Source organism: Macaca fascicularis, chromosome 1 (assembly GCF_037993035.2).
Source record: "Macaca fascicularis isolate 582-1 chromosome 1, T2T-MFA8v1.1".
Classification (NCBI taxonomy): Eukaryota; Metazoa; Chordata; class Mammalia; order Primates; family Cercopithecidae; genus Macaca; species Macaca fascicularis.
This window is the reverse complement of record NC_088375.1, coordinates 170,490,636-170,990,047: the sequence shown is the minus strand read 5'-3', so window position 1 is coordinate 170,990,047 and position 499,412 is coordinate 170,490,636. Positions and strand designations below refer to the sequence as shown.

At 42.1% G+C, this 499,412-nt stretch overlaps 1 protein-coding gene and 2 pseudogenes across 6 annotated transcripts; 1 reads left to right on the top strand and 2 right to left on the bottom strand.

Annotated features, from left to right (window-relative positions):
* Positions 1–39,447: 39,447 nt before the first annotated feature.
* On the top strand, positions 39,448–448,004 carry ROR1 (receptor tyrosine kinase like orphan receptor 1). 6 transcript variants are annotated; one of them, XM_074004865.1, is made up of 10 exons: positions 39,448–39,943; positions 274,550–274,621; positions 318,024–318,311; positions 319,069–319,099; positions 404,706–404,833; positions 407,431–407,748; positions 409,763–410,008; positions 426,427–426,638; positions 443,349–443,400; positions 444,270–445,607. In XM_074004865.1, the coding sequence occupies exons 1-10, from the start codon at positions 39,853–39,855 to the stop codon at positions 444,278–444,280; spliced, it is 1,449 nt and encodes a 482-aa protein (XP_073860966.1). In that variant the 5' UTR covers positions 39,448–39,852; the 3' UTR covers positions 444,281–445,607. The 6 variants fall into 6 exon arrangements, with proteins under 6 accessions (XP_073860966.1, XP_045225625.1, XP_045225629.1 ...); XM_074004866.1 differs by lacking the exon at positions 39,448–39,943 and adding an exon at positions 203,712–203,807; XM_045369690.3 differs by lacking the exon at positions 443,349–443,400 and having other exon boundaries at positions 444,270–448,004.
* LOC102126945 (large ribosomal subunit protein eL19-like) lies at positions 54,274–54,970 on the bottom strand (annotated as a pseudogene).
* Positions 106,310–106,932, bottom strand: LOC102127322 (cofilin-1 pseudogene; annotated as a pseudogene).
* Positions 448,005–499,412: the final 51,408 nt, after the last annotated feature.

The following is a 499,412-nucleotide window of genomic DNA, read 5'->3' as shown; positions in this document are numbered from 1 at the left end:
GGGTGAGACGTGAAGATGTTTATCCGTATCCCAACAACTAAAGTGTGTATCCAGGCTTTTTTTTTTTTTTTCTTTTTACTGAGCTGAAAATTATTAGAGGTCTCTTTGAATTATTCTCTCTCTGAACATTGATTTTCAAGGAGTTTCTATTAAACTTGATGATTCTTCTGAGCAATGATCGCTTGGAATTATAACAATGTCTATTTTTATGGAGTTAAACACTCACTAATACTCAATTAGAAATATGCTAGATGCTGTCCTTAGTACACTACATGCTTCATTTCAAATAATCCCTACAGCAATTCCAGGAGACAGGTATAGGCACACCTCATTTTATTAAGCTTCACTTTATTTTTATTTTATTTTAAACATTTTTGATGGATACACAGTAGGTGTATATACTTATGAGTTACATGAGATGTTTTCATACAGGATACAATGTGTAACTATCACATCAGGGTGAATTTTAGGTTTTCCCATTTATTGTCATATAGTCGCTCATAGTGACCTCTAAAGATCCTTTGAATTTCTGTAGTATCGGTTGTAATAGCTCCATTTTCATCTCTGATTTTATTTATTTGGGTCTTCTCTCTCTTTTTCTTAGTCTGGCTAAAGGTTTATCAATTCTCTTTATCTTTTTTAAAAAACAACTTTTTGTTTTGTTGATTTTTGTCTTATTTTCTTCATTTCAGTTTTATTTATTTTTGCTTTTATTTTATTATTTTATTTTTATTTTTTGTTTTGAGTTGGAGACGTGCTCTGTTGCCCGGACTGGAGTGCAGTGGTGTGATCTCGGCTCACTGCAACCTCCGCCTCCCAGGTTCAAGCAATTCTCCTGCCTCAGCCTCCTCAGTAGCTGGGACTACAGGCGTGTGCCACCACGTCCAGCTAATTTTTGTATTTTTAGTAGAGATGGGGTTTCACCACATTGGCCAGGATGGTCTCGATCTCTTGACCTTGTGATCTGCCCACCTTGGCCTCCCAAAGTGCTGGAATTACAGGCATGAGCCACTGTGCCTGGCCCTGCTTTGATTTTTATTATTTCTTTTTTTCTACTAACTTTGGGTTTGGTTTGCTCTTGCTTTTCTAGTTCTTTAAGATGCATCATTAGATTGCTTATTTGAAGTTTTTCTTTCTTTTCTTTTCTTTCTTTCTTTCTTTCTTTTTTTTTTTTTTTTTTTTAAGGCAGAGTCTTAGTCTGTCGTGCCCAGGCTGGAATGCAGTGGCTTGATCTTGGTTCACTGCAGCCTCAACCTCTCGGGCTCAACTATCCTCCCACCTCAGCCTCCTGATTAGTTAGGACTACAGGTGCATGCCACCATGCTTAACTAATTTTTCCTTTTTTGTATTTTTGGTAGAGACGGGGTTTTGACATGTTGCCCACCCAGATTGAGGGTGGGTCTGCCTCTCCCAGTCCACTGACTCAAATGTTAATCTCCTTTGGCAACACCCTCACAGACACACCCAGGGTCAATACTTTGTATCCTTCATCCTAATTCTTTTTTCTGCTTGATTAATTCTGCTATTAAGAGACCCTGATGCATTCTTCAGTATGTTGACTGCATTTTTTTAACTCCAGAATTTCTGTTTGATTCTTTTTGTTTTAATTTCTTTGTTAAATGTATCTGATAGGAACCTGAATTCTTTCTCTGTGTTATCTTGGATTTCTTTGAGTTTCCTCAAAACAGTGAATTCTCTCTTTCTGGAATTGGCCCCTGGTGCCTTATTTAGTTCGTTTGTTGAGGTCATGTTTTCCTGTATGGCCCTGATGCTCGTGGATGTTCTTCAGTGTCTGGGCATGGAAGAGTTAAGTATTTATGGTAGTCTTCACAGTCTGGGCTTGTTTATACCTGTTCTTTTGGGAAGGTTTTCCAGGTACACAAGGGCACTTGGGTGTTGTGATTTGAGTTTTTGGCCACTGCAGCTTTACCTGCATTAGGGGGCACCCCAAGCCCAGTAACACTGTGTTTCTTGAAGACTTGTAGAGGTACCACCTTGGAGGTCTTGAATAAGGTCTGAAAGAATTCTCTGGATTACCAGGCAGAGACTCTTCTCTTCCCTTACTTTTGTCAAACAAACAAAGTCTCTCTGTCTGTGCTAAGCTCTCTGGAGCTGGGGAAGGGATGACACAAGCACCTCTGTGGCCATTACCACTGGGACTGCACTGGTTCAGGCCTGAAGCTAGCGTGGCACTGTGTCTCACTGAAGGCCCACTGTAAAACTACCTGGCTACCGCCTATGTTCTCTCAAGGACCTAGGGCTCTATAATCAGCAGATAGCAAAGCAAGTCAGGCTTGTGTCTTTCCCTACAGGGCAACAAGTTCCCCTAGGCCCCAGGCAGGTCCAGAGATGCCATCCAGGAGCCAAAGAGTGGAGCTAAAAACTACCTTTATTCTACTGCAGCTGAGCTGGCACCCAAGCCACAAGACAAAGTCCTTCCACTCTTCCCTTCCCTTTTCCCAGGCAGAAGAGTCTCTGCCTGTGTCCATCATCATCACAGGCTAGTGGGAAGTACTATCAGGCTACTGCCAGTGTTCACTGAAGGCCCCAGGGCTCTCCAGTCAGCTTGTGGTGAATGCTGCCAGGCCTGGGACTCACCCTTCAGAGAAGTGGGCTCCCCTCTGCCCCAGGGCAGGTCCAGAAATGCCATCCAAAGCCAAGGCCCAGAGCGGGGGATCCCAAGAGCCTGCTTGGTGCTCTACTCCACTATGGCTGAGCAGGTGTTTAAGCTGCGAGAAAAAGTCCGCTTTACTCTTCTGTCTGCTTTTCTCAAGCAGGAGTCCCTCTTCATAGCCACCACAGCTGTGAATGTGCTGGGTCACACCTGAAACTACCGTGTCTCAGAGTCTCACCCAATGCGCGTGTTGTACTACTTTGGTATCACTGCTGTTTGTTAAGGGCTTAAGAGCTCTTTAGTCAGCAGGTGATGAATCCTGCCAGGACTGAGTCCTTCCCTTCAAGGCACGGGGTTCCCTTCTGGTCCAGGGTGTGTCTAGGTTGCCCAGGAGATAGATTCTGGAATGGGAGTCTCAGGACTCTGCCTGGACTCAGTAAGAGTCTCAGGACAGAGTCTCAGGACTCTTACTGTTGCCAACCTGGTACCCAAATTGCAAGACAAAGTCCTCTTTAATCTTCCTTCTCCTCTCCTCAAGTGGAAGGAGGGGTCTTTTTCAGAGCTACAAGCTATGCTGCCTGTGATTGGAGAAGGGTGGTGCAAGCACTCTCTTAGCTGCTTTGGCTTGTGTCTCATTAGGTTGCATACCCCCAACTCCACTGGCTCTGACCCCAGCACAGCATTAGGACTTGCCCAGGAGTTGCAGTCTTTGTGGCCTAGACTGCCTTTCAAATTTATTTAGAACCCCAGAGCACTTTAGCCTGTGGTGGTTAAGGCATGCTGAAACTCAAGTTCCCATTTCTGGATGTATGATTTCCCTCTGGCTAGAACTTGCCTAAATGCTTCCTCCATGGATGTTGTTCTGCCCAGTGTTGGCAGCACTGAGTTCCAATGCAAAGTTCCACAATCACTGTGCTCTCCCTCCCTCAAGTGCACAGATTCTCTTTCCATGCCCCGCAGCCACTGCTGGAGGATTGAGGAGGGGTGGTGTTGGCAATTCAAGATTGTCTTTCCTGCCCTCTTCATTATCTTTTTCTGGAATCTATAGGTAAAATTAGGTACTGTGATTGCTCACTTGATTTTCAGTTCTTCTGATGGTGTTTTTTGTGTAGATATTAAATTTGGTCTTCCTGTGGGGAGGATGATTGATGGAAGTGTGGGATTATGGGTGTGAGCCAGTCCACCTGGCCAAATGTGTGTGTTCTGACTGCTCCAAAGACCCACTATTCTCCCATATTTCTCCCTCTCCTTGGGGTTCCCTATTCACTGAGAAACAGCAATACTAAAATTAGGTCAATTAATAGTCCTACAGTGATCTCCAAGAGTTCAAGTGATAGGAAGAATCACAAGTCTCTCACTTAAAAAAACTATAAATAATTAAATTTAATGAGGAAGGCATGTTGAAAGCTGAGATAGGTCAAAAGCTAGGCCTCTTGTGCTCAATAGTGACATTGTGGATGCAAAGAAAAAGTTCTTGAAGAAAAAAGTTTGACTCCAAGGAACACACAAATGATAAGAAAGCAGAACAGCCTTATTACTGATATGGAGAAAGTTTAAGTGGTCTGGATAGAACAACCAGCCACAACCATCCCTCAAGCTAAAGCCTAATCCAGAGCAAAGTCCTAACTCTCTTTCATTCTATGAACAGTGAAAAAACTGAGGAAGCTGCAGAAGCTAGCAGAAACTGGTTTATGAGGTTTCAGGAAAAAGAGGAAGAGGAAGAAGGGGAGGAGGAGGAACAAGAAGAAGAAGAGAAAGAGAAGAAGAAGAAGGAAAAGAAGAAAAGGAGGAGGAGGAAGGGGACAGGGGAGGGGGAGGAGGGAGAGAGGGAGGGAAGGGAAGGGAAGAGAAAAGGAGTAAAGACAGGAGGGATGAAAGGCACCAGTAACCTGGTGTACAGTTTGAGATTTGAAGGACTAAATGGCACTAAAAATTTCCCTGATGAAGAGGAGACTAAAAAATATTTGATACCTGGGAATGTGTCTAACCAAGGAGGTGAAAGATCTCTATTATGAAAACTACAAAACACTGATGAAAAAAATTGCAGATGACACAAACAAATGGAAAAAATATCCCATGCTCATTGATCAGAAGAATCAATATTGTTAAAAATGACCCCACTACCTAAAGGAATCCACAGATTCAATGCAATTCCTATCAAACTATCAATGTTATTTTTCACAGAATTAGAAAAAGCAATTCTCAAATTCATATAGAACCAAAAAACAGCCTGAATAGCCAAAGCAATCCTAAGCAAAAAGGACAATGCTAAATGCATCACATTATCAGACTTCAAATTATATTATAAGGCTATAGTAACCAAAACAGCATGGTACTGGTATAAGAATAGACACATAGGTCAATGGAACAGAGTAGACAATGCAGAAATTAAGCCACATATCTGCAGTCAATTGGTCTTTAACAAGGCTGACAAGAACATCCACTAAGGAAAGAATACCCTTTTCAATAGATGGTGTTGGGAGAATTGGATTGCCATATGCAGAATAATGGAACTGGACTCATATCTCTCACTGTACACAGAAGTCAACTCAAAATGGACTAAAGATTCAAATGTCAGACCTGAAACTATAAAAATACTAGAAGAAAACCCAGGGAAAACTCTTATGGACGTTGATCTAGGCAAAGAATTTATGACTAAGACCTCAAAAACACAAGTAACGAAACCAAAAATAGACAAATGGGATTTAATTAAAGTGAGAAAGTTCTGCACAGCAAAAGAAATAATCAACAGAGCAAACAGATAACTTGCATATTGGCAGAAAATATTTGCCAACTATGCATCTGACAGGGAACTAATATCCAGAATTTACAACGAACTCAAACAACTCAACAATAGAAAAGCAAATGATTGTATTAAAAAGTGGGCAAAGGACATGAATAGACATTTTTCAAAAGAAGACATACAAATGGCCAAGAAGCATATGAAAAAAAAAAGCTCAATATCACCAATCATCAGAGAGATGCAAATTAAAACTACATTGAGATGTCATTGTAACACCAGTTAGACTGTCTATTATTAAAAAGTAAAAAAATAACAGATGTTGGTGAGTATGCAGAGAAAAGGGAACACTTAAACATTGTTGGTGAGAATGTAAATTAGTATGACCTCTATGGAAAACAGTAGGGAAATTTCTTAAAGAACCAAAAAATAGAATTACCATTTGACCCAGCAATCTCACTACTGAGTGTCTACCCAAAGGAAAAGATATATACCAAAAAGATACCCGCACTCATATGTTTATCTCATCACTATTCATAGTAGCCAAGATAAATCAACTTAGGAATCACCTTAAGTGTCTATCAACAGATGACTGGATAAAGAACATGTGGTACACATACACAATGGAATACTATTAAGTCATAAAGAATGAAATCCTGTCTTTTGCAGCAACATGGATGGAACTGGAGGCTATTATTTTAGGTGAAACAATTCAGAAACAGAGAAATACCACATATTCTCACTTATAAGTGGGAGGTAAATAATGTGTACACATGAACATAGAGTGTGGAATGATAGGAAATGGAGACTTGGAAAAGTCAAGGAGGGGGTGGTTGGAGGGAGGAATGATAGGAAATTACTTAACGGGTACAATGTACATCATTTGGGTGATGGATACACTAAAAGCCCTTCCTTCCCCTCTATGCAATATAGCTAGGTTAAAAAAAAATATGCTTAATTACTCCTTAAATTTATCCCTTAAATTTATACAAATTTTCTGAAAGAGAAAAAAGAAAAAAAATTTAAGAACAGAAACATCACTGCAACTCCCCCAGCCCCAGGATTTTGGTAGCCTTCTGTACTACAAAAACTTGGTATAAGGAAGGTTTTGTATAGGGAAATGTGGGCAGGGCGCAGCACCACTGCTAGCCCATGCTGTACATTTGCGCAAATTAGTAAAAAGGACCCCATTCTGGATGGATGCAGAAGGTGAGCAGGGCACAGACTGGTTTTTCAGAATGTCTTGCCCCCTTAGCTTGGTGCCCTTGAGCAAGGCACAGTCTACACACCCCTATCCAATGACCTGGGTGTGACCAGGGTCAACATTGTGCAGACTAGAGGAAGTAGTCATAGAAGCAGGAGCTGAAGACAGGAAACCAGGAAAATATAGACCCTAAGGAATTCACAGAAGCCATGGGAAAGGCTTTAGACTTTCACAAAGTATAGAATAGGGATTCAATGGACCTTATCCAGCTCTATGGGACTAAGACCTGGATTGCCTATGTAAACACAAAACCACACCAAAATATGGTAAGTTTGCCAGTGGAGGTAGGTACTTAGTGTTGTGAAGTCCAAGAGCAAACCTTCCTTGGGAGCTCTAGGGGGACTTCCTGAAGGAGGTGACATTCAGGTTGCCATTCAAAGGATAAGCTTGCAAGAATAGAAGTAAGGAAGAGACATTTCATGGGAAAGGGCATTTTGGGTCAAGGGCATGGGTAAGGGTTCAATTTGGTTGCAATGAGACTTGTTTATGAGGAAGTGGCATATCATGGGGATGGAGGAAAACCACAGGTGACCTGTAAGAGATCACACATGCAAGGTTTTGACTATCCTGTAGGTACTGGACAACTACTGAAAAATGGCTGATTAGCAAATTTTCTCTGGCATCAAAGGAGAAGATGAAGCAGGGAGGAAACCATTGCCATGTTCCAGGTGAATCAGGGTGAGACCAGAACTAAGCTATGAGTAGCAGAAATGGAGAAGAACATGCACTTTGAGGAAATATCAATTAATGAGGGTTGCCAGGACTTGGTAAAAGTACCCAAGAAGCAGTCCCCAAATGAAAGTGCACATTGCTGTGTTTTGAAGGCACATTTGCCCCTCCATGTTTTGCCTTTCAGATAGCACAGAAATTATTTTTCAGCTCTTGGGGAGGTTGTGCACTCTTCAGTCTCCCCAGGCTCAGGGTTACACAAAGGAGCAGTCTTGGAAGGGAATGATGCCAAGGGCAGGGAAGCCATACACAACAAGCTGACTTCTTGCATCTTCAAGGGTAGAGTGGCCACAGGTCATCTACAGTAGGTGTCCTGCCTTTCCAGATGATGGCTGATGAAACAGAGAAGGGGCAGGAAGTGAGAAGGAATCTGTTCGTGTATTTCTACTGGCTTCCTGAGAGCAGTGCAGATTAGCTGAGCATAGCACCCAGCAGGAACACAGAAGAGTATGCTAGCATGGAATTAATGATACAGACAAGGAAATAGAAGAAAACTAGTAGAGGAATGACTGGATCCCACTCTCTCCTTCCAAATGCCCTATCCTTATGGGTCAGCCTGAACCAAGGCTTGTTTCCAAGATGGTTTTAGGGACAGGAAAGCCCACCTGAGGTCTGAAGTTGAAGGATCCAGTAAAGTTAGTGCTGTAGGTTTGACAAGGAATATTGCTCCCACTTTACAGATGATATCCAGGCAGCAAGAGTTAAGCCAATAACTATAGACAATGCTCTGGTGGTATGTACTCCTGCGTGCATTGTTCTCAGCATTTTAATTTGAATTATGTTATCCCTGTGAGGTTGGTAGTTTTTTTTTTGTCCCCATTTAATAGATGGGGGAATTGAGAAACGGAGAGGCTAAGTAACCTGCCCAAGGCTATATAATGCATAAGACAGAGCCAGAATTCAAATCCAGGCAATGGGACATCAGAGCGTATGCCTGACCACTATGCTCTATTGACTTCAGCACCAGCCAAGTCTTCTGATTCCAAGCCCATTGCTCTTTCCAATACATTGTAACAGTCACTTCTTGGCATAAAAATGTCAAATATCATGCCAGTAGTATCATGTAGGGGATTTCAAAGGTGTACCTCTGGGAAGCCTATGATCTCAGCCACATTGTAGGAAATAAATTGCAGAAGTTTAGTGTCTTAAATTCAAATCACAAACATAGTATTAACAGTGGGGTGGAAGTATTAGTAAAAATTCATCTTATTAGATGAACATCTGTTTCCTGGAATTTGACAGCATTCTCATACAAGTATGGCCTGGCTGGGATGGCTCACTGAGAAAGTTTAAGTATACTTGCTAATGAAACTTTCATAGTTATAAAAACTACAGCGATGAAGTCAGTGGGCAAAGAGTCTGAATTTTAGTACCTCTAAAAAAGAAGTCAGACACATTCTTTTGTCTGCCCAATTCTAGAGTCATTATATCTCCCCCTCCCCAGTCTAGTGTTAGTAAGACAGACAGATCGGGGCAGAGAAATGGCAGTAGTGAGCAAAGGGTTTTTGGTAGGGAAGTAGGCATAGTCCAGAATATTGGGAAATGCCACTGCCTTTCATCTATTTTTGGGACTGGGATGGGTTTCCGTGTCAGATTGATTGCAAAAAAATGGCTGCAATTCTTCAAGCACTTTGCACTGTGACTTTGCCAGCAACTCCATTAAGAAATGGAGTCTATTTCCCTACCCCTTGAATCTGGGCTGTCTTGTGACTTACTTTTAGCCAGTCGAATGTGGCAGAGGTAATGGTATGTCAGTTCCAAGTCTAAGGTCTTGAACCAAGACCTCTTGGTTGGTTCTTTTTTTTGAGTTGGAGTCTCATTCTGTCACCCAGGCTGGAGTGCAGTGGCGTGATCTCGGCTCACTGCAACCTCCATCCCTCAGGTTCAAGTGATTCTCCTGCCTTAGTCTCCCAAGTAGCTGGGATTATAGCCTGCCACCGCGCCCGGCTAATTTTTGTACTTTTAGTGAAGACGGGGTTTCACCCTCTTGAACTCCTGATCTGAACTCCTGATCTCGTGATCCACCCGCCTCAGCCTCCCAAAGTGCTGGGATTACAGGTGTGAACCACCGCACCTGGCCGTCTTGGTCAATTCTAAGATCGAGAGTTCTTGAACATTTCCATTCTCTTTTGCCCCTCTGCCTTCATTAGGAGAACAATCCCGAACTAGCCTGCTGGAAGATGAGACATGACATGAAGCAGAGATGCATATTCCCAGCAGAGACCATCCTAGATCAGCCAACTCCAGCAGACCTTCCAGCTGTGGGCAGTCACATAACAAGCTCAGCTGCATACTTTGAGCCCATCCTGGATCAGCACGGTTGCTCAGCCAGCTCCTAGATGCATGAGAAATAGTAAATGGCTATGATTTAGACACTAGACATTGGGATGTTTTTTTTTTTTTTTTTTTTTGAGACGGAGTCTGGCTCTGTTGCCCAGGCTGGAGTGCAGTGGCCGGATCTCAGCTCACTGCAAGCCCCGCCTCCCGGGTTCATGCCATTCTCCTGCCTCAGCCTCCCAAGTAGCTGGGAGTACAGGCGCCCGCCACCTCGCCTGGCTAATTTTTTTTTTTGTATTTTAGTAGAGACGGGGTTTCACCGTGTTAGCCAGGATGGTCTCGATCTCCTGACCTCGTGATCCGCCTGTCTCGGCCTCCCAAAGTGCTGGGATTACAGGCTTGAGCCACTGCGCCCGGCCTGGGATGGTTTGTTATGCAGCATTATTGTAGCAATAGAGAGCTGACAAAAGCACCAGAGGAAAATCTCATTACTGACTGGAAGTCTGCTCCCCTCTATCATGCCCTCTTTCCTATGCATGCGGCTTTTGCATTTCCTTCTAATAGTGGCTGCCCCACTCTCACCCAGCCCCACAGAAACTCTGCAGTCAGGCCACTGGTTATCTACTGGGGAAAGATGGCCAATGCTTACATTACAAACACACAGAAGAAACCATACTCATGTTTTCTCCAGCCCAGAGCAAGTCAGAAACATGTCAGAAATCAAGACCTTCCTCCTTTGTTCCTTTTGTGTTTGCACTTTGGTCCGCTTTCCACCCAGTTCCCACCATGGCTCCTCTTTCTACTTAAAGACGGGTGCATCAAACGGTTTCCAATCAGGAAATCTGCAGTTGCACAGATTTGGATTCACACTCTGGCTCAGCCTCCTACTAGCTGTGTGCTGTCAGAAAAGTCGCTCAACTCATTGAGTGTGTTTCTTTGTACATAAAATGGAGATGATAATTCCTACCTATAGGGTTATCGTGAGGATCAACTGAAGTATGTACTTAGGATGTATTAAATAATGCATCAATAAATGGTAGTTTTGACTAACTGGTGGGCCCCATCCTCTCCAGTTCTCAACTCTAGGGCTCCTTTCAGAATTCTAGTTTGGGTTCAAACCACCTGCTAGCAGACCTCCATGGAATCTAGTCTCTTAGGACCTGCTCTAATCTCTAGTCCCTGCGGACACCCAGGCTGATGTATTAGAGTGTCCCCATGCAAGTTCCCTTTACAACAGAAAAGAGTCAAAGCCCTTTTGCAAGTGGGTCAGTGGGCTATGTTGCCTCCCCAAACCCCAAGCTCTGCTGACCGCCTGCAATTATTTCCACATGATGCAATGCTCCCCCTCCCCTTGGGAGCAGTATTAGGTTTCCTCCCTTTCCCATACACTTCAGAGACTGCTACCCTCTCACATTTCAGATGCTGACCTGCTCCTTTGCACTTTTCCCCTCTGCTTGTCTGGAGACCTGCATAACGAAATTCAGACAGCGGTGACTAACTTCCCCTCAGAACGAGGTGGCACGGACTGGCAGGGAGCATGCTTCTCTGAGGGCTGGGGCGTAAAGCTGGGTGAGAGGAAGCTTGGTGACTTCATTGCTTCGTGTCAGATCAGAGGTTCCTCGCTCTGAAGAGAAAGGCAAACACTTTTGATCTGACTATGGGAGGCGGGGAGAATACATGCCATCTATAAAATGAAAGAGGCTTTCCAAAAGCAACAAGGCTGAATCATAAGAACTGACATTTGTGGAACACTCTGCCGTTTCCAAGGCTCTTTTCACACTCATTGTCTCATTTGACTCTCACAGCAGCCCTGGGAGGCACAGGGGACCAGGATTAACATCGATGTTAGACCAACTTTCCCACTGGACCTTCCAGGGGAGTGCTGAGGTCACACAGCAAGGAGGTGGCAGAAACTGGGCCCACCTGCAGGCCTCTGGACCCCACACCCAGCACTCTGGTCTCTGTGTGGTGCCGCCTTCTCTCTTGCACTTCCGACCATGACTAAGGCCCAACATGTTTAAAGCTTTCCTGTAGAAACACCCCTTATAGTAGAGGGGAATGAACACCTCCAATGCAAGCTTACTGCCAAATCTTGTGTCTTGTCTAAAAAATTCATTTGAACTATGAATTTTGTTATATTAATAGCCACGTTTATATTAAATATATTTTATATTCTTAATGTAAAGGTAAAGCTTTTTATTTTTGCTTCCCTTAGATAAAATAAATGTTTCAGGAAGACGGCTTTGCTTAGCCTCTGGTGACTTCAGGAGTCCGTGGCACCAGGTTCTAGATGCTTTCAACCAGTATGGAAGATGAGTTTGTGGCCCACATGTGACCACCTGGAAAAATGCTTTATTGAGCCCCCACCCCAGTAAGGATGTGATTTTTTAGTTGGTATTGTTGACTGGGGCTTCTTTTAAACCATATGTCCCAAACATTCCACGCTGCGTTCTTTGACAATGGAAAGACACGTGTTTGTAAGGTGTGTTTAGTGTCTTGAGAGGCTGGAGGCAGGAGCTTTCATGCATTCCCAGATGCACTGAGTGCACTTGCAGAGCAGAAAACATGCACTTTAAGCAGGAACCAACGATGGGAGCAGGCACAGCCAGAAGACCAGCTGTGTGTGGAGCTCAGCAGAGGGGTCGGAACACAAGATTTAGGGGCTTGGAATTGTTGTAACTCTATGCCATACCTTACGTCACCCTCCAGGCAGCTCTGTCTTGGAAGAGTCTTGGGGAGGAGTCCCACTCTCAGCCAGGGAGCATTCTCCTCTCTGTGCCTTCCAGGAGGTCCAAGATCTTTAAATCGTAACTTGGACACCACAGGGCCCTGCGGTGCAAGCCTCAGCTGACTCTGGCTCGCCTTGCTGACTCCTGCTGTCCATCCCAGAGCTGACTCGGCCCTTGCTAGTGGGGTTTTTGCTTCAGAGAGGACTCCTGGCACCACCAATCTGCAAAGTTAGTTGAGACAATTATAGCACACTTATCAGAACAGGTGGGATCAAAATCTCAAGTCAAAGGTGAGTGAGGTGACCATCATGAGGGCCGTCTCCTTTGACATGGGCTTGAAGTAAATGGGAATATATTCCAAAGTGGTCATGCAATTGTTTGCAATTATAGACTTGGGATTTGCTGAAGGAAAGAAAGAGAGTCATCCAAGAGGACAGTCTCAACAGCTAGCATGTATGACGGTTTCTTATGTGTGCCAGACACTGGCCTTAGCATCTTAAGTGCATTTGTTCATTTATACCTCACAGCAGTCTTACAAGGTAGGTACTAGATGTTAACTTGCCAGGAGTTATATAGCTAGTAAATTACCCTAAAGCCGATACTCTTAATCATTCTATTTTGCTGCCTTCTATGTAAACTGCATAAACTGCGACTAGCTCAAAACAAATAAGAGGTCTTTTTTTTTTTTTTTTCTTTAGAGAGTGTCCCATGTATTCTGGACACTAAATAAGTGCATACTCATTTCCAAGAAAATGCTTATAGGATGTGAGATCTGGGCGGTAGGCAATATGGTGAAAAGCAAAGGACCCTGAGCTTGCAGTCAGAAGATCTAGTCCAAGTCCCATCTCTTGCACTTGGCTTTCCAGTTTCCTCATTTGTAAAATAGAGCAAACGAGAAAGCCTGTCTGTGGGAAATGAATGATCGGACATATGTGGTGCTGTTATTATTTAACATATGGAAATAGTTCTCTTTTAGCCCAACTCCTTTCATTTTTTTTAGATGAGAAAATAGAATCCTAGCGAGGTTAAAAAAACTTTCTCGAGTCCCACAGCTAGTTCATGACAGTCAGGACTTGAAATTGATTCCTCAGCCTTGCAGTCCAGCACATTGGCTACTTTACTGGGCTGATATGCTGATACTCCTTAGAGTTTGTGTTTTAGGATTCTCCTCTCGTTACTTGGATCCATTTGTTAAACTTCTGCTTCTTTTGTATCTGTAGATTAAGGGTCAAAAAGAGTTTTGATAAGGTGAATGCACACTCTCCACAACTATCTAGTGGATAGTTGGTTTCCATTTGCAGAAAATGGTTTCCATTTGCAAAAAAGAGCAGCTAAAAACTCATAAAATTGGTAGACAGCTCTCCATCTCTCTGTCTCTTGTTCGTCTTTAAAGGACGTGCCACCAAATGGTGATGTGAGCAGAAAAACAAGGAAGGCAGCATAGAGCTCTCCCAGGTGATCTTGTCTGGTCTAGTGGCAGGTTTGGTGTTGTAGGCAGATTTGGTGTTGTAGGGAGAGGGAATTACTAAGGAAGAAATCAATAAGGATCAATGGAAAGTCCCACAGTTAGGTTCAAAACATCAACTGTACCCCAATGCAGGGTAAGTAGAATCATTCACACATAAATGACTTTGAGGTTTTAGTTGTATAAGCTCAGTAAGAAATAATATTGCTATGGATTTATCTAAAAATCAATTGTATTCTGAAAGTGTGTGGTGGCTAATATTTTATGTCAACTTGACTAGACTAGGAATGCCCAGATAGTTTGCAAAACATGACTTCTGGGTGTGTCTGTGAGTGTGTTTCCAGAAGAGATTAGTCTTTGAATCTGTAGTCTGAGCACAGACAATCCACCTCACCAATATGAGTGGGCATCATCCAATCCAGTGAAGGCCCAACTAGAACAGAAAGGTGGAGGAAGGATGAATTCACTTTCTCTCTTCTTGAGCTGGGACAGCCATCTTCCCCTGCCCTTGAACATCAGAAATCCTGGTTTTGGGTCTTCAAACTCTGCGACTTATATCAATGGCACCTCTCCTTCCAGGTTCCCATGCCTTTGGACTTAGACGGAATTATACTACTGGCTTTCCTGCTTCTCCAACTTGCAGACAGCCTATGATGAGATTTCTTGGCTTCCATAATTGTGTGAGCCAATTCCCATAATAAATCCCCTCTTATATATATCCTATTGGTTCTGTTTCCCTGGAAAACTCTGACTTATACAGAGTGAGTTAAGAGTTACTTTTTAGTCCCAGACTGGCACGTTGGCTACACCTGTAATCCCTGAACTTTGGGAGGCCAAGGCAGGCTGATAACCTGAGGTCAGGAGTTTGAGACCAGCTTGACCAACATGGTGAAACCCCTGGCCAACAGACCAGCTACTTGGGAGGCTGAGGCTGGATAATCACTTGAACCTGGGAGATGGAGGTTGCAGTGAACCGAGATTGTGCCCCTGCATTCCAGCCTGGGCAACAGAGCAAGACTCTGTCTCGAAAAAATAAATAAATAAATAAATAAATAAATAGTTACTCTGTAGTCCTGATCCTTTCACAAACTGGCTGAGGAACTCAAGCCAGTGTTTTAAAGCCCTCAAAATGAGGAATGGTATAGTCCCTCTGTGTTCTGTACTTAAGACAGATGCATAGAAAGGCTTCTTTCTGAACGTCATATTTTAGCGTTGTATTGACAAGCTGGAGCATAACCAGAGGCTTCGGACTCAGCACTGGAAAGAATTCACCTTTGTGGGGCTTTCCATCATGTACTAGACACCGAACTAGGGTTTTACCTATATGGTCTCAGTTAATCTTCACATCAACGCTGAAATCCTTTATTATTCTTAAAAAAAAAAAAAAAAAGAGTTTTGTCTTTTTTTTTTTTTTTTTTAAATAAGAAACTTGCCTAAGATTGCTCCCACTGAAAGTGAAAGGGCTGACTCCTAAATGCATGTCCTTCCCACTACTAGGATAGTACAACATCTAAAAACCATGTCATGAGAGGGCAGCTGTGGAAACCAAGTGTAACAATAGCTATCCAAAAAAATATATGAAGAACTGTTAGGTCCAGGAAAATAGATTCATTCCTTTTTGATCCCAGAGAAACTTGATCCATGGTAGGAAAACAGGAAGTTGGTGTCCGGAAGAGCTTTCTATTAGAGGCTATTCAACCAAGGACGCAGCTTCCTTAACTCATCCTGAGCATCTTTCAACATAGGAGATGCTGTCAGTATCAGGCAGTGTCCCCCTAGCTTGCACCTCCGCTGGGTGTGCTGAACCAGCCTCAACTGCCAAATCCTATGAATCTTTGCCTACGGGATTCTGTGGTCATTGGAGCCCAGCCACTTGCATCCTATAAGTGACCAGGGAGTAATCACTTCCCCCAGCAGTTGACATGGAATGACTGATGGGATAAATGCCCTGACCCTCTTGCCCCTTGTGGGATAACTCTGGGGTGCATGATCTATGTTGTTTCCCAGAGTTCCCAGCAGGATGAAGCTCCAGTTGGTGGAAACTTGTTTCATTGTGTTCTTCTCTTGCCTGACTTGCTTCCTCTGCTCAACCAGTGTTCCCTGGAATAACTTCTCATAAGCCACTTGCATTTGAATCTTTGCCTTGGAGTCCACTTCTGTGGAACCCCAAAGTAAGGCAATCCCTATGATTCATGAGCACTGGACTGAATGTCAAGGGATTTAAGTTTTCATCTTGCTTCCTGACCATGTGCTTTTGGGCAAGCCACTAACTCTGTCTGGCTCCTCATTTTCTCATTTGGACTAGATGAAATATATTTGTGTCATTTATATTCATGATCATGAGTATACCTAGCCCTTCAATTTGTAGAGTCCTTTGGCTGCTTTTGTTTTTATTTATTTTGAGACAGAGTCTCACTTTGTTGCCTGGGCTGGAATGCAGTGGCACAGTCACAGCTCTCTTCAGTCTTGATCTCCCAGGCTCAAGTGATTCCCCCACCTCAGCCTCCTGAATACCTGGGATTACAGGTGTGTGCCACTACGCCCAGCTAATTTTTATTTTTATTTTTTAATTTTGTGGGGATGGGGTCTCACTATGTTGCCCAGGCTGGTCTTGAACTCCTGATCTCTAGAGATCTTCCTGCCTCAGCCTCCCAAAGAACTGGCATCACAAACATGAGCCACCATGCCCAGCTCCTTTGCCTGCTTTTGAAAGGCCCTTCCCATCAAGGCGCTTCCCATCCATGTCTCATTTGATCCTCAAAATACCTCTAGGAATTACACAAGGTATGAACAACTTTGCCCGTGTAGAAGATTAGATAATTGAACACCATAAGGGATTAGTGTCTTTTTTTTCTCATCTAAATATTTTAACTAATTTGCTCATATTATTCCCCAGTCTGAGTGATTCTCATGCCTTATTCTTCTAAATTTCCATCTCCAACTTTGATGCATAGAACAAGTTTCCTGTTTCCTGATGGCTAGGAAACATCTGGAATTGTGGCCAAAATAAGAAGAGATTTGTAATTTTGAATATAAAATTCTACCTTCAACAACCTATACTAGGTTAAGTGCTGTGTAAGACAAGCATGTGGAGGTAGACATAGTCCCTGGGCTCGGTGCCGGTGGGCTGGGGAACTATATATGTGCACTCTGAGAAGAGGCAGCACAGGACACGTTTCAGAAATGATGTAAATAAAGTTTGGGCTCTCTGAGAGCTAGACTGTGCATGAGTGTGTTTGATCTCTGTATCATCAGTTTCTAAAACTGTACCCTGGATCTAGTAGGTATTAAGTAAATATTTCTTAAGTGTTAATATACGCCTGCATAAATGAATAACAGCACCCTGGGAGTTCTGGGAAGATGCTGTATTACTGCGAGAGTGGTCAGGGCAACTTTCCAGAGGGGATGGATGGAATTTGAGGTAGGCCTTCAATGACTGTCAATATTTCCATTGTCAGAGAGGGCATCCCAGGTGGAGGATATGGCATGGGCACATAAGGAGAGACAAAAATACTCTAAGTATCTTCAAGAGGGTGGCCAAAGGCCTTGTGCAGCTGATGCATACTGTTAACATGGGGCGTGGTGGAGCCAGATTGGTGGAGGCCTTCGAGGCCAGGAGGAGTTCAGGATGCAGTGGTGAACTGCTAAGGGTTCTGAGTGCGAGAGTCATGGTCATGGCTAGGGAGGAAGTGTAGTCAGGTGTCAGTGCAATGTATGGACAGAGGAAGGGAGACAGAAACAAAATCGTGAGGAGCGGATTACAGTAATTCTGGCAGGAATGCGAGGGTATCTGAATTAGGGAGTGGAAGTGAAAATACAAAAGGAAGAATGGGTCCAGAATTCACTAGAATATGGATTTTAGGAGCACAGGCTATGGGGTAAAGCAGCCTGGTGCCAAATTCTTTCCCCGCTGTGCAGTAGTAGAATTTATGTATCCTCTGTTGTCTCATTTGCAAAAACGGAGTCATAGGATGGTGGTAAGAATGAAATGAAATAATGTATATAAAGAACAAAGCAAAGTGCTGTCACACTCTACATGACAAAAGTTTTAAAACATTGTTATTTTATTAAAGAAAGACTCAGCTGCCGCTGAATTACCCAGCATTTAGAGATGGTTATTATTAGTGTGTCATACAGTCTGTTCACCGCAACTTTGTTCGTCCTGGAACTGTTTTTCTAGATCCATGAAAAATGAAGTGTGTAACTAGTACAGGCCAGAAGCACTGAAGAAAGTCAGTACCATGGGGTTCATGGGCACTCTGGTAGTGTATTAGTCCATTGTCACACTGCTATAAAGAACTGCCCGAGACTGGGTAATTTATAAAGGAAAGACGTTTAATTGACTCACAGTTCTGCATGGCTGGGGAGGCCTCAGGAAACTTATAATCATAGCAGAACCAGAAGTAAACACATCATTCTTCACAGGGCAGCAGGAGAGAGAAGTGCCAAGCAAAGGGGGAAAGGTCCCTCATAAAAACATTAGATCTCGTGAGAACTCACTCAGTATCATGAGAACAGCATGGGGGTAACTGCCCCCATGATTCAATTACCTCCCACCAGCTCCTTCCCACGACACGTAGGAATTATAGGAGCTACAATTTAAGATGATATTTGGATGAGGACACAGCCAAACCATATCAGGTAGTTATAATAAAGACCCCCCAAGGATGTCTACATTCTTATCCCTGAAACCTATACATATGCTACTTTATGTGGCAAAAGGGACTTTGCAGATGTGATTAAATTAAGGATGTTGGGATGGGCAGATTATTCAGTAGGTGGGCCCAATGTCATCACAAGGGTCTTTATAAGAGGGAGGTAGGGAATGCAGGCAGCTTCTAGAAGCTGGAAAGGCAATGAAGCATTCTCTTCTAGATCCTCCAGAAGGAACACAGCTCTGATCACCCATTTTAGAGTTCGGACCTCCAGAACTGTAAAATAACAGATTGGTGCTGTTGTAAGCCACCAAATTTGTTACAGCAGCAATAGGAAACTAATCCAGGCAGTGTAGATGGTATCTTCATTCTTCACATTGAGCAGCAAAGGTTTTTCTAACTAACTTTTTGTTGGTTGCACAAGTAATGTTCTGTCTCCACAACAGTATAATTTGTGTTAGTTGGGGTAACAGTAGCTGCTCTTGCAAAGAGACTGCAATAAAGAATGACTTAAAGAATATTGATGCTGTTTCTCTTGTAACATTCTGCAGTGAGTGTTTCAGGCCAGCAAGTGGTTCCACTCCATAATTATTCAGAGAACTAGGCTAATGGTAGCTTGACCACCTTCAATGAGTGACTTTCAAGACTGCTAATTGCATTTAGCAGGCAGCCCTGGTTGTGCTATGACAGCTACCAGGAAGTGGGGAATTTTAGAAGGCCGTGGAAGAGGCAGACCTCACTTGGAGAGAACTTGGTCACAAGGCCACACTAGACGCAAAGAGGTCTGGGCAGCCACATTCCAGTCAGAAACTATTACCGTGGATGGAAGAAAGAAAGAGCTGATTTTAGGGGGCACCCAGCCATCTCTGTCACATCTAGTCCCTTTCTGACCTTTAGTCTGCTAGTTTCCCAAAACTAGGACTGCACTTTTGCTCACCCGTTGCATCCCCAGTACTTGGCACAAGTGTTTGATACGTGTTACGTGCTCATAAACTATGTGTTGAATGAATGAAGGAGTGAATGAGTACATAAAAGGACAAGTGGACTTTTCTTTAATAGCTGTGTGACTTCAAGCCCATCTCTTCAGCTCCCTAAACCTTCACCTCCTCATCTAGAAAACGGGCCTAGAAATGCAGGCTCTGCTTGCCTCCCAGTGTTGTTTTGAAGACAAAATATAATTATAAGAAAAAACTTCTAAAAAATATTTCTCTGCAGTTTACAAAAGCACTTTCATATCTTTGGTCTCGCTTGACTCCCACAAACTTGGGGGATGCCGTTATTTGTTATCCCCATCTTGATGGGGAAACAGGTCGAAGGGGACTGAGTACATGTGATCAGTGTGAAGCGCCCATTAGCATGTTGAGACGGATGGACATGGGGGTTGTCACGCTCAGGCCTGTTCCCTAGACAGCTGTGTTGTACGAGTTCCGATTCTGTGTAAATTCAGTCAGAGGTACTTGCCAGAATAAACCAGGCTCACTCTGTTATAACTGTGCTGTCATAAAAAAGGAAGAGTGGGCCGGGCACAGTGGCTCATTCCTGTAATCCCAGCACTTTGGGAGGCTGAGGCAGGTGTATCACCTGAGGTCAGGAGTTCGAGACCAGCCTGGCCAAAATGGTGAAACCCCATCTCTACTAAAAATACAAAACTTAGCTGGGCGTGGTGGCAGGCACCTGTAATCCCAGCTACTCGGGAGGCTGAGGCAGGAGAATCACTTGAACCTGGGAGGCGGAGGTTGCAGTGAGCCGAGACTGCACCATTGCACTCCAGCTTGGGCGACAGAGCGAAACTCTATCTCAAACAAACAAACAAACAAACAAACAAACAAAAAACAAAAAGGAAGAGCAAAAATGATACTACAGAGTCCTTAAGTTATTATTAGTTGACCCTGTGTCATTTTCTAGAGAGCAAAACCAGACTTCCGCACTCTTCACAGAATCTTAGCTGTCATTCTGGTCCAAATTCCTCTTGGTCCAGAGAGGGGAGGTACTTTTCTGAGGTTACTCTACTCCTAGAGTGACTACCCATCCTAATTTGCACTGAAATTCCCCCCTCCCAGGCAACTCCTGTGTCCTGAGCAAGTCAGGATGATCGGTCACTTACAATGGGTCAATATTTTCAGATTCCCAAGTCTCCCTGATTCCAGAATACTACTTGTTAACCACACTGGCACTAAATGTAATCACGAGTTAGTTACTTTGCCCCTCCAATCTTAAATTTTCTCATCTGTAAAATAGAGGGAATAATACTGAACTCAAAGAATTGTTGTATGGATTCGTTCAGAAAATGCATATAAAGTGCTCACTAGATTATAGATACCATGACTATTATTATTACTTACCAGGACTAGAAGCAGGTTATCCTAGCCATCCAGTAACTCTCTTTCTATTACCCTTGGTGGCCTCTGGTAGGGTTAATAAATCATCATTATGGGAATTTTCTGTATGTGAAAGATATCATATTATAATTGGAAATTTTTGTAAACTTATATGCCCCCCCCACCCAAAAAAGTGTAGTGAACAAAAAGTTTTTGCTGTCCATACTAAAAGCCTCACCTTCCAAGAGGAATTTAGTCTATAGCTGAGCTATACCCAAATGATTTCTTTTTTAGATGGTGAGAACAAGCTGCTATCAAGTACACTATAAGATGGAAGGATTTAGATGATTCTGGCACCAAGGGTTTAACTAATGTTTATGGCAGGAGAGAATGACTGTATTTCTTATATCATATTCAGTTATGTATAATAAAGGCTATTTTGGATCTAGCTACCCTCTGACCACATTTTTCTGTTCTTGCTGTGCCTGCCCACGCAAATACGCTCTATGGCATTATATAGAGAGAATAACAAAATCTGGCATTTCATGCTAGATTTAGAAGGCTGCCTGTTCCCCTGTTGTAGTGCTCTGAGGGGGTGTTTGAACTCTGAAGCCCTGGAGACTGAGTCCCTCAAAGAGACTTTCTCTGTATCTCAGTGGGAAACTCTCTGCTTCTCTTCTTCAGTTTCTTCAGCTGTAAACAGGAATCCAAATAATTCTTTGGATTAGCCCAGGGATTCTTTGAGCTGGTCTGTAAAGTTACAGAGAGATGAAAAACCCTGTAGTGACAATGCATGCCTAGTGTTGCTGTGAATCTATAGCTCAGAGTTCCATGAAATTAAAATTAAAAAAAAAAAAAAAAAAAGATACAGCATCCAAGAGGTACTGCTCAAGCTGTTGTGGTTTGTGCATAAATGTGGGGAGTCAGTTTCTGTGCAAGTTCCTAGGGTGATCTTGTAAATGTTTTTCTAATCTTTTCCTTAGAGGCAGTCCTCTCAGTTTTTTTTTTTTTTGGATTCCCGACACACATCTCTCCTTTTTTTTTTTGTAATAAAGAAAAAAAAAATGAGCACAGCTTTCTTGCTCATTGTGGAGAACAAATCTGTATCTCTTTGGAAGCTTGTTGATCAAAAGATTTGTGTCATCTGTGTGTAGTACATTTCTCTGAGGGGAAAAGGCAGAGTAATCAAGAATGCTTCTCTTCTGAGAGGAAAACAGATGTACTGTGTGTGTAATGGGACTATGTTTTAAAAACAAAGTCAAGAGCCCTGGAGAATGATAATAGTGATCTCTCTGAAAATGTGTGGAGATGATGGTAGCTGGAAAAGATATCCCCACATTCCAGAGTTTTTTGGTGTCTATGGTGAAAAGCAAAAGAAGTGTGTCAATAAAATCTGGCATTTATTAGAGAGATAGGGAAATCTGGAGTAAATAGTGGACTCTGAGTAAGACAAGAAAAGGAAAATAGAAACATTTCTGTACCCTGATACCAACTTCTGCCTTGGGTCTAGTGGTACCTGGGTTCATTATTTAAAATTTATAGCATGTATCCTTAAAATGATCATTGGATTTTGAAGTCCCTTTCTGGCTTGATAGTGTTTACAAATCACACCAGACAATAGATCTTTAACCCTATTACTAAAAAGTAATAATAGAAAATGGGTTTTGTATATAGTACATTTTCTCTGGGGGAATGAAATCCAGAAAAATATTGACCACAAACATTTTACTGTTTAACAAAACAAAAATTGTAGACACACAAATAATCAGCTGATTCTCCTCCCATGGGTGGCTCTTCAGTAGCTATATATAACCGTCTAGGGCAATTATTCTCACAGTAACCTATTTAATAGTGGCAAAATCCAATATAATCAGAATACTTAAAACTTTAGGTTATTCTTTGTGTTTTGTAGTTATGAGGACTGACAAATGGGAATATGTATCTGTTTCTAGAATTTGGTTTCCAAACATATTTTTAGATTGGATAGTACTATATAGTTTCATTACAGGCTTCCTGATTCAATGTTTACGTTGAAAGAGGAAAAATATTTTGTACTGACAGAGAATCAAGAGCAGATGTACTCCAAGGTCTCAAGCACACGTTTTAACTTACATTTGTATGCTGTGACGGACTATCTCAGAGCCGAAAAGTGATCTGTATTCACTAATTGTAGGTGGTTTGGTGGGTTTTGCATATAAAAATAATGTTTGATGTGTTACTGCTGTTGGGTTTCCCCTCTCTCTTCCTATGTTTTGTGTGTTTACTTCATGGGCTTATTTAAGGTTGAATGTGGAGCTATCTCACGTCCTAGGCTGCACTGGTTTTTACACTCATAAGTTTCCTTAGGAAATTTAATGTGGCTCTTAAATTCCACTGCTGGAGCACAGGTCCGTGGAAGCAGGGCAGTTGCCAGGTAAATTTGATTAAGTTGGAATGTCAAGTTGGATTATTTGAGAGTCAGGACCTCCAAAATAGATCCACTTTGGTGTAAAAAAAAAAAAAAAAAAAAAATCCTGACTGCACATCTACGTTGCTGTAACATGCCGGAAGGTTGCCAGATCTCCACTTCAATTGGTGTGTGTATAAACTGCTTACATATGCAGCCTAAAGGGAGTGATTTCTGTTGAGTGGTTGGCCGAGTGTCAACACAGCTAATTGTCATTTCTAGATAACAAATCATAAACACGGTTGGTCCCCTAGAAATGAAGGTTAACTGCATGGGGCAGAATGGTGTAAAACGTGGGTTGCAAAAATCAATGCCTGCAGGGGCTAGGTTCCTGTGATAATGAGTGAAGTGGGCCTGGTGTCAGGGCGTGAGGAAATGGTGGGGACTGTGAGGATCGGAGGGGGCCCGCCTCATCTGAAGGGGCACCTGCTCCTTAGCTCTGGCTCTCCCCTGCCCTTCCTCCATGAGGGCTCCATGTTGTCTGATCTGTTAATTTTTTGCAAAACAAGCAGGAAATTCAGACTTTTATTTGAAATCTCTCAAACTCTAAATGTTGGCTTGAATTTCTTAAAAACACCATGCACTCAGAGTCTAAAGACTTCAGAAGGCCACATATGGCCACTGGCTGCCATTTTGAGACCCCTGAATTAGGCGATTCTTTGAGAAGAAAAAAACCTCCTGACTTCCCACTTAGAGGCTTTTTAGCTTCCCCCTCCCGCCCCCAGAAACCTCAGTGGTTTATAACAGAACCTCTTTTTTATAACAGAACACTGGACTAGGATTTGGGAGACTGGATATGCCAACTCTCCATTTCCTAACTGCATGACCCAGGGCAAGCCCTTAATTTCTTACCTCCTTGGCTTTATAAATCTATCAATTCATAATATATATTTCATTACTATCTCACAGATTAAATTCACCCAACTGATATTTATTGAAAATGTACTTGAGCATATCCTATTTTATTTAATCCTCAAGAAGTCTTTATGAGGTAGATATTTCTAACATGTGTGTAGAGATAAAGAAACAGATTCTGCAAACTAAGGAAATTGCTCAAGGTCATAGAGCTAATTGGTGATGGAGTGGAAATTCAGACCAGACCTTCTGATTTTTAGTTCTGCTTTCCATTGCAAAAGCAATTCTTAAAATAGATAAAAAGCTAAAATCCATTTAAATCATCACTGTCATCATCAACAGCAACAACAACAAGAACAACAACAACAACATTATTTTGGCCTTTTCTTATCCAGCCTCTTAATACTGACTTTATAAACAGAATCTGACCAGGTCAATTTACTGTATCTCTCTAGGTCTCAATTTTCTTAACTCTTAAATGGCAGGAGCAAAACTTGAGCAAATTTGCATTTTGAGGGCTGTATTTAGCTTAGTAGTGTTTGGTTGGGCCGAAATGCATTTTTTTAAAAAGCAGGTTATTTACATATAACTGACATAATATAAAGCAACATATTTTAAGTGTACACTTTGATAAATGTCATCACATGAACACACCCATAAAACTATCACCACAATCAGGATAATGAACATATCTATCACCCCCAAAAGCTTCCTTATGACCTTCTGTGATCCATTTGTGTCTCTCCACACCTTGCCCCAGGTCACCATGGATCTGTTTTCTTTTGCTATACATTTGTTTGTTTTATACAAATGGGATCATATAGAATGTGATTTTCTTTACATCTGGCTTCTTTCAATAAGCTTAAATATTTTGCTATCCATGCTATGGTGTATATCATTATTGGTTCATTTCTTTTGATTGCTGAGTAGTATTCCACTATATGAATGTACCATAGTTTGTTTATTCACTCACTTGTTGATGAACATTTGGGTTGTTCCAGGTTGGGGCTATTAAAAATATAACTGCTATGACCATTTGTACATACATCTTTATATGAACATATATCTTTCATTACTCTGGCAAAAAAGCCTAGGAGTGATTTGGCTGGGTCCTACTGTAGGTGTGTATTTAAACTTGTAAGAAACTGCCAAAATATTTTTCAAAGTTCTACCATCTTACTTTCCTACCAGCAGTGTAAGAAGAGTTCCAGTTTCTCCCCATTCTTGTCAACACTTGGATGCACAGTCTTTTTTTCCATTCTAATATGTAAGCAGTGGTACCTTATTATGATTTTAATTTGAAGTTCCTTAATAATTCATGATGTTGAGCATCTTTTCATGTGTTTATTTGCCATCTGTATATCTTCTTTGGAGATGTATCTAAGTCTTTCGCTTATTTTTATTGTGTTGTTTGTTTTTTAATTATTCTTTGAGCTTCATAGTTTTAGCTTTTACATTTATGCTTTAATTTATCTCAAGTTAATTTTTCTTTATGCTATGGAGTACAGATTAAGGTTCATGTTTTCCCCAGTTGGTTCAGCATAATTTGTTAGACTTTTATGTTTTCATTGAATTACATTGGTGCCTTTGCAGAAAAATCATTGTCTAAATATGTGTGATCCTATTTCTGTACTCTGTATTCTGTTCCATGGGTACACTTTTCTGCCTTTATGGCATATTTATAGTATCGAATCTTTTAAGGTGTATATAACTCTCCCCTTATTTAGGTCTTCTTTCATGTCTGTCAATAGTATTTTGTAGATTTTTCAGTGTAGGGGTCTTTTTAATTCTTTCATAAACTTTATTTGTAGGTTCTTTATAGTTTTTGGTGCTATTGTAAATAAAATTTATTTTAAAATTTTATTTCCAATTGTTTATTGCTAATATATAGACATACAGTGGATTTTGTATATTGAACAAGTATCCTGAGGCCCTGCTAAATTCACTTATCAATTAAGTAGTAGGGTTTTAAAATTGTTGTTGTGTTAGGCCATGTGAGGTGGGTCACACCTAATTCCGGCATTTTGGGAGGCCAAGGCAGGAGGATCACTTGTTGCCAAGAGTTCAAGACCAGCTTGGGCAGCAAAGCAATACCCCTTCTCTACTAAAAATTTAAAACAATTTAGCCAGGTGCAGTGTGGCCTGTGCTTGGAGTCTCAGCTACTTGGGAGGCTGAGGTGGGAGAACCCCTTGAGCCCAGGAGTTTGAGCTGCAGTGAGCTATGGTCACACTACTGTACTACAGCCTGTGTGACACAGCAAAACCCTGTCTCAAAAAGAACACACACACACACACACACACACAAACACCAAAACCCCAAAATGTTGTTGTGTTGATTCTTTTGAATTTTCTGTGTCCACTGTCATTACCTACCAAAAAATAGAATTTTACTACTTTCTCAGTATTTTTGCCTTTTATTTCTCTTTCTTGCTTTATGCAAGACATGCATGACATGGCGAATACCTCCAGTGTGATATTAAATATAAATGGTGAAAGTTTACATCCTTTGCATTGTCCCTTACATTATATGGACCATTTTTAACATTTCACCATCAATTATGATGTTAACTCTAGGTTTCCCTTAGAAGCCTCTTTTTTTTTTTTTTTTTTTTTTAAGGCAGCCTCACTCCATCACCCAGGCTGGAGTGCAGTGATCTTGGCTCACTGCAATCTCCACCTCCTGGGTTCAAGCAATTCTTGTGCCTCAGCCTCCCAAGTAGTTGGGATTACAGGCATGCACCACCACGCCTGGCTAATTTTTGTATTTTTAGTAGAGACAGGGTTTTACCATGTTGGCCAGGCTGGTCTCGAACTCCTGGTCCCAAGTGATCCACCTGCCTCAGCCTCCCAAAGTGCTGGGATTACAGGCGTGAGCCACTGTGCTTGACCCCTTTAATCAGATTTTTCAGAGGTTCTCTTGCATTTCTGGTTTTATGGGAACTATTTTAAAATATATAAATGGGTACTGGATTCTTTTTCAAGTGCTATTTTGCAGTCATCATTGGGTGATTTTCTTTTCTTGAAACGTCTTTTATCATAATGTCTTGGTGTTTGGGACATAGAAGCTTATACAGTGAATTAGGAATTGTTCCCTCCTTCTCTCTTTTGTGAATGAGTTTACTGAATATTGGAATTATTTCTTCCTATACTACTTAATAGAATTCGCCTGTAAAGTCATCTGGGCTAGGGTCCTTTTTCTTTGTGAAAATGTTTTTATTATTATTATTATACTTTAAGTTCTAGGGTACATGTGCATAACGTGCAGGTTTGTTACATATGTATACTTGTGCCATGTTGCTGTGCTGCACCCATCAACTCGTCAGCACCCATCAACTTGTCATTTACATCAGGTATAACTCCCAGTGCAATCCCTCCCCCCTACCCCCTCCCCATGATAGGCCCCGGTGTGTGATGTTCCCCTTCCCGAGTCCAAGTGATCTCATTGTTCAGTTCCCACCTATGAGTGAGAACATGCGGTGTTTGGTTTTCTGTTCTTGTGATAGTTTGCTAAGAATGGTGGTTTCCAGCCACATCCATGTCCCTACAAAGGACACAAACTCATCCTTTTTTATGGCTGCATAGTATTCCATGGTGTATATGTGCCACATTTTCTTAATCCAGTCTGTCACTGATGGACATTTGGGTTGATTCCAAGTCTTTGCTATTGTGAATAGTGCCGCAATAAACATCCGTGTGCATGTGTCTTTATAGCAGCATGATTTATAATCCTTTGGGTATATACCCAGTAATGGGATGGCTGGGTTATATGGTACATCTAGTTCTAGATCCTTGAGGAATCGCCATACTGTTTTCCATAATGGTTGAACTAGTTTACAATCCCACCAACAGTGTAAAAGTGTTCCTATTTCTCCACATCCTCTCCAGCACCTGTTGTTTCCTGACTTTTTAATGATCGCCATTCTAACTGGTGTGAGATGGTATCTCATTGTGGTTTTGATTTGCATTTCTCTGATGGCCAGTGATGATGAGCATCTTTTCATGTGTCTGTTGGCTGTATGAATGTCTTCTTTTGAGAAATGTCTGTTCATATCCTTTGCCCACTTTTTGATGGGGTTGTTTGTTTTTTTCTTGTAAATTTGTTTGAGTTCTTTGTAGGTTCTGGATATTAGCCCTTTGTCAGATGAGTAGATTGCAAAAATTTTCTCCCATTCTGTAGGTTGCCTGTTCACTCTGATGGTAGTTTCTTTTGCTGTGCAGAAGCTCTTTAGTTTAATTAGATCCCATTTGTCAATTTTGGCTTTTGCTGCCGTTGCTTTTGGTGTTTTAGACACGAAGTCTTTGCCCATGCCTATGTCCTGAATGGTACTACCTAGGTTAGAAAGCTGAAACTGGATCCTTTCCTTACTCCTTATATGAAAATTAATTCAAGATGGATTAAAGACTTAAATGTTAGACCTAACACCATAAAAACCCTAGAGGAAAATGTTTTAATTTAAGATTTCAATTGTCTTTTGTAGATACATAGCTATTTAGGTATTTTATTTATTCTTCTATCTATCCATTGTGGTGAGTTGTGTTTTTCAAGGAATTTGTCCATTTCATCTACAACTTTATGTGTTGGTATACAGTTATTCATAGTAGTCCCTTGTTGTCCTCTATTGTCTGTAGAACCTGTGGTTATAGTCTCTCTCTCTCATGCCCTATGTTGGTAATTTGTAGGCTTTTTCTCCTCTTATTTTCTTTGATATCACTAGGAGTTTCCCAATTGTACTAATATTTTCAAAGAAAAGACTTTTATCTTTCTTGATTTTTATTATTTACTTGTTTTCTATTTCATTAAATTTTCTTCTTATCCTCATTACTTTCTTCTGCTCACTTTGGATTTACTTTGCTCTTCCTTTTTAAGCTTTCTAATATGGATGCTTAAATCATGATTTTAGCTCTTTCATGTTTTCTAATATAAATATTTAAAATCATGAATTTTCCCCTTCATACCACTTTAGCTGCATCTCTCAAATTTCAATAGGCTATGTTTCCTTATTTAGTTTACATATTTTCTAATTTTTCTTGTCAATTATTCTTTGGTTCCAGAGTTATTAAATTGTTGATTAATTTTTAAAAGTAAATGGATTTTCTACGTATCTTTTTGCTATTGATTTCTAATTTACTTGACTTGTGGCTAGAGAATATAGTCTATTATTTCAATCTTTTGAAATTTATTGAGACATTTTATTGCTTAGCAGATGGTCTATCTTGATAAACGTTATGTAAGTGCTTAAAAAAATGTGTTCTTTAGTTGTTGGATGTAGCATTTCATAAATATCTACTAAATCAAGTTAATTGATAGTGTTCCCATCGCTTATATACTTACTGATTTTCTATATTCTTGTTCTGTCATTTACTGAGAGAGAAGTACTCGAGTCTCCAACTATGATTGTTCATTTTCTATTCTCCCTTTACTTTTGTCAATTTTTGCTTTTTAAGCTCTATTTTTAGGAACATACATACAAACACACGAAAATTTAGGATTTTTATGTGATCTTAATGAATTGATTTTTAACTATTTGTCTTCTTTCTTTTTGTGTTTTTAACAGTGTCTCTTTTTAATTTTATTTTAAAAATTCTAAGTTGACACATAATAGTTGTACAGTTTATGGGGTACATAGTGATGATGCAATACATGTGATATATTGTTCTCTCTGATGATAGTAGAGACACGATAGTTTTTAAAATGATAACTGTTTGTATGGTACATCTTTTTTTATGCTTTTGCTTTCAGCCTATGTCTTTATATTTAAACTGTATTATCTCTTGAGTGCTGCACTTCCCCTCCCAGTAACCTTGGACTCTGCTCCCATTGAAAGAACCCTTCCATGAAGCTCACAACAAGACCTCATCAAATGTGAAAGCTATAGCTGTAGTCTATCCAGTTACTTCAGATTCCTCATACCAAGAGACCCATCATTGAATAAAGGAATTACCATCCTGGCAAGAGTAATTACCCCAATCATCGGCAAGGGGATGCTGTTTTTTGGACAGTAATCCTTTGCTACACATGGCATGGCCACACAGAACCTTTAACGATCTATCCTGTGATTCTCTGACTGATGGAATGAATTGCCATTAATTTCATATAACACCTTTCCCCACTGCAGACACCCTCCAATAACATAGGGGCTCCTGGCTTAAATGGGCCAAAGCAGCAACAAGTTGGACAACAATTCGTACCATGGCTTGGTTCTGCAGAAGAGCTTTTTCTTTAATGCACTCACTGTGTCATAGGGAACGTCTTCTGAGGGTCTGACCTTTCATTTACTCAGTGTATTCTGGGTCAGAAAACTGGTCCTGGCCTAGAACTGATAAACTACTGTGATATTTTAACAGGGAAGCTGTCTTTCACCTCCTTGATTTCTTGTAGCCAAATGGTTTGAACAATGCCCTTGTTGGCTGCCTACACATCTATATATCTTGCCCCTAGGAATACTGTGTTCTATAACCATCTCCAGACTACCCTGGCAGCCTTTCCAATCTCACTGCTCATCACATTGATTGTGTCCCTGCTGCTTTCACCTGGCCTTTATTTTGGGATATTATCATCTTTATTACTCTTAGCAATCCCAGTTTCATAACAGCATTTCTTACCTTCAGCTCTGGCCTGGCCTACAGAGGAGAGCCACTACTGAGCTTCTCAGTGATGCCAGTGTCCTCCCATAATCCAGTCCCCTTTTCCACATCTATTTCGTGATTTCAATGCTTTCAGTATTTAGCTTCATCACCTTAAATAACATATAGCTACATCTTAATATTTCAGTGGCAGGTACTACCTATTGACTTTCCACTATGAAATATGACCTCTCTTTTACAACCACCACCACCACCACCATACACTTCCCATCCTTCTGTGCTCCCACCATAATTAGATCATAATTTTGGTTAGATTCAGTGTTTATAATAGTATGTCTATGCAATCTCTATTGACAGCTAAGCCATGTAATATACAATGTTTACATTTGTCTTTTTTGTATAATTTCTTGCGTTCCATGGAACTAATAATTGTCTTATTTTTGTGTTTATTTAGTGATTTCTATATGCTCATCACTACTTCATTCCAAAACTCTTCCTCAAAAGTGAAAGTCTCTTTCAGGCCTAAATCCATCTAGTAGTCTATTCTATGGTAACTTCTCTCCCAGAGCCTTAGACCTGTTCCAATCTTGGCTAATTGTCTCTAATCAGTTATTTGGGTTTCCTCCTGGAACCTCCCTTCCTTCTTATCACTTTAGGAATTTCCTTCACTTCTCTTTTTCCTAGATTTCATGGGGTTTTTTTTGGGGGGGGGTAGGGGTAAGTGTTGCTTTCTTGAGTGGCTAGAGTTTATTCTCTGTTAGTGTCTTTAGAAAGGGTGTATGGTAGGCTGAGATCTTCATATCTGAATCCTCGAAACTTATTAATATGTTATCTTATGTAGCAAAAGAGAGCTTGCAGATGTGATTAAGGTAAAAATCTTGTGATGGTGATATTATCCTGGATCATCCAAGTGCATCCTATGGTAATTTGAAGGGTCCTTATAAGAGTGAAGGCATTGTGAAGATGGAAGCAGAGAGAGTTGAAGATGCTACATTGCTCGTTTTGAAGATAGGTATTTTTCTCAGCTCCAAGCCCACCCTTTAATGTATGCTCTATGATAAACAATGGAATTTCTTTAAGCATTTCTCCTTTAAAGTGAGCTTTTAAAATAGAGGACTCTAGAGGGATATTGCAAGAGGAAAAGCCTTCTTGCAGTTTCCAGCATGGGCCAAGTGGTGTGAGTGTGAGAATATTTGATGGAGGCTGCCTCGGCTTCAGGCCCAGAACCCACTTGCTCTGCAATCTTCTAGCCTTGGCCTGATGATAATATTTCTCACAGCCTTCTTGACATGAAAACCAGAGCTCTGCTCGGCGCAGTGGCTCACGCCTGTAATCCCAGCACTCTGGGAGGCCCAGGCGGGCGGATTACCTGAGGTCATGAGTTGGAGACCAGTCTGGCCAACGTCGTGAAACCTCCTCTCTACTAAAAATACAAAAAAAAAAAAAAAAAAAAATAGCCAGGTGTGGTGGCTAATTGTGCACCTGTAATCCCAGCTACTTGGGAGGCTAAGGCAAGAGAATCGCTTGAACCCAGGAGGCAGAGGTTGCAGTAAGCCTATATCGCGCCATTGCACTCCAGCCTGGGCAACAGAGAGAGACTCTGTCTCACAGAAAAAAAAAAAAAAGAAAGAAAGACAGACAGACAGAAAGAAAAAGAAAGGGAGAAAGAGAGAGAGAGAAAGAAAGAAAGAAAGAAAAAGAAAGAAAGAAAGAGAAAGAAAAAGAAAGAAAGAATCAGAGCCTCAGTGTGGCTTGCATGCAGTCATCAGTGGTTGAGGGGGTCACACACTGAAAAGCTGCTCCTTCTGTAAGTCCCTAGAGCCCACCTGCACCGCAGGGTGGGAAGAGTGCACACAGAAGCTGCTGCTTCTTTGCAAGCTCCACATTGCCCACATGTTTTGAAGGCCTCCTGCCCACACCAGACTTTCACTGCATGTCCATACCATTAGTTGCTGCTCCCCCACTAGAAATTTAGGAAATTCCCTTTGCATTTCTCCTGAGGGTGGCCTATCATTTGCCTTACTCTGGCGATACCAGCAAACTCCTCTACTGTCCAGTGGTTGACCATGCCTTCTCCAATGAGGTCTGAACACTTTCCAAGTTTGTAATTCATTAGGTAATCTCCCTTAGGGTACCATAGATAGTTGCTTTATATTTTATGATGATTCTTTATATCATAGTTAATATTTCTTTCTTTCTGTTAAACTTCTGCTTAATCTACTGTGTGGTTTCTGTGTTTTGATTGGACCCAGATTGCTACAGTAAATTTTGACATAGGTATATACCTGTGAAACATCATCACAATCAAGATAATGAACAAATCCATCACCCCATAAATGAATGTCTCTATGCCCATCTGTCATTCATCCTTCCATTTCTCTGACCCCAGGTAAACAATGATCTATTTTTTGGTCACTGTAGATTAGTTTGCATTTTCTAGAATTTTATGTAAATGAAAATATGTAGTATATATTCTTTTAAAACTCTTTTTTCACTCAGCATAATTATTTTGTTTTTCATCCCTACTATTACATACATTATAATTTATTTCTTGTGTTTGCTGAGTTTTATTATATTCTATACCAGAGTTTTTCCACTCACTTGTTGATGAACATTTGGGTTGTTTCCAATTTTTAGCCATTATACATGTAATTACTGTGTATTTTCATGTGTAAGTGCTTTCATTTCCCTTGGGTAAAATACCTAGGAGTGGAATGGCTGGATTATATAGTAGATATAGATTTAGCTTTTAACTGCAAAACTGTTTCCCAAAGTGTCTGTACCATTTTATATTCTCACTAGCAATACATGAAAGATCCAGTTGCTCCACATCCTTGCCAAAACTTGATATGGTTTATCTTTTTAATTTTAGTCACTGTATTAGGTATATAGTAGTTTCTGACTGTGATTTTAATTTGCATTTCCCTGATCATTAATGTTGTTCAGCATCTTTTAATGAATTTTTTTTTTTTTTTTTGCCATTCATATATCTTCATTGATGAAGTGTCTCTTCAATTATGTTGCCCATTTTTAAATGTCAGGTCGTTAGTCCTCCTATCATTGAGTTGTTAAGAGTTCTTTGTATATTGCCAATGTAAGTTCTTAGTCAGACATAAGTTTTTCAAATATTTTCCCCTAATCCATGGCTTACCTTTTTATTTTCATAACAATGTCTTTTTTTTTTTTTTTTAATTTTACTTTAAGTTCTGGGATACATGTGCTAGATATACAGATTTGTTACATAGGTATACATGTGCCATGGTGGTTTGCTGCACCTATCAACCCATCATCTAGGTTTTAAGCCCTGCATGCATTAGGTATTTGTCCTAATGCTCTCCCTCCCCTTTCCCCCCACCCCCGAAGGGCCCCGGTGTATGATGTTCCCCTCCCTGTATCCATGTGTTCTCAAACAACGTCTTTTGAAAAGCAAAAGATTTTAATTTTGAAGAAGTCCAATTTATCAAGTCTTTCTCCTCCCTCCCTCCCTCCCTCCCTCCCTTCCTTCCTTCCCTTCTTCTTTGTCTCACTCTGTCTGGCACCATCTTGGCTCACTGCAGCCTCTACCTCCTGAGCTCAAGTGATTCTCCCACCTCAGCCTTTTGAGTAGCTGCAACTACAGCTGGAACTACAACAACCTCTACCTCCTGGGCTCAAGTGATTCTCCAACCTCAGCCTTTTGAGTAGCTGGAACTACAGGTGCCCACCACCACACCCAGCTAATTTTTGTGTGTTTTTGTAGAGACAGGGTTTCGGCATGTTGCTCAGGCTGGTCTCAAACTCTTGAGCTCAAGCAATCTGCCTACCTCGGCCTCCCAAAGTGCTGGGATTACAGGCATGAGCCGCCGTGCTTAGCCTTATCAAGTTTTTCTTTTATACTTCATTGTTTTTGTGACATCAATAAATCTTTTCCAAATCCAAGATTTCCTAAGATTTTCTCCAATGCTTTCTTTCAGTCTATAATGTCTATAATTATAGTCTATAATGTCTTGTAATAGCTTCACTAGCAATCCCTTATTCTTAAGTTTCTTGTTTATGAATTTCTGATGACACTACACATATTATTTTTAATCTCGTTTTCTACTCATGTACAAATAGACCTAAGAGGCTAATGGAACAAAATATATGAAATCAAGATTGTGCTAGAAATTCAGGTTGTATGATCACCAAATTTATGCTTCTCTCCTATCTGATAATGTAGTTTTAGAGAAAAAACAATAATAATTTTTTGAGTAACATGCTAAACACTGTTTTTAAAAATATGTATATTTCTACAGAAATGGGGGTCTTGCTATATTGCCCAGGCTGGTCTCAAACTCCTAGGCTCAAGAGAGCCTCTCACCTTAGTCTCCCTAGTAGCTGGGATTATAGAAACAAGCCACCATGCCCAGCTCCCCAAACACTGTTTTGCGACTATTGTATTCAAAGTATAAAATACATTATTTTATACTAAAAATGACTTTATATGATTGGTTCTATTATCTGTCTCTCCTTTTAGCAGGTGAGAATGTTGTATCTTAAAGAAATTAAACAACTTGTTCAGATCATCTAGCCAGCTCCATTTAATGTTACAGTCTATTCTCTTAATCACTAACAATAATAGCTAATAAATATTGGCTGCTTACTGTGTTACAGGTACTGTGTTAAATTCTTTACAGGTATTAACTAATTTAATCTTCAGAACAAAGCTACAGGTAGGTATTATTATTATGCCTCTTTACAGATGAAGAGACTAAAATACAGGGACCCAAGGTCTCACAACTGTTAAGAGCAGAGCAGGATTTGAATCCATGCAATCTGGCTCCTGAGCCCTTCCTGGTAAGCATCACACTACACCGTTTCTCCAAGAATAATTAATGGTTGTATTTTTTGGGTAAATCAAGTGGATGGCACAAATGAGTCTCTCCTTCCAATAACTTTTTGAAACGAAAGATAGTTTTCTAGTTAATGCTTCCCTTGGCACCTGACCCCACTGATTTGCTATTGTCCTGCTCTTGTTCCATTTTCCCACTATGCCTCATAGTGATAATAAACAGAACCGTGTCTGCCAGTGCAAGAGGCCAGGGGAGATGAGTGCCTCCGTAAGTAGCAGGAACCTCAGCCAGTACCTCAGCTTGAGCCAGGCCCCTGGGAAATGAATAGTTTCACCTGGATTCTCTAATCCATTTGTGTCAATTGCTGGCTTCCTGAAAGAGAGGGCAGGGCCGAAAGAGGCTTGCGAGAGGAACATTTAGATTGTTTGGAGCTTTTTTCATAGCCCACTGGGGTGAGACAGCGGTATATAGTGTAGAGAGATATTTGACTTGGGATAGAGTCCTGCCTTTTTGCTTTAATTTTTTGACTTTGGGCAAGTTTTAAAAACTCATTTCACTTAGCCCATTTGTAAAAAATGGGCTAGGATCAACCTTATTTTGATGATATAAATAGGTTCATGTAGTAAATAATAAAGAGAATATCTGCCATTTATTAGGTGCCTTTCTGTGCCAGATACTCATAAAAGCACTTGCTGTGAGTTAACTCAGTTAACACTAACCACAGCATGAAATAGGTGCTATTATTATCATCATCATTTTACAGGTGAGAAACAAAAGTATAGGGAGCTAAGATATTTGTCCATAGTCACTCAGCAGCAACCAAAGAAGCTGAAGCATGAGACCAAGCAGCCCAACTCCCCAGCCTGTGCTCTTAAACATTGGCATTTACTGAACTTGCATATATATATAGCCTGAGTGCTGGCTTGGCTGCCCCATGTCTGTGTGACTGTGAGCAAGTCATTTACTTTCCGTTTGAGTTTCAATTTCTAAAACTGTAATATGGGGATAATATATGTAAAACAGCTAAGTAGTATATACTTTTAATGACTCCTTTTAGTGTCAGTGGAGGATTTGTGAGCAAATGCATATAAAACACAAGGCAAACAGGAGGTATTTATATACATATATACACACACACACATATATTTTACACATATATATTTTACCTCTTTTACTTTTTTAAACAGGAAAAGCCTTTTCTAACACCCCCCACCCCAGTTTTTTTTTTTTTTTTTTTTTTTTTTGAGATTGAGTCTTGCTCTGTTGTCTAGGCTAGAGTGCAGTGACACTATATCTGCTCACTGCAACCTCCACCTCAGCCTCAAGTAATTCTCATGCCTCAGCCTCCCAAGTAGCAGGGATTACAGGTGCACCACCATGCCCGGTTAATATTTTATATTTTTTTGTAGAGATGGGGTTTCACTATGTTGGCCAGGACAGTCTTGAACTCCCGATCTGAAGCAATTAACCCACCTTGGCCTCCCAAAGTGTTGGGATTACAGGCGTGAGCCACCACACCAGGCCACTTCTAACCTTTTCTTTGGAAACGTGTGTGCTATAGCTAAACTGAAGGAATCTGGGATGACTTAATGATGGTCCCTACCCAGGTCTGGACTGGCAGGTCTAGGTCCTAGTTTTGGCTCTGGCCAGCTTTGTGACCTTGGGCAAGGCGGTTTCACCCTCCTGAGTTCCACATTTCTCCTGTATAAAATGTTCAGGGGGGTGTACTAGTTAATTTCCAAAGCCCTTTCCAGGTCTCACATTCCTTATGTCTATGATTCTGTGATTAAGTTCCTGGAAGGTTAAGTACTGATAAAAGTGCCATTAAGTTCTGTATACTCAGCACTGGCAGCCATCTGTTACCTAAGATACCTGGGCCTAGGAGTTACAGGGTGGGGGCTGGGGGCAGGGTGGGTAGATGAGAAAGGCTCCTTGCCTGACAACTGTGTGTATTGACTGTAGACAACAGAGGACTGCCCAGCACTGTGCAGTGTGACTGAGTATCCTCTGATTTCTGGGCTGTGATATACTAAGACTGACCATCAAAGACTGTTTCCCAACAAGAGAATCTTGTGCAGTAAGTTCCTCAGGCAAGAAGCGAGATAATTGGGACAGGATTGAATAGATCTCAGGCAGAGAAATTTGGGGGACAGATCAATGTAGGTGATGAACTGGTTGACCCAAGGCCTCTCTGTCTATCATTTTTTGACCTTGGGTCAGAGTGATAGAAAGGAGGAAAGCTACCAACACAGCTCCTGCCATGAAGTCCTGGAGGAGAATAAGTGACTGTTTGTCCTGCATGGGTTAGTCATTCACCTGCCTGAAGGCAAAGGGCTGGGAGTCTGGAGTCCATGACCTGCTGGGACATACTTTGGGCTGCATTTTTTCCCCCCTTCTAATGTCTCAGCTCTCAGGGATCTGCTTTTCCTGGTGCCAAGGAGTATAGATGAAATTTTGTCCCTCCTCTGTGCACCCCTGCAAAACAAATATGATGAAAAATTAATATTTTCCAAATGGTGACCTAACCTTTGCTCATTAATTGAGCTCCTATTGCATTCCAGGTACTGTTAGAGGCCAGTAAGATACCTAGATGATTGAGACAGAGTCCTTGCCCTCCACGAAGTGACTGTTCCTTTTAAAACCCTAAAGCTGGGTTCTTAGAGGCTACTGCAACAGCAACAACCCCCGAGTGAGTGCTTATCATGTGCCAGGCTCTGCTTACAGGCTTTTAGCTCTCTCAGTGGAAACAGCCTGAGTGCTGGCTTGGCTGCCCCATGTCTGTGTGACTGTGGGCAAGTCATTTACTTTCCCTTTGAGTTTCAATTTCTAAAACTGTAATATGGGGATAATATATGTAAAACAGCTAAGAAGTATATACTTTTAGTGACTCTTTTTAGTGTCAGTGGAGGATTTGTGAGCAAATGCATATAAAACACAAGGCAAACAGGAGGTATTTAGTAAGTGGCCATGTGATTATTGATAGACTATGGGCTTCTTCCTGTTCCTCCAGAGCAAGACTGACAGGTGTCCTATTACCCTTGCATCTTCAGAGCCTAGAGCAGAGCGCTGAAAACAGCAGGCGCTCACCACTTTTTATGATCAAAGGCAGTCTCGACAGGGAAAGTTAAATCATTATGGGTATTTATGAATTACAAAATCCATAAAGTTAAACCAGGAGAAATGGACAAAAACACACTCATTGTAGAGGTCTTTAATGATCCCTTGGCTCATGGCAGAGCAGTTAGACACACACACACACACACACACACACACACACACACACACACACACACAAACATGCAAAGATTCAGAAGGCCTGAAAAAATAATGAATATAAATATAAAGAAGATAAAATCGATACAATATTCTATCTTCACATTCGGAAGACAGAAACACCTTCTTTCAAGAAACCATGGGACATTGACAAAAATAACCACAGATAATCCTCAATAAATCTTGCCAGGAGGCGGTACGGATGACATTGAATTCAGTGAAACTACAAATTAAACACAAAAAGGCGAAGTATAAATTACTTGTGTAAGAACTCTCTCAACTCTTGGGTCCAAGAAGAAATCAAAAGGGAAATTGTATGATAGCAATAAATGTTCCATTACCCGGAGTCACACAGCTAACAGTGACAGAGCTGACGCCGCTAGAACCTGGGTCTCCTGTCGTCCAGCCACGAACTGGCTTGAGATCCCGGATAAGTGTCTCTGAGCCTCGGTTTCCCCTTCTGTCAAGTAGCCTCGAAGGTCCCCCAAACTCGGTGGCGAGTTTGAGGCGTGTGGGGGAAGGGAGGGAGCGTGCCCTTGACGCGGGAGCCGCGACCGCTTTCTGCGAAGTCGGGGAGGGTGCGGGCGTTGAGAGGCGGCAGCAGAGGGCGCTGGGTCGCCGGCCTGGGCCGCGTCTCCCATTGGTCGGGGCTGGGGCGCTGGGCTGGAGAGTTGGTGGAAAGTGACAAGTTGAGCGAGAGAGGGAGCGTGGAGAGCGGGAGCAGCCGCCACCGCCGCCGCCTAGGGAGCCCCGGGACGGCAGCCCCTGGGCGCAGGGTGCTCTCTTCTCGGAGTCCGAGCCGGGGCGACTCAACGCCCACTGGTGCAACCCGGACAGCCTGGGACTGACCCGCCGGCCCAGGCGAGGTTGCAGCCACAGGGCTGGGGAGGGATCGCGCTCGCGGCATCCAGAGGCGGCCGGGCGGAGGCGAGGGAGCAGGTTAGAGGCACAAAGAGCTTTGCAGACGCCCCCGGCGTCCTGCGAGCGCCAGCGGCCGGGAAGAGGCGGCCGGGAGCCGGGAGAGAGCCCGTGGATGTTCTGCGCGCGGCCTGGGAGCCGTCGCCGCCGCCGCCGCCGCCGCGAGAGGAGGAATGCACCGGCCGCGCCGCCGCGGGACGCGCCCGCCGCTCCTGGCGCTGCTGGCCGCGCTTCTGCTGGCCGCACGCGGGGCTGCTGCCCAAGGTAAGAGGCGCCCGCCGGTCCCCTCCCGCCCCCACCCCCTGACCCTTGGCCACCCTTCCGTCGGCCAGCCGGGCGCGGGACACGCAGGAAGCGCCGCGCTGGCCCCGGGGCGCGTCCGGCCACCCGCCACGGGGCTCGCCGGCGCCGCCAGGCCAGGGTTTGCCCCCGATCCCTGCGGCGGGCCGGGGCGCGCCCAGGGACTCGTTCCTCGGCGCGCAGCAGCGTTTGTCAGCGCTGTCAGGAAGCGTGGAGGGGTTTGGGGGTCCTGGGGGTGATCGGGGCACTTCTGTGCATGGCGTCCCCCCTTGTCTCCCCGAACCCCTAGCGCGACCCAGCCGGTGTTGAGGCAAGTCTATCCTGCCCTCAAGTTGCGAGCCGGCCCTGAAGGCGCGGTCCAGGAGGGAGTTCGGATTTTCAGTGGTGCCCGCCAGAGCACAGGCGGCTCTCGGATCGACGCAAACAAAAGCCCTGTCCTCCTGGGGCTCAGGCGGCCTCGCATCGCCACAGCCCCCGGCCCTCCGGCCCTCCCGAGGGTCACCATAGAGGCCAAAACTTGTGCGCCGCTGCAGCCGCTGCCACTTTGTGCAAAGTGTGCTGTCAGAGGCGGCCTGCGGCTCCAAAGTGCTTTGGGTGTGCACGCGCGCGCGCTCGCGCGTGTGTGTGCGTGTTACAAACAAGAGGGGGAAAAGCCATCTAATGCATACTTGATTTTGGTAATCTCCAAAGACAATCGCAACAGTTAGAGAAAGACTTCACCGCAAGCCCGAGCGTCTTAGTTCGCTGCGGGAAGCTGGGGTCCTTGCTGCGTCTGGGCCGGTACACAATAAGAGGGAAGAGCCCGGCTGAGCCTGTGGAGACAACTGATTCATTCTTTGGAGGTTGGAGGGGGAAAGTTGATTAAAGTCTCCGGGGTCTCGGGCCTCACTTTTAACATGCATCACTTGAGGGGGTGAGGAGCCTTTGGATTTTGCCCTCCCCCACTCCCAGCCCCAAACCTGAGCGGATAACTAGGTCTCTGCTCTTTTATCATGCATCTTTCATTTTTAAGTTAGCACTGTTTAGGAAAAGAAAAGGCTCTGCGCTACTTAGCAGTTGAGAGGAAAAAGATGTATTCACTACATAGACTACGAATACAGAATTAGTTTTTACTAAAAGTTAGCTGACTTTCTTGGTAGAAAACACGCTCTGGAAGGAAGTTGTGTGTAAATTTTGATTTCTTGGAGATGGTTTTTGGAAGCTAGAGTAGCATTTTCTGAGGATGATTTCTGAAACGGATCCTATAATGTGGTCGTGCTAATCTGGAAGCTCCTGGGGGTAAATAGAGCTCCTAATTGTAATTAAGATGTACATCAGCAGGGAATGCACCTTCCTGATGAAAAATCCTAATGAAATGTAAACAGCTTGGTCACATAGATGTTTTGCTTGGTGATGCCAAACATCTGGCCCTGCGCCACAACACCTGGGTGAAAAGTAAAAATGGGCCATGCTGCCTACGTAATGTAAACATCCTTCTCAAGTTGGGTTGCCCAGCAAATTGAGGTGGAGATAAGCAGGGTGATTTTAACTAAGGTGGGACTCCTGGCTTGGGGCTTTGATTAATTCAGTTATTTCCTCTGTGGACTCCTTTACTTTGTACTTCACCTTTCAACAATGGTTGCTTTTAGATCATGGCCCCTTGTGGGGGTGGGGGTCACTTGCCTTTAAATAAATGTCCCTGCATTGATTTTGCTCACTGTAAGACACCCTTGTTATCAGCAGCCACCCCAATTCTGTCTCCTTTAACTGTTTACAGCCTTTTAGAGTTGTTTAAAAAAGGTATTGCCTATTCCATACTCTTTAGTAATGAGCTCAAATCTGTTATTATTGTCTTATTTGTTGTTTTATGCATCCCTTTGCATTTCTGTGAATGTCTGATCTTCTCTCTGGGGTCAACACTTCTGCTAGAACTCACATTCACTTTCTCCTCTTGGACTCAAGATTCCTAAGGTAGCCCAGCCAGTGGCTCAGGAAATCAGCTTAAGGGGAGATATGTTTCATGTATTTATTTAAAAAGATACAAAACATTTCTCCCATCATTCTTCTATTTTGTTAGCCAGAAGAAAACCTTTAAATTTATTTTTTTCTGGTCTGTCCATTGTTGATTTCTCATCTACCCCCTCCCTAGGCAAAGCTCAATTTCTTTAGGAACCTGAAGCTTACCTTATAACTGCACCCAAGCCCAGGGCACTAGGAACGTAACTGGCCTTTCTCAGAATCTTGTAGATTCTGTGATTTGGCTGCTCGGAGCCAGAGGGAAGTGGCCTGCTACTGTGTTTGCTATCATTTTGTAAACCTTCCGTTGCCATTTAAATAGGCGTTTGTTTGTACTTTTAGAATAGAAGTCTCTCGAGGGCATTAAGACTATGAGATTTTCCGGTGAAAACACTGACAGCCCAAGTCCCCTAGTCCCAACTTTATTAGAGATGCCTGAAAATCCTCCCTGGCTGACTTGGGGGAGCCTGACCAAGGTGGGATGGGCAAAGGGTGTAGTCAAATTGCCTCCTTCAGTTTTGGAAATATTTAATTTCCAATATAGATTCAGCGTGCATGGTAGGCTGTTTTGCTACTCTGATGCCTGAGATTATCTGCCTGATAATTAGTGAAGGGTCAGCTTTGCCCCATAGCATCCTTTTTCTTCTGTATCGTGAGCATAGGCTCCCTGTTAGACTTTTGGAAAGTTTCTGAAAGTGTCACTTGCTCTGAAATTAGTATCAGGTTTGGCCGGTGGTTTGATGGTGAACATCTACCCCATTTCAAATATTTCTGAAAATTTTACACAGCATCCTATGGAGAATGGAACACTTTGTAAGCTATATGTACTTTGATGTAAATGTGTATGTACAGATAGACAGCATATGTATATATACACATACATAGTAAGTGGTCCATAGATCTTTGTTGAATGAATGGAGAATAACTTTTCTGGTTGTATGCAAAATTCTGATATATGCTTTGCTTAGTAAAAATGCAACATAGCATATTTTCAAGGATTTTTCCTTTTCTTGTCCCATCTTCTAGTATGAAAGAAGTGTAGTATAGCAGAACTTGACAGTAAAGCTAAATGGTTACAAGCACAGGCTTTGGCATTTAACAGACCTGGATTTGAATCTTTTCTCTGTTGTATAATGGGTATGTCAATTAGTTTTCCTGAGCCTTACAAGAGTGTTATGAAATTGAAGTGAGGTCATGCATGTAAAGTACTGGAGAAGAGCACCCAGCCTAGAGGTGAGTGCATGAAATTAACTTGGGGTACATGAAATGAAGGATATGTGAACTCCCAGAAATAATATTCACAATTTTATGTGCATTTTTTTTTTTTTTTTGAGACGGAGTCTTGCTCTGTCGCCCAGGCTGGAGTGCAGTGGCCAGATCTCAGCTCACTGCAAGCTCCGCCTCCCGCGTTCATGCCATTCTCCTGCCTCAGCCTCCCGAGTAGCTGGGACTACAGGCGCCCGCCACTTCGCCCGGCTAGTTTTTTGTATTTTTTTAGTAGAGACGGGGTTTCACCGTGTTAGCCAGGATGGTCTCGATCTCCTGACCTCGTGATCCACCGGTCTCGACCTCCCAAAGTGCTGGGATTACAGGCTTGAGCCACCGCGCCCGGCCTTTATGTGCATTTTTACCGTTCTGTATTTATAGCTACAGCTATATTTTCCAAGAAAAATGTCAACCCTTGAAAAATAGGAACTGCTGACTTGGAGTGTTTGATGCCTGAGGCAATGGGTTGCCTTTCTGGGGAGGTTGAAAGGGGTTGAGTGTTGGTGGCCAGTTCTAGGCCTTATCCCAGGTTAGCACACTCCATGGAGCCTCCACTTCTCACCTCCCCAGTTTCCCTTCCACCAGGCAGGCTGTTAACTGGGCCTGAGAAAAGCTGAAGAATGGTGCCAAGTCCTTGTGACCTCAAGCAAGAAAATATGTCTCTGAATCCAAGCATTCTGAGATGCAATTTGTACAGTTTAGTTAACAAACACTTATTTAATCCTTACAATGGGCCAATCACTCTTCTAAGCCTTTTGCAAGTGTTAACTCACTGAATCCTCACAACAACCCCGTAAGGGAGATGGCATAGCTCATTTTACGGACGGGTAAACTTAGGCACACAGAGGTTAAGTTACTTTCTTACGCTGCTAAAAAGTGGCATTGCTGGGCTTATAAGCGCTAACAGTTCATGCTCTTACCTTAATGGCTGCCCTAGACATTCTCTCCTTGTTTAATTCTTACAATTTATATTCTTTTAATGTATGGAACAAAGGTGGTATTTCCCAAGGTTTTCCAACAGCAGCAAAGGGAAGCTTGCTTAGCCATAATCTAGAGGTTATAAGAAATTATTGAAGACAGCCAATTTCAATTTTCCTTCCGGTGCTGGAGTTCCCTAAGACGGTCTTGCTGAAACTCAGAGACAGACTGGAAGCACCTTGTTGGATGGCCTGGATCTCTGGTTCTGGAAGAATTATATTTTTGTAGTGAGCTTCAACTTCGATGTGGTTAGAGAAGTGTGCTTGCCAGTTTTTTCCATCTATCAATGAGGTATATTGTGATGAAGTGCCTTTGTATTTGCATCTTGGTGGACAACTGTGGTTGTAAGCTGAGGAGGCAGGGATTTATTAGAGTGCTGTCTAGTGGGACAGCTGGCTTGCCAGCTCAAGGTCCCCGTGAGGACCAGACCCTGGCAAATCCAGCCCCACCTGAGAAACACTCAAGTCTTCAAGGCCTCTTTCTCAAACAGAAGGGCCTTAGCCTGGCTTCACCCATTCCCTGGGGTGTGACAGTAGAGACTGTTCTGTAGACACTCGAAGAGAAAGGAGAGTCTGAGAAAGTTCTCTGGAGTTGAAGGGGGAGGGGATGGGGGCAACTCTTCGAAAATCCTTAACTAAATGCAGCTGCTTGTTACACGGAGACTGACTTGCATGCCAGGAATATCTAAAAAGCTAACGAATACAAAATAAAAATAAACAGCAGTAAAAAGGCTCTCTCTTTGTTGCAGTAAGCTTGGTTGGGGTTTTCAGTTTGTTTAGGAATGGGATAATTGTGGCATCCACTTTATTTTGGTAAGGCAGTGAAACGTGGATTAGTGTTAGGTCATTGGGATGCTACCACCACCTGAACTTTTTCCTTCATCCCCCCGTCCCCAGCCGCACCTCCCAGAACACCCAGGCATGGACATCCATAGCGCCTGAGTCTCAAACAGTTGCCCCTTAGTGAATTACATTGGAAGAGGGCAGATAATTTAATGGGATAATCTTGGCAGGGCCAGCAAATTTCACACCTCATCTCTCACTAATAGAAAGGCAGCAGAAGGCTACAACATCCTCAGATGAAAAGGTTGTATAAAAAGGCTCTGCTTAACAGTAACTGTCTGTCCATAAATAAGGTTTTGTAGAGTCTTGATCCAAAAGCTGTTAAGAAATACTGATAAGCCAAGCCTCATAATGTTTGGCCTCCTTACATTTCCTTTTCCCCCTTCTCTCCATAGAATCATAGATTTTTTTTTTTAAGAGAAAGAAGGGGGCTAAAAGATCAACAGTCCAAACTTTTTCTTTTTTTAAGTATTTCTATATAGGATGGACTTCCTTTGATAGCTGTTTAAAGAGGTGGCATGGAGTAACGGAAATAGAATGGGATTTGAGCCTGATAGGGAATGGGAGTTTGAATTGGGGCTTTGTTGCCTTCTTGGGCAAAGTTACCTAACCTTTCGAGCCTCTGTTTTCTTATCTGTAAAATGGGACTAGCAATAATATGTGGCTTACTGGGGCGTTTTGTGAGAATAAAAGAATGTTATGAACCTATAGCACCTAACACAGCACCATGGACTTAGTGAACATGAAGTATGTTATCTTGCATCTTGGTGGACAACTGTGGTTGTAGGCTGAGGAGGCGGGGATTTATTAGAGTGCTGTGTAGTGGGACAGCCACTCAAGGTCCCAGTGAGGACCAGACCCTGGCAAATCTGGCCCCAGTTGAGAAACACTCAAGTCTTCAAGGCCTCTTTCTTAAACAGAAGGGCCTTAGCCTGGCTTCACCCATTCCCTGGCTTCACCCATTCCCACCATCATTATCAAGGGCTTATTGGAGAAATCTGAAAATTTGGCTTCAAAACGATGGTCCTGCTGCAAGGTAGCACCAAAGCTCAGAGAACAGCAACTTTTACAAGGTTTTAGGACTCCAGAGTGTTTTGTTTTATAGGGAGCTTGCAGACGCTCTAGATCTGAGCAGTACCCAGGCCAGTGCTGGGGACCTGGATGGAGGGGATTCCACAGTGCAGTTTTGCAAAGCCTTAAAACAAAGGCTTTTTTCAGAACAGCAAGCTCTTTGGGGGAAGAGCAACCCCTCCCGGGTGCGGGTGCTCGGTGTAATTCCAGAATCCTACAATGGGGAATGTTACATTTCAGGGACCTCCACTTGTAATCTGACCGTTTTTAGCTCCAATATCCAAATAATCTTGCTGAGCACAACTTGAAAGAGAAGGATAATGGCCAGAGGAAAGGATCCTGAGGTGCTCTGTTTGCCATTTAAATTTTCTGTGTAGAAGAAAAAAAGTTCATGTTACCCAAAGAGAGGAGTAATGAAGTGTGTGGGAAGGGGGAGGGGTGATAAAGAGGACTTCTAAAGACAAAGCAGAGATTGGGTTTGTTATTTTATTTTTCAACAGTGAAGCTTATCACTCAGTATATTTCAACTAACATTTATTATATATTTATCACATGAAAGATACAGTATTCGTGTCCAGGAATAAAATATTACCTTTGCCCTCAAGGAGAGAGAAGGAGAACAATTCTCACGTTTTTCAGCACCTGCTATATGCCAGGTATCATTTTTTAAAAGCTATTAAATTTACGCTTCTCAGCATTCCTTGGAGTTTGGACTTCTGATCCTATTTTACAGATAAGAAAATCGAGGCTCAGGAAGGTAAGTATCTCAGCCAAATTCATACAATTATTAAGTTGGGATTTGGGATTTGAATCTAGGTATTTTGACTCTCAGGTGTATGCTCTTTTTGTTATCCTTAAGGTGTGATTGGGGAGACACCAATGAGCAGATATGTTACGTCCACACGCAACTATCTCTCCCACAAGTGAATTACAGGAAAGGGTTGTGGAAAAAATGCTGTGGGAACATGGGGAAGAATACATTAATTCTCAGGGGATTAGAGGGTCAGAGGAAGAACATGAGTGCCTCCTTCACAGACTTATTGTGAAGAGTCAATGAAATAATTCATGGAACACACTCAGACTGTGCTGAGTGAGTGCTCAGTGAGTGCTCTGCTATAGTTCTGTAGCCAGTGACAGGCCTGATCAGGATTTATCTGCCTCTAAAACCCATGTACTCTTGCTCCCCTGTGCACTTTTTTAACAGACATGTGGTTGTTGGAAGAGTAAGTAACTGTGCAGTCACCAAATGAAAGGGAAAACACCAATACAGTTGCTCTGGTATATTAGCCACCTGCCCTAATCCTGGCTTTTAGGACTGGACTCTGCTTTGGGTACGGAAGGGGATTTCGATAGGCATGGGGTTGGAGAGAATCAAGATGTCTCATCATGAACTACAGGGCTCCTAGAACTCTGGCCAGGATTTACCACCTGCCCTCATTCGTTCATTGATCATACATTTTCTATGCACTTACAGTGAACCAAACATTCTGATAGTCTTACTGGAGATGTAAAGTTGAATAGGTTAGGTCATTGCCTTGGAGGGTTTTTCAAATGGCAGATTTATGGCAGAGATTGCTAGCTGATCACCAAATATGTTTCCATCTCTTCTGGTCACATGACTAGACAACATTTCTCAGCTTTCTCACAGTTAAGTGAAGCCATGTGACTAAATACTAGCCAATGAAATGAAGTTGGAGGTAATTTTTGTCACTTGTAGGCTTGACCCATAAAAAACTCCCCAGGCAGAATCGCTCTGATCCTTCTTCGGTGGGTTGGCAACCTTAGAAGTCATGTGTTGAAAGTGTCACAACATGGAAAGAGCCTCAGACTCTCCCTTAATCACTGTATGGTGGAACCCACACTTGTTTAGGTCTTACGTGAACCAAAAACAAATGTCTATTGTTAAGGCTGAGATTTTGAGGTGTTTTTTGTTGTTGTTGTTGTTTTTTTGTTTGTTTGTTTGTTTTGTTACAGCTGCTAATGTTAACTAACATGAGGTTGTAAATCATATTGTATGGTGAGATCAACTTAGTGGGTTAGGGCCAGCATTTTTAGATGGAATAAAATAGGAAACCTGGTTTGTGTCTGACCACTTCACGCGGAGCCTGGGGCTCCATCCATTGGGGAGTTTACCTTTTAGGGGCAACAAAATAGGCACTTAATACAGCCAGTGAGTACAGAGTGGGCAATTATGTATGCAGAATCCCGAGAAGGGAGAGGTCTTTCGGGAGGAAGTGGGATATGATGTGAGCCTTGTAGGAAGGATTGAGAGGGTGTGGGATTGAAGGATGGGAGAGGAGAAGAGGAGTTAGACATTCCACTCTTGGAAAAGGGCTGGAGTTCCATAGCAGTCTGCAGCTGCTCTGAGGTCTCCAGGGACTTGCTGAGACTATCCTGGGTTCTTAAACCAGGCCTTCACTGTGGAATGAAGCTGATCTCCAGGGGATAGGAGAGTGAAGAAAAGAAAGACAGTGTTGAATGAAGCCTGTTGTGTTTTTAGCATATGAAGGGTGGAGGAGGAGAGAGAAGGAAGCAGTTTCAGTGGGAGCCTGAAGACTTCTCTTTCTTCCCAAAGGGTGTCCCAGGGAGTTAAAAATGTGGTGCTTTTCAGGGCTGCTTGTCAAAGGTATATGATTGTGTCTTATTCTCTCTAATGCAGCTGTTTTGTCTTATAGTGCAGGCTACTTAATTCTATTGCCCCCTCTTGTCTGCTTGGTGAAAATAATAATAGTATACTAATAATTAACACACTGAGCATACTGTGGGCCAAGTAAGTTCTTTAAGTGTTTTAACTTGCATAGTCTTCAGGGCAACCCTATGAGGTAAGCCAGAGTTCTAGGAGCATTATAGTTCACTATTCGGCATCTTGATTCTCTCCAGCTCCACACCTCTGTGAATCCTCTACCATGCCCAAAGCAGAATCCAGTCTAAAAGCCAGGATAAGGGCAAATGGGAGAAGATACAAGAGCAACTGTCTTGGTGTCTTCCCTTCCATTTGGTAACTACACAACTACTTACTCTTCCAATGGCCACATGTCTGTTGAAAAGGTGCACAGCAGAGCAAGAGTATGTGGGCTTTAGAAGCGATTAATCCTGACCAGGCCTCTCACTGGCTGCCTTGAACACTCACAATGCATGTGGCAGGGTGCTCAGTGTGTTCCATGATATCCCCATTTTCCAGATAAGGAAACTGAAGCACAGAGAAGGTAAGTAACCTGCCCAAGACCACACAGAGAGTTAAATGGGAAAACTAGGATTTGAACCTACATATCCTAAGGCTTGGGTTTTGTTCCTAATCATTATTATGCCAAACTGCATTGTAGTTTTTTTTTTTTTTTAAACTCTGTCTGATGATTAAAATTCTCTGTAAGATCCCAGCCAAATAGCTGAGTCAAAATAATTATAATTAAATCCTCCATTTGTATAGGGCTTTGCCGCTTACAAAATCATTTTATATACAGTATTACCTTTAATTTTCCAAAAAATACAGTTAAATAGGATTTATTTCTCTCTCCCTTGTGTGAGTTTGGCAGCTCACACAAGGTCATTCTGTAGCTGTCAGAGCCCGTCTAAAACCCAGCCCCTTTGACTTAGGGCCCATTGAACTTTCTGCTCTAAAAGACTACATTTGTTTGGAATTTGTGCCTCTAATATACTGATATATGACAATTTTCACTACTGTTTCACCAGCAGGTGAATTTGCCTGATTTTCACTTTTTTTCATCCATAAAATCTTCAAATAGCCGTTGTCTTTAGAAACAGTTGAAAGACATTGGTAGGGCCGGGCGCGGTGGCTCAAGCCTGTAATCCCAGCACTTTGGGAGGCCGAGGCGGGTGGATCACGAGGTCAGGAGATCGAGACTATCCTGGCTAACATGGTGAAACCCCGTCTCTACTAAAAATACAAAAAAAAAAACTAGCCGGGCGTGGTAGCGGGCGCCTGTAGTCCCAGCTACTTGGGAGGCTGAGGCGGGAGAATGGCGTGAACCCGGGGGGCGGAGCTTGCAGTGAGCCGAGATCGCGCCACTGCACTCCAGCCTGGGAGACACAGCGAGACTCCGTCTCAAAAAAAAAAAAAAAAAAAAAGAAAGACATTGGTAGATGGGACCTGGCTCTGGGATTTCTGCAACCTAAGAAAATTTACTTGCAAAAAGACAGAGAAGTTACTTAAAAATAGGATTTTCCTAAGTGGTTGGTGATTGTGGCAGGGAGAGGAGCCAGAAAGAGAAGGACTTTGGCATCAGATGGACTAGGATCACGACTGCTCCGCCAGGTCAGCAAACTATGTAACCCCTGAGACTGGCTTTCCGCACCTGTAAAATGGGAGCCATAATGGCGCCTACCTTGACAGAGGAGGAAGGACCATGGGCAGTGTTTGGCACAGTGCCTGGGCCACAGTTGGTGGTTGGTGTGTGATCGAAGCTACACCTCTGAATTGAATGGAGAGCAGCAATTCTTCCTTTAAGATTTTTCACAGATGGGATAGGGCAAAATTGCTAGTTCTCAGCACCTTGTTAGGCATGATTTTATAGTACAGTTATCTCTGACGTGGACTTTCTTAGCACCTGAAAGTCTTAGGTTATAATTATATTAATGTTTCTCAAGGGCAGGGACTTTCTTATGCTCTGTGAAGGTTAAACATCATAAGGTAAAAATAGAACATGCTGCCTGAAATCCTAGATATCTTTGAAAGGCTCTTATCTGTTCTTCATGGGAAATTGACAGCATTTCCGGATGAGTTTAGACAATGTACATGAAAGCAACTTATTCTACTTTCTCTCCGTAAGAGAGATTATAGCCTCGCCTCTAGGATTTCACTCCAACTGGGGTATTTCAAAGTTTTAACATATTTTCACACCCCCTGGAGATTACTGACTGTTTTTCTTTTTTCTACCCGAACTTTCAGTGTGGTGATGGACTGTATTAGCCTTTCATATGCCTACCTTAAAGAAGTAACCCAGTCTGACTGTTTTATCTCCTCCCTTCAGAGAACTGTTGTGTGTTGTATAGGGATTTTCAGTCCCAAGATATTGCCTGTTGGAGACCAGTGGTGTGTAGACCACTGAAAACAAGCAGCAAGAATTCTTTTTTTTGAGACGGAGTCTCACTCTGTGGCCCAAGCTGGAGTGTAGTGGCGCAATCTCAGCTCACTGCAACTTCTGCTTCCTGGGTTTTTTAAGCGATTCTGCTGGCTCAGCCTCCCGAGCAGCTTGGATTACAGGCGCCTGCCACTATGCCTGGCTAATTTTTGTATTTTTAATAGAGACAGGGTTTCACCATGTTGGCCAGGCTGATCTTGAACTCCTGACCTCAAGTAATCTGCCTGGTTCGGCCTCTCAAAGTGCTGGGATTACAGGCATGAGCCACTGCGCCCGGCCTAAGCAGCAACAATTTTTGACGATGTTCTTAATCTCGAAAATTAAGAATTTAATTTCTTAATTTATTTACCCTCTTTTTTAGTGATTTACCCTCTTTTTCTCTGTGCAGCTCATAGCGCTTTGCTCACTCACATCTGGTGTCCCTAAGTCAAAGTGTTGAAAACTTTGCCTGTGACCAGATAGTCTTCAGTGGGTTAGAGTCTGCTGTCAGGGCCTCCCAGGGTACACTTGATAACTAATGTCCTTTTTCCCTGCTGAGGAAGGGAGGAGCTGAACTGAGCATGCCCAGTCTGTGCCACCCAGCTCATCCATAAGTTGCTGCCTAGGACTGTGCTCTAGGCCCCTGCAAGGAGAAGTTCGTAAAGGTGCAGGGAAAGTCCAGGATTTAACACTGATTAGTCTCCCTCCCCAGAAAGAAAGCACCAGGCACAGGGAATAAGGCATTTTCCCCCTTATGCTGGCTACAACTTGATTTTTTTTTTTTTTTTTTTTAAGGAGCAAGTGTCAGATTTGATGGTTGTATTGGGGTTAAAACTATATAGATAAGGTGGTCAAAACCTTTTACAAATAATCCTCTCACATCTTTGCCCGAGGGCTTAGGTTTAGAAAGTTTCTTAGCCATCCCAGGATGTGGGTGAAAGTGGCTTCCCCCAGGCTCATCAAATACACAGAGCAATTGATCTGAGTGCTGGTGGATGGGAGGGAAGGAAAGGAGGGGTCCAAGAGGCATAGCTGCACCTGCCCAAGGGAGACATGCTGTGTAAACTAACAAGAAGTCACTGGTGCTTCCATTTGGTTAAATACTGATTTAGCAACTGAAAGGGATGCGGGAGAAATATGGCAATATCCTCTCCTGTAAGAAGTTCACTGTTTTTATTGGGGAGGCAAGACTGATACACCCTAAATGGTATGGGAATAATGAATTGATCCCGATGTCAGTGTCCTGCCCTTGGTTTAGGGCCCTTTGCCTATCTTGAAGCTTCCAGGAATTTCTACCCTCACACCGGCCTACCTCCCTGGCATATCCAGTTCAGACTCTTTCCTCTTTTCGTTTCTTCTTGCTGTTCTTATTTGTTCTTCAGCCTGTATTGCATCCACATCCGGGAAGGCACCCTGGCCTGTTTCAGCCTCTGTCAGTCCTTCTTTTGTGGTCCCACCTTCCACCAGTATTCTCACATAGTCCATCTAAATCACACTGCTTATTCTGATTTAACTCAACAACTTTGCAATAATTGTTACTGTCAAGTATTAAGCATTGACTGTGGACTGAGCACCTGGCAAGGCATTTTGTATTTTGTAGTGGAATCATATTATTTTCTCCCTGTAGAACTATTGCCCTTCCTTCCTTCTTTCCCTCCTTCCTTCCTTCCTTCCTTCCTTCCTTCCCTCCTTCCCTCCCTCCCTCCCTCCCTTCCTTCCTTTCTTCCTTTGCTTCCTTCTCTTCTTTTTTTTTTTTTTTTTCTTTTTTGATGGAGTTTCGCTCTTGTTTCCCAAGCTGGAGTGCAATGGTGCGATCTCAGCTCACTGCAACCTCTGCCTCCCGGGTTCAAACGATTCTCCAGCCTCAGCCTCCCGAGTAGCTGGAATTACAGGCACCTGCCATCACACCTACCTAATTTTTGTATATTTAGTAGAGATGGGTTTCGCCATGTTGGCCAGGCTGGTCTCAAAATCCTGACCTCAAGTGATCCACCCATCTTGGCCTCCTAAAATGTTGGGATTACAGGCGTGAGCCACTGCGCCCGGCCTATTGCCCTGATTTCGATCCCTCATCCGTCACTCCCTCCTTCTGGGAAATGACCCTTCATCAGTTCCAAAAAGGAACTACTCTGGCCCACACTAATCATAGTCTTTCCTTGGGATTTAGGGGCAGCTCTTCTGGGGTAGGGAAGCTGAGAGATGCCCTTGGTCGTGTCTGAGCCCAGGAAAGAAGCTAGTGTGTAGGAGAGAATGACTTAATATCCAGAGCAGGCATTGCTGAGAGGCGGAAGAGGTCTGACAGCCTTCCAATCTCTTTTCCACCTCCCTCGGGTTTCCTTATCTGAGCCAGTAGACGCTGCTTTCATGAGGTTATTGTGTCCCTACAATGCACACAGCCTCACCTCACTAATCCTCATAACAAAATGAAGTGGGTGTTATCTTTTTTTTTAAACCTAAGAGGAAGCAGTTTTATTGCTTTTTCTGATGAGAACATTTCTTTCTATTAAAAGCAAATTCAGAAATATATAATGAAAACACATTTCACCCATTATCCTACCATTCAGAGATAACTTCTGATTGTGTTGTTTATACACGTGGATTTATAAAAGGAGGTTATGCTTTTATTCCCAAAAGAAAACTGAAGCTCAGAGATGTTAAGTAATTCCTCTAGGGTCAAAACCAGTGCAAATCACTAAAACATGTTGACTGTCTGTTAAATTCAATGTAATTAAGTGCCACAGGGAGTTACAGGCAGTGGGTTTTGTGGATCAAGGAGGAGAGAGGCCGGCACTGATTGGAATTACTGGGAGGGTTTTCTGAAGGAGGTGGGGCTTGACAGAGTGATCCTTTATATATATATATATATAATATAATATATCATCATATTATATGATATATGATATATATCATGATATATATCATGATACATATATATCATGATATATGATATATGATATATATCTACATATCACATGATATATATGATATATGATATATATTTATATATCATATATATGCTATATATGATATAGCATATATATGCGCTATATATTTATATATCATATATATGCTATATATTTATATATCTATATATATTTTAAGGCTTGTTTTATTTTAATGGCTGATCTGTATAATCACAGAGGCCAGTATGTACAGACAAAGTGGGAGCTTTTATTTCCTAGTCTCTTCCTCCTTGGACAAGGTCTCGATGATTTCCTCCTTCTTGGCCTGGAGGCACTCTTTACGGCGCTTGCAGGCTTCCTTGGTCTTAGACCTTTGGGCCTCAACCTGGTCAGCCAGGAGCTTCTTGAGGGCCTTGTCTGCCTTCAGCTTGTGGCTGTGTTCCATGAGAATCGCTTATTTTTGAGCACATCCCGCTTCACCTTCAGGTACAGGCTGTGATACGTGTGGCGATCAATCTTCTTAGATTCGTGATATTTTTTGAGCAGCCGGTGCAGAATCCTCGTTCTCCTCATCCATGTGACCTTCTCTGGCATCCGGGCATTGGCTGTACCCTTTCACTTACCTATGCCCATGTGCCTGCCCTTCCGATAGGCCAAGGTGTTTTCCTGGCATCGAGCCCGGGAATGGACAGTCATTGGCTTGTGGATGATCAGCCCGTCTTTGATCAGCTTCCGGATCTGCTGATGGGAGTTGGCCTTGGCAATTTCATTGGTCTCATTGGGGTTCAACCAGACCTTCTTCTTGCCACAGTGGAGGACCCTAAAGGCAAGCCTCTTCTGAAGCCTGAGCATATTCATGGCTGTGGCCATAGCAGTGAAAGGCGAGTGATCTAATACTGACTTGATTCCTCCCATTGAGTGGCTTCTGAGTGGGCGAAGCCAGTGAGTGGGGCCACCTGAGCACTGCCTGCTGTCGAGACTGGGTGCTACCTAAGACGATGATTAGTTTTGAGCTTTTCTGAAATGTGAAAATTAAAGTGCAAATAAGTCAGTGTGAACATGGCAAAGAGGGACGGAGGAAGAGACATATGGTATCTAGAAGGAAGCTGGCAGGTTAACAGGGTGCCAGGAAATTAAGACCTAAAGAAACAGAGTGGAGGAGTAGGAGGGTGGGGGCACAACAGTGGACTGTGGTTTTGCATTTGAATCAGGAGGAGGGAAGAACCACCCATCCTTCCTCTCTGGTTTTTTTTTTTTGTCTTTAAACAGGCACTGTCACTCTCTTCACTCTCTTTTGGGATTACTTGTTTATATGTTTGTCTCTCCCTCTGCACTGTGAGATCTGGGTGAGGAGGAATGGTGTTTAATTCTCATACATATCTTCAGTGTTCAGCACATTGAGCCTGGCACAAATCAAAGAGACACGCATTAAATATTTTTCTTTTTTTTTTTTTTTTTTTTTTTTTGAGACGGAGTCTTGCTCTATCGCCCAGGCTGGAGTGCAGTGGTCGGATCTCAGCTCACTGCAAGCTCCACCTCCTGGGTTTAAGCCATTCTCTTGCCTCAGCCTCCCAAGTAGCCGGGACTACAGGCGCCCACCACCTCGCCCGGCTAGTTTTTTTTTGTATTTTTTAGTAGAGACGGGGTTTCACCGGGTTAGCCAGGATGGTGTCGATCTCCTGACCTCGTGATCCGCCCGTCTCGGCCTCCCAAAGTGCTGGGATTACAGGCTTGAGCCACCGTGCCCGGCCTAAATATTTTTCAAAGCAAGGATCCACTGACGTGACTTTCAGGCAGGCTACAACCCCCTCTCTAGTCTCATAGGGCACCTATGCACATGGTGGCTTTTCATGGGCTGTTCCCTCCCTCAGGAGCACTTTTCCCCTACCCGTCAGCTACAGTCCTTCTATCCTGGCACAGATGTTACATCCCTGACTCAACAGGTGAGACTGGATTTCCACTCCCGTGCTCTCCTAGCACTTTGTATTCTTAAATAACCTTCATTATAATTTGTCGTTGAGTATTTATTTGTGTAATGACTATTTTTTGGGATCTTCTCTATCACTGGGTTGGACGCTCCTTATGGTAGGGTCTGGTTCTGGATCTCCTGAGCCTGGGCCTGTTGAATGGATTCTACTTTTACTAAGCTTTGTTCTTCCTTCCTAGAGGCCGAGATAACTCCAACTTACCTTGGTGCAACTATCTAGGAATTTAAAAATGCATCTTTGAACAACTGAAAATCTCCAGGCTATCTCTTCCAACAGTTGAGGCATCTAGCCCTGGAAAAAGTCAATCAGGCTAAATGATACCTGCTGTGTGTTCTGTTTGCAGGAGAGCAGTGGGCAGCTCCAGAGCTGGACTGTTTTCCCACATGGAGTCTGTGATAACTGGGTTTTGCTGCTATAAATTAGGGTCACCCTGCTCTTAATTGGCAGCCAATTCAGAGTGTCCCTTATAGTCCTCCTCTTTCTCCTTTTTCGTGTGGACTGTGTTTGAGAGAAGGTGTGGAAAATCCTGGCACTGTGCCGCAGGGACGGTGCACCTGCAGGCTGGGAATAGAGGTGGTGAGTGCTGGCTGCTGGCCCTCAGCATCTTTTTTCTCCCTCCATGTTGCTCTGCCCTTCCCTTTCTTTTCTCAGGAATTTTGAAAGAGGTCTCATTACTAGGGAAATATCCCCTGGGTAGCTCTTCCTTTCTCTCTTCTTTCTCCCAATGAGTAGAGGGGAAAGTGTTCTCCGTTTTGAACCTGCAAGCCATCTGGATGCAAAGATGTCCAGAAAGGCCCCCGTGTCTTTGGATTTCCTACAGCAACTCTGCCTTAGCCTCCCAGGGCCATCTGCTTCAGGCTGGGACATCTTTCCTTCATGCAGGAGAAAGGGGAACTTAATAAAATTTTGCTCGGGTTTCTTGGGGCCTGAGGCAGTGGTGGGGAGGAGAGAAGCCTGGGCTGTTTTATTTCTTGCACCTGCTGTGAGTCAGGAATGGTCCTTGGTCAGCAGGCACATGGAGGCCCGTTGGGTGCCAGGCACTGGGCAGGTGTTGGGGCTACAGGATTATCTGCTAGGACCTCAAAGGCTGGTCTGGTGGGCAGCATGAAAACAATGATGGTGACACAGTGAGCGTTTGGACACAGGTCCTGGAAGGTGTGGAGAGGGAGCAGCTGATGCAGGCTCCTGTTAGAATGCTGGAGGCAGAATCAGGAAAGGTGACTCAGGGGAGGCTTCACTGGAAAAAATGTGTCTGGGAGGCACTAAAACAAGAGCCCATTATGTGTTTTAAAATGATATTAGTAATAATGTATGGGTTTATTTGGACAAATGAGTTCACAAAATTGTGCTGTCTGTAATGTTGATTCTCGACTGAGCGATGAAACTCACTTCCCAGGCCCCTTTCTGTAAGCCATCCCCACCATCCCCTTGAACCTCAGCTGCTCCACCAGGGCCAAAGCAACTCAAAAGGAGGCCGAGACCCCCATGCCTCATTGCTAATCGATGGGCATGGCCTGTGGGCATAGGGGTAGGATTCAGGACCTTACCTAGCATCTGTCTTCCCAGAATGTTGCTCTGCCCTTTCTGGGGACCGGATGTCTTAGTTTCTTTATCTCTATAATGGGAATAACCCATTCCCTGAAAATTAGGGAAGATTATAGGAGATTAAACTCACCTTGTAAACCTAAAGTCCTATCTGAGATCGAGAGTTTAGACAGCAAGCACCATTTTGTCTTCATTTCTTGATGAATGGATCCATGAGGCCTTTTTTTATTCACTCAACAGATATTTACGTGGCAGGCATCATTCTTGATACTGAGGGTAAAGCTGTGAACAAAACAAAGACCCCAGTCATGGAGGAGTCAGGAAATACAGAAATATGCATGACAGCAGATAACAGGAAGGGCTAAGAAAAATGATGCAGAGTAAAGAGCTTGTGATGGAGGTGGGGTGGGTGCTGTTGCATGGGGCAGTCTGAGAGGCCTCTAGGCTTAAGGGATTTGAGCAGAGAGACCTGTGTGAAGGGAAGGGGTGACCCAGAGACTGTCTGAGGAAGGAGCAGTGAGTGCAGAGGCATTCAAAGCAAACGCCTTGAAATGGGAGTGTTATCAGTTTACAATACAACCAGCAATTGCTTCTACTACCACTGGTAATATTTATAGAGTCTATACTGTGTGCCAGGCAGTATTCAGGCACCTCGACAACCCTATTCGGTAGGTCCTATTTTTATCCTTCCCCCATGTCACAGATGAGGCATTCTTAGAACCAACCGAGCATCCAGATAATACGAAGAGGGAGCGGTTCTCATTTACATGAGGAGTGTATAAGTCACAGCCCTACACAGAGGGAAGAGTGTATGGTTTGGAGAGAAAAAAAATCTCAGTTTGGGCCTGGCCTGCTACACATTTTATTAGCCCATTTTATAAATAATCCTCTTAATCTCAGAGGATTATTATGTATATTAAGCGAGAGATCCAAGTAAAAGAGTGTTGCAAACTGCAGGGCACCATGAGAATATCACTTTATTCTTCTTCTTATTACACCAATTCTCATTCCTTGCCTCTTGCAAAGAGAGAGAATGAGAGAAAAATGGAAACTTGCAACTTACTTAACTTCCTTGGTTCTTTTCCTGAAAACTTATTTTCTACTAATGTCTCTGGGAGTGAATTAACTAGAGTATCCAGTTGAATTAAGTATTTTGCTGAAAGATGAAGGGACTGTGAGATAAAGTTGGTGCCGAGGATTCTCAGATTTCTAAAGGAAGCACTTGAGGTGCTAGAACTCCCAGTCCACTCTTCCACAATACCAGAAACCTGTAATCCCCAGACCCAGAATATTTTTTTTTTTTAATTATACTTTAAGTTCTAGGGTACATGTGCACAACGTGCAGGTTTGTTACATGTGTATACATGTACCATGTTGGTGTGCTGCACCCATTAACTCGTCATTTACATTAGGATCTCCTAATGCTATCCTTCCCCACTTCCCCCACCCCACAACAGGCCCCGGTGTGTGATGTTCCCCTTCCTGTGTCCAAGTGTTCTCATTGTTCAATTCCCACCTATGAGTGAGAACATGCAGTGTTTGGTTTTCTGTTCTTGTGATAGTTTGCTAGAATGATGGTTCCCAGCTGCATCCGTGCCCCTACAAAGGACATGAACTCATTCTTTTTTATGGCTGCATAGTATTCCATGGTGTATATGTGCCACATTTTCTTAATCCAGTCTATCATTGATGGACATTTGGGTTGGTTCCAAGTCTTTGCTATTGTGAATAGTGCTGCAGTAAACATACGTGTGCATGTCCCAGACCCAGAATCTTATGACAGCTTTCTCTGATTTCACATTGTGTAGATTATCTATGCAAAAATGTAAGTGGCCTCAAATAGTGCTACCCTTTAAAATTATTCTATGTATCTGTCCCAGAGTCTTGTGGGCTGAATGGCTAAATCCTAGTGGATTAGGTGAGATGGGTATTATTATTTGGGGCTACAGAATGGAAAAACTCAGGTGAAGGAAGTTATCCCAAACTTCATAATTGATGGTGAGCCTGGATACTCATTCTCAAATCTGGTGAGGCATCATTGGCTTATACCATGATGGCGATGGTAAGCTCATTTGTCAATCAAATGATCAATTGGCAGTAGGGTGATGATAGTTAACAATAATCTGTTGTATATTTCAAAATAGCTAGAAGAGAATAATTAGAATGTTCTTAGCATAACATTATGGCTATCCCAGTTACCCTGATTTGATCTTTACGCATTCTATGAATGTACCAAAATATCACATGGGCTCTGAAAATATGTACATCTATTATGTGTCAATACAAAAAGTTAACCAAATGATCGATGAACACCTACTATGTGCCAGGCACAATGCTGGGTGCTGGGAATACAATGGTGACTGAGACAGGGACCTGGGTGCTTGCTCTAGGGAATGCCCTTAGGAGAAGCTCAGGGTATGTTTTTTTATTTGGAATGCTTGCTGATGTCCTTCCCAGGACCTCCAGAAAGAAGTGGTGGTTGCTTCAGCGGTCACTTGCTGATGACTGACAGGCGTGTACCCATGTAGCCGGCACATCTGGTGCCTGTGATCACAGCCGAGCCATCCAGTCTGAGCTTTGTTTTCCCCAGAGCAGCAGTGGCTTTCTGCAGTAAGCTCCATCTTGGCTGTGCTGCCCTCCCCACTGGGGTTGGGATAACAGCCTCCTGGGGACTGTGGCTAATCTCAGAAGAAGCAGAGCCCCCAGGGAAAGACTTCTGTCTCCATTGTGTGCACCTAGGATTAGGTAGAACTGCTACTAATGCAGTTAGGTAAAGGCAAGGGCTCTGGTTGCTGGGGAACCAGGAAGCGCTGGGTGAGCCTCCCATCTGCTCTCAGTGAAGGACAGCCTCACTGTCACTGCTTTCTAGGGCCAAAGGGGCCTCTGACAAAGCTAATGTGACCACGGTTAAAATACTGGCTCTGAGAGTCAGCCAAACCCATTCAACTAACTGTGATTTTAGGCAAACCTCAAAGCCTCGGTTTCCCCATCTGTAAAAACTGGGGTACTAATCATATCTACCTCATTACCTTTTGGTGAGGGCAAAATCAGATAATACTGTTGGACACTGGCATGTCCTGAGTGTGCTTGGTGAGCCGTCCATCAACAAGAGCTCAGATGACCATGTTCCAGGCAAGGAACCCGAGGCCCACCCTGGCCTTGATCAGAAATAACCACCCTGAATTCCTCAGTACCTGACTCTGGTGTCGAAACTGGCTTCCCCGGCCTCCAGCACTAGGCCACGAAGAAACCAGCTTCTTTCTCTCACTGGTGGTGGCCTGCTGTGCCCTGCTGGCTGGGTCCAGAGAGAAAGAATGAGGAGGAACTCAGGACCAGTCATCAGAGGCCAGAGGGTGGCCAAACTGCTAGCAGGATCACAGTGATGGAATCACCTGAAGATCTTCTTCAATTGCCTCATCTGTAAAATGCGGTGGCTTGACTGCCCCTTCCAGCCCTAAAATTGTTTTAGGAAGCCCACTGAGGAAGCAGCGAGCAAGAAGGGAGCAGTGGAGGGAGCATATTAATATGATGTAAGAATAATAGCTCTCATTTTGTAAGTCCTGACTGCATGCCCGGGATTGTGCTGGGATATATAGGGTCCAGAACATTATCCATTTTCTAGGGGCTCCTGCAGTCATGAAACTGGTGGTAGTGGTGGGGTGCAGTCATATGGGGTGGGTGGAGAGACATAATAACCGGAGGAATTAGAATTTGCTTTGGTACATGCCTTAAGAGAGATCTGCACAGTGACTTGTGGACCTCAGGCGAGGCTGCCTGTGTGTGCAGAGCCTCGAATGCCATTCAGTGAAGGGAGGTCGGAACCCTGCATTCAGGGAAGGGGACTTCGTGGTTGAGAGGGCAGGTTCAGGAAGATTCTGATGGGAGGGTTGGCGGCCAGGCTAGTGCTCCAGGGGGCTGATGGATTACATTTTTCGAGTTAGAAATCATCAGAAGCCCCGCTGAGAGGGCTCTTGTGGCTTTGGAGCTATGCCGAGGTTCTCTCTTGCAAGGGGAAAACTTGGCTGTGCCTTTAAGTGTTATTCTCCTGTCCTCTCCGTTTCCTAGTGTGGCAAGATTCAAATCCAAAGTATTTGCACTGAATTTGTTAATTTCAACCAGTGGTAGGATAGAATTAGAAGTCTAAACAGCCATTTTTGCTTCCCTTTGAGGGTATGTTTTCTGACCTTTTAAGGAAGATCCTGTCGAAACCTTGAAAACTTGTGACTCTAGGTGCTGGATATGACAGTGGGTCAGGGACATATTGTGGACCTGCCGTGTGCTCGGGCCTGAGCTGAGCAAGCTCATGGAGTTAGCTCTCTTGAACTCTTAAGATCGTGAAAATACAGTTCCAAGCCACAGAAGCCCTTTGGAGTGATTCTGAATGGTGGGAGGGCAGAGAGGCTTTGAATGCTGTTTGAACACTTAGACTGCTAAGTGCGACTCTTCAAACACTTCACGTGCCTTGGATGGTCTGGTGCAAAGGATATGCAGGAACATAAAATATCCTGCCGCTACTGGAATAAAGGCCCCTTATCTTCTGCCTCAATATTGATTTAGGACAATAGCTTGTTTTGAACTTTCTCCCCATAAATTAAATTTTAATTTAGAAAATGCTGTTGGGGGAACTTAGTATGTAAGTACAGAAAGTTTTGGAGATAGGGGGTGGCTGCTCAGAAGGGAGCCTTTAAAGAGATGACAAAGGTAAAAGCATTACTCTACTCAGAACATTTCATTAAAACCCCCATCAGATTAATCCATGGACACATAGTATTTTGAGTACCTTTTGTTTGCAACATTCTGTGATGGAAACTGGGAGAGAGAGAGTTTAGCTTTTGTCCTCGATGTATGTGCACATTTATATGTGTTTAGTATTGTCTTACATGGGAAAGGACAATGGGATTTTTTTTCAGAAGCATTTTTCCCTTCTACAAAGGATGACATCAGGGCATAGCAGAAAGGGCTCTGGACTGAGAGTCAATAAACTTGAGTTTATCTCCTAGCCCTACCTCCAGCTGTGTGGCCCCAGACAAAACACTTGCCTTCTCTGATCCTCAAGTTCTCATCTGCAAAGCAATAAGGTTGGACCAAGCCCTGTGTACTGGCAGCGTCAACATCACCTGGGAGCTTGTTAGAAATGCAGCGTCTCAGGCTCCTCTCCAGAACTACTGGATCAGAAGCTGTATTTTAACATGATCCCAGGTGATTTATATGCAAATTAAAGAACCATGGCTTTAAAGAACCATTCCTCCTCTAGTAGTGTATTATTTTGTGTTTTTTCCAAATGCATATTAAAATATGGTTATGAAGAATTTATCCAAGACTGCATCAAACATTCTACATAAAATGAGTGTATCATCTCTTACCCTTCAAAAGTTTGTACTTTGTGAGAAAAAAGGGTTTAAAGGCAGAAACAGGCACAAGCAATCATACATTCAGTTCCAGTGCTAGATATACATATTTCTTCCGTTTGCCTCCTTTGTGTTTCGGGCCTTGACAGTGTGGTAAGGGCAGTGGTGGAGAGAGGAGAGGAGGAGTTGCAGAGTCCAGTTGACTGAAGGTGAAAATGGCAATGCGCTGAGCCCTGAGCTGGCAGGTGGTCCAGAGAGCAGTCAGCCTCAGCCCAGCTCCTCAGAAACATTGCAAGGGTTTTGAGAATCCAGCATCATCAGTGATGAGAAAAATGTTTCACATTTTTTCAAGCATATGTGAAAGTGCTTTGGTTAATTGAATAACAATTCATAGTGATTTTTTGATGTTCTGTATTTTTCTAATTAATTGATTGTAAATGTAAACCTATTAGATGGGAAGAGGACTCTAGTTCATTTTTGCATTAAAAGGGGTCTTTCTTACTTGAAGTTTGTGGGAACTATTGGAAGAGGGCATAATAATTAATAATGATGATGATAACAACTAACACATGCCGAGAACTTTCTAGATGCCAGGCACTGCACCTTGCAAGGAAGGACTTTAGGCATCTGTTAATTAATTTATGGATAAGGAAACTGAGGCTAGGAGCGGTGAAGTGACTTTCTCCGAGTCATCCTATGAGTAATTGGTGGATCCAGGGCTAGAAACCCAGTGTCCTGGCTGCGGGGCCAGCTTTTTTCTGCTGTGCCTGATTTTGTGGTTTGTCTGTCTGGTGCTCTGAAGTAGCATGTGTGGGAAGGCTGAATGGAGGGTCACGAATTTTCCCGAGTTCCTCCTCTGGGAATCACAGACTATCAGAGTCCAGAGGACTTCAAAAGCATGCAGGCCACAAGCTCCATTTACAGGTAAGCACATCCAGCCCAGCAAGGGAAGGGAGCTTGCCCAAGGTCAAACAATTAGTAGGGTTTATTTGTTCTGGTCTCCCTCTACCTGAAATTCAGCTCTATTTGAACAAGTGAAACAAGCCCTTCTATGAAAGCAAATGAACATGGTTTTGAATATTGCATCTCAGGTTGCTGTGAGGACTATATCTATCTTTAAAAAGGATTCAGCATAGTCACTGGTAATTGATAAACATTCAAATAATGTTTATTATTGTTATCATTTTTACTAAGCTTCACCTGTTAAATTTAGGGACACTTTTGTTGTTGTTGTTGTTTTTTAAAGCAGGACTGATTGTAGTCTTGTCTTTTTTTTTCCCATGTTCTCTATCTTCAGGATAACCTTTGAGAGGACAGACCACCAAATTCCTTTTCACTGAATACTGCACCACATAATCATTGGAAGCCATGTACTGGGAAGGGAGAAAGTTGGCCCTTTGAGAGGCTGTGTTCTTCATCTGATGAGCCCATGCCACGCCGGCTCTCATTGAGCCAAGAAGCTATCTTTTTGGCAGTAGGTCTCCTGATCCTGAAGATTTCAATGGAACAGACATTTTCTGAGAATCAGTCAGGCATCTTTCTACTCTGCATACAATTGTTACCAATTTAGAGAACTAGGGACTGGTTTAGAATCAGAGCCAACTTCATAGGTTTGCAACCTGTGCAACTGCACAGACCATCCACATTGGAGCCCCCGGTTGATTTAACGCTCTGTGGGGAAATCGGAGTTCTTAATATTATTTTCAATAAGAGGCCCCACTTTTTTATTTTGCATTGGGCCCATCAACTTATGTAGGTACTCTTGGTTAGAATAATCTAGAGCAGGACCAAGAGCCTCTGAGGAACAAGTCAGTGGGGCTTGCAGTTTTTGGGGGAGGAGGAGGCCACAGACCTGACCCCTTGTGATGGGTTCTAGTATTATACATGGGCTTGAGCCAGGCAGCATGCGGTCTGCTGCCACAGAGAGGAGGTAAGCAGGGTGGTTGGTGACTTGCCCACCCATCACTTTGCCCTGTGAGTACAGATAAGTCACTAACTGCTCTGCATGTTTCCTTTGCATCCCCAGCTTTGATCACACATAGTACCCAGCACATAGTAATCACTTAATACATTGTGGCTATTTACTTTATTGCTGCTCTAAAGTAGTCCAGAGATGAACCATCTTTGGTTCATATCTTGGCTATTCAGGGGCCTTAACGTTAATTCCCCTGCTAGAAACCTCTTTCTTTTATTGATTCAACAGCTGGATTAACTTCCCCAGCATCATCATTTATTAGCCACGTAACCTTAGATACTTTTGCTTAATGTTTCTGAGTCTCAGTTGCCTCATCTGTAAAGAAGGGACGATCATGTCTACCTTGAAAGGCTGTTAGGAAAACTAGAGATAATACATGTAAAGCCCCTGGAATAGTAGTGACTGGCACATGGTAGGTGTTCGAGTCACTTTTCTTATTATAAAGTTGACATACAAACAGCTTTCATTGTGTTATTTCCCTTCCTCAAAAAAATCTTCAGTGGCTCCCCATTGCCGTGGCCATGGGGGATCAAAGCTCGTCATGACCTAGCCATCGTCTACGTTGTCTGGCTTCTCTTACCAGTGTTTAAAAAATTCTCCAATGTTAGCTGTGTCTTGTTCCCCAGGCCACTGGAACCTCCTTGGTGATAGAAGTCCATGTTGTCACCTAGGAGCGTGCCTGTCACAGTGTCTGTATGGCTGATTGCTAACCACAGTGTATTTCAGGAATATTGTGCAATTCTGCTTTTTTTTCCCATTTGTTTATAGCTCTTAGTTCCTTCAAATTGGAAATGGATTATGGTTTTGCGTTTGATTCAGGAGGAGGAAAAAAACACCCATTTTTCCTCTCCTGTTTTTTTTTGTTTGTTTGTTTTGTTTTTAAACAGCTACTGTCACTTTTGGGATTATTCGTTTATATGTTTGTCTCTCTCTCTGGACTGTGAGATCTGGGTGAGGAGGAATGGTGTTTAATTCTCGTGTGTATCTTCAATGTCCAGCACATCGAGCCTGGCACAAATCAGAGAGACACTCATTAAATATTTGTCAAATCGATGAATATTGGAAAGCTCAAGTTTTTATGGCGGACAAGGGAGACAGTGGGAGCTGCCTTTTTACTGGAGAAACATTGTTTATTAGATCTGTATGGATCATTTAGAAAATATGCAGTTGGTTATCTTTTATGGTCAAAGAAGAAAATCAGTATAAAATGCTTAATTAAAAGCAGGAGCTAACATTTCCCCTAGTAATAAAGGCAGGCTTGTGAATATTTTCCTTTCTTCAGCTCAGGAGATGGGCAGGCAACCAGGCTCAAAGATGGGGATGCTTCATAGACAGATGAGAAGGTTGGACTTAGGAGGACTGAGTCCCAGGGTTACCGTGGGTCCATTTTGCTTTAATGTTTCTCCTCATGGATGTTGAAAATGTGAATGAAGAGTGTTAATTCCTTAAGATATTCTGATGACAATGTCAACCCCTTTAAGGTGATTTTGCTGTTACCTATGAAATGACCACTTGTTTGTGAATTGATTATAATGGCATTATATATTTTCTTTAACTCAATGAGTCCAAAATATCATCATTTCAACATGCAATCCTCATAAAAATTCTTATTGTGATATTTTACACTCTTCTTACTAAGTCTTTAAAATTAGGTGTATATATTACTTTACAGCACAGTTTATCTCAGACTAGCCATATTTCAGGTGCTTACTCGCCACATATATTGAACAACACACTTCTGAACTTTGAGGAGAATATTGTAACAAATCCAGGCATGTGAACACTTCGAGATCCAAGCCTCTAATACTTTGGGGCCATTTAATCATTTAATTTCGAGACAAATAGTTTTACAGATTTCAGTGGCTCTAATAATGACTCCAAATCATTAAAAATAAGATTCAGTTATCTACATTGTATTTAAGAGAGCCACATATGGTATGAAATATGTATTTAGAAAACTCTCCGTCAATTTTTTTTTTTTTTTTGAGATGGAGTCTCGCTCTGTCGCCCAGGCTGTAGTGCAATGGCGCAATATTGGCTCATTGCAACCTCCGCCTGCTGGGTTCAAGCAATTCTCCTGCCTCAGTGTCCTGAGTAGCTGGGACTACAGGTGTGTACGCCACCATGCCCACCTAATTTTTTGTATTTTTAGTAGAGATGGGGTTTCACCATGCTGGCAAGGCTGGTCTTACACTCCTGACCTCGTGATCTACCTGCCTTGGCCTCCCAAAGTGTGGGGATTACAGGCGTGAGCCACCATGCCTGGCTCAAAAATATTTTTAAAAAAGGTTTGACATATGACCCAGCCATTGTACTCCTGGACATTTGTCCCAGAGAAATGAAAACTTATGTTCACACAAAAGCCTGTGCAGGATTGTTCATGGCAGCCTTGCTTGTAATAGCCAAAATCTAGAAACAAACCAAATGCCCTTCAGTGGGTGAATGAATGAACAAACTGTGCTGCATCCATGCCATGGAATACTACTTCACAATAAAAAGAAGTGAACTATTGATGCACTCAGCGAGCTGGACGGGTCCAAAGGGAACTGTGCTGAGTGAACAAAGACTCAGCAAAACTCAGTGAAAATAATGTTTTACTGGGTAAAAAATAATGAGACATTAAAAAATGTATGCTTTTGAGATTATGCTGAGTAATCTCTAAAGTTTATATTTATAGAACATTCCCAAAATCACAAAATTAAAGAAATAGAGAACAGATTAATGGTTGCCAGGGTTAGGGACTCAGGAGGGGGGCGTCCTGGGAGGCGGATGGCCGTGGCTGTGAAGGAGGATCATGAGACAACTCTGGTGGTGGAACAGTCCTGTATTTTAATTGTAATGGTGGTTACATGAACCTACGTGTGATAAAATTGCACAGAACACACACACACACACACACATACACACACACACAAATACACGTGAGCGCATGTCAAACTGGTCCAATCTCAGTAAGGCCTATGGATGTACCAATGCTGATTTCCTGATTTTTCTGTTGTATCAGTGTTATAGAAGGTGTTACCAGAGGACAAAACTGGATGACGGGTACGTGAGATCTCTCTGTGCTATTTTCACAACTCCCTCTGAATCTATAATTATTTCAAATTAAATCAAAGCCTGGTGCTTGAACGGATGTTCTATTATTTGTAAAGCCTCCTTCCTAGAACTCTACAGTGAAGAACCCCAGTGAAGATATATGAATGAGGATGAGCATGGACATTTCTTCAGGGACACCTTTTATTTTATTTTATTTTTACCATTCTTTCTTTATTTTTAATTATACTTCAAGTTCTGGGATACATGTGCAGAATGTGCAGGTTTGTTGCATAGGTGCACATGTGCAGGGCTGCTTTTTCTACAAGCTTGGGGCTGGGCCTACCTCAGTACAGAGGGGAATGGTTGTGGCCTAGCTGCAAACTCTCCCCTAAGTAAGAAGGGACCCAATTCTTGTTCCAGTTTCTTGTTAAGGTCACTGCAGCAGAGGATGCTATCTCTAGGCTACTGAATCAGAATGTCCCCTGAGGTGCCATTGGGCTGTTTGACTCCACCCTGGGAATGCTAGAGCCTGAGATCTTGTCATTTGCTCTTCACATTTTCATATTAATGTGTCACTGGCTTTCAGTAGTTGCCTCTCAGTAATGCATTTAGTCCCTGGTGAGTATTTCATAGCCAGATGAACTTTAATCCCTGAATGTGCTGAAAGGGAGGGTTCCTTTTCCTCTTTTGAAGATTCTGCTCCCCTATAAGAAAAGTGCATGATTTAATTAGTGGATGAAAGAAAAGGGCCCAAATGGAGCCAAAAGAGAGTCAGCAGCATTGCCACCCACCTGCAGACACACAATAAGATAAAAGCAGCACCTGATCAGGGAGGGGACGGAACCAGGAGGGAGAGGGACAGGCTTGGCCACAGGTGTAGGCCGGAGTCAGGAAGCCCGTGGCCCAGGACCAGCTCAGCCACTGGCTCAGTGTGACCTTGGAGCTCAGCCTCTGTGGGATTTGTTTTCTCATCCTTTTAAAATGGAGATGGTAATATAGATCCTTCCTACCTCCAGAAACGTGTAGACAACAGAAAGAAGATGGGGGCAAATCTATGAAAGTATAAAATGCACTGTAAGAAAGTATAATGCAGTTTTTAAATGATTGCTCATAATGCATCACCTGGAGTGAAACTAGCCAGAGTAAGAGAGGAAAGAGGGGAAGATGCAGATCTCTGTTCTTGTATCTTTTTAAAAAAGCACAAAAAGATGATGTCTTGGTAAAGAGTAGAAGTTTGACATGTCTAGTTGTGGTAAGAATAGAATTTTAGTGGTGACTGTCCATTTGTCTACTTGGGATCCAAGCATTCTAAAGTATAAGATGCTTCATTACAGGCCGGGTATGGTAGCTCATGCCTGTAATCCCAGCCACTTTGGGAGGTGGAAGCAGGAGGATCTTTTAAGGCCAGGAGTTCATGACCAGCCTGAGCAACATAGCAAGATCCTGTCTCTATAAAATATATTTTTAAAATTTGCCTGGTGCGGTGGAATGCACCTGTAGTCCCAGCTACTAGGAAGGCTGAGGTGGGAGGACTGCTTGAGCCCAGGAGTTCGAGGCTTCGGTGCACTATGATTACACTACTGCACTCAAGCCTGGGTAACAAAGCAAGACCCTGTCTCAAAAAATAAATAAAAATGCTCCTTGGCTGTATAAGACATATTTTATTGCCCTTTTAGAGATTTATAATGAGCACATTAAAGTTTTGGAAAAATCCTGCAACAAAGAAATCTGTTTTACTTTGTTTAGTTCAGTAACTCCTTAGTTTATTATCCATGGACCCCTCTCCTGTGCTCTGTGACTTCCTCCTAACTTGATACATAGCCTGGTCAGGTTCCCTGGAACAAGGGTACTGCTCTGCAGAATTCTGAACTGAGTTCCTGGGGTTTTGTTGTTAGCTTGTGTGTGCCTGTCAGACTATTTTTGTTTTTGAGATGGAGTCTCGCCCTGTCGCCCAGGCTGGAGTGCAGTGGTGCGATCTTGGCTCACTGCAGGCTCTGCCTCCTGGGTTCACACAATTCTTCTGCCTCAGCCTCCCAAGTAGCTGGGACTACAGGCGCCTGCCACCACGCCCGGCTAATTTTTTGTATTTTTAGTAGAGACAGGGTTTCACCGTGTTAGCCAGGATGGTCTCCATCTCCCGACCTCGTGATCTGCCCGCCCCGGCCTCCCAAAGTGCTGGGATTACAGGCGTGAGTCACAGCGCCCGGACCAGACTATTTAATTTTTGTAAGTAATTTAGTGTTTTGTTTTTGTTTTTGCTTTGGCCTCGGGGAAACTCAAGGAAAATTTGTACCTCAGGGTTAGTTTACATTTTAGAGTGTTGTGACCTTTGTATCTTTGTACTGTTTTTCAAGTTTTCTTTCCTTGTCTTGACAGATTCACAGGCCCTGACTTAAAATTTCTTGTTACTATACTGTTTGTTGTATCATAAGCCATTTCAGAATCTCCCTGGATTGAGATGGGCTATGAATATAATTAAGAAACAAAAACAAACTAATAAAATTACAATAACAACTTTTTTGAGGGCCTATCATTTTTCGGGCATGGTACTGGGTTCTTTGCATAAATGATTTCTTCCTTAATGTGATCAAGGTGTTCCTCAGTTTTGTCCTAGGAGGTTTTAGATCCCACGGTTCTAATTTAGTTTCTCAGAGTCTTACAACTGGAAGGGACTTTTGAGAGCATCTGACCCTAAGAAATAACCTCGAGGGAGATGAAAGTCTAAACCAGCCAGGACAGATGGTCTTCTGAGACTCTCCATGGCAACCTGCAGCTAATCTCTGCCCTTCTGCCACTTCTGGGAAAATTGCTTTACGGAAATGCTGTTTTAACTGGGAGCATGAAATCACTAATGATGGGCAAGGTGGGGGTGGCTGGTTTGTGCTTGGGAAATCAAGGTTCAGTGCCTGTCTCCTTGGGGAGAGCAGCCGCTGTGAGCCAGGATTACCTAGGACCGTTTCTGTCTGATGAGAGAAGGGGACAATGCCTTCTTCCACTCAGGTGGGCAAAGCAGGACTCTCACATGTGCTGAGTATGTGCTAGCCTCTCTCTTTTCATTGCCCTGCCTTCACATACCCCAGCATCTCATCTGAGACCTGTCCTGCTGACATGAGCCAAGTGATGACATTCTTCCTCATCCAGAGCCATTTCTGGCTGTCCCAGGCTTTAGAGAGATTTCCCTCACTTGGCACAGGGCTTTGCAATTTTGTGTTATGTCATCTTTCCATGTGTAGGTACCATCTTGTCTCCTTGTGTAGACTGGGCACTCCTGAAGGCAGGGATGATGCCCTATGCATGGTCGTTTCTCAAGTTACAGTTCAGTACCAGGTGCATATTGGTCCTGGGGTGGGGGGGTGGAATATTTATTGTTGCTGCTGATTGGCATCAGTATTTGGTAAATAGAGTGCAGGGATCTGTGCTGGTCTCTGGAGATACAAAGATGCATGGACACTTTTCAGCTCATAGTAATAACTGAGCTTCTTGAGGGGAGGGACTGAAATTTATTCATGTCTATCCAGCACTGTACCTGGCATATTGAAGTGTAGCAGAGGCTGCTACTTGTTCTTCCCAATATTATTATTATTAGTGGTAGTTGTAGTAATAGTATTAATAGTAGTTTTCCCCTTCCTCTTTTTCTTCCTCTTCCTCCAACTCCTACTCTTCCTCTCTTTCTTCCTCTTCCTCCTCCTCCTCCTATAGTAATAGGCTGGCATGTTTGCCAGTCTTCCTTGCAGCAGAATATGGTCATGTGAGATTCAAGTGAAAGAGACATAAACAGAGGTGATAATTGTAACTTCCAACTTGTGCTTTCAAAGGAAAGCAGTGGGCCATCTCCTTTTTCTCCTGTTGGGCTGGAGCACAGGTGAGCCATCTTTGACCATATGAATAAAGGTCACACTTTTGGGATGGCAGAGCAACAAAGTCGAAGGAGCCTGGGTCCTCGTCCTTGCTGAGCTGTCGCCATGACCCTAGACCGAATAACTGAACTGTTTTTATTTGTGAAGTAACATTTACATGAGAGACAAATATACTTCTATCTTGTTTAAACTCTTCTACCTTTGGGTACAAAAGGCACTTGTTATAGCTGCCTAGTCTGTATTCTGTTCAATTCAGGAGCTATTGGTAAATGTCTGTTAAATGGATGAATGAATTTCTGCCTTCCCTCATTATTGCGCAGCTTTAGTAGTGGTCAGTGCATACATTTATATTGAGAAAGGAGGTTTCCCAAGTGACTTTCACCGTATTTCATTGGCCAGAAATGTGTTATGTGGGTCTCTCTGGCTGCAAGGAGGCTGTGGATGTGAGTTTTATTTTCCAATCACTGCAGATGAAGAAGGCAGAAAAGGGGTAGGAAAAAGGAGGAATGTGAACCAATCTATAGTACCTGTCAGCAGTCACATATAGGAAAATTAGTTTTGATTTATTTTTTTTTTTAAAGAATATAAGCCACCGAATTTGAGTATTGCCAAGAAGAGATGTACTTCTTATCCTGGTTGAACCAGATTTTGGGAAGACAACATGTTTTCAAAAGAACAGATAGTTATCAGTGTGGACTTTGGGGCTAGATGTAGTCATCTTGTCACACAACTTGATTCATGGCCATTTGGAACTGTCTACAATGGGATGGATGTTGATGCTGAGGCCACCTGGTGCTTCAGTGTCTTAAATGCTTTCTTTGGGGCCACAGCCAATTCCAGGCAAGGCATGGCAATCCCATAGTCTGTAGGTGATGTGGAAAAGGTAGTGTTAGGGCAGTCAGAAACCCTCAGCAAATACTTAAGTACTTCTGTGCACCAGCAATGCTCGGTGCCAGGGAATCCCATAAATGAGCTCTCTGCCATCAAGAGGGAGATGAAGAGATAAACTGATGAGTGACCAACAGAGTAATGAATGCCATATAGAACGTCTGTGGTGAGTATTGGGAGCAAAGCGGGAGAACAAGACAGAAAGTTTCCCTGGAAGAGCAATAGGAGATACCTGGAGCCTCTATATTTAATTGCTAAAGAGATTCCAAAACAGTGGGTCTGAAATACATAGTCTGCGTCCAAATTCGGTTTAAATTAGCATCTTGTGTATCACATATACATTGTACTTGTTACTCTGGGGAATGGAGAGTTTCAAAGAAGTCTAGAGTTGAAGCATTGTCCTTATCTCTGTCTAGGGAAGACGCTTAAGCAAACGTGAGTCTGCTTCCAGTGTGGCATCTAAGCAGAGAGACCATGAAAAGGCCAAGTTTTAAGAATTGAGTGTTTCTCCTTTTGATTAAAGAAAGAAAGTTGCTCATGAATATATGTCACTTCAGGCAGTGGATATGGGATCCTGAAAATATCTGTGTCAGAAAATCTTTGCAAACAAAAATAATCTTCCACACCTTTCCAAAGTCAAGAATACGTTGGACATTTAACATTTTAGGTTTTGGATTTTCTTAAAGCAAGGCACACAAGAAGATCAAAGAAGGTGCACTGACAGGTTGGCAAAGAAGATACATGGAATTCAATTCTGTGGAACTCATTTTACCAGAGAAATTTCATAAAACAAAGTAAACTTATCAGTGGTTTAAGTCACCAGCCCTTGGATTCCAACACAACGAGCAGGCTGGATGCAGGCAGCGTGCCCAGGTTCAATGGAGTTTAAAGGCCAGGTGTTTGTGTAGGGGAGGGAAAAACATTGTCCTGCTCAGGAAAAGTGTATTCCAATAAGAAACGAGAAACCCATTTTGAGAATTTAGTGCATATGTTCATTTTATAGGTGTGTTGGGAAATTATCGGCAAATGAATGGATTTGGTCACAAAGCCTTTGGGTTGATTTGGGGGAGGAATGTTGCTTCTTGGGAAACAGCCAGAAGAGGAAAAAGATATTTTTGGGAACATTGTAAGGTGTTCTCTTTCCTCTTTTTTGTTGATGGCTTCCAAGTTGTCTAGCCCTGAATCTCTTATGTGCATTGGGGAATTACATAGCGGTAGAAAGTACGCATCATTTCTTTACTTAACTGTGTGTCCAGAACTAGTGTTGAGTTCTGGAGATGAATAGACACACTTTAGCCTTTAATGAACTGCTAGGCAGGAGGGGGAAACACACATATAATCTAAATAATGTAATGTAATGCCATAAGTGGTGTAAAGGCTTGTGGTTTTGGAAAAGAGGAACAGATTAACTGTCCTGAGGACATCAGAGAAGCCTTCACAGAAAAGATGGTATTTGAGCTGGATACTGAAGGATCTTGAAGGTGATTGCCAGGAATAAGGGAGGAAAGGGTAGACCAGATGGAGGTATCCACGTATGCAAAGGCATGGAGGTGTGAAACATGATGCCTCTAGGGGATGGCTCATTTAGCTGGAACAAGGGTTTTGGGAGGCCCATGGAGGCTATTTTGGGAAATAATACTGGATCACAAATGGCCTGATACGCTTGCTAGTCTGCAGATCTAAACTTAATCTTTTAGGAAGTAAATAACATCTCTGCAGGAAAATAACTACAAATGATAAAGAAAGACAGGCTTGTCAAAAAGGCCAGAACTCCTGAATGTGGAACCCAGGAACTCACATGGACTATCTGGTCTCCCCCAGGTTCTGCAGGGACATCAAAGACCTGAATTTTGCCTGGAAACTGACCCTAAGAGAGACAGGAAGTACTGAGAGGATACAGACCCAACCAACTGTAGAAAGCTGTGGGATTGAGGTTAATATATAATTTGCTTTAACTTGGGTGAATATGGAATAGGGAGAGTGGCAAAACGTTAAGTTCATACTCATCTGTTTATAGTTGTATGCTCTAAGCACCTTTTCCTTTAAAGTGGGCTGCACACACAGAGAAAGAAACATTTTTCACACAGTTTGGGGCAGTGCCTGAAAAGTCAGATGTCGGAGCATCCAGGAGCTGAGCTGCCTGTGCTGGACAGCCCCTGATTGGAGAGGAGTTAATGATCAGTTTCCCTAAAATTGTCACATAGGCAGCTGATTATGAGAAATTGGGCCAGCTGTTTAGGTTACTTCTGAGATCAAAATTTTGTGTTTTGTCAGGGGAGTGAGTTGTCACAAATCCCACTTGGTGAAGGAGAGACTAGTAGCCTGTCCTTGTGCCCAAATGTTACAAGCTTCTGTGGGCAGCTGATTTTGGTAGACCTTATAGGGAAACTCCTCACTCCATCTTTTTTTTTCTCCTTCCAACACTGAGATGTAGCAGGAAGGACCCTGGCCTTTGGGACTGGAGGTGTGGTTAGCTGGAAGTATAGTTCTGCTAGTTCCTTGGTGAACATGGAATGCCACTTCTTTTTTCTGTCTCCTCATCTATGCGGTAAAAACATTCAGAGACTCAGTGTTTCTTATGACACTGATAAGCTAAGTTTCCACTCCCCTTTCTGGCCTGTTTTGAGTTTTCCCTGTATACTCAATGAGTGCATATGATCTAGAAAGGTCTGGGTGGCTCAGGAGGTGGGTATGAGAAGAAGAGCTACCTCACCTTGGGCTCTATGTCCTTAGGTCCAGATTGGAATCAAGTCCAATAAGCTAAAAAAGGCTTTTGGGAAATAATAAAACCAGGTTTTTTGTTGTTGTTTTGTTTTTTGGGTTTTTTTTGAGACGGAGTCTTGCCCTGTCCCCCAGGCTGCAGTGCAATGGTGCGATCTCGGCTCACTGCAACCTCTGCCTCCCGGGTTCAAGCGATTCTCCTGCCTCAGCCTCTCCAGTAGCTGGGATTACAGGCATGCGTCACCACGCCTGGCTACTTTTTTTGTATCTTTAGTAGAGATGGGGTTTCACCATGCTGGCCAGGCTGGTCTTGAACTCCTGACCTCTTGATCCACCCTCCTCGGTCACCACGTTGGCCAGGCTGGTCTTGAACTCCTGACCTCTTGATCCATCCACCTCGACCTCCCAAAGTGCTGGAGTTGGCTAACTAAGGCCTGCAGGCCAAATTTGGCCTGGGGCCTGTTTTTACAAATAAAGTTTTGTTGGAACACATTCACCCACATGCATTTATACGTCGTCTGTGACTGCTTCCATGCTATCATGTTAGAGTTGAGTAGTTGTAACAGGGATCATGTGGCCTGCAAAGGTGAAAATATTTACTAGCTAGCCCTTTATAGAAGCATTTTGCTAACTAACCCCTGTCCTAGATCATAAACTCCAGGAGGGCTGGGGACGTTGAAAGTGTTCAGTAAGTTTTGATTGAATGAATGAATGGATGGATGAATGAATGAATGGGCAGGAAATTGGAATTTGTTGAATATGTAATTTGACAGCAAACTTTTTATGACATACTTCAGGTTCCAGTTTCCCTATAAATAAAATAAGAACAGTGCTACCTATGAAATAGGCAGTACTTAAGAGGATTATTTCCCATAATACAACTTGAGTGTTTAAAATGCTATTAAAAATATAACTACCATCTATGAAGCTTTATATGTGTTGAGCACTTTATTAAGAGCTTTATTTTTATTACCTCCTTCAGTCCTCAAAACCACCCACTGTGAGGGAGGAATTATTGATCCTAGTTTATAGATGAAGGAGCTGAGCCCAGAGAGGCTGTTATTTGCTGAGGTCACAGAGCTGGTAAGGCATTGAGCACAGGGTCCAACTCCAGGGTGTCTGGTTCTAAAGCCTTCCCACCGTGCCCCATTGCTTCTGAGTGCTGTTAGGTGCTTCCCACCACTTTTTAAAATAAAAGAGACAGATATCAATTTTGGAGAGGGATCTTCAAGATAGAAACAAATGGCAAAAGAAAAAAAAAGTTGGTTATCAAACCTTTTAAGCCGTTTATGTGATTTAGAAAACTGAAGGTACTCATCATTAGAAGTGCACTTTAAAAAATTCTCTTCCTTAAGGTTCAGCTCAGTGTGCTTCATGGAAAAAGCTAAATAGGGGAGCATGTTTTATTTGGGAAAAACAAAATGGTAAGTTTTAGGGAGTTGGAGAATTTTCATTTGTTTAGCAATGGTGTATGTAGTGGTAATACACATTTAAATGCTCTCTTCTCCCAGAAACCTTCCGCCAATTCCGCACATTGCTCACAACTGGCTACCCAGCACGTAGCAGACATTCAATAAATATTGATTGAATCAATGAATAGAATGAATGAGTGCCCTCTAGCATTTCATACATACTGCCTTCAGTATAGTTGGTTTTACATGTATGTGTGCCCTTACCTATTATAGTGTAAGCACTAGAAGGACACTGGTGTCCTGCCCACTTATTTGTACCCCCCATGGTGCCTACCTAGCACAGGGGCTGGCACTGAGTAGATGCTCAATAAACGTTTGTGGAATTATGCTGATGGACAGTCTGTGGCCCCCAAAGCTTTGTGGCCAAGTGAATGGCCCATTAAAAACTAGCATGATGAGGCCAGGCATGGTGGCTCACGCCTGTAATCCCAGCATTTTGAGAGGCCGAGGCAGGCAGATCACGAGGTCAGGATATGGAGACCATCCTGGTTAACACAGTGAAACCCCGTCTCTACTAAAAGTACAAAAAAAAAAAAAAAAGTAGCCAGGCGTGGTGGTGGGCACCTGTAGTCCCAGCTACTTGGGAGGCTGAGGCAGGAGAATGGCGTGAACCTGGGAGGCGGAGCTTGCAGTGAGCTGAGATCGCGCCACTGCACTCCAGCCAGGGGGACAGAGCGAGACTCCATCTCAAAATAAATACATAAATAAATAAATAATAAATAAATAACCTAGCATGATGATCACATGGACTTTTCTCTGTCTAAGTGCATTGATTTAGACCCACATTTATATTGAGGGTTGAAAAGTCCAACAAAGACAAAGAAAAACATATTTATTACTTTAAATAGAAGTCATATTTGTTTCACTCTGGAAGACATAGTCACATAAGGTCATGAGCTATTTTTTCTTCCTACTTAGTTGCCAGTCTGTGGGTTGATATAAGCTCACATGCTTAGCTTTTCAGTGAAACCTTCACAGTCCATGTGGCTCTGAATCATAATTTTTTCCCCTATCTGCTTCTTCTGTTGCCAATTCGTTGTTTATCTCCTTTGTGTTTTACATCTGACCTATTATTTTGCATGCTGTTTTGGATTACTAAGGTAGCAACATCCAAATAGTTTCTGTGAACATTTTAGCTTTTAGGAGTCAGGCAGCTGCTCTGGGGCCTGCTTGAATCAGGCCAGGGGCAGAAATGCCCTTCTGCTTTTGTTTCCGTGGAAGAAGTTGGCCTGGAACTCTAGAGAGACACGGGCACCTTCTGCGCCCTCTGGCAACCAGAAAAGCAAACTCATTCATCAAAATCTCAGACTGGAGCAACCCCTTAAAACAGCTTCCCCAGTTCTTGCACATACTCCTTTCTTGATTTGTTGCATATCATTTCAGGCACCTCTTTTAATGCAGCTATTCAGGCTGCTTAAGGCAGTGGTCCCCATCCTTTTTAGCACTAGCGACCAGTTTTGTGGAAGACAGTTCTTCCACAGACAGGGGTGGTGGTGGTGGTTTGGAGATGATTCAAGCACATTGCATTTATTGTGCACTTTATTTCTGTTGTTATTACATTGTAATATATAATGAAATAATTATATAACTCGCCATAATGTAGACTCAGTGGTAGCCCTAAGCTTGTTTTCCTGCAAGTAGGTGGTCCCATCTGGCGGTGACGGGAGACAGTGCCAGGTCATCAGGCATTAGACGCTCATACGGAGCACGCAGCTTAGATCCCTCGCATATGAATGGGGTTCGCTCCTATGAGAATCTAACGCCACCACTGATCTGACAGGAGGTGGAGCTCAGGTGGTAATGCAAGTGATGGGGAGGAGCTGTAAATACAGATGAAACGTTGCTCACTTGCCCGCAGCTCACCTCCTGCTGTGCAGCCAGGTTCCTGACAGGCCGTGGACCAGTAGGGGACCCTGGTCTGAGGGACGAGGATAGTGGCCAGTGCTTTTCATAGCCTCTTAGTACTTCTGGTGGAATGTCTCTTTTCCCCTCAGTTCCCTCCTATTCCCCTAGGAGTTTGAAACTGCTTTGCCCAGTTCTCTCCTGCCAACCCTTTTCCTTTCACTGAATTGCCTTCACTTTTTGCCTATAGCTTTGATCTCTTTGGAAAAAAGAGCACTGGAGTATTATTACTGCCTTTGTTTGTTTTTGCAAATGCACTATGATTTGTGGTTGGTCTTTTGGCTAGCCTGAGACTACCTGACCCTCAGCAGCCCTAATTCCACCAGGTCATTTTATGGTTTTGCCCATTTCTTTAATTAATGTTGGTGAGAGTCTTCCAAGCGATGAAGACTTTTTGGATATGGAGAAGAGCAGAACCAGAGGGATACCAGTAATTATGCTAATCTGAGAGCATTAAGTCTTCAAATACACATTTTTGGATAAGCAATTCTGTTGTTTTTGAAGTTTGGTTGTCTTTTTGTTTCTGGGTGGTGGACTATAATTTTGTATTAAGGAAAGAATGCCTGCCCTTATGTATTAACTTGCTGTGGAACACAGGACTGGATTTTTTTTTCTTTTTGAGTACTCATGAAAGGAAACCAGGAGAATGTTTGGGTCTAATAATATACTTCCTTGTGTATGAAGATAAAACCAATAATAATATTAATACCACCTTCAGTGGTGAAATGCTTTAACCTTTCAGAACAACTCCTTTTATGAACTTACTCTATCAGTTGGCAAGCTGATTTCAGGGCTATCCCCTGTGGTGATGATGGATCTGAGGGAGCTTTTCTGATTGTGTGGGTGAATTTGAAAGACCCCATCCCAGTGGTTCTTGTTCAAGGGTGAGTATGGAATCATGTGGGGAACCGCTGTGCATTACACATACCCCGGTCCTACTGACACAGTTCTGGGGTGGGGGACCTGCCCACTTGGAAAACTTCCTGGGACTTCCTCAGCTGGACCCTCTGAGGATTGGGAAATGCATTGCAGTCACCTGCCTGAGGTAGTGGGGGCTGCCACATCATCTGTGACCAGAATGCAAGGAGACTGATGACCCATCTTGGGATCATGCAGAACGCACAGTGGCAGTCCCTTTTGGAAGCTGGCCACAGGCTGCACTTTATTCATTATTTTAACAGCAACCAAACATTTGCTGTGTGCTTGCTGGTGGCCGCTGGACAGTCTTCCCACCCTTTAGCTCATGTAGTCATTTCAACTGGTTCCATCACCAGAGAAATGTGTTACTGGCCCCTTGAAGGAGAGTGGGCCTTCAACTGGATTCAGGAGGTGTGGTCTGAGGAGAGTGATTGGTATGGTTTGGCTCTGTGTCCCCACCCAAATCTCATCTGGTAGCTCCCACAACTCCCACGTATTGTGGGAGAGATCCAGTGGGAGATAACTGAATCATAGGGGTGGGTCTTTCCCATGCTGTTCTCATGACAGTAAGTCTCGTGAGATGTGATGGTTTTAAAAATGGAAGTTTCCCTGCACAGGCTCTCTCTCTCTTTGCCTGCTGCCATCCATGTAAGATGTGACTTGCTCCTCTTTGCCTTCCACCATAATTTTGAGTCCTCTCCAGCCATTTGGAACTGTGAGTCCATTAAACCTCTTTTTCTTCCCAGTCTCAGGTGTGTCTTTATCAGCAGCATGAAAATGGACTAATAGAGTGATTTAACAAGTTTCACCAGCATGGGTTTCTTTAGCCTCAGTTTCTTTGTCTGCAGTATGGTACACACCTCGAGGTTGTTGAGGGAGAAGAGACAGGCTCAAGTGCTGCCTTTGTCTTACTAACCTTATGAAGCCTCCTTGAGCAGCCATGTCTTCATTTGCAAGATGAGAATAAGAGCACCCATTTTATGGGCTTTTTGTAAGGATTGCGTGTGCTAATGTAAGAAAAACCCCTTGCACCCTGCATAGTACCTTGCAGACGCTCAATCCATGTTAGATATTTTCCTTGCTACTTTTTACCATAGGTCTGTGTGGATGGCAGGGGTGTGTTTTTTCAGCTGTCATCCTGGAATGTTCTAAAGCCTAATGCCCTGCACCCCTGGTAATTGCACAGCAAATGGTGGTGATAATGACAATGGAAGGAGCTCTCTTTATTGAGTGCTTACTGTGTGCCAGGCACTGTGCTGGACACTGGACTATAACAGAGGGGAAAGATAGGCATGGTTCCTGACCTCACTGAGCTTAACAAAGAGAAGGCTCTAAGAGAAAGTTTTCAAAGCATCACCCTTCTCTGTATATATAAGAGGAAAGCTTTAATGTTATAGGATGCCTTCTAAATATGTATTTTATAACACAGTGGGTAGAATATGGAATGTGTCTTCTGGGAGGAAACTGAAGTTTTGCATTTCCTGCCTGCTTGTACTTTTGAATTTGTGGCTATAATGCTGCCCTGCCTGAGGTTTCAGCAGTTAATATTTCCCAGGGCAGCATGATGTCAATGCCCTGTGGTCTCTTATCTACCAGAAGGGTATAGCCAGGGCAGAGGGAGAGAAAGGACTATTTTCAAAGCCTCTCTTGAAGACTTTGTTGAGCTTTAACTTAAAATTTTCCCCATCTCCTTCCTCAAACGTTTGTTCCTAGTGCTTGATATGCATAAACCACGCCAGTGTTTTGGAAGATTCAAGTTTGACCACCATAAATTGGTTCATATTTCCAGCAGGGCAGTTATTTAATTTCCTGTTGGAAGTCTACAAAATGTTGGCACTGTTTGCTCTTTGGCAAAAGACCAAAACTCAGTACAGTATCATTAGCATGCTCTGGTACATAGATTAAAGCACAATTGTCTTTAATAAGAGGCCATCCCTGTTTAGGATGGGGCTTTGGGGGCTGCAAGGGTGCAGGGAAGCACAACAGAGCTTTCTAATCAAAATCAAAGTGCAGTTACTGGGACTCACTCAAGAGAAGGGTTAGAGGGAGGGCAGAATTCCGATTTCTTGTCTCAATTTCATTTGTTTGGGTTATTTTGCTCTAGACTCTGGGAGAGTTTTGGAGGCCAGGGCTGGCTGGTTTGTGGGATGCCCTGGTCTGAGACCTCATGTTTCTTCTGCCTTCCTCCCTCTTGGCAGTATGGCTCATGGGAGAAGCCCACCTCCGAATCCCATAGAGAAATGCAGAGTGTCTCTACGGAGCCCACTGTAGTAACTGAAATGTTATAATGGTGGGCATTTACAGAGGCTTTGTTATCAGTGAGGCACTTTACATGTGCATGTTCAGCCTTTACAGTACCCCTGTGAGATAAGTATTATTATTGCTATTTTGAGGATGAGATTACTGAGATGCAAAAAGATTAAAGTATCTATAGCCAATGAGTATCTGAGCTGGGGTTAGAACCCAGTTCTGTTCCTTGGAAAGATTCTTACTCTTCTTATATACCCTAATAAGGGCCTGGGGAAGGGAAGGATCTGAGTTTTCAAAGAAGTTTGAAAATTTGCCTAACATGAATCTTGGGGAATTATTTCTAGGCGCTTCTTACCAGATTACCTCTGTTTTTCTTTAGCAGAGGCCCTTCGGTGTTGGCTCTTTGGTAGAATGAGTATAGAAATGTATTTTTTTTTTTTTGCTACAGATTATATTGTATCATGAAAAATGTCAGACAGACTGAAAAGTTGAACACCACCTAGATTCTACTATTGCTGTTTTATTCTATTTACTTTATCACTTGTTTCTCCATCTAACCTCCAAGATCTATTTATATTTGTTAGAACATCTTTTCTCTCTGCCCTTCTGTTCCTTTGATTGATGGCAATGGCCTGATGGGATTCATAAAACCAGAGGGAAAGTACCATGCTTACAACAATCTTTTTTTTAGGAAAAAGAGAAAATTGTTCTTATGTTTAGGTAGAGCCCCAAATGGGCATTTTCCCCCTCCTTAGGTCTGTCATATAAAGGATGTGACAGAAATAATTATGATGAGGCTGATGGTGAATACATAAGGTATAACCTATTATTACTGTCTTCTAGGCACCAGGCATGATGCTGACTGCTTTAGTAACCTTTTCTCATTGATGCTTTCAACATTCCCAATTTACAGATGAGCAAACAGCCTAGAGAGGTTGACTTTCTGAACTGGGATTTGAGACTGGTGTGTAGAGACTATGGTGTGATTTCTCTGCGTTTCAAATTATGCTTCCTTATATTTCTGTTCCAGGGTCTCAGTGGGAAGCCCTAGAATGTTACTACTAATAAGGAAAAATTGCTAAAGCCCCAGAAATTGAAGGCTACCAGAACCTTGTAAAGATTCTCTGGGACTAGACCTCATTCCTCTGAGGATCCTTGTCAGACAGTCTCCAGGGGATGGGGAGACGTTCTGCTCTCCCCAGAGTGTCACAGAAAGTTTCTGTGGCTTTTGGAGTTTCTGATGACTGATTCACATCTTCTTCTCCAGCTCAGAAGAAAATCCAAACACTTACCTTTGGGTCATCAGTTGGTTAATGTTGTTTTCTTGTTATGGTAGGATCATCTATGGCCTCCTTAGACCTATACAAATGACATCTTTTCTTTCTGGGGAAGAAGATGGTTTCTGTAGGCACTGACTTACGAGGGCAGGTACATACCTTTTGTAAGGGAGGAAACTTGAAAAATAGTGGGTGCTTTTCGGCGTATTTATGCTTGAACCTGCTTCCTTGTTAAGTGTGATCTTGAGCAAGTCACATAAGCTTCTTAAACTCTTGGCATCCCTGCAGCAGTTATTGTTGTGAGGGAGATGGAAAAAAGGTATGGATAGAGTTCTTTCCATTAGAAAATGTAATATTCTTCAGGAGCCCATGAAGAGGATGCTGCTGAAAACTGAGGACGTGGCATAGATAGGAATTGCTAGAGAAAGGCAGTAGACAGAAAAAAATACCTGTTGATTGAAATAGTTGATTGGAGGAATAAAAAATGCATGGAACTTACAGTTACCTTCGAATACCAGCACTGCCAATCAGTAGCTATACAAATTAGCCTCTTTGGTCATCAAGTTTCATCATAAAGTGGGATTATTAATACCTACATCATAGTCTTATTGTAAGGATAAAGTTTACATAATGTATGTAAATCTCCTAATATGATAGTTCTTGGTACTTGGCAATAAAAGATATCTCTTAGAAGTAGGAAATGGGGAAACTGAGGTACACCTTGAAGCCTGAGTAGGATCCGAATGCGTGAAATGGTCCAGTTCTGAAAGTATTTTACAGGTATCACCATGGAACACTATGCAGGCATCAAGAAGCATGGTTGAAACCCAAAACTCTTCTTTCTTTTAATAAGGCAAAGGTGGTTAACTTGTGAAGCCAAAAGGTCCAAATTGTTCAGTAAAATGTCACTGATAAGATATCAAAATATCGGATATCATTTTGGTTGAAGCTCAAGTTGGTGGGGACCAAGGGTGGAATTGCTAAGCTGGGTGACACGTTTGAAGCCATTGTAATGTTTTAGTGATGTCCACGAGGTGCGTCATGAGGTTAGTGGCTCTCCCTGTCCCCTTGCAACCCCTGCAGTCTGGCTGCATTTTCTACACCCTGGTTTGGTTGTTTCATGAAATCTACCCCCCTGTACTGCAAAGAGCAGTGTTTAGTAAGGTGGATTTTGGAAACCAAAGTTGTGATTGCACTGTAGAAGGCTTTCATTGTTTGTTTTGTTTTGCTTTTAGTTTATGGAGGACTACTGGGAGATTAGGAGAAGGAAAATGCCCCAGTAGAACTGAAATCCTAATCCAGTACCTGAAAAGAGTGAATTTTGCCTTCTCTTTTTTCTCTGCTACCTTGCAGTCATTTCTGCTGTATGCAGATTCAGGTTTGATGTGAATTTTGAGTTTAGCTAGAATTAGTTCTTTTATGGCCTTAGGGAAGATGTGGATACAAGAATGAATATACCAAGGGTTGACAGTAAAATTCAAAGGTCAGGTAAAGTTCTGCATGCATCTCCTGCCTGGAGTGGTTGTGTAGTGATAGTGTTAGGACTTTATAAGTCTTTTTCTCATATCATCCTTATAACAAGCCTTAGAGATAAGTATTGCTTTTATTGCTATTGTGCAGATGGAGAAACAGATGAGGAATGGAGAAGTTCAATAACCCATGTGAGGTGGTACAGCTAGGAGGTGGCAGAGATGGGACTTGAATTCAACTCTCTGACACGTAAACCCTTCCAGCAATTGTGGTGGAATATGCTATCTCTGTTACAGGCTTCTCTTGTAACAAGCTGTGCTTGTTAGTGCTCCATAAGGAGCCTCTGGGAGCAAGGAAAAGGGAAAGATTTTTTGTGTTCACTTTCCATCCACACAGCCCTTTCTATTCTCAAGATTATGCTGGGGGGAGGAAGCACTAGAACTACTGTGAATGAAGTATTCACATTGTACCTAGATTAAAGCAAGGTGCTCTGCATAATTCTCACATTTAACCATACTATCATTATCCTTATTTCATTGATGAGCTTCAGAAAGTCAAGTTCCTTGACCCCAGGTTCCACCCAGAGAGGAAGTTCTGATGAGGAGATTTGAACACAGAAGAAGTCCACCATCTTGCCTCCCTCTTCGGTTTTCAATGACTTCTCCCTGACAGTCCTGTGGTGATGGCATTTGTGGTTTTAATTTCAAAGACCCTTACAATTGTTGATGGTTGATAGCATTTGGTATCCATTGGAAACTGCCAACACTTTTCACTGCTGCATTTGGAAGAAAACCATAGTGGGTTGACGTGTTAGTGATTCAGGACTTCTGGGAAACTGAGAGCACCCGTGTGTACTTATTTTGAGTCAATACTTTATGAATGACTTTGGCCCAAAAGGAGAAAAATCTGTCTTCTGAAATTGAGTGCAGGTCTCTTAGTGGCTTACCTCAGCAGGGAGCCAGTTATTACATAAGCTGAATACCAGGTCCGTGGGTTTCCCTAGCCTGAAAACGAAGCAGCATCTGCAGTTATGAGGAAAACAGAAAGACCCATTTCTCTGTGGCATGATACTGAACAGGCGGCTTCAGCCATGAGGATATTTTGGCCAGAGGAAAATGTAGCTTAAGAAAAGTCCCAGCTGGTTCAAGTAACTTAAGCCCAGCTATTCATGAAATATTATCTGACAGCTCCCCCCTCTCCTCAAGTGGCTGGGGACTGAGTCAGAATTGCCCCAGAAACCTGTGTTCTCATATGGGATTTTGGTATTCCAGGTTTACTCTACTTTGCACACTGGACAGCTTCATGAAAAGCTGTATTTGGTGCAGACGTTTTCTTGTGATGATAAAAGCATTTAGTAAATGTACTGGGAAGCTTGCCATGATGAATCCTTTTGTTAAGAAATTAACCAACATTAATTTCAAATGTAGGACTGTCCCACGTGCCCAGCACTATGCTTGCTGATGTGGGGTTCAGAGATTATGAGACATGTGAAACACTAGAATCTCCATGAAGGCAGCGATTTGTCCATTTTGTTTGCTGATGAAACTGTAGTATATGTAACAGTGTCTGGCACATAGTGGATGCGAAATAGATATTTGTTGAAAAAGCTCATAAGAGCTTGCAACCTAGTTTGCTTGCCTTAATTAATCAACTAATTATTAATTAATGAATGATTTTATTCCTTTATTCTACTTGTATGAGCATCCTTGAAGCCCTCAATTTTGTTAGGATATCTTTAATTCTTTTTATTATTTAAAAAGGTAGACGTGATGTGTTTGTTGTAGAAAATGAGAAAAGAGCAAAGATGTAAAAAGAAAAATAATTGAGACAATAATTATTTTCATTTAAGCTTATACCATTAGAAACTTTTTCCATGTAAATATCTGATTTTAAAAAATGAGTTTACTTCCCTTGCAAGTTGATTTTATAATTTGCTTTCCTCCCACTTATCAGTGTTATTGTGAACAGCTTTCCGTATCAAAATACACTGTTCTCAAATCATCAATTTTTAATCATCACACAATTTAGCATTGTGTGTGATTGCATCATAGTTTTCTTAATCCCTACTGTTGAATTGCTGGGCATTACTCCTCTCTCTGTTTCGTTAGTATAAACAATGCTGCGATTATCTGTTAATTTTTGTGCATATCCGTGATTATTTTCTTGGCAATAACCCTTAGAAGTGGAATTACTGAGTCAAAGGTAAAAGTCTTTTGATCTACACAATCATTGTGGCTACCATAAAGATTACAGAAATGCATCCCCCTCTCTGTGTTCTACGGAAATAAAGTGGTTTTTTTCTTTCTTTTTTTTTTTTTTTTTTTTTAATTGAGACAGAGTCTCGCTCTGTCGCCCAGGCTGGAGTGCAGTGGCTGGATCTCAGCTCATGCAAGCTCCGCCTCCCGGGTTCACGCCATTCTCCTGCCTCAGCCTCCCGAGTAGCTGGGACTACAGGCGCCCGCCACCTCGCCCTGCTAGTTTTTTGTACATTTTAGTAGAGACGGGGTTTCACCGGGTTAGCCAGGATGGTCTCGATCTCCTGACCTCGTGATCCGCCCTCCTCGGCCTCCCAAAGTGCTGGGATTACAGGCTTGAGCCACTGTGCCCGGCCAGTTTTTTTCTTTACACGTTACTGACGCCATGTATTGTCATTTAAAAAAATACTTAACTTTCTGGGTTAAAAAGGAGAATATTATTGTTATTTAAGTTAATATACTTTTGATTACTGGTGATGTTAAAAATCCTTTAAAATATTTTTTATCATTTGTATTTCTTCCTTTGCAAGTTACTGGTTTATATCCATTTTCTTCCTCAGAGACTGGAGGACAGCTCTTCTTTCCTTGGTCCCTCCCAATCCATGACGGGACTTGCTATGGCGTTTAGTCCACAGCCCCAGTAAATGTTGAATCCTCCCATCCACCCACTCATTTATCTACCCACTCACCCATCCATCCATCGATTTATATGTTGATTCATTCAGTGAGTACTGAAGACCTAATAGATCCAAGGTTTATAATTTAAGATAGTGCTTTGAAAATTTTTTGATATTGCTGCAGTTAACTGCAAATATTACTTTTTTTGTTTTGTTTTTTTGAGATAGGGTCTCACTCTGTCACCCAGGCTGGATTGCAGTGGTGCTATCATAGCTCACTGTAACCTCAATCTGGGCCCAAGTGATCTTCCTGCCTCAGCTTCCTTAGTAGCGGGGATAGGAATGCGTGCCACCACACTCAGCTAATTATTTTTTGTGGAGATGGGGGAGTCTTGCTTTGTTGCGCAGGCTGTTCCTGAACTCCTGGTTTCAAGCAATCCTCTCACCTCAGCTCCCAAAGTGTTCGAATTACAGGCATGAGCCCCCACACCCAGTCCAAATCTTACCTTTTTTTTTTTTTTTTCCCAAGACGAAGTCTCGATCTATTGCCCAGGGTGAAGTACAGTGGCACAGTCCTGGCTTACTGCAACCTCTGCCTCCCGGGTTCAAGCCATTCTCCTGTCTCAGCCTCCCTAGTAGCTGTGATTACAGGCATGTGCCACCACTCCGGCTCATTTTTGTATTTTTAGTAGAAATGGAGTTTCACCATGTTGGCTGGACTGGTCTTGAACTCCTCAGGTGATCCGCTCACCTAGGCCTCCCAAAGTATTGGGCGTGAGCTACTGTGCCTGGCTGTAAATCTTACCGTTTAAGAAAAGACATGTTAATATGAATTAATACAATGAGCAACTGATCCAAAAAGATTTTTTTTTTCTCCTAATGAGTTTTCCTTTGGATAATAGAACTGATCTGGTCTTTTCTGTGCACCCATCAGGGTTGGGTAGACAGAAATCAACAAACGTTTTCTGTAAAAGTCTGGATAGTAAGGATTTCAGGCTTTGCAGGCCATATAGACTCTGTTGCAACTATTCCACTCAGAGCAGCAGGAAAGCAGCCATAGATAATTTGTAAACAAATGAGCATGGCTATGTTCCAATAAAAACTTATATATAGAAATAAAATTTGAATTTCATACAGCTTTCATTTGTCAGTTTGTCTTTTGTTTTTTTCCCCCAGTCATTTAAAAATTTAAAAACCATTCTGAAGTTTGTAGGCCATACAAAAATAGACAGTGAGCTAGAGTTGGCCTGGGGTTTGCATTTTGCTGATCCCTGGGGTAGGGTCTCAGAAGCATGCTTTGAGGCAGTGAGAAGCTAATCTGGTTTTACACATTTGCTACAAACAACCCCAGAATGGATGATTCATAAATGAATAATAGAATTCAGTTTAGCTGAGGCTTGGATATGTATCCTACCTCTTAATGACTGGCAATGCATTCTTAGTGTTTTAGTAATATTTTAAACTTCTAAAAATACTTTTATTATATATTTACTCATAAAAATTTTACAGTTATGAGCAAAGAAAAAAATGCTTTCCTATCCTTTGTCAATATTTTGACGTATCTTTTTTCAGTCTTCCTATACGTATAGGGCTCGCATATGTATAAGGTCTTTCTTTACAGACTATGTTGAATCCTGCTTTCTCTTAGTAATATGTAGTAAATATTTGTCAGTGTTGTTGAATATTCAAATATAAACTCAAACCACAATAACATACCACTACATACCCACAGAACGGCTATGATTAAAAAACAACTAACCATAGTAAGCATTGGTAAGGATGTAGAGAAACTGAAATCCTCAACCATTTCTGGTAGGAATCTAAAATGGCGCAGCCACTTTGGACAACAACTTGGCAGTTTCTTTAAAAATTAAACTTAGCATATGACCTAGGAGCTCCAGTCCTGGGTATTTATCCAAAAGAAATGAAAACATATGCCCACACAAAGATATGTATGCAGATATTCAAAGCAGCATTATTTATAATAGCCAAAAATTAGAAACAAACCAAATGTTCATCAACTGGTGAATGGATAAACAAAATGTGGTGTATCTATACAATAGAATACTATTTAGTAATTAAAAGGAGCAAAATACAGATAGGCTACAACATGGATAAACCTCAAAAACATTATGCTAAGTGAAAGAAGTCAAGCACAAAAGACCACATATCGTGTGACTCATGTACATTACATTTCTAGAAAAGGCAAAAAACTAGAGACAGAAAGCAGATCAACGTTTGCCTTGGGCAAAGTGGGAATGGTTAGCAGCCATTTCCAGGAGCAGCAGAACTTTTGGGGATGATGGAAATATTCTAAAAGTCAAATGTGGTGATTGCATGACTGTATATATTTACTAAAGTCATTGAACTGTACACGAAATGGGGTCAATGTTATGTGAGTTATACCTCAATATAACTGGTAAAAATATTATTTGAAAGCTGAATTTTTAATAGTGTCATATTATTCCATCATGTAAATGTTTTATTTCTTTATCCTGTGTGACTTGGGAGAAATATTCAGTGTTTATTTCCTTTTAAGCCAAAATCCATATTCAGTAGGTTCGATTTGAGCCATTGGACTTAAACAAGAATGATTCAGAGGAATGAATCCCAATCCAGTTTTCAAGAGACTTAGCGTGGTCTCAATCCTGCCTGCAGCTGGGTGGACCTCAGTTCCCTCATCTGTAAGATCTAGAACAAAAATAAGCACAAGGAAATACTGGACTCCAGGGAATAGAGGATTAGAAATAGAAAACATAGTAGTGGCTGTAATGAATAAGACTGATTGCCCTAAAAGTAGGAGGCCAGGCACTGATTATTTTTATTTTTATTTTTTAGCTTTTAAGTTCAGAGGTACATGTGCAGGTTTGTTACATAGGTAAACTTGTGTTATGGGGGTTTGTTTTACAGATTATTGCATCACCTGAGTATTAAGCCTAGTACTCATTAGTTATTTTTCCTGATCCTCTCCTTCCTCCTACCCTCCACCTTCCTATATGCCCCAGTGAGTTGTTCCCCTGTATGTGTTTATGTGTTCACATCATTTGTCTCCCACTTACAAGTGAGGACATATTTGGTTTTCTATTCCTGCATTAGTTGGCTAAGGATAATGGCCTCCCACTCCATCCATGTACTTGCAAAGGACATGATCTCATTCTTTTTTATGGCTGCATAGTATTCCATGGTGTATATATACCATATTTTCTTTATCTAGTCTATCGTTGATGGGTATTTGGGTTGATTCCATGTTTTTGCTATTGTGAATAGTGTTGCAATGAATATATGCATGCATTTGTCTTTATAATAGAATGATTTCTATTCCTTTGGGTATATACCCAGTAATGGGATTGCTGGGTTGAATGGTAAGTCCATTTTTATGTCTTTGAGGAGTAACCACCCTGTCTTTCACAATGGTTGAACTAATTTACACTCCCACCAATGGTACATAAACATTCCTTTTTCTCCACAGCCTCACCAGCATCTGTTATTTTTTGACTTTTTAGTAATAGCCATTCTGACTGGTGTGAGATGGTATCTCACTGTGGTTTTGACTTGCATTTTTCTAATGATCAGTGATGTTGAACTTTTTTTCATATGTTTATTGCCCACATGATAGACTGGATAAAAAAAATGTGGTACATATACACCATGGAACACTATGCAGCCATAACAAGGAATGAGGTCATGTCCTTTGCAGGGACATGGATGGAGCTGGAAGCCATTATCCTTTTTTCATATGACTGCTGGCTGCATGTATGTCTTTTGAGAAGTGTCTGTTCGTGTCCTTTGCCCACTTTTTAATGGGGTTGGTTGTTTTTTTCTTGTAAATTTAAGTTATTTATAGATGTTGGATATTAGACCTTTGCTGGGTGCATCGTTTGCAAAAATTTTCTCCCATTCTGTAGGTAGTCTGTTACTCTGTCAGTAGTTTCTTTTGCTGCACAGAAGCTCTTTAGTTTAATTAGACCCCATTTGTCAGTTTTTGCTTTGTTGCAATTACTTTTGGTGTCTTTGTCATGAAACCTTTTCCTACAGGTGCTGTTTATTTACACTCCTGTCCCAATCTCACCCCACTCCCTTTCTTTTGCTGGTGGGAAGTCAGTAAGAACTGTGGGTGGGGTTCTGAGGTAATCAATACAAAGGAGAAGATAAGAAATTGGAGGGGACTCAGGGGAGATGGCAATGCTGACAAGGGGTTGGATGGAATTTGTTCTGTAAACTGGAAGCATTCTGCTTGGCCTCAACACTTGCCAAGGCATTGATGACGCACAGTTTGGATGATTTAATCACCAGGAAACTATCTAGGTTTCTTGTTCTGAAGTATGAGAGGAGAGCCTATTAAAGGAAGACCAAGGCTGGATATTGCCATGAAAATAATACATTTTAATGTTTGGCTTCTGAGTGGGGAGCTGGTACTCTATTCACTGTAGGGAAATTTAAACTTGGTGAAACTGAACTGGTTTCCAATTCCTTGTGTTCTCCATTTCCAGCCAAGTTCCAGGTTTTCCTAGAGTACAGCCAGGAGCATCTGTACCCAGGGAACACAGAATAAAACTGTGGAAACCAAACTTGTAAATGTTTTTTTCATTAGCTTCGGGCTCGCAGCCACCAATAAACTGTAGGTTTTAAAAAATCCTGTATTATTTTGCAAGTTAAGAAAATGTGCATATTCCCCTTATTTATATGTTCAGGATTTTCTTAAAATGTTACACATCAAGCATTTATCTGCTAAGCCACCCCAAAGGTAACAGCATTCTAGTTTTTGTACAAAAGAGAAAAAAAAATCCACTTAATAAACTTGCTGTAACTTGAGCCTGTTGGTGGTCTTGGAGGAAACCCAAATCCAGGTTTGGTTGATACTGTGTAAGTGAATGCAATTAGTAGTGGTTTTTCTAAAGTAGAAAGAGATGTAGAAAAATAATGCACAGCAAATTTAGGTCAGAGCTGGGAAGCTTATAAATCCTTATTTTTTTTTCATTACTTTAAGTAATAGGGCTTTTGTCTTTATTATGTAATTTCCCTAGCAATAATACATTTTAAAACATTTTTCTGTTAATTTCATACATTTGATCAGAAAGCCACAGTTCATAAACCCCTGTGATGTGGCAGCTGGCACTGTTTATATACAGAAGATGACTTCTTTTTCATCCCTGGGAGGCCAGCACAAAAATTACTGATGGGGGCAACTTTCACTACCTGTTTTTCCATTTAGTAGAAGGTTTGCAAAGCAGTTTTCAGTTGATCAGCATCCTCCTGATAGGCTAAGGAGTGAACTGACCTTTACATGCATGGTGTATTTCAAAGCATGTGATTTGATTCCAGCATGTTTAAACCTAAGCAACTAGATTGTAAGGTCTGTAAAGACAGAGAATTTGTCTTTCTGGTTTTTTACTCTATTCCCCTGGCACATAGTAGGTGCTCAGGAAATATTAACTACCATTCTCCTCTCTAAGATGCAGCTACTCCTCTCCAGCTGTATGGTCCTTGCTGCTCCTCCTTGAACTTGCCAGGCTACTCCTGCTTCAGCACTTTGGAGACCACAGACCAGCAGGGATCACTCCCTTTCCTCTTCTAGGTCTTTGTTCAGATTATACCATCTCAGTGAGGCCCTAACTATCTCCTTCCTTTATTTTTTTTTTACATCATATCATTGCCATCTGATAAACTGATATATTGATGTACTGATATATTGACTTACTTATTTGGGAATGTGAGCAACACCAGGACAAGTGTTTCTGTCTGATTTGGTTATTGCTGTATACCCAGTGCCTAGAACATAGTTACTATAATTTACTTGGATGAATTGAGTAAATGGATGTTCCACCACGTACTGGCTGTGTGGTAATACCTAATGCATTTGCTCTCTTGGATCCTTTGTTTGAGTCCCCATTTGTTTCATATGGCATATGTGGGTCAGATGAGATGTTGCACATGAAAGCTCTTTTATGCTATGTGTTATGCAGTGTATTCATTCATTTATTCATTTAATCAACCAGATGCAGTTCCTGCCTTCACAGAGCTTAATAATTGGACAAATAAGTAATTTCACCAAAGTGGGGTAGCAGGTGACAGGAATAGTGTGATAGGGAATGTGCAGCCTGCTATGGGAGCACCCCCACGAGGGATTCCTAATTCAGATGTGGGGACAGGACCCTGAAAGGCTTCCGGGAGGAAGGAGCATAGAAGCTGAGATCTGGAGATGGAATGGGCATTCAACAGGCGAAGGGAGTGTGATGTAATTGATGGCATGGAGATTATTGCAGGTAGGAGGAATAATATACAGAGTCTGGAAGTGCAGAACCATAGAGTACTGGTGGAACTGAAAGTAATTCAGTCTTTCTGGAACATCCAGTGTGGGGGCAGATAAGTGGATAGGGATGTGGCTTGTGATATAGTCTAGGGACAGATCAAGGAGCACTTTGCAGGCCATGCTGGGGAGCTTGGATTTGATCCTAAGGACAGTGTGGAGCCATGGAAGTCTTCCAAGAAAGGAGTGACTTGGTCTGACTTTCATTTTCAACAGTCATTTAATGGAGTAAGACAGCTTATTTCCTCGCCAAGGAACTTGAACACAAGCTCCCAGGAAGGGAGGTTGTGAAAACAGTGAAAGGGCCTTCCAGAAAGTAAATCCTTAAGCTCCATGAAATCTGCTGCAATTCTGTTGAATCTGACTGGTGAGTATCATAGCAATGAGGCCAAAAAAAAAATTTCATAAAAAGCTTAATTATCTTTGAGGCCATAGCTCATACTTGAGGGAAGGGACACGGTAATGCTACAGACATATATATTTGCATTAACTTTTACGCCACTATGGGGCAGACAGTTAAAGCAGGGGTGGAGGAGTCAGAGCAGTTTTGAATCTGCTTTTAAGGCACAGAAAGTGTCACAGTACCTCCTGTCTAGCACTGGTTGCCAAAGTAAAAGAAAGTGGCAACAATAGGGCATAAGGTAGTGGAGAAGAGGCTGGGTAGACCTTGGCTGTATCCTTGCTTTGCATCTTACTTATTGCCAGTGTTTTAATTCATTTCTACACTGCTATAAAGAACTACCTGAGACTGGGTAATTTATAAACAAAAGAAGTTTAATTGACCCAGAGTTCTGCATGGCTGGGGGGGTCTCAGGAAACTTAAAATCATGGTAGAAGGTGAAGGGGAAGTGAGGCATGTCTTACATGGCAGAGCAGGAGAGAGAGTGCTAAGAGAGAAGTGCCACTTTTAAACCATCAGATCTTGTTGGTTTAAAAGAACCACTATCATGAGAACAGCATGGGGGAAACCACCCCCATGATCCAATCACCTCCCACCAGGTCCCTCACTTGATGCGTGGGGATTACAATTTGAGATGAGATTTGGGTGGGGACACAGAGACACACCATATCATTTCACTCCTGACGCCTTTCAAAGCTCATGTCTTTTTCACATTTAAAAGCCAATCATGCCTTCCCAACAGTCCCCCAAAGTCTTAACTCATTGCAGCATTAACGCAAAAGTCCAAGTCCAAAGTCTCATCTGAGACAAGGCAAGTTCTTTCTGCCTATGAGCCTGTAAAATCAAAAGCAAGTTAATTACTTCCAAGACATGATGGGGGTACAGGAATTTGGTAAATGTTCCCATTCCAAATAGGAGAAATTGGTCAAAACAAAGGGGCTGCAGGCCCTGCGCCAAGTCCAAAACGCAGCCGGGCAGCCATTAAATCTTAAAGCTCCAAAATAATCTCTTTTGACTACATGTCTCATATCCAGGGCATGCTGATGCAAGAGGTGGTGGGCTCTCAAGGCCTTGGGAAGCTCTGCCCCTGTGGCTCTGCAGATACAGCCCCCCTGACAAACAGCTGCTTTCATGGGCTGGCATTGAGTGCCTGTACCTTTTCCAGGTACACAGGGCAAGCTGCCAGTGGATCTACCATTCTGGAATCTAGAGGCTGGTGGCCGTCTTCTCACAGCTGTACTAGGCAGTTCCCCAGTGGGGACTCTGTGTGGGGACTCCAACTCCATTTTTTCCCTCTGCCTGCCCTAGTAGAGGGTCTCCATGAGGGCTCCACTCCTGCAGCAGGCGTCTGCCTGGACATTCAGACATTTCCATATATCCTCTGAAATCTAGGCAAAGGCTTCTGAAGTTCAACTCTTATCTTCTGTGCACTCGCAGGCCCAACACCAGGCGGAAGCTGCCAAAGCTTGGGGTTCCCACACTCTGAAGCAATGCCTGAGCTGTGCCTTGGCCCCTTTTAGCCATGGCTGGAACTGGAGTGGCTGAGACTCAAGGTGCCATGTCCTAAGGCTGTACAGAACAGGGAGGGCAGGAGGGACCCCTGGCCCACAAAACCAGTTTTCCCTTCTAGGCCTCTGGGCCTGTGATGGGAGGGGTTTCCATGAAGATCTCTGAATTGCCCTGGAGACATTTTCCCCATTGTCTTGGGTATCAACATTTAGCTTCTCTTTACTTATGCAAATTTCTGCAGCTGGTAGCTTGAATTTCTCCCCAGAAAATGGGTTTTTCTTTTCTACAACATGGTCAGGATACAAATGTTCTAAACTTTTATGCTCTGCTTCCCTTTTAAACATAAATCCCAATTTCAGACCATCTCTCTGTGAATGCCTATGACTGTATGCTTTCAGAAAAAGGCAGGTCACATCTTGAATGCTTTGCTGCTTGGAAATTTCTTCTACCAGATACCCAAACCATCTCTCTCGAGTTTAAAGTTACATAGATCTCTAGAGCAGGGGCAAAATGCCACCAGTCTCTTTGCCAAAGCATAGGAAGAGTGACCTTTGCTCCAGTTCACAATAAATGTTTGAATTTTTTTTTTTTTTTTTTTTTTTTTGAGACGGAGTCTCGCTCTGCCGCCCAGGCTGGAGTGCAGTGGCCAGATCTCAGCTCACTGCAAGCTCCGCCTCCCGGGTTCACGCCATTCTCCTGCCTCAGCTTCCCGAGTAGTTGGGACTACAGGCGCCCGCCACCGCGCCCGGCTAGTTTTTTGTATTTTTTAGTAGAGACGGGGTTTCACCGTGTTAGCCAGGATGGTCTCGATCTGCTGACCTCGTGATCTGCCCGTCTCGGCCTCCCAAAGTGCTGGGATTACAGGCTTGAGCCACCGCGCCCGGCCGCAAATATAAAGATTATGCTTTACAAATATTTATGGCTTCTGGCATGCTTAGGAATAGTGAAATTACATCAATGCTTTCTGTCCCAAGGGCTTTTATTTGACTTTTCTTCTTTTTTTTGGGTTTTTTTTTCCAACTCAGGGAGAAAGCTCAGTTAGTTACTGACCTGGCATTGCTTTCTCTCTAACATCCTGTGTAGCTTTTGTCCTCTCCATCTAAGCAGGCTGTTAAGTTCTTGTAGTAAGAAAGATGTTACCCTGAGCTTAGACCCTCTTGGTGGAGCTGAGATGGAGACGCCTCAGGAAGCATGGGGCATTTGAGCCGAGGGTTGGCAGGGTCTCCTTCAGATATTTAAAGTGGGTTACTCTGAGCCTGCAAACTAGAGGGTCTATGTGGTGTCTCTAGAAGAATTACTTTTGTACCCCTAGATGAATTAAAAAGTAATTATACTGAGTGTTTTATCATGCCTGTATACGGATATATAAGATTCCATGTTTCTAGCTGGTGTTACTATTAAGAACAGAATGTGTTTCAAACATATTTGATTTTATTAAATTAGTTTACCCTGTAGTCATAGGAGGGGTACTGCTGTTTACATGCTGAATCTTAACAAAACTATAAAATAGCATTTTTAAAAAATGGCAGCTCTCCTGCTCTGATGCTTTGACAATGAATGTTATCTCTTTTTGTTTCTATGATGAGCACATGGGACTTAGCCTTACTCTTAAAATTGATTTTTCCAAAACCAAGAGTCATTAAATTTCTTCCTCTGAGACAAAGTATTCAGGCCTCCTCCTCTTCTAGCACTAGTTTAGAAAATGTGGTTAGTCTTTCCATGTGGGAGTTCTTGTGCTTTGTGCGTTGGCTCCAAGATGGCAAGTGGACTACTGTTCCAAGATCTGGGCCCAAGGCATTCTGATGGGCTCGCCTGGACTTGTATATAATGACCAGAAGGAATTGGTCTGGACTGCCATTACCGCCAGCCACTACCTGGTCAATTCTGCTTGGGAAATGGCTCTAATCAACATTCTTCAAGACCTGCTGTTCATGGCTGCAGGTGGCAGGCCCGTGGATCAATAATTGGCTGGGGTGGTTGGCCCCACTGGTCAGCTTCCCTCCTTGAACCCTATCTACCTGTTGCTGCCTCCTCCATCCTCCCCTAAAGTCACACAGCTTCAAATAAGGTGGTCTCATCTATTTTGGTGCTTTCCCTTCTTTCTTAATCTCCCATAAAGGAAAAAGCACAGGTTCCAGAAGCCTGGTTTTAAATCCCAGCTCTGTTATTTATCAGCTTTGTGATTTTGGACAAGTGACTTAATCTCTCTGAACCCTTGCTCACTCATTTTAAAATGATGTCACTCATCCCTATCAGAGCTGTTGAGAAAACATCATGCAAACCATCTTGTACAATGCCAGGCACAGAGAAGGCCTTCTGGAACTGGAATCCACACACATCTTGCCAATTACTTTTTGAGTAGGTCAATTGCTAGCATGTCTCCAGAGCCAAAAGATTAGTTGATCCTCCTTTCTTTGTGCCAGGCTCTGCCCAGGCCCAGGGGCTACAGAGATGAGTAAGAGGAAGTCCCTACCTGTAAAGGCACTCCCAGTTTTGCTCAAATCCATTTTTCCAACAAATGTATTTTGATACCTACTGTGTGCAAAATTTATGTGCCTTTAGGGAGGATATTGAGATGATTCAGTCGCTCATTTATTCCTCGGTCATCTGTAGTGTGCCAGATATTCTTAGAAGCACTATGGGTAGAAACAACAGGCAAGACATTGTCTTTCCTTTTGAGAAGCTCATAGTGCAGTAAAATACTCTAAAGTATGGGAAAAGTAGGTGGAAAGAGAGTATGATTTCATTGTTAAAAGGCACTTGTGTTGTTGGACAATATAGGCTGCACACAGAAATGTGGATTTCATTTTTGCAAGTACTCAGATCTTGATAGAGCTTCATTGAGACCACCCTCTTCTTTTAAAGCTGAGGAAATGGAGCTTGGGAGTGATTAATATGTCACACATTTAGGTAAAAGTAAAGCTGACACTAGCCTCACAGCAACTTTAATTTGTGTAGTGACTAAAGTGAAAACACTCTCTTCTTGATTCTGTTCTCTTCTTGATTCTGTTGTCTCCCAGCAGAGATTTTATAATTTGAAAACATTGTTCCTTAGGTAGCCCCAAGAGGTAGAATTTCAGATCTGCTGCTTGCTTTTTGTCAACTATTGCATTCCATCCTCCCAATAGCCCCGCTGGGGTCAGGACCATTTTGAACTTAAAGAACTTGCTCAAGGTTACGCAACTTGATATACGAAGTCAGGATTTGAATCCAGGTTTGCCTGATTCCAGAGTCCAGGCCCTAAGCCTCAACCCCATAGTCCGTCCATGATTCACTCTCATTGTAGTATCTGATGGCTTTTGAGACTTTGTAGAAAAAAGCACTTCTTATATCATTTTTAGGACCTGCTTATCTGAACCAGTGGGAAAACTAAATTTATGAACCATAAATAGCATCTATAGATGTGGAATGCCAAGTGAGTTAGGATATATTAATAAATAGGAACAAAAAGTTATGACCAAAAGTTGTTTTCCTATAGCCAGTTTCTTAAGATTTCATAATTAGCAGGGGGGAATTCTGAGTGGATGAGTATGAAAAGGCCTCTGCAGATAGCCCAAGAGGCGATACTAAAGTCCAGAGGTTATAAACGAAAGAGGAACAGACACTGTCGATTTTTCTCTACTCCATGACATCTTCTTGCAGAAATTCTACACTTGGCACTAATCAGACCTAAAGTTAATTTCTTAAAATCACCAATGCCTTATTTAAAGAGGTTAACATTCTGCATGTAGCTGATCCACTACCAAACAAAAACACCCCTGGTTCTTTTGTGACCACTAATGCAATTGACTTTCTGTCTTTTTAAAAATGTCCCCTCCTATCCCTCCATCTTTGTCTCCCAATTAATTTGTGTTTATTTTGTAAAAAGCTTGTGGGCCTGTTGAGTTGATATCGCTAAAGGCTGACAACCACATAGAGGTGCCTCTTACAGTGATGAAGTGTGTGTGCCTGTTGGAATTATCTGTTAACCAGCATCAAGACATTGGTGCCCTGTCTTGGATGAATGGCATGATGAGGCTGAGCTTAACTTGGCCAAAGCAGCAGGGGTCTAAGAGAATGTTTCTGTTCCCTGTAAAGAAGGGTAGTCAATCATCTGTACTTTCCACTGGACTCCAGTTTCTATCCAGCGTTGAAAATTGTGCTTACCCTGTAAGAGCCACATGACAAGTGTTCAGTATGTCAGATTTGTTTTCATTTTATACTGCGTATGAATTTGACCTCCACAGTAGGGCTGCGTTAATTTCCCAAAGCTCTTCCAATAATTATATTCTTTTTTTAAAAATATGCATACTATTATTCTTTTTCGGATTGTGTTATGGCTGGTGTTTTGAAAGTGGTTAAAGCATTACTGGTGGCATATGGGGCAATGTGTACATGATGCACATTTCCAGATGGAAACAGCCTCCAAAGTTCACTATGTAGTTTGTGTAGCTATTCTAGTCATTTCATTGGACTGAACTCAGTACTTTCTGGCCAGTAGAGTAGGTTTTTTTCTTTGACAAAATTAAGTTTGGATAACCTTTTCTGAAAAGCAGTTTCAATGTGTCATATTGACATTTATATTGGTAATTAATTGTTTGTGGCTGCCAAAAGAAAGTGTGTATCTTTGCTTGAGGCCAGGAGTTCCAGACCAGCCTGGCCAACATAGTGAGACCTTGTTTCTACAAAAAATACAAAAATTAGCTGGGCACAGTGGCGTGTGCCTGAAGTCCCAGCTACTTGGGAGGCTGGGGTGGGAGGATCAATTGAGTCCAGGAGATCGAGGCTGCAGTGAACCATGATCCTGCCACTGCACTTTAGCCTGGGTGACAGAAACGAGATTCTGTCTCTTAAAAAGTAAGTATGCATGTAATTGTGTATGAGCTAAGTTACTCTTCCTGTCACATTTGTATGGTAGCTACAGTCAGGCACTGCATAATCATCTTTCTGTCAACGTTAGAACTGCATATAAGATGGTGGTCCAATAGGGTTATAATGGAGCTGAAAAACTCCTAGAGAGGCTGTAGTTGTTGTAATGTTGTAGTACAGTGCATTACTCATGTGTTTGTGGTGATGCTGGTGTAAATAAACCTGCCCTGCCAGTCCTGTATAACTATAGCACTGCCAGTTATATACATATACCTACTTGTATACTGATAATAGTATACTTGATACTTGATAATAGTAATAAACAACTATGTTACTGGTTTGTGTATTTACTATACTTTTTATTATTATTATTTGAGAGTGTACTGCTTTTGCTTCTAAAACAAAACATTACCTGTAAAACAGCCTCAGGCAGGTTCTTCAGGAGGTATTTCAGAAGAAGGCATTGTTATTGCCCCTTGAAGAGCTTCTAGGGGACAATACATGGAGGTGGAAGACAGTGATATTGATGATCCTGACCTGTTTATGTCTTAATTTTTAACTTAAAAACGTTTAAATAGAAAAAAGCTTATGGAACAAGGATATAAAGAAAATATTTTTTTACAGCTGTAAAATGTGTTTATGTTTTAAGCTAAGCATTATGAAAAAGTCCAAAGTTAAAAAATAAAAAGTTTATAAAGTAAAAAAGTTACAGTAAGCTAAGTCTAATTTATTATTGAAGAAACAAAAATACTTCATGAATTTAGTGTGGCCTAGGTGTACAGTGTTTATAAAGTCTACAGTAGTGTATAGTAATGTCCTATGCTTTCACTTTCACTCACACCGATTCACCCAGAGCAACTTCTAATTCCTGCAAGCTCCATTCATGGTAAGTGGTCTCTACAGGTATAACATTTTTAATCTTTTATACTGTATTTTTACTGCATCTTTTATATGTTTAGGTATGTTTAGCTATACAGATACCATTGTGTGACAGTGGCCTACAGTATTCAGTGTGGTAATGTGCTGTACAGGTTTGTAACCTCGGAGCGATAGGCCATATCATAAAGCCTAGGGGTGGAGTAGGCTATACCATCTAAGTTTGTGTAAGTACGCTCTGTGATGTTCACATGACAGCAAGCATATCAACTAAGGATGCTTTTCTCAGAACATATGTTGTTAAGTGACGCATGGCTGTAATTCATGCATTAATTGGTTACCTGTACCCTCTATTTAGGGCTTAAAAAGTCAGATCTATCCATCTAAGATGCTTTTAAGTAACATTTACCTTAAAGAAATAGATGGTTCATTGGTTTAAAGAAAGAGACAGCTGAATTGGATGGGGAAGCCAGATTTTGACTGTATTTCTAAGAGGAGTTATTCTGTAATGTTTTGGTAAAAGAATGTCTATCTATCTATCTATCTATCTATCTATCTATCTATCTATCTATCTATCTAATTTGGCATCTATTCACTAATCTGTCTGTAATACAAATATTCTGAACACTTAAAAAGTGTAAGAAGGCTCTGTAGTGCAATGCATAGCACACTGAACTTTTTTGTTTCTATATTGGTTTACTGCAATTAAAAACTAATATATGTATCAAAGAAAATTCAGAAAATAAAGAAACATTGAGAAAGTGAAAGACTATTAAATCTCCCCAGGCTCATATTATTAACACAAAAAATCACTTTTAATATTTTGGTACATTTCCTTCAGGCTTTTTTGCCCTATGCATACATTTTCATCCATAAATGTAATCATCTTGTCGATGCTATTTTGTAGCAAGTTTTTTCTTTCACTTAATATATATACTATTTTTTCAAGTCTTTATAGCTATTGTTTTTCTTTTTTATTTCCTTGAGATTGGGTCTTTCTATGTTGCCCAGGCTGTACTTGAACTCCTGGGCTCAGGTGATCCTCCTGCCTCAGCCTCCTGAGAAGCTGGGACTTCAGGCACATGCAGCCTTGCTTGGCGAAATATTATCTTTAGTGTTTTGTGTGATATAACACTGAGTGAGCACAGCCTACATGGTTTATTTAGCCATCACTCAGTGGTTGGATATTTAGGGTATTTCATCATTATTGTCTTTGAAAATTAAATAAAACAAAATTTGATGAAAGTCCAAGGTGGCCCTACACAGTGGCTGAATATATCCCATCAGTCTGTTACATTATTCACATGTAAAGGGAAAAACAACCCCCTAAAACTCTGCATCTGAGAGGGGTATATATTAAATTAAGCTTAAGGAAGTGCTTATGAACAGTAGAAAATGAGAGTTGGTAAATGGAGTCATTTTATTTCATAAAGGTGCCTCAGAGCTTTAAGCCCAAACCCCTACACTTTGAGTCACTTTGGATTTTGTGCATCTGTCCACGATGCACCGTGATTTTGTCTTATACAGTGTTCAGTGCGACGCATTAAATCTTTCTTCCTTCACAGTTATCAGAATCTGTGGAATAGGACCTGAGCAAACCTAGAAAAGTCTCTCTGCTTGTCTGTTTAGATTTTTGGTTTTTTTTTTTTTTTTTTTGAGATGGAGTTTCCCTCTTGTCACCCAGGTTGGAGGGCAATGGCGTGATCTGGGCTCACTGCAACCTCTGCCTCCCAGGTTTGAGCGATTCTCCTGCCTGAGCCTCCCCAGTAGCTGGGACTGCAGGTGCGGGCCACCACGCCTGGCTAATTTTTTTGTATTTTTAGTAGAGATGGGGTTTCACCATGTTGACCAGGCTGGTCTCGAACTCTTGACCTCAGGTGATCCACCCACCTTGGCCTCCCAAAGTGTTGGGATTACAGGTCTGAGCCACCGCACCTGGCCCTGTTTAGATATTTTAAAACAATCTTTCAATTCTGAGTAGAATAGTATTTGTATAATAGTTTTGAGTTGAAGGCAAATACTTTCAAAGAGTTCAGTTCTTTTCTTTTCAAAATGTAAGTTATAAAAATGCATGATTCTTCCTGAGGAGCCAGCTAGGCATCAGACTCTGGAGCCGGACAGCCTGGGTTTATTTCCTGCTCCACCACTTTCGGCTGGGTGAACTTGGGTATGTTACTTGACTTGCCTGGGTGTCAATTTTCTCATCTAGAAAATGGGAATAATACTATTCACTCATAGGTTTATTGGGCTGGTTTAAATAAGTTAAAACACAGTGGTAACTACTACTGTTCTCAACAGGTTCCTAAGGGTCTGCATTTCTAGCGCTTTAGCACTTCAATGGCATTTATAATGTTCTGGACTATCCTTCACTGAATGGTTTTTCTGTGAGTATTTCTATGAGTATTTCTTCCCCAATCAGTTTATGATGATGGTAATCATACTGGCCACCACTTTTGATGGAGTATTATAATACACACTCTACACGTATTACAAAATGTAAATCTTATTGCCTTTTATGAGGTATGCGTTTTCACTATTTTCTTTTTAGAAGTTTAGTAACTAAAGGTTGTAGAGGTTAAGTAACTTGCTCAAGGTCATAAAATTGCTAAATCTGGAACTTGGAACTAAATTCTAGTCTGGTGTATGTGTCACCACCCTGCTTTTGTAATTTCCTTTAAGGAAGGGACTTTTATGCTTTTTAGATCCCTTACAGATTTCAGCACAGTTCCATGAACAGAGTAGGTCCTCAGTAAGGTGTTTTTTTGTTTTTGTTTTTTTTTTTTTTGTTTTTTTTTAATTTGAGATGAAGTCTTGCTCTGTTGCCAGGCTGAAGTGTAGTGGCACAATCTCGACTCAGTGCAACCTCTGCCTCCCGGGTTCAAGCAATTCTCCTGCCTCAACTTCCCAAGTTGCTGGGACTACAGGTGCACACCACCATGCCCGACTAGTTTTTGTATTTTTGGTAGAGACGGGGTTTTACCATATTGGCCAGGATGGTCTTGATCACTTGACCTCATGATCCGCTAGCCTCAGCCTCCCAAAGTGCTGGGATTACAGACGTGAGCCACTGCGCCCAGCCAGTTTTTTGTGTTTTTAAATGAATGAAGGTAGAAGTGATCCTGTGGATAGTAGAATTTTTTTCTCCAGTAAGATAACCAACAATACTGCTTTTTAATCAATGAAATTATGAGTCTTAGAATTTTGTTCTGCTTCCATATTACATCTATGAGAATGATGAATTTGTAATTATTTGTGTATGAAACTGGTTGTATTTCATGTGAAAAAAATGTACAGACCCTGTATTTGAGACTCTGATTTGAGAAAACCTGAATTAGCATTACTTCGATAACCACTGAAGCAATTTTAATTTAAATAAAGGATACAACTAATTCTGGATCTGTTTTTAGCTATTTCATTGACACACTTTTATTGAGCATATACATTGTGCAAAGCTCTCTGCAGGGGACTAAGGATTTAAGGATGAATATGATGGTTTCTATATGTAAGAGGATTTTATCCAATATCATGAGTTTAGCTACACCCTGATGCTAATGACCCCCATATATCTTTAACCCCAGCCCTTACCCTTTTGTCTTCATTATTCATCTCTGTGTTGGATACTTCCACATGGATGTCTCATAGGTCTCCAGACTGAATTATTATCTCATCCTCAGCACCCACTATGCCTCACTACATATTAAATTCTTGTACCTGTTATATATTCCACCTCTGTTAGTGACACCTCTGTCTAAAGTAACCATTCACACCACTGTCCAAACTTCAACCTTCAAACAAACAAAAAAACCACAAGTAATCTTTGATTCCATTTTCTCCCTAACGTTTTACATTTGGCCATTCACCAATCCTGCTGACTTTTTCCCCCTAAATATCATCAAGAACTGTGAAGGATTTGAGACTTTATCTTACTTGCAAATGAACTTGCCTGCCACAGTTACATGGATGCTGGCAAAAGACTAAGGATTCCTGGGTTAAAGACAAAGAACTTTATTAGTCATAGCAATAGCAATAGCCAGAGTGTTTCTCCAAGACCCAACTCCCATAGGATGTCATGAAGACGGCCAGGTGACATCCATACATGCAGTGCATTGTGTTACAGGAGAGGAATTCTGAACTTAAGGAAACCAAATCTTTTATATTGAGTAACAAAGATGCTTCACCTTTGCTCCAGAGGGAGATCATTTCTTCCAAGGCTGTTCTCCATATAAACATCTTTGAAAAGTTAGTCTGGAACCAAGGGCAGCCTGTGCTTTGCTCACGAGATGTGCAGAAACCGAAGGGACTCATGGAGAATGTCTCCCAACAAATACTTCTTGCATCTGTTCCCTCTGCTCCTTCTTTTTTTTTTTTTTTTTTAATCGAAGGTCCCTTACTGCTCCTGCTTCCGTGAGTAGCAGTGACCAGGGGAAAAGGGAGAGGAACCAGCTGTCACAGGGAGGGGTCATCTCCACAACATTCCATTTATACACAGAACTAAACAGACAAACACAGAGTCACTACTGCGGTTAGAAGTTGGCAGCATAGGAAGGGGGAGGAAAAGGTGGGGAGTGGGGGTGTTGTTAAAAAAAAATACAGGCCACGCCACAACTGGGGTGCCTGGGGAGAATTTGGTTTGCTTCCACCCAAGAGGAATCAGAAGATCAAAAGCAGTTTGGGAAGACCAGAACCATCAGGGATGGAGGGAGGAGGAAAATCCAGGGGGTGGGGGGTCTGTTTGGCAACTGGGGTGAAGGGATTGCACTCCCTCTGCTGGGATCCTCCCCAGCCCTTCAGGTTTGAGAGGAAGGGAACAGCCTGCAACCCCCAACAGTAGATGTGGGGCTGCCAGATGCTCCAGGCAGGGGACCAGAAGGGGCTCACAAACGCTTGTCCTCCAGGGAGATGACCGCACTGCCCCCCAGCTTCTCTGCCAGGGTGCAGCGGTCCTTGACCTCCTCATAGCAGTTTGCGTGTAATTCATGCTTGACCCCTGTCAGGTTCTTCTTGATGGCGTCCTTGGAGCTGGAATAGGTCATTTTGCTGTTAAGGGGCGCAGACTCAGGGACCCAGAAGATAAACACCAGGTCCTCCTTCTTGCTCTCCTTGGTCCTGTAGGCTGTGTCATAGAGGGCGTAGTGGCAGTCCTTATCTGGCAGCATCCTGACAAAGGTGGCACAGGGGTTGTCGATAGTCTGGCCCACATTGCCCACCAGGATCTTCTTGATGACGTTCTTCTTGTCCTCACCAAGGCAGAAGAGCACTGCCTTCTTGTGCTTCTTCACCTCCTCTGGCATTGAAGACTTACGCACCTTCATGCCGTTGAACATGTTCATGACACCATCACACAGCCACACCGGAGGCCATGTTTCCGGAAGCGAAAAGGAGAGGGCTCCGAGAGCCGCAGAAGACGAGAGCTCTGCAGCCGCTGCCGGGACCCGACTGCCCTCTGCTCCTTCTTTGCACCATTAGATGGACATTGCTCATAGGAAGACTGCAACAACTTTTTAGCTGATTTCCCTAAGTCTGGGTGGGTCTCTCTTCATATCAGTCCTCCACACCTTGCTGAAGTAGCCTCCTGAGACACAGATCTGACTCTTTCCGGCTTAAAGCCATTTACTGCCTGCCTGTTGTCTATAGGAAAGGCCCAAGCTCCTTAGCATGATACCAAAAGGATTTTCAGACCAGCCCTTGCTGATCCATCTAGACTTAGGAGGGCAGCATATCAGAGTGATTATCTCCTTTACTGCCCCAGTGGCTTAACCTTTGTAGCCTCGTTTCCTCATTGCTAACATTAGGATGATAAAACCTACCTCATGGGTTGGTGAGAATTAATCAGCTCACACAGGGTTAGCCCTCAGTAAATGTTGGCTGGTATGGTTGTGTTTTTCCACTCTCTGCCTCACACTTTAAGATCAGGCTACATGGTTTTCTGCTCACTCTGTGTCCCTTTTCACCATGGTTAGTGCCTTTATTCCTGCCACCCACTCTTCTTGCAATGTCCTCCAAACCCTATTGCCAGGCTTCACGCTGGTTAGGCACATCCTCTTCCTTCTCTTGGATGCTCCATGCACATGTCGGCCATTGAGCTATAAATATCTACTAATAAGTCAGTTACTGCTGCTAGACTATTAACTTTATGGGGATGGGGGTTGTTTTATTTGTCTTTGTGTTGCTAGCACATAGCATGTGTTGAAGAAAATGGTGGATGAGTACACGAAAGAACAAAAGGAATTCACAGTCTGCTAGGGTATTTGGGGTCTAGGGATGAAGGGTGGAAGGCAGCTAAGTAGCTTAATAATAACAGGTGAGAGAATCTGGGTAAAGTTGGGGCTGAGGTGAGAATTAGGCCCTATAGGAGTCCAGTGTAGGGAGTTTGCTTGTTGAGTGTGGTGCATGTGGTGAGGCAGCCTGTTTAAAGTTACCTCCTCAATGAAATAAAGCAGCCCCTTCTAGGCAATCTTAATTACTCCCTTTCCTGAAAGAATCTATTGCAATTGGAAGGTCATGCAATCTGCCTTCTGGTAAGATCTTCAGTTCCTCGGAATACAATGAATTCTCTATTACCTGGAGGAGGGGGTAGAAAGGAGCTTCTTTTTAATTAAATTGTCTCTGCAACAGAAAGTGACTTTTTCCCGCCTTTTGAAGTCTGCCAGTTGTCCTCAGCCTGGCTCAAATCACTCTCCTTGAATTCATTGTTACATTAGTGCACCCTGCATTGTGAGTTATAATTTAATGTGAGCATATCTAATTCCCTAATGAGATGGAGACTCTTTGGGAGTTTATGTTTTTTTTTCCCTGAAATGTCTAATGTCATACTTTTGAATTAAGAAGGCCTTCTACATATATTTATAGACTGGGTGAGTTTCTCCATACATATGTTAAGAACTTTCAAATAATTAGAGCACAGCCTTGATTTCAGAATGCCAATGATCTTCTCCAGGGCTTCAGCTTCCCTGAAAGAACAGCTACTCAGGGCCTATTATTAAATGTTTAAGGTGCCATTTTTTATTAACTTTGAAATAAAAACAAGTATTTGGAAAATATTGATAAATGAACAAACAAAAAAACCTGAAGTAACCCTACTAGTAGTTGTGATAACTACTATTATAATAGTATTTGGAGTATGTCTCTATAATCTGTCTTCCTTGGCTTCATGTTTTTGCTTCTCTTTCTCTTTCAATGAGTGAGGTCATCTTTTATCACTCATCTGGCAATCTGCTTTCTTCTCCTTAACATCAGTAACATCAGTAGATATTTATTAAAAGTGATGATGCTGGAGAATTTCTTTTAGGTTCCTGTTTCAACCCGTAACCCACTGTTTTGCCTTTTTTTGCCACTGCCTGCCTTTTTTTGATTTCTGTTTGTATCTCTGGATTGACCCACTATTGTGTTCTGATCTCTGATACCTGCATGCATCTTCATAGTAACTTCCAACTTTTGGAAGTGTCTGCTGTGCCCCAGATACTTGTATGTATTTTACCTGCTTTAAATATCTATTTTTGGATAGACTGGATATTTGTAGTCTCCATCCACAGATGAGGAATTTGGTGTAGAGATTTAGTAATTTATAAAAGATCATGAAGCTTAGATGGAGCCTGAACTTGTGTTTTTATACTCAGCACCTCCTCTAGTATGTGAAACTGACGTCTTTAGCTTCAAACTTCTTCTGGAATACTAGTTTTTGGGTGCTATGTCTAATCAGTTTTCAGCTCTACAATATTCCTTGAAGGGCACTGCAACCCACACCCTGGGGCCAGCATAGTGAATTTTATATTTTTTTATATTTTTTGTTTGCGAGAGAGAGAGACAGAATGTGTGTGTGTGTGTGTGTGTGTGTGTGTGTGTGTGTGTGTGTGTGTGTTTGAGAAATCAGCTGTGGTTCTTGCTTTCACTCCTCGTGATGAGGCCTGCCCCTCACATCTGTTTTCAGCCCCTGTTCCTCAATACCAGAGTTATTTTCTATTAACTCAATGCACCTTTTCTTTGTAACTCTTGTCAATTTTCTCTCCAGCCACCTGCACAGTCTCTGGCTTGCTCTCAGGCTGTAAGTTCTTTGTATACTTGCTGTTTTCGATAACCTCAGCTCAAGATTTAATGTCAAGGTGGGGGCCCTATTAAAGATGCCATGAATCATCCTTTCTTTGTTTGAAGATTTCCGTGTTGGCAAGTGGGCAGATAGAAGTAGCTGTAGGTTTCCCAACCAGATGTACTGGTAGCTGAGATGCGGGCATTCAGCTGAAGTACATTCCTATCATTATTTGGCAAAGAAAGAGCCACTGAGATTAAGAGCATGATCCTTGCTTGTGATCTGGCTTCATCAACGGAATCATAGAGCCTCTGTGTTGGAAAGGGACTTAAAATCATCTGCAACTGCATGGCTCGATACTTGAGGGAACTGAGGCAATAGATAAAGGAAGTGATATAACGTTATAGAATCCTAAGCCTTCAAGGGACTTTTGACATGACCTGACTCTGCGCTCTTATTTTATGAGGAAGAATAGTGAGGCCTCGAGAAGCTCACTAACACTCCTAATGAGGCACAGCATGTTACTGCAGAGCAAGGACTCTACTGACTACAGGACATGGGCCCTGGAGGTGAAGTTGCTAAGGGGGATCTGTAGGATTTGGCTGGTTACGAGAACTCCCCGACTGTCTCCTCCAGGCTGGCTTCCATGGGCCTCTGTTGAACTATCAGTCCGGTGTTCTTGCTTCTGTCCCCACAGCCCTGTGGAGGTCTTCTTCCCCCTGAAAGATGGTGACTGCCTTCTCCAGAGTGGTGGGAGTGAGGGAAACAGCAAGGGGAAATTGGGAAACAGGAAGCCAGGGAGAGGAGCAAGCGGTGTTGGGGCTGTACATGCTGGCTCCGTGCCTTGGTGTTGTGTGTTTCTAGAGGGTTTCAACTGTGTAGTAAAGACAAAACTTGGGGGGACATTCTCCCTGTGGTGGGACAGCAGTGTTCACAGCCTTCACAAAGTATTCCCCGCAAGAACTACTCATCCTTCACGGCCGACTTCCACCATAGCAGTTCAGTCTTCTGCTGTTTCTTCTGGTACCAGCCTATAGATTGGGCAAGGAGAAAGATCAGGTTTGTAAAGAGATCTTTCTGGTCCTTCCAGTAATAAAGCCCCTTGGACAAGGGCCAGGGAGATTCATCTCCCAGAGACTCCTGTGCTCTAGGTGGTGGTAGAGGCTTCCTGCCAGAAGGATCTGAGGCAGAGGACGTGGATGGTGCCATGCTGGCGTCTCTGTGCATCTGGCAGCGCAACAAAGGACTTCTGTCTGCCCCGTGAGGCTGGGTCGATAAAACCCACTTCAATTGAAAGCCACCGCACTTTAGCAACTTGATAATTAAAATTCTAATATGTGAATTAAAGAAAACAAGGGGCTGTGTTCCTACCATTTTAAAATACAGCTGCAGTGATTCCACTATTGTTTCCTTTGACGGAGCTGTGGTTTTCCTACACCTTTGTTTGAGGCTTTGATTCAGATATGCTCCCTGCGGCTGATAAGTCCCGTGTGTCTACTCACTCGTTAGATGGTGCGTGGGGATGATTCTTCTGTGATGTGGAGAATCAAAGATCGTGTCTTCAAGTTATGTGAGGTGGGCTAAGTGGCATCTCATCAAGAGCAGAGGTAAAAACAAAACTCATGGAAAACGTACTTCCTGACCTCCCTTTTTGTTTCCTGAGTGATTTAAAACAATAAAGGCCAAATCGAAGAGAAAACCGATGCAGCCGATACCTGGACCTACAGATTGATTTATTTCCGTGAACACTCTGGGAAAATGGCTACTTGTCGCTTTCTGTTATTAATAAAGAGGTCACTTTATCATTAGGCCTTTGAATCTGTATTTAATGGCTAAAGCAGATGGTTATAATTTCTGACTTGGTGTGGCCACCTTATTAATAAAAAAGAACTGATGGAAACAAAAAGGCGTCTTCATTTTTAACTCCAGAAGCATAACACAAATGCTTTCCAGTCTTTCTTTGTGTGGAGAGCAGACCGAGTGACTGCAGTAAGATCCTGTTACACATTTGAAAAAAGACTTTGCAGAGTGGAGGTAACTCAGTTTGAATCCTTCTTTTGTTAAACTTTAAAAGAACACTATAAATATATGCCCCTTTCCTTGAAGAAGGTATTTCGAAGGAAGCTTCAGGATTATATTTAAAAGTCAATTAATATTTTAATAACATAAGGAAACTAAAAAACTAATTGATTTCAAATAGTGGAGGCCTGTGGTACTTTCTAAAATTATTCTTTTTGCTTAAACTACTATGAACTGCTTTTTTGGATTTAATTACTAGGCTTAGATGAATGTGCCATGTATCTTATTTTGGTTATTTTAAAATTCATTTGGAATTAAAAAAAAATCAATAATGGCAAAAACGTCTGGCAGTGGATTTCTGCTTGAGTTCATCAAGCCTGTATATTCCCCTGTAATGATCAGGAGTTTGAAATCATGGTTATCATCCTGGAAATTTTTTGTCCCCAAAGGGACAAACCTACATTCGTGAAGACAGAATGATTTAGAATCTTAATGTACCCAGTCAACCAAGTGAACAGAGCAGAAAAATGCTGCGAATTCTTCACATAGGCTCAGAAGAGCTCTTTAATTCACTTAGATACCTAAAGACTTATTGATATGTCAGGCTGTGGGCAGCGTCCTGGGGTCTGTTATGGCAATGAACTCCTCCTGGTCCTTAGGTGACAAGAATGGGATGAGTGTGCTATGCCTGGCTCTGAAATAAAGAAAAAACATGGAATGTTAAGGATCTTAAAGTATTCAAGGGTTTCTTTGCCCACTTGTTTTCAATCTTTTTTTAATTAATGATGTCTTTCAGAGCTGTCCATGGACCCACATTTAGAAGTGGTTTGAATTTCAAATTATCAATGGTAATTATTGTTTTCTATTTACATTAACCAAAGGCATGTATAGCAACCCATTCAGTTCATTAGTTTATTGTTTTTTTTTGTTTGTTTATTCTTCAATATTTAGCCTGTATTTACTTTTGGCTTGACACCATGCCAAGAGTTTGTGATGGCCATCAGGCTTGTTTAAAATGCCTAAAATAGGGTCAGGAGCAGTGGCTAACACCTGTAATCCCAGCATTTTTGGAGGCCGAGGCCAGAGGATCACTTGAGCTCAGTAGTTTGAGACCATCCTTGGCAACATAGTGACACCTCATCTCTACGAAAATTTAAAAAGTTAGCCGGGTGTGGTGGTGTGTACCTGTGGTCCCAGCTACTCCAGAGGCTGAGATAAGAAGATCACTTGAGCCCAGGAGGTCAAGGTTGCAGTAAGCAGTGATGGTACCCCACACTCCAGCCTGCATGACAGAGTGAGACCCTGTCTCAAAATAAATAAATGAATAAAAATAACTAAAATGCTCCAAAACAGTAGATGGATTTTTGTTTTTCCTCCCATCTCAGATTCCTGGATATCTAGACCAATCCATGACTAAGCCATCATGCTTTGTTTTCTTTTTCAACCTCTGATATATTTTAAGTACACAGAAAAGCAAACAAAACCCATTTTAGATAAAAATATTTTTTATTTGTTTCAGATTTTTAAAAGAAAGAAAACATTATAGATACAACAAAAGCTCCTGGTGTACCCCCCCTAAATCCTGTCTCTTTTCTTCTCCAGAGATAATCTCTCTTCTAAATGTGATGTCTTTTCATTCCCAGGCATGTTTTTATATTTTTGCTCTCTGTGCATAAATGCACTAATAGGGCTACTAAAAATAGTGCTTTGCCTATTTTTAAATTGTGTATAAATGGGAACTTACTGTACCTGTCATACATCTTGCTATTTTTGCTCAATGTTATGTTTTTGATATTAACTTTGTTAATTTAGGAATTGCATGTTGATCTAAGAAGTTATTTTAGTATTGTGCAGTAAGTATGCACAGCAACTAAATCACAATTAATGTACCCATTCACCTGTCTTCATTTTTTGTGTATTATAAACAATGCTGCCATGAAAACTTTGACTTGTCTTTCTGTAAAAATGGGCGAACTTTTTCTAGGCCAAATACCTAGGAATAGAATAGAGTATGCATGTCTTTGGCTTCCCTAGGTGCTGCGGAATTGCTCTCCAACAGCCTTATGCCAGTGTGAGCTCCTTCCTACAGGATATAAGTTCCCGTTGCTCTTTACCCTTTCTAACTCTTGGTATTGGAAGTATTTTTAGATTTTGCTTATTCAACATGTATGAGAGAAACTATCACAGTTTGGATGTATAAAGATATGTCAAGTTGAGTAAAGATGTTAGAGCAAAGACGAGATTTTTTTTTTCCTTTTCCTCCTGTTCTAGCTATATCGTTCTAGCTATATTATAGGGCAGATTTGAGTTTCTGCTTGAGTAGAATTATCTTCATCAAAGCCTACTTTGGCCCTAATTAGTTTGCTTTACATCCATTGTACACAGAACACATTATGTGTTCTAAGGAACTGAAGAGACAAAGTCCAAACTTATAGAACCTATGTTGGGGGTGCATAGCAGGAGATACTGGGGCCCAATTTACAGTGGGTTCATTGCACTGGCCAGTGAATTCAGGGACCTTGCTCTCTATACCAGCAGAGATTGCTGCCTGGGTGGCTCTTTGGGTGTTTGGTTTGTTTATTTGTTTTTTGTTTGTTTGTTTGTTTGTTTTGAGATGGAGTCTCACTCTGTCTCCAAGCTGGAGTGCAGTGGCATGATCTAGGCTCACTGCAACTTCCATCTCCCGGGTTCAAGCGATTGTCCTGCCTCGGCCTCCCAAGTAGTTGGGACTATAGGCGCATGCCACCATGCCCAGCTAATTTTTGAATTTTAAGTAGAGACGGGGTTTCACCATGTTGGCCAGGATGGTCTCAATTTCTTGACCTTGTGATCTGCTAGCCTCAGTCTCCCAAAGTACTGAGATTACAGGCGTGAGCCACCGTGCCCAGTTGCTTGTTGGGTTTTAATGTCCATAAAATGAGAGATTGCATTAGTCATTCCTTCTTCAAGTGCAGATTTTCTTTTCTGCTTTCAAAATTCCATGCTTCTAAGTGGCGTTGACCCTTGTTACTTTAAAAAGTCTTTAAAATCACTAATACTTAATTGGTATTGAGAACAGAAGAATTTAATGCAGGAGCCACCACTAAGTGAAGAGCAGTTAAAAATGTTAAGAAGTTACCTTCAAAATTCTAATCTAATTAAAATTATGTAAAAAAAGACCACCATCACTCATGTATAAAGATGACAGGGAAAAATAACAATGAATAGACTGTAGGTGATTATTCCCCTCATTGCTGTACTTTTCTGTTTTCCAAAGTTTTTTTAATGGTCATAGAGTAATATTCTTGGAAGAAAATAATAAGCATATGCAAACAATTATAAGCTCATTTGGTAGGAAAATAAGAAAGTGATTTACACAAAACATGTGCTGGGCAAAGGAGAGAACACCTGTATATGAAAAATGATTTGTAATGATTTTGTAAATAATCCTATAATCCTTCCTTGGGTTAAGGTTGGTGGATGATAAGTGTTTTTCTTTAGGTTTTGCTGTTGGAAAGATCCAGGGAAGATGGAAGACAACTAGACTGGCATCTTACCTAAAAGCAGTGGCATAGCAGGTGGTAGAACAATTTGAGCTTCTCTCATTGGGTTTTAAGACCAAAGATGGAATGTATCTGAAAATAATAAGAGCTATTTATGACAAACCCACAGCCAGTATCATACTGAATGGGCAAAAACTGGAAGCATTCCCTTTGAAAACTGGCACAAGACAGGGATGCCCTCTCTCACCACTCCTATTCAACGTAGTGTTGGAAGTTCTGGCTAGGGCAATCAGGCAAGAGAAAGAAATACAGGGTATTCGGTTAGGAAAAGAAGAAGTCAAATTGTCCCTGTTTGCAGATGACATGATTGTATATTTAGAAAACCCCATCATCTCAGCCCAAAATCTCCTTAAGCTGATAAGCAACTTCAGCAAAGTCTCAGGATACAAAAGCAATGTGCAAAAATCACAAGCATTCTTATACACCAATAACAGAGAAACAGAGAGCCAAACCATGAATGAATTCCCATTCACAATAGCTTCAAAGAGAATAAAATACCTAGGAATCCAACTTATGAGGAATGTAAAGGACCTCTTCAAGGAGAACTACAAACCACTGCTCAAAGAAATAAAAGAGGACACAAACAAATGGAAGAACATACCATGCTCATGGATAGGAAGAATCAATATTGTGAAAATGGCCATACTGCCCAAGGTAATTTATAGATTCAATGCCATCCCCATTAAGCTACCAATGACTTTCTTCACAGAATTGGAAAAAACTGCTTTAAAGTTCATATGGAACCAAAAAACACCCCGCATTGCCAAGACAATCCTAAGCCAAAAGAACAAAGTTGGAGGCATCACACTACCTGACTTCAAACTATACTACAAGGCTACAGTAACCAAAACAGCATGGTGCTGGTACCAAAACAGAGATATAGACCAATGGAACAGAACAGAGCCCTCAGAAATAATACCACATATCTACAGCCATCTGATCTTTGACAAACCTGACAAAAACAAGAAATGGGGAAAGGATTCCCTATTTAATAAATGATGCTGGGAAAATTGGCTAGCCATAAGTAGAAAGCTGAAACTGGATCCTTTCCTTACTCCTTATATGAAAATTAATTCAAGATGGATTAGAGACTTAAATGTTAGACCTAAAACCATAAAAACCCTAGAATAAAACCTAGGCAATACCATTCAGGACATAGGCATGGGCAAGGACTTCATGTCTAAAACACCAAAAGCAGTGGCAACAAAAGCTAAAATTGACAAATGGGATCTAATTAAACTAAAGAGCTTCTGCACAGCAAAAGAAACTACCATCAGAGTAAACAGGCAACCTACAGAATGGGAGAAAATTTTTGCAATCTACTCATCTGACAAAGGGCTAATATCCAGAACCTATAAAAAACTCAATCAAATTTACAAGAAAAAAACAAACAACCCCATCAAAAAGTGGGCAAAGGATATGAACAGACACTTCTCAAAAGAAGACATTCATACAGCCAACAGACACGTGAAAAAATGCTCATCATCACTCACCATCAGAGAAATGCAAATCAAAACCACAATGAGATACCATCTCACACCAGTTAGAATGGTAATCATTAAAAAATCAGGAAACAACAGGTGCTGGAGAGGATGTGGAGAAATAGGAACACTTTTACACTGTTGGTGGGACTGTAAACTAGTTAAACCGTAGTGGAAAACAGTGTGGCGATTCCTCAAGGATGTAGAACTAGAAATACCATTTGACCCAGCCATCCCATTACTGGGGATATACCCAAAGGATTATAAGTCATGCTGCTATAAAGACACATGCACACGTATGTTTATTGTGGCACTATTCACAAAGACTTGGAATCAACCCAAATGTCCATCAGTGACAGACTGGATTAAGAAAATGTGGCACATATACACCATGGAATACTCTGCAGCCATAAAAAAGGATGAGTTTGTGTCCTCTGTAGGGACATGGATGCAGCTGGAAACCATCATTCTCAGCAAACTATCGCAAGAACAGAAAACCAAATACCACGTGTTCTCACTCATAGGTGGGAATTGAACAATGAGATCACTTGGACACAGGAAGGGGAACATCACACACCAGGTCCTATTGTAAGGGGCGGGGGGGGGGGGGTAGCATTAGGAGATATACCTAATGTAAATGACAAGTTAATGGATGCAGCACACCAACATGGCACATGTATACATATGTAACAAACCTGCATGTTGTGCACATGTACCCTAGAACTTAAAGTATAATAATAAAAAAAGAAAAAAGAAAAGGTAGAAAGCAGAACTAAAGAGATTTTATTCATTAGGTCATGTAGATATTCCTATTCCAAAGGCATATGACAAATCCATAAGAGTGGAAGTAATCATAATGCCTACCATATATTAAGCATTAAATATACATATATTTTTCAATTCTGGAATAGCTGTGAATGTGGGAATAACTGTACTGACTGACAGGGGAGAGATCAGATAGGTTAAGAAACTTGCCCCATGTGCACAGCTCATCAGTGGTGCTGCCTGGACTCAGCTGCCATCTGTTTCACTCTGCTGGGGCATACATGTATGTGTACCCTTGCCCTGGCAAACTCTTCCTTTTGTAGAGATAAAAGCAGCCTCCCGCAACTTTCCTATATATTTATTCTCATCCTGCCCTCCTGAGCACCCATCCTTAGAAGTCTGCTCCCTCTTTCACACAACAGCCCTTCCGATCTTCAAAGAGGGCTATCGTGTCCATTTTTCCACTTCTCCCCTCTCGGTCTGTCATCTTGGAAAAGCTCAGAGAGGTGTTTTTATTCACAGATGCCTTGAGAAATTTCATGGTTTTTAGACTCATGCTGAGTTTGTCCAGATGTGCCAATATTTGTCTTATATGATATAAATTAATTGCCCAGAAGAGGAAGAAACCTTTGTAGACATTCACTAATGCAAACCAGTTCCTTTGAGTATTGATGGAGCTAAAAATGAAATATTGATGGAACTAAAAATGAAACAGATCATTTTCACTGTGAGAGTGTAGTTGTTGAATTCACATTCTACTTTTAGGACAAATCTGTTGCATGACAGTTCAGTCTTACCACATGCATTAACCATGGGAAACCCAGGGTGACATTTGTAATAGAGTCCTGCTTTTCTGTAAGGACTTCATACAGATGAAGTAAGTATGATACTCTTACATTTTATTACCAAGTTCTGTGGCCCAGGGTTTACAGCATAAGGTGGCAAATAATTTAGTTCCACTCAGATTTGGAAGAGTAACTATTATTATTATAAGTAAGATTTAAACTTACGGACAAGTACATACTCTTTAAGGAGAGTTCTAAGACTAAGATGTTGTGTCATTATCAGTACCTGGCATAAATATATGTATCTGAGTTCTCTTTGAGAATCATAATGGAAAAGATGTCTAAGATGATTTAACCTCAAGACATTAATAATGATTACACCCGTCCCCTGCTCCCAGCATCATAGTCATCAACTGCGGCAACAGCTGCTGCTAATGTTTTTTGGACTCCTGTGGTATGCCTGGTGACGTACTTTATATCAGCTAGCTCATTTTCAAAACTTGAGAACGCACTACATATACCATAGTAAGTACTGTTGTTAGCCTCGTTTTATAGATGAAAAAACTGAGAGGTTAAGTATTCTGCCCAAGATCATATATAGGTTGGGTATCCCTAATCTGAGAATCCAAAACCCAAAATGCACCAAAATCTGAAACGTTTTGGCATGCCAACATGATGCTCAAAGGTGCTCCTTGGATCATTTTGGATTTTGGATTTTTGGATTAGGAATGTTCAGCTCCTATAAATGCATATATTCCAGGATCTGGAATACATCTGAAACATTTCTGATCCCAAGCATTTTGGATAAGGGATACTCAACCTATATCTTGTATATAGCAGAGTGACAGTCTAGCTCATGCTTTGCTGTTATATCTTGTTTCTTTCTTCAGCAAAATAGACTATAAATTGAACATTAAACAGTGCAGTGGGGATGAATGAAAAGTTTCCAAATATGAGCTTTCCTTAGTGAAACACTCCTTTTTAGGAAAACTGTTGAACCAAGGCTTATGATAAAGGATCCATTCCACATCCAAATATACCTCTCCTGTATCAGCATAATTCTCTATTAAAATCACAGCACAAATTTGTTCACTCTAAGAGATGGATAAAGACTATGTGGTTTCATGTAAAGATCGCCAGCTTCCCAGAACTAGGATGATGGGAATTTTAACTAATGCTACCACTAACCTTGCTGTGAATGTGGCCTAGCCTCTTACTCTCTCTGGATCTCAGTCGTCCCATCTCTAGAATGTGAGCATTGGCCTCTGTGATAATGAATGTTCCTTCTAGCTTTGTATATTGCACAGTGCATTACTGCTAGCTTTAGGAAAAATAAAATGTTTTCAGTGGAAATATCAGATCACCAACCTGATGCCAGTGAATTTTTTTTATTCACTGAGGCTTTATGTCATAGAAAAATATATGACGTATTACTGCTCTGCTGCCCCTCTATTTAAGGCATTCTTCAATAGACTTGTCAGAGCTTATCTAAATCTTAGCACCACTTAGGCGTGGCTGATTGCTTGGCAGGAGGAGGTTCCTGCATTTTCTTCCTCTTGTGTATTAGTGAATTGAAACAAAGGGAAAAACTACTTGGCTTTCTGCTTCCTTTCTTGGTATGTAGACTTTTCTCCATATTTTCCAGCAGTTCTTTTTGACAGCCAAGTCTGGAAACAGGGCAGGATGGAGGTTTTAGAAATAGGTGACAGTTGTTTGTCTCATGAATTTCTTTTATTTCCTTTCCCTAGTGGAGTTAACTGCCTCCTTTCTGCAACAATCTGAACATACTTGCATCACAGAGTATGTAGCAGTGTGAGAAATAGCCATTTCTCTCTTTTACCTCTTCCTGATTTGAAACCCATCATAGGTAGAGATGGAACATGTCTGTGCTTAGATAGTATCTGGCACATACAGGTTGCTAAATTAATGGTGAATGAATGAATAAAGAAGAAAAAGTGATGAAAGAAGAAAAACTACAGTCGTCTGTTGGTATCTGTGGCATATTCATTGCAGAACCCTGATGGATGCCAAAATCCTTGGATGCTCAAGTCTCTGATATAAAATGGCATAGTGTTTGCATCTAACCTACATGCATTCTCCTGTATACTTTAAATTATCTCTAGGTTACTTATAATACCTAATATAAGTGCTATGTAAATAGTTGTTATACTGTATTTTTAAATTTGTATTATTTATTTACTTTTGATCTGCGGTTGATTGAATCCATGGGTGTGGAACCTGAGGATATGGAGGGCTGACTATATATACTAATGAACACTACTTTTGATTATATGAAAATGCCCATTTATGAAATGGACAATTCAAATGTTTCCTCTTTGACTATTCTTAACCCGACCTCCCAACTGGAAGTAATCTGTTCCTCTCCTCTAAACAGTTATGTGTACTATATGTTTGGTAATTAATTATGTACTGACTTATGACATTTTTTTCTGTTCTTATAATACTTTTTGATTTTCAAATACCTTATGACCTTGTTTTTTATTACAATTTGTTTTCCCATCAAGATTGTCAATTCTTGGAGGCAAGAACAATTGTTAAATACTATATTTGGTATTTAATTCTCTCCTCTCCTTTGGGGGCTCCAGTTACATGTATATTAGGCCAGTTGAAGTTGTTCCTCAACTCACTGATTCTATTTATTTTTTTATATCTCATTGGATCTCAATGTATCTCATTGGATACAGAGGGAAAAAGGGAATTAAAAAAATAAACAGAATTTGATTTTTGTGTTTTCAAGTTTACTAATATTTATCCTCTGCAATGTCTAATCTGATATTAATCCCATCCAGTGTATTTTTCATTGCATACATTGCAGATTTCACCTCTAGAAGTTTGATGTAGCTCTTTTTTTTTTTTTTTTTTTTTGAGATGCAGTTTTGCTCTGTCATCAGGCTGGAATGCAGTGGTATGATCTTGGCTCACTGCAACCTCTGCCTCCTGGGTTCAAGCAATTCTCCTGCCTCAGCCTCCCAAATAGCTTGGACTACAGGCACGCGCCACCACACGGTGCTAGGTTTTTTTTTTTTTTTTGTATTTTTAGTAGAGACGGGATTTCACCATGTTGGCCAGGATGGTCTTCATCTCTTGACCTCGTGATCTGCCCACCTTGGCCTCCCAAAGTGCTGGGATTATAGGCGTGAGCTACCACGCCTGGCCAATGTAGCTCTTTTTCATATCTTCAAGTGTCTCCACTGAATTTTTGAACTTAGGAAATATAATTATAATAGTCATTTTAATGTTCTGTCTGCTAATTCTAACATCCGTGTCAGTTTTGATTGATTTTTTTTTTCCTCCTCATCAGGGGTTATATTTCCTTGCTTTATATGTGCCTGGTAATTTTTGATTAGATGCCAGACATTGTGAATTTTCCTTGTTGGATACTGGCTATTTTTGTATTCTTGTAAATATTTTTGAACTTTGTTCTGGGATGTGGTTAAGTTGTTTGGAAGCAGTTTGATCCTTTTGGAAAGTCTTGCTTTGAAGATTTGGAGGACTGAAATAGTTGTACTTAGTCTAGAACTAATCTCCAGGACAGAGAAAACACTCCTCTATGTGCTCTCCTCGTTACCTGGGGAATCATGAGGTTTTCTAGTCTGGAAATATTTTTTTCTGATATTTCTTTCCCCAGTTTTGGGTAGTTGCCACACATGTATGCATTGATCAGCCCTCTGCTGAATACTTGGGGAGGATTCTCTGTGGCTCTTTCTGCACCTCTCTTTTCTCTGATACTTGGCCTTGCAAACTCTAGTTGCCTTGGTCTCCCTGGACTGTTAGCTCAATTCACTCAATGCAGGCAGTTCACTGAGCTCTGCCTGAGTTTTCCTTTCCTCCAGACATCTTGAGCTGGAAACTCTCTCAGGCAGTAAGCTGGAGGACTCATAGGATTTGTTTCATTTGCCTTCCTTCTTCCAGGGATCACTGCCCTTCATTGACTGTTATCCCAGTATTGACAATTATTCTGTTACTCCAACTTCGCCAGAAATGGAAGTGATACATTTTATTCTTTCTGTCTGAAATAATCCTCCATCCCTAATGTTTAAAAACTGCCATCCTTGACTCCATGTGACTGGGTTAGGAGCCCTTTCTCTGGTCTCCCATCATACCTCTGCTTACAGTAACTTAGTGCAGCACTCCTCTCCCTGCATTGTTCTTGCATTTTTTTACCCTCCCTTTCCTCATTAGATTTTATTTCCATGAGGACAGGGAATGTCTTTAATCTCGGGATTTCTAACACCTAACATAGACTCAGGTGTGTAAGAGTTGCTCAATAAGTACTTGTTGAATGAATGAATGAATGAACAAATAGGATTCAATTTTCAAAGTATCTGTTGTTGAACAACTTTCAGAAGTTTTTTTTTTTTTTTTTTTTTACAGAAATGAGATTAGATATGCATCTTCATATATGCAATTGAAATCTCTCTTAAATTTCTAGATAATCAGTTTTTGTTGATGGCTTGGACATGGTTTTTACCTATTTACTTTTTGTAGCCTCTCATTAGAAGGTGTTAATAAAAGCCACCTAGTTGATGCTTCAAATAACATGTGGAAGTAAAGGGACCAAGAACAGAATAGCCATATTCTATAAATAAACAAAATGAAGGCTAACTTTTAGGTATCTATTTTATGATTGACCCTCAGGTGATTGGTATATCGCAAGTCTGTAAGGAGATTGTTCTTATCTGAAGTGCCTTTTCCTTGTTGGACATACTTGGATGCCTTTTATCCAGGTAGACTCAGATGGTTTGCCAGTAGCTCTATGGATTTGGTATTGGAAAACCTCATTGTTCCCCAGGCAATGGGGAGAGCACATAGGAGAGTGTTTTCTCTGTCATGGGGAATAAATAGCTATGAGTCGGTGCATTCTTACCAACTGGAGACAATTGACAGTGGATATGTGCCACTAGAGTTATGGTCAAGTGCAAGTTCATACTATATTTGGATCTTAAGAGTCGGTAGAATGAACCATATTTGGTAAGCCTCTTAAGACTATCTTGCTCCATTTCCTCAGCAGCTCTTGGTTACCAAAGGTGACTCTGGAGCCCCACCTCCAAGTCCCCATCCTGCACAGCTGGCCTGATGGAAATGGCTTGAGGTTCTTGTTCTTTTAGATTCAGTGTTTTCATCTGTGCAGTAGGATGTAAGTAGGATAAGATGTAATTTGTCAGGTTGCTATGAGGAATAAATGAAGTAATAAATGGTAGTTGCCTACAGTTTCAGGCACATGGGAACCCTCTCCCACCTCCCCCAAACTTAATTGAAAAGATAGCCATCAGCCTGTGAAGTTGAATTGTGCTGAGTGGTTACTAACATTAAAGACATATGGCGTTATTGTATCTGTATCTTTCGCTTATCAGCTTTTCCTTGAAGGTTTAATGTGTGTTCCTTTGCTTTTAGGCCACATGCTTATTTTCCTGAAAGGGGTCTTCTTGACTTAAAGCACAATCTTTGCTTTTTTGTTCTTTTTTCACTGCTCTTGCCTGGTGATCCAGTTGTTTAAAGACATCTCTATCCTTCCCTATCCTTCCCCCTTTCAAATCTATGGCCCAGACTGGGGGTGGCTTTAACTAACACCACCACTCTGCATTAGTTAAGTAGAGTGGAATTTCTCATTCTACCTCTCAGATATTGATGAAACCTCTCCCTGATGCACAAATTAAGACTGGGTGTATTTCGCATATTTTCCTAGAATGACACAGTGATTCTGTGGCTAAACCAAGATTAGACCCTACCACTTTAAAAAATCTGACTTTTTGCTTAAGGAGTAAACTGTGTTGCTTCTAAAACTACTAGTTGAATTTAACTTTCAAGTGTACTTTGTATTTAAATCTGATGATAGTGTTGTTTTTCCTTTTGTCTTGTTTAGATGAGGGTATTTTCTTCATTTCCCTGACCCCTAGTGCCTCAGTGACCTAGGCAGCAAGTTTGTTGATGCTGTCCAGAATGCTAATTAAGGTATTTATTCTCTTTGGCCCTATTGTTTATGATACTTGTAATTATGTCTATTAGATGGTAATCTCTGTTATCTCCTGCTATACTAAGTGCAATACTCTGCACATAAATGTGTGAGTATGTGAATGTATGGTGAATAAATCAATATATTTGTATAGTTACTGATTTAAATGTGTTCTGTCTTGGGATGTGAGATGGGATAATTGAATAAGAAATTAGCCTGTGTGTGTTAAGCTAGTCAAAGTTCTTATGGTACCTTTGTACAAGCCGCCCCTTCTGTTGTGTGTGCTGACCCATGTCATGATGCTCAGCATGACTAGAGGACTCCTGGTGTGTTTCTGTCCTCACTTGCTCCCTGGGTTGGACACCCCTGTGCAGGGTACAGCCAACACAGTTGTATAAAGACCCTCTGACTTTCATTTTCTGGCTGGCTGGGGGTTTTGGTGTTGAGTGCTTTTAAGGAAGACAGTCACCTTATCCTACTTAATGTTTTCTTGAAGTGCAGGCCCTGTGAAGATGAAGATCCCCTATTCCATTTTGGGGTCACTTTTGTGATGCTTTTCTCTGTCTCTCCAAAGTTTGATTTAATGAAAATATGTACCTCCCTTACTACATTCTACAAAGCTTGTTTGAGTTTTTAAAATTTAATAGTAAATATGTTAGTACATGTTGATTCTAGTGCCTAACACATAGTTTCTGCTCAATACTTAGCTATAATTATTGCTTTATTTAAATTGCCTTAATCATTCATTCAATAAGCAAACATCCCCTCTGTAGGCTTTTCTCCAGATCTGGGATACAGACATGGGTAAATCTTGGAGTTTGTGTATAAGCAGCAGGGTTGATCACCTGCCAGTTCACTGGAGAGATGCCATGTTTGGAGGGTGGACATCTGACTATAAGGCCCTCCCAGTTGCCAGACTCTAGACTTCTAATGTGCCCTCCCTTACTGTATACCTGGTCAAGGAGTGGCACTAGAAAGTGCAAAGGCTTCAGTGTTGGATGAGTGTGGACTTGAATCCAAGCTATGTTGTGGGCTAGCTCTGAGCTTCAGTCTCTTCCTCTTAAAATGGGAATACTAGGGTAGTTGCAATGTGTCATTGTTAACTAGGCCCTGGGCTAAGTTCTTTACTCTTGTGATTTTATGAAATCCTCAAATAGCCCTATGAGATGTACCTTGTTAATATCTGTATTTTATAGATGAGGAGCCTGAGGCACAGAAGGGTGAAGAAACTGGCCTAAGTGGTAGAGCTTTTCACTGAACCCAGGCCTGTTAGAGAGCAGAGGCCACATTCTTCACTGTTATGCAATGTCATGCTATGTTATCTGTCCAGACATGTTATAATCCCTGGCACACAGGATCAGAGCAAATAGTAGCTATTATTATTACTATTATTGTTCTAAAATTCAGGCCTTTCTTCACCACACTGACACTGAGTAATATATATTGTAGCTGTCCAATAAAACTTTATTGGATTTAATTGGTTATGAATTTTATGTGCGGGAAGGTGGTTAACTTTCCTATCTGTAAGGAGAAATGCTCAATAGAATATCTTAAAATGGGGGAAGTTATGAAAATATAAAATAACAACCAGAGAGGCAAATCAGTTTATGAGAGTCTGTATTGGAAAGCTGGAAAGAAGTTTTTAATAAGAAGAACAGGGGCCGGGTGCAGTGGCTCACACCTATAATCCGAGCACTTTGGGAGACCAAGGTGGGCAGATCACAAGATCAGGAGTTCGAGTCCAGCCTGGCCAACATGGTGAAACCCCATCTCTACTAAAAATACACACACACACACACACACACACACACACACACGCACACTCAAAATAGCCAGGTGTGGTGGCATGAGCCTGTAATCCCAGCTACTCAGGAGGGTGAGGCAGGAGAATCGCTTGGACCTAGAAGGTGGAGGTTGCAGTGAGCAGAGATCATGCCATTGCACTCCAGCCTGGGCAACAGAGCAAGACTCTGTCTTGGAAAAAAAAAAGAAGTATGGAAGGGTACAATCTGGTGGTAGACAACATTTGAAAATATTCTGGCTAGCAAATAGTGTTTTTGACTACAAGAAATAGACATGACGAATCAGTTATGTGGCCATCCCTTATAACAGTGATGAACAGATAGGAGGGTGTGCAATCTTTAAAGTTTAGAAACAAATTTGTCCTTCTGACATCCTTCCCTTCTCTTGACACACGGTTGGTAATGGCCAAGATTCTGCTTTGCCCGATGGAGTTTTGAGTGAATTAAGTTAGCTTGTCTTGAAAATAGCTGGGCCAGAAAATAAAAAGGTTTTCTCTCTTTGGAAAGAGGCTTTACTCCAGGGAAGAACACAGCTGTCCAGGAGGAATCCGGGACTGTTGAGTCCAGAAACTCTGCTCCTTCTCCATCCTTTCCCCAGTGTTTCACCAGCAGAAGAAGAGTGTTATTAAAGTCTGTGATGAAACAAAGCTGCACACTGAGACGTGGCTGCCAGAACTTTTATTTTTATGGTTCTCTTGAGTTTGGGGAGAAATAATTAAATGTTGCAAACGTAAAAATTGGGAGTAACATTTTCCGTTTTGCCAATAGTCATTCCTTTGGTTTTCCCTTGGATTTTATTTATTTCTTTCTCCTTTGGGGCATTGCTCTGTCATAGCCTGCATGAGTATTGTGTCTCTAGGAAGGCCAGAACACCAGGTTTGGATGTTACATAGCCAAAAACATTGTGTAGCAGCGCCTGGTTTTGCCACAAGACGGGTCTGTGGGAAACACCACTGCCATTGCAGCCCAGCACATTGAACTGACTGTGCTCAGGAATGAGATAGTTCACCAGTAGTAGGCTTACTGGAAGGTCTGTCTTTCTGCATCCGTGATTTGCAGAGGGGCATATGATTGCCTTGCTGCTGGAAATGTAGGAAATACAGTTTTTGGGGATTCTACTTTGAAATAATGGTACTCATCAATGCAGTGGGAAACTACAATATCAGGATGTTAAGAAGGGGTTCAAAAGATTTTAGGAAATCTTGGAAGAAAAATGCCCATTCCGATTAAGCCAGTAGGTCAGTCTTCTTAGGGTTTCTGTGATAATATAAGACCTTAGAGTGGAGAGGCCTTTCCTGACAAGTCTGGGGTTGATTTTATGTGTTTGCTAAGATTTATTGAAATAAAAATGACATATTCTATAAGGAAAAAGAATATTAATGGTATTTTAATTAAGCTTAAGCAATAAATAATGGTTATTACATAATTTTTATTTATTATTATTTACCTTATTTCAGGGTCTTTCTTACTGTGAAATTTCAATAAAATGCTTAGAAATACATTTTGCTGGCCAGGCGCAGTGGCTCATACCTGTAATCCCAGCACTTTGGGAGACTTAGGCAGGTGGATCACTTGAGCTCAGGAGTTCGAGACCAGCCTGGCCAACATGGCGAAACCCTGTCTCTACTAAAAATACACAGAATTAGCCGGGTATGGTGGCACATGCCTGTAATCCCAGCAACTCGGGAGGCCGAGGCAGGAGAATTGCTTGAACCCAGGAGGCAGAGGTTGTAGTGAGCCAAGATCATACCACTGTAATCCACCCTGAGAGACACAGTGAGACTCTCTCAAAAAAAAAAAAAAAAAAGAAAGAAAAAAAAGAAATACATTTTGCTTTATTGCAGACAGGATACATTTCAAGAGGCTTACTTCACCTTCTCTATCTGATCTATCCGCCAAATATCTTGGCTTTGTATTTCCCATAACCCGTCTGATCTTCATGTAGCTGGGAAAGAAGTATATCTTTGAAAGTAGAATTTTGAGTAAAGAAACCTGGAAGTTAGGGAGAGATGACCAGGTTCCATGGCTCCTTGTTAATTTCAGCTTCAAGCCATGTACTGCCTTTTCTTGGGCCCTTGATCTATGCTGAGCATATCTTTTTCTTTCTTGGTGTGAATTTTGTCTCTCAGTATAGGTGGTATTTGTTAATTTAACTCTGACATAAACAGGGGAACACTCTGCGCTTCAGTGTCATTGTCTGTAAAATGGGGCTATAAGGTATTTCCTGACCCACTTAAGGTTACTGTGAGGATTAAGTTATAACATACAAAGAAGACTTTTAAGAATTAAATATAGTATAAGCATAAAGTGACATACAATGAATTATAGTCTTTATTATTGAATTTCACTTTGTGATCTCATAAAATTTGATTCCTTTCAGCTCTATCAAGGACAGCATCTTGCCTAGTCATTTTTTTTTTTTTGAGACGGAGTCTCGCTCTGTCGCCTGGGCTGGAGTGCAATGGCCGGATCTCAGCTCACTGCAAGCTCCGCCTCCCGGGTTCACGCCATTCTCCTGCCTCAGCCTCCCAAGTAGCTGGGACTACAGGCGCCCGCCACCTCGACCGGCTAGTTTTTTTGTATTTTTTAGTAGAGATGGAGTTTCACCGTGTTAGCCAGGATGGTCTTGATCTCCTGACCTCGTGATCTGCCCGTCTCGGCCTTCCAAAGTGCTGGGATTACAGGCTTGAGCCACCGCGCCCGGCCAGTTTTTTTTTTTTTAGAAAAGTTAGGTGCTTGTTCAATGTCACAAAGCACGTTAGGGTAGAGGTAGGGCAAACGCCCTGGTCTCCTGACTCCCACACCAGCAGAATGCTTAGTTGTGATTTCTGCTTTGCTTTACCACTTGGGTCATCTTTTAGTGAAGGAGGTAACTATCTCTTCTTTCTTGGGTTAAAATGATACCTTAATAGAAGCAAAGAACGCTATCACTTTAGTTCTTTTCAACCTTCATTTGCTGTTGCCTTCTGTGTCTAGGCATGCTGAGTTGGTATGAAGGTGACAAGTATGATAGATTCTGGCCTCTAAGGGGCTGTCAAGTCTAGTGAAAGGAGGTAAATGAGTAAACAGATAGACCCTTGGGTGTCTGAGTTTCTGGTGCTGGTCCTTACACACAGGGTCTATCTGGGCAAGTCATGCCTGTCTTTGGACTCAGGTTTCCCAGCTGCACATTGAGGTCCTGGACTAGATGTACAGAATGATCATGATCACTGAGGTCCCTTCTAATTTGTCTCCATCTATGGGTCTGTGATAATTCAAAGCTGTGTGCTTGCCAACTGAAACTGAAATGAAGGAAAGTGATTAATTCATTTCACAAACTGAATTGAAGGAAAGCTATTAATCTGATGGTGTATTTTTCTTTATTTGTGATAAATTTCACAGACTACATTTTCCAACATTCATCACTGCCATTGTATTGTATTGTATTGTATTGTATTGTATTGTATTGTATTGTATTGTATTGTATTGTATTGTATTGTATTGGAACATAGATGGCGATACTTGTTCAGTTAACCAAATGGTCAACTTTGCAAAAATAGCAGAAGCGGACATCTCATGATGATTTAATACAGGGCACAAAAATCAATGCTAGCATTAACTACTATTTTTGGCCTTTCTGCAGTGTTTTCCTGATAGAAACCTTTATATTAAGCCACCTTCCTTTTTTCCTGAAAAGGACCATAGAATAATAGCAGCTAGAATTTATTTAGTGTTTTCCTGTGTGATAGGTATGTGTTGTTTTAAGTGCTTCCCATATAAAAACTCATGTAATCTTTACAACATTTTGAAGTAGGCATTATTATCATCCCTATTTTAGAGATAAGACAACCGAGGTATAAGAAATTAAGTAAAACTTATTGAAGATGACACAGCTATTAAGAGATGGAGGCAGGATTCAAACTCAGGCAGTCAGCCTCAGGCAGCCTCATGTTTCATGGCTGGACCATCGCCTAAATGAAAGCTGCTCACTCTCAGCCTATTGAGAACCTGGAGAAACTGGCCTTGTTACGAGGCCACAGGCTAAGAAAGCAGTTGTATCAGCTTACTTGTGGCTCTAAACTTGGCCAGATCCTCACGTCTAAGGATTCTTACTATGCACAGGTGTTCAGTCTGGATTCATGTCTCAGGTGATTCATGAACCCTTGGAAATTGTGTGCCAAATGCATTTATGTGTCCATGTGTGTTGTGTTGGTATGACTGGGGGTAGGCAGCTTGATGGTGTTGGTATGACTGGGGGTAGGCAGCTTGATGGTTTTCTGCACAGTATCAGAGGAGCCTCTACTCTGTCACTGGCAGGATCCTAGCTGTGCAGGCCTTTGTCAGCCCAAATCTAAATCAGGATTCTGGGCTGGGAGTTAGGATATAGCTACCCGTTGAACAAGTGAGTGGCTATAGGACCCTGGAAGAACCGGGCTTTCCAAATGTCCTCCCTCCCCCGGAGCTCTGCTGCTGTGGAGCAGTTGTACAACGCCCTTTTCTCTCTTTGAAGCTTTCCAAATTTTTCAATCTTTTTTTTTTTTTTTTTTTTTGCCTCCAAATTTTGGAACCTCAGAATTTCAAGGTTTTTTTTTTTTTTTTCCTTTTGTTTTACCTTTTCCTTTCTGGCTTTGTTCAGAAATCAGACATCAATAGGTTTTTTATTACTCATCCAATCTGTGAGTTCAGTTTCCAATTTAACTTTTATGAATGTTTTCTTTGTTAAGATGGGTCCTTTCAAACCCCTGTAAAGAATGTTTCACTATATGCAAACATAAAAATGAAGTGTTAAAACTAGAAAATCCAAATGGAAACACAAACATACATACACATTTTTCCCTAGGCAATTTAGCTTCATAGAAATTGAGTGCATTGGCAAGGGATTTTTTTTTTTTTTAATGTTATTGGTAGTTTTGTTATTTGTATTACCTCTTTGGTCCTAGTCTTTATAGTTGATTACTCTAGGTAAGTCTTTTTAGAACTGAAAATAGGTCACACATATCATGCTGGTCCCAGTATTAGAGAGATGATAAAATTCTATTACAAAGTAGTTTTGTCGTGCTTTTGGTCTAAATGAGTAATACAACTAGCATGTCCAATGTCATTTTTGCTGTAATCTGGAAAACTTTTGCCGTCTATCTAATCTTTATATACTGCAACAAACTTCTGGTATTATTTCAATTGCAGTTCAGGCATTGCCCTTGACAGGCTTAAGTTCAAGTCTCAGCTCTGTTACTTACAAACCATATGACCTTGGGCAAGTTTATTTAATTTTGCGGAGTCCTTTTTTTCCTACACAAGGGGAAAACAATAATTATATGTTGCTCAAAGGGTTATGAGGAGTGAGGTCAGGCATGTTTATATGTTTCACTCTGGCCTTTTGCAGAGTAAGCACTTGATAAATGATACTTGTATTGTTGATTGTCATTATCATCATTAATATGTGTAATATGCTAAGTACAGTGCTTGGCACATAGTAGGCACTAAACAAATATTTTATTGGATTTGACTGTACATAGTTAGTGCTTGTGACTGAATCAGAGGTTGCCGGGGGTAGCTTTTTGCTCAGTAGATTAACAAGGAGGAAATTGTCGAACAGAACAAATGATGGCTCTACCTTTAAGTCAACAAATTTCACAGTGAGGTGGTTTTGAATGCAAATGATGAAATGTGGCAAGTCTGGTGGAGAAAAAACGCAACAACCTTGAAGCTGTTTTAAGGAGTAGCAGTTGCCTAGTCACCCCAATTGCTGAAATTTTCCTTCTCTCCCTGGAATGAGGAGTAGAGAAGGGCAGAAAGGTTACTGGTCATGTTCATTAATTTTCTTTCAAGAGCTGCCACATGTCACTAGTGGTGCCCCCCCAGCACCAGTGCTGTTTGGCGGTCTTCTCTTTGCCCCAGAGAAGCCAAAATGTTAAATTGGTGGAGCTTACTAGATCTGACAGAGAAATTCTTCACGTCTGGCCTGGATGTCTAAGTAAATTTGGTGTACTTCTTGTGGTCTGGGGCAAATGCTGGAAGCTATTAGAATTCTGAACAAAACCCTCCATTCAAAGACTGCTCGTTTCCTGCTGGGGTAATCCAAGTATCAAACATTAAGAAATATGGGCAAGGCAAATGTGGCTGCTCAATGCAAAACCCACCAAGGTGTCTACGACATCTCCCCAAATGACTTGGAATGTTACTTCCACTTGATCATCTTGAATAAGTGGTTTCTTTTGAAAACAAGAGATCTACTTTTCCTACATCAAGTGTAGATGAGAATTGGCTGAATTTCCTCTTGTCAGTCAAATTTAGGAGAAGAAAGCTTTCCTCCTTCCCTTGAAGTTCTAGGGACCTACATTTTGTTTTGTTTTGTTTTGTTTTGTTTCATTCTGCTTTCCTTATACATTTCCTTCTGAAATAAAAAAAGTGTCTTTCATTAGATATAGTTGTGGATCTATTGTTTTAGACTAGGCCTGCTCAGTGGCTGGAAACGATTTTATTAAGAAGGCTTTATGGAGAAGCTTTGGTTTATCTCATGAAATATCTGAGTTTGTCATAAATTGTTTCCTTTCTATACAGAAAGTTATTTTCTGTGAAATTCCAGGTGTTCTTTTACATAGACTTGAAAGGATTTGATAGTCAGTTCAGGTTTTTTTTTCCCTAAGAAGAATATGTTCTTGTGATAGATTAATTGAGGATGAAATCAGATAACATAGGTGAAATCACTGGGTAAGCATAGTGAAAACCATTATTTTAATTAATCTAGCTACAGTGTTTGTACAGCCAGCTATGCAGCTGAAGGCTGCCATGTAGTAGCTGCTACACTGTTTGCCTCCTGTACTTACACTTTATGCTGACCTCTTTCTTGGACAATCTCATTCCTGCTGGACTGTAAACTCCTGGAGAACAGAGACAAAGCCTTGTTCATCAGAGTATTCCTACTGCATTCCACTATAATAGACCCATAATTAATACTTTTAAAAAATGAACAAATGAATAAGACACTTGTACAAAACTTGAGTGTTAGACCAGGTGGTTTCACAAAACAAAGCGCTCACGGAGGTTTATTGGCCTTCCTCCTATGTCTTCGACTTTTTCCTTAGCTTGTGTCTATGCTCTGTTTCCTGTCTACGAGATGGTGGAGATGGCGAGTCCAGTTTTCTTTCATCATGAAAGGATTCAGCTCCATTACTTAATAGTCCCAGTCGCGTTCCTTTCCCCCTAGAATCTGCGTATGAGACGTGAAATCCATGAAAAGATAATGTTGAATGGGAAAAAATTAACCTATTTTGATGACTTTTAAGGAGTTCTAACTGTGCATGATAGCAGGCGACTCCCTTGTCAGTAGGCAGCAGGCCTGTGTTATGTCAGGGGTAACGAGGTGGTTCACTTGTGGAGAGTTTTCTGTCTTTTCTTCCAAGTTATGCTGACCTCGCCGACGAAAATATTCCCCATCTAATAAAAGTCAGAGCAAATTTATGGGCCTGCCCCTGACCACTTGTCCTTTATCCTTTAAAAGAAAAAATAAATCTAGGATAAGATCCATAGATTACTGTTGGACCATGGAAATGGTGGGCAGGGACCAAATATCCCACCTTCCTTGGTCTGCTTCTCTTTTCCTGATTCCGGCTGTCTGGGGGATGCTGAAGCTTGTGGCGTGAGGGTTACTGTCGAGCATGGTCATGTCGTTAGTTCTCTTTGGAAACAAGCTGTTGCTCTCCCTGCCTGGAGGGCCACACGCCTTGGCACCACACTGAAGAGATCCCAGGCGTGGCTGGAGTGAAGCTGGTAATGAAAAAGCAGCCATGGCAGGTCAGGACGAATCAAGCAAAAAGGAAGACATTCTGTAATTGAAAGTTCAGAGAAATACTAGCGTGTTTCTTGTTGTTGTTTTGTTTTTGCCAACGTTATGACAGTTGCTCTTTCTACCTGTTCCCATGGGTTTTCTGTCATTTTATCACTCGTTAAACAGTGTTTATTAAATCTCTACTTTCTGGGTGCTGTTTACCTGTGTGCTGCTGACCATACTTCAGGGATTACTTAAAGCATCAATGAATGTGCGATGACTCAGGAATGAGTCGGGTCCTCAAGGATCTTGTCACCTAGTAAGAGAGAGAGAAATATGAGGAAGAGGGAGGCTGGTCCACAGGATATGGCAGGATGCAGAGCAAAGAGCTCCAGAGTCTGATAGACCTGGGATCAAATTCAGGCTTTACCACTTATGAGCACATTTGGCTTTGGGCAATTTACTTAATCTTGAACTTCAGTTTCTAAATCTTTGAATTGTACATAATACACAGCATCCTGGAAGGGTTGTTTAGGATTTGAAATAAGCTGTGAAAAGGGCCTGGCCTAGAGTCAGCACTTGATAAATGGCTGCTCTTATTATTTCATTATCTCTGGAGAGGTACTGATAGCCATGTGAGTTCAGGGGAGGCAGTCTCCACCCCCTGGACAGGAGTGAGAGGATCAGCCGGGGGATCAGGAGTTTCATGGGGCACATGCATCTGCACTGAACTTGGGAGGATGAGTAGGATTAGGGAATGTAGTGAAGGAGAATAGAGAAGAAACTATATTCAAGACATAGGTTTTTACACATTTTGTTTTGTTTTTAGCAAATAGGCACTTATTTGGCATCATTTTTATTTGCAGTATGTGAATCAAATTGTGAGATTACTTAAGCCTTAGCATGAATCCCAGTGCCAACAGTTGTGTATTTCTTTTTTCTGCTTTCTTTTGTTGTCCCCCACAACCTTCTCTAAACAGCATTTATTAAGTGATTGCAGAGACTCATGACTTGGCTGTGTTGGAATCTCTACATTAGTGGGGACACCCTTCCAATTCCTTGTTAGGATCAGATGTGTTTTAGAGAAGGTATCTGGTTCCCAAATTCTCTGTTGTTTCTTGGAACCATGAAAACCTAGAGATGTTATAGCAGGATGTCCCTAATGTGCATGGCAAGCCCTTGACAATGATTATGGCAGTTGTTACTATTATTGATTATTTGTAACTTCAAATAATCCAGAATTTAAATTGATCAAAGACACACTGCTCCTCAGTGAGTCTGAGTATACTGGTATCAGCCCAGTGTCCTTCCACACTGGTCTGCAGCTCATTGTGACTGGGCCAACTTTAGCCTTTGTGCCTGGGTTCTATGCCAACCTGCCAAGTCCTTGAGATGCCGTGCACCTTACTATTGTTTGTCGGGCCTGCTAAGAAGGGGGCTTGTGTCCTACAGATCAAGGACCAATAGGAAGCCCTCACCACAAACCCGATTCACAGTACTCTGTCCTCCTTGCACTTTCCAATCTGAATCATCCTCTCCTCCATACACATTTTTTCCCCAGTATAGGACTTAGCTTTGTGGTGCTGGGTTATTAAGGAACCCAACTGTATCCACTCTAGTTGTAATCTTGCTAGTCTTTGTCTGAGTTGCAAAACAACACTCATGGAAGGCCTCATCCAATTATTCTAGAACACTTGTTGAGCTCCTAGTAGAGGCAGAGTGCTGTCCACCAGATTTGTGCCCGATGGCACAAAGAATGATCAAAAGGAATCTCGCAACTGGACATAGTTTTTTTAGACAGAGACAGAGGTAAGTAAGTAACCCCAGATAAGTATACTAACTCTTATTTTCCAAATGCTAATGCTTGACTGGCATATTATAAAGCTAATTTGTTTATAGTTGTGCCACATAATTATACACTCTCTACATAATATGCTTTTGAAATTATTATTTATTGCACTAATATTACAACAGAAACTGAACTCAAAACACAAGGAAAAATGTGTGTGGGCTCACTATTTGTACAAGTAAAACTTTAAATATATTTGTGCATTCACTCATAGTCCTTATCCATGAATTCATAACTTTTGCACACAGTGGAAATCATACTGTAGATACCATTGGGTGTTCTGTTCTCCCCATTCTCCTCTCCACATACACCATCATATTATTCATGTATGCTCTAAAGTTTAATCATGTCTGCATGCAGACATTTAGCTATCCTTAGCCCATAATTTGAACTCTGAGCATCTAGAGGAAGCTACTGCCCCCAGCCCACTTAGGTACTTTCTTTTCTCCTTGTGGTGAGAATAGGAATTAGGGACAGTAGCAAGAGCGCCCAGACTTCATTGTCCAAGGCTGTGTTAGTATTTTCGTCAGAAATCTAGAGGCATTGCCTATTAAAGCCTCTTTACCTTTCTCATTGAAAGAAGAGAATTTAGAAGGAAATATTTGAAGGACTCTAAGATGTCCAGGAGAAAGGTTCCAACATTATTACTTTTAGTAGACCAAGTTAGGTGTGGGTATATATTAATAGCAACTAAAACACCAAGCAATTTGGTGTATTCTGGAATGCTCTTGACTTGGGCTGAATGCGTCTGATGCTCTAGGTGTTCTTGCTGTCTCTGTCTGTCATCTGCCTGCCATTCGCCTCTGAGGGTGAGTAGTACCCCTTCCCAGACTGAGGATGGAAGTTTTGGGGGGTGAAAAATGACAACTCAAAGCTTTCCAAGAGTCCCCAAAGTGTGTACAATGCATATGAAATTCTTCAAAAGGAGAAGAAGGATCTGGAAGTGCCACTGGGAGTGAGAGGCAGGGGAACCAGTGGAGTAGAGAATAGTAGCGGCTTGAAGTCACAAAGCAAGAGTTCAAAACTTTGCTCTGGCACTAGCTTGGTGGCCTTGGACATATTTACTTAATGTTTCTGAATCTTTCCATGAGGAAGATAATTACATTGCCCACCTCACTTGGTTGTGGTCAGTATTAAACTGGATAATGTAAATAATGCACTTAGCACAATGCCTGGCATAAATAATAAGCACTCAATAAATGTGAAATGTTATTGTTGTTATTTCCTGCTTCACATTATAATTTTATTGCTTTCCAGAGTGGTGTCTCTGGACTTAGGTAGTAGTGGAGTCTGTGAGCTATTTTCAGTATTTCAAAACCTATGAAAAGGAGACAGTTCTGGTCACCATAATAAGTACATGACAGACGGAATCTCTGAAACATGGTACCCACAGGGAAGAATCCAGAAGGGGTCCTTTATGTTGAAAAGTTGAGGCCTCGAGCTGAGGAAGTTAGCAAGTGCTTCAGTGAAAGCTTGTGGATTTCCAGTAATAATGGGAGTAAAGAGAGGGATGTCATGAGCAAAGAACTTGATTGGTTGCTATGAGGGATTGTTCCCCTGTGGAGCATCAGAAGTTGATGCACTCTGGAGTACCCAGTTGCTCTGTCATGTTTACCAGATTGTAGAGTGTGTTATCACTGCCAAGCACCTTGGAAGCAGTGAGAAAACTGCCAGACAAATGGAAACCGGTTTCTCTACCCAACTTGGTGGAACATTTGCTCCAGGCAACCAGACAGGCTCCAGGAGACATTTGCCTTGACAGTGCCTTTTTTGTAAAGCTGTAATTTAAACTGACATAACATTGCAACAAGGTCTCTGTAGACTTAACACTATGTTCATTTTCCCTTGCTCATCCCTACTGGATACTGATGGGTTTACACCAACATGGAAGCTGGTTAGAATGGAAACCATCCAGAAAATGATTAGGGAGCTTGAAGCTCTCTGAAACTGGGCATAGTGTGTATTAAGTCATTATTGTTTTAACGAAACTTATCTTAGCTGGGGTCTCTTAACCACTTGTTTTCTAGTTCTAAATATTGAGTCACTAATTTACACTAACGAGATACTGTTGAGATTAAACATCAATCTTATACTGCGTTTGTCAAAGTGTAAGAGCTAACCTGAAGTATAGTTTTGCAAAATAGTCTATTAAATATACTTGGCGGAGAAATAGCCACAAACAAACTGCCTGCTTTCAGCAGAATCTGTTAACATACACATCTATGAAGAAATTCATGTTTTATACCAGGGTGGTCTACAGTAGGTCCCGTTAGTAAACACTTAAATATCACCCTTCCCTGGTAAATTCGAATACTTACGTGTCTGTTGTGAAAAGGTGTACACAGCCTCTTTTGATGATCTGCCTGTGAATTCTCCATTATGAGAATTGTCTCTTAAAAATGGGAAGCAGCAAGGCATAGTAGAAATAATATAGGCGTTGGTGACACACATATTTAGGCCTGAGCCCAGCTCCCAGTTGGTGACCAGGTAAGTTCTTTAACCTCCTTTTGCCTATATATTTTTTTCCTCCCTGCAACATGGGGGTGGTAGTACTTATAGGGCAGTGCTATCCAAACACTTATTAGAGATGATAATGTAAGTAGTGAACGTAGCTCCTGACATATAGTTGGTGTTCCCTAAAGGATAGATTGAAAGATATGCACACCACAAAGTTGAATTCCTCTCAGATTTGTCCAAGGCCACCCAGCCTTTCTTGGCCTTTTCTCCCAAGATTGGTTAGTGTGTGTTCCTGAAGGCAGTCTGATTTTATCCTTGGCTCAGAAAGTGGGGAAATATTTAGGAAGCCTAGCCTAATGTAAGAGAACTCATCTATCTTACTGTAGGATCAAATACAAATGGTTTTTGGATTGTCCATTATTTATCTTTCACTTCTCTTCATTAGTGGTGCTAATGGAAACACAATTATCTTCATAGACTTTGTTAGTCACCATCTCTTTGTTTCTTCAAACCCCACAATAGCAAGAATATGTTGTGGTTTTTATAATCTCTGTTGGTTCCCCAGACCCAAAGAAGGACAGTGAGAAGGTGGGAGACGATTTGAGAGGGTATTTACATTCTCAGGATTTTCAGATATATTTATGATTTTATTTTTTTGGAGACAGTGTTCCAATAGAGAGGTATTCTGTCTTCTCTTCTCTTTTTTCTCTTCTCTCTCCTCCCCCCAAATCGAGGTTGTAAGTGATGTGAGAGACCTACTGTGAACTGCTGTTACCAGATCCTGCTACGAATTCTCTTTGTACTTAGTTCTGGAGTCATCAAGGCTACATGGAGACATGTACCTTCCACTGATATGTTTGCTCCTTGATTCAGGGCTGAGTGTCTGTTTGAGTGATTCTGGCTACAGCTAAATGGTGTTTCTGTTTCCAATAGTATTGTAAACTATAGAGTAAGAATTTTGTTGTTGTTGTTGGAAGAGTTTGTTTTTCTTCTTAGTGTATTACCTCCCACCCCACGCCTCCAACCCATTGTTAAAACAACAACAACGACAAAAAAAAACTAACAAAAACTTGCACTGAAGCAACACCCAGAAGGAGTGAGCAGGCCTAGGCTGGAGTCTTCTCCCGACATGGTAGGATCCTGTTACCATCTCTTGGAAGACTCATTTAAATTGTTTTGACTGATTCATGCAATCTCTCAGTCCATTGATCAAGTCAAAAGAAAAAGTATCACTAAAAACTCACAGGATTGGTTCAGGTAGAATATTCTTTATCTATGGAAAATTCATTATCCTATCTAGAAGGATGTCTCAAAATAGTAGAAGATTTTTATTACTTTTTTTTTTTTCCCCAAGGAATACATGGTTCAAGAAAAAAGAAATTTTAAAAAGCCTCGCTAATAGCAAAACTAAAATAAGCATGAACCTTAATTTTAACAAAGATTGCAGTAGTCCGTGGGAAGTATCATCTGCCTTGAATTTAAAACCATTGCAGTGGGTTTGATTGGTTTTTTTATTTGGAAGTGCTCATATTCTGGAATGTGTTTATAGATGTTGACCTCAGATACTTCTCCTGACTCAGAAATTGTAAAATGTTTTGCTAGAGTAGCCAGTGGTGAGAGACCGCTACTGCTGTATGTTGCTGAGGGCTAACCTGTTAGGAGCTGGTCTTGTTGCTCAGGGAGAACCATGACGCTGATGCCAGTTTCTTGTTTATGTAAAAACATTTAAAAATGGGCAAGACACTCTCTAAGTACAAGATAGTTATTATTGAGATATGTTCATGAATACATTAATGGGAGAGGAACATGAGATAAAGGAAATGGAGGAGAGAAATTGCATTTTCCCTGCATAATTACTTGCTTGTTTTAGAACACAAGTAGTCCTTTGGCATATTTTCAAAGTGTGGTATGTTTCACTTTTGTTCAAACTTGTTAAATTCTCAATGTAAAAGCCATTTAAAACATTTTTTTCCTGCTTTTTTGAAGGTTGCTTCTTTTGGCCTCTTAAAGATAATTAAGAGCTGTAATTTGTGAGGATTTTGATGGCATTTTTTGGCAGTGGTAGTGGAGGACAGGATACATGAATCATACCATCTGCTTATTAGCAAGGTCTCATAGATCACTTGTCCAGCTTTCCACCAGGTGCTGAAATGGTTGGTCTCTGTTATCTGTTCTTCCCACTTCTGCTGGATACATTCTGGGAAAAGAATTTCATTGATGAGTGAGCTGTACTTCCATTTCTAAAATACAAAAGTTATTAAGCTAGGGAGAATTTCTGCCATTTGACACCTACAGGCCATTCAGTAAAAGAGCAAATGAATGATGAATGAGTAAGGTCCCGGGGCTGCTTCCTACTTCTTCTTAGAGTGGTTAAGGCCCTCTTGACATTTTTGGAGGATGATAAATGTGTGTCCTTGAAGTTTCCTTGTCCAGGCCAAAGAGCCCCAATTTCTCCATGATCTTTGGACATTGCTTCCATATTTTCTCTCCTTCTTGCTCTCCACAGAGCAAGTTTCATTTTGTCAATGTTTTTTTTTTTGTAAAATACTGTAAGGATATCTGAATGAAGTAGGCCAGGTATAGTCTGATGAGCATAGAGTATGGCGGAGCATTTCTCCTAAGGTTCTGGGCATTGTTATTATCCTACTAATGGAACCAGCATTTGCTGGACCTTTTGGGGCCACCATGCCTTAGACAGGTAGATAATGGAATGGCATAGAGAACAGCCTGAAGCCAGCTGTCTTGGTTTGAATTCAGACTTACCATTTATGAAATGTTTGACCCCAGGCAAGTTGTTTCACCTCTCTGTAAACTTGTCCTCATTTGTAAAGTCGGGGGTAATCATAGTACTTATTAATAAAGTTATTATAAGGAGTAAATAAATTAGTTTGTGCTAAGTGCCTACAACAATGCCTGGAGTGAAATAAGCACTCTGTGTTAGCTTTTATTGAATTTACAGTGAAAAACATCCAGGTCTTACTATCTGAAGTGCAGTTAATTTTTTCAACAAGCCTTTAGAATTAGACAGGGCTATGTTTAAATCTTAGCTCTGCTGTGTGTTTTGTGGCAAATTACTTTGCCTTTCTAAGCTTCTGTTTCCTCATCTGCGAAAAGGGCATAAAAGAATAAAATCAGTTGAATTTCTGAACCCTAATTAAGATCCTTGAGGGCAGAGCCATGCTTTACACTTGCTTTTTTTTTTTTTTTTTCTTTCTTAACTTTACCTGGTATGCCATGTTTATAATCACTGCTAAATTAAAATAGTAAATATTTAAACCGAGTTTTCCCTTCAGTCTACCTTGTACTAGAAAAATGAAATACTTCTATGTTACTTAAAACTGTGCACGCTCAAGTTTATGGTGGTGTTTTAATTGGTTGTTCTGAAGAATGTATTCTGCTTGCCACCATGAACTGGGCTTCAGAATAAATAGGCTTCCTTGATCACTTCTCTCCACATTAACTACTGTCTGGAATTTAGAGAGAATACATAGGCTGGTAGCTACGTTGCCTACTAATCTTGCAAATGGCCTGTGAGGTGGGTAAGCAATCAGGTGAGTGACAAAGGTTATAGTCAATTTTCCTGGCACTCTGGAATTTATTTTTGTGTCCTTGAAGTTTTAAGCAAGTGAGTTTTAAGGTTGTTGAGAAAGTGGAAGACTATTTTTAAAAATGGTTTATAGTTATTAATGTTTTCAAATCTTGGAGGGATTTTAAAGGTGGGTTAAACTGCTAAAGTGAATATAAGTTGAAACCAGTTAAATAGAGGAGTCCCTCGTTCCTTCTGTCTTTGGTGTGCTTAGGATTTCATAAATTTTATGGGTTTCAAAATCTTTGCCTTGTTTTGAATGTTTCTAATAAGATGGAGTGAAGTGGCTTACACCTCATGAGACATGGAACCGTTACCCAGGAATGCTGCTTGGCGCACATATAAAGAAAGCCCTGGTCTATTGATTCATAAAAAATGTGTGGCTGATTTTCCTGGGACATGTGCATTATTTTCACAGAAGAATTTCATTTTTTACTTCCTCCCACCCTGTGCATCACTTGCACACGTTTGCAATTCATCAACTCTGATTTCCAAAACTTCTGCTCCCTCCTCCCCCTAACCACCTCCATCCAACTACCTAAAGAGAAAGATATTAGATGGGGAGGAGGGAAATTTCCTTAAGTACCTAATTTTTATGTCTATTAGGAGCATGGTGAATTTGAGAAATGGTCTGAATGTTAGCCCAGATGACTCAATGCAATTATGAAACAAATTGGAAGCTGTTTCCATAAAAGAGAGTAGGTATGCATATGTTTCCACGAAAGGGGTGTGTGTGTGTGCGTGTGTGTCTGTGTGTGTGAACATGTGTTTAGGTCAGTTCTTTCATTCGTTCTCTTCCTTCCTCTTCTTTTTGTCATTTCAAGGCTATATTTTAGGTTGGTTGTACAGAAATGAGGTTGCACTGCACAGCCTCATCCCCTAAAGCCAAAATACAGCAAGTAGAAGACTGCTTAGCTTATCCAGTGAGAATCTCATGTATTATACTCTTATTTGTCATTGAGTTGCCAGAAAAAAATAAATAGCTTTGTCTTAGAAAGCAATAACTTTTCTGCAATGAAAAGAACATATTAAAAAACTCTGTGCATTATTTTTCCTTTCTTAGAAAACGAGGGCACACAATGATTAGTGCTAACTTTCTCTTTCACGTGTCCAACTTAAGATTTTCTAGTGAGGCAGAGTTATTTCCCCTTACATGCTTGGTGTAATGCAAAGGGCCCGGCTTTCAGTTTTGTTCATATTCAGCTACCAAGACCCAAACAGTTGATAACTTTGCCCGAAGTTGAAAGAAAAATTCCTCTGGGTACAGAGTTAAATTCCTCCCGGTGTAGAAGGCCATAGTGGTTAAAAACTTAGGCTTCAGAGCCAGGTCAACATAGATTCAGATGTGCCTCTGCTGCTTAACATGTGACTAGGGCAAATTGCTGAACCCAAGTCTCAGTTTCCTCATCTGTCTGATGGGGATCATAATGCACATCACCTGACGTTATAATAATCGCACAACAATGTGTATAAGGCACTCATGTAAGATCTGGCACTTGGCAAGAGTAAATTGCATTTTAGCCTATACTTTTTACTCTTCATTTGTAAAACTGTGGTAAAGGGATTGGCTCTGGAGGGAGTAGGGTGAGGTGGCGTTTTCAGGAAGGTAGCACAAGGGTACAGGGAGGACAATAGTAATGTGTAGGATGGCTGAAGAGTCAGTAAGTAAATAGCATTGCTTCTTACAGCAGGCCAGAGGAGACCTCTATATTTTTCTTTATCAGAGAAAATTTAAGGGATATTGACTTTTTAAGGGAAGATTTATATTTCAATTTTAAAGAGGAAAATTTATCAGCTCCTATATTCACAAGAAACAATTTATTAGACATTTTGGGGGGAAAACAGTGAATGAATGAGACTGGTCCCATTTGATGTATGCTGTCAAAGTTTATAAACGATCTGATGAATTAGTAGGAACATATCAAACAAGACAAAGAGGCTCCTTGTTAATGTGCGCAGGGGAGCCTTTGCAGGCTGCTTGTGGGTGAGGGAAAGCTTTCCTTAACCTCAAGCCTGGATTCTGACCACAGAAACATCCCTCCTGAGTAAGTAGTGCTTCTGGAGTGCTTTCCTTCAAGGACCTCTCTGGCATCTGGCTCAATCGCATGCCATCTTTTTCTCTTTTAAGTCTGCTTCCTTGCCCCACTTTGGCACCCAGCTAAGTGTGGGCAGATGATGTGGACTTGGGCACTCCAGAAAGGCCTTCAGCAGCATGGAGTGTACAACAGGGTCTGCCAGTGGAGAACCAGGGAGGTGAAGGGCCTTACAGGACTCATGCGGAATGCTTGTGAATGCTTTATTTCCGAATATCCCTGAGCATTTGCAAGCCTTTTTACATCCCTTTATTTCCATGTTGCTTAGACAACACCATTACCATTCCTTGGCGATGAGGAACTGATCAGAAATAAACCTAATTGTTATTTGCTTAACAGTTTCAAGACCTGCAACTTGCAGCAGTCTCCTGATGGTCTCTGTACATTTTCTCTGTCCCCTTCTAATCTATTCACCACATTATAGCTGGAGGGATTTTTTTTTTTTTTAAAGCAGAAATTTGATCATGAGCCTTCTTGGTTTAAACTCCTTCACGGCTGCCATTTGCTTACAAGCTAAGGACTGAAATCCTCGCGTGGCTTGGCTTACAGGACTCTGTGGGTCTGGCCTCTGCTGACTTTGCTCCTCAGCACCAACCTATTCATCTTTCGTCCTTCCTTTTTCCAGAAAACCTAAAGGTGGAGTCCTCTCTACTCCACCTGCTGCCCTGGTTACTCTCATCCAGGGCATTCATTCTCTTTTTGTAAGTACTGTGAGGCCTTTTCACAATTTGTTACTGCTGCATAGTTATGTACTTATTTCTTGCCAGTCTCCCTCACAAGGCTGCAAACTTCACGAGAGTGCAGACCACAGCCTGTTCAGTCCCCATGTTATATGAAGCCTGTTGCATTCCAGGTCCTGAGCTTCCATTTGTTGAATAATTTCATTAATTAATTAACCAATTAATTAATTTCCTCTAAAGGGTTTGGAAACCCCAATATTAAGGCTCCTATTGAAAGGACAATTTAAAGGAAAATAAACTGTTAGAGGAGGGAGAGATAGAAGCCCCAGAAACTTGGAATGAGTCAGATCTTACAGCTGAGCAGGAACACAATCTTTGAGGAAAGCTTTATTTATTTAAACAGCAGTCTCATAAGGAAGGCAGAAAAAGGAAACCCAAGCAGATGACTTGGTTCCTACTATCTGCTGAGAGGAAGCTCATCTGGAGTGATGACTTTTTCCTGGCAGTAAATTGGACCTGAAAATTATAAAATGAATCCATAATGAATAAAAAATGCCCTCCTGCTCCCATTATGGATGATGTCTTCTATTGTAGTTTGTCAAAGGAACAGGGTTTGCGAGAGGAGTGAGTTGAGGTGGGGTGGAAATGAAAGCCTGTATATAATTTAGAGAGAACTTGAGGCAAACTAGGAAGACAGCCTGTGGTCTGAGATGAGGCCAGTGCCACAGACGTGGGGACCCCTTTCCTTTCTGGCAGCATTTTCTTGTGTGTATTCCGGGGGGGCCTTCAAGGTATTCTGTGACAAAAGAGCGCTGTAGTCAGATAGGTTTGCAAGACACTGCATATGATATCCTGGCCCACCCTTGACGATGTATAATGCACATCAGTAAATAAAGACCCTGACAAGTGAGAGTCTTACAGGGAAGAGATGTCTAGCTGTTTAATCCACCATTTTTCAAGCTTATTTGACCTCAGAAAACATAATCCTAGAACTTCCCTCAGAACAGACCTGAGTAATGCTAATTTAGGAGTTGGAGAGAGCAAGAAGTACCAGCATGAGATCAAGGTAGAGAAACTCAATTATCTTTGTAGAAGCATTTCTACTTTGAAATAGAAATAGAATGATCTAAGCTGAAATAGAATTTTTTTTGTGTTTTATTATAGTAGTGGTTGGAGTGGGGGGTCCCCAAAAAGTAAGGATGAAGGGAGTCAGGATCTTCCCTTTATGAAAATGGTATGGACCAGAGTCATTTAATGGAGGGTTTTGGTGGTTAGGAGGGCAGGTTGCTGGGTGTGAACTCAGGGTCTACCATGTTTTAGCTGGATGACATAAGAAATCGCCTACCACCACAGTGCCTCCTTCCTCATCTGTGAAATGTGGGTAACAATAGTAATGACTACAAGAGCTCTTCTAAGAATTAAATGTGATGACGCATGTATAATGCTGAGAACAGTGCCTGGTTCAAAGTAAGAGCTTAATAAATGTTAGCTATTAGCATTGCTGATTAAAGAATGCCAAAGAATTAATAAGCGTGGAAAGATTGGAGCCCTTTACTCAGAACAAAATCTAGAAATGTCTATTAGCCAAAATATTCTTCTCATGGGGCCTTTTCCAGCTTGAGGCAAATGATAATATGTTTAGAAGCTGATGGGGTAATAGTTTCCCAGCTGGAGAAAAACCCGAGGCGTCATACAAGGAGAGAGAACCACACTGTGTGTTCCTCCAGTCCTGCTGTGGAAGTCATGCTGTATGCAAGTACATCCAAATCAATAATCATAGGTAGCCCTGATGGCTGAGCCCAAAGTCTTCTTTATAATCTTTTAAATTATTTCTTTAAAAGGCTCTTTGCCTGTAAAAGAATCTGAATCTAGTAAATTTACTCGTGATTTAATTTGAGCTCTGTTTGAGGTGTTGGCTCTGTTTGTTGATTATGCCAGGTTCTTTTTGGTTTCTAAGCAGTTGAATCAAGAGATAGAATGTCTGATTTTCTAGTTGCTTCATACATTAATTGCATATCCATCCATCCATCCATCCATCCAGTAAATATTTATCAATGAAGTACTACTAACCACTTCCAATTTATGAAGCGTCCTCACAAAGCCCCTAAATGTGGTTTGAATATAGCACTAGAATTCTTTAGACCTCTGAAAGTTACTTATGAAAATGAAGGAGACTTTCCTAGATTTTCTTATCCTCCTAATTTATAAGTTCTGTTCTGTGTACACTGTGACTTTGTAAGAGTAATGTTGGAGACTAGATTAAATCTAAGACCTAAAATATCCTGTCCATAGGCAGAGATAGGTAAAGAATGGCTAATTACTAAATAATTAATAATAGTCAGTGATGCTGCTGGCCCTTATTTGACCTTTACATAAGCACAGCTGCCTCTGGACTCATCCCAGGGGCTATCTTTATCAACATTAGAGTGTGATAATAAATGAGTTTCTTTAGGGAATTTTTCTTTTTGGTTCAGGCATTGTCTCTGAAGAGTGTTCCATGGGAAAACAATGTTCATGATATACGTTTTTTTTACAGATAAAACTTTGGCAGACCCATTTTCAACCCTGGCATTCAGATCTCCTAAAATTGCTATCAGCTAATAGAGATTTAGGATACAGAAAGCTGGGAAGGCGGTCAAATTGCTTCCAGGCCACTAAGGCCCTGCATGCATAAGTATCACATGAAGGCTATGGACACCAAGACCAATCAGGCCAGGCTTTTCTGGAAGCTCTGCTCAGAATCAGGTGGAGAATGTTCTTAAGCAGTAGTCAATTATTATTCTTGAATATTAATCACAATTAGTGCAAAAGACTACCTCTTGCCCCACTAGAATTATTTTATATATAGAGATCTTAAATGAGCATGGGAAAATTTATTTTTTAAATGCTAGCTCTCTGGTAAACAAGGTCTCTCATTCACCAGATATTTATTGAGTTAATTTTATGACAGACACTTTGCTAGGCCTAGGGATACAAAGGTGAATGAGGCATGGCATTGCCCCTAAGCAAATATAAAATCGTATAGAGTTTCAACTTAAGTGTCAGATCCAATCTATTAATTGGTAGTGGCTGCCTGGAGGATTGTGTTGGGGAGAATTCTGAGACTTTGTCTGGACACAGTGATTGATTAGAACAATCTTCCTTGAGGATAGAAAGGGGATAATAATGGCAGATGTACCACCCATTTTCTGTACCTAGTCTTCTGAGAGACCGGCAGGCAGTTGCAGCTACATATGGTAGGTACTATAGGAGAGGATCATACAGGATACTCTGGGAACACCTAACTCGGCACATGAAGCAGATGTAGCATCACAGGCAGTTGAAACTTCGAGCTGAGACCTGAAAATTAGTAGGAGATTCTCCCAGTGAATAAACAAGAGAAGTGCATTTTAGGCAAAGAAGCAAAGTTGGACATGGAAGCAAGGAATAGTAGGATGTGTTGGGAAAGGCAAATTGTTCTTCGTACCAGGAAACTATGCCAAGACCAGATCTCACTGAAGGATTTGAATGTTAGGCCCAGGAGCCTTAGAGGACTGTGAGACAACACTAAAAAGTACTGATCCTTGAAAAATATTAATCTGAAAAGAAGGCACTGATGGCAGGCACCCTTTAGAGCTCTGGCCTCTGACCTGTTCTGTTCAACCTCTATACTGGTGGCTTGGTTAGACACAGATGATATGCATGTTGATCAAATTAATAGAAGACACAATGTTTGGAAGGTTTGTGAACCTCTGGATGACTTAATCTGAAACCAGATGTCTCAAACAGATTGAATAATTCCAAACCAGAGGATATTTACTAGGGAAAATATAAATTCTGTACTCTGGTTGAAACAACCAATTGTACAAGAGCAGAATGGAGGAATATTTAGCCTGGCAATAGTATGTGTGACAAGAGTCAGATTTTGTTTACAAATGTCATCAGTCCACAATGTGACATGTCCACATTGAGAAAATAGTAATGATAAGCATGAAGAGTTCTAAAAGAGTTCTAATCATCCTGTCCCCTTCTGTCATGGGCCAACTACAAAAGGAGTGTTCATTTTGGTAAAGATGTTAAGATAAAAATTAGGTGGCATGAGTCCAGAGGAAAACATCTAGGCTGAGGAGATATTTTGGTTGATGATTTTAGGATTACTAAACCCAGAAAGAGAAAATTAAGGACAATCTTCAAATATTTTGAAGAAAATCAGTAGCCTAGCACTTAGGCTTATGTTGTTTGGAGTGCTGAAAAATGGGTAGACATTTCTAGAAAGAAACTTCAGCTCAGGTTCTCGATAAAGCCTCCAATGATGGGAGCTTCTTTGAAGTGGAAAGGGCAAATAATAAGTTTTCTGTCCCAGAAGTGAGGATGCAGAGAATGGGTTAACACTTGTTGGAAAGATTGTAGAAGAGATTTATGTATTAGATATTGTTTGGACTCAAAGCCCTTCCAACTGTGAGACTTTTTTTCATTCTAGAGAAAAAAAATATCCCTACACTGTACTGTCTTTGAAGCCAGAAAAAGAACACCTATAAATTTGAGCCCAACCTTTAAGTTGTGTCTCTTGTTGGGGCAGGTTTCTTGACTTGCTATGATGACAGTGGAGCCTTTCTGTCCCTCATCTGGACTTTACTTGTTGTATTCTTAAAAGTCCTCTCTCTCTCTGTCTTTTTAGTTTTTTTTTTTTTTTTTTTTTTTTTAACATCTCTTTCCTTTGTTTTCTGGGCCATTCACTCAAAAACACTCCATAAAATATTTGCCCAGGAAAGAAGGCACCTTCCAATAAAAATACCTATAACCTGGAGGACAAGACACAAAAGCCTCATTTCCCAGCTCTGAGCTTTTGTTAAAACCTGTGTTATGACTGGGTGAAATGAGCTGGCCTCAGAGAAAAGGCCAGAAAACACAGGGAATCCTTTGGCTGATTGGCATCCTCTGCCATTTGTGACTCTCCATAACCCATGTTGTTGTCTCTGGCCGCCAGCACCCCGTCAGATGTTTTGCCAGCTTGAGTTCTGAGTCTGATTTCTCATGCCAGCTTCATCTTGTTATTGCTGAATAAAGGAGGTTCCCACCATCACGATACTCCTTCCCCCGCCCCTAGGAGAAATCTTCCTCCAGAGGGATGGGCTAGGATAAATCTTCCTCCAGAGGGATGGGCAGCCGTGTGACTGAATGGGTTCCTGCTCAGAGGAGAGGAGGTGAGGAAGAACACAGTGCATGTGCTGAGCAGAGATCCAGCTCCTACTCCTGGTTTCTTCCAAAACCTGCCTGTTAATCACCTGTTTACATTGCCAAGCATGCTTGACTAGGTAATGATAGTAGGGGGGAAAGCAGTGAAAGGAACATCACAGGTTTTACTCAAGTGCAGTAATCCCTTCCTGATTTATAGGCATTTCAGTGGCTTTGGTGCAGACAGAGTGGCTGGTCTCATTCTTTTCACACCAATGGCCAGCAGCCCCCAGAAAGCTGTTGGACTCTTTGTACCCTTTTGATGTCCCCTCTCGGGTGGTTCCCATGTGGAGGATGGTGCCACTGGGCTTGGTTGCAGTCTGCCACCCCACCTTCCCAGTTAGCGTTCCTGCCTGCTGTTCCTGGTGACTCTTGGTAAAGTCAGACTGATGGCGCCTGCACCTGTGGGTGTGATGTGAGGGACACATGGAGACCAGTTTGCCTGTAGTCTCCTCTCACTGGCCTGCCCCAGTGCCATGATCTTAGGATACCACAGCTGAAAGGAAACTCAAAGGTCATCAAGCCCAACCCCTTCATTTTGGCAATGAGGAAACTGAGGTCCAAAGAGGTGAAGGAAGTTGCTCAAGGTCACCCAGCTAGTTGGTGACAGGGATTGCAGCCTCGGCCTTTTGATTCACAAATCAGGGATCCTTTTTCTCTCCTAGGTTAAAGCATTGCCCTTTTTTAAATGAATGTATTTATTTATTCAGAAATTCAGCAAATACTTATTGAACTGTGACAGAGATGAATAAAGCAAACAACTCATAGACCAGGGGAGGAGACAGGAAATTATACAAATTAACTCAATGTGGAAAGTGCTGGTAAATGGAGGTATAAAGAGAAGGCTATTCTTTTCCTTCTCCAGGGAAAGTGCCTGACTTGTTTTTGTTTTTGTTTTTGTTTTTGTTTTTAGGAGAGTCAGAAAAGGCACCAAGGTAACCTGGAGACATAAAATAGCATAGTGACCCAGGAAATGGCTCTGGAACCAGACTGCCTTCATGTGAATCCAAGCTCTGCTGCTCACCTGCTGAGTAACGCTGAGCAAGTTGCTTAATCTCTTTGTGCCTCTGATTTCCACTCTAAAAATGTGGGAAAATTGATAATACTTGTCTCCTAGATTTGTTGTAGGAGTTCAGTGGGTTAATACATGGAAAATACTTTAAAAGTGTATTGGCATATGGAAAAAAACATAATAGCTACTATTATTATTATTATTTTCAAAAGCTGTATTTGAATAGTATACTGAGTAATGAGACAGATGCCTATGTTTCAATGGCGACCAAAGATTTAGAAATGTTAGCATAGTTGCCAGTGAAAGATGCCGGTTTTGCTTGCGGCTCCTCCTAGGGAAACCAGGCACGTGGGTGGGAATGGACAGGTACAGTCTGGAAGCAGTGGGTGAGAAGGGATTTGGGGAAGAAGAAAGCCTGAAGGCTAGTATTTCTTTTTTCCCTCATGGGTTTGTCTAACTTGGGGCTACAGAGGGGTGAGTATTGTTCTGTTGAACGAACAGGGGGATATGGCAGTGTCTGGGGCTTTGGGGGACCAGTGATGGTTTCTGGTTTTGGCTTTTGTTCTGAAGGAGCTTCCTTCCAGAAGTGGGGACATGTGCCCACAGATGCCTGTGCCCTGAAGAGGTGCAACAACGAGGTTTCTCTTTTGGGAAAGAGGAGAGAGACCAGTATCTTAGGATGTTGTCATCTGGTTCCAGTTTTCTCTCCTCGCCTCTTTAGCGTCTCTTACCTAATTATTTGCTTCCTGAAAGCATTCTTCTCCCAAGAGTTGGTGCCCAGAGATGCCCTTGGGTATAGGATCAGTGCAACCGAGCAGACTGATTCCTTCGAACGTGAACCCTCATATGTGTTGTTAGATCAGTGATCCCCAACCTTTTTGGCACCAGGGACCAGTTTCATGGAAGGCAGTTCTTCCACAGACAGTGGTAGAGGGATGGTTTTGGAATGATCCAAGCACATTACATTTATTTTGCACTTTCCATTATTATTACATTGTAATATATAATGAAATAATTATACAACTCACCATAATGTAGAATCAGTGGGAGCCCTGAGCTTGTTTTCCCACAACTAGGTGATCCCATCTGGAGTGATGGGAGACAGTGTCAGATCATCAGACATTAGATTCTCATAAGGAGCATGCAACCTAGATCCCTCGCATGTGCAGTTCACAATAGAGTTCACACACTCCTATGAGAATCTAATGCCATCGCTGGCTGATCTGACGGGAAGTGGAGCTTGGGCGGTGATGCAAGCAATGAGGAGTGGCTGTAAATATGGATGAAGCTTCCCTTACTCTCCCACTGCTGACCTCCTGCTGTGCAACCCAGTTCCTAACAGGCCATGGACTAGTACTAGTCTGTGGCCCTGGGAGTTGGGGACCCCTGTATTAGACCATTTCATATGGGCTGCATTCTTTTTTGGAAAATGAGGTAGTTGCAGTGCATGGTTCCTAAGGTCCCTTCTTAGCACAAACATTCTTGTTCTTGGGCCCTGGTATTATGGATTTTACACACATGGTTTTTGCTACTTGCCAGGGATCTGGGAAGGCCTGTGGCACCCGGTAATTTATAATTCTGCTGAGACAAGGATTTGGCCAGAAGGAGTCACATGGCTGGTGAGTCAACCTAGCTGATCACCCAATCTCCACACTCAGTTCCTGGCACTTACTAACTGAGGTTGCAAAGGTCTCTGCGTCTTCTCCTTCAGAATGTTGAAGGTTGGCTGCTACATCATCTTCCCTTAGATTTAGAGAAGAAAAGTTTTTCTACTAGAGCTCATATTTCTCTCTTCTTCCATAGAGGCTTTTATTTAAACTATTAGGAGAGAAAACCCTCCATATTCAACCACCCACCTCCACACTGGCACAAATCCAGCCTAAATCAGAACCCTCAGCTCACCCTGAGTTGGGCTGTGGACTTTTCTGCCCAGCAAGTGGGATGGGAATGGGAGTTGAAGTTTGAGCAACTTTTGAATTACTGCAGCTAACTAGATATACGATGTTTTTCTGTTCTGTATAAAGTGGGCTGGAAGGATCCTCACTCTTCCACACTCTGTCCTCCTCCCAAATGAATTTCCTGTTTGTTCAAGGTTCAGGATTGACAGCCCAGGAGACCTCGTATCTCCACCTGGGCAGGTCAGACCGTGGCCTGTGTAGGTGGATTGGAACGTGTCTGTGGGAAGTGGGCACAGACCACCTTTGAGGGAGAGAGGGGCAGTTGTCTGAGGACCTTCCTTTGCCCTACAATTTCCTGTTTTGTTTTGAGTTTTGGGATGGGGGATTTGGGGATGTATAGACCATGCCTGTTCAGCCTGAGTTGCTGTCCTTTCTTCCCATAACAATGTCTGAAGAAAGAAGAGGGTGGGCTTGAAATTATGACAGGGGCCAATGCTTATTTTGAATACATGAGGCAATTTTTTGGGTTTTTGTTTACTTTATTCTTTTTGTTGAGGTATAATTCACATAGATGAATTATGTGTTTGATTCCATCCGTCTTAACAGTCATGTCCTCTCGTGAAACCACTACCTAAAGCAAGTTATAGGACATTTGTGTCACTTCAGAAAGTTCCCTTGTGCCCCTTTCTAGTCAATTGTACTCCCCCGCCTCCCATCCCTACTCCCACACCTCTACCCAGAGGCAATCATGTTCTGGCTTCTATCACCATAGTTTATACACAGGGTAATTTTAAAAAGCATGTATTCACTGCAACCTGTGTAAATCCAAAAAGGGTTACCGTTCATTTGGGACTGTTTTTAAAAAATCAGAAGGCTGGAGCTAGGAGCTGCTTTCTCCCGTACCTTGAGCAAATCTTTGACGATAATGGGCCTAAGTGACCTGATCTCTAAAACAATTATAATAATAACTCCTACCATGTAGCAGAAAATGATAATAATAGCTGTATAACTTTATTGATCACTTCACTCTTCTGAACATTTTACTTCATTATCTTATTTAATCTTCAGAATGACACCTTGAGATGTGTACCATTTTTCCTATTTTAACACATGGTGAAACCAAAGCTTTCGGAGGGGAAGTAACTTGCTTAGGGCCACAGAGCAGTCAGTCACAATTCAAATCAGGAGCCTTTGTGTCCAGGGCTTTAACCTAGAGCAGGTCTATGAGAGATGGACTCTTGTGAACTGAGGTAGCAGCTAAGCAGAGGTCATTATTATTTTAAAAGCAGTATCTATTGGTTAGAGAGCACAGTCTTCCTTTTTTTCTATTTCATTACCTTTTAAATATTTACATAGAAAAAAATCTAGTTTTCGGAATGCTTGACATCAGTGGGTATCTGCAAATTAGAACTGTGGGTACTAAGTTTAAACCTTGTGCTACCAACAGGAAACATGAAAAAGTCTGTCATTAAGACTGATGCCACCTGGGCATGGTGGTTCACACCTATAATCCTAGCACTTCGGGAAGATGCGGTGGGAGGATTGCTTGAGATCAGGAGTTTGAGACCAGCCTGCGCAACATAGGGAGATCCCATCTCTAAAAAAATACTTTAAAAATTAGCTGGGCAGGGTGGCATGTGCCTGTGGTCCCAGCTACTTGGGAGGCTGAGACAGGAGGATCACTTGAGCCCAGGAGATCAAGACTACAGTGAACTATAATTGCACCACTGCACTCTAGCGTGGGTGACAGGGCAAGATCATGTCTCCAAGAAAACAAAAACAGACTGATGCTCCTTCTACTAGTTTCTTTCCCACAGAAAAGCATTATGATGGATCTATAAATATTATTTATAAATATAAATAACAATAAAACTAAATATTAATTGATATATAATTATTAGTGATATAAATTTTTATAGCTGTCATTTGAGTTCCTAATATGTGCCAAGCATATATTTAGCATTTGACATATATTATTTCAACATGTGATGCACAAGAGGCATTGTGTTAGTTATCTATTGCTGTATAACCAACAACCCCAAAATTTAGCAGGTTAAACCAATAAAAGTTCATTATCTCATATAGTTTCTCAGGATCAAGAATCCATGTGCAGCTTGGCTGAGTGGTTCATGAGATTGCCGTGAGGCTGTCAGCTGCATCTGCAGTCTCTGAAGGCCTGAGCCGGGCTGGAAGTTCTGCTTCCAGGCTCACTCAGTGACTGTTGGCAGGAAAATTCCTTGACATATCAGCAAGGAATCCATGAGTCTGTTTAAGACATGGCATTCCCAGTGAGTGATATGACAGAGGGGGAGAGAGAGAGCCCAAGATGGAAGTCACAGTCTTTTATAACCTAATTTACAAAAGTGACATGCCATCACTTCTATCATATACTATTCGTCATAGAGTTTGACCATGATAAATACGGGAGGGAAATACACAAGGATGTGAAAGCCAGGAGGTGGAAACACTGGGGCTATCTTGAAGGCTGGTTACCAAAGTCTTTATTAGCCCCATTTTACTGCTGAGAAATGCGTGCTCAGAGAGGTTCCATAAGTTCCCAAAGTCATCTACCCAGGAAGTGAGCAGGCTGGAATTTGAACACTGATCTGGTGAACTGTACTGCCTGTGTGCTTTCCAGAATGAATGCCCAGTGCAGAGAGTCCTGGAAGAATGAAGTGCATGCAGCCCTGGCCTTGGGTATTCTAGCATGTTTCTGAGGGTGCCCCCAGATGGCTCTTTGCTCGCAGATACCTATCCTGATATAGTTAGTATGTCCCTGAAGAGCTGAGCATAAACCAAAAATTTGCAGATTCAATTCATTTAAGATGCATGGTGGAAGTTCAGTATTTAAGGGACTTCTGCTTATATCTTCCTATATCACTTGGTAATTTATCATTGGCTTTTAAATACACATTCAGGTAGTGGAATATACCAGTAGTATTGCAATTGTGGGTGAATGAAACTACCCTGAAGGGAAGATTTTGTTTTTCCCTTCTAGGGTAAATGTGGAATTCAATCTTATTTAAAAATATTTTGAGATCCAACGGGGATACTAATAAACCATGTGAAAGTCTAATTGTGTTTAAGATTCTAGGTGGTTGGTGTATAGATGGTGTTTTCCCAGACCATCCCAAGCCACCCTGGCTTACCACATCCAGAAAAGGGCATTTTTTGAGTTGCCTCCACTGCAGGAGGAACTGACCACTGAGATATGTCTTCCTGTCATGACCTACTTAAGGGAATTTCATTTTAGGGAAAGAATTCAGGAAGATTATATGGTCTCTAGCTGGCCTATTAAAAATGTAAACATCTATCTGCTTTTTAATGTCCATACCAAGCAAATAATCAAAGTTACACATACTTCTCAAGATCCTTTTCTTTGAAGATCTTAGACTATTTTATAGAAACAGAGAAATATCACCTTTCTAGTCCTGTTGACCAATTCCTTTTTTCTTATTAATTTGCTCATCTGTCCTGCCTAGGTTAAGGGAATTTGTTATTCATTCTATTCATTCATTGATTTAACACTTATTTTATACCTGTCCTGTGCTAGAAATAATAGGTATAAAATTACATACTAGATATTAGAGGGAAAAAGATGAAAAAGACTAATTTCCTGCCCTCAGGGAACTCATAGTCCAATGGGAGATTCAACAAACAGAAAGATGGTTACAACTCAAGGTAATCTTTGATTTGTCAGGAGTCATGCAGGAGAGAGTAATTTACTCTGGTTAGGAAGTACTGAAAGATTTCTCGGGGGTGATGATGGATCTAGAAGGATGAGGGGGAGTTTGCTAAAAGAAGAAGCAAGGAAGGAAAAGGAAAGTTTGGGGTGGTGATGGAGGAATTTCAGGTAGAAGAAATCAATCACAATGGCATAAAAGTGAGAGACAGCCTGATCCATTTTGGAACAAGAAATTGGGCCATAATTTATGTTTGTTTCTCTACCTTCCATAGTCTCAGCAACAAGAACATTTTTCCAGGACTGTTCCAAGTCAAATGTTGTATCATTTATCACCCAAAATATAGTGTGTGACAAGGAGCTCAAAAATGGTCAGTTCTTCTTATTCTCATTGCCATGACTAATAATATTTTAAAACTACATTTTTCTGCCTGGTGTTCATCATGACCCTTGGGGACATATATGGGACATGTCACATGGGCTCACCATGAGTCAAGTGTGGGAACGTTGCATGTCAAACTACTTTTGCTAATCAAATACATGAAATGCTGATTCCCTCACAGTTCTTGAGGTTTTCAGCAGTCATAAGTTCCAGTTTGGTGAGAAATTCTGCCTGATTGGTTATATTATTGTTTCCATCTCTTTGCATCATTAGGGCCCTGTTACAAGAAACAGCAAAATAAAAGTCTTTCTCTTTTTGTTGTGGTAAATTGGAAATACCCTAGAGACTGTCAAAGAGGGATGTGAAAATATTTTAGAAATATTTTTTCATGGCTTGTGACTACAGGGTGGTGGTGAGGATGCCTTTGTCTGAGGCACTTAGAGCTGATGGAGGTGTGTTGCCTGGAAATGCACCTCATGGGAAGACTTGCAGGTGTGAGTGGTTGCCTAGGAATGTCATTTCAGGATTGGTTAAGTGTGATGTTAATTTTAGGTGTCAACTTGACTGGGCTAAAGGAAGCCCAGATAACTGGTAAAACATTATTTCTGGGTGTGCCTGTGAGGGTTTCCAGAAGAAATTAGCATTTTATTCAGTAGACTGAGTACAGAATATCTGCCCTCAGATATTCATGCCTCAGGTAGGCATCATCCAATCTGCTGAGGGCCCAGTAGAACAGAAGGACGGAAGATGAATTTGATGTCACCTTGACCCAGGACACTTATCTTCTTCTGTCCATGGACATCAAAGGTCCTAGTTCTTGGGCCTTTGGATTCTGGGACTTACACCAGTGCCTCCCTACTCCTGGTTCTCAGACCTTTGGACTCAGGCTGCGTTATACCACTGACTTTTCTGTTTCTCTCACTTGGCTTTTAGAGGTGGCATATTGTGGGACTGCTCAGCCTCCATGATTATATGACCCAACCCTCATAATACATTTTTATATATATATATCTTCTTGGTTCTGTTTCACTGGAGAACTCTAATACAGCAAGTCAAAGAAGGAAAGTATATTCACCTTTAGTTTGTCCCTATCACTTAGTGATTTTATTCACTTCTACGTTAATTCAGTAAGCATTCATTAATTCACTTCTAATGGACCATGAATAGTGCTAGGTGCTGGAAATGCAAAGATGAATGGACTATGATTAAGGCACAGTTCATTTCCTTGACTCTCACAATTGAATAGGGGAAAAGGTACAAGGAACGGTTATATTATGGTGCAAAGATAGATGTGTGTTGGGGAGCTGGGCACTCACTGCATCTGGGAAGGCAGGGGAGGTTTTGAAGGAGATAATAGCGAATTGGATCTGAAAAGATGAGTAAGAATCTGTCTGACCCGGTTTCATGGGTCTTTAAGCACATTAAGGAGACTTGAGTGTGGTTTATAAAGTATGATTTGTACAAAAAGCACAAATCATATTCCTGTAAACACTTGAAAGTACACAGTTTCACATCCACGTAGTGAGCTATAGCTGCGTGGATGTTTTTGTATATTTATTGCCTATTTTACAGATGTGAAAGCCTGAGAAGGCAGATAGATAAATGCTACTTGCCCTAGGTCACCAACCAGTGATTAGCCACTCTAGGACTGAAACCCAGTATTTTTTTTCTTGCTGTAAAACCCATGCTTATAGAAGTCCATATTGGATAGCAGTCCTGGGTTTGGCTAAGCTCTGCGACCACTAATGAGTCCTGTAAACTTGGACAAGTTGCCAAACTTCTCTAAACTTAGACTTTCTCATCTGCAGAATAGCGAGAGTAGAACTTGAGGCCCTTCTAGCTATGCAGTCCGATTTCTAGAGACAGAACAGCAAAGGGCAATAGGGATGACAGGAGAGACCAGAAGCTGCCGTCACAAAGACTAGCTTTATGGCAAGCCTGGTTTCCCAAAAGCACAGGCCCTTCAGTGGCCAGTGAAACTGATGTGTTTGGATTTATCAAGTAACTTTGCCAAGGACCAGCTGGCAGAAGAAAGCAAAAAGCAGCACGGCAGCTTTAAAGATGAGTTCATTTATATGGTGTCAGCTGCAGAGGGTATGGTTTCCCTGTCTCTAGAGTGGTGGACACAGTCTACAGTGGGAAGCATGTTTCTTTGAGGGGAGATTGACTGTGCGCTTAGGCAGTAAACATCTTCTGGGCACAGTGTCACTGGGAGGATTTTTGTATTGAGAGGGCAGTGAGGCGTGAAACCTCAGACTTCTGTGGTACTTCCTGCTACCCAATGATGTCAGAGGCTTGCTGCTCAGAGTCCCCAGCTCAAGGCCCTGTTTCTCCAGCTCTGCTTAGACCGTGTGGGAGAGGAGCAGCAGCCATGAGAAAACCTAGCTCCTGGAAGGGCAGAGATAGAGACTGGGATGAAAGGGGGGTAAAAAGGAATTCATCAAATCTGGCCATGAAGACAGTTATTTACTTGTTTGCTGTGCTTGCTAATATGCCAGATGAATGGAAAAGAGGCTGATTTTTGATGATATCATTTCAAGTGTATCCTTCATGATGTCCAGATTAAAAGGTTTTTGTGGGTTTCTTAATTTTGTTGTTTACTGACTGGACATGGACATATGGACTCTTGTTTTTTTTTTTTTTTTTCCTGGTTGCCTTTGCTACATTTACAGGCTTCCGTGTTTCTAAGAAACAAAGGAAGCAGCCGTCTTTTCATCAATTAATGGTATCAAAAGTATTGGTAATCTCTGGATGGTGCTATACAAAGTGGGTCAAGAGATGTACAATGGTCCCCCCTTATCTGTGTCCTGGGAATATGTTTCAGGACTCTTGGTAGATGCCTAAACTGCAGGTAGTACCAAATCCTGTATATACTAAGCATGAATTTCTTTTTCCTTTTTTACAATTTCGTGCATAGAAGATTCATTTTTACTGTAGATCTTAGCAACCTCAGCATACGATTTTTTTCTTTCCTCATTAAGTCAAGATCTTTTTCACCTTTTCACTTCAATCTTTTACCTTTTCACTTTATGGTTTATTGGTAAATTCAAATGCCAGCATCACTACTCTTGTGCTTTTGGACTATTAGTAAGCACAATAAAGGTTACTTGAACAAAAGTACGTGATATTATGGCAGTTGATCTGATCACCAAGGCAGCTACTAAGTGACTCATGGGCAGGTAGCATAGACAGTGGGAATACGCTGGACAAAGGGGTGACTCACATTCTGGACAGGATGGAGCAGGGTGGCCCAAGATTTCATTATGCTACTGAGAATGCTGTATAATTTAAAACTTATGAATTGTTTATTTCTGGAATTTTCCATTTCACATTTTCAGACCATGGTACCTTGGGTAACTGAAACCATAGAAACCAAAACTACAGATAAAGGGGGAGACTACTATATTCTAAAAGTTTATAAGAGAAAGCAGTTTGATGGTGATATCAAATGCCATTGCACTGATCTCTGCAAAAACCCCTCCCATTCATTAATGCATCCCTACATACATATAGCCTCCCATCATCTTCACACACAACACACACCTTACATTTAGGCACTTGATTTTTGTGAAGCTGATGTTTATACTAATCATGTTCAGGATGGGGCTCCTGTAGCACAGGGGAGGTTTTTGGGATAGGTGGGTAAGAGAAATATAAGGAATTCTGGAAGAGCAAAAAGGATTTGATTCTTTATTGTTTATACACCAAAACCACTGCCCTATGCATAATCCCTCCTTCTGGGCACTGGGTAGTGAGTTGGCAAAATGAGAAAGACGGAAATGGTAGTTACGAATATTCTACAAATTGTTAGAATAAACACTGGTTTTCATTTGAGTTGGCCATTAGGTTGGAATCTGCTTGGCCAAAAGGTCAAAACCCTTTCTTTGGCAAGAGTGATGTATCTTAAGTGTACTTTTTTTTTTTTTTTTTTTTGCCAAGCAGACTAAAGACCTTCAAATCTTTGACAGAGGTGTGGGAAATCCTACAGTGCATATTTTCTCTCAGTCTAGAAAAACTCCTGCACGTGGATTACAGGAGCTTTTAGATCTTAGAATGCTCTTTAAAAAACATATTTGGATGACACATGACACAGACAAAGTCTTATGGCATGCTTGTGTTTTATGTAAGTATGTGATTTGATCAGGGCTTAGGAAAGTTTATCAAGCTTTTTAGATATAGTCTTATAATCTCTCAAGATAGAGATGGCATTTAATGGCATGATAGCTGATAAAGGTCATTGGACAATTTAATAGAATGTTGCATTCTTGTAATATATTCTTGTTCTTCTTTGAACACAGGACTATTACTCAGATTTAGAAATACAAATAATAGTTAACTGCATTTTTCTTCATTGTCTCTGTTAGACAGTGGGATATAGTATTGTCTTTAGTTTGGCTACATTGCTGGACTTGAAACTCTGGGTAAAGGCTATCACTCACTTAAGAAAATAAGCCATGTATCTTGGTCTCATGAAGAAGATGGTTAGACCCGAGAAAGGATGAGCTCTGTTGGCCAAGGTGGAATTTGAAGTAGAGGTAGTGTGAAGTCAGGGTGAGGTTTTGGCAGGTTTAGTCTCCCAGATAGAAAAGATGAAGACCAAGAATTGATATTCACACATCTCGATTAGGTACCTGGAATATCATTAGTCTTTCTTGAAGTCATCGAATCACAGACTGTTTGGACTGATAGTGAATTTTGAGGTGCTCTGTCAATCTCTTCTCCCTCTCATTTCTCCCATGAAGGAACCAAGTCTCAGAGTTGAAATCATTGACCCTGAACATTTACCGGCTATTAAATAGACCTGTTCTTCGATAATTGTTGAAAAATTTTAGAATTTTTTCTTTTCATCTTGATTCTAGATGCCCTATGATTTTCTTTCTATTTTGTCTTGCCATTTTTATTTGATTTGATACTGAGTGTTTTGTGCTCAGAAGTTAATAACCAGTGGTGTCTTGGAGTTGGCACCTGTGAGATTAGAACTATGACATGACCCCTCTAAGTTCTGGATATCCTCTGCTCAGTAAACGGGCTCACAGGTCGCTACGTGGACTTGAAGGTCCTGATAGCCAACCGCCTCTAAGATGAATGCTTCCACCTACAGTGCCCTAGATGAGTGGCTACCCCCTGCTTGAGTCTTTCATTCACAATGTGCTTCTTCCTTAACCAAAACAGCCACTCCCATTATTACATATTAGATTTCATATTGTATCGTATTTATTCTTCTATCAGACTTCTATCAGATTGTTAAAAAAATACAAATAAATAACACATGTACCCTTTCTGGGGTTGTTTTGATGGCTCCTTTGATAGCAGGTGGAATTGTTACAAGATGTCTTTGGTGCCCAGATTGTCAGAACTTTGCTCGGATTCTGGTGGCATTTCTGAAATGTGACTAATGACCCCTCCAGTGTTCTCGAATCAGTGTTCAATAACTTGATCTCCATGCCATCTGAAGCCTTCTCCAAAGTATGTGCTGGGTCCCTCCTTTACTCTGAAAGATTTCCATGATACTTGGTAGGCACTAAAGAATGCTTCCTCCACCTTCTCCTTCATTATAAACTGACTTGTTGGACTTAACAGTTCCTTTCTCATCTGATCAAGGAGCTGGATTCTGTTTCCCAGTAATGTAATCAGGGTAAGATGATGATGTTGGCAAAGCACCAGAAATGACTGGCAGGACACTGGGGAAAAACTGACTAGTCTACAGTTTCCTTAGAAGACAGCCTGAACTTGTTTATAAGCAGAGGGGAGCAGGTCACTGAAAATATAGACTCGTGTGTGAACACATTTAACCCTCTGATTTGGGGGGTGTTGGGGAGCTGTTTTCTGGAAAGCCCCTTAAATATGCCTTGCACACCCACACCTCACCTTGGAGCCTTATTTCAGATGCAGAATAAAAAGACCAGAGTTCGAGTTCTGACTCTCTATTAATTATTAGCCATTGAGCTTGGGTAAATCCCTTAATCTCTTTGAGGTTAATAATAACTACCCCAGAGAGCTATTAAATGTGTCAAATGAAGTAATAGGTATGGGAATGCTTTGTAAACTCTACAAAGTCATAAAAAGTCAAGCTGTTATTATTAACAGTATTTTCTGTAAATTTTTCATGGCCATTCCAGCTCTCAGGATTTTGCATTTCTCTTATTCACTATTGGTACCGCCCTTTGGCCGTTTCACGTATTCATCTGTGATGCTGGTCAACCCTTCCCCTGGATAGAAATTTTCTCTCTAGCAGGTTTATGTCTTTCACATTTTTCATTTTGTACTATTTTTTAAAAATGTAACCTTCGATAAAATAAAAGGATATGCATAACATACATACATTTTAAAGCATAAGACTGTTTTAGTCAACATTTATTGAGCATCTATGAAATGCTTGACATTGTGCCAGGTCCTGGGGATACCCAGACAAATAAGACAACCCTTGCCATGAGACATCTCCCTATCTGAGATTGGGTGCAGAGGGCAGTGTTCATATTCAATAAACAGGAAAAAGGGAAAAGAGGCTTTTCCACTCAGTGAAATTGAGGCTATGTTCCAAAAGTATTTACTGTTTTCCATGTAAAGTTTCCTTGTTTCCCGGTTCCTTCATTCTTTTTCCTAAAATGTAAGCTCAATGAGTCTTTAAGCTATGTCTTCCATAAATATTTTTTGAACACCTACTCTGGAGCTAGGTACCCAACAGGAGGTCAGCAGCAGAAGGGCAGAGATATTTGTCTCTTTTGTTCACTGATCTATCCCTAGACAATATCTGCTATATAGAAGTGCTTAATTGATATTTATCAAATGAACTGTCACATTGTATTAGTTAAGATAATACTAGCTGTCATAACTGATAATCCTTGGTAACTCAGCTTAATAAAATAAAAGTACATTTCTTGCTCATGTAAAGCCCAAATCGAAGTAGATTGAGCGACTCTGCTCCATATAGTCATTCAGGGACCCAGCCTGACAGAGGTTCTGCCATCTTCAACCTGTGTCTTCTTTGTTTAACTTACTGTCAATCTCCAGCCAGGAGACAGAGGAGAGGGAAGGCTTGGAGGTTTCCAAAAGGGCCTTTTTGGCCAGAGCTCATTCTGTTGCTAACTACATTTAGACAACTGGAGGGGTTGTGGCAAGAAATGTAGATCCTTGCTGGTCTCATCCCAGCAATGATTTTGCATCTTGAAAGGAGTGTGCAAATCTTTGAACACCTGGCTATTTCTGCCTTATGGACAAAATGTCATTTGTTTTCTGTTCACTTATGGGTCTTTCATGACCTGTGAGCTCCTTGGGGCCAAGGGCTATATATTATTCAATTCTGTTATCCCTAGTTTCCAGTATAGTACAGCAGGTGAATAGATGTTTTCTGAATTGAAATTAAAAAAATAGTTTTTCTGTTGGATGTCGGGCACCATAATAGATGCTTACCTTTTTTTTTTTTTTTTTTGGATAAAGGAGTTAAAAAAAAAAAAGAATAAAGGAAGAAGAAGACACCATTTGCTATAATAAAGGTCTGCAAAGCATGGTACCAGGTTCCAGGATGGTAGGTGTTCAAGAAACACAGAGTGAAAAAAAGGTGAAAGACAAAGAAGAGAAAGAGAATGAAAGATAAGACAAAGGAGGAGGGAAAGAAAGAAGGAAGGAAAGAGAAAAAAATAAAAAGGAAAGAAGAGAGGAAAAGTGGAAAGGAGACACAGGAAAAGAGGGGGGGAAGATAAGCTAAACAAGAGAAAGAACAGGGAATGGAGTGAGAGAGGGAGAGAAAGGAGGGAAGAGAGAACGAGAACACAGGAGGTTCCTGAGAGGTAAGCTGTATGACGCCGTACTCACTGCAGAGGGAGTTTTCCCCCTGCCTGGCAGGTCAGGGAAGGCTTCCCAGAGAGACCTTGCTCTTTGGCTTCCACTTTTCTTGGTCCTTCTGGCCTAATTTCTGCAACTTTATGATCTGCCCACCCCAATAGAGGACAAAAATATCTCCCTGTTGTATGATGGGGAAATGAAGTTAATAAATCTCCTGGAAGGTTTGTGCTTCTCCATGGAAACAGTACATAAAGTACTCCTGCCACCCACCAAGAAGCACTGGGACAGGCAAAGCTCTCCATCACACAGGACCTGCTTCTTCAAGCCTACAGTTTCTCAGGCCAGGTTCTGTGCAGCCCAGACACAGTTGTTCAGATCTAGGGTGTGGACCAGGTGGTGCCAGAGGTCCTAAGAACACTGTTTACTTTGCCTTCCTCATCAGTCTCTTTCATTCCTAACTCACTGAATTTCTCCACAAAATCTGCATTCAGAAGATTTTCAGTAATTTGACTGACTGTAGCCGCATATGCAGGCATGAGTATACTGTACCCAGATGCCTGCCAGAGTCCCCCGACCACAAACCCAGCACGTTGATAGTTGCATCCTTGCCATATACACAGTGGAATCTTTTGCCTTTTCTTTTCTTTTCTTTTTTTTTTTTTTGAGACAGAGTCTCGCTCTGTCGCCCAGGCTGGAGTGCAGTGGCCGGATCTCAGCTCACTGCAAGCTCCGCCTCCCAGGTTTACGCCATTCTCCTGCCTCAGCCTCCCGAGTAGCTGGGACTACAGGCGCCCGCCACCTCACCCGGCTAGTTTTTTGTATTTTTTAGTAGAGACGGGGTTTCACCGTGTTAGCCAGGATGGTCTCGATCTCCTGACCTCGTGATCCGCCTGTCTCGGCCTCCCAAAGTGCTGGGATTACAGGCTTGAGCCACCGCGCCCGGCCTGCCTTTTCTTTCCTTTTGTGCCTTTAACATTTTCCCCTTTGTATCTCCTAAATTTGCATACTTTGTAACAATTCTTCAAAGCAATATTGATATGCCCATTTCATAGATGAGGGATCTGAGGCTCAGAAAGTTTCAGTGTCTTGTTTATGCTGCCTGGCATCAGTCTTCATTGCTCCAAGCCTTAAGCCCAAGTCTCTTTTCAACAGTGCTGCAGCCCTGCTGTCAAAGATGTACTTGTGAATTCAAAACAGCACTCAGGCATATAGGTTACATTGGCACCAGGAAACCTAAGCAGCATTTCCATGACCAAATTCTAAGTGAATTCAACACCAAAGGAGAAAAGAAAATGTTCTTTGCTCTCTGTATAGATTCCTCTTCTGCTTGCTTGGGTTTTACAAAGTTCTTCTCATTTTTCTGTGCGATTGGACAATGCAGTTTTGGTAAAATTGCTAAAACCATAGACTGTTACTCTTGGTTTTAAATATCAAACCAGGTAAAAGGGAGGGAGGAACTTCTTAATGTTACAGAAGGGAAAAATCACTTAAATATCCTAACAGACACCATATGGGAGGCTTTTTACTCCCCTTTCCCCCCTTAAAAACAGTGTGTTATTTCTCTCTCTAGATTCCAGTTACTATAGAGGGATTTAGGATTTAGTGAGACTAGTGTTGCTGAATCAGCTTTGTAAGACAAGTCCGTTTACTTTTTATACTAATTTTCATGCTTACCACTGACTCTGATTAGTTTGAAGAAAGCTATTTCTAAGAATCTATTCTTAACATTATAAATGGCCGGGCGCGGTGGCTCATGCTTGTAATCTCAGCACTTTGGGAGGCCAAGGAGGGCAGATCACCTGAGATCAGGAGTTCGAGATCAGCCTGGCCAACATAGTGAAACCTTGTCTCTACTAAAAATACAAAAATTAGTTGGGTATGGTGGCAGGCGCCTGTAGTCCCAGCTGCTTGGGAGGCTGAGGCAGGAGAATCACTTGAGCCTGGGAGGTGGAGGTTGCAGTGAGCCAAGATGGTGCCATTGCACTCCAGCCTGGACAAGAGAGTGAGACTCCATCTCAAAAAAAAAAAAAAAAAAAAAAAGGGAAAAGTTAATGATTTAATTTTCTTTAGCTGGGCATCTGGTAACCATGTATCAGAAGGTGAAGCATGTGAGGTGAAGCAGATGATCTGCAATTCCATGTCTAAGAGAAAGACTCATTAATATTTTTATTTACCACTCTTCTATTTTCTATTTGTGTGCATTATATATTAACATCTTACTGTATGTATCTGTTTTGAAATGTAATTTAAAAAAAATCTAAATATATCATGAACATGCCTCATATTATGGTTTCATTCTTCATTTATTCAACAAAAGATAATCACTAACACTTAACATGGCTTTGTGGGCCAGGCATTCTCCTATGCATATTACAAACAGTAACTCATGTATCCTCATAATGAGCTTCTGAGGTGGTAGCATTATTACCCTCATGTTACAGGTGAGGATGCTGAGGCCCAGAGGGGTTACGGAACCTGCAGGGTCATGCAGTTAGGAAGTGGCAGAGCCAGAATGGTCACCCATTTTGTTTGACTTCTCTGTCTCCTGGGACCTGGCCTGGCCCACTGTAAGCTAGCAGACATATGTGCTGAATGAGTACTGGTGTTTAGAAGACTTACATAGTGCATGAGAACAGGGTCTTCCTGGTTTGGGGAATGGTGCTGATTCACACTTGACATGTGTTTATTTCCTGGAGGTTCTACGGCCAGCAGAGCTCTGTCCTGACAATGTTTCTGAACCACCAATCACCTACAGGTGTGCAGAGGTTATGCCACAGCAGTTTTACACTTGGCCTTGGGAGTTGTTGTCTGGTTCCCCACTATCCCCAGTTTATACACTTTCGCTAAGTCAGGATTCCATGCCTGGAACTGTAATAGCAGTGTAATAGCACTGTGCTCAAGGGCCTGGAGTGTTCCTTGATGTGTTTTGGGATTTCTAGCCAAATGAACTCAGTGTAAGTTAATCTCACTTTTCAGATTCTAATGATATCTTTAGAGATTTTGTCCTAAATCAGTGAACAGAATTTGATTCTGAGTAAATTTAATTTGGAAAAAAAAAAAAAACACCAAACACCCAGATACATACTTTCCTGTTTGTAGAATAAAACCTCTCTTTATTAATTTTTTTTTCTTAAAGGACACAACATTAGCCCTTTTAATTATGTCTTTTGCTTTTCTGGGGTCCAGCATAACCTATTCTGTACAGGTTATACATACTTCCTTCCATCGTATATTAATGAATACAACTTCCTTTAGATGGAGATTGTGCTAGCTAGTGTACAAACTAGATAGGCCCTGACCTCAAGAAGCTAGCAAGCTAGTGAGAAAGATAAATAAACAAAGATACTATGTTCTGTTTCTTTATTTATCCTAAGACATATGGATAAAGAGTAAACAAAGGATACAGGACTCTAAATACTGCAATACAGTATAGTGGAGGAAGGTTGCGTATGAACTTGGGAATAAGGAAATATCTTTTTTTATGGTGATGTTATTGGAACATCCAAACCATGATATATTTAAGTTATATTTTCGATGGTTGAACTTCAAGGCTTTTTTGAAGATATTCAGTCTAAGTCTGCAGATAATAGGAAAAGAGCTTATCCTTAGCTTTAAGAAATTCTTTGTTCATAGCCATTAAATAGAAAAGAAGGAAGAATTGTCATATGCAACATTTTAAATGTAATTCATAGTTTCATGTGAATTAGTGGAATTATCAGTAACCAGGGAAACTTCTGAACCTTAATTTGATCAGACTCTAGTAGAAAATAACAGACTTTTTTTTTTTTTTTGAGAGAGTCTTGCTCTGTTGCCCAGGCAGGAGGGCAGTAGCTCAATCATGACATACTGCAGCCTCGACCTCCCAAGCTTGAGCAATTCTCCCACCTCAGCCTCCTGAATAGTTGGGACCATAGACACATGCCATCATGCCCAGCTATTTTTTTTTAAAAAATTTACTTATTGTAGAGACAAGGACCCACCAGGTTTCCAAGGCTGGTCTCAAACTCCTGGCTTCAGCAGTCCTCCTGCCTCAGCCTCCCAAAGTGCTGAGATTGCAGGCATGAGCCACCATTGCCTGGCCAAAAGATGTGGATTGTAAATCTAGCTCCATCACTAGCCACAGCTGTGTTACAATCTGCATTCAGCTGTGAGTTCAGACACCTGAAAAGTATTGGCATAATAAGTTATGGAGAGTTCCTAAAACTCATTCTTTAATTTTCTCATGTAATAAAAGGAGGAGATAGGCAGTAGACATTTCCATGGAAATGGACATTTCCATCCCATAATGTCTTCTGGGACCCAGACACCTTTTCTCTTTCCCCCAATCATCCTTAGTGTGTGCTTCTCATCTGTAGTCATAAGGTTGCTGATCCTCCTTTTGCCTCACGTCCATGTTTTTGTTAGAAGAATGAGGCGGGCAAAGTGTAGGCACCAGCGGAATCAGCCCTCTTTCAAAAGCTTGCTCAGAAACCCTACCTAGTCACTTCCCAGTCCATCTCACATGCCAAAACCATGTCACATGACCACCCTCAGCTGCAAGGGAGGCTGGAAAAAGTCTTTTAGCTGAGCACATTGCTGCCCCAATAAAATCAGGGTTCTGTTAAGACAGGGGAAAAGCGGGGGCTGGATATCAGGTAGGAGTCTACTAATCTCTGTCCTATCAGCTGAGAAATAAACTTAATCAGCAGTTAGTTAACTTTTTTGAATGCACCCTCCCTGCCTTTTCTTCATTAAATCTTCACAGACCCAGGTTCAGATTAAAGTGTATTTTCTTTAGTTGAAGTTCAGGTTGGAGTGCTAGGAATATTTCTCCCTTCCACTCCCTCTTGATGATGTCATTCATTTGAAATATAGTTGGGTTAATTTAGTTTGTCTTCCATTTTAGGTTTATTTCTTACCCACTTCACTGATTTTATTTATGTGTTTGTCTGCTTATATGTGGAACATTCATATGTTTTAGAAGCCAGAACAATACAGAAGGAAATACTCAAAGACACGTCCCTCTCATCTTCCTTCTGCTCCTTTCCACCCTCCCATCATTCTACCTCATTCCTGCTCACCCCATGCCCATAGGTGCTCAGTCTCATTTGTTTCTGGTTTAACTTTCCTATGTTTGCTTTTGCAAAATGTGCACAGATTATATAACTATATAGATATATAAACACATATAAACATAACTATATATATCTATATACTTATATAATATATAGATATACATTTTTATATATAGATATATTTTCTCATTCCCTTTTTTTCTTACGCAACAGGTAGCATACTTGAGATACTCTATTTTACTCAAGAATCTATGTAGATAGTTATAAGAAACAAAATAATCGTGAGACTAGGGAGAAAGACAGGTCTCCAGTAAAAGATAAAAACAAACAATACAATGGAGACACCTCTGCTTAGGAAAGGTTTTATGAAGGAGGCTGAATTTGAGCAGAGTCTTGAGAATGGGGGATATGGCAGGGAAGGGAAAGATTTTTCTAGACATTGATAGAAGGGGAGAACAGTCAGGGAATGGTAGGGAAGTGGGGCCAGGTCAGGGGCATCAGTTCAGGGGACCCCCATGGTGGAGCTGAAGAATGCAAGTTTCTAGGGAAGAGTGTGACAAGATTGCGATGATACAGGAAGTAAAATCTGAGTGTTGTGTGCTTTTTGTGGATTACGGGGTTTCTAGAGAATGTAGACATCATCTAGTGATTCGTTTTAAACTGACATTGTGCGCCTATGTTATAGAGGAGGAAACTGAGGCCCAGATAAACAAGGGTCTTGCTCAAGGTCTCACAGCCAGATGTTGGCAGAGTTGGAATAGTCATCGCTTGACTCACAGTCCCATGCTCTTTTCCTCAGGATTTCCCCAGGATGTAAGGTGGCCCCTGTGCTTCACAGACCTGGCAGTTTTTCCTTTGCCAGCTTGTGTCTGGACTTCTCAATTCATTTAGTCCCAAGCCTCCAAATCTAACCAGACTAACCAGCCTGTTATGAATTGAGGTGTGTCCCTTCCTCCTTCTCTTTAAATTTGTATATTGAAGGCCTAAGCCCAATTCCTTAGGAAGAGACTGTATTTTAAGATGGGGCGGTTAAACAGATTAAGTTAAGATGAAGTCATTAGGGTGAGCCCTAATCCTATTTGACTGTTGTCTTTGTAAGAAGAGGAGATTAGGAAACTCATCCCCACAGAAGAAAGACCATGTGAAGATGCAAGGAGAAGACAGAAGACAGCCATCTGCAAGCCAAGGAGAGAAACTTCAGAGGAATCCACCCTGCTGACATCTCAGACTCCTAGCTTCCAGAATTGTGAGACAAATTCCTGTTGTTTGAGTCTATGGCACTTGGTTATAGCAGCCCTAGCATATCAGCCTATGCCTTAACCTGCATTTTAACTGGCTCCTCGTTGGATCGTACACCCAGGCTGATATCTTAGCTCCTGGTTGTTACAGCTCCTCATCCTTCCCGTTGTTAAGAGTCTTCTCTGGGCCCTATCCTATGTCACCCACTTACTCAGCCATACTGCTTCAGAGGCAAGAGAGTAGTGGAGGGGAGTTTGTCTTAGTGCAGAGAACATGGAGGGCAGATTGGGAGACTGATGGAGCCACTCACTGACGAAGAAAATAAATCGCCTAACCTTCTGGATTCAATAGTGCAGTTGAACTAGGAATCTCTGAAGCCATGGGATTTAAAGGTATTTTTTAAAAATTATGCTTTTTAGCTTTTTTAATATTCTCAAATATTTTGCCTCACTACAAACCTTAATATACCCGGGATATTAACAAGTTTTAAAAATCAGGTGATGGGATTATGAGTTTTAATTTTCTTCCTTATGCTTTAAGTTCCTCTTTATGTGAAGAAAACTAATCAACTTTCTAATGCAGATGGCAATGAAACAAAGGGTATACAAGTTTGTATTAATTGGCATATAGCATGTGGAAACGGATGTAGTTTTTAAGATAACAAAATGTGAAAACACTAGTCAAGTTGAGGATGGAAAAAGCTGTCACAAGGTATCTATAATCTGTTGTTTGGGTCATGGCAAAGCATACATGGTAATAGACATGCACCATCATGGAAAAGCTCATCCTGTTGATGTTCTGGCTGGACCTTAGGAAAAAGAAGGTGCAGATAAGAGTCTAACTTAAAATTAGAAAAAAGGAACTGAATTAAAAAATCATAAACAACCAAATAGTCTCATAAGAAAAATGAGAAAATTTTGCTGTGATTTATAGCTCAATTCTTCAAGTAACAGGAAATTTTAGTTACTTAACTTGATAATAATCAACATAAAATAATGTACTTGAGGTTATTGGGACTTCATAGATCAGGGAATATTATAATTATTACTGATAATTAGCTAAATGTGATCAAATTGTTCCATTTAGAAAGTTTTTAGGTAATCTGTATTCTTGTTATTTCCTATAGACATTTTATAAGCAAAGGTGAAATACAACATGCTTATAATATGGGGAAGAACAGATCTTGGAAAATGGGATTGTTTTGAGGCCTTGCTCCAAGGCACTAACCAAAACAAACTAGATGAAAAATCATCCACCTCTGTGAACGTTTCAGAGTCAACTGCCTGTTCTTACACGCCCTCAGCCTCATAGATACGGGTCCTGATAACCCGAAGTCCTATGCTTTGGTATTGATTACAGCAGTGCTCTCTCCTCCTGTGTCCTCTTTTGTAGAAAGCAAGGATCATTTTGTAAACATCTGGTTTTACCTCAGAAGCACACGTGCTATCAAGATTTGTGTGTGTGTATGTGTGTGTTTGTAAAAGACATTTTATGTACGCCTGCGAATGACCTTTCCAAGAATCTTGCACAGCTTGTGGCTATTCAGGCCTGTTCCATGGATTTTTCTTCAATGCAAATCCAGCTGTGTCAGTTCCTGTAACCCCTCCTGTGCCTGCTCAAGGTTAAGCGCTGCAGTCTGCTCCTTAGTAAGTGTCCAGAGGGTAATTACCCAGGTGCATCTGGGTGGGGTTTAACCCCTTTCACCCCCACCCTCTCCGCCAGATTCATGGGGGAGATTCAGATGTGCAAGAGAGGCAGTTAGTGAAATCAGTTCCCTCTCTTGGGGTAATTTGATCTTGTCAAACAATGCTTTTTACAGAACATATGTGCTTTAGTTTTATTTTAAGGTTCTGAAATACCATTCTCCATTTTGCTCACCACTGAGGCATATGTACAAATCCGAAGATCCTCTTTTGTTACACGTGAAACTTTATTTTTTTTTTTGTCAAAAGAAAAGTCCTAAGTTTGCCAAATACAAAGCAAAGTGAATGCTTCAATATTACTTTATCCAGAGCCAAGGCAGGAGAGAAAAGTTGTGAAAATCAATTCAGGAAAGACCAGGAGGAAAACAAAATGATCTCCCCAGAAATGAATATTTATTTAACTGTTGTTCGTTGGCTGGATTTGGGAGAAGAGAAGGTAAAATGGTTTAAAAGGCAAAACATTAAACTGCTCAGATTATGGGCAGCTCTCTCCATAGCTTTTGCCCCCACATACTCTGGGTCTCATGATGCTGGAACATCTGTCGTGTCTCAGAGGCTAGGACATTCTAGGCTGAGAGTGGTTGTTACAGTATTTTGCCCAGGAGTATGGTGTGGGAGCAGCACGTTGGACAGGGACTTGGTGATGTTCTTGCAGGTAGAGTCTGGCAAATAATGAGCATGGGGCTTGGGCAGCCAGCTGGCGATTCTGTTGTGTGACCCCAGGCAAATTGCTTAAGCTTTCTGAGCCTCAGTTTCCTTCTCTGTAAAGGGGCCATTGATTCCCACCCCCTGGGGTTATTTTAAAGATGAAATGAAGCCAACTGTGCTAAGTGTTCAGTGCTTGCCAGGCACATTCCACTTAAGTGGTAGCTGTTATTTTATTATTTAAAAAGATAGCTTTTCCACAAACCAGATATGTGACATTGAGTAGGTCATGCCGTGTAGGTGACTGGGCTTTGGTTTTCTCCTGTATAAAATGTGAAATTTAGAGCTATAGTCCCTTCTACTTCTAAAATCCACTGAGCCTTTGAATCCCCTCTTAAGCCTTAGTTTACTGGAAGAATAGTTTCTGTGCCTAGCAGCGTGCAGAGTTGCTAAAGTTTAGATTAAATTCTTAGTAGGAGGTTACTAGAACTTGAAATACTTCTTGGCCATGGATTTCAATGTAATTAGTCATTTGAAAGGTGAAAACATGTGTTCGAGTCCTGGGCAGTGACTTATCCCAGGGCCCAGGTGAGTTACTGGCAAATCTTAGGTCTCAGGCAGTTCTCTTTGTCCTGATACCAAAGCTAGAGAAAGAAATCTGCTTTATTGCTCCTCAGTCTTATTTATGAATCCAAAAATCCTTTCATATCCAAAATCTATATTATTCTGCATCTGAAACTTTTCTGATCTTCCTTAGTCCTTTATAATAATATGATCTAATGCAGAGATAATGCACGGTTGCTTCCAGAGCACTTCGATTTATATAATTACACTCACTTGCTCCTCAGAACAATTCCATGCGGCAGGTCTGTTATCACCCCCAATTCACAGATAAGGAAACTGAAGGCTGGATTTGCTGAGGTCATATAGCCAAGAGTTGTGAGATATGGGTTACATACTCACGTCTTTCCCTGCAAAACACACATGTCTCCCCCTGAAGCAAGCTCCCTCTGCAGTGCCAGAGCATTTTGTTTATGAATGAGGAGTGGCAAAGCAAAAGATGAGGTCACAGCTGGAAACAGGATACAGAAATGCTGGTTCCTTCGTGACCCACAAGCTCAGATCTGTGATTCCCAACATCTTTTTATATGAGGGCCTATTTTTCTTTGGTAAACAGAAGTTTATTATTTTATTATACAGGCAAAATACAGATGTGCAAAAGAGAAATATGTTCATATGCTGGTGATTATCAGTGTTAACATTTTGGTGTCTTAACCTCTTCACTCCCCCATTTATGTCTTTATATGTATTTGAATGTGTATTCACCAGAATGTTCTTAATTTGCACATACTGTTGAGAACCCATCTTTACTAACAAAACATGATGGATTGCCCACAGAGAGTTGTATGGGACCTAGATTTCTCCCCAGATAGGCTTATCCTGCCTGCCTCTTGCTGAATTTTGCTAGAAAGTTGTTCCTGCCACCTTGTACTACCTCATTCCCCAGGGGAAAACTGCAGCTCAGTCTGCATAACTCCTGGTGCGGCAGAGCCCAGCAGTGCCAGCAGCCAGGCGTGATCCGGCTCCTACCATGAAAGCCCTGACTTCTCCCACCACGCCAGGACTCAGATGAAGAATATGCCAGGGAGTAGGAAGTGGTGTCTCCAGTGGCTCTCCAGAGCTACTGATACAATGCGGAAGTGCAGGGAGTTAAGGCCCACAGGTGAGCCTTGGCCAAGGGGAGATAGAAGCGCAGGAGACTGCTCTGACCCATATGTGGTTTCCATAAAGCCTTTGTCTTGGCGATCCAGCAAACCGGCACTTTCCTGTGAAGTTGTGACAGCTTAGTAACTAATGCACAACTCTATATTTGCTCTCTTTCGATTCCTACCTCACCTCCCCCTGTCCCCTGCCCACCTGCTTTCCACCCTGGGATCCCCACCCCTGCCCTGATAAAGCTTGAGCACAAATACTTTTCTTCAGCTTCTTTTTTTTCCTTTTTAAACTTAGGAAACTGAGCTGATGGTCATTACATTTATAGTATCTCTGTTCAGTAAGTACTTACAAACAAAAATTCAATAGCTTTTAGTGAATGTGGATTTTATTAATTACAACAGAATCTGTATGCACTTGAAGAAAAGTAGTATATTGAGGTTATCTTCAGATGCCATTTGGTGATAGGTGAATTAAAGGATTCCTTGAAGCCACTCTGTGCCTCTCTCTACCTGCGTGTCCTCAAGAAGAAGACACAGTCGGCTTGTTCAGGTGAGATACAGGTCATCATAGCTATTTTACCCTCAACTTGACCTTTGTGCTGTAGTTGAAGACTCTCAGATAGAAACCTCAGTCCATCCAGTCTCTTCCTCCAGCTGCCTTTCAAGTGCGTGAAGTTTTGAAGTCTGCACACATTTTCTCAGGGTGAGGCAGTGTACACATCTGGGTCAGCTTTATTCCAGTTTTCTTTTTTTAAAATATATAAAGTCAATCAGTGTGAGTAACTGCTACATGAGACCACAGAGAAAATGAAATAAATATGTTGGAAATGCTAGAAAGTGATCTGCAGTTGTTTATTCGCCTCAGTCTCACTTCCTGGGCTTATTTTAAAGCATTCAAAGGGTTTGAACAATCTTTGAGTTGTTTGGCGTGCTGCAAAAAAAATATGGTCTGTTCTCTAATATGAAGGAATTTTACACTGTGCTTCCTGGCCTGGAAGTGTGTGGGAGAGTGAGGAAAACAGGGAGAAACTAGTCTCAAGGGACGGGACCTCTCGTGCTGATTAACATTCTCTTAACAAGGCACTTAATATATTATATAATTCAGTGCACTTCATCTATGAAGCCGTATTCACAGGGTTTCCTTTTGTTTCTCAAGGCCGGGGATGCTGTCTTGTACATCTCTGCACTCTCTAACAGTGCTACATTTAGCAGGTACTGGCTGAACTCTTTGAATGATGAGGTGGTTGGTGAACTTTTCAGCTAGCTGAGTCAATTATGGTGGGTTGCACAAGATGCCCATGTAACAAAGAACAAATGCTGGAAACACAATTTATATATGGACAAATTACTGACCAAGACAATGTCCTTGTTTGTACAATGGACATTGTTCAGGCAGAGCTCATGGCCTGTATTCACAGAAAGGGCTCACTGGCTGGTTTAAACAGAAACCAAGAAGAGAGGGGTCAATGAAGGCCGGACTGGTGAAGCAAGGCTGTGTCCAGTGCCTTACAGGGATGAAAGGGGATGAGACAGTGGACCTAAGGACTGAGAGTTCTGAGTTCCAGTCTTTGCCTCTTGAAATCTAGTGTCACTTTTGAGGCCTGTCCCCTCCAGAAAGCTTTTCCTGATCCCTGAACCAGTTAACTAACCTCCTATGACCCCATAGCCCCGTGTTGGGACCTTTATCCTGGTGTGCTCCTGCATGACCATTTGTGTTCTTCCTGATACCGTCCTCTAGATACTAAGTCATGTCTGTGAGGTCTGGGCTCTTTCTGGTTCATCCATATGACTCCCAGACTGCCTTGCACTCAGGCCACTGCACGAATGCCTGTCGAAGTAGACGTTCCAAGCCAGAGGTTCAGCATGACAGGGACATGCGTCCAGCCTTTGTAGTGCAGTGGGTTGAAGAGTGACGCCCTGAAAAAAGATGTGGCCACATCCCTTCTCAGCAGCCCTGGGCTGCATTCTATGTAACAGTTTTGTTTTTTTGTGTCAGAGAAAAATAAATGATTTTTGTGTGAGTCATTGTTATTGACTCCCTCTCTCTCCAACTTGAGAACTGCAGGAAGATTCTTTGCTCATTGCCTGGCCTTCAGGTATCTGATGGAACAGGAATCAAATGATAGACACTTTGAACCTCTCCTTCGCCATGATGCTTGGACAATAAACTGTGGCCTCAATTCTTTAATGAGGAGCCTTGAAGGATAACCTCTGGAGTTAAACAGGGCTAGGTTTGAACCTTGACTGTTACTCATTTCTGTGGTGTGGCTTTATCTCCTTATGTCTCAGTGTTCTCATCTGTGACATGGACATAACAATGACTGCCTCTTACAGGTGTTGTTCTGGGCATTAGAATGATACTCTATCTGTTAGTACAGGGGTCCCCAACCCCAACATCTGTCCAGAGCTAGTTAGGAACCAAGCCTCACAGCAGAAGGTGAGTGGCAGGTGAGCGAGCGTTATTACCTGAGCTCTGCCTCCTGTCAGATCAGCATTAGATTATCACAGAAGCGCAAACCCTATTGTGAACTGGGCATACCAGGGACCTAAGTTGTGTGATCCTTATGAGAATCTAACTAGTGCCTGATGATCTGAGGTAGAATAGATCCCGAAACCATCCCCGCCACCCGCAACCCTGGTCTACAGAAAAGCTGTCTTTCATGAAATTGGTCCTCGGTGCCAAAAAGGTTGAGGACAGCTGTAGATAGGAGATACTGTTAGTTGTAGTATTGTGTCATTATGTTATTTGTACTAGTGAAATCACTAAGACTCTTGTTCCAGGGAAAAGAAGAAACAAAAAACTGAAGGAATAAAAAGTTTAAGCCGTAAAGCATTAACAGGAACACTTGGACCTGTACAAGAGATATGCTGAGGGGCATGGGGAAGGAATTCCTTCCTTCTCAAGCTGTATGTGTCAGGCTTTGGCCATGAAGATGACACTGGATTTTCTACTCATTCAGCAAACATTTCTGGAAGCCCCATCCCATGCCACATGTGTGGGGGTGCTGTGTGGGTGTACAAAGACGAATTAAAATGTGGTCCTGGGTCAGGGACAGTGGCTGCCACCTGTAATTCCAGCGCTTTGGAAGACCAAGGTGGAAGGCTTACTTGAGCCCAGAAGTTTGAGACTAACCTGAGAAATATAGTGAGACCCCCATCTTTACAAATAATAATAATAATAATAATAATAATAATAAGACTAGTTAGCTGAGCATGGTGGCACGTGTCTGTAGTCCCAGCTACTCTGGGGGCTGAGGTGGGAAGATCACTTGAACCCAGAAACTCAAGGCTGCAGCAAGTCATGATGGTAACATTGCACTCCAGCCTGTTCAACAGAGTGACACCTTGTCTCCAAAAAAAAAAAGACATGGTCCCTGATCTCTACTCTCAGAGTTTCATATACTCCATTGAGGGAAGATAAAGTTTATTATAATGCAAGGAGAAACCGCTCTAAATGCAGCATTTACAAAACGCTATGAGAGCACAGGGGTCTGTTTGAGGGAAGTGGAGAAAGGCAGAGCTATTGCCATTTGGATCGGGTCTTGAAGGATGAGTAGGAGTTCTTCAGGAGGGGTAGGAAGGATAGATAACATGTACAAAGGCAAAACAATGCAAAAATACAATGGTATGATGTTGGCTGTGACTGGCATCTTACATTATAGGGCTGGGGAGACAGAGTTAAGCAGAACATTCAGCCGGAGTTGTATCCTTGACACTGTTGGGCTAAGAGGCTGGGTTGCCTTGTTTTAGTTTGAGGAAAGCTGTGGACCTTTTAAAGGGAGGGAATGATACGGGCTGTTCTCATCTGATACTTGTGCTTCTCTTCTCCCTGTTCTTTTGAGTTGGACTGTGGCCATGGAAGGGCAGAGGAGGAGAAATCTTCCAGCAGTCATGGGAGACACAGATATCCTTTATCTTAGTTGAGATTAACAAAACAAATTAACTTTGGGTGTGAGGAGAAGCACTTCAGATAAGAAATGGGCAAACTTGGTGGGGGGGGGGGTTGCTGATAGTGACACTACATCTTCCCTATCTTTACTTGGGGGCCATTTATTTTTATTTTCCCCCTCTCTTTAAAAGCTGTTGTATCTCTAGGAAAAAAAAAAAAGCCTCTACCTTTAGGAATGCAGTGTGGTTTTACTTCTGGTAGGTGAAGAAAATGTAGCTTCTTGATTTTTCTATGCTTGATAAAGGGTATAGTGTATAAATGTAGGATACAAAACTATCTCTAACAAGATCTCAAATTTTATTAAAGAAACACAAAATATGCATATATTAATGTAGAATAGACATGTGTAATATACATTGCCCTTTGGGTTGCAAGTTTTTCTTCTATATTTCTCACATGTTTTTTCTGGGAGAAAAATAAATCTTAAATATTTTAAACAAAAGTTCTCGGTGAGTGTGATCTCTGTACTCAACCTTGGAAACAAAAACAGATTTCTTGGGAGGAGGGGGGATAAAATTGGGGATATGCTGTATATTTTGGGAAGAATTTGGCTTATTTCTTGCTCAAACCTTTCACTAGTTGCTGTAGATTCAGATGGTTCTTTCATTATTCATTCTACACGTATTTACTGAGTAACTACTCATGAACCAGCTGTACCTTTCTGGACAGACTTATTTTGGACTGAAAGGCATTCCCTTGCTTGTCCCACGGCCTCCCCCTGAGATTTTCTTAGCTGCGCTCAGTGTGGCCACAGCACCCTGTGATTCTGTCATCACCTCCCTTGCTACGAGGCTGCTCTAGAGCCCTCCGTAAACAAGCTGTCCAGGCTGTTTGGATAAGAGCAGGGGAGAGACAATAATAAACTCGGGAGGATGGCATGACCAAGGTGATTCGCACTGGAGGTTTTTAATGGCTTTTTACACACGATGAGCACCTTATTGTCTGCAGTTTAAAAGGCTGTCCTCACACGGTGGCTCTGTGAATGCCAGCCTCTCCCGGGGAGCCTTCCCTAGCAGTGCAGCCTCAAATTCAGGGAAGGTTCTGGTTGTTTCTTCTGTGAACAAATATCAGAAGTTCCTGTGCCTATGTCAGGAGCTCTAGGTTAGGTGTGTAAAAGAGATGGCTAAGTTTGGGACGCTGCATTAGTGTTTTTTTTTTTTTTTTTAAGTTTTAAGATAAAAAAAAAATTGTTAGACTTCACTAGCTCTTGCTTTCTCCTTTTCAGCACCGGCTGAATAACCAGAACCCTGAGCTGAACTTGAGTATTCAGGAAGGTGAAGCACAGAGGAAAATGTTTTATTAGAAACAGGCTTTCTAGCTGTGACAAATTATATGTGAAATTTCAAGTACAGACCCGCAGGGCTGTGATGACTTCAAGAATGATCAAGTGTGGCCCAGCCTAGGAAAGTGAAGGGATGGGAACCCTGCGTGCCTGGTTTGTGGTGTGGCTTCACTTCCTAGTGGAGAGGGAGGCAGAAGGACAGAGAAAGTAGCATGCTGCAGGGTGCTGCTGAGTTCAGGCTGTGGCCGTCCCCAGTATTTCAGCTCATGCCAGCAATCAGAAGACCTCCAGAAAGAAGAGGCGGGAGCTGTTACGCAAATCTGAGAACCTGTAAGTCGAGGTAGGAAGAAGACAGTTCAAATCCCTTTGGATGACTCTTGGGCTTTCTAAAGTCTGATCCCAATTTATCTTTCCAGATCATTCTATTAACCTGGCCAAACACCAAATCTTTTGTGTACACATGACCCTTGGAATCCTCTTCTCTGTTTGGCAAACTCTAAACCCTCCTTCAAGAACCAGTTCAGAAGTGATCAGTGTAATCAGCCATTTAAAAAAATTGGTTTAAATCTGTACCCCTCCACCCCTATTTCTGTTTCATCTCTCCCCAAGGCAGAATCAGTCTCTCTTCTCTGTTGCTTCCATGCGACTTGGCCGATGGACGCTGTTAGAATTGACGCTCACAGCTTGGGGGAGCAGATGGGGTCTGGGAGAGGCTCCTGAGTTCACTGGCACAGGATCGTACAAGACAACAAGTGTGAAAGTCATTTGTTAATTGCAAAGCACTGTACCAGTGTGTTCATAGCTACCCTTTATTGAATACATCGTTGTGCTTGGTATGTTCTCATCAAATCCTCACAAAAACCATTTGAAGGTAGGTATTATAGTTGTCTTCCTTTTAAAGATACGAAAACTGAGTCTCTAAGAGGTTAAGAAGTGGGCTGCCCGTGGCCACATTAAATAGTAAGTGGCAAAGTTACATTAAACCGAGTTCTGACTCCACCATCTCAACCCATGTCACCATTTTGCTGGGCCTGTGGGCAATGCAGACGTGAGGGAGACATGGTCTTTGCTGTCAAAGCTTCTAATCTGGGCTGGAGGTAAGTCACTGCCAGCTGGTGTACAGCCTAAGGTGGGATACAGGCTCTAAGAAGGGTGCACATAGAAAGTGTTTGGAGAGCAATAAAGAGGCTTTGTGGAGACAGCTTTCCTTCCCTGCACCTTGAGGAGTGGGCAGGGTTTTTATAGCAGACTTAGAGAATAGGGAATGGCAGAAACTACATGAATAAAGGCTTAGGGGGGTGCAAGAAGACTGCAGCAGAGAGAAGGGTATGAGACTAAGGCTCTCTTAGTTACAGGACTGTTACCAACGACTTACAGCCCATAACATCTCCCACCCTCTGCCCCCCATCCTTGGTCTTCTATGATGGGAGACAGTTGCTAGCCTGCATGTAGGGATAGCTATGCTTATACAGAGGTTCTCACATGGAGTAGTACGGCTTCCCTGGGTTTGGAAGCATGTTTGATTTTGCCACAAAAATTGACAGGGGGTCAGGTGGGGTGGATGCGTGTGAAGCCAGGGTGGTGTGCTACAATTGGCACTTGGTGCTCCCTGAGCCAAATATACTAAATATATTGTAATGGATGCGTCAGTCCTGCCAGGGAATAATTCTTCCACTCCGGAGACCAGCATCTCCTGTGTGGGATCCCCCATCTACAAGTATACATGTAAACTTTCCCCTGGGCCACTGCAGTGTCCCTCTGGGAAACATGAATCTGTTCCTGGCACCTCTCTAAACACTCTAGAATGGTTCAGTTGTTTTATCCCTATACATACTTGACCTTCAGAACCTGCTATTTATGCTACTCCCAAAGCTTATAACTGAAAACAAACATTTCTACCCTATTTTTCTTCCCTTGAAATATCCTCTGGCTCTGAGGTCATTTAAGGAATAGGCAGCCCTTGCAGATTTTTGCAAGCTTCCTCTTAGCATGAACAATCACTGCAAAATGATCCATCTGATCTGGCTACCGTTGTGGAAGGGAAGAGGATAAAAAGAGCATTCATTGGGCCAGGCGCCTTCTCAAGAAGGGCTCATCAAGGTGGAAAACCAAGTGGCACATACTTGTGGAGAAAGTTTGAAAGGAGGAGGGGTTAAGGGAGTGGTAGGGATTGAGGAAAAGCCTAATAACATGGTAATAGGAGATAACAGACTACAAAACCCCTGTGAAACCAGGAATAAAAGAGCCCCATGCTTCACAAATACAAGATTGAATGGGTTTCATGTTTAATGTAAATACACCTGCCATTTGTTCTCTGAAGCACCGGTTACAGGTTTTGAGATAAAATAGAGTTTTGAACATTGTGCCAGTGTAATTTGCCTTTGCCCAGGCATAGACTGTACACTTTGTTCCTGAACAGTCCCTAGAGACAAAACAGTGCTCTGATCAGCTCAAAGGTCTCACCTCCTGATGTGAGACCTCTGCTTCCACCTGGCCTGCATCTGAAACTCCTTGGCCATTGACAGAGTAGGGGGAAGGGAGGCAGTGGCCCAGGGTGCCAGTGATCTCATGGCCAAAGTGGATCATTTTACTCTCCTGCCTTGAAGTTACCCACTGCATTAAGGGTAAAGAGCAAAACCCTCAATTTCTCCTATAAAGCCCCAGCCTACTTTTGCTCAAGTCTCACTATCTTTCTCTGCAGTTGCTCAGGCCTGCTTTCAGTTCCTATGCTGTTACTGTGCAGGGTCCAGCCTCAGGGCCTTTGCTATTCTCTGTGTGTGAGCCCTTCTCCCTTCCCCTTCAGCTTTCAATTCTTCTTTCGTTAAAGTCGACATTACATATTATTTCTTTAGGGACGCTTTGCCTGAACCCAGCCTCACAGCAGAAGACATCAGATGACCTCTTACATTGGTCATTGTGCACCATACTTTCCCTGTGGCTCCTCTCCCAGTTTATAATTATACATTTGTGTGATTACCTGATGAATGTCTCCTCTTCCACTGGACTGTGAGTTCCATGAGGGTAATTTTGGCCTCAGTCTAAGCCTGACACCTGGCGGGTACTCAACAGGTATTTGTTTAAGAAATTAATTATTAAGTTTATCACAGATACATCAGATGATGCAAATAAGCAAACAGGAAGAAAAAAAGCAATTGCAATTCTACAACCGAAGAAAAACTACTTTTCATTTTTGGGCATATACTTCTTAAATTTTTTTTTTCTATTCTATAAAATAATACGATTTTCCCTTAATTGTATGGTAAACAGGATTAGGCATCCACTAAATTTAATTTGCCATGATTTTATTCAACCAATCCCCTATTGCTAGACTCAAATCAGATTGTATGATCTATTGTTTCATGGACATTGACGCAAAATTTAAAAATTAAATCGTTTTTGCATCTCAATCAGCATTTTACTTTATCCAAAAGGAGTATATGATGAGAAATCAAGAGTGACTGTCCAGGAAAATGGAGATGTGGCGGATGGAGCTGCAGACCACATGGGGAGAGCCCTGGTCCCAGGAAATGGCTGTGGTTGGTAGAGGGGAAAGTGTGGGGCAGTTGAGGAGTTGCCACCTGACCCTGGTGGAGGCAAACGTTGTTTTGTGGAAAGCACATGGCATAATGGCAGGGCCTCTGCAGGCTCAGTGATGTAGGTGAGCAAAATGGCTGCCTTGGGATTATTATCTGGGAGCTTCTGAAGGCAGTAGGGTGGTGATCAATTTCTTAATGCTGCTCTCCCATCCTAGTGATGGGGAGAGAGGATGAGAAAGCCAGCTCTGGGGAGACAACTGTTGTTCCAAAGTGAGGCGTCACCACCACCTGCCATCTCGCAGACTCTTGTCTAGTGCCCCCTTGAGGCCATCCTTGTTGTTAGCCCTGACTCAGGTGCCCTGGCGTCTGCTGTAAACCAAGCTAGACCCAGATTGCGTTTGGGTGCCTGGAACAGGAAGAAGTTTTAGGAATTTACATTAGAGATTCACCATGTTGTACTTTCTGCCAAAGCATCCCTCCCTGAGTCAGAATAGTGGAAGGCCGACTGTATTCCACGCACACCACTCACTGAGTGCTTGTTATGAGTAGCACATCATATGACAGGAATCTCACAACAAAGCAATGAGGTAGTTGCCACTATGATCTCCACCTTATAGATGAAGTACATGAGACTTGGAAAGCGTCAAAACCAGAATTTGAACGCAGTTCTGTCTGAGCCCAGATGCTTTGCTTTTTAAACCACTCTTTATGAAGAATCTCAGTAGGTTCTTAAGAATGGGGTGTGATACTCTCTAGAGCGTTTGTGACCCAACACTGTGAATTGAAACAAGGCAAGCTCTGTGCTCCCATTTGGGGAAAGTTAATATTTCACATGCTCTCGAGAATTTAGGAGCTTGGTAAAAACTTACTATTAAACAGGGCTTTTCTTTAATTCCTTTTGTTTAAAGATTTTCTTGTGAAACACTCTATGTACTGTGCCTCCCTCTGAGACGTCAGTGGTGCCAGAGACCGTTAGGGAGTTTGTGTAAATAGAGAGAGGGCCAAATGCTGCCCACACAAGTAGTGAGGCATGAGGCTGAGTGTGTGGAACAGTTCCATAGCTAGCCCTAGGCTCTGAGGAGTGTCCTGAGACCTCATCTGGGTCTCAAAATCAGTGGGCAGTGTTGTGTCTGGGAGACAATGACCAGCGTGAGGAAATATCTTTAACCATTTATCTTTTTAAAAAGATAAGTTTGCTAAGCAAATAAAACCAGTTAGCCTTGAAAGTTCAGTATTAATGAATGCTAATGCATATCTTGATGATTTTTTTAAAAACTGACAAGTCTTACAAAAGACAGGAATATCTAGAGGGTAAATAACAGGACCAAAATGCTTTGAAACATCTTTGAAATGACGGTTCAATGCACAGGGTCAAAGGGTAGGACTGGTTCTCTTCAAACATTTTAAAAAAATGCCTCATTTTTATTTAACATTGTTTTGGGAAGGAGTGCATTATATTGACACATTGAGAAAAAAATTCCTTTTTGTTTTTCTAAAACTAATAGGAGCTTAGGCATTATGATTAAGGACCAAAAAGAGCCAATGCCAATGAATGCCCTCTTTCTTCAGCTGTAAAATTTAATAGCCGCCACCGAGAGGTTTTTCTTTTAATCAGCAAAAAATTTATTTTGTCCTTGACATTTTATGCCAAAAATCAGCCCAGAGAATGTGTTTTATAGCCTGGGCTGAACTGCCCTAAAGGTAGAGTTTTCCTATGAGCAGTGTTCATTGAATTGGCTTTTTTTGCACTAGATAACTATATTAATTTATTAGATAATCTTTTTATTTTTTCAGCAAGATAGAGGAAACTTACAGAGAGACAGCAGAGCATAATGGGTAAGCATCTTGGTTCTTTTGGAAGATGAGATATTGGGTTCCATTGGCCTCGCTACTTCCTATCTCTCTGTCCTTGAGTAAATTACTCTTCCAGAGCCCGTTTCTTCGTTCAATTGGGGATCATAATAGTGCCGCCGTCATCATGCTGTAATGATTAATGCGCCTAAAGCATTTAGCACAGCTGTCAGCACTTATTGAGTATTGACTAAATATTAGTGATGCACGGTGATCTATAACTTAAAACTTCGTCTCGGAATATGAAACTTCTTATGATCTGATACTAATAGGAATCAGCAGAAAATAAGGTTGTTCAACTATCCAGGAAAACTACCAAATATCCGCTTAGCAGAGGCAAAATAAATGTAGCTTAAATGCAGCTGAAAATGCTAAAAGCTGCTTTTGTTTCTCACATTATAGAAATGCAGTTATTTTTATTAAAAGTGATGGGAAATCCATCTGAAATCTCCTGTCTTTCTTTTATCTGTTTGTAAAAATAGCTCAGTAAACCCATAAATGCCGAGACCCTCTTCAGTGTGAGGAACATTGTTGGGCGAGATGGGGAGTTCAAAGAAATATCAGATGCAATCCCTGCTTTGGTGGAATTTTTGTGTAATTTGGCAAATTAAATGGAAAAAAATTAAACAACAAAATAGCACCTATCTGCCAAATAAGTGAGGAAGGAAAGACCTCGGGCTGAAGCACTGGTAATAGGGATTTATTTGAGCTGGTTCTTCAAAGGATGGGTAAGGAAAGAATAGCAGGAAAGCCTCTCATAGGTATGGTTTAATGGCAAGAGCGAAGTCAGTGTAGTGGCAAAGAACAAGGCAGGAGGGTGGAGTGGTTAGCAAGTGAAGGCTCATTAACGCTTAAGGCTACCTTTGAACCAGAAGTGTCTGTCTGACTGGATTCAGGAGGCCTGTCCATCACGCCATTCTCCACCACCATGATTCATTACTCCAGAGTCTCTTATCTTCAAATCAAAAGCAAGACGAGAGGCAGATACAGATATGAGGAAGTGCTTTGCTTTTCGCTACTCTGCCAAACATAGTTTACATACCAACACTGATAATCTGTCAGCCCACCTCTCCTGGACACTTAATCATTTCCCTGGAATCCACTGGAATAATTTTTTTATGCATTACAAAGTATGCTTCAGAGTGTCTGTTTCTTAAGATAAGTTTGCATTCCTTCAGCCAAGTGGCATTCCCACAAAGCCCCAAGGTGGCCCGTGTTACACATTCCTTCTCACAGCCAAAGTGGTCAATTAGGAAGGCAGCTACCTTCATGGCCTGTTAGTAAGGATGTTGGACACTTGTTGGGCATTTACTCTGTGCGAGACACTGTTCCCAGTGCTTTACATGTCCAAATTCATTTAACTCTCCAGAAGAGGGAGCAGTAGGAGAGAAGGGTGATGAACAGACCCTACAAACGGACTAACTTCTTAAATAAGGAACCAGCAATTAGTTCTAAAAATGTTTATGTAGTGCTTACTGCGTGCCAGACACCGTGATTAAAGGACAATCGAAGTAACTCAGGAATCACCTCTGAACTGCCAGTATGGGTGTTTTATCACCTTCCATGTTCTGTGTTGATGGTTTATTGAACACATTTTTAGTTTTTCAGGGCAGTGCTTATGAAATTCAGTGTGCATTTGGATCACCTGGGGATCATGTTAAAATGCAGATTCTGATTTGAAAGTGCTGTAGTGGAGCCTGCGAGTTTGCATTTCTAACAAGCTCGTAGGGGGTGGCAACGCTGCATGTCCAGGTGACCTCTTGAAGTAGCAAGATCTTAGAGAACCAAGTAAATGGCAGAGGAAATACAAGCAGGATAAGACAGGAACATATTGTCACTTTCACACCAGAAGAGGCAGCAGGCCTGGATTTGGCCCCAGGCCCCAGTTCAACATAATCATTATGATTGTTGTCGCTACCACATGCACCAAAGGAATCTAAGAGCTTGGAACCTCAAGGCCCAATGGCACAGTTTACTACGCTAACACACCTTAAAGTTAAAGGAAGCATGTACGCTCTCCTAGGAACATGACAGATAAGGTGCAACAGAGAAAGCGGGGTGGGGCGGGTGGGGTGGGGGGCTAGAAGTCAGGAAACCTGTGTTCTCATCAGGGTTCATTTACAGACTTGCTATGTGACCTAGTTTAATCACAGAGCCTTTCAGTGTCCCAATATCCTCATCTGCAAAACAGACAGGTAACATCTGCTCTGCCCACCCAGGACTGCAGAAGTGAGAGAGGATGCACAAAAGCTTATGGAAAAACCAAAGAAGCACTGCAAATGTGCATTTTTATAATTAAAAATACAGAGTCTTCAGCAGTAGGCAGATAACGGGGTATCTCAGGAGCTCCCACTTTGGTTTATGTCTCTCTGAGGGCTTGTTATGCTTCTCAGCCTATTCTGTATTCAGGAGATTCATAGAGCTTCGGGGGGAACTGGCTTCGTGCTATTTCAGAGCAGCCCACTTCAGCCTCTTCTTCACCAATAGAAACCCTAGACTATCACAGCTTGTCCTTCTTGCACTGAACCCATTAAGAATAAAGGAAGTCTCTGGGCTGGGGAGTGGAAGGGAGGGACGTAACATTTACTGAGTATTTTATGTGAGTTATTTTACTTTTTTTCTTTTCTTTTTTTTTTTTTTTTTGAGACGGAGTCTTGCTCTGTCGCCCAGGCTGGGGTGCAGTGGCCGGGTCTCAGCTCACTGCAAGCTCCGCCTCCCGGGTTTACGCCATTCTCCTGCCTCAGCCTCCGGAGTAGCTGGGACTACAGGCGCCCGCCATCTCGTCCGGCTAGTTTTTTGTATTTTTTAGTAGAGACGGGGTTTCACCGTGTTAGCCAGGATGGTCTCAATCTCCTGACCTCATGATCCGCCCGTCTTGGCTTCCCAAAGTGCTGGGATTACAGGCTTGAGCCACCGCACCCGGCCGAGTTATTTTACTTAACCTTCACAACACTCCTAGGAGGAAGGTAGTTTGAATTATGAAATTGTTCCAGTTTCATGGATGAGGCACCTAAAGCTCAGACAGGCTCACTTGCCTGGGGTTTGGTTTTGTTTCTCTTTGTAAAAGGTAAGTCTTAGGCCGGGCGCGGTGGCTCAAGCCTGTAATCCCAGCACTTTGGGAGGCCGAGATGGGCGGATCACGAGGTCAGGAGATCGAGACCATCCTGGCTAACACGTCCAAACCCCGTCTCTACTAAAAAAAAAAAAAAATACAAAAAACTAGCCAGGCGACGTGGCGGGCGCCTGTAGTCCCAGCTACTCGGAAGGCTGAGGCAGGAGAATGGCGTGAACCCGGGAGGCGGAGCTTGTGGTGAGCTGAGATCCGGCCACTGCACTCCAGCCTGGGCGACAGAGCCAGACTCTGTCTCAAAAAAAAAAAAGAAAGGTAAGTCTTTTCAATTTAGTAGCTCAAAACACACGATTCTTTCCTTTTCATAAGACTATAAAGTTAGCAACCTCTGGTATCTGCTTAACAGTTCACTTTGTGCAGGTTATTCCAGAGGTAGATAGCATGGGTTTAGGTCTAAGCCAAAAATTTTGTGCCAAACACCCATCTCTTTGCAACGGAATTGGAGTATTGTTTCAGAATTCTTTGAATTCTTAGTTTGCAGAATCTCATAAAGAGTTCTACAGCTCACTTTCCCTAGAAATAGAGGAGAGCAGCAACTGAAGACAGCAGGCTTTTTCTTTTTAGTATTGATGATGATGATGATGATGATGATGGGCTTTAACACAGATTATCCAGGTAATCCTCGTGTAGTCCTGTGATGTTGATGGTTTTGTTACCCATATTTTAGAGAAGAGGAAACTGGAGACTTAGAGAGTTAAGAGACTTATACAGAGCCTCAGTACTCCCAAGCATTTAGGACTAAGTGGACTTTAGTCCTGGTTATTCCAGCTCCAACTCTGAGGCTTGTTTCCATATTCCCCTGTATCACATGGATTAAGCAGTGTTAGTGACCATCCGGCTAAGAAATTAGCAGTGGCTCTCAGTGGAAAAGAGCTACTTGATTCTAATGATAATAATAATGAAAACAACTGCCAGCTTCCTCTGCTGTTGGTAGGGCCTCCTGGGTTGGTCCTGTCACATCCCATCATGTCACGGGGCATGTGAGATCACGGGGCCGAAATAACCCTGGGCGACTAATGTAAAACAGATTGCATGTGACACCTGCCCTTGGGCTTCCCAGCGTGGCGCTTCAGCCCCTCTTGGCTCAAAGAGCATTTAATATACCCGCAGAGTGCTGGGTTCCCCCGAGAAACCTCCTGCAGACAGTGTAACTCTGGAACAGGATCCCAGGCTGTGTGGAATCTTGAAAAGTTGAATGACATTAGAGACACAAGGTCCTGTTGGTTTGGGCTGGTTACTCAATGTCTCTGAGTCTCAGTTTTTCACCTGGAAGTGGGAATAAGGATAGTACTCCGTTCTTTGAGTTGTGAGGATTAATTGAGCCAGTGGTGCCAGATCCACAGTAGGTACTCAGGCAAAGAGGATCATTGTAGCTTACTTTCTTCTGGATTACATCATCCTTAATTTTTCTCTTTCCCTCTCTATCCCGGCCCACGGGATAGTCAGTGTAGGCCCTGGAGGAGGGGGTGGGAATTTGGGGAACAAGAGACACGAGAAATGGAGACAAGACAGTGCTCTGATCAAGTCTCGTTTAATGGTGGTAATGCAATGCCTTATATACATTTGGAGGGGAAGGGGTTGGGCTAAGGCGGAAATGACCTCATTGCGGAAGGTGTGGCCAGATAGGCTTCGGTTTCTCCGGTCGGACGTCATGTTGCGCCTGCGCTGTCAGGTAGTCTTTTCACGGGCGCGGGAAAAATGAATGAAGAAGAAACAGGAAGAGCGCCATCTTTTAATGGCGGTATTAATACAGGGAAGAAGGTAAATCTAGGGAGAAGGTGTGGAGTGGAAATGAATATAGCTCAGGCGTTTAATCTTTAATTATTATTCGCTATGGCCGGGGCGTGCAGCTCCGGACACCTCTCCTCTCAGAAGTCATCATGAATTCTGACACTTCTAAATTATGCCTTAAGCCTATCTATATTAGGCTATTACTACCTTAGTCTAAATCAGCTTCACCTCTAGCCTAGATTACTATACTAGCTTCTTACCTGGTCTTCTGCTTGTACTCCTGCTTGACAGAGCATCTAGAGTGATCTTATTAAAATACAAACCAGATCATTCATTCACTTTTGTAAAACTCTTCAGTGGTTTCCAATTGCACTTTAAATCAATCTGTACCCCTTACCCTGCAAGCTGCCACCTGCTGTGGTCCCTGCCCACTTCCCCACCTCCACTGAATGCCCCTTGCTCCCCAGCTCACTGTGCCTCAGTCATGATGACCTTTTTCTTCCTTGGATGCACCAAAACCAGTGGCCTGAGGACCTTTGTACGTGCTGTTTGTCCCCTTCGCCTGGCATGCTGTTCTCCAAGATCTTTGCATAGCTGGGAAGTTTGTAGCTCTAAACACGTGGTTCTTTCATTTTCATAAGACTATAAAGTTAGCAACCTCTGGTATCTGGTTAACAGTTCACTTTGTGCAGGTTATTCCAGGTGTAGATAGCACGGGTTTAGGTTGTCATTTAGAGAACCACCTGACGCCTCCGTAGAAACTCACCACATTCTCTCCCCCAGTGACTTTCTAACACATTACAGTGTTTTAATTTTCTTCATGTACTCAGTAGTACTTGAAGTTTTCTCATGTACTTGTTAACAGTTTTTCTGCACCCACTAGAAGGTATACTCTGGCCAGGGTTACAGCACTAGTTCCAAGCAGTGTCTGCCGTATAAGAGGCACTCAGCAAATATTGATTGATTGAATGAATACATGTTTTGTATTATATATTAAAAATAAGTAGAAATGAGTTTTTAAAAATAAGAGGGAAGTCTTTCAATGTCTGTGTTCAAGCTGAGGTTTGGGATCCAGTGGCTGTGGACAGGCCTGATGGGAAGGGGTGGGTGGAGGAATCACTCATCTTCAGAGCACTGAGGTATGGTGAGAGACCATCTCATACAGCCTACCGCCTCCTGATACTTTGATTCACTTGTTCGGTTATTTGACAAGAGCTCGCTGTGTGCTGCTCTGTGTGCTGAACTCTGAGCTCATAGCAACTAACCATGAGAGACCTGGCTCTGCCTTTACCGAGCTTATAGTTTGACAGTGAAGACTGGCACTGAGGGCAAAAATTTTCCACTGAAACAAGTATTTAACAAGAGAGCAGCACAGGAGGGCCTGGGAGCATTTTGTAGAAGGCCCTGTTCTGGAGGATCGGGGAGGCATCTCTAGAGGAGTGACATCTAATCTGAATCTGGAGAACGCCTGACTCTGTCCACATTTTCTCATCAGCACTTGAGGAGGGTGGAGGGTTTTGCGGACTGGACCAGCAAAGGGGATACTTTTTTTTTTTTGGAATTCCTCCACCCAAATGGCACCTTTTTCTTTAAAAAAAAAAAAATAGAGTAGCCTATCTGGACTAGCAGCAATCCTGGGGGGATGTTGATATCCTCATTGTAGACGAGGAAGCTGTGGCTCATTCACACCACTAGTAATTGGTGGGTTAGGCTCATGTCTCCATGACTGAAAGCTCCATCGCTTTTCAGACAACTAGAGGTGCACCCACTCCATTGCAATCATGAGGAATTTAAGTTTCAGGACATTCCATCTTGCTTTTGTTTCCTCAACTACTAGACCTGTTGTGGATTTTTAGGAGTTAAAAAGTTGGCTGATGCTCTTTTCAATCCTAACAAAACGTCTCACTCTCTATAGTCCTTTGACATCCCCTGGCAAGTGAGAAACCAAGATGTAAGGGGGTCCCTTTTTTTTTTTTTTTTCTGCCAGCCAGCCTAATGATTTGGCATGCTGGCAAGTGCGTGGTTTTGAACCATGAGGCTGCTCTGAGTACCTGCATCCTTGTCCTCATGCAAGTCACCAAAACCGTTTGTCAAATGGCCAATACCATCTTATGCAGGGAGTCGGGGAAATGCTCATGAAATTGATCTTGAAGCACTTGGCAATTGCAGGCTCCATAAGCATCCCGGGTAGGAGTAATTAACTTATTTTGGAGGATGGATTTACTTAGGAAAGCTCCAACTGCAATGAGGGTGGGCCCTTTTCCTGTTGCTCCTGGCATGTGCTCTTCTCCAAGTAACATTTGCAGCAGTCTGGGTGGTTTGTCTGCTTAGAGCCATCCAGAAAAGTTGGTGGGAAAAGCCAAGAGGCCATTGGCACTCAGAGACTGGGGTTGGCACCAGTCACAGTGAGAAGCATTACTTTTATTAGCAACTTAGTCATTTTACAGCAGGCGTGGCAGAAGTGCCTCCCATGCAGACGCAAGACGCTAATGTGGTTATTAGGGTAAGAGGAGCAGATATGCCCAGTATCCCACAAAAGTCCCAAATTATAAGCATAGCACACCTTTCACTAATGTGGTAAGTCTTAGCTTATAGGCTTGCATCCTGAAAAACCTGCTCTCAGTCTCTCCTAGGTCATGTGCTGTGATGTTTGAATCCTAATTCTGCCATTACCAGCTGTGGGACTTTGTCATCACAAGACTGACTTCCCTATTCTCACCTGTAAAGTAAGGATGTTAATGGCATCTACCTACTAGAATTGTTTCAAGGCATAAATGGGTTAATACAAGTAAAGCTCTTAGAACAGTGTCTGGCACTTAGTGCTCAGTGAGTCCTTGGGATAACCCTCCGAGAGGCCAAGATCTGGGCTGTGCTGCCGACTGCTCTTTACCTCATCCTAACAATGAAAGGACACAGTGTGCCCTCCATCAGACCCTGTTACAAGCTGAAGCTCATAAAAGTCAGAGGGAGAGGTTTGGAAATTTAACCCAGCTGGGGCATCCCAGATGAAAAGGATTAGTATTTAAAGAGCCGTTACAGTTTATACTAGCAAACACACAAATAGGCAGATTGACACTTCCTGCCTCAGGGATATGGGGCTTCTACCCTTTCCAGACTTACAACCCGCTTTGCTGTGTGTTTTCTCTTTCTTCCCTTTTCTTGTTTAATATGATGTTTGCTTCCTTTGCTCATCAGTAAGCACTGAATATTGGACATCTATCCTGTAGAGGACTGGGATTGCTGGTGTGATAAGGGAAAGTCATGATTCCTGACCTTGGGGAATTTTGCAATGTTACAAGCAAACTGGGAAATATACACTTATGTGTGAGCACGTTTACCCTGGCCAAATTCCATTTATTCTTTCAATCCCATCTCAAATATCACCTCCCCTAGGAAGCTTTCCCAGAGTTCTCCTAGCACAGTTTCAGTTCTCTCTCTCTCTCTCTCTCTCTCTCTCTGTGTTGCTTTCATAAAACTTTGCCTTTTACCTTATTGAAGATGTGATAATCTGCTTGTCTGACTTACGTGTTAGATTAGGAGCCCCTTGAGGGCAGAGACCATGGAAAAGCAGCCTAGGGGGATGGTATAGTGTTCTTATTTATCTCCATAGCCTCTAGTCCTTGGGGATACAGTGTATGCTTATTGGTCAAAATGGTAAATACATGTAAATGGTAAATAATAAAATAATAGCTAACACTGAGTACCTCTTGAAAAGCAGTTCTTATTCCTTCTCTGCTATAATGGTAACCAACATTTACTAAAGGCTTTCTTTTGTTCCGTGTGCTTTTTCCTTCAGTAGGTCATGTGATCATCCTGCCTTAGGAGGAAGTATAGTTAACAGATTATAAATGGAGAGACAAGAGGCACATGGAAATTTTGGATAATTCCTGCTAGTATTCGGATCCAGCAATCTGGCCCAGAACCTAGTCTCTAAACAACTACATGGATCTGTCTCTCACTGTGAGTCTGTAGACAGTTTTAGGACTTAAAAAAAAATTATTATTATACTTTAAGTTCTGGGGTACATGTGCAGAACTTGCAGGTTTGTTACATAGGTGTACACATGCCGTGGTTGTTTGCTGCACCCATGAACCCATCATCTACATTAGGTATTTCTCCTAATGCCATCCCTGCTCTAGCCCCCCACCCCCTGACAGGCCCCGGTGTGTGATGTTCCCCTCCCTGTGTTCATGTGTTCTCATTGTGTAATGGGGTCTCCTCTCTCTTACTTTAAAGGCAGGGATTCTGGCTTATTGGACTCTGCTGTGAACTGACCAAAGTCTTTATCTGTTCAACAGTGGTCAGGTTCTTTCTAGTGGGTTTGGGAACCACATTTCCTCCCCAACAACCCAAGTTACAGTGAAAGCAAGTCATAGGCTAAATTCTTCACAAGTATAAGCATTTATTAGCCAGCAAGCATAAAAATCATCGTAAATCTCTTTTCTTTAGGCTCCAAATAATTCCTTCTTTCTATCTTTGAGGCCCATGCACCATTCTTGCATAAAAAATTCAGGATAAGACAAGCATAATATTCTGATATCAGGGTTGGCCAGTCTTCCAGCTGCATCAGGTGATAGACTTACTGAGTGGGACACACAGAACCTTACAGAATTTTGGACCTAGGTAGGACTCCTCTTGTTCGTGCTAGAGTGGAGATGCCCATGCGACGTTGTAAGCCCATCACACTTCCTGACCATCACTCACTTTATGAATGAAAAATTATTTCTAATGCCCCATATTAATCGATGCTCATTAATGACACCTCAAATGCAGATTTAGATAGCAATATATGAAGTGCTTATGGTTTCCTCCTTTATATTTGTACCAACTTCTTTTCACATGTGTGAATTCCTAATTAGGGTACTAGAAATGTGAATAACCATGCCAGGGATATAGGTCCCTATTTAGGCTACACAAACGTTAACTGTCCAACCCTCAGAGGTAGATTAAATTTAACTTAGAAACACGCATGTTCATCTCACTATCAGTACTCAGGAGCTTTAAAGTAAATCACAGAAGGCTGGGCATAGTGGCTCAGCTTATGCCTGTAATCCCAATACCTTGGGAGGCCAAGACAGGTGGATCAGTTGAGGTCAGGCGTTTGAGACCAGCCTGGTCAACGTAGCAAAACCCCATCTCTACTAAAAAGACAAAAAAATTAGCTGGGCATGGTGGTGGGTGCCTGTAATCCCAGCTACTCTGGAGGCTGAGGCACGAGAATCGCTTGAACCTGGGAGGTGGAGGTTGCAATGAGCCGAGATGGCACTACCACACTCCAACCTGGGTGACAGAGTGAGACTCTGTCTCAAAACATAAAGTAAAATAAAGTAAATTACAGACAATATAACAGAGGTGCTCAGAGGTTGTGTGGAACAGTGGAAAGAGGCATAGCTCTGAGGTCAGACAGAAATCAGACAGAATGGGTTCAAATCCCAGCGTCTCTGTGGCAGTGGACCAGTGACTGCATCTCAGAACCTCGAGTACAGTAGTCTTCCTTTCTCCAAGGTTTTGCTTTCCAAGGTTTCAGTTACCCTCAGTCAACCGTGGTCCGAAAATATTAAATGAAAGATTCCAGAAATAAACAACTTCTAGGTTTAAATTACGTGCTGTTCCAAGTCGTATGGTGAAATCTTACACCTTCCTGCTCAGTTCTGCCTGGAACCTGCATCCTCCCTTTGTCCTGTGTATCTAAGCTGTCTACAATTCCTAGGGCCTGTTAGTCACTTCATAGCCATCTGGGTTATCAGATAGATCCTCACAGTGTATACTTGTCTTGGTGTCACAGTGCTTGTGTTTGAGTAACTCTTATTTTATTTAATAATGGCCTCAAAGTGCAAGAGTAGTGATGCTGGCATATTACTATGTTCTGTTTTATTATTATTATTGTTAATCTCTTACTGTTCCTAATTTATAAATTATACTTTATCACAGGTATGTGTGTATAGGGAAAAATAGTATATATAGGGTTCTGTACTATCCACAATTTTAGGCATCCACTGGGGTCTAGGAACGTACCCCTCCTTTGGATGAAGGGAAACTGCTATACTCATATTATCTACTCATAATAATGCCTACCTTACGTGCTTGCAGTGAGGATTAAATTAGGTAATATTTACAAAGCACCTAGCTCAGGGGCTGGCTCTGAGCCATCCAATATATAAAGCCAATATTATTAACCTCAGTTCCTGGCCTGTAGCAAGATCAGTAGACCCGAGGAGAATGAGCAAAGGGGAGGCTACCTGGCATGGGAGGAAGAGGTGGAAAAGGTGGAGGGTTGGTAGATAGGATTCTTGGCTGGCCTCTGGGGGCCCCAACTGAGTGGGAATGGAGAGGAAGTGGGTTGATGGAGTCCCATTGTGTGCAGAAAGAGGGGACCTCTGCTTGGGTGGAAAATGAGGTTTAAAAAAGGCAGCACTCAGGTCTTGGCAAGAATAGCCCAGCCTCCCTTCCTTCAACCCATCTTCTGAACTGGAAAAAGGCTGTTGGGTGCTGTATGAGAGGTGAGGCCTACCGATGAGAGTCATCGTCATGTAAATTCTCTACCATCCTGGCTTGGTCGATAGCATTTCTACTGCCCCCAAAGCCAAGGAAGAATGATGCCCCTGATGGTTCTTCCCATTTAGAAGAAACTGCAGTTTACACACATTACCTTGTCTGGTTCTCAGATGTCCTCAAGTGATGTTATCATGATCTATCATTATTTTCCGTGCTTTATAGAAGGGAAAACAGTCCCAGAGGAGGTAGGTGACTCCTTTAGCCAGTAAGTAGCAGAGGCAGGATTTGAACCTGCATCCAGCCGATCCTGTTGCTCTTGCTGTAGAGGAGAGGCAGCGTATGGGTGTTCTCCCAGCTTGCTCGGTATTCATTCCATTGGTTTTTACCTGGAGCTCGAAGGCTGGAACTGGGTGGTGGAATGGCAGGTGTAGGGCCAGAGCTGGTAGAGTGAGTGGTGACAGTTCTGAGCCTTCTTTGCCCACCTGTCTGACAGCCCTTTATCTCTGTAATAATTGCCGAGAGACCTGAAAGATGCCTCTTCCCTTCCCAGTTGCAAGGCCTGAGATTGAGCCCAGGGATCTTGCCAGCCTTAATTGACTTGTGTTGAAAATTATAAGAACTGACCCTCTTTTTAATTTTCCCTAAATTAAACACTGTGGAAGGATCAAATGATGGAAAATGACCAAGAGTCCTGAGAAAGGATTATCCATCTGGCATCTGATGGAACTTAAGAGGCAGGGCAGCATAGTGGTGGTATCTGCTGCATCTTATAGCTGTGGGGCCTTGGCCAAGCTTCTGGACCTTTCACAGTGCATTTCATTTTCTTATATGTAAAACAGGACTAATAATACTGGCCTCAAATGGTTGTGACAGTCACTGAGATTCTCCATGTTACTTGCATGGTACTAGGCAGGAGCTTAATCAGTGTCCCTTTACATCCCCAGAAGTGGGCTTAAATAGCCCAGTAGGAGTATCAAACCGTCACTCAAATGTCTGGCATGTAATAGGTGCTCAATAAGTATTTGCTGAATGAATAAGCGTGGTTGCTCTGCTCTCTTTCATAAGTTTTCCAACTCCATCACAGAAGAGTTAAGAGACCATTAGGATCTTGGCTTTTCATGGGCAGAGATACTAACATTTATTAAACACCAACTGCTTTATATGTTTCATTTAATTACAAGAATTCTGAAAAACTTTACTATGCCTGTATTTTAAATGAAGAAATTAGGGCATTGAGAGGTTCAGTGAGAAAAGCAAGGTCACCCAGCTAATTGGTGGAGTTGGGATCTGTAGGCAGAGCTGTGACTATAAAGCCTGTGTTCCCACCAGCAAATGCCATGCAGTGTTGAACATACACATCCCAGGTGAGACATGCCCTCTGCCTGGACTGAACATGCAAGAGCCAGAGCAAGTTCCACACCTTTGTGTCTGGATGTGGGGTCAGTACAGCTTCTGCACAATGAGCCACGGTGAATGAGGAAGTACAGAGAAGCAGGGTGAGGGCTGATGGGAGCCCCAAGGCTCGGGAGCTGGACTGTGTCTCAGCCTCAGCCTCCAGCTAGCTGCTGCTTTGCAGGTGCAGGATTCAGTTTGGGTTCTGGGTGGTGGTGAGGAGCTATATGAAGGAGAGCAATAAAGCAGTGATAAACATCCCTCATGGTAAATCCCCTATGGTGAACATAAGGGATTCGATGATAAGAATGAGGTCAAGATCCTGTGGGTGAACTCCACTGGTATGGACTTGGGTGGCCGGCATGGAGCAAGAGGCCTTGAGCTTCCCAATGAGGGCCTGACTCTGAGCTAGACTCCCCTGGTTTGGAACTGAGTCATACCACTCACCCTCTGTGTGACTTTGGACAGAGACTTACACTCATTAAGGCTTACTTACACTCATTAAGTTTGCTCATCTGTTAGGTGGGCATGATGCTGATGACACCAGCCTCATGGACTTGCTGTGTGGATCAAAATGGTGTCAGGCCTATACAATCTTCAGCATAGCACCTGGCTGCTGTAGTAAGTGTATGACAAATGTTAGGTGCTATCATTGACAAAAAGGCCACATTTTACCCTCAACTTCACTTATTTCCTAAATGGATCCTATGGGATGGTTCTGACAGATAAAAGTGTTTACCAAATTCTTACCTCCTAACTTAGACTTGCAAGGACTGCTAGGCAGAATCTAATTTAATACTTATTTAAATGTAACAGAAAGAAAACACTTGGGTTGGCTTTGGCAGGGTTTCCCTTTTTTAAAAAAAGTATATTTTACAATTTTGGCTTTTGAGATATCAGGGTCCTGAGGGACAGACAGCCTATGTCTAATGTTGGCCTGAAAAGATCCTGTAAGAGACAGGTCTATGGGGTCAAATTGGCCTTTCAGACTGAGCCTGCCATAGATTTTCTGAGGATTTAGACGATGTGAAGGGGAGTTAACCCATCCCACACTGTAAATTATTTTTTCAAAGGAAGGATGAGGGAGCCAAGAAACAATTTATCATGCTTCTTTTACATTTTGACTCGGCAAGAATTTAGCAATCTGCCATCCATCTCCAGCTTTGTTTGATTTGGGAGAATTTTTTTTTTTTTTTGGTAGAAGGGAGAATGATTATAAACCAAATGTTGAAAAGTAGCCTGTTGGTTTTTCGGTGCAGTGTAAAATATGGTTCAGTAATTCATTGCCCAGCCTCCCTCCCCTACCATCACCACCACCAAAGAAACAAAAACTAATGTCCATGTTCCTGGACAGCAAGAGTTAATTTTCAGCCTTTGGTTAGGAAAACAGAATGGAGGGAACTTCATGAACTTTATGCTTATAACTTAGTTCTGCAAGCCCAGGAGATCATTGGTCAGCATCAGATGAGCTAAGATGCAGTTCTGCAGCTGCTGAAGACCAGGTCCTGTTGACAAATACATTTGTCTTCAAAATTTAGCACAAACAGTTGAACAGTTGAAAATGCTATACTCTCAAAATACAACGAGGAATAGAAGTGTTCCTGAAGGGGGCATAGAACTTAATAATATTGATGAGGATGATGATGATTAGAACTTTATAATATTGATGAGGATGAGGATGGTGATTAGAACTTACTTACATTGATAATGATGATAATGATTATAATTTTGTACTATTGGTGATGATGATGGAAGAGGAGTAGGAGTAATTGCCATGTATGCAGCATTTATGCCAGTAACTTTCTGTACCTTATTTAATCATCATAACAGCAAATACCTGTTTGAAGTAGATTTTTAAAGCCTCATTTAATAAATATGGTAGGGAAAGGTCTCTGATATTAAGCATTTTGCCCAAGTCTACGGAGAAGTGAGTAGATAAGCATGAATTCAGATGCAGATCTGCACTTTCAAAGACTGTGCTCGAAACCCTGATGCTACAGTACTGTCCAGTGAATAAAGCAATATGGAAGGAAATCACTAGAATATAGTGTCATGTACGTTAAAACAATGGTGTCCAAGGGCTCACCTTTGACTGCAATGCTGGGCAGGGTCTCCTAGAGGAGGTTCCACTTAACGTTGGGCCTGGGGGGGGAGTGAGCAGGAGTTTCCACTAGTGAGGAAGGGGAGTGAAGGATTTGCCAGCAGAGGGCACAGCCTGTGCCAAGGTACAGCTAATGGGAAGTCAGAGACAGGGTGAAGTGGTCAGGTTAATTGTAGAGGGTGGCACAGATCAGGCCTAGGTGTGCTGAACTAAGTAAAATCAAATTTCTCTAATGGAAACCCCCAAAAGTGGTTAAAACACAACCTCCCTCTAATCATTTACCACATGGTTTTTAAATTCTGTGGTTAGTTTACCAAGAAGGCCTCTTAGGATTATATATAATGTCCACATACTTGATTACTGAGAAAGGAAACCAAGACTATATTTAATCACAAACTGTACAGTGTCAGAAAAAGTCCTGCTACCCTGTCTTGTCACTATCCTGAGTGGCAGTAATTTATAGCTTGAAACAGCAGCTGGAGCAGGAAGGAGCCTTTAAAGCAGTCACATTTGTTGGTTAACTTTGGTTAACCCAGAGGTCAAAAGCAGTTTCTGTCTAGCACATTAGATAACTTTTGAAATGTTTGACGTATTGCAGGTAGCATTACCGGAACATCCACACTTGTGATAAAAGGAGTTATTTATGAGGTAGCTGTGGTTTCCAATGTAAAGGAGAAAAAAAGTCCTGTAAATTATGAAAGCTTTGGTAACAATCCCAAGTTGGATGCTGCTGGCCTTTCTGAGAGGGTGAAAGGGAGATTAGACAGGAATAAAATGGGAAAGTCCATTTAAGTACACACTGGCATCCCAGTGGCATTACCTGCTGATTGAAAGACCATTATGGAGAAAGGATTAATGCCTTCAGCCTTCCCATTAGTTGTCTTTTATGTCATGAGTTGCTATGAAGAACTGTACTACTGGTGCTTTCCAGCTGACCTGGTATTGTCCAGAAATAAGTGAAAAAGATCTATTGGTTCCAAACACATTATTGCAGAGCACTTGTAATCTATTCATTTTCTGCCTTGGTTTATCAAAGCTAGGAAAGGGATGCTCTGAAGTGAAAAGGTAGAGACCTCAGATTCAGCTGCTTTCTGAGGTCTCTCCTCTTCTGCTACAGAACAGTCATTGTGGTATTTAATAATAAAATGCATGCTTTGGGGGGAATAATGACTTTTCTAAAACACCCTTACCTGAAATGCTTGAAGGTTTTGCTGGAATGCTAACTTTCCAGCATTTAAAGAATATATGACTAAGTTAAGAATTATGTTTTAATGCATGAAAGTTGAAGTTAATTGGAGAGAAAGAAATGTATTTTATTTTATTTTATTTTTTGAGACGGAGTCTTGCTCTGTCACCCAGGCTGGAGTGCAGTGGCGCGATCTCGGCTCACTATAAGCTTCACCTCCCGGGTTCACGCCATTCTCCTGCCTCAGCCTCCCAAGTAGCTGGGATGACAGGCGCCCACCACAACGGCCGGCTAATTTTTTTGTATTTTTAATAGAGATGGCGTTTCACCGTGTTAGCCAGGATGGTCTCGATCTCCTGACCTCATGATCCGCCCACCTCGGCCTTCCAAAGTGCTGGGATTACCATTAGATACTTTTCTTCTTCCTTCTTTCCTTCCTTGTCTACATTCAAGTCACACACCACATGATGTAGTGATCTGGGAACTGGCCTTGGAATAACACATCCTGCCGATGCCATTTTTAGCTAGAGATCTGGGGCAGGTGATGTTACCCTTCTGAGCACTTTTCTTAGCTCCTTGAAAGGTTGCTATCAGGAACAAATGAAGTTCTGTGTATAAGAGTCCTCTGAACATTTGCAAAGTACTGAGCAGATGTACCGTGGTGAATATAAATTCCCTGAGGGCAGGGGCCGTCTCTGATTTAGGCCTCTTCATATTGCCATTACCAAACACAGGGCCGTTTGTTGACTCAGTGAGGCAATCAGCCAGTAGACAACTTTATCTCATCAATATCCCAGTTTTATTATGTGTCCAGTGTGTTTCCTGTCTGGAGCTTTGATAGTTTTTAGAGCTAGAAGCCAGTGATATGGTTTCTCAATTAGGAGATGTCTGATAATTGGCCAAGGAAATGGGCCAAGATGTTATTAATTTTCTGCTTCCTTCACTTGACTATATGCTCCTCCAGGCCAGGGGTCATGTCTCATTCATCTTTCTATCTCTTAGTGACTGAGCTTAGCACAATGTTTTGCACTTCTCAGTGAGCAGGCAGTGCTTCTGGATGGAATGTTCAGTGGCCCTGGGCCGTCCTTTTACTGCCATCCCAGACCCATTGCCACTCCCTGTTCTGAAATGAGATCTGAACTTCAGCAGGTTTGTGGACTTGCTCTTCCTCCATTCTAGGAATACCCTACCAGGTACCTACACTGCGAGAAGGACCCTTCTACATTCTGCAGTGAGTTCATTGCATAATGTCTGTTGCCCACTTTAGAGCGCAGACATCCTTCTAACTTCTGCAGATGTCATTGAAGTTTTTTTTTTTTTTTTTGTAATTATATGGCTGAATCATTTACACATGTGTGGTGACCACATCTCATCTTCTAGTGCAAGCTGCTCTGGATAGCCATCTTGGGCGTGGCTGGCTCAGAGAAGTGAGTGGTCCTAACATTGAATAGAGAAAGGAAGGAGCCACACTGGCAGTACAGTTGTAAATCAGAGCCGGAAGGTGCTTTTGGGAAATGAGGGTTATCTGAACCTAGAGGCAAGAAATATGTCACAGAAGGAAGTTAGTAATTTCATTCGTGTGTTTTTAGTGTCCATGTGACATGGATTGCAAAGGAGGAGCCTACTGAGTCTGTAACTGTTGATTAGTTACTTGTTCCAGTGTTTATATAGTTCCTGTTGCTGTAGAGCCCATGTAGACAGGCATTTAGACTTGATCACACATTCAGAAGGTTCACAGTTGGTCTACTACAGTGCTCTTCTGCCTAAATACCACCAGATTCTCCCTAGCCCTCCTTCCAAATCCTGGCTCCCTCTTCTGTTTCTAGTCTCAGCTGAGATTTTACATCCTCAGAGAAGCCTTCCTTGATACCCCCAGAGAATATATAGTTGGCCCCCCAAATCCATGGGTTCTGGATCCACGTATTCAACCAACATCAAATGGAAAATATCAGAAAAAAAATGTGTCTGTGCTTTACATGAGCAGAATTTTTTCTTCTTGTTATTCCCTAGACAATACAGTATAGCATCTATTTACACAGCACTTACATTTTATTAGGTATTATGAGTAATCTAGAGATGATTTAAAGTATACAGGAGGATATGCATAGGTTATATTGCATATACTAAGCCATTTTATATCAGGGTCTTGAGCATCCATAGATTTTGGTATCTGAGGGGATCCTGGAACTAATCTCCCAAGATACTGAAGGATGACTGTATCTGGCTTGGTGTACCAGAGCTCCCTGCACCTCCCCTTAGTGGCTTTCCCCACACTGAGCACCATTTATGGTCATTACCTTTTTACTCAAGGCTCCTTGAGGCCTGAGTGTACCCACTTACTCCCCACTGTATTCCCAGTGCCTTGCAGAGGGAGTTGCTTCATAAAGACTGACTGGATTGCTGTTCAATGAAATCTCCATGAAGCTCATAATATTAATCACATCTTTCACTAAGGTAGGTTTCAAATTTTTGTTTGTCCTTGTAATTATTTTGTTTTAATTTTAAAAAATTGGAATTTAGCCTGGGTGCAGTGGCTCATGCCCATAAACCTAGCACTTTGGGAGGCCAAGGCAGGAGGATCGCTTCAGCCCTGGAGGTCGACACCACCCTGAACAACATAGGGAGACCCTGTCTCTACAACAAAACAAAATAAAACAAATAGTCAGGTGGGGTGGCACATGCCTGTAGCCCCAGCTGCTCGGGAGGCTGAGGTGAGAGGATTGCTGGGGCCCAGGAGGTGGAGGCTGACGTGAGCAGTGATCGTGCCACTGCACTGCAGCTTGGGTGACTGAGGGAGACCCTGTCTCAATAAATAAATAAATAAACATAAAACTGGAATTTTACTAAGGAGCAAATTTCTGCTTTAAATTCATTTCATATAATACCCTGGGTCATTGTCTGAAGGAAGAAGGGTCAGGTTGATTTCCAGAATGCCCAAATCACTCCTTAAATTTCTGAACCAATTGAGAAGCAGTTGTCTTTGCCAGATTCTTTTATTGCGGCTGGCAGTGGTTTCCAACCTTTGCTGCACATTAGAATCATGTAGGCATCTTTTAAAAATCCCCATGCCCAGGTCAGCTTTAAACCAGTGAAATCAGATATATGGGGACGAGAGCATATTTTGAGGATCCTAGGTGATCCTAATGTGCAGCAAAGTTAAGGAATACAGGAGTATGGATTATTTTTTCAAGAGGGTGGTATGCCAGGTATACAGCCCCTAAGTAGTAAAAACTTTGCTTATTTTCCTGAAATCTAGAGGAACAAAAGTTAAATACTTTTGGAGAACACATTCTACATTCTATTTTAATGAAAAAATTTCCAGGCATGTCAGAAACAATGTTATTCACAAAAAAACAATGAAGTTAAAAGGAATACAAATGCAAGGAAAGTATCTACCTAATGGGCTTCTACAGTATAGTTCAAAGTATGTGCTTTGGATTTGCATTCTGATTTTACAGTTCACCAGCTGTGTTACCTTGAATAGGGAACATTATACCTCTCTGAAACATGCAAAAATAGGGATGAAACCACCTATCATGGAGGGGTATTATAAAGATTAGAAAGGATGTCCTTGGAGGATCTTATTCTTAATGTTGGCTCCATTTCTCCTTCTGTTTCCTGCATGTTTTGAGTTAATGCATTCAGCTTTCTTTCCTAAACCTGTCACCACAGACAAGTCTGCTACAAGGATCTCTGAAGTTTAGAGAGATTGACTTCGCCAAGTACTTTCTCAGTTCCCAAGGATGATTCATGCAGTGGGTTTCTACACTCATTTTCTTGTAAAGGAAGAAACATGAGTGGGAAGGGAGGAAGTTAGGAGTTGGACCTGAGTATCCTGCATACAGGAGTGTCTGAAATTGCACTGTTGTGATCTGTCCATCTTTTAGGAAGAGTTGGATGATGATTTTCTGGCTCTGTAGTGACTCATGACAGGGAAGGCAGGTTTTTATTCATTCAGTCATTTGATCAACAACTACATGCCAGACCAAGAAGTATCAGGTTATACCATTTTTCACTCTAAAGAACCAGGGGTCCTTAAGTAAAAAGGCTAATTCCACGGTTTGGGCAGGGAAGGTATAAATTAAACCTGGAGCACTTTGTTGTACCAGAAAGTATGCAAACATGATCAGTGATGTCAAGAAGACAGAGAGAAACCAGCTTAAAGATCTTCTGCTGGCCATATCTGGGACAATTTGAGTAATGGAATCAATAAGGACAGCAATGGATTATAAGCCATTGAATAAAATATGAAGCCACAAGTCTATTCTGTGACAGGTAGGTAAGTATGTAGATAGATAGATAGATAGATAGATAGATAGATAGATAGATAGATAATGTGGAGGAAAGGAAAGGGCTCTTCCTTACAGTGTAATGCCAACTGACATATGTGACATGTGATATATGTGGAGGAAGTAGTGAATTTGTAAAGTCATCATTTTGCAACCCTAGAATTGTTGGGCAAAAATCATCAATGGATGTTAAATCGAGAGAGAGAGAGGTTGATAAGGAACAGGATATTTGCATGGGTTAAAGTATCTCCCCACATATTGCTTATTGGCTAAGACTGGGCAAATGGTAACTATCCAGTGGAGAAAATGGACAACATCTCAGCCAGATGATCAGGTTAATAACACGAATCAGAAGCAGATGGACATCATGAGGCATCCGCGTGTCCAGATGCAGGTTCGTGATGCACTGGGAAGGGCACAGCATCATTTGTGTAGTATTCTGACCAACATCGCATAACCTGAATTTAATCAGGAGGAAATATCAAGCAAACTGAGTGAAGAACATTCCTCATAATAACTGTCCTGTATTTGTCATAGGCCAGTGTCATGAAAAGCAAAGGCTGAGGAACTGTTCCAAGTTAAAGGAGACTAAAGAGACATGGTCACTAAATGCAATAGGTCACCCTGGACTGGGTTTTGTGCTGGAGGGTAGACAAAAAAATGCTCTGAAGTACATTATTGAAACAATTGAAAAAACTGGGATATGGCCTCTGGATTAGATATATATAAATATTATACACATATATTTAAAAATACCTACTGAAATATTAAGGGGCAAAGGGATATGGTATATGCAACTTATTCTTTAGTAGTTCAGAAAAAATAAATATACACACAGAATGATATAGCTGTGCTGAAATGTTGAAATTGACAAGTCTGGGTAGATAAAGGGTATATAGGAGCTGTCTGGATTACTCTGGAGTTGTCTGGATTGTTCTCTAAATTTGAAATAATTTCAAAGTAAAAGGTTTTTTAAGTATTGGAGTATAGTAAATAAGTGGAACCCAGCTGTCTGCCACCACTTAGCTGTCTTACTTTGGACAAGTCACTGAGCCTTGATAATCCTCAGTTTCCTTGTCTTTCAAGTGGGGACAACATAATACCAGTTCTTTTTGCATTACAGGGTTGTGTGCACAACAGGCTTTCTAACTGCAAAGATGTATATACATAGTTGTGACATTTTCATCTAAACCCTTCCATACCTCCAGGGCTTTGTATTGATCATAAGGCTTTGTTTCCTTCTATATATTAGACACATGTTTATAAACCATGAGGAAATGATACTACTACTACCGGTACCATTAATAATAACATCCTGGCTAGCCTTAAAAAATCATAATCATATCTAACACTTACATAGTACTCCAGCTTGAATAATACTTATGAGCTTCTGGGTGCCAGACACTGTTCTAAGTACTTTACATGCATTATCTCATTTAACCCTTACAAAATTATCTCCATTTTACAGAGGAGGAAACTGTGGCAGGAAGAGGAGGCAGAGTGAAGTTTCAAATTCAGGCATTCTACTCTCAGTTTATACTCTCAACCAGAGCCCTCCAGTGAAACCTTTATCTCCTGTTCCCAGCACCCTGCCTGGCACAGTCTGGACCTGATAAATGTCTATAGAATGAATGGTGGGAAAGAGTGTTTAGAAAGTGTAAGGGCTCTGCAACTAGAAGGACCTGACCTAGAATCTTCACTCTTTCTTCAGTCTCTACATTCAGCTTTTCTGAGCCTTGGTTCCCATGTTTGATAAGAACAATCTTGGCAGAGAAGAGGTATTCAACAAATGGTCATGATTCTTCTTCTCCTTCTCCTTTATCTTTTTGTCCTTATCTTTCCTTCTGAACATTTCCTTGTATATAATGTTAATACTAGTTTTAACCAGGTGTTTCTCCTCTCTTGTGTCTATTATGATTTTTATGTACCATTTTTTTTTATACTTGTGATGACTTATTTTACTTAAGTGCCTCCATTTAGATTTTCTTGAGGACAAGAGCCACGCCATTTTCATCTTTGTGTCCTTATTGCTCTCTATGATGCATGGCCTTAGGAGCAGAGCCATTGCTAGCCCATCTCTCACTTTGGTGAAATTTAGAGAAAGGCAATTCCTTTTAGAAAAAGCTTTGCAGGGAGGAGAACTGGTCAGCAGACACCTGTATGTCAAGAAAAGGCACCCTGTCCTTGGAGGGTCACATTTCTCTGTTAGGAGGCACAGCTTGGCAAGTGAAGCTATATTCTACCTCCTACTCTTCCCCACCGCTGGGCATTTTGTGTAATCTACAAAATAAACGATTAAGTGGGCTTGGCATGGTGGCTCATGCCTGCAATTCCAGCACATTGGGAAGCTGAGGCCAGAAGATCATATGAGTCCAGGAGTTCGAGAGCAGCTTGGGCAATACAGTGAGACTCTATCTCTACAAAAAATAATAAAATTAACCAGGCATGGTGGAGCGTGACAATTGTCCCAGCTACTCAGGAGGCTGAAGTGGGAGGATCACTTGAGCCCAGGAGGTAGAGACTGCAGCAAGCTGGGATTACACCACTGCACTCCAGCCTGAGCAACAGAGCAAGATCCTGTCTTTAAAAAAAAAAAAAAAAAAGATTAAGTGCAGCAGCCATGCCTATGAGCTACTCAGGACATGTTGAATGAATGAATAGGTACACAGTTGACACCTCCTTCCTGGATTCTTTTATCTGTTCAGACTTCAGACTCCCATTGTGCCACAACTCACTCAGCCAGAGAGATGATACCGAGGCTGCTTGTTGAACTGTGGGAATGGTTGCTCCTCTGTAGTAATCTTTGAGCAAAGCCCAAGAGAGGGCTAAACCTCAGCCCAGGCACTGACACCCAAACTCAAATTACCCTTCCCAGGTTAGAGCAATTGGTCTCAGCTTGGATACAGCTCAGGACAAGCCTTGACAGCCTTGGTCTTTAAGAAGTCTGTAGAGGCATCCGGCTCCACTGGTCCCTCACCAGTGTGGTCTCCAAGTCCTTCCTGGAGAGCCACTCTCCCCAGGCCCAGGAAGGGAAAAAAGCTAATTTGGTAACTGCTGGCATTACCAGAGCAGATACCCAGTGAAAGCTCTGTCTCTGCAGGCTGGAGGTGGAGCCACGTGGTTTACTGCTCCCACCCCCAAGCTGGCTGCTCACATTTGCAGAAAGAACCTTGACTTTGTCATTTGATTATAGGTAGAGGCATTCCTGCTTTTCACTTGTGATTTATTATTGTTCTTTTTCCATTGAAATAATTTTCTTCTAAGATAGCAAAGTACTAAGTATTTATTATAGAAAAGTTATGATAATGCAAACAAAAAGAAAAGAAAGAAACCAGTAATGCATAATCACTGACATAATCACTGTAAACACCAGAGTTTATTCTTTCAGTCTCTCTTTTCCCCCCATGCACACAGGCACACACACATATACACACATACACAACATAGCATCACCTTCATTTACTCATTGCATTTTGGAAACTTCATTCATTGCTTGGAAATTTAGAGATGATATTGATTTGTGAAAGCAGTTGAATGATCAAGGAATATAAAGTATTATTAACATGTTGGGAATGGAGGTGAGATTATACCTTAAATTCCACAGATATATACTTCTAGTCTCTCATGCCTGAAATAAACTTGCTGGAATGTGAGCCTTTTATGCCAAGCATTTAATACACAAAGAACCTACTTCCCAGGAGATTGGCTGAACCAAGCACGTTGTATTCCATCTTTATGATGAAATACAGATTTTCCATTAAAAGAAAAATCTCTTCCTTTCAGAAGGTTGAAAAAGATGATACTTACAAAAAAGGGAAGAAGAAAAAAAAAGAATCCCAGCTGGTTAAATTTAGGGCGCTGAAAGAGATCCAATTGGCAGATAATCCCTGGCCATGGGCCCACAACATTTTCATTTGATTGTGCATTGGATACATTTTCATTCATTTTAAGCCCTTGCCTTTCAGTATTTTGTCCCTTGGAGACAGGCAATCTAGTATCAATAGCTCTCTTAGCCTACGTCAAATGGTTTGATTTACTTAAGTGGTCTATTTCGTTATTCCAGTAAGGAGGAACTTGTATTTGTTGATGCATTTCTGAGAATGCTTGTGCAAAGAAAGGCTGAGATTCTAACCATTTTTCTTCTGTCCTCTCAGTGGTTGCCTTGTTTTAAATGGAAAGACGTTAGATAAAATGGTGAGCGTGGTTCATGGGATGAGGGTGCTCTGGATACAGAGTCAGGAGACCTGGCTTCTCACCCAGTTCTGATGCTGACATCATGGATACAGCCTTGGCCAAATCTCCTAATTGCCGTGGGCCTTAATTTCCTTGTCTGAAAAGTTGGGATAATCATCTCTTCTCTGCTTTTCCCACAGGGGTGTTATAAGGATAAAATGACCTAACTCAGTGTCTCTCAACCTCTCTTACATATAAAAATTACCTGGGGAGGTGTTAAAAAAAATACCTTTTGTTAGGCCCCACCCAGACCAATTAGAATCCTGGGCTTTGATAATTTTTTTTCTATCCCAGGAGATTATATTGTGGAAGAAGGGTTGAAAATCATCGAACATCAAGGAGATAATACACTGGAAGGCCTGAGAATGTAAATTATGAGAAAAGATTAAAACGACCCACATGAGTATGGTCCTCTGTAGTTTTCGAATGATGTCACTTGAAGACTTGTTAAGGGTCTATAAGGCAGTGGACTTCAAACTTTTTTGACTGTTAAACTAAAAAAAAAACCATATCTCGTTATACACATGCAATAACATGTAAATACACTCAGTCCCATGTAAATACAGCTTTCACGGAACAAGACTTTCTGTGTGTGATTCACTCTAATATTTTTTCTTATTTTCTATTTCATTGCAGTTTAAACTAGTCCATTTCATTTCTTTCATTGTATGCAGGTGCAGAGCCATGGAATTGATTTAATGATCTGTTGTACAGTCCCCTGACCTATAGTCTGAAAAACACTGATGAAGAGATGGCCTATTTCTGGGGAGCAGGCTCACCCATTGTTTAATGTTGATTCCTTCTAGTTCCAGAATCAGTCTACTGTTGCCTGGGTCGACTTTCCCACTCTCCCTCCCTTTTATACCTTTACTTGCTACATCAAACATACCCAGCAGGGTTGTCCTGGTTTTACACTTATTCGGCCCTTAATAGGGTGACTTACAGCCTTGCCTTCTCTTCCACATTCTAGTCGCTGAAGTGATAGACCTTAAACATTATACTTTATTCCTCACATGAGATTTGTGAAACAAATTCAAGACATGTTGTCAATTGAATTACATATAGTTTACTAAATAGATTCTTAGCAAAAATACAAGAAGGTGCAGTTCATAGGTTGCGCTAGCTGCAACATGATGCTAGTGATAATTTTGGTCCCTGCACTTTGGAGAACTGGGGAGCCCCCAGGCCAGATCGTAGAGGAATCATCTCCCTCTTGTTCTGCCCAGATCTTTTCTTCCATGCTTCCTGGTCCTCCTAGGCAATTGTGCTATTAGAAGTAAGTTTGTTTCAGCTATAGAGAATTCCCAGCTTCTCTCTTGCACTCATTAAAGTTTGGCTGTCATAGCTCAGACACATCCTCTGTGACATTTCTTTATCCCTGGCTTGGTACTGCTTCTGTTGGCTGGTGTGTGGCTCTGGGCAGGTGCTTGAGGCTCATCGTTCTCTCTCAGGACACACACTGTAATATTCAACCTAATCAAATAGCTATTGGTTCCTTCTCTCTGCTTTACTGCCAAGGAGACTAGAAGGTTTAGGTATAAATTTGGGCAGGAAGAGAACATCTTCCAGGTATAACTATCTCTGAAAACTTCCCCCAGCTTTTTTCCCGAATGTCTGTTTAATCAGTTTTATGTCTGCTTAATTTATGCTATATTGCCTCTAACTTTGTTTGACAGTGGCACGGAATCAAATATATTCAAGTTAAAAAAATGTTTCTGTGGTGTACAACATGATGTTTTGATATATAGGGACAGTGTGGAATGGCTAAATCAATTTTCAGCATATACTAATTGAGCATATACCTCAACTTTTCTTTTTGTCATGTACTTTTTAAGGCAATCTTTGAAGAACGATATTATAATTTCCACTAGATAAAGGAAGTAACAGAGGCTCAGAGAGGTGAGACGATTTATATGACTATTAAACGTCAGAGGTAGGATTTGAATTCAGGTCTTTAGATTCTAAATCATGGCCTCTTTCTTCTACATCCAGGCTCTGTATATCTGTGACAGGCACAAGTCATCCTTGCTTCCTTAAGGCATATTGGATCCAAGACAGAAAAACTGGTACAAAGGATACCCTAATGCCGGGCATGATCTTGTCAAGGGTTGAGGTGGTGGATACCACCATATGCCTGGCTCCTAACAGGGGGAATAAGCCTTCACCAGACCTCTGACCCTTCTGAAGCCATACCTTTCACAGTCAGGTTTGCCTGAAGCTACCATGATTCACCAACATACCAAATCTTTCCTGGCAGTGGCGGCTGAATTAGGCTGGGAAGGGAATCTTGTGAAAAAATAGATCTACTTCTCCTGACCCATGCTCTCCAGGGGATTCAGGGAGTCCTCTCTCAGACGGCTGTCTCGGTTCCACGGTGATAGGCATCCTGAGTAAATACTCTGATAGACTAAACACACGTTGCCCATGTTGGCCCAGGAGCAGCAGTCCGGGAGCGCGCCCAGTAGAGTCCCCTGTGCAGCAGCCCAACTTGTTAATCATTGCTCTGGCAGGCTAGCCAGAATGGGGATATTTAGCTTGGGGCTTATGCATTACCGTCTATGCTAATATGGCATTCTTAGAACTATAATTTCCGTTCTGACCTCTATGGACACTCCTTATAGAGAACACAGACATAAAACAATTCTTGAAATGTCAGGAAGAAATTGCATCTAATGGAGGGTACCTCTGCCAAGGAAAACATACTTCAGTGTTAAAGCATTCCCATCCAAACAGGGAAATTTGAAAACTGCTCTTGGATCTGCATTGAAGCCCGAGCATTTTTCCATGCCCTTTAATAACCTGTAATGTATGTACCAGCCAACTCTACTGCAGGCTCCCCACCAACCAAGAGGGCTTACTGTGAAGGAGGTAGGGTGGCTGGCAGGTGATGGTTGAGACCTGTGTGAGCTGGTGTCAGCTAGAAGACCTTCCTGGGGGCTAAAGCAAGAAGATTTATAATGGGAACAGATACCATATGCCATAATGTCCTGCCTGCATCTGTTACAGTGAAGAATATGATCCCCAGTTGGGTCTTGAACCCTTAGCCCTCCTGATACCCGATACCAATGAAGCATATCCTCCACCCTTTAGGATTTCATATTAGGAGACACACAATCCGTCTTCTAAAATCACGCTGGTGAACAGATACCACTTAGTAATAATAATATTATATTGCTAATAGTTGCTGTCATTATGAGTGTTTATAATATTGCCAGGAATAAATACTTTACCTAAATTATCTCATTTTTACCCTGTCAATAACACTGCATTGGGTACTGCTATTTTCTCCATTTTACAGAGAAAACTGCAGTACAGAATCGTTAGATAACTTGGCTAAGGTCACACAGGTAGTGAGTGACTGACCTGGAATTTTAAATTGATTTAGCCATTCCACACTGTTCTAGACCTGTACAAGTTGATCCCCTGAAATAACAAAACAAACAAACAAAGAAATTATCTTATCCTTTACACATTTCTATTTTATATAGATGTTTTACAATAGATACTGTACAATAGTACAGAACTTCTTGTATGTAAGTCCTGAATAAATAAACATACATATATAATGGAGGTTTGTGGTCCATTTTTTTGTTTGTTTTACTAATTTACAAACAGATTTGGAGATTGCTGTACTTAACTGCAAAGTTCAATGGAAAGAAGAGAGTTTCATTTCCTGATAATATTATGGGAAATCTGATACTTCCAGAGGATATGAGCCAGATATTTTTGTCTCATTTGCTTACCACCATAGTCCCAGTACCAAGCCTAATGCCTAGTAGACATTCAATAAAGATGATGACCATAAAGTTTAAACCAGTGAACATACATAATGCTGACTGAATGTTTGTGTCCACTCCCTGATGCCACAGATTCTTGTATTGAAACCCTAACCCCCAATGTGATGGTATTAGGAGATGGGGCCTTTGGAAGGTGATTAGGTCATGAGGACAAAGCCCTTCTGAATTGGATTAGTGCCCTTATAAAAGAAGGCCCAGAGAGTTCCCTTATTCTTTCTGCCATATGAGATTTACAGCAAAAAGACAGCCCTGTATGAACCAGGAAGCGAGGCCTTACCGGACTCTGAATCTGCCTCTGCTGGTGCCTTGATCTTAGACTTCCCAGTCTCCAGAACTGTGAGATTTAAGTTTCTGTTGTGTATAAGCCACCCTGTCTATGATATTCTGTTATGCCAGCCTGAACTAAGACACACAGTAAATTGTCTATTGCTATGACATTATAACTCACGGTATGTTCTGTGACATTGTGCACTATGCTGAATGAGCTGCCCTACATGTGCTTCAGTGTGCTGTGAAGAACTGCAGTGAGCCAGGTGTACTTTCCTCAAGCCCCAGTCAGGCATCTGAACCATTTGATATAATGGAGGCAGGAGTGAGCGCTCGCGATGAAAGGGGTTAGGGCAAGTCAGGGACATGGAAAAGGGAAAAGGAAAGGCTAAAATAGATGAAATCAGGTCCAAATTCAATTGCATAAGGTGATTTTTCCTGATTACCTATTGCTCCTTACCTTCTTACCAATGACTTTCTTTTTTCCCACTCCATTCCCCGCCCCCAGAAGGAAAGGTTTTTGCCTGAGTGGAGGTAATGGGGTAAGCTTCCATTAAGGGGGAAGATTTGAACCTGGCTTTGGATAGGCAGGAGAACAGCCACATTTGAATGTTTCTGTAGAAACCTGAACTTGTTTCATTCTGTGAGATAGCCTGGTTTTCTGCCCATTTTATGAATTAAGAAACAGAGGCTTAGAGTGTTCCAGCAACTTGCTTAAGCTTACTTGGAGGGTTTCCTGTTTTCGGGTGCTATTTTCTTTCTGCTTCACTCCTCCAGGAGCTGGACCACATTGACAGAATGTGTCTGGAAAGTGCCATCATTCCTCCAGATGCAAAGGGCTTTCATTCACTCCTTCAGTCTCCTGCTTGGTTGTCTCAAAATTGAAAAGGTTTCACGCTGTTTTCAGACATGCTTAAATTTCTCAAAGGGGGTAGCCTGGGAACTTGAGACTTTAGTAGTTTTTCCTTCTTGAATGCCCCTGTCCAGCCAGTGCCCTAACTTGTACAAATCAAGGAAAATGCTTTGTGTGGGATGGAGGTGGGGTGAATGTTTTCATTTTTCATTCGACGACATTTGTAAACATACTTGTTTTTTCTGGGTTGGTCCAGTTGTCTTGACCTTTGTTTTGTAAGTATCTTAAAGATTCCTTTCTTATCCAAATCTCTTGGAATCGCTGCAGTTTCCAAATTTGGCTAAACATCTGAATCACCTGAGGTGCTTGTTAAACACAGGGAATGTCCTGACAGCCTCTGGAGATTCTGATTAAGTGGACCTGTTACCAGAAAGCAGTCCCAATCCAGCCCCCATGAGAGGATTCTTGGATCTTGCGCAAGACAGAACTTGAGTCGAGTCCACAGAGTAAAGTCAAAGTAAGTTGGTTAAGAAATTCAAGGAATAAAAGAATGACCACTTCATAGGCAGAGCAGCCCGAGGGCTGCTGTTTGACTGTTTTTAACGGTTATTACTTTATCATATGATAAATTAGGGGTGGATTATTCGTGAGTTTTCTGGGAATTCTTCCTTTTAGACCATATAGGGTAACTTCCGGATGTTGCCGTGGCATTTATAAACTGCTATGGTGCTGGTGGGAGTGTCTTTAAGTATGGTAATGCATTATAATTCACATGTAGTGACCAGTGAGGATGACCAGAGGTCACTTTAATCACCATCTTGGTTTTGGCCGCCTTCTTTACTGCATCCAGTTTTAGCAGCAGGGTCTTTGTGACCCCTATTTTGTGCCAACCTTCTATGTCATCCTGTGACTATGAATGCTTAACCTCCTTGGGAATACAGGCCAGGAGGTTTCAGCCTCATTTTACCCAATGCCTATTCAAGATGGAGTCACTCTGGTTCCAAGGCCTCTGACAGACCTAGGGCAAGTTCTCCAAATATTTGTTTTTAGCAAGCACCACAGGTGAATGCAAGGGCAGCCAGATTTGGGAGCCAGTGAGCTATCAAACACTTTTAAGGGGAATACATGAGAGATTCACCGCAGGAATTAAACTATTTGAAACCACAGTGAAGGAAGCAGAAAATGACATTGAAATTTCATCAAAGCTATATACCTACACAGGTGAGATTACCACTCATCATGGGAAAAGATAATGAAAATACAACCAAAAACCTTCATCAAACAATAATCTTTACTACATTTACTAGAAAATCCTAGCATCTCCAAAAATAACATGTGAAATAAAGCCCTGAACTTTCCATCCTTTAGGAGCAAGACGTTCTCTTTGGGGACTGGCTAAAGTAGAAGAAGCGCTGCAGAGCCAGTAAGTGGTTCATTGTCTGTGATCATTAGCAAAAGAATGACCATGGCTCACCTCAGAGGTCACAGAGAAGGGAGGTAAAGAGGACAGTTAATTTCTTTACCAGGATCTAATTTATCATTTGGGGTTTCAGAGAACATGGGAGGTGGCTGTTGGGCTTGTTTTCTTTTGCAGCAAAGCTTTTTAGAGCATGACTATGAAGCAGACATTGTTCCAGGCACCCTGCACTGTTGCACCAGACAAAGTCCCTTAAGAGCTGACATTCTTGTGGTAAAGACAGATAATAAACAACTAAATGAAATACTAATACAGATCATGTCAGTCAATGAAAGCGATATGAGGAAAATAGGGTAAAAGAGGGGGGCTACGGAGAACACGTCTCTGAGGAGGGGACAACTTTGAATGGAGGCCTGGCTGGCACAGCAGGTGCCATCAGGAGACCTGAGAGAGAATGGTCTCTTACAGAGAGGCAAAGGAAATAGGAATGTGTGTGGGAGGATTTCCCAGGGAGCCATGAAGGTGATGTTCTGGGCTCTACCCTATATGCCTCTCCAGGGGCCTAGGAGGGGCCTTAGCTATTTTGCATTTGTAATTTCTCTTAAAGACACCCCCCCACACCTACCCACATCTAGTTATAGAAGCTTTAGGCCCCATAAAACCTGGATCTGCCCCTGAGAACCGCAAGTACAAAGACGTTGAAGTAGGCGACAAGCTTGGTGTAGTCTAAGATCCCTAAGAAAAAAAAAATTGGTGTAGACAGAGCTGTGCTTAAGATGGAGTTTGATAGTAGATTCATTCATTCATTGGTTCATTTATTAAATATCAATTTACTGAGTGCCAGGCACTACTATGAAAAAAATAAGGTCCCTGTCCTAGTAGAGTGTCCATTCTAGTAAAGAGAAACAGAAAATAAACAAATACCTATATAACGTCCCAGGTGACAATGGTGAAAAATGAAATAGGCCGAGGGGGGATATAGGGTCAGGGTATGATGGAGTGGGAAAGTTTTGCTGTTTTATAAGGGATGGGAAAGGAAGGGCTCTCGTAGTTCTGGTCTGAGCTGAGATCTGGAGGAGGTGAGAGAGTGGGCCATATGGGGGAAGAATACTCCAGGCGGTGGAATAGCAAATAGAAAGGCCCCCAAACAGGAACATGCTGGACCTTTTTGAGGAAGGTCCTAGAAATTGAGGAAAGCAGAACTGGGTGATGGAGGACCTAGGTAAGGAATTTGGATTTCATTCTAAGAGCTGTGAGCAGCCTTTGGACAGCCAGTACTCTGGAAGTCTAGGGAAGGAGAGAGCACAGGGCATCAGAGGCCTCACAGCTGACTTCAAGTTGGGTCTGGAAGGATCCAGTGGGCAGAGTTCAGCATAGAAAGAAGGCCAGCAGCAGCCACTGCAGGGCCCCAGGCGTGGAGCTAGGAAAGGTGACCTGTCTGAGGGCCGTTGACAGACCAGTGCTGCCTGGAGCTGGAGTTCTCTGGGGGAAAGTGCTGGGGATGAGGTTGCAAAGGTACCTTTGCCTGAAGCATGCAGAGCCTTGAAACCAGGCCAGGGGAATTTGATATTTACTAATGTGCATACCTGAGTATCCTGAGAATAGTGGGGACTCCGAAATTTCTGTCTAGGAGCAATTTGAGGATAGCTCTCAGGTGGAGGGTAGGGGTGATGGAAGGGATAGAGGATTTGTCTCAGAGCTAGCAAGCAAAAGATTTTACCTAGGTTGTGTATTTACTTGAGGGTGGTTTTGTGAAGGGCCAGTGGTAAAGGTTTGAGGTCTTGCCCTAAAGTTACACTGCATAGCAAACACACTGTTTTTACTTGGATGGTATTCTATTTGGGGTTACTAAAGGGATGGGGATCAATGAAAATTATGGGGGCATTGATCCTTGGCTCTGTCCTGGGAGAATGAAAATTACATAATGAAAGGTGTGATTTAGAAAAGTGGACAAGAGTGAGTGTGGGGAGGCATTCACTCATTCATCCATTCATCCACTTAGCAATTGTTTATGAATACTCCACTGTGCCAAGAGGCAGAATGGAACTTGTATATTCCTGTGTTCACACTCTGTTCCTACCACTTACCACTTGTGTCACCTTGGGCAGGTTTTATTTAATCTCTTACAACCTCGGTTTCCTTATCTATAGAATAATAATACCAGCAGTCCCCTCTTATCTGTGAAGGATATGTTCCAAGATGCCCAGTGGATGCCAAAAACCAGGGATAACACTGAGCCCCCTATTTACTATGTTTCCTACACACGTGTACCTATGATAACAATAATAACTAAAGGACATTGACAATTATATCAATGTCCTTTAATAAAAGTCATGTGAATACAGTCATGATCCCTCTCTCTCAAAATATTGTTATACTATACCACATGTAACGGAAACAGTAGAAAGTGAAACTGTGGATAAAGGGGGACACTGTAACATGCCTACCCTTGTGGTGCTTGTGATTAGAGAGAATGTGCATACAGTGCCCAGCCCAGTGCTTGGCACCTAGTAGGTGCTCAATAAATGGTGGAGCTACTGAGTTGCAGTAGATGGAGAGTACTGTAGGCAGAAAGCCATTACTGTGGCAGCACAGATTTCCCACAATGAGGGACTTCATTAGGGTGAGGCTAAAGTGTGTAGGGCAGGAGATCGTTTTGAGAGTCTTGGAAGAACATCTTGAATAGGACTTGGGGCCTGAAGGATAAGATGATAATATGAAGATAATATGAAGGTCTTCAGCACAGAAAATGTGGAACTAGATGCCCAAACAAGGAGGACAATTGGGAAGAAAGTAGACTGGGGAAGGAGTCACACTTTAGGTTGAATCTGGGGCTGGGGCAGCAGCCAAGTAGAGAGAGTCTCTAGATTTGGAGGATACAGTGGTTTGCAGGAGTGAGACCTGGGCTAAGCAGACACATCGATTTTAATATCACTGTGATGGCATACTAGTCAGGATATAAACTTGGCTGCTATAACAAAGACTCCCAGATAACAGTGACTTATGTAAGAGAGATGTCAGAGTAATCCATGCAGGGCTTTGATCCTTGTCCTGTTGCTCCACTTTTCCTAATTGGTAGCCCTCATTTGAATGAGCCAAGGTGGCACAGCAGTGTGCCTACATTCTGCTCCCAGGGAGGGGGAGATGGGAAAAAGTGAGGGCACACCCAGCTCATTTGAGGGCACAACCTAGGTATTGCAAACCCAACTTCTCACATTCCACAGGCCAGATTTTGTCATATGGTCACACCCAGCTGCAAGGGAGGCTGGACAATGTATACGTTCTTCCAAGAGGCCTGATTCTTAGCTACAGTTCTATTATTTTGGAAGAGGTGAAGAACAGATATTCAGCGCAGCTAGCAATCTCTGCCATAAGCAGTGTTAAATAAAGACCTGAGGTTGGATGAGAACATGGAGAAAAAGAGTGTAACAGAAGTATGGTCCACCCTCAGTATCCATGGGTTCTGCATCCATGGATTCAACCAACCTGGGATCAAAATTATTGGAAACAACATTGCATCTGTTCTCAACCTGTACAGGCATTTTAATACAGCATAACAGCTATTTACATTGCATTAACATTGTATTAGGTATTATAAGTAATCTGGAGATGACTTAAAGTATATGGGAGCATGTCCATAGGTGATGTCCAAATAGTATGCCATTTTATGTCAGGGACTTGAGCATCCTTGGACTTTGGTATCTGTTGGGGGTCCTGGAACCAATCCCCCACAAATACCAAGGGACAACTGTAATTAGTTGGATTCCATTATGGCAATGGAGAAAGACCTAAGAAGTCAACGAAAAACATGGAAGACAGACAAGTAGGCAAAATGGGATGGTGTCGGTTGTGGGGTGGAGCAGTGGTTAGCTGTGTCTGATCCTGCAGAATGCAAGAGAATTCCATTTGGTGATTAGTAACATATTGGGTGGGGACAAGCAAAGTCTGGACTGCAGAGGTTAAGGCACAGACAATTAGAGGCAGTGGATGTGGATTAGGCTAGAGAGTTTAGCAAACACAAGGACCTTGGAAACTCCAGGGGCCAGCCAGGTTATGTGAAATTAAGTTCAAATGTCTGAAGGGGTTTACAGATATTAAGTTTACTTTTTTTCCTAATTAGGAAGAAGCTTTAAAAAAATCCTCTTAACTACAAGGACCTAATCCTTTTGGGGAGTTTGCTAATATGAGCATAAATTTTTTCTTTGGCAGTTTTTTTCTCCATCTCCCTCAGATAACCTTATCTCAATTTTGAATCAGAAATCTTATTTATAGCTTTTCTGGAGAGAATTATTTCAAAGGGGGCAGATTCTTTGCCCTTTGGACTTATTTTCTTTTTAAGAACAGATAAGTTATCCCTCCTTTTTCTCAGGAGAGACAGTTAAATTATTAATTTAAAAATAATGATTGTGAGCTGAAAGGGGGCGTAAATCAAAGTTGGAGATATAAATCCAGCTGCTTCCTGTTTTTGTGTTTCTTTTCTTCTTCTTCTTCTTCTTTTGAAGGGAAACTAAAAATGCCAAAGTTTCATCTATCCCTCAGGACCAGAAGAGAACTTAGCACAGCTCACATCCTTAATAGACCTGGAATGAAACCGGGAATGGCATAGACTTCCAGGATCCTTCCTTCCACCCTCTAGCTTCCTGCCCCCCGCACCCCCACCATAGCAGTTTCCATTTTTACTGTTATCCCAAGTACATAAGTAAGGAAGTGTGACTCAGGGGCCCTCTCGGCTAGAAGGCCTCTGAGCCTGGTTTTGAAGGCCATCTGAGTCCTAGGCCTTTGTGCGTGGCCCATAATTATCTCTGCAAAGATGTGTCCATTGAGTACTTATTTGGGAAGAGAAGGCAGAAGGGCAGCTGCAGCACTCCCTGCACCTGGTGACTCACTCTGCTGGCCTCAGCCCATGGGGATGCGCAGTCTGGAGATCAGATGAGATGGGTTTGAGGCCTCTGAGCTTACACACTCACTGAATCTTAGCAAAAGGAACTGTCACCGATGTTTCACAGGCATGGAGTGGGCAACTAGTCTGAGTCCCACAATGAGTCCCCAAATACATCTCTTCTGTATTACTCTAGCTGGGTGGCTGGTCCTCCTCAGCTGATCAGTTCCAGCAGAGCTCATTTCTAAAGAGGCCAGGGAGTCACTGATCAGCAGAGCTCAGCCCTCAGGAAGCTGAAGAGGAAAAGTGGATGAAACCAGGGGCCCAAGAGCAACAGCCCCAGATTCTTACCCAAGCTCTGGAAGCTAACTCATAGGGTTGTTGAGGAGTGAGTGAGTTAACGCAGGTGAAGGGCTTGACGTAGTGCCTAATACATCGTAAGCATTTAAGAAACATTGGCTGTTATTTATTATCAGCTGGGCCCAAGGCAGTGGCCCAAATTCCCTTAATTCCTGCTAATTCAGTGTATCTGAGGGGTCCTTAATACTGGCATTGATTTACTTTGTGAATCACTCACAAACATTGTGGTGCCTTGTGGAAAAAGCTTGTGGAACCAACTCTGTTGAGAAAGACATTTTTAAAACTTACAATTTTAAATATTTTGAAGGTAACAGATGGCTGTAGTGAAAGAATTCGAACCTAACTGAAGAGTATAAAGAAGTAAGTCTTCTCCCACTTTTCCCCTAATTCTCAGTCCCATTTCTTAAACATCAAAATGGTTACTTGGGTATCCTTCTGAAACTTTAACCAAATGCATGTGCAAATATAATGGAGTTGAAAACACTACCTTGCAGATATGCCAAGAAAATGTAGCACCTATTTTATTAATTAACTACTTTTCCTGAGTGCTGCCTCCTTCCTAGTTTGGGAGGGCCAATAAAAGTGGGTAATAGAGTCGAATTTAAGTCCTGGCGTCTGGACTCTTGACATCCTCTGCTTCAGGTCTGGCTGGGCGTCTTGGGCTGGTGTCTATTAAGGAAGTCTATGTCTGGTGAACTTGTAGACACTTCTGCTGGTGGAGATTATGTGCAATGACAAATGTAGCAAACATCTACTGTCACCATTGGCTCCTTCTGCATTTTCCTGAGAGCAGTGGTAGCTTTGGGGTACTACCCTCCTGCAGCCTGAATGTGCTCAACTGCCAGTGTTACTGTGTTGTTGTAATTTCATGCAACTGCAGGATCTTTGGGTATGGAAGTCCCTCTGTCCCTGAGGAGTTCCTAGTGGGAAGTAGCTCCAAGCAGCTTACTCTTAACAAACATAACTCTGACCCTCTTCATCTTTCTGGAATTTCAGTCCCTGTGGGAGATGCGAATCCATGATGCCAACGAGCACACCTCTTCTTTTTCCTTCTTCTGTTGCCCCAACAACAGAGCATGAGGACCCTCTTGCATCCTATTCTCCTCCTGCCCTCATTCTCCCGCCTTCCCTGAGAGGGTAGGGGAGTGGCTGCTGGGAAGGAAATGGAAATTTCATGGGTTGCATACCTTCAGAACATTATCTCCACTGCATGAAGTCTGTCAGTCATCTGTCAGTTCATCTAACGTTTCTCTACATAGTGTTTTGTAACTTGCTCTTTCACCAACTCATAACTCTTTTTTTTTTTTGGAGACAGAGTCTCATCCTGTCACCCAGGCTGGAGTGCAATGGCACGATCTAGGCTCACTGCAACCTCTGCCTCTGGGGTTCAAATGATTCTCCTGCCTCAGCCTCCCAAGTAGCTGGGATTACAGGCCCACGCCACCATGCCCAGCTAATTTTTTGTATCTTTAGTAGAGATGGGGTTTCACCCATATTGGCCAGGTTGGTCTCAAACTTCTGACCTCATGATCCGCCTGCCTCGGCCTCCCAAAGTGCTGGCACTACAGGCATGAACCACTGCACCCTGCCTCAATAACTCTTAGTGACCTTTCCATTGCGGCACTTACTGGAGTTCCTCATTCCTTCTAACAGCTGTATAGAATTTTGTCATATAACTATATCAAATTTTATTTACTAATTTTCTTAGCAACATGAATTATTTATGGTTATGCAAGTATGTCTGAAAAATACTTTATGCCCTCTGCCTGTGTTTTCTTTCCTCTTCCTTTGCAAATTTCCTTACTTGTCACCTAGTGTATAATCAATAGTATGACAGTTAACTTATTCTTTTTTTGTGAGTCCCCCAGATACTGCCCATGCCTCCTGTACACCTGTAATCCTTTGCTTAACAATTTGACAATAGGAACATAGGATTATGGTTTCAGGGAAAGAAGCAGCAATAATGGTAGTTAAATTTTCAGATCCCCAGGTGCATATTTCTTCCTTAAGTGCATACTCTGAGTCCCAAGTGAGAGAAGAACACATTTAGAAAGAATTGTAAATTATTTCTCTTTGCCAAGAGGAAGGGAAGGAGGGTCAAATTATGTGGTTGATCAGTTAGGATAAATCCTGAATATGGTAGCTTCCACAATTTAAAGTTTTATCCTCTTACATAAAAGAGGTCTGGATGTAGGTGGCAGTCCAATTCTCATATAGTGGATCTATGAAATCATATCCTTCTGCTACACCTATGTCCATAGTATGTAGTTTTTACCCTTAGGACCACAAAATAGCTGCTGGCACTCCATCCATCACATCAACATTCCAGATAGGGAAACACAAAAGGGTAAAGGAAAAATGATGCATATGTCAGCTATCTGTCTGCCTTTTTAGGAGCTTTCACAGCATCCCACATAGCACTTCTCTTTACATCTCACTGAACAGAACTTGGTCACATGCCCACACCTACCTGTACCTAGGCACAGTGCCATCCTGAATAAAACTAGATATCTGTTAGTAAAGAATAAGGGAAGAGTTGTATATTAGTCTGTTCTCACACTGCTAATAAAGACATACCGAGACTGGGTAATTTATAAAGGAAAGAGGTTTAATTGACTCACAGTTCAGCATGGCTCAGGAGGCCTCAGGAAATGTACAGTCATGACTGAAGGGGAAGCACACATGTCCTTCTTCACATGGTGGCAGCAAGGAGAAGAAGAAAGAGTGAAAGGGGGAAAAGCCCCTTATGAAACCATCAGATCTTGTGAGAACTCACTCACTATCACGAGAAGAGCATGAGGGTAACCACCCTCGTGATTCAATCACCTCCCACTAGGTCCTTCCCATGACACATGGGGATTAAGGGAACTACAAGATAAGATTTGGGTGGGGACACAGCCAAACCATATCAAGATGATACTGGGTAGACAGCTAGCAGTAACTATCTCTAGTGGTTTGATCCATGGTTTGGATTTCTCATGTCACCAAGTGCTGACATGTGGGATAATAGTTGCTACTCAGAGCAGAGATGTGCAATGGCTTCAGTTGATTTCCTCACCCTCCCCCATCATCTGGGTTTCCTCCTCCTTCCTTCTAAGGATTTTTGCCTCCTGAATGATCAGGGAACCCCAGTGTAGTATTTGGCCATAATGTAGAAGCATATCACATGTTTAAAATTTCTTTTTCTCAACCTCCTCTTCAAAACTTACCTGGTATGTGCACCATCTTTGCTGGGCACAGTAAGGCAGCTGGCTTGCTACCCAAATCAACATGAGTTAAGGAGCTAGGATTCACTGGCTTCCCATTCCAGCTCCAGTTCCCATTGCTCTCCTTACCCTTCCAAGTTCTTACCCTCCAGCTATGCTGAATCCCCTTCCTTGGATTCTTCATGTCCTTCAATAAGTCCGGACACTTGCACCAGCAGCCCCTTCGACCCGGAGTGTCCTCCTCATCCCTTCACTTCTTCTGCAAGCCCATCACTAGCATTCTGTGCTCATTTTAAATGACCCACTTCAAGCATCGTCTCCCATGAGAAGTCTTCTCTAATCCCTTAGCATCACTATCCTCTTTCGACATCACAGAGTCCCCCACATGCACTGCTGTGACAGCGTTTATCACACTGGGTCATTGGAGTTAATGCACAAGCCCATTTCCCCCAGGTAGACCCTGCACTCTTTCAGGGCAGGACAGTAAATTTACCACACAACCTCTTACATCTAAAAGAAACGTTGTCACCCATTGTTGAATGAAAGAATGAAGGAGAATGAATGACAACTTTCAGTACTTAGATCTACAGAGGGAATAAAATAATTTCCCCTCTGGTGGGGAGATCTTTTGGGAATGGGAGACCTTCCCACAGCCATGTTGTGATGAAGGTATCTCCCTACTTCGTCAAAGCACGAGCATGCTTGGAATTGCTGTTATATTAAACTTGCCAACAGCAGCTCTGTGGTCAAGACCGTCAGGGGAGAAAGTCGTCTTAGTTTGTGCAGCTGAAGGGACTCATGAGACATCATCAGCCACTTGAATAAAATGCTGGGCTTTCTGTAATGGTTTATTTTTGAATAGGAACAGGTCCTTGGCACTAATCCTGTTTGAATCCTGGAGCTCTGTTTAGCAGAAAGATGAGCCGGAGACCTCAGGTTACATTTGTTGTTCAAGTTTGACCAGATACTTGTGTAAGTGTGTGTCATGCTGGACTTTGCTTAAGTAATTAACATTCCTGTCAAGGCTCCTTAAAAGGGTCCTGTGTTATAGAGTCCCTCAACAGGCTGGTTTAAACCTTTGAACTCCCAACCTTTCCATTCATTGCCAATTACTGATATGCTTAAGTTTCATTTTTCTAAAAAAATACAAAAAGGATTAGGTTTTCCAGGAGAAATGTTTATTATTAGGAGAACCAACCTTGGAAAGTAAGGTAATTTCGAAATGAAGAGAGTAAGTGTAGAGGTGGTATTAGAGAATGTGTTGAGGAGGAGTCTGAAAATATTTTTTTAAATTAAGAAAGAGGAGAATTAACATGACTGTGATGGCAGCTTTCAGATATTTTAGGGACAGTCATGAGGATAAGTAATTTGATGTACCAGATGGCTGAACTAGCATTTTCTTTTCTTTCTTACCTTTCCTCTTTCTCTTTGTTTCTGTCTCTTTTTCCCCTTCCTTCTCCCCTCCATTCATCCTTTCCTCCTTTTTGCCATTCCCTCTTTTTTTTTAACTCCTATTAAGCTCCTTTAATATTATAAGGTCTGGAACAAAAAATAACAAATACTGGCAAGGATATGGAAAATGGGGAACCCATACACTGTAGGTGGGAATGTAAATTAGTACAGCCATTATGGAAAACAGTATGGAGATTCCTCAAAAAACTAAAACTAGAACTTCCATATGATCCAATAATCCTGTTACTGGGTATATGTCCAAAGGAAAGGACATCAGTATGTTAAAGAGATGTCTGCATTCCTATGTTTATTGTGGCAGTATGCACAATAGTCACAATATGGAATCAACCTAAGTGTCCATCAATGGATGGATGAATAACGAAAATGTGGTATATATACACAATGGAATATTACTCAGCCATAAATATTATCAAATCTTGTCATTTGTGGCAACACGATGAGCCTGGAGGACATTATATTGAGTGGAATAAGCCAACCACAGAAAGACAAATACCGCATGTTCTCATTCATATGTGGGAGCTAAAGAAAAGTTGATTTCTTAGATGTAGAAGTAGAATCGTTGTTACCAGAGGCTGGGAAGGGTAGGGGAGAGTGGGAGAGGGAGAGGTTGTTTAATGGATATGAAATTACGGTTAGATAGGAGGAATAAGTTCTAGTTTTCGACAGCACAGTAGGGTGATCATAGTTAAGAACAGCTTAGTGTAAATTTCAAAATAACCAGAAGAGAGAAACTGAATGTTCCAAACTCAAATAAATGACAAATGTTTAAGACGATGGATATTCCAACTACCCTGATTTGATCACTACGCATCGTGTACATATATTGAAAGAGGACATTTATCTCATAAATATGTACAACTATTATGTGTCCTTTAAAAATTTAAAAAATAAAATTACCCAGCACTTTTGAGAGGCCCAGGCAGGAGGATCCCTTGAGCCCAGGAGTTCAAGACCAGCCTGGGCAACATGGCAAAACCCCATCTCTACTAAAAACCCAAAAGTTATCTGGGCATATTAGGGTGCACCTATAGTCCCAGCTACTCGGGAGGCTGAGGTGCAAGGATCACTTGAGCACAGAAGGCAGAGGTTGCTGTGAGCTGAGATTGCACCACTGGACTCCAGCTTGGGTGACAGAGTGAGAATGTCTCAAAAAAAGATGAAATAAAATTATTTTTAAAAAACGAAATAAAATCATTTTTTTTAAAAAATGATTTTTCATTTAAAAAAATGAAATAAAATGATATGTAAAAGACCTTTTACATAAGGTCTGTAAGAATAGGAGATGGATCTAACTTGTTAACAGAGGTCCTCTTGAATAAGTGAGCAAAGTAATGAATGTTATTACGGTGTGCCAAGCACTGAGAATACAGAGATGAAAGACATAAGCTAGAATAGAAAAATGACAAACAGTTCACTGCAACCTGGAGATGTTAAGTACCCGGAGATGTAAGTACAGAACTGCTAAGGGAGTGGGAGAGGGTAGGCATCTGTCCCTAACTGCAGAAGGAGGAGTAGGGGACTAAGAAAACCTCCCTGGAGTTGGTGATGATTTAACTGCACCTCAAATAATGATCAGACATCCATCAGATGAGGGAGTGGGGAGAGTGCCTCAGGCAGGGCCAAGTGTGAGCAGTGGCCTGGTGTTGAGAGTGTCACAATGTAGGCTGAGCCCAAACTGTCTCTGTGCTACCTGTGGGAAAATCAAAGGTGGGTGTGATGGGACATGATGCTAGGAGAGGTCAGGGGGGCCACTCAGTGTATAGCAAGTGAAGGAATGTGGGTTCCATCTGGATGTGATGGGATACACCTGTGGATTTTAAGCAGGAGGCCAACTGGTAGCTGCGTGATGGGCACTTCTGAGGGGAAAGAGAAAATTCAGGAGCTGTTCAGTAGGCCAGGCAAGATGGTTCTCAAGACCAGGTGAAGGCTGGAACTTGGACATATAGGGTAGAGGTTGGAGAAGAAGGGACAGATTTGAGAAGTATTAGGACTTCCTGCTTGCTCAGGTTGGTTGACTAGATAGATGATAGATAGACAGTGGGTTTCTCAGTTATAGATGACATCTGTTATCTTTATACCCTTAATCTCCAGATCGGTATTTTACACCTAATAAAGTTTGAATTTTAATACTGTTTTCTTAATAAGTGCTTTAATGAATTATTTCATGATAGTAACTTAATGTGCAATATGTGTCAGAGTGCTAGTTTTTTTTTTTTCTCCTAATATCTATTTCTCTTTTAGAAAAATAATCCTGGGCTGGGTGCAGTGGCTCATGTGTTTAATCCCAGCACTTTGGGAGGCCAAGGTGGGCGGATCACCTGAGGTCAGGAGTTCGATACCAGCCTGGCCAACATGGTGAAACCCCATCTCTACTAAAAAATACAAAAATGAGCCAGGCATGGTGGTGCACACCTGTAATTCCAACTACTTGGGAGGCTAAAGCAAGAGAATTGCTTGAACCTGGGAGGTGGAGGTTTTAGTGAGCTAATATCCCACCATTGCACTCCAGCCTGGGTGACAGAGCAAGACTCTGTCTCAAAAAAAAAGAAAGAAAGAAGAAAAAGAATTCTGATTTGTAGCTGAGTACATTGCCTTCCAGTGGAAGAAAAGCTGCATTTCCCAGGCTCCTTTACAGACACATGACTAAGTCCTCACCAAGGAGATCCAAGTAAAAGTGTTTTCTGGAACCCCAAGAAAGGCTCCTAAAAGGTGAAGAGGAAGCACCTTCGGCTCCTCCCCTCTGCTCTCCTCTCCCTTCTTCCTGCTGTCTAGAATGCAGACGCACTGCCTGGGGTACCAGCATCCGTCTTTCTCAGGACGGCAGAGCAGTAAGATAGAAGAAATTTGGCCTTTTCTGACCATGAAGCTACTATTATCAGTCTTATATATTTTTTTGAGCAAAAAACACACTTCCATTTAAACTACTTACTTTAATTTTGACTTTTCAGATACATGTAGCTGAGCCTAGTTCTAACTGGGACACTTACGAAGTGTTCAGGTATATAATCTCTTTTGACTTTAACAGCTACCCTGTAAGATATCATTCTTATTTGACAGGTGAGGAAACTGAGACTCAGAGGCATTATTTGATTTCTTTAGGGGCATATATCCACCTAAGTCTTCTGACAGAGTTCACAGCTCTTTGCTACCAGATCCCACTTTCCTTAGGAGGCACACAGCAAATGCTTATTAAATGGAATTCACCCGAATTGCACTGTGTTTCTATACCTGCTTTGGGCTGGGTGTCATAGCAAGAGTTCAGTGTCTTGTTGGCTTCCCTGGGATAAATAAAATCAATTCTATCCTCTTTCTTCATACATATACCTACGTATATATATGTGTGTGTTTATGTAAAAACTGACATAGCAATCTGAATTCAACTTATCCATTCCACCAATTCTTCATAAAATATTTGTAAAAATCTTATTGTATGTCTAGAACTGTGCCAGGAGTAGTGAAAACAAAAATAAACAAAAATAAATAAATCACATTCCCTGCCCCACTCGGAGCTTACAGTTGATCTTCGAGGGTTTTGACGAATTTATTTGCCTTCCTAATTCTGGGGTGATAATAGATTAATATGCCACTTTATCAGTTTGTATGAAATTAGTTGGGCTTTTCAAAGAAAGCCCATACCCTCAGCAGTGGGGTAGTTTTGATGGCACACCATGTGCTGATATTAACACGTGGTGGTCTGATTTAGGTTGTGATTGTTGGTTTCTGAATGCGTGCTGTCACATTTCACCTACCGTGTCTGAGCACCTGGTTATGTGGGCCAGAGGCATGCCCTGAAGCTTCACCAACTTTTTGAGAACTGAGGATGAGTTTCTACGCTGGGCCTTAAGATGCTTAGCAGTAGAAAACCTAGGCAAGGGGTGTGTTAAGAGTTTGCTTAGGTGTGAAGTTTGTGTTCAACTTTCCTTATGGCCTTATCTCTCAACAGGTACAAGGAAATAAAAAGAAAGTTCTAGTATTATTATTGTTTGTTGAACACTTTTAAATATGCCATGCACTTTACATACTGTCAATTATTTCATTCTAATAACTCCACGAAGTATCATCATCTGTATTTAACAGATTAAAAAACTGAGATTCAGAGAAGTTAAGAAATTTGCCCAACTTTAACACAGATGGTAAGTGGCAGAGCTCAAATCCAGCTCTGTGTGACTCCAAAGCTCCGCACTAAACTGGCCCGCCTTCTTCGGTAATTTTAGATGTGTGTACTTACAATCCATCCTCATTGAGGCTGGACCAGAAGAGTGAGACCACCTGGCTTCTTGGCACTTGCTCATCGCAACAGTCGCCAGTACTAGCTGGTTACCACCATGAAGAGTGTTGTCGTTGGAAACTTTAGTAATAGTGTTTCTGCATTTAACATCTCCCCAGACATTACATTTGCTTAGGAAAAAAACAACTTGTTAAACCTATCTTAGCAAAGTGACCACAATTTGTAATATTTTCTTTAAAGGAAGAAAAATTAAACCCTGAGTTTCCGAAAGCCCATAAAGGCAGTGAAAGGACTCTCCACCAGGGACTTGCATAGTTGCATGTTGTCGCCTCTGAGAATTAAAAGTGTTTAGAGCATTATTTTATTCTATTGTGCTGTTATCACCTCAATCAGTATAATTCTACAGTCTTACTTCCTGGTCTAGGGACTCAGTTTTGATGAGATTTATTGCTTATTAAAGAGGATAGCCCTTTTTTGGAGACTATCGGGTTTCAGATTAGTTGACAAAGTAATGGACAAGCTTGGAGTGATCTTGAACTAAACATCACGGGAGGCAGTGGTGCTAGCAATGAATACCGCAAGGGCTGTGGAGTCAGGTAAACCTGGCTCCTCTACTCACTAACTGTGTGATCTTGTACAAGTCACTAAACCTCTCTAAGCCTCAGTTTATTCCTCTTTAAAGTGGGGATAGGACTGTTACTGATAGTAACCCCTTGTAGGATTGTTATGGGGATTAAACCCGATGTTAGAGCTTGGGTGCAGTGCCTGACACGGGGCAAACGCTGAACATCTGCCACTCATGGTTCGTTATCATTCTTATCTTCATGTTCTATCATGTAATTTCGCCAATGTGGTTAAAACCAGTTAGTTTCCTTGGAAGTTGTCAAACAAGGAGACAGGCATAATATGCTGAGCAATTGGAGATGCCGCTCTCTTGGTTCAGTTATGCAGAGCTGTCAAAGCGACAGCCAGAATCCCCTTCCTGGAGCGTCGGCTGTGCGTGTCCAGGCTGTGCCTCCTGGGTCTCCCACGTGAATTCCTCACAGATGGCAGGGCACACCCCAGCTCCGCATGTCGACATAGTCACCACTGTGGCTTTTAATGAGAACCATTCATTGTAGACTGTCGCTTTCGAGTTTTGCACAGAGATAAACAGATGGCAAGGTTTGTATAATTTCCTGCTGGGTAATCTGGTACTAGAAGTATGATCTATCTGGAAACCACAAAACGTTACCTAGTCTAAGGTGAGTTTTTGCAACAGAAGAAGTTAAGGAAAGGCTGAATGGGTCTCTTAATGGAATTATGCCCAAATGTTTTACCCTCAACTCTCATTCAGGATGCTAAGCAACAGTTCTGTCCCATCTCAACTAAGCAGTCCTAACTTAGAGCCTCTTGTTTCTGTGTTTTGTCTTTTTGTAATTACTTTTTCTGTTTGTTTGGCTGCCTCTGAAAATATTGTTTCAGGATTGTCAAGTTTTAGCTTTCCTTTCAACTGAGGGAACTGGCATTGCATATGGTGAGGCTCATCTTCTTTACTGGAAAATGACCAAGCATTGAACCAATTGCTTGAGAAGTTCTTACTTCAGATCAATTTTCTGTACCAAATGATATCACCTTACTAGGAGTCCTTCATGTCTTGTTTTTCAATGATCCTTATTTCCTCTGCTTATATGCTTGCATTCTACTTTGGTTAGGTGGTGCCTCATCAGACTGGATTCTTAAACTCGATCAAATTTAGTTATTTGGCCCCACCAGGTTTGGGATTTTCTAAAATTAGTTCTTAAGAGGACGTGATATGATTTAGGAGTAGCTCAAATGAAAGGGATTACTATAAGTAAAAGATTTAGAATGGTGCTTGGCACATAATAAGCACTCAATAAATGCTAGCAATTGTGGTGTTGGTGGTTATTATTCTGTCATTTTATGCAACTTGTTGGATAGATTCTGTCCAATTGTGGGAATAAGTATAAGAATTTTTCTTTCCTTCTGGAGAAATGACATCATGAGAACCCAGACTAAGAAAAAAAATTCCTTCATACAAGGTGAAGGGTGACATATTAAAGATACTATCCTATAACATAAAAAAATTCATAGTTTCCTTTAATGGCTCCTCTTACTTTTTAAAATTTGAAAATGGATTCTCGCTATGATTCCCAGGCTGGCCTTTGAACTCCTAGGCTCCATCAGTCCTCCTGTCTCAGCCTTCTGAGTAGCTGGGACTACAGGTGCGTGCCACCACCCCTGGCTTCCACTCATCTTAGGAGTTCTCCTCCTCTATCCCTACCACCATCATCAACCCTGTTGTGTTCACCTCTATTTCCAGCATCTAATACAGTAACTGGCATTTAGAAGATGTTCAGTTGGCACTGAACTGCTCTAAAGTGACCTGCCCCAATTCCAATTCTGCATGGACTATTTGTGTGACTTTTTCACTAAAGTTGGTGATAAAATCAGATTTTGCCCTCAGGGCCCCAGCTTCCTCAGTCATAGAATTGGAGGGGGAGCTTGGATTCTAGGATCTCCTGAGTTCCTCCTGGCCCTGAAACTTAATGTCACCTTGGGCATTTGGGTTTCTGTTGACTGGTGTTGTGCTGGAACACTTTATGCATAAACAGTCACATGAAGGTGAAGTATAGTTTTACACACATTTTTTATCCTGGAAAGTGAAATTAGTTTAGGAAGTTCTTCTTACAATAGATACATAAATTCCTTCTTACATTTTGTTCTCTTTAAGACCTATAGAAATTGGTGGGGTTGTCTGTATGAGTATGCCTGTGCATACTTCTGCATCTGTTTATAATTTACAGATAGATGGTAAGAATTTGTTCTGTCAGATCCAAGAATGTTAAATAGTTGTATCCGAAGCTAGTCATCTACTTTTAGGAATCTGTTCTAGCAAAATAGCCTAGAATGTAGATAACAATTTATGGATAAAGTAATTACAACAATTTTATTTATAGTACTGACAAGCAGAATACAAAATAAAGTGCTCAGCAATAGGAGAATGATTATATAAACTTGATATATACATAAATAAGAATATTTATACTAAAGAACCATATACAAAGGTATTTTGTTCCATCTCAGCTATTTAAAACAGTAGATACAAAAAGTAGAGGGAATAACCCCATATGATAATGGTTGTTACTGGGTAGTGGATTATGAAATATTTTTATTCTCTTATTAACACTTTTCTATTTTTTTTACAATGAGAATTATTTTTCTTATGAAAAAATTATATTTCAAATTTCAAACCTTATCTAAAATATAGATAATCCTGGTAACAAACACCAAAAATGTCAATGCAGGTTTCTTCACTGTGTGGGAAATACCTTGACAGAAAACAGTGAGATGGATCAAACTCTTCTGCCCCCGAATTTATTGTATACACCCACTAGTTTCATGCTTAGCATCAGGACCTTCTTTGAAACGTCCTAACTATAGCATCTGTTGGACTGCCTGGCTGGGCTCCATGTCCATGGCACTGCGGTTACAGGCAGAAAGAAAAGGTCACCCTGTAAACTTTTCTGCCAATGACCACAGCAGCACAGCCAGCATATGTCTAAGTGTGCAGGAATTTGTTCAACACAGAGTTCAATGTTTATAGAAGGGAGCACAGACCCAGGAAATAATAAAATGAATGAATTTCATTTCCCACTAAGTGTTTTGTGATGGAGAGCATTAAATAGGAGCTTCCTTGGAATGCTATTAATGCAGCAAACCCTCCATATCACTTTACTCCAAATCCTGGATTCTGTCAGCCTGCAGGGGGGTGAGGGAGAAGAAATCCTATCTGAAATCATCCAGACTACTGTGGTTATGCCAGTTTCTGATTGTGTGACCTTGGACAGTTTACTCATTCACTCACAAAATATTTACTGAGTTGCTGCTTTTTGTGCCAGGTGCTGGGAATAAAAGAATGAAGATGGAGGACTTGCTGTCATAAAGATTAATGCCCATTGGGGTTGGAAGGAGATGCAGATAAGATACTTCACTTCTTTGCAACTCTTGTTTTCTTTGTCTTTTCCTTGAATTCTTTGGTTTCTCCCAGTTTGGTCTCAGGCCTTCTCTTACATTGTGCAATCTCACTTGAGAGTTTCAGTCTCTCCCATCCTTGCAAATACTGCTTATTGAGGAAGGACTGGTCATCTCTAAGTCTAGGCTGGGGTGCCCTCTTGAGCTATGGACTCATAGCACTGGTAGTCAGCTGGATAGTTCCCCTTGTGAGTCTAACAACTGTGTAAAAGTTGGCTTGCTCAAAACTGAGTTTGGTGTCATCTCCACTTCTCTTCCCCGCAAACTGGCTTCTCCTGTGTTTCCTGTCACCATAAATGGCCCCATTGTCCATCCCGTGTCTGAACCAGAAATCTCTGCTCTTCCATGTGTTTTCCTCCCCTCCATGTGTGATGAACCATCCAGTTCTGTGGATTCCCCCTCCTGTATTGATCTCATTCATTTCAGTCCCCTTCTTTTTAATCTAACCGCTACCCCTCTTCAGGTTTCCCTGCCACCTGTCTTTCTCCCTTTCACATTCCAGATAGATGAATCTCTCTCCTATGTAACTCTGATCACATGATTCCTCTGCACAATGTCTCCTGCCTGGCTGCCCACTGCCCTTTCTCTGTAACATGGCTCTCCTGAGTTCTCCAGTCTCATTATCTGCCCTCTTTGTCCTCAAATCTTAAGACTTTAGTCATATATCATTACTTTCTTTTATCCATATTGTAATCATTTTACCTTATGACCTTTATATCTTCATGCATGCTGTTACCTCTGTCTAGAATGTTCTCACCCTTGCATCTTCCTCCCTGACTCCTTCCCTCGTTTCTCTGAACCAACCCATTTCATTCTTTAGATATTGAATCAGACACTACTTCCTCCAGGAAATCTTTATCAAATTTTCAAGTCTAGGTTGGACACCTCTACTTCCTGTTCCCACAGACACTGTACCTCCTCTGTCATCACCATTAAGACACTGGTTGGTCTGTTTGCTCTCACTAGAAGACCATGGGCTTGGTGAGGGCAGAGGCCACCACTTTTTGTGTTTCTAGAATCTAGGCCAGTAATATGTAATTGTAGGTACTTAATACACATTGATTAAAAGATAAATTTTTGTTTCTCCAGATGCCATTAGTCTGGACATAAAAGTAAGGTTACACAGTAATAATAACCCACCAATTGTTTTGTTCTCTTGGTCCTTCCTTGGACCAAACCCTGGTTATAACTTTTGCTTCCTTTAGGAAGCTCTTCAACCTCTCTTGCAAACTCACATCATGTAATTCACACCACTGAATCCTAAGATCAACCACACTTTAAAAAAATACATTGGAATAAAAAGAATCATACATGGGCTGCTGTGATTAGAAAGGAGAAAAAAATGCCTAAATAAGAATAATAGTTAACATTCACTGAGAGCCTTTTCTGCCAGGCACCTTCTAACTGCTTTACATGAGTTATTTTGATCCTCCCAACAACGCTATGAGCAAAGTATAATTATTTCCATTGTACAGATAAGAAAGCTGAGATCCAGAGAAGTTAAGCAACCAGCTTCAGGGCACAGAGCAGAAGTGATGGAACCAATGCGGCAGTCTGATTCCATGGTCACCACCCTTGCTGCCTCCCTCTATGAACTCTAAAGAATCTTTAGCTCTAACCTCCTATGTTTCTCTAGTTGTCAAAAGCAAAAGCGGGTCTGGCCAATAAGGCATTTGCAATTGCAGAGCTTCCTCTCACTCAGACACTATCCCTGGTTGCCGGAGGATGCAGCCAATGCAGATGGGCGTCAGTCCTCTCTAAGCCCTGTGTGATCACATCCTTATTTCCTAGATAGATGTTCATATTGTTCGTGAGAGACAGTGTAGTGCAGTGACTAAAAAGTGGACTCTGAATTCTGACTACCTGAGTGCAAACCACAAGTCTTTAACTCATTAGGTATATGACCTTGGGCAAATTATTTAACCCCCTTAGGCCTCACTTTCCCCATCTGTACAAGGAAGATATTAATAACATTACTTAACCCATAAGCTATTATAAGGATTAAAGGAGTTAATATATGTGTAACACACTTAGAACAAGGCTTGGCCCATAATAAGCACTAAGTGTGCTTAGTCCACTTTTTGATTAATATTTTTGTAGTTTAAAATAATCTTGTTAATATTTACTCAAGCTGGTGTTAGAGTGCTTTGATGAAGTACCACGTTAGCTCAACTACTGATTGAACTGTAGATATGTGGTAGATATCTACCAGTTCTTTCATCTCATTATGGACTTTAAAATATGTATATTACCCAGAAAGATAAAAATAAATCATCTGCAAAACCCCACTTGAAAGGTTTTCATAAATCTTGTAAAAGTTGGGCCAAATTTAAAGATTGCTGCCTAGATTGGTTTAAAGCCTTTCATTGTCTACAATCTAATGGGGATACTTATAAAGGGAGGATCTGGAATGGTCTGTCTGGCGGTGTGTGTGGTCACCGGAATCACGGCCTTTTATCTACCTGATGGATATGAATAGGAGGACTTGGCTCAGGCTGCAGGAAAGTCAGCAGATGATAAAGCCCTTGTCCTCAGCTTGCTCATGCCAGCAGTTGGAGAGCAGTATATTGTGTGTTACCAGGTTCTCGGACCCTAGCCTGGCATTCATGGGCTATGCTCCAGCCTTGATCAAACCCATCTTTCCACTGTATACCCTTCCACACTTATCCTTTCTTCTGCCTAGAATTTTCTCACCCTATCTCAGTAAGACCTAATCTTATGTGTATCTTAAGGCCCAGATTAAAAGCAATTTCATTCCTGATGCTTTTTTCTCAGCACTCCACTGGCTGTGTTCTCCTTCTTTGCACCATGCCTACGTCTCGTGCCTGTTTTCCCTTTCTATCTTTGTTGTACTTATAGGAATTTTCCATCTAGCCTGGGCTGTCAAATACTTAAAATTTTCACATCCATTCTTTTATTTAGCCCTTAAAACAGCCCTGTGAGGAATGTAGCGTTTTCATTCTCACTTTTCCAATGAGGAACCCAAGGCTCAGAGAGGTTACGTGATTTGCCTAAAACACAAAGCCAAGTCAGACTCCAACTTTGGTGCATTTTTTCTCTGCCCCAGGCTCCCTCCTTGAATTCATATGTCATGTCTTGCTCAAGTTTGTATCTCCCTGCAGTGCCTAGCACAGCTTTAGGCTCAGTAAGTTTTTTTTTTATTTATTCAACTTACATTTATTGTACCTATGAGGTGTTAGTTAGGTCTTGGGTACTAGCATTAACTAAGCAAACATATATATTTGTGGAAGAAAAGAAGGAAAGAAGGTGATGTGGGCATTTTTGTTTTACTTAGTAAGGTGAGTTGCATACGATTCATAAGCTCAAATGCCAACCAGGGCAGGTAAAAATGAGTTAAGAAGGTTGGGCATGATCCATTGAAGAGTAATGGGGACTTTTGCTAACTGGACATCAACACTATCTAATGGAAGCGACCACAACTTAATTCCAGTCAATCATTGCCCTATGCTGGAATATGGGCCTCGTGTTTCGAGATTTTCCATTTTTTCAAGAACAGCTGGAAGTCCAGACTTACTGTACAGTTTCTTTATAGTCAGTGTTGCCAACTAATTTGTTTTTATTTTTTAATTGAACAGCTAAACAATACATGGCTCGTGGTTACCACTAACCTCCTTGAAATGCTGAGGATTAAGCCAATCATGCAGCCAGTGGTGCCCATGCTTTGGAGGCATGGAGCCAGTGCTGAGGAAGGGCAGTCTGCTTCTTCTCTCCTTCTCTGCCTTGTTCGCCCCCATGTGGGTCTCACCCACCTGCAGGCCTGTCCTGGCTTTGCCGCAATACTCCACCTCCTTGTCCCTGCCCTCCTGGCTTGTCTCCCTTTCTTTCCCGGCTGTCAGGGGTGGTGACTGTCCCATCTCCTTCACAGAGATCCTCGACACTGGATCTCACTCTCTAATTTAGCTCCTTGTCTTTATCGTGATGAATGACGTTGAGCAAATGACAAGCAGAGATCCCTGGGCAGAAGATCAAACGCTCCCCCTGGGCTGCCCAGAGCATATTTATGACTGCTGCTTTGGGAGGTTCCACCCACGATAATGTGGTGCCTGCCGAGAGTGAACTTATCTACCCTCTCCATACCTCTCCCCAGTTCCAGTGGGAAGATAGAGATTTGTAAAGAAGACCTCAGAAAGCAGAATCCATGACAACCTGTTTGGAATTTTCTCTTCAGCTTTGTGATTTGGTGACTATAAATTAATAGAACACTCATTTAAAATATGACTGGAGATAGTTGTGCTAAGTGACTCCTGCTTCAGGGACTAGTCATAGAGGCCCCAATATTGGGATACATGGTGGCTCAAAATACGATTTTAGGGGCATCAGGAACAGACTTGCTGGTGTTTGTTAAAAAACCCAAAACCTGAACTGCATCCCATATTTAGGGGTGGGGTCTGGGAATATGCATCTTAACAAGGATCTCAGCAGATTCTAATGTATGTGAAGATTAGAAACCTGTGACTAATGATAATAATGAACACAGAGCCCTAAGTATTCTAAGTGCTATATATTTATTTCTTACAACATGCCTGTAAGACAACAGTTTTTCTAAGTATGGAGTAGATATCACTGTTTGCAATTATTTTGGGTGCCACATGGAGACATTTTTTTTTTAATTTCAAAGTTATGTGTTTAACTTACATATAAAACTCATATGTGTAATAAATCCACTAAACTCACAATTTCATCAATGTTACTGCTTAAGTAAAGGCTAAATATATTTAAATAAAAATAGTGAATCAATTTAAATGGAAATATTAAATAAATACTAATTCTGGTAACAAATATTGTGAAGATAGAATGAGAAAAATTCAAGTTTGCAAAGCATTGAGATGAATGGAAAACCTCCGTAGCGAGTCAAAGAATTTGGGTCTAAATCTTGAATTAAATTCTTAATAGCTGTGTGGCCTTGAGCAAATCTCTTTGTCTCTCTGAGTTTTAGCTTCATTCTCAGCAAAATGGAAATACTAAAACAAACTCAGCTAGGCTGTGGTGAAGAGCATATGAGAAAAAAAAATGAAAGAACACTTAATAGCTGGTCAAGAAATATTATTGAATATAAATATTACTCTAATCTTTCTAAAGTATTAATTCAATATGAGGTGTTTTTTTTGTTGTTGTTGCTGTTGTTGTTTTGAGACAGTCCTTCTCTGTCGCCCAGACTGGAGTGCAGTGGCGCGATCTCAGCTCAGTGCAACCTCCGCCTCCCAGGTTCAAGCGATTCTCCTGCCTCAGACTCCAATATGAGTTTTTAATGTGGACATTACTTGAATCTCCTTTAAAACTTGTTAGAAATATAAACCCTTTTTTTTTTCTTTTTTATTGTTTTTAGAGACAGGATCTTGTGCTGTTGCCCAGGCTGGAGTGCAGTGGTATGATCGTAACCCACTGTAACCGCACACTCCTGGGCTCAAGCAATCCTCCTACCTCAGCCTCCTGAGTACCTAGAACTATATAGGTGTACACCGTCGTCACCAGCTACCAACTCTTATTTCTCATATTTTTCTCTGAGTTATGTTTTCACTATATTTACTGAGTGATATGAGGGGGAGAGTGCTGAACTTGGGTTCCACCTCTGCCTTTAGCTATCGATGTGATTTCTGACAGGACATTTTGCCTCACTGTGCCTCAGTTTTATAATCTGTAAAGGGGGGTTGCACTCAAAGACTTACAGGTTTTCTCCCAACCCCTTTGTATTGGAGCTATTCCTTTATTATCTATAATAAATTGAGAACAGTCAGAGCATAGATTAAATATCACTTTTGCCCAGTAGGCAATTGGCCAGAACTGCTCTACAGTGGCCCAACTTACAAAGGTTTCATCTTCTCACGTTCTTTGGAGGTGCTAATGAGCAGTAAAACCAAATGGCTGGCAGAAGGAAGAGGAAAAAGGAAGATACTGGAGCAATGAATCTGGATTCTCTTCAAACTCAAAATATCTCCCCAATGAATAAAAGTTGATTATGTTTTTATAGTACTATAGTTTGATGGTATGATATATCTTGTTAATAGAATCATGCTAGCACTGGACTAGAGAGATTCATGCTTAAGTTGTGTCTATTTCTTTCTGCCTTAGAAATAGCAGTGAAATCTGGATTTTTTTTTATGTGGGAGCTCTTCAATCTTTAAAAAAATGAGTTAATAACTGAAATGGCATAATTAGCTGCCTGGGTGAGCTCTCAGAAATCAACTTTTCTTTGGGTCAGCTGTCTCCCAGTTAAGCAGTTATGTGGAAATCTTTCTTTTTCATGCCCGGAAGTATAAAACAGAAAAATCATGGGATGCTGAAATTGCTGAACACACATGAAGCGGTGCCACAGTCTCCTCACCCTGTGCCAAAGCAAATTTCTGAGCATTATGTAATTTCTCCCTGGCTTTGAGCTCCCATGATCCTGTCTGAGGTTGATGCTGTACAATCTGCTAGAGCTGAGCTCCTTCAGGCACTTCTTTGGCAGGTGACATCTTGTCAATATTAGAGACCTGTGATTGGGAGAGGGGAGAGAGGCTCCCATCAGTTCAGTCTACATCCAGCACCCTGCCATTTTCCAAAATTCATACTGGGGATTGCTAACACAGATGGCATTTGTTGGCTGAAGAGTAAATCACGACTTTCGTGGGTACATTCATTCATTTGGAAAGTATTTTTGATCATTCACTGGGCTAATAGTACTGTGGGGAATTTGAAAAAATGTATTTTATATGGTTTCAAAAATAAAGTCTATGGTAGAGCTTTTGCCCTCAAGGAATTTACAGTCCTTTAGAGAGCCAAGACATGTATTTGTAAGTTAACTAACAGCACACACAAAAACTAGATACCCCTGTGATGCACTAGTGGTAAAGCTAACAAAAGGTAATGTCATGGAGTGTGAGTTCTGGTTGTGTAATCTTGTCTAATTCTCTTATGTTCCCAATGAAGAAACTGAAGCACAGAGAGGTAGGAAAGGCCGACCTGAGGAAGCACAGCCAGGAAAGGATTGCATTTAGGCTTGAATGCAGATCTCCTAATGCTTTTTGTGCTCTGCTTTCTGCTACCCGACAGCCATCTCTCTGTATGTTTAAGCATGAAAGTGGTGATTTCGGAAAACTGTTGATGCTCAGAGGGAGAAAAGTGGCCAACTTTAGGAATCAAAATTCCAATATTACTCCAGGTAATGCCAGAGAAACATAATTTGACTTAATATGGTCCACATCTTTCTAGTCCAGTGCCAACATCATTCATTAACTAGATATACACTATTATGTACTGTAAAACCATAATCAACTTTCCATGATTTTGGAGAAATTTCTAGCATAGGGAGAATCTAGATCCCTGGTTTGTCGGTGTCATCTTTTTTCTTCCACCTTTTGTCAGTCACTTGGTCATATTGCTCATTAGCACCTTCAAACAGAGATAGGAAAATGAAACTACAGGTTGAGTATCCCTTATCCAAAAATCTTGGGACCAGAAGTGTTTTGGAGTTCAGAATTTTTTGGATTTTGGAATATTTGCATATATATAATGAGATACCTAGGACATGGGACATGGGTCTAAACGCAAAATTCATTTATGTTTCATATACACCTGTCTTAGTCCATTCCCACACTGCTCATAAAGACATACCCAAAGTGAGTAACTTATAAAGAAAAGAGGTTTTATTGACTCACAGTTCCACATGTCTGAGGAAGCCTCAGGAAACTTAGAATCATGGCAGAAGGTAAAGCAAATATGTTCTTCTTCACATAGTGGCAGCAAGGAGAAGAATGAGAGTGAAGTGGGGGAAAAGCCCCTTATAAAACCATCAGATCTCGTGGGAACTCACTCGCTATCACAAGAACAGCATGGAGGCGATTGCCCCCGTGATTCAATTACCTCCCACTGGGTCCCTCCCATGACACATGGGAATTATGGGAACTACAGTTCAAGATGAGATTTGGGTGAGGACACAGCCAAACCATTTCAACACCTTACACACATAGCTTGAATATTTATTTGAATAATATTTGAATAATTAAACATCTTTTCTTTATGAATTACCCAGTCTGGGATGTGTCTTTATTAGCAGTGTGAGAATGGACTAAGACAAGTGTATATGAAACATAAATGAGTTTCGTGTTTAGACCCGTGTCCCGTGTCCTAGATATCTCGTTGTATATATGCAAATATTCCAAAATCCAGTATTTTTAAATAATTTTGTGCATGAAACAAGATTTTGACTGCATTTTGACTGTGACCCATCATGTGAAGTCAGGTGTGGAATTTTTCACCCGTGGTTTCATGTTAGCACTCAAAATGTTTTGGGTTTTGGAGCATTTTGGATTTTGGATTTTTGGGTTAGGGATGCTCAACCTGTAGTGAGTTGACTGTCACTCGGCAGCTCTGGAAAATTACCTGTCTGCACTGAATGTCCTCATCAGTAAAATGGAAATGATTTTAGTACTGACCTTGTAGGATTATTCTAAAAATCAGAGAAACTCATGCAGCTTAGAACAGTGCCAGGCACACGGCAAATGCTATGGCGTTCTTAAGCATCTTCCTCTGTGGTGCCTTATCATTACCATGTGATTGTGCCTTGCTTGTCCCTGTTTCACTTTACAGAGGGAGAAAAGTGGCCAACTTTAAGAATCAAAATTCTGATATTACTCCAGGAAATGCAGAGAGCCAGAAAGACACAATTTGACTTATATGATCCACATCATCCCCTCAGGCTGAATAGTTGTAGCTTGCACATCTATACCAAAATTTTTTACCTTTTTTGTAGAAGGAAAATATTTATATCTTCTATTCCATATCTTAGATATTTATAAGAGTGCTTAAGTTCAACCTCCCAAGAAACTGCCAGTTTTGTTGATGGTGATTGTCTGCACAGATTTTCATACTATTCAGTGTTGGGAGTGCCTTGGGGACCATCAACAATAGCCCACTCCTTTCATCCATGAGAACACAGGTCTGGGAGGTTATTTTTCCATCCATGGCAGGTGCACACTAGAGGTTATCTGGTTAGTAGCCTAACTAAGATTAGAACCCAGGAATTTTGATTTAATCTCAAATGACCTCTTTTATTTCTGCATCCGGGAAGGAGAAGAGGAAAGTAAACAGGAAATTCATGTTATCTATGGAAAAGTTGATCAGTTTCATGTTTATTAGATGATTTGTTTCAGGAGATTGTTTACAAGTTTTATCTTCCTAGCTAATAATCTTTTGTAAGAGTAAAGTCATGGTCATTAAGATAGTCATATTAATGTATTCAGAAGCTATGTGGTGTGGATAATTTTGGTTTTGACAGTAATTATAATTTTATTGGGCACTTCCTGTGTGACAGATCATTTATATTCTTTTCTGCTGAAAATTCAGTATGGGCTGGGATCACATTTATTTTGTAGATTATTCTGTCTGCAGTTCCCAAATATAGTGGGTGGCACATGGTAAACACTTTGTAAATAATTGTAACATGTTGTAATTTTGTTATAGCTTTATTCTTTGTAACACTAAAAGTAGGTATATGCTTCTATGATCCAGAAATTTCACTTCTGGTTATATAAATCAAAGGAATCCTCATTTGGTTCTATAAGGCAACATGTATAAGTATGTTCATCACAGCATTGTTGGTGATAGCTGGGAATTAGAGACAATCTGAACACACATCTGTATTAGTCAAGGTTCTCCAGAGAAACAGAACCAATATACATAAAGAGATCTATTACCAGGAATTGGCTCATGCACTTATGGAGCCTGGAAAGTCTGAAGTCTGTGGGGTGGGCCGGCAGGCTGGAGACCAGGGAAGGGCCGATGCTGTAGTTTCAAGTCAAAGATTGTCAGGCTGAAGAGCTGGGAAAGAGTGAATGTTGTAGTTCAAGTCTGAAGGCCATCTGCTGGAGTAATTCCCTCTTGCTCTGGGGAGGTCAGCCTTTTGTTCTATTTAGGCCTTTAACTGATTAGATGAGGACCACCCACATTATGGAGAGCAATCTTCTTTATTCAGAACCTACCCATTTACATTTTAATCTCATCCTAAAGCACTCTCATAGAAACATCAAGAATATTGTTTGACCACATATCTGGGCCTAGCCAGGTTGATGCATAAAACTAACCATCGCACCATCCCTGTGAAATTATATAGGTAAAATTTAATGGCTGCTGACTCTGAGATACTGTATCAAATAAACTTCCAAAGAAGAAAGAGATAGTATGCTCAAAAGAGTTCAACTGAAAATAATTTAATGAAGGTGCTGCTTACGATGGTGAACAAAGTTAAGGAATCAGCAGAGACAGGCACCCAGGGACTAGGAACTAGGCCTGAAGGGTAAGGGGAGAGAATGATGCAATTGGAATCCAGTGAGACTGGAGCCATAGAAGAGGGCCATCCTGCTAGAAGCTGTGGCCACAAAGGAATGGACCTACTGCCAAATGCTCAATAAGGCAGAGAGGGAGGGATAGGTGAGGGGCCAGGGTGGTAGCCTGTAAACTTGACCTCTTTCTTCTGGCCTTCAGTCTTCTTTGGGTGTCCCTCATTGGTCAAACACAACCAGAAGCCATTGGGCATGGGGCTCTGGGTGATGTGTCTGTAGGGGCCTTAGGGGCACAGAGCTGGGCAAGGAATGACTCAGTGGCCTGGAAAGGGCACATAATGAAAGGCTATCATAAATAGTACACAGCAGTTAGAAATGATGAAGTAGATATGCTCAAAGCCACATGGATGAGTCTGCAAACCTAGTGCTTGTTGACAAAGGTAAGAAATAGAAAGATCTAAAACACAATTCTAGTTATGAAAGTAAAATACATATGCACAAAACAACAATGCACGTCTGCCAGACTATTTAGGAACAAAAGCATACACATCAAACACTGTGGAATAGCTGCATGTGGTAGAGGAAAGTAATGTGGATTAAAGGGAATAAATAGAAGAATAAATGAGAAGGAGAGAGAGGTCTTTCATGGACCAATGATGATAATGTGCTATGAACAGAAGAGAGTGATTAAGTCAACTCCCTGCACTAAGGATCCAACTTCATGAGAAAAAAATATATATTTATAAAACATATATAACATATATATATATGGTATTAATTTTTCTGTTATATGGTTGAGGCACCTCATCCATATAACTCATGCTGCCAGATTGGAGGAATCCGAGGCCTGAGGGGTTCAAGGAACTAGCCCAGAGTTATGAAGGTAGTGGGTGATCTCTTGAGGAAATGAGATGCCATGCATATTCTTGATGTAGATTCTTCTCTTCAGTGACATTGCCATGACCCCACCTCATTGAGACATTTGATCCACACAATACAGTGATTTAAGGCCCGTGTGAATGTAAATTACTGCTGTTCATTTTTGTGTTCTTGCCTGGGACCAGGGAAGAAATTCTCCAAATACAAACATCCTGCTTTCTGAGTTTGAGGACTTACTTTAGAAAAGTACTACCATTGACCTTATACCTATCATTAGCTAAACCTTCTGTAAACGGCATCATTTTGGGAGCAAGGTAATTGTCAGGTCAGGTCTGGGTAGACATATACCTCATCTGTTATCTCCAAAGTGCTTTCAGTCTCCTTTTCCATCTGTCTACAGGCATCTCAATTGGTTTATGTTAACCTTAGAAAATGGGGCTTGGGTTTAGCCAGAGGGAATGAAAGATGGCCTCAGCCACATGGCTCTGGAAGGGAAGGTGATAGGGATGGCCCTAGTCACACTGGGCCTTTGTAAGAGGGCCAAGGAGCACTTACTCCTCCAAGGACACTTGTCTCTGGGGCTGTACTTGCCACAAACCTAATCCTCTCCATTACATAGCTCCGCAGGCTAGGTTTTCAGGAGACAGCACAGACGGAAAAGCTCCATAAAGCTGTTGTGATCCTGTTAGCACATTGTGCAAGGAGCACGGATAAGACTTTTGATTCTGGGAATTACTGGAAGAAAAAATATACATTTGTCTGAATCACTCATGCTGCCAGATTGGAGAAACCTGAATCAGTTTGGTGTTATTCATAACAACAATGGTAGTAATAGTAATAACAAAATCTGTCCCCACCATTTGTTTACCTACTCTGTAGGAGGAAGAGTGCTTGAAGGTTGGCATCCATGATCTCATTCCATTTTCACAAAACCTTGCATTTTGCTGGCAGAGAGACCAAAGTCAAACAGGTTAAGCAACTTAGCCAAGAACAGAGCCAGAAAATGACCCAGTCCAACAGCCTCCTCAGCTCCTGCCCTGTCCTCACAGTGGTTCCATCCCAACTCCAGTAGCCAAGTGTGTCCTGAGACAGGGTGGTGTTGGGGTGGAAGCTCAGGAAGGCTGAAGCTTCCCAGGTGTGGCTAAGTGGAATGTCCCCAAGGTCCAGATTGGTGCCCATTTTAAGGGCAGGGTTTTCTTGTTGAGGTTGTTCTCTCTTCTCACCTGGAGAGAGAGCCTGTGTTATCTTCTGAAATGTCCCCTCAGGTAAGAAGGGATTGCATTCTATTATATATCAGGATGTGAATCCTGCCAGACTGCAGTGAGGCAAGGCCGCTTCATGATGTCTTGAGAGCTGGTGTCCTGGGATCCTTTGGCTGGGCTGGAAGGTTCAGCTGGTCCACATGGATAGGAGGATGTGTAGGGAAGACAGGAGAAGGATGGCCTGGCCTAGGGGTTTAGGTTTGCTCCTAGATAGCAGAAGTCCTGTCATAGAAAAAGGGATTCCTGGGCTGTCACAGTGAGTCCATATTAGTTTCCCTTACTCCGATACTCTTCAAAGTCCATCCAACTGGAGTCACATTCTTCCTTCTTCCTTTTGCAAGCAGTGCTCAAAAGTGAGTCAAGCCCACTCAGCCCAATTTGTTGTTAATGCTTGTTGCTCTCGCTTGCCTCCCTTTTTGTTTTTTCTTTTTAAGGATGTTTTGTCCTAGTAACAAATGATACAAAAAATAAAATAAATAATAAAATACTACTACTACTAATTGGCTACAAGCACCATTCTAGTTGCTTTAGGTAGATGATCTCATTTGATCCTCTGCAGAACCTTATAAATTATTATCCCCAACTGGCAGATGAAGAAACTGAAGCTTGGAAAGGTTGAGAAACAAGTTCAAGGTCGCCCAGCTAGAACACTGAGGAGCAGGGAACAGAATGCTATTCTGTTTTCCTTCAAAGCCTGAGTTACTCTCTACTTGACCACATTGCCTATAAAATGGGGATGGTAATAACAGTTGCCCTGCTTGCTTTGCAAGCCTGCGGTGAGGATCAAATACGACAGTAATTGGGAAAGCACTTTGAAAATTGCAAAGCGCTATGTAAATATATGGTATTATTCTAATGTATCACGGGCCTACAAAAACACTGCTCAAACATTTCATTTAAGAGAAGACACACCAAATCATTATTCAATAAGATAACACCATATGTGATCCTTTCGTCATTCCAAGAATGTTTATGAAGTCCACAAAACCAAAGCCATTAGGAAGGTTTTGTTTTCTGGGTAGGCTCAGCAAACTTGGAGCAAGCTCAAGTGGTCTTTAAATAGTCAAGTTAAATTAAAGAGACCACATTAAGTGTCAAATAATTAAATGCCCTTACAGACTCTGGGAGTTTAGGATATATGTTTTCAATGCATTAGAATATTCCTAAGAGCTGCTTTCAAGGAGTTGAATGGGAATCCCTTTGGTACTAAAGGGAGACGTAATAATAATAACAGAAAATAATAGCAGTAATTTTAACCAAGTGGAGTAGTATGAAGAACGCTGGCTATCCAACCAGACTCCTGGTCTACTAGATATATAACCTGGAATGTAATTTAATCTCTCTGTGCCTTAGTTTTCTTATCAGTAAAATGGGAGTAGTAATAGCACTGACTTTGTAAAGGCTGTTGTGATGATTAAATGAGCAATTGGAACTGCACCTACCATGTGTAGTGTATACTCTGTAAATGTTACCTCATGCTATTATTACGCTTTCTTAAGCACACAAAATATTCACAAACAACATGCGAATAAAATGGCAAAGAAACTGAATTCAGCTGTAATAACTAAGGTCCTCCAATGTGCCAGGTATGGTGCTCCATACTTTATATACATTATCTCTTTAATCATCATAACAACTGTCAGGGAGAGATTTTCTCACTCTCTCCCCTCTCATTTTACAGATATGGAAACGTAAGTCCAGAGGACGTGGTGTGATCATCTGAATTGCTCTTTAGGATTTTTTTATTTACTACTTTCCCAAGCTGCTGAAACCTGGCAGCTAACAGCGACTCCTCTGCCCCGGATCTAATTGGTCTTGAGAACGGGGAGGACTGTCTAGTATTCCAACTGTGCCTACATTGCCGAGAGATGGGCAATAGGGGAAGCGGGACCCCTCTAGAAGTGATGGCTGAAACAGTTGAGGCTGGGCTTTCCACACCTTTTCAGGGTTCTGGAGTAAGTCAGTTTACTCAGCCCACTTAGAGCTATTCTTGAAGCTGCTTTGAACCGGATTTTAAGGTTTTAGAAACATTCGGTAAGGCAGGAGTGTGGCTGATACCCTGCAATCCCTCCAGAATGGTCTGGTTTCTAACTGGGTTGATTTAGGATGACATCACATCAGTTCACAGCATTGCAACTGCCTTTAGCTCCTCATTGTCCAAAAGGACAATGTCCTCATTCTTTAATATTGTGGTTGAGTGGAGTAAGTTTTGACTTCACAACCTAACAGACCCAGATCTGAATCTTGGCTCTGTCATCAATGAGCTGAATGATTTTAAGATAAGGTATATTTCTCAGAGCCACAGTTTCCTTATCTACTAAATAATCCTTCCTTGCCAGATCAAATAAGATGCAAAGGGATGCAAAGTACCCCACACTCGGTGTGGCTCACAGTGAGTACTTACTAAACATTAGTTCCCTTCCTTTCTCTTAGCAAGGCACACATAACCCTTTCTAAACACACCTCGATCTATTTATTAACATACTGTACTTTTTAAATATGTACATGATAGTTCATGAAGACCAAGTTGAAACATGCCTTTCCTAGTTTTGCCACAGAAATGAGATAATCTATGTGGAATTACCTAGCTTACTGCCTGGGACAAAATGGGCTCTAAATGAGTAGGAATGAATGAAGGTGGCTGAGTGGTAGGAGCTAGGACTGTTAGTAATATTTTCTCCTGAAGGGTACCCAGACTTCTCTGGGAACCTCGAATTTAAGAAAGCTTATAAGGGGGACTGTGCAGTGGAAGGGGTCTGGTCAAGGAGAAACAGAGCACTGGTGCTTGTATACTGCCTTCCCTCAATAAAATATTTGTCTCCTCCACCCCACAAGCCAGACCACAGCCATTCACATTTAAAGCTTGTGGTTTGTCCATCCTTGGGAGGGTGCCACGTGGAATAGGATTATATTAAGTGCATAGTGATGGCTTTGTGGCTCAGGCAGGGAATTGTCCCTGGCTAATTTCACATTGGATACTAGTCCTGTAAATGTTATTAGGGTGTGCAAGTTGGCTGCTACTATTAACTTTATGTTGACTTTCTTTGTTCCAAACACAAGCTCTCAAAAGAGTTCTTTGCGGAGTGCCATTTAAGGGCTCGTGCAGCCTTTGGAAGTTGATTTGGGGATGCCTGGGAATACAGACTCCTGGAATTGCATTTAGGATCCTGACTCAATGTGTATTTTCATTCTGGTGTTTCTTTTGGTCTTATTCCATGTGTTGGATAGCTGAACGTGGACAGATATACAATATGAAGTCTCTTTGGTTTCCATAGTAACACATTATTTATCTGGCATTGTCAGCTCATTAACTGTTCCACCCAAGTGAATTTTCCAACTAATCGAAGCATTTCTCATTCAATGCCAAATGGTTTGTTGTTTAATGGAAATCTTTCCTAATGGATTACCCACGCACCTCTGTCTTCCGAAGGAGGGCTGTCTTTTCACAATACTGCTTGGACTTCATTGTGAGTTTTTGAATGGTGCTGTCATATATAGTACGACATATCTGGGGTGTGTTGAACTCTGGACTAATTACCCTAAGCTGTTAAATTTTTTGAGTCCCTGGGTCTCCGTACTTTCTCCTGAGTAGTTTCTAGTTTATCTGCCTCCATCTCCTTTCCTGATCTCAATTTGTTGTGTCTAGTCAACTCCGGACTAGGAAATCTGATAACGAAGCTTGTGAAAAGTACGTATAAACAGCTTCTGAGTGAAAACCTCTTGAGCTTTTCTAAGGAGTAAGAGCTTCAGTGCAACAAACTGCGCTGGTTCTCCACAACAGAAAGCATTCTGCCTCAGACATTATTTTGTCAGATATTTGTTTACCTATCCTGCCAAATTTGAGTTGCAGGAACCTAATCCAAATGTTAATTGGGATTTCCAAATCACCACAGATTGCCCATCCCTAATCAAAAAATTCTAAATGCTCCAAAACCTAAAACATTTGAGCACCAATATGACACTACAGGTGGAAAATTCCACATCTGACCTCATGTGATGGGTTGGAGTCAAAACTTTGTTACATGCACAAAATTATTAAAAATATAGGGGCCAGGCATGGTGGTTCACACATGTATGTAATCCCAGCACTTTGGGAGGCCGAGACAGGAGAATCACTTGAGTCCAGGAGTTTGAGACCAGCCTGGGCAACATAGAAAGACCCTGTCTCTTAAAAAAAAAAAAAAATTATTATTATATTTAGAGAAAATAAAATTACCTTCAGACTACGTGTATAATGTGTATATGAAACATAAATAAATTTTGTATTTAGATTTAGGTCCCATCGCCAAGATATCTCATCATTTGTATGCAAATATTCTAAAATCTGAAAAAATCCAAAATCTAAAGAACTTCTAATTGCAAGATTTTTGGATAAGGGATACTCAACCTGGACTATCCAAGTGCTGACTTTAAGTGGGATGTTACAAGGCCTTCAGAAAGGTCTGTTCAATCATTTCTTGTTCACTGCCAGGCACTGAGCAAAGCATTGGCTGACTAGATAGACATAGTTCTTGCTCTTGGGTTGCTGAAAGTCTAGGTCGAAAAAAATTTAGAAATATGCAGATAAACTTGAAAAACAGTAGAGAGGGGTGCGTGACTAGGTTCCGCAGAGCACAAAGAAGGGAATGATGTCTGCCTAGAAGAATCAAAGACCATAAGCAAGAGGAGACAATTTGCCCTCTCTCTACTTCCCTTTAAAAATTCATTTACGTCTTTCTGTATTTATCTCATTCCTGTAGTCAGTAAACACTTACTCAATACAAACTATATTCCTTTCACGGAGACTGCAATAGCGTATAAAGCAGATATAATTCCTGTTCTCACTTTGACATAAAGGATGAATAGAGAGGAAGGGAAGAGGAATGAAAATGGGCATCCTGAGAAGGAGAATCACGGATTGAAAGGGCAGGTATGTTTGGAATGGTGAGCTGTAATTTAGCATGGCTGGAATTATGGGAAACGAGGTTTTAAAGCATGCTCTGCTGAGGACTTCAAACTTTATTATATGTGCAGGAGTTGCCCAGCGAAGGTTCTAACCAAGGGGTTCTTAGAAAAGTGTCACCAGGCTGGGCATGGTGGCTCACACCTGTAATCCCAACACTTTGGGAGGTAGAAGTGAGAGGATCCCTTGAGCCCAGGAGTTCAAGATCAGCCTGGGCAACATGGTGGAGACCCTCTCTACCCAGAAAAAAATTTTTTAGTTAGCTAGACTTGGTGGTGTGTACCTGTGGTCCCAATTACTCTGGAGGCTAAGGCAGGAGGATCACTTGAGCCCAGGAGGTCATGGCTGCAATAAGCCGTATTTGACTCACTCCAGCCTGGGTGACAGAGTGAGACACTGTCTCAAAAAAAAAAAAAAAAGAAAAAAAGAAAAAGAAAAGAAGTGTGACCATATGATGGGGGATTGTGGCATGGAAGGTGGGCAGCAGCAGAGAACCAAACCTACAACATCTAATAAATGACATGTACTTTTCGACTTCAGCTTTAGGTCTTAAATTTTGGGGTTTTTGCCTCAGTTACCCAGAATCCATCAATGGCTTTTCTGTTGTTTCTGCCTCTGCTTTTTTCCTTTGAATGCTGTCACACAGATACAGGAAATCAGAGCCTACAGAAACCAGTAGAGGCTGCCTGACCCCAGGAATGGGCTAATAGATGACTCAGCCATAGTTTTGCTGCAGAATTATGTTAGTGGAATTTATTAAGGCCTGAATTACATTCCATGTTGTGTACTGGTACTTAACCCATATCATGAGGATTAAATGAGATAAAGAGTGTGAAATTTTCATGCCCGCCCCATAAGTACTAAATAAACAGCAATTGTTGTTAACCCATGCTTATTCCACTCTGTCACACTGCCTGCCAACTTAACGCACTTGGTCTTTTTTCAAGGTATATGGGCTCTCAGCTTATCTTCACTGAACTGTTAGCTCCTCCGCTGTGGGGTCTGGGAATGTTAATCTTTGTATCATAGTGACTTTTAAGTTAGATTATTTAAGCATGTCATTCTAATCGTAATGCAGAGACACACGCATGCTTTCAGAGAGCAGCAAAAATTCAGTTTTAATTTATCATCGCATTGAAGCTGGAAGAAAACCTGAGGGTAGTGTTCCCAGAAGTTTTAACGAGAACAACATTCTCCTCGCATTATCAATGTTCCTCAGTCCCCAGTTGGCTGGAGCAACTACCTCTGGCTTCAGTTAGCTATTTACATTCCTCTATTTTTATATAAATTGTGCTATATTAGCATATATTTCACACTGTGACCTAGTGTTTCCCAGATCCTTTAAGCCAGGCTATTTGTACATTAGTCAACGTCAACGGAAGTAAAATAGCAAATTGAGTACAGACTATAGCCCTGCTGCATTGCCCACTCTGTCATGCTGAAATGGATTCCTTGTTCTAAGAAGATTTGCTGTGAAATACAGTCTATTTACATTAAGAAGACCTCTGTATATTTAAGGCATAATTGTTTCAGGGCCTTCATTAATTCTTGAACTGCAAGACCTAGATTTTCTTTGCTTGTATCTTTTCTATAGCAATGGAAGTCAGGGGGTTCCAAAAAAATAACAAATTGTTCCTCATTAAAATGGAACTGGAAATGGTTTTCTGGTAACGTGCTTTACAAACAATGAGAGAATCTGATTGTAAATCAACTCCAGGACCCAGCTGTCTCAGGGTCCAGGCTGGGAAGCTCCAGGATAAAAGGTAGTCTGTATTTTTATGGAAAAATAAAACAATTTTTTACTTCTGTAATTGATGAAGTGCTTATCTTGTCATACAATTTTAAAGTTGGAAGAGATCTCAGAATTCATTTAATCCAGCCCTTTCTTGGAAAATAACTTCTTCCGCGGTATCTCTGACATGTGGACATCTAGTCTCTTCTTGAACACTTTTAGCCATGGGCAACTCGCTCCTTTTTCAAAAAAATTGTGGTTAAACATACGTAACATAAAATTAGTGTTTAACCATTTTATGTGTGCAGTTCAGTTGCATTAAGTACATTTTGCATTGTTGCATAATCATTACCACCATCCAATGCCAGAAATTTTTCATCTCTTCCAACTAGAACTCTGACCCAAACACTAACTCTTGATTCCACCCCACCCCTGCCTCTGCCCCCGGCAACCGTCATTCTACTTTCTGTCCATATGATTTTGACTACTCTACGTACCACATTTAAGTGGAATCATATAGTATTTGTCCTTTGTGACTGGCCTATTTCAGTTATCATAATGTTGTCAAGATTCATCCATGTTGGAGCATGTGCTAGAATTTTCTTCATTTTTAAAGTTGAATAATGTTACATAGTATACACATGCACATTTTGTTTATCCATTCATCTGTCAATATACATTTGGGTTGCTTCTATCTTTTGGCTGTTGTAAATGCTGCCATGAGCATGGGTGTGCATATTTGAGTCCCTACTTTCAATTCTTTTGTGTATGTATACCCAAAAGCAATTCCAGACGTGGAGTTCCTGTATTGCATGGTAATTTTATTTTCAATTTTTTGTGGAACTGCCATATTGTTTTCCACAGTGGCCGTACCATTTTGCATTCATATGAGCAATGCAAACTGCATTCCAGTTTCTCCACATTTTTGCCAACACTTGTCACTTTCTGGTTTTTTGTTTTGTTTTGTTTTTTAACTCCTTATTAAACAGTATAATACAGTTGTAAAGGGCATGGACTTTGGCTTTGAAACCTGGCTCAACCACATACTAGGTGTGGGAATTTGAACAAATTATTTATTCTCTCTGAGTCTGAGGTTTGTTTTTTTGTTTGGTTTTGTAAAATATGGGTAATGGATAATATTAATTTTATAAAATTATGAGGATGAAATGAGAAAAATTCATGTAAAAATACTTAGTTCAGTGTCTGAAAATAGGAGGCTATCAGTGAATATTTGCTCTTGTTTTTTTGGTGGTCATTGATTAGTCCATTAAATGTAGGGCTACTCTGATGTTAGACTGACTTCTTCATTTTGAATTAAAACCTACTTTGGTGTAACTCCTGTGGCTTGTGTAACAGTTGCCTTTAATTCATCAGTCCTGACTCTGCTCTTTACAATGTCACATGATAAATAATATCCCCCTTCCGCATGTCACCTGTCTGATATTTGAAGGCAGCTATCAGTTATTCACTAGTCTTCTCTTGCTTTGGTCAAACACTCTGGTTTCCTTCAACTGTTTCTTAAATGATGTGGTTTCTAGATCTCTCATCATGTATATCAATCAATTCTGGACTGCAGTCTAGTAGAATAGGATAACTGGAAATCACACCATCTCTCCCCTTCTTTTGGCTTTCCTGCCAAACAGTGATGGCCACATGAACGATCAGATGCATTGATATGGGTCTCTCAATCAGTTCAACACATTGAGCCCTTGGCTATGCTTCCATCCCTTACTCAACCTCTCTCCTTCCTCATTGCTCAGAGTGCTTGATGTCTGAAGCACTTGCTTTCATTGAGTTTAGGATCAATAATAATTTCAAATTTTCTCCATTTTGTTTTTTTCTCTCCTGTTAGCTCCTTAATAGAGACCAGGGACTACCTGTTCCCATATACCTTCCTCATGGTCCCACTAGCACTCAGCAGGCATGAAAGCTGTACTTTTGAAATAAAACTCAGTTTCACTCTGAGACATGGAGCTGTGTCTTCTGACACAATCACAAAAACCACAGAGGACATTGGCTAGAGTATGAGCCTTTTCTGTTGTTGAAGTGAATACCTAGACTTGCCCAGGAAGAGAAAGCTAGAGTGGGAGAGTATTTTGGCTGGAACGCCAAGGAGCACTTTGAACTTGGGTCTTCAGACATGAAAGTGTAGGGAGGGCTTCACTCCACCCCACCCTGTCCTGTAATTCATTGACTCTTCAATGCCAAGCAAAATTATCAGTTTCTAAATTTGCCCTTAGGAGGGTGAATAGAGTGCCTTGGAAATACCAGTGCTGTTTCTGAAAGTTCCCAAGCAGTTGAAAGAATTCTGGATGTTTCTGATTTACATGCCTAACTCATCTAAATGTCTTTTCTTTATGAGCTCGTTGACATCCAAGAAGACTTTTCAGTTTTATTATGAACCTTTTTACCTTTAAAAACAAAAATCCCAAACCTCTATTCCTGAGAAGGGAAGTTGTAATTTTGTCAAAGATAAAATATTTGAATGGTGCTCTGTCCCAGCTCCTCCACTGTGTGTTTGAAAACCTAGTTCCTCATGTATTATCCTCCCAGGCACATGTTATGTGTTTACATTAAAAAAGGTAAAAGCCAGATTCTCTTCCTTTCTTTAAAAATAGAAAAAAAAAGTGAAGGAGAGGGAGGAGTAACTCATTTCTTGGCGTTTTAATACAGTACCCAGAATCCTCCTAATATAAGGCACTCTTATAGTTGAAAGGCATATTAAAACTATGTGTAAATGAAAAACCCTGTCTTTTTAAAATCATTTATTTATTAGACTGGAGTGCAGTGGTGCAATAACAGCTCACTATAACCTTGAACTCCTGGGTTCAAGTGATCCTCCTGCCTCAGGCTCCTGAATAGCTTGGACCACAGGTGCATGCCACCATGCCAGGGTTTGTTTTTGATTTGTTTTGTTTTGTTTTGTTTGCTTTTTTGTAGAGTCAGGGTCTTACTATGCTGTCTAAGCTGGTCTTGAACTCCTGGCCCCAAAAGATCCTCCTGACTTGGCCTTCCCAAAGTTCTAGGATTACAGACTGAGCCACTGCGCCCAGCCTAAAAGCCCTATCTTTAGTAAAAGACTGGTAGATTTACTTACGATGCACATGCATGAGCTTTAAGTTTTGTGACTTCTATATTAACCACTCAGAACATGACAAGCTGTAAAAATATTATAGATCACAGCCATTTTTCAGATATTTGGGGGTTGCCAGAGTGCTGATATGCAGATCTTATTTTGCAAAGTCAAGGCAAAGTGGTCCCTTCTTAGTTTGCCTGTTTGCCATATATGCATTTGGAATGATGTCACACTGGCTGGTGAGGCCCCAACAAAGGCATTACTTGGTGGTATAGAAAAATAACCAATTTCCAGGGAAAGACAGAAAGAGGCAGGTCTTCTTCACCCATATGGGCCCATTGTCTTCCAGGTCTAACGTGGGCTGTGTTTGGTTTATCTGTGTGGCAGACTTCACTCTTCTTACATTAATTGTTTGTGATCTGCCACCTGGGGAAGTTGGAAAACATCAGGAGTTAATGCTGTTGAGTTTCTTTAAGGAGAAGAAAGTAAGGCCTCGAGGTGTCTTTGCAACAAAGAAGGTAGCTATTAACCTTTAAGGGTGTTGTAGAAGCCAGTATACCATCACTAATATGGTTGTCATGAAATGCAATGACCCTTCTCTTTTCTGTCACCTGTCTCGCTTGGCTAACTCTACCACTCACATTTCATGATTCAGTGCGGAGAACATGATGTGACGATAGGAAAGGAGAATGTAAACACCTGTAGTAGTGTCTGTCTAGTGTGACCAAAATCCCTGACCTTATATTTTAACACTGTAACTTTTGGGAAGAATTTCTTTTGATACGTGTTTCTATTTTATGAACTTAAAAACAACCCACAACCCTTGTATATGTCAGAGTCTGTTAGTGCTGTGTGATACATTAAATAGCAGAGAATGGAACAAATATCTGTGGAATAGGTTAATTATTATTATTTTATTTATTTATTTATTTACTTATTTATTTGAGACAGAGTCTTGCTCTGTCGCCAGGCTGGAGTGCAGTGGTGCAATCTTGGCTCACTGCAACCTCCGACTCCCTGGTTCAAACGATTCTCCTGCCTCAGCCTCCCGAGTAGCTGGGATTACAGGTGCATGCCACCACGCCCAGTTAATTTTTGTATTTTTAGTAGAGATGGAGTTTCACCTTGTTGCCAGGATGGTCTTGAACTCTTGACCTCGTGATCTGCCCGCCTAGGCCTCTCAAAGTGCTGTGATTACAGGTGTGAGCCACTGTGTCAGGCCAGGTTAATTATTTAATGCAGACTTCTGCTCAGGGTATTTGTGTTTAAAGAGATGGACTGTATAGACACATTGTAGTAAAAGGCTTGGGTTACTGGTAGTTTAAACAGAAGCCACTGATGAACAGGGGAAGAACTATTGGTTCAAATTTAATTTGGCATCTTTTTAGGGTGACATTTGGCACATCACCCTCTAATCCTTGGTTTTGTCATCACTAAAATGGAGATAATAACACATCAGCAAATGTTTGTGAAAATGTATAAATGTTCTTTGCAAACTATCATGGATAGATAACATGTTGTTAGTATGACTGCTCTGCTACCGAGTGTAGACTTTGCTGAAGTTCTCCTCTTCCTCTTCCTGCCTCTTCTTCCTGCTCATTACCGTCACAACTACCCTTTATGAATTTGTGAGCCATTAGGGGTAGATTCTGCATCTCTTAACTCAGGTCTTTTTCTGCCTGCCAGTCAAAGTCAGCAAATACTAGATACCTAGTAAGTGCCCAACATGAAGTATATAAAGATCAGTATTCAAAATATACAAATATGGACATGCAGTGATACCTAAGGGACTGTTTATAGTTCCCCAAATTAATATGGCTCCCTGGGGCAGAAAAACCTTTTGTCTACGTAGCTAATGTCTACTCATCCTTAAAACTCAACTCAAAGGTCAGTATCCCTTGGCAACCTTAGATGTTCATTTGTTACCCTCCTACCTGCTCTTATGAGGTGCTCTTTCTGTGGAGTTCCATAAAACCCCGGCATACCTCATAAGAAACACTTGTCATTTGAAAGAGGAATCTTTGAGAACTGAACTCTTTTTAATAAAAATTCTTCCATTTTGCACTTGGTATAAAATTTTAAGAGTGCAAAAGGATGTACAGTAAAACATCCTTCTTGCCCCTGACTTGCAACCACCAGTTCCCCTTTTCTGGTGTAAACACTGTTCCCAATTTTGGGGCATCTCTTTTATAGATATTTTATAAAGATGTATATTTATACATGTAAGAATATGCATACACAGCATACATAATTCATATTATACATTCCATGTATATCTGTGTATAAGAACACACAAGCACGTTTTTGTTTTTGCATAAATTATATTGTGGTATACACACTATGAGTACTTTGCTTTTATTTTTAAACCTAATGATTTATTTTGGTGATTGTTCCAAATACAGTGCGTACAGTTTCCTTGTGTTTTATAACAGCTGCATTGTATTTCATTGTGAATTTTGAATAGCCATAATTCATTTAGGTAGTCTGCTATTGCTGGACAAATAGGTTGTTTCCAATCTTTTTATATTATAGACAATACTGCCATGAAAATGTTTTAACAATATCATTCCATATATGTTTGAGGGCACCTGTCAGATTAAATTCCTAGAAGTGGAACTGGCGTTCACACAGTTATTAACATTTTAAATTTTCATAGATATTGTCAAGTTGTACCAATTTGTGCTGCTTTTGATATAAGGGTTCCTGACTGTTCATATCCCTTTCAATATAGTGAGTTATCAAACTCTTCATATTTCCAATCTGATTGGGGAGAAATAACATCTCATTGAAGTTTTAAATAACATTTTTATATTATCAGCGACGTTATCACGTTTCATATGTTTAAAGACTACTTATATTTCCGTATCTGTAAATTGTGCACTCATATCCTTTGTCCACTTATCTATTTCCTCCTTGGATTCTTTTTCTTACTGATTGGTAGGAAATTTTGCTTACTATATTGTAGCCCTTTGCCTTTTGACCTGCAATAATTTTGTCTCCCTAGTTTGACATATGTCTTTTGATATTAATAACCCATTTATGCCTAAGTGGCAATTTTTTGAATTTTTGCAATCAGACCTTGGCAAGGACTTTGAGCAGTAGGATATCAATAATTCTCACGTGCTTAGCTTACAATAATGGAACATGAGGCATAAATGGTTAATACGCTCAAATTTATTACCTTTTTAAAGGCTTTTTGATTTTGTGTCAAACTTTGAAAAGGTCTTTACACTACAAGGACCTTGAAGCAGCAGGTCAGAAAAAATGGAGACAATGGAGAAGGCTTGTGGGGAAAGGCCCAAAGAAGAGGGGTCCTCCTAGTGGAATAGCTCACAGTGTGGGAGAGCTATGAACTCAAGGGAGAGGTAGTAAAATGAAACTCATTGCATTGCTTCTCTCTCCCAAGTGCTTCCACCAGCCACAGCAAATTCCCCCAAATACCTCGGTCATCCCTGACTGAAAATGGATGACCACATTCCATATGGGAAAAGTATACACCACCTCTGAACATCCTCTTAGCAGCCAGAGATCAAGTTGCCCATCTCAGAAGAGGATACACAGGAGCAGACAGGATGCCTCATCCATCAAGTGCACAGTAGCTTTGGTCGTTCCTGTTCATTGCAGTTGACTGGAAAGGCCTCTTGAAATACTGATAGCTCTGGGAGGAGGGAGAGCCCTCCCTTTCCACATATGAGCAGATCTTTGGCAAATCCAAAGGAGAGTCTTGCATTTTTGTGAAAGTTCCCATGCCTAGGTTGTTTGTAAAAGCTGCAGGTGGAATGCCATTTCATTTTGGATGTAGATATCGACACCTGGCAACCAAGTCGAACTGTTTCCATCAGATCTAAAAGCCAAAACAGTCTTGGCAGATTGATGGCTAATGAAAAGGAGTTGCAAAATTAATTACATGGAAAATTATTTTTTTCTAATAAGAGAATGAAAAAATACGTATTGGATTAGGGAATGACTTGAATCACCAAGCTTCAATAGCAGTTGTTATTAGCTGAACTCTGTACTTTTGGATGTGAGAATATCATTCTTCCCAGATCATTGTTTGAAAGAGACCTCCTGTACTTTTGCCTCTCTCAACTTTAATTAAATGAGCTGCCAACACAGGACCCTGTCAGACTAAGATGACTCACTCTAGCAGGCAGTTCTCCGTAGCGCTTCACAGCAATGAAAGTAAGTTCCTCACTCCATTTGTCTTTTGCCTTTAGTTTCTCAAGCTTATTTCTGAATGCATACGGATTTTTGAAGTCTGGGGTCAGTTTATTTAGTGGAAGGCTATGGGCTTTGCAATCAGGAAGACTGGATTTCAAATCCTGGCTTTGTTAATCTATGGCTTTAGATTAGTTCTTAACCTCATTGAGCCTTAGAGTTCTCATCTGTAAATGGACATGTATTATCCACAAATAATTCTGTATAGCAAATTACCCCAAAATGCAGTGTCTTAAAACAATGAGCATTTATTTAGCTCAAGAATAAATGAGCTATTATTTGTCATTATAGCTATCATCAAAAAAGATTAGTTAGGCAGTTCTCTGATCTGGACTGAGCCAAGGTGATCTCAGCACATCGTATTAGCCAAAGCAAGTCTAGATTCAATGGTACAGAAATATACTCCATCTCTTCATTGGAGGAGATACAAAAAGATGTGGTTACAGGGAGGAATGAATTGTGGGCATTTTACAGTCTACTACACTACCTTATAGGAATAAATGTGATGACATAGGGAGCATGCAGCTATCATATCACCTATGCATTCAGAAAACGTCTATTGAATACCTACTATGAGTTCGGTGCAACATTGATACTGTTAGTAATGTAGAAGAAAGTAAAATCTCATCCCCAGCCTCAAGAAGCATACAATCTTATTAAAAAGATGTGCCCCCAAAGAAATTGTAGGTCACATTACAAAGTGCAAAGTCTCTTAAGAGTGGAACAGATAAAATACCATGGGGTTTCAGAAGAGGGATAAATTAAACTAAGAGGCTCTGGGAAGAGACTCTGGTCCCAACTTATGCTCTGCTAACGTTTTCCTCAATTTAACTTTAATTCTTGATCTCCCCAGGCTATCAGTAATGACATGGTGCAGGAAACCCAGTTCAGACGGGCGAAACATTTTAAACTGGTACAATTTTAGGCGAATTAAGTATTTGAACATTGCCAGCCATCCAGATGCTATACGCTCAAGCTAATATGGCTGGAGCAAAACCATCTTACTATCTTGCAGGATAGTAGTAATCCTCCTAAATTTACCTCTCTGATTGAGATAATTTCCACTAATCCAGGAGTCCCTCAATCCCATTAACTTAAATACTTGATTTCCAGGGACAGCCAGAAGGTACAAATTATGCTTTCAATATACTTTTCTGAAAATAGTTCTTTTTTTCCCCCTTTCACGCCTCACAGTTTGGAGCTTTGAAATAATTGAATTAACAGTGCGCTAGAGGGGGTTAGACAAAAACAAAAACTGCGAAAGGGACTTTACCAGCAGTGCAGTAGAGAGCCTGAATGGAGCCAGGATTGGCTGAGGAGAGATCATGGCTATGTTCTGGCAGTTGGTGACATGTCAGGGGACCTTAGGCAAGTTCTCTGCCCGAGTCTGGGTTTCTTCAAGTCCAGCCCAGGGTATGATTATCTCAGGCCTTGATCCTTTGCATGTGGAGTCATGAGCTAATGTCTGTTCTGTGTACGGACTTTCTTGAAAGGAAAAGTGCTACCTAAATACAAGGTACTTGTATTACTCTAAGGTGCTTGGAATCTTAATAGCTTTCTCAACTGCAGCCAAAGTGGGCTTCTCTTTGTAAATGCTTTAAGTGATTGAGAATCAGGGCTGAAAAGGGGTTTGTTTCTCTCCCCATCTATGCCTAGAGTAGGATGGCTGCACATTTTTAGGGCTTGCCCAATTTGCCCATTTAATGGAGGGCTCCACAGACATCACAGCCATTGAAATCCTATGTAAAATAGAGAATGGCTAAGACAATACTACACTGCTTTTTGCAGGAAAATAATTTTCTATGTAAAAGTATAGTTGTCTAATTCAGTAGTCAACTAATTAAGAGAACCTTCAAGTTAGACATAAATATTTGACTTTGAAAGACGTTCAAGAGGTACCAGTTTTGTTGCTGGTTAATATTCATTGAGCTGTCTCAATGTTGAGGTTGCTGCCCATATTGAAATTTTATGATAAAAAGAAAAGTAACATTTTAGTTGGCTAACTCCTTTTCCCCTAGACTCTTAAATTACATTAAAGTTCTCAGTTCATTTAAAGCTTTTTGTGTTTTTCAGTTATTTTTACAGACATATTATCTGGGTTTCCCTACCCTGGTGATTTGCAGAGGATCAGTGCTAGGCTGCAGGTTATATAAGACTCACCTAGGGAGATTCAATAGTTTAGAGACAGGGGTTCAAAAATCAGCATTTTTTTAACATGCTCCCCAGCTGAGTTTGGGAATCACTGCATTAAACACCCTTCAGGCTGTATCTATGGTTAGTTTCTGTATCTATGATTAGTTTTTTTTTTAAAAAAGTCTTGACCCAATTGTGAGAGCTGCTACTTTGCTAAAAGTTTACCATTTGCTGGATACTGAAGTCATCTCCAAGTATTATCCTAGTTAAGCCTCATAACAGTCCTGCAAGGTCATTATTATTATGCCCATTTTATGAATGAGGAACTGAGGTTTAGAGGTGTGAAGTAATTTTAAGCTGGTGTGTAACAGAGCTGGGATTTGTGTTTGAACAACACAGAGTTGACATCTTTCATCCTTGTGCTGAACTGCCTCCCATCTAACCTATTCCGGGATCACTTAGTAGTCAGGCAGGACACAATGAAAGCATGAGACGTGACCCTCCCTCTCAAGAAGGTTACTCTCTAAGAAGAATGAAAGGAAGAACATACTCACTGGTGCCCAAAGGAACATAAAATTAAGTGAAAAATTGTAAAGTAGAAAATTAGGGTAATTCTAGGGTTTTTTTTTTTTTCTTCGTCTTTTCAATAGTAAACTGAGTATCATTGAATTAGGAGGTTTATTTTCTTTCCTGTTAAATTACATGGTTGTTTTGCTGTGATTTGAGCACAGTGTGAATCAGAAGCATCCTTCTGTTTGAGATCCCGACATGAAAAATATTTTTATTGATATTAGTGTTATAATCTTTCGAGGAGATGGAATTTGTGCATCAACATATTCTGTTTTACATATTCTATTTTGTCATTCGCCTCTAATCACACAGGTTGGAGCAGAAATAATTTAACCTGTACCTAGTACCACGTTGAATGGACAATTATTTTATCTTTTGCAGGGGCTAAGTGTAAATTAGAAAGACAAAGGGAACCGAAAGTTTAGAACGTCTTAGACAAGTATGTTAGGCTAACCCTCCATTCCCAGCAGATATTTATGTTGCTAAGGAGATAAAAGCAAAAAAGACTCAGTTTTGATTGAAGAGTCAATTTAGGAGGTTGATATGGTTTGACTCTGTGTCTCCACCCAAATCTCATCTTGAATTGTACTCTTATAATTCCTGTGTGTTGAGGGACCCAGTGGGGATGGTTTCCACTGTACTGTTCTTGTGGTAGTGACTAAGTCTCACGAGAGCTGATGGTTTTATAAGGGATTTCTGCTTTTGCTTCTCTCTCAGCCTCTCTTGCCAACGCCATGTAAGAAGTACCTTTTGCCTTCCTCCATAATTGTGAGGCCTCCCCAGTCATGTGGAATTGTGAGTCCATTAAACCTATTTTTCTTCCCAGTCTCGGGTATGTCTTTATCAGCAGCATGAAAACAGACTAATACAGAAATACAGATGTATATATGGCCAGGGCCAAATCACTAAAACTGAGGGAGGCATTCCCTGTTTCCAATAGAAGGCTCCTTTGAGTATCCAAGTTTGCAGGCAAAGACAGGTATGTGATTATCACAGGTGAAGATGTACCCACTGTAGACCATCTTTTCTATGAAGATCGGAGTCTTTCTTGGGGAGGTGATATCCTCACCAGGTCTCAGCTCACTGTTTACTTGTGGTGGAAAATTCTGTTTTATTCAAAGGAGGAAATTAGATTATCCAGGATCCCATGTCTATCTAAATATCTGGTTTGCCATAAGCCACGTAAGGCTCATCACCAAAATCTTTGGTCAGGACAAGATCCTCCAGGACTGTGCTAAGCCCTTTGTCCTTCCCAGGTCCCTATCACAGCATTTGTCATACTATACTTTAAGTTTTTGTTTACTTCTCTGTGTTCCTACCAGAAAATAAGCTCCATGAAGTAAAAAACTGTCTCGATTTTGTTCACCATTATATCCCAGCACCTGACTAGCACTTAGGTAATCTGGAATGGAATAGGTGCTCAATAAATATTTGTTAGATGGGTGGATGGACGGATGGATGGATGGATAAATCAATGAACAAACGAATGAATTTAATATCATTAAACTCCAAATGAACATAAGGAGTTGTGTAGCTCCTTGTGGCCATATAGTTTTCCAAACTGTTTGCTAATACACTATGGCTTTAGGAAACACCCAGTATAACTTCATTTCCATTGTGTATAGGACTTAACCAGGACTTCCTTTGTTTTTCAAGAGTCAAGAACAAACTCTCAGGCTGTCATGGAATTGCAGCTGTGAAAGCATTTTCCTTGTGTCCGTTGTTTCTTTTGAGTGGCATGTGACTTCGAATTGGCCAGAGGCAATTAGTAGGTAATAGACTTTTATTATAAAATGGATTATAGAATATGAAATGAAAATGTACGTGGGCCATACAAAGGGGAAAATGAAATGGCAAACTCCATAAGACAAAGACAGATGACACAGAAGGTTGAATAAGAAGAAAAAATTGCCTGGAGGCACTTTTCAGGGGAAGCATGTGTAAGGAACGGCATTCAAGTGGAAATAGGAAAAAAAAGAATAACGTTTGTTGATGTCATTAGAAACCTGAGGTGTCCACAGCTACTGAAAGGAAAGGAAATGGAACCTCTGTAGGGAGCTGAGACCAGTTTCTGAGGGAACCATTCTTCAGTATGCTTCCTCCCTTTTATACTCTGTCTTTGCCAGCTTCTTCTGAGGCCAGAAATAAACCAATTCTTTTGTTGTACTAAGCATCCATTGAATCCCCAGTGGCACCATGGATGAATGAGGGAGTGTTAACTTTGGGTTCACTCATTTGAACTTCTCCTTGCGGAAGAGCAAGATATGAACCATTTTGAAATTTCCTTTAGGACTTTCCACTATCCCTGAGGAGATCCTGCCTCCTTAGTAACTAGTTGGGATGTTTCTTGTCTTTAACAAACAAACAAGCAAATAACAACAAAAGAACTAGAAGGCCCTGGATTGGAGAAAGTTGCCTTGGCTGTGGTGGAGTGAGACCATTATTGAGTTATTTGCACTTCCTCCAATGTGCCATGGTCTTTCTAATACCTAGGTCTCCTCTTAACCCAGAACAATCTTTCAAAGGACCACCCTCCTGTCCTTTGGGATTCCTCCTCCCCAAACGGGAATATGTACTCTTCCTAAGTGATGTCTTAGAACCCTGTACCTACCTCTGTTGTAGCTCTTATCACATATTTACTTTTAGAGCCAAGCCTTATTTAAAAAATTAAACACATTTCCCAGTGTATTTGCTTATTATTGCTTCTTACATACAACTCCTTCCTTCTAAATGCAGTTTGCTTTTTACAGGAATAAATAATTTAGCATGGAAGTCTATGCATGGGTTCATGACAGCTTTATTTGTAACAGCCAGAAAATGGAAACCACCAAATGTTTGCAGCGAATGGTTAAACAAAGTGTGGCATGTCCATACCACACAGCAATAAGAACAAACAAATGATTGATACATGCAACAAAGTAGATGAATCTTAAGGGCATTATGCTGAGTGAAAGAAGCCAGTTTTTAAAAGGTCACATACTAAATGAGTCTGTTTATACAACATTCCTGAAACAACAGAATTACAGCAATGGAGAACAGATTAGTGGTTGCCAGTGTCAGGAATGGTTGGGAGGAGGGGGATGGGTAGGACTGCAAAGGGGTTGCATGCGGGAAATCTCTGTGGTGACAAAGTTGTTTTATCTTGACTGTGGTAGTGGTTACTCGAATCTACACTTGCAATGAAATGGCAGAACTATATACACATATTTTAACAATGTCAAATTCCTGGCTTTGACATTATACCATAATTCTGTGAGCTGTTAACTATTGGGAGAAATTGGGTGAAGGGTATGCAGAATCTCTGTGGTCTTTACACAGCCTTTTGACGTCTTATGGAGACGTTTCCCCCAACCCCACCCAAGTCCTGAGTGGACTTTCAAGAGTCCTAGCAGCTTCTCTGGACTGTTAGGAGAAGTATTTCTAGGCCCTTCCCACAGGTAAGGCCGATCTCCCAGGCTCTAGTAAAGGCTTTAGGCAGGAAGCTCAGATTTCGCTCTGGCCTAGGGCTACATCTTGGATTATTAAATGAACATTAAAACTGCAGCCCCTAGACCGGAGGGCCCATATTCATAGGCACCTTCAGCATCGGCTTCCACTTCCTATTATCCTTTTTGGCACCAAGAATTTCCTTTTCTTTCCATCTCAGCTATGCATCATATATTTCCTTGTGACATTTTATTCAGTACTCTTCATGTTTTTAGCCTCGTTGTGGTAGGGGGGTGGCTAGGGGATGGGGAGGCTGTTTCTGTCAGGTCTTATTGGTAACCCCATCACACTGTTTATAATTGCCTGTTTGTGGTCATGTACTCATCTCCCACCAGACTGTAAGGTTTTAGAAGGTGTTAGGGACCAGTTCAACTTTTTTTTTTTTTTTTTTTTTGAGACGGAGTCCTGCTCTGTCACCAGGCTGGAGTGCAGTGGCACGATCTTGGCTCACTGCAACCTCTGACTCCCTGGTTCAAGCAATTCTTCTGCTTCAGCCTCTGGAGTAGCTGGGATTACAGGCATGTGCCACCACACCCAGCTCATTTTTGTATTTTTAGTAGAGACGGGGTTTCACCATGTTGGCCAGGATGATTTTGATCTCTTGACCTCGTGATCCTAGCCTCCTAAGGTGCTGGGATTACAGGCGTGAGCCATCGCGCCTGGCTTGGTTCGAGCTTTTTCATCCGAGTTCTTACACATAGAAAGTACCAATACATATGCATATATAATGAATGAACGAGTGAATCTCTATAGTTCTGTGGAAGAGAGCCCAAGTATGATAGTTTTAAAGTGAGATAGTTTTCAAGAATACAGACTATTTTTATTCACTTTCAAGATGTGTGTCATTGTGGTGCTTTTTGTAGCATAGTTTCTTTACATACAAGAACTGCATGTGATCTATAAGATGAATTTAACAGATTTAGAAAGGAGAACAGTATCTCCAAAGAGAAAATTAAAAAGGCATTTAATTGTAATTCAAGAAATATTTCATCTCCTCCCTTTATGTGCTCTGCCATCCTTTGGGGGTTTTAGAATTGGTGAAACAAGCATTGATTGTTGAGGAGCTTGCCCTCTGGTATTGGTTTTCCAGCTACGTACTGCAGAGCTTAGAGTTCCACAGGGGACCTCTGGGGCTGAAGGGGGTTTAAGCCAGGGAGCAAGTGGTTATGTCTTTCAGCTCCTTCCCCCATCCCCCATATGGCACAGTTGAAGATACTCTGACTCTGCTCTCAGTCTTCCTGGATTTGATGACGATCCCCCTCCCTACCCCGACAAGCTGATAGGGCAGCTGCCTTCATATCTCTGCCTCAGGTTCATCAATCATGAAATGAAGGTAATAAAGGTACCTACCTTTTAGACTGTTGAAGGTTGAGAAGATCTCTGAGCACAAGCAGAGTCTTTTGGACTTTGACAAAACCTAGGCACCTTTTCCTTCCTTTTTTTTTCTTTTTTTCCCCTGCAGATCTCACCATATAAAAACACAAATAATAGCACAAATGTTGCTATATTATGAATTTTTCTTCAACAAAGTACTGGATTCATCACATATATAATAATTATGCTGATTACAAAGTAATTACATGGTTAAAAAATGATTTCATACTGCAATATAGGTAATGTGACTGTAATTGAGCAGGGGTTTAAGGTTGCAGGATTGTGCCATCTTCTTTCTTTGTGATTATATTGATAATTTTATTTAGAGATTACATCAGAAATCCAAATTTGAGGTCACTGAGGACTAGAAGATCCTTGTAGACATTGAGCATAGTACCTTCCAGTCCTGACTATCCCGTAAAGAATGAAGAAAACTCCAAATTTTCTCTCTCCTCAGTAAGTCAGCTGAATCCCTAGCGTGGAGAGGCCCCCTCCTTCAGGACCCCAGATGTGGGGCAATTGTGAGCATAGGGCTAGAGCATGGCTCAGGCTGACTGACCTCCTTGCACTACTGGGGAATGTAGCCTGCCTGTCCTTTTAAGTTACAGCAGACTCTTACTTTTCCAATAGGCGCCTTTGGTTAAGGCAATTTAACTGGCTATGGGCTTCTCCACTGAGGCACTATGGAGAGGAAAGAAACAGGGCTAACAGCCTTCACCAAACAACGTCTAAAGTAACACTGAGAACCAACAGTCTCAAAGCCATCAGCATCTTTGATTCTTTTCCCGCCACCCTCCAAATGATCACACGTGGAGGCCTTCTTTTGCATAGGAAGAAAGTGTGCCCCTTCTATGTGACTGACCCTGGCTGCTTGGAAATTCCTTGAGTGTCTCTCAAAAGTTGGCCTCTGAGGATACATACCACATCTTATGGCTATACACAGCAGAACATGCAGCTCAGTGAGAAGTCAGCACGTATTTCCTTTTGAGCCTCTAAAGTCTGGCTCTATCTTAGAACTTCTGTGATTTTGGCAAAGCCACTTCCCTACCAGGGGCCTCACTTGCTTCATCTGAAAAATGAGGAGATTGTATGACATAATGTTTTTTAAAAATTTAAAACATTGGAGCATTTTCCACAGTACCTGTGAACACAACAATATATAAAATAGATAAAAGTAGAGTTGTTCCTTTTGAAGGAGGATCTAGAGCCTGTATTCTTGTCCTCTGGAACCCCAGATCCTCTTATGTTCCTCTATAAATAGCTCCAAAAAATCCTGTGGCTCCAAAGAATATAATTTGATAAATATGTCCTGGGCCTTGAGGGCCCACCCAGTTATAACATTCTAAGACTCAGTGAGTGGTCAAGAAAGGCACTGGGGTAGCCACTTGCTTCTCTTGCATTCAGCCTTTGCAGCTACTGGACTGGCCGCTGGTTTTGTGAGTTTGTGCATGCCTGTGTAACCTCACGCATCACTGAATCGGGGATACAGGATGTGGCATGGCTGGGAGCTTCTTGGAAGGGCTTCCACATCCTGTGAACGTTGGGTCTCTACCTGCCAACTGCTGAGATGAACCAGTAATCCTTTCAGAGAGCACAGGCTTTTATCAATGAGGAGGATTCAAGGCTTATTTTTTCCTTCCTTCCAAATAACACTCCCACTGTTGAGGCTTAAATACCAAAACCTTATGGTTTGCAGAATCAGTGCCAAAAAGTCAATCCTCCGAGAAACTGCAAAGATAATAGCTCCTATTGATCAAATCGGGAGGAGAATAGCTTTTGAGGTTTGCCCTCCTAAAAGAGGTCGAGAAAGATAAGGGCTGGAGTTTTCTTAAACATGCTTGGTTTGCTCAAATTGGATAAAACCATATAAAAACACTTATGTTCTTAGAGAACTGGTGACCAATTCAGGAAAACCTCATGAAATGAAAAGATTGGCTTGGATTAGTGAGGCATGTGAAATGCAGTGTCTTTCTAAGAGCATGGTAAATGTGTTGTTTCAAATACAGACAGTGACTTATTAGTTAACCAAGTACATCCATGCAGAGGATGGCCACTATCTGCCTTACTAGACAAAGGAGAGGTATGAAAGCCCTGGAGTCTCTATGCTGGACACTGTACTGGAGCCTTTTGGTCCTTTATTTAATCATTACCTCAGTCCTTTGAGATGGCTTTTATTGCTCCCATTTTATGGATGAGAAAATAGAAGTTAAATGATGTTCAGTAACTTTCTCATGATCACAAAATTAATAAGTGTCAGACAGTAGTATTAAGATCTAGGTGTATATTTCCATTAAATATTCTACTGTCTTCTAAATGGCACATACACATTTGCTATTACCATGATGCTTTTGGTGAAGAGAGGCTGCCAGGCTGGTGGTAAATATACTTGGAAATGTCTCATGCTTTTGCCAATGGTGAGGCGAATAGGAATCCATCAGTGAGGTTCCTACAGGGCCAAAACTTGCAGCCATGTCTCTCTGAAGCCACTGGTGGCCATGGAATTGATGGAGTTCAAGCTGACATGTGCTTGATTTTTCTCAAACTTCAGTTTTCCTTTCAGTGAAGAAAAAAAGCTTATTAAACATCACTTTGTGAGGGGAGATTGTTAATATTCAACTTTCTATATAAAATAATCAGCCTTTATTTTTTAAAAATATGGCCTTGGAAGATAATATTTTTCAGGGAAGTTATTCATATTTTAAACTATTTTATCTGTTTTTATTATCATTTTATCTGAGAAGCTGAACACGTGGTTATCTAAAGGAATGGATCTTGAGGCAGCAAACAAAATTCCCCAGAATCAGCACAATCACTTAATGATCTTGTGAACTGAAATTATCTTTGCTACAGCCCAAGAACTGAGTGGTAATTAGTGTCCAGGGACACGTGGGGAACAATTTCACTGTTAGCGGTGCCAAGAATCTATTCATTTGTCATCGGTCCCAAATTATATTCAATCAGCAATTCAACTCAGCTTGGAAAAACCAAGTGACATATAGCTAACTGTCTATAAAATTAACACTGTAAAATGAAACCTAGATTTCTGGCAGTTTCACTGTGAGCAGCAGTAAGATGAAGCTATGAAAATATTGCATGTAAATGCTGTCAAGGTTCCTCTTAATCCCACCACTTTCCAACCTATGCTTCCTTCCCTGAAATGCCGCCTTGACTGCCAACCTTCTATTCCCAAGCTCCCCGAAGTCTGGGTGTTGGAGTGTTTGATGAGCCTTTTCATAGGTGAACCACAGCAGTCCATAATACTGCAAACAAGGGCTGTCATTATTGAAAGAGCCAAAGTGGGTGGCAGCAGCATGGGGCTCAGAGTGGAGCTGGGGTTGGAGTCATATGTGGAAGGCCCTGAAATGTAGACAATTAGCTCTTCCTGGGGAAATCACCTGCACGAAATACCCATTCCCCAAACAAGGGGTTGATAACAGAAGCACTGCTTTCCATTGTGGCTTTGTATTAAGCATTTCTCCTACTTGGGTAAAAATTTCTTTTTGTTTTCATATTTTGGAATTAAGATCCCTGCCATACTGCCTATCTGACTTCTGGTCTCCTTAAAAGAGTCTATGCTATTTTTGGCTCAGGACGTTGGAGGAAACCAGGGCCATTGTAGGTGGGGAGGGTATGTGTGGTTCGTCTACTTCTTTCCCACCTGCTTCTAGGACTGGGAAAGAGGTAAGCCAAGGAGGTCTGCACAAACCAAACAATCCTTTTGTCTCTGCTGTGGCAGGGAGATAAACTAGAAGTACACCTTTGCAAGGTCTCAGTGGGTCAACATCCTGTTCTTGTTCAAGCTTAGTCAGTGACGATGACATGTGGCCATTTGGCAGACAGTCACCATCAGTAAATATGGAAATACAAAAAATGTGCTTATCTCTGTGAAAAGGTGAGGCCAGAGGTAAGGTGAAAAAAAAAAGCCAGGTTTCACAGGCTTGACTACTTGTCAGCATGGGCTGCCAGAAGGTGTGGAGTGCTAGAGTCAAAGAGACCTGGGTTTGAATTGCAATTCTTCCACTTAATAAAGTTCATCCTGCATTCTGTCTCAGATCCATTTTTAGTGGCTACCTAGAGCACTGTGCTTAAAGCACTCTATGACAGATCCCAGGCTTAACAGGCGAACAGAGCCATGATTGATTAAAGATGCCTACACTGGATTGAAGCGGGAGGGATTGACAACTTGTATGCCTTATATCTAATGACCCTGGGTCCTCCAAGGTCCTGTCCAGTCCTAATATTCTCTTCTGAGTGTGTGTGTGTGCGTGCGTGTGTGTGTGTGTAGACATAGCCTAAGGGAAAGTTAGTATAACCCCATTACAATATATTAATAGCATAGCTTAAATTTTCAAAAAAAAAAAAAAAAGAACAACAAACATTATTTGTATATTACAGTCTATTATTTAAGAGTTTTAACAGCCGGTAAGTACTTCTAACAGTCCGTAAGTACTTCATAATGTATTATGTCCTTTAGATTATTGATTTGTGTGTTTGCTTTAATTCATGATGGCTTTGAAAATTATCTTTTAAGTTATTTACCGCAAATGATTCTCTATATTCAAATACTTAGCTATCATTTGTCTTGACCTAAAGTTCCAATGTAGAGAAATGAATTTCTCTGTTCACAGAAATGCTACCAATTCCAAACACGACCCGTGAAGTTAGTTACAGGAGCAATGTTGTTCTTCCATAAGAAGGCTATTAAATTTATTAGTCTAAGACTGGTCTTTCAACAAGAAAAGGAGTTTATGTTTGATTATGTGTGGTCATTTCTGCAGATTTGTTTTCTTGTTAATGCAGTATTTTAGGGGCAAGGTGTATTTTGCCCTTGTTCTTTTTTTTTTTTTTTTTTTTGCAAGTTTCATTTCTATTTTAGATTCAGAGGGTACATGTGCAGGCTTGTTACAAGATTATATTGCATGATCTTGAGGTTTGGGCTTCCACTGATCCCGTCACCCAGATAGTGAACATACTACCCAATAGGTAGTTTTCCAACCCTTGCCCCACTCCCTCTATCCTTTTGTAATTCCAGTGCCTATTGTTCCTATCTTTATATCCATGGTACCCAAGATTTTGCTCCCACTTATAAGTGAGAACACATGATATTTGGTTTTATGCTTCTGTGTTAATTTGCTTAGGCTAATGGCCTCCATCTGCATCCATGCTGCTACAAAGGACATGATTTCATTATTTTTATGGCTACATAGTATTCCATGGTATATATGTACCACATTCTCTTTATCCAGTCCCCTGTTGATGGGCACCTAGGTTGATTCCATGTCTTTGGTATTATGAATAGTGCTGTGATGAACAGACGAGTGCAGGTATCTTTTTGGTAGAATAATTTATTTTCCTTTGGGTATATACCTTGTAATGTGATTGCTGGGTTGAATGTTAGTTCTATTTTTAGCTCATTGAGAAATCTCCAAACTGCTTTCCACAGTGGCGGAACTAATTTACATTCCCCCAACAGTGTATTAGCATTCCGTTTTCTCTGCATCCTTGCCAGCATCTGTTATTTTTGGACTTTTGTTTTGTTTTGTTTTTTGTTTTTTGAGATGGAGTCTTGCTCTGTCAGCCAGGCTGGATTGCAGTGGCACCTTCTCAGCTCACTGCAACCTCCACCTCCTGGGTTCCAGCAATTCTTCTGCCTCAGCCTCCTGAGTAGCTGGGATGACAGGCAAATGCCACCATACAGGGCTAATTTTTGTACTTTTAGTAGAGACGGGGTTTCGCCATGTTGGTCAGGCTGGTCTCGAACTCCTGACCTTGTGATCCACCTGCCTCAGCCTCTCAAAGTGCTGGGTTTACAGGCATGAACCACTGCGCCCGGCCTGACTTTTTAAAAATAGCCATTCTGACTGGTATGAGATGGCATCTCATTGTGGTTATGATTTGCATTTCTCTGATGGTAAGTGATGTTGAGAGGGTTAATGTAATATTTTACATTTTAATTTTCAAGCCAGTGTTTTGAAGTAAAAATCTTCAAATCTGGTCCATAGATTGTTCATTTGGATGGCTTCTAAAATGCAGGCACCTCTACTGGCAGCTAGAACCTCCATTCCAGTCTAATAAGCTATGGGATTGCCGTGGTCTCTCTCCAAAGGCAGGTCCTTTGGAAATCTCCTGTAATGCTTCGAACAGCCCATAAGTTACTATATTTAATATTGCCCTTGTCTTTCTCCCTTCCCTTCTTTTTCTTTTCAGAAACAGAGCTGTCAGTCAGTGCTGAATTAGTGCCTACCTCATCATGGAACATTTCAAGTGAACTCAACAAAGGTACACGGTGGGGGCACACAGGGGAGGTGAGGAAAGAGGTGGGAAACTCTGTTTTTAATTGTGGCATGACCTTCTTTGAAATCAACTGTTTTTCAGATCACTGCAAGGAGGTGGGGGCCAAAATAAATCCCCAGCTTACTTTGTGATCACTTAACATTGAATTACTTGGGATTCTATTATTTCTGGAGAGTTTCTTTCCCCCCTCGTTCCTTTCTCTTCTTCCTCTAAAGTGTTCCACATGGCAAAAATGCTTCAAGATGTGAAATAGGGTCGTTTCTGACCTTTCTGACACTACCTCTAGTGGATCTTATTTAGACGATTTGATTCAGCCCAAGCCAGGATTGATCAGAGCTGTTTGCTCAGTGACCTTTCATGATGAGCATTTGATGTGCTTGCAGGGTTCAGGACCGAGTATCTGGAATGTTTGTAATTGCCTGTGCATAAGGACGACAGCTTCCTTTGTGCACGTGGGGAACAGGTTTCTGCTAGGAGATTGTTGTTTAGCATTAATTAAGCCCCACCATATGTTAAGCACTGGGCATTTTATGAAGACCCTATATCCTGGAGTGGTATACCAGGACACATTCAAAACCCCTGCAGTCTGGCTCAATCTGCCTTTCTAGCCTTAGTTATCTTTATTCCCCTTTATGCATTTCCAGCCAAGTTTCGATTTCTTATATGTCCTGTGCTTTTCTGCCTCTCTGCTTTCATCTTTTCACCTGGATTGCCTTTCCTTCTTTGCCAATACCCATTTTCCCGCTTTTGCAATGCAACAAATTACTTCTCCTTCAAGACCAAGCATAAAATTTACATTATCCGGTCTTGTCTAATCCCCTCCAGCTGAAAGTGGCCTTTCCCTCTTTGAAACTTCCGTAACTCCCTTCTCTGTTCTTCTTTTCACATTTTCTACATGATATTATGATGATTTCTATACCTATCTCACCTCCCCCCCTCCACTTTTTTATTTTTGAGACGGAGTATGGCTCTTTCGCCCAGGCCAGACCGCAGTGGCGCTATCTCTGCTCACTGCAAGCTCCGCCTCCCAGGTTTACGCCATTCTCCTGCCTCAGCCTCCCGAGTAGCTGGGACTACAGGTGCCTGCCACCGCACCTGGCTAATTTTTTATATTTTTAGTAGAGATGGGGTTTCACCATCTTAGCCAGGATGGTCTCGATCTCCTAACCTCGTGATCCACCCGCCTTGGCCTCCCAAAGTGCTGGAATTTCAGGCGTGAGCCACCGTGCCCAGCCACCTCACCTCTCTCACCCTTAAGCTTAGAAGTTCCTTGTAGGTAGGGGTTTTTTTTTTTTTTTTTTTTGGTCTCCATCACAAAATCTAGTACAAACTCTTATTTGTAGGAAATTCTCAATAAATGTGTGTGGAATGATGAGTCACATCTTACCTGGTGAGAAGCCATAGCCATACATATGTGTGCACATACATTCAGCAAACTTACTGAGTTTCTACTTTAGTTCAGGCATGATTCAAAGTTCTGAGATTACAGTAGTAAAAGGAGCTCAAAAATCATTGTCATAAATGGTCTTTTATGATCAGCTCTCTATTGCCTACTGATATGGTTTGGTTGTGTCCCCACCCAAATCTCATCTTGAATTGTAGTTCCCATAATCCCCACGTGTTGCGAGAGGGATCAGGCGGAGATAATTGAATCATGAGGGTGGTTTCCCCTATTCTGTTCTCATAATAATGAGTTAGTTCTCATGAGATCTGATGGTTTCATAAGGAGCTTCCTCCTTCGCTGGGCACTCATTCTCTCCCCTGCCACCCTGTGAGAGGTACCTTCTGCCGTGATTGTAAGTTTCCTGAGGCCTTCCCAGCCAATCAGAACTGTGAGTCAATTAAACCTCTTTCCTTTATAAATTACCCAGTCTTGGGCAGTTCTTTATGGCAGCATGAGAACAAACTAATACACCCACTAATATATTCACTGTAAGTTGTATTTCCTCTCTGAGAAGAGATAAGTTTATTTTATAAAACAGCAATGGGTGAAGTTATTTTGCTGGTTATACTTTACTAGGCACTTTAGGATGGTGGAATGAAGTGAGATGTCTTTTCACCTTAAATCAAAGGACATTTAGAATATTTTTTTCTATTGTGAAATTTGACCTGACATTATTTTTCTATTAAGTATTAAATCAGGCACTACATGTTATTCCTCTCCACCTCCAGCACCAACCATAATGCCTAGAAAGCAGAAGATTTTCAACGAATATTTATAGAATATGTTTAATGGAAAAGAAGAAATAAAAGACCCTGAACATTAACTTAGTACCTGCTCTGTGCCAGGCACTGTGCTGGGTGCTTTCATGTGAACTTATTCTGCAAGTTCCTTATGGTGCCAACAGAAAAATTATATCATTGCACACTGCATGTTAGTGATCAGATGGCAATAGAAAAGCATCAGTGTGTGCTAAGAAAGGCAGCAGAGTCAGCAGTCTAGAACCCAGCCTGCCAGACTTGGAATGTCTACCAGACCAGCACTGTAATTAGTAGTAGTTGCCCATCAAGAAAGAAGTGTGTCAATAGTATGAACCTGCTGGCTGAAGGGAAAGATAAAGGCAGGCCCCAAACTCCTTTGTTTGTTCAACACAGACTTTCAGAGAGTGTGGATGGCTTTCTGGAGGTGTGAGGATGCTTGGCATCATCTTTCTCTAGAAGGTAATTAGTGTATATTCTTTAATTTCCATTTTGAATGAGAGAGGAAGATCATTTGTTAATCAAAACCTTATTGATTCCTCTGCTCTGGTCTAGGAACTCTATGAAAATTAGGATATAAAGAGAAACTAGACAAAGGCCCCTGTCCTCCATGAACTCAGAGACTATTTGGAAAGACTGATCGCTAAATGCGTAATCAAAGCCTTCTGGTCAATTTGATAGATTGAGCTTTCAAGAGACACTTCTTCCAATCACAGAGATACTAGTGAAATACACAATGAAGAAAATTATCCATTGCCAGGCTGGTGCACAAAGAGGTGAAATCCCTAGGCTCCAGAAATGAAGAACAAGTTCAATATTAGAGCAATGATCTGTGAGGAGGAATTAAGCAAAAGAGTCCATGATAATTTGGAAACTATGTGTACTCCCTGGGGCCTGGAGTTTCGGTATCCCATGGGGATAAGAATTGGAGCCACAGGAAATAAACTTCCTGCATTAGGATATGAATGAAGAATGACTGGCCTAAGTATGAAATAAGGAAAATTCTGCTGAGGATGTGATTACAGAAATCTATCAAGCACCTTGGGCCATTGGGATCACCCATGAGAAATCAAAACCTCAGCCTGTACTACATGTGGGAATGGGGTTGGGGTTCTACTCAGGTATTGCACAAGCCACAAACCAAGAAGGTAACATAAAAACTTGGCCTGGAATTGATTATACTAGGAGACACTGACAGCAGCAAACCTAAAACCAGCTCTTAAAAATGTCTCAACATCCTCATGCATGAGGGTTTTCCACCAAAGACAAAACTTTAAAAATGAAAACCACAAAAAAACAATGGCAAACTCCTGCTGATGTTGAGCTTACTTTAAAAAATTATAATGCCTATAAGAGAGGGGAAGAAAGCCACCATTAGTAAGGGTCAGCAGACAAAACACATGGAAAAGTTCATACCTTAGAAACTAAAAACAGTGGACCAATTTGAGAGAGTATATATGTTTAAAACATTCCATGGTGAAAAAGTAGAAACCCTGGGGCAAGTGCAAGATAATATGACAAAAAAGGCATATTTCAAAAGAGCTAAATTAAAATTATATGATTGAAGAATAGAGCTATGGAAATTAGAAGTTTATCAAACGGGCTTAAAGTGATACACTCAGGTCAAGAATAATAGTGGTCTGGGAGATAGGTTTGAGATAATATGGTGGTTTAGAAAATGGACTTGAGCCAGGGTGACTGACTAGGTTTGAATCTTGACTCCACTGTGTGTTTCCTGTGTGACTTTTGGCAAACCTCTCAACCTGTCTGTGCTTTGGTCTTCTCATTTGTAAGATGAGGTAAGAAAAGCACCTACTGCATAGAGCTGTTGTGAAAATTCACCTGGCCAGCAAATCTGATAAATTCATTGGAGAGTAAGAAGTGATAGCTGTTCTGGGTTAATATGGTTATTACTTTGAGCTTGATATTAAAATATCATGGGTACTTCGACAGTCTGGTAAGGCAGGCATATTTTAGGGTTGGGGTAGATACCTTAGATTCTGATAAATCATCCCATTCTGGCCTTCCACACTTGAGTGTTCATTCATACAAGTGACATACTTCTTAGCCTGGCAACACAAGATTCTCCATGGTCTTACCCCTACTGATTCTTCTTACCTTACCTCCAGTCCCTATACTCAATATTCATTTTATTTCAATAACCTGTGTCCAATTCCTTAAACATACCATTCTCTTTCCAGCCTCTGTACCTTTGTTCATGCAGCTTCCTCTGACTGGGTTTGTTCTTCACTTGGCTAACTCCTCTTTTACTTAAGCACACCTTTAACATTCCCTCCCTCCCCATTTCTCTACAGTATCCCTAATGGACATACTTCTGAATAACACAGGCAGTATTCCTTCCTTGGTGGACCTCCTGGAGGAAGAGACAGATGATTAACAAATCCTTCCATCAACCCCTTTGACCATGCCATCAACAGTGCTCCAAATTATGGGGTACCATATTAGCCTATGTCTATCTTGATCAGAATCCTTACCTTGCTGTATTGAAATTATCTATTTCATGCTGCCTCTTTAAAGTCAAGGTTTGCCTTATCTATTGCATAACACCATGCAGTAGGCAACATGTAGTAGGAAACATGGCATTAAATTATTTGGGTTCAAATCCCAGTTATGGTGCGTAAATGCCTACCAGGTGTGAGTCACTTGCTAAGCAGGTTGCACGCATCATTTGAATTCACACCACCCTTTGCAATAGAACAGATAGGCAATTGAGGCTCATTTGGGCTAAAGGGTTTGATGGAGGGGAAGTGCCAGGATTCCCACCAAGACCTCAGGGCCAGGTCCAAGGACCATGTCCATTGTGACAACTGAGTGCATTCATATCCCCTCCTCTTGTGGGGCAAGTTCCCTCACGTGGAAAAGCAGTAAAATACAATCCATCTCTTGGTGGGCTTTAATGCCTTCCTCTTCACCCAACTGCTCTGGTCCACCCATCAGTTCCACTGCAGCTCCCCAGCCACACTCAGTTCCTAGTGTTCCGTTAAATGAGTCCAGTCACTGGCATTAACCAGTTACCTGTCTATCCTTTCCAACAGGAAATGAAATTTAAAAGAGACAAGGCCACCCTGGAAGAGCCGCTGAACGCTACTATTGATGGCTCATGGGGGTAATTTCTGAAACAACTGCTTCAGAACCAAATACTGCCTAAAATAAATGGATCTACAGGGGCTCAACCTCAGCTTCCCCATAAGAGTGTTGGGGTGGGTGTGATGAGGGCCTCTTTCCCCTTCTACCATACTCAGTCACAAGAGGTCTCAGAGGTTCTCTATAGAAAGCTAAATGTTTCTTTTGGAGAAGGGGCTGGAAATTGCTCCCATAGGCAGCAGAAAGGGAGGGAACCTACTATTTAAAAAATAAAAATAAAAATACTGAGGCCTGTTTCCAGCTGCAAATAGTTCTCTGTGCTGACAGACTATATATATGTGTGTGTGTGTATATATATGTGTGTATATATATGTGTATATATGTATATATATGTATATATGTGTGTGTGTGTGTGTGTGTGTGTGTGTGTGTATGTATATTTTGTCCTGGTTTGCCTTTTCAAATGGCTTTCTCTACCAGGTTGGAGCTTTAGTAGGGAAGTGTGCAATGTGGGGCTTATAAACATGGGCTCTAAAGTTACTATGACTCTGAGCTTCCCTTTGCTCACCTGTGGATAGAGGTATATGTATCTATTACTGTATTAGTCCATTTTCATGCTACAGATAAAGACGTACCAGAGACTGGGAAGAAAAAGAAGTTTAATGGACTTACATTTCCACATGACTGAGGAGGCCTCACAATCATGGCGGAAGGCAAGGAGGAACAAATCAAGTCGTACATGAATGGTGGCAGGCAAAGAGAAAGCTTGTGCAGAGAAACTCCCATTTTTAAAACCATCAGATCTCGTGAGACTCATTCACTATCACGAGAACAACGCAAAAAACGCCTGCCCCCATAATTCAATCACCTCCCACCAGGTTCCTCCCACGACACATAGGAATTGTGGGAGATACAATTCAAGATGAGATTTGGGTGGGGACACAGTCAAACCATATCAATTACCTAAGGTGGTTTTCCTAGCCAACTAGCATGTCTGTGGGTTTCATGCCCATGTTGTGATAGGATAGCTGCTTGCTCAGTCGCAACAGACAGATACGTCCTAGACTCAGCCCCCTGGCCTGCCTCTTCCTTCAAAGCTTCACCATCAAGGCCTATGACCAGGTTCTCTAGCTCAGGAGTGGTTGCTCCCTCTTGTCCCCACTCCATTACTTGATTTGTCCTTGGCACATGATCTATTTAAATGGTATTGACTGGCCTATAGCTTAGAGCGTGAAGCTTAGCTAGTCAGAATGGGGTGGCTGAGTCATTTTCTTGTGCTTCTAGTTGTATATATTTGGAGCTATAGGTTGAAGGTGGTAATGTAAGGATAGACTGGATCTTGCCTTGGCTCTTGACATGTGGCAAGCTGATGAACAGTCTTCCCAGGACTGGGTTGTCTGAGCGCTTATCCATCCTTGTGTTCCATCTTCAAAACTGGTAGTTGGTTGGGGTCGTAAGCAACATCTTTCTAATATTGATAGCACCATTTTCTTTAAAGGTTGTCACCTTGCCATTATCAACTACTAAAACACTTAGAGCCTCTCTAACCTCATATGGAAAATAGAGGAATGATTGGTATGGACTTGAAAGAGCTGGTATATGAATTAGATAAAGTATAAATCCCATCACAGTCTCTGGCATATATAGGTGCTCACTACTGGTAGTTCTCTTGACCGCCCCCTCCCCACCTACTCCCTTGTCTTTCCCAAGGGGAGGGCAGTATGATTTCAGGAAAGAGCACTTAACAAGGAAGCTGGGTTCTACTTCCAGCTCAGCTCCATCACCAGGTCAATGACCTATTTAAGCTCTGGGCCTGGGGGGTTTCACCTGTTGAAAGGGAGGCATCAATCCTTGTTCTGGCTGCATTACCCATTATGAGACTCCAATGCTGCGTGACCCAGTATAGTAGCCACTACCCACCTGTGTCTATTGAGAATGTGAAATGTGGCCAGTCCAAAGTGAGGGGTAGCATCAGTGTAAAACACACTGGATCTCAAGGCCTTAATATAAAAAAGAAAATATCTTACTAATAATTTTTACATTGATTACATGTTGAAATGGTATTTTCATATATTGAGTTAGTAAAATACATTAAAATTAATTTGTAGTACCTGATCCTTTTTAATGTGGCTACTAGACAGTTTAAAATTACACATCTCACATTTTTGGTTTACAATATATTTCTATTAGATAATGCTGCTCTCAGGAAACAATCGCTGGAACCTTAGGTAAATGTAACCTGTGCTTCCTCCTTGCAGCATAAAGAAATGCTCTCATATCCATTCCAGGTTTAAAATTCTAGGAACTGCTTTTTATTAAAAGAAATGTTTCTAAACACTGATTTTGTTTGTGTGTGTATATATAATGCCTTAAAATATATAAAGATTTTATGTGAGAGGGATTATCATTCCTTATTATAGTCTGATCACTATTATAACTAGATTACAAATTGACCACTAATGGGATTAGAGACAAGCAATATCTGGAGTCATTTCTCATCTGTGGAGAAAAATATTGTGGGTTAAAAGCCAAAAAACACATAGGGATTTTTTTTTTCTTTTGAGACAAGATCATTCTGTCACCCAGGCTGGAGTCCAGTGATGTGATGATGGCTCACTGCAGCCTCCATCTCTCAGTCTCAAGCAATCCTCCCACTTCAGCCTCCCAAGTCGTTGGGCCCACAGGTGCACCTCACCATGTCTAGCTAATTTCTGTATTTAGAGATGGGGTTTCACCATGTTTCCCGGCTTGTCTTGAACTTTTAGGCTCAAGCAATCTACCCCCTTGGCCGCCCAAAGTGCTGGGATTATAAGCATGAGCCACCACACTCAGCCAGGAACACCTTCCTGATAGGAGAGCAGGGATTTGGATATATGTGGGGAGCTTCTTGCCTGCTGTATATCTCCTGTATCCCTTTGCTGGCAACCAGCTCTTATTCCCTTTGCTTACACCCAGCATAGAAGTATGCGACATGGAAATCAGTTCCCCTTCAACCAAGGAGCTCTCTCTCTCTCGGACCGGTATTAATCCTCTTTACTTGACAAGTCTATTCATGTTAGGGAAAGGCACCGGCCAGATGAGGGATATGGAATTCTATCCGGAAATAGAAGGAAAATGACCCTCGATGGTCCATCTTGATTCTTCAAAACCTGCTCAAAGGGGAGAGATTTGCCATCAGCCTCCTCTGTCATCCAGTCATCAATGGAGCAGAAGGGTCTTCCTCACCATGCAGGGGTCTTTCCAGCCAGTTATTCCAGGTCTTGGCACCCAAGCCCTCCCATCATTCCTCATCTCCCCATCTGCGCTGTTAGTGGGGCATTCAGCCTAGAGGAACGAGGCCCTGGGGGTGCTCCGCAGATGGCTGCGTGAGCAGCACAGAACCCCACCTCCATCCTCCCAGCAACCGCTGCCCCAGCCCCAGCAGGTGAGCAACCGATCAAGCTTGGAAGTGTTTGTGCTCCTGTTTTTACCATTTAGAATGAGGAGAGAGCTTATCTACCTTCTATCTTGGGTCTCAGATTCCTTACTCCCTTGGTACTATTTTTAGTGATTCCTAAGACAAGGCACATTTTTGGACTCATAAATAATAAGGCAGTCACAAAGAAAATGTGTCTGGCTTTTTCCCAGGCTGTCTTTTCCTTGCCTGTGTGTCTTTTAGTTTGGATTTAAGCCTGTCTCCTCCTGTTGCACCCACTTCAAAAATGGCTTTAGAGTTTGGCCTCAAGATACTTCCAGAAACCCATGGACTGGTGTCCTGCTCACAGGGATCATGGAAGTCTTTTCTAGCCCTGGGCCCACAGCTTTGGTTAACCTTATCTAAAGACTTGCTGGGACTTTTGGACTTAAGGGTCTGCTTGGCTAAAGGGAGGGGAAAGGGAGATCATACAAAGTGCTTTACCATGGGGCTCCTCCCTCAGTTTCCTGCTTCTCCTTCTCCACCTTTGCTTGTTGTGCTCTAAAACCAAGCTGTTCATTGTTCCTTATCCTATTTCAAGCATCTGCACAAACCTTACCATTTGGTCTGATGAGAACACCCTCCCCCAACCTTTTGTCATTGTTAAAGACCCAGCTCAGACTTCACCACTTCCAAGAAGGCTTTCCTGACTCCACCTTCTCCCACTGGTGATCACACCTTGTTCCTCCCCACGCCAGGTGATGCTTATTTGCAAGTATGTTCTTCCTCTTCTTCTCCCCATTCTTCTTCTTTCCTCATGCAAGAAATATTATTGAAGATCTTCATCATTTCAAGCAAGGCCCTCATGTGTCTCCAATTCAAACAGAGGTTGACCAGGAAAAGCAGTGTGGAGAGGGCTTTGAGAGAGAAAAGAACAGCGTGTCAAGCTGTGAACTTCTTGAGGTCAGAAGTCATGTCTTCTTTATGCATCCTTATCTCTCCAGCATCTAGTACAGTTGTTTGAATAAAGAGAGAAATGAATGACTGTTGAAAATCAGAATATGGGAGCTGAAAGGTACTTTAGAGTAGCTGTCCTCAAGCTTTGGTGGGAGTTAGAATCACTTGGAGAGACCAGGTTCATTGAATCAGGCTAGACCCTATCCCCTCCATTTTTACCATCTTCCAGGTGACTCTGATGACCACTAAAGAGGACCATTGATAGAGCAGTAATTCTTAACCTCAGCTGTAATTGGTATCACCTGGGAAATTTTAAAAATTACTAATGCCAGGGTCTGTTCTCCTCCTTCCTGCATTCTTATTTTATTGGTCTCGTGTGTAGACTGTGATTTGAGAGGTTTAAAAGGTCTCCAGGTGACTCTAGTATGCAACAAAGTTTGAGAACCACTGCTTTAGAGTTCTTCTAGGCTAACCTGCCCTGTAGTTTGACTCTTCATAATATTCTGACAAGTGATTAATACAAGTATAGGTGCCTGGCACTTTGTCAATTTCTGTCCTCAATTTTCTGAGGTAATGTAGAAAAGACCTGGACTTGGAGTGAGAAGTCCTTGGTTTATATTTAAGCTCTGTGGCTAACTCCAGATTCTTGAATATTAAGATCTGGATTTTTTTTCCCCATCTGTAAAATGGGGAGAATACCAGCCTTCAAGTGTTGTTGTAAGTACAGAATGTAATGACATATGTGAGACAGCTGAGCACAAGCCCCAGAACTCATAAAATAAATACAGAGAAGGGTAGATTGATAGTGACGTTGATATATTTTTAAAATATCTGAATGTGTTGGCATAACTTCATCACTTTTTCCTTGTGGACATCGGGAGTAACACCTCCCTTTCTCATGAAATAATACCAATTATTAATAGATACCATCTACTGAGGGCTTATGATATGCCAAGAACCATGTTAAGTGATTTACATGGATTGTCACATTTAATCCTCATAATTCTGAGATACTGTGACAGGTTTACAGATGAACAACTGAGCCTTAGAGAAAAGTCATATTTTGAATAGTGACCTCCTTCCTGCAAAGATGTGTCCATGCCCTAAACCCTGGAACCTGTGAAGTTTTCTTTATTTGGAAAAGGGGTTTCGCACATGTAATTAAATTAAGGATCTTGAGATGAGATCATCCGGCATTATCCCCAGAAACCTAAATGCCTACAAGTGTCCTTTTAAGACAGAGACAGAGGGAGATTTTAGACAGACCCACAGAGGAGAAAGCAATGTGAAAATGAAAGCAGAGATCACAGTGATGAAGCCACAAGCTCAAGAATGCCAGGGTAGCCCTCAGAAACTAAGAGACAAGGAATGAATTCCATTCCAGGGCCCTCAGAAAGAGTGTGGCTCTGCTGGATTTTGTACTTCTAGCCTCCAGAAATGTGAAAGAATACATTTCTGTTGCTTTAAGCCACTAAATTTGTGATAATTTGTTAAAGTAACATCAGGAAACTAAGAGAGATTTAAGCAACTTGCCCTAAGTCACAAAGCAGTGAACCCAAAATTCAAACCCATGTTCTTCACCAATATTATATTGCCTCTAAGCTGAATTGAACTTTGTAATAAAATGTCTTGGATTCATTGTTTCAACCAATGTTTATTCAGTGCCTACCATGGACAAGGCCTGTACTGGCTGAAGATACAATAATGAAAAAGGCAGAAACATTCTTCCCTTTGGATACTCTACAATTTAGTGGAAGAGAAAAACTTTAAACAAGTATTTTCACATACACAGAAATACTGAAAATCATTGAATTCCAGCAGTGATGGGTGCTGCAAAGGAGACAAATGAAAAAAATAAGACTTATCCTGGAATATAAGATCAGATCCATCCTAGGTAGGCCCAGCTAATGGCTGAGGTAGAGGTCAGCTCTTCATTCCCTCTGGCCTGTTTACTGAGGGTTTGAGGGCTTACAGCTCCACTTTAGCCCTCCTGAGCTTGCAGAAGTTGGTCCCAACAGATTATTTGGGGATAAAGACCCACAAAAGAAGAAAGACAGTAAAGAATTCAGCAGAGAGCGAGCTCTGCAACCCATTTCAAACATTATTATGAGGCAGTGGAGTGTGTGGAAACTTCTTTTAGACAAAGTTTGAAAATGTTGCGTTCCTGTACCAAGCAAGATTTCCTGTAGGGTCATGAGAAGCTCACTAATCATCTCTTTAGATTCCAAGCTATATTACTTCAGGGAAGTTTGTGTCAAGGCTTCATGCTTAAGTATCTCTTTGTCTGGGTTTATTCTGTCAAATGCTTATTTGCTTTAAGAAAAGTAAAAAAAAAAAAAAAAAAATGCCCCAAGCCTTAGCTGGTCTAGCAGCTTAGGAAGTTCAAATCCCCACATACCTCAGAGACCTCCTAGTCTCTGCCCCAATTGCTGCAAATAACTTATTTTCTGACCATTTTCAGCAAATGATTTCATTATCTGTGGGCCCAAAGTCAGACCTAATGAACTCTGGCCATTGGACTGTGGTTGTATAGAATTAAAACTGACCTACAGGATTTTTCTATGCATGGTCTTTACTTGTCTTCTGAACTCAGAGACCTGAATTCTTCCCAAAGATCCTTCCTAGGACTCTAATTTCAACCCCAACGTCCTCAATAGTTACATTCACGGCCGGGCACGGTGACTCACGCCTGTAATCTCAACACTTTGGGAGGCTGAGGTGGGCGGATCACAAGGTCAGGAGATCGAAACCATCTTGGCTAACAAGGTGAAACCCCGTCTCTACTAAAAATACAAAAGAATTAGCTGGGCAAGGTGGCAGGCACCTGTAGTCCCAGCTACTCAGGAGGCTGAGGCAGGAGAATGACATGAACTCGGGAGGTGGAGCTTGCAGTGAGCCGAGGCCGCGCCACTGCACCCCAGCCTGGGTGACAGAGAGAGACTCCGTCTCAAAAAACAAACAAACAAAAAAAGTTACATTCACTTATTCGTTCAACAGGTATTCATTGAGTGCCAGCTGTGTGGCAGGCACTGTGCTGATACAGAGGTGAAAATACAAAATTTCTCTCTCGTGAACCTCACTTTCTGGTGGAGTTAGTAAATCCCTGTGTGGGAAGTACTATTATACCTGACACTTCCTGAGCACCATTTAATGTGCCATAAAAATGCTGCAAGGTAGATACTATTATGTCCATTTCTCAGGCAGGAAAACAAGTTCAAGGTAAAGGAATGCAGCTAGTGTATGGCAGAGTCAGAATTCAAATCCAGGCTTTCCTGGCTACCAGGTCCATGTTCTCAATGACTATTTATTTCCAAAATAATAATCTGTGTGTATAGGGAGGAAAGAAGGAACGGGCTTAGAAGGCTTTTTGCTGGTAGGATATCCCTTCTGGAAGGGGATATTCTTGATTACCCATAGGTGGGTTTTCTTATTTGTATTTTTTCTTTGATTTTTACATTTTCTTTAATAAATATCCTATACTCTTATAGTCAGATAAAATATAAGTAAAAGACATAAAAATTGTAAAACTAATATATGCCCCCCAAAGAGCTGGAAACAGGTATTCAAAAAAATGCAGGTACGCACATATTCATAGCTGTATTACTCACAATAGCCAAAAGATGGAAGCAGCCTAAATGTCCATTAGTGGGATGACTGGTAAACAAAGAGTGGTACAGACATACAATGGAATATTATTTGGCCATTAAAAGGAATGAAGTTCTGATACATGCCATAACATGGATAAATCTCAAAAACACTATGCTGAGTGAAAGAAGCCAGACCTAAAAGGTCACGTGTATGATTTCATTCATGTGAGATATTCAGAAGAGGTAAATGCATAGAGGCAGAAGTTGAATTGGTTGCCAGGGGCTGGCTAGAGTGGGAAAAGGGAGCAATCACTTTATAGGTACACACTTTCCTTTTGGGCTGCCAGATCTGTTTTCCAGTTAGATAGAAATGGTGGTTGTACAACACTGTCAATATACTAAATGCCACTAAATTATTCACTTTAAAACAGTTAATTTTATGTTAAGTGAATTTTGCCAAAATAAAACAAAAATAAGAAAACTCTAAATGAACAAAACAGTCACATCGAAGCTTTGGTCTTGCTATTCTTCTGTACTGCCGGGTCTCTGAGGGCTACAAAAATGAATTTAACATTGCAATGCTAACTGTTTTTACTTAGTGTTACAGTCCCAATTCTGAGTAAGAGCCCTGGCATGTCCACTAACAAGGTAACCCTAGGCCATTCACTAAACCTCTCTGCACTTCCATGTCCTCAGTTGTCACACAAGGGTAAAAATGTTCACTGAAGTCATTCCCAGATCCTAATATGATAATGTTGTGCTTTGTAAAATGTAAATTGACTTGAATATGTGTTTCTTTATTTTTACATCAAGAAACAGTAGGTGATCTGAAATTATCTCTGCTTACCAAGCATCTGTGTTAAAAGAACTGTGAGCATAAGGGGTGAAATCTTGGTAAAGTGTCTATTTAGAGGCCATGCTTTCTGTTAATGTTGACATTGCTGTTTTTTGTTTGTGGGTGTTTGGGTTTTGTTTTTACTTTATAATAAAGTTTATTCATGTAAAAAGGAATGTTTGGGCTGGGGCTAGGAGAAATGTTGAGGTAATGGAAAATTCTAACAGTGCGATCATCCATTGAAGACATGCGCTCAGGGAAAGCCTTTCTGCTGGTGACAGGCATTTTTCTGCTAAGGATTCCCAATAGGAATCAAATACTGCTGATGATAGTAGAATCAGACTTTTGTTTTGGATCTCAGGTAAATCCTGGGTAGACCTTGAGGATACTACCCTTGCAATGGTGCTAAGTAACAGAAGGATGCTAGCATCCTGCATTGAGTCAGAGGAGCTCACCATAACCCATCCTTCCAGTCCACCCAGACTAGCTAGACAGTGCCTTCTTACCTCTCAGCAGCCCTCATCCTGCTGTGAGAGGATTTTGGAGAAGACCTGGGGAAACCTTGAAAGACCACCTCAGAATCCAGCTAAACAGCTTGGGTCCTCTTTCCCAGGGTCAGTTGAGGCAGGAGACTTCTAGCAGGAAGATAGATGGCTCCCAGCAGCCCAGCTCTTTTAAGGTAAGGTGGGCCTGATGTGTCGCCTGTACCGTTTATTGCCCTTATCCTTAAATCATTTTCTTCCTTTAAAAACAAAACAAAACAAAAAACTAGCTCTTGCAATATCTAAACATATTTGTTTATTGTAGAAAACCTAGAAAATAAAATGAAGCCAAAATTATGTTACTGCTGACAGATACTCTTTTAGTCTTTTTAATGCATATATGTTTACAGATATGTTTACTGAAATGGGATCATATTGAGCCATTCTCTTTTGTAAACAACATTTGTCCCTCAGAAACAATTTCACAAACATCTTTCTGTGTCATTAAATATTTTAACATCATTTTTATTGGCCATATTAAATGTTGATATGCTTTGGTTCTATGTCCCCACCCAAATCTTATCTTGAATTGTAATCCAAATTGTAATCCACACATGTCAAGGGAGGGACCTGGTGGGAGGTGATTGGATCATGGGTGCGGTTTTCCCCATGCTGTTCTTGTGATAGTGAGTGAGTTCTCATGAGATCTGTTGGTTTAAAAGTGTGTGGCAGTTCCTCTCTGTCTTCCTCTTGTAAAGAAAGTGCTTGCTTCTCCTTCACCTTCTGCCATGATTCTAAGTTTCCTGAGGTTTCCCCAGCCATGTGGAACTGTGAGTCAATTAAATCTCTTTTCTTTATAAATTACCCAGTCTTAGGTAGTTCTTTATAACAGCGTGAAAATGAACTAATACAAATGTGGGCTGGGCGCAGTGGCTCATGCCTTTAATCCCAGCACTTTGAGAGGCTGAGGCAAATGGATCGCCTAAGGTCAGGATTTCAAGACCAACCTGGCCAACTTGGTGAAACCCCATCTCTACTAAAAGTACAAAAATTAGTCGGGCATGGTGGCACACACCTGTAATCCCAGCTATTTGGGAGGCTGAGGCAGGAGAATCGCTGGAACCTGGGAGACGGAGGTTGCAGTGAACCAAGATTGCACCACTGCACTCCAGCCTGGGGGACAGAGCGAGACTCCATCAAAAAAAAAAAAAAAAAAAAAACCACAAATGTGTTCCATTGATTTATTGAAACCTATTATCACCTATTGTTGAAAAGTTAGAATTATTCTAGCTTTGTGTTATTATAAATAGTAGGGTGATGAAAAATGCCTTAAAGGGTCCAGGACAGTACCTGGCCTCGTGAAGGTACCTACTACACAGTGTTCTCTTAAATCTCTTTGCATATTTACATCCTAACAGCAGTGCAGGAGAATATCCTATTCTACTATTTACCTTCACTCAAAGTAAATATTGTCATTTTCTTGGTCATTGTCAATTTCAACAGCAAAAAATGGTATGTCATTGTTATTTTAAATTTCATTTCTTTGATAACTAAGGTTGAATTTTTTATGTTTAGTAGTCAGTTTTTCTCTAACATTCATTTCTTTTTCTCATTCTACTATTAAGATACTTGTCTTTTATTTGAAATCTGCATTTTTTCTAGTTTAACTTTTAATTTTGTTTGCATGTGTATTTTAACATGGAAAAATTTATTTTTATGAAATTGAATCTATCAATCCTTGACTTTGGTGTCATGCTTAGAAAAGTCTTCCATTCTCCAAGATGATCAAAACAGTCACTTATATTTTCTTGAAGGTGTTATAAGTAATCACTTCCTTTTCAGTCTGAATCAAATTGAGCAATATTCCCAGCCCTAGAAAGGGCAGCAGATTAGTCTGGTGCCAGAGACAACTTTTCTCCATGACCTAGACTCAGGGAATCTCCAAGTTGAATGACCTCTAGAAGTCATATAATGTGGGCTCCTGGCTGATATGTGATTCCCGTCTTCCAGAAGCCTCATAAGTGGTGGTTCCTCACTTCTATACCAATGGTAGGAATATAAACTAGTACAACCACTATGGAAAAACCGCATGGAGATTCCTTAAAGAACTAAAAGTAGAACTACCATTTAATCCAGCAATCCCATTGCCCAGAGGAAAAGAAGTCATTATACGAAAAAGATACTTACACACACATGTGTATAGCGGCACAATTTGCTATTGCAAAATATGTGAAACCAGCCCAAATGCCCATCAATCAATGAGTGGATAAAGAAATTGTGATATATATATACACACACACACACACACATATATATGCATATATACACACATATATACATATATACACATATGCGTATATATATGTGTGTATATATAAGTGTATATATATATGATGGAATACTTCTCAGCCATAAAAAGGAATGAATTGATGGCATTTGAAGCAACCTGGATGAAACTGGGGAGTGTTATTCAAAGTGAAGTAACTCAGGAATGGAAAACTAAGCATCGTATGTTCTCACTCATAAGTGGAAGCTAAGCTATGAGGATGCAAAGGCATGAGAATGATACAATGGACTTTGGAGACTTGGGGGAAAGGGTGGGAGGAGGGTGAGGGATAAAAGACTACAAATTGGGTTCAATGTTTACTGCTCAGGTTATGGGTGCACCAAAATATCCCAAATCACCACTAAAGCACTTAGTCATGTAACCAAATACCACATGTTCCCCCAAAACCTATGGAGGTTGGGGTGTTGGTATAACTAATATTTTAGTTTTCTTTCATCTCTAAAGTCTTCTGACTCAGGAATTCTCCATCCCTGACATGGATTTAATGGAAATAGACCTATAAAACCTAACTTCTCCTATCCCTTTGTAGGTAATATATATTAGAAAACTTGTATTAAGATTATTACAAATTATTTTTACATTGTTTCATATATGTTGGTCCAGTGAATTAGGGGTGTGTGTGTGTGTGTGTGTGTGTGTGTGTATGTGTGAGAAGATCTCACTCTTCGCCCAGGCTGGAGTGCAGTGACATGGTCACAGCTCACTGCAGCCTCAACTACCTGGACTCAATTGATCTTCTCACTTCAGCCTCCTGAGTAGCTGGGATTCCAGGCACACACAACCATGCCTGGCTAATTTTTGTAAAGACAGAGTTTTGTCATGTTTCCCAGGCTGGTCTTGAACTCCTGGGCGCAAGCAACCCCCTCCCCCGCCCACCTCTGCCTCCCAAAATGCTGGGATTATAGGCATAAGCCACCATGTCCAGCTTCTATCAGTTAGTCTTTATGAAGCTGTTTGGAGGACAGAGCTTGGAAATATCCAAACTAACAAAATTGACTTGGTTCTGACCAGTAGAGGCTATATTTTTCAACTGAGGGCTACACTGTCTGGGGAAGAAAATGGTGATATGCATGAGTTGTCCACAACTGTAGAAGTCAGATGGATGAGGTACTTAGCTTTGCTGTCCTGAGTACATTCCATGCTGAAGGTGGGTCCCAGCAGCCTGAGTGCCCCCACGGTCAGCTTCTGGGGCAGGCAGCCAATGTTCTGATGTAGCTGCCATTTTTCTTGGATGATTCATGTGTGAAAGTGTCTACCCCAAAAGAATTTGGGTCATCTTGTTCTTTTTCCCAAAGCCAGGCTCTTATCAGACCAGAAGAGTCTCTTCATACAAATGGATCCCAGTTGGGAAGTTTATGAATGTTAAGGATAGTTGTTCATTCCAAATACATAACCCTTTCTGTCTATGGCATGTTATATTTGACTATATTGCTTTTTCTACTAAACAGAATTGGATCTTAGAATCCTGGAGCTGGTGTACATTTTGATGTGACTTCAGAGATAACTTAAAAATGATCATGTATCTCTGTCTTCTAAATTCAAATGGTTTAATGCATTATTTCTTTTGAAGGCATAGCCTTGAATTCGAACACAGTTTTTGCTTGTGTGTGTGTGTGTGTGTTTGTGTGTGTGCGTGCGCATGCAGTATAACATTTTGGCACGTGCTATGAAACTCTTTTTTTTTTTTTTTTTCTGGTCAGAAGAAAGATGACAACAATGAATCGACTGCCAATAACATCCAAAACCAGTTCAATATTGACCCCTGATTTCTTTTCCTAGGAAAAATATCACAGGTATCTTCCTCCTCTTCCATTTTCATTATATAAAATATGTTGTTCCTGGATGGAGATTGAGGGAGGAAGAGAATTATATTTTGCAGTGTCTTGCAAGGAATAAATGCCATCAAAACACTTGAATATCAAGTTGACACTACTTTGGAATAATGTAGCCTAGTGTGCCTGAAACTTAACAGACATGACCCAAAGAAAAGAATGGTTCACACAATATCAAGAGTACTTTGTGGCAGAGGTGGGACCAGACTCCATCCCTGGTCCTCACTGCACAGCCTTATAACATCATAGCTTCTCAGAAGTATCCTAAGATTGCAATGGAGATCAGACCAAGCAGTCAGCCCCATCAGAGCTTGAAGGATGCTGTCAGGGAAGTGTGTGTTTGTTTCTTCTTAATCACAGTCCTATTGTAAGCCTCAAGGATTTAGGACCCACAAAAGGAAATTCTCAATTTCCATTGCTTTTTGTACTCAACTTTTAAAGTCAAAGATGGAAAAGGTAAGAAAATAAACAAGGGGCTTTTTAAAAAAAGCAATATTCTGTATGACACCACTTATATGAGGTACCTAGAGTAGTGAAATTTATAGACAGAAGGTAAGATGGTGGTTGCCAGGGATTGGGAGGAAAGGAGAATGGAAAGTTAGTCTTTAGTGGGCATGAGGTTTCAATTTAAGAAGGTGAAATAAGTTTTGGGATGGATGGTGGTGATGGTTGCATAACAATGTGATTGTATTTAATGCCACTGAGCTAGACACTTAAAAATAATTAAAATTGTACATGTTGTCATGTGTATTTTACCACAGTTTTCAAAAAGCGCAATATCCTTGGTATAATCTGTAATCTCCATACCCCCATGCGCATGCATCCCCAGAAACAGGATATCATATTCTAAAGAATGATAATAACAAATGTATGTTATTTTTAATTCACCTTAATTTTGTTGTTTTCAAAATAATTGCATATACATGGTTGCATCTGATAGTCACCAAAACTGGGAGAAAAGCTTAACAGATCTTTTATTTCACAGATGAGTAAACTGAGGCTCAAAGTTACACTGCTGACAAGTAACAGAGTGGTACTAGAATCCAGGACTTCTGATATGTATTCCTGAAGCCATGCATGATCCCGTGTAAAAGTTTTAAGTTGATACTTCATATTATACTTACTAATCTTGGAAAAGAGACTAATACATTTCAAAAAGATTTTCAAAAACTTGAAGTGGTTTAGAGGTTTTGAGCATGAAAATAAGTTAACTTAGTTACCTCATTGTCTAGATATTCTGATTAATGGAGGTTTTACTATATAGTAATAATAATGACAAACCCTATATAGAACTTCACTGTGCACCACGTACTGTTCTAAGTGCCTTAAGTATACTCTCATTTATCAAAATGTACTATTTGTATTTAAAATGTATAACGAAATTTATTGAGACTTGCATGTGCCAAACACGTTCCTAAGTGCTTTATATACTTTCTCTCATTTAATCCATATAACAGTCTGAAGCAACAGGTATTACTAGAGCTTGAAGATGTGAAATAATTTGCTCAAGGATACGCGAAAACAAGTGACATAGCCAGGACTCAAACCCAGGTCCACCCATCTCTTTCCTATGATTCAGATGGTGTCGTGTGGGTCTTTCTAATCACTGTCATCTCTAAATGTTACTTACGTCATTCAGGCAGCTGGAGCAATGTCCAAGTAGGGATGCTGATTGGCTCATAGTTTACTTCTTGAAGACTTCTAAGTTTTACCCTGAAATTCTGACTGGAAATTTGACTCCATTGCTGAAAACGGAAGAAATACAGCTTTCATGTTCATGCACAATTTGCTTTTTCATTTTTTTTTATTATCCTGAGACTTACTGTAAATCACACTTTCCCATCAGTCCTGGGGGTTCTGATTATGTTCATGGGGTCTAGCTAAGAGTAAGGGCAGTAAATTACTGCCACTTTGTTTGAAAATTTTTTTAGCCACAGTACATTAGCTGCTTTTGTTTGCTTTTCCACTGGTGGTGTGCCCATTTTTATTTCAGAATTTGTGTTTCTTGAATGTCTCATTTGTGAATAATGTAGCTTCCAAAATGGAATGATTGGAGAAAAAATATGAACGAGGGTGTCTTGTTTGACACCTGTAAGATTTTAAAGCATTTATAGCAAAAATGAATTATTGAGTCCCCCTCTTTCTCTCTCATACTCTCACTCACTCATCTGCATTCTCTTTCCTTCCTATTCTCTCCATTCTACTCCATTTCCCAAAAAACAATTGCTAGATAATGACCATTACGGTGGCTAACATCAGGTAACTACCATGAAATGCCTTCTTCCAGGCTTCTCTAAGTATTCTTGTTTATTTGAAAGATTGATAGATCAGAGGGTCAGGGGGACATGTTTTACTGCAAGTTTCTGTTCCAAATTTCCTGACATTTTTTGTTAAAAATATACAAATAAATAAGCCTTTTAAAAGGAAGAAATGGAACTAATAAGAACCAGACTCTAAAGTGATGGTCAAGATGTCAAAAATAACTGCTTTTCCTTTATTTAATATCATTAATCTTGAGGTAGATACCTACCTTCCCATAGAATCTCCCTAATAGCTTGACCTGATTTTCTTGCTGGGCTATTCACAAATAGAGTGACTTCTAAAGTGACACCAAAATCCTTACTAGCTCTCAGGAATTGGTGTGGGAGTTCAGTGGAGACATTTGCATATGTTTTTCAAATCACATCTTTTGGTAAAGTAATGAGAAAGGAGGGTGTGGCACACACTAGCAGTCCAGAGCACAAGGCCTCCTCATGAGTCTGCATTGTCATAATGTTTGTGGATCATCCTAAAGGTGCTAGAAAACAGTGATGCTTGTGTGCAACCTAGATGAATTTGAAAATTAACTGACTTTCCTCAAGTTTGTCACAGTTTCTAAAGTGGCTTTGGAAAGGGTTCCAGTGCATATAAAGAGGAAGCTTAAGTTAGAGAATTTTTGTCCTTATCAATAATCCATACAAAAAATGTTTATTGGGGGGCACCCAAGATGTCCAAATAAGAACAGCTCCAACCTTCAGCTCCCAGCGTGAGCGACACGGAAGATGGGTGATTTCTGCATTTTCAACTGAGGTACCAGGTTCATCTCACTGGGGCATGCCAGACAGTTGGTACTGGTCAGCGGGTGCAGCCCAATCAGCGAGAGCTGAAGCAGGGCGAGGCATTGCCTCACCTGGGAAGCATAAGGGGGAAGGGAATTCCTTTTCCTAGCCAAGGGAAACTGAGACACACAACACCTGGAAAATCGGGTAACTCCCACCCTAATACTGTGCTTTACCAAGAATCTAGCAAACGGCACATTGGGAGATTATATCCCATACCTGGCCCGGAGAGTCCTACGCCCATGAAGCCTCCCTCATTGCTAACACAGCAGTCTGAGATCTAACTGCAAGGTGGCAGCAAGACTGGAGGAGGGGTGCCTGCCATTGCTGAGGCTTAAGTAGGTAAACAAAGCCGCCAGGAAGCTCGAATTGGGTGGAGCCCACAGCAGCTGAAGGAGGCCTGCCTGCCTCTGTAGACTCCACCTCTGGGGACAGGGCATAGTTAAACAAAAAGCAGCAGAAACCTCTGCAGATGTAAATGTCCCTGTCTGACAGCTTTGAAGAGAGCAGTGGTTCTCCCAGCATGGAGGTTGAGATCTGAGAACGGACAGACTGCCTGCTCAAGTGGGTCCCTGACCCCTGAGTAGCCTAACTGGGAGACATCCCCCACCAGGTGCAGACCAACACCTCACACCTCACACGGCTGGGTACACCTCTGAGACGAAGCTTCCAGAGCAAGAATCAGACAGCAACACTCGCTGTTCAGCAATATTCTATCTTCTGCAGCTTCTGCTGCTGATACCCAGGCAAACAGGGTCTGGAGTGGACCTCAAGCAAACTCCAACAGACCTGCAGCTGAGGGTCCTGACTGTTAGAAGGAAAACTAACAAACGGGACACCCACACCAAAACCCCATTAGTACATCACCATCATCAAAGACCAAAGGCAGATAAAACCACAAAGATGGGGAAAAAGCAGTGCAGAAAAGCTGGAAATTCAAAAAATCAGAGCGCATCTCCCCCTCCAAAGGAACACAGCTCATTGTCAGCAATGGAACAAAGCTGGACAGAGAATGACTTTGACGAGTTGAGAGAGGAAGGCTTCAGTCTATCAAACTTCTCAGAGCTAAAGGAGGAACTACGTACCCAGTGCAAAGAAACTAAAAACCTTGAAGAAAGAATAGATAAATGGATAACTAGAATAATCAATGCAGAGAAAACCATAAAAGAACTGATAGAGATGAAAACCGTGACACAAGAACTATGTGACAAATGTACAAGCTTCAGTAACCGACTCGATCAACTGGAAGAAAGAGTATCAATGATTGAAGATCAAATGAATGAAATGAAGTGAGAAGAGAAGTTTAGAGAAAAAAGAGTAAAAAGAAATGAACAAAGCCTCCAAGAAATATGGGATTACATGAAAAGACAAAATCTACGTCTGATTGGTGTGCCTGAAAGTGACGGGGAAAATGGAACCAAGTTTGAAAACACTCTGCAGGATATCATCCAGGAGAACTTCCCCAACCTAGTAAAGCAGGCCAACATTCAAATTCAGGAAATACAGAGAACACCACAAAGATACTCCTCGAGAAGAGCAACTCCAAGACACATAATTGCCAGATTCACCAAAGTTGAAATGAAGGAAAAAATGTTAAGGGCAGCCAGAGAGAAAGGTCGGGTTTCCCACAAAGGGAAGCCCATCAGGCTAACAGAAGATCTCTTGGCAGAAACTCTACAAGCCAGAAGAGAGTGAGGGGCAATATTCAACATTCTTAAATAAAAGAATTTTCAACCCAGAATTTCATGTCCAGCCAAACTAATTTTCATAAGTAAAGGAGAAATAAAATCCTTTACAGACAAGCAAATGCTTAGAGATTTTGTCACCACCAACCCTGCCCTACAGGAGCTCCTGAAGGAAGCACTAAACATGGAAAGGAACAACTGGTACCAGCCATTGCAAAAACATACCAAAATGTAGAGTCCATCAATGCTAGGAAGAAACTGCATCAACTAATGAGCAAAATAACCAGCTAATATCATAATGACAGGATCAAGTTCACACATAACAATATTAACCTTATATGTAAATGGACTAAATGGTCCAATTAAAAGACACAGACTAGCAAATTGGATAAAGAGTCAAGACGCATCACTTTGCTGTATTCAGGAGACCCGTCTCACATGCAGTGACACACACAGGCTTAAAATAAAGGGATGGAGGAATATCTGTCAAGCAAATGGAAAACAAAAAAAGCAGGGGTTGCAATCCTAGTCTCTGATAAAACAGACTTTAAACCATCAAAGATCAAAAGAGACAAAGAAGGCCATTACATAATGGTAAAGGGATCAATTCATCAGAAGAGCTAACTATCCTAAATATATATGCACCCAATACAGGAGCACCCAGATGCATAAAGCAAGTCCTTAGAGACTTACAAAGAGACTTAGACTCCCATACAATAATAATGGGAGACTTCAACACCCCACTGTCAACATTAGACAGATCAATGAGACAGAAAGTTAAAAAGGATATCCAAGAATTGAACTCAACTCTGCACCAAGCAGACCTAATAGACATCTACAGAACTCTCCACCCTAAATCAACAGAATATACATTCTTCTCAGCACCACATCGCACTTATTCCAAAATTGACCACATAGTTGGAAGTAAGCACTGCTCAGCAAATGTAAAAGAACAGAAATTATAACAAACTGTCTCTCAGACCACAGTGCAATCAAACTAGAACTCAGGACTAAGAAACTCAATCAAAACCGCTCAACTACATGGAAACTGAACAACCTGCTCCTGAATGACTACTGGGTACATAACGAAATGACGGCAGAAATAAAGATGCTCTTTGAAACCAATGAGAACAAAGATACAACATACCAGAATCTCTGGGACGCATTTAAAGCAGTGTGTAGAGGGAAATTTATAGCACTAAATGCCCACAAGAAAAAGCAGGAAGGATCTAAAATTGACACTCTAACATCACAATTAAAAGAACTAGAGAAGCAAGAGCAAACACATTCAAAAACTAGCAGAAGGCAAGAAATAACTAAGATCAGAGCAGAACTGAAGGAGATAGAGACACAAAAAACCCTCCAAAAAATCAATGAATCCAGGAGCTGGTTTTTTGAAAAGAGCAACAAAATTGGTAGACCGCTAGCAAGACTAATAAAGAAGAAAAGAGAGAAGAATCAAATAGACGCAATAAAAAATGATAAAGGGGATATCACCACCGACCCCACAGAAATACAAACTACCATCAGAGAATTCTATATACACCTCTATGCAAATAAACTAGGAAACCCAGAAGAAATGGATAATTTCCTGGACACTTACACTCTCCCAAGACTAAACCAGGAAGAAGTTGAATCCCTGAATAGACTAATAGCAGGCTCTGAAATTGAGGCAATAATTTTAAAAAGTCCAGGACCAGATGGATTCACAGCCGAATTCTACCAGAGGTACAAGGAGGAGCTGGTACCATTCTTTCTGAAACCATTCCAATCAATAGAAAAAGAGGGAATCCTCCCTAACTCATTTTACGAGGCCAACATCATCCTGATACCAAAGCCTGGCAGAGATACAACAAAAAAAAGAGAATTTTAGACCAATATCCCTGATAAACATTGATGTAAAAATCCTCAGTAAAATACTGGCAAACCGAATCCAGCAGCACATCAAAAAGCTTATCCACCATGATCAAGTGGGCTTCATCCCTGGGATGCAAGGCTGGTTCAACATATGCAAATCAATAAATGTAATTCAGCATATAAACAGAACCAAAGACAAAAACCACATGATTATCTCAATAGATGCAGAAAAGGCCTTTGACAAAATTCAACAACGCTTTATGCTAAAAACTCTCAATAAATTCGGTATTGCTGGAATGTATCTTAAAATAATAAGAGCTATTTATGACAAACCCACAGCCAATATCATACTGAATGGGCAAAAACTGGAAGCATTCCCTTTGAAAACTGACACAAGACAGGGATGCCCTCTCTCACCACTCCTATTCAACATAGTGTTGGAAGTTCTGGCTAGGGCAATTAGGCAAGAGAAAGAAATAAAGGGTATTCAGTTAGGAAAAGAAGTCAAATTGTCCCCGTTTGCAGATGACATGATTGTATATTTAGAAAACCCCATCTTTTCAGCCCAAAATCTCCTTAAGCTGATAAGCAACTTTAGCAAAGTCTCAGGATACAAAATCAATGTGCAAAAATCGCAAGCATTCTTACACACCAGTAACAGACAAACAGAGAGCCAAATCATGAATGAACTCCCATTCACAATAGCTTCAAAGAGAATAAAATACCTAGGAATGTAACTTGCCAGGGATGTAAAGGACCTCTTCAAGGAGAACTACAAACCACTGCTCAGTGAAATAAAAGAGGACACAAACAAATGGAAGAACATACCATGCTCATGGATAGGAAGAATCAATATTGTGAAAATGGCCATACTGCCCAAGGTAATTTATAGATTCAATGCCATCCCCATCAAGCTACCAATGAGTTTCTTCACCGAATTGGAAAAAACTGCTTTAAAGTTCATATGGAACCAGAAAAGACCCTGCATTGCCAAGACAATCCTAAGCCAAAAGAACAAAGCTGGAGGCATCACACTACCTGACTTCAAACTATACTACAAGGCTACAGTAACCACAACAGCATGGTGCTGGTACCAAAACAGAGATATAGACCAATGGAACAGAACAGAGCCCTCAGAAATAATACCACATATCTACAGCCATCTGATCTTTGACAAACCTGACAAAAACAAGAAATGGGGAAAGGATTCCCTATTTAATAAACGGTGCTGGGAAAAGTGGCTAGCCATAAGTAGAAAGCTGAAACTGGATCCTTCCCTTACTCCTTATACAAAAATTAATTCAAGATGGATTAGAGACTTAAATGTTAGACCTAAAACCATAAAAACCCTAGAATAAAACCTAGGCAATACCATTCAGGACATAGGCATGGGCAAGGACTTCATGTCTAAAACACCAAAAGCAATGGCAACAAAAGCCAAAATTGACAAATGGGATCTAATTAAACTAAAGAGCTTCTGCACAGCAAAAGAAACTACCATCAGAGTGAACAGGCAGCCTACAGAATGGGAGAAAATTTTTGCAATCTACTCATCTGACAAAGGGCTAATATCCAGAACCTACAAAGAACTCAAACAAATTTACAAGAAAAAACAACCCCATCAAAAAGTGGGCAAAGGATATGAACAGACCCTTCTCAAAAGAAGACATTCATACAGCCAACAGACACATGAAAAAATGCTCATCATCACTGGCCATCAGAGAAATGCAAATCAGAACCACAATGAGATACCATCTCACACCAGTTAGAGTGGCAGTCATTAAAAGGTCAGGAAACAACAGGTGCTGGAGAGAATGTGGAGAAATAGGAATACTTTTACACTGTTGGTGGGACTGTAAACTAGTTCAACTGTTGTGGAAGACAGTGTGGTGATTCCTCAAGGATCTAGAACTAGAAATACCATTTGACCCAGCCATCTCATTACTGGGTATATACCCAAAGGATTATAAATCATGCTGCTATAAAGGCACATGCACACGTATATTTATTGCAGCACTATTCACAATAGCAAAGACTTGGAATCAACCCAAGTGTCCATCAGTGACAGACTAGATTAAGAAAATGTGGCACATATACACCATGGAATACTATGCAGCCATAAAAAAGGATGAGTTCGTGTCCTTTGTAGAGATATGGATGCAACTGGCAACCATCATTCTGAGCAAACTATCGCAAGAACAGAAAACCAAACACCGCATGTTCTCACTCACAGGTGGGAACTGAACAATGAGATCACTTGGACACAGGAAGGGGAACATCACACACCGGGGCCTATTGCGGGGAGGGGGTAGGGGGGAGGGATAGCATTGGGAGATATACCTAATGTAAATGATGAGTTAATGGGTGCAGCACACCAACATGGCACATGTATACATATGTAACAAACATGAATCTTGTGCACATGTACCCTAGAACTTAAAGTATAATAATGATAAAAATTAAAAAATAAATAGAAATAAATAAATAAATAATAAATTTTAAAAATTGTTTATTTCTTTTTCTTGGATTTTATATGACATACCTTTCAGGGAGGCTGCCTACCTCATAATAACCCTCTGTTGTCTGATAACTGCTTTCACGACGCATCATGAGGGTCCTTCAGCAGCCATGTTTGAATTTATAACCCTGTCCTTCTGGTAAGAGTTGGTTGGACCAGGGAGAGGACACCTGGCCCAGATTACGCCAGAGTCTCTTTCCCAGGAATTTGCAATTGGAACTCAGAGGTAGCCTGCTAATGTTTGTCAGTTGCTGTTAGTGCCAGGAGATCAATCTGGGGGCCATATAGTGTTGATCTTCTACTCTGTGCATAGAAAAGCCAATAAAGCTGGTTTTCAAAGAGAGATTTAAGCAGATTCATAAAGAGAATTAGAGTCTGGGAGTGAAGGGAGATTCCCGATCCGGTTCCCAGCAGCTTTCCAGTTCTTGGTTCCCATTCCTCCCAAAACCTGGCCAGACATCTTGCCAGAGTTTCACAAGAAACCTTTGCATCCTATGTTAAATTCCCCATCCACCTCATCTGCTTTTCCTCACCCTCTTACACAGGCTTCAGTTAGTTCCTGTTGCAGGTAATCAACGAGTCTTAACAAAGACGGATTGACACCTCTCTGGTGTGTGTGTGTTTGATTATAGAGATGGCCAAGTAAACACATAGATGAATGTTCATACTCGCCCTTTGGTACCCTAGAAGGTTTGAGTTTGGAACAAACCTCAGAGATCTCCTAGCCTTATCCTCACATTAGACAGACATGGAAATTGAAGAGTATAGACAAGTAAAATAAGTGATTTATCCTGGATCACACAGCTAGGACTTGATCCCTAGCCTTCTGGTCCTCAGGCCAGCCAATGTTCTTTCTAGGCTGGCTCCCTAGTACCATCCATCCATCCACCCACTGATCCATTCTGTAAATATAAACTGAGCAAGATTCTGCTACATGACTGGTACTGGGATACATGTTTTCTGTCCTTAACAAACTCACAGTGTGGAAGAACCAAAGTTCTTTATGTTTATTTTTACTTCATTCCGTGGGGTTCCCCATCTGGAGGGCACTTTGCTAACTTTGCTAGCCCACGATCAAAGCGAGTTCATCCAAGAATCTCCCAGAATATACTCCCATCATATATTCTTTGTGCCTTTTGTGTCTACTCTTTCCTAATATTTGTGATAATCCATGTTCATATTGAATCTCCCCTGGGAGATCCTTGAAACCAGGGACTGTGTGTAAGTCATTGCTTTTACTTCCTAGCACAGAATCTGTCACAAGGTACTTCTCCAATAAGTGTCTGCTCTTCTAGAGAATTTATTTCACTCCTTAGAATCTCAAGTGAGAGCTGTGTATCAGTTAGCTCCTGCTAGGTAACAAACCACAACAAACATAGTCGCTTCCAGCAACAATCATGTATTATTATTCTCTCTCCTGGTTCTGAGAGTTGACTGGAATCAGCTAGATGATTTTTGCACAGGGTCCCTCATGTGGTTGCAGTCAGATGGTGGCTGGGTCTAGGGTCATCTTAAAGACTTCATCATTCACATGTCTGGTGTCTCGGCTGAGAGGACACAAACAGCTGGAGTCTGGAACAGCTGGGGCTGTTCCACACACAAGTGTTGTCTGCACAAGAGATGTCCAAGAGCATCTCTTTGTTCTCTCCAAGTACTCTCCATGTGGTGGCCTCAAGGTAACTGGTGACTGAAGGCTCCCAGAGGGATTGCCTCAAGTTTTTTTTAAACCTGACTCTGAAGTCCCTCACAGTGTCACTTCTGCAACATTCTGTTCTCAGAGGTCCTGCCACATGCAAGAAAGACGTGATCACAGAGGTCCTGCCAGGTGCAAAGAAAGGGCACACAGACTCCACCTTCTCATGGAAGGAGCATCGAACAATTTGCAGATATGTTTCTACAGCTCTGCTTTATACGTCTTCCTGCATGAGAAATATGAAAAAATGAACACTTTTCAAGGAGCTTTCATTTCAGCTGGAAGCCATGATTTTCAGACAACTGATAGTTTCTGGCTTCACTAACAGCTACATCCATTGCAACTAGTTTGCTAGCCCTAGCTGCAGTTACTCACAGAATTTGTTAATTATGGACTTTAGTGGCCTAGGAGTTAGTATGGGCAGGGAAGGTGGACAGGGACTCATTTTATCATGCAATTCTTGTGTGCTGGGAACTGGCTATGCTCTATCGTTAATAAGACCATGATGAAAAGATGCCTCAGGGCTCCTCAATGTAGTCATATATGAGTGGTTCTGTTTTTAGTTGTCACCATCATGAGGGTGTGCAGTTGACATTTATTGAATAGGGGTTTAGGATGTTAAACACCCTACCATGTGCAAGCAATCCTGCTGGAGAAGGAACTTCTCTACCTAAAATGCTAGTAATTTCTGACCTAATGTCAGAAACACAGTAAAGTGAGGAAGCTGTGAGAAGTGCACTGTGGAGTCCTCAGCAGACGCGCATGGTACATGTCACCAAGGATGGCATCTGGTTTGTGTGCCACATTCTCCCCAACAACTGCTCTGCTTCTGCCCTTCCTCTCCCCTCTGCACCCTTGCTCTCCGTCAAGGCCCCATGCAAGCATGCCCCACTCTTTCACACCTTCCCTGATTTCTAGAGCCGGACAGGTTCACCCCCCTCCTGAGCATAAAACAGCCTTTTTCTTACCTCTTTCCTTGTTCTGATTATTTTCATAAATTTCTTTTCTATCACTATTTTGTGAGGCCAAGGAGAGATGGGACAGGTCCCCCCTCCATGTTCGCACAAGCATTTGATAAGTATTTGCTTATTTATCTTCTGTTTCCCCTCTCCTGTCTACTCCTCGCCTCCCCTAAAGGCCTGCACATTCCAGCAAGAGGACAGGAAGTCTGGGGTTTCTCTCCCTCTCCACTCCACACTGGGTCTTGCCCACTCTGCCTGATAAAAGTCAGGGAACCATCTGGCCTCTCTGCCACCACCTCAGTAACCTTGGCCAGCCTGTTTTGATCTCAGCCTCCCTCTCTCCACTCTCTCTTGTGAACGCCTTCAACACTCAACATCTTGACCACACACTTGGCTTTTGCTCTCACTCTGACTTGTACTTTCAAATTAGATCCCTAGAATAGCTCCACTTTCCTTCCAGATCTTAAGGGGCTCCTGAACGACAGAGGCCACATCGCCTCTTTTTCAAAAACTTCCACCGATTGCAAGGTGTTACCTCCTTTGGAAACCCTTCTCTGACACCTCTGGCCTGGAAAATGGGTTAAGTTTCCCCCTTCTAGGGTTCTTTGCCACCCTGAACATACCGAGATCACACTTTATCATGATTATCTCTTTACCTGCATGACTCTGTAGCTAGGATAAGCGATCTTTGAGTACAGACTCTTACGTATTTGTTTATCTATTCATAATAGATAATAAAATAAAAATAGATCTGTTCATCTCTTCATCTAGCATTTTACACATCTATCTTTAGCAAGCCTGTGATCAGTTTTAAGGAGCCATGGCAAATGAAAAAGGCGTGGTCCCATCCTCAGAGTTCGCATCCTTGTGTGTTGAATTGATTTTTGTCTCTTGCTATGAAAAAAATAGTACATCCTTCAGTCTTCATCTCCAAATTTCTCAGTGCTTTTCTGTTTTCTTGAAAAGCAGTAGAGCAGATGATTTCCAATTGTTGAGGAATCTGGTTCAAAATTTGAAGGCAAAACCGCACCATTCATGAGAGAGAATATTCAAGTGACAGGGCCTTCACCATCGCACTGCCCTACTAACAAGAGATCTTGACTTGTGGTCAAGTCAGCAGATTCTTTCAAATTTTGAAATACAGATCTTGCACAATGAATGGAGAAAGGGGGAAAGAATGGCTTGTATGCCCTTTTGTGCTCCCTGAAGTTTACATTCTGGGAAAACATGAAACTGGAATGTCAACCTTGGTGGAACTGAGTTGGAATGCTGACTGACACACAAAGGATTCTGGTTGTGTTTAATCAAGACGTGACTTTAGAACACTGAGATTGTATGACTGTGTGATCCCCAAAGGAATAGAAATTCATGGGCCAGAACGACACACTTTTATTTTGAAAGCCACCTAGGTTCCACTTAGAGCCATCAAATGCTTGAGAATTTATTATGACTGGGCAAGCCACTGCCTAAGAGTCAGACCAGGGTAGTGAAAATACACATGGACTTTGTCTTTGAAGGACCTGAATGTGGCCTAGTTCTTCCTAGCACGGGGCTCTCTACCAGGGCTGAAAGCACAACTGTTGCATTTGCATGACGTAGAAGCAGCCAAAAGCTTCCATAGCGAGGATCATGTGTCATGGTGATGCTGAGGCATCTCCTGTGCATGGTACTGAAATCACAGAGATGACTTATGATGTGTTCTGTTTGTGTTGGCCCGAAGCCCAAACCAGAGATGTATTTCAGGCTTGGCTTTCTAGATTCTATCTCCAGTCATTTAAAAGTTCATTATGTGGACCCACTCATCCTGTCCTGCTATAGTTAAGGTCTGTCAGCATTTTTCAAAGGTTTATAATTCAACCACAAAGGAGAATGCAGTCCTTAGGTTGCAATGTGACCTGTAAAGCTTAAGCCCCGGAGCCAGAAACTTTGCTTTTTTGTTGTTGTTTTTAAGTTAGGCCCTTACTAAGTTACAGTAAAGCAAAGTAATAGCTGGTGGTTTTGTTATTATTATTAGGTTTGGTTTTACAGGGATGGGAAAAGCTGCAAGTGACTTCTTGGAATGTAGATGTGCCCTTAACCTGAAGAGCTGTTAGGCCTGTAGATTTACTTATCATCCTAGCCTTCAGCTAAAGATGGGGGTTTCGTTTTTAAAAATTTACCATTTTAAAATTGGGATGGATGAGGCTGAGAGAGTTAGAAACATGATTGGGAATATTTCACCAAAACTCAAGGACCAATTCTCAAGCCAGAAACTTTGTATTCAAAATTTCAGTTAAAAGACTTTGGTCATATTATATAAAAATCAAGTCATTGGCCTGATGGTTAAGTGTGGTTCTGCTCATGAATTCTAAGTATTCCCACTTAAAAATTTAAGTGGAAAAAACACATGTGATAGATATAAAGTAACAAAATGATACCCTCTCATAATAAAAATACTTGAAAATTTGAGGTAAAATAGATATTTAAGCCACAAAAATTCACTTTCTATGTCTGTTCAGCTGCTATAATAAACTACCATAGACTGGGTGGCTTATAACGCAACAGAAACTTATTTCTTACAGTTCTGGAGGCTGGAAGTTCAAGATCAGGACACCAGCATGGTCAAGTTCTCCCTGGTGAGGGCTCACTTCCTGGTTCTCAGACAGCCGTCTTCTTGTTGTGTCCTCACATGGTAGGAGAGGCAGGGGATGTCCCTGGGGTCTATTTTATAAGGGGACTAATCCCATTCGTGAAGGTACCACCCTCACGACCTAATCACTTCCCAGGGCCCTACCTCATCACCCTGAGCATTCAACATATACATTTTAGGAGGCCACAAACATTCAGACCATATATCCACAAAAGCTTATAGTCAGGAAAAGGTCTCTTAGAGTAACCTAATTGGTGGTTATGAAGGATCCCATTAAATAACCTGCTCCTGGGGTAAAAATAAAGACTGGTAAAAATCATCGCACCTTTGGTGTGGGAAGGAGGTTTTTTCTGGATGATCTCAGGTCAATTAATTGTGAGAAAAGTTATTAATGACAGTATGTTATAAAATGCAGATTGGGAGTAGGGACAGAAGAATAGTGTCAATGGAACTGAGTTCCAGTCCTACCTGTGTAGAGTCTAGTTATGCTAAGACCTATATAAACCTTGGTATCTTCCTTAAAAGGGAGCTGGAAAATCCTATATATATGCATATATATATACACACACACACACACACACACACACACACACACACAGGGTTCTGGTGAGGACAAAATGCAATAATACATGTAAAATACCTGATAGAATCAGTGCCCAGCACATGTTGTTCCCTTCTCCTCCCACCTTTATTAATTATACCTGAGACATAAAGCAATCTAAATGCTGGAGACCAGCCACTCTCATTTGGTATAGATCTTTTCTTAAAAGGAAAAAGTAGTTTCCCTGAGGTCTTAAGAGTGCATTTACATACAATTGGCCTATTTGTAAAAAAGACCTATTCATTAAAATAAGCCTCTAAGTAGCAAAATTGAAGTTTTCTTAAACTCCTTTGAGTTGCTCCATGTGCTCACTGGGCTTCTTAAGGAAAGATCTATAAAGGTGGCTGTCTTTCCCCATTAACCCTGATTTATAGAGGGTTTTGCTCTAAGTGCATGTTTGCAGAGCCATTCCTAATGTATGTGTGTTCTCTGCCCCAAAAGGAGGCACATTATTGGCCATTTGTTGTCTTTGGTCCAGTGGATACTCTTTAACCCCACTCTTACTACTCCGTAGTCAATAGCCCAAGCTCAGCTTGTGTTTTCAAGAAAATGTGTTTGGCCAGCACCCAGCCCAGCACAGCACTTCTTTTCTTTTCACTTTTAATCATCATATCCCCTGGTTTCCAGCAGGTTCATTCTGCCAGAAAATGTTTATCTTCATTGTGCCACCTCAGTACTTAACCTGGGGCAGAGGTTTGGATACTGGAGAGTGCAAGACAAAGGGTTGGGTTGGAGATACGGTTTCACTCTTTATCAGTAATGTGACTCTAGGCAACACCCTTAATGTCTCAGCATTGGTTTCTTCTTCTAAACAAGGGATTGTAGTGGAGAATACTCCTGAGGATTTTTGAGGAATAAATTAATTACAGGGTTCAGCAGGAAGCCAGGCAAGAATCAGGGTCAGGAAATGGTAGTGATAGTTACTGTAGCCAAGTGTTCTCTTACTCACTGCACAGGAGAATCATTTGGAGAAGGGCTTTTAAAAATGCTCATGTCTGGATTCCATCCTCGAACAATTAGATTAGAATCTCTAGGGGTGGGACCCAGATATCAGTATTTTTTTCTGGAATGCTTTTGATATTCCAGAGATGGATTATATCCTTTAACCCCCACAGCGTCCTTAATGGGTAGGTATCATTGTGAGCCCATTTCACATTTGAATAAACTAAGGCTTATAGAGGTAAAGTCACAGCAAGTAAGAGGTGGTCCTCAGATATGAAGCCAAACAGTCTAGCTCCAGAGCCCATGCTCTTGGTTGGTGTGACACAGTCTATTATTATAAGCAGCGTCTCCAATGATGTCCAGTAAGAACTGAGATCCAGCAGGTGTGTTCATCCGATGGCCTTGAGTCCCTTCATACCTTCAGGTTACCCACCTTCTGCTTTTACCTTCAGCCCTGTGTGTTTGGGACTTCCCAGCAGCCCTGTGCCAGATAACAAACTGTGGTTATTCAGAAGTCCCCTGCTATTTTCGGCTGATTTTATTAAACTCAGCTTGTGGCTTCGACTCAAGAATGTGCAAGCTGATTTAGATTATGCTTCGCATTGAGTTTATTAAGATAAAAAATATTTCCCGAGATAGTGAGTCAGAAGTATTTATGGTGAAGTGTGCTGAAAGTGAATGCAGGTTGATAGCGTGAACAGAATGTTCTCTCCAAGTCAAATGCAATGACCTAACTGTGTTTGGCAGCCTTCCTTTATGTTTAGCTAAGCATTTTATTTCATGTTGGGAACCTCCTCCCTCTTCTGAAAAGCATCAGTCATGTGGGAGGCTAGAATTTTGGCATGTGCCTCTTTTGATGCCGAGACCCAGGCCCTAAGCCTAATTGTGACTGGCTCCTCGGCTGACTGGCTGGGTTGCCATGGCAAAGGACTGCTCAACTCTTTATATCTCAGTTTCTCTCACCTGTCAAAATGGGAATATAACTCTTGGCCCCACCTCCCTCCCTGAGGAGAGATGGGGGCACTTTGAAAGTTAAGTAATAAATGTTGGGAAGGATTTGTGGATTTGTGGATGTGACATCTTGTCAAGTGGGTAAATAATAAATGGGGTGTCTCCAAAGCTAATTTGCCTAAAATTCACTTGAGCCTTCCATTTACTTCATCAACCAACGTTTATTAAATGCCTATGAAGTTCACAATAACACATGAAGTGCTGAGGGGAATACAAAAAATGAAAAAAGGAGGAAATAGAGTCTCAATTCCCGGAGAGCTCATAAACTAACTTTATTCTTGCAGTTTGCTTTTTCTGGTTCATTAAGCCTCAGTATAGACCATGCCCGCGCTGTATTTAGAAAGCTCATTCTCAATGATGACTTCCGGTTACGTCATAAGCAACTTGTGGTGATTTAGTTGTTTTCAGTACCAGTGGGTATTGTCACGTGCTTGATGGACTCATAAAAAGGCAAGAATATTTTTTAATCCAGGTTATGAGTGGTGCAAAGGACAATGAAAGACTACAGGTTGGATTGATTGGGAATCTGATTGCATCAGATCATAATATGGTCTCTGCTGTTCAAAGGCCTGGGTTTGGGTCCTGGCTCTGCCACTTTCTGGCTGTGTGACTTTGGGAAATTCCTTAACTTCTCTGTGTCTCAGTTTCCTTATCTCTAAAATGAGGTTAATTTTAGAGTCTACCTCATAGGATTGTTGTCAAGTTTAAGTTAAGGTGCGTAAGATGCTCAGAATAGTGCCTGGCATTTTGTAAATGCTCAGAAAAATGTTAACTACAATCATCACTTTCTATTGTTAATGGGAGAAAATGGTGGCACTAAAATGATACTGGCGTTTCATTTTCCTACATTGTAAAAATAACAAATCCTTTTTAATTCAGAGTCCTAAACTTTTGCCCAGATCTGACACAATCGCTTGGGATTGCCCCAAAGCCCCAAACTGCTTGTTCGGAAATAGAAAACATGCCATCCAAGCCACTCTGCTCTCTGACTCATACTGCTCTGGGCCTGAGCTAACCCATTTTGTTCTAAAAGCCTTACACCACTCTAGGACCCTGAGGGCTGGGAAAGGGCAGCTATGGAGTGTGATGGAAACAGCACCGGGCTTGGTGTCCAAATCCTGGCTTTGCCTTTTATTAGCTGGGAACTCTGGGATAGGCCTTTAAGTCCTCTGAACTGCGGTTTACCCATCCTAATTGTGCAAAAGCAATGGTGGGTGAAACTGCTCAAACAAATTCAGACAGTGGCACCAACTGTACCAAACTAGTGGTCACTGTACATTCCACTGCCATATACTTGCAATTGAAAAAAAAAAACCAATGGCACTTAAGAATGTCTTCCATGAAGCAGTAAAAATTATTAATTGTATTAAATCTTGACCCTTGAATACACATATTTTTAATATTTCATATGGCAGATGGGCAGTATACGTAAAGTACTCCTGCCAAATACTAAGACTATCTCAAAGAAAAGCATTTGAGTTCTGAGCTGAACTAACCACTTTTACTTTAAAGAATGACCAACAGAAAAATTATGGTTATTCTTGGATATTCTTTAAAATGAGCAAAATGAACCTGCCACTTGAAGGAAACAATAGTATTAGTTGCCAATAATAAAATTTGAACTTTTCAGAAAAACTTAGAATTTTGAAAAACTGTTAGCCACCATCACGAGCTTGACAGCTTTTTCCCAATCATAACTGATGACACTGGTGGTGATATTAATGCATTGGAGTTTTCTATATTAGATAAGTGAGGGTGTCCGCATTTTGAAAATGAGCATAACGCAGTAAACCAATGTTTTCTAAATGGGCAACACATGATGTTACAAAGTCATATGTAGGTAGAATAACCATTTAAAGTACAAGATAGATCAATCCATTATAATGTAATAGATTATGAAAAGTTTATTGATGTGATTTCAGATTTCACTTTGCAACCAACCTTTAAGAAACTACCACCTATCAAATTTTGGTGTAGTATCAAAGAAGAATATCCTAAATTATCTGAAAGACTGTTAAAAACCTTTCCCTTTTCCAACTGTGTGAAGCCAGATTTTCTTCAACTACAACAACATACCTCAACAGATTGAATGCTGAAACAGGAGGCTTCAGCTGTCTGATTGTAAGGCAAATAATAGATATTCAATAATAAAAAAAGGTGCCACTTTTCTCGCTGTTTTTGGTATATGCATGTGGAAAATATTTTTCACAAAATATTTTTATTAAAATATATTAAGCAATGGGATTGTTTTTATTTTTAAATAAGTTAATAAACAAATATTTTAAAACATTCTCGCCTCAGTGGCATCAATATTTTAAAGATTATCTAGGAGTCCTGGGACCAAAAAATTTGAGAACTTCTATCCTATAGTGTGGACTCTGGGGCCAAAATAATTTGTTTGAAATCTCACTTCTACTTACTGTCTATGTGATCTTGGACAACTTTCTTAGCCTCTCTGTGCCCTACCCTCTGTGTTTTCCATGTGTAAAATGTTCATAACAATACCTGTCACGATGATAAATACCATTTAGATGTTAGGTATTATCACCATCATTATGATATCATTATTGTTGTCAGTGTCATCATCATCATTATTACCAGTATTAGCACTGGGAGATATCATTTGCTCAGGGACACAGAGCTAGAGGTGGATTCAGTGGGACTTGAACTTTTCCCTTAAGCCAGACTATACCCTACCTCCCACTTACCATCTGCCATATCGACATTTGCAGTCTAGGGACGAAGGGAAAAAAGGATGAGAAATCTTCCATAGCTCAAGCACATATCATCAGAGCTACTGAATCAAATCACTGAAAAAGGTACAAACAGCCAGGTTTATACATAGAAGCCAGATTGCTTTGTCTGGCATTCAAGCTCACTGGACACCTGCTGCCTATCATCCAGTTGTTCTGCAGCTGCCCATATAGAAACACAAACTGTCTCAGAAGAAGCAGACCCAATCCCAAAGGCCTAGATTGTGATTCCAAAGCCCAGGGAGGCAAAGTGATGGCCTGACACACATCGCTAGTGAGTGGCAGAACTGCTACATGAGTCCAGTGTGTATTCCCTCTGGACCGGACACCTTTGCTGGGATGCCCAGGTGTTCTCTGAAGGGAATGACTAGTCCAGAAACCAGCAGTGGTCACCTCAAGCTTTGGGTGTAGAGAGAGAATGGGTCCCCTAACATGGTCCATGAGGCTACCACAGAAGGACCCAGCTGGTTCTGGGATGAAAATGGATCATGGCCAGAGGCTTGTTCACAACAGGAAAAATAGCAGTCAGTAACAGAAACGCATTTTTGTTTGATTTTATTTCAGTCGCAGAATGCTTTTGTGTTCTTTAGTCAAAAGACTGTTCTGATGCTTCTGGTCTTTGCCAAACTGAGGACCAGACTATCTGTTAGTTCTGCTTACTAAGTAAGCAGCTACAGATGGCCGACAAATTTGAACCTTCTTCTTTGTCAGTGAAAAGTTAAAACCAAATTCCCTGTTTGTGGTAAGGCTCCTTTGTTCAGTAAACACAAAGGTCTATTTACATTTCTTTTGTTCTCTCTGGAAACACACTGCTTGGGTCATCTACTACACTGATTTCAAGGTGCCCTGCAACCCTCATGTTTGTTTTTAGATAGATATTTTATAGAGCAGATCAGGTGAGGTGCCTGGCCTCTGGAAGGAAACCAGAAAGAACATCAGCTAGCACCCATGGCTAAAGCTTAGGCCCATTAACCAGACAGGCTTGGCTGCAGTTAGGGGAAGAGCACAGCCCTGTGGGTATATGCATGTCCACGGCCCACCTAGGTTTAGGGAGATATTCCAACACTCAAAGGGTCTCGTGGCACCACATCCCAGCCCTCAATGGGTCTCATGGTACCAAAGCAGTCCGGTGGAGTGAAAAGAGTTGGGCTTGGCAGCCACAGAGATGTAAATTGGACCCCAGTTCTGCTACAAGGCCTCCGGCAAGTCACTAAACCTCACTGATCCTAGCTTTCCTCATTATAAAACAGTGATAATGACTTCTCCCTTGCAAGGTTAGCATACAGGTGAATATTAAAGTAAAGCCCTAGCATATAGTAGGATTTCAAAATAGTCCATTATTGGTCCAGAACTGGCCAGCTGCCTCAAATGGACTCTCTTTAGGTGCTTGGCTGAGCCTGAGGATTAAAGGCCATTAGTGATGGAAGCTTTGGGCAGTTTCCTGTGTAACCATGGGGCAAGTCTGCTAATCTCTGAGACATGACTTCCTCATCTGCACTGGAAATCATAGTAATTAATGTGCCTTTCTTACTTCTCTAGATTGTTAGAGGATAACAGGAGACAGAGGCTGTGAAAACATTTTGTAATGTGAAAAGCAGTATATAGAAGTTATTGTTATAAAAACAATAGTAATAACATTAATTAACGTTTTTGAGTGCTTACTTTTTACCAAACACTGGTTGAAGTGCTTCCCAGATGTCACCCACTTTCATTTTAATCCTATTCTAACAGTTCCCTCAGATGGAGCCCTGTTTATTGTTTTGGTTTTTCAGTTGGTTGAACTGAAGTACAACGAGGTTAAGTAACTTGCCCAAAGTCACACAGATAGGCAAGGGGCTGACCTGAATTCAAACCCAGCCAATCAAATTCCAGAACCTGTCCAATGGAATATTAATCGCTATGCTTATAGTGGCATTGTTATGTGATTGCTATCTCTAAGCTTCTCTCCACAGAGGGTACATAGTTATCTATTCTCAATGAATGATATGGGGCTATAAAGGCATGATAATGGCTCCATAGAGCCATCTGCTAATTAGTCTCCCTCCTTTCTGGGCATACCTCAAACATCTTAGGAACATATGTGCTTATATCCATGAGCAAACACATTCGTGGATTGAGTATAGATGTGTATAGATTAGAGAAACATACCCAGAGATAGAGATCAAAATATAAATGTTAGGAAGGAAAGCATTAGCAAGATCATTTATGGGCTCATGAATCTGTTGTGAAGGATAATTATTCATTGGCTTAAGTGAGATGGAAAGTGTCATTATGGTAATGCAGTCATCATACTTAATCTCTTTCCTACTGCACACGTGATAAATGCCATTCATATGTGAGACACACCCCTGTGAGGCAGCCCAGACATTAACAATGTTTCTTCTGAATTTGGGGGGAAAAATTAGAGCAAATAATGAATCAATTATTTTTAGCATTTATGAACTCATTTTACAGACATTTGGGCAATTAAATTACCCAGTTAAATAGCTCAGAAAAATGTTACTTTTCAATAAACTTCCATTAAATTTATCAAATTTGCTGTGTTCTACCTGTGCTGTCCAGTACAGTAGCCACTAGCCACATGTGGTTATTTAAATTTAAAAATTCAGTTTTCAGTTGCTCCAGCCATATTTCGTGCATTCAGTAAGCCCTGTGTGACCAGTGGCTATCAATCAGTGCAGATTATAGAACATTTCCGTCATCACAGAAAGTTCTGGTGGATATTGCTGCTAGACAGTAGTATACATTGAGGATGCAGTGATGACCAGAACATTCCCTTCCCTGCCCTTATGGGGCTCATAGCCCTGCAGTGAAGACAGCTGCTGAACAAGTCACCGCAGATTTGGACCTAGGGAAGGACATAGGACAATGAGAAGGTATGGTAGGAGATCTACCCAAGAAGGGGTGCCTAGGAAAAATGAAACCAAAGAAAGCTCCCTACACATGAATAACAGAGCAAGTTTTTAAAAGAAATCATATGACCCAGCCATCCCATTACTGGGTATATACCCAAAGGATTATAAATTATGCTGCTATAAAGACACATGCACTCGTATGTTTACTGCAGCACTATTCACAATAGCAAAGACTTGGAATCAACCCAAATGTCCATCAGTGACAGATTGGATTAAGAAAATGTGGCACATATACACCATGGAATACTATGCAGCCATAAAAAAGGATGAGTTTGTGTCCTTTGTAGGGACATGGATGCAGCTGGAAACCATCATTCTTAGCAATCTGTCACAAGAACAGAAAACCAAACACCGCATGTTCTCACTCATAGGTGGGAACTGAACAATGAGATCACTTGGACTCAGGAAGGGGAACATCACACACAGGGGCCTGTCATGGGGAGGGGGAGGGGGGAGGGATTGCATTGGGAGTTATACCTGATGTAAATGACAAGTTGATGGGTGCAGCACACCAACATGGCACAAGTATACATATGTAACAAACCTGCACGTTATGCACATGTACCCTACAACTTAAAGTATAATAATAATAAATAAATTAAAAAAAAAAAAAGAAATCAAACTTAATTAAAAAGAAATACTGTAGTCCCAGCACTTTGGGAGGCCGAAGACAGGTGGATCACGAGGTCAGGAGATCGAGACCATCCTGACTAACACAGTGAAACCCCGTCTCTACTAAAAAATACAAAAAACTAGCCGGGCGAGGTGGCGGGTGCCTGTAGTCCCAGCTACTCGGGAGGCTGAGGCAGGAGAATGGCGTAAACCTGGGAGGCGGAGCTTGCAGTGAACTGAGATCCGGCCACTGCACTCCAGCGTGGGCGACGGAGCAAGACTCCGTCTCAAAAAAAAAAAAAAAAGAAATACATTATTTTCTCTGCAACTGATTTCTACAACTAATATTAATATTGATGTTTAAATACTTTATTGAAGAATAAGCTTAAATAAAACTGATTTTGTTATTAAAATTTGTAATGCAATGAATCTTAAGAGGAGCCAAATGCAAAATGTACGTGCAGCATGATTCCATTTATATGAAGTTCTGAAACAGGCAAAATTAACCTATGGTAATAGAAATTAGAACCTTAGTTGCTTTGAGGTGGGGTGGGAGGGAGTGGTTGGGAGCAGGGACCAACTACAAAAGATTGTGGGGGTACTTTCTGGGGTGTTGATGTTCTATCTTGATAGGGACATTTGTGACATGGGTGTATGCATTTGCCTGTACTCATGGAACTGTATAACTAAGATCTGTATATTGCACAGTATTATATATGAATTAATCTATATATATGTGATTGAAAGAATTACATATTGTAACATGTTATGGTTGATATGAGTAATATTATGGAAATGTCCATTGCTTTATTGCTCTGTCTGCCTCTGACCTGGCCTTCATAACCTTATGTTGTCAGTAACATGAAAGTTTCAGGCATCCTTTCTGATCGTGTGCCATGTGGATATGAATATGTTGCTCCTACTTTTCCAATTTTTGATGCTTTCTTTCTTATCAAAAGTGAGCGAACTGGAAGGATATTTGCCAGGATGTTTAAAATGGTGTTATTTTTGGGTGGGGAGATTTGAGATGAACTTTATTTTCTCTCTCTTTTGCTATGTTGAAATTTGGAACAAGGAATGTATATGATTTTTATGATCTGAAGCACAAAAGCTCATCCATGTAATCATTTGGAGACTTTGAGTTTTATACTCTGATTAGTGACAAATTTTCTTCCAAGCAGTGGGCTCTATGGGTGGTTATTTAGCAGTCCTGTGGTCTTAGTCAGTGTGATTGTTTCCTTCCTTGTCTGTCTCACCTGCCTCTCCTGCTCAGCCTCTCTGTGATCCCGAGGATACACTGGAGAGGATTTGGCTGCTTGGAAGCATTCTCAAGCCATCTGCCACTCTCACCTGCCTCCTCTCTGTGTTCACAGATTCTTACCTGACCCTTGATGAACCAATGAATAACATCACCACATCCCTGGGCCAGACAGCAGAACTGCACTGCAAAGTCTCTGGGAATCCACCTCCCACCATCCGCTGGTTCAAAAATGATGCTCCTGTGGTCCAGGAGCCCCGGAGGCTCTCCTTTCGATCCACCATCTATGGCTCTCGGCTGCGGATTAGAAACCTCGACACCACAGACACGGGCTACTTCCAGTGCGTGGCAACAAACGGCAAGGAGGTGGTTTCTTCCACTGGAGTCTTGTTTGTCAAGTTTGGTAAGCAGACCCCTACTGGGGATGGACTTTGGCCCTCAGCCCAATGTGATAGGATGGCTAGAGTCCACAGGGACAGGAAGGAAGGAATGCACACTTAGTGAGAATGTACTCTGTGCCCACAACCCTGAACCTGGTACAGTTGTACCCATTTTACACATAAGTAAACCAATGCCCAGCAGTTAGTTACCATGTTACCCAATTACCATGTTACCCAGCTAATAAACAGCAGAGCAGGAAGGAGGTCCAGATCTTTCTGACCTCACAGCCCCTACTTGAAACCATCGTGCCATTGAGCTCTTTTCAACAAGGATACTCCTTGTCCAAGAAGTTGGAAATGTTTGCAGCATACATAGTCCTTTTCCTGCCATCAAGAACTAGAAGGAAGCCCCACTCATTGTTGCAATCAACGCCTTCATGCAACCACTCAGCCCATTGGAAACTTCCTGCATAGTTTGAGGATGCTTACTCGATTCACTCACTTTTGAGCACTTGTCTCAGCATTTTCAGGCCCTGAATTGTGAGATGTAGACACGTTCTCACTGGTATGTTTTTTTGTTTGGTTTGGTTTGGTTTGGTTGTTGTTGTTTTTTTTTTCATAGAGATGGTTGGGGGAATATAGCAAAACAATAAATTTCAGAAAAATAAATACTACCACTGGGTGGTTGAGAACTTTAATTTGTAATGATTGACTGTATCTATACTCACCCTCCAATAACCCAGACTGACTGTTTCTTTTGTTTTTCTTTCATTTCTTCAGGCCCCCCTCCCACTGCAAGTCCAGGATACTCGTAAGTACTTTTATCTCCTTTCTTGTCCTTTCCAAGTATTTCTCCATGGTTTTCTAGGGCAAAGGCAATGTTGTCCTCTTCTTGAGCCAAAACACTGTGTTTCCAGATGTCATTCCATTTTGCCCTGCCCTCATTCCATTTTGCTTGTTCTCTGCTCTAAAGATTCACAGGAGACCACCATTGGCAGAATTCTCAAGTGTAGTAATGTTGATTTTGAATGATCAAAGCAAAAATCTTCCATTTACTATTTTAGAAGGAATCTAACATTTAGTGGCAACAATGGATTGATTTGGTAAAAATCAAACAAAAAAATGATATTGTGCTGGCATAGGAACCTTTACTCTCGCGGTCTTTGTTTCTGCAAGCATTTTTGATGCTATCATTGTTGATCGGGGCAGCAATTAGGTAATCACTTTATTTTTTATTCCCTTTAAAAAAACTCAAAAGCAGAAGTTCTGGCCGGGCGCAGTGGCTCACACCTGTAATCCCAGCACTTTGGGAGGCCAAGGCGGGCAGATCACGAGGTCAGGAGACTAAGACCATCCTGGCTAACATGGTGAAACCCTGTCTCTACTAAAAATACAAAAAATTAGCCGGGCGTAGTGGCAGGCACCTGTAGTCCCAGCTACTCGAGAGGCTGAAGCAGGAGAATGAAGTGAACCCGGGAGGAGGAGCTTGCAGTGAGCCGAGATCGCGCCACTGCACTCCAGCCTGGGCGACAGAGCGAGACTGTCTCAAAATAAATAGATAAGATAAGATAAGATAAAAAATACAGAAGTTCTAACTTATACTGGGAAGGAAAGTCCCAAGCTTGGATTGAGAGTTGCATGAAAGTTTGATTCATTTTGAGTCCCTTGTTAATGGAGTCTAAAGGTCCAATTTCTTTCACCGATGCTATTGTTGATGCATTTGTCCTTGTTCTAGTTAAAGGATTCTCATCTTTCACTTTAAGAGTATCTACTTGGGGCACTTTTCTTTATCTATATTTTTATTTTGGGGGAAGGACTCACTTATTAAAACTCTTACTCTACAAAAAAATATCCTCGATACCCTGTAGACTTTTGAAGACTTTTGAAATACAACTTTTGTGGCTCTGCCACAAGAGCATCCAAATGTCTGATCTAGACTACACCTGTGGAAATATAACAGCCACTTAATTTGCTCCAATCCCCTCTGTGCCACTTAATTACAGTGTGGAGTATTTTAATACATTCATGTGTGCCTGGAGGGCCAGTGGCCCACAATCCCATTAATGAAATAGGTAATGGGTAAAAATAAACATTGGCCTTCAGCCACACGGTTCTGCTATTTCATCAGCTAGTTAAAGGCAACTGTAAAAGAGTCTTTAAAATCACTCAAGTGCTAATTGCATTCTACTTGCCCAGGTAGAAAATGCTGATTGATCTTAAAACAGGTCAGAAATTTGGTCACTCTGCCTTGCATTTCTTGATGCTAATCTGTTTGTTTGGTTTTTTTTAATGGTCTCACCATTGGTTATATGTGGAATCCTTTTGAAGTCTTAGTTAAACAAAGATTAAAACTTTTGTTACTTGTAAAAATGTCTCCCACCCTGGTACCTTATTTGTTCCTGTTAATCTGTGTTTCAAATGTGGCTGATAATCTATATCCCAGGCTGATTAATGTGGTTCACTAATCTGCCTTTACTATTAAGTACTGTGTTGTTGACTTTCAGCCTGTTGTATTTACATTAGAGTTCTTTTTATTATCAAAATTATGATTATACCCTTCTATGTTCTTCTTGAAGTTTTCATTCTTCACTGCTGTCTTTCTGATGAACCCAGTCTAGGTCTCTCGTGGTTTTTAATTTTATACAAAGATTTTATACCGCTGTTGTGAACCGATATCTAGGGAGAGGGTATTGAAGTTCCTTAAAGATGCTCAACCACAGCTAAAAGTATCCTTTGATGTCAGGCATCCATGTTTTATATTGGCTGTCAGATTATCTATTACATTAGTCAGTAATAGTGTGAAATGTACAGTTACCATGTTTGCTTGCAGGGAGTTACAATAAAATGCAATTCAAATTAGAAATTCCATGGGACCTTTTGCAGTTACATTTCCATTCTGTTTTTGGCATTCCTAGTTGGCATTTTGGTACCTTTTTTTTTTTTTTCTTTCCCAGTGATGCATCCTGCTCTTTATCTCTTCTCTTAATTGCCACCACTTCCCCTGTCTCTAGGAGTTCTTCACTTCCTGAGACTAACTCCCAAAAAGAATGCTGGTTCCCATCCCTAGCCTCGGAGTAGCCCTCAATAGGCAGCCAACCCTCTCTCCAAGGGGACAGGCAGAAGATAACAAAATGATAGCCATAGGGAATATCACAACATTGAGGTCCCTCTGAAGGTTGTTTGTCAAATTGTACACTACTATTTCCAAAAGAGGAGTGAGATACCATTGTAAATTGCTCTGTTTATTTGAAAGTGGCACAGAGTTACTGCAAAAGAAATAAAAGGAGCATCTATGGCCCAATTCTAACATTCAGAACGTAAGGACTGTGAAATGCATTAGGCATATGAAACCTGGTGAGAGCTGAGGTCCTCTGAGGCAACAGAACTACACAACTCCTGCCTGGGAAGGGCTTGTAGGGACCCTTGGGACTATGGCCCAGGAAGGTGCTTGTCACTTGCTCTGAGGGACTGCATCAGGCTTCCACATGAAGCTTTCAGAATGATATTTTAGTTTATAGTAGGAAGAAGTTTGATATTTTAGTTTGGTTTCCATTCATAGATTTAGGCTTCATTTCTTCTGTCATTGCTGGGTCCTGGCCTACCCCTAACAATTATAGGACCTGGGGCCTGAGTACAAGTGGAAGTTCACACACCATATACCTAAATATTTAAAAGTTACAAATCAAGCTAGCAAAATTGTTGAATAAAATATGTCCTATCCTCCCACAGTGTCAAATATACCTTTTTAACGATACAATTTTAAAATACATAGAAAGTTATGGGGTGTTTTAAATGATTAAGAGCCAGGAACTACCAAAAATGGCTATTTTAATCATTATTATACGTGTCTGGATGTCTTGTTCATGGGCCAAAGATAGTATATATAATTCATAGATTGTTATATATTAGTTCCATAAAAATTTGTTTGCCTTCCTTTCAGGTAAATGACTACCTAAGTAGTTTTATGCAAGATTTTTACAGTGTATATTCTATTGATAACTGCTAAATTAGACAAATTTATTTTTCTTTTTCTTTTCCTTTTTGTTTTTGACAAGGTCTGGCTGTATCACCCAGGCTGGAGCACAGTGGCGTATGATCTTGGGCCACCACAACCTCTGCCTACTGGGCTCAAGCCATCCTCTCACCTCAGCCTTCTGAGTAGCTGTGACCACAGGCACGCACTTCCGTGCCTGGCACATTTTTGTATGTTTTACAAAGATGGGGTTTCTCCATGTTGGCCGGGCTGGTCTCGAACTCCTGGCCTCAAGCAACCTACCTCCCTTGGCCTCCCAAAGTGCTGGGATTACAGGCGTGAAGTACTGCACCCGGCCTGAACAAATTTCGTAAGTTGTTGTCGTTCTTCCTTTTTTTTTTTTTTTTTGACAGGATCTCTTTCTGTCATCCAGGCTGGAGTGCAGTGGCATGACCTTGGCTCACTGCAACCCCTGCCTCTGCATTCAAGCAGTCCTCCCACCTCAGCCTCCCGAGTAGCTGGGACTACAGGTGCTAGCCACCATGCCCAGCTGTAACTCCTACGTTGTAAAACTAATTTTAATTTGGAGAAACTTCACTCCCCAGAGCCAGTGGCAACTGTAGTTATCAATAAAACTCCTAAAGTGATACTTAAATTTGGAAATGAACTAAGAATCATACATGTCATGTTCAAACACGGAAATGGGATCATATATGACAATCATTATTGTAGAATATATTACATAATATTATAATTTAATCATATAAATCAATATCATACTTCATACATTATCCTAGGTTTATACAAATTTAAGAATAATCTAAATTGTTTAATGTGTTAATTTTCTTGGGCTGCTGGAAAGTATCACAAGCTGCATGGCAAAAGCAATAGAAATTTAGTATCTCATAGTTCTGGAGGCTAGAAGTATGAGATCAATGTGTTCATGGGGTTGGTTCCTTCTTATGGCTATGAGGAAAGATTTCTCTTTTCTAGAAGTGTGTCAGAATTTTTCCGTATTCATTGGCTTATAGATGCATCTCCCCAGCCTCTGCCTTGGTGTTCACATGGTAGTCTTCCTACATGTGCAGCCCTCAATTTCCCCTTTTTATCAGGACACCAGTCATATTGTATTGGGATCCACCGTGATGGCCTCATTTTAACTTGATGACCTCTGGAAAGACCTATTTCCAAATAAGGTCACATTCGGAGGTGCTTGGAAATTAGGACTTCAAGATACATATTTGGGGAGGACATGGTTCAACCCATAACACTTGATATTGCAAAGTTTTTCTCAGCCCTGCAAAATTCTTGCAAATATTATTCTAATCTGTGAGAGCTTTCAGAAGCACTGGTTGGAATATAATGAAAGTAGATGTTTGGTAATATTGGGAATGATAGTTTGTTGTGCAAGAATCTTTTGCATTAAACTGAGAGGAAGAATTTGACACATTGGTTAACTGATCTTTTCTCCTGCCGAAGTGGCTCTGCCACTGTAGTTTCTCCTAGGCTCTAAGAAGTGTCCATCTCCTCCGTTGGCAGTGTCACAATACACAAAACTTTGACTGTATGCAATTGTGGTCACCTTCTATTCCAAGGACAGAGGGCAATACATGTAGAGAAATGTTCCCTGGGCCAGAACAGTGCTGGTCACAGCAGTGGATGTCTAAGGTTTTGGTTACATTGTGCGAGCACTCATTGCCAGATCCCAAGAGGCGAAGGGTTCCATGCGTACTCTTTACTCTCATTACATATATTCCCGTGTATTTTTTGTATGTAGGCCCAGGGCAGGGACCTTTCTTTTTTTAATAACAGTTTTATTAAGATACAGTTAACCATAAAATTCACTGTTTTGAAGTCTGCAACTCAGTCTTTTTACTATATTCACAAAATTTTGCAACTCTCACTACTATCTTATTTTAGAACATTTCCATCATCTCAAAAAGAAACTTCTCCCAGCTATAGTAGCTTCTAATTTACTTCCTATCCCTATGAATTTGCCTATTCTAGACATTTCATATAAGTAGAATCCGACAATATATGTCCTTTTGTGTCTGCCTTCTTTCACTTAGCATAAGGATGTTGAGGTTCATATAAATTATAGCATGCATTGGTGCTTCATCCTTTTTATAGCTGAATAACAGTCCATTGCAGGGCTATACCACATTTTGTTTATCCATTCTTCTGTTGATGGACATTTGGGTTTCTTCTACTTTTTGCTTATTCTGAATAATGCTGCCATGACCGTTCATGTGCACTGGGGAGTATGTGTTTTGAATTCTCTTGGGTATATACCTAGAAATAGAATTCCCGGGGTATATGGTAATTCTACATTTAACTTTTTGAGGAACTGCAAAACTGTTTTCCAAAGGGGTTGCAGTATTTTGTCTTTGCAGAAGGATAGTATATGGGTTCTAATTTCTCCACGTGCTCTCCAACACTTATTTTCCTTATTTAAAAATTATTTGTTTGTTTATTTATTTATTTATTTATTTATTTAAAATTTATTATAGCCAGCTGGGTGCTGTGGCTCATGCCTGTAATCCTACCACTTTGGGAGGCCGAGGTAGGTGGATCACCTGAGGTCTGGAGTTCGAGATCAGCCTGGCCAATGTGGTGAAACCCCCATCTCTACTAAAAATACAAAAAATTAGCCAGGTGTGGTGGCAGGCATCTGTAATCCCAGCTACTCAGGAGGCTGAGGCAGGAGAATCACTTGAACTCAGGAGGCAGAAGTTGCAATGAGCCGAGATCACGCCATTGCACTCCAGCCTGGGCAACAGAGCAAGACTCTATCTAAAAAAAAAAAAAAAAAAATTATTATAGCCATCCTTGTGAGTGTGCAATGGTATCTCATTGTGGTTTTGATTTGCATTTTCCTAATGACTCATGATGTTGAACATCTTTTCATGTGCATATTGGCCATTTGTATGTTTTCTTTCTCTTTTTCTTTTTTTTTTTTTTTTTTTGAGACGGAGTCTTGCTCTGTCGCCCAGGCTGGAGTGCAGTGGCCGGATCTCAGCTCACTGCAAGCTCCGCCTCCCGGGTTTACGCCATTCTCCTGCCTCAGCCTCCCGAGTAGCTGGGACTATAGGTGCCCGCCACCTCGCCTGGCTAGTTTTCTGTATTTTTTAGTAGAGATGGGGTTTCACGGTGTTAGTCAGGATGGTCTCGATCTCCTGACCTCGTGATCCGCCCGTCTCGGCCTCCCAAAGTGCTAGGATTACAGGCTTGTGCCACCGCACCCGACCCATTTGTCTATTTTCTTTGGGGAAATGTTTGTTCAAACTTTTTACCCACTTTTTAAATTGAATTAATTGTCTTTTTATTCTTGAGATGTAAGAGTCACTTATTTTGGGTATATACCCTTATTAGATATATGATTTGCAAATACTTTCATTGTGTAGATTTTCTTTTCATTTTCTTGATAGTGTTCTTTGAAACACAGAAGTTTTTCATTTTGATGACATCCAATTTATTACCCATGCTTTGGTTGGTTGTGATTTTGAAAATCATCGCCTAGTGCAAGCTTACAAAGATTTCCCCCTCTATTTTTTTCCTAAAAGTTTTTATTTACAGTTTTAGCTCTTACATTTTGGTTTTTGGCCCATTTTGAATTAATTTTTGTATACAGTGTGAGGTGGGAGTCCAGGGTCATTCTTTTGCATGTGGATACCCTGTTGTCCCAATATCATTTGATGAAAAGACCACTGTTTACCCATTGAATTGTCTTGACACTCTGTTAAAACTAATTAATCATGTGTCTATATGTCTATCCCTATTCAGTTATACATAGTCTTGATTACTATAGGTTTGTAGTAAGTTTTGAAATCAGGAAATATGAGTACTCTGTATTAGTATTCCACTGGAGAAACAAAACCCGTAAAATTTGTGTATGTATACATATAAAAAGAGATGTGTTACAAAGAATTTGCTAAAATCCTTAGGGCAGGGAGCCAGGAGGCACAGGCTAGGAGGTCTGGAGAAGTTACTCATGCCATAGTCCACAGGTAGAATTTCTTCTTCCTCAGAGAAACCTCTTAAGGCCTTTCATCTGATTGGATCAGGCCCGCCTAAACTATTGAGGATGACCTCCTACAACCAGTCAGTTGATTGTAGATGTTAATAAAATTTATAAAGTACTTTCACAGCAACACCTAGACTAGTATTTGAATAACTTGGGACTGTGCCTTGACAGTTGAGACGTAAAACTGGTCATTATGTCTTTCTATATTGTTCTTCATGACTTTTTTTTGTTGTTATTCTGAGTGCTTTGCATTTCCATATGAATTTTAGGGTCAGTTTATTAATTTATGCCAAAAAGTCAGCTGGAATATTGATAAGGATGGCATTAAATCTGTAGATTAATTTGGGGAGTACTGCTGTCTCAACCGTATTAAGTCATCTAATCCATGAGCATGGATGTCTTTCCATTTATTTAACTTCTCTAAATGATGTTTTGTAGATTTTTGTGTGCAAGTCTTGCTCTCTTTTCTTAAATTTATTCTTAAGTATTTAATTCTCTTTCATGCTATTGGAAATGGAACTTTTTTCTTAATATCATTTCAGATTATTCATTGCTACTACATAGAGGATACAATTATTTTTGTATATTAATCTTATATACTATACCCTTGCTAACTTGTTTCTTAGTTCTTGCACTTTTTTGTGAATTCTTGAGGATTTTCTATCTACAAGCTTGTGTCATCTGCAAAAAGAGATTGTTTTACTTTTTTCTCTTCAATTTGGATGCCATTTACTTATTTTTCTTGCTCTATTGCCCCTGGCTAGAACCATCAGTACAATGTTGAATATAAGTGGTGAGAGTGGACGTCCTGGTTTTTTTCCTTGTCGTAAGTGAAAAGATTGCAGTCTTTCACCATTGAATATGATGTTAGCTCAGTTTTTCTATAGATACCATTTATCAGATTGAAAAATTCCCTATTATTCCTATTTTCTTCTGTGTTTTTTTTACTACGAAAAGCTATTGGATTTTGTCAAATCCTCTTTGTGTGTCCATTTAGATGATCATGGTGTTTTTTTTTTTTTTTTTTTTTTTTTGGTCCTTCATTATATTAATGTGATATATCACATTAATTGATTTTTGCACATTAAACCAAGCTTGTGTTAGAATAATTTCTACTTAGCCATGGTATATACTTTCTTTTTATCTTTTGCTGGATTCAGCTTTCTGGTATTTTGTTGAGGATTTTTGAGTCCATGTTTATAAAAGATACTGGTCTGTGCTTTGCATTTCTTGTGATGGCTTTGTCTAGTTCTGATGTAGGATAACATTGGCCTCAGAATATACTGGAAGTGTTCCTTTGTCTTCCAGTTTTTAAGAAGAGTTTGTAAAGGATTTTTGTTTATTATTTAAATGTTTGGTATAATCACCAGAAAAGTAATCTGGGCCTGAATTTTTCATTGTGGGAAGTTTTAAAATTACTAATTCAACTTTCTTACTTGTTATAGGTCTATTTAAATTTTTCCATTTCTTGAGTCAGTTTTGGTAGTTTATGTCTTTCTAGAAATTTTTCCATTTCATTGAGATTATCTAAGTTATTTTATTCTTTTATCATTTTTTAAATTTCTGTAACATCAGTAATAATAGTCCCTTTTTTATTCCTAATTTTAATAATTGGTGTCTTCGTTTTTTTCCCTTGGTCAGACTAGCTAGTCTAACTAAAGATTTGGCAACTTTGTTGGCAAAGAACTAACTTTTGCTGAAAACTGGATATTGAAATGGTGTATTGTGACAACTGTGGAAATCAGATTGCCTCTCTTTTGATGTTGCTGTGTGCTGTTTTTGCCATTTGTTTAGTGAATTTCCTGAATTAATTCTGTACAGTCTGTATTTTCTGTCATGTACTCCCTTTAAAGAGAGGAGTCTCTGCCAGGCGCAGTGGCTCACACCTATAATCCCAGCACTTTGGGAAGCCGAGGAGGGCAGATCATGAGGTCAGGAGCTCGAGACCAGCCTGACCAACATGGTGAAACCCCATCTCTACTAAAAATACAAAAATTAGCCAGCCATGGTGGCATGGGCCTGTAATCCCAGCTACTCAGGAGGCTGAGGCAGGAGAATATCTTGAACCTGAGAGCGGGAGGTTGCAGTGAACTGAGATCATGCCACTGCACTCCAGCCTGGGTGACAGAGTGAGACTCCATCTTAAAAAAAAAAAAAAAAAAAAAAAAGTCTCCATTCAGCCTAGTAACTAGTTAATAATTGGACAGAAATTTCCTTAAACCAGTAAGTCTCCTACCTTTTGCCAAGAGGCTTAAGGAAATCTCTGTCCAATTGTTAACTGATCACTAGGTTAACTGAGGAGCTCCAGATTCATCCTGCCTCCTCTAGTGACAGCTGGGGTGCTAGTTTTCACGGTTACCACAGAACTTGAGAAAGGAAAATGAGAATAGGGCAAATTAAAATGCCATAAAATTCCATTCTTAACAAGCGTTAGTTTTTTTTCCTATCTATCCATTCTCTCACCTATCTTATGACATATGAGAAATCCTAACATGGGACTTGGTGTATAATTAGCTTTGAATGAATTTAAGTTTTCTTTTGTCTTCTGCAGTCTCCTGCAGAATCAGTCTATAAAAAGGGCATGGTTAAAAAAATATCTATCTCATAGGGTTGTTGAGAAGATTAAATGACATAATAAAATGAAGCATATACAGTAGCTAGCACTGTACCTAACACATATTAGGAGCTTGATAATATTACTAACATTATCATCATCAATGCTATCTCAGCAAAGAGGCTATTCCTTCTTTCCAGCCAGAGTTCTTCTATTGGATAATATTTCCAGCTGTGAACCCCAACCAGAGACCTTGAAGCCTTTATTTCCTTTTCTCTGATTGGCCTTTGGCTAAAGTCCCTTTCTGCAGAGAACAAAGTGACCAGCTTTCGATGAACTATTTTCCTCTTTTATCCATTTCCAAGTGTTAGCCATAGTGAAGAAGCATGGCTGGGTGCTAGCCCAACTCAAGAAGTGATAATGTAGTATGCAACCCAAGATAAACTCAAGGATAACTTTCAACACGGCTACTCAAGCAGTTCAGGGGTGAGATGTCTTATAGAGAGGAGACCAGGAAGTCACTTGGCAGCTGGGCCAGGACACAGAGCGCCATTCCTTCAGTCAAGCAGTGAACCTCCATCTCTTCATCAAACCATCCTAGACTCAGCACTCTGCAGAGAAGGAGCAGATGGAGGGAATGTGTGGACAGATTAGATAAGAAGGATTTGCCAGTCCAGTGGGGGAGTGAGTAAAAGTACAGAAGGTTGAGAAGCCAAGCTCTTATGTCCCAATCCACCCCCATCACTCAACAATCCCCACTGTATGAATAAAGCCTGGAAACTTTCCTATTAAAATATTACTTGTGAATATTGGCAAGTGGTATCTTTGTGTGCAGGGCACATTTAAAGGGAGAAGGGTGAAGATACCTCCTTGCCTTCTAGGAATACAACTTTTTGAGAGCTTGTTCACCAGGCTGTGAGTTTCTCAGTCTATCTGTTTCTCAGTCTGTTAGTAACGAATGTATCTCCCACTTACACAGCAGCTAGCACATAGTAGATGCTTAACAAATGTGTGTTAAATTGAACGTTGGAAGTCTGTGTCCTGAAAGCTTTTCTTCACATACGACAAGGTTTTTTATTTGTTCAACACATCTTTACCAAGCTTTTTTCTGTGTTCCAGATCTTCGATTAGCTGTTTTTAAGTCACAGAAATGGGTGTCAGCAACAAAACCAGTCAAAAGTCTTCATTCTACGTCATTTACACTTTCCCTTCCTACATTTATAAGTTTTAATATCAGCTTCTACAATCGGTTGCAGAAAAAGTAGTGCTCAAGGAATGGAGAAAATGTCTATTCCAACCTTGGCTGTAGGCGAACCAAAAACCCCAGAGAAATCAAAGTGTACTTTAAAGCAGTGCTTCTGAAGTTGTAATGTACATATAGATCACCTGGGGTGGTTGTTAAAATGCAAATTCTGAAAGAGCACGTCTGGGAGGGGCCTGGGACTGCATTTCTTACACTCTCCCAGGGGGTGCTGGTGCTGCTGGTTCACACACTTAGAGAAGCAGTTTAGAGAAGAGGTGCCTGGCCAGATGCTAGTTCTTTCTATGTAACTCACTAGTTCACTAGCCAGTGACCCTGGGCAAATTTGCTTACTTTCTCTGGGCCCCAAGTTTGTTTCTTTGCAAAGTGAAGCACTTGGGCTCAATGTCTTTTATGATTTTTTTTCTATCTGCATTTGATGACTAACTGAAACTCAATATTTCCTCTATTATAGTAAGATCTTTCCATTGCTCTGAATTTCATGCAATTTGCTCCTAGATTCTCTTTCTGTACCCTGAGGTGTTAATGACCCTCTTTTATCTGTCAGGAACTTCTATCCTGTCCATTCTAAACAAGATCTTATCTAGGTAGTTTCAAACAGTGTGAACGATTTTTCCAGGGAACTCTCACCTGGAAACTCTCCCTCAAATTCTGAAGTGACTGTGGTATTGTGCCCTCCTGGGTGCAGAGGAAATTACTGCTCCTTTTGCTGGTCAGTAGCAGGCTCTGCTTGCCTTCTGTTAAATAGAACAGAATTTTCTTGCCGTATTTCTTCACTAGGCCCCTTCCATGTTGGGTGACTGCCTATGTTTTAAATTGAACGAAAGGATTATAGCAGGAGGCAGTGTGGTGGTGGATTCAGCCTCTTAATGTCTTCATGTGGGTGTTTGTTGTTGTTATTGTTGTTGTTTTAGATGGAGTCTTGTTCTGTCGCCCAGGCTGGAGTGCAGTGGCGCCATCTTGGCTCACTGCAAGCTCCACCTCCCGAATTCATGCCATTCTCCTGCCTCAGCCTCCTGAGTAGCTGGGACTACAGGCGCCCACCACCACACCTGGCTAATTTTTTGTATTTTTAGTAGAGACAGGGTTTCACCGTGTTAGCCAGGATGGTCGTGAACTCCTGCCCTCATAATCTGCCCCCCTCAGCCTCTCAAAGTGCTGGGATTACAGGTGAGAGCCACTGCTCCTGGCCCATGTGGGTGTTTTTAAAACACTGACCTTTTTGCCTGACTGGTAGGCCCAGAAGGCTGATAAGAAAACAAGATTTCTAGCTTTGCATGTGTGACTTGTGAATGCAGGTTCATTATTGATTCATCACATCTTATACACTCATAGAGCTTTTTGAAGGAAACAACTGAATCTCACAACAAACACAGCTAATGAAATGTTATGAATAATCTTGATGATGTTAAAGGGTGGCTAAGCATAATGATAAGTTCTTTGCATAAATGTTGTATGTAATTAGCCTTCGACTTTGTAGGGTAGGAAAGACACTCCCCTACCCTCTTAGGTTCTGTGGCTGGAGCCTTTGAAATGAATTTTGAAAAGACAGATTAACAAAAGAAAAAACATACAAATTTTATTTGATGTTAATATTTTTACATGACACAGGGGGTTTCTTAGAAAAAAGTGGAACCCCAAAGATATGGTTAGACCCAGGGGCTCGTATACCATTGTAATCAAGAATGATAAATTGTGAAGACCTGATAAGGCAAAGGAAAAAGAGGTTTGGGATAGGGTGGTAAATTGTGGGAAAGTGACTAGAAAATGCATGGAAGAAACTAATGGAAAAGAAGTGTTATGTTAGCAAGGTTTGTTTGTACAGATTCCTCTCATCGTCAACTCATTATCTTCTGTGGCATGAATGTTTTCTTCTTCGTGGTTTAGGGAGGAGATCTTTCTCACAGGAAATGTATGCCTTGACTTTTGATAGAAAGGGGGAAGACAGCCCTTCCTGAATCTTTTGTTTCTCAGTTGCCTTCAGCCCAAAATAGTGAATATGCCAGTGAAGCATAATGTGGGATGGCATATTCTAATCCTCTCCAACTTCTTCAGTGGAATGTGCAAGGTTCTTCTTTCTTTGTTAAGCCTCTGGCTTTTGTCAGTGTCAGTGTTGACAATTTTATCTAATTGCTCTCCTCTTTTTTAAAAATTATTTTAAAAAATTTTTATGGATAGTTTGTCATCTGTTGCTGTCCTCCGTATGTCTCTTTCTCTGTCTGTCTCTCTCCCATACACACACAAACACACTCATTCACACAGTCACACATGCTCCAAAAGCAACAACCGCTGGGGTCTCATTATCTAGGGCAGTGCTTCTCAACTCCATCTCGACCTTAGACTCACCCAGGGAGCTTTATAAATTACCTATACCTGGGCTACATCCTAGATAAGATAAATCAGAATCTCTCAGAGTGGTGCCCAGTCATGATATTTTATCAGATCACCCCAAGTGATGTCATGTCCATGCAACCAGATAGGACCCTCTCCAATCCCCCTTCTCACCTGAAAGGAACTTGCATTAGCCCAGCTCTACCTCTCCCTCTCTCTGCCCCAATGCCATATTGTAGACACCAAAGGTGTTGCAGCAGCAGAAACTGTGTGTGGATGGCAACATGCCTACAGCATCATCAGGATCCAATCAGGAAAGCAGAACAAATTCTGGACTGTTTAACACAGGGAATTTAACGTAGGGAACTTGTTACACAGGTGATGAAGTTTGCCAAAAAACAAACAAACAAGGAATTGTGATGCAGCATCAGCAGCAGACAGAAGCCCCAGCTACACTTAGGTTGGAGGAAAAAATAGAAGGGGTAATATTACCAGAGCCTAGGTTTCAGGTCATCTTTGGAGGCTGGAATGGTAGCATGTCTGTTCTGTGGGCACTGGAGTCATCAGAAGATGCTTCCACTGCTGGGGTTATCACCCAAGGCAAAAAGAAATGGGAGAAACAACTTGGCTGCTCTCTTCCTTCCCACTTTCAAATGCCAGCCAGTTTCTCCCATTAGGGGAATGCTGCAAGAAACTCTATGACACAGGGAGCCTGAGAATCATAGCCTGCAGAGGTCATCTGCCTTGCAGATGCTGACCCAAGCAGGAAATGGGCAAGGAACGGATCTGAAGACAAACAGGCCCAGCAATAGCACTCATACCCCAGATTGATTTCCATGCAACTAGATAGCTGAGCCTGGAGACAGCCTTGAAGAAACAGGCTGGGGAGAAGATAAAGCATTCAAAGCTTCAATTCCTGCCCAACCTTCAGGTAGAACATTCAGTGGACAGTTTGGATTGTGGAACTGAGGCCTGGAGCAAAGGTCAGGGCTGAGGGGGCAGACATGGTACATTTGGCTAAGTTGGTGAACAAAGCTTTGAAGGGAGTAAAACTCCCCAAGAGAAACTAAAAAGGAACAAGAATAAGCAGACCTCTTATATTTATAGTACTGTCTGATTTTCAGAATATTTTTTCTTTTCTCCTTTGATCTTACAGCCATCTGATAGCTTTGACTAGATACCTTGGTATTTTCATTTTCTATCTAGCAAAATAAAAAAGTTGATAAATCATCATACCCTTGCCCTTTATCATAACAAGTAATTTTTAATTGTGTAGAGGGCTGCTCTGATCTAGACCTCAATATTAATGAACTTTTGAAGGCTAAAAACAGAGACAGTAAACTTCTAGATATTTGCTTCTTGGGCCTCCAAAGACAGAATTTGCTAACTGTGGCAAACACTTACTAAGTGCTACTCTGTGCCAGGCATTTTTATAAAACTTTGCACAAGAACTAATAGACCATTGGTTCCCCATTTACTTACTCAAAGAGATTCAGCAAAGGATGAAGCTTTGATCTGAGCCCATGCAGGTGGACTCCAGAGCTCAGACTTTGGCCAGTCTGCTATACTGCCTGTCCTTATTGTGGGGAGATGATCAGTTGATGAACTCTTACCTGAATTGCACATTTAGTCACCTTAAGTGTTTGATTGCTGAAAGGACTCACAACACTCAAATAGTTTATCCTCATGGGGCAGTTTTATTACAGACAAGGGAAACAGCACAGCAACAGCAGAAGACAGATAGGTAATGCAGGGGTCCCAGAGATATCAGACACAGGCTTCTTTATCCTCCTAAAACTGGGTTGCATAGGGCACTGTATCTCCAGGTCTTGAAGGTTTACTGGCAAACGTGCAGAACCTTGGTTCCAAGAAGTCCAGTAGTGGAGGTCACTTATAGTGAGCTGATCACATGGGCACATTCCAGCTGTGTGACATACACCCCAAGACTCCACTGAAACCAGGTGCAAATCGTACATCCAATTATTATTACTAAATAATGCTAACTGACTGATACATCCTGCCCCAAACAACTTGAAGACTCATAGTTTCAGAGCATCACTTACCTTTAGTAAATACGTTTCATAGTGATTGCCGATCGTTAGTGGTTCTGAAGATTAGTCTGGGGTCAATTCAGTCCAGCTGGGATCACCCTGTGCTTTTCAACCCTCTTGGCCTTGCTTAGTATGTAATTCAGGAACCCACTTCTAGAACTTAAACAATGGTAAAGTCATCCAGGTATAAATACTTGCCACTGGGATGGGACGTATTCCATAGATAATAGAAAAGTTATCATGGTTCAGTCATTACAAATGCCTATTACTTCAGTGGATGGCCTGATATTTTTGTGGCCAGCTTCTGATGTCCTTGTCTTCTACTCATTATTCTAAGACTGGCTGAACAGCTGTCCTATGTGCTTACATGAAACCCCGACTTTCTCTCAAGGCCATTAAAATATAACATGATGAGGGCTGTGATATTTATCTGTGTCTCTAGCGCATTGCTGTCCACTAGAAACATCTTACAGGCCACATATGTAATTTTAAACTGACTTTTTTTTTTTTTTTTTTTTTGAGATGGAGTCTCGCTCTGTCACCCAGGCAGGAGTGCAGTGGCGAGATCTCGGCTCACTGCAAGCTCCGCCTCCCAGGTTCACGCCGTTCTTCTCCCTCAGCCTCCCAAGTAGCTGGGATTACAGGTGCCCACCACCACACCCAGCTAATTTTTTATTTTTAGCAGAGATGGGGTTTCACCATATTGACCAGGATGGTCTCGATCTCCTGACCTTGTGATCCGCCCACCTTGGCCTGCCAAAAAGTGCTGGGATTACAGGCGTGAGCCACAGCGCCCAGCCTAAACTCACTTTTAAGCTACATTTTTAAAGGCTAGTCAAATGAAGCAGTGAGAGTGGAGAAGGAACAACGAAATTTGCGATTGCTTGTGATCAATCAGTTGTAAACATGACGGCACTTGGACTAGTCTTAAGATAAATTTTAAAAAGTTAAAAGAAACACATAAAATTAATTTTAATATATATTTTATTTAACCCAACATATCCAAAATATTATCATTTCAACATGAAATCAATATAAAATTATTACCCAGCTTTATTCAGATATAATTGACAAGTAACAATTATATATAATTAAGGTATACAATGTAATCTTTTGATATACATATACATTGTATTATAATTATTATAATGGGATAGCTCATATTCTTTTTTTCTAAGTCTTCAAAATCCAATGAGTACCTGTAGTTTATATTTACAGGACATCTTAATTCAGATGCTAAATTTTCGTCGGAAATACTTGAGGCCAGGCACAGTGGCTCACGCCTATTATCTCAGCACTTTGGGAGCCCGCAGTGGGTGACTCACAGGAGCCCAGGAGTTGGAGACCAGCCTGGGCAATGTGGTGAAACCTTGTCTCTAATAAAAATACAAAAATTAGCCTGGCATGGTGGCACATGCCTGTAGTCGCATCTGCTTGGGAGGCTGATGTGGGAGGATCATGAGCCCAGGAGGCAGAGGTTCCAGTGAGCCAAAATTGCACTACTATACTTACTTCAGCCTGGGAAACAGAGGGAGACCCTGTTTCACACATACACACACAAAAAAGAAGGCCGATCGCGATGGCTCACACCTGTAATCCCAGCATTTTGGGAGGTAAGGCGGGTGGATCATGAGGTCAGGAGATCAAGACCATCCTGGCTAACATGGTGAAACCCCGTCTCTACTAAAAATACAAAAAATTAGCTGGGCACCTGTAGTCCCAGCTACTTGGGAGGCTGAGGCAGGAGAATGGCATGAACCCGGGAGGCAGAGCTTGCAGTGAGCTGAGATCACACCACTGCACTCCAGCCTGGATGACAGAGGGAGACTCCATCTCAAAAAAAAAAAAAAAAAAAAAAAAAAAAAAAAAAAAGTCATACTTGATCTGTGCTTATATTTTATAAAATGAATAATTAAAAATAGAGGTTTACATTCCCAAGTTATTTCAAATATACTCAATTTTCTAGTAACTGCATCAAATACCGAAACACTATTTTTCTTTCATTTTTGCATCCATGTTGATAAAGCTGGTTCATCATTTTTAGAATAATTGAATTGACTTTGAAGCACAGTGTATCATTTTTCAAACTATTTCTATCCAAGTTAAATAAATTCACTAAATCTTGTATCAACTCAGTATTATTTACATCAAATTCAAAGGGATATTGCATAAATTAAAAAGCAACACTAAATTTATCAATGTCAACAAAACATTTAAATTCTTCTTGTAGTTTATGCAGGCAATTTACAAAATGATGTCAATTACAATTAAAATCTTCAGCATATTGATTCGTGTTAAATGTCTAAAAACATCATGATTGTTGATTTGTATTGTGAAAAGCCTCAGTTCCAACACACATTCTTTATACCTGTCTAGCTAGGTTACAATAAGCTTTTCCTTTTGCTGGAGCTGCATGTTAAGTTTGTTCACACACAACATAGTATCAGTACAAAAATGTAAATCATATTGCCATCTTTTTTACTTTGATTATTATTTGGCAACCATCCTTCCATTTCAAGAAAGTCTTGAGGTGGAGTTAGCGGTGCAGTAAATCTTTGTAAAACTCTTCTACAGTCAATCAGCAAGCACTGGCAAAGAATATAAGATCATTAAATCCATTGCCTTTGTTTTTTTTCAACATCTTTGCAAACTGTCAATGATTCTGTTTGCACATATATATGAAATGATTTTAACAACTGTATCCACAATACCTTAATTTATAAAGTCTGTCTCAGAAAACTGAGCACATATATTTTCAGTTTGTATCACAAAGTACAACAAAGCAATAAAGGAACCACCAGTATTGTTTTACAATTCCACTAAGTCTAGTTTTTTGACCTAATGGCTAGAGTACCATCCATTGTGATAGAAACTATTTTTTTCATACCTAAATGAAATTCTTTGATAGATATAAGAGATTATAAAGTACTCCACAAGTTCTGTTTTACAGGCTGCAAACTGACATTTCTTTGTGAATTTGGAAGTCCTTTAAAGTAAACATACCCAAAATATATATTTTCAAGTTTCTCTTGTATCTCATCCTCATCAAAAACTGAAGAAAAGTTTCGCAATTTTTCAAAAGTTTAGTCAGTTTATTTTGTTTTTATATTCTATAAACTAAATAATAGCTAAAATAATTATTTCTTTTACCATCTCTCTATCTGAAAGTGGTTTTATAGCTGTCCAAAGTCTCAAGCACAGATTCTGTTAAAATTGTGTAGACATTTTTTTGTAGGAGATTTATTTAATTCAGTTTCAGGTGGCCAATTTCATCAATTTTTTTTTTAACTGGGGAGGGGACTTTTAAAAGAAACCAAAATCACTGTGTATTTGCTGAAAAGGATCTCTTTGTTATTGTCCACTTTATTATGTTTAAAATTCTTTTTGCACAACAAACTGTTATGTGATCCATTATGAAATTTGTGGCATATCTTCTTCCCATCTCTTTTTTCCATTACTTTTCTGTTTCAGAGAGACTTTCCTTGCCTAAAACACTACAGAACTCATAACTTCTCCACAATAGTACATGTTTGAATCAGTTTTCTGTTTAGGGCTAAAAATAGAAATTCAGAAAATAGGAGCAGCAGTCTGATAGGATTTCAAAGCAGCATTCAGGAGGCTACATTTCCTCTTGGGTTAAATTGTGTGTGTGTGTGTGTGTGTGTGTGTGCACGTGTTCATGTGTGTTATTGTTTGGGTGATCATCGTGATTAAAGAGAAAGGGTAAATTGCAAAAAGAAACACCACGAAGTTGCAAAGTAAAATGTTATTCTTTTAGATTAGGGTTAATTTTGAAACAGCCCACCACTCTAGCAGGCAGATCCTGCAGAGGTTCATGACAATGGGAGAAGGCAGCCAGTGCTGCAGAGGAGCCAGGGAGGCCACAGTTCCTGGCCCAGTCTCCAAGTAGGTGTGGGTACCTGGCTTTCCTGGGAAATCTCCCTTTCTTTTTATTATTATTATTGTGGTAAACTATACATGACATAAAATATACAATTTTAGTCTTTTTTTTTTTTTGAGACGGAGTCTCACTCTGTTGCCCAGGCTGGAGTGCAGTGGTGCGGTCTCAGCTCACTGCAAGCTCCGCCTCCCAGGTTAACGCCATTCTCCTGCCTCAGCCTCCCGAGTTGCTGGGACTACAGGTGCCCGCCACCTTGCCCGGCTAGTTTTTTGTATTTTTAGTAGAGATGGGGTTTCACCATGTTAGCCAGGATAGTCTTGATCTCCTGATCTCGTGATCCTCCCGCCTTGACTTCCCAAAGTGCTGGGATTTCAGGCGTGAGCCACCGTGCCCGGCCCAATTTTAGCCGTTTTAAAGTGCATATTCAGTGGCACTTGGTACATTCACAGTGTTATATGATCCTTACCACTGTCTAGTTGTAGAACAATTTTATTACTCCAAAAAGAAAACCTGTACCCGTTAAGTGGTCACTCCCCATCTTTTCCCAGCCCCTAGCAACCACTAATCTATTTTCTGTCTCTATGGTTTTGTCTACTCTGGACATTTCATATAGGCAAATGATCCTGCCTATGTCCAGGGTCCAAATGACAATTCTTATAAGTGGAATCATACACAGTATGTGGCCTTTTGTGTTTGGCTTCTTTCACTTAGCATAATGTGTTCAGGGTTCATCCATGTTGTGACCTGTGTCTTCCTTGTGTTTTGATGACCTTGAGAGACTTCCTGTCATAGCAATGAGAGGCCTGGTATTGAAGCCATGCCTACCTGGATTTGAATCTTGTCCCGCCTTTAAGCTTCAGTTTTTTTATTTTGTTTTTTGAGAGAGGGTCTCATTCTGTCACCTAGGCTGGAGTACAGTGGTGCAATCATGACTCATTGCAGCCTGACCCTCCTGGGCTCAAGTAATTGTCCCAGGTAGCTGGGTCTACAGGTGTGTGCCACCACACCCAGTTAATTTTTTTTAAAATTTTTTTGTAGAGATGGGATCCCACTGTCTTGAATTCCTCACCTCAAGCCATCCTCACACCTCAGTCTCCCAAAGTGCTGGGATTACAGGTGTGAGCCACCACACCTGGCCTATGCTTCAGTTTTTTCATCTGCAAAATGGAAATGATATTCATCTCAGGAACCCTTGTGGGGGTTCATTTGCTCATTCAAAAAATAGTGATGGAGCAGCCAATGTGTGCCAGCCAAGGCTTCAGGGATATGGTGGTGAACAATACAAGGCAAGCTCTTTGTCCCCATAGAACTTTGTTCTATCTGGAGAAATGGACAATAGACATGGAGACTGATAAATAGGAAGAAGAAAGTCTAATGTGTCAGAGAGTAATGTCTGAGAGTAGGAAAGGGGCAACTTTGACAGCTTGGTGAGTAAAGGTTTTCTGCCAAGGGGCTGACATTTGAGCTGACCTCTGAGGAACAGAATGAGCCAGGCTTGCAGAGAGCGGGGGAAGAAAGACTATTCTAGTCAAAATAACAGCAAGAACAAAGTCCATGACATGGGAAATGGTTTTGTCATGATCATGGAACAGAAAGAAGGCCAGTGTGGCCGAAATTGGATGAGCGAGTAGTGGAAAGTATGACTTCAGGTTAGAAAGGCGAGCAGGAGCTATGCCTTACTGAGCTGTGCAAGCCATGGTAGACTTATTCTGTCTTCATGCCAAGAGCCATGGAAGCCTTGGGAGGGTTTCAGCTAAAGGGGTGATGTGTCCTCATTTACAATAGCAAGAGCAGTCTGGCATCTGTGCAGAGGGTGGACAAGAGTATGAGCAGGAACTGGAAGAGCAATAAGGAAGTTTTTGCACTAGTCTAGATGTGAAAATAGGTGGTTTGATGAGGTGGACCAGGTGGGGGTAGGTGAGTTGTAAAGTAAGAGGATTTGAGATGGCTTGAAGAGGAGGCAGGTGTGAAGGGTTAAATTAAATAAATAAACAGGATAAATGGAATCAAATCAGAAAATGCATCCAAAATGCCTAACTGCTTAGAACAGAGGTGGTGATCAACTCATGTCCCGTTCTGGTCCACCCTCCCACACACACACCCATAAAACTTGGTGGCTCTTAGAAGAAGTATTTATGGGTTTCATCCTCATCTGGATTTTCTCATTATCAGCAATGAGTGGCAACTGCAGGGAGAGGGATGTGGATGTGTCTCTGATTTTCACAGCATGAAGACAGAATAAGTCTACCATTTTCTATTCCTCTATAATCTTGGTCTCTTAGAATAGCCATAGCCTTCAGCAATGATGGAGAAGAGGGCTTCCGTGGGATGAAGCAATTAGCCGTGTTCTAGGAGAGGAGGGAAGAGCCAATAAGGAGGGTGTTCTCTCCTCTCTCTCAGTTGCCAGAGCTCAGCCTGAAAGGGATTCCCTTTCTCTGCTCTCGCGCCACTGTGGTGCTTCCTTATGTTACACGATGTTGTGGTCCATGGTTTAGTTCTCCAGGCAGGACCACTCATCTTTGTAAACTACACCTGGCACGAAGAGGGCCTTGATTAATATCTAAACACAGAATGAGCAATGGAAAACACCAGTACTTCTTGTCTTAGAGATGAGAAACTTCTGAGGTTGCAGAATAACCTGTGAAGTGTTTTCTTTTATAAAGATAGGAATAACAATAGCATCTATTCGAAGAATTGTAAGGATCATGGGAGATAATTTGTGTCATCCACTTTGCGTGATGCCTGGCATATGACAAGTTCTTGATAGAAGTTTGCTATTACTAGGGCCCTGCTTCCTATGGCTTCTTTAAGAGTCGTTGTGTGTAAATGGCCCTCGGAGCCTCTTTGAGGGCTCTGGATTAAGAGGGAAATATATATGGCCAATCTCCAGGAAAGAAGGACTCTGGTGCAGGGACCCAAATAAGCTCTATCAGTTCTCACTGTCAGTAGGGACTTGACGGTGGAATTAATAAAGTGCCTTAGGTTTACTGCCAGTTCCCTGATAGCCTGATTTCCCGTGTATTGTGTACCAGATGAGACATAAGGGATTGTGAAGGCAAATGAAAAGTAGGATATTGTTTACTGGGGCCAATATAAATATGTTTGTGGGGAGAGGAGAACAAAGACCTCAAGGCCTGTTGTTGACAAAAACCACGTTAGTGTTTAATACATGACGTCATCCTAGTAAAAATAATAGTTCCCACAGGCCTGCCAGGGAATGGGAGAGCCGCGGTTATCTGTACCCACACATGCCAGGAACCTCAGGGGTGCTGGCAACTGGTATATGACCCTGACTCAGCTTCCAACTAGCTCCATGGCATGTCCGAGGGAGGGCTTCATGGATGGTGTGGATGGTGTCCTCCTCTGAGTTCCAAACACACAGATCCCAATGTCTGGATTCCACCTCTGCTAGACACCAGCTTGTAGCAGAGACCTCATCTGAGAGCCTGGTTTTTTCCCAAATGTAAATTCAGATAAGAATTCAACACCCCCTAGAGTAGTTGTGATGAAAAAGCAAGATAAATAAAATAGACAAGATTTAAAGGACATGCTAACTGCAAGAGAGCCTTTGGTATTCGTGGCAACCTCACCCACTTCCGTGTGCTCCTCTCTCACCTAGGCAGAAGCATTGAAATTCCAGGCTTCATCTCCAGTCTCACCACCCTGAACCTCTACTTTGCTTAGCTTCCCTCCTCTATATAAATTTGTTTTATTTAATTAGGCCTCTTGTAAAGTGTATGAAGGTATCTGGGCTAAGAGAGTGGAAGGTCAGTGAACCCCTGAGAAAATACTAGCCAATTGGGTGTCCTTATTCTTGCGCAGTCAGAATATCCAACTACTCCTCTGTGTGCCCCTTCCTGCTCCATGTGCTCCTTTATTTTACCCATTTTTCTCCGTGGTAAATGCACTAGTAAGGTTTTGAAGGCACAGGGGAGCCGCTACAAGCCCTGAGTAGAAATTCCTAGCCAGTAAGTGAAAGCATGACTTCAATTTTATGAAGACTGGTCCCTAAGAACTGGACATGATGAAGCTTACCAGTGTGCCAATCGTCATCTTCTGTTTTCTTCCCCTGAGAGTCTCCACTAGAAATTCCCCAGCTTTGGTTTGAGTGCTTGGGTCTGTAATCTTGGAGACACTCTGCATACACCCCACAATTAAGACATTGCAACTCCATGCAGTGTTTCTTCAGAGAAAGTTAGATGCAATTAGATCATTTGAAGATGGATTAGCCTGCCGTCTGCACAATATTAAGAAAAATCATGTTGGCAAATGACGGGGCCTCTTTGAAGAGCTCTGAAGGAAAGCCACTAATGAGCTCTACACTGGGTTTCCTCCCTGTTCCCGAAGGGTTAACACAATGTGTGGGAAAGGAAAAAAAAAAATCCCCTGTGGCATTAAAATGCTGTGTCAGAGATTTGTAAGCTCCCCTTTGTAGCTCTGCCCTGGGGCCTGGCTCACTTCAGTGGAGCTGAGGTTAATAAGAGCTCTGTCGCTGCTTGGCAGTTCTTAACGGGGTTACAGTCTGGTGCCTGACCAGTGAAGGACAGTTATTATTAAAGTGCTGAGGAATTTAATTCAATAAGGTAAGGGACATCTGTTGTGCTTGCTTGCCCAATGTCCATTTATTCTTCTTTTGACAAGAACTGCTTGCTTTTCCTTTGTGGAAAAGCACCTCATGCCCATTCTGTCTGGGTGGAGCTGACCCTTACCTAACTGATACAGCATTTTAATACCATGTGACCCTTACCGAAATCAGAGTGGCCACATGACCAAGCCGGTCCAGTTGGTGTATTTGGGCATCAATCGTGCCCCAAAGTCACTGGACTTGTCAGTTACATAAGCCTATGAACACCTTTACCCCTCAACCCTCACTTTTCTTTTTCAGCTTCTGCCAGGTGGAGTAGCTACATTAACTATTTAAGGGATTAAATGGCATGGAGTATAATTAGATAGAAACTAAATTCTGTGGGAAGTCAAAAGAGGGAGAGGTTGATGTGGGTGGTTGGGCTTCCTGGCAGAGGCTGAACTTGAACTGGTCCTAAAGGTTGGAGAGGATTAGGTGAGACCAAGAGAATGCAGAACTCTGTGCAAGGCACCAGGAGAACTCAGTTAAAATGAAGATCTGTGGACAAGAAATGAAAAGTGGGTTTTGACAGATAGAGGCAGGGAAGATGCCAGAGGACTTGGAATCCCAGGATGAGAAGTTTGAACTTACCTGGATGGTTCTCCAGTGTGGACTTATACACAGATAGGGAAAATCCATACCAGATTGTGCTACCAGTTTGAGCAAGTATATGACTCTATGCCTTACCTGTGTTAGAGACTGGCACAGGTGCGGGCAGGGCACCAACCTTGGCTTTGACACTTAATAACTGAGCAGCAATGAGGGAGTTACTTAACCTCCAAATCTCAAATTTTTTTCCATCTGCAAAATGAAGATAAATAATAACGGGACACTCGTGTTTGTGAGGATAAAATGAGGTAACCTATGTGGGAGCCCTTAGGATAGTACCTGGCACATGGTAATAATAGTAAATAATATCTCTTGAGTGCTTATTAGTGTTCCCGAGGCACTGTGCTAAGCTCCTGACATAACTTATCTCATTTAATCTTCCCACTAGCCAGTGCTTTTAAAATGTTGGCTGAATCTGATCTGGGGTAACCTTGCCATTCCTGTGCTTGATAAAACAATAAGCTTATCAGACATTCACTGTCCAATGAGATCTGAGTATATAATCTGAATATTCTAATTTCTTAATACACACCCTAAAATGTTTTAAATTTAATAAAATTACACTTCAGAGCCTCTAGAGAATAGAGTAAAAAAAAAAGTACATATAACTGCACAAACCACAACAGAACCATGTTTTTCTAATATAGAGGGGGTTAAGGTTACCTGCTTTTAGGCCCACCAGATCACCACAGTGTGATTTGGGGCAAGTTACTTTATCTTCTCTCAGCCTTAGTTTCCTCATCTGTCCTTATATGATGTTTCTAGAAGCTTCTTCATAGAGGTTTTTTTGTTGTTGTTGTTTTTGTTCTGTTTTGTTTTTTGGCAAGGTTTAAGAGTGATAATTCATGCTGTATGGAGCATCTGGCACATAGTACACCATCAGTGTTAGCTCCTATGAATGCCTTTCAGTCACTGTCCTATACATTTTCCCTATGACTGCAATAACTGTGTATATACAGTTGCATCCTTCTTTTTTCACTTAACACTGTATCTTAGATATCTTTATAAGTAATAAGATTTCCCTATCTCATTCCTAATGTGCATATTCTCCTAAAATCACTTTAAGTGTATCAACTTGCCCTTGCTTCATCTTTTAAAAACATGTATAAATAATGCTGCACTCCACAGCTTTACACTTAATGGCTCTAAGAGTTCACATTTTAGTGCACTATCTCTTTGAGTTCAAATTATGGTTCTGCCCACACCTTTTTAGAATGTGGTGAGAATAAATGACACCCAAGTCAGTAAAGGCCTTTGACAAATTGCAGATTATGCTGGCTTGATAAGTGACCACAGGAAAGTATGACTGTCACTTTTCCAGCAGTGGGTTCCCTCCAGTGTGATATTCTGCACCTCACCTATCAGGAGGTGTTACTGTGGGTCTTCCTATCAGTTCAGTTCTCCCACCCTTCTTGCTGACAGAGCAAGAAGAATCCCACTACCTTTTAGCTGGAAGTTATTCTCTGGTCTTGCTGAATCTTATTTCTTGGAGTAGCAAGGAATCTGCAAAACAATTTGAGGCTGTCTTTCTGTTGCAAATCAAAGCCCCAACCTCTTATTCGGGTCTCAGAGTAAGAGTTCCCCAGGTACTTTGAAATTGGACCCTTCTGTACACACCTGGAGTCACCAGTAAGCCTGGCCCATAGATTCCCTGGTTGATGGACACACAAAGCTAAGGGCAAAGGTGATCTTTTCATTTCTTCTTCAGGTCCTACAATGCCTTTGAAATCTTTATGATCTGCACCTTCAGGGATTATGCAAACAGCTTGAGGAAATCCTAAAATTGTGTTTTCTCCAGATAAGCATCCAGGTCAAAGAAAAGACCTCTGCATGCCTTCCTGATAGAAAGAAACTTGCCTCAATTTAGAGAATGCCACCAAGAACAAAATTGGCATGCAGCCATTTGTGCGGTGCATTAAAAATCAACTTACAAATAGTAGTACCATTCTGGAAGTCTCAGACCTCACAGGCTTTGGAGGGTGTAGTGGAAGTCCACAAACTACCATATTTCAAATGTCTTACTGTTTTTAAACAGCAGCACGGGATAACCAGAGTAACACATTTCTTTGTTTCTGTCTCAAATTACATCAATTAAGTAAAAATAAAATTTATTATCATGCGAGTTAGAAGCCTTCTTTGGCAATTATATTTTGATATATTTATATGCTAATTTTAACAAATTTGGGTTAACATATCTTACAGCAGTATTTTTTATTTTAATAACAATAAGAGGAACAGTTACTTTTTCACTTAGCTATTATTGAGATTATTTTAAAAGCTATGTGACATTGGGAAACTGATTAACTAATACAGTTATTTATAAGATGTTTGGTCTAAAATAAGTTATTTAAACTGCCTGATCCTCAGTTTCCTCATATAGAAAAAACATACCCTCCTCATAGGGCTGTTATAAGGGGAAAAAGACACAATATGCCAAGCACACAGTACGGAGGCAGTCTCCGGCACACAGTGCGGTTCAATAGAGAAATAATTTTCCCATAGAAGCTGCAAATTTATATATGAGACAAAAAACATTTCAAGTGTAAGTTCTTGAGGGCAGGGAGACGTATGGTTTTTAAAGGGTCTTTGATAAAAAGATTGGAGCACAGCTCTTTGACTGTGACCACTCCATTGGATCCTTAAAACAATGATCGACTCTGTCATCAGAATGAAATGTCCACTGATTCATCTCCATTTCTTAACTACCAAGCAACATTCATTTGAGGAGTTTCACACCCTTACATATCCTTTCCACCTGAACCTCAGTGGCTGACTTTACCCCAGGCCCTAAAGGCGGAGGTGGAGCTGAGCTCTGTGTCTGGGAAGAGAGAAACAGTCACAGTCCTCTGATCCTTGTCCAAGGGCCTGCTTTGTGAGTGGGGCATCAATGCCGCTTTTGTTCCACCTTCAGTGTCTGGCCCACAGCTGAACCCAAAAAGGCTGGCTGCTCAGGGCAACCCTGGCCCACAAAGGACAGACAGCACCAAGCCCAGCCAAGGGTTCACTCAAGACCCCAAGATCCAGCACAGTGGTTCTCCCCACTGGGGAGACAGCCTCAGGGAACATTCTCTCTCCCTTTGGCATTCTAAACCATTTCTAATTTCATGAAGATAAGTCAGAGGTTTGAAATGTGGTATCCCTGCTGAAAAGGTCAGAGCCGTCAGCATAGAACCGGTGTGTCCTTGCTAATTACAATACACAATCATTGCCTTGTGTTGATGCAGTCATTTGCTCATTCATCAGCTATTAATTGAGTTCCTACTATGTGCTCAATGTGATGCTCAATGTGAGGGACATGGAGGTGAAAAGATGATGTCCCTGCCCTTAACTATCTGGTGTACTGGCAAATAAACTGTCGCCTGCCAAGATAAATAGAACATAATATCTGGACCCTTTAACAAATACTTAGAGAAGTAGAAATAGAGTCTACCTAAGGGGCCATAATAACCATCACTACAATTGATCAAGCATTTGCTGTGTTCACTCACTGTGCTAAGCTCTTAGTGTATATTATCTCATTTAATACTTAAAACACAGTTATAATAGTGGTTTCATTCTCTTCCTATCTCTCTAGGAAAGGCCATGCAAAGAAAATGGCATCTGAGGGTCTTGAAAAAAGAATAGGAGTTTGCCAACTAGACAAGCAGGGGAGATCATTGCAGGCGCAGAAAACAAAATGGTCTGTTTGGAGAACATATCTTTTGGTATACATGGAGCAAAGGGAACGTGCAGGGCCTGGTATGAGAATAGTGATTGCAGTGAAGTGAGAAATAAGTGGGATGAGGATTCAAATGTGGAAGACTCTAAGCAGAGCTAAGATGTGGAGGAAGGAGACGCAGTAGGATAGTGCTTCAGTTAGAAGGAGGCATGGCCACGTTTGTTGGTTCACTTTTGAGATGCAGAGCCTATTCATAGGGTAGGCTATGAAAAGGGAACAATGAGAGGGAGAAACTAAAAACGCTGGACAGAGAGAATGACTGGTGGAGATAGGACCTCACCCTCCTCTGATTGGAGGAAAGATAAGAAGAGAACCAAAGACATAGATACATTCTAAGAATAGGTGTTGGGAGGCAGAACACAAGTAAGAGGGGGCAGAAGGAAAAGATATGATCTTAAGAGTTGTACCTGCATGATGCCTGATGCCTCTGAGGTTAAAGGCAAGTCCAACAAGGAGAATGAGAGGTGACAGAGTATTATAGGGGCCTTGATGAAAGGGGTAAAAGTTTGGAGTCATTGTTGAGTACGATGATGAGGTGCTGATGACACAAACTGTTGATTTCGAGGAAGGAGTGTTCAAAGGAGGAAGAGGAAAATGACTGCTAGAGAGAAAGGTGATGGATGGCATGTGAAAACAGTTGAGTGTGCTGAGAATGGTTTGATTAGAGTGGTGAAAAGTGATGAAGGGAAGACTTAATAGGTGATTTCAGGTTCTACCTTCAGACATCTGAATGAGGGCATGGACTTATTCTGTGTAGCTTCAGGGGATAGAACGAGGTCCAACAAGTGATCATTCCTAGGAGACAGATTCTCTACCCTCAAACAGTACACATTAAAACATGTAGTAAGTGTACATTAAACATTAAAACGTGTAAGTAAGTAGCACTACCCAGCAATGGAATAATGTGCCTCTTGAAGGATTTCAATCATTTGCCAAGGATGTTGTGCTGGAAATTTGGTATGCTTAATTAGATGACTTCTTCTATGTTTTTTAATACTAATATATCATAGATACTTAATACATGGAGCATTGAAATAAATAGAAGCAGTTTTGGCATTCTTGCAGGTTGTCCCACTGTCTGAGCAAGAGAATCTTGATTGGAATTTTTTTTTTTTTTTTTGAGATAGAGTCTCGCTCTGTTGCCAGGCTGGAGTACAGTGGCACGATCTCGGTTTACTGCAACCTCCACCTCCCGGTTCAAGTAATTCTCCCACCTCAGCCTTCCAAGTAGCTGGGATTACAGGCACCTGCCACCATACCCAGCTAGTTTTTGTATTTTTGGTAGAAACGGGGTTTCACCATGTTGGCCAGGCTGGTCTCGAACTCCTGACCTCAAGTGATCTGCCTGCTTCGGCCTCCCAAAGTGCTGGGATTACAAGCATGAGCCACCGTGCCTGGCCTTGATTGGAATTTTCAGTAAGATTTATGCAGTTCAAGAACTGTGGAAACAATCTTGGAATTTTTTTTTTAATTCCAGGAGGATTTTTGTTAAGATTGGCAGAAGCCATGCTCTAGTTTAAGAACAATCCACATGGTATTATTGAGTTAACAGGCATGACGCGTATATAATACTCACTATGGAGAGGGCTTCTTTCTATAATTAAGGCAGAATGCCCATCCCTTCTCATTGTGGATCTGGAGAGGACCCTTAGCTGGGATGACTAAAGGAGGAGCCTCTGTTCTTACCTGATTTGCAGTCCTCTTCTCATAGGTGTTTGCACATCTTTCATACCCTGTACCTTTCTTTTCATTTGCACCCTGCGTTTGGGACTGGTTGCTTTCTTTTTTGGAACCTATGAGACTGTTTCAGTGGTTCTCAACTGAGGACGATTTTGACCCTCAGAGGGTATTTGACAATGTCCAGAGATATTTTTGATTGTCATGACTGGAGAGGGATGCTGCTGGCATCTGGTGGGCAGAGGGCAGGGATGCTGCTCAAAGCCCTCCAGCGCACAGGACAGCCCCTCTCAACAAAGAATTTAGGGAATGGATGAAGAAGACAAGCCAGAGGGTGAATAAACTAGTGGCAGTGATCCGTATGAGATAATAACCTATATGGATTAGCATGGTGGCATTGGGACATGCAAGGGAATAATAAAGCTGATAGGCATTTTAAAATAAATTAAGGTTGTAAATTACATGTGCGAGATGACGGTGATGGAAAAGCCAAATATTACTTGAACCTCTCTAGCTTGGAATATGGAAGAATGCTGATGTCAAGGAAAGCGATGGGATCGTTGAAAGGGATGCATATATGGTAGGAGTGGGGAAGAGGTTAGGCTTAGTCTTGTATGAGTTGGGTTTGAGATCTCCCTTCAAGAAAATAACTGCCCTAAGAAGTGCAGTTAGCTGAAAGTGTCCAGCTGCAACCCCTTGGGGATCAGCCATATCATGCAAGCTGAGGTCACCCTCTGCCCAGGCAGCTCTCAGCCATGACTAAGCTTAGAAGCAGCATTAGAACTGATCCTCTCTGCCCATGCGAGCCTCCTCTAGTAAGTAGGCAGTCCTTGCACATGGGCTCCCCACTAGGCTGGCCCAGATTCTAAGGGCTGACCTTGGTTTAAGCCCTTCCCATTCAATCTCCCTTCTTCCGCCTCTCCTTTCTCAGATATCAAGTCTGTATTATAGTCTGAATGCTCTCCCTGCCTGCTCTTCTCTCTCTCCCTCTTTCTCTTCCACAAACACTGCCCCCAGTTAATCTCTTGCACTTTTAATTCCATCTTCACATTTGCTTTCCAGAGGACCAGAACCAACACAAGTGATGGTTACATATCCAAAAGAAATTATTGTGGAAGGAAAATAGTACAGTTCTTGAAAGCAATCAGGATTGAGGGATAACTGAATCTCAAGAGTCTCCCTAATAGCATAATTAGAGGGAGGAGTGGAGGACAAGGTTTGAACCTTAGGTTACAGGCATAATTGGGAAAGAGTACAGTTAGTCTTGTAATTGGAAAGAGAATTCAGGATGGTGGGGGGAAGTTATTGAAAGAGTAGAAGGAAACCCTGGAAAGTGTAGGATCGTAGAACATGAAAGAGAGAGAGAGCTTTTTAGGAACAGGTGATAATCAGCTCAGATGTCATCAAAGAAAATCTGAGTAGGGACTGAGGTCTTAAGTTTAGAGACTGACACTGTGGCTGGCTAGTCATCAAGTGATCATTTCAGGGAAAGAATGAGAATAGGTGCCAAGTTTATAGGAATGAAGAAGGAACGTAGTGGGAAATAGCTGGAGGTAATGACAGTAGACCTCACATTGAAAATGTTTGTCCGTGAATGGGAGGAGGGAAATTGAGCTAACCGGAGTAATAATTTCCAAGACAGAGTGTGTGTGTGTGTGTGTCTGTCTGTCTGTCTTTAAGAGCACCTAACCATTTCCAGAAGAGGGCTTTAAAGGTGCTAGAGAGAGGGAAAAAAAAAATTGTGGAATTAAAATGCTGAAGGCAGTGGGAAGAGAAAAGCTACTAAGGCCAGATAGAGGGCTTAGATTTTAAACGGAAGAGAGAAACCTCTTTTCTGGAACATGGCAACAAGAAGATGGCAGAAATGACAGAGATATAAGGGGTGAGAATGAAGAACCTCACACTTAGAATGTGTTCCTGGTACAAAAGTAACAAGACCAACCTCTGAGAGTAAGAGAATGAGATGGGGAAAATGTGTAAAGACAGTAGAGATGATCAGGACTGACTGGTGAGCATACTGTTATCCCCTAAGAAACGTGATGGGGCAAAGGAAAATCTTGCCTTAAATGCATGAAGTTGGATCTCTGTCAAGTCCTGGTCCAAAGGACTATGACTCTGATTGGTAAGAAAGGACTAATAAGGTCCTGGCATTTCTCTTACATTTTGAATTTTCCTAGTTCAACTATAACTCAAGTGTTCAGAGAAACAAATTGGTTTTATGCAGTCCACTTTTGTAATTATCAACAGTCATAAAAAAGGAACTAGTATACAGCTACTTGTTTGCTTTGTTTGAATGGTACTGTACTTTATCATAACAATGGGTGATAAAGATGATAAAAATATCCAAGAACCACCAGGCTCTATGTCAGAGCTAGGTTGACTGGAGAAGAAATGCTCTCTGAAGCAAAAGTTCTGGATACTCAAAAACTGGACTCATACAGTGGTCTTTAGTCATTATAACTCTATCCAGGCCCCTCAACACTTACAGCTACCAAGGAAACTTTATTATTGATATTCTACAGAAAAAATCACGGTTACTGCAAGTCTGTAAGCTCTTAAGTACTTTTCCCATTGAAATTATTGTTTCATTAATATAATATATTCAACCTTGCACTATCTTGGGTATGCAACTATACAGTTAGAGCAGATCAAAGGGCAGTAGCCTGAAAGCAGCTGACTAACAAAATCCATGGCATTTCTCATTAGTCTTAGCCAGACGTGGCTCTTTATGGAGAGGACTCACCCTGGTCTTGTGAAGAGAAATGCACTGAAACTGGGAAGGAATGAGCCAGCCACATCAGTTTCTTCAAAGCTGCCAGTTGATATGTCTATGTCTACAAATATGACTTATGCCTGTTAATTACCCCCCAAACTCCTTCAACAAGACAAAGCTGTTTATTCTGCTGACTTTGAAGTGTAACTTGGGGATGCCTTGAGAAGGTCAACCTGACAGGCCAGCTTTTGCCTTGCAGTGGACTGTGCAGGTGCGTGTTAGCTGCTGGCTTCCAGGGCTATTTTATTCCAGCCCTGGCAGAGTTTGCAGGAATGTCATGAGAAGAGATTTATAATACTTTCTGATTCCACCCAGTTTCAAATCACTTTATGAATAATCTTTCTCATAGCATACTAGTAATTCTACGAGCAGTCTTGGCCAAAATCAACGGAGTGAGCATGCTTAAGGAAATAATTTTCTTTTTCCTTTTTAAGAAATCATTTTGCTGAAGTTTTACAAACCTCATAAAAAGTAAGGGTTGGTTTGAATTTGGGAGAAAGACTCACTTTATCTGAACTCATTTGCCAAAAATATTTAAATGAGCACATGCTGGATGTAAAAATGCCAAAGCAATAGCATCAATTATGCATTCTCAACCTTCCAGACTTTCCAGAGCCATTAAAAGGCAGCGTTTTCCTACAGGTGTTAATGGGATCCTGCAAAGAGGAAGGTGGTTTTAGGTAGGATTGTGACAGAGTGGCTCGTGGGTTGGGTGCTATGGAACCCACTGAGGGGCTTCTGACCACAGTCCCAAGCAGAGCCAACAATGGCATTCGTTGTTATAAGCAAGTGTCAGTCACGAGAGAGCTGCCGTTACTGAGTGTTGCCCAGCTTTCCATATTCCCAACATGGCCAGAGGTTTCATTCTTTGAGAATGTGTTTATTCAGCCTAGTAAAAACATTAAAAAGGGGAATAAATCTCTGCCGACCCCAAAATGCTTTTCACCACAGCTGTAAACCATAAAACATTTAGAAAGGTAAGCAGGACTAAAGATAATATGGTTCCCCCAAGCAGCATGGAGGGCAGACCTGGAGGTGGCCCTTACAAAGACAGCTGCAGTGCACAGAGCTTCCCCGCAAAATCATTAAGAAAGGGACAAGTTCTATAAGGTGCTAAATTATTATTAGTTTTTTTTTTTTTTTAAGTTGGGGGAGGGCAATAATAAAAACCATGTGCTCAGCAGCCTGCTTGGCCATATAAAACAGAAAGGCCTGTGACTTTAAGTGTTGTAAAAGGGGTTAATTGTCGATTTCTGAATGTGGCAAGTTTACTGATCTTGTTAACAGCAACGGGGCATGTGCCGTTGGTTATCATGGCGGGAAAGAAAAACAGCCGTCCATCCCTTATTCCCTGGATGCCGTTATTAGTCTTGGAATTCAAGTTAAGGGACATATGGGTAAATGGAGTAAATGCAGTCTTAAATTTGCTCCTTTCCACCTGTCCAAATTTCTACCCATTCTGAAGCTTCCAGTTCCACCTGGCAACTACAGTTTTACTGCCATTTTTCAAGTGCCTGCTGTGGATCGGTTCCTTTCACACAATGTGTTGTCTGTTTGTATGACAACCTAATGGAGTGGGCAAGGATGATACAACCATTTTACAGACAAAGCAACTGAGGTTCAGAGAAGTTAAGACAGTTATCTATGGTGACAGAGATATGAAGCAGAGGTTCAAACCCCAGTCTTTATATTCCAAGTCCAGGTCTTTTGAACTAGTTGTTCAAATAATTCACTCATTCATCTATCACTCATTATAACTCAATAGATAGTTATTGGCCATGCAGTAAGAGCCAGGTGCTGGTCTAGTTGTTGAGGATAGAGCCCTGGATACAACTGACAATATTCCTGCCATCACAAGGCCTATGTTTTAGGAAGCACTAGTCTAACTTCCGATAACCATCCTCTCTTCTAACCTGCTTTCACATGCACAGTCAGCATCTGTAATTTGATATTTTATTTTGCGGTTGAGTATTGTGTGTTACCTTTGGCTCCCCCAGCTGGGTGATGAGCCCGGTGAAGGCAGGGCTATTGTCTAATATTTCTCTTTTTCACAGTCTACGCAGCACAACCCATTAAATAAGTGCTTTTTTTTCTCCTGTAGAACATCCTTTATTATTACTGTGATCTTAAGATCATTTGGGGTTTTATTTAGAGCTTAGCTATTGCAGCTTCTGTTATTGAGCACTTTGTCAAATGTTATGCTTATATTGTCTCATTAGTGCTGACACCACCCAACTATAAGGCCCATTTTACAGTTGAAGAAATTGTGGCTCATGGCGGCTGAGAAACTTGCCCTAGTTCTTAGAGTCAGTAAGAAGAAAAGCTGGGATTCTGCCAGTGGCTGAATTCAAAAGCCCAATTTCTGTATACCACGTACTTGAGCCTGAGCAGTGAGGGAATCTTTGCCCACCTGAAACATATAGAGAATATCAAAAGACCCTATGATATGATATACGTGATAAATAAGGTGAATTTAATACCAGCCATTGATTCATCCAATCACTCCAATCACTCAGACCTTCATAGTAAAGTTCATGCTGCATCTTGGCTCCTGCCCCACCCTCTATTTTGTGGTCTTCTTAAAATGCTCTCTTTTTTCAATAGAATAATTTTCAAAGGAATCCCTGTGTTCCTAGAAAGGTGACAAATCAAAGATTGACTAGCATGAGGAGGGTAGTGGAAGGTTCACACCTGTTTGTAATAACTGGCTTATTCAAAACATAAGTACGAACACAATGGATGGTGATTGTGTTCTGCCAATGCGGTTGGCATTCATTCTGAGAAAAGATGGCAGACCAAGGCCAGAGCATGGCCCAGTTGCTGAAAATCAGAACCACACTGGAGCCACCAGGGACCCTGGAAACTAGGTGGAGCTGAACCATTTATTTCCGCGTTGATGGCATAGTTTCCACTTTAAGTAATGTGGGCTTAATCTTCATTTACATTCTGCAATCTACACAGAAGTGTATTTATTATTGTCTTGTGATAAGCAGTAATGTTAATATAAAGCAGTGCTCCCTGAAACTGCAGGCAGTTTCCAAGGTCTGGGCAAAAAGAAACAAAAATGTAGGGAGGGGAGCCCTGCAGTATGACAAGAGTTTTTGAAAATGAAAACCAAAAAAATGTTAAAGAAAGCAAATCCTAATCCCTTTGGAACTTTTATCAATCAGTCTGTCAACAAGGAACTGATAATTTCTGAATGTGAAGATTTGGATAACAAATGAGTTACATGTATAACTAGGCTTTTGCTGGGTTGCTCTATGTGGATAATGACTCAACTGGTGAGTACCATCAGAGAAAGGCCAGTAGACTGGGTGGCCTGTGAAAGCTTGTGTTTATTTGATACAAGGCTCCTGCTTTGGTTGGGAATTGCTGGAAGAGTGACACATGCCAAGCTACATTTCTGCCAGTTGTGGTTTTGAGATAACAAGGCTTAAAATGTGTATGCCAAAATTAAAATTCATGATCTTTTTCCTATAGGTACATTTTAGTTCAGTCTCTTTGCTCAAAAGAATTTGACAGCAGTTATTGCTTTTCAATACTATTGAGCATGAGACGATCTAAAGAATAATCCAAAAAGGAGGATCTGTAAGTGTACACCTTCTCATAAAGGGATCATGGATATTATTGCTATGTATGTCCAGAACAGCTCTTCTTACTTTTGAAGAGAGACTTCTCTCCAACTGTTAGAGTCTTACTGGGTGCCAACAACAGTGCTTCACATTCTTGCCACAGAGATTGGTCTAAGGATAGGCAGATGACAAAGCCAGGCAAATTCTAATTCTTCCATGAATGTTTTCTAATATAGAGCACCAACATTGCTCTCCTGTGTTTTTTAGGTATACAATTGTAATGTAAACCTGGAAATGCCCATGGCCATAAAACCAAGCAGCTGAAATCAAAGATAGCATTATCTGATTCTTTGGATCTAGTCTTCCCTGAGCCAGCTCCACTTTTCCCATGCATTGGCTAGCGAGCCAATAAATATTCTTTTATTGCTTAAACTAGCTCAAGTTCTGATTCTACCATTTGTAACCAAGTGTCCTGAGTGATATAAATAATTAAATCAGGTCCCGAGAAATACGACCCTTAGTATCTGACAATTAGGAGAAGTATACAAACCACAAATTAAATGACATAAAAATGATTCTTATGCAAAAGACAGTATACCTCAAGACATCAAGGGTTGCTTTGAAATCCTTAGAAAGCAATACGGACTGCAGAATGTAATTCTTGTGGGAGAATCAGTCTCCACAATGTTTTCTGCAGAACTGAAAAAGTATCACCTACCTGCCAGAGCAGGGCTTTAACGTGACAAATCTAGTTTGTTCTGGACACAGTGATTTTTTTAGAATGTTTTTTACTATGCTTTAAATAGTAAAAATACATTTTCATTGTTATTAAATATTATTATAATACTTTTATTGGTATTTTTTAGGAGCATTACTCCAAAGGTGATGAGACATTATTATATACAAAACTGTAATGTGTTTCACCTTCAGAATGCTATTTTATTTTCTCAGCTAATGATTATCATTTTAGCAAGATTTGACCATAATAGTAAAATAATCAAACCAGGTTTTTTTTTGTTTTTGTTTGTTTGTTTGTTTGAGACGTGGTCTCACTCTGTGTCTCAGGCTGGAGTGTAGTGGCATAATCATGGCTCACTGCAGCCTCAACTTCCCAGGCTCAGATGATCCTCCCACCTCAGCCTCCCCAGTAGCTGGAACTACAGGCACATGCCACCATGCCCAGCTAATTTTTTGTATTTTTGGTAGAGTCAGGGTTTTGCCATGTTGCCCAGACTGGCCTTGAACTCCTGGGCTCAAGTAAAACACCCACCTTAGCCTCCCAAGTTGCTGGCTTTATAAGGGTGAGCCACCATGCCAGGCCTCAAAGCAGTACATTAAGAACTGTTGGTGTAAATAAGCTCTGTTGAGGGACATTAACTGGGGAATAAAGTGGCTGGAATGGACATATTGAACTCATTTTTCATCTTCTCTGAAAATGTTAATAATAACTGGGGTACATCTCTGTGTCTATATCTATACTTTTCATAAGTGAGGAAAGAATATGTGAAAATTTGGCCAAAACTTAAAGTTTTTGAATGCAGGAAAATATTTGTTATTCACAGTGGAACAAGGGAAATATAAGAAGATGATATGGTTTGGCTGTTTCCCCACCCAAATCTCATCCTGAATTGTAGCTCCCATAATTCTCACGTGTTGTGGGAGAGACCTGGTGGGAGATAATTGAATCGTGGGGGCAGTTTCCCCCATACTGTTCTCGTCGCAATGAAAAAGTCTCATGAAATCTGATGGTTTTATAAGGTTCTCATTCCCTTTTGCCTGCCACCATGTAAGACACTTGGTTCGCATTCCCTCTTGCCTGCCTCCATGTAAGACTTGCCTTTCACCTTCCACCATAATTATGAGACCTCCCCAGCCACGTGGAACTGTGAGTCCATTGAACCTCTTTTTCTTTATAAATTACCCACTCTCGGATATGTCTTTATTAGCAGCACGAAAACAGACTAATACAGAAGACTTCTGCATATTGAAGAGAAAAAAACCTGTTGTCTTCTCAACGTCCAGATCAATTGCATTTATTCCAAGTCTGGGGTGTCTCATGGTTCATTCAAGGAACACTGACAGTGGGTCATATGACAGACCTTGGGAAAAAAACATAATTATGTTCATAAATATTAGTAAGAAGAGCAGAGGATCTCAAAAGTCAGATTTGGATGAACTTCAGTTGATGCATTGAAACATTAATTATGTCAAATATCCCATGAATTCTAAGCTGCCTTACTTGTAAAAACTCTGATGCTCTGCTTAGTCAGTACGTAAGCACCTTCAACTGCTGTCACGTGTACATAGAGCAACAATTAAAGATGAACAAATAAACAAATTGGGATATGCTGTCATCAGAGTACAGGGAAATGACCCAAAAGCTCAATGTTTCCAAGAGGAAATTAGTTCCTACCCCATGTGGCCATTGTTACAGACTAGAATCTGGATTTTGTTTGCACTTGATTACACAGAGGAAGAAACAAAAAAATAAGTTGTCCTGGTGAGACCCAAATGGCTGGGATGGTTTTCCTCAGTGAAAATCAATGTGATGTCTTATTCCCAGGCCTAGAGAAAGGTGAGATATGGGGAGGGAAGCTATTTAGTCTACCAATATCACTAAAGTTGCCCTTTTTTCCCTGGTGGATTTCCTTTTTCTGATTTCACAGCTTAGAGAGCTCAGTTCTGTCTAGGGACCCTAATATCTGCTTCCCACACTCACATGGGCCTATTGCATTCATGGCCATTTTTTTATGTATAATTCAAGTAATCCTCAAAGCAGCCCTAACAGTTTGGTACCTTTATTGTTATCAGCCTCTCTTGAGAATCGGAAAAGTTAAATACTTTTCTAAAGATCCCTGTAGATGGTTAGAGGCAGCTAGGATTCAAATACCCATCTGTCTGGATCTGAAGCCCATCTCTTAATCCCTAAACCCACTGCAACATGTAGTCCATTCCCACATGTGCAAGTGCATCTAACCCATAAATGCTTTTTTAAAAAAAAATTATTCAGCATGAGCTGGTAGTGTTTCCTCCATACCCTAGCTAGTCACACTTTAGTATCATGGGATAAGTGTGGGATAGGTCTGACTAGAGTAGAAATACAGATTGTGCTCAGCCTCAAAACAGAAACATGTTTCTTTCACATTTCACATTAACAAACCTAAACAGCTGATGAAATACTGTAATCCTAGGATTATGTACCATGAGGAGCCTAAGAAACCCTTTTCAATTTATCAAAGATTCAGTATATTTGTAATCACACGTTATAAGTGAGGTTGCTGATATAGAGGAAAAAGAAATGACAATCTTTGATACTGTTGTACCCTGGGACCCTGAAAATCATCCTTAGCCTGCTGGTAGTCAGTCTGGTCTTTGGTGTTCCTGGGCATGTGTCCCATTCTGAGCCATGGAAATACTCCTTCTCATGTCCTACCCTCCCACGCATAATGCCCACCTGGTATTCTTCCTTCTCACTCCACACCACACTCCCCAACTAACCACAGCCACAATTATATTCTCTTCTTCCCTCTTCTCCCCTTCCCTGCCCTTCCTTCCTTTCTTCTCCATGTCTCTTCTCCTACTCTGTTCCCAACATAAGACTTAGCATGAAGCCATGGCTTTTCTCCTCAAAACTGAGTTTCTCAAAGTCCAGAATCATTCGCCTCCATATCTCTGCAGGAAGTGATGGGTATGAGCAGTGTCTACTAGTTGGATGGACAGATCAATGTATGGATGGGGCTTTTGACCATGTGTTTCTTTCAAGACTTGTTGAAGTCACTGAATTTAGTGAACAAATAGCCATTTGATATCATCTCTTTTCCCCTTTCAAATTACTTATTACAATTTTGGGTATGGCTTTATTGTGGGCAGGGGTAGTAGCCCATGCTTTTGAAGCTGAGATGTAATTCTTCCCTCCCTCCCTCCTTTCCTCCCTCCCTCCCTGCATCCCTCCCTCCCTCCCTTTCTCCCTGCATCCCTCCCTCCCTTCCTCCCTTCCTTCCAGATATTCTTTAGACAAGCAAAGAAAGAAACTTCACGGAGACTTTAAGCAGTTTATATCCGACTGTGTGACTCCCAAGAGGTGACCTCAGGTGGTTTCAAAAGTCTTCTGGGAATGACCCCATGTTGTATAATAATGAGAACACTGAGCTCAACATTAGGAGGCCTGGCTTTAGCTTTGGTCTCCCTTTTCAGTATGCCCAGAATTCTGGGCAGATCACTTGGCCTCTCTGTGCTTAGTTTTGTCATCTGTAAATAGGGAAGGTAGGACTAATGAGTGATTTTTAAACTGTTCCTGGGCCTCAAAGATACATGGAGGTGTCCTGAGAGTCTGTCCTACAAGGGATGTTGTGGTAGAGAAGGAGGTGGTTGCATAGATCAGGCAGGGCTGATTCCCTCATTCCTACTTCAACCTGAATTAATGTTCTGGTTAAACTTTTTGAATGTATCCCATTTTTAAGCTTTCTGCTAGAAAACCGACTCCAAAAAAGTTTGAAAACTATCGGACTAAATTATCTTTAAGGTGCCTTCCAGCACACCTGACTTCAATATATAAATTATCTGTGTGTGATCTTCCTTTACAGAAATAATGGAGCCTTTCTTTTCCTTGTGTGGTTGTTGCTCTAAGAACGCATTTCTTATCAAGAGAATAATCTGCTTTTCATTCTGCTTCCTACCTAGCTCAGCAGAGCACAAAATGCCCAAGCTAGATCCCTTATTCCCCTGTGAATATCTTCTGTTTAGACTCGTCCATCATCGGTGGGGCCTATGGCAGACATAGATGTTTTCACAGTTACCACACAGGGCCAACTGTTTTCGTAAGGGTGACCACTTAGGACAGCTTTGGGCTCTTGAGCTGTCCTCTGTTGAAGCCGGGAAACCCTAAGCTGTCATCTAAGCAACGCCGGGTTGTTCATCCACTTTGAAAGAGACAACTTTATGGTCCTGATGACATTTCCTATATTATATTAAGGATGCATCTTGAGAGGATGTGTTGGATTTGTTTTCTGGACAAGCTGGAAGAGTCTCTCTCTTTCTGTTTTAGCCACGGCCCTTTGTAGGGTTTGTTTTTCCTGCTGTCCCAGAATAGACGACTTAATGGGTTGCTGAAAATGTCCAGGCTGCCTCTGGCTCTGGGGGTAGCTCGGCCTTAACAATGGAAGGCATTTAGCAGAGCCTCATGTTTTAGAGCAAGAAAGACTTGAGAGAGCATCTCATCTGGTATTTTTCAAGATGCTTTTTAATTTTTTACACAGCAAGACTTTTTTTTCCCAATACAAATCTGATGCAAAACCTCAATTTATAAAACAGATTTTTAAAAGAAGGGTGGGAGGTAGAAGAAATTCTACCAAATGGTACTTTCCTTGCTATTTTTCCTCCCCGGCATAGTGCCTCCTACCATACACGCACACACTCAGCAATACCTAAGCACTTCTAGGGAACCCTTGGCCTCCCAAAAGCAATAGATACCCCCTGGTCCTGAACCTCTTTTTTTTTTGTTTGTCAGGAAACTGAAAAACAGTGAGATATAGTAACTTGCCTAAGACCCCACAGCTAGAGATCTCAGTGCCAGACTGCAACACTTCTAAATGTGGTTTAATCTTCCACTCCACCCCTCTCTAATTTATTGTGCCACTTCACCTTTGAACACTGGAAAAGAGCAGGAAGAAAAAATTATGTACCAGCATGCTCGATTCTTGTACATCTGTCTTTAATTCTCAAAGCAACTTTACAAGGTGGGCATTAGTATTATACCCATTTTACAGAAAGGTTAAATCACTTGTCCAGTGAAACTCAGCCAGAAATGGCACAACTCAAATTGAAAGCTAGGCCTATCTAATTTCAAAGCTGTTCTTTCTATTATACTACAGGATTAAAAAATGCCAACTATTGCTTGTCATAAATGAAACCCTCTCTTAACATGACAAGTCTGACTGGAAAAGCCTGACTCATAATTCATGAAATACTAAGTAACTCTTCCATAGACTGTCCCTCTCCAAAGTTTTCTATGACTATTGCAAGCACGTTTTCCCTTTAACAAACAACACCCCTTTCTGTAGGAATCATTCCCTGTCACTCCTCTACCCTATCCCATCCAGAAATTGGGGCTCTAGAAACCATGATTTTGATGTTTAATTCAAGTCAGGTCTTGAGTGGGCCAAGCTAGGAATGAGGACCAGGAGAGAGTTAAGATGTAAAATTTTACTCACTGTATGGATTGAACAGTGGAAAGAGAACCAAAGAAATGAAGAGAGATCTTGTGACAACTTACATCTCTGGTTTACTTTTGCCTTTCAGTTCAATGAAACAGACTACTTACCATATAATTTAGTCTGCCTTTTTTTCCTGAAGCTTTGGGGGGTGTGTGTGTGTGTGTCTCTGTGTGTGTGTGTGTTGTTGTTGTTTTGTTTTGTTTTGTTTTGTTGGAGACAGTCTTGCTCTGTCGCCCAGGCTGGAGTACAGTAGCACGATCTTGGCTCACTGCAACCTCCAACTCTTGGGTTCAAGCGATTCTTATGCCTCAGCCTCCTGAGTAGATGGGATTATAAGCATGAGCCACCATGCCCCGCTGATTGTGTGTGTGTGTGTGTGTGTGTGTGTGTATTTTTAGTAGAGACAGGGTTTCACCATATTGGCCAGGCTGGTCTAGAACTGCTGACCTCAAGTGATCCACTTGCCTTGGCCTCCCAAAGTGCTGGGATTACAGGCATGAGCCACTGTGCCCAGTCTCCTTCCTGAAGCTTTGAATTTATGTTACTTGTAAACCAAACAGTCCTACTGACTGTATTATCAAATCGGATGGCCTGAGGATTCCTCAGATAGGTTCAGGCTGCCTTCCTGTTGCAGTCATGCTTATTTTACATTCACATCATACAGTGCTGCCGTGACTGGAGTCCTCAGCAATCAGTTATTCCAGTCCTCTTTGTTTATACTGAAACAAGTCACTATAAAATCTCCTGTTCACACAGATAAGGTACAGTATCCAGAGAAAGCCAATCTGCTCTAACCTTATTGATTTTGTCTCTTAGACTTCTCCCTGCTGGACAGAAAATGTAAAATAGGAATGTTCAAAATAAATAAGCCAGGGATACTAAGTTCAATTACATAGAACAAAATGCTTTATATTTTACAAACATTAACTTGAGAAGAGAAATCTACGTTATTATGGTCTCCAAATGGCAATAGCCAAAATTTCTACTAGCAATAAGATAGATAATTATGGTACTATATATTCATACAGCAAAATAATATACAGCAACAAAAAGTCATGAATTACAGTTACAGGCAGCAACATGATTGAATGCCATGTTAATTCCCCCTTGTGATAGAAATCAAAATAATAGTTACCTCATGAAGGGAATGCCCAGGAAAGTCACAGGGGAGGTTCCTGGGTGCCATAACATTTGATACCTTTATTTAGGTGGTAGTTACAGAGCTATGTTCACTTTGCAAAAATTAATTGAATTCTATATTTATCATTTGTGCACAATTATTTGTGTATATTATACTTCAATTGTAAAAGCTTACCCCAAAAATATCTGAATTATTAGAAATTAGACATAAAACTTACTTCCTCTAGGTCATGCTCTCCCATTACACAAAACAAGAAATTAAACTCAACATTCTTAAAACTGGAAGTGATCTAAGAAACAGTATCTAGTTCAAACATGAAATGTTTTACAGAAAGAGAGACCAGGGCCAAAGAAGTAAAGTGATAGGCTATAAATTATGAAGTTTATAATTGGTAGAGCCAAGATTAGTCTTTAGATCTTTTAGCTATGTTAACAAAGATATTCTAAATAAACCTCTTAATACTATTCTAAAATAATTTGCTCTGAAGTATACTTTTGTACTAGGAACAAAGGGTTTGTAAAATAAATAAATAATGTGAACAATACCATCAGTGTTTGCATAGAAACAATATGATATCATTCTTAAAGATAAAATCCCTTTGTCACTCACTCCATGAGATACCATCTGATTTGGTTTCTGAAAATTTTGGCAAAGTTATACATTGCTTGAAATCTCTTTCCCAGGCTGTATTTGAAATAAAGTCTTTTTTTTTTTTTTTTTTTAAACTTTAATTTCAGGGCTACTTGTGCAGGATGTGCAGGGTTTTTACACAGATAAATGTGTGTCATGGGGTTTGTTGTACAGATTATTTCATCAGCCAGATATTAAGCCTAGTATCCATTAGTTATTTTTCCTGATCCTCTGTGTGCTCCCACTCTCCACCCTCCCATAGGCCCCACGGTGTGTTGTTCCCCTCCATGTATCCATGTGGTTCTCATCATTTAGCTCCTACTTATCAGTGAGAACATGTGGCATCTGCTTTTCTGTTCCTGCATTAGTTTGCTAAGGATAATGGCCTCCAGCTCCATCCATGGCCCTGCAAAGGACATGATCTCATTCTTTTTTATGGCTGCATAGTATTCCATGGATTATATTATACATACCACATTTTCTTTTTCCAGTCTATCATTGATGGGTATTTGGGATGATTCCATGTCTTTGCTATTGTGAATAGTGCTACAATGAACATACTCATGCACGTGTCTTCATAATAGAATGATTTATATTCCCTTGGGTATATACCTAGTAATGGGATTGCTGAGTCGAATGGTATTTCTGTCTTTACATCTTTGAGGAATCACCATACTGTCTTCCACAATGTGTAACTATTTACACTCCCACCAACAATGTATAAGTATTCCTTTTTTCTCCACAACCTCACCAGCATCTTTTTTTTTGTCTTTAAATAATAGCCGTGAAATAAAGTCTTGATGATGATAATGATGATGATGTCAGGGATTATGACAATGTAAACAATGATGACAATGGTACAGTCTTATGAGTGGTGTTTCCCAATTTGCTAAATTAGTTTCTAATGGCTACTCTAACAAAGTAGCACAAACTTGTTGACTATCTTACAGTTTTGAAAGTCAGAAGTCCAAAGTGGGCCTCACTAGCCTAAAATTAAAGTTCCTTTTGGAGGCTCAAGGGAAGAATCCATTTCTTCGTCATTTCCAGGCTTTAGAGGTGGCCTGCATTTCTTGGCTAGTGGCCCTCTTCCAAATTCAGTCAGCAACAGACAGTGGAATCCTTCTGAACACTGCCTCATCGTAACATTCTGACTTTCTGCCTCTTTCCTCCATATTCAAAGGATGCTTATATTCCACTGGACCCACCCAGAAAATTCAGGAGAATCTCCTCATTTTGAGGTCAGCTGATTACTGAGCTTAATGCCATCTGCAGCCTTAATTCTCACTTGCCATGTAACATATTCAAATGCTCTGGGGATTAGGACATTCACATTTTTAAGGGCCTTTATTCTGTTTATCACAGACAACATTGTATTTATGCATTTTTTAAATATATATATAAACATATATGTTTAAATATATATAAAAACATACATATGAATATATATATATATATATATATATATATATATATATATATATAAAGCCTTGAGACAATGCTTTACCTAGAACAAAGTTATTTGGTTCTAGGTATAATTATTTCCATTTTACCAAGGGAAAAAAAAGAAAAGAATAAGGTGAAGCAAATTGCCTACATTTCTTGAACTGATTATGGCAGAGTTGGGACTGGAAGCCAGATTTCCAAACCCAGTGTTCTCATTCAGTGAAAAGCGATTTTCCTAAACCCAACTGTCCTGTTCCTCAAGCTCCAGAACCTCTGGAAGGTGAGCTGTGGTGGATAGTTTGAGAATTTAGATGGGTTTTGTTTCAGAGGTTGAAGGATTTGAGAGATGAAGGATTGGCAGTTGCCATATAGGAAGTGCTAGTCCATGGACAAATTTATGCAAAAGGCTGCATTCTCCATCAATTTACACACAATTGCTACTCATCTGTAAGACTTAGCATCTGCCTCACACTCTCCTATATTTAATCCTCAGCCTGGATGATGTGCTTGTCACAAATCAATATTTCTCCCACTCTACAGGAACTTCAGCCCTTTCAAATTTGTTCCAGGTAATTTGGGGAGACTCCAGGGCGGTGATGAAATAAAGTGAAAGCCTCTGATTTACTGGATCTGGAGGCTTGTGCTGTGAGTGAGTAGTGAGGGTGAAAGACCCGTATCACAAGTATTTGTGCTTTTAGATGCACTGAGTCCCCACCCAGAGGTAGGCTCCCTGCCAACTCAGTCCCCAACCCCCTCTGAAATGGGGAAGAAGAGGCCTGGCTGTGCAGTTCAGTTCAAGCACCACAAGTTCTTTACTTGTGCTTGCAGCAAATAGAAAAGCATGTTTCTGACTTGGCCCCTAGTGTGAGGTCTGGTCTTGGAGGTTCCACAGTCTCTCTTAAGACTCTCACTGGCTCACTTCTGCTGCCCCTCCACATGCCAGAATTTTCAGGCAAACTAAGCTCAAGCACAAACTAGGGCTCCAGTGCAGCCCAGAACTTAAAGCACTTTGCTAGGTGCACGCCTGGATTTGGCATGAGTCTGTGTAATTTGTTCCATTTTGTCACAGTTTTCAGTCACCCCTCCCTGTTTATAGTGGTTCCAGGGCTTTGGGATTCTTCAGGATCAGTCCTGCATAGTCCAGCCAGAGGGGATCACTGTTCTCCAAGGTACTACAGACCTCTTCTTTCATCCCAGATGACTGTGGGGCAGAATCAGCTTTGTGATATTGATACAGACCCAAAGTAGATCCTTTTAGACTTCAGGACTTCATCAGCCTGAAATAATTTTCTCAGTACTAAATAAATCGTTGCCCCAACAATGATGAAACATAAATATCAGGGCTATGGGTGAAATAAGTTGCTGAAGGAAATTTAATGTTATCAATAATATAATGGAATTTTGCCCTGTTTTACAGTTCATAAAGCACTTTCACACATGTTATTCATGTCATCAGGAAATGTTTACTAGCGGGCCCCAGTGCTATAGATACACCAGGAAGCGAAGCAGAGATTGTGCTCTCGCAGGCCTTCTTCTGGGATTATAAAGTGAGGCTGCTGAAGAGTGAACCTGTAATCTTACACATTAGTGTATACTCCCACCATGGAGCCATATCCTGCTCACAGTGCATGTCATCACAAACAACTCCCTGAGGCAGGCAAGACTGCTGTTACTACCTCCATGTCAGGGATCAGACAACTGAGCCTCAGAGTGGTGAAGAATCTTGCCAAAGCCCCACAGATTGATATGTTAAATCTGTGTTCAGTTCTGGTGATCCTTCCAGTATGCCGGTTTGTTGCAAAGCACGGTGCCTGGTCCATAGGAAGCCCTCAGTAAATATGAATAGCTGCTAAGTGCTCAGTCAATGCCACCTGCTATTATACTTGTCACGGTGGCGTGAGAGGGATGACAAAAGTCATTTGAGCATCTGAACTCATCAGAGGCCGCCAGAGGAACATTCTGTGCCAGAGCATTTGCATTCCAACTGGAAATTATAAAAGAAAAATAAAACGTTTATATTTTCTAGTTGGCTGTAAATAAAGAAATAATGATAAAAATAAATTAGTTGCCTGACCTAATGCTTTAAAGCTTACAGATTGAGTAATATCTTTTTCCAACAGTAAATTTAGTTAACAGTTATTTGTAAAATAATTAAAATTTCAAGCAACACATGCTCATTTTGCTTAACTAAGTTTGTGGGTTTATTGTTGAAAATAAAGATCAAATAGTCTGCATGCAGTTGCTCACGCCTGTAATCCCAGCTCTTTGGGAGGTCGAGGCAGGCAGATCATGAGGTCAAGAGTTTGAGACCAGCTGGCCAATATGGTGAAACCACATCTCTACTAAAAAATACAAAAATTAGCTGGACATGGTGGCACACGCCTGTAGTCCCAGCTACTCAGGAGGCTGAGGCAGGAGAATCACTTGAACCCAGGAGGTGGAGGTTGCAGTGAGCCAAGATCGTACCACCACAGTCCAGCCTGGGCAACAGAGTGAGACTCCGTCTCAGGAAAAAAAAAAAAAAAAAGGTTGAGTTTATTGTTCAGCTAACTGGCTATTTTAAATTTTTGGAAAAATTTAAAAATATTACAAATCATACACAATAGATGTTGAGTTAAATTCAGTTCAGTTGGCTTTTTTTTGATTTGGTAATTAAAAAAAAAAAAAAGTTGGCCATGTATGGTGGCTCATGTCTGTAATCCCAGCACTTTGGAAAGTTGAGTTGGGAGGATAGCTTGAGACCAGGAGTTTGAGACCAGCCTGGGCAACATGGCAAGACCTCATCTCTACTGTTTCTTCTTAAGCAATTGTTCTTTCCTGGCATCCTTGGGTTCCCGCTCAAGAATGTAAGCTCCACAAGCAATAGAGCAGAATTTGTGCCTGTTTCTTTCACTGTTATCTCCTTTTTTATTTTATTTATAAAAAATAAATTTTTTTAAATTTTATTTATAAAACATAAAAAATTAGTTAGGTATAGCAGTGCATTCATATAGTCCCAGCTACTCAGGAAGCACAGGTGGGAGGATCACTTGAGCCCAGGAGGTCGAGGCTGCAGTGAGCTGTAATCACACCACTGCACTCCAGCCTGGGTGTCTGAGAAAGACCTTGTCTCAGGAAACAAACAAAATGAGCCTATCAGTAATATCCTCAAATGTTAATAATTGATACCCTGATTTAAAGATAGTGATATCTATGTACTTTATATCAGCATCACTTAATTCTGATAAATACTCCAAGCCTTCATTTTGCTTTTAAGTAAAAGGCATACAATTCATCTGGGAATATATCAAACCCCCTGCTAGTGCCTGCCCTCAAATGATCAAGCCGACACATAGCTGAGTCATAACAAATGTGTTTTAAGGGAATATCAAGCATTAGCAATCCACCCACAACAGGAAAACATCTAATTCTATGGAGTCAAGAGTTAGTCCTCATTCTAAATGCAGATACTCTGGGGTATGTAATTCAACCTATGCAAGTGCCCCCTCTGTGCCTGGACCATGGAATAGATCGTTCATAAGATTGCTGCATCTCAGGAGACGGGTCTTTTCAGGAGCACTCGATGATTAGGCCAAGTTATTTGGGAAAGCCAGTCACTATATTTATTTTTACAAGCCAGATGCTGGCGCGTAGTGCATTCTTTTACAAAAATAAAAGGGATTTGGAGAAAAGGAAAGGTTCAGGGTCACAGATGAAATCATGAGGGTATTATACACAGTTTTATGGGTAGAAATTTTTACTTTTACCTTCTACAATGGTTCTGAAAAAACCATTCGGCTGCTCTGTGCAGAAAGTAAACAGGGAAGAGTTTTATGCCCTCAGTAGAGTAAAAACCTTAAACTGGGACATCAAGGGACTCCATGCCTGAGGCCATGGAGAGTCTAATAGTGCCGCAGGGTACAGAGCAGGGGAGTCTCTGTTCACCGTGGTGCTGTCTCATTCCTAAGGAGTCTTTGGGAGCCCATAGTTAAGCTGTTTTGATAAACACTAAGTAATAAGCAGATACGGACATGTGGGATTGATTAAGAGAGAAGGGATTAACTAATGCACTAAATAACCCATCACACATGATGGGTTGGGGAGGAGGTAGAGACTTAATGGTACAAGCTCCTGACCAACAAGGGCCCTGAGATTTTCCTTCAGTCCACAAATATTTACTGAGCACCTACTTTGAGCCAGCTCCTGTTCTAAGAACGAAGGATATGACAGTGAAAGAAACAGGCACAAATTCTGCTCTATTGCTTTGGAGCTTACATTCTTGAGCGGGAACTCAAGGATGCCAGGAAAGAACAATTGCTTAAGAAGAAACAGAAATCACAATGAGAAGAAAGAGAGTGATGTGGTAGAGGGTTGCTACTTTACATGGGTTGATTAGGGGGGGCCTCTCTGATAAGGTGACATTTGGGCAAAGGCTTGAATGAAGTGAGAGAATGAGCCATGAGTTTATCTGAGAAAGAGAGACAGATAATTCTAGGCAAACGGGACGGCTAATCTAAAAGCTTTGTGACAGAAGCATGTTTGGCAGAATCGAGGAGTAAAAAGGCATCCTAGAAATTGCTTGGGTAATGCTTTACGATTAATTGTCATCTCCTTTCAACTTGTTACAGACCCCTGCTTTTAGGTGTATGCTATATAGTTATTGGCCAAACATTAAGAGCTGGTCCCCGTTAGTAATTGTAACACTTCCTGTATTCAGGCGATGAGGAAAAGAAGGTCCTGCTCTCAAGAGGTGCAAGTAGGGATGGGGAGAGGTCTGGAGAGAATGGGAGACAGAGGCACCAACAGCTAAGTAGACTACAAGTAGGTAGCAGAACCCTGACCTCCACATTTCTCCTGTTTGTTTTAACAGCTCCACTTAGCAGCACCACAAGAAGGAGTGTGGAAAGTATGGAATCAGATCTGTTTGTGCGGTTTTTACATTTCAGGCGACTAAGTGAAATGGTAAATGAAACCAAATCTATTGCCTCTATCCCTGTCAGTGTGAGGCAAAGAAGGAAAATAAACTTCAACTCCTGGTGTAGACAGCGGAAGGGTGAGACAAGCAAACCCAGCTCCTTCACACACACTTCCTTTCTTCTCACAAAGAGAAGTCCCTCTCAGTCCGTCAGAGCTTACATTGATGTGTCCAGAGAGGGAGGTTAAGGGAACCCTGGAGATTCATTGTTGGGTCTCATAGTTGTACTTTTATTCACCTGCCTTTTATTACATGTCCACGGTGTGCCAGCATTGTGCTGGTGATACAAGTGCTGTGATGGGAATATGCACAAAGGTCAGCTTAGAAGAAACTTCCTGAAGAATGCAACAGGTGTCTATCTCAAAGCCAGACAAGTAGGGTTTGATTGACTTCACTTTTTTTAAACAGTTAATTCAATGTTCAGCTGCCCAATTCATCTCAGAGCCATGGTCTAGAGCAGGATTTTTTAACCTTGACACCTGAACCTGGATAATAATTTCTGGTTACAGGGGCTGCCCTGTGTGTTACAGGACGCTTAGCAGCATTCCCTGGCCTCCACGCACTGGATGCCAGCAACCCTTCTCTCCCCAGTTTCAACAACCAAAAGTGTCTCCAGACAGTGCCAGGTGTCCCCTGGGATGACAATCACCCCCCTGTTGAGAATCATTGGTCCAGATGAGGAAGTCCCAGGCCAGGCCTGGTGTTACTTACAATCTCCAGGTACACAAGAATGAGGCAATGAGGCTCTTCTTATGAACATCTGGTCTCATTTTCCATGAAGCTTGAACAATAGGAAACAGGCTAAAAAAGCAGCAGGGAGACATTAGGTTCGCTATGGAAAATAATTTCCTGCTTAAAAAGTTTGTAAGAAACTAGAAAATCTCAATGCAACATTTATAAAATATCTTCTACTTTAGATATGTGAGTGAAACAAAACTTCATTAAGCTGCTTATTTAAAGGAAAGTTAATCTGCAGTAAGAGGACAAAGTCAGAAAGAGTTTATTTGTTTCTTTAAAAATATGTAATTGCCATTTCAATATATTTAACTACAATTATCAGTTAAAATTTGCCTGAAATGGTTGGTGATTTAAATGTGTTTTCTGAGGCTTTGAGAACTTAGTATATTAACTGAATGTAAATGACTTTCACATAAGTCCTTATAAATAGTATGTTTTCATAAGTGAATACACAGTGTTCTCTAAATAACTGTGGACACTTAATTTTTTCATGTTACTGAAAATACAGATTTCAGTTCTCCCATTGTCTGAATTAACATGATTCTAAATTAGTCATGTCTCACTTCACTTTAAAAAAAGTTTCTATCTAAAAGGAGGGAAAGAATGAACATTTATTGACCACCCATTTGTGCCAGGCTTTGGGCAAGGTCAGCAGTTCTCTACCAAGGGTGATTTTGCCCTCCAGGGGACACTTTGCAATGTCTACAAACATTTTTGGTTATCACAACTGGAAAGGTATTATATGAGCATCTAGTGGGTTAAGGCCAGAGATGCTGCTAAATATCCTACAGTGCACAGGCCAGCTTGCTCCAACAAACAACTCTCCAGCCCCAAACGTCAATAGCGCTGAGACTGAGAAACTCTGCACTAGGCTATGTATCTGTGTTATCTTATATCACCCTTAGGATATTTCTTAAAACATCCTTACTATTATTAATCCCCTATTATAGATGAAGAAACTCAGGCTTAGAGGGGTGAAGCAACTTGTTCAAGATCCTAAAACTAGTACATGGAAGAGTCAGGGTTCATATCCACACCCTACGTGCTGTGGGCAGCTCTCTCTACCACACTGAGCTGTCCTCTTGTAGGTGGTTTTTTATTTATCATTATTATTTTTACTTAAAGCCATGTGTGACAGGACTTTGCAAGGAGGATGCTGATGAGTCCAAAGGAAAAGTCACAAGTGTACCCAGTCCTCTACTAAGCAATATAGCATGAAGTAATATACATCCTATCCCTTCATGGGTAATAAATTCTTTTTTTATTATTATTTATTTTATTTTACTTTAAGTTCTGGGATACATATATAGAACATGCAGGTTTGTTACACAGGTATACGTGTACCATGGTGGTTTACTGCACCTATTGACCCGTCCTCAAAGTTCCCTCCCCTCACCCCCACCCTTCAACAGGCCCTGGTGTGTGCTGTTCCCCTCCCTGTGTCCATGTGTTCTCATTGTTCAGCTTCCCACCTATGAGTGAGAACATGCGGTGTTTGGTTTTCTGTTCTTGTGATAGTTTGCTGAGAATGATAGTTTCCAGCTTCATCCATGACTCTGCAAAGGACATGAACTTATCCTTTTTTATGGCTGCATAGTATTCCATGGTGTATATGTACCACATTTTCTTTATCCAGTCTATCATTGATGGGCATTTGCGTTGGTTCCATGTCTTTGCTATTGTAAATAGTGCTGCAATAAACATATGTGTACATGTGTCTTTAGAGTAGAATGTTTTATATTCCTTTGGATATATACCCAGTAATGGGGCTGCTGGGTCAAATGTTATTTCTGGTTCTAGGTCTTTAAGGAATTGCTGTACTGTCTTCCAGCAGTACAGATATGGCAGATATGGACATGTGGAATTTATTAATAGGCAGATATGGACATGTGGAATTGATTAAGAGAGGAGGGATTAACTAATGCACTAAATAACCCATCACACGTGGTGGGTTGGGAGGAGGTAGAGACTTAATGGTACAAGCTCCTGACCAAGAAGGGCCCTGAGATTTTCCTTCAGTCCACAAATATTTACTGAGCACCTACTGTGAGCCAGCTCCTGTTCTAAGAACGAAGGATATGACAGTGAAAGAAACAGGCACAAATTCTGAGTTTTTAACATGAAACGATGTTGAATTTTATCAAAGGCCTTTTTCTGCATCTATTGAGATAACCATGTGGTTTTTGTCTCTGGTTCCAGTTTTACATTTAATTACTGGGAGCTAATTTGCATTCCCACTAACAGTGTAAAAGTGTTCCTATTTCTCCACAGCCTCACTAGCATCTATTGTTTCTTGACTTTTTAATAATCGCCATTCTGACTGGTGTGAGATGGTATCTTATTGTGATTTTGATTTGCATTTCTCTAATGATCAGTGATATTGAGCTTTTTTTCATGTTTCTTGGCCATGTAAATGCCTTCTTTTGAGACGTGTCTATTCATATTTTTTGCCCACTTTTGATGGGGTTATTTTTTTCTAGTCAATTTGTTTAAGTTCCTTATAGATGCTGGATATTAGGCCTTTATCGGATGGATAGATCGCAAAATTTTTCTCCCATTCTGTAGGCTGCCTGTTCACTCTACTGATAGCTTGTTTTGCTGTGCAGAAACTCTTTAGTTTAATTAGATCCCATTTGTCACTTATGGCTTTTGTTGCAATTGCTTTTGGCGTTTTCATCATGAAGTCTTTGCCCATGCCTATGTCCTGAATGCTATTGCCTAGGTTTTCTTCTAGGGTTTTTATGGTTTGGGGTTTTACATTTAAGTCTTTAATTCATCCTGAGTTAATTTTTGTGTAAGGTATAAGGAAAGGTGATCCAGTTTCAGTTTTCTGCATATGGCTAGACAGTTTTCCCAGCAACATTTAATGAATAGGAGATCCTTTCCCTATTGCTTGTTTTTGTCAGGTTTATCAAAGATCAGATGGTTGTAGATGTGTGGTGTTATTTCTGAGGTCTCTGTTCTGTTCCATTGGTCTATATGTTTGTTTTGGTACCAGTACCATGCTGTTTTGGTTACTGTAGCCTGTAGTATAATTTGAAGTCAGGTAGTTTGATGCCTCTAACTTTGTTCTTTTTCCTTAGATTTTTCTTAGCTATACAGGGTCTTCTTTGATTCCATAGGAAATTTAAAGTAGTTTTTTTCTAATTCTGTAAAGAATGTCAATGGTAGCTTGATGGAGATAGCATTGAATGTATAAATTACATTGGACAGTATGGCCATTTTCATGATATTGATTCTTCCTATCCATGAGGATGGAATGTTTTTCCATTTGTTTGTGTCCTCTCTTATTTCCTTGAGCAGTAGTTTGTAGTTCTCCTTGAAAAGGTCCTTCACATCCCTTGTTAGCTGTATTCCTAGGTATTTTACTCTCTTTCTAGCAATTGTGAATGGGAGTTTATTCATGATTTGGCTCCCTGCTTGTCTATTGTTGATGTAAAGGAATGCTTGTGATTTTTGCACATTGATTTCGTACCCTGAGACTTTGCTGAAGTTTCTCACTAGCTTAAGGAGTTTTTGGGGTGAGACGATGGGGTTTTCTAAATACACAATCATGTTGTCTGCAAACAGAGACAATTTGACTCCCTCTCTTCCTATTAGAATATGCTTTTTTTTCTTTCTCTTACCTGATTGCGCTGGCCAGAACTTCAATACTAGGTTGAATAGAGTGGTGAGAAGAGGGCATCCTTATCTTGTACTAGTATTCAAAGGGAATGCTTCCAGCTTTTGCCCATTCAATATGATATTGGCTGTGGGTTTGTCATAAATAGCTCTTTTATTTTGAGATATGTTCCATCAATATCTAGTTTATTGAGTTTTTAACATGAAGGGATGTTGAATTTTATCAAAGGCCTTTTCTGCATCTATTGAGATAACCATTTGGTTTTTGTCTCTGGTTCTGTTTATGTGATGGATTACATTTATTGATTTGCATATGCTGAGCCAGCCCTGCATCCCAGGGATGAAGCCGACTTGATCGTGGTGGATAAGTTTTTTGATGTGGGGGTAATAAATTCTTAGCACACAGGTACCGTCTTTTGTTTTACTTTGTTTTCCTCGTTATTCTCTAAACGTGCCAGTTTATGCATGTCAGAGATCTAGAAGGTCTTGACAGTTCCTCCATCCAGAGTCCCCGCCCTGCCACTGAGGAGAAGCATGCAGTTTCACAAGTCATGTTACCCCAAGAGCTTCAGTTTCCTCATCTGTAAAACAAGGATGGTAACACTTTCCTCATATGGTTGTTGAAATGATCATAGAATAATAATAATAGTCAGAGGTACCACTTACTGTGTGTGTTATGTACTAGGCATTATATTAAGTGCTCTACACGTATTATCTCATTTAATTTTTAGAATAACCTTTTCAGTAGTTGGTGCCCCCATTTTGCAGATGAGAAAAGTGAGGCACTAAGAGGTTGTGTAATTTACTTGAGTGCAGGTGGTCAGTAAGTAGCAGAGCCAGCATTTGAACTTAGGATGTCTGGCTCTAAGTCTCAGACTCTCTTAACCACAAAGCCCTCTGTCACGTGCTATACAAACGTGAGAATGATTATGAACAATGATAGCTAGTTTAGGTGATTAAAAAGCTTTATGTGCTTCAGAGAGTTTTCACGGGGTAATCATCATAAATTCCTTTTTCATTTTCTTTGCTGTTCCATCCTTGTGATCATTATGCAGTGCCTATTATGTTTCACCTTTGTGTTTTTTTCCTTCTTTTCACAAGTTTAAATAAGGGAGCTAGGGGTCTTTTTTTAAAAGTCTGGCGTTGTTAATAGATTTTCAGAATGCACTTTAAAGTGCCAGCAAATTGAGTGCTTTTCTTGATTAGTAAAGATTGTATTGGTTTTTTTTTTTTTAACAATTTACTTTTTAAATTTCTATTTTAAGCCCACTTAGAGCTGATTACAATAACCCCTATTTATAAATATACTTTTACTGGGCCTCACCTCTGACGTATTTTCAAATTCGGTCTCACTCACTCTATTACTAAGTAAAATAATCATTCATCACGTGGAGGTAGGGTAGAATAAGAGCATATTTCTGCAGCTACCTCTGTGTTCTGAGGGAGCCAGTCATAAATATTCAGCATCGGTGGTCAGAGTTTGGCTCTGCGTTAAATCATAATCATTTTACTGGTGAATAAATGACATGTTTAATTATTTTATATGGTTGTATGAATTTTGGTTTTGATTTGGGCATCATATTTTTAACATCTGGGTTTTTTTGTTCACTTGTGTTGTTTGTTTGTTTGTTTTGTTTTTAAATCACTGTTTAGGCCGGGCATGGTGGTTCATGCCTGTAATCTCAGCACTTTGGGAGGCTGAGGCGGGTGGATGGTCTGAGGTCAGGAGTTCAAGACCAGCCTGACCAACATGGTGAAACCCTGTCTCTACTAAAAATACAAAAATTAGCCAGGCATGGTGGTGCATGCCTGTAATCCCAGCTACTAGGGAGGCTGAGGCAGGAGAATTGCTTGAACCTGGGAGGCAGAGGTTGCAGTGAGCCGAGGTCACACCACCGCACTCCAGCATGGGTGACAGAGCGAGACTCCATCTAAAAAAAAAAAAAAAAAAAAAAAAAAAGTCACTGTTTAGCTTTAAGTGGTAGGAAACAAAATGTGAAGTCACTGTAGTCTTTAAAAATCTCAATTAGCCAGAACATTCAAATGGCTGGGTGTATTCAGCACTCTACTTCTGGCAGGAAGAGTTAAGTGACAAGGGCGGAGCTGGCCGTGGGAATCACTATGGGGCTCCCAATGCCTAGGCAAGTCAGGTTGAGTGAGCCGCCAGTCCACCCGTCACACCACACGCACACACACACCCCCCCCAATACAACATTCTAAAACAACAAGTGAGCAAAAGAGTGTTCAGCAAAGACAGTCTTAAATGGAAAAGTCAGAGAGATGAGGTCTCAAAGGGGCATTCTGTGTTCTGGAGATTGTGTAGAGAGGTACAGAAGAAAGTCATTTGGCAACAAGTTTCAACAAGCTTCTGTTATATGGGTCACCCTTACAGGGTCATAAGCATCCCTTGGGGGATTGTTGAAAATAATGTTTAGGACACTATCCTGGTCCTCCCAAATCCAAATCTCCAGAAAACCCAGGGAAATTGATTTATTTAAAGGACCACAGGTATCTTAGACCGACCCTAGAACTACTGAATCACAATCTCTAGAGCTTGGGCCAGGAATTAGAATGCAAAAGAACCTCCACAGATACTTCTGATCTCTGGGGGTGGTTCCTGGCAATCTGCATCTTTAGTCCAACCTCTAGGTGTGTCTTACAGATACCCCAGTTTGAGAGACATGGCATCAACTATTGTTCTGAGTTTTATCAGAGCAGAGGCAGCCAAATCTTCTACACCTTATTGATTAGCTCCAATGCACAAGATTGGCATGAAAACAGCTTATATTAAAGTTTACTTAAAAATTATACATTTCTTATTTATTTTAATCTTCACAGTCTTGTGAGGCTGCTGTAGCTGGAATTATAAATGAAGAAAATGAGGTTTAGAAAGGATAAGTAACTTCTCCAAGGTATTTTCTGAGCAATCTGAGCAGGTGGCAGAGTTTGGGCTCAAATCACATTTTTTGACTCAAGCCCTGAGCTCCGTTCCTGCACTTACAATTTGGTGCACAGTGCCTAGATAGCACCTTCACACATAGAATCTTCCTTGTGCTATAGAAGAGCCCTGTAGGCAAAGTTACTTATCCTTTCTGAAAAATCACAATCTCAGCTCACTGCAACCTCAACCTCCCAGGCTCAATCAATCCTCGTGCATCAGCCTCCCAAATGGCTTGGACTACAGACACACACCAGCATGCCAGCTAATTTATGTATTTTTTGTAGAGAACAGGTCTCACTTTGTTGCCCAGGCTGGTCTCAAACTCATGGGCTCAAGCAATCCTCCCACCTCTGCCTCCCAAAGTGCTGGGATTATAGGTGTGAGTTACCTCATTCAGGCCCTCCTCCCTTCCTTTTATTATATGGTAGGGTGGGATGGGCAGGAATATGTTGTCTTTTGGGGGCTTCTGATTTCCAAATGTCCTATTACTTAGCCCTACCAACAGATACAACTCAGACCAGAGCTAACCCTGTCAGTTTAGACATCACTTCCTCTAGGAAGCCTTTGCTATATCCCTCCAGTAAAAGGTCACGTGACCTCCTCTGCATACTCAGTCTCCCTGTCTTTGTCCATACCACATAGCACTATCTGTTCCATGAGGCCAGGTATTCTCCATATGTACAATAGGAACATAACTTTTAATCAAATATTCGTGGAGTTAATGAACAAGTGCAATTAGAATCGGTGGGTAAATCCTTCTGATATCCAAAGCAATGAAGGCAACTCACTTTTCTCCTTTGCCTATTCTAAAATCAAATTATTCTTTTATTCATATTGTCTTTTTAAACTAGATCTTATGTGCATAAATGTATTGTAAAGTGGGAAGGAAGACCATTAGAGGCAAGTACTTCCTTCTCCATTTGATGATGAGGAATCTGAAGGTAAGAGGCAGCAAGTAACTTTTCTAAGGTCACACAGCCGATATATCAGGTATAGAGCTGGGTTTTGCTTTCAGGTCAGTTGAACATTGAGCCCTGAGGACAGGCAGCTGGCAAGTATCACAGCTGAGATTAAAACGCAAGTCTTTGAATTCCCATCCTCATCTTTCTTCTGCTCGCTTCCTGCCTGAAAAACAGGATAACTAAGGAGGGTTGTTTCTGTTTGTAATTTCAAAGTTAGTACTCAATTTATCACAAGGGTCTCTTAAATCATACAGTGCTCATTGCCTACATATTCCTTGTGAGGGTTAAGCTTTGGTCTTCCTCATTTTACCAGATGGAAAACCAAGGCCAGGAAGTTTCAACATTCTCACCAGCTCTTCAGAAAGCTCATGTATCTTGGAAGCAGAAGGCAGGATGGTGCTGGAGGGGCTGAGAGTAGGTAGGGAATTAAGAGACTATGTTAGGAGCAGTGGAGTAAAGACCTTTAACTTCAAACCATTTAAAAAATACTTTCATACCATATTTTTGTGAGCCCAGGTAATTTCTGAATTTCTGATCCAATCTTTTCCTCCAAAATGCCTGCTAAGAAACTCTAGAGGTGTGGGGGTGAAGCAGGGAGACAGAAGGGAAAAACAAAAAGGACAATGATTCCATTCAGAAACTTAGTCCAAATCCTTGTCTCTTTCTTATCTCAGAAATCCTCTGTTGTCAGTCCCTGGCATCACCTAGAGATTTCCTTACCAGCAGCATTCTTATGTTTTCACTAAAACTTCTCCTAGAAGAGCATGTTTTGCTTTTAGGAGCCAGACTTAAGAAAGTGCATCAGCTTAAAAATGCATTTGGTTGTAATTTTTGTCCATGCTGCCATCTGACAGGATTTGAGGATGCTTCCATTTCTGCCAGGATAATAGCTTTGTTATCTGCTGAGATCTGCAAGAGCTCGACAGTACAGGAAATCTGTGTCTCAGCCCCCTGCTCCAAATTTAGCTCATGCATTACCTAAAATTGGGTTTACACAAGGAAAATTACTTTAGTGCTAATCCAGTTGACTTGTAAAGTAAATTTAGCTTCCTCAGGTTCCTAGTCCCATAATCTAAACAGATTTCAACAACAGCTTTAGGAGTCCTCCCACACTTCTTAAGCACCCTCAGGAGCTTGGGTCCCCAGCAAGCTGACCACAGCTACTAGTCATCTTCAAGCCAGTGATGTTTGCTGCCTTGGTACATTGTCCATGGCTCCACAATTACACACTGCAGGGTAGGGCTGGGAGTAGTGGGAGAAGATAGCCTTGGACTATTCATTTCACATTTATGTGTCTCCATCTGTAAAACCCTGGTAACAAATGAGGTGCCACATAGAAGGAAAAAGTGGAATTAAATGTTTTGAACCTAACTCACAGAAAATCTGTGGAGTAAAAAGCTGTGATTACCAAAATCTTCCTGTTTTCTTCCTTGTTCCTAAGTGTTAGACCTGGGTTCACTTGCCACAACTTACAAACCAGTCAAATGTGATGATGTTTAAGACTTGTTACGGTGGATTCCCCAAAGCTAATCAATGAAAAGTCCTTACATTCCACAAACTGGTCAGCTTTGCAGCAATAGCCTCACCTTCTTGGGGATGCACATGACGTGAGTCACACAATTTTCATGCCAGCCCATAGCGTTGGGTGCCATTACAAAGCCTTGGGTGCCTTACATGAGTGGGAGCCTCATCGGGGGTTGAAGAGGCTGATCTGATCTGTGCTTCCTCAATTCAGAGGCCATGAGCTTTTGAAAATATGCCTTTCTAGGTGGATTGGCCTGCATGTCATAGTTTACACATATTGAGTGCTGATCATATATCAATAATTGTTCTAAGTTCCATTGTGGGTGAGTGCTATTGTGTGTGTACTATTGGGTAAGTGCTATTGTGATGTTTATCAGATCCTCATAATAACCATATGAAGTAGTAACGGTACTTCATATGGTTATTATGAGTAGTAAGTAGTAGTAAGTCTCCAACTGGCGCACAGAAAAAAAAGGTTAAGTTGTCCAAGTCACATAGCTAGTAAGTGGCAGGCCTAGAATTCCAACCCAGGCATTCTATCATGATTACTAGTGGCCACGAATCAGATGATTATAGTAACTTGTCCTGGACTTGGGAGAGCTGTATGTTGACTCATAGAGCCCCAACAATGTCTTAATTGATAAACCCAGTGGTTTCTTCTCAGTCACCAGTGAACTTTGTAGAATGGGATGCAGCTGGTTACCTTTTCATAGCAACTTTCACCCTTTTTTCCCACCTCTCTGAGACTCTTTTTAGTGTGCTTTGCTGACTTCTCTTCCTCTTTCAACCTCATATTTATGGATTGCCCCACAAGTTTCTGTCCCTGTCCCTCCTCCTTCCCTCACCATCTAATCTCACCTGCATACCTGGTGTGCTCATCAGCTCCTATAGGTTCAACAGGCAGTTCTATAAGCATGACTGAAATTTATCGGCCAACCCTGACTCTTCCTGAACGCAAGATTTGCATTTCCAGCCTCCCATTGGACATTGCCCTATGGACAGCCTGCCAGCATTCCCTATTTCACCTCTCCACATTGGCGCACTAATTTGCACAGTAGCCAGTACATAATAAGCATGCGATAAATTGGTAGTAGATGAAAGAATGCGTAATTTAATTAAATAGTTGCCACCTTCCATAGATTTAATCTTCCAGACCACTCTTAACTAAGCTAGTTTCTTCCATTTTTCTGAATCCCCTCACTTAACTCTCAGGTCCCCCTCAACCTGCATCTTGTGTTTCTCTTTGTTCTGGTGCCTGTTTTCTTCTCTTCTACACTCTTTTACAGTTATTTCTGTAAATGTCTTCTCTATTCAAGAATGTGCATACATTCATTAAGGCAAGAGATTGTATTTTCTTCATTGGTTTTCACTAAATAGCCTAACACCATACATTTCACAAAGAGGTACACCATATCTATGGAAAGAGTGAATCAGTAAAAGCAGACATAGCACTCTGCAGTTTACAAAGGGCTTCACAGGTACCATCCCTATATTCTGCAGTAGGCTGAAGAGACAGCCGTTGAGTCATTAGCCCCATTGAACAGATGAGGAAGCTGCAAGTTAGTGTGGTTGTTAATGGTCCAGAATCTCACTGCTCTTAAGTCTCCAAGCCATTCTTATGATTTTAAACTGGAAGGCAGATCATCACCTCATCATGACTTTCTCCCCCATGTACTCAGGAAAAATGAAGGAGAGAGAGAAGAGAACTTTGGGGTGAAAACTCGCATTGGGAACAATTACAAGTGTGTCTGATTTGGTACCTTGGATATTACAACCACTCATCAATTTTCATGTGGCTTCAAAGACCCTCATTTGAAGCTCCTAAGAGCAACTCACTTCGGAAGAGACCCGGGTACCAATTTATTCTGGAGAGTTCCAGTGTTTCGTCCTAAAAAAAATAAGAAAGCATCAAGCTTAAAAAGATCCAAGGATTTTTCTTTTGGAATCTGACAGATCTGGGTTGGAGGCCCAGCTTTAACATTTAATAGTCGCCTCCCTGCCCCCATCTATAAAACGAAGATAAAAACACTCTTACTCGTGGTGACATATGTAGATTAAAAGGAGAAATTTTAAAGTGCTTGGCATGACTCCTGGCATGGGAACTCAGTCCATTTTCTCCCTCTGCCCCTGAATTGTGCCTCTGCCTTTAACTCCTTCTATATGTGGGACCACGACCAGTGAATTTGGGGCCAAGATGAGACTCACCTACCGGGGGAGAGAGTAGAAAGCCCAAGCTGATGACTGAAGCTGGGAAGTGTCAGCTTCTTGCACAATTGCTGCCCTGTTGGAGCCGCTTGAGGCCATCTCAACGTGCAACGTGACTGACATGCAGTTAGGTCATTGAAATCACACCATCGGAATTCTTCAGCTTAATATGTCACTTCTGAGAAAGTTAATGCCCTTTTGATACTATCAGTATGAAATGTTGAGAAGCAAAAGCTCAAAGGCTTAATTTTAGAGGAGAAAGAGCAGTTTCCAAAGGAGTGACTGATGGGAGAGAGACTCAGTTGTTGACTATGCAAAGGTGCCCAGGACAGGTGTGAACAACAAAGCTGGCTTCCTGAGACAGCTAATACTGAAAGAACCCCAGCTCCACAGCCCTGCAGCACCTTTAAAGAAAGGGTCGGGGAGACATGCTTAAGCATTTTTTTTTTTCTGCTCCACAACAAGGCCCAGGGTACTGACAGCACTGACAGAGCAACTGAGAAGTTGTTTAGGTTGGCATTAACAAACTCGGCACATTGCCTTTTCTGATTGACACAATTCAAACAGGTATCAACTGCCTTTCAGTACCACCAAGAAGTGATGAGCGATGAGGGAATCATAGGGCCATCCAGGTGCATTCCTGGCAGGGACCATGAATCAGCCTTATCTTGTCCCACCTCCTCTTTACACAGGGAGGTAAGCCAAGGCTCAAGACATCATCAGATGTGTGATAAATCCATTAACTGGAATAGTCAGTTAACAAGACTTGTTTGCCTTTTATACCTTTATAGTCCAATTTTGGTTAAGTAGAGGTACAATAGGTAAAAATAAGGTGGTTGTTTTTTGTTTGTTTGTTTGTTTGTTTGTTTTTGAGACAGGGTCTCACTCTGTCACCAGGCTTTTTTTTGGGAAAAAAAAAAAAAAAACTTGCTCTGTTGCCCAGGATGGAGTGCAGTGGCGCAATCATAGCTCACTGCAGCCTTAAACTCCTGAGCTCGAGGGATCCTCTTGCCTCAGCCTCCTGAAGAGCTGGGGCTACAAGCCACATGCCACCATGCCTGGCTAATTTTTTATTATTTATTTATTATTTTTTTTTGTAGAGGCAGGCTTGCCTTATTGCCCAGGCTGGTCTTGAATTGCTGGCTTTAAGCAATTCTCCCACTCTAGCCTCCCAAAGTGCATTTCTTAAATTCTTATATATGCCTCAGTTTACTCATCTGTGTAAGAAGGTAAATAGAACTTACCTCTTATGGTTGTAATGATAAATAAATGAGATAAAGTGTATATATATATATATATATCTCACTTAAAAAGAATAAGCACTAAATATATTTTTATATTTTATTAATACTGCTATTATCATCTGCTTTTGCTCTATCTCTATTCCTGCCTGATGCACCTGAAGGTTGAGCAGCATTGTAAACAGAGGGTGGCAGCATGAGCTTAGGCATTGTGTGGAACTGGGTGTGAACTTGGTGAAATTGCTTCATTCTCTAAACCTCAGTTTCCTCATCTATTAAATGGGAGGAGTAATACCTGCCTCTACGTGATTCTTGTATGGAACAAGTAAGATCATATTTACAAAGTGCTTAATACACACCTCACAACAAATGATCAACATGATTATGGTTAGAATACAGATTCTAAAAGCATTATAAAGTGCTGGATCATGAAAGATCGTAGCTCTTCATTGATTCAGTATTTATTTCTTGAGTACTTACTTTATGCCAGATACAGAGTTTGGCACTGGGGACACAGATTTACAATGTGTTGAAACAAATAGGGAGTTTCTTGTGAACTCTTGGTCACTAATGAGATGAGACCATCCCGTTCCACCGCACTTTCAAGTTAATCCATGCTCTTCTGTAGAATCCTTACATTCCAGCTGTGGGATGGCTGTGTCTCACATCTCCTCAGATCAAAAAGCATTTCTGCGAACAGCGATATTGAACATTAAACTGGCTGCATCAAACTTGAAAGGATGGGGCGGTAATTTTGTGTCACAATATTTTTAACATTATGCCTGGCGAATGTGCACATGGTAGATATAAAGGAGGTTTCCAAAGGGGAAGCTTTACTACTTGGACTTTTAAATTGCCAGGCTGCATTCTTGAGAAAGCCACATAAAAGAATACCCCTTTTTAAATGAGTATTACCTCAGAAAGTATAGCTCTTTTACGAAAGGAATATGTTGTTCTGAAGCCTTGTCCTTGATGATTTTACTGATATTGTGATGGTTATTTCAACTAACATAAGAAGGAATCTATTAGATAACAAACATTCACAGATTGCCTCTGCTTGCTGGGAATTACATCCAGCAGCTCAAAGAGCTGGGTGTATTTAAAGGAAAAGGACATTTTAATGTATAATCTACTCTTCCCTTTGGCACCAATCTGTGTAGTGAGACAACACTTGACTGGGACTCAGGATCTGGCCCTGGCTTCCATTCTGCCATGACTTTGGGAGGAAACTCAAGTTCTGCCTTTTCCGGGAAGTTCTCCCTGACCACCCCCACCTATGGTGGATTTTCCTGCACTGAATCTATTATGCTTAGATTCCATGGTATAGGATTTAACACATTGCCTCTCTAGTTATTTCAACATTTTATATCTTGTCTCTCCAGAAAGATTACATGCTCCTTGAGGGAAGAAATCAAGTCTAACCTGCCTTTCGAACCCTCTGGGTAGTGCTGGAAAATAAATACGTCCTCAACCAAGGCCTGATTGACTAAGGAAACCAGTGGTTGGTCAATGATGTTACATTGTCTTCAGCTAAAGATTTTTGGGGCAGGGGATAGAGGGGTGTGGAAGAATGGGGGTTCAACTCAGAGGAAACTTAGTAAAGAGGAAAGGACATAACAGACCTGGTATTGAGTCCCCATCTGGCCAATTAATCACCAAGTTATCAAATAAAGCCTATTTGATCTCTTTGACCTCATTTTCCTCATCTTTGAAATATCTGCCTCTTAGCATGATTTTGAGGATGCAATAGAGATAATGCATGGAAAATGCTTTGTATGCAGGAGACCACTTTGTAATGTTATTCATTGCTTCAATTTTCAATTTGGCTTGGGTTAAGAAAAAAAGTATTATTTTTTTCCTCTCAAACCAATGGGGGGGGGGAAGAATGATAAAAATCCGTTTTCTAAAATTACTCTAGCTCATGTAAGAAGTTAGATCTGCCAGTATTTGCCTTTTTCTTAAATCACCTGCTGCATGCCACACACCTGATTTGTCTGTTGTGTTCATGTAGGATTTTGTAGCTCACAGAAGCATTTTCACATGCATTATCATACGAAAACCCTGTGATACAGGCACTGGTGAAGTAAGTATTCCCCTTTCATTGATGAGCAAACTGAAACTCACAGAGGCTTTAAAAATGCCCCAACATCACCCTGTCCGGCTGACAGTGCCTGCCTCCCTCTAGCCTTGTCCTCTTTCCACAACACCACACTGGTTCTCCTGTACTAATATTAGGCAGCTCCCACAACACATTCTCACTCAATCACAAACATGTTCACCATCTATTTCCTAATTAAGGAGATCAGTTCACTAGCATGTTGTCTTCATAAAAAATTAAAACAGGAGCTGGGTACCTTTGGCTCATGCCTGTAATCTCAACACTTTGGGAGTTCAAGGTGGGGAGATCACTTGAGCCCAGGGGTTTGAGACCAGCCTGGGCAACATGGTGAAACCTTTTCTCTACAGAAAAAACACACAAAAATCAGCTGGGTGTAGTGGTGGGCACTAATGGTCCCAGCTACCTGGGAAGCTAAGGCGGGAGGATCACCTGAGCCCAGGAGGTCAAGGCTACAGTGAGCCGTGATTGTGCCACTGCACTCCTGCCTGGGTGACAGCATGAGACCCTGTCTCAAAATAATAATAACAATAATAAAAACATTCAAGCAAGATCCCATTCAGTTTATAAGTCATTAATAATTCATAATAAATGTAAACATTATAAGCCTGGCCTTTCTGTATTTAGCAGTATAGCAAAATGGTTAAGAATTAGATCGACCTGGCCAGGTGTGGTGGCTCATGCCTGTAATCCCAGCACTTTGGGAGGCCGAGGCAGGCAGATCATGAGGTCAGGAGTTCAAGACCAGCCTGGCCAACACGGTGAAACCCCATCTCTACTGAAAATACAAAACTTAGCTGGGCATGGTGGCGCATGCCTGTAATCCCAGCTACTTCGGAGGATGAAGCAGGAGAATGGCTTGAACCAGGACTCGGGAGGCAGAGGTTGCAGTGAGCTGAGATCGTGCCACTACACTCCAGCCTGAGCTACAGAGCGAGACTCCTTCTCAAAAAAAAAAAACAAAAAAAAACAAAAACAGAATTAGATGGACCTGATTCTAACCCTCGTTCTGATGCTTGGATCAAGGGGAAAATGAGGAAGCTTTTTAGGCGTTGGTAAATCAGAGTTAACAATACCTAGTTAACAATCCCAGTGTTGCAGTGAGAGTGAAATGAGATAATGCATATATGGCACTTACTCCCTCATGTGACTCTTGGATAAAAGCTGTTGGTATTTCAACTGTTCTGGGCTATGTAAAGTTAAAAAGATTCATGTCTAGGTGACTCGTGAAGGTCCAGCACGTGGACCGTAAATGTTGTCATGGTTTGACGGTATTAATGAAACACTTCATCGTGTGTCAGCCAGCCTCACCTTGACAGGTCATCTCTGGCTGGCGTAACCCGAGGGCCAATGTGAAAAGGACATTCCACTGAGGACACGGTGGGGTTGCCTTGTTTTTCTTGCTTCTTAAAGAGCTATTTCAACTTATTTTTTTCACACATATTCCTGAGTCCTTGGCCTCCCAGTAGAATGCTATACACGTGCACAACGGGAATTTTGGCGTTTATTGTTTGTCCCCTGGGGTAATGTGGTCCCCCTTTTACTGCCTTTTTCAGCCCTCTCCCTCTGGTAGAATTTTTCTGAGAGGCAGTGGAAGGGAAAGTATATACCCCCGTAGTCATATTTTTTTATCCTTATTCATGATTCTAAACAGCTTTTTAAAAGTGATGGCTGGCAGCCAGGCACGGTGGCTCACGCCTGTAATCCCAGCACTTTGGGAGGCCGAGGCGGACAGATCACGAGGTCAGCAGTTCGAGACCAGCCTCGCCAACATGGTGAAACCCCGTCTCTACTAAAAATATGAAAATTAGCCAGGCATGGTGGTGGGCGTCTGTAATCTCAGCTACTCGGGAGGCTGAGGCAGGAGAATCGCTTGAACCCAGGAGGCAGAGGTTGCACTGAGCCCAGACCATGCCATTGCACTCCAGTCTGGGCAACAGAGTGAGGCTCTGTCTCAAAAAAAAAAAAAAAAAAAAAAAAAAAAAGTGATGGCTGGGGGCCTGTAGTCTGTAATCTGAGCTGACCTGTATCCATGGCACATGTGTTAAAGGTAGAACCACAGTAGGTCAGGACAGCCATGTAAGGTGTAGGTGATAATATCCTCACTTTGGAAATGAAGAAATGGATGCTTAAATGGCTAAGTAGTTATTTAAGGCCACATGGCTAAGAAAGGGCAGAGCTAGGATTTGAACTCTGGTTTATTTGATTCCAAAGCCCTTGCTCTGGGATACTGTGACTTAGAGTTTTTCAAATGCCACTTTCTTAAAAAGGCGTCTTCTAGAAATAAAAACTTTTAAGAAAAGGCAACTTCCAATGGTGGAAATGTGTGTATTGTGGCAGTCCAGTCAGGAAATGCTATATTATTTTTGAGAAGCAAAACATTTTGGTGCTTCTCAACTGTTCTCCAAAGAGGCAATGTGCACTGGGCCTCCACGTAGGGAGCTCCCTTTGTTGAGTCTTTAAAGGAACTTACTGGGTGATGATGATTATTATCAATAAACTCTAATATCCAGAGAGCAGGATTCTTTCCCATGAACAGGACCATGGACAGGTTGGAGTTGGGGGAGGCCTAGGGAGTCAACAATACAAAGGTAGGTTCGTGGAGAGCACTGTGTGGGGGCACAGTGAGGAATTACTATGGGGAGCCTAAAGCAGCATTGTCCAGTGGAACCACATACGTCATCTTCAGTTTTTAAGAGCTACATTTTAAAAAGTAAAAATGAATGAAAGTAATTTTAATGATCTATTTTTAACCCAAAGATCCAAAATATTTTCATTTTAACATGTAATGAATATAAAAATATGAATGAGATATTTTACTCTTTTTTTTTTGGTACTACATCTTTGAAATCCAGAGTGTATTTTACACTTACCACACATCTCAGTTTGAGCTCACCACATTCAAATGTTCAAAAGCAGGCACGGGTGGCTAGTTGCTACCATCCTGGACCATGCAGGTCTAATAGTAACAATGGCACTGCAGTCTCCTTGACCCGGCAACACTCACTCTCCTCCACCCCACTTTATTTTCCTGCATCCACTTAACACCTGCCAGATTATATATTTCCTTTATTTGTTTATAGTCTACCTCCCAGTATTATTTAGGGTTTGTCTAAGTTGGTGTAATAAAAGGATGGATGGGTGGATGGATGGATGGAGAATGGCTTAATCAAGGTAGAAATCCATTTCCCTCCAGTCTAGAGGAGGCTCTCTATAGCTGGAAGGGTATCTCTGTTCCCAGTGTTCACCGTAACATCTAGGCTCAGTCTCTCTTATTCCTCTGCCAGCCTCAACCTGTAGTGTTTACCTTGTTCTGGATGGCTTCTTCAGCACTTCTCTTCATGGCCACACTCCAGTCACGGGGATACCTTTTTTTTTTTTTTTTCTTTCTTTCTTTCTTTCTTATTTTTTTTTTAGAGCTTGGCCCTATCTTCTTTCATTTCTTCTTTCCCTTCCCTTCCTTCCTGTCTCCTCTCTTTCTTTCCCTGTCCCTCCCTTCCTCCCTTCATTTCTTCCTCCCTCCCTCCCTCCTACCTCACTCCCTCCCTTCTTTCTTGCTTTCCTCGTTTCCTCCCTTCCTCCCTTCCTCCCTTCCTTCCTTCTTTCATTCCTCCTGTTTCTTCTTTATTTTGGTAAGGACGTGACCCAGAGGTGGTACACCTTGATCAGAAGGTAAACACCTCCTTGATCAGAATGTAGTCACATGACCATATCTAGCTGTGGTCTCCAGCTGGTGGTGAGTCAATGTAAGGAGTTCTATTAAAACTAGGAGAGAAGAGCAGATCTTGATGGACAACTAGAAGTCTCCACCACTGTCCCTCCCCCGGAATGTAAACGGCCATGAGGGCAGGGATTTAGGGATGTTTTTGTTCAATGCAGTAGACCCAGCAGTGGCGTACCAAGGGGTGGGCAGTGGGAACATCCACCCTGGCAGGGAAGAGTGTTTTAAACATTGTTTGAATTGCCGGTGCATAATGGTAATAAAAGTGGACTAACTTATAATTGGTGTCGTTATTGTTTTTAAATTATCCACAGAGTCTGCACCCCATATTGGCTGCACCAGAGCAGACTGGTCTGTTGCCCAGCCCTTGGTACACCACTGTGCCCTGGCACCTAAAGTAGTGGCTAGTCGTAGCAAGCACTCAATATCTGCAGAATGAACCAATAGATCTACCTCTGCATCTTTTCCTGCCATTTCTTCCTGACTTCTACCCTTGGAGAGACAGCCCTCACCAGGTAGTAGCCCTTATGGCATTTCATTATGGTTAGCTACTTCCTTCTCTTTAAACTGTGAACTCTTTGAGCACCAGAACCTGCACCAGCTGCCACAACCTGGCACTGACCAGGTGCTCAATTAGTGCTAGCTGAAGGAACGGTAAAGTTCATTGAAGGCTGCTCCTCTTAGCCTTGCTTCGCCTGCATTTAGTTGACTCCAAGCAGGAATTTTCTATCTGATTCTCCTTGTTTTGTCTGAACCCAAGACGTTGAGGCAGGAAATATAGTCGAGCTCCAGTTTGTGAGCTAGCTTATGAGTTAGGTTAAGGAATTTGCACTTCATCCTAAAAACAGCAGGAGTCATCAGTGCAGTTTAACCAGGTGGAACTTTCATTAAAATGTAACTTAGTGATGTGAGGATGGGGAAGAAGGAACTAATTGGCCTTTTCTCCTCAAACCTCTTGACTTCAGCTTTCTGGGAACTGGCATTTCCACTGTTCATCCACCACTTCTGAGGGTATCATTGGTTTACTCTCTCAATCCAAATGTTCCTCCATGGTTCCCCATTTTGATATTTAATCTTTGAGACATCCACTTATGTATTCATCCATCCTTCAGCAGTCATGTACTGGAAACCCCTAGGATGCATGCTCTGTAAGGCAGGGGTTCTGCCTTGTCCACCGCTGTAGCCCCAAGAGTGGGAGGAGTGGACTGTCAGTAGGCCACCAATAGATATCTGTGTTCTGGCTGACCCCCATATGCTAGGATACTGGAGATGAGGAACTGGAAAAGGCCCTTAAAGAACACATGTGTCTGGTAGAGGACACAGAGCTGTCCTTCAAGCATTTGAACGATGTTCTCATTTCCCTGAAGTCTTCTCTCCAGGCTCACATCTCTAGCTCCTTCAATGATTCCTCTTGTGACATCATTTTAGTTCTCTTCCCCAACCTAGCCTCTTTGCTTTTGATGAATGATCACTGATGTATAGCCCTGATGATATCTGGTGTCCACAGTGGTACCTGATGCTCCAGGTGAAGTTGAAGTTTGACCAGTAAGAGGGAAGAAAGAATGGCTCCTCCCTCATTTCAGAGAATACATCCTAGTCACAAGTGCCCCTAATGTCACTCAGCTTTTTTGATAGCTACATTCCCTCACTGATGCAGTAGAATATACTACCAACTAATGCACCCTCTTGATTTACAACGGCAAGCCTCCCCTTCCTCAGCTTCTCTCCTGACATGGTCTCCCCCTCCAGCTTTGCTTTAAGCCTGCCACTCTGGAAGGGACAATAGAGATCATTTAAATCAAACATGTTATAGAAGTGGTTAACAGCCTACCTCTATGTCTCTGCAAATATTCCAAGCATAGTTTGGTGAGTATAATCAAAGACCAAAATGCTGTCTGATCCTGGTGGAGGGACACCATGTCTTGGTATACTATTGTAAATTCCCTGGGTTTCATTCATTTTGGCATTCAGTGGATTTGTCTTTGACATGTTGGATTTAAGGACATTATTATTCTTGGAATTTAGAAAAGAACACTGTGCTTGGCATGACATGAAGCCAACTTAGAAAACTCAAATTTGAATCCCATTTTTGCCACTTAACTAGCTGTGTGATCATGGGAGAGTTGGCTAATCTCATAAAACCTCAGTGTTTTCATCTAATAAAGAATACTAATATAAACATAGAATGGACAGAAAAAGTGCTAAAAATGTACAAACAGTTTATGTAATAACTAGTACAAAAGTTTTACAAATGTGAACATATGAAAAAGATGTTTCACTTTACTAAGGATAAAAAATAAGGTATAATCTTAAAAAGTGATTATACCTAGTAGATACTTTAACAGGCACTTGCAGGCACTGAGTGCAGAAAATACTCTCCCACATTGATGGTAGAAATATAAGTTATAACAATTTTCTTAAAAGACATTTATAAATACATGTAAAAGCCCTGAAAAAGTGCATACTTTTTACCCCAAAATAATTCCACTTATTGTTATGAGCCTAGAAAAATAATCATAGAGGTATATAAGGATCTATCTACAAGGATGTTTATCTCAACATTTTTATAAATGATAAGTTGAATATAATGGTAACTGTGTAATTGTGGTCACTGAAAGTAATATTTTAGAAGAATACTTAATGTAGAAAATACATACTACATTAAAAAGAAAAAACTATGTCTAGTGTAATTCCAGTTTGCAAAAATAATTTGTGTTATATGTATGCATACAGAATATATGCTACATATTAACCTTAATTATCTGTGGTTTGTGGATATAGATGATTTTCATTCCCTTCTTTGTGCTTCTATTCTTCAAAATTGCCACAACAATTATTATTTTTAAAAGGGTGGACTGAGAATGCCCTGGGGTATCTTATAAGAATGTGATGAAAGTCTAAATTTAAATTATAAATTACATCATGCACATTTATTGTATTATTGTTAGATATTAGACTGATCTCAAGCTTTGCCTTTCTTTTTCTCCCTTTTTCCCTTTCTCCTTCCCTCTCTGTCTCCATCTGCCCCTTTTTCTTTTCTTCACTGTCTGCTCTCTCCTTTCCTTCTCGGCCCAGTTTTCTCCTGCTCCTGTCCCTGGGGAGCATTGCTCAGCTGCCCCTGAGATTCAGAGTCAAACAGTTTGCTGACCTTGGTCTGAAGCTCAGTTGATCCAAACTGAGCAAGAAGTGAACAAGTTTCTTGCATTTCCTTCCAGACCTCTAGTAGCCCTGACACACATCCTGGACTAATCAAGACTGTGTGAAACATACGTCCATCAGTTCAGAGTTGAGCTCTTGTCATATAGGAGCAAATTACCAACTTCTCAAAAACTGCCAGGGGTAGGAGGGTGTTCATTTCTTCTGCATCCCAAGTGCTGGACGCCTGTGCCTTCCAACACTATTCAAAAATAGCTTTGTCAAACAAAGCATGAACACTAGGAGTTTCCTGACATTTTCATAACTATGAGCATATGATTTGCAGTTCATATTGAATAACGATGTAAGAAATCTGCCAAGAAAGCTCCAAATACTATTTCCAGCACTGGTTCATAACCAGTTACAGCTGCCTCACCACAGAATGTGAGCACAATAGCCTACCATGTTCCATGGTCTCTTGCTTGCAAAGTTTGTATTGAGTTACTAGGAGTCATTCTAATGGGGGAAGTCACTCTCCTGGAAAGCATTTAAGATGAATAAAGAGAAGGGTTTAATGTTCTAATGAAAAAATTTGTCAATATTTAAATCAAACGTGTGAACACTAAACGTTTTTACATATGTTTGCTGCAGAGGTTTCAAGGCGGGCTTTGGCTTTCCAGACTCAAATAAAGTAGATAGATGCACTGTTAAACTTTCGAACAATGACAAAGGAAAACATGGGGTAATTGCTTCACTCAAAGCCTGCCAGGAGATTAATTGCCTAAGAGATGTGTTTTATGCAGTATCCAAAAACTGCAGAATCTACAGGAGTGCCTTGCTTTCACTAGGAGAAAACATATGTCACCTCTCACCAAAAATGTTTATGTCTTTTCACAAACCTGTCTTTTTTCAGCCTAAAAACATTCCAACTGGAAATGACTACAAAGCCGGGAGTTGATAGGTTAGGGGTGTTTAGTAATGCTTCAAATACTCCCATGGAGTCAGATACGATTCTGTACTACGAGCCCCACACAACAGCAACCTGCGCCCAGGGATTCTGAAGCCTTTCCATTTCTGGTTAGAGAAATCAGTGGGAGGGGTGGGGAGCCCTGAGCCTGCCTTTGACCCGCTAGCTCCTAAACTAAAAGACTTAAAGTTGCAGGGCTTATGGGGAGCTCGCCTAGTGCACTTAAGAAATAGGGATGGAACTTGCCTGTTCCACCTTTGGGATTGTATTCAAATGAGGGCTTGCTAAAGGCTGATGGTGTTGGAATCTGGAGGAGGTCTGTATAGCCATAGCAGAGAAACATAGAGTGCACTTTTATAAACATTTATTTGGTGGCTTCTACAAACCAGGTTATACGTTCTAGACTCTGCTGGGAGTGAGATTGGGGTTGCATTACGACTACATGGAAAAGTAAGAACAGTTGTGTATTTCAGGAACGTTCTGCCTGGTAGAGGAAAGACTTCTCAACAGATAATAATTATACAATGAAGGATGCTAGAGAGCACATATTTTCTCATTAACTAATCTGAAACTTTCAGTAAATTATCTTAAAGGAGATGAAACTGGACCGAAACTGGAAGGATGAGGGAGAGAGAGTCAGGTGAAGAAAGATGAGAATGGATTTCCTGGAAGGGAAATAGCCAAGGCATGAACATCAGTGCCAGTGTGATATGTTCAGAAACTATAAGGTGTTCTTTAATACCAGGACCTGAGGACCAAGAAGGGCAGTGCAGGAGATGGGGCTGAAGATGTCCATGGGGCAGTTATGTAGGGACCTTGTGATTGCTGTTAATGTGTTAGGACTGCTGCCAGTGGACTTTATACAGTAGAGAGTCACTGAACATTTGTAAGAAACAGATAATGTGATCTACCTATTAGCTCATCATTCTACGGCAACGGGAAAGATCAATTTACAGGCCAAGAATGGAGGTAGAGAGACCAGTTAGGGGACTCCTGCAGCCATCTTGGTGGGATATATTGAGAGCTTACACTAGAGTAACTGTAAAAGGTTAGAATTGGAAAGAACATATTATAGCGTTCAACTTCCATATTATACAAATGGAGTAAGTGAGGACAAAGAGGGTAAGTGACCTATCCAAGGTTGTATGGAAATAACTTTTTTGGCAGCCAAAGTGGGACCAAGACCTTGGTCTTCTCATTTCCAGTCCAGTGACTTTTCCGCTCAGCAATTCCAAGTTCAGTCCCAGCATCATGCTTGAGTTAGGCAATGCCCTAGAGAAACTTGACATGTACTTGGCTAGCATTTTTCCTGGCCATATCTAGGAAGTGAGAACAATCCTTGTTGGATGGAGGTACCCTGAATCCGGCCAGGCTGCCTGGGAGGGATCTTTTCTGTTCATTGTCTTTCTGGCTTTAGGTACCTCCCACATCTTCCACCTTCTTCTTCCCTCTAAAAATCCTTCTTTAGCCATTGCTTACAAATTCTCTCCCTTCTGCTGAGTCTAGGCAGTGTAGAACAAAGCCTAGCACCTTTCCTCGAGCTTGTTTCCTCAGTATTTTAACCTAACTATTGTATCATTGTTAAGCACTTGGGCAACTGTGAGGATGAATAATTCAATAAAATCAAACTGTTTCCATCTAAGCTCCTTTCTTATACATATCAGCACTTTATATGGCAGTGTTATTTGGGCAAGTACTCTTCTGTGTTGTCTCTTTTTCACTAAATCATATATGTACACATTTCAAAGCTGTTGACTTTATTACATATTTCTTATGATGGACACTGCAAGAAATTTGGAGCAAGACCTAAGGTTTTGGGAAAGAGACTTAATCTCTAGACCTAGTTTCCTCAACTATAAAATGGAGATACTACTACCTACCTTGAGGGGTTCCTGGTACAAGGCAGGTGTATAGTAACTTTCATCTCTCTCTCTCTCTCTCTCCTTTCTCTCTTTCTCTTTCCTCTGTGTGTGTCTGTCTCTTTCGCTGTCTCCTCTCTGTCTCTCTCGCTTGCTTCTGGTTTGGGGCAATGTAGTATTTTCATAAATATGTATGATCACAAATTATATCCACAGCTGAAAGTCAAAGGTAATTTTTCTGATGTCTACCTCAAGACCTAGAATACTGTTGAGCATAGAATAAAATCTCGATAATGCATAATGGTAGGAAGAAGAAGAAGAGAAAAAGAAGAAACCATCTTAACTTGAAAACCAAATTAGCTGAGATTCTTGTGAGCTCCCAATCTCATACAGGCATTCTAATAACAAGTATTCACTTACTGTGGACCCAAGAATGGCCAGATGGCTTGTGAAGAACATCAGCCTCAGCAGTGACACAGATTTCTACCTTAAATGGCCTTTTGCAGCCTTTGGAGGATGGATTGGAAGAGTGGAAGACTGGAGGCAGGGCTCTCAGTGAGGGGCAGTTGAGAGGTGGTGGGGACCTGAACCAGGAGGGAAGAAAGTGGTCAAATTCAAGAATTTCTTTGGAAGCAAATTTAGTTTTCAAGGTTGCTACTCTTAGAAGCTGCCCCTCTTCCTCTTCTCATTATTTCTTCCATTTAGCAAAACTAAATGAATGGGGAGGCCAGGTATGGTGGTTCATGCCTGTAATCTCAGCACTTAGGAAGGTCAAGGTAGGAGGATTGCTTGAGTTCAGGAGTTGAAGACCAGCCTGGGAAACATAGCAAGACCCTGTGTCTCCAAAAAAGAAAAAGTGAAAAAACTAGCCAGGCATGGTGGTGCAAGCCTGTAGTTCCAGCTACTCAGGAGGCTGAGGCAGGAAGATCACTTAAGCCTGGAAGTTTGAGGCTGCAGTGAGCCGTGATCTCACCACCGCAGTCCAGCCTAGGTGACAGAGTGAGATCCTGTCTCAAAAAATAAAGAAAAATGCATGGGGAGTTGGGTGGCTGGGGTGGGGAAGTAGAGAGATTGACTACACATTTCAGATTGCTAGAGGATCCCTCTTTGCTGCCACCACACAGAAATTAAAAAGTGGGAGAGATTTAATTCACTTATTAAACATTTATCAACGAGTTGATACTTAATAGGCACTATTCTGGCCATTAGGGACATAGCAGTGACCAAAACAAAGTTCCTATTCCCATGAAGTTTGTTTTTAAACAATAAACAATTGAATATATCAATATAGAGTATGCCCGATGAGACTAAATATTAATACAATAGGTAATAATCAAGTAAGGGGCAGGGGGCAGTGGCAGGGCATGAGGTCAGAGAGGCGAGGTGGGGCAGGAGAAGATGATGTAAGGACAATGTAAAGATGCCAGTTTTACTTAGCATGACAAGGGAAGCCTTTAGGAGGATTGAAACAGAGGAACAGGACAAATCTGTGCATTACAAATTAATCATTATTTTAATGTGAATTGCTGCTTCTGAAATTATAAAAATTTGTAAGATTGTACCTGTGACATGGGCATCTCTGTACTGCTTTTGGGTGGGTGTTGGAGTTGAGGGTACAGAGAGGCATTAAACTCACCACTGCTTTTTACGGAGGCCAGTAGTCTTTTGTAACCACCATCAGCAGAAGGAATGGGAAACAAAGCTGAGATGAAACAGAAAAGCAAGAATTGGGGATTGGGTTTCACCCCACTTCTGAGTAGTAAGATGAAATTAAAACCCTCCTAAGATGTCCCTAAATTCCATTTACCACTCTTTCCACAAACCTTCTCTTTTTTCAATCCATGGCCAAAGGCATAAAGGGAAAGAAAAAAAAAAAAAAATCAAAGCAATTCCAGTAACATCTGTGGTAGAAAATCTGCCCAGATTGGTATGTGTGAATTTCATATTATTCTAAAGTCCCATTATTCTCAATAGGCAATTTTAGGGGGTGGTTTGAATGTCTAATATTTGGAGAACTGCCAAAGCACATCCAAAGGGTCTCTAATAAGAACTCGGGGGCCCTGAACTCGGGGACTCAAAGTGTCACCTATGCATTTCCAGCTTCAGCCTAACCTTGGGGGCAAAGCAGGCCCTTAACAGAGGAAAAGTAAAAACATCCAAAGCATTCTTAGAAGGTGCAAGGCCGCCCCTACCCTGAAAACCTCAGTAAATTGAAGACAGTAAAAATCACTCATTCTTTTGATTAGCAATCTTCTGTATTCTTGCAAATACCGTACTAGTGCAGTCCTATCATTTCAAATGTGTGTTTAAATAGGAATAAAATATAGTACACATGTAATTTTCCCTCAAATTACGTTTGTGAGATACAAGCCTGGGTAATTCTGCTGCTGCTCCAAGTGAAATGCAAACCCTTGTGTTTCCAAACATCACTATGAAGCAAAGCCAATGCCTTCTCTTTTCTGAGTTGGACACAAGTAACTCTTATGTGCTGCTCTGGAAACTATGACAGAACGTTATTCATCTGTTTGTTTTAATGGTTCATAGCCAAGGGAAAAAAACTTCAAAAATTTGATTTAATTTTTTCAAGAAAAAAGGTGGTATGAAACAGGGCGAGGGACTCTTTAGCTAAGCGAATAAATGTTAACCAAATTGTCACTGACCAGGTGTGGGAACCTACATGTGATATTCAATACAGTCACCTCAAAATTGCTTATGCTTACAAAGGCATTCCAATAAAAGAAAAAGGGAGGTAAGGGTTAGCTGAATTCTCAACCCTATAGATTTAAGGCTTCTCTGTGAGTCGTTGGCCCTCTGGGTTGACATGCCTCGATTGGCTCCCTTTGAAAATTGACCTTAAAGGTCAAGTATGTTAACACGTACTTTTTGATGCCCATTTTCAGACTGGTCTTTAGAAAGGAGAGTTTGTGAGATAACTTCAGGATCACATATTTAACCTGTAATCTCTTGACCACAGCCAGCCTGAGGCGAAGTCTGCTTTTGGTGCTCCCGACAGCTCCCCTTCCTGGATGCTCACCCTCCCCAGCCTTCCCTTTCCATGTCTCTGCCTACACCTGTCCAGATGCTGCCTCTCCCAGGGCCATCATTTCAAGGTGTGTGCAGCTAGAGCTGATAAGATTTAAATGATGCCCCCTCCTCCTGGTTAGCTGTTAACCAAGGTTGCTTCCCGGCTTGAAGTCTCCTCAGAAAGAGGAAGGAGGTAGGTTGGGATAGGAGGTAACTTTTCAGACCACCTCCAATTATAATCTGTTCTTAAAAGTGTCTGTGTCTCTGATCTTCTATCTACATTGGAATAATTCTGCATCTTTTACTTGGATCCTTAGTTTTATAATGTAGCCCCATTTTATTAAAAGCCAGGACTATTTTTACCTTAAGAGATCTGTTTGCCCCTCCCAAGGGAGAAGAACCCTGCCTCTGAAGTGGGAAGCTTCACACTCAGCTCGAGGTTACTAGAGCCGTTATGTGGTCATGCTTTTAACCAGATCTGCTAATAGATGGCCTGATTCACAAGTTTTAAAAAGGGGTATTTTCCATTTATTCATGGCCGTGATGGTCTTTTGGGAAAGCATGAGTAAGTTGTGTTTGCTTGGGTAAAGAGAAATTACTATCCACATGACAGAAAGTAATTCCCACTTTAGTAAACTGCCCACTGAGCAAACCTGTGGACCCTGCATCTCTTTGAGCTGTGTGATGACTTTCCTTCAGGGGTTTTAGGGGAGCCATCTTGATGTGATTTCCTCTCCATGGCTCAAAACAGCGTCTATGAAAGGGGCTGGGGGGATAAATTCAGAAGTAAGAGATGTTGGGTTATTAATTCACTGCACTCTGTCCCTGCGAAGCTGCCATGCTGTGGGATTGCTGAGCCACTGTCCCTGGCATTCCATTTGAAGAGCCGTGAGAATCAGAACAAAGGAACCTGCTATACTGAGTGAACTGCTCATGCTTATATCAGATTAGTCTGCTTGGAAGTGACTTACAAAGCTACCCCACAACCTCCCCCATCTCGAGGCTTGAATTTGCAACCATTGGCCCTCTTCCAAGCTCCCTCTACCTTGGCCCTTGTGTAAATGATATTTTTTTAAATTACAGTGAAATTCACATAATGTAGAGTTCACCATTTTATTTTATTATATATTTTATTATCGTTATTTTTTTAAAGAGATGGTCTTGCTCTGTCACCCAGGCTGGAGTGCAGTGGTACGATCATGGCTAACTGCAGCCTCGGACTCCTGGACCCAAGCAATCCTCCTGCCTCAGCCCCCTGAGTAGATAGGCCTATGTGTGTGTGCCACCATGCCCTGCTAATTTTTTTATTTTTATTTTTGTAGAGACAGAGCCTCACTATGTTGCCCAGGCTGGTCTTGAACTCCAGGCCTCAATCGACCCTCCCACCTTGATCTCCTAAAGTGCTGGGATTATAGGCGTGAGCCACTGCACCCAGCCAGAATTAACCATATTAAAAAGAATAAGTCAATAGTAGTTAGTATATTCATAAGGTTGTGTAACCACCACATCTGTCTAGTTCCAAAACATTTTCATCATCTCAAAATAAAATTCCATGCCCACTAAGCAGCTGCTTCTCATTCCTCCCTGTTCCCCAGCCCCTAGCAACCACCAATCTGCTTTTCTCCGAAGACTTATCTATTTTAAATATTTCATATAAATGGGATTATACAATATGTGCCCTTTTTGTTCGGTTTATTTCCTTAGCATGTTTTTGAGGCTCTCCCACATCATAACCTGTTTCAGTACCTCATTCACTTTTCATGGCTGAATAATACAGTCTATTGTATGTATCTACCACCTTTTTTCTATCCATTCATCTGTCGATGAACGCCTGAGCTGTTCCCACCTTTGGACTATTGTGAATAGTGCTGCTCTGCACATTTGTGTACAAGTGTATGTGTTTGAGTACCTGTTTTCAATTATTTGGTTTAAGTGAGATTTTACAGTCAGGAAAGTCCCTCTGCATCCATTCTCTTCTCATTAAGAAGAGGTAGAAGGCTGGGCATGGTGGCTCATGCCTGTAATCCTAGCACTTTGGGAGGCTGAGGCAGGTGGATCATCTGAGGTCAGGAGTTCGAGATCAGCCTGGCCAACATGGTGAAAACCTGTCTCTACTAAAAATACAAAAATTAGCCAGGCGTGGTGGCACATGCCTGTAATCCCAGCTACTCAGGAGGCTGAGGAAGGAGAATTGCTTGAACCTGGGAGGTGGTGGTTGCAGTGAGCTGAGATTGTGCCACTGCACTCCAGCCTGTGCAATGGGAGCGAGACTCCTTCTCAAAAAAAAAAAGAAAAGAAAAGAAAAGGAGAGGTAGGCATTTTAACTGAAATTATCCCCAAAAAGAACATTTTAAGACCAAATTTGTCAGTACCAATCAGTTCAGCTATGTCTGCCCATACCCTGTATATTCTGATGAGGGAGAAAATGGCTTCCAATTTAGAGGATACTCCTGGTATGGAGAAGGGTCCACGTTGGTGGGCTAGCCTGGGACAGTCTCCTCATCTCTTCTAGTTCTGTTGGCCAGTCAGTGGTAAGATGGGCGCTAAACAGATTAAATAGTATATGAAACTGGAAATCTGTGGAATGGTTTGATGAAAGTACTGGGAATGGGTGGGGTTAGTGAGTAACTAACTTTCCAGAGAAGGTAGGGGCATTTGGATCTTAAAGATGAGAACATTCACAAGGTGAATGAGAGGGTGGAGGGCATGCCAGCCCTCAGGATGAGCATGGGCCACAACACATCAGCATCGAAGTGCATCCTGTGGTTTGAGACTAGCAAGATCATCCATATGACTAGTATCATCAGGCTCGTAGGCTTGTCTGGTAGGGAAGGAAGCTGGAAAAGCTGACAAGAACTAGATTATAAAGTGTCTGCAGAACAGCATTTCCTTCCCTTGCTCTGCAGTCATTCCTAGATGTGCACTCCTTTTGCTGCCGCAGTGTTCCACAATCCCTTTTAGCATTCTTCAAGTATCCTTCATAAGCTCCTTGCCCTGGAGAAGGAGGAGACCCTGGAGGTGGAGTGCAGACCCCATTTGCGTTTCCCAATCCCATGGCAGAGAATGTGGCAGGTTGTAGAGGCTGGCAACATGGTTACTCAGTTACCTTTATGAGAAACATGAGTTCCCATCACAAAGCACCCCTGCAGCTTGACATCACGGTGAGGCAGCCGGTGCACGCTGGTGCCAGCCACTGTGATGAATGGCCAAATTCCATTTGCCCTTTCCCAATGCACTTTTCTTCTCCGTTGCATGCAGCCTTGGGCACACTCATGGCAAGTGCCCTTGCACTTTTGCTGCCTTGCCACTTGCTTCACATTTTTAATTTGCTGAGTGTGGAGGGAGGCAGGAAGACATCAATGATGAAAGAAGTGTGAGCCGGAAAAAAGCATAAAGCTGATTAATGCTGGAGGAGCATTTGTTCCCCTCCAGCCAAAGCCAGTGGGGAAAAATGGAAAAGAATGAAAAGTGATTTTGACTTTATGTTTAAAAGAAAACCTTTTACCACCCAGCATACCCCAAAGCTTCTCCACAGCAGAAAGCCCCTGTAAGCATTGCAAAAGCTCCATCGCCAACGTACTTGGAAAGAAGCTATAGAGTGTGGTTAGAAACACTGTTTAGGGCAAATCTAGCTCTACTACTTGCTGTGTAACTTTGGGTAAGTTCTCTATGCTTTCTGACTCTCACTTTTCTCATCTGTAAAATGGGAATAATTACATCTTTACCTTCTTCATAAGACTGTTGTTGGGATTAAATGACTTAGTATCTGTTTTAGAAGTATATGAAACTTAGTAGTATATGGTACAGAATCAAGACTCATTATAAGTCTCCTTCTCGATTAGGCTGATTTAACTAAGAGTAGTATTGAAAAGCAGAACATAGCTACAGACCTAACAACATGGGATAGTGGCCTCATCTTGAGTTTCAGTTTAAATCCTAGCTCCACCACTGACTGGCTTTGTGAATTTGAGCAAGTTACTTAACTTTGAGTTTAAATAACTTTGAGTTTCTCCCTCATAAAATAAGGACAATAGCTCATCAGGGGCTGCTTTGAGGAAAGCACCTAACACAGTACCCAGCCCAGAGCAGCAGACACTCAATACATGTTTGTTTTTTTTTTTTAGTGTTGTGGTTCTCAACCACATTCAAATCACCTGGTAGGTTTCTTTAAGCATGGGTACCTAAGCCTCATCCCCAGAGACTATGATTTAATAGGTCTAAGGTGGGACCTGGGCATTGGTATTTCCTAAAGCTTCTCAAGGAGATTTTTTCTTTTCTTTTCTTTTTTTCTTTTTTTTTTTTTTTTTTTGAGATAGTCTCACTCTGTCACCCAGGCTGGAGTGCAGTGGCATGATCTTGGCTCACTGCAACCTCCGCCTCCTGGGTTCTCCTACCTCAGCCTCCTGAGTAGCTGGGATTACAGGCACCTGCCACCACACCCAACTAATTTTTGTATTTTTAGTAGAGATGGGGTTTCACCATGTTGACTAGGCTGGTCTTGAACTCCTGACCTCAGATAATCCACCTGCCTCGGCCTCCCAATGTGCTGCCAAGGCGATTCTCACAAGGAGCCGAGACAGAGCCACTCCCCAGCAGATAACAGTACATACCGGTTTTGGGTTTTTTTGTTTTCTTTTTAAAAAATCTGTCCCCCAGGAGACTGAACAGGATAGGAGGAATTCTGGGAATAGTCAAAAATTTAATACACCTGCAGCTCTAAGCCCTTGATAAGAAATGTGCAGCCAAGGAATTGCATTCCATTTTATTCTGAAAAAAAAAAAAAAAAAAGCATTCAGAGTCTTTTTAAGAGTCATGAACTGGAAAGGTGGTAAGAAGTTTAGCCTAAGCCTCACACATAAAATATGGGAACTCCCAGTAGGTTGGGGATTTATATGTGGGGGTAATTCCAGGGTTTTGTCCTCCCGAGAGATATAAATTGAAGCCTTGAGAGTTTAATGTGGGGGAGAAAGAAGTGTTCTCATAATGACACCTTAAAAATCCAGGGCTCTGCTAATGCCTAGGGATAGAAAAGCGTCATCTGTAATAGCAGGGGGTGGCATGGGGGTGTATTCTGGTCTCTGTACTTAGGTTTCCAAGATCCAAGTGTAGGTCATCAAGAACCTTCTTTCTCCCCATAGGTTTATGGTATTAGTTACCCAATAAAAGTTGGGTTAATTTTACAACCCAAGTAAAATTTAAGCCAAAAAGCCTTCAGCATTACTCTAGGATTTATGAAAGTAAACATGTGGAGTGCTTGCAGGATTGTGCAACAGTAAAATTTCAATGTCTTTATGTCAGGTATATGATATATTCATTTGTATGTGTATTTAAAGGTTAAGTTTTTAAGAGCTTTGCAATACAAACTATTTTCAGGACTAAACTGAAGATACTTCCCCCACCTTCACCTTTAAAATGATTCTTTTAATGAATGGGAGTAGAGAGAAGCAGAAATTAGTGTCCTATCAGGTGATTTTTCCACTTGGTTTGCTGCTATCCTTTGACTTGCTAGACTCCTGCACTAGACCTTCAAGTGGGAAGTGCAGCACCACAGCACTAACCACAGTCCCTCTTACGATGTAGGAGCTTAGTAAATAACTGTCTTTTAAATAAATGTCTTCTTTGGTCATTGTAAATACTTTAAGAACAGCCATATGTTATCTCTACAATTTAAAAAAGCTTTTACATTATCTGATGGGATCGTCATGACTTTCCTTTGTAGGGCAGAGAAGTCAGTTACTGTGTCCAACTTGTAGATGAGAGAATTGTGGCTCAGAGGGCTCAGACAGCTTGCCTAAGGGCACCCAAATGTTAAACTCAGGAAGAGAATTTTGTTCTCCTGACTTTGCTCTGAGGGATTTTTACTTAGAAGAAACCAAAGAGGAAAAACGGTATTTTTTTTTTTTTTTTTTTTGAAATGATATATTGAGGAGGAGCATCCAGGGTTGAAGTCAACCCATACACGTGGCAGGCAGACTTTGGTTTGGCTATGGTCTGCCTTTGAGAAACAGCTGGATGTTCTGCACTGGGGGGATCTTGTGCTCCTCATAGGCCCTCGTGGGAGATGGTAGCCTCTGCCCTTTCAGGTTGAGCCTACCATCTTGGGTCCTCATCTCCAGTTTTAGATCTCCAGTCCTTTTACCTGGCACATGAATCATGTCATTTCTGGTGTCCCTCTGTCTTCAAGATGAAATCTACCACCCCTTCTTTTAAAAAACTATTATAATTTTGAGGCCACAAAATTGTAGTAAGACTATTTTTTAAAATTTTAGGGAAGCATGAAAGCAAAATTTCCATGGACATTTTCTCTAGATTTCCTTGGATTTAGTGCCTCAATTCAAACTCTCCAGGCCATGGTTTGCCCTGGCCTCTTTGGGCAGGGTAGAGATAATGGAGGTTAAGCAGTGAAGAGCCACCTAACTGAGCTGCCGTCAGGTTTCTTCCCAGCTGCCCCCAGCTTCTCACCCCATGGATCCCCCTAATTGACATGTCAGTTGGAGTGGATCTGGTGGCTAATTCGCCCACGCCTTTGTAGCAAATGAAGCAGAAATAATCTGTGCTTAAAAAACAAAAAACTGCAGAACATGTGCCCAGATTTCCAACTCATTTCCTCTTGACTCCTATAACGACATCATCTTCCAGTCCACCACCAGCTGCGAAAATAAAAGCATTTTCTCCCATATTTAAGGATGATTTTGTGCTTCAGGACGACTTTCTGGGGGTGTAGGAAACTTGACCAATATGACCAACAGATGTTTTAAGAACTGAGCAAAAGCCCCCAATTCCTTAGCCCAGTCTTTTGTATATTGTGCCCAACTGTGCCCCCTAGTGACTATTTAGGGTATCATGCAGTCAGAGCTTGCCGTGCCCTGTATGTATGTGGTGCATCAGCTGATGTCTGTCTGTGCTTTCTTTCAGAGATGAGTATGAAGAAGATGGATTCTGTCAGCCATACAGAGGGATTGCATGTGCAAGATTTATTGGCAACCGCACCGTCTACATGGAGTCTTTGCACATGCAAGGGGAAATAGAAAATCAGATCACAGGTAAGTAGCACCAGTGAAATTATATTTGTCCCTTGAATAACTATTTTTCTCACCAAAAGTTTTATTGAGCTCCTCTCTTGACAAAGGATTAAGCTCGGCATGGGGGTTGGGAGCAGGACCATAAAAAAGCATGAGACATGATCTCTGTGCTCTGGAATTTACATTAAAGTAATTTATTGAAGGTTGCTCTTAGAGGAAAAGGAAGCTTTGCAAAATCTCACATTCATTCAAACACTCACTAAATATTATTAAGTGCTTTCAGTGTACCAGGACTGAACCTGAATGGGAGAGATGATGGTGTGTAAATAAGCCAGGTACATCTCTGCCCTCACAGAGCTTACTGTTTAGAAGCAACATGATGTCGACTGAGAGGGGATGAATTTAGAGTTTAGAATTCTGGACGCTCATCCCGGAACTATTATGATAGTGAACTTTGGGGAAATCGATTACTTTCCCAAAAAGTCCCCTTCTTCATCTGTGAAGTGAGTGATGAGGCAAGATGACCATCCCTGTCTTCTTGCTCTAGCTTTCAGTATTTCACCCTTCGTTTTTCTTAATTGAAAGTATCCTTTTGATGGAAATCTAGTAGCGAAGCACTTGCTAGCACACATGAGTTAAAGTAGCATAGGCTACCTTGTAGGATTTTGCATGCATCATTCTGGTGCTTACAGCCGCTTTGTCCCCTTCCATTAGTGTAGTTATGATGCCTCTGTGTCACGTACCCTTTGCAATCTGTTCACATTGCCTTCGTGAGATTCTAATGAGGTTGCCATATCTAGCAAATAAAAATTCAGGATACCCAGTTACATTTGAATTTCAGATAAACAACAAATACTTAGTATAAGTATGTCATAAATATTTATCTGAAATGGAAATGTAACCATTGTCTTGTTCTTTATCTGGCAACCCTAGGAGAGGTAAGAACAAACCCAAGGCAGAAACATAGAACAGCAAAAGATCCAGAAGCTATGTGGAAGCTATGTGCTATGAGGAATGTGAAGGAACTGAGAGGAGGCCAGGGGGAAGACGGGGGAGGATTTTTTTTTTTTTTTTTTTTTTGAGACGGAGTCTCGCTCTGTCACCCAGGCTGGAGTGCAGTGGCGCAATCTCGGCTCACTGCAAGCTCTGCTTCCCAGGTTCACGCCATTCTCCTGCCTCAGCAACCCAGAGGACTCTTTAACCAACCAAAAGAAGCAACTATAGGAATAGGTAGTTGCCATTTTCTGAAGCCCTCATTTCAGCAGGAAGAAAACTCTGAAATTTCAAAGAGCAGTAGGACTGACAGAGAGGTGCTGTTAAACACCCATTTCAACCTAATGTAAGAATGCCTTAACGTACTTTTAACTGAATATCCACAAAAACAAGTAGACATTTTGGGCCAGGCACAGTGGCTCACTCCTGTAATCCCAGCACTTTGGGAGGCTGAGGCGGGTGGATCATTTGAGGCCAGGAGTTCAAGACCAGCCTGGCCCACATAGCAAAACCCCATCTCTACTAAAAAACAATATAAAAATTAGCTGGGTCTGGTGGTACGTGCCTGTAGTCCCAGCTACTCGGGAGGCTGAGGTACAAGAATCCCTTGAACCTGGGAGGCAGAAGTTGCACTGAGCCAAGAGCGTAACCCTGCATTCCAGCCTGGGTGACAGAGTGACACTGTCTCAAAAAAAAAAAAAAAAAGTGGAAGTTTTGATGTAAATAATTGGTAACCTATTTATAAAAATCCTCTCTTGGAGATTTCTAACGGGTATCAGCCTGGTGGAAAGTATCACAGTTTTTTAAAAAATTCATTTACCTTTGTTTATCCCAGCGTTTCCCAAACTTGTTGGCTTATTTCTCAAGCACTATTCTATTTCACACAATTAATGTTCTGAGCAACATACTTGGGGAAATAATGTATCAACAACCTCATAGATTGCCTTGTAAGGTGTAAGCTCCTTGTCAATAGCGGTATTCAAAGGTAGGCTGGTGTGCTTTTTGTGCATCTTACCCTACTGGTAGGAGATTAAGCTAAGGAACCACTAATATTCGATGATACGCCTTGGAACAATTGCACTGTGCTCTTTGAGAACTTCCAAGTAAGTTGCCTCATTTTCAGTAGTAGAAAGTATTTAAGCCACATAGAAATTAAGCAAGTTACCCTAAGTCATCCAGCAACTCTTGCCATCCAGCAAGACACAGAACTGGATCCTGTGCTCAGGCTCAGCCACTGCAGAAACAAGTTCTGTCCCTACAGCTGTCAGATGTTTTAGAAGCCTCACAAAACCAATAAAAAGCACCAGATGAAACACAAAGTTCGATTGCTTTGTAGTAAAAAAATGAAAAATATATTGTACTTTAACCTAATTAATTTTTGTATTAGGAAACGGTACATATGTAATTTAATCCTGTTTTTTCAACTTTGTAGTCAAAATGGTTTTTTTCAAGCCAGTGAAAGTAAGCTGCTTAGACATCTGAAATGAATCTCCTTCTCTGGGCCTTGTCTGTTTCAGCACAGCGGATTCCTCGCAATGTGTATTTATATCTGATATCTGTTGACGAGATAACCAAAGAAGATAAACCCTGGCCTCTGGGAGTTAATAATTGTGTTTGTTTTCCAGCTGCCTTCACTATGATTGGCACTTCCAGTCACTTATCTGATAAGTGTTCTCAGTTCGCCATTCCTTCCCTGTGCCACTATGCCTTCCCGTACTGTGATGAAACTTCATCCGTCCCAAAGCCCCGTGACTTGTGTCGCGATGAATGTGAAATCCTGGAAAATGTCCTGTGTCAAACAGAGTACATTTTTGCAAGATCAAATCCCATGATTCTGATGAGGCTGAAACTGCCAAACTGTGAAGATCTCCCCCAGCCAGAGAGCCCAGAAGCTGCAAACTGTATCCGGATTGGAATTCCCATGGCAGACCCTATAAATAAAAGTAAGTGGTAGCCCCTGACCTTCTGTGCTGTTCTAAGGGTCAGCAACCTCATGGCACAGGGAAAGCTGGACCTTAACCCATAGTGATTTTCATACTGTTAATCAAATTATTTTCCAATGGGCTGAGTACTGTGCCTGAGCATTCAGTGGTGGATTAGACATAGTTATCTACAAGAAGCTTCATGAAGACAATAATTTTAAAATATGGGAGCTGGTTTCTCAATAACTTAAACATAGAATTACCATATGACCTAGCGATTCTACTCCTGAGTATGTAATCAAAAGAACTGAAAACAGATGTTCAAACAAAAACTCATATGAGAATGTTTATAACAACACTATTTACAGTAGCCAAAGGGTGGAAACGACCCAAATGTCCATCAGTACAGGAGCGGTTAAACAAATTGTGGTATATCCACACAGTGAAACATTATTTATCCACAAAAAGAAATGAAATACAGATACATGCTACAAACCTGGGTGAATCTGGAAAACATTATACTAAGTAAAAGAAGCCAGACACCATTGTATGATCCATTTACATGAAATTTCCAGAATCGATAAATCCATATAGACGGAATTCAGATTAGTGGTTACCAGGGGCCAGGCTAGGGGTAGTGGAGAGTGACTGTTTAATAGATATGGGGTTTCCTTTTAGGGTACTATAAGTATTCTAGAACCTATAGTGGTGATGGTTGTACAATATTGTGAATGTACTAAATAAATGCACTAATGGTACACGTCATGGTAAGTGTATTATAGCAAGTATCAGCACATTCTTGCATTGCTATAAAGAAATACCTGAAACTGGGTAATTTATAAAGAAAGGAAGTTTAATTGATTCACATGTGGTTCTGCAGGCTGTACAGGGAGTATAGCAACTTCTGCTTCTGAGGAGTCCTCAGGAAGCTTCTAATCATGGCAGAAGGTGAAGGGAGAGCAAGCTTCTTACATGGCAGGAGCAGGAGAAAGAGAGAGTGAGTAGGGAGGTGCCACATGCTTTTAAACGGCCATGAGAGTGAGAACTTACTCACTATCCCAAGGACAGTACCAAGGGGGGTTGGTGTTAAACCATTCACAAGAAACCTGCTCCCATGATCCAATCACCTCCCACCAGGCCCCACCTCCAACACTGGGGATTAGGGAGATTTGGTGGGGACACAGACCCAAACCATATCATACCACTATTTTAAAGATATAGATGGGTTTGCCTCCATCCCCTACCCACTCAACACCACCAAGCAAAAGACTATTTCAGTGTACATTTCTCTTTCATCTAGAATTAATCTCAGTGGCAAGTTTTTAGTTTCCATTTGGTCATTAATGCTATTTTATGAGTTAAGTAAATGAATGCATCTAAAATGCTTAACACATGGTAAGGGCTCAGTAGCATCATTATTGTCATTGTCATTACTTCTCCAAACTCCAATTCAGTTCAACTGTACAGATTCTGCAGTGCTTTAAGTCCCTATGGCCACCTGGGAGGGCTACTTAATGGGATCTGCTTCTCAAGGGTGCTGACCCCATCAGCACAGAGATAGCCCTAACTTTTGTTAGAAACCCAGAATGCACAGCCTCTAATAAGCGTGTTCTGTGAATTACAATACCAACTAGATTCCTTATTACATGATTCATGTCTAAAGCTGTCAATCAGAATGGAAGGAAAAGTTTGGCTTGAACCTTCCTTGAACCATTCACTAGGAAATTACTTCTGTGCCCCTAGGTCCTACCCCAGTTCCAATTTCTTCTGTGTTCAATGTTAAAAATACTTTTAGAATACTGATTTTATTACTGAAGCAAAAGCTTTAAATCCTCCCAGGAATGTAACTGCAAGGCAGGCCCTGGGTCCAAGCCCAGCAAAGCAGGGAGATTGCCCTGCATGGCCCCTGACCAGCAGGGAAGCTGTGGCCACAGGTTAATTACCTGCCCTCCCCTCCAGAAACTGCTGGCTAGAGGAGAGCTCTAGCATTTCCTGTGTTTCTTTCTAATTGTTTGGGCTTTTGTGTGTTTTTCAGATCACAAGTGTTATAACAGCACAGGTGTGGACTACCGGGGAACCGTCAGCGTGACCAAATCAGGGCGCCAGTGCCAGCCGTGGAATTCCCAGTATCCACACACACACACCTTCACCGCACTTCGTTTCCCAGAGCTGAATGGAGGCCATTCCTACTGCCGCAACCCAGGGAATCAGAAGGAAGCTCCCTGGTGCTTCACCTTGGATGAAAACTTTAAGTCTGATCTGTGTGACATCCCAGCTTGCGGTAAATAGAAGTCATTGCCCCTAATGTATTCAATCACCTTTAAAGATCTCTATCCTACCCCTCTTCATTTAGGAGAATCCTATAAGGGGGGCAAAGGAAACGGATAGTATTTGCTTGATCTCAAATTCTTTTTAGGGTAAACCCTGCTGTTTCTACATAAAACACCTTGTAAGGTACCAAAACACGTTCTCAAGAACTCAATTGCCTTTATACCTGCAGCCATTGCACCAGGGGATGTAACAGGGACCCAGCCCTCCAGAGGCACAGTTGAGACAGTTTATCACACTGGTTTTTGTAGAAAAAGATGTTACCCATAATGGTCTGTGTCCAAGTAGACCTTTTTAGCAAAAAAGGAATATTGGAAGCAGAAAGAAAATTGTTTTCTGTATGCCTTAAGAACACCACAAGGCAGGATGAATCTACAACCATTACTCGGTCATCCAGAGAATCTGTGAATAAACTGTGTCCTTCGTTACATCTGTTAATACTGCAAAAGAAGTATATAGGTGTCTAGTAAGAAAATGGAATTCCTGAGTCAGTTAACTGTTCCTTTTTCTAGAAAATGTTTGGAGAAAATAATGAAAATAGGCCAAGCATGGTGGCTTACGCCTGTAATCCCAACACTTTGGGAAGGCTGAGGCAGGAGGATCATTTGAGCCCTGGGGTTCAAGACCAGCCCAGGCAACATAGCAAGACTCCATCTCTACCAAAAAAAAAAAAAAAAAAATGAAAGTGTTGGTGAAACCTGGAGTTAGGAACTACTTTGGAACTGATTCATCTTCCTGATCCTAGTTCTCGTAGATATCGTAGATAACGCCAAGTTTCCCAGGCATAGTGGGAAAGTCAGGATGTCACTGCTAGAAAAGCAAAAGCGACAGGTAGAGGGGTGGGCAAGCAAGAGCCATAGTCATGGGACACACAATACAAAGTGAGCTCAGTGTTTAACCAGATGATTATTCAAGCCATTCATTTAGAATATTTGTTGAGCACCTACTATGTGCCAAGTACTTACTCATCCGGGCATGGGGAGACGCCAGGGACCCTAAAGAGGAAGTAGGCATAGCACATCCACAAAGGAGCAAGAAGTCATGGAGGCAGAACAAGCAAGAGGGAGAGTAGCAGAAGATTAGGTCGGGAAGGTAACAGGACCCAATCATGTAAGGCTCTATAGGCCATTGGAGGACTTAAGCTTTGACCCTGAATGAGTTGGGAAAGCGTGAGAGGGTTTTGAGCGGAAGGGTGACATGACCTGACTTACATGTTTGAAGGCTCACCTGGGCTGCTGGGTTGAGACTAGCCTGTGGGAAGGATGCAAGAGCAAAGGCAAGGAGATCAGTTGGGAAGCTACTGCAGGAATGCAGGGGAGAGATAAAGTGGACTTGGCGGGAGGAGGAGCGGAAGATGGAGGGACATGTGGGCAGATTCTGGATATGTGTTGAAATTGGAGAAAAGAGGAGTCACTGATGGATCAGATGTGGGATATAAATGATGGAAGGAATCAAGAGTGACTATGGAGCTTCTCCATGGAATTGCCTTTTGCTGAGATGGAGAAAAGTATAGGAGGAGTAAATTTAGTGGGAACTGGAATCAGGAGTTTTTGTTCATGCTGAGTTCGAGATGCCTTTTAGAAATCCAAAAAGAAATACTGAGGAGGCAGTTGGATATCACAGACTGAAGTTCAAGTCAGGGTCTGGGATGAGATGGATACAAAGGAAGTGTTGGCATACAGATGGCTTGTAAGGCCATGACACCTGAAGGAAAGAGGAGCATATCTATTTAACAAGAGAGAAGGAAATGTCAGTGCAAGACAACAAAAGCTGGCTTTAGACTCTGGTAAGGGGCAGTAGCCTCAGTTCCGAATGTAATAATGACCTAACTGAGTGGCTACCTTGTGCCAGATCCTATGCGAGACACCTTTCCTCTGTCACCTCATTCAATCTTCATATCCAGCTTCTATCATCCCCATTTTATGGATAAGAAAACTGACACTCAGTAAGAAGTAAGAGGTTTGCTCAAAGACACTCAGCTTTCGGTGACTGAATCATGATTTTAACTCAGGTCAGCCTGATTCCCAAACCTGTTGGCTCTTTCCACTAAGCATACTCTCTCTAGAGAAAGCAAAATGAATCTGCTTAATGGCAACAATAACAGGTAAACAACAAATACATAGTTTGTAGTAAAAGCAGTTTATTGTAATAGGTAAGGACTTGGGTTCTCATGCTTAAGTGCCTGGGTTTTAATCCCAGGTCTTCAATGAAATAGCTGTGTGCTCTTAGCCCCTCCTAATCTCATTTTTCTTATCAGTAAAATGAGAAAATAATGATATACACTTAGGATTTATTGTGAGAATAAATTAGTTGTTAACTGAAAAACTCTATGATATCTGAACATAGAAAATGTTCAATACATGTTATCTATTATTATGTAGTCAATATATAAAGATAAATCTATTTGAATTATCACATAGTCAACATATGTAAAGAAATTCTTGCTCTCAGCTCCGCAAATATTGTTTGAGAGCCCACTATGGAGTGGGGAGGTTATAAGAGGAATAAAATGATTCATGCTTTTGAGGTATGTCACTTCCAATGCAGTATGTATGATACAATAGAAGTTAGCACAAATGTTATAGAACAAAGAAGAGGAAGGGCTTTAAAAAATACTAAAGAAATCCATAAGAAAAAGTATTAAAAATATTGAAAAGAACCCTAATGATGAAAATTTGAGAAACTCTTATTCTATAATTTTGTTCCTACCTGTTACTTGTTATTATAGTGACTTTACTTGCAAAATGCTTTTACGGATAGTTGAACACACCAAATTTTAGAAAGATCACCACATTCCCTTTTTGTTGCTGGGCTTTCATACACCTTCATATGGGCTTTAATATACCTTCATACATACTACAAAGTAACCTCTTGCAGAGCCATTGTTGATCATTTCAAGGAAAATTATTCTGTATTTTTAAATGGTTTACACATCATTTATGACATTATCCACGTTACTTTCACAGTGATGAGAAAGGAATAAAAACAAGACATAGATTTACTTAGCTACCCCATTCCTTCTCCTAAACCAGGTAAGGTATGAGAGTCTGCAAGAGAGTCCAGGATAAAAGCAATACTTACTAAGCACCTTCCATGCCACCAGGCACAGTGCTAGGGTTTTCACATGCTTTCTTTATCCTCATCCTCATACTCTGACAGGTATTATTAACCCTATTTTTGCTGACATAGAAGCTGAGGCTGAGAAAGCCCCAGGGTCATCCAGCTAGTAAATGGAAGGTCTGTCTGATTCCAAGCTCATCTTCTTGCTACTCTACTGTGCTACTTCAGGTTACTGGTTGATGTACGAAGGAAACCAAATGAATTGGTTTGTTTTGTTTCTTTGTTTTTTGAGACAGGATCTTGCTATGTTGGCCAGGCTGGTCTCTAACTCCTGGGCCCAATAAATCTTTCTGCCTCAGCCTCCTGAGTAGCTGGTGCTACAGACATGCACCACCGTGCCCAGCTTTAAATGAATTGTTTTAAGAAAGAAATGGGCCGGGCTTGGTGGCTCATGCCTGTAATCTCAGCACTTTGGGAGGCCAAGGCAGACAGATCACTTGAGGTCAGGAGTTCAAGACCAGCCTGGCCAACATGGTGAAACCCCCTCTGTACCAAAAATACAAAAATTAGCCAGGCATGGTGGCACATGCCTGTAATCCCAGCTACTCAGGAGGCTGAGGCATGAGAATTGCTTGAACTTGGGAGGCAGAGGTTGCAGTGAGCCGAGATCGCACCACTGCACTCCAGCCTGGGCGATAGAGTGAGACTCAGTCTCAAGAGAAAAAAAAAAAAAAAGAAAGAAAGAAAAGAAAAGCATTATTCATTCCACTCTAGGTAAACACTATTTTTCTTTGGGTGACTTCTGACCCTTAATTTCCAACTAATGCCCATCAGAGGTAGGGAAGTAGTTTGCCCAGGAGCTGGAAGACATTGATATTCTGATTCAAGGACTCAAGCTCTATTACAATTAGTTTAAGCAAAGACTACAAATTATACCCAAAAAGTACTCGTTTTCATTTCAATGCCCTTCCTGCAGCATCCAGATCAAGCACATGCTAGGAGGAATGAAAGAAACCTTCGAACGGTCTTTGAGACTGAGTAGAAAGAGGGAGATCACTTACATCTACAAGATACCTACTATGTGCCTGCGTGGTGCCTGGTGCTTTATATATTCATCTCCATTTAAAACTCACACCCATGCTGTGCGGTAGGTGTGATTAACATATTTCACTGAGGTTAAAAGGGGCTATAGGACTTATCTAAATCACACAGCCAACCACTGTCTACACAGAGCTCTGACCAAACTCAAAGCTCATGCTCTTTTACCAGACACTCTGCTATCTCTCATTTAAAGATTTTTCTGAAATAAATACAAGCATGACAATAGGTTCCACCTCTGGATTCCACCATGCTGATTTCCATTATATAATATGACATCAAAAAGCTTCCCACGCTGATGAAGCTATCTATCATAGTATTACTCAGTGTGTTAGTATCTGAGTATTAATCAGTATAGCGATGTTGAAAACCCTTGGAATATTTCTTTCCCGGATATATGTGCGGAGGACACAGTGAAAATTCTGAGGACTGGTTAATACTAGTCACATGGGAGAGGAATTTAGATGAAAGTTAAATGTAGAGAAGACAAGGCAGTTTTCACCACTTAGAATTTTTTTTTAAAGAACGTTTTCATTTTATTTTAAAACAAAGCAGTTCCTCTTGAATTCTTCAAGCCAAACCACAAATACATCCATTAAAGGAACAGGGAAGCCTTGACATATGATCGATAAGCTGCTAGAGGGCCAGTAGCTCCCACGTGGGATTCCTGAGAAGACAGCAGGTCAGCGTCAGCTGTGCTCAGGGGTTTGCGTGGCTTCTCCCAGTCGCCCTCAGCAGCCCACCTCTAACAAACTGGTCATCATGGAATCCTACTTTTATAACTCCTTTGGAGCATTTGATTTGTTTTTCTCATTTCATTGTCACAAAACCATGAAGGATCAAGTAGGAATTTCCAGCCCTGTTTTACCGTATGAGAAAATCAAGGCCCAGAGAAGTGAGAATACTTACCTAAGATCACAAATGAATTCATGGAAACCAGGTCTCCTACCTCTAGGACCACTGTTCCTTGTTCGACACCAGTGATCCTCAACCAGAGGCAATTTTGTCTTCCAGGGAACATTTGGCAATTTCTGGAGAGATTTTGGCCATCACAAGTGGGTGGGGTTGGGGGATGCTACTGGCATCTGTTGTGTAGAGGTCAGGGATGTTGCTAAACACCCTACAATACCCAGAACAGCCCACACAATGAATCATCTAGCCCAAAATGTTGAATGTTGGGGTTGAGGAACTCTTTTCTACACTGTACAATTGTAAACTATAGAATAATAATATTCAATAGTAATTTCCATTTATTGTGTGCTTACAATGAGCTGAAAACTATGCTGATACTTTTAGGCATTATCTCATGTTTAAATAGTTCTATCCCCCTAAGAGTAGGGTTTTATTATACCAAACAAAGAAAACTGAGACTTGGAGAGGTTAAGTAACATGTGTCTGAGGTCACATGGTTAATAAGAAGTGGACCCAGGACTCACATCTGTAGCCAGCCTTTTAAACTGTAGTTTATGCATGTATGTTGTGTGTGTGTGTCTGTGTGTGTGTGCGCGCAAAGAGATAAAACTTGAGAATAACTTCATTTTACAGTGAGTTGTAAGCTAATGGGGCAGATTTGAAATGATCCCTTTTTCTCCTCTATCCCAAATGAGACAGAGTCTCATAGGAAAATTCCTGCATTCTTTAGCTAACTCAAAGTTAAGGAGATTTCAGAATCTCCATGGGGTTTCTCATTTTCCTACTGATAACTTTTGTTTTAGTTTCAACTAAGTAAAGCTAAAAGAAGCATAGGTCTAATTAAATAGAAAATGTGAACGTTTGTTGTACTTTCTCTAATAAAGGCGCTTGAGAACAGTCTGCTGCAGATTGTTTTATCTGTGAACTTTCACTCCAGAGCAGAATATAAAATTAAGTACAACCAAATATGGCTGTTGTAAATTCTGGGAATTGGCTTGGCTAGGATTATATGCATATGCCCAGACAGTGCTTAGAGAAAGTGAAAAAAAAAAAAGAAAAAAGATAGTTTGGGCAAGACCTGGCTTCTCATCCTCCATGTCTTTTCTTTCATGTCCCAGGTATCTAACAATTAGAATTACTAATTATTTATTCATTCACTCACAGAAACCAATATATGTTGAGCTTCTACTGTGTCTCAGACCCTGTGAACAAGCTAAATCAGACCATGCCCTTGTGTAGCCTACAATCTAATGAAGGAATCAGGTGGAAAAAACAAAACATGTGAATCACATTAAGTATTGTCATATAGTTCCCAATTTTATGTCTGCTTTTTATGATTGACATTTTAAAATGCCATTTTAATGATGAGTGCTGCTTGTTGAATACTATGCTAAGATATCTGTGCCGGCATCTAGCCTAGGACGTAGTTGGTGCTCAATAAAATGTGTTGAATTAATTGGTTTAATCCTCACAGTAAACACAAGATAAAGGTATCATCTCCATTTTCCTAAAGGAAAAACAGACAATGTTGGTTTTACTGAAGCCAAGATTCAAACTGGTTCCATAGAACTTCAGATCCATTCATCCATCTACCATGCCATAGCTGTTTAAACAATAGAGTCCTGATTATTTCAGAGGAACACACATTCCTTCATTTTCCCTTTCCCTTTGATCATTATGATCTCTCTGGGTCTTTGGGATGCTGTCCATTGATTTTCTTATTTGCAGCTCCAGGGATATAGGAATGGAGCCCCCAATCACAAAGACATCTACTCTGAGAGACCCTACTGTGCTCCTCTTAGATGCAGCCCTAATATAGACTAGCTCCCCAGCAGCTCCACCCACACCTCACAGGGTGTACCCTTCTCCCGTTAAGTACCATCTCCTCTCTTTCTGGAAGCCCCTTGTCTCCTCCAGTCCTCAGAGTTGGCCTTCTTCTCTGCCTGCAAAGCTTCATTCACTATGCTTTTACCTTGTGTTGTGGTCACTTTCCAAGTCAAATATCTTGGGTTGGGTGTAAACTAAATTGAAAAAGAAGCGTTTTGCTTAAGTTCTTTCTAACTGGCATCTAGGCACACTGCCTAGGTTCACCATTTCACTGTAGCCCTTTATCATTGCTTTTCTGTGCAGCTCTGGGGGCGCAACTGTGGAAACTCTCAATACCTCTGAGAACTCCTTTTGCAACAATCTGTCCATTTTACTTTGGTTGTATTTTATTAATACCACAAGACTTATGTCTCTCTCTCTCTCTCTCTCTCTCATTTAATCCACTATTTGTTTCTTTCTCGATTTGCATGGGAAGGCAGAATCTCGATTGTATTGGTGTTTTTATATTTAAACCGTGGCCCTTTATTTTACCCTTAATCAAATCCTGAGGCCACATTTCTTCCCCTAGCCATGGCAGCATGTCTGTTTCTCCTCTAAGTAAAGGTTTCTCCCTCTACCAAATAGAACTTCCAAGCAGCAGTATTGTTTTCACTCCTAAACCAGCTTCACCGAAGAGTACCCATGATAAGAAAACTGGTGAACCATTTGGCTCCATTTGGAGTTTTCATACCTGGCCTATTGCTTTTGTATTTCCTTTTAAGTCATTGGCTTGCAACAATGTGCCAAAGGGCGCATTGCCCAGTTTTGTGCCTGAATAGCCTTGACTTGTCCCATAACCTTACAAACACCCACCCTGGGCTCCACTTTGTCACAGAACGTATTCTGCAACGTGGTGGTTTACAGTTCGGGGCAAGGCAGATGTTTTCCAGATTGTGAACGCTGCCGTTTCTAACTTGCTCTGTCAGCAGCCTTCTCCCATATTTCATAGAAGACCTGTTGTAAGGCAATTTGTCTTTCAGCCATTTCTTCAAAATAAAATTGAACATTACAGTGAGTGGGATGGTGGAGAGGGGTAAAGGAGGAAGAAGTACAGCACTGTTTTATATAGTTTGAAGCTTTCCGGAAGAGTTATTTTTATACTACAGAGATTTTCAAGATGTGCTTTCATTTCCAGTCTCTATACGTTTTCAACAACAAAGTAAAGAACAATAGTGACCCAAAACTTATAGCTAAGTCATGTTCCATGAACATTTTTAACCATAAAATAATTTTCTCTCAAAGGTTTTTTTGTTGTTGTTCCTAGTATATATTGAGTCATTTACCCAGTGTGTAAGCTGCTCTAGCAATAAGCTTCTGAAACCTCTGAACTCTTTGGGCTCACCACTATGCCAGTAAGAAGTGCTTGTTGGTATCTTAACCTTTGGTGACAGAAATCTGATATAACACCACAATGATTGTTGCCACTGGCTTTGTAACAAAGTGTTTTTTGGTTAAGCTTCTGGCAGGAAACATATGGCACAAGCCAACAGACTAACTAAGGGGAATGTTATAATGTAATTATTTAGGAAGTAAGGCAGAATTAGGAGAAACCAACAAGGAAAGGTGCGAGACCTGGGGCTAACAGGATTGGGAGGTATTACCATCCTAGATCAGTTACCTTACCTTGTAGAATATAGCTGAGGCTGAAGAGAGGGCTGTCCAGCACACACTGTGGTCTTTGGTAGAGGGATACAGTCAAAACTCAGCAACCCAGCAAGGGGGAAGCCAGAGGAACAAGGGTTTCAACACATACTCTTCTCCTGCCTTTCATCTCCTGCAAATGACTCCCATAGATTCAACCTAACTAGAAGCCACAGATCAAGGGTATCCATTGATACTATCAGTAGAGGTTGGCCTCAGCAAGGAGCTGGTCAGAAAGGACTGAGACTGGATCTGATGGGCTGAGGATACTCAGGGGAAATGTCATCATTGACTTTAAGTCACTTCATAAGAATCAGCTTTAAATGAATTGTTTTAAGAAAGAAATGGGCTTGGGCTTGGTGGCTCATGCCTGTAATCCTAGCACTTTGGGAGGCCGAGGTGGGCAGATCATTTGAGGTCAGGAGTTCAAAACCAGCCTGGCCAACATGGTGAAACCCCGTCTCTCCTAAAAATACAAAAAAAAAAAAAAAATTAGCTGGGCTTGGTGGCGGGTGCCTGTAATCCCAGCTACTCGGGAGGCTGAGGCAGAAGAATTGCTTGAACCCAGGAGGGGAGGTTTCAGCAAGCTGAGATCACACCACTGCACTCCAGCCTGGGCAACAGAGCGAGACTCTGTCTCAAAAAAAAAAAAAAAAAAAAAAAAGTTCAGTAAGGGCCTAAATAAGTTCAACTCAATTTATAAAGTCAGAAAACCTTGGGAGCAACCATAGAAATCATCTAGCCTCTACTTGAACATTGCCAGACATCTCCAGAGACAGAGAAATCCTTCCGCTCCAAAGTGATTATGGAATGATTCCAACTGCTCAAAAGTTCTGCCTTTGTAAGTTAGAAACCAAAACTCGTATACAAAATCTGATTTTTTAAAGATGTTGGCCACTGATTCAATTTTTTTAAAAAACCGAATAAAGAACAAGTCTATGGACTAGATTCAAATTTTAACTTCTGGATAATTTCTTACACAAATTTGAAGACATATATAACATCCTTCATTTGATTTTCTCTTTGGCCTAAAGATCACATGGATCTTCCTACATTTCCTTCCCCATTCTTCTCCTCTAGGTGTTTCCTGCTCCTTTAGAGCCCTTCTTAAAAATGTGGCTCTGAGAAGACACCTTTCAGTGCTTTTTAACCAGAGCAGGTAGAAGAGGACCACGACGTTCTTGATCATTACCCAGTATTGCCAATGAATACTATTATGTTGCTTATAAGTGCCATATATGAAATTTTTTGAGCAATTGTATCATGCTGTTGCTGGGTTCATCTGAGCCTTTAAATCTTCAGTAAAACTTATTAGTAATCTTTTGTTTGTTTGGGGGGTTTGGTTACATCAACAATTGTTTAGTAGATTAGTCTAATCATGGATTTTATAAACAAGATCTTTAACCTAAAAGCAACTTATAATATTTATTTTTAAAATTTCCACTTCTGGTTTGGATTCATTATATTAGCCTGTTGAGTATGATCCTCTAAAATTTTATTCCACAATTAAACCATTAGGTATCGTTCCTAGATTCTAACCATTTCAAGTTTGATAAACATATCATCAACGATAATGTTTAGCAGGCAGGATTCCTCAAGCAGAGCCCTTTACAATTTGATGTTGATTGACTGATTAACATTATTAAATAAAGGCAGATGATAAATTACAAATCCATCTCGTGATATTATTATTCAACCCTTCATCTGGTCCATAAGAATGTCATGAGTCACTCAAGTCATTTCATCAAATGTTTTGCTAAAGTTTAAATGTGCTTGGTCTATTACTAATAATCTCATCAAAATGAAAAAGATTTAATTTTATACAACCTATAGAATTTTGTCACTTAAAGATTGGCCGGATTAAAAAGTAGGCAAAGGACTTGAATAGACATTCCTCCAAAGAAGATATACAAATGGCCAATAAGCGTTTGAAAAGATGTTCAATATCACTAATAATTAGAGAAATGCAAATCAAAACCCCAGTGAGATACCATTTCACACCCAATAAAATGCCACTATTAAAAAAAATAGCAAGTGTGAAGAAATTGGAACTGGTGTGATCGGTTGGTAGGAATGTAAAATGGTGCAGCTGCTACGGAAAACAGTGTGGAGGTTCCTAAATACATTAAAAATAGAATTATCATCTGATCCAGCAATCCCATTTCTGAGTACTTAATCCAAAAGAATTGGAGTCGGGGTCTCAAAATATTTGTTCACCCATGTTCACTGCAGCATTATTCATGATAGCCACAAGGCGGAAGCAACCCCAATGTCCATCAGTGGAGGAATGGATAAAGAAAACATGGTATATGCATACAATGGAATATTGTTCAGTCATAAAAAGAATGAAATCCTGTCGCATGTTACAGCATCATGAACCTAGAGGACATTAGGCTAAGTAAAATACACCAGTTACAGAAAGATAGATACTGCGTGATTCACTTATATGCGGTACCTAAAATAGTCAAAATCATAGAAACAGAAAGTACCATGGTGGTTGTCAGGGCTAGGGGAAGAGGGGAAATGGGGAGTTATTCAATGAGCATAGAGTTTTAGTTTTGCAGCATGAAAAATTTCTGGAGATTGGTTGCACAACAAGAATATACTTAACATTACTGAAATGTAAAATTAAAAATGGTTAAGATGGTAAATTTTATGGGTTTTTTTTTACAATTAAACATTTTTTAATTATCAAAAAAGATTAGCCCCCCCCCAATTCTTTTATAGAGGAGGAAACTGAGGCCCTGAGAGTTTATAGAAATTTTAGTGAACTTGTGTGGATACCAGTTACTAAGATTTTTCCCAAATGCTCACAAATGAGTTACTCTCCCTAACTTATTGTAGTTAAAACCTTTTCTGCAGGGGAAAATTTTAATCAATGTATATGGCCTATTCAGCATTTTTTTTTTAAGAATTCATTTGAGAATACATAAGGCAATAGATCATCTACTTAGTATTTCCATCATCAAGTCAAGAGAGTGAATGCTTGGGCCCAACCTGCCAACTGAAGGCCTAATTACCTCTCTCTCTCGGCTTCCAGGCATATATGCCTAAATCACCGGTGCAGGCCCCTATCTGCTACCAACCTGCTTATTTTATAGTTTTCAAATAATAAATCGGTAGTGATTCCTGTTTGTTTTCTATGTTTTTAAATTTTTTTCAGTCAAGGTTGTATTTTAAACTTGTTTAATTTCCCTTGAATTCTAAGGTTCTGTAAGATTTCTTCCCAGTTTTGCCATGTTTAAAACCAGAGCCTTTTCTTGTTTTAATTCAAAGTAATATCCCAGATGATGTTTCACTTTATTAAAAGTACCTCTTTAATAAGAAATCATGATTACTTTGCTTTAAGCTTCAGGATAAGAAAGGAGTATTTTCTCCATTATATTTAATTACTAATCAAAGTATTGAACATCATTGTAAAAATAAAATAGGAATGTCAGATGTGAACTGTGATACCAAATTGTTGATTTTTAAAAGGAAATTAATCATGTGATCTGCCCTAAGTCGTTGGTTTCAAAAATCTCAAGTATTTAACTTGATGTAACTAATATGTGCATTTAATTTTTAAACAGTTATTCCGAAGTATTAAAAATCTTCAACATTCTAATTTTCAGTCAATTTTCTCTGCAATGCATTGGAGGTGTCCGTTACCCTTTAAAATGACCTAGTAAGAATAATGTCCATTGTTCCAAAGTGATTTTCTTAAAATAGTATGATCCCCACCAGATATTAGTCTTCATTGAAAGAAAACTTCGGACTCTTAAGGAGAATAATGAAAAACAATTACGTATAATGGTTTAGGGTAATTTTGATTAGTAATATAATTTACTAGAAGCACTGAAGGTAGACAGGCTTGCATTCCAACCCAGACTCTGCTACTTTGTAGCTTTGACAAGTTATTTTTCCTTTCTCAGTCTTAATTTCTCTATGTGTAAAATCAAGATAACACCAACATGCCTGCCAGGTTAAAATGAGGAATACAAATGCTAGGACATCAAAAAGGGCCTAGGCAGATATTAGTTTTCTAATTTTTCATTTGGAAGGATCATTGTTCTGCAGAATATTTTTATATAAGGTTTTCAGAGCCAGCAGAGACTGAATCACCTTCTGGCCAAATGCAGTGAGCTGCATAGGGAAGGAAGTACTTTGTATGGAAGACTTACAATGGGCCCGAATGTGTTTCTGTCGCTTCCAACATGACCATGTATTGTTCTCCTTAATTATTTCACTTGGCAAAAAGACATTTGGCCCCTCTGCTTGTTAGCATATCCTCAGTGTAATCAGAAGGAGCCAAGCTTGACTGTTTAAAGGATTCAGCTTCTTGAAGTTTGTTCTCCTGCAGACCTACAGGGGGATTTGTCCCAGGTCCCCGTTTACAATAGAAGACCTTCCATTTACAATAGAAGACCTTCCGTGAATAATCTGATAGGGCATGAAAACAGAATAGACTCCTTTATTTGCCAGACAGGTGAGGCCCTACTTTCTCTTGTTGCTAAAAATCTGGCCTGGAAAAATGACTAGCATTGCATTAGTACTAAATTAGCCTCATTGCTTTTGCAATAATTACCCTCAAAATGATTTCACCGAGAAACCAAGAATAACAACGGAGACTTTACTCCCTTAGGGTACTGAGAAATTTGAAAATGGTTTATAATGTTAATAATAGCCATAACATCCAACAATTTATGGCAATTTTCAATGATCCAAGGTTCTTTCATGAACATTATCTCATTTGATTCTCACGTGAACCAAATAAGATTGGTAGAGCAGATACGGTTATTCTTGACTCCCAATCTTATTCATTCCATTGAATAAATGAGGAAATGGAGATCAGAGAGGTTGTTTCTTGTTTAAGATTATTTAGCCCAAGACTTCCAGCACAAAACTTTTATCTGTGAATCCCCCTCTAGTCTAAGGGTAAAGGGTAAACATTGAGTGGTAACTGGTACTAGAATAGATTTGTTGCCTACAGCAATTTTGTGAAGTAGGTATTACTCCCATTTTACAGATGAGTTTGCTTGGAGTGAAGGTCACGTAGATAATGAAAAAGGCTTTATTCAGAGGTTTCTGTCTCCGTACTCTGTGGCAGACAGTCTTCTACTCAAGTGATTCCTTTCTATCTATAGGCATGTAGACACAATCATTACTGGTGCACCTAGCACTGACTAGAATGGCCTCCAGTGATGCCTGGGATACATATTTGCCTGTAACAGTGTATAAAGCAGGGATTTTCTGTAATCCCAGCACTTTGGGAGGCCGTGGCAGGCGGATCACGAGGTCAAGAGATAGAGACCATCCTGGCCAACATGGTGAAACCCCATCTCTACTAAAAATACAAAAATTAACTGGGCATGGTGGTGCGTGCCTGGAGTCCCAGCTACTCAGGGGGCTGAGGCAGGAGAAAGGCAAGTGAATTGCTTGAACCTGGGAGGCAGAGGTTGCAGTGAGCCGAGATCGTGCCACTGCACTCCAGCCTTGGGACAGAGCAAGACTCCGTCTCAAAAAAAAAAAAAAAAAAAAAAAAAGCAGGATTTCAAAAGTATCACATTTGGCAAAGCTTCAGTGTTATTCTCTTCCTTTCAGATCACCCTCACCCTTCCTACCTCCATGAAACAAGAGGAACTATACTAGGAGAAAATAGGGGCAAAATTCTCCAATTATTGGCAGTGAAGTGTAGTAGCTAGAATGGTGGGCAAAAAGCAAGACCTACGATGGAACCCCAGCTTTTGACTTACTAGCTGCATGTCCTTGGGCAACTAACTTACTTAACCACTCTGTCTTCCAGCATCTTCACCTATAAAAATGAGGATAAGGATGTCATCTACTTTATAGAGTTGACTATGACATAAAATGAGTTTATGAAAAGCACCTGGTCCATAGTAATAATAGCTAATATGATTTTGCACCAGTAGAAAATATTTGATAAATATTAAAATTGGGTTTTTGTTTGTTTGTTTGTTTGTTTTTTGAGACGGTCTCACTCTGTCACTCAGGCTGGAGTGCAGTGGTGCAATCACAGCTCACTGCAGCCTCAACCTTCTGGGCTCAGGTAATCCTTCCGCCTCAGCCTCTCAAGTAGCCAGGACTACAGACACTCACCACCATGCCTGGCTAATTTTTGAAATTTTTTGTAGAGGCGGGGTTTCTCCATGGTGCCTAGGCTGGTCTCCACTTCCTAGGCTCAAGCAATCTGCCTGCCTTGGCCTCCCAAAGTGCTGGAATTACAGGCATGACCCACTGTACCCAGCCTAAAATTCTTATTATTTTTATTCTACTCTGTAACCAGATTTAACCCCTCTCGAGTCTCTTCTGAGAGCTAACTCACAGGGCACAGTCTCAACACCAGGTTTTGGTATTCCTTTCAAATAACTGATATGCCATATCTCACCTGCCGAACAGTTCCCAAACAAGGCGTGTACGAGTAAAAACTACATATGGTTTATTCTCATTTACATGTACCAGGGTAACTCATCATTTAAAGGAACTTTTTGGGCCTTTTCATCACTCTTTTTATACTTCCAGTTTAGCATTTTCAGGACATGTAATTATCTTTCTTCTATTTTTCTTACCAGACGATGAGCTCCTTAAGGGCAGAGGACATGTCATACTTAATTTTATATTCCTAGTACCTACAATAGTGCCTGGCATGCGGTAGCTTTTGTTTATTGACTTACTGAATGAGTGGAAGGATAATTGAATGAATGCATGGTTAATTCTTTTGTAAGGTAAATAATAATCTCTGAATTTTGCGTCAATTTGAGTTGTCACACTTTGAGTTTTCTTAAAGATAGCTGATCTTGGTTATCAGGGCATGGCATTATGTAACCCCTCTAATTACTATCCCATAATTCTGTGTTTGTTTTACCAGTCAAATAATTCATTAACCACAATATATGCCTAAGTATTTGGTTTCAATGATCAGGCTCAAACTGATAAAAAGAAAAGTATGTCTCATGTTCTACACATATTATATTCTTTTCCAAGCAATGGGATATAAGATTTCAAAAATATACTTCAAAGTGTTAGCTCTCATAATTATTGGGCTCATATGAAACCATTTAAGAATTCTGGGGTTTCAATAAAGTGTCAGGTTATACAGTGCTGCCATGCTGGAAGGAATTATAGACACCAACCAAAACAGACACTTCACTTTTGCAGAGGTAAAAAAATGAGGCCCAGAGACGTGAATGTTTTGTTTAAGGTCACACAGCTGATCAAAGATCAAACTGACCCTGACTTCAGGCCCCCATATTCTCAGGCCAGTGGCTTTTTGGACACTGAGACTAGGAATCCTTAGTAATGTTGATTCTGGAAGATGCAGGATTGGCCCCATAAGTCCAAACCAGCCAAGACAAGGTCATGATTTCTAGAACACCATCTTGTGGGGGCTGATCTGGGCTGGCAGCCAGTGGAAGAAGAGTCCTGTGGTCCACATTAAGGCTCTTGGATGTATACAGTCCATTCACATGGCGTTTAACTTTTAAGGTGTTAGAGAAATGCGGGTCTGCCACTAAAGAGAGGCAACATCAGAGGGGCACCCACACACATACAAAGTCTTCATAATGTCCCTCTGCAGTTTTTAAACATTTGAACTTTAAACTTTTAAACTTCAATAAATTATGTTGAAGGTTTGATGGAAACAAATGGTAATAAGCAATGGATTCCTTTTTTCTCACAGTGGATTTGTGTGTATAGAAGAATAGAAGAGGTGGTTCATTTTAAACTTTGCAATGTAATATTATACATGTTACTTTAAAGAGTATAACTTTGGCTCTTTTTCATTTCTGCACCCAGATTCAAAGGATTCCAAGGAGAAGAATAAAATGGAAATCTTGTACATACTCGTGCCAAGTGTTGCCATTCCCCTGGCCATTGCTTTACTCTTCTTCTTCATTTGTGTCTGTCGCAATAACCAGAAGTCATCATCACCACCAGTCCAGAGGCAACCAAAACACGTCAGAGGTCAAAATGTAGAGATGTCAATGCTGAATGCATATAAACCCAAGGTAATGTTAGCAGTACAGAGCTGCATTTGTTCCATGGGTTTCAAGTTAAAACAACATTTTATAACCCTCCCAAGCTTAGAAATCGAATGATATGGAATCAGAGTTTTATAAGTGCTAAGGTTCATTTAACCAAATGCAAAGATGAACTATCTCCCTCTATCTTTTCCCAAGACGCTTTCATCAGTATGTCTACTTCAGTGTTGGGCCAGCCATATCACTACCTTGTCATAGAGTTGTTGGGCTAGAGGTGATCCCTAAGAAATCATCCTGGCCAGCCCGTCAGGACTCAGACAAACTTCACTGTCAAGAAATCCTTTTTGTTGCATAATGTGCAAATAGTTAAAACCACTATACTATATACTTAAAAATTATTAAGACAGTAAATTTTGTTGTGTTTTTTACCACAATTAAAAAAAAATCCTTTGTATGCCTTGCATCCCTTTTTCTTTGGCTTAAGTGTATTTTAAGAGAAATGTTGTCCTTCCAATAGTCTTTGAATGCTGTTTTATGACAACTAACCTTAGCCTTCTCCACTTTGAGCTAAATCAACCCCTTCCCTTTTGCTTTTCATCTACATCTTTCAACGTTTGAGTTGCTCAAGGTCCTGGCAAGGAACCCAGGGTCACTGGCCCTTACCCTAAATGGAGCCCCTGCACTGCATCTTGGAACTAAAACACAACAGAGTCTTTCTTTCAGGAAAGCCAGCACCATAACCCCAGGCCTCTCAGCAAAAAGATTTCATTTAAATAATTTAAGACTCTTGCATCTAAAAGCCTGGTTTTTTTCTAATTATTCCAATTCCATAAGAACATTCATTCATCCATTCAACAAATATTTATCTTCCCTGTGGACTAGTAACCGTATTATTCTTTTGACCCTCATAAAAAGGAGAAGCATCACTTTTAATAAAATTTTAGGAAAAAAAAAGTCTTCACACTCAAATTAACTAATCCTCTTATCTAATAAATGGAGTAGCATAATTGGACTGACACAGAGCCCTCTTTTTTTTTTTTTTTTTTTTTTTTGGCTTTACTGTTTAGATTTTTTTTACTTAAAAAGTCTTGAAAATATTTTTGCTATTATAAAGTAATATTTATTGATAGGATTTGGAATTCCTTACATGCTAAATATTCAGTGTCTATATTCTGTATTCAGCAAAACCACTGTTCTCTTGCTGAGTGTGAATTTTTATCATTAAAAAAAAATCTACAGATCCTGAAGACCATAGAGTTCACACAGTAGCCCGGAGGATGGGCAGAGGTGGGGATTCAACTCTTTTGACATCCCACTTTCTAGCTAACTGATTTACATGTATTATAGCATTTTATATAATATCACATTTAATCCTTACTACTTAGTGCTACTATAAAAGTAGTGGAAGCAAATGGACAGGGGTTAATATTGCTGCACATTCACCTAGTTGACCTGGCAGATACTTTTACCTAACTCATGACTTCAAGCTTCTAGTGCAAGAGTAATTGTTCCATGAGACTCTTTCCCTTTCATTTCTGTTGGTAAATGTGGAGAAGTCTTAGAAACACCAGAACTGTGGGTGGGGGAGAGACCTAGATCAGTTTGACTACAGCAGACAGCAGTTTGGTGCAGTAGCCACCATCCTGGAAAGATGTACTCCTCATTGCCAGGGCAGGAACCCTGGAAGAATCATTTTCATTTTTAGAAATTATCAATTTTGTGGGTTAGCCGTAATCTGCAATTTAATTCTATTTTTAGTGGAGCTTTGTTTTATATCACATGGTGTCCAACAGAGATCCCAGAAAGCTTTGTGGCATAAATAGAAAAAAAGCTAATATATATATCGATGAATACAAACTGTCAAAAACAATACCAGGAGCTTTTACATCCATTATCACAATTAATCCTCACAGCTATTATATAAGGCATGTATTATTATTACTATTGTACAACCAGAGTAGTTGAGACACAAACAGACTAAGTAACTTGGCAAGGTCCAAGAGCTAGTTATTAGAGGCAATAAAATGTGAATACAGGATTTTTCACCTTTTCTAAATAGAGCCGGCCCTTGCTCTTGCAGAATCTGTGATAACTTTTTCACAGAACAGATCAAGTGGGGAAGGAGGAGAGAGGGTTAGGAAAGCAACTGAATGTGATCCCATTTGGTCAGTTTGTGCTGCAGAGTAACCACAGGCATTCTCCTGGCTTCTGACAAATCTTTAAGGGGCCTGCATGGCAGTCACTGAATAATGTAGTCCTAGCCCTTCCAGGGACATGTACAATTTGGCTAGAGCAATAATAGTTCCCCATCCTTCATGGTCAAAGAGACAAATGTAAAATATACTGGCATGAGTTTTCCCAGAGACTAGGTGAAGTAAACATTGTTTTCATAGTTTCTGGATCATTTCTGAGGTGTGCCTTGCTAAATCTCCCAGTGTCAAGATTTGTCCAATATGAGGCTTAGAGCTTAGCCTTCAACTGTTCACAAACACTCCTGAACCAGAGAAGTAGAAATGGCTTAAATATTTGAATGGGTTGGGGAGGGGAAAGGAAACAACAAAAACAAATGCTAATTTTTTTTTCTGACCCTTCTAAGGGACTTGGCCCCGATCAAATTTGAGTTATTCAATTGTTTGTTTTGGTTCTTACTGAGTGCCTTTCCTGGAAAAAGCACAAAGGACTTTGTAGACCTTAAAGAAAATTCCTAAATGTAAACAGAAAATCTCTAAAACTGCTTTGCAAGGTCACTGACACATAAATATTACATGTACCTATAAAATCTAAAAGGAAAGGACACACATAAGAAAGAAAGAAAAAAAGGTCCTGAAAACAAACACTCACCAGAGCACAATCAAAAGAATCTTTGGAGGTGAGGATGAAAAAGGAATGAAGGATAGAAGCCAGTCTTCCCTAGCCTTATTCTTTTTTCCCCTTGGCCAATTCAAAAGTCAGAGACTCTAGGGTTCTTATTTATCCAAATGAATATGCCCTTCAGGGTTCAGACTCTGTGCTTCCATCTCTCTTCACTTGCTGAGCTGCTAAAATTCTCCTGAGTGTGCTCCTGTGGGAGATTAGAAACCAATACCCTCGAGAGAGGACAATAGGGAGCTGCTGAGAGACTGGCTGACGAGGCCCAGCTTGGGTCCCCAGAGAGGTAGGACGATGCAGTTTGAAGTAAAAGCTTTTGATGAGCCATGAGTTTCCTTCTGATCTGTGGGCAAAGGAAGCCAGTGGACCAGAGAGGCACCTTAACGCCGAAGAGTCAGGAAGATGGAGATGCCCTGGATCCCCCGCCAGCTGCTCTGTGGCTCTGAGAAGCCATCTAGCCTTTTGCAGTTCAATTTTCTCAGCTGTTCAGAGGAAGAAGTAGACTGAGCTCAAGGAGAAGACTGTTTATTTTCCTGTTATTTTGTTTAGCCAAAGATTTGAAGCCATTCAGTCCTCTAATGAGTACTGTAGTGATGCCGAAACTAAGCAGGATTGTTCTATATTGCATTACAAATTTTACAATCTGAGTGAGGTTACTTTTTCTTCTTTTAGCACTGCAGAAACTGAACCTTCTCAGAGGAGCCTGGAAACTCTAAATTCCCTTCTCTGTTTCTTTTCCTTTGCTTCTCCTTCCCTGGCCCCTACATCCTCTGCCAGGTATGACTCGAAAACAGCATTCTGTAAGCTTGCTTGGGTAAGGGAGAGAAGCTGTGGTATGTGCTACTGTGGGAACAGGGAGGGGGCAGAGTCTCCCCTTCAAGAACAGGATGGGCCCCATTCAGCCCAGGCCTCCTGGCTTCTCACCTACATGAAGATTAGGCAGGCAGAGAGGTTAAAAGATGGAGGAGTCTGGTGGGGGAGTGGTGGGCACAGTTGCTCACACCTGTAACCTCAGCATTTGAGGAGACCAAGGTGGACAGATTGCTTGAGCCCAGGAGTTCAAGACCAGCCTGGGCAACATGGGGAAATCCCATCTCTACAAATGCACACACACACACACACACGCACACACGCACAATTAGCCAGGCGTAATGGTGCACCCCTGTACATGGAGCTACTCGGGAGGCTCAGGTAGGAGGATTACTTGAGCCTGGGAAGTTGAGGCTGCAGTGAGCTGAGATCATGCCACTGCACTCCAGCCTAGACAACAGAGTGAGACTCATGTCAAAAAAAGAAAAAAAAGATGGAGGAGTCTGAGAATAGGGGCGAGGAAGAGTCAAGGCAGGCCAGGGGTGTGAGATGCAGCCAAGCCTGGACAACCCCCATGAGTCAAACTCCTGGAGCTCCTGGCTGATGTAAGGAACATTGCAGGGGAAAGAAAGCAGGACTGGCCCAGCTTTCCAAAGCTGATGGCTGTGTTTTACTTCTCAATTTACCCTCATCTCTTGCCAGCTTCTCTGCTTTTTCACTTCCAGACAATTCATCTCTCCGTTCTCCTTTCCAGCCAAAGTAGTTGCTGAATATATTGAAATTTGATTACATTCTCTGGCCCTGTCCCTTTTGCCAGCAACACGCTTCCATCTAAAAGCCCTGCTGGAGTCTGGCTACCCTTTTTAATTCCCTGTTCTTACCAAATATCACCACAATTCATGCTAAAATATCCTCAATAACTTTTCCACTCACTCCTTAAAGCCATTGTCTCCCAACACTTCTGAGCTCACCATTCTATTAACATGGGCCTCTTGGGAATCACCAGTGATGTTATTTAATCCAGTGACCTTTGCCAAGTCTTCACCCCCTTTAATTTCTCTGGGAGCCTTTGATATTCTTAACCACCATCCTGAAATATTTTTTCTTTCTCCTTGGCTTTCCTCATATCTCCTTCCCACGCTTCCTTCACTAGTTCTTTTAATTCCCTTAATGGGAGCATCCTCGGACATTCTTTTCCTCTCTCATTCTCTTGTGCTGATTTCATCCTCCGGTGTTGCTCTAGCTCCCCCTTGAGTGTAATGATTTCCCAACCTGGAAGGCGCAATTTCAAGTTTAAAATTCTTGCCACCAAAATCCTGCCACCCAAAAGTCCATACTATCAGGGCCTAAGTTACCTTTCCAGCCACGCTTTTCTCTTAGTTTATTTCTGGAAAGCAGTCGGATACACTTCAAAGAGCAAGAGTGTAGAGATAAGGAAATATGATGACAAATCTTGGCTCCGCTGTCAACTGGCCACAAGATCTTAAGCAAATAACTTCTCTGAACCTTTTATTTTCTCATCCATAAATCAAGGATACGAATAGTACTTAAAGGGATATTTTTTACACTTCGAGATAGAGTGTCTGGCACCTCACAGGTACTTAATAGTTAGAAATTACTATTATTGTTGTTATAACTGATGAGTACAGATCTTTTTTTTAACTTTTATTTTAAGTTCAGGGGTACAAGTGCAGGTTTGTTACCTAGGTAAGCTTGTGTCATGGGGGTTTGTTGTCAGATTATTTCATCACCCAGGTATTAAGCCCAGTGCTCATTAGTTATTTTTCCTGATCCTCTCCTCCTCCCAAGCTCCACCCTCTTAAAGGCCCCAGGGTGTGTTGTTCCCTTCTGTGTGTCTAAGAGAACAACATTTAGCCCTCACTTAAAAGTGAGAACATGCGGTACTTGGTTTTCTGTTCCTGTGTTACTTTAGTAAGGATAATGGTCTCCAGCTCCATTCATGTCCCTGCAAAGGACATGATCTCATTCTTTTTTGTGTCGATGTAGTATTCCATGGAGTATATTATATGTACCACATTTTCTTTCTCCAGGCTATCATTGATGGGCATTTAGGTTAATTCCATGTCTTTGCTGTTGTGAATAGTGCTGCAGTGAACATACATGTGCATGTGTCCTTATAACAGAATGATTTATATTCCTTTGGGTATATACCCAGGATTTAAATTGCTAGGTCAGATGGTATTTCTGTCTTTAGGTCTTTTATTTCTCCCACAATGGCTGAACTAATTTACACTCCCATCAACAGTATATAAGCATTCCTTTTGCTCTGCAACCTCGCCAGCATCTGTTGTTTTTTGACCTTTTAATAATGGCCATTCTGACTGGTGTGAGATGGTACCTCACTGTGGTTTTGATTTGCATTTCTCTAATAATCAGTGAGCGTGATCTTTTTTTCATATGTTTGTTGGCCACTCATATGTCTTCTTTTGAAAAGTGTCTGTTCATGTCCTTTTTATGCAGTTGTTTTTTCTTATAAATTTCTTTAAGTTCCTTAGAAATGCTGGATATTAGACTTTTGTTGGATGCATAGTTTGCAAAATTTTTCTCCCATTCTGTAAGCTGTCTGTTACTCTGTTGATAGTTTCTTTTGCTGTACAGAAATTCTTTAATTAGATCCCATTTGTCAATTTTTGCTCTTGTTGTGATTGCTTTTGGTATCTGCATCATGAAATCCTTGCCTGTGCCTATATCCTGAATGGTATTGCCTACGTTGTCTTCCAGGATTTTTATAATTTCAGGTTTTACTTTTCTTTCTTTCTTTCTTTCTTTCTTTTTTTTTTTTTTTTTTAAGATGGAGTCTCACTTTGTCACCCAGGCTGAAGTGAAGTGGTGTGATCTCAGCTCACTGCAACCTCCACCTCCTGGATTTAAGCAATTCTCATGCCTCAGCCTCCTGAGTAGCTGGGACTACAGGCATGCACCACCACTCCTGGCTAATTTTTGTCTTTCTTTGCAGAGATGAGGTTTCACCATATTGCCCAGGCTGGTCTCAAACTCCTGACCTCAAGTGGTTGACCTGCCTTGGCCTCCCAAAGTGCTGGGATTACAGGCATGAGCCACTAGGGTTTTATATTTAGGTCTTTAATCCATCTTGAATTAATTTTTGTGCATAGTGTAAGGAAAGGGTCCAGTTTCAATCTTCTGCATATAGCTAGCCAGTTATCCCAGCACCATTTATTTTACTAGGGAATCCTTTCCCCATTGCTTGCTTTGTCAAAGATCAGGTGGTTGAGGTGTGCAATCTTATTTCTGAGTTCTCTATTATGTTCCCTTGGCCTATGTGTCTGTTTCTCCACCAGTACCATGCTCTTTTGGTTACTGTAGCCCTGTAGTATAGTTTGAAGTCAGGCAGTATGATGCCTCAAGCTTTGTTCTTTTTTCTTAGGATTGCCTTGGCTATTTGGGATTTTTGGTTCAAGATCAATTTTAAAATAGTTTTCTCTAGTTCTGTGAAGAATATCAATGATAGTTGAATAGGAATAGCATTTAATCTAATGCTTTGGGCAGTATGGTATTGTATTTTAATGATACTGATTTTTCCTATCTATGAGCACGGAATGTTTTTTCATTTGTTTGTGTCATCTCTGATTTCTTTGAGCAGTGTTTTGACTACAGATCTTTTAATGAAGCAAATGCTGTGCATACATAGGATACTGTGGGTTGGGGAGGAAGCTATAGGATCCAGCAATGCACAGCCTTAACTGGGGTGAGGACACAGGCAAGAGAATCCCAGCAAAGATTATAGAGGTAGCTCTTTCGACAGTTCTTGTATTCCTTGTGTCCATCCTGTTAGCATACATTCTCCTGCCCTAGATAAAATCCATCAGGGTGGAGAAGGTCTGATAGCGAGGGCTAGAAGGCTGCCCAGTACATAACCTCAGCTTAAACCAATGTCTATAGAAACTCTACTTCTGGGAAAAACAAGTCCTATAAATGAATATATTATAAATTGGCATCATAAATGGACTAAAGTACTTCATTATCTCAATAGAATCTTTATAATAATCCTATGAAGTAGGTACTAATTTAAGTCTGATTTTTAGGGTGAGAAAACTGAGGCAGACTCAGAGTTGGCCCAAAGTCACACAATTACTAAGTGACAGAGCCAAAACTTGAACCCAGGTCTGCTCAGGTGCAGAGCCCAGTGCTCTACTCTACTATTTCCCTCTACTGCCTTGATTTTCAGGCTGACTGAAATATATGAGCCCAAGTTATGAGCACGTGATGGCTCAAGCTGACATTAAAATTACTGGCATCTGTTCTATTTCCAGGCAGAACAGAACCTCTCCCATTGGCATTATAAAGTAACTCCACCACAGAATCAACCCTGCTCACCACCAAACATTCAAGCTAACTATCAGAAAGTTACGTTATAGAGAAAAGAAATGCTTCTGAAGTTAAATCATTTCCAGAGAAGGGTAGCAGAACTCCGAGCAACTGTGGCAAAATATTGGTTGAAACTGCCTCTAGGATTTGATTGCATAAGCCAGAAGGCACTTAATTCAGCTGTAGTCTTTGAAAATGTCCATAACCTCCCAAAACAAAATGGCTGTGGCCTCTAAGCTTTTAAAATGTAATCATTTCCATTTATGAGTAGAGTCAATTGTTTTATAATTCTAGCACTGTTTACCTAAGAACCAGTAAAATGCACAAGAAAGGAAAATAGGTTTTGGAGTCCAGCAGATCCATATCAACAGCCAAGTCCAGATTCTAAGAAATCTTACATTTATATACTCTCCAGGGTTCTCAAGCCCAATTCAGGTGAAGGTTGCCACGGACAGGTTTTGTTCATCTATCCCAGTCAACTAGTAGAGACAACTGAGCATCAACAGAGTGAGGTCTAACTCAAAAACCGGAGAGCTCTTACACCTTGAGCATTTCACTTTTGCATCAATGGTCCTCATACTTTTAAAATGTAGAGTCCTTTGAGGATCCGATGGAAACTGCCTCCTCTTCCCAGAAAGCTCTGCAACTTTGGTGTCAGACATACCTGGATTTGAATCTTGGCATCACCACTTAATAGTTGTGCTTCTTTAGGCAAGCTACTTAACCACTGAATGCCATAATGTCTTTATCCATAAAACGGGGGCAGTCATAATATGAATCTCACAGGATTGTGACGAGGATTAAATGGGTTGATGCATTAAGCACTTTATGTCAGAGAGCAGAGAAGGGAGTGTAGTGTGGTCATTAGCAAGGCAGGCTCTGGTGTCTGATTTGACCACCTACCAGCTGTGAGACCACTTAACTGACCTGTTCTTTGGTTTTTCCATCTGTAAAACAGGTATGAGTCATAGTTGCCAATCTCATGGGGTTAGTGTGAGGATGAAAGGAGCTAATATGTCTAAAGTACTTACAGCCTAACATATAAGCATTCAAAAAATCATAGCCATTATTAGGATCTCAGTGTCTCACACATGGCAGATACTTAATACGTGGTAGGTATTGTTAAATTCAGATTACAGATATCTAGGATAGGAGCTGTGTCTTCTCTATTCATGGTTCTTTCATGGTTCCTCATATAGTAGTCTGTATGTACACTCTTCAGTATATTGTATATACAGTATCAGTTGACTGACTGAGGCAACCAGCTGTTAAAATATATCCTAAATGATTGGCTCTAAATTGAAACTAAAGGAAACTGGTGATATGGTCCAAGCTATAGAAAGACTTATATTTCAAAACCTTGACATATAATCTCAGAGAAAACTGTGCTTCCAAAGAGAAAAAGGACCTGGGATAGCTCTCCTATTACCAAAAATACTCCTCTAATTTCAGCAGGGCCAGGGTCTGCTCATCATTCCTCTGATGGGGTATATTAGTCTGTTTTCACACTGCTGATGCAGACATACCTGAGAATGGAAAGAAAAAGAGGTTTAATGGACTTACAGTTCCACATGGCTGGGGAGGCCTCAAAATCATGGCAGAAGGCAAGGAGGACCAAGTCACATTTTATGTGGATGGCAGCAGGCAAAGAGAGAGCTTGTTCAGGGAAACTCCCTGTTATATAACCATCAGATCTCATGACTTGCTCACTATCACAAGAACAGCATGGGAAAGACCTGCCCCCATGATTCAATAACCTCCCACTGGGTCCCTCCCACAACATATGGGAATTCAAGATGAGATTTGGGTGGGGACACTGCCAAACCATATCATTCGACTCCTGGTCCCTTTCAAATCTCATTTCCTTATATTTCAAAACCAATCATGCCCTCCCAAAAGTCCCCCAAAGTCTCAACTCATTTCAGCATTAACTCAAAAGTTCACAGTCTGAAGTCTCATCCAAACAAGGCAAGTCCCTTCTGCCTATGAGCCTGTAAAATCAAAAGCAAGTTAGTTACTTCCCAGATACAATGGGGGTACAGGCATTGGGTAAATACAGCCATTCCAAATGGGAGAAATTGGCCAAAACAAAGGGGCTACAGGCCCCATGCAATTCCAAAATCCAGCATGGCAGTCAAATCTCAAAGCTCCAAAATGATCTCCTTTGACTCCATATCTCACATCCAGGTCACTCTGATGCAAGCAGTGCATCAGACACCTCTGCCCCTGTGGCTTTGCAGAGTATAGTCCCCCTCCTGGCTGCTTTCATGGGCTGGTGTTGAGTGTCTGAGACTTTTCCAGGCCCACGGTGCAAGCTGTTGGTGGGTCTACCATTCTGGGGTCTGGAGGACAGTGGCCCTCTTCTCACAGGTCCACTAGGCAGTGCCCCAGTAGGGACTTGGTATGGGGGCTTCGACCCCACATTTCTCTTCTACACTGCCCTAGCAGAGGTTCTCCATGAGGGCCTCACCCCTGCAGCAAACTTCTGCCTGGGCATCCAGGCATTTCCATACATCCTCTGAAATCTAGGTGGAGATTCCCAAACCTCAATTCTTGACTTCTGTGCACCCGCAGGCTCAACACCTCATGGAAGCTTTCAAGCCTTGGGATTTCCACCCTCTGAAGCCACAGCACAAGCTGTACCTTGACCCCTTTTAGTCACAGCTGGAGTGGCTGGGACACAGGGCACTAAGTACCTAGACTGCAAACAGCAGAGAGACCCTGGGCCTAGCCCACAAAATGATTTTCTCCTCCTAAACCTCTGGGTGATGGGAGGGGCTGCCGTGAAGACCTCTGACATACCCTGGAGACATTTTCCCCATTGTCTTGGTGATTAACATTTGGCTCCTCATTACCTATGCAAATTTCGGCAGCCAGCTTGAATTTCTCTTCAGAAAATGGGATTTTATTTTCTATCGCATTGTCAGGCTGCAAATATTCCAAGCTTTTGTGCTCTGTTTTCCTTTTAAAACTGAATGCCTTTAACAGCACCCAAATCACCTCTTGAATGCTTTGCTGCTTAGAAATTTCTTCCACCAGGTACCCTAAATCATCTCTCTCAAGTTCAAAGTTCCACAGATTTCTAGGGCAGGGGAAAAATGCCGCCAGTCTCTTTGCTAAAACATAACAAGAGTCACCTTTGCTTCAACAAGTTCCTCATCTCTATCTGAGACCACCTCTGCCTGGATTTCATTGTGCTTATCATTATCAGCATTTTGGTCAAAGCCATTCAACAAGTCTCCAGGGAGTTCCAAACTTTCCCACATTTTCCTGTCTTCTGCTAAGTCCTCCAAACTGTTCCAACCTCTGCCTGTTACCCAGTTTCAAAGTCACTTCCACATTTTCAGGTGTCTTTTCAGCAGCGCCCCAGTCTACTGGTACCAATTTATTATATTAGTCCATTTTCACACTGCTGATAAAGACACACCTGAGACTGGGAAGAAAAAGAGACTTAATGGACTTACAGTTCCACATGGCTGGGGAGGCCTCACAATCATGGCAGAAGGCAAGGGGGACCAAGTCACATCTTACATGGATGGCAGCAGGCAAAGAGAGAGCTTGTGCAGGGAAACTCCCCCTTATAGAACCATCAGATCTCATGAGACTTATTCACTATCACAAGAACGGCATGGGAAAGCTCTGCCCCCATGACTCAATTACCTCCCACCAGGTCCCTCCCACAACATGTGGGAATTCAAAATGAGATGTGACTGGGGACACAGACAAACCATATCATGAGGCAAGCACAAATGCCATGTAAATCTGCTATTCTTCTGTAGACACTTGTGTCCAGCTAGAATCAGCTTCAAAAGAATAGCATAGATTTGAAAAAGGGTAGCAGTCAGTCTTGGGACATTAGAACATGGGTAATGAACTGGCCTTGAGTGAAAGGGACCACAGTGGGAGGTTTGGAGCTGACTTATGAATATGGGTCCTGTTTCAGCACCTACTATTGTTAAAGCCCCCTTTCTGTCCCAGAGAACCATCCTGGGCTCGATTCCCTCCACCCTAATGTAGCTCGGTTTTTTATCTGTGTGTCTACTTCAAGTTGAACTCAAAAGTAGAACAATCATATGACATTATGTTCAAGGCAAAAAGTGACAGAGCAGGCTTCGTGTTGCATACAAATGTTGGTGGCCATCACAAAATCCTCACCTCATATCCTATGGTAATCACTTCCGTAAAGTAAGCAGGAAATAGGTTAGTAGTAGGCTGCTTCACCAGGAGTCATTTCAAATGTATTGTCACCTAAGGTATAACTTCCAAAGATGGAAAGAGATAAAGCCACTGAGTCAGCCCTCTTAATCCGTCTACAGCCACCAAGGTAATTACAGTTTTTAAAAACTCTACTCATAATTCATTGCTTTCATATCTAAAGTTAAGAGATCTAAAAGTTCTCCCACATCCCCACTTAGTAGTCATCACTAAGGTGAAAAAAGCCACCAGTATCAGGCTGGTCTCTCTTATCAGCAGTTTAGAAAGTACTACAATTTTCCCATCTGACTCACATCTAAATGACCCGCATCTAAAATGTTTTTCCTTCATTTTCCTTCTGTAAAGAGCTCATTTAAACTCTGATACTGTTGCTTTTCAAAAATTTCTAAAGCAAGAAGCATCTTGGAACAATGTATTAACTTCTGCATCAACTTTTATTTTATATAATAATTTTATATAATTTTTTAAAGGCAGATGTGTGTTTACTTTGAGAAATAAAAATGTTAACATTGAAACTGAAAGCCTGTTTCAGTTTTAAGGTACTTAATTGCCTTACAGCATATAATAAACCGAGGCCATCTTGTCCTTCAACTAATGGAGGGAGTGATAAAGAGATAGGAGCCCGGGACCCTATTCATTCCAGTTTTCCTTTGTACTTGGTTTACTTTGGCACCATGCCTTATGTGTATTTTACACTTCTTTACATTTTGTACATCCCTGTATGACAAATACTTGTCAAACAAAAACTAAACAGATTTATAACCCCTTAACTTGAAATGAGCCAAAATTGAACTGCCAAAACTTTATGACTTCATTTTCTTTCATAGTTTTCCACTACATTGGTTCAAACAGACAAACCCCACTTGAGGTCAAGCAGAGGTCATTTCACTTTCATTACTAAAATATAATTTACAATATGCCAGACCTAAACAAGTTTAGCCTAAAGGGTTTGTATAATGTAAACCATCTGTTCCTCAACAATACAGCTAATTTCCTGCCGTCACCGTACAGTCTACTGACTGCTTCTTTAAGAGTTTTTATGATTTTTTAACTAGTTCAGGATTTATGTAAAATTTGAAAATGAGTCTATAGTTAGGACTCATTTGTACCAGGTAACTTGAGCACCTTAAAAATGCAAATCACTGTGGAAATTGTTCCCCTGAAACCAAGCTAGGAGCATTTTTTTTTCTGGGCACTTCTTTGCTGGCAGCTGCACAGGTGTTCGAAGGGAAGATTTTGTGGACTCTGCCATTTTAGAAGATTTCCATGCCTCTTTGCAAAGCAAACCCCCCAAATTTAGTTTTCAGTAGCTCTAGTAAATGACTCCTTGGAGAAGACTTGGGATTATATGCTATATGGCCCACTGGATATTGGTGAGATAGGACAAGATATACTTTGGGGTAAAATCTACTTTCTTTCATGTGTCTGAACAGGGAGAAAGAACAATTATAATTCCATAGAATGACCACATACTGAAGGCCAACCTCCTAGCCCTGCAAGGTGGCAGGCCTCAGGCTGAGCCTCCAGAGACATTCGGCTTCAATCTGGGATTGCTGGCCAGCAGGCTTCTCTGGTTTCAAACAGAATGCTGTGGCCCAAAACAGAGAGCCTTGGAGTTGCAAGTGTGGCTGTTTCGGCTCTCCTGAAAATTCTTGATACTTTCTTTAGCCCCTTTCTCCATCTGTAAAATGGCAAAATTAAGCGTTCTTTTTCCAAAGGCAAATATATGAGAACAAATGTGCTTACCTCAGTGGAGGGGAATGCAGCTGGTCTTAGCCACGAAGCCCCAAGGCCATGTGTAGGGCTGGTGCCAAGGTCCTGTCCACCTCTTCCTCTTTTCCCACCTCCAGAAGTTTGACTGGCTTACTTCCTTTTCCCATCTGCTACCATCCACTTTTCTACATGAATTCTTGTTGCCTTCACCTTCATTCACATCTCAGAGGAGCCAGCCACAGGCCACTCAACTTCTCACCTACCCTCAAGCTCCAAAACAAATTCTCTGTCATTTTTAAAGCTTTTTTTTTTTTTTTTTAACTAACAACTGCAGGAGAACAGAGAAAGATTAACAGGAAGAAATTTAAATACTCTGGAACTACTTAAGGCTTAAATGGATCTAAATTATTTGCATTACTTTACTTCATGGATGACTTTCCTAATAAGGACAATAAGAATGATTTAAAGAGCACTTATTAGGTGGCAATTACGTTCATACATCGTTGTATTTAATTTCTACTGCAACCGCGCAAGCTAGATAGTACATTATTTCATAGATATGGAAACAGAGGTTCAGAAAAGTTAAGAAATTTACTCAAGGTCAGTGATTAATATTATAGGGCCTATGCCACAGGATCATGGTGTTAAATAAGTTAATATTTGCTAAGTGCTTAGAACAGTAACTGGCACAAAGTAAGTGCTATGTAAGTATTAACTATTATTAATAGAAAGCAGCAGATTCAAGACGCAAACCCAAATTTATAGGAGTCCAAAGCTCACTTGGTTTGAATTATACCATACTGCCTATGGATTTGTTTCAAGCAGTGAAGGAGGAGAGGGTATTGGGTTTCTAACTCCTCATTATACCAGTCTAATATTCCATGAGTTTACTTCCTAATTCCCATTTTCCACAAAGAAGTTTCAGTACTCAGTCCCTTAAATTTCTCTATCTCCAAAAGCCTAGAGATCTTATTTTTGTCAAAAAGTAAGTGATATCTACTGTGCCATTCAGGGGACCTTCACCTAAACTGGATTTATTTACATCATTAGGAAAAGTTCTGATGGAAATCTCCAATCTTAACATCATGCAGGAAAAATTCACTTTGGGTTACTCTTGCCAGCAAAAGTAAAATCTTCTGAGCGCTACAAGACAAAAAAGTAGGGTTGGCTCGACTGGTTACCTTTCTCATTACCCACACCTTGCTCTCTCAAAGGAATTCCACGAGCTCCCACAAGAATACAGACCCTAAAAGCAAAAGGAAAAATGGTGGATGGACTTGTAATTGCAAAAGATATTTCCTAGTTCAGTAAGATGGGAAGATTTCCCTGGTTTTTTAAAAAAATTAATTAATTTTGAGCATTGTTAATATTTTCACCTGGTTGAAAAATTTCAAAGCATAAAAAAGCATGAAGTGAAAAATCTCTTACTTCTGCCCCCTTTTTCTAGTTCCTACTTCCATACCCCCAATAATCACTGCTATCTATTTCCCAAGTATCCTTTTATAGTTTCTTTATGCTTATACAAAGAAATATATTTCATGTGTTATTTTTCTCCTTCTCTCTTACACAAAAGCAGCACCCAGCATTAACTGTTCTGTTGCTTTTTATTTTTAGCTGAGCAAAGGATTTTGTAGACCTTTCCATACCAGTACATAGGAAACGTCCTCATTCTTTTTTTTACAAATGTAGAATATTCTATTTACTAGCTCCACCGTAATTGATTTAATGTGTTCTCTATGGGGACAGGGAGGTCATTTGTAATATTTTGCTGTTACAAACAATACTATATTGAATAGAACTAGATCAATAAGCTTTAATTTGCTGAAAGTTTAAAGCAACACATTACCATTACTTTCTGTACAAGTAAACTTTCTAAAACTCATTTCCAAATATAAACCTCACAAAGTCTGCTTTGATGAACAAATGAGACCAATTTATAATGAGACAGATTATTTGCATAGAATAATTAATGTTCTAAAATCCCCAATCCCAATTTGTCCTTTTAAGTGGGTATTTTGCTGCAAGTTTATTTACACTTACAATTAGGTTAGTGGGCATTTTGCCCTGGAAAATATCAGCCTAGAACAAATCTAATTACCATGAATTCTGAATTAGCAGAGTTTGGATAAGAGAATTTTTTAACCAAATTTTCTAAACTGTTGTTTTAAACTCTGTGCAGAGAGCTCTGGATTTCATATGTATTTCAACATTGTCAGTTTCAATTAGAATTTTCAGGGTAGTATTCTTTTTAAAAAAAATAAGGATTTCAAGGATGGGGATTATTTGAAAATCAGTTGTATGTAAAATGCATTGTTTTTATTACTTTCTTTTCTAACAAATTAAATGAAACATCAGACTAAATTTGAGGTATATTTTAAAATAGTAAAAACATATGACATTATAGACATTTACTTGCCAAGATCAAATGTCATGATTCAATACTTATTTTCATTGTGAGCTAGATGCCTTCACCTGTCTGTCTTAAGGTCAATTAACAAAGAACCCACTTGAGAAGCCCTAGGGATATACGTTGGTATGAAGGGCAGTGCTTCCAGTAAGATTTCCCTTGAAATCTGGTTGTGAGGACAAAATATGTGCATAAAAAGAACAGAAACATCAAGTTGATGATAATAACAAAAGGTTAAATAGTACTTATCATGGGCCAGACATGGGTCTGAGTATTTTACAAACATTAACTCATAGGTCTGAGTGCTTTACAAACATTAACTCATTAAAAGTTTGCAATAACATGGTAAGTACAATTATTATCATCCCATTTTATAGATGAAGGAATTGAGGCACGAAGTTAAACGTTGTATCCGGGGTCACACAGCTGGTAAGTAGAGAAGGCAGGATTCCGACTCAGACTGTCTGGCTATGGAGGCCACGTGTGTAACCAGCCACCACACTGCTTTATGTGTGTGGTGGCATTCACAGTAAAGGCAAAAGATTCTAGCAAAGAAATGACCATAGTGGTCAGGGAAGGTTTTGTAGGAAGTGGGGCCTGAAACAGAATTTTTAGAAAAGAAAAGATTTAATCAATGGAGAGGACCACATTTCAGACCTTCCCATCTCTATTGTGAGTACTTCAGAAGGACAATCTTTTGTTTTGGTTTCTCTTTTAGCACAATAAATATTCTAAGAATGGCAGAACATTGGAGAAACAAAAGTATTACGCAACAATGTAAATGGTTTCGGGGGTGGACATTGAGAAAACCTGTTTAACTAAAGAAGTAGCAAGGGATCATGTCAGGAAAGTGAGTTAGGAACAGATTACAAATGCTCTTGAGTACCAGGCCGTAGCCTCTGCGGTAGTGTTTCTGACACCCTAATCTTCACAGAAACCACTGGGGTCTTGCTGATTCAGTAGGTCTGAGGTGGGCCCAAGAGTCTGCATTTGCAGTAAGTTTGGGTGATGCTGATGCTGCTGGTCCCCAGACCACAGTTTGAGTGCCAAGACTCTAGACAACAGCAAGAAACCATTTCGGGGCTGGGTTGAGGGAAGGGGATAGGGTAGTGATGGAAAGTTGCCTGTGGCACCTCCCCTGAGTTGCAGCCAACAATTTGAAAGATATACAGACCTACAATATTTTATTTCATTTGTTTATAGAACCTTTTTCTATATGCCCCATCCCTCCTTTCGGATGCAAAGCTGTCTTGCCTGAAGAAATGTTTTAAACCACCTTTTTCCTCTGTTTCATACAGAGCAAGGCTAAAGAGCTGCCTCTTTCTGCTGTACGCTTTATGGAAGAATTGGGTGAATGTGCCTTTGGAAAAATCTATAAAGGCCATCTCTATCTCCCAGGCATGGACCATGCTCAGCTGGTTGCTATCAAGACCTTGAAAGATTATAACAATCCCCAGCAATGGACAGAATTTCAACAGGAAGCCTCCCTAATGGCAGAACTGCACCACCCCAATATTGTCTGCCTGCTAGGTGCCGTCACTCAGGAACAACCTGTGTGCATGCTTTTTGAATATATGAATCAGGGGGATCTCCATGAGTTCCTCATCATGCGATCCCCACACTCTGACGTTGGCTGCAGTAGTGATGAAGATGGGACTGTGAAATCCAGCCTGGACCATGGAGATTTTCTGCACATTGCAATTCAGATTGCAGCCGGCATGGAATACCTGTCTAGTCACTTCTTTGTCCACAAGGATCTTGCAGCTCGCAATATTTTAATCGGAGAGCAACTTCATGTAAAAATTTCAGACTTGGGGCTTTCCAGAGAAATTTACTCCGCTGATTACTACAGGGTCCAGAGTAAGTCCTTGCTGCCCATTCGCTGGATGCCGCCTGAAGCCATCATGTATGGCAAATTCTCTTCCGATTCAGATATCTGGTCCTTTGGGGTTGTCCTGTGGGAGATTTTCAGTTTTGGACTCCAGCCATATTATGGATTCAGTAACCAGGAAGTGATTGAGATGGTGAGAAAACGGCAGCTCTTACCATGCTCTGAAGACTGCCCACCCAGAATGTACAGCCTCATGACAGAGTGCTGGAATGAGATTCCTTCCAGGAGACCAAGATTTAAAGATATTCACGTCCGGCTTCGGTCCTGGGAGGGACTGTCAAGTCACACCAGCTCTACTACTCCTTCGGGGGGAAATGCCACCACACAGACAACCTCCCTCAGTGCCAGCCCAGTGAGTAATCTCAGTAACCCCAGATATCCTAATTACATATTCCCGAGCCAGGGTATTACACCACAGGGCCAGATTGCTGGTTTCATTGGCCCGCCAATACCTCAGAACCAGCGATTCATTCCCATCAATGGATACCCAATACCTCCTGGATATGCAGCGTTTCCAGCTGCCCACTACCAGCCAACAGGTCCTCCCAGAGTGATTCAGCACTGCCCGCCTCCCAAGAGTCGGTCCCCAAGCAGTGCCAGTGGGTCGACTAGCACTGGCCATGTGACTAGCTTGCCCTCATCAGGATCCAATCAGGAAGCAAATATTCCTTTACTACCACACATGTCAATTCCAAATCATCCTGGTGGAATGGGTATCACCGTTTTTGGCAACAAATCTCAAAAACCGTACAAAATTGATGCAAAGCAAGCATCTTTGCTAGGAGATGCCAATATTCATGGACACACCGAATCTATGATTTCTGCAGAACTGTAAAATGCACAACTTTTGTAAATGTGGTATACAGGACAAACTAGACGGCCGCAGAAAAGATTTATATTCAAATGTTTCTATTAAAGTAAGGTTCTCATTTAGCAGACATCGCAACAGGTATCTTCTGTGAAGTTTGACTGTGTCTTACCAAGCAGGACAGACACTAGGCCAGAAAAAAAAAAAAACATTGTGGGATGTACACTCCATTGGAGTGCATGACATGGCATTGGGATTGGAACATGTGGTTTCAAGTACTGAAAACTGCACACCAGTGAAGAGAAAAAGAACCTTGTGATTAAATATAAAACCAAAAGTCAAATGGTGCTTTGTGTTTTAGCCTTCAGTCACCATGACTGGTCTCTTCCCCAGATGTATATATGCCATAGCATTTGTCTACCTGCTGTCTTTTCTTCAGGACAGATGTTCAGGAATTATATTGATTCGGTTTAGACTCTGCGCATGTTCTTATGGAAATGATGTTCAGAATCAATGAAGAAACTTCAGGCCAAATTTGAAACCCTGGAGGGAAATGAGCCATAAGACAAGTATAACAAGCCCTGAAGCCTTCTATGTCGTTGGGCTTCTTTGAGAAGGTGTAGAGTGTGCCTTTTTGTGAATCCTCCTCTGATCATGAGGGTCTTTCCCAGATTTTCTCACAGTGTGCTTACACTGCCCTTGGAATAACACAGGGCATCAGACCATAAAAAGGCTAGATGTGGGTGCTAGAATTGATTGTTGGTTGATAGTTCACTTTGCTGGATTAGGAATGAGGCGCCAAAGGAAGCACAGCCAGGAAAATGGCCCCACAGCCTAGATCAGTTTCTGTGGGAAAGGAAAAAGAGTTCCCATGGGGACAGCCCCCAAAGGAGTTTTCTGGAACCAGTAACACTGAAAAATAAGTGTGTGGCTACAGATGAGCACACCCACCCCTTGCAACTCCCTGTTTACAAGTTGTCTGAGGCATTGGGGTGCTTATGGTCAATGGACTCTAGGGAAGTAGGAAACTCCATCATGATACCAATGTCTAGTAATTTTTAAGTTTCTCTCCCTTTTTTTCTGTGCTGGTAATGATCACAGATTTGATTCCCGCCCCAAGAATTACAACAATTTATTCATACAGTTAGTTGGAATCCAAAGGTAATTAATTCTATTTTGCAAAATATGATGGTCTTCCTAAAAAACAAGTACTGAGTTCTCATTTCAAAAGTTACCAAGAACTGAATTCTTTAAACTAGCAAACAGAAGCAACATGACCATTTTTGCCTTAGTGGGAGGTTTCAGATGTGCAGCTTGTGGCATTTACCTGCCAACCATCTTTTGCCAAGTTTAGAATTCTTACGCGTTTCAAGTTCTGTATAGAAAGTAATTTTACTTTTGATTTTTTTCTTGTTAAAAAAACCCTCCTTTGTTCTAAGAACAGTGTCTCAAAGTCTCATTTTTACTTTAAAGGTATAAGAGACTTGTAAAGAGACAGGATATAAAAGTAATTCCCGGAAATGATATTTGATGAGGAGAATATAAGAGAATTAAAAACACATTGATGTTTTCATTTTTACAAAATACAACTTGCATGAGAAATCAAGAAAATATGTTTACCAAAATGCATTGCAATTTTCCCAAACCTGAGTCTTCAAATAACAAACATGAACTTACAGGTACTGTGAACTCGAAGAATTGGCTATATCCAGATTTCTGGGAGATAAATTAAGACCTATTTTTGTGGCATAAATAAGCTGATTCAGAAGTTACGTTTCTTAACTTTAGGTAGAGGAGAATATTTGTATCCTTTTGTTGCTATGCAACTGTTTAATGATGAAGCTTCAAACCACAATTTTGTATATCATATGACAATCAATTGTTTTCCAAGAATATTTATTATTTTAAGTACACAATTTCAGTGAATCTGAGTTTTTCTAGAAGTCCCTTAAAGGGAAATTAGCATTCCATGAGCCAGTAAAATACCTACTCTGGTAAAACATTATTATGGTTAAAAAGTAAATTCAAGTTAGTTTTTTATAAAGAACTATAACATTTATTGTAAACATTTTATAATAACTGAAAACATTAAAGTGAGCAAATGAAATTTCAAAACCACTTGTAATAATGTATTTTATAATCGCACTGTGATACTATATAACACAGTCTCTTTTGTATTAAAATAGTATTTTTTTCACAAACTGAAAAATATCTTTTCCTTTGCTGACAGTGTTTTGTAAGATGACTTTGTTTTCAGATCTTTTTCTCTTTTTTTGCACAAAACTATGCTTATGGTTTGTGTCACAGAAGTGAAAATATATCTTTGCATTTTTATATCTGGTCTGTTTTTCTTGTTTCCTTTGTTTTTAACTTGATATAGATTTTCTTCAAATATATAACGGCAATTTTCAGATATCTCACCCTACCATATCTTTCCTTATTTTCACTGCATGCATTTAATCACTGTATTACTTAATGTTTGATTTGTTATTATGGGCATTTCAAATAGACAAACATTGAATTGTAATGACAAAAAGGCTATTTTATATTAAGGATATATGCATTTGTATTTCACACACCAGAGATGATATTAAACACTGATTATTTTATGCTGCTGTTTATTAAAAATGTTTACTATAAAATATTATTTCCTGAATATTGCTGTCATAGAGGTATTTGGGAATTTTAATATTTACATTTTATAGAAAGAGAAATCACAATTCCTCTTTGCTGTTATTTCATTAATTTTTTTTTCAGTAGGCTTTTAAAACAGACTTGGGCATTATTTTGCTAACAACCATAGGTGGAGAGGGGAATCCTAATGATTTCATAACTGAATACTATCCACCTATATATGGCAAGTTTTGAATTTTTAAAATCAAAATAATATATTGAATAGTTACAACCAATGGAATATAAAAAATGTTTGATTTTAAGAATACAGTTGCATCATTTTCTGCCTTGATGCAAATTAAAGTCACGAGATGACACTGATATTTCCCATTCTTTAGTAAAGATTAAAAACCTGAGAGCACCCAACATGAGTGAAGGTGTATTCAGATGGGCATGCTTGGCCTTGGCAGGTGGGCATGTGAATTGGCCCAGCCTTTCTGGTGGTAATTTGGTTAATCTACCAATGCCTTAAAAACGTTAAGGCTGGGTATGGTGGTGCACATTTGTAGTCCCAGCTTCAGGAGGCTGAGGCGGGAGGATTGCTTGAGCCTAGGAGGTCAAGGCTGCAGTGAGCCATGATCAAGCCACTTAACTCCAGTCCGAGTGACAGAGTGAGACCCTGTCTCAAAAAATAAAATAAAAATAAATCATAAAATAAAACCCTCATAAAATAAAAATAAAAATAAAAATGTTTATATCCTTGAATCTAGAATTTCCACATCTGGGGATTAATCCTAAGGCAATCATTTTCTTTTTATTTATTTATTTATTTAGGCAATCATTTTCTTATCCCACTCCTCCATACAAAAGGCTATTAACCTTCTGGGCTAGAGCCAGCTCATTCTAGCTCTTGAGAGATGAGTGTTAAGTATTCTGGACAATTCACCAGCCAGTTGTTAGACTGTTGGTAGCTTGGCCCCGACACGGTGCAATATTTACACCATGGGCATCAGCAATGGCTACAACTCAGAGCTCTGCATTTTTCTGGAAAGCTGGTTTGTCAGCTCACGAGACACACACCCACCATGCTATTCTGTAGCCACTCACTCATCTGGACATCCCAGTGAAGACAAGGTTCAGTGTGTATGTGAGGTAGACACAGCAGGCTACGTGCTGCGGATTATGGAGAAAATGGAGCGAGTGTTGGAGTATGTGTGTTTAGATGTGTGTGGAAAGCCTCTTAGAGGAGACACAGTGCCCAGGACCAGCTGCTGCCTCAGGATGCAAAGGCAGTGGGAATGAACGAGAGAAACTCACTTTTTCTACATATCCTTTTGTAGTCTTTGAATTGTTTCCATGTTCCAAATTTTTTTAATGCAAAAGACAGTAAAAAAGAAAAAATCTTTTTTCACAATTATGTTCTTCTTGTTGTGAGTTGTTTGTGAATGTGAAAAATGAGACAACATAGCTGTCCGTGTAAAAGGGAAGGCTGAGTAAATCCCGCACGGTGGCCCCAGGCTGGGACACCATGAGCTTATTACAAGTGGGTGTTCACAATTATTATCATAATGGGGAAGCTGCTACTGAGTTTACTGCAATAAAGCCTATTAGATAGTTGTATACACAGTATTATCTTGATTGCACAAAAAAACCCCCAAACACGTTGGTGGGAAATATTCCAAACCATATACAGTGTGTTTCTGGTTAGTATTGTTATGAACAATTTAAATTTTCTTTTGCATTTTTTCCTGCACTTTTCCGATTTCCTGTGTTGACTATGAGTTACTTTTGTATCCACTTCCCTGCAAAATTCTATGTTTTGGTACAAGGGCTGAGGCTAGGCAAATTGTATCCGCCACAATCCTGGCAGGTCGCACCACCCTTGCGGCTGGCCTGGGCCTTCCACAGCCTTCCTGGTGTAAGGTCTGTGTTTCTGTGTCCTTCCGACCACTGCACCCTCGCCTGCCCTGACTGTGGTCCCGGCCCCATCTCTCCCCTTTTGGTGTGCATGTGACCGCGGGGACCACTCCTTCCGCCCTGGCTCAGCCCCTGCGAGCACCCTGGGCCTGGAGCGAGCCTCTGGGCTGGGATTCCCTCAGCTGCAGAGGGAACGATGACAAAGCCTCTCCTCCTGCGGTGCTGTGACAGTGAAGCGCAGTGCGTGGGCCGTGCCATAGGACTGGACAGACACATGGCACAGTTCAACAAACCAAATGTCATCAGGCTTGGCCAGAGGTAGAAGGAAAATCCCATTTCAGGCATTTTTGGGGTCTCCCTCCCTAGTGTCACATGAATCCCAAGGAAGAGAGGCTGAGGGTCTCACAGTGACCCAAGAGTCTGCCAGGAGTTTTCTGGGACTTCTCCTTGCCTGCGCCGATGAGTCCTTTTAAACGGGAAGTAAGTCTCTGACGGGGGCTTGGAAGATAGCAATTCCATAGCGCAAAAAAATCCACCACAAAACCCACAAAACACTGTTTTTCTGTTATGCCCGAGCCACGTAACGGGGGGTGGTTCCTCCTTATCCACAGTTTCAGTTACCCGTGGCCAACCACCATCCAAAAATAGGTGAGGGTAGTTCAAGAAGATATTTGGAGAGAGAGAGGCTACATTGACATGATTATGCAATATTGTCAGGATTGATCTATTTTATTATTGGCTGTTGTTATTCATCTCTTACTGTGCCTAATTCAGAAACGAAATGTATGCATAGTGGATGTGGGGTTTGGTGCTAGCCAGATGAGGGGGAACTACTGTATTTAGGAAAATTTGCTAGGCGTCCTGTCCCTGGGATCTGGGGTTCAAGCCTGGCTTCACCAAGGCCACTGTGTGCCTCTGTGCCAGTGACTTCAGCTCCTTGTGCCTTAGTTTCCTCACTATGAAATGGGACCTGGTGCACTCACCCCAGAGAGAGGTTGTTCGGATTAGAGGTTGTTCGGCACCCTGCCATGCAGCCGCCTGGGCCTGTGCCCTCCCGGCCTGGAGTCCACCTCTCCTGGGAGGGGTCACTGCTGCTGTGTGTGCCCTGGGAGCCCCCCACTCCTGCGCATCCCATTTTCCCGAGCCGCCACTGTAGGCCCGGCATTGTTGTCCCCTCCCACACGTTTTGTCTCTCATTTCTGGGGTAACATTTGAACATCTGTGTATTTCACATAAGAATCCTGATTTCTGGTTTCTCCTAAACTGTCAGAGCCACCTGGCCGGACTTGGCTCCCGGGACGCTCGCTAGGTTAGGGAGGACCACCTCCTTGTGGGTGAGGGACCTGCAGACTGGCCTCCCGTCTGGCCCCTGGGGCCTCTGGGCCCTCACCCGATAGCACTTTTCCTGGAGTGGACTGGCTTCTGGATGAGGTGGGGACAAATACCTCACAGGCTTCTCCTCTTTCCTGACCCCACATCCAATGCCTAGGCTGAAACTGGCCTGGGGGCGATCTCATGAGATGAAAGGCACACTTCTTAGAAGGGCAGTGAGGGTGGCCTCTGAACTCACTCCCTGCCACGGGCAGGCCCAGCGTGTTGCCTGTGTGCGGAGAGGAGTAGATGTCCCCGGGCCACTGCTCTGAGTGTCCTGGAGCCCGACACAGTGCTCTCACTGATCCTGCGGTGAAGGGAGGGTTGGGGAGCAAGGCATGGACCTGGGGGACATGAGCTTGCGCTTGGGCCCAGGCTGGCAGGCAACTGGCAGGCCACCCCTCCCTGGCCTGGAGGGGACCATCTAGGTTCTTCCCTGCATCCCCCCAGAACCCAGGTCCCCAGCTCCTGCCTGCCCCACCCTCTGCCCACAGCTCCTTTGACCAATACCTGACCTTGACATTCTGTCACCATCCTTTGCGTGTTAGTGGCATCATTTACATTGATTAATGACACCAGAGAAGTCCCTGTGTTTCTGTCTCATTCTAAAATCTTAATTACGCCTCTGGAGGTCCTACAATCTACATCTGCGATGGGGCTTCATTTCTGCTAAGGCCTGCAGGCAGCATCTGGCCAGTGGTCCACTGGGACCTCTGACTCATTCTTTCTGTTGTCTGCTCTGTACCAAGCTCCAGGCTGGGCTGAGGACACAGAGGTGAACACAAAGTTCTATGCCTGCCCTCAAGGAACTCCCAGGGTGGTAGGGTTGGGGGCGACACACGTGTATACAAATAATTAGAATTCAGAGGGGGATCCTTGCTGTAAAAGAAAGAAGCCCAGGTCTGGGGGACCCTGGAGGAAGCACCTGGCTTGGGCAACAGAGCCAAGAAGGCTCCCTGGAGGAGGGGACACCTGGGCTGGGTGTTGAAAGACATGTTTTGCAGGCTACAAGGAGAGAGCTGTGCAGTGGGCATAGCAGCTGCGAAGATAATGAATGGGGGCAGGGAGGAAGGGGCTGGGAGGCGAGGGTGTGGAGGAGGGCTGAGGCTGGGTCCAGTCGCACAGATGGCCGGCTCCTTTTTCAAGTGCATTTGTGGTGTTACCAGAGGCCAAGGTCGGGAGGGGTGGGACAGAGAGCCCGGCTCAGGGCTCTGTCAGACCAGGGCCATGATTCCAGCTCCTCATTTCCAGCCAAGTGACCCTGGCACATCACAAACCTCCCTGGGCTGTGGCGTCCTCATCTGTGAAATGGAATCTATGAGAGTTTCAGGTGGGGGCTGTCCACACAGGGATGGCTGCAGGAGGGAGTCTCTCCTCTGTCCCCCAGCTGAACCCTGAAGGTGGTCCCCGTTGGTGCCCTCCTCCCTCTCGGGAGACTGTGTCAAATGCCACAGGGAGCTGAGTTTGGCCCTGTCCCCTGGTTGAGGAGTTCTGTGTATTTTTCGGGGGTATTGCCTGCAGAGGCCCTGGCAGGTCTGCTCACCCTGGGCTCCCCCCAGAGAGGAAGAAGGTAGATGCAAATAGCTGCCCTCTCCTATGTCCACCCAGGGCCAGCCCAGCTCTGTCCCTGCACTGGGCCCCCAGGGAGGGTTGCTCCCACAGGAACCAGGTCACAGGGCACGGCAGGGGTCTGGGTGAGTGCCCAGGGCTGGTGGCCACCTTCTCAAGGGGCTCTTGAATCTGACTGAAGGCCACACCCAGTCCGCTTGGGTCATTATTACCATATAGCAAACTTCACGGTGTAAACCCAGATCATCTTGCTCCTGGATGTTCTGGTTCTAGGATTCCAGAAGGGTGCTAGGGGACAGCTCATCCCTGTGTTATGACAGGGGACGGGGAGCATACCTGCAAACCCGAGATGTGGGTTAATGATTCCGAGACAGGCTCTGAGGCCAGCTGACCCTGGCTGTATGCACAGCCACAGCCCGGGCCAGTTGTAGCATCAGTTATGCAGTAATGCTTCGTCACAGCTGCCCCAAGCGCCGGGCCTCATAGTTGGCATTTACCCTCACTCCCGGCCCTGGCTGGGTGGCCCATCCTTCCTGCTTCTTGGACAGACAGCTCTTCTGGGCAATCCTCATGGCAGATTTTGGATGTTCCCTGAAGGTGCCTCTTAAAGCCTCAGCTTAGAACTCACACCTTCCACCTCTGACCGTGTTCCAAAGGCCAATGCAGGTCACACTGGTGAGCTCCGCATCACTGCGGTGGGGAGGACACTCCACTCATTGAAGGGGAATGAAAATGACGAACAAAGGCTAATCCACCCCACTGTTTGTGTCACCTTGGCCAGCTGCCCACCCTGTCCGTGTCTCCGTTTCCTCTCGTATTAAGTGGGGACATTAACCAGCCGTGACAGACCATTGTGTGAAATTCGCCTCCAAACATTTCTCCTTTTTCCTGTGGTTGGGAATTCAGACAGGGCAAGGCGAGGATGACTTGTCTCTGCTCTGCCATCTCTGGGACCTCAGCTGGGAGACCTGAAGGCGGGGGTTTGGGGGCCGAGGGGCAGAGCCATGTGAAGGCTTACATGCACACATGACTGGTAGCTGTGTTGGGTCAGAGGGGGCTTTTAGCTGGAACACCTGCATGTGGAGTCTTCATGGCCTGGGCCCCCTTGTAATAGGGTGGCTGGGTTCCCAGGGTGAAGGTCCCCAGGGAGAGAGGAAGACAGTGAGGCAGGAGGGCACCACAGGAGGCAGGAGGGTGCCACACCCTCCTTTTAGGACCTGGGTTTGGGTGATGCTCAGTGTCCTTCTGAGCCTCCTACTGTTCGCTGCTCCAGGCAGTTCCCTGTGGGTGTTGGGTGTAGGGTAGACTCCGGAGGGGCTCTACTGCCATCTGCCACTACAAGGTTACCTTCCTCATAGGGTCGTTGTGAGGCATTAATCGGTTAGATGAGCCTCATAATGGACTTAAACCAGTGCCTCATATGCAGTAACTGTCTATTATGTTTACTATCATGATTATGAGAGACAGCTGGAAGGAGTGGTCCCTGGTACTGTGGGAACTTAGTAAGGGAGCCATCACCTCATCTTGGGGAGGGACTGTCAAGGAAGATTGACCTAAGGAGGGGCCATTTCAGCAGCAATCAAAGGCAGAGTGTCGGGGAACGGACTCCAGGCAGAGGCACAGCACATGCAAAGGCCCTGAGGCTGGCAGGGTGTGAGAGAGACCCAGGGAGAGAGAGAGCAGAATGAACTGAACAGAAATCTGGGTTCCAAGGCTGGTTTTCTCAGGACTAAATGAAGAAATGAAGTTTTGTGTCATCTGGAGAGGGGCTACCAGACCATGATTTTGCTGTGGCTGGGGCCTAAAGTAGGTCAGCCAGCCTCGTGTGGGGAGCAGCTAAGGAGGCCACACTGACCTGTTCCCTTCCAGTTAAGGGGGTAAGAGTGGAGGCTGCAGCTGAGAGAGGCGTCTCATCTGAGGAGCCTGCAGGCACTATGGCAACCCTACCCTGAACACCCCAGGTGAGGCCGAGGACTGGGGTCCCCTGCCCCCTAACCTACAGGCCCTAGCCTCCTGAGCTGATCTTCCTCTGGGATGGCCTCTCGCCTCCTTAACTGTGACCAACTCCCAAGTCTGAGGGCGAAGTCCATCCCGGCCTTAGTTTGGGCTCTGGTTGCACAGGGAGTGGGGAGACCCCATCTCTGAAGGCCTCCTCACAGACCCCCAGACCTTCACCTGCCCTACCCTCAAGAAATACCCTGTCCAGTTCCATGGACAACCCCTAGGGGCTGGGGCACAGTAGCTCAGCCCCCATGGGTGGGAGTGGGTGACACGGAGCAGCCCCTCCCTGTCCCTCACGCCACTGCCCAATGCAGCAGATGGGAAGGCTGCTCTGTGGCCTGCCTGGAGGGACAGCAGGAGAAAGATTTAATTGCAGCCTGGCCCATAGCCTCCTCTGCACTGACCTCCTGCCTCCTGCCAGCCACACCCCAGGCTGGGCATGCTTTCATTAAAGACCAAGAGCTGCCAAGAGGAGGCCCTGCTGTCTGCCTCCTGCTGCCTGGTGCGGCTGCCACGTGATTACCAGCTGACCCTCTGCAGGGGCGAGGGGTCTGTGGCCTCGCAGAATCAATAGGGCAGTGGGCCGCACTCGGGCTGGTGGGGGCCACAGTTGCTGGGGTGTTCTCTGATCCATCGACCACAGACAGTAAGACACAAGCCCTGGAGTTGCCCTTTGTAGAAAACCGGCCTTCCTGGGGGTACTCTGCTTCCTTTTCATCTCTGGGATGTCTGTGAGCCGCATGGGTCAGGTGTAAGTCAGCTGTGCAATGAGACTGTGGCCAAATGATGCCAGAAGCCAGCATTGGTGGGGACACCCTTGGGTCTTCATCCATGGGAGCAGCACAGCATGGAAGCTAAGAGAACAGACTTGGAGCCACCACCTGGTTGTGCATCTGTGACTTCCTAACTGTGCAACCTTGGGCAAGTCACTCAACCTCTCTGAGTGAAGTTCTTCATCTGTACATTGGAGAGATCCACAGTCACCTCTTGTGAGGACTGAATGAGTGGGCAGAGTGCCAAGGGGGTGGGTAGGCCCTGTGAATGCCCACTGTGGGTCCTCAGCCACCTCTGCGAGGCCCCAGGCTGGGGTACATGTCCTGTACACGTGCACACAGACTGCTCACCTCTTCGAGTGCCTGCCAGAGGGGCTCAGCAGCCTGGGGACAGGGCAGCCTGGAAGTTCATGGATGGAATGCCCTGGGAACAGTCCTCGGCCCATGAAGAACAGAGCTGGTGGATAAAGACTCCAGTATCTCTGTCCTGTAGCCTCACAGGGGGCACTTCTTTTTTTTTTTTTTTTTTTTTTAAGTGTTTGTATTGTTTTTATTTTATTTTGCACAATTCTTTTTATCCTTAAGTTATATGTCATTAAGGATATAATATCTAATGACTATTTTAAAAATTTGATTGTGGCAAAATACATGTAATATTTTTCATCTTAACCATTGTTATATTTGGTAGCGTTAAGTACATAAACATTGTTGTGCAACCAAACGCCAGAATTCTTTTCTTTTGAGACAGAGTCTTACTCTGTGACACCCAGGCCGAAGTGCAGTGGCATGATCTCTGCTCATTACAGCCTCTGCCTCCCCAGTTCAAGCAATTCTCCCACCTCAGCCTCCCAAGAAGCTGGAATTACAGGCGTGCACCACCACGCTTGGCTAATTTTTGTGTTTTTTGGTAGAGACAGGGTTTCACCATGTTGGTCAGGCTTGAACTCCTGGCCTCAAGTGATCTGCCCACCTTGGCCTCCCAAAGTGTTGGGATTACAGGCGCGAGCCACTGTACCTGGCCCATAATTCTTTTTATCTTATAAAACTGAACCTCTGTGCCCATTAAACAATTTTCCATCCCCCTGCTCTAGCCCCTGACACCCCCAATCTACTTTGTGTCTCTATGAATTTGACCACTCTAGTATCCCGTATAAGTGACATCATACAGTGTTGGTCCTCCTGTGGCTGTCTAATTTCACCCAGCATAATGTCCTCAAGGTTCACCCATGCTGTAGCAGGGGTCAGGATTTCCTTTCTTTATAAGGCTGAATCAGTTTATTGTATGTATAGACTACATTTGGAAAAATAAATTCAGTCATCCATCAACACTTAGTTCAGTCATCCATCAACATTTTTGGCCATTGTGAAAATATGATTATGAAAAATACTGCTTTTGGATTGTGTACAAATATGCAATTGAATCCCTGTTTTCTTTTCTTTCTCTTTCTTTCTATTTCTTTCTTTCCCTCCCTCCCTCCCTCCTTTCTTTCTCTCTCTCTCTCTCTTTCTTTTTTCTTTCTTTCTTTCTTTCTTTCTTTCTTTCTTTCTTCCTTTCTTTCTTCCTTTCTTTTCTTTCTTTCTTTCTTTCTTTCTTTCTTTCTTTCTTTCTTTCTTTCTTTCTTTCTTTCTTTCTTTCTTTCTTTCTTTCTTCCTTTCTTTTCTTTCTTTCTTTCTTTTTTGAGACAGGGTCTCACTCTGTTGCCCAGGCTGGAGTTCAGTGGCATGATTTCAGCTGATGGCAACCTCCACCTCCCAGGCTCAAGTGTTTCTCCTGCCTCAGCTTCCCAAGCAGCTGGAATTAGACGTGCGCGCCACTACTGTCCAGCTAATTTTTGTATTTTTAGTAGAGAAGGGGCTTCACCATGTTTGCCAGGCTGGTCTCAAACTCCTGACTTCAAATAATCCAGCCACCTCGGCCTCCCAAAGTGCTGGGATTACAGGCATGAGCCACCATGCCCGGCCTGAATCCCTGTTTTCAATTCTTTTGATCACACACCCTGAATGGAGTTTCTGGGTCAAATAGTAGTTCTATTTTTTGAGGAACCACTGTACTGTTTCCGTAGTGGTTGCACCATTTGACATTCCCACCAACAGTGCACAGGGGTTCCTATGTCTCCATATTCTCCTCAACACCTGTTATTTTCTGCTTTTTCGATAGCAACTATCCTAATGGGTATGAAGTGGTGTTTTATTGTGGTTTTGATTTGTAGTTCCTCAATGATTAGTGATGTTGAGCACATCTTCATGTGCTTTTTGGTCATTTATATATCTTCTTTGGGAAACGTCTATTTGAATCCCTTACCCATTTTTGAATTGCATGTGTGTGTGTGTTGTTGTTGTTGTTGCTGTTGAGCTGTAGGAGTACTTTATATATTCTAGGTATTAACCCCTTGTCAGATATATGATTTGCAAATATTTTCTTCCATTCTGCTGGTTTCCTTCTCACTCTGTTGATTGTGTCCTTTGATTCACAGAATTTTTAAAAGTTAATGTAGTCCAATTTATCAATTTTTGCTATTGTAGCCTGTACTTTTGGTGTCATATCTAATAAATCATTGCCAAAGCCAATGTCATGAAGTTTTTCCCCTGTGTTTTCTTCTAAGAGTTTTACAATTTTAGCTCTTATGTTTATGTCTCTCATCTATTTTCAGTTAATTTTTATATATGGTGTGAGGTAAGGGTCCAAATATATTCTTTTGCATGTGGAGATCCAGTTTTCCCAGCATCATCTGTTGAAAAGGTTGTCCTTTCCCCATTGAGTAGTCTGGGCAACCTTGCTGAGGAGCACTGGACTGTATATGAGAGGGTCTGTTGCCATGGCAGGGGATCTTGGCATGTGCTCCAAGGCTCATAAAGGCCCCAGTGGAATGGCCCTTGGCTGCCCACAGTGGTTGCTTGCTCAGATCAAACTCTGTGCTGCCTGCTTTCCTCTGCATTTCATTCCCCCTCCCTTACTTATGTTTCCTGGATTGTTTCGTTTCTCAAAAAACCACCTACACCCAAGCCCTTGCTCACTGTGTTGCCCAGGCTGATTTTGACCTCCTGGACTCAAGTGATCCTCCTGCCTTAGCCTCCCAAAGTGCTGGGATTACAAGTGTGAGCCATCCTGCCTGGCCCAAGAAATGTTTTTTAATTTGTTTCTTTATGATAGTAATCATGGATATTTTTAAGAATCTGGCATTTCTAAGGCCTCCAATTGGCTGCTTCCACACATTTTACATTCTTTATTCATCACAATTACTCTAAAAGATCCCTGTTATAATCTGTGCCTGATCAGAGAGAAGAGAGGGGCTTGTGGAAGTTGAGTGCCAGCCCAAGGTCATGGCTGGAAATGGCTGAGCTGGGACTGCACTGGGACTGTCTGATCCCAGGTCTGGTCTCATTCCTGCCCTGCACCAGAACCCATGGAGCTCTTGCGAAGGCTGCTTAGCACTTCTGGACACATCAGGAACTGGATCATGTGCCTACCCTCAAGGCACTGCTGCATCTGCAAGAAGTGACCCGTCTTTCTCAGAGGGGGACACTGCAGGCCCAGCTAGACATGGACACCAGGCATGCCCTCTCTGCAGGCAAGCAGGGTTTGGGGAAGGCTCAGAAGCTCAAAGAACCATGCTCTCTACTGTGACTGTCAGCAGCAGAAGCTGTCATCCCCCAACCCTGAACACACTGCTGTTCCAGCCTTGCCCATCACTCCCTGTCTCCCACCCGCAGGACCCAGCCCTGGTCTGGGCTCAATGTTCTCCATAAGCAGAAGGTAGATAGATGGGGCCCACATTTGCTGCTGCAAGCCTCCCCCAGTAGGATCCTTCTGTGCTAGCTGGATGGGCTACTGTTCCCTTTTCACAGCTGACAACTCCAGATGGATTTGGTACACACACTTCTCCACATCAGAGTGAGAGGTCACAAATGGGGTGTGTGTGGAAGGGAATCCCTGACCAGCCAGTGACTGTGGGAGGGCTCCCAGGGTAGCCAAGAATGTATGCACTTGACCTGCAAATGCAATCAGAAGATGAGTACTCCAAGCAAGGGGCTCAGCATGTGCAGAGGCACAGACCAGATGCCCCTGGAGCAGCAGGGCCAGCCCTGCAAGGTCGGATTGTGGTAGCAGTGTGAGCACTAAGCAGTCATGCAGTTCCTGAGCTCAGCAGCGGCAGCTGCGAGGGGAGCCTGTCCACTTCCATAGGCTCAGCCAGCAAGGACACAGCGAGCCCGCATGATTCAGTCTGTTACTTACACAGATGGCAAAGGCGAGATCAGCCTGGTGTCAGCCCCTGCAGCCCCAGTCCTCCAGCACGACACTGGGCCAGACGGCACAGTGGTGGGTTCCTAACTACAGGCAAGCAGTCCTGTCGTTTGCTGCTGCACCTGGAGGAGGGGGACCAAGGAAGACCCTGGCGTGGCTGGAACCAGGAGGAGGGTGAGAAATGGCCTTGCGATAGGTCTTCATAGTGCCATCTGTCTTCCCGGTTCTCAGGGAATTCCATCAGGGTGAGGTCCATACTGAGGTGGAGCCTCACCTGCACAGCCAGGGTGGGGACCTGCAGGTGGGCTGTGGCCTCCCCTTGGCCCTGGTGCCCTCAGCACCAGGGTAGCTGGCCCAGGCGGAGGCTGCGTTAGACACCTTGGTGGCTCCGAGAGTGGCATCTTCATGGGAGTGTGAGCTGCCTGCCTTTAGCCCCACAAGAGGCTGGCTTGGGTGTGCCTGTCTTTGCGTGTTCAAAGGGGCCAGGCTGTCCAAACAGACACCGGATCAAGGACAAGTGCAGCACAGGTTAAACCACTCTCCCGTCACTGTAGAATCTCACCGCAGCTCAGGGTAACTTCCCCGGGTGCATTTCTTTCTCTATGTCTGGCTCATCATATGATATATAAAAGAGGAAAAGACACAAGCTGGTTATTGCTGAGTAACATATTCCTTGAAAACTCAGTCTTAAGACAACAATATGCCAGGCTAGGAATTGGGATAGGTACAGTTGAGAAATTCTCCTGTTCCATGTGGCACAGGGTGAGGTGCCTCACTGGTCTGCAGTTGCCGGCTGAGTGGTCTAGAGGGCTAGGGGCAGCTCCCTCCTCTGTGGCACTTGGCAGAGATGGCAGGACAGCTGGTCTCACTTGCATCCTCAGTCTCAGTGGGGCTCCTCTGTGTGACTTGGGCTTCCTGGTGTAGCAGTATGAGCCGTGGTACCTCTGCAAACACTGAAGCTGAGTTCCGTGGCTGCCCAGGATGGTCAACTCTTACCTGGCCCTCAGGGTTCCTGGAGGTCAGGCAGCGGCTTGCAGTCTGTCTAGAGGCTGGGCTCAGCACTGTCCTCTTCTGTGGGCCCAGCAGGCCTCGGGGCCAGCCTGGATTCAGAGTGGAGTCAAGCTCTAGCTCTAATGGCAGGAAGAGCAAAGACTGTGCCACACACACACAAAAATCACCCACATATCATTTGACCTTCCTTATTTAAGACTGCAACATATTTTCTTCAAGTCTTTTTTAAAAAACCATATTGTGGTCATATGTTCTGCTTTTTTAACTTAACATTCCATTTTGAACACTTTCCTAGGTCACCAGAACTTCTTCTTAAGTTCCATTTTTAATCTTTGTAGGCATGCACCATGGTGTATGTAACTGCCTCCCGACAGCGAAACATTCAGGGTTTTCTCTTCTTCGATAGCGGAGACGTGGCTGCCTTAGCTATCTTTTATGGAAACCCTTGCTTCGCTTTGCTTGCCATGGTGCCATCAGTCTCGCCTGCTGATGCTGCAGGGAGCCTGCCCCTGGCCTCCCCTCCCTGCCTGGGCCTAGGCCTGATGCTCTTCTCCTGTGACTTTTGTCTCCTTGAGCTGTACCCCATGCACATGCTTGGCCTGTTCCCTAGGCTGGGACTCTGTTTCCTTGGTGTTTCCTATAAGGCTCCCCCTACTCAGTGTTGGAGTCTGAAGCACCTCGTAGAGCTAATGGTGGAGTCTTCACCATGGTCTGTGCCCTGCAGCCAGGGAAGCTGGAAAGTGGATGTTTGCAATTCTCATTTAGGGAGCCAGATTTCCACTCCAGGAAACTAATAGCAAATAAATGAATAAATGATAGTGAACGAATAGTGATAGTGAACCTCAAGCATTCCAAGAATTTGGGGCATCCATGAGTGACAGGTGTCCACCTCATTGCCGATGATGTCTAGGGGATGCAAAGGAAGAGGTTATGATTCTTGTCTAACAAGTAAGGCATGGTGAGAGGAAGTCATTTGCCCAAGGTCACACAGCCACTGCGAGGCTGAGCAGAGGCTCGGATTCCAGTCTGTCCATCTGCAAACCCAAGCTCTGGTGGGTGCCTGGGGCGTGACTGCCACAGAAGCTCAGCTGTGTAGTCGGAGCCATCAAAGGACAGGGGCAACCTGGGGAGGAGCCGCTGCATGTTCTGCCTTGGCTTCCCTGATCCTGTTCTCAGTCTGGAGGCTGGGATGAAGGAAGGGGCTCCCGCACCCTGACCTCCCAGCCAGCAACCTCCCTTCCTTCCCCCAGGAGGGAAGGCTTCTTCTCCCAACTGCAGCCCACAGGCCAAATTGAACCTGCCACCTATTTTAGTGAATCAAGATTTATCAGAACACAGCCACACCTATTCTCTAAAGTTTCATGGTTGCTTTCAAACTATGGCCGTAGAGTAAAGCAGTTTGACAGAGACTGCATGGCCCCCAAGTCAAAGATACTTACTTTGCAGAAAAACTTTCCAACTCCTGGTCTGTCTTTGTCTTCAGGCCTAGACCTGTCATTCAAACTTTGGACCTTGAAAGTATTGTATCCCTCCAGAGTCCTTTAGGAACATGCAAACCATCATGCAGGGCAACTGTCAGGATTGTCCCGTTCCCGTGTCCTCACGCCTTCTTTTCAGATGTTTTCTCACTGTGACTCGATGGTCCTGATGGGTCATTGAGGGCAGGGCACAGTTGGAAATAGATGGCTTGGGATCAGCTTCTGGAATAACCACTTTTTCAGGACTATTTGGATTGTAAGTGACAATCCCAATTCAAACAAGCTCTGGCAAAAACAGAAATTTACAGGCTCATATAACCCAAAGTCCCCAATTATTTTTGGCTTCAGGCATGGCTGGATCCAGGTGCTGAAAAGCTGTCTCTCCACCCTTTGGCTCTGGTTTCCTCTGCATTGACTTCATTCTCAGGCAGACTTTTGCTATGTGGTTAGCCAAGAAGTCCACCAATGACTGAAGGCTGAAGCCTTCCACCAGACAGTGGCTTACCCCAGTAGCTTCTGTCAAAGTCCTTAGAAGGAGCTCCGGGGCTAAGTACTGACACCATCCACTGCTCACTGTGGTTGGGGCTTGGATCAGTCTGGCTGCCCAGGCTTGGGTCAGGACCTGGGGCTGGGTCCATTCCACCTGGTCACGAGCACAGAGAGTAGAGGTGGGAGGCTCCCCCAAGGATGCCCTTCTGTTAGTAGATGGGAGTGGGGCAGAAACACACTGGCACTGGAGCAGGCATCCTCTGCAGGCCAGCCCCATCCCTGGCCCACTGCTGGCAGCAGCCCTGGTGCTGCCCTCCCTGCTCTTCTGGGCCTCGCTTTGGCATGTAGCCTTTGCTGCGTGTGGGGCCCCATCCTGGTCCTGAGCACACAGTGGCTTGTGCTTATGACCTCTATACCTGCCTCTGCTCACGTTAATTTCCTGAGGGGCTTCTGTGGCTGCGGTCAGGATCTGGGAACTCAGAGGAGGCCCCAGGCTGTGGAAGAGGCGGGGCTGGCAAGCTGGGCTGATGGGACGGCCTGAGCAGGTTCGGGGGTTGTGTGACCTGGCAGGAGGGGGTGAGCGCAGGGCCATGCGTGGCCAAAACAGGAGGTAGATAGCTGAGTGGCCAAGATCCTTGCTGCCAGCTGGGGGAGATGAGGGCCTGTAGAGACCCTGAAGGGAGCCCAGGGCCAGCTCTAGAAGGGGGATTTGGGGCCATTTAAGAGGCTCTCTGTTGGACCCTGGGGTCAGAGAGGTAGAAACACCCAGACACCTCCAGGGGTTCCACCATGCCAGAGGAAGACAGATAATCAGGCAAGCAAGCTCAGGGCTCCTTGGAGAAAGGGACTCCTGAGAAGAGGATTGAGAGGTGACAGGGACAGGGCAGGCTGAGCAAACCACCTTGCAGTCCCACAGGATCCGAGATGCCCTTTGAGGGCCCCAGGGGATGGGGGCAGGTGAGGTGCTAGCGGAAGACACCAGCCCTCCAGGGTTGGGCCAGTCCAGGCTGAGAATGCAGGGCTGGCAGACTCCATGCTTCCCACAGCCAGGGCCCCAGGGTGCCTGCCACAGCTGAGACCCTGCGCAGCCACAGATGAAGGGCATGAACTTAATTTTAATAATCAGAGTGAATTAGAAATAATATTGCATTGGGAATTCTCCTCTTCCAATTTTGCAAACTCTCTGGAGATAATTGGAGGCCCCCTGGTGTGTCAGAACCCAGGGCGGGGAGTCCTGGGGCGGGGGCGAGAATCGCTGCCACTGAGCCATCTGCTCCTGCCCGGCTCTCCAGTGCGGCAGATTCTTAATGTGCTTATTTAATCGTTTCTCCCCCAAAGTCGTTGCAATTCCTAGAGATGTTTTTGAGATGGATGGCTTACCCCAGGAACCAGCTGGGCTGCTCTTGTTATTTTACATAGGGGGAAACTGAGGGCCGGGAAGGGGGAGCGAGTGGCTGGGAGCCGGTAGTTGGGCACCGGGGAGGTGGAAAGGAAGAAGATGTCCCCGCAGGAGCCGACAGCAGGGCCTTTGCCACTCAGCAGCGTGGGGGCCCATGCTGGATGCCAGGGCGGGGAGGAGAGGTTGGTGAAGATTCTACATCTTCTTTAAGGTCACCTTCGCCAAATGCCACCTGCCAAAACAAGCTCCCGACTCATACCAGCTGCTCCTGCACCAGACTTGACTTCTCACCCACCAACATGCCCGCCTCCTCAGATGTTGGCTCTGGTAAGTGCCAGGGTGGAAAATGAAATTGCAAATTCAGTTAGGCCAGGGCTCAGTGGTAACAGCTTGATGTGTGGTTGCTTCACACACACACTCACACACACACACACACACACACACACAGTGCTTCGAGTACATGCTGCCTGAATTCAGGACTTTCATACTCAAATACCTACGGAGGCCAGTAGGTGAGACTACAAGGAGTGGTGGAGACTGTGGCAAACTGGAATGTACCGCCCATCTAAAGGGGCAGCAGCTGCTCATCTCTAGGCAACGGTTGCCATGCGGGAATGCCAGCCCAGAGTGGCTAAATCTTGAGGGCTTTTTGAAAGAAGTTGAGAATTCTGATTTTTAAATGAAGACTTCACATTTTTAAATGTTGGCTACTTACTCAAATTTTTATAAAACACTAAGTGGGCCATACAAAAATAAGTCTGTCAGCTGGATTCATCCTGCAGGCTTCTTCATCTGAGAAAGGGACCTTGTGATGGCGATAAAAATACTGATTGGTGGGGGAGGAGGAATAAACGTTTAGTACTTGTCAGTTATTTATCAAGTGCATGTTGGCACCGGGAGTACTGCGACAAACCAGACCAACAGGGCTTCTCCTCTGGTAGGGAGACTGCCTGACACAAGTGATCCCATCAGTCATCACCGAACAATCATGCGGGTGCAGCCCTTCGCGAGCCAGTGCTGCGTGGGGAAAGTCCATGCCCCGTGTTGGCCCCACAGCCCGACTGCCCCATTGGAGAGGGTGAAGAGCCGCTTACCTGCAGATGGGCTCCCTGGGGTCTCTGTAGACAGAAAACTGGAAGGGGGAGTGGGTGGTGCCCTGGAAGCCTCTCCTGCTTCTGCACCAGCACCCCCAGCCAGAGCCTCAGAGCAGATGAGTAAGACTGAGCAGTCCTGAAGGCCCAGGTCTCATGGTCCTGCATTCTGGAAACTTTGGTCGACTTATACTATGAAGCAAGATGGAAAGAAATGCAAATACCTATGTCCCTTCATGTAACTGTCTCCGGGAAGCCTGACCGATCTTGTTGCTAGTGTCTCTTGTCTATCTGCCTCTCACTCCCCTCTCTGAGGCCCCGAGGCAGGTACCAGGTTTTCATACAACACCACTATATTGTTCATGGTGGGTGTGGGGAGGGGCAGTCAGCTGAGCTGGCTGATTGCATGGCTTTCCTGGGAGCTTTTTGAACTGGAACTAAACAAGAATGGCAAAAGCCTTCAGCAGCCACGCTTCTCCCAGCAGGGGAGAAGCCGGCCTCAGTCAGAGAGGAGAAACCACTGATCAGAAAGGAGCCGGGATGGGACTAGGTGGGGAGCGTCCTAGTGGTATCACAGTTGTAGTCCTGGTTCCCACAGTCCTGCGACTCCTCTTCTAATGAGATACCTGGATCTTTCTAAGAACTGCCTTCTTTCATTTGTTTTTAAACCAATTTACTTTTAGTTTTTGTTTTTTTGAGACAGGGTCTCACTTTGTCACCCAGGCTGAAGTGCAGTGGTATTATCATAGCTTACTGCAGCCTTGACCTCCCAGGCTCAAGCCATCCTCCCATCTCAGCCTGTTGACTAGCTGGGACTACAAGCATGCACCATCGTGCCCAGTTAATTTTTTGAAGAGATGGAGTCTCGCTATGTTGCCCAGGCTGGTCTTGAACTCCTGGGCTCAAGTGATCATCCCTCCTTGGCCTCCCAAAGTGCTGGAATTATAGGTGTGAGCCACTGAACCTGGCCTTATTTATTTTTTAATTTTTCAAAATTGTGATAGGCTGGGCGTGGTGGCGCACACCTGTAGTCCCAGCACTTTGGGAGGCCAAGGCAGGTGGATTACCTGAGGTCAGGGGTTTGAGACCAGCCTGGCCAACATGGTGAAACTCTGTCTCTACTAAAAATATAAAAATTAGCTGGGTGTAGTTGTGGGTACCTGTAATCCCAGCCACTCGGGAGGCTGAGGCAGGAGAATCGCTTGAACTCACAAGGCGGAGTTTGCAGTGAGCCGAGAACGCACCATTGCATTCCAGCTTGGGTGACAGAGCAAGACTTAGTCTTGTCACGGATAAAATTCACCATCTTAATTTTTAAGTGCGCAGTTCAGTGGCACTCAGTGCATTCACGCTGTTGTGCAAACATCACCACCGTTTAGCCCCATAACTCTTTTCATCTTGCAAACCTGAAATTCTGTCCCCATTAAACTCCCCATGCCCTCTTCCCAGCCCCTGGCACCCACTCTTCCACTGTGTGTCCCTGTGAGTTTGGCTATGCTAGTGCTTCGTACGGTGGAGCTGGGCATTGTTTGTCCTTTGGAGGCTGCCTCATTGCACTCAGCATAATGTCCTCAGTCTAACAGCCATCCTCTTTCCTGAGCAAGTTCAAGTGGGGATTCTGTCACATGCAAACAAAATGACACTGACTAATTCAATCATTACAGCTTTTGAAAAAGCAATGTAATTTAAACCACAATATAGAAGAGTGTTGAAAGAAACATAAACATTGATGCTTAAGATAAAAACCTTCTTTTATTCACTAAACTCAACTGGCCTGACCACTGCCTGATGGAAATGATGAATTTTCTTTCGCTTTTTTTCTTATGTAGGTGGCTGCTGCCCAGCCATCCCACCCACAGTCCTGTGCCCGCTTTGCCCTGAACCCTCAGACACTGGCCACACGTGAGGGTACTGTGTCAGGTGGCCTCTCACCCATGCTGGGTGGTCATTTGTGGGTTCAGGTGCAGGCCAGAAAATGCTAGGGCCCTCCTCAGGCAGGTCAGGTTTTTCCGCTCCCCAGTTAGCAGCCCTTAGCATTCTCTGCGTGGTCCCCACAGCCTTTGTGGGTTTACCATGGAGCTTTCCGTGGACACACACACTTCCCAGTGCCAGCAGGGCCAAATATTTAAACCACTGATTTGCTCTAACCCAATGACTGGTTATGAAATCCGTGCACAGGGAGGCTCTCCCCATTGCTCTGTAATGGTGGCTATGAAGCTGAAGTGCTGTCAGGGGATAATTCTCAAACCTTCTGTTGACCCACAGGCTGTCAGCTGGTGGGTGAGGGGACTTCAGTTGGGAGGGGTCTGGGGTCAGGAGGCTTGGGCTCGAGCCAACTGGACCTGGCACCCTTTCCAGCAGAAGAGTCCCTGGCACACTAATAACAGCAGCCTCCACCTTCCAGGAGGGGAGGGTCCTGTGCCACTGCCTGCCTAGGGTCTCAGGTGAGCAAAGGCTGTTTGTGGGAGAAAATGGGGCTGGGTCCATGGAAGGAGAGGTGTGAGGCTTTTGATGAAGTGACAGTTGTCTGTGGGCCTTCTGCACAGAGTGCACTGGGTGGAGAAAGCCCCATGTCACCCCATGCACTCCTACCTCCCAGGCCTGCTCAGCCAGAGGTGGAGAAAGGATGACTCTGGACAGTGACAGGAGAGGAAGGGGTTCCCTGCAGGGAGATGACCTGGCTTTGTGCCTTTGAGGCAGGTGAATGTGTCCACAAGAGGTGCGCCCAAGCAGAGGCAAGTGGAGTGGAGACCCTGGGCCATCCCTGGCTCCTGGGCTTTTTCCCAATGCCTTTGAGGCTGGATTCTGGGTTCACACCTTCTCCTTAATGCAGCTCGCATTTTAACAGGTGCCTCATGTTCCACCTGGATTGGTCCACATGTGAGTGTTTCCAGAGGCAGTTGAAATGATGAGTGGGAAGTAGCAGAACTACTGGGTCTCTCATCCATCTTTTGACTTCAACAGGAAGCCCCACGTCACATGCTCACGGGGGCTGGTGGGGACCAGTGAAGCAAGCTGGTTCCAGACAGCAGGGAACAGCGGGGGCTAGGCTGAAATGGAGAGTGTGGCCCGCCGAGGGGCAGCAGCTGCCCAGCTGAGGCCGATGCTTGTCATGGGGAAATGTGGGCTCAGTTTTTCCAGGGCTTCCTGTTTCTAGTGAAGTTAGAAAATTAGATTTGGGGGTAAAATCTAATTTGTAAATATTAGCAATAGTTCAATAATGATGATGATGATGATGACAACATTATGTGGGCCAAATGAAACACATTATGGGGGGAATCCATTTGTGGCTTTGGACTAGGGATTCTGACCTCTTATTTGTTGGTGTTCTACCAATCTCTTGTTTTATTTAATTTATTTTAATTTTTAAAAGAATTTTTTAGTTTTCATGTTTGTGGGTACCATGTAGGTGTACGTATTTATGTAGTACATGAGATGTTTTGATACAGGCATGCAATGTGTAACAATCATGTTATGGAGAACTGACCTCTTGAGTAGGCTGTTTTTAGGGTCTGATTTTGCCCTGGGTCCTGCACCTTATCACAGGCCCTAAGAGCTAAGTAGAAGGGACTCTAGTCTGGTCTAATATGATTTAGTATGGTCTGGTCTGATCTAGCCTGGTCTGGTCTGGTCTAGTCTAGTCTGGCATGATCTGGTCTGGTCTAGTCTGCTCTGGTCTGATCTGGTTTAGTCCAGTCTGGTCTGATCTAATCTGGTCTGTTTTGCTCAGGTCTGGTCTGGTCTAGTCTGGTCTGGTCTGGTCCAGTTTGGTCTGGTCCGGTTTTGGTCTGGTCCGGTTTGGTCCGGTCTGGTCCGGTTTTATCCGGTCTGGTCCGGTTTTATCCGGTTCGATCCAGTTTGATCCGGTTTTATCCGGTTTTATTCGGTCTCATCTGGTCTGGTCCGGCTCAGTCCAGTTCAATCCGGCCTCATCCGGTTTTATCCAGTTTGATCCGGTCCGATCCGGTTTGGTCCGATCTGATCCAGTTTTATCCGGTTTGATCCGGTCTGATTCGGTTTGATCCGGTCTGATCCGGTTTGATCTGGTCTGATCCGGTTTGATCCGGTTTTATCCAGTTTGATCTGGTCTGGTCCAGTTTGATCCAGGTTTGGTCTGATCTGGTCCAGTTTAGTCTAGTATGATCTGGTCCGGTTTGGTCTAGTCTGATCTGGTCCGGTTTGGTCTGATCTGGTCTCGTCTGATCTGGTCCGGTTTGGTCTAGTCTGATCTGGTCCGGTTTGGTCTAGTCTGATCTGGTCCGGTTTAGTCTGGTCTGGTGGTCCGGTTTGGTTGATCTGGTCTGGTATGATCTGGTCCGATCTGGTCCGGTTTAGTCTAGTCTGGTCTGGTCCGGTTTGGTCTAGTCTGATCTGGTCTGGTTTGGTCTAGTCTGGTCTCGTCTGATCTGGTCTGATCTGGTCTCGTCTGATCTGGTCCGGTTTGGTCTAGTCTGATCTGGTCCGGTTTAGTCTGGTCTGGTCTGGTCCGGTTTGGTCTGATCTGGTCTCGTCTGATCTGGTCCAGTTTGGTCTAGTCTGATCTGGTCCGGTTTAGTCTGGTCTGGTCTGGTCCGGTTTGGTCTGATCTGGTCTCGTCTGGTCTGGTCCGGTTTGATCTAGTCTGATCTGGTCTCTGGTCTGATCCGGTTTGATCTGGTACGATCCGGTTTGATCCGATTTGATCCGGATTCATCTGGTCTGATCCGGTTTCATCCGGCTTTGTCTGGTCTGATCCGGTTTCATCCGGTTTTATCAGGTTTCATCAGGTTTGATCCGGTCTGATCCGGTTTCATCCAGTTTTATCCGGTCTGATCCGGTTTTATCCGGTTTGATCCGTATCATCCGGTGTGATGCGGTCTGATGCGGTTTTATCTGGTTTGATCCGGTCTGATCCGGTCTCATCTGGCTTTATCCGGTTTCATGCGGTCTGATCCGGTCCAATCCGGTTTCATCCGGTGTGATCCGGTCTGATCCAGTTTTTTCCGGTCTGATCCGGTTTTATCCGGCTTTATCCAGTTTAATCCAGTCTGATCCGGTCTAATCCGGTTTCACCCGGTTTTATCCAGTTTCATCCAGTCTCATCCGGCTTTATCCGGTTTGACCGGTCTGATCCGGCTTTATCCAGTTTCATCCAGTCTGATCCGGTCTGATCCAGTTTCATCCGCTCTGATCTGGTTTGATCCGGTCTGATCCGGTTTGATCCGGTTTTATCCGGCCTAATCCGGTTTGTTCCGGTCTGATTTGGTCTGATCCGGGTTTGGTCTGATCTGGTCCGGTTTGGTCTAGTCTGATCTGGTTTCGTCTGATCTGGTTCGGTTTGGTCTAATCTGGTCTGGTCTCGTCTGGTCTGCTCCGGTTTGGTCTGGTCCGGTTTGATCAGGTTGGATCTCATTTGATCCGGTTTGATCCGGTCTGATCTGGTTTTATCCGGTTCTATCCGTTTTCATCCGGTTTTATCCGGTCTGATCCGGTTTCATCCGGTTCTATCCGGTTTGATCCGGTTTCATCTGGTCTGATCCGGTCTCATCCAGGCTGATCCGGTTTTATCCAGTTTGGTCCAGCCTGATTCGGTTTCGTCCAGTTTCATCCGGTCTCATCTGGTTTTATCCGGTCTGATCCGGTTTTATCCGGTCTGATCTGGTTTTATCCGGTCTGATCCGGTTTGATCCCTGATCCGGTTTCATCCGGTCTGATCCGGTTTCATCCAGTCTGATCTGGTTTTATCAGGTTTGGTCCAGTCTGATGCAGTTTCATCCGGTTTCATCCGGTCTAATCCGGTTTCATCTGGTTTTATCTGGTTTTATCCGGTTTCACCCGGATTGATCCGGTTTCATCCAGTTTCAACTGATCTGATCTGGTTTTATCCAGTCTGATGCGGTTTCATCCGGTTTTAGCTGGTTTGATCAGGTTTAATCCGGTCTGATGTGGTTTCATCCGGATTCATCCGGTCTGCTCCGGTTTCATCCGGTTTTATCTGATTTTATCCGGTTTCATCCAGTTTCAACCGGTCTGATCCGGTCCGATCCGGTTTTATCCGGTTTGGTCCGGTTTTATCCGGTTTGGTCCGGTCTGATCCGGTTTCATCCAGTTTCAACCGGTCTGATCCGGTCTGATCCGGTTTCATCTGGTTTTATCCGGTTTGATCCGGTCTCATCCGGTTTCATCCGGTTGCAGCCAGTTTTATCCAGTTTGATCTGGTCTGATCCGGTCTGATCCGGTTTGATTCGGTCTGATGCGGTTTGATCCGGTTTAATCCGGTCTGATCTAGTCTGGTCCGGTTTGGTCTAGTGTGATCTGGTCTCGTCTGATCTGGTGCGGTTTGGTCTAGTGTGATCTTCTCTCTTCTGGTCTGGTCCGGTTTGGTCTGGTCCGGTTTGATCCGGTCGGATCTGGTTTGATCTGGTTTGATCCGGTTTTATCCGGTCTGATCCGGTCTCATCCGGTCTGATCCGGTTTTATCCGGTTTGGTCCAGTCTGATCCGGTCTCATCCGGTTTCATCCGGTTCTATCCGGTTTGATCCGCTCTGATCCGGTCTCATCCAGTCTGATCCGGTTTTATCAGGTTTGGTCCTGTCTGATCCGGTCTGATCCTGTTTCATCTGGTTTTATCCGGTTTCATCCGGTTCTATCCGGTCTGATCCGGTCTCATCCGGTCTGATCCTGTTTTATCCGGTTTGGTCCACTCTGCTCCGGTTTCATCCGGTTTCATCCGGTTTCATCCAGTTTTATCCGGTTTGATCCGGTTTGATTCGGTCTGATCCAGTTTCATCCGGTCTGATCCGGTTTTATCCGTTCTGATCCGGTTTCACCGGTTTTATCCGGTTCTATCCGGTCTGATCCAGTCTCATCCAGTCTCATCCGGTTTCATCCGGTTTGGTCCAGTCTGATCCGGTTTCATCCGGCTGTATCTGGTTTGATCCGGATTGATTCAGTTTTATCCGGTTTGGTCCGGTCTGATCCGGTTTCATCTGGTCTGATCTGGTTTTATCCTGTTTGATCCGGATTCGTCCAGTCTGATCCGGTTTCATCCGGTTTCATCCGGTTTTATCCGGTTTGATCCGGTTTTATCCGGTCTGATCCGGTTTCATCCAGTCTGATCCGGTTTCATCCAGTCTGATCCGGTTTCATCCAGTCTGATCCGGTTTTATCAGGTTTGGTCCAGTCTGATCCGGTTTCATCCGGTTTGATCTGGTCTCATCCGGCTTGATCCGGTCTGATCTGGTTTCATCTGGTCTGATCCGGATTGATCCGGTTTTATCCGGTTTGGTTCGGTCTGATCCGGTCTCATCCGGTTTGATCTGGTTTTATCCGGTTTGATCCGGTCTCATCCGGTTTCATCCGGTTTTATCCAGTTTGATCCGGTCTCATCCGGTTTCATGCGGTTTTATCCAGTTTGATCCGGTTTCATCCAGTCTGATCCGGTTTGATCCAGTTTGATCCAGTTTTATCCGGTTTCATCCGGTCTGATCCGGTTTTATCCAGTTTGATCCGGGTTTCATCCGGTTTTATCCAGTTTTATCCAGTTTGATCCGGGTTTCATCCGGTTTTATCCAGTTTGATCCGGTTTCATCCAGTCTGATCCGGTTTTATCCAGTTTGATCCAGTTTTATCCGGTTTCATCCGGTCTGATCCGGTTTTATCCAGTTTGATCCGGTTTCATCCAGTCTGATCCGGTTTTATCAGGTTTGATCGAGTCCGATCTGGTTTCATCCGGTTTCATCCGGTTTTATCCGGTTTCATCCGGTCTGATCCGCTTTTATCGGGTTTGGTAGAGTCTGATCCGGTTTCATCTGGTTTCATCCGGTGTTATCCGGTTTGATCCGGATTGATCCGGTTTTATCCGGTTTGGTGCGGTGTGATCCAGTTTCATTGAGTTTCATCCAGTCTGATCTGGTTTTATCCGGTCTGATCCGGTTTCATCTGGTTTTATCCGGTTTGATCTGGTCTCATCCGGTTTCATCCGGTTTCAACCGGTTTCATCCAGTCTGATCCGGTTTTATCTGGTTTGATCCGGTTTTATCCGGTTTCATCTGGTCTGATCCGGTTTTATCCAGTTTGATCCGGTTTCATCCAGAGTCTGATCCGGTTTTATCCAGTTTGATCCGGATTCATCTGGTTTTATCCGGTTTGATCCGGTCTGATCCGTTTTTATCCGGTTTGATCCGGTTTCATCCGGTCAGATCCGGATTGATCCGGTTTTATCCAGTTTGGTCCAGTCTGATCTGGTCTCATCCGGTTTGATCTGGTTTTATCCGGTTTGATCCGGTCTCATCCGGTTTCATCCGGTTTCATCCGGTTTTATCCAGTTTGGTCCGGTTTCATCCAGTCTGATCCGGTTTCAGTCTGATCCGGTTTCATCCAATCTGATCCGGTTTCATCCGGTTTCATCCGGTTTTATCCGGTTTGATCCGGTTTTATCCGGTTTTATCCGGTTTGATCCGGTTTTATCCGATCTGATCCAGTTTCATCCAGTCTGATCCGGTTTTATCCGATCTGATCCAGTTTCATCCAGTCTGATCCGGTTTCATCCAATCTGATCCGGTTTTATCAGCTTTGGTCCAGTCCGATCCGGTTTCATCCGGTTTCATTTGGTTTCATCCGGTTTGATCCGGTTTCATCCGGTTTTATCTGGTTTGATCCGGTCTGATCCGGTTTCATCCAGTCTGATCCGGTTTTATCAGGTTTGGTCCAGTCCGATCCGGTTTCATCCGGTTTCATCTGGTTTCATCCGGTTTTATCCGGTTTGATCCGGATTGATCCGGTTTTATCCGGTTTGGTGCGGTGTGATCCGGTTTCATCCAGTTTCATCCAGTCTGATCTGGTTTCAACCAGTCTGATCTGGTTTTATCCGGTTTGATCTGGTCTCATCCGGTTTCATCCGGTTTCAACCGGTTTCATCCAGTCTGATCCGGTGATATCCGGTCTGATCCGGTTTGATCCGGTCTCATCCGGTTTCATCCGGTCTGATCCGGTTTCATCCAGTCTGATCTGGTTTTATCAGGTTTGGTCCAGTCTGATGCAGTTTCATCCGGTTTCATCAGGTCTAATCCGGTTTCATCTGGTTTTATCTGGTTTTATCCAGTCTGATCCGGTTTCATCCAGTCTGATCCGGTTTCTTCCGGTTTTAGCTGGTTTGATCAGGTTTGATCCGGTCTGATCCGGTTTCATCCGGTTTTATCTGGTTTTATCCGGTTTCATCCGGTCTGATCCGGTTTGATCCGGTCTGATCCGGTTTCATCCGGTTTCATCCGGTTTTATCCAGTTTGATCCGGTTTCATCCAGTCTGATCCGGTTTTATCCAGTTTGATCCGTTTTCATCCAGTCTGATCCGGTTTCATCCAGTTTGATCCGGTTTTCTCCAGTTTGATCCGGTTTCCGGTTTCATCCAGTCTGATCTGGTTTTATCCAGTTTGATCCGGTTTCATCTGGTTTTATCCGGTTTTATCCGGTCTGATCCGGTTTTATCCGGTTTGATCCCGTCTGATCCGGTTTCATCCAGTCTGATCCGGTTTTATCCAGTTTGATCCGGTTTCATCTGGTTTTATCCGGTTTTATCCGGTCTGATCCGGTTTTATCCGGTTTCATCCGGTCTGATCCGGTTTCATCCGGTCTGATCTGGATTGATCCGGTTTTATCCGGTTTGGTCCGTTCCGATCCGGTCTCATCCGGTTTGATCTGGTTTTTTCCGGTTTGATCCGGTCTCATCCGGTTTCATCCGGTTTTATCCAGTTTGATCCGGTTTCATCCAGTCTGAACCGGTTTTATCCAGTTTGATCCGGTTTCATCCAGTCTGATCCGGTTTTATCCAGTTTGATCCGGTTTCCGGTTTCATCCAGTCTGATCCGGTTTTATCCAGTTTGATCCAGTTTCATCCAGTCTGATACGGTTTTATCAGGTTTGGTCCAGTCTATCTGGTTTCATCTGGTTTCATCCGGTTTCATCCGGTTTGATCCGGTTTCATCCATTTTTATCTGGTTTTATCCGGTTTTATCCGATCTGTTCCAGTTTTATCCGGTTTCATCTGGTCTGATCCAGTTTCATCCAGTCTGATCCGCTTTTATCAGGTTTGGTTCAGTCTGATCCGGTTTCATCCGGTTTCATCTGGTTTCATCCGGTTTTATCCGGTTTGATCCGGATTGATCCGGTTTTATCCGGTTTGGTGCGGTGTGATGTGGTTTCATCCAGTTTCATCCAGTCTGATCTGGTTTTATCCGGTCTGATCCGGTTTTATCCGGTCTGATCCGGTTTCATCCGGTTTCAACTGGTCTGATCTGGTTTTATCCAGTCTGATGCGGTTTCATATAGTTTCATCCGGTTTGATCCAGTTTGATCCGGTTTTATCCGGTTTGATCCGGGCTGATCCGGTTTGATTCGTTCTGATGCGGTTTGATCCGGTTTGATCCGTTCTGATCTGGGCTCGTCCGGTTTGGTCTAGTGTGATCTGGTCTCTTCTGGTCTGGTCCGGTTTGGTCTGGTCCAGTTTGATCGGGTCGGATCTGGTTTGATCTGGTTTGATCTGGTTTTATCCGGTCTGATCCGGTTTCATCTGGTTCTATCCGGTTTGATCCGGTCTGATCTAGTCCCACACAGTCTGATCCAGTTTCATCCGTTTTCATCCAGTTTTATCCGGTTTGATCCGGTTTCATCCAGTCTGATCCGGTTTTATCCTGTTTGATCCGGTTTCATCCAGTCTGATCCGGTTTCATCCGGTTTTATCCGGTCTGATTCGGTTTCATCCAGTCTGATCAGGTTTCATCCAGTCTGCTCCGGTTTTATCTGGTTTGGTCCAGTCCAATCTGGTTTCATCCGGTTTCATCTGGTTTCATCCGATTTTATCCCGTTTGATCCGGATTGATCCGGTTTTATCCGGTGTAATCCGTTTTCATCCGGTTTGATCCTGTTTTATCCGGTTTTATCTGGTTTTATCCGGTTTGATCTGGTTTGATCCGGTTTTGCCCGGTTTGATCCGGTCTGATCCGGTTTCATCCAGTCTGATCCGCTTTTATCAGGTTTGGTCCAGTCTGATCCGGTTTCATCCGGTTTCATCTGGTTTCATCCGGTTTCATCCAGTCTGATCCGGTTTTATCTGGTTTTATCCCGTCCGATCCGGTTTTATCCGGTTTGATCCTGTCTGATCCGGTTTCATCCGGTCTGATCCGGTTTTATCAGGTTTGGTCCAGTCTGATCCGGTTTCATCCAGTTTCATCTGGTTTCATCCGGTTTTAACCGGTTTGATCCGGATTGATGCGGTTTCATCCGGTCTGATCTGGTTTCATCCGGTTTTATCTGGTTTTATCCGGTTTGATCCGGTTTCATCCGGTTTTATCTGGTTTTATCCGGTTTGATGCGGTTTCATCCGGTTTCATCCGGTCTGATCCGGTCTGATCTGGTTTCATCCGGTTTTATCTGGTTTTATCCGGTTTGATCCGGTTTCATCCGTTTTTATCTGGTTCTATCCGGTTTGATCCGGTCTGATCCGGTTTTATCCAGTTTGATCCGGTCTGATCCGGTTTTATTCGGTCTGATGCAGTTTGATCCGGTTTGATCCGCTCCGATCTGGTCTGGTCCGGTTTGGTCTACTGTCATCTGGTCTCTTCTGTTCTGGTTCGGTTTGGTCTGTTCCGGTTTGATCCAGTCGGATCTGGTTTGATCTGGTTTGATCCAGTTTTATCCGTTCTGATCCGGTCTCATCCAGTCTGATCCGGTTTTATCCGGGTTGGTCCAGTCTGATCCGGTTTCATCCGGTTTCATCCGGTTTCATCCAGTTTATCAGGTTTGATCCCGTTTGATCCGGTCTGATCTGGTTTCATCCGGTCTGATCCAGTTTCATCCAGTCTGATCCGGTTTTATCAGGTTTGGTCCAGTCTGATCCAGTTTCATCTGGTTTCATCCGGTTTTATCCGGTTTGGTCCGGTCTGATCCGGTTTCATCCAGTTTCAACCGATCTGATCTGGTTTTATCCAGTTTGATCCGGTTTCTCTGGTCTGATGCGGTTTCGTCCGGTTTCATCTGGTCTGTTCCGGTCTGATCCGGGTTTGGTCTTATCTGGTCCGGTTTAGTCTAGTCTGATCCGGTTTGATCCGGTTTGATCCGTTCTGATCAGGTCTGATCCGGGTTTGGTCTAATCTGGTCTGGTTCCGTCTAGTCTGGTCTGGTCTCGTCTGATCTGGTCCGGTTTGGTGTAGTCTGGTCTGGTCCGGTTTGGTCTAGTCTGATCTGGTCTCGTCTGATATGGTCCGGTTTGGTCTAGTCCGGTTTGACCTGGTCAGATCTGGTGTGTTCCGTTTTGATCCGGTTTTATCCGGTCCTATCCGGTTTTATACGGTCCGATTCGGTTTTATCCGGTTTGATCCGGTTTGATCCGGTCTGATCAGGTTTTATCCGGTCTGATCCGGTTGCATCCGGTTTGACCTGGTTTGAACCGGTCTGGTCCGATTTGATCCGGTCTGCTCTGGTCTGCTCCAGTCTGGTCCGATCCGGTCTGTTCCAGTTTTATCCGGTTTGATCCGGTCCCATCCGGTCTGATCCGGTTTTATCCGGTTGGGTCCAGTCTGATCCGGTTTCATCCGGTTCTATCCGGTTTGATCCAGTTTCATCCGGTCCGATCCGGTCTCATCCGGTCTGATCCAGTTTTATCAGGTTTGGTCCAGTCTGATCCGGTTTCATCTGGTTTCATCCGGTCTGATCCGGTTTCATCCAGTTTTTTCCGGTTTGATCCGGTCTGATCCGGTTTCATCCGGTTTCATCCAGTCTGATCCGGTTTGATTTGGTCTGATCCGGTTTCATCCGGTTTTATCCGGTCTCGTTTGATCCGGTTTGATCCAGTGTGATCCGGTTTCATCCGGTTTCATCCGGTCTGATCTGGTCTCATCCAGTTTGATTCGTTCAGGTCCGGTTTGATCCGGTTTGATCCGGTCTGATCCGGTCTGATCCGTTCTGATCCGGGTTTGGTCTTATCTGGTCCGGTTTATTCTAGTCTGATATGGTCTAGTCTGATCTGGTCCGGTTTGGTCTAGTCTGATCCGGTTTGATCCGGTGTGATCCGCTCTGATCCAGTCTGATCCGGGTGTGGTCTGATCTGGTCCGGTTTGGTCTAGTCTGTTCTGGTCTCATCTGATCTGGTCCGGTTTGGTCTAGTCTGATCTGGTCTTGTCTGCTCTGGTCCGGTTTTATCCGGTTTGATCTGGTCTGATCCGGTTTGGATCCAGTCTGATCTGGTTTTATCCGGTTTGATCCAGTCTGATCTTGTTTTACCCGGTTTGATCTGGTCTGATCCGGTTTGATCCGGTCTGATCCGGTTTCATCCGGTCTGATCCGGTTTCATCCTGTTTGATCCGGTCTGATCCGGTCTGGTCCGGTTTTATCTGGTCTGGTCCAGTCTGGTCCGGTTTGGTCTAGTCTGATCTGGTCTCATCTGGTCTGATCCGGTCTCGTCTGATATGGTGTAGTCTAGTCTGGTCCGGTTTGGTCTGGTCAGGTCTGGTCGGGTTTGGTCTGGTCTGATCTGGTCTGGTTTGGTCTGATCTGGTCTCGTCTGGTCCGGTCCGATTTGATCCGGTCTGATCCAGTTTTATCTGGTCTGGTCCGGTTTGGTCCGGTTTGGTCTGGTCTGGTCTGGTTTGGTCTAGTCTGATCTGGTCTCATCTGGTCTGGTCCGGTCTCGTCTGATATGGTGTAGTCTAGTCTGATCTGGTTTGGTCTGGTCTGGTCCAGTTTGGTCTGGTCTGGTCTGGTCTGGTTTAGTCTGGTCTGGGTCTAGTCTGGTCTGGTCCGGTTTGGTCTGGTCTGGTCTGGTCCGGTTTAGTCTGGTCTGGGTCTAGTCTGGTCTGGTCCGGTTTAGTCTGGTCTGGTCTGGTCCGATTTGGTCTGATCTGGTCTCGCCTGGTCTGGTCCGGTTTGGTCTAGTCTGGTCTGGTCCGGTTTAGTCTGGTCTGGGTCTGGTCTGGTCTGGTGTGGTTTAGTCTTGTCTGGTCTGGTCCGGTTTGGTCTGATCTGGTCTCGTCTGGTCTGGTCCGGTTTAGTCTGGTCTGGGTCTGGTCTGGTCTGGTGCGGTTTAGTCTGGTCTGGGTCTGGTCTGGTCTGGTGCGGTTTAGTCTGGTCTGGTCTGGTCCGGTTTGGTCTGATCTGGTCTCGTCTGGTCTGGTCCGGTTTGGTCTAGTCTGGTCTGGTCCGGTTTAGTCTGGTCTGGGTCTGGTCTGGTCTGGTCCGGTTTGGTCTGATCTGGTCTCATCTGGTCTGGTCCAGTTTGGTCCGGTACGGTTTGATCCGGTCTGATCCGGTTTGATCCGGTCTGATCTGGTTTCATCCGGTTTGATCTGGTCTGGTCCGGTTTGCTCCAGTCTGGTCTGGTCTGGTCCGGTCTGTTCTGATCCGGTCTGGTACGGTTTCATCCAGTTTCATCCGGTTTCATCCAGTTTTATCCGGTTTGATCCGGTTTGATCCGGTCTGATCCGGTTTCATCCGGTCTGATCCGGTTTCATGCGGTTTTACCGGTTTTATCCAGTGTGATCCTGTCTGATCCGGTCTGATCCAGTTTGATTCGGTCTGATCCGGTTTGATCCGCTCTGATCCGCTCTGATCCGGTCTGGTCCGGTTTGGTCTAGTGTGATCTGGTCTCGTCCGGTCTGGTCCGGTTTGGTCTGGTCCGGTTTGGTTTGGTCTAGTCTGGTCTGGTCCAATTTGGTCTAGTCTGGTCTGGTCCGGTTTGATCCGGTCTGGTCCAGTTTTATCCGGTCTGATCCGGTCTGATCCGGTTTTATCTGGTTTGATCCGGTCTGATCCGGTTTTATCTGGTTTGATCCGGTCTGATCCGGTTTTATCCGGTTTGGTCCGGTCCGGTTTGATCCGGTCTGATCCGGTTTGGTCCGGTCTGGTACAGTTGTATCCGGTTTGATCCGGTCTGATCCGGTTTTATCCAGTTAGATCCGGTCCGGTCCAGTCTGGTCCGGTTTGATCCAGTCTGGTCCGATCCGGTCTGGTACGGTTTTCTCCAGTTTGATCTGGTCTGGTCCGGTCTGGTCCGGTCTGGTCCAGTTTGATCCGGTTTGATCCGGTCTGGTCTGGTCCAGTTTTGTCTGGTCTGGTCCGGTTTGGTCTAGTCTGATCTGGTCTCATCTGGTCTGGTCCGGTCTTGTCTGATCTGATTTGGTCTGGTCTGGTCCGGTTTGGTCTGGTCTGGTCTGGTTTGGTCTGGTCTTGTCTGGTCCGGTTTAGTCTGGTCTGGTCTGGTCCAGTTTGGTCTGATCTGGTCTCGTCTGGTCTGGTCCGGTTTGGTCTGATCCGGTTTGATCCGGTCTGATCCGGTTTGATCCGGTCTGTTCCGGTTTGGTCCGGTCCGGTCCAGTTTGATATGGTCTGGTATGGTTTTATCCAGTTTGATCCAGTCTGTTCCGGTCTGATCCGGTCTGTTCTGATCCGGTCTGGTTCGGTTTGATCCGGTTTGATCCGGTCTGGTCCGGTCTGGTCCGGTTTCGTCTGGTCTGGTCCAGTTTGGTCTAGTCTGATCTGGTCTCGTCTGGTCTGGTCCGGTCTAGTCTGATATGGTCTAGTCTAGTCTGATCTGGCTTGGTCCGGTCTGGTCCGGTTTCGTCTGGTCTGGTCCGGTTTGGTCTAGTCTGATCTGGTCTCCTCTGGTCTGGTCCGGTCTAGTCTGATATGGTCTAGTCTAGTCTGATCTGGTTTGGTCTGGTCTGGTCCGGTTTGGTCTGTTCTGGTCTGGTCCGGTTTGGTCTGGTCTGGTCCGGTTTGGTCTAGTCTGATCTAGTCTGATCTGGTCTCGTCTGGTCTGGTCCGGTCTAGTCTGATATGGTCTAGTCTAGTCTGATATGGTCTAGTCTCGTCCGGTTTGGTCCGGTCTGGTCTGGTCTGGTCCAGTTTGGTGTGGTCTTATCTGGTCTCGTCTGGTCTGGTCCAGTTTGGTCCGGTCCAGTTTGATCCAGTTTGATCTGCTCTGATCCGGTCTGATCCGGTCTGATCCGGTTTGATCCGGTTTGATCCGGTCTTGGTCCGGTCCGGTTTGATCCGGTTTGATCCTGTTTTATCCGGTCTGATCCGGTTTGATCTGGTTTGATCCGGTTTGATCCGGTTTGATCCAATGGTAGCTTGTTGTTTTAAGTTGCATGTACATGAATACTAATGAGGCTGAACATTTTTTTCAAATGCCTTTTGGTATTTGTATTTCTTCTATTGATAATTCTTCATAGTCTTTTCTCGTTTTTCAATTTGTATGTTAACATTTCCTTGGTTATTTATATGTCAAGGATATTAACCCTTTACCTGGGTACATAGATTGCAATTATTTTTCCAAATTCATTATCTGTTTTTCACTTTGTTTTTATTTTTCATTTCATTTATTCCATCTGTTTAAACCAGTAGAAGTTTAAGATGTTTATGTAGTCAAATTTGTTATTCCTTGGTGGTTTTTTTCTTTTTTCTCTTGGAAGGCATTCCCCACATCAAGATTTATGTATACTCATTTATAAGTGAGGGAGGGAGGTGGTGCAGCCACTCCAGATAAGGGTGCCCAGAGCAGGGCAGGGCAGGCTTATTTTTAAGTTGATTTTTCTTTTTTCTGTTCATTTTGATTCAGTGGCATTGGAACAAAACCATCTTTACTCGCCACGCGGATCAGTGCCCTGGTCACCAAGGAGTGTTGCGTGCAGGCCTGGCTCCACGTTCCCTGGGTGTTCTGGTTTGGTGCCGCCAGAACTCTTTCATATATGATAGCTTCCTAACATGTTTTCATATCTGCTGGGGCAAACATCTCCTCAGTTGACTTCTTTTCACTATTTCCCTATCCATTCATGAATGAAGTCTTCCTGGTAAATTTTGTGATTTTTTTTCGAAGTTGAAAAGATAAAATGCTCATTTGTATTTGGAATTAAATTGTATTGTCTTGAGAGGTCAGTTTGGGCTGAATTTATATAAGTACTATATTGAGATTAAATCTTGTTACACAAGGATAAGACACAGGTTTCTATTCATCTAAGTCTTCTTTGTACCTTTCTGAAAGATCTATATTGGAAACCTTTATAGTTAAAAACAAAAGCGTTCCCTGCTCATTTTTAGTTGAATTGCACTGGGATCAAAGAATGCGGTCATCATAGTTCTCTCTGCCTTTGGTTTTTGTTGGTAGATTTTATGTAGATATTTTGATGGTTGATTATTTGACCAGTGTATTTCAGGCATGTTGCAGAGGAAGGCATGTTTTTGTTCATACAGTTCAAGGTTTTATTGCATGTATTCATACTTGCCCTTCTCACTTCTCTCTCTCTCCATACATACATACACACCCAAACACAATGTTATTAACAACATATTTAGAATAGTTATTGCCTGCTTTTTTGCCTATTTGGTCTATCAAGATTGTGAGAAATAAATTATAGTCCTCAATTAGAAGAGTATGTTCACAAAACTCACTCATAGTTCTGAAGGTTTTTACTTTCTATATTTAAATGCTATGTAACTTGGTACATAAAATGTCATGACAGTTTGGTTCTCCTTATCCCATGCCATGCTTTTTGTCTTATATGCTACTGAATCTGAAATTAATATTTGGCCCATGCTCTCCTTCTGATTTTATGTTCTGGTATGCTTTTTTTTTTTTTTTTTTTTTTTTTTGAGATGGAGTCTTGCTCTGTCACCCAGGCTGGAGTGCAGTGGTGTGATCCCGGTTCACTGCAACCTCTGCCTCCCCAGTTTAAGGGATTCTCCTTCTGCCTCAGCCTCCTGAGTAGCTGGGATTACAGGTGCCCACTATCCTGTCTGGATAATTTTTGTATTTTTAGTAGAGGCAGGGTTTCACCATGTTGGCCAGGCTGGTCTCGAACTCTTGACCTCAAGTGATCCACCCGTCTTGGCCTCCCAAAGTGTTAGGATTACAGGCGTGAGCCACTGCACCCAGCCATATTCTGGTATACTTTGATTTTTTAGAACTTTGCTTCAGAACATCTCTTACGAATAGTATTCGGCTTGATTTTGTTTTACTCAATATGAAAAGATGGACTTTAATAGGGCTTGCTTTAGACTTACTGTTAAACAAAAAGTTAAAAAACTATTGTAGTTAATAATTTCAAGCTTCCTTCTCTCATCTTTTCTGATTTTCTGCTTTTTGCCCCCTTCAGATTCTGTTGCCATTTCACCAGATTTTTATGTACGTCAAGGTTTTAGAAAGGTCGTGTATTCTATTCTTAGCTTTAACTAATTTCAGCTTTTTGGACACATTCTAACCCTTATGTTTCTGGCTGCCAGATTCAAGAGTAAAACATGGCATATATTGAAGTCCTCCTGTTTAAGACTACTATTAGGATATTTTGGTTGCAAGAGACAGAAGTTCCCGATGAAATGGCCTTAATTCCAAGTGGAATGCATCAGCTCCCTTAAGTGCCGAACCCAGGAGTATGTCAGCTTCTGACAAGGCCACTCTGGGGCTCACCTTTAGTGACGTGCATTTGTGATCGTATAATTATCTGCTTGGCTGTCTGTCCCCCACCGGTGGTGGGCTTGCTTGGTGAGCCTGTCAGGAATGCTTCTGGCTGACCAGCAGTGCACTCAGGTGTAGGCATATTTGATGGTCGTGTAATAGCTGTAAATCAGGAGCCAGGCAGTTGTGTGGGCCTGAGTGAAGGAACTGTTTACAGAGGCCTGGACAAGATGCCAAGGACTCACCAGGGACAAGGAGGCACCCAGAAGTTAGCAATGCTGCGAGCTGTTGCCACTCCAGGCCTGAAGGTCTAGGAAGGAAACAGTGTTGCCAGAGCTCAGGGGAGGGGCCTCAGACAGAAGGTGCCGCTAGGAGGGAGGGGTGCAGCCTCTCCAGATAAGGGTGCCCAGAGCAGGGAGGGATGCGAGCCAACACCCAAGCCTCTTTTACTTCCCTCCAATCTCTCTCCAGCACCCGCACTGGCCAGTGTCGCTGCGAGGCAGCCAAACTGGTTGGAGTCTGCAGGGGTCGGCCTTCTAAGCCCTGGGTGTCTGGATGGGTTATGGAGAGTAACCAGCCGGGGTGGCTTCAGAGAGCTGACAATATCAGAGTGCATGTGCCGGGTATGGTGGCTCATGCCAGCACTATGGGAGGCTGAGGTGGCCAGATCACTTGCGGCCAGGAGTTCAAGACCAGCCTGGCCAACATGGGGAGACCCCATCGCTACTAAAAATACAAAAATTAGCCAGGTACGATGGCACATGATTGTAATCCCATCTACTTGGGAGGCTGAAGTGGGAGGATCCCTTGAACCCAGGGGGCAGAGGTTGCATTGAGCCAAGATTGTGCTATTGCACTCCAGCTTGGGTGACAGAGCGAGACTCTATCCCTCCAGCACCCCTCTAAAAAAACCAGGGTCCATGTGAGTGTCTCTGCCTTCTCCTGCCTTCTCTCCATTGTGGGGGGAATGCCTGTCGCAGCTCCAAGCCTCCCACACTCCTGTGACACACTCGCACCCAGGGAGACGTAGGGTGGGCACGAAGTCCTGCCTGTGTTATTGTGTGTTGCACTAGGGGAGAAGCTTTCCCTGAGACCCCCAGCCAACTTCTCCAGGTAGCGTTGGCCACAGCTGGGTCACAAGCCCGCCACACTTTCCCAACTACAGGTCAATATGATGGAGTGCCCTGATCACCTTAGACCATGGTGATCCACACCAGGGCTCTTAAGCCACCCTCTCTGGCCCAGGCCCACCGAAGGGTGCTGCAGGGTTAGCAATTCTCAGGCCCCATCCCTTACTTGCCTGCAGGAGTTGACATGATCACTCTTGTCTGTTGTTTTTCTTAAATTGGTTTTATTGAGGTATAATTTACATACAGTAAAATGCTCTCATTGGAAATGTGCAATTTAATGAGTTTTTACAAAAGCACTCATACTTGTAACGACCACCATGGAGCCACAGAACACTCGCATCAGCCCAAAAAGTCCCCTAGAGCCCACCTGCAGTCAGTTCCCACCCCAAAACCACAGCCCTGGGGAACCAAAGATCTGCTTTCTGTCACTAGGATTATTTTGCATTTTCCAGAATTGCATATAAATGGAATCCTACGGTCTGTATTCTTTTGTGTAGAGCTTCTTTTGTCAGCACGATGGTGTGAGAGTCACTGGTGTTGTGGCTCGTATCAGTAGCTAATCCCTTCTTACTGCAGAGTGGTTTTCCACTGCACGAACCTGTCACTGTTGTTTATCCACTTCTTCCATTTTGATGCAGTTTCTTGGCTTCCAGAGAAACCCTCCTTTTCTCGTTTATCTCCTCTCCCTTACCTCTTAACTTGGGGGCTCCCAGGGTTCAGGCAGGTCCTTTTCTTGTACTCACCCAGTTTCAGGGCTTCACATGCCTCCTAGAGGCAGACCGCCAAATCTCAGCCTGCCACCGGTCCTCATAACTTGTGCACACAGATATCTTCTAACAGCTCCCACTGTACACGCCTGCATGAGTTTCTTCTCCCTGCTGTGACAAACGACCACAAATTTCACTGCTGAAGCAAAACAAATGTGTCCTTTCATAGTTCTGGAGGCCAGAAGTAGTGGCGTCAGGGTGTTGGCAGCTGGTTATTCTGGAGGGAGGACGAGCTTCTAGAGGCCTCCTCCGTCCTTGGCTTGTGGCCCCTGCCTCTTTCTTCAAAGCCAGCAGCGTAGGTCCCTTTCTGACTCTGACCCTCTGGCCTCCCTCTTATAAGGACCCACTTTGTAATCACATTGGGCCACCTGGATAATCTAGTTTAATTTCCCAATCTCAAGATCCGTAACTTAAAAAACCTGCAAAATCCCATCCCATTTGCCACAGAGGTGATATATTCTGGGGACTGGGATAGGGGTATCACTGGGACTTATGATTCCACCTGCAACCAGATAAAACCCTAGAAATCTGACCTTCCCTCCACCGTTTCTTCCCATCTAAGATATTGCCCCGGGCTGGCCTGACCTCCCCTCACCCTCACCAGCCCATCAGTGACATCTATTGGTCCTCTCTCTGAAATATACCCAGGACCCAGACACTCACTCCTCTCACTGGCGCTGGCCCAGGCCTGCACAACTTTCTCCTGGGCTAACGCGCTAGCCTTCGTTGGCCTCCCTGCATTCCACCTCCTGTCTCACTCAGGGTCAATGCCAGGGCCTCAGAGTGGCCTGTCCAGCCTCACAGGGGTGGCCTTTGCGCCTTTGGGGCCTTCTTTTCAGCTCCCTCCCATCCCCCACTGAACGGGGCAGGTGGCCCCTTGCTCCTGTCACATGGTGCTCCTTCTGCCTGGAGCCCCTCACCTCCTCTCAAAGGGGCCTTCCTACTCCACCCCCACCCCTGCCTGCTGGCGCTGGTCCCTCCCCTGCTCTGGACTGCTTTCCCCAGCACCAAGCTTCTCATGCACATGTCCTCTGCTCACTGCCCATCTTTCCCATTAGAAGGAAAGTCTCATGAAGGTGGGCTCTCCACCCGTGTTGTTCACCCATGTATCCTGAGTGGCCTGCAGCTCTACAACATGACAGGGGCTCAGCACACGTTCACTGAACCAGTGAACCAGGGGAGCCAGATCTCAGGGGAAGGCGGGCGGCACAGGCTTGCCTTCCTGGTAGGTGGGGTGAGGACAGGGCTTCCTGTGGGGAGGAGCTCAGTGAGTGGGACGGTGGTCCTCAGAGCCGGGCTTCTGCTGGGGTGGGGTCTGGATGGGAATGAGGTGAGACTGGAAGCAGGAGCTGGGAGAGGGAGGCTGCCCTAGGCAGCTGAGGAGGAGGGAGAACATGCTACAGGGCTGGGATATTGGGGGCTGGGGAGGGATCTCTTCACGACAGCTGTGCTGCCCACGGTGTGTGTGTGAATGGGTGCCTGTGGGTGCCCGTGTGGACATGCCTGTGGCGGGGGAGCGTCTGCTCACGGTGCCCTGAGGTGTGCTTCTGGCAGTGTGTGTCTGGAGGTATGATTTGTGTGCATGTGTGTGTCCTTGTATATTTATATGAGTATCTGTGTGTGTGAATGTGTGTCTATGTCCATGTTCATACGTGCATTCATACATGAATGTGTCTGAGTGTGCCTTCGTGTCTGGGAGTGAGTGCGTCACCATGCATCTTTCCATCTGGATATCTGTGCACATGTATAAATGTGTGTGTGTCTGCAAGTGAGCGTGTGAGCGGGTATGGCTCTGATTATCAGGTCTGCATGTCCTGCTGTGTCCCCGGGCTGGGCATCTGTATATGATGTGGTGGCTAGCCGTGCATGGTCATGTCTGGCCCCACGCGTGGCCCCGGAGGGTGCACACTTGTATCCATGCACGCGGTGCCTCTGCAGCCAGGCCCTGCCAGCCCGCTCCCCTCCCCCGTCGGGCTGACGGCTGCCTGGGGCGGGTCTGAGGAGCCAGAGAGCTCTTCGCCCTGTCAGTGTTAGGGAAATCTGCGTCATCAGGCGCAGGATTGGAAAACAGCCAGCGCAGGGGGGCCCTTGAGCCCGAGCCCGAGCCCTCCCCTCCCGCGCTGTCACCAGGGCCACTGGGCTCGGGTTAACTGATCGCAGGGAAAAACCCATTAAGCGCCTGCCTCTCCCAGTCATCCGTTATCGCGCGGACGGTCGCCGTCCCGGCTGGCACGCGCTGGCTCCCATTACCCGCTGTCTCTGCGAGGCGGCTCTCCCGCCCCCGCACCCTCCCCGCGGCCCCTTTGCCGTCACGCGGGTTCTTTTCCTCCTCCTTAAGAGGCTGACCTAATTTCCACTCTTTGTCATTTTCTCCCGACCAAACTCGGAGTCGGCTTTCTCCAGGAGCTGCTGGGAGCCTGGGCTCCCACCGAGCAATCCGGAGCAGGATCAGTTCGTCCGAGGTGCATACAAGATGAGAAACAGAGCGCCGGGTGCAGCGCCAGGCACCGAGCTGGGCTCCTCAAAGGCAGGCTCCAGTCCCTCTTCCCTGCTTCTTTCCGTGGGAAGGCAGAGGTGACTGTGGTTTCCAGAGGGGCAGCAGCAAAAACGAAAACCTACTGTCCTCCTCCAGCGGCTGGGTCCTACCTGGGGAGGGCCTGTGCTCTTCATCAGCTCGGCCCCCAACCCCAGAGGGGAGCCCGGCTGGAGGTTTTCTCTTGCTGCCTGGGTGCCTGAAGTTGGCAGATTGGCCTCCCAGGTACCTTGCTGCACCCTCACCCTGCCTTGAGTCAGCCTCTGCACCTCTTAGCGTCCCTGAGAGGATCCCCCTTCCTGGCACCCATCGTGCACACCACAAACTGGACAATGTCCCAGCCACCCTCAGCTCTGCTCCCTGTGAAAGGCACGGAGCAGGCGCGGTCCTGACTGGGGCTGGGTTCCCTGGGGTATGCGAGTGCCCGTGGGGCCTGTGGGAGGGGGTGTCTCACCCAGTGCTTCAGGCCCAGAAGCCAGGGTAGAGCCTCAGTGGACACAGCCTCATGGCAGAGGAGCTGCAGGAATGCCCTTGGACCTTTCTGCTTCCCGAGGCAGGCATACTTAAGGGGAACTGAGCTGGAGAAGGCCTCCATAGCTCAGTTCACCCCCTGATGCCAGCCTCCCAGGAGGCCCTGGTGGGTGAGACCCGAGAGTGCAGGTTGCCAGCAATTTGGGAGCTTTCTTGGGATTTCATTCCGCTTCCCCCTGACCTCCTAACCTTCTGATTCCCTGACCCTCTGACCCCTACCTCCTGGACCTTGGGTAACCATTGCCACAATCCCTGCCCTGCAGACCTCCACACCAGCCTCTTTCCACCCCTGTGCCCCGCTTCCCTGCACTGCCAGAATGATGCTCCTCGCCCTGGGCCAGGAGATGGCTTTGGCCATGTCCACTTGTGACTGGACTTGCTAGTGCCCCTGGATTCTGTCCCTCTGGGGAGGGTTAGTCACGGTTCCTCTGTCCCCCAGCTCATCCTCACCTGGTGCCACCTCATGCCCATTGGCACCCACAGTTTCATTCCTAAACTTGGAGCAGGAGGGCAAGCTGCCCCCTGTGGGTCCCAGCCCATTTGCAGATCACTTATTCTCTTTGGAGAATTGGTTTCAGCTTTGCTTTTTGATGTTTCTAAGTTCCATGTACTAAGCCTGCAATTTTTCATGCACATATCCACATGAGTGACATCATCCAGGCCCAGAGAGAGAACACTGTCTGCACCTGGGAGGTCACTTGTGGCACCGCTAGGGAAATATCTGCCCCTACAGGCCAACCACTATTCTGATTGGAGATTAGTGCTGCCTACCCTTGACTTTCATAGATGCGGAAGCAGCCAATAAAAGCTCATTTGTATCTGGCCCCTCTCACCACACCTCTTGCCTGTGAGCATCCCTTCTGGGTCGGTGCGTCAGCCATTGTGTGCTATGGTATTGTTATACAATATTGCAAGGTAAGCATACGCTCTGTAGCATTGTGGAAAATTTTAATTAGTTGACAACGCTTAAAATTCAAGAGATTTTACACAAAAATACGGATATCTGACTTCTATGGAAATATTAAGAGCTCTGGCATCAGGGTCTGCATTTCTGTGCTACGGCAGATGGTGGTGCTCAGTAGGGCGGCCTCCCAGGTGAGCCACAGTCCCCACCTTGCCCTATGGTGGGCCACAGCTGGGAAGGCTCACCCACATGCATTGCCAGTCCAGGCTCTAGTAAGCATCAAACAGGAAGCTGCTGCAAGGGCTCCCTTCCCTCCCTTGCACTTCCTGTGATGCCCTGACCCAGCTGGCTGGATGCAGACACCTGTGGCTTGTTCTGCTGTTTTCCTTGGCCAGCTGCAATCCATTATCAGTCCCTGGCTGGCCATGAGTGCTCCTCTGCTCGGACTTTGCTCTCCTCTGCCTTTAAAGGGCTGAAAGCTCTGAGGAAGGACAGAAAGAGGGATCCAAGTGAGGTTCTGGGGTGCAGTTCATACTCTTCTTAATTTATACGCATTTTTTTCAGCCAATAGCTCTAATGCTAAAGAGGAAATGCCAGATTAGAGGAGAAGGAACAAGGGAGCACACACAAGAAAGGGTTTTTGCAGCCAAAATATGACTGCACTGAAGTTTGTTACCATAAATGCCAATGGAATTAGGACACTGTTAGCTCAAGAAAAGGAGAGTCTTACAAACCATCAAATCATCAAGGTCAATGTAATCCTCTGGGAAATTAGGCTGGGAAGGCTTAAAAATATAGACATATAGAGGGAGAAGGTCTGCTGACATATTTATGACTAGTTGAATCTTAAGCACATATGAATTGCTTACTCACAAATGAGTACCATAACATTTGCTGACCAGGATTGGCAAGATACCTTACCAAATGACTATGTTAGTAAATACAGTCATGCATTACTTAACGAAGGGGATACATTCTGAGAAATGTCCTTAGGTGATTTTGTCACTGTACAAACATTATGGTGTACAATTACACACACTTAAATAGTACAGCCTACTACAAACCTAGGCTATATAGAGTATGGCCTACTGCTCCCAAGCTACAAACCTGTACAGCATGTTATAGTACTGAATACTGTAGGCAATTGTAATGCAATGGCAAGTATTTGTGAATCTAAGCACTTATCATGAATGGAGCTTGTAAAACTGGAAGTTGCTCTGGGTGAGTCAGTGAGTCAGTGGTGGGTGAAGTGATGGGTATTGTACGCTATAGTAGACTACTTAAACTACACTAAATTTATTTTAAAATCTTCATAAATTAACCTTTTGATTTATGAACTTTTTAACGTTTTGACTCTTGTAATAACACTTAGCTTCAAACACGCACAGCTGCACAAAAATATTTTCTTTATATCTTTATAAGCTTTTTTCTATTTTTGATTTTTGTAATTTACTTTTTAAACTTTTTTGTTAAAAACTGAGATACAAACAGACACTAGCCTAGGCCTACACAGGATTAGGATCATCAGTATTGCTGTCTTCCACCCCTACATCTTGTCCCACTGGAAGGTCTTCAAGGACAATAGCACACATGGAGCTGTCATCTCCTACAACAGTGCCTTCTTCTGGAATGCCTCCTGAGGGATCTGCGTGAGGCTGTTTACAGTTAACTTTTTTTTTAATAAGTAGAAGAAGTACAATCTAAAATGACAAAAGGATAGTACAGCAAGTACATAGTTGTTTATTATTATCAAGTATTATGTACTGTACATAATTGTATGTGCTATACTTTTATGCGACTGGCAGCACAGTACATTTGTTTACACCAGCATCACCACAAACGTGAGTAATGCGTTGCACTCACAATGTTATGATGGCTATGACATTACTAGGTGATAGGAATTCTTCAGCTCCATTAATATCTTTTGGGACCACTGTTTTAATTGTGGCCTGTTGTTGACTGGAATGTCATTATGCTGTGTGTTACTGAACTGAATTCTTACCTAACAATGCTTAAGAGAAAGGCCTCTCTTTAAAATTAGATGGGATGTTACTTACACTTTGAAAAAGGACACTATCTTGACATCCTGAAATAAAGATAATGCAGAGAATATTCAATTTGAAGGAAAGCAGTTTTAAATGTTTCATGGACTTGTGCTCCCAATTGTAAATCCAAACACACACAAAACAACAGAACTACCTACACAAAGCCATAGATTAATGCTTACGTTCTGCCCAACCTTATAGGCATAAGGACCTTGCATCAGAAATAGGTCCAGGACAGACCCCATCCTATGGCAGGTGCTCCTTACCTACTGCAATCCTTGGGCATTAGAAAAAAATCAGTCCGGTTACCATCTGGGCCCATTTTAACACAATTCCCTGAAGGGCTTCTTTTGGGTCTACATGCATTAAAATCACTTAAAAGGGACTGGAACTCCCTAATGGCATAACCTAGGTAGTTTACCAACAGTCAGTCTAATAAGACTAAAACTAATATTCAGACAAAATGACGGTTTAGGACTTATTTTTTCTTTCCAGAGTTCACTGGAATTGATTTTAACTGATCGATTTCAGACAGATCAATTCCAAATTGGCCAACATTGATTGTATTGGTCAGCTTGGCTGCAGTAATAAACAACTCCAAAATCTCAGTGGCTTGCCTTTCAAGAGCAAATGTTTCTTTCTCACTCACGTCTATCAGCAGAGGTAGGTCTGCTGCAGTGGCCCTGTCTCCAGGTGTCTGAAGGACAAAGTGTTCTCATGACAGAGGGACACAGCAAGAGGCAGAACTGAAACACAATCATTCAAAAACTTCTGTGCATACAAGTCAGCTGTCACATCCTTTCAGTCAACACAAATTCTGAGGCCAAACCTGACTGCAGGACATGGACATATCTCCACCTGCGGAGAGGTGCAGCAAGTTGCATAGTCATAAGCAGGAATATAGAATCTTCTTGCAGGGAAGGAAGTGAATAGTTGGGAACAAGAATAAGATCCCCCAGGCAGCTGAATCCCTGAGTGAATAGAGGCTGTGTAGCAAACCCAGATGGAAGGGAAATGGCTGTGCTTTGGTCAGGAGTAGGCTAAGGCGGCCTTCCGGTGCAGCATGAATCAGCAGGTTTGGAGCCCACGTGCACAATCCCGCATGTCATGTAACCATGCCATGTGAGGCACATAAGATGATCACCCATGTGAGCTCGCACTTGGCTCAGAGCTGCTATTGTCTGTAAAACGTATAATTACCCTGCTAACGCTGTACATACAGCTCACTCATGCCCAGAGAGAGAGTAAAGTCATGTCGAAACTGTCTAAAATTCCTCGAGTGTTTTTCCAGCTACCTGCCACTCACCCACCAACTACCCTCGGACTTCAGTTAGAATGTGACAATTGGCATCACAAACAGGATCCTGAGGTGAGTGAGCCTTTGGTCCCCTCTGATTCTGGGTTGGCCATGTGGCCGCAACATGGGTTGTGGTAGCCGGTGGCAGCTGTGCTGCTCAGACAGGTTCCAGTGGAAACCTGGGAGGCAGTAGATGGGTCTGCCATGAGCATGGAAAAGGCACTGAAGCAGTGAAAGAGCAGAGCACCAAGAGGGAGCAAGCTTTTGCCTGCAGAGTTGGATGGGCATTTTTGACTGTGCTACGAGAAGTACACACCCAGTCCCTGAGGGATACAGCACTGGTAAGGGCCCTCCAGGCACAGGCAGGGCACCTAACACCTGGCTACACAGCTCAGAAAAAGAGTTAGAAGCTGCCATGAATAGGGACTTCCAGGTGCAGATGGAGCACTTGGAGGCCGGCTACAGAGCTTGGAAAAGTAATTAGAGGCTGCTGTGAATCCCCGCCTGGGTCTGTTGTCTTGGCTGAAGACCCCCCACTGAGTCTGATACTGAGGAGGAAGAATCCCCGTTGTGGGCTTGCCCAGTGGTTCATTAGAAGGTAGATCATGAAGAGCCGTTGCGGCCCCAAGGGCAGGCTCAGGGACCCCCCGCCATAACACAACATACTTCATATGCTGCCTGTACCCCAACTGAGTTGCAGGAATTAGGCAAGCAGTGTCACAGCATCTAGGGGAAACTGCCCACATGGATGCTTTGTTTGTGGAACGAGGGAGCAGATAGTATCTCCTATTCCACGTCTGAGATGGAAAAGCTGGTCTTTATCATTATTCACTCCTCTCTTTGTCAGCAGCTGCAAGCGAATAGGTGGTTGGCACAAGGGCAAGGTGGCCGCAGCCTGACTGAGCGGCTAAGGGCAGCCATATGGACTGTGTGGAATGATGCCCGTGAAATACCCCAAACCATGAGTAAATGGCAGTTGTATACCGATTTGGTGCAAGTCAACTGGGAGATGGGTGTGCGGCAGGCTGTGTTTGGCCTGAATGCTCAGGGGCCAGATGATGAGTGTTTCACCTCCCACATGAGGGATCTCATATTGGGTTCTGCCCCCCTGAGTGCCTTTGGCTTCCTAGCTGCTGTCCTCACCCGGTACATAGGGCACAGCATACATGAAGTGACCACTGCTATGGCAGCTCTCAGGGAAGCTGAAGGCCATCCACAGGACTAAGGGGTCTGTGCCATAAAGAAGGGGAAGATGCTCCACCTGAAAGGCACCCCCCATAGGAGAAAAGGGGACCCCAATGAGCAACACACTCAGGGATGTGGATAGATTTGATTTTGGCCAGGGTGGACTGAGGGAAAATCCATAAGCAGCCCAATGAAGGACTCTTAACTTTGTGGAGACAGTTGTCTCCAGAGCAGCAATTCCAGAAAATGTCCAAGGGAGAGAAGGACATTGCTGTGTGACCCAGTCCCACCAGGTGCTTCAGCTTAAAGACTACTTGCTGCAGCCAGGCAGACATGTAGAGCCTTTTCTCTTCGACTAGGGAACCGGCCAAGGTGCCCAGCCTGGGGGGACACCAAACAACCGGAGGCCACATGTGGAATTAGTGATCCAATGTACAGCGGGTGCCAGCACTGGTGGATACTGGCGCAGATGGCAGCCTTGTTTATGGGAACCCGAATAAGTCTCTGGGCAAACCTGCTTACACTGATGGTTATGGAGGCTGGTCAGCGGCAGTGAAACCTGTATCTCTGTACCTTGGTGTTGGCCGTTTGGCTTTCCGTTTACATACTGTGTATGTCTCTCCCATACTTGAATACATTGTGGGGGTGGACATTTTACATGGCCTGGTGTTACAAAGTATGGCCGTGGAATTCAGACTCCGAGTGCATGTGGTGAAGCCAGTGCTGCATGGACATACGCATCACCAGCCTCAGGTCCTGCCACAACCCTGATGGGTTACTTCCACCTGTCAATACCATTTGCTGTGTGGGCATACAGAGATAACTGAGACAATTAAAATGCTGGAGGAGGTGCAGATAGTGCGTGGCACCCACAGCCCCTAGAATTGTCCAGTGTGGCCAGTTAGAAAGCCTGATGGAACTTGGCAGATGGCGGTGGACTATCAGGAACTGAATAAATTAACACCCCCTTTGCATGCAGCTGTACCATCAATCATGGATTTGATGGACCATTTGACAATGGAACTGGGACAGTACCACTAAGTAGTGGACTTGGCCAATGCATTTTTCTCCATAGAAATCTCTCCAGAGAACCAGGAACAGTTTGCCTTCACGTGGGAAGGGCAACAGTGGACTTTTACAGTGTTGCCACAGGGCCATGTGCACAGCCCCATCATATGTCACGGTCTAATTGCCACGGATTTAGCCACCTGACAATGTCCAGAGGAGGTCTGCCTATTACTGATATTAGGTTAACCTCTGATTCTCTTGCAGATTTACAAGTGGTGACGCCCCTCTTGCGGCAACATTTGGCAGCGTGCGGTTGGGCTGTCAATGAATCCAATGTCCAAGGGCCTGGATTATCTGCCAAATTCTTGGGAGTTATCTGGTTGGGTAAGACAAAGGCCATCCCAGAGGCTACTAGTGATAAGATTCAGGCATATCCCCGGCCCACCACGGTGAAGCAGCTGTAAACTTTTGTGGGTCTCCTAGGATATTGTTGGACATCTGTGCCCCATTCAGCTCAAATGACAAAACTGTTGCATGGTTAAAAAAAAAGAAACCTACTTGGGATTGGGATGATGCAGCTGAGACAGCCTTCCTGGCAGCCAAATGGGCTATTCAGCAGGCACAAGCCCTATGGGTAGTTGACCAGGGGTGCCTGTTTGAGCTGGATGTGCATGTGACCACAGATGGCTTCGACTGGGGCCTCTGGCAGCGCACGGAGTGCTTGAGAATGCCAGCAGGCTTTTAGTCCCAACTATGGAAGGGAGTTAAGCTCTGGTATTCCTTGATAAAGAAACAGCTAGCAGCTGTGTATGCCGTCCTTCAGGTTTGTGAGAATATGACAGGGCAGACTGCAGTCATCATGCAGATGACTTACCCAATAGCAGAATGGGTACGTTCATGGGTAATGACCTCCTGGACTGGGATGGCACAGATATCCACTTTGCCAAAGTGGGGTGCATACTTAGAGCAGTGGAGTACATTGAGTACAAGTGCCTTAGTAGCAGAGTTGCAAGAGGTCTTGGAAACTGTAGTCCTAATGTAAGATAAGGCCATGGGGCCTAAGGCGCCCCTAGACCCTGAGCCTTCACTATTTAGGGAAGGGTGTCCCCCTATTCCCAATGGGGCATGGTACACAGGTGGGCCTAGTCGAGGTGCTACTGCTGCTTGGACTGCTGTTGCAATTCAACCTAGTACTGACACCATATGGTTTGAAACCAGGTATGGACAAAGTAACCAATGGGCTGAACTTAGAGTAGTATGGATGGTGATCACCAGGGAGGTCACACCTGTAGTAATCTGTGTCAGTAGCTGGGCAGTCTATCAAGGCTTAACCTTATGGTTAACTACCTGGAAAATACAGAAAGGGTTAGTCAGCCACTGACCCATTTGGGGCCAAGTCATGTGGCAAGACCTTTGGGAAATGGGTCATCAGAAAGAGGTAACTATTGATCATACATCAGGCCATACGCCTTTGGCTACCCCTGGCAATGATGAGGCAGATGCCTTGGTTAACATCCGATGGTTAGTCGGCACCTACATGAGATGTAGCCTTGTGGCTACACTGGAAACTAGGACATGCGGGAGGTAAACTGATGCAATGGGTCAATAAGCATTGGGGTCTATTCCTGCCCAAGCAAGACATTTGGGAGGTTTGTCAGAAATGCCCAGCATGTGCTCATAATACCCTAAATGGAGGTAGCTACCCAATGTTACACAACAAGCGACGATAGGGTGACTGCCCACAAGTAGATTACATTAGGTGGCTGCTGAAGTTGCAAGGGTATACACATGTGTTAACAGCTGTGGACACAGTCATGAGCCTGTTGTTCACCTACCCTTGCAAGTGGCCAACCAACAGAACACCATCCATGCCCTGCAACACTTATGGGCCCTGTATGGTCACCCTCTGGCTGCTGAGAGTGATAAGGGAACACGTTTCACTGGACAACAGGCACAGAAATGGGCATAACAAATGGACATAAAGTGGGGATTCCATGTACTATACAACCCGCAAGCTGCACATATAATTGAGTGGTATAAGAGGCTCTTAAAGAATGGGTTACGCTTGCATGTCACACCCCCGTCTTTGTGGGGCTGGAGTTCCAGGCTGGACCTGGTACTTCAAATCTTGAATGAACAGTCACAGAAAGTTGACCCAGCCCTAGTGGAGGCTTTGTTACACTGGGCCGCCATCCCCATCCAGTTGCAGGTACATACCAAGGATGACCTCCTCCAACCAGGTATGGGGATGAATGGTAAACTGTTGTTACCAGCCCCAACGCCCTTGAAGGCAAGGCAACAGAAAACCTGGCTGTGGCCATGGACCCTCCAAGCCCCCTACTGCCAGTGGTTGGCCAGCGTGACTCCCTGGGGGTAGGGCATACACCATGACTTGCATGTCACTCCTTGGGTATTCAATACATGGCCCCCACGGTTGACTGTTTTGTAGGGGAATGGCCAGGGAAGGAACCCTCCTCCAGGGAATATATGTATTGCTTGTGTGACCTATTATGAGTTCCCCCATGACTTTGGCACAGATACAGGACTCAAAAGAACCATGGGGAGCTGAGAAGATGTGGTATTATTGCCCAGGGCAAAATCCCTTGATGGTTGCATTGTTATCCAGGGATGAAAGGTTAGCCTGTATTTTGCTTGAGAGATGTGATTTACCTCTGTTAGTACCTGTGCGTGCTCTGTCATTTCAACCATAGGTTAACATGCTCCAACTGCATCGTGAACTGGGCCCACACCTATGCTGTGGTGACCAATATTTCCAACTGTTGGATCTGCACCACCCTTCCAGCAGCAGTTGCAGACAACTTGCTTGGCACATGCATTCAGCATCTGCAGAGAACTGTACATGGCTGGAGACTTGGGGTCCCATGGATGACACCTGGAACGCCGTGTGGCAAGCTTCAGACAAAAGACACTACAAGACCCACGGCGCACCTACCTCTGGCTGGCCCATAGCATTTACGATGAGTGGGGCTAGCTAGTGGGGGAACATGTAGTACCCCTAGCCCAGGTGCCACGGTGCATCGAGCAACATTGAGATAACACCACTGTGGGATGGGTACCTGTCATGGCCTGTGTAAACATAACACATGTCACCCCACTGAAGTTATGGTGGGCATTCCTGGGCTCTGGCCTATGCTGGGCCCTAACAGTCATAAATAGCATAACTGGGATTCTAGTAGTGAGCTGTTGCTCTCTGTATTGTTGCTGTGGGCTATGGATTCAGGGCTCTGCCCTATGGGCATGTGTCCCTGCCCAGAGGATGCCCTCAGCCTAGGGGGTGGAGTGTAAGGGAAATGGCTGCGCTTTACTCAGAAGTAGGCCGGGGTGGCCTTCCAGTGCCGCATGACTCATGGGTTTGGAGCACAGGCGTACAACCCTGCACATTATGTAATCACACCACATGAGGCATATTAGGTGATCACCCATGTGAGCTTGTGCTTGGCTTGGAGTGACTATTGTCTGTAAAACATATAATTACCCTGTTAATGCTGTATATATGGCTCGCTTCTGCCTAGAGAGAGAGTAAAGCCATATCAAAACTGTCTAAAATTCCTCAAGTGTTTTTCCAACTACCCACCACTCACCCACTGACTGCCCTTGGACCTCAGTTAGAACCTGACACCAGGGCACCCATGTCCTTCTCTTTCCTCAAATTCATGTCAGACATCACTAATTGGTACTCTTCCAAGCTGAACTCAGATTTAGCCTTAAAATTTTCAACATATTTGCCTATATAACCTACCACTCAGAAATGGCACTAGAAATAAAACTTGTTAGCCATCCCTGGGCTGGAGCAATAGTTGTCAAACCAGGTTATTATCACAATTGTCTGGGGGAGAACCTAAAAATCATAACTTCTCAGGACCATTCCAGAAAGTACCAGAAAACCTTAAAAATCTCCTATAAATCCCTGACAGATAGCATGTAGCACTGTAAAATCTAGTTCTT

Excerpts from the sequence above, each read along its gene's own strand:
- ROR1 (XM_045369690.3), top strand. The coding sequence starts at position 39,853 with ATGCACCGGCCGCGCCGCCGCGGGACGCGCCCGCCGCTCCTGGCGCTG. Across the intron at positions 318,312-319,068 it reads AGTCTTGTTTGTCAAGTTTG|GCCCCCCTCCCACTGCAAGT; the intron begins GTAAGCAGACCC and ends TCATTTCTTCAG. Across the intron at positions 319,100-404,705 it reads ACTGCAAGTCCAGGATACTC|AGATGAGTATGAAGAAGATG; the intron begins GTAAGTACTTTT and ends GCTTTCTTTCAG.